General features: G+C 42.5%; 1 protein-coding gene across 5 annotated transcripts; it reads right to left on the bottom strand.

The window, feature by feature from the left end:
- Nucleotides 1-126,311: 126,311 nt before the first annotated feature.
- cadm1a (cell adhesion molecule 1a) lies at nucleotides 126,312-551,744 on the bottom strand. Of its 5 annotated transcripts, XM_055875687.1 has the most exons (12): nucleotides 551,616-551,743; nucleotides 222,144-222,161; nucleotides 206,562-206,708; nucleotides 196,003-196,155; nucleotides 194,270-194,407; nucleotides 185,877-186,035; nucleotides 179,337-179,433; nucleotides 176,565-176,737; nucleotides 167,075-167,161; nucleotides 153,272-153,304; nucleotides 131,444-131,572; nucleotides 126,312-130,573 (listed from the first exon to the last, which is right to left on the bottom strand). In XM_055875687.1, the coding sequence occupies exons 1-12, from the start codon at nucleotides 551,686-551,688 to the stop codon at nucleotides 130,455-130,457; spliced, it is 1,326 nt and encodes a 441-aa protein (XP_055731662.1). In that variant the 5' UTR covers nucleotides 551,689-551,743; the 3' UTR covers nucleotides 126,312-130,454. The 5 variants fall into 5 exon arrangements, with proteins under 5 accessions (XP_055731662.1, XP_055731667.1, XP_055731673.1 ...); XM_055875692.1 differs by lacking the exon at nucleotides 222,144-222,161 and having other exon boundaries at nucleotides 551,616-551,744; XM_055875698.1 differs by lacking the exon at nucleotides 153,272-153,304.
- Between the last annotated feature and the right edge of the window lie 24,972 nt (nucleotides 551,745-576,716).

Here is a 576,716-nt window from a genome sequence, read left to right as displayed (position 1 = left end):
CATTGTTAAGTGGAATAATTATTTTGGCAGTTTAATCTATTATACTTACAATATGTATAGTTGCCTTAAACTAATATAGTCACACATCCACTCTGAGAAATGTGGGTGACATTGTCCATTGGCCCTGAGACCATTGTGCTTGCTAGGCCCCTGAGCTGGCCTATGGTACCACTAAGAGCCATGTCATGCTTTCACCAGTGTCTTCCTCCCATCATTGCCCCTTTTGCTCGATGGCCAAGATGGTTTCGGTAAATGTGTTGCCTGGAATCCTCTTCTCCCTGCAGATGATGAGGTTTGCCAAGAGTTGGCAGGCCATCACAAACGCGCACACACACACACACACACACACACACACACACACACACACACACACACACACACACACACACACACACACACACACACACACACACACACACACACACTGGATTCAGAGTATGTTGGCCACAATTCCTCTGATGCCTCATTTGATATTTTTCTATCTGGCTCCTTCAAGCATATCCATCCTCCCTGGAACCTATCAGCCAGACTTCTCCCTCTCTTCCATGCAACAGATTTCATGCCTGCTCTCCATCCCTCCTACACAGGCTAGTTTTGGTTTAGATGCCCTGTTGCACCAGGCTCCAAACCATCACCTGCTGCCTATAAAACCTTTGACTCACTGTTGTAACACAACATTTGGACTAGTGTGTTATATTCACTCTAATGATAACCAGAATTGCTTGTTTTGGTATTGCATTAAGTTATGATCAAGAGTAGAAGCCTGCCTTTGTTAGCACAAGTGTACCCAGGCTTGCTCTGTAGTGCTGCTGTCACCTATGGGAGCTTGTCAGTGATATACAGTGAGGGAGTGGAAGGGAGAGAGAGAGAGAAAGAGAGGCACAATAGGACACATACAGTATCTCACTGAGCATGTTGTGCATACTAAGATTCACCTAGAATCTACTGCACTAGAGACTGCTCTCTTTCTACACCACCCCCCTCTCTCCCACACTGTTTCTTTCCTTTTGTGATTTTTGTTTCCCTCTCGACTCCACTTTGTCTGCACCTCTCTCACCATTCCCTTGTTTCTTTCTCTGTTGTTTGTGTGAGTGAACGCTGCAGAACATGGCTTGTTTATCGCCCTTCAGCCTTGCTATGAGCCGTGCACTAATGAAGCCCAGAGTTTATAGGGGGGTCTTATTGAACACGTTTATATGCGCACAACATTCAGGATAATAGCTCATATTCCGGTTAAGGTCTTACGCAAGATAAACTGTTTACATGCACCTTTGATATCCCACTCACGAGTATCCCTGTATCCATGAATAAACAGAATAATCCTAGCTTACCCAGGGACGGCGGAATTTTATTTTGTCAGGGACTGGGAAAATAACTATTTTTCTGCTTATAATTTCTGACATTAGGTAGGCTATTTGTTAGGCATCTTGTCTATAATTAGATACATGCAGCTTCTCTTCTGTCATTACTTAATGCTTTAGACTACAAAGTTAAGCCTTACTCACCAGAATGTAATAAATCGATAGAATTAATGCATAATCAACAATAGTTGACATCTGTAAAGTTCTCTATCATTTCTGCTTCCCATCTGAACTTCAAATGTGATATTATGTGGCTGACGTTTTACGTGTTCCAATCCAATTGTGTTTTTTTGTTTGTTTCTTTGCATTCTTTGTAACTTTTAAAAAAAAACGTATTTTGTACATTGTTGCTGCTACCGTCTCTTATGAACAAAAACAAAAATAACGTCTGGACATCAGACCTGCGATGACTCACCACGTTCTGGCAGAATCCCTTTTTTCCTTTTAACGAGTCTGACGTGAATGACATACTGCTTTCCCGGGAACAGGCCCAGATCCCCGTCATTTTGTGAAGAGACGGCAGAGAAAAAGGGGCCGGAGAGCGGGCTGCCTTCTGAGAATTCGTAGGTGATCGAATAAACCCCCACTGCCTTCCATTCTGCTAGCAAACGTGCAATCTTTGGAAAATAAAAATTGATGAATAATGCGGAAGATTAAAATACCAAAAGGACATTCAAAACTGTAATATCTTATGCTTCACGGAATCGTGGCTGAACGACGCCATTATCAACATACAGCTGGCTGGTTATACACTGTAACGGCAGGCTAAAACAGCGGCGTCTGGTAAGACAAGGGGTGGTGGACTATACATTTTTGTAAATAACAGCTGGTGCACGATATCTAAGGAAGTCTTGAGGTTTTGCTCAACTGAAGTAGAGTATCTCATGATAAGCTGTAGACCACACTATCTACCTAGAGAGTTTTCAGCTGTATTTTTCGTAGCTGTCTACATACCACCACAGACTGAGGCTAGCACCAAGACCGCACTCAATGAGCTGTATTTTGCCATAAGCAAACAGGAAAACGCTCAACCAGAGGCAGCGATCCTAGTGGCCGGGAACTTTAATGCAGTGAAACTTAAATCGGTCTCACAAATTTTTTGTCAGCATGTTAAATGTGCAACCAGTGGGGAAAACATTCTAGACCACCTTTTACTCCACACACAGAGACGCATACAAAGCTCTCCCTTGCCCTCCATTTGGCAAATCTGACCATAATTCTATGCTCCTGATTCCTGCTTACAAGCAAAAATTAAAGCAGGAAGCACCAGTGACTCGATCAATATAAAAGTGTGTCAGATGCAGATGAGAATCAGATGCTAAGCTACAGGACTGTTTTGCCAGCACAGACTGGAATATATTCCCGGGATTCGTCCGATGGCATTGAGGAGTACACCACATCAGTCTTTGGCTTCCTCAATAAGTGCATTGATGACGTCGCCCCCACAGTGACCGTATGTACATACCCCAATCAGTAGCCATGGATTACAGGTAACATCCACACTGAGCTAAAAGGCGAGAGCCTGTGCAGACCGCGAAAAACAATAGTAAACGGGATCAGGTTGGTTTATCTTTGTGTGCAGACTGTACGGTGGAGGATTTATTGATTACAACATGACTATGGCATGCGAACTTAGAAGGTAGGTCTACAAGGCAGGATGTTCCCGATGATATGCAAGCACCACTCGCCGCACAACTGAATACATCAAGCTATTGAAATCCCATTCTTGTAGTCATTCCACACTGTCAGGAAAAGTATAGGAGTCACAATTTACTCTGTACAATAATTACTTATATAGTTGTCTACTGACCGGGGTACTGCAGTACAGTGATAGTGATCACCTGAAAATGATGGAAGATGATGACTCATAGAGCATGGATGACCAAATGACTGGATGTGCCAGGTAGTACAGTAGATAGATCTAGAGGTTATTCATGGTGAAGTTTTTGATGCCACATGGATATGCAGAACAGTACGATCATTACGTCGGAGACACATTAACAAGACAAATGCTTTCCACATTTCCACTTCAAACCAACTGCATGGGATGTCATCTCGCTCAGTCTCAATAATACAATAATAATACATTTAGATTATAATGCGTGTTCTTTCTCACCTAGAGATCACTCTCCTTAATCTGTAGTGTATCTGTTGAAAACAATCTGTACAGTGTGCAGCAGTTTTGTGAGCAACACAGTTTTGATGGTACTAGTATTTAACGCCGCAACATTGGTAGGGTTGCCTCTCGCAAAGGTTGCCAGGTTCGAAGAGTTTGGGTGCGTGAAAGATTGCAGATGCTCCGCATACATACTCATTGGGAGATCATCCTCGCAGAATTTAATATGCAAGAGAAGACTATCATCTCAAATTAACAGCTACTGACAAGGCAAGAGAAGGTGATTCAGGCAAGAGAATTTCATCCTGCACATCTGAAAGCTCAGCGACCCGTGCGCAGTAATGATTCAGCAGCAGCAGTGCAGATGCCAGGCCTAGCCCTGGGACAGTGCACAGCAACACGTATTCAAAGGCAAGGTACCGACTGCGGATCGCTTCCCTTAAATAGAAATCCTTTTTTTCATAGACAACATGAAAAAGGAAGGAGTCTGCTTTGGAGAGCATAGCCTCTCTAGCAGACTTGGTAATAATGTGGAGAGTGATTTGAGAGTGTTGCTATTTGTTGCCTTGTGACATTTTAGAATAGATGCTACTCAACCAGCACACTACTATAGGTGAATGTCCTAGGCTGTTTCAGAATAAGCTTTGTGTGTTCAACACAGCATGAGAAGGTGAGGAGGGATATTTAGTACATTTAAAGTAAAATGATTCAAGTTCCAGGTGCTTTGAGGGATGAGACACATAATTGACGGCCGGGAAATTGCAGCTGCTTAAACCAAACCATGACAGGGAACTCCGAATTCCAAAGAGCCTTCTCACTGATTCAACTTTTCTTTTGTTCCCCTCGTACTCCTGGGAATCCTTGCTTCAATTGCCCTTCCGTGCTTCTCTGACGGGGAAGATATGCCTTGTTGTCAATTTGGATTAGGAACAAGGAGATGTCAGGAAATGGCCCTATGTATATTATTGTCAAAAAGTGCAGTAGCTATGGGGGACATGCAAGAGCTGTCTTAGGGGAAAAAAACATTATGTCAAGTGTTTTGATTTTGTAGAGAGTTAAAGTCGTCTGCTTCTCTGACAGTGACATTGGTTTGATGATGCAATACCAGAACCAACTCCTGTCACACTTGGTTCTCTTGGGCCTTAGTGTTGTTACCTATCTAACGAGTTTGCTATTTTGAGGATAAATAATACAATTTCTATATTAACAAGACATCCTATTATTAACAGCTTCCAAACACTTGTCTAACTTGTTATTTCGGAGATGTAAATTACACACTATTTTGGTTGCGGCTTATAAACAAACCGAAGACTTCAAACATTCAAATCCCATAATGGGTATCCAGGTAGAGCTAAATGAACAAGGACTCAAATAATCCAAATTGGTGCAAGCTCTTCCTTTGTGTCAGAATGAATAGACAAAGATGATCTCAGTTGCTATTTATACTTGATAAAACCAGGAAACCAGGCAACCACTTTTCCCCAGAACAACAGTGAAAACTCCAATGGCAGACAGACAGGCAGGCAGGCAGGCATCCGCCTAGATTTGCATTTATCCTGCTGAAAAGCTTTCGAGACGCCACCACTCTGTCAGTCCTCGAGGAGGAAAGAAGGCAGTCACTCAGTCTCTTCAAACGAGCCACGCTGCAGACAGCCAGATTACCAGACATGAAATACAGAGAGCCAGGAGGGGTCGGAGGACTGGCCGAAGTGGTGAAAGAGTGTGTTACACAGGGTGGCTCAACGGCAGTGAACTGAGGCTACACTAGACTGGGAGTCTCGACTTCTCTTAGAGCCAATTAAGGAGTTGCAGGGTATTCTAAGACGGCCGTGTCTTTTCACCCAACCACAGGTGGTGCGTTGAGATAGCGCTCCGAGATCAAAACTGTCCCACATGGCATAGTCGCACATTGCGAAAGTGAAATGGGACGTATTATTGAGGATCTTTAATTTCAATTTTGCATTTAATTTCTGAATTGATTATTTCAGAAGTCCTCAATTTCAAATTAACCTTGATATGTGATTCCATTGTCATGTTTGAGTATTGCCCCTCCAGTATCCTAAAATGTATACTATTGAAAGCAGGGCTATTTACGTCCTAGAATCACTGTTTGATTTCTCCACAAAATATGAAAAAAATAGAGAACAGGATAAAGTATCTCACACTCGTGCTTGCAAAATGTTGTCCTGTATAGCAGGTGAAAAACCTGCCTCAGTGCAGCTCATATGTTAGGTGTGACCTGGCTCTGATGTTGGACTGGCATTTCTAAACCATTGTGTTGTGCTTTCTCTATGTTGCACCATCATAGTCTCAGTAGAATCCTCTGAACAGACAGGGACACCTCTTCCTTGTGTTACGAAATCAATAACTAGCCTACTAATTCTGTTGCACTCGTGATGTCTAGAGGTCTTAAGTGTTGAATGTGCATATGCCCAGGGAGACAGCGACCTTACCTTGGTCCAGGGCCAACTCTGTGTCTATTTACCTTTTGGTCAGCCAGTCTAAGCGGATTATTATTTGTTCAGATGGTGACGAAACATACATGTGTACCAAAGGCATGCCCAAACTAAAGACTCAAAAAAACAAACGAAAGACCTCATGGCCACCAAACAACACAATCAGCCACAGGGATTGCAAGCTGGGAAACTGACTGGCGATCACTTAATTGGCAGCACCTGTCTTCTTATCAACCAGGCTCAGCATATCTGAACGTGGTTGCTGCTGCCCCTAGGGGGAATGGAGTGTGGAAGTGGTAGTGAACTGTAGTGTGCGGTCTAAACTACTTGACCTATTTCATATGTGTCACGTTCCTGACCTATTTCTGTTAGTTTGTTGTATGTGTTAGTTGGTCAGGACGTGAGTTTGGGTGGGCATTCTATGTTTTCTGTTTCTATGTTGGTTTAAGGGTTGCCTGGTATGGCTCTTAATTAGAGGCAGGTGTTTGGCGTTTTCCTCTAATTGAGAGTCATATTTAGGTAGGTTGTTTCACAGTGTTCGTTGTGGGTGGTTGTCTCCTGTGTCAGTGTTTGTCGCACCATACGGGACTGTTCGGTTTATTTGTACATCGTTCTTTTGTGTAGTCTATTTTCCCTGTTCGTGCGTTCTTCGTGTTTTATGTAAGTTCGTATAATTCAGGTCTGTCTACACATTCGTTTTGTTATTTTGTTAGTTTATTCAAGTATAGTTCGTTTTCTGTCTTGGTTGTTTTGTCGTGTCTTTATTAAATATGTCATTTCACAATGCTGCGCCTTGGTTCCATCACTACTCCTCCTTTTCGGTTGAAGAGGAGGAGGACTACCGTTACAATATGACTAGTTGACCCTGATATATTGCTCTCCAATACAGGAAGTTAATGAGAAAAGTGGTGCACACCTCAACTCTAGCTAACAAGCTAAAAAACAATCTTACTTTCATCTATCAAAAGGCTTAGTGTGGCTGACTTTCCCCGAGCTAGCCAAGCGGTGAAGACCTGAAGTTTGCTTTCATGGAAACGGAGGTAAGCTCTCTGAAATATCAAATGAATGTTGCCATGTCCAGAAGACAGCTGTCCTCTTAGCTGGCCACATCGAACCTCTCCTTGGTGATGCTCAGCGGTACTGCACACCTTGCTTTCGTCATTAAAAGATTAGATGATTCATGAAAACCACCAATTAACTGATTTGACTTCCAAGAGACATTGATGAAAAATTATTTTTATGTAGATCTTTCTCCCCCTTTTCCTCACTAAGTTGGTGAAACACTGAATGAGTTGATGAGTGTGGCAGCAACTTTCTGAACACAGTAAAAAAAAAAGATTTTTGCTAGATAATGAATTTAGGATGATAAAGTACAAAGATTGGATGATTAGGGACACAGTATTACTTGAAAACAAACTACATGACCAAAATGCCCCTAGTGTCTAAAAACGATAGTGTAGACAGTAGTGTAGTGTAATGCTAGCGTAGATGTTCAGTAGAGGGTATTGTTTCAGTATCGCACAACTTCATTGATTCAATTCAATAGAGAAAATCCTTCTATTTTCATTTCCAGAACATAATGATGGTGTTTACCCTGTCTGGCTCTGGCGTTCCGCTAGCGGAACCATTCCCACATTCCACTGAAAAGGCAGAGCGCGAAATTCAAAAGATATTTTTTTGAAATATTTAACTTTCACACATTAACAAGTCCAATACAGCAAATGAAAGATACACATCTTGTGAATCCAGTCAACATGTCCGATTTTTAAAATGTTTTACAGCGAAAACACCACATACATTTATGTTAGCTTACCACCAAATACAAAAAAGGACAGACATTTTTCACAGCACAGGTAGCATGCACAAAGCCAACCTAACTAACCAAGATCCAACCAAACTAAACAAGAAACAACTTCATCAGATGACAGTCTTATAACATGTTATACAATAAATCTATGTTTTGTTCGAAAAATGTGCATATTTGAGGTATAAATCAGTTTTACATTGCAGCTACCATCACAGCTACCGTCACAAATAGGACCGAAGCAGCCAGAGTAATTACAGACACCAACGTCAAATACCTAAATACTCATCATAAAACATTTCTGAAAAATACATGGTGTACAGCAAATTAAAGACAAACATCTTGTGAATCCAGCCAATATATCCAGCCAATATTTTTTTAAGTGTTTTACAGCGAAAACACAATATAGCATTATATTAGCTTACTACAATAGCCTACCACACTACCGCATTCATTCATCAAGGCACGTTAGCGATAGCAATAGGCACGTTAGCGATAGCGAATAAACCAGCAAAAGATATATAATTTTTGACTAACCTTGATTAGCTTCATCAGATGACAGTCCTATAACATCAGGTTATACATGCACTTATGTTTTGTTCGAAAATGTGCATATTTAGAGCTGAAATCAGTGGTTATACATTGTGCTAACGTAGCATCTTTTTCCCACAACGTCCGGATATTTTTCTGACACTTTTTCTGACACACATATTCTGACCAAATAACTATTCATAAACATAACTAAAAAATACATGTTGTATAGGAAATGATAGATACACTAGTTCTTAATGCAATCGCCGTGTTAGAATTCTAAAAATAACTTCATTACGATATGCAGTTTACGTTATGGCGAGAGCGTGCCCAAAACCTCGCCGCAAACTACTAGTTCACATGTACAACAGATATATTAAATAACATCATAAAATGGGTCCTACTTTTGCTGAACTTCCATCAGAATGTTGTACAAGGGGTCCTTTGTCCAGAAAAATCGTTGTTTGGTTTTAGAACGGCCTTTTCCCTCTCGATTTAGCAAGCACACTTGCCAAGTGGCGCGAATCTCTCCACCGTCAACAAACTCAGAGAACGGAACACGGCAAAACTCCCGAAAAAATTTCAATAATCTGATTAAACTATATTGAAAAAACATACTTTACGATGATATTGTCACATGTATCAAATAAAATCAAAGCCGGAGATATTAGTCGTCCATAACGACAGCTTATCAGAAGGCAAATCCAGGTCCCTTTTCGCGCTCTCCAGAAAACAGGAAACTGGTGACACGTCATGCCAAGAGCTATTATTCGACTCCAGATCAAGTTACACACTCAATTTCTTCTCTCACTGCTTGTCGACATCTAGTGGAAGACGTATGAAGTGCATCTAAACTAATAAATATCAAGGACTTTAATAGGCAGGCCCTAGAACAGTGCATCGATTTCAGATTTTCCACTTCCTGTCAGGAAGTTTGTTGCAAAAGGAGTTCTGTTTTACTCACAGATATAATTCAAACGGTTTTAGAAACTAGAGAGTGTTTTCTATCCAATAGTAATACTAATATGCATATTGTACGAGCAAGAATTGAGTACGAGGCCGTTTAAATTGGGCACGATTTTCCCCCAAAGTGAAAACAGCGCCCTCTGTCCTCAACAGGTTTTAAACCTGCAGTGTTTGCTATCAACACACACTAACTGATAAAAGCAAAATGTTCTCTTTCTGAAACAAAAACAACAACAAGCATCAGTCTATTCTAGTCCCAAGTAATGTCATTCTCCCAAATCCTCCAAGTTGTTTTCCTTATCCCACGACAATTGGAGTCTGTCATGTGTAAGTGGTCCATCCGAGGAGTGCTTGGTGTCTTGACAGCGCCCCCCCCCCCTTTATTTAGCCCCCATTCCGGTTTCCGCCTCATTCCACTGACAGTAGGAAAACGGCATATATATTTAGCCTGTTATTGAGGCACCTGCTGACGTTATTTGAAATCAAGCATGACAACGTGGTAATAGCAGGAATTCAATCATCCATGTACCTGGCTCTCCTTCACTTGACATTAAACAAGTAGTGGTCTAGCTTACATCTTCTCTGAGGAAATCTCCAGTGATGTTAATAGCTCCTTTATGAACGTTGTTTCTTTCTCTCTTTCTCCGAATGTGTTTATCCGAATGATCACAGTCCCTCCTCCTCCAAATGCTCAGTTGAGACAAAAGTGGGGCCCCACTGTAATTTGGTACCCAAAAAGAGGTGTCCTTTGATGTGGCGGAAATGTTGCCTGTGTTGTCAATATGTTCAGAATGCATTTCATAAATGGATGCACATAAAAAGCCAGCCTACCCCAGCAACAGAATATTCTGCGTTTTCATGTTCAGGTTTTTGAAGATCAATATTCAGCTTCTGGAAAGAGGCCAGAGCTTTCATTCTTTAGTGATTATTTACTCTTATGGTAACAGTAAGTATCCTCATTTCAAAACGTGAACATATGACAAGCATCTTATGTCATCTGAAAATGGAGAGCAGTGGGGACTGGTGATTCTTTACTCAGCCTACTTGTTATTATAATAGTAAGTGTATATGCCCATTTCAAAACTTTGAACTCAGTGGAGGTTGTTGTGAAAAGCATCTTATCATCACAAAAAAAGGTTACATTTTACTTAGCAGATGGCGTAGACAGTTGTAGCACACCTGCTAAGTCTCTCGACGGAGTCGTATGTATCTATTCCTCCAATCATTGCAATCTATTAATCTCTTAATTATTTTATATTGCCATTCTTTGAAACATGAATCACACTACTGTGACAACAATAAATGCTTCTATAATAAAACACAAATTAATCAATTAAAAACATATACATTATTATACATGAGTCCCAACTATCTTTTGTGACTGTTCTCAGTTCAATTATCATGTGCTGGAACCAGGAAGTTGCCTCTGTTTTCAAGCGTCTCCAAAATGAATACACTTTGATCTCTTTTGAAGTTGTCAGTTCAAAATAATTCTGTTCAGCCATCTACAAAAAAGCCAGATATTTTTTCTCTCTCCAATTGCTTTGTCATACTGACTGGCAGCTAGGATGAATAGCAATTAGGTGACTGTGAATAAGATGATTCTTTTCAACTGCGTCTACTATCTTCAAACACATATTTACCATACACATTGCCGTCTTGTACGCACAGACACTCAGACACATTTAACAGTTCAATGTAAATGTGGCAAAACACTTTTACGGTGAACAAATATGAATCATATCATTGATTTTATACCTTCAAAAGAGAGCCTTTAGATTGCATTGTCACATTCTAACCTAGTTGCTTTTATTTCTGCTTGCATTAAAGATACAAAGGACTTTGATTCTTGTGTTGGCAACATTTACATTTCAAAACAGGCACTTCATCTAAAAACTTTTGATTGATCTACTGCCTTAGTGAGTAGCTCAATATTTGCAGCCATCCCACTATATACATTGCTATGTTTAGACAGATTCTGTGGCTAAAATGGAAATAATCTGCCTTTATTATGACTATTGCTATTGTCATGAGCTTGGTGCTATCGGTGAAGTGTATAGGATGGGAGGTTTGTGGTATGAATCCAAGCTGAACTCTTCAGTATGTCTGAGCTGTGACAGTATGGTTAAATGCATTTACCTCATACAAAGCACTCTGAGGCTCACTCAGTTCAATAAACATTTTGAAATCAGATCATGAAGATTGACAGTAGTTAATAACGTTTGTCATTGGGTTGTCTGATGCAAAATGCATGCTGGTATTACTTCATTTGGCCACTTACAGCCATTATGTGTGTGATTAACAAAAACATGACTTGGTGTTTTCATTTTGGCCTTATAAATGTGGGACCTGGCAGTGCTTAAGCAAAAGGTAGCCCCTAGCTTTGCTGCTGGGGACCGAGCGAAGTCAGTGATCTTGTCCCGCTCACTGCCCCATTCTATCTAGCCCTGCCTGCATGCTATCAGAGCCAGCCACACTAATGTGATGGACAGTGGCAGGCATTTGCCACTTCTTTCTCCAACAACAGCGCTTCCAGATTTGTTAGCTTCACAAACATGGGCACCACGCAAAGCTTCTCTCAAGCCACCACCAGTCAATGCCAACCAGTGAGATAATAAGATGGCTGCCAGACACTGTCAATATTTCTCTCTTTGCACAGATAGCCGCCTGGCTAGCTGCTCCCTGATAAAAGTAATGTTGACTGAATGGGTTTGAGCAGGCCACTGGTGAGGCACGCTAGACAGCAGGAGAGTGAGGAGGAGCAGGTGGAGGAGAAACTCCAGTAAAGCAGTTAATTAAAAACAGACGCTGAGGGAATGTGGAGGCGGGAGAGTGCTGCCAAGCCAGTGCTGTGGTCTGTTCAGGACAGCACCCCATGCATGATAAAGGTGGCAGTGGCACTGCACTCTGTACCACTATAATTCTGGTCTGTAGGGGAGAGTGGGGTACGTTGAGCCAAGGGGTAAGTTGAGCCAGCCTTGTTTCTAGGAAACCAGTAAACAAAATGTATAATTTGACCAACTATTTAGGAAGAGGTCATCACTTCATGGAGTCTGTGAATGAAGAAACTAAATGGAAAAAATGGTTAGCAAGTTAGGTACAAAAAACAGATTTTCATCAAATTAATTTATTGTGTTAGAGGTTTCATGATGCTTGTATCTAAACCAAAGTAGATAATTGTAAGATTGTTCTATACATCAGTTGGGGTCTCTATAAGTTTCAATATGCGATCCTAAATCCAGCATGAAAGTACATCCTTGTAGCTGTGTGGGCTAATAGAGTCAAAATGTTTGCCTTGGGGTAAGTTGAGCCAAAATGAAGTGTTTTCTTCCCAGGCATAATGCAAGGCATTATCGCTGGGATATGAGGTAACAACAGGACACTTTATGTTAAAAGTGGTTTAAAAAGTACCAAGTGTTTGTTAGGTGTTAAGCGTGTGTTAAAATATGCTCAAAAAAATGATTGTGATTGTGTTTGGTTTTAAAAAGGTAGTGGTAATATTTCATTCAGTACAGAAATGTGTAGGCAGCTTTATTTACCCTGTCCTGTGGCTCAACTTACCCCATGAACAGTGGCAGTGGAAACCATCTGTTTTCTCAACTGTAATGTTTACATGAATTCTGAGTATTTCCAGGGATACACAACATCCTGAAATATACATCGATATATTTGTTAGAGTGAATACTATACTTCCTTTTGATGGAGTGATGATGAATGTAAAAAGTGCAACTTCCCCTACTCTCCCCTACTGGCCTAAGACCTGTGGAGATGTTCGGGAGTTTTTCTTTTGATCATTCAGCTGTGCCCATAATTGATTTGCGCGGGTCTGTCGGTCTAGTGTGAACGAAGCGTTATTGATGTCATGTTGTTAATATAGAATGATCCAAGAACAAATGCATATTGACAAGGGTGCAGCAGCGAATAAATATTGACAAGAGAGCGAACATGCTTCAAATGTAGGTTTTATTATCCAAACATTCTGCCCATACAGCGTTTTTGTACTTTATGCCTTGTGAAAGTCTACACACAGCTTACACAGCTGTCCCATTTTGCTGCCTTAAATGTAAAAAGGGGTTAAATTAGATTTGTTTCCCTACAGATCTACACAACCTGCTCCACATGTTTTAAGTGAAAAAGTATCAATAAATGCGGTTACACCTTACTTGACACCCAGCGTCATAACACGTTATGACATGGCCATAACTTGTCATAACCTGTCATAATATGGTTATAACATTGTCATGACCCATATATTTACACCTGCTGTGACATATTTTGCATTATTTTATGGCTGGTTATGACACCTACATAAGAGTGTCAAAACCCACATTTATTCAAATGTGTTTTTTTTCACTGGCAAGAAGTTTGCTTTCGATTGAACATTTGTTTCTTAAGTCCTTTGTTGTTGTAATGAATGTTATACAGTGTTTAAAAAATGTGGCACTGTCATAAAGCACTATGACCATCCTGTGTTACTTTACTTGGACTAAGAAAATGCACTTTATGACACTGTCAAGAAGCATTATGACCATCATAATCAAATAAGCCAGATATGCCTATCAGGTACATGCGCTTATGTCAGTCATCATTCACAAAGAGGATGTCTTTTCCTGCTCCTGAAATCTGCTCCTGCATTCATCCCAGTCATCAGAAACAGAGCATTGGGGTAGGTGCATGTCTGACATCAATGTGTGCACAATTACAATGATAATTTAATATGGTCAATTTCAGAAAATGTTAAAATAGTAGGCTATAGTGTAATGGAATGTGTTGCCTTGTTTGGTAGCTTTTGAGGGTTTTGACACTATTATGTAGGTGTCATAATTAGCCATAAAATAACGCAATATATGTCATGAGAGTGTTATGACCATATTATGACAAGTTATGTCAAGTTATGTCAGCTGTTATGACATACTATGACATGGTTATGACCGTCTCGTAACGTGTTATGCCGCTGGGTGTCAAGTAAAGTGTTACCATACTTGATGGAAGCACCTTTGACAGCAATTACAGCTGTAAATCATTTTGAATATGATTCTGCCAACTCTGAACATCTCTTAGGGCAACATACACTGAGTATACAAAACATTAGGAAAACTTGCTCTTTCCATGACATAGACTGACCAGGTGAATCCAGGTGAAAGCTGTTGAATCCACTTCAATCAGTGTAGATGAAGGGGAGGAGACAGGTTAAAGAAGGATTTTAAGCCTTGAGACAATTGAGACATACAACACATCACAGAGTGAAACTCTCTTATTTTCACGTAACGTGGTGGCAGCATAATGTTAAGGCTATGCTTGACACCAGCAGTGACTTGGGAGGTTTTCAGGATCAAAATAAATATGAAAGGAGCAACGCCCAGGTAAAACCTGCCTCATTTTTCTGATTACCTAACCCCAGGACTAGGGTTGCTGTCACGCCCTGACCTTAGAGATCCTTTTTATGTCTCTTTTTGGTTTGGTCAGGGTGTGATTTGGGGTGGGCATTCTATGTTTTGTCTTTCTATGTTTTGGCCGGGTATGGTTCTCAATCAGGGACAGCTGTCTATCGTGGTCCCCAATCAGAGACAATACTTAGGTAGCCCTTTTTCCACCTGTCATTGTGGGAAGTTGACTTTGTTTAGGGCACATAGCCTTTGAGCTTCACGGTTTGGTTTTGTAGTGTTTATTGTTTTTGTTCGGCGTCTTGTTTAAAACCTCTACCGAGTACCTAACCCGGATCCGGGAGCACCCCCCACCCCCCCCCCCACACTGATTAGCATCGTTAGCATAGCGTCACAATTAAATAGTAGCATCTAAATATCATTAAATCACAAGTCCAAGACACCCAATGAAAGACACAGATCTTGTGAATAAAGCCACCATTTCAGATTTTTTAAATGTTTTACAGGGAAGACACAATATGTAAATCTATTAGCTAAACACGTTAGCAAAAGACACCATTTTTTTACTCCAACAGTTTTTTCCTGCGTCAGTAGCTATCACTAATTCGACTAAATGAAAATATATATAGCCACTAACCAACAAACAAATTCATAAGATGACAGTCTGATAACATATTTATGGTATAGCATAGTTTTTTTTTTTTAAATGTGCATTTTTCAGGTATAAATCACAGTTCTACATTGCAGCTGCAATCTGATATAGTGCTGATGCAGCCAGAACAATTACAGAGACCAACGTCATATAACTAATTACTTGTCTTAAAACATTTCAGAAAAAATACACAGCGTACAGATATTGAAAGCCCAACATCTGGTGAATCCAAACAATATTTCAGATTTATTAAATGTTTTATAGCGAAAACAAAATGTAGCGCTAAATTAGCATAGCCACGCCAGCCAGAACCAGCTGGGCGCGCCCGACCAGTTCACATGCACGACAGATATATGAAATAACATCGTAAATTGGGTCTTACTATTGCTGATCTTTCATCAGAATGTTGATAAAGGTGTCCTTAGTCCTGATGAGTCGTTCAATCCATTCACAATGGCAACTTTCCCTCTTCATTTAGCATAGGTACTGGTCGACTAGCACGGTTCTGTCCAAAGTTAAAAAACTCACAGAACGGAACACGGCAAAACTCCCGAAAAAATTCAAATAATCTGATTAAACTATATTGAAAAAACATACATTAAGATGATATGGTCACATGTATCAAACAAACTTCGAGACGGAGATAGTTTTCATCCGTAACGGCAGCATAACAAAAGACAATTGCACCTCTAAAACGCGCGTTTCAGAGAACCGGAAGTTGTCGGTCACGCTAAAGAAATAGGTCTTATTTCACGTCAGTACAAGATAAACAAAAAATTTCTCCTCTGACGTCTTCCTGACACCCAGAGGAAGACGAATGAAGTGTGTTTCGGGTCATAGGTGGCGTGACCATATATAGGCAGAGCGTTGAAGCGAGCATACACATCTTGCAATCTTCTTCTTGCTCAGGGAAAGTGCTGTCAAATGACTTATGTTTCACTCAGAGACAAAATTGAAACGGTTTTAGAAACCATAGCTTGTTTTCTATCCAATGGTATTAATTATATGCATATAGTAACAGCAATAATTGAATAAGAGGCAGTTTAATCTGTAGAGGAAATTATGCTAATGCGAAAACAGCACCCCCTGTATTCTCAAGAAGTTAATAAAGGAACATGTACGCTCACCACGCTGCATCTTGGTCCTCATTTTTTTCCAATGGCCGTTACAGTTGCAAAGGAAGATATTTTACTGGAAACTTTTGAATTTTACAAGTAAACTACCAGAGTTGGTATCATTCAATGATTGTATGTAATCTATCACAAGACATTTGGCGGTCCTTTTGGGTACTTCAGATTATCAAAGGCCCCTGAAATTATCTCTGGCCCTCTGTGTGGCCTTATCACATGCAAAATATATGACATAATTAAATAAGATGATAAAAAAAAAAAAAGCTGAATGGCAAAGCTGTAAAACATTATCCTAAGTATAAACCATCAATTTAGTTCATTTGTGGTAAGTAGTCTTGCACGAGCCTTGGCTTGTGAAGCTGGAACAGTATACATCTGGCCCTTCTTTGGACACTGTGTTAACAAACCTTCAAACGTGCTTCAACACCATACAACACTCCTTACCCTGGCCTCCAACTGCTTTTAAATGCTAGTAAAACTAAGTGCATGCTCTTCAACCAATTGCTGCCCGCACTTTGCCGCCCGTCTAGCATCCCTATTCTGGACGGTTCTGACCTAGAATATGTTGACAGCTACAAATACCTAGGTGTCTGGTTAGACTGTAAACTCTCCTTCCAGACTCACATTAAACATCTCCAATCCAAAATCAAATCTAGAAACGGCTTCCTATTTCACAACAAAGCCTCCTTCACTCATGCCGCCAAGCATACCCTCGTAAAACTGACTATCCTACCGATCCTTGACTTTGGCGATGTCATTTTCAAAACAGCCCCCAACACTCTACTCAGCAAACTGGATGTAGTCTATCACAGTGCCATCCCTTTTATCACCAAAGACCCAAATACTACCCACCACTGTGACCTGTATGTTCTCGTTGGCTGACCCTCACTATATATCATCAAATCAAATCAAATGTATTTATATAGCCCTTCTTACATCAGCAGATATCTCAAAGTGCTGAACAGAAACCCAGCCTAAAACCGCAAACAGCAAGCAATGCAGGTGTAGAAGCACGGTGGCTAGGAAAAACTCCCTAGAAAGGCCAAAACCTAGGAAGAAACCTAGAGAGGAACCAGGTGATGAGGGGTGGCCAGTCCTCTTCTGGCTGTGCCGGGTGGAGATTATAACAGAACATGGCATTTATGAACATCAAATGTTCATAAATGACCAGCATGGTCAAATAATAATAATCACAGTAGGGTGCAACAAGTAAGCACCTCAGGAGTAAATGTCAGTTGGCTTTTCATAGCCGATCATTAAGAGTATCTCTACCGCTCCTGCTGTCTCTAGAGAGTTGAAAACAGCAGGACCGGGACAGATAGCACGTCCGGTGAACAGGTCAGGGTTCCATAGCCGCATGCAGAACAGTTGAAACTGGAGCAGCAGCACGGCCAGGTGGACTGGGGACAGCAAGGAGTCATCATGCCAGGTAGTCCTGAGGCATGGTCCTAGGGCTCAGGTCCTCCGAGAGAGAGAAAGAAAGAGAGAATTAGAGAGCATACTTAATGCTAAATTGTAATTATTTTCACCTCTAGGGACTATTTATTGCCTACCTCCCTGCTCTTCTACATTTGCACACACTGTACATTGATTTTAAAATTTTTATTTTATGTTTTTACTGTACATTTGTTTATGTGCAACTCTGTGTTGTTGTTTTTGTCGCACTGCTTTGCTTTATCTTGGCCAGGTCGCAGTTGTAAATGAGAACTTGTTCTCAACTGGCCTACCTGGTTAAATAAAGGTGAAATAAAAAAAATTAAATAGGGCAGGAGCCTATGTCCTGTAATGTGAAGCAGCTTGATGTACAAGTACATCCCCTGGAAAGGATGCTAGTCTTTCGCAGGGCCTTACCCCCAATCTCCTTAATGCTGAGTGCCAAGCAGAGACTCATCAGATCCCATTTTCACTGTCTTTGGTATGACTCGGCCAGCTGTTGAATTCACAACCTTCCAATCTCAGGGCGGACACTCCACTGAGTTGGTTAATATGTGGGGTTGAGCATAATATCCTTTTTTTACGCACTTTTATTTATTGCACTATGTCAATATGTGTTGCCAATATTTTGCCGTCAAACTGGTGGCATTTGTCAAGAAAAGTCCATAGTTGGAAGAGTTGCAGAGTTAATTGAAAATAATGCCTTTGTTGACTAGATGCTTTTTTCATTAATTAGGCAATTTTTTCTTGAACTAGAAACTCATGGACAATATTATACTATATATGAATACGTTTTTTTAAGTTATTCATGTCACATCTGCTCCTGCTACGCCCTCTGGTGTTCATTCCGTGTCTTCTTGACCTGCACTTACTTCCCCTGTACATTCTCTCTCTCTCCCTGTCCGTGTGATTGTGTGGTTGGAGACAGGTGTGCTGGAGTCAGAGCAGATCCCTACCAGCTGTAACTCGTTCCATAATCAAGACCTCTACAAAAACTCAGTCCTGTCACTTCCACTCTGCCAGATTGTAATCTCTGTTCAGTCAGTTCATGATTCTAGCCATTTATGATTATTCAACATCCTGTTACGCTGCCTGACACCGTTTATCCTCTCATTGCAGTTACCGCTCTGTCTCTGGCTCCTGTTCCACATCTCACCACCCAACTACCTTGCTCTGGTTTTACTAACCACCACTACCTTGGATTCCCCTCAGGACCCTGTTCTACTCAGCTAACTAACCTCAGTCTCCACATCTGTTTTTTCTGCAACTCATCCGAGCTTCCCCGGATCTGCACTCCATATCTCTGTGTAACAATAAATATTTTGGTTCATTCATCCCTGTTTCCTCATCTGGGTCTGCTCTTGGGTTCCCCTGTGTCGCTCCGCTTAACAATTCAAGTAAAAATTACCAAAGTTACGATAGATTGCCAAAGATTCTGTTAATTACTAAAATTACTGAAGATTACGGTAACTTTGAAATTACCTGTAGTTTTGCATCCCAACCTGGGAGTTTTATATTTCAGTGGGACATTTAAAAAAAAAGACACACCAGAATGGCTTTCCTAAAGCTGTTGTGTTAAATGTTCCTGAGGGGTCTAGTCTCAATCCACAGTCTAAATTCCAGCACAATACCAGTGTCCACATACAAGATGTGAAAAAATGGCACATTTATAAAAAGTTCTCCATGATTACATCATCAAATGTTAAAATATTTTAAAAAGTGATTTTTAAACACTGAGATTTGAGGTGACTTGGGGAGCAAGAAAATACCCTCCCTCTGGCTAGAAACTTGTTGCAGGTTTTGAAAATCACCAATTGTTTTTATTTTAATCCTACCCTGTGATGGATGCATTTTTTAGGACACTTATCTTTTTAAACACAGATCATAAAAATGTGCTGTTTTCACATATGTAGACACTGGTTTGGTGCTGAGCTAATGAATGAGATTGAACAGTGGAGGAATTGTCCTTATAATCATAAATGATTCCTAACCAAATTTACAATTTACATTTTTTTTCCAAACACAATTGATACAGTGGATATCATGCTGTAAGTGTTAACCCCCGTTAGAAGTTGTCATATATACGGTGTTACAAAGTGGAATTAAAATGGATTTGTCATTTTCACTATAAAAAATGAATAAAACGGGCCTCCCGGGTGGCGCAGTGGTCTAGGGCACTGCATCGCAGTGCTAGCTGCGCCACCAGAGTCTCTGGGTTCGCGCCCAGGCTCTGTCGCTGCCGGCTGCGACCGGGAGGTCCGTGGGGCGACGCACAATTGGCCTAGCGTCGTCCGGGTTAGGGAGGGTTTGGCCGGTAGGGATATTCTTGTCTCATCGCGCTCCAGCGACTCCTGTGGCGGGCCGGGCGCAGTGCGCGCTAACCAAGGGGGTCAGGTGCACGGTGTTTCCTCCGACACATTGGTGCGGCTGGCTTCTGGGTTGGAGGCGCGCTGTGTTAAGAAGCAGTGCGGCTTGGTTGGGTTGTGCTTCGGAGGACGCGTGGCTTTCGACCTTCGTCTCTCCCGAGCCCGTACGGGAGTTGTAGCGATGAGACAAGTTAGTAATTACTAGCAATTGGATACCATGAAAAATTGGGGAGAAAAGGGGATAAAATGTATTAAAAATATTTTTAAAAACAATATACACTGCTCAAAAAAATAAAGGGAACACTTAAACAACACAATGTAACTCCAAGTCAATCACACTTCTGTGAAATCAAACTGTCCACTTAGGAAGCAACACTGATTGACAATAAATTTCACATGCTGTTGTGCAAATGGAATAGACAAAAGGTGGAAATTATAGGCAATTTGCAAGACACCCCCCAAAACAGGAGTGATTCTGCAGGTGGTGACCACAGACCACTTCTCAGTTCCTATGCTTCCTGGCTGATGTTTTGGTCACTTTTGAATGCTGGCGGTGCTCTCACTCTAGTGGTAGCATGAGACGGAGTCTACAACCCACACAAGTGGCTCAGGTAGTGCAGTTCATCCAGGATGGCACATCAATGCGAACTGTGGCAAAAAGGTTTGCTGTGTCTGTCAGCGTAGTGTCCAGAGCATGCAGGCGCTACCAGGAGACAGGCCAGTACATCAGGAGACGTGGAGGAGGCCGTAGGAAGGCAAGAACCCAGCAGCAGGACCGCTACCTCCGCCTTTGTGCAAGGAGGTGCACTGCCAGAGCCCTGCAAAATTACCTCCAGCAGGCCACAAATGTGCATGTGTCAGCATATGGTCTCACAAGGGGTCTGAGGATCTCATCTCGGTACCTAATGGCAGTCAGGCTACCTCTGGCGAGCACATGGAGGGCTGTGCGGCCCCACAAAGAAATGCCACCCCACACCATGACTGACCCATCGCCAAACCGGTCATGCTGGAGGATGTTGCAGGCAGCAGAACGTTCTCCACGGCGTCTCCAGACTCTGTCACGTCTGTCACATGTGCTCATGTGCTTAGTGTGAACCTGCTTTCATCTGTGAAGAGCACAGGGCGCCAGTGGCGAATTTGTCAATCTTGGTGTTCTCTGGCAAATGCGAAACGTCCTGCACGGTGTTGGGCTGTAAGCACAACCCCCACCCGTGGACGTCGGGCCCTCATACCACCCTCATGGAGTCTGTTTCTGACCGTTTGAGCAGACACATGCACATTTGTGGCCTGCTGGAGGTCATTTTGCAGGGCTCTGGCAGTGTAGATTGAACTCTGGGGTGTGAAGACGTACACCATCAGACTTTTATTTTCGTCCTAGTGTTATTGCATGATTTGTAGTATTGTGCCATTTTTTTGTATTGGGTGCCAGGTACAACAAACCTAGAAAATAATTGCTTCTTAGGACATTTTGGTAATATTTGTAACTTAGGTTAGTTGGGTACATTAATCCAAGATAGATTGAGGAGCTAGGGACTGCCCAAAGGCAAAATCTAGAACCATAAACTCACTAACAGGAATTTAAAAGCTACTGTATGCTCACCTACTTTCTCCTTGCCAACAGAGTGCAGTGAAATGAAATGCGAATCGAAGTCCTCTAGTTAATTATACGCTATGGCTTTTATTTGATGGATTCCTAATGTTTTAATTTATGTCTGTTTAATTAATCTTGTCACATTTAATAGCCAACCCTATTAATTTAACAAGGGAAAATGGAGCAGCAATCTTAGCGATGAAGGTAACAATGTTCTTTCAGAGGCCTACTGAATGTTTTTACAAAGCCTAAACTTATTGGCCTCTGGTTGTAATAGTGATTTGTGTGTTATTGAATGATCGTAGACGTTCTGCATTGTGATATAGTTAATGCAATTAAATCTCATCTATCAAAAACAAAGGTTAAGGAAAGATTGGTTTGATTAATCAGTTATTGTTTCAACCTGATTATTGTGTTGCCATACAGCCAGATTTCATAGGCATATTCATTTTTCTAATCTACATTTATAGCCAACCTATGATAACACAAGGGCAAGCTGCTGAGCATGTAAAGCGATGTAGGTCCAGTTAATAGTTCAGAAGGGTAATAGACTTAAGACTGCCTCTTCCCAATGCAGTATCCACAACAGATACTTCCATTCAAGTATGGGAACGATTTATTTTGGGTGAGGGACATACAGTAGGTTACTGATACAGTGCCTTCAGAAAGTGTTCACACCCCTTGACTTATTCCACAGTTTGTTGTGTTACAGCCTGAATACAAAATGGATTAAATAGTTTTATTCTTCTCACCCAGCTACACACAATACCCCATAATGACAAAGTGAAAACATGTTATTTTTAAAACTAATTTATTGAAAACGAAATACAGATATCTAATTTACATACTGTATGTATTCAGACCCCTGAGTCAATACATGTTATAATCACATTTGGCAGCGATTACAGCTGTGAGTCTTTTTCGGTAAGTCTCTAAGAGCTTTGCACACATGGATTGTACAATATTTTCCCATTGTTATTTTCAAAATTCTTCAAGCTGTTACATTGGTTGTTGATCATTGCTAGACAACCATTTAAGTCTTGCCATCGATTTTCAAGCCAATTTAAGTCAAAACTGTAACTCGGCCACTCAGGAACAGTCACTGTCTTCTTGGTAAGTAACTCCAGTCTTGTGTTTTAGGTTATTGTCCTGATGAAAAGTGTCTGGTGGAACGCAGACTGAACCAGGTTTTCCTATAGGATTTTGCATGTGCTTAGTTCTTTTTGTTTATTTTTTATCCTGAAAAACTCCCCAGTCCTTAATGATTACAAGCATACCCATAACATGATGCAGCCACCACTATGCTTGAAAATATGGAGAGGGGTACTTAGTAATGTGTTGTATTGGATTTCCCCAAAACATAACACTTTGTATTCAGTACAAAAAGTTAATTGATTTGCCACATTTTTTTGCAGTATTACTTTAGTGCCTTGTTGCAAACAGGACGCATGTTTTGGAATATTTTTATTCTGTACAGGCTTCCTTCTTTTCACTATGTCAATTAAGTGTGTAGTTACTCCACAATACTATGTTGTTGATCCATGCTCAGTTTTCTCCTATCACAGCCAATAAACTCTTTAACTGTTTTAAAGTCACCATTGGCCAAATGGTGAAATCCCTGAGCGGTGAATAAGCATTATAATATTTTGTATATTGTACTTGGTCAATGTCAGGAATATAATATCAGATGTTATTTGATCTCATCACCAAAAGCCTAGGAAATACTCTAATGCTGTCCAGTGAGTAAACTATTGTTAAAGGACAACTGCCTGAAAGTGGCCATTGCTCCCGATGTCTTCTGCACTTGTATGCATAGTGTATGCACAGTGCACAGGTTATTAGCACAAGATTAGACTTTCTCTAGCTTTGAATCATTAAATAAAAGGCGAGTTTTTGAAGCTCCTCAATGTAATGATCCCCGGCAACTTGGAGAGTTCAAAGTAAATTGGCTAGGGCAGAAAAAGGACAATCATCTCAGAGTTTTCTCCAGTGATCAAAATAGAGAAATCAGCCAGCTATATTAAATAGAATTTCCATCGCTGCTCAACCAGTCACACAAATAGGTTATCTAGGATAATGGCTGTGAGGCTTCATTACCTCCTTATCAAATTAGATTTATCTTTCTCATCGAGGCAGATTGGAGAATGATTACTGATTTAACCAAAAGAAGTCTCTTCAAAACTATAAAAAAATGTAGAAATGACTCTAATGAAATGGAAATTAGTATTTTTCATCCTCAGACTATTGTTGGAAGATTGCTAAATCACTCCACATAAAAAGAGGAGTATAGGGAGATGAATTAAAGAGCTGTTTGTGTGTCTGTCTGCCACTATCTTTTTGGAGTTCTGAAGCATATATAACTTCACAGATAAGTTGAAACTCCATATAGTTAAAGTATAGTTGAAGTAATTAAACTTATTCTGGGATGCAGTTTACAATGAGCACAGATATACAGAACCACAAACGCTTTCTCACAAGGCAATCTATGTTACATGCTGTGCCAATGTCATGCCTGACATAATATAGTGTTACAATTATGCATTGAAAGTGGATGGTGTCAAAATCATTAAAATGTGAACACAACTGGAGGTACAGTCACGTCCCAAATTATTGGCACCCTTGATAAAGATGAACAAAAAAGACGCTATAAAATAACTAATACAAATACTGAGCTATATGAGATTGGAGAACGCTTTGGGAGGGATCTTAGACCATTCCTCCATACTCAATCTTTCCAGATCCTTGATATCCTTCTTATGGACTGCCCTCTTCAATTTAAACCACAGGTTTTCAATGGGGTTCAAGTCCGGAGACTGATTTGGTCATTGCGAAACGTTAATGTTGTGGTGAATTAACCATTTCTATGTGGATTTGGATTTGTTCTTAGGGTTATTGTCTTGCTTGAAGATCCACGTTTCAGCCTCCTGTAAAAGGCAACCAGGTCTTTGGCTAAAATGTCCTGGTACTTGGTAAAGTTCATGATGCCGTTAACCTTAACAGCCCCAGGACCAGTGGAAGCAAAATAGCCCCAGAACATCAAATGTCCAGCACCATAGTTTACAGAGGTATGGGGTTCTTTGCATCCTTCTTTCGACGCCAAACCCACCACTGGTGTGCTTGGCCAAAGAGCTCTATTTTCATGTCATTCAACAAATGTAAACGCCAGAAGTTTGCTAAACGGTATTGGCACTTAGATTCCAACCGTTGCTATAGTCAGATGACATGGAAATGATACCTACTGTAAAATATGGTGGTTGATCTTTGATGTTATGGGGCTATTTTGCATACACTGGTCCTGGAGCCCTTGTTAAGGTCGATTAGTGGTTAGTGTGTTGGATCAATAACCGAAAGATAGCTGGTTTGAATACCTGAGCCGAAAAGGTGAAAAATCTCCCGATGTGGAGTCTTCAGCAATGTTTACACTTTGATAGCATTGAGAAATCCAAACAGGTATGTAAAATCATAGAACATCTAGTATGAAAAATACATCATTAGCCAGTGCAAGTGAGGATAAGATACACTTGATATGTCTGCTGGGTGACAGGAGTAGTAGTTTCTTTGGACATCACCTTAAGGGCTCATCAGTAATTCATGCTGGTATTACCATAGTCTTTGCCATGGCAATTTAAGTACCTGGTCTGCATGGGGCTTTAGTGGACTATCCAGTTCAACACATGGTCACAAACTCACTCAACAACTTAGAGGTAGCGCGCTCTTCCCAGCATTGGTGCCTGCCTCCCTGAATGATGAAATAGGAGGCAAAGTAATAGATGCGACTGGAAGAAGGGCCCAAGAGAGGTTAAACGAGTGTACCAGTCAGAAGCTGTATACTCTTGCCAAGCCCCCTCATGGACTCCTTAGAATGCATGACCTTAAATTACTCTGCCAGAGTATCTCCCTTCCCCGCTCTACATTTCAGCTAATTAGTCAAAAGTAACAAGGAAGACTAGACTTTATTGGCTTTGGAATGCAATCAATCACCGCCGTGCACATAATTGATACAAAAAAAGGCCAGAGCTAATTGTCCACCGAAATGTACTGCCAGCCAATCAGTTCCATTATCTCTGCACAGGCCAGATGCTAAATTAGATGTAATGAAGTTATACATGTAGTAATTTGCTCGTTTTGGGAGGTAAAGCAAGATGTTTGTTATCTCTTTGATTCTACATATCCTTGAGCCTCAGGTTGATTCGTTTCTACTTTGATTGATGGTTTAATTGCATGATCCCGACAGGTTCTTTTATTTATCATGTAAAAAGCTAATACCAATATATCTGATCGTCAGAACTCTAAATTAGAAGATGTGACAGGGAGAAAGTTGTAGCTGTCACGGCACCTTGTTTAACGAGGTGAGGTCCTCGGATAAATAACTAAATACAACTAAACATTAACAAAACAGGTTCTGAATATCAGGGTTGAGCATGGAATAGATACATAAGATTGCAATATAAATATTTAATTTTTTATTTAATACAGGGTAATGTGAACACCATATTTAATAATCAATAAATAATTGAAGCGCTCTGTAAAGCTCATTAAACATCATCTTCAGCACTGTCGCTCACACAACATGCTATCAAACCGTAAGATCGATCAGCTTCAAATAACAATAGACAAAGTGCATACAGTTGAGAAAGGCGCACTGCAGGGAGGAGAGCGGATCTGGAGTGAGATGGGCACTCGCTGCCAGCACCCTTAAAAGCTTGTTCATGGAATTTGGTTTAGGCTACACAGTCCCCACTCTCGTCCTCCCAGAGCGAACCAACCTGTACACCAGGAATGGGAAACTCCAGTCCTCGGGGGCCTGATTTAGGCCAGGGGCAAGGCCCCAATTATTTATTTTTTAGATACCCCTACCCGATGTAGAACAGAGCACAACTATGATTTTTCACATCCCCAATGTCTCCTATTTATAAAATGGATGGGGGTGTACAAATATTTTACTGCAAAAGTGGTTAAGTTTATAGATATTGTGACGCACCCCTAAACAGGTTAGAATAATACCTGGCTGGAGGGAGTTGGGCCACATAGGCTCATGTAACCCAATATTGCAAGCTATGATATTGCAAAAAATTTGGAATACAAGTAGTTTTCTGTCCTACATACACGAACAAACAGCATTAGGATATCGTAATGCATTTTGGAAATACAACCTGTAAACACAGAGATACAATAAGAGGAAATGTAAACTATTAATGTTAATGATGAATGCAAGTGGGCTCAGCCATCGGAATTAGATTTTTTGGGATCCATGGTTCCTTGAATGATTTTGTTACTTTAGCTCCTACTCTTGTAATTAAATCAGGGGCCACCACAGATTATCTTTGGGGCCACCATGGATTTTGCCTCAAATCCAATATGGCATCCAAAATCCAATATGTCTGTCATAGTACCATTTGATGGAGGATAAATCAATGAAAATATGAATTTTGGAGATGATAGGCATTTTTTTGCAGAATTTTATAAAAAACTCATGCCCATAAAGACTGTTTTGGTGTAATTGTATTCTTAATCCAAAATGGCCAACATGATTACATTCAAACACCTTCACCTGCATATACATTGTCCTTGTTTATTTTGTATTGTGTTATTCTGACTTTAAAAGGGTTTCATAAGGCTCTTTGGTATATCTAGGAGTGGCACTGCCTTGCCTCTGTTGTGTCGAACAGGGTGAGGAGACAAAGTAGCCAGTGGTGGTTGCAGTTCTGGGGCCCGACCAGCTTGCATAGTCCATCTGTAGAGGCTTTACAGATGGTCATACTGTCAACAAATTATCTGTTGATAAGCAACTGCTTGCTAAGGTTACAGTCAGGGTAAGGTTTGGACTAAGGATTAAGGTTAAGGTTAGCGTTAGGGTAAGGGTTAGAGTTAGAGTTAGGGTTAGAGTAAGGGTTAAGTTTGGGATAAAGATTAAGGTTAGGGTTAGTGGATAGTTAGTTGAAATGTTACTGATAGTCTGTAGAGCATACAGTATACTGTACAGATGGACTATCCAAAAAAGTGTTACCAGCCAGTGTCTGTCCTGTATGACAGCCTGGTTATTGGGGCTGTGTTGGGTTTTCCAACTCTACAACAGTTTGGTGCAGGCACTCAGCAGATGCAGCTTGCATGACAAGGAGACCCATTGACTAACTGGAATGTTATCTCAGCCTGAATGATGCAGGGGATACTCAAGTAGTGGAATGGTTGGTTGTCTGGTTGTGAAGGAGAGTCTATGAAAAGGCTGTGACAAACATACCTGCCCTTAGATCTTTCAAACACCTAATTGACAAGTGGGTAGAGTCTTTTATGTTGAATGTGGCAGAAAAAAATGGTTTAGGTCACGGCCTACATATTCCTTCATATTCCTTTGGAATTCGGGTAGGAGGATAATTTGGACGATATTAACTGTGGGTGGTTGGCTGTGATTACAGTCTGGGGCAGGCCCAGCAAGAGATAATGTGAGTGACAGAACCGGTGAGGGCGACCACAGGTTAATTAGAGGATATTCAGAGCAGAGTTTCCCAAACTCGGTCCTGGGACCCCCCTTTGGGGCCCGTTTTGTTTTTTGCCCTAACACTACACATCTGATTCAAATAACCAAATCATCATCAAGCTTGGATTATTTGAATCAGCTGGGTAGTGCTAGGGCAAAAACCAAAACGTGCACTGGTGGGCCTGGATCAAGTTTGGGAAACCCTGACTTAGTGTAGGCCATGGACTATGACTAAGAAGCGTTATGAGGGACCTAGCACAGCTCCACACAAATATACACTGAACAAAAACACAGCATAAACGCAACATGCAACAATGTCAAAGAGTTACAGTAGTTTATATAAGGAAATCAGTCAATTGATATACATTCATTTGGCCCTAATCTATGGATTTCACATGACTGGGAATACAGATATGCATCTGTTGGTCATAGATACCTTAAAATAAAGTTAGGGGTGTGGATCAGAAAACCAGTCAGTATCTAGTGTGACCACCATTTGCCTCATGTAGCGCGACACATCTCCTTCGCATAGAGTTGATCAGGCTGTTGATTGTGGCCTGTGAAATGTTGTCTCACTTCTCTTCAATGACTGCAAAGTTGGCGGGAACTGAAACACGCTGTCATGCACGTCAATCCAGAGCATCCCAAACAGGCTCAATGGGTAACATGTCTGGTGAGTATGCAGGCCATGGAAGAACTGGGACATTTTCAGCTTCCAGGAATCATGTACAGATCGTTGCAACATGGGGCTATGCATTATCATGCTGAAACATGAGGTGATGGCGGCAGATGGATGGCACAACAATGGGCCTCAACATCTCTAAAACAAGGAGGCGGCTTGTGGATGAGAATTGAACATTCAATTCTCTGGCAACAGCTCTGGCGGACATTCCTGCAGTCAACATGCCAATTGCTCGCTCCTTCAAAACTTGAGAAATTTGTAGCATTGTGTTGTGTGACAAAACTGCACATTTAAGTGTGGCCTTTTATTGTCCCCAGCACAAAGTGCACCTGTGTAATGATCATGCTGTTTAATCAGCTTCTTGATATGACACACATGTAAGGTGAAAGGATTATCATGGCAAAGGATACATGCTCACTAACAGGGATGTGAACAAATTAGTGCACAAAATGTGTGACAAAAAATACTATTTTTGTGCATATGGAACATTTCTGGGATCTTTTTTTTCAGCTCATGAAACATGGGACCAACACATTACATGTTGCGTTTATATTTTTGTTCAGTATACATTTGAAGATGATGGCTGGGCTTTGATGGACAGTAAAGGGTTTGCAGAGGAGGTGAAGCTGGTCAAGCAAATTGCACAAAGGCCAATATCTCACAGTCAATCCCCAGCCACCATACACAATGACATACAGCGTCTTTGTTTAAATTTGGCAATCCTAACGGGCCTTTAATTTGCTATAGATGGCATATGTCCTTAAAGTGATGTTGGGATTACTGCACAGTTTTCCAGGCCACTGCATGAGTCACCCTGTCATGAGAGCTCATTATACACATGCAAGCCCAGTTCAGGTATCACATGGGCTGGTCAGCCATGGTTAATAGCAAAATAGGTACAAATGAGAGCAATGCACACAAGCACTTTCCAGATGGCATTTTGGCTGTTAAATGGCTTGACCTGCGGCAGTCTAGATTCATGGTGTCTCTGTCTGTAGTAACTGCCAGAGGGAGGGCTGATGGTGGAGTGGGCCTATCGAGCACAGTGCTGGGAGATTCAGGATGGCATTGACATTGGAGAGGTACAATTCCTATCATATGTGAAGGCCCAGTAAGTTAATGGAATTTCTTGTCAATGAGTGTCAGGTTGTGTTGGTTCAATGTGGTGAACACCTGCCTTATTAACAGCTTGTGGTTGCATCCTCCCCATCAGTATTATGTCACCAAGTCAACATATATGGCAACTCCAGACAGACACACAAACAGGATGGTGGACATAGTTTTCTGGAAAGAAAATGTGCCAGCTCAACCTGAACAGCATAAGAGTGCACCGGAACATCCCAATGTGCATCGTGAATGCAGTGAGCCAACGGAGGGTCATGCTGGATTACTTGGTGTTGCCATGCCAAGTAGCCTGCTGCCTTTTCAATGTCCAGACAAAGGTGTTCAAGTTTAATTATGGCAGGCATATTGGATTCCCAACAAAGCTGAATTGCAAAAAAAAAAATTAAGTCATAAGAACAGTACACAAATATGAATGATGTCGCTCATTTAAAACGTGTCTATATGTAGGTGATTTAATGGTACAGTATTGTGGCAGCCATATTGGATTTGGAGTTAAATGTAGGGACCTGTCATGCCAAATAATGTCCCCCGGCCAAATGGTGTCCCCCTCTGCATCACAATGGGATTTGAAAAACTATTAGCGTCCATTGCTATATCAACAGTGTGATGACCTAATGATTCGATTTTTGGAGATCAGTACAGCCTAAATTACGTTATTTTCATCATCGCTATGCTAACATTACAACATGAAATCCATGTCTTAAACATTGCTACATTTCAGAAATGGCAAAGAAAACATGTAATCTGCTTGACACTTTAAAGTTGCTTCCCTTACACATCACGAAGTCAGATAATTTCCACTCCCTTCATATGCAAATCTGTTTGATTCATACATTGGTTTGACTGGCTGTCATGTTTTTTATTTTAACCTGCCTGTAGAAAGTTGGTGGAATCGTCCTTTAATTCATGGCTACTTGCTCAGCTGGGCCAGGAGCGCTTTAATTAGGTCAGGTGGAAATGTCTGACAGATCTCATATCATGAAAAGGAGAAAATCGCCGCTTTCTCTTCCTCAACGCCGTCTAATCCAGATATTCTGTGCGTCCATGAATCAACGTAATCCACCGAATCGGTTACCTTTCATCTGAACTATCTGTTGCGATCGGGAGAGCGGGCCATCAGTTATTGTTTATAGTTATTACCTCGGAGCGCATTCTTCAAACCTATTGTGTTATGTAAATGGCCAATGATCATGGCCCTACAGATCCTCACAGGCCAATTATGCCATTGATATATGGTTACAATTGAATGAAATGACATGTACATATGAAGACTAACCTAGGATGAAATATGAAATGTAATGATTTGCTGAACTGATCAATTCTGATATCAAATTGGAGATTATAGATTTAATAACTGATCTATTGATTTGCATGATCATTCTCATGATTATAATGAATGGTTATGATCCTAAATGACTCCATTCTGATTCATATTGAATTCCTGTGGAACCTTATTGCTGAATTACCTCATTCTGTTAATGAGAATGATTTCTGATTTGACTTTCTGATTTGAATTAGATTGGATACATGTTATTATGTTTCCTTTGTTATGCAGTACAGACAAACTACCCAGTAAATATACCACTTTGTGGTTAAAGCAATTCCTGCCTCAATCTCATCCATTCCTCTGTCACCTGACCCGTGACCACCTGTTCACCTTCACTGTTGTCAGTCATCATACCTGTCCAGCTACCCACACAGATTCCAATAATCTTTCACTGCCCTTCCCTACAGTGAAATAATAATTTTGGTATTCCTCCATGATACATTTTTTCTCTCCCATATCTCATAATACACCCGTGTGGTTGAATATATATGTGTCTATTGTAGGTCCTAGGATACAACAATTAATAATGTGGAACAAATAAATACCTTCAAAGGATACCTTACAACTTACAATAATGAACACCTTGTGAAACAGCTGTGAAAACCAACCTGGCAATATTTAAGATTTTAATACAAAAGATCGTTTTTGCCACAGTTGTGTCATTAATTTATTTTCACAGATTATTTTGTGCACTCATATGGCAATTGTTATGACGTTTGTCACGTTCCTGACCTGTTTTCTGCTATTTTTGTATGTGTTTAGTTGGTCAGGGCGTGAGTTGGGGTGGGCATTCTATGTTTTGTGTTTCTATGTTTAGGTGGTTTGTAATTAGCCTTATATGGTTCTCAATCAGAGACAGGTGTTTGACTTTTCCTCTGATTGAGAACCATATAAAGGTAGGCTGTTCACACTGTTTATTTGTGGGTGGTTGTCTTCTGTGTCTGTGTATGTTGCACCACACGGGACTGTTTCGGTTTGTTCGTTCGTTTGATGTCGTCTGTTCCTGTTCGTGAGGTCTTCGTGTATTTATGTAAGTTCCATGTTCAGGTCTGTCTACGTCGTTTGGTTATTTTGTAGTTTGTTGAAGTGTTTTCGGTTTTCGTCTTTACTTTAATAAACTTAATTATGTCTACATTTACATTTATGTCTACTGCGCTTTGGTCCAATCCCTACTCCTCCTCTTCGTCCGAAGAGGAGGAGGACACCCGTTACAACGTTGGCCTGGGGGTAGGTTCATGACAGTCATAAATACCTCTTCCCCCCTTTTTCCCTCTCTTTACCCTACTGATGTGAAATTTGAAAACCCCTATGTTAACATAGAGATTCTGGGAACATCAAATGTGGGGGAAAATGAACTATATTCTGGTAATCCGACCAATTGAACATATGCGGTGGTACTTAATGTATAGTATGTCAGTTCGGTTGTCATCTGGCACATTCGCATCAATGATAGAATGACGTAAACTCTACAGTGGAAAGTCTACACATCAGAGTTATTGGATTCACATGGAATTGTTGTTCAATTGAAATGTTTGAATATGAAATTATTCGTGATGGGATGAAATGTGATTTTAGCTTCTAAAATGTGAGAAATGGGTTTTCATGAGTGAATTAGGCCCGACTCAGTGGCCCGCCCACGCGAAGAGACATAGGTTGTAAATTATGAAACACACCCCTTTTCTCCCTCCACTATATAAGCCCTTGACGAAAATGTAACCTTTCTGTTCCAATGATGTGAGGACGACGGTCCCTACGTTAAAAAGGACTAACATGTCAACTACAGAACTAAGCCAACCTTAGCATGAGCTTTGGTTGCGAATGGTATGAACTTTGAACTCTTATTCACTACAGAAGTGATACGTCCTAGCCGTTGGTTTAGCAACAGCAGCTGCAAACGTAAATTAGGATAGGACAGATAGAGTATCCCGTCTACCACACAACAACGTTACTACAACGTATCCAATTTATCAGCATAGACATTCTTCAAAGGACAAAGGACTCGGTTGGGAAACACGGCCTTCCATCTACCACCTACCTACCGAAGCGAGGCTCAGAGTAAATATTTATTGCATTTTTCTTTTCCAAATGGGCGGTAATTTAGAATGCATAAGATACTGTATTTACGATAGCACAGCTTCACCCTTTTGTTCCTCAGTCTTCCCGCTCTTTCACTCAAACCCAGCCCCCTTTTCTTTTGTGTAACCAGCTGTCATATTTGTTCCGCCCGCTAGGGACGTTTTCCTTTATGACGTAATTTGTAATCAAGGTATGATTCATTCTGTGTATATGTCATTCTGTGTGGTTAGTTAGGTATTTAGTAAATAAATAATTAAACCCAATTTTGTATTGCTGATTCAACTTGTTAGCCAGGGTTCGTGAAGATAACCAAGAATTTACAACTTTCAGATGAGACTGAAATAAGGTGACGATTAATATTGACTGCTATTGATGTAAAATATTACTAGGTCTTTAAGAGTTTATTCGGAAGATAACAGCTCTGTAAATATTATTTTGTGGTGCCCCGACTCTCCAGTTAATTACATTTACATGATTAGCTCAATCAGGTAATATTAATTACGGAGAAAGGATTTTATAGAATAGCATGTCATATCACTTAATCCGGCATAGCCAAAGACACGACAGCAATCATAGACTAAAATACTGAATTCTGGTGTGTGGAATATAGAAAACGTGGCTGCTGTGTGGGTGGGAGGTTCTGCCTGTCACTTGTTCTCAACAGGTAGCCAGTCTCGGAAGGGGGGCTTGAAGAGGGAGACTGCAAAGTCCAGGTACTACTGCTCTCTTTGTTCTGAGTGTTTGCATTGCTAGTGTTTTTAGTTAATCTGCGTATCTCACATTATGTGCCCAGTATGACAGAGCAAGAACTTTGTTAGCAGATAATGACAACATGACAACAACAGTTGCTGTAGATGATGTAATGAAAAGTTGGAGGGTGGTTGGTAATGGAGGTCATCAGGTGGATCCAGCTCCTGGAGAACGGGAACAGGGTAGGAGACGGAGACGTATAAACAAGCAAACACACAGGTTACACTTTACTGTGAGAAAATGAGATGCATTCGTGCAGTGTTATAAATGGGAGATAAGTACAGCCTACCTCTATCTGGTCCCCCTCCACCTCAGCCCAGAGAATCAGACTGATCCGAACTCACTGGTTCTGGGTGGATGGGATACCTCCTGGGGGGCTCAGACAGTCTATGGTCCTAAAGTCATTTAGAGAGGTAAATTGAAGAGGCAAATTTAAATTTTTACAAGCTTAGCTTAACTACCATTTCTTGCTTTCTCAAATGTCAACCAAAGCTTAACATACTTTGTCTATGGGGCTTCACTGAAGTGTAAGTCATCAGTGCTTCCAGTGGTCAACCATCCAACTGCTCCAACTATAGAATATTGTTGGCTTCCATGAGGTAACCCTAGAAAGACAAGAGTGTTACGCTCGTCGATGGAAGGATCGGACCAAGGTGCAGCATTGTAGGCGTACATTTGAAATTATTAAATGAACACCGAAAAAACAATACGAAACATCTAGTAGGGCTAAACAGCACAGTACCGAAACAAGATCCCACAAACTACAGGTGGAAAAAAGGCTGCCTAAGTATGATCTCCAATCAGAGACAACGATAGACAGCTGCCTCTGATTGGGAACCATACCCGGCCAACAAAGAAATAGAAAACATAGATTGCCCACCCTAGTCATACCCTGGCCTAACCAAATAGAGAATTAAAAGGATCTCTAAGGTCAGGGCGTGACAAAGAGAAACATATCAGTGTTAGGAAAAACAAAAACTAGCTTCAGGGTATTTTGTGTGCAATGAAAATAGTTATTATCTGAGTTTGTTTGCATTCACTTTAACAGATGGTGACGCCAGCTAGGAGCAAAAGAGCAGCGAGGTTTCCCAGGTCTCGCCTTCTTTTTGTCCTTCTTCCAAACCAAGTAATTTGCCCGGATGTCGTAGCACTTGGTCCCCTTCCTTCTGTTTCTCCTGAGGCTTGTCCATGTTCAGTCTGACCTTGATTGATGACAGGATTACATGCAATTGTATTTCATATTACAAATACATTTCTTACATATCTCTTGGAGGGCCAGAAAATAACAGCGGACAATAATTTTTACCTGATCAAAAACCTGTACATCCTTCTCCGTCAGTCCCTGAAGGTAGTCCGTTGGAGTTGTAACGATGTACGCTGAGAGTCGGGAAGCAAGTTCAGGGAGTGAGTGTTTCAATAAAATAAAAGTAACATAATACAAAACAAGAAACACTAACAGCACACAGACATGAAACTGAAACAGAAACAATGACGCCTGGGGAAGGAACCAAAGGGAGTGACATACATAGGGAAGGTAATGAGGGAAGTGATGGAGTCCAGGTGAGTCTGTCGACAAGCAGGTCCGCGTAACAATAGTGAGCAGCCTGGGGACCTAGAGGCCGGAGAGGGAGCACACGTGACAGGCGTTCTGATCTGGTTCGACAACTTCCACCACATCAGGTGGGGTTTCAGTGATCTGAAAGTACGTTATACAAAAATAGCAATAGACAAACAACAACACTAAGTCAATCACAAATTTGAAAGACTACAGTACCAATCAAAAGTTTGGGCACACCTACTCATTCAAGGGTTTTTCTGTCTTTTTTTTGTATTTTCTACATTGTACAATAATAGTGAAGCATCAAAACTATGCAATAACACATATGGAATCATTAAGTAAACAAAAAGTGTTAAACAAATCAAAATATGTTTTATTTTAGATTCTTCAAATTAGCCACCCTTTGCTTTGATGACAGCTTTTCATTCTCTTAACCAGCTTCACAAGGAATGCTTTTCCAACAGTCTTGAAGGAATTCCCATATATGCTGAGCACTTGTTGGCTGATTTTCCTTCACTCTGTGGTCCAAAACATCCCAATTGGGTTGAGTTCGAGTGATTGTGGAGACCAGGTCATCTGATGCAGCACTCCATCACTCTCCTTGGTCAAATAGCCCTTACACAGCCTGGAGGTGTATTTTGTGTCATTGTCCTGTTGAAAAACAAATTATAGTCCCACTAAGCGCAAACCAGATGGGATGGCGTATCGCTGTGGAATGCTGTGGTCGCCATACTAGGTAAGTGTGCCTTGAATTCGAAATAAATCACAGACACCATCACACCTCCTCCTCCATGCTTCACGGTGGGAAACACACATGCGGAGATCATCCGTTCACCTACTCTGCGTCTCACAAAGACAAGATGGTTGGAACCAGAAATCTCAAATTTGGACTCATCAGACCAAAGGACAGATTTCCACCGGTCTAATGTCCATTGCTCCTATTTCTTGGCCCAAGCAAGTCTCTTCTTCTTATTGGTATCCTTTAGCAGTGGTTTTATTGTAGCAATTCGACCATGAAGGCCTGATTCACGTAGTCTCCTCTGAACAGTTGGTGTGTGAAGCATTTATTTGGGGTGCAATCTGAGGTGCGATTAACTCTAATAAACGTATCCTATGCAGCAGACGTAACTCTGCGTCTTCCTTTACTGTGGCGGTCCTCATGAGAGCCAGTTTCATCATAGCGCTTGATGGTTTTTGCGACTGCACTTGAAGAAACTTTCAAAGTTCTTGAAATGTTCTGGATTGACTGATGTCTTAAAGTAATGATGGACTGTCGTTTCTATTTGCTTATTTGAGCTGTTCTTGCCATATAAAGCAACCATTACAGACATACTTATCAGGGCAAAATTTGAATTGGGACACTTACCGATCATATGCCATGGTGAAACAACTTTGATGGGCTTCAACTCCGGCGCCACAGTCTTCGCCCTCTCAAACTAGTGACAAATTGAAACAGTGTGTGCTCTCTGATATGACATTCATTAAAATCATAATAATTACAGATATTATAGAATGTGATTGATAAACAAAAATGTTATTTCACTTTCCCAGGTGTCCACCTCCTTGACAATTCCCCATCAGAAGAAGCGTAAGGTTGATTTTGGCAATCATGCACTTCACTCCGAAATGGCCAACATGCATCTCGGTCAGCACGGCCTCCTTTTCCTCCTTAGTAAAAATCTCCCTCCTGTGTGGCTGGCCATCCTTCACCTGTAGGTAGAAATGATTGTAAAACAAGTTGGAAGAGAAGAGTTGTTGAAATACTCAAGTCTAAGTACATTTGCACTGCTGTCTTTGTCTTTCTCTCTCCATCTCGCTCTCTGTCTATCTTCCACCTCTCTCACTTTCATCCTTTCTTTCTCACCCCCCCCCCCCTCACCCCTCTGGGTCTGTCTAGTGAAGACACCTTGTTAAGGGTATTTGGAATTACCATAATTGCTTACACATATCTATTTGATTGATCAGGTTTAACTTAGGGCTAGACACCTGAATATGACAGACATATAACTATATAAATGGAGGCTGCTGAGGGGAGAATGGCTTTGGAAACCACATGTTTGATACCATTCCATTAACTCCATTCCAGACATCATTATGAGCCATCCTCCCTTCAGCAGCCTCCACTGAACTATATGTATAGCTAGCAACTAGCTAACGTTAGACGGAAAATGGTTGATGAAAAATGGTTGTACACAGCTAAATCCGTCCAGTTATCTAATAGAAGTTAACTGCTTAACATTATACTGAATTGTGAATTTCTCTGAATGTTGCGCCCATTGTCGAGATCAGTGGTGTCATCATAGTACTTCGCCTGGATAGCTGACTAGGCAGGCTAAGGTATATAAGTACAGTAGCTAGCAACGTCAATCTAAAAACAGCTTAAATTATTTATTTCTATATAACAATATTTACTTATATAAAGACAAATACATGGTGAAGAATGAGTTATATTTTCAGTCCTCTGAAGCAGCAGGTAATCGGCAGGTTGTCACCATAAAAAACACCATTGTAACGCTCGTCCTCCTCCTCGTCTGAGGATGAGCAAGGATCGGACCAATGTGCAGCGTGGTTTGAATACAAATTTGTTTTATTAAAGAAAGACGAACACGAAAAAACACTTGATAAACTACAAAACAATAAACGACGTTAACAGACATGAACTTGTGAACATATAACATGAACGCACGAACAGGAACAAACGAACGAAACAGTACCGTGTGGCGAACAAACACAGACACAGCAACAATCACCCACAAACAAACAGTGAGAACAGCCTACCTTAATATGGTTCTCAATCAGAGGAAACGTAAAACACCTGCCCCTGATTGAGAACCATATCAGGCTAGTTGACAACCCAACATAGAAACACATAACATAGAATGCCCACCCAGCTCACGTCCTGACCAACTAAACAAGACTAAATAAAGGAAATAAGGTCAGGAACGTGACAACCGTCCTTAGAGAGCAATTCTGAGGTAATAATTTTGAGCGGACTGAGCGAGCGTTTATGCGTTGAAATAGAACTAGAACTGCCCGTATCCTCCTTCCTTCACGACCACTATGAGGTAAAATGGAGGCAAGCAACCAGCATAGCAACGGACGCTTTGGTTCATTACGTGATCCTGTCAGCCCTAGCAACAGAAGCTGAACTCATTAAATCCCATTGTGACGCAAAGGGGACACTATTTGGCCGGGGGATACTATTTGGCATGACATGCCCCCTAATGTAATTACAAGAGTAGGGGCTGAACAAATAAAATCCAAAGAGGAAACGTTACAGTTTTCAGTGTCTGAGCCCACTTGTTTTTCTTAGAGCCGATTTAGATTAGCAACAACAATAGCAACATCAAAAAACGAGTAGCTGTATGTATTTTACGCCAGGCAGGAAAATACAGAACAAAATAGAACAAAATAACAGCTAGTTGTCTATTAATCAGTTGCCAAAAAGTAAAGCTTACATTCATCATAAATATTAGTTTCCGCCTATTGTATCTCTGTGTATACAGGTCTATATATGTGTGTAATGCAGACAACATAGTACTTGTATTCCACATTTTTTCAATTTCAGAGCTTGCAATATTGGGTCACATTAATTTATGCAGCCCATCCCCCCTTCAGCTATGTATTATTCTGTACTTTTTTTTTACTTTAGGGTGTCTCATAATATCTATAAATTTAACCACGTTTAAAAAAGAAAAAAATCCACAACCATCCATTTCATTAATCTGAGACATAAGAGATGTTTAGAAAACAGTACTTTGAAATAAAGATACATTATATAAAGGATGATGGTAAAAAGCTTGGGAGTACCTTAAATGAAATTTTTAGCAACAAGGCGAACTCGGCCCATCTTTCATTGAATTAAATGGTTCATTCATCACAAAACACTCTGATATTGCCAATTACTTTAATTACTTTTTCTTTGGCAAGATTAATAAATTGAGTCTTCCTACTCATGCATAACTGACCAAATAATGAAAGACAAACATTGTCATTTTTAGTTCTGTAAAGTGAGTGTGGAAGAGGTACATTTTTTGTTGTTGTCTGTCAATAATGACAAACCCTCTGGTATTGACAACTTGGATGAAAAATTACTGAGGTGGTAGCGGACTATATTGCCACTCCTATTTGCCATATCTTCAATCTGTCTAGAGGAAAGTTTGTGCCCTCAGACCTGGAGGGAAGAAAAAGTAATTCCGTCACCCGAGAATAGCAAAGCACCCTTTACCGGTTCAAACAGCCAACCAATCAGCCTACTACCGGCCCTTAGTAAACTTTTGGGGGAAAAAATGTGTTTGACCAGATACAATGTTGTTTCACTGTAAAGAGGTTAACTTCTTATGGCTGAAGGGTCAGTATTGAGTAGCTTGGATGAAAGGTGCCCATTGTAAACGGCCAGCTCTTCAGTCTCAGTTGCTAATATATGCATATTATTATTAGTATTGGATAGAAAACACTGTAAAGTTTCTAAAACTGTTTGAATTAAGTCTGTGAGATTAACAGAACTCATATAGCAGGCAAAAACCTGAGAAGTTCCACTTCCTGTTTGGATTTTTTCTGAGGGTGTCATATTTTCAACCAAGCTCTTATTGAAAATACAGAGAGATATTGATGGGTTTTCACTTCCTACGGCTTCCACTAGATGTCAACAGTCAATAGAACTAAGTCTGATGACTCAAATGTGAAGGGGGGTCGAACGAGACAGAATTTAGTATGAGGTGCCATGAGGTGACCATGCATTCAACACGCACGTTCATGTGAGAGGCAGCTCCGTTCCGTCTCTCATTGAAGTCGATTTAATTCTCCGGTTGGAACGTTATTCAAGATGTATGTTAACAACATTCTAAAGATTGATTCAGTACATCGTTTGACATGTTTCTACTGACTGTAACGGAACGTTTGGACGTTTCGTCACGTTATAGTGGTCGCGCTTTGAGACTTGGTTAGGGTATTTGGTAAACAATTCGAAAGTAGCTAATTTGACATAAATAACGGACATGAACGAACAAATCAAGCATTTATTTTGGACCTGGGATTCCTAGGACTGCATTCTGATGAATTCATCAAAGGTAAGGAAACATTTATCATGTATTTTCTGGTTTCTGTTGAGTCCAACATGGTGGCTAATTTGGCTAATCATCTGAGCTCCGTCTCAGATTATTGCATGGTTTATATTTCCGTAAAGTGTTTTTGAAATCTGACACAGCGGTTGCATTAAGGAGAGGTATATCTATAATTATATGTGTATTACTTGTATTATCATTTATATTTATGTTGTGTATTTCTGTTGAAACGATGTGGCTATGTCAATTCACTTGATGTTTTTGCAACTAGTGAATCTAACGCCTCAATGTAAACTCAGATTTTTTTATATAAATATGAATTTAATCAAACAAAACATGCTTGTATCGTGTAACATGAAGTCCTATGAGTGTCATCTGATGAAAATAATCGAAGGTTAGTGATTAATTTTATCTCTATTCTGGTTTTTGTGAAGCTATCTTTAGCTGGAAAAAATGGCTGTGGTTATTGTGGTTTTGTGGTGACCTAACATAATCGTTTGTAGTGCTTTCGATGAAAAGCCTATCTGAAATCGGACACTTTGGTGGGATTAACAACAAGATTACCTTTATATAAGACACATGAATGTCTGAGGAATTTTAATTATGAGATTTCTGTTTTTTGAATTTGGCGCCCTGCACTTCGACTGGCTGTTGTCATATCGATCCTGTTAACGGGACTGCAGCCATAAGAAGATAAATTCGGTTGATTTAAGACTAAAATTAACCAGGGCCTAGGATGAGTTTTGTCTGATGTCTGCCCAAGACGGTGACTTTTGTTTAATAGTTTTGGGGGCAACGCTTTTTATTATAAAAGTGTCTGTATCTCCGGCAGTTCGTCTGGGTCACTCACAGGCTTTGATGAAAGGAAATGCCCTTTACCCTTTCCATATAATTATCATGAAAACCTTTAGCATACCTGTGGGCAGTAGAATCTGCAGTCAAGAAAACCTTTTTCTAGGCCCTTTACCCCGCTACATGGTTATAGGTTTGGTTGATCACGCCTCAGCAGCTTACATAAAAACCCATTTAATTTTCAACACTTCAATGCAGAATAGGTAGCTCTCTGTCAGGACGGACGTCAGGTTCCTGCTAAGGCTTTCCAACCGCAATTTAATAACATATCTGTGCAAAAATGTAACAATCTATTCCTGGCTACCGGGAGGCATCGAAAAGATCTCTCTCACGACTTCTTCCAAAGTCGGCTCCTCTCCTTGTTCGGGTGGCGTTAGGCAATCGACATCACCGGCTGTCTAGCCATCGCCGCCCCATTTTTCATATATCCATTTGTCTTGTCTTGTTTCCATACACACCTGGTTTTCATTTCCTCAATTAAGCTACTTGTATTTAACCCTCTGTTTCCCATCATGTTTTGTGTGTAATTATTTTCATGTTATGTGGTGTTAGTTTACGCACTCTACTTTTATGTTCCGTTTTTTGAGCACGTTTATTTTATGTAGTGCTCTCGTTTTTTGGAACTATAATAAAAGTGTGCCTGTTCATTATAGTCTGCTCTCCTGCACTTGACTTCACTTCCAATACACCATCCTGACAATCTCTTTACCTATTGACAGAAATTATTTTGCAGAGGGTTACACATTGTATGCTTTCAATTTATCACCTGATGATGACACCTCAGGAAATCTGTTGGTGGTGTCCCAAGGTAACCTCAGGCTGGAAGTGCGTTTCCGTACCGCTTTAGCCTGTACAGTTAGCATGATTGTTTATGCATGCTCTGATTCAATCTTGGAAGTGAATGCCCGAAGACAGGTCTTAGTGGATTATTATTAAGGATCGTTGAGCAAAGACATGAATATCCAAGAGTTGGAAGGGCTCATGACCAGCTTGATTGGAAAACAATTTTGTGGAGTGTGGGCTTGTGATGAATTACCTATTGAGAAATGGCCAAAACGGCCATGTTTATTGTCAATACCCATCCTAAACACATGCCAGGTGAACATTGGCTAGCTGTGACATTAGAAGACGAAGGAGGAAGAAAAATCTCAACTTCTTTTGATTCCTACGGCTTTCCCCCCGGTTTTTCACATTTCCCCAAATCTATTAAAGAATTTTTTACCAAAAACGGATCAAAGATATACTACAGCATCAAACAAGTGCAAGATAACCTTTCCACTACATGTGGTCAACACTGTGCATTCTACCGATGCCAAAGAGCCCGGGGAGTTTCTTTTGAAGATGTTATGTCTCTTTATAATGATGATTTAAGAAGTAATGATAACGCTGTAGCTTGTTTTGTTAGAAAATATCAAAAGTGTTCAAAAATGTGTCCTTTAAGACCGTGTAATCAAGGTGTATGCTCACGTCAAATGTTTCAAGAATGCCACAAATGTTAAATTGCTTAATTTGTCAAATAAAATGTGTTGAATTTAATCATAGTCATTCAAAAGTCATTCAAAAGTCTAACCACCCTGAGAGATCGGGATTAGGAAAAGGTCCGGAGACGTCCAGGGGGGTAAATGAGTTATCATCATCCCTTTCATAAGGGGGAGGGGTTGTTGGGACATCTTTAAGGGTGCTGTAGCTCGTTGAAGGTTTTTGTTTTAAAGCTTGAATCTGTTGACGAAGCTCATAGTTGGGTACCCCCGAGAGGGGAATGTTGAGGATTGCCAGGGCCTTAAGAAACTGACGCCACCCGGGAGGTCTTCTGTCATCAGCAACCTTGTGGGCTGCCGTGGTACTTTTAAACAAGTCAAGCATATGTGAACCCTTGACAACAGCGCCCTTAAGGATAAACTCTCCTTTGTCATTCCAAGTAGCGGTCCCCTTTGAGTCTTTTATCTTGTTCATAATGTATCTAACATTTTTTCCTGTTACGTGCCGGAACATGTGTCAACATGTCATGCATAACTTTATCTTCAACAGGCATTTGATCTTCAGCCGGTAAGATCGCAGGTACAGGCATTACCAGGGGCTTGGCTCTCGCTAGGCGCATCATCTTTTAAAGGGTCCGGTAGGGAAAGCGTTGAATGGTTGGTCTCTCTCTCACCTTGTTTTACCAAGGCCAAATACCTTTGCAAGAGGTTTGTGTATTTTTGGACCTTATCATAGGGGTTCAATTATTTTAGGTTCAAAATATCCTTCATGGCCGTATCCAAATCATTTTCCGCTGTTTGTCGGATATTTTCAGGACCCTGCATTTGTTTTTTAAGTCTATCCAACTCTTGTTGAAGCACAAAGTACATTTTATTTGCCATCGCTCTCAGTGTTCAACTCCCACGTCTGGCAGCAATAAGGCTGGTAATGAAGGGCACAGCTATAGTTAGCAAAGGCAGAAGAAAACCCCCAGACTGTTGTATGCTATGTCTTTTCTTTTGAAGACGGGCCCTTTTTATTGGCAAAGAGTTTGATCGCGGTCTTTTGTCTCCTAATTTTTTTTTAATTGGGTCAGGGTGAGTGGAATGCGTCCTTTGAGAAGATTCAACGCAATCTCACATTGGGATAATATGAGATCTGAAGAACAGTGCCCCAAGATGGCCTTCCATTCTTTAGCGGTAGCCCCCTCAAGAGGGGCAGGTTCCTTTTTAAACGCAGAGACATAGCGGTTACTTTTTAGGAATGTAAGCAGCCGGCCACTCCCACAGGAACAGGCCAGTTCGGAGCCTCAGGTGTTCTGGAGTATTTGCTTTTAAATCCACGATTAAATAAGAAAATGGCGCTTTGGTAGCGTCCTCATAGCGCTCCATAAAGTAGGATTTCCTTCCCGGGTACATCTGCTGAGCTAGAGTGTTAATTTGTAGTTTGTCTCTAGGGTTTTTGAACAAAACCATGTAATTGGCGTTCAAACTAATGGTACAGCTATTTTTACCTTGGTGAAACACATTCTGCAGCAAGTAAAGCACGGACACGTTTCTATGATGAGCATATTTACTAAAAGCTTGTGCAATTTCAGGATGTTCGCTACCTCCAAATAGCATATCGTCCAAAACCAGCAGATTGTTTTATGGGGAGGTAAAAGTTCATCATCAGACAGGGATTCAGGTATTCTTTCAACAAACTTGATTTTTTTTTTCTTCAACAGTTCATCATACAAAGTTTGATACCACGAATAACACCACACACTATTGTCAGGCTTCTGAGATAACACATGTTCAGAATTCTCTAAAATACTTTTTACAAAACAAGTTTTACCACTTGGAGGGGCCTGCGATTAAGGCCGAAAATGGTATTTGCAACCGGGGGTCCAAACCTTCTACAGTAGCCATTATATCTTAAGCTTTAAGACACACTGGGGCTTGTAACATAAGTCAGTAGCCAAAGGGCAATGTGGTCCCGTCAGGTAAAAGTAGTCTCTTGTCATAGACTACCTTGAATCTTTTAGTAAGTTGGGCATTCCTTAGATCAGGGGTCGGGAACCTTTTTGACTAAGAGAGCCATGAAAGCAAAAAATTTGGAAATTTATTTCAGTGAGAGCCATATAATATATTTTAAAAGTGAATTCAACTAAATGTCAGTATAATAAGCCTCTGAATTTATTCTTAAATAATGTTCCTCACCATTAATGCGACTTCTGGTGCTGCATGGATTTGCTGATGTCTTTGTAGTCTGGTTGGTGCTTGGTGAGGTTAAGCTTCATGCAAGCGTTGAGGCTTTCATCCGTTAAACGTGATCGTAGGTTGGACTTGATGTTTTTAAGATGTGAGAATGACTGCTCACATGCATACGTAGATCCAAACATGGTCAATACAGCAATACTCACACGCTGCAGTGTGTGGTATGTGACAGGAAGCGCGTTCCAAGTTTTGAGAATCAGCTGGTCTTCGGGTTGAAGTTTTTTCATTTCTGTCCACATGTGCTTGCTCGACAACTCCGCTTTCTGTCGTGTGATTCTTTCCAAATCTTCATTCAGTGACTTGAACTTATTCACCCACATGTCTGAAGCCTTCAGGTCAGCCACTTCTGCTTCAAAATCTCTGACGGAGACACCAGGAATGTAACTCAGGTCGGCTGTGTTCAGTGAACACTCGTTTGGAAGGGTGATGAACTTAAAAAGACGAGTGTGCTCACGAAATTCTCCAAAGCGTGCTTTGAAGGACTGTAGGAGACTGGATGTGCAGCGAGCTAGCTGGTGGAGATCAAAGTTTTGAATAGGCTCACTTGCTGTGCATGCATCTTTAAATTGGCTCAGTTTTTCAAAATGTAGTAAACGACCTGTTTCAAGATCCATGATGAAAAGTTCTAGCTTGTTTTCAAAAGAAAACACAGCTTGTTGAAGGGATAACACTGTATTTCCAATGCCTTGCATTTTCACGTTGAGCTGGTTCAGATGTTCAGTCATATCTACGAGATAGTAAAACTTGAGGAGCCACTCAGTTTCGGCTAGCTCAGGATGCGCGATGCCTTTCATTTCAAGGAAAGTCCGGATTTCTTTCAGGCAAGCCGCAAAACGGCTAAGCACCTTCCCTCTTGACAACCAATGCACATTGCTGTGCAAAAGCAGACCAGGATAGTTATTTCCAACTTCATTCAGCAGTGTTTTAAACTGGCGATCATTTAAGGCTCGAGCAACAATAAAGTTGATCACACGAATGACCAGCAACATCACTTCCCCAAACTGCCTGTCACACATCTGAGCACAAAGTGCCTCCTGGTGTAGAATGCAATGGAAACTTAGGATGGGTCTATTTTCATGTTCACGGAGAAGCGCCACAAATCCTTTTTTATTCCCCACCATACACAGAGCACCATCAGTACACACTGAGAGAAGTTTATCCATAGGTAGAATTTTTTTCTTGAGCAAACTCCATGAAAGACTTAAATAAATCCTCACCTCTTGTGGACCCTTTTAATGGCAGAACTGCAAGACTTTCTTCGCGCAGTGTGTCACCAACAGCATATCTTGCAATCACGCTGAACTGCGACAAATGGCTCACGTCTGTTGACTCATCCAAAGCCAGGGAAAAGAACGGCGCTGCATTTATGTCCTTCACTTGCGTTTCCTCCACTTTGTTTGCCATCACGATGGTACGATCATGAACAGTTCTTGCCGACAGAGGCATGTCTTGTATCCGTTTAATTATCTTGTCTTTGTTCGGAAGATCATCAAAAAGTTTATTGGCTACATCCAGCATGAAGGTTTTAGCATACTCGCCATCTGTGAATGGTTTTCCGTTCCTCACTATTGCTAAAGATCCAGCAAAGCTAGCGGAATTATAGTCACCTTGCCGGGTCCATACGCGGAGTTGCTGCTGGCTAGCTTGCACCCTGCTCAGTAGCTCTTGGCACGCTTTCTTTCTGCTGTCTCCCGCAGGGTATTTTGATGCAAAGGTAGCATGGCGCGTGTCGAAGTGCCGCTTTACATTCGACCGTTTCATCGATGTAATTTTGTCATTGCAAATTAGACACACCGCAGAACCTGCTCTCTCCACAAAGGCGAATTCTTCGGTCCATTCGTCCTGAAATATACAATACTCGTCATCTTTTTTTCTTTTCGCCATCTTCTTCGTTGAAGGGTTAGTTTTGAGCTAATGACCGAGCAGACTGATTCAAAAGGAGGCGTTTACCTGTTTTACCTAGCAACGGCCAACGTAGGCCAGTATCATTTAATTAAAATAATGGACAATTGCTCCTGCAGCCCTGAACAGGACATGAGCAGTGAAAAATCGATGGATGGATTAAAACAAGTAAGAATATTTTGTTTTATCTGCGAGCCAGATGCAATCATCAAAAGAGCCACACCTGGCTCGGGAGCCATAGGTTCCCGACCCCTGCCATAGATGGACACCCTTTTAATCACTAACAATTTTTTGTAGGAGCTCAAAATCTCCAAGTCACTATTCCGGTCGTTTATGAACCCCTCGACCAAGCGTTTACACGCGGGGCATGTTCATAGTTTTGAGTCACGCCTTTGGCTTTCAACACCACGTCATTGTCTTTAGTCCTAAAAGCATAGCTTTTGGGACCACAGGAGGACCATTCTGTGATATAGTCACCATCTTCAAGTTCACTCGTTAAACCACCCAGATAGTTGCTAAGTGGGGGGTTCCAATCACCCTGTTTGCTTACATAGACCACAGAGTCTGTGTCGTGTTAAAGAACCCGCCTCTGAAGCTGCTCCATGAGGGCGTACAGTTCCAGTCGGCCATAGACCGTGGTAAATACTGCAAGAAACACATTTACATTACCCGGGGGTAGAACCCACTTCTTGTTACGTCTTCATTGCACCAGGGCAATGTCTTGACTCAAGAATGAAAAATGTGAAATTCCTTATTGGTCCAAAAAAACTAATTCCAAAAATTCTTTGGGGTCTTTAATGATCGACGTTGTTAACATGTTGGTTCTCTGGGAAAGCTTCCCCCAAAGAGAGTGGTGGATGACGACCTCTCTAGGGTACGTGGGACGATAGCGTCCCACCTCTTCAACAGCCAGTGAAACTGCAGGGCGCCAAATTCAAAACAACAGAAATCCCATAATTAAAATTCCTCAAACATGTATTTTACATCATTTTAAAGATACACTTGTTGTAAATCCAGCCACAGTGTCCGATTTCAAAAAGGCTTTATGACGAAAGCAAACAAAACGATTATGTTAGGCGAGTGCCTATTCACAGAATAACACAGTCATTTTTCCAGCCAAAGAGAGGATTCACAAAAAGCAGAAATATAGATAAAATGAATCATTAATCTTTGATGATCTTCATCAGATGACACTCATAGAACTTCATGTTACACAATACATGTATGTTTTGTTCGGTAAAGTTCATATTTATATCCTAAAATCTGAGTTTATATTGGCGCGTTACGTTCAGAAGTTCCAAAACATCTGGTGATTTTGCAGAGCCACCCACATCAATTTACAGAAATGCTCATTATAAATGTTGATGAAAATAGAAGTGTTATGCATGGAATTTTAGACGCTCTTCTCCTTATTGCAAGCTCTGTGTCAGATTTTAAAAATGCTTTACGGAAAAAGCAAACCATGCAATAATCTGAGTTCGGGCGCTCAGAGCCCAATCAATACAAAAATAAATCCGCCATATTGTGCAGTCAACAGAAGTCAGAAATAACATTATAAACATTCACTTATCTTTGATGATCTTCATCAGAATGCACTCCCAGGAATCCCAGTTCCACAATAAATGTTTGTTTTGTTCGATAATGTCCATCATTTATGTCCAAATTCCTCCTTGTTGTTCTAGCGTTCAGTACACTTTCCAAACTCACGACGCGCGGGCAAGTCCAGTGGAAAGTACGGATGAAAAGTTTAAAAAGTCCTATTACATTCCGTAAAAACATGACAAACGAAGTATTGAATCAATCTTTAGGATGTTTTTAGCATAATTCTTCAATAATGTTCCAACCGGAGAATTCATTTGTCTTCAGAAGTGCGATGGAACAGAGCTCAATCTCACATTAACGCGCATGGTCAGCGCATGTTCAGGTCATGGTAGACCTTACTCAATCCCCTCTCATTCGGCCCCACTTCACAGTAGAAGCATCAGACAAGGTTCTAAAGACTGTTGACATCTAGTGGAAGCCTTAGGAAGTGCAATATTACCAATATTCCACTGTATCTTCAATAGGAGCTGAGTTGAAAATCGACCAACCTCAGATTTCCCACTTCCTGGTTGGATTTTTTTCTCAGGTTTTTGCCTGCCATATGAGTTCTGTTATACTCAGACATCATTCAAACAGTTTTAGAAACTTCAGAGTGTTTTCTATCCAAATCTACTAATACTATGCATATTCTAGCTTTTATGGCTTTGTAGCAGGCCGTTTACTCTGGGCATGCTTTTCATCTGGACTTCAAAATACTGCCCTCTACCCCAAAGAAGTTAAGTACAATTGACACATTTCTTTTGGTCTTGTTGACCTCTATTCTGTCTGGGTCAAGAAGTATGCCTTCTCTGTCGTGATAGTCTTGAATGTACTTGTCTTTGCTCTCTTGATCTGTAACCGATGCAGGATAGCCTGAAGCCATTTGCTTGCATCTCAAGAAGGTCTTGATGTATTCTTTAAAAAGAGTGTCTGATTTCCTGGAAAAGTTCCACACTTCAAAGATTTTGGCCACACGATACCCCATCTCTAGAGCCTTAGAGAATTCAACTGTGACCCATACACCGGTCAGGGCTCTTTCTTGATCTGAGTGATCACAAGGCTTTTCCTGGTTGTTGTTTTCACTGCAGGTGCGACAAAGAGAAAATACGTTTTCCTTGAGGTCCCTTGTAAGGCAACACTGGTATAAACAAACCCCTAGGAGGGTAGACAGTTGCTTTGATCAGCCCAAAATAGTTTTGGGGTAAGTCAAAGTCGCGGTGAATAATTTCAGGACGCCCCATAGGATAGCATGAGGAACTCATTACATGAGGATAAAGGGATGTAAGATCTACATATCCTATTGTCTCGTCATGTTGCGCTACATACCGCAATGTCAAAGCATTGGTACGGCCTCCATACAAGACATGTTGTGGTTCCAAGGGTTCTGGTGTGTCAAAGCTGGAAAGGAAGGCTCAAACATGTGGATCAGACTTTTTGAGTGCGGTCCACTCATGCTCCCACATCACATTCACTTTCAACCCGTAAGTAGCCTGTAAAGATTCCAATTTGTCTCTGAACTCTTGGTACATTTCCCCAAAAGTATTTTGGGTTAGGACACACATGGCCTGGGGCACAAAGCAAGATTTACAGCCGTGGAAGAAACAACCATTGTACTCAAACACGGTCTCAACACCGTCAATCTGTGTGTATCCATCTACATGATAAGGCCCACACGCCTTCTCACCCCTATTCAAAGCATGTTGAATAAAAATGTCTTTATCCTGAGCCAAGTACTCCAACCATTGAATGGACCCACTAAAGTATGACTTGAATTGGCGTCGGTAGTTGTCAAGCGAGGGGATAGCTATAGATGCTGTAGGTAGAAAGTGTGTGCGATAGGTTTTCATGCATGCCGATACAATAGTTGTACAACTCCAGGGGTCAATGCCATCTTTGATTACCTCTTCTCGGAATCTGAGGCATCCGTCACGAAGTATAACCACGTCATTGTCACAGTATGATTCCATCTCTTTATGGAAATCAAAGGTGCTATGTCTTACTGTCTCATACCACGTCATGAATCTCTCTCGCTCTTTGGGAGACATTTGATCACACCCGTACATTTCGGGGCTGAGATAAGATCCGATATAATGTAGATTCTCCTCAGATGTGAAGAAATGGGGGAACCAACCTTTCACAGAGTTTTCAAAACCCAAGGCCTCAGGCATTTGAGCCAATCTCATGGGTAAGAAACTTAAACTGTCAATGTATCTCTGGTTGAAGGCGGGGTCTATAAAACACAATATTTTACTAACTTGAGCTATAACACTGGGTGTAACGCCTTGCTGTATCAAGGGGTTTAAAAGAAGGTAGGATTCATAGGCTCTAGAATTGTGAGCTATAAACGTGAAGTTTCTGTACTGGGGTTTTCTAAAGTGTTTTAGAAAGAGCAGTGCACAATTGGGTCCCTCTGCCGACCACTTTTCACCCTTGAAAGTCAGGGTAGATACAAAAATAGGCAAATGAACCCCTGATTGCTAATTAGTCTCAAAATCATTAAAGAAACGTATTTCTCTGAATGTTCATCTTCAGCCAAGGGCTGAATATAACACTTGTGTGGCACTTCTTGAACCACTTCTGCGTCTCTGCTTTTCAAAGGCCCTTTACAGATGGGCCAATGTATGATTCCACACACATGAGGTTTAGGGTTGTCTATTTTAAGGTTGTAATTGCACTGGCATTTTGGACATTTCTTGTTAATGTCACAACTGCTTACAGATTGACATGTCTTGGGGTGCCATGTTTCAATTTTGTGTTTTTCGTAGCAGTAGGATGAACGGCATGTGTGTTGACAATCCGCACCGGGTGTTAGGTTTAAGGGCTGCATCGGACATGTTTCATCCAGACATACTGAACAGTTATAACGACAAGAGTGCCCCCCCTTTCGGGTGTAGCCTGTATGACAGGCTGGACACACATACGGTGTGCCAAAAAAATGCTGGTTATAGCATAATAAAGGTCATTTTGCACATAAAAGTACAGAATCTGAGGATGAGGTTGTGGGTTGTTTTGGAATTTCAAGAGAGCTGCATTAGCTCTACTGTGGTACAAAACCACAATCTTGATGTTCAGAAAGTTTTCAAATTTGACTATGTCAGAGAAAGCCACCGCATCCTGTATACCTAGACCCACGGCCATTTGGAGCTCTCTAGCCTTTTGTAACGCCGCACCATCCGTACATCCAGGGTTGAGTAAATGTGCTAGTGTCACGATCATCGTAGTGAGAAGCCAAAGCGCAGCGGGATGTGAATACATCTTATTTAATGACAACAAAAGAACACCGAAACAAACTATTACAAACTCTACAAAATAACAAACGAACGTGACGCTAATAATAACGAGTGCAGACATGCAACATCAACATAGACAATCACCCACAAACTAAACTGGAAAATGGCAACCTAAATAGGATCCCCAATCAGAGACAACGATAAACAGCTGCCTCTGATTGGGAACCAATCCAGGCCACCACACCTACGTATGCCTAGACTACACACACAACCTAGACATACAAAACCCTAGACAAGACTAAAACACACATACCACCCTCGTCACACCCTGACCTAACCAAAATAATAAAGAAAACAAAGATAACTAAGGTCAGGGCGTGACAGTACCCCACCCCCCCCAAAGGTGCGGACTCCGGCCGCAAAACCTGACTCTAAAGGGGAGGTTCCGGGTGGGCCTTCTTTACGGCGGCGGCTCGGGTGCGGGACCCTCACAGCGGGCCCCGGACTGAAGACCCTCGTAGAGGGCGCCACTGGACTGAGGGGATGCGATTATGGCAGCTCCGGAATGAAGGGCGACTCTGGAGTGAAGGGCGGCTCTGGCGGCTCCGGAGTGACGGGCGGCTCTGGCGCCTCCGGAGTGACGGGCGGCTCTGGCGCCTCCGGAGTGACGGGCAGCTCTGGCGCCCCCGGACTGACGGGCGGCTCTGGCAGCTCCGGCAGCTCCGGACTGACGGGCGGCTCTGGCAGCTCCGGACTGACGGGCGGCTCGGATTAGAAATAACAATGTTTTTAACCCCAGGGGTCGGTCTAGACATGTTATATTCCAGCTGTGGGTTTTGCGCCCACACATCCTCTGGGGGAAATACATTTGGATTTGAGACGATTCTGTGCAAAGGACACGTTAGTGCCATTATTGTTTCAAACGCAATTGAAGAGACGCACACACAATCCTAAACAGCCTCACCCCCCTTTGTTTTTGAAACACACACACATACACACCCGTATACACCCACGCGCACGTCTTTTCCGAAAGCCTTTTTCTCCGGGACAGGCATGTTGATAGATTGCAAAGACAGAGCCCCTTCGTTAAAGGTGAGATACCGTTTTAAAACCATTTATTTAATTCATAATATTTAGTACATACCTTTATTTAAAATTTTTACTGCACAATATTGAAACATGCAATAATGTTTTTATGTATAAACATTGTTGTACAACAGGTCAGCCACCAGATCATTACCAGACACAGACCTACACTTTTAATAACCTTTAAATAATTCTAACATGCTGTTGTAGGAAAGACTGTATTCGTATAAAATAAGACATTGTTTTTTAAGACATTGCATTTCTTCGCGCCAGACCGGGGTGAGAGAGAAAACGAGAGATTCCCGTTCGTTAAAGGGTGAGATATAGCATTAGTACCCTTTATTTCATTCTAAATCTTTAGTACAGACCTTTTAAAACATGCTATAATTATGTGAACATTTTTACTATTCCTTTCTTACAGATAAAGGGCCCGGCTATAGGGTTAGCCCTGACATCCATCCGTCTCCAATTCACCGGCGTCAAAACCGGCTCTCTTGCACGTTCCATCAAGGCTCCGTAAGTTTTCACTCCATGGATAGATCAAACGTCTTGCATGTAGACCAAGTGTATGTCTTAAGGATAGAAGCGGCCAGCGACATAATTGTTCACGATTTTGGAAAAGACTGTCCAGCTTATTCATCAGGGTTATGAATATAGGGTAATCACGGCATTTAAAGCTAAACACTGACATAAAAAAGTTTACATCCTTGCAGGCTTTGGAAAATACATATGAACTGACAGATTTGGTCGCATTTGTACTTTCACATTGTTCACATGCTAAAATTGTCACTTTGGAGTCAGGGCTATACACCATTGAAGAGATTCTTATGGCTTTCAAATCACCGCGCCCGCACACAAGCTCTTCCAAAGCATAGCCTGGCAGGGTTGTACCATTCAGGGCCTGTTCAATTTGACAGAGCGCTAGACGTATCTTAAGCCATTCTCTCATACGCAGCGCAGGAGAAAAACTGCCGGGTTTTGCATGATAAAGGGGGTTGGGTTGTCTGTGAAAATCTTCACAGTTGAATCCTCAGGTTGGAATATGTAACTCATATGTCCATCACTCGTATCCAAAACTCCTTTAAAACATTCAGTGGCCTCATACAAAATGTCCTCGATGCTTTTATCATTGGGTTCGTGACAAGAGGCACATAGCACCCGAGAATTGGCCTAGAAGACATCATTTTCTGTTTTAATGTTCTGGGTTTATTTTTAAAGTCTTGTTTAGTGTTCTGGGCCGCTTGTGTTGTCCTGGGTCTTATTTATAATGCGTCTTCCCCCAACCCAATACCCCCAGGACATTCCTGCTTCATAGACAACAGCCCCAAGGGCAATAAAATAGGGGGTGTGGGGCCATCCTCTTTGAAATGTCCAAACACATCCCCCCAGTTCAACGAGGTCCCTACACATCAATCATCATGACAACTTCAAATGAATAGATGCAATATATGCATAAATTAACACCCACTCTAACACGTGACAACAGGAACAGGATGCAGTTATATGGTCAAAACCACGTGATAACTTCCCGCCAGGATGTCCTGACCGGATGCCCATATTTGGGCATGCACACGACATAGGGTCATAAATCAAACGTTTGACGCGTGCCGTCTACTGTATTCTCTCTGCCATATAGTATGGCAGGCTTTGTGTGTAATCATAAAAACATTGTCAAAGTGATTTTTATAGGCTCTAAGTTTGACAAAACAAAACTTCTGCAAAATGTTATGCAACATCATGCTCCCGGGAATTTAGTTAGCTAAGTCATTCTCACAATAGACGGTAGGCTATAAGACCCAAAACTGAGAACAGATTACCCACTGGGCAAAAATTGATGGAATCAACTTTGTTTCAATGTCACTTCAACAACAAAAACGTCAATTTGATGATGTTGAATCAATGTGGAAAACTGATTGGATTTGCAAAAAGTCATCAACGAAAAGGGAATCTTTTTTTCAATCAACTATTAATCTAAATCCAATGACATGGTGATATTTTTTGTTGATTTCACATTGTATTTACGTTAGTTGACAACTCAACCAAATGTAAATCGAAACAAAAAAAATTGCCCCCTTGGTGTGGGCCAAACAAATCTTGCCTCCAAAAGGCTAGAGGATTGCAGTTAAAGATTAATTTCACTAAGTTTGAGTTTAAATCTATTGTCGAGGAGATTTTCTCAGTCGCAATGTGATGGCTACCAGGCTACGAACGGATGAGTTTGCAGGAGGCATGAGCAGGAGGCATAAAGCCCTTCCACGATTCAGTATGCTGTGAAATTATATGTTGTTAGCCTCCAGTGTGGGTAGCCTACCTGCTGAGTTTGAGGTGGGGAGTAAAGTGTTATGGGGACATAGTTAAGGTAAGGAACAGAGAAGTACTTTATGGAGTGAGATCTAACAACTACATCTCTAATTCCCACTAGAAGCTAGAGCCCTATGCTATTCCCACTGTCTGGCCAACTGTAATGTTTCTCACATCCTGACAATATTACAATCTTGATTTTATAGCAGCTGTAGTCTATCTATTCAACATACCCTCCACCCTGCTCTCCATCGCTCTGCTGTCTGTCTGTGGACTGTGGATACTGAGAGAATGATTTCACCCGGTGATGCCTCAGTGCCTCCATCACCATACAATATGTTGCATTGTCCATTAGGCTTAGAGAGAGTGAGAGACAGAGAGAGAGACACAGGGACTGGAGTCATTGTGTGGGCTAAAACTGTCCCCCGAAGACTCAGCGCAATTACTCTTCCCTCCACGTGCTGTGTTATCTGTTCCCTCGTACATCAAAGCAATAACGTCTTCAAAAGGGCAAAGGCAGACAGGGTTCTCTTCAGGGATGCAGAGCGGGCCAGCTTCAGGGAGGGTCTGTCAAGACACATTATCGCCAAGAATTAACAAGGAAAGAAAGTCTGCAGAAGACAATTTCTCCACAAGACAACCAACTAAAGGGTTTACTGCAGTAACAACCTGCAGCAGAATCTGTGGGAGCGAACGACCTTACATGCAATCTCGAATCTCGATAGCACCGATACGGGCGCGTGACTTACGTGATAATGGTAAATGTTACGACAACAAAATGGCCAAACACTAATTAATGTCACGGGCATCGGACACATAAAATTGGAGATAGAGACACTTCCTTGACACAGAAAGAATAGCGGTGCCCACATGGAAGGGAGATAAATTACTTTTTCCCTCCCTGTCCTTTCCGTCAATGTCCTCTGACTGGCTGCCCGTCCGCGGTATCTAGACGTTTTTCTGTGATTTGTGATGGGGTACACTGACAGATCCTAATTTTGTCAAAGCACTCCTGTCACAGCTGATGGTGGTAATGTCTGGTAAAAAAGTATTCCCCCTGTTCCACTTCTACGAAGGTTTCCAATAAACACAGGTTTATGCAGGATGGTTTGCCTTTTCCGATAGCGGACCTGGCCCTGTAATCACAGGGAATTTGTGGTTTGAGATTGAAAGAAAACATTCGACTGAGACTGTCGACTGAAAAAAGGAACTTGGAGCACTGTCAGTTGTGAATTGTGTCTGCCGGGGTTGTAGGCTGTGTAGTTTGAATTGCAGTTGAAAGAGGTTAGTGATTCCCAACTGAGCTGAGTGAATGCCAATTGCTTTGACCCAGTGTGGCGGGATATGTTGCTATGAAACAGCAAAGAGATAGAAAACCAACATTTGAAAGAGTCTGTAGAATCTATTTGTTCAGGGTAGCCAACCTTTCTATTTCCAGAATAGGACTGATTTAGTAGTGCTTTGATGTGTCAGTGTAATATAAAGATGTTCAGTGTATGTTTGCAAGTGATGCCGCCCATATTTTGGCATATGAATACCCAACCCCGTCCTACAGGTGGGTATACAGTAATTCTTTAGCATTATTGATTTGTTACTGTCTTACCAGCTTGAGTAATGACAGTGATTATGGGGCCTATTTTCTTGATGATACAGACATTAAGGACAACGGTGGGAAGGAGGCTCAGTAGGCAACAGATGTGGGTTTGTGTGTGTGTGTGTACATTTGTTGTGTGTGTATGTATGTTTACATAGCACCTCTCTCTTCCACCTTTCTCTTCTCTCTCTCTCCCTCTCTCTCTCTCTCCTTCCCTCTCTCACTCTGCTTAGCACGCATGAGGTTTCTACACTGTCAAAGCTTTAATCTGGCAAGTTCCCGGACCACAGTTTAGGAGAGCTTAAATTGAAGGAAATCCAACAATACCTCTCCAGTCTCCCCGCATCCTCTCTCCTCCCTATGTGAAACCACCCTGAGACCCTTGGAGCTATGCCCAGAATAAAAAATGTCAACCCCTACTAGATAAATACACAAAATGCTTCCCTCTAATTAGCCTAAGTACATTTCCAAAGTAAATGTCCATTGTGTTCTTATTGAAACATCTCCAGCATGGTCACTTTGGACGCATTACAGGCATAACGTTGAGGGATCCTCCCACTCACGCTTTTGAGAACATTTAATAGCAGCTTAGGGAATAAATTGGGTAAAGAGATTTTCCCTCCAAATCTCTTATCACTCACAGAGAAAAGAGAGAATGACTCAATCGACGAGTATATTCATTTCTCAGATGATTGAAAACTGCTGACAAGTGCACAAGAGTCTTCATTGGGAAGTGTTAGGGGATAAATACGGCCTAATTATTTTTGTTTTGAGGGGAAGTCTAGTCTTTTTCAACTACTTAAAAGGTTTACGCTAATTAGCATTGAGGTCTTGGAAAGAGATCTGATGCAAGGTTGAAAGTCAAGGAATTTTAATCAAGTACTGCCCTGTGATGTTTGTTGATGACCAAATATCCAACACGACTGAGTATATTACGAGTGGTATACCTCTGATTTTACCATCGCCTTTCCTTAGGGGCATTGGTATTTGAGGGTCAGGGCAACCTTAGCCTTGCGAAGTCTGAGCACTATTGACTTGATAAACAAAGGGGTTTTGCTGAACAACGAAGCTTGAATCAATTGCTACTTATCTCCTTTTAACTCACACTTGTTAGACCAAGTAGACAGTAGAAGCCCAAGTCTTTCAAATAAAAATAAACTGGCAATTGTTTTGTTAAAGCATTGTGAATGTGAAAGCCAAGCACTCGTTTCACTTAGATGTGAATGTAGCTACTCACTGAGGGAAAAACAATTTAGCTCTTGTTGAATAGGTTTCCTACAATCTGTATAACTGCTACTTACTGACTTATTTTCTTGGTTGCATTTGAAACTAAGAACAGTTATATTGATACTATTGGTTTGATCCACGGACAAGAAATATATTATTATTTTGCATAATTTCATTCCATTCCAATCTGTTTACACTTTTATCCTCTGTCATGTCCGTGTAGTTGTTCCTGAGGGTTGCTAGCATTAGTGGATCATATTAGGCTAACGTTGTGCAATAATTTGGGACATGTAGCCTATTTTTTGAATCATTATGGAACTCAGACTACTCATAGCAGGAGCCTGGCGCATGGTTCACGATGACTGGACCATTGTAGATGTATAGGACTATTGTTCAACCCATATTGTACACTTTTTTTCCCCACCTTTCAATATTTAATGCATTGAACTTGAATATGGCAACTTTCAGGACGAATCAAATCACTGTATTTTCGATTGATCAATATATTTTGTGTGTAAAAGGGTCTCCAACCCTGTTTATGATTCATACTTTCCTTACCCTACAATTTGCCTAAATAATCTACAAGATCAGAGTATTTTTTTATTTACCAGTTGGTGCTGAAATGGAGATGAATATATTTAGATGGCTTTCTTTCACTGATATATTCTCAACCAGTTCTCCCTGTGTATTCTAGAGAATCTGTTGACACATTTTTTATAAAGGTACACCGTATTTAAAGGGATGGCTTAAGATAAATGTACTGAAACCCCTATTGAATGCAAACTCCACAAGAAAACCTGTTGTTCAGCAAGTGGGAGGGTTTTCAGAGGTTGAATGAAATATATTCAGCGCGCGCAAGGGAACCATGCCTGCAAAGCCTGTTAGGCACCTGCATAAGGTAAGTCTAAATACCAACTACTGAGACGTAAGCAGGAAAGACGTGCGTAGGAAAGGCGTGCATTTCCTAAATCTGAATCAGGCGCCATGCATATGAATGTAAATAGAATAAAAATAGAATCCTCTTTTTCCCCATACATAAACACAACCGCCCACCCCACCCAAGTGTCACTTCCAGCCAACTGTCATTGTCACTCCCAACATGATGGCTGACACATATAAAAATATCTGAGTGATGCAAGATCGAATCGTACTACACCGGCTCCAATGCGTCTCGGATGTGGCAAGGCCTGCAAACTATTACAGACTGCAAAGTGAAGCACAGCTGAGAACTACCCAGTGACACGAGCCTACCAGATGAACTAAAAAACGTCTATGCTCGCTTCGAGGCAAGTAACACTGAAACATGCATGAGAGCATCAGCTGTTCCAGATGACTGTGTGATCACGCTCTCCGCAGTCGATGTGAGTCAGACCTTCAAACAGGTCAACATTCACAAGGCCGCAGAACCAGATGGATTCCCAGGACGTGTACTCTGAGCATTCGCTGACCAACTGGCAAGTGTCTTCACTGAAATTTTCAACCTCTCCCTGTCTGAGTCTGTAATACCAACATGTTTCAAGCAGACCACCATAGTCCCTGTGTCCAAGAGCACTAAGGTAACCTGCCTAAATGACTACAGACCAGTAGCACTCATGTCTGTAGCCATGAAATGCTTTGAAAGGCTGGTCATGGCTCACATCAACACCATTATCCCAGAATCCCTAGACCCACTCTAATTTGCATACCGCACCAACAAATCCACAGATGATGCAATCTGTATTGCACTCCACACTGCCCTTTCACACCTGGACAAAAGGAACACCTATGTGAGAATGCTATTCATTGACTACAGCTCACCGTTTTACACCATAGTGCCCTCAAAGTACATCACTAAGCTGGGACTAAACACCTCCCTCTGCAACTGGATCCTGGACATCCAGGTGGTAAGGGTAGGTACCAACACATCCGCCACGCTGATCCTCAACATGGGAGCCCCTCAGGGGTGCGTGCTCAGTCCCCTCATGTACTCCCTGTTCACTCATGACTGCACGGCCAGGCACGACTCCAACACCATCATTCAATTTGCTGATGACACAACAGTGGTAGGCCTGATCACCAACAACGATGAGACAGCTTATAGGGAGGAGGTCAGAGACCTGACCATGTGGTGCAAGGACAACACCCTCTCCCTCAACATGATCAAGACAAAGGAGATGATTGTGGACTACAGGAAAAGGAGGACCGAGCACGCCCCCATTCTCATTGACGGGCCTGTAGTGGAGCAGGTTGAGAGCTTCAAGATCCTTGACGTCCACATCACCATCAAACTAACATGGTCCAAGCACACCAAGACAGTCATAAAGAGAACACGCCAAAATCTATTCCCCCTCAGGAGACTGAAAAGATTTGGCATGGGTCCTCAGATCCTCAAAAAGTTTGACAGCTGCACCATCGAGAGCATCCTGACGGGTTGCGTCACTGCCTGGTATGGCAACTGCTCGGCCTCCGACCGCAAGGCACTACAGAGGGTAGTGCGTACGGCCCAGTATATCACCGGGGCCAAGCTTCCTGCCATCCAGGACCTCTATACCAGGTGGTGTCCGAGGAAGGCCCTACAAATTGTCAAAAACTCTAGCCACCCTAGTCATCGACTGTTCTCTCTGCTACCGCACGGCAAGTGGTACCGGAGCGCCAAGTCTAGGTCCAAGAGGCTACTAAATCGCTTCCACCCCCAAGCCATAAGACTGCTGAACAGCTAAACAAATGACTACCCAGACTATTTGCATTGCTGCTGCTACTCTACCTACATGTGCATATTACCTCAATTACCTCGACACCAGTGCCCCCGCACATTGACTCTGTACCGGTACCCCTTGTGTATAGCCCCGTTATTGTTATTTACTAATGCTCTTTAATCATTTGTTATTCTTAACTCTTACTTTTTTGGAGTTACAGCAGTACTTAGTAGATGGAGCATAAAGCTCTCATAGGGTCGGATCCTAACTCCCAGCGTTTGACCTAAGATCCTCTGAAGATAGAGATGCTGTCGAGATATCAAAATACTTTGCTTTGAAGTCCAATAATGAGGATGACTTCTTCCGAACATAGTTGGCTCTGTAAATATGCTAAGGCAACATTATACAGTGCCTCTCACTGAACATGAATCAGAAAACAAAACAGACAGCGTGATTGACATAATACAGAATCCATTGATTTTCACCAGTTTGTTGAAAGATATTGATGTACATGACTGACTGTGAATGTGCTGTCAGTGAGTGTGTGCGTGCATGTGCGTGCATGTGTATGTGTGTGTGTGTGTGTGTGTCACTCCCTGACTTTTGTTCCTTTTTATGTCTCTATTTTGGTTTGGTCAGGGCGTGAGTTGGGGTGGGCATTCTATGTTTTTTTTCTATGTTTTCTATTTCTATGTGTTTGGCCTGGTATGGTTCCCAATCAGAGGCAGCTGTCTATCGTTGTCTCTGATTGAGAACCATACTTAGGTACCCTTTTCCCACCTGTGGTTTGTGGGTAGTTTTGTGTTGTTTCACCTTTCAGGACTGTTTCTATTTTCGTTGTTTTCACTTTGTTATTTTGTATTTCGTGTTCAGTTATAATAAATTAACATGGACACTTACCACGCTGCGTTTTGGTCCGATCTTTCTTGTTCCTCAGATGAAGAAGATCGTTACAGTGTGTTTATTCGCAAGCACGCATCTTCTGTTTTGAGGTTTTCTGAACACAAATTTCTTTTGGAATACAAATTCAATTGGCGGATCAAATTGAAAATGAGCACAGGAGTCAAAATTCTTGGGTTTCTGATTACAAATGTTCTAACGACAAGTGTGTCTCACTTATTTCCCAATTTCCATTTGATGGCATCAAATCTCATGCTTTGCCAATAAAAACTATATGTGGAAATCATTCTACACTCGCTTCTCCTAATTCTCCCCTGAAATCAAATGTCTGGATGTTATGGTTCTTATGTATTAGGGTTGTACCATTTGCACCTCCATACTTACCGTAGTTGTGCCGCAGAGCATCATGGGTAATATGTGTCTTGAGATGAGCACCAGGAAGCCTTGAATTTGAGTGAAGTCAGGGACCTGGACGCCTGTTAAGACTCCCCTCCATTTCATCTCGGTGCCAGCCACTTAACCAGATGTCTAGCCAATATGTCTGACGCCTTTGTGGTGCCTGCCAAAGACTGTGGGAATAATTGAAAAATAGTGCACATCGCGCTCGGTAGACCAGGGCCTGTTTGTCTCCCTCTACATGTGCACAGGCACGGACACACACAGTCACACACACACACACACACACACACACACACACACACACACACACAGCGTGCAGCTGAGCACCTCTAAGATGTGAAGCAGTAGGGGTGGGTGGCCCTGAGAGGCTCTTGCTGGGGGCGTCATCCCCAAACTGCTGCAGGGTGGGAGACACTCAGCCTCAGGGGAGGGGAGTGGAGAGGGGAAGAGGGGGAGGGGAGGAAGGAGGAGGGAGAAGTAGAGAATAGATGAGGAAGAGACATGGTGTGTGTGGCACACACAGGCACACAAATCCACACACTGCAAAAATGTGCCTAGCAAATAGAGACAGATTTTCTTTCTTTAAATTTATATAATTATTGATTCCATTTATTGAGGACTATTGGCATCAAATTATGTATTTCATGAGAATTACATCCTTCAGGAAAAATCTGAAAGGATTTCACAGCTTGTCTGCTACAGCTAGACATTACAAATAAAGCCCCTTTGAATGTTTCCAACCAATAAGAGCTCAATTGGGATGAATGGGCCTTGTTATTTCTCTTTTTCTCTTGAATCCCTCTTAATTTACTGTTGTGTTGGAAGATATGGGTCTCCTCATTAATCAAGAAGACAAATGAACCTTATCAGCCTCATAAGCGAGAGACAGGGACAGAGAGAGAGAGAGACAAATGGAGAGAGAGGGAGAGAAGATAAGGAGAAAAGAGAGGAAAGGAGGGGTAGAAACAGTCAACTCTGATTAGCCTAATTTACCTTGTTCTTTGGTGACATGGCTAATTGTAAGATCCATTAAGTTGATATTCAAGACTCCCATGTTTTGTTCTAAATGTCAATAAAATGGCTTCCTGTTTGAAAAGAACAGGATGCCTTCTTGTGACCTTTACGCTCAATCAGAGATACCAATGAGTAATCAATTACATCTCAACTCAAACCGATACAGCACTAATAAGTTATATTAACTTGTTTTTTCAATGCCATTCATATTAACCTGAATTCATTTTACGCAACAGGTTAGGTAGGAGGGCCATAGGGATTTTTTATTTTTGTGATTTAAGCAGGATCTGATTATTTATTTTTTTTACATTTGGATTTTCAGTAATAACCTTGTTACATAAATGTTTACTCCCCAATGTGTTATTTGCAATAGAACGCTAAATGTAGGTGGACATTGTGGAGAAGGCTGCCAAATGTGGAGGCATAGAGTGAAGAGGATGTTGCTGTCTGTAGCCAGGTTGGCCACTAGAAGGAGCTCTGGTGCCTGATATCTCTCCATGTAATGTTCAGAGGGATAGAAGTAGATGGAGGTATGAGTATGTTTATGAAAAAACACCCTCTAAACCTCCACCTCCAGTGTTTGCGGTGCATTATCTCCCACATGTCTCTGATATAGGTCTCTATTCAATCTGTATTGCACAATAGAAATGTAAGGGTATTATCCAACTGAGCAGACATACTGTATGCAGCGTTTACCATGAATGCAGTCTCCGCTAACGCAGGAACATTTCCTTTAAATTTCAATCACTCTGTAACGCTGATTGTCTGCGATACCGATTGAATAGAGCCCATAGACAGCTATAATGCATACATACATCATTGCCTGGACTGGTCGATCTCTGATCATTTGAAACCAGTGATAATCTCTAGTTATTGAATATAGGCAATTGAGTACCAAGGCAAGAACCCTACCTCCACACACATGTACACACCTTGTATGTGTACATGCATGTATGCACACTGTATTGTATGTGTTAGAAATTGATGATTACATCTGATGCAATAAGGCTAACATGATAAAATGGTCTTGTTTACACTCTAGATCCCAATGTGATATACATCAACATCAGTGCTAAGAATATCTACATTAGATGTAATTACCAACAGCATGTGATATCTGTATCTGAATCAGGTGTGGTAGTTTGTCCTTGTCAGACAGGATGGATGTAGTGTTAGACCCTCACTGTCGAATAATGCTTCTATGATCGGAGAAGAACTCCCATCCTTTCTTGGTTGAATGTACAGCAAATAACATGGTGGGCAAAAATGGCTGATAATGCCTATAGGGGGCAATTCCGACCCGAGTTAAGCGCGCGCGTAAATGGAACATAATTCCTGTTGCATGCACTTTTCTCTCTGTGTATTCTGATCTTGAATTTCAGCAAGAGAATAGCATGCCATTCATCCGCTATTCATTTGGGGTGGAGAGCAAAGAAATGAAGGTGTGTCTACAGATACGCCCGTATTCTGACCTTGACTTCATTCCCCACAATTCTACCACCTTTACTCTCGATGAATACATTTGAGCAACCTGTCTGTTCCAAGTGAAACATCTACTTTATTTTTTCCAATAGAAATAACCCCTTTCTCCATGCACTGTAATTTACAAATTGATAAGAGCTAGGTAAATGAGTAAGACGTTTGGATAAGGGGATAGCAAATATGAATGACAATTGTTTCATCTAATTTACCTTATGATTGCGAAGACAAATGTGAAACCAGTCATATGGCAGCAAACTGAAGCATATCAACATACCGCCTTTTCCCCAGTGAAGTTGATGAAATGCTGGCCTTAACTTACAAGGATGAAAATTGGATACCCAAGGTATAGGCTTCTGCAGCCATGCACAAATGACAGTACAGCGCCAAACCTACCGAGTTGATTTACGATTTCAAGAATGTTTTAATTATACAGACTTTTCACAGTATTTTTTTAAAAATGTGTATTGTTTTAAATATTAGCCATTACTGGTAGCCACCGTCAGTTATACCCATATATATTATCACTTTAGTCTTAGTTCCCTTATATTCCATTACATATTTAAATTGACCTTTCTTTCCTCTGTCACATTCGTGTGGTCGTTCCTGAGGATTGCTAACAATAGTGGATCATATTAGGATGATGTATTACAAGTTGTGAATCGTTATGGAGCGCAGACCACACGTAGGAGTTGAAACCTGGAGCCTGGTTCCCAACGACTGGACCGCTGTCCTCACAGTTCCATGGTCATTGAGGATTATTAGGGTAGATTTATAGGAATACTGTTCAAACCCAACTGTACACTTTTCTCACCTTCCAATGTCATATATTGAACAATTGAACATAGCAACTTTCAGGATGAATCAAATCACTATTTTTAATTCACCAATACATTTAGTGCATAAAGTCTCTATTAAATTATTATTCATAAATACTTTCCTAACCCTAAATAATTTTCAAGATAAGAGTATTTTTTTAACTACTGTACCAATTGGTGCTGAAAGTAGGTGAATTTGCATGCGTGGCTTTCTTTCATTGATCCCTAAGTGAGTCTGTTGGGAAAATCCAAATGAATGATACACCAAATTTAAAGGGATGGCTTTAGATGCAGTAAATGTACTGAAAATTGTACTGAAAAACCCTATTGAATGAAAACTCGATGAGAAAATCTGTTGGCCAGCAAGTGGAAGGGTTTTCAGCAGTTGAATTACATTAATTCGGCGAGCACAAGGGAACCACGCCTGCAAAGTCCATTACGCAGCTGCATAAGGTAAGTCTGAATACCAACTATTGAGAAGTGTGTAGGAAAGGCCTGTGTAAGAAAGACGTACATTTCCTAAGTATGTATCAGAAAAATAACAATTAAGGTATCATTTCTGTGTTCCTGTTTGAGGGCAAATACTTCTGATCCAGGTAGTACAGAACTGTCGGTGATGAGTGTACAGGTAGTTTCCACACGGTAAGCAAGCACACAGGACTCACTCTGCCTAAGCCCTAGTGTGTGAATATTACTCCCCGACATGCGTTCATGTCAGCTCATTGCCTTTGTGTGAAGAGCGATCAACAACAAAAGAATAAGGTCCTCTCAGCTCCTGTGGGTTCGGAGCAGTGCACCTTCGCATGGGTTCCTTCCGGGCACTGTGAAGGGTAACACCTCGGCTTCCTGAGTCGGTCTTCCTCATTGGTGCCACTCGTGAGGAGCTGTTGATTTATCACTCTGAGTAAAGAGGGCGAGACAGATGGTGTTTTTTTCTTCCTGGGTTGACCTTTGATTGGCCACACCTCCGTTAGCATATAAGCGTTAGCATATTAGGTGAAAGGTCAAGGCGTTGAAGGGCGAAAGGTGTAGTTTAACATTTGAACCTCATTCTTTGGCTAATGCTGCTCTGACTAATAGTTATTGTAGAACTAGATCAAATTCAAAAACAAAACAAACTGATGTAGTTTAAACTCAACTCGATCTGGAATTGTTATCGCCCCATTTCTTTTTGATGTAAGCATATCAACTATATGAAATATTAGTATGCTCCGTGCTAGTATCGTCCAACTGTGAATCAACAATGATTTCACAACACAAGTCTGGCAGTAACTAAAACCCAGCAAACTTAGCAATATGGTTGTTTGTTTACCTACTACTATAGGTACTAGACAGTAAACAAACAAAATGATAACCCACCCATCCATATTCCACTACAACAGACCTGCTACAACCCACCACATAGTAATTACTTAAATTGCGTAGACTTGTAAAACAAGTTTTACATTTTAAGTCTTGAATTTCTTCCAGTAAACCATTTTCCATTTTATTTTAAATGTGTTTGAATGTAAATGTGGAACCTCACTAGTGGCCCCATAAATTAATCATTAAATACTTAGCAGTTTAACCTGAGGTGGTGTTAAATTGAAAGTTGAATCATTTTGACTAATTTCATTGGATGCCCTCATTATACATGCACTGACAAACTTTAATCAGAATTAAAGCCGGATTTACCTAGCTTTAGCTCGGTTATTGTTTTTATGGATATATTTCTTACAATGGGGTTCATGTTAAACAAAGAGTGGAAAAGTTAAGCTGAGTCAATCCTAATTCACCTGCCGTGAGAGAAAGGTACCCTTATTGTTCTCCGGTAAGTTTGGTTTCCATGGAGAAAATGACAAATTGTCCCTCCGGACAGACACCTACAGCACACTTCAATTATTAAAATGAGAGAAATCATACAAATAAGCTCTAATGCTAATCGACATGCAAAAACAGAACACTTAATGTATTGATATTCTGAAAATAATGTTTTAATTGAACAGTTTTGTAACATTAGAGACACACTGAAGACAAACAGCTAAAAGCAGCAGATTTCTGGGGTCTGCTGGTTGGCGACAAATGATGGCAATTCAACATGTAGAATCATCCGGAAATGATAGACAATATTCTGGTCAGAGGTGATATTGTTGTGGCAACCCGCTGCTTTTATCCGTTCATCTTCGTGGTGTGTCAGGATGGTAGGAATTGTGAGATTTAGCCCCTACAGCCAAAATGCATTCTTGTCCGCCACAGGTTGAAGTTTATATTATCTACAGCCTCAATATCTAACCACTGAAGACCATGCTCCATAAGTGGCCACAGATCCAATCAGAAGGTGCATGCCAACACCAGGTGTAAACTGGGTCTTAGTTGGTTCTACAGCTTACTAAAAGACACTAACTACAGAATCCTTAGATAAATGCTTTTGCTGTATATTTAGACCGTATCACACAGGATTTTTATTGGAATTTCATTGGCCTTAATATTTTTGCTCCTCAGGCCAGTTCTACCTCAGAAAAGAGTTACAATTTGTTTTCACAAGGAGAAAAATAAAGACTGTAGATACAATGAACTGTCACGTTGTATAAATGTTTGGAAACAGGAATTCGTAATAGGGGGGTTTAATACTCCACCCAAAATATACAACATGCCATGAAAGGCACGGGGACGAAGCCCAAAACAAACAGATATACAAAAACACAGGGATGTAACCCAAACAAAAGAGCAAGGTTAAACCTCTAATAAATACACGGGACGAGACCCGTAATAACAAGTGCACAACAATAACGAGTACACAATACACGCAGCACAAAAGCCGACAACAAAGCACAGGTACTCACAAGACCAACGAACATGGGAACAATAACTGACAAAACAATTTGTGAACAGAGGGCACATATATACAATTACTAATCAGGGGAAATGGGAACCAGGTGTGCGTAATGAAACAGTTCAGTGACGCCTAGAGGCCGGTGACGTAGACCTCCAGAGCTGGTGCACGGAACGAGAAGCAGTCCCGGGGAATCTGTGACGTTATCGTCCTAAATGCTTTCAATTCAGATTAAGATACCTTTTCGGCAGACGGTTAAAGAGATTCCTTGATTTACCACCATCTCTCCTGCTCGAACCCTCTCTCTATGTGACATTTATATTAGTAACAAAATAATAATGCAAAAGCGTCATTATGAGTACAGGAGCATGCTGCCTTTTTCCTGAAATTGATATTAGCACCGGGTTGACAGAGGAACACAGAACACACACACTGCAATTAAATTGCTCCCAGAGCAGCTATGAGTTGTCCATTGGAATGGGAGCTTCGTTTGGAGAAAGTTGGGGGCTGTAAATGGTGGAGCAGAGTGACTCAGTCAATTACAAAGCCGCAATGGCCGCTGTGGCGCTCGTTATCAACTAAAGAAGTGATGCAGGCTCCCAATGGGGAAGGAAATGGGCTTTGTTACAGTGGTTGAGGAAAATTACTAGATAGGCAACTCTGTTTACTTGCCTTCCAAAGTCTTCATAGAGAGTAGCCCGTTGTAATGGCAGAGTAGGTAAACAACAACTTTTCTGTCCCCTTCTAGCTTTGAAAAGGACAGATACATTTTTGGTGACAGGTTATGATTGGAAAGTGAGTCAGGCAGGCAGTCAGCTTTGGATACTCCGGCTCCGATGGCACCAACAAAACATTGTGTCCCTAAATTTCATTCTGTAAATATCCTTTCAAAGCAAGCTTGTCTAATGTTTGCACTTACCACCATTGCCCATTATTTCCAATGTGCAATTATTAGCACGGTGGTGATTGCGCTGAGGTAATTGCAAATTAAGTGGGATGCTTTATCTCAGCAATTTGTGTCCAACTACAAACCCGCGGAAGTAAAATTTCAGATCTGACTGTTTTGTCCCCTCTCCATTTTTCTTACACCTACATGTAAATGTCAGAATTAATGGCTAGTCTATTGACATCCCAAATTCGGTGCATCCATTGATGTTTCAATATTGTTAAGGGTTTCTAGCACAAATATCCCATTGTAATGTTGCAAATACATGTTATTTTGTGTGGAATCCTCACACCCATCTGTCAAGCAGATACAAAGCCTTCAGTGTAAACGTTTTACCATAGGTTATATGGCTTCTTCATGCCTAGATTATTCTCTATCTGTCACAGTTAAAGTCCTCTCTCAAGAGTACACAGTATGTAATGTATATAAAGCATCATTCCCATTGTCATTATCATAATTCTGATTTCATGATCATCCCCACCATCAGCAGTACTATTACCACTAGTTCAGTCTAATGGCCTACACTCATGCGTCAAACACAAAGGCTATAGCAAAATAAATAAATAATAGCCTTCACATATCTACCGTGCCCATTTTCCCTCTCATTTCACATGCCAGGTTATATTGTCTTCAATGTGAACGTAACTACTTCCCCATTCACAAAATGATGGGCCTGTCCTCATATTAATGGGGATATACAGTATATAAAGTCATTACTAAATAATGGTGTCAGACAGGAGACTGTATTATAGGGGGAAGGATGGTAACAGTTGTGAATGAAAAGCACATCTTGTTGTTCACACAAGGTTGCAGGCTTGGTTTAAACAACCTAACACATTGGAAGAAATATTCATTATAATATTTCACATCTTTTATTTGGCCAAGTGAACACATTTGTATACAGACATATAGGAGTAGAATATGAAACACGGATGTGTTCTGAGAAAGACTTTGTATCTAGACAGTACTCTCCTGCGCTAATCCAAAATGTGCAATGTCCCACATCTCTAGCAATTTTCTGCTTGTGAGCAGCCATGAGATGTATATTTACTTGTCAAAGAGAACTTTTAAGGAATCGTTTTAAAACCTCTCAACCGTTTGATGTCTCGGGGTAAACAAACAAACACACCAATCAATGACATGCCTAGTTACAAATAACAGGTCCATGGTGTGGATTCCATTAAAACCGTTAGAGTGATATTATGACAGAAATCGTAAACCAACTGAGGCAAAGTCAAGCATTGCCACCTAATGTCTGTTGTTGCCATATATGGTCAAATTGATGCATTAAGGCACTGAATGGCGGCATTGGAAAAGCTTGAAAGCTTTGCATTCAAACAAACCAATTTAAGACACAAAAGCCCGAGATCATTAGTGGGATCCCTGGGTCTGTCATGGATCACAGATATGTAAAGAACATGCTATGTTGATCAGATCTCCCAGACAGAGCAAGCTGTAAAGACTTTCACTCAAACCCAAATGCTGAGTTTCTCGCCTTGCTCATCTTTAAGCACAACTCATCTTTAAGCACAACTCATCTTTAAGCACAACTCATCTTTAAGCACAAAAACCAAACTGTAAAAACAATGAGCCAAACTACAGAAAGATATTCTGGTGGAGGCATACAAATAAATGATTGCTGTATTAACTTCTAGGTAAGTGGATCTGGCTACATTTCACAAAATAACAATGACTCAAAGCAACTAGGAGGCATAAATTACAGCATGCAACTTATGTCCAGTGAAAAAAAGCTTTTTACAAACATTGCTCCAGTTACTGAGTTTCAATTACACATTGTATTGAATTGTTACAAAGCAGCATCAACAGAATAGGTTTAGCTAAATTATAACAACGTGAAATAGGACCCTGCTGTATTATTTAAGTAATGGTGGGACAGGACAAAATATTTCAAAATAGACTATGATCATTTGAGGGAAACAAATTAAATCAAAACGTGAAATGGCCAGCATATACCTGTTTTCCTTCCAGTGATTGATAGAGTGTCTGTTGAGCCGCAGAAATACTCTTGTTGAGTTCAATAGACAATTCCACCTACCCATTTTCCTCTCAAACTGAAGCAATTTTGATAATCAGCATCCTTTCTACCTCTTGACCCTGGCCATAGTGAGGAATGTGTTGACGCTATTAAGTCAGTTGAAATTCTTCCCCCCTCACACAGCATCAGTGGTTCGATTTAGATACTGGAGAGGGAAATTCTTTCTCCATGTACTGTATGGCCATAATGCAACTGATATAGTTGTGTATACTAACTGTCACAATGTTCAGCATTTTACCAATTTTGATTATGTTTTGTATATATGCATGCCGGCACTAAGTACAAAGCAGACAAAGAATATCAAAGTGCTTACTATTTCCAAGTGTTAACAATAGGGTCAAATCACAGTCAGAAATCTGAGTGAAAAAGGACACGTTGGGAAAAAATGCTCATGCAGTACTTCTGTCCTTCCAGGCAAGATAAGATTCCAGGGGAACTGGTGCACACGCCTTGACATGAAATCTCATAGCAACACATGTGTGGAACATTCTGGAATCCTCCTGACAGGGGTCTTCATGTTTGGCATGCCCCGCTTCTCCTCCACAACCACAAGTGTCTCCATGTCTCAGGACAGCAGATGATGCCACATGACATCTGTGCTGGGCTCTGGCAGCCAACTAGCAGATAGGCTTCTATCAGGGGCACAAGGTGACTTTGAGCCCTGGCAGAATGACAAGCCGGTGCAGCATCCTTGCTCAGGCAATCAAAAGCCAGGGCGTCATACAGACAACAACCCAAAGTCAACATCTGCAGTAGGCTGTTGCGAGAGATTGCCACTGAGAGTTGGAGTGAAACCTCACCATAAGACATCTTGAGTGTGGGTCAGCAGTGGTGAGAACTGCTGTGTGCTTTGGAGAGATATAGACCTTGAATCCATCAGTGTCAATGTCACAATTTCTTGGAAAAGGGAGAATAACTCAACATGTACCGCACTGACACAAATGACTGATGATTGGTTGTAAGAAATTGATAAGAAGAAGATTGTGAGAGCTGTACTGTCAGATTTCAGTGCAGCCTTTGTATTATTGACCATAACCTGTTGTTGAGAAAACGTATGTTTTATGGCTTTTTAACCTCTACCATATCGTGGATTCAGAGCTATCTATCTATAGAACTCAGAGGGTTTTCTTTAATGGATGCCTCTCTAATATCAAACATTTAGGGTGTGGTGTACTGCAAGTCAGCTCTCTAGGCCCTCTACTCTTTTCTAGTTTTACCAATGACCTGCCACTGGAATTAAACAAAGCCTGTGTGTCCATGTATGCTGATGACTCAACCATGTACAGTACCATGGGAAACTATTTGTCCCGTTCTGATTTTCTATATTTTTGCATATTTTTGATACTGAATGTTATCAAATCTTCAACCAAAACCTAATATTAGATAAAGAGAACCTGAGTTTAGAAATAACAAAAGAATTGATACTTATTTATTTCATTAACAAAGTTATGCAACATCAAATTCCCCTGTGTGAAAAAGTATTTGCCGCCTTAAACTCAATAACTGGTTGTGCCACCTTTAGCTGCAATGACTGCAACCAAATACTTCCTGTAGTTGTTGATCGGTCTCTCACATCGCTGTGAGGAATTTTGGCCCACTCTTGCATGCAGAACTGCTTTAACACAGTGACATTTGTGGGTATTCAAGCATGAGTTGCTCATTTCAAATCCTGCCAAAACATCTCAATTGGGATTAGGTCTGGACTTTGACTAGGCCATTCCAAAACTTAAAATCTGTTGCTTTTTAGCAATTTTCATGTAGACTTGATTGTGTGTTTTCCATCATTGTCTTGCTGCATGACTCGGCTGTGCTTCAGCTTCAGCTCACAGACGGATGGCCTGACATTCTCCTGTAGAATTCTCTGATACAGAGCAGCATTCATGGTTCCTTCTATTAAGGCAACTTCTTGACGCACGGATCCCTTTAGCGGGATCATTTTCGTAAACAACCGCTGAATTGCAGAGCACAAATTCAACAAAAAAATACAAAAAATATTTATAATCATGAAATCACAAGTGAAATATACCAAAACACAGCTTAGCTTGTTGTTAATCCACCTATCGTGTCAGATTTTGAAAATATGCTTTACAGCGAAAGCAATCCAAGTGTTTGTGAGTTTATCAATCACTAGAGAAAACAGTAAGAACAGCTAGCCTCAAATTAGCTTGGTCACGAAAGTCAGAAAAGCAATAAAAATATTTGCTTACCTTTGATGATCTTCGGATGGTTGCACTCACGAGACACCCAGTTACACAATAAATGTTATTTTTGTTCGATAAAGATTATTTTTACAACCAAAAACCTCCATTTGGTTTGTGCGTTATGTTCAGAAAACCACAGGCTCGTGCCGGTCCTGAATGGCAGACGAAAATTCCAAAAAGTATCCGTAATGTTTGTAGAAACATGTCAAACGTTTTTTATAATCAATCCTCAGGTTGTTTTTAACATACAATCGATAATATTTCAACCGGACGGTAAACTATTCAATACTACAGAGAAAGAAAATGTCGAGCTACAACTCTCGGGCGCATGAACTAATCAAAGGACACCTGATGCGTTTTGATAAATCTCGCTAATCTTTCAAAATAAAAGCTTGAAACTATGTCTAAAGCCTGGTCACAGCCTGAGGAAGCCATTGGAAAAGGAACCTGGTTGATACCCCTTTAAATGGAGGATGGGCAAGCAATGGAACAGGGATTTTTCCAAATAAAAGGCACTTCCGGGTTGGATTTCCTCAGGTTTTTGCCTGCAAAATCAGTTCTGTTATACTCACAGACAATATTTTGACAGTTTTGGAAACTTTCGAGTGTTTTCTATCCTATTCTGTCAATTATATGCATATTCTAGCATCTGGGCCTGAGAAATAGTCCGTTTACCTTGGGAATGTTATTTTTCCAAACATAAAAATAGTGCCCTCTAGCTGAAAGAGGTTTTAAGGTAAGTCGTCCAGGTCCTGGGGCAGCAAAGCATTTCCAAACCATCCCACTAACACCACCGTGCTTGACCGTTGGTATAAGGTTCTTACTGTGGAATGCAGTGTTTTGTTTTTGCCAGACACAAATGGGACCCATATAATCCAAAAAGATGACTGAAGTTTTCCAAGAAGCAGCTGGATGGTCTTCAAGACTCTTGGAAGAATGTTCTATTGACAGATGATTCAAAAGTATTTTTGGATGACATGAGTCCCAAACTTTATTTAAAGTGCATTTAAAGTTTGATATAATTAGATTGAGTCCTATTCTTTAACTTAGATTTTTGGTTGAGACAGAGACAATTATTAATTTGTAGACATACTGGAATTAAAGCCTGACTAAGTCAGTGGCACAGATGGAACTATTCAAGGAGAATATACATCTCCTTAAAATGTTGATATTTGGTTGCGTTGACAAACAAACAATTAAATATCCAGTTTGTATACAAATTAATAATTGAAATGTTGGATTCATGTCTCCATCTCAACCAAAAATCTAAGTCAAAGAATAGGACTAAATCTAATCTAATCAACCTTTAAATGCACTTTAAACCAAGTTTGATTTGATTTAGTCATATTCTTTAACTTACCTTTTTGGTTGTGATGGAGATGTGAATCAGTCACCTGTACTCCATCACGTCCCTAATTACCTTCTCTATACACTACCGTTCAAAAGTTTGGGGTCACTTAGAAATGTCCTTGTTTTTGAAAGAAAAGCACATTTTTTGTCCATTATAATAACATAAATTTGATCGGAAATACTGTGTAGACATTGTTAATGTTTTAAATGACTATTTAAGCTGGAAACGGCAGATTTTTTTGGAATATCTACATAGGCGTACAGAGGCCCATTGTCAGCAACCATCACTCTTGTGTTCCAATGGCACGTTGTGTTAGCTAGATCTCGTACAACGCTGTGTACTACTCCCTTCACAGAACAGTGCAAACTGGCTCTAGCCAGAATAGAAAGAGGAGTGGGAGTCCCCAAGTGCACAACTGAGCAAGAGGACAAGTACATTAGAGTGTCTAGTTTGAGAAACAGACGCCTCACAAGTCCTCAACTGGCAGCTTCATTAAATAGTACCCACAAAACACCAGTCTCAATGTCAACAGTGAAGAGGCGACTCCGGGATGCTGGCCTTCTAGGCAGAGTTCCTCTGTCCAGTGTCTGTGTTCTTTTGCCCATGTTAATATTTTATTTTATTGGCCAGTCTGAGATGTGGCTTTTTCTTTGCAACTCTGCCTAGAAGGCCAGCCTCTTCACTGTTGACGTTGAGTAAAAGCTGTTGACGTTGAGTAAAAGCTGTTGACGTTGCGTAAAAGCTGTTGACGTTGAATAAAAGCTGGGCTGGGCTTGGTTAAAACCCTGGATGGGAGACCAAGAAGCTGATTAAACAGCATAATCATTACACAAGTGCACCTTGTGCTGGGGACAATAAAAGGCCACTCTAAAATGTGCAGTTTTGTCACACAACTCAATGCCACATTTGTTTCAAGTTTTGAGGGAGCGTGCAATTGGCTGCAGGACTGTCCACCAGAGCTGTTGCCAGATAATATAATGTTAATTTCTCTACCATAAGTGTCTCCAACGCCATTTTAGAGAATTTGGCAGTACGTCCAACCGGCCTGACAACCGCAGACCACGTGTATGGCATCATATGGTCGAGCGGTTTGCTGATGTCAACATTGTGAACAGAGGGCCCATGGTGGAGATGGGGTTATGGTATGGGTAGGCATAAGCTAAGGACAACGAACATAATTGCATTTTATCGATGGCAATTTGAATGCACAGAGATACCATGACGAGATCCTGAGGCCTGTTGTCGTGCCATTCATCCGCTGCCATCATCTCATGTTTCAGCATGATAATGCACGGCCCCATGTCGCAAGAATCTGTACACAATTCCTCGAAGCTGAACATGTCCCAGTTCTTCCATGGCCTGCATACTCACCAGACATGTCACCCATTGAGCATGTTTGGGATGCTCTTGATTGAAATGTACGATAGAGTGCTCCAGTTCCCAACAATATCTAGCAACTTCGCACAGCCATTGAGGAGGAGTGGGACACCATTCCACAGGCCACAATCAACTTTTGCGAAGTGTTACATTGAAAACTAGGCAGGCCAAAACTCAATCCCACCAAAACAGCCTGAAATTTCAGTAAATCTTTTCAAACAGCTCTTACACTAAAAGGGCATTATCGTCATTTTCACAACTTCACAGAATTATTCCAACCTCATAGCGTGGAAATACACTGCTCAAAAAAATAAAGGGAACACTTAAACAACACAATGTAACTCCATGTCAATCACACTTCTGTGAAATCAAACTGTCCACTTAGGAAGCAACACTGATTGACAATAAATTTCACATGCTGTTGTGCAAATGGAATAGACAAAAGGTGGAAATTATAGGCATTTAGCAAGACACCCCCAAAAAAGGAGTGATTCTGCAGGTGGTGACCACAGACCACTTCTCAGTTCCTATGCTTCCTGGCTGATGTTTTGGTCACTTTTGAATGCTGGCGGTGCTCTCACTCTAGTGGTAGCATGAGACGGAGTCTACAACCCACACAAGTAGCTCAGGGAGTGCAGTTCATCCAGGATGGCACATCAATGCGAGCTGTGGCAAAAAGGTTTGCTGTGTCTGTCAGCGTAGTGTCCAGAGCATGGAGGCGCTACCAGGAGACAGGCCAGTACATCAGGAGACGTGGAGGAGGCCGTAGGAGGGCAACAACCCAGCAGCAGGACCGCTACCTCCGCCTTTGTGCAAAGAGGTGCACTGCGAGAGCCCTGCAAAATGACCTCCAGCAGGCCACAAATGTGAATGTGTCAGCATATGGTCTCACAAGGGGTCTGAGGATCTCATCTCGGTACCTAATGGCAGTCAGGCTACCTCTGGCGAGCACATGGAGGGCTGTGGGGCCCCACAAAGAAATGCCACCCCACACCATGACTGACCCATCGCCAAACCGGTCATGCTGGAGGATGTTGCAGGCAGCAGAACGTTCTCAATGGCATCTCCAGACTCTGTCACGTCTGTCACATGTGCTCATGTGCTCAGTGTGAACCTGCTTTCATCTGTGAAGAGCACAGGGCGCCAGTGGCGAATTTGCCAATCTAGGTGTTCTCTGGCAAATGCCAAATGTCCTGCACGGTGCTGGGCTGTATATATAACATTCAGGTAAATCATGTTTTTGACTGCACTGGGTCTTTAAATGTACTAAATTCAGTATTTACAATGTGTCACATTGCACGCAAATGGTGGTCACACCAGATACTGACTGGTTTTCTTGAAATTGTTGCATGTTGTGTTTATATTTTTGTTTAGTATACTCTATATTCATAATGAATTCCGGAAGATATCCTCTCAAAATGTTTTACTGATGAAGAATATGTGACTAGGCAATATGCAAACGTAAATACTGAATTTAATACATTTAAAGACCCAGTGCAGTCAAAAACGTGATTTACCTGGATGTTATATACTGTATATTTCCACACTATGAGGCTGGAATAATTCTGTGAAATTATGAAAATTACAATAATGCCCTTTTAGTGTAAGAGCTGTTTGAAAAGATTTCCTGAAATTCCAGGCTGTTTTGGTGGGATTGACTTTTGGCCTGCCTAGTTTTCAGTTTTCCCCTCCCCACTGAGACCATTTCCAGACAGTCCTAGCAAAATACATGCTTGAGAAAGTAAGGTACTTAATTGTTACCTAGAAATGATTTGATATTGAGATAAAAATGGCTGCGTTGGACCTTTAAACCCAAAAAATGATATTAAAAAGCATGATAAATATAATTAAATCCAGTTTTTCTGACCTTTGCAGAAGTTGTCACATTGTTTAAGCCTCTTAGTACTCAATTATTATTTTTATTATTTACTAAATTTGTTCCAATTTCCGTGCTGCCACTCATTTGGTAAACTTTCAATTATACCTTTCAACCTGCCTCTGTGTTGTAGTGCTTCAACACATTTAGTTAACTTGAGTGTGAAGAACTGCAGTTTGTTAGAATTTGATTCATGATCACAAGATGTTTTATTTAAAAATATATATATTTCACCTTTATTTAACCAGGTAGGCTAGTTGAGAACAAGTTCTCATTTGCAACTGCGGCCTGGCCAAGATAAAGCATAGCAATTCGACACATACAACAACACAGAGTTACACATGGAATAAACAAAACATACAGTCAATAATACAGCAGAAAAATAAGTCTATATACAATGTGAGCAAATGAGGTGAGATAAGGGAGGTAAAGGCAAAAAAAAGCCATGGTGGTGAAGTAAATACAATATAGCAAGTTAAACACTGGAATGGTAGATTTGCAGTGGAAGAATGTGCAAAGTAGAAATAGAAATAAAGGAGCAAAGGAGGAAAATAAAATAAATACAGTAGTGGAAGAGGCACTGGAGATAGACAAAAATGTCTGTAATAAAACATTAATAAAAGTTATTTTAATAATTCCATTTTAATAAAAAATGCAGGATCGCACTGCTCAGTGTAAAATTACACTCTTGCTCTATTTTTTTAAGAATTTGAAGTGCGGCTCACATCCGAGAACACTTGATTAATTCAAGATGCACTCCAGGATCATAAACAAAACTAATTCGTAACATACAGTACTAATTACATATGTAACATATCCTATGAATTGCAAAAAATATATAATAATAATTGCAGGACATAACATATCATACGCAATTGAGATGTGTGTATTAGGTAGTTGTTGTGGAATTGTTAGATTACATGTTAGATATTGCTGCATTGTTGGAACTAGAAGCACAAGCATTTCGTTACACTCGCAATAACATCTGCTAACCATGTGTATTTGACCAATAAAATGTGATTTGATTTGGGATAGTGTAGTACACAATTTGATGATGTAGTATACAAAAAATGGGGTCCCTTTTGGTTCGTGAGAACCACTTTCAAAACGACTGGCCAAGAGTGCATCTTTAAGTGTCTCACACTCTTCTCATGCTGCAGCTGTAAAAAGTTATGCTCCCAGTGTAGCAGCTAAAAACCTACTGTTTTCACATTGCCCCAATGGAGCTTCCCTTTAACCCAACAGGGGAAAAGCACTTTCACTGTTTGCAGCACCAGAGATATAAGCTGCCCGAGGTACTAGCAAATTGTATTAAACGTTTCAGCCATGTTGTTCAAATGGCTCGTGGGGCATTTAAGCTCTGAACAGTGCCTGACAGGCAGCTAACAGCCCCCAAGACCAGAGCCAATCGCATGCAAGAAACAGAAACAACGAGCCATTGAGCCACATTCAAACAGAGCCAGAAAGCTGAAGCCTAGAGGGAAAAAGGTAATATAGCTAGCATATTTCAAAATTAAGGCAACTTTATACTGATATATCACTGATATTAGATTTGTTGTAGATTAACAATACTTTTGTGTTTGCTAGCTAGCTTGCTAGTTAGCTAGGTTGTCTTTTTAGCTATGTTGGTTGTTAGCTTGCATAACTGATATGTGTATAGTTATAAGGGATACTTCATGTTTCGTGGATAATATAACAATTTACAGAGCTCCATTACCTGACAGGCTGATCAGATTAGCTTTCAGTCTCAGAGCATGATCAGATTCAACAGCAGGCTCAGAGGCTGCCTTGTAGCCTGTTTCATGAGCAAAGCTCCTTGCAGGCATTTTAGCAGTTAAAGTACCTTATAGACTGATGCATACGATCCAGTGGGGTGAGCTCTATTCCTGCCAGACTGATCAGATTCAATAGCAGCCTCAGAGGCTGCCTTGTAGCCTGTTTCATGAGCAAAGCTCCTTGCAGGCATATTAGCAGTTAAAGTACATTATAGACTGATGCATACGATCCAGTGGGGTGAGCTCTATTCCTGCCAGACTGATCAGATTCAATAGCAGCCTCAGAGGCTCATAAGTCAGGATGCTGCCTTATATGCTGTTTCATGAGCCAATGTTTTGTCTATCCATATAATTGAGGTCAAGACTGCTACAACGATTGGATGTATTACTTTGTTTCACTAATGCTTTTGTCTTTGTCTTATAGATATGTGGTGGTTGACCATGACATGAAATAAATAAAGGCAATCAAATCAGTCTTCCCACAGTCTGCAGTGTTACTTTTCTGGTTCCATGTACTACAAGTAAGTATCATGAAACAACATATCTGACAGCCTCCTTTCAAAATTCAGCTTCACAATGATAAATTTAAATATTTACATGCTTGCCAGGCTAATTGCCAGGCTAATTGGTTTACATAGGACTACAGTGATTGCAATTTTGAAGCAATTAAAAAGGTAATTTAGCCCAAAAAAGTTAAATGTATAACTCCTAACTGAAATTAATGTTTCACTCTCAGGATGTACACCGTTGGCTAATAAGACGTTCCTTACTGATGTGATAAAAGGAATGGTGTCTCTGAAACATTGCAGTATAGTAAGTTACGCATCAGATATTATGTAGCATCATATTGTTTCAACTTAATGGTGCACTCCTTAGTCCTAATGCAAACATAATGGTAGCCCTGCTACATAATGCTGAAGACTGAGGTTGGAGAAATGTTTACCTCTCTCAAGTTCATTGTTTCAAACTGTGAGCAGAACAGTGGAAGCTCAAGAGATTTCAGGATTGGCTCAAATGGCCATCAGTGACAGCCCATTAGGAGTTTTGATTGTGCTCTGAAGCCATAAAAGATTAATCCATTTCTGCATAGTACATCTTTTTTTTGCTATTCCAACACAATGGTTCTTGTGTACATTTTGGTGTTATTTCTTGTGTTCTGATATAAGCACTGTGGAGGAGATGTTGAATTAGATCTGTGACAATAAATGCACTGTTGAAGATGATAGCTTGTCTTGTCTTACAGTGTTCCCTATTACGGGGACACTGGGTACAGACGTCAGTTCAATGTCTAGTTTTGATTTACATTTGGTTGAGTTTTTTACCCTTTGCTTGTTTATAACAATTGCAAAGACATCGGCACTTTTGTATTGTAGTCAACTTCGTTCTGAAGTTATCGGCGGTCACAGATTAACATCTTGATTATATGTTTATCAGAGAACTTCTGTGTATAAAGTGGGGCAAATAGCATCTAATGACCCAGTTAGCTGTTCTACTAGTGGTCAGAGGCAGTTGGTAAATAACAAGTGTTTTCAAGTGCAACTTTAGTGATGATGGTTTTGGGAAACAGCTTGGAGATTTAACAATGCATCTACAAAGGTTCTAATGATGAACTTAGCCTTAAGATGCTTTGGGAAACTGGGCTCTGGACAATAAATTATTTGAGACAAAACACATCATTTTTTTTAACGTCATTTGAAGCGCAAATTACAATTTCGAAAGACACCTTTTGCATGTGGAAATGTTGTATAATTATGTATAATAACCTTCCGGTGTAACAACCCATGGAAATTAAAAACAAAAAACAATGTTTTAACTGAGAAGTAGGGATTGGTCTGAAGCTGAAAAATAAAGGAAATTCACATTAGCAACACAATACCTACTCCAGCATTGGCTTCTCTACTCCAATATCGGCTCTATGAAGGTTTTCCAGCACACAGCTTTGACCTACCACAGTAGCTATGTTGGTCTATTGTACTTCGATATGTATGCATATTGGACTACAAGGTGTCGAAAGCATTCCATAGGGATGCTAGCCCATGTTGACTCCAATGCTTCCCAGAGTTGTGTCAAGTTGGCTTATGTCCTTTGGGTTGTGGACAATTACTGATAAACACGGGAAACTGTTGAGCGTGAAAAACCTAGCAGTGTTGCAGTTCTTGACACACCCAAGCCGGTGCGCCTAGCACCTACTGTATTACTGGACTGGTTCAAGTAAAATAAACCCACTCCATCTTAATTTGCAGGAGCTGTAGGTAGACTGGACTCATGAATCTCCACTGGGATTCTCTCCCTCTAACCCTATTACAGGGGCTGAGTCACTGGCTTACTGGTGCTCTTCCATGCCGTCCGTAGGAGGGGTGCGTCACTTGAGTGGGTTGAGTCACTGACATGATCTTCCTGTCTGGGTTGGCCCAGACAGGAGTTATTATTTCTGGAGTATTTGTCCTGTGTGAATTTAAGTAGGCTCTCTCTAATTCTTTATTTCTTTCTCTCTCTCGGAGGACCTGAGCCTTAGGACCATGCCTCAGGACTACCTGGCCTGATGACTCCTTGCTGTCCCCAGACCACCTGGCCGTGCTGCTGCTCCAGTTTCAACTGTTCTGCCTGCGGCTATGGAACCCTGACCTGTTCACCGGACGTGCTACCTGTCCCAGACCTGCTGTTTTCAACTCTCTAGAGACAGCAGGAGAGGTAGAGATACTCTGAATGATCTGCTATGAAAAGCCAACTGACATTTAATCCTGAAGCGCTGACCTGTTGCACTCTCGATAACCACTGTGATTATTATTATTTGACACTGCTGGTCATCTATGAACATTTGAACATCTTGGCCATGTTCTGTTATAATCTCAAACCGGCACAGCCAGAAGAGGACTGGCCACCCCTCATAGCCTGGTTCCTCTCTAGGTTTCTTCCTAGGTTCTGGCCTTTCTAGGGAGTTTTTCCTAGCCACCGTGCTTCTACATCTGCATTGCTTGCTGTTTGGGGTTTTAGGCTGGGTTTCTGTATAGCACTTTGTGACGTCGGCTGATGTAAAAAGGGCATTATAAATACATTTCATTAATTGATTATGAACATGGTGAAAATAATTATTGTAAACCTCTGTGTGTCTGGTGTAGTAGCAAAAAACTGGTCTTGATGAAATTGCCATTCAGACTATCCCCACCTCAGCCACAAACGTTTAGGTCCGTACTGAGGTAGGCTACTCCCCCCCCCCCCCCCCCCCACACACACACACACCTCTGCAAAGAGATATTTACACCTCTCTTGCCAGGAGAAACTCCCTTGCTGACCAGATTTTGGTCAGAAGAAAGTTATCCCTAGCAAAATAGGTGTGAATTTCCCTTTGCTGAGGTGGGGGGTAGCCTACCTCAGTATGGACCTAAACGTATGTGTCTGTGAGGGCTTGAGTGACCAGAGATATAAAAATGTCCTGTGTCCCAGATGCAGTATGTAGCAGAACTGGTCATTAAAAAAAAACTGGTCATTAGAAAAAATACATTACGGTCAATGTTGTACAGTTCAGGGAATACTTGTAGGCTGACAGCTGTGTGACTTTGCAGCAGCTGCTGCATTGTCTGTTAGTGTATCTGAGGTGTTAGCTGCAAACATCCGTTGATCATCAGTGGGAACGGAGTTGTCTTGACCAAACTGCCATTCCAATCAAATCAAAGTTTATTGTTCACATGTAAACATTGCAGCGAAAGCTTACCCATAAGCACTCAACAGTGCAGTAAACATATAAAAAAAGATTCAAGGAAGCAACAGGAATGGAAACAAGAAAATACATAACTGGAATATACAGATCATACTATGAATACTAAATAACATACTGGGATGTGCACTAAAGTAAATTGTACCAACTAAAAATGACCATGTCATGTTTGTGTGTATGTGCGCGTGGTGTTTGGGGCTGTAGGTGAGAGCTGTGTGAGAGTGTGGTGTGTGTGTGGAAATAGTCTTTAAAGGTGCTGGTGTGTAAAGAGTCACTCAAGGTGCAGGTGAGCCCAAGAAAGCAAAGGTAACCTGACTAAATGATTACCGCCCCATAGCACTCACGTCAGTAGCCATGAAGTGATTTGAAATGCTGGTCATGGCTCACATCAACACAATCACCCTGGAAACCCTCCAGGATGACTCCAATGACTCCAATTCGCATACCGCTCCAACAGATCCACAGATGACGCAATCTGAATCGCACTCCACACTGCCCTTTTCCACCTGGACAAAGGGAACACCTATGTCAGAATGCTGTTCAACACCATAGCGCCCACAAAGCTCATCACTAAGCTAAGGACCCTGGGATTAAACACCTCCCTCTGCAACTGGATCCTGGACTTTCTGACGGGCCGCCCCCAGATGGTAAGGGTAGGCAACAACACATCTGCCACGCTGATTCTCAACACTGGGGCCCCTCAGGAGTGTGTGCTTAGTCCACTCCTGTACTCCCTGTTGACCCACGACTGCGTTTGCTGACAGTGGTAGGCCTGATCACCGACAACGACGAGACAGCCTATAGGGAGAAGGTCAGAGACACACTGCCAGGACAACAACCTCTCCCTCAATGTGAGCAAGACAAAGGAGCTGATCGTGGACTACAGGAAAAGGCGGGCCAAACAGGCCCCCGTTAACATCGACAGGGCTGTAGTGGAGCGGGTCAAGAGTTTCAAGTTCCTTAGTGTCCACATCACCAACCTACTATCATGATCCAAACACACCAAGACAATAGTGAAGAGGGCACGACAACACATTTCCCCCTCAGGAGACTGAAAAGATTTGGCATGGGTCCCCAGATCCTCAAAAAGTTCTACAACTGTACCATCGAGGGCATCCTGACCGGTTGCATCACCGCCTGGTATGGCAACTGCTTGGCATCTGACCGTAAGGCGCTACAGAGGTTAGTGGTTATGGCCTAATACATCACTAGGGCCAAGCTTCCTGCCATCCAGGACCTATATACCAGGCAGTGTCAGAGGAAGGCCCAAAAAACGGTCAAAGACTCCAGTCACCCAAGTCATAGACTATTCTCTCTGCTACCGCATGGCAAGTGGTAGCAGAGCGCCAAGTCTAGGACCAAAAGGCTCCTTAACAGCTTGTACCCCCAAGCCATAAGACTGCTGAACAATTAATCAAATGGCCACCTAGACTATTTACATTGACACCACCCCCTCTTTGTTTTTACACTGCTACAACTCGCTGTTTATTATCTACACATAGTCAATTTGCCCCTACCTACATGTCCAAATTACCTACTAACCTGTACCCTGCACATTGACTTGCCAGCTAACAAGTTTAGTTACAAACGCGATGCATGACATTAGCAAGTAGCAGCCGGGCTGACCATGTAAGCTAGTTAGCCATCTCCAGTCAAGTGCTTAGCTAATGTTAGCGACGTTTGTTGGTAAACCTGGCTAGGTATCTTATCCTGTTGGGGATGGGGGCGCTGTTTAGACTATTTATGCTAATTTGGCTAATTTTTTAAACGGCTTCCCACAAAATCCTTGATCGTACAATATGCATATTATTATTATTATTGGATAGAAAACAGTCTATAGTTTCTATAGGAGTTGAAATTTTGTCTCTAAGTGGAACAGAGCCCATTCTACAGCAATTTCCCTGACATGGAGTCAGATTTGAGAAATGTTGGCCACTTTTCTGAAGTCAGTTAAAAGGGCACTGTCGTTGCTATGACTATACGGACACTTCTTACGTCTTCCCCTGGATGCCTTTACGTGATGACGATTCCAATGGGGTCGATTGCGCGTTCACAGGCACTACAAATGAAAAAAACTTTTAGCTAGCAAGTCTTTTCTTGCTGCGTAACGCGCGTGGAAGACACCGACCCTCTCCTGTTCCAAGCGTTAGTTTAGCCTGTTATATTTCTCCGGTCATCTTTTCACTCGTTATAGGAGTTACAAACATCATAAAGTAGTTAATTTAAAGCGTTTTATAGCAATTTATATCCGTTTAGTGCGATTTTGGGACATTTATTTTTGCAACGATGTGAAAAGTTAGGCACGCTTTTCAGTTCATCCCGAACGCAGTTGACATTTCCACATGGCAAGAGGACAGCTTTCCACCAAAAGACGATTTCTCCCAAGAAAGGATCCTTTGCCCAAGATACTGATGGAAGAACAGCTCAAGGTAGGACATTTTTATTATGATAAATCGTGTTTCTGTCGAAACATTTTAGTGGCTTAGGACGCCATGTTTTTTGACGTAGCTTCGCTTGGCGCAAACTGTATTGAAAAGTAAGGATAAATTAAAAAATGTAATAACGCAATTGTATTAAGAATTAAATTGTCTATCAATCCCTGTCCACCCTGTATTTTTTAGTCACGTTTATGAGTATTTATGTATAAGAGTAGATCACTGTCTAAGTGGCGCAAGGACATTTTCTTTACCAGCTTGTCTACATTTCACATTGTCTAACCATGATTTTGGTGGCTAAATATAAACATTTTCGATCAAACTGTATATGCATGTTGTAATGTGATGTTACAGGAGTGTCATCGGAAGAATTCTGAGAAGGTTAGTGAAAAAATTAATATCTTTTGGCGATGTTGACTTTTATCGCTCACTTTGGCTAGAATCAATGCTGGGCTGCTAATTGCTATGTGCTAAGCTAATATAACGATTTATTGTGTTTTCGCTGTAAGACACTTAGAAAATCTGAAATATTGTCTGTATTCACAGGATCTGTGTCTTTCGATTCGTGTATGCTGTGTATTTTTACGAAATGTTTGATGATTAGTAGTTAGGTAAACACGTTGCTCATTGTAATTATTCTAGTCCATTTGTGATGGTGGGTGCAATTGTAAACTATGAAGTCTACCTGAAATATGCACTTTTTTCTAACAAAACCTATCCCATACCATAAATATGTTATCAGACTGTCATCTAATGAGTTTTTTTGTTGGTTAGGGGCTATAAATATCTTAGTTTAGCCGAATTGGTGATGGCTACTGGTGTTGGTGGACAAATAAAAGATGGTGGATTATGCTAATGTGTTTTTAGGTAATAGATGTACATCTTTACATATTGTGTCTTCCCTGTAAAACATTTTAAAAATCGGAAATGTTGACTGGATTCACAAGATCTGTGTCTTTCATTAGCTGTATTGGACTTTAATGTGTGAAAGTTAAATATTTTAAAAAAATATTTTTTTTGAATTTCGCGGCACTGGTTTTTCAGTGGGGGGGGGGGGTGTGCCGCTAGCGCCACGCTGATCCTAGACAGGTTAAAGTAGTTTGCGGTTTAGTAGCCTTATATATCTAACATAGCTAGCTAGCTATGTTTAAATAGATAAGTTGTTTTACAATCGTGATACACATCTCATATTATAAAATGTCTAGTAAACGAAAAAATTAAAGTGGGCCTTTGGGGGGCTTAAGATTTACGATGCTTTGGGTGACAAACCTAACAAGACCACATTCCATAGTATGAGTTGATGTTTCTGTTCTATAAGGTACCAGCAGGAGATGACTCCAGGGTCAGACCCTGGTCTCTACACAATGAGAACAGTTTTTACAGCAGACACTTGTAATTCACAGCAGACAGTATCTTTCATACAAATCTTAACCGTGTGACCCATTCCATACATCTGTTGTTTGTCATGTAGACTGAAGGGGGTGTATTTTGGCTATAAAATACCTGTGTACCTTTGTCTCGGAGCTCTCAACGAATCACCTAAGAGTGAATTGTCGACCAGCCATCATTATCGTAGAGCACTGAATCGATTCACTTTGTGTGTTGACCTGCTCCCTTATAAGTGAATAAATATTTAGTTTAAGTATGACTCTGACTTGTGTGATAAGTTTAGCTCTCCTCATTTGATAGTAAATAAAAGAGGATGGGATGTGAATCTTCACTTGGTGACTGCCGCTCCTGACGACCTAGGTAAATCGTGCACGAGGGATCCCTCAAACTTGGGATCTCAGGGAGACCACACTTTGGGAATAGAGCAGATGGACCCACTTTTGATCTGAAAGGCAGCGAGCTGAGTGGATACCGCATCCCGAACATAGTTTTACAAAAGAAAGAGGTGAGCGAAACACGTAATGTTGAGTTTTTAAGAAAAGCCTCTGTTACGTAGTGAGTGTGTTTTCCTGTGTGAGGGGGCACCTTGGAGGCGTAAACAGGGCCGAGTGGAGGATGATCTGAGAGTTAGTCGACTCAAAGATACCTATCATTGGTCAGTTGCAGGCAACTTAGAGCCATCCTGACACTGAATTGATCACAGTGGGGATTGGTGCGGTCTGGAGGGGCGAGGGGCCAGGGTGACTGTGGTTTGTATGTGAAACACGGTACTTGGTGAAGTCCTATTGGGAGAAAAAATAACTTGTTCTGAAAAGTGTCTGTGATCCTCAGAAGTGGTGAAATCCAATTATTTTAAATGTGCTAGCCAGGTATGCCCTGTGTTACTCTGTGTGAGTGTTTTGGGACCACTAATATGGTAATAATTTGATAATGTTATGGGTTTCCCTGTTTATGGAGATTATATGGGTAATCCTTGTCGAAGCATTCTGTGTGTGTAACCTTTCAATGATGTTCTGTGTGGACATCTGATCAATCCTGTGTGGATGTGTAACCATGTGCGCTGAGAGTCGGGAAGCAAGTTCAGGGAGTGAGTGTTTTAATTAATGAACACATCATAACACAAACAACGCAGACATGACACAGGAAGAGAAACAATAATGCCTGGGGAAGAAAGCAAAGGGAGTGACATATATAGGGAAGGAAATCAGGGAAATAATGGAGTCCCGGTGAGTCTGATGACGCGCATGTGCGTGTAATGATGATGACAGGTGTGCGGCATAACGAGCAGCCTGGTGACCTAGAGGCCGGAGAGGGAGCACAGGTGACATGATGGTTATTTAGTAATGTTCTGTGTGAGCATTTGATCAATCCTGTGTGGATGATCATTAAAGGCTCTGTGTGAGCCTGAGATAAATAAAAATTAGTAGATAAATACTATGCAATGTTTTAAAATAGTTCAAGTTGAAGTGGGAAGTTTACATACACCTTAGCCAAAAACATTTAAACTCAGTTTTCACAATTCCTGACATTTAATCCTCGTAAAAATTTCCTGTATTAGAGGTCAGTTAGGATCACCACTTTATTTTAAGAATGTGAAATGTCAGAATAATAGTAAAGAGAATGATTTATTTCAGCTTTTATTTCTTTCATCACATTCCCAGTGGGTCAGAAGTTTACATACACTCAATTAGTATCTTGTAGCATCATTTTAAATTGGTTAACTTGGGTCAAACGTTTCGGGTAGCCTTCCACAAGCTTCCAACAATAAGTTGGGTGACTTTTGTCCCATTCCTCCTGACAGAGCTGGTGTAACTGAGTCAAGTTTGTAGGTCTCCTTGCTCGCACACACTTTTTCAGTTCTGCCCACACATTTTCTATGGGTTTGAGGTCAGGGCTTTGTGATGGCCACTCCAATAACTTGACTTTGTTGTCCTTAAGCCATTTTGCCATAACTTTTAAAGTATGCTTGGGGTCATTGTCCATTTGGAAGACCCATTTGCGACCAAGCTTTAACTTCCTGACTGATGTCTTGAGATGTTGCTTTAATATATCCACATAATTTTCCTCCCTCATGATGCCATCTATTTTGTGAAGTGCACCAGTACCTCCTGCAGCAAAGCACCCCCACAACATGATGCTACCCCCCCCCGTGCTTCACGGTTGGGATGGTGTTCTTCGGCTTGCAAGCATCCCCCTTTTTCCTCAAAGCATAACAATGGTCATTATGGCCAAACAGTTCTATTTTTGTTTCATAAGACCAGAGGATATTTCTCCACAAAATACGATCTTTGTCCCCATGTGCAGCTGCAAACCGTAGTCTGGCTTTTTTATGGCGGTTTTGGAGCAGTGGCTTCTTCCTTGCTGAGTGGCCTTTCAGGTTATGTCTATATAGGACTTGTTTTATTGTGGATATAGATAATTTTGTACCTGTTTCCTCCAGCATCTTCACAGGGTCCTTTGCTGTTGTTCTGGGATTGATTTGCACTTTTCGCATCAAAGTACGTTCTTCCCTAGTAGACAGAACGCGTCTCCTTCCTGAGTGGTGTGAGGGCTGCGTGGTCCCATGGTGTTTATACTTGTGTACTATTGTTTGTAGGTGGTACCTTCAGGCATTTGGAAATTGCTCCCAAGGATGAACCAGACTTGTGGAGGTCTACAATTTATTTTATGATGTCTTGGCTGATTTCTTTGGATTTTCCCATGATGTCAAGCAAAGAGGCACTGAGTTTGAAGGTAGGCCTTGAAATACATCCACAGGTACACCTCTAATTGACTCAAATGATGTCAATTAGCCTATCAGAAGCTTCTAAAGCCATAATGTAATTTTTGGGAATTTTCCAAGCTGTTTAACTTCTCTGGGATATGTGGGACGGTAGCGTCCCACTTGGCCAAAAGCCAGAAAAAAATGTAGCGCGTCAAATTAAAATATATTACTATAAAATCAATCTTTCATGAAATCACACATGAAAGACACCAAATTAAAGCTACACATGTTGTGAATCCTGCCAACATGTCTGATTTCAAAAAGGAGTTACGGCGAAAGCACACCAAACGATTATGTTAGCTCAGTACATAGCCACAGAAAAACACAGCCATTTTCCCAGCAAAAGATAGTAGTCACAAAAAGCAGAAATAGAGATCAAATTAATCACTAACCTTTGAAGATCTTCATCATACATTTATGTTTTGTTCGATAATGTGCATATTTATATCCACAAATCTCGGTTTACATTGGCGCCATGTTCAAAAATGCCTCCAAAATATCCGGAGAAATTGCAGAGAGCCACGTCAAATAACAGAAATACTCATCATAAACTTTGATGAAAGATACATGTTTTACATATAACTAAAGATACACTTGTTCTTAATGCAACCGCTGTGTCAGATTTCAAAAAAACTTTACGTAAAAAGCACACCATGCAATAATCTGAGACGGCGCTCAAAAATAACAAAATGTCTCCGCCATGTTGGAGTCAACAGAAACCAGAAATTACATCATAAATATTCCCTTACCTTTGATCATCTTCATCAGAATGCACTCCCAGGAATCCTAGTTCCACAATAAATCGTTGTTTTGTTCGATAGTGTCCATTACTTATGTCTAAGTAGCTACTTTTGCTAGCATGTTTAGTGCACATGTCCAAACGCTCGCGCAGATGCAGGCGAACTCGGACAAAAACTTCAAAAAGTTATATAACAGGTCGAATAAACTGGTCAAACTAAGTAGAGAATCAATCTTCAGGATGTTGTTATCATATATAGATTTTTATAGTAATTTATTTGAATTTGGCGCTCTGCATTTTCTCTGGCTTTTGGCCAAGTGCGACAGTAGTGTCCTGCCTAAACTCAGATTTTTGGATATAAATATGAACTTTACCGAACAAAACATACATGTATTGTGTAACATGAAGTCCTATGAGTGTCATCTGATGAAGATCATCAATGGTTAGTGATTAATTTTATCTCTATTTCTGCTTTTTGTTAATCCTCTTTTGGCCAAGTGGGACGTTAGCGTCCCACATATCCCAGAGAAGTATTAACAAGAAATTTGTGGAGTGGTTGAAAAACGAGTTTTAATGACTCCAACCTAAGTGTATGTAAACTTCCGACTTCAACTGTACATAAAGTGCATTCGTTTCGAAACGGTAAAACAGGCCTATGTATGAAAATACCCTCATCTTCACTATGTAAACATCCGACTTCAACTGTATAATGAATTCTAATAATAGTGGATAGGTAATTGCGATGGAGCTGTAAACATGATCATAATTGATATCTAAACATGGGTATTACTTATTGCAGGATACAACTGCAATGAACTGAAGTTGTGGGCACTAAACGGCTCTGTTATTCCAAAATGTGTTTTTCCTTATGGATTGACTGATGTATTTTATACATTTGGTGCATTACATGTTACTTTTAAAGTCTAGGACATTTCATTTGTAGGAAGCTGAAATAGAAGAGATAGTTGTCAAGTTTGTTTTTAACCTTACAATAGAGGTAAGCGCAGAATGTTGTTGGGAATAGGTTATACAGTGGGGAGAACAAGTATTTGATACACTGCCAATTTTGCAGGTTTTCGTACTTACAAAGCATGTAGAGGTCGGTAATTAACAGACCAAAAATCCAGAAAATCACATTGTATGATTTTTAAGTAATTAATTAGCATTTTATTGCATGACATAAGTATTTGATACATCAGAAAAGCAGAACTTAATATTTGGTACAGAAACCTTTGTTTGCAATTTCAGAGATCATACGTTTCCTGTAGTTCTTGACCAGGTTTGCACACACTGCAGCAGGGATTTTGGCCCACTCCTCCATACAGACCTTCTCCAGATCCTTCAGGTTTCGGGGCTGTCGCTGGGCAATACGGACTTTCAGCTCCCTCCAAAGATGTTCTATTGGGTTCAGGTCTGGAGACTGGTTAGGCCACTCCAGGACCTGGAGATGCTATGATACCTATGATAAAAATTACAGACCTCTACATGCTTTGTAAGTAGGAAAACCTGCAAAATCAGCCGTGTATCAAATACTTGTTCTCCCCATTGTATATATTTTTCCTACTGGTAAGAATAGAAGAGTTTCCATGTTTTAGTCTGTTGGTGAAAGCGAGTCGTGCTCGCTGGGCTATATCGGGCTGTAAGGGATGTAGTGGAACATTTGCAGTAGAGGTGTCACGCGGGACTAGGTTGGCGAAAGAACCAGACGCAGAGAGAGAGAGCCGCTTGGAAAAATATTCCTTATATTTATACTTCACAAAACTGAAATAAGCCCGAACATCCAGGGCGCAGAAAGAACACTTGCCAAACACCCAAAAATCACACACGTAACAAAAAACAATCCCGCACAAAACAAGGGCGGGTTAAACTCCTAATATTATAATATAATATAATAATAATAATAATATTAGGGAAGCTAATTACGAAACAAAAAACAGGTGCAACTAATAAGACACAACAAACAGACAAACGAAAAAGGGATCGGTGGCGGCTAGTAGGACGGTGACGACGCAGCGCGCCGCCACCGGCCTCGAGGACGACCCGGAGGGCGAGGTGCCGGGCGATCCGGGTGGAGGCGGTGGAAGTCTCTCAGTAGAGTAGGATCTAAAATGTCCCCCACCGGAACCCAGCATCTCTCCTCCGGACCGTACCCCTCCCAGTCCACGAGGTACTGTAGGCCCCTCACCCGGCGTCTCGAGTCCAGAATGGCACGTACTGTGTACGCCGGGGACCCCTCGATCTCCAGAGGGGGTGGAGGGACCTCAGGCACCTCACTTTCTTGCAGGGGACCAGCCACCACCGGCCTGAGGAGAGACACATGAAACGAGGGGTTAATACGGTAATACCTAGGGAGTTGTAACCTATAACACACCTCGTTTATTCTCCTCAGGACTTTGAACGGCCCCACACACTGCGGCCCCAGCTTCCGACAGGGCAGGCGGAGAGGCAGGTTTCGGGTCGAGACCCAGACCCTGTCCCCCGGTGTGAACACGGGGGCTTCACTGCGGTGCTGGTCAGCGCTCCTCTTCTGCCGTTGTCCTGCTAACTTTAGCGATTCCTGGACGGCTTTCCAGGTGTCCTTGGAGCGCTGTACCCATTCCTCTACCGCAGGAGCCTCGGTCTGACTCTGGTGCCATGGGGCCAGGACCGGCTGGTAACCTAACACACACTCAAACGGGGACAAGTTCGTTGAGGAGTGGCGGAGGGAGTTCTGAGCGAGCTCAGCCCAAGAAACATACCTCGCCCACTCACCAGGCCGGTCCCGGCAATATGACCGCAGAAACCTGCCCACATCCTGGTTTACGCGCTCCACCTGCCCATTACTCTCGGGGTGAAAACCCGAGAGTAATGGGCAGACCCCAGTCTTTCCATAAACGCCCTCCAAACTCTGGACGTGAATTGGGGGCCCCGATCAGAAACGATGTCCTCAGGCACCCCATAGTGCCGGAAGACATGGGTAAACAAGGCTTCCGCAGTCTGCAGGGCCGTAGGGAGACCGGGCAACGGGATGAGACGGCAGGACTTAGAAAACCGATCCACAACGACCAAAATCGTAGTGCTTCCCTGGGACGGGGGGAAGATCGGTAAGAAAGTCCACCGATAAGTGTGTCCACGGCCGTTGTGGAACGGGGAGGGGCTGTAACTTCCCTCTAGGCAAGTGCCGAGGAGCCTTGCTCTGAGCGCACACCGAGCAGGAGGAGACATAAAATCTCACGTCCTTAGCTAACGTGGGCCACCAGTATCTCCCTCTTAAACTCCGCACTGTCCTCTCGATGCCAGGATGACCCGAGGAGGGGAGAGTATGAGCCCAACGGATTAGCTTATCCCGGACCCCTCCTGGCACGTACTGAACCCCAGCTGGACAGTTAGGAGGGGTCTGCTCTAACCGTGAGGCTCTCTCTATCTCCGCGTCCACCTCCCATACCACCGGTGCCACGAGACATGAAGGTGGAATGATGGGAGTTGGCTCAACGGACCGCTCCTCGGTATCATAGAGACGGGACAGCGCGTCGGCCTTGGTGTTTTGGGAGCCTGGTCGGTACGAGATGGTGAACTGGAACCGGGTGAAAAACATGGCCCATCTAGCCTGACGCGGATTTAGTCTCCTCGCTTCCCGGATGTACTCGAGATTACGATGATCAGTCCAGATGAGAAAAGGGTGTTTCGCCCCCTCAAGCCAATGTCTCCACACCTTCAGAGCCTTGACTACAGCTAACAACTCCCGGTCCCCCACATCATAGTTTCGCTCCGCCGGACCGAGCTTCCTCGAAAAGAAGGCACAAGGGCGGAGCTTGGGTGGTTCGCCCGAGCGCTGGGACAGCACGGCCCCGACCCCCGCCTCGGACGCGTCCACCTCCACTATGAACGCTAAAGAGGGGTCCGGATGCGCCAACACGGGCACATTGGTAAACAGCTCCTTCAGACGACTGAAAGCTCTGTCCGCCTCTGCTGACCAACGCAAGCGCACCGGTCCTCCCTTCAGCAGTGAGGTAATGGGAGCAGCCACCTGACCAAAACCCCGGATAAACCTCCGGTAGTAATTGGCAAACCCTAAAAACCGCTGCACCTCTTTCACCGTGGTCGGAGTCGGCCAATTACGCACGGCTGTAACGCGGTCATCCTCCATCACCACCCCGTGGGTGGAAATACGATAACCCAGGAAGGAAACAGCCTGTTTGAAGAACTCACATTTCTCCACCTTGCAATACAGGTCATGCTCCAGCAGTCGCCCAAGTACCTTACGCACCAGAGACACATGCGCCGCGCGGGTGGCAGAGTAGATCAAGATGTCATCAATGTACACTACCACTCCCTGCCCGAGCAGGTCTCGGAGAATCTCCTTTACGAAGGATTGAAAAACAGCTGGAGCATTTTTCAACCCATATGGCATGACGCGGTACTCATAATGACCAGATGTAGTACTAAATGCGGTTTTCCACTCATCTCCTCCCCGGATACGCACCAGATTATACGCACTCCTCAGGTCCAATTTTGTGAAGAAGCGTGCCCCGTGAAATGATTCCACCGCCGTAGCGATGAGAGGTAGTGGGTAACTAAACCCCACTGTGATGGAATTTAGACCTCTATAATCAATGCACGGGCATAAACCGCCATCCTTCTTCTTCACAAAAAAGAAGCTCGAGGAGACAGGTGATGCGGAGGGCCGAATGTATCCCTGTCCCAGTGATTCAGTAACATATGTCTCCATAGCCGCTGTCTCCTCCTGGGACAAAGGATACACGTGACTCCTAGGAAGTGCAGCGTTCTCCAGGAGGTTTATCGCGCAGTCCCCTCGTCGATGGGGTGGTAATTGGGTCGCCTTCTTTTTACTGAAGGCGATAGCCAAATCGGCATATTCAGAGGGAATGCGCACGGTGGAAACCTGGTCTGGACTCTCCACCGTAGTCGCACCAACGGCAACTCCTAGACACCTGCCTGAACACTCCTCTGACCACCCCTTAAGAGCCCCCTGTTGCCAGGAAATCACCGGGTTGTGCTGAGCTAGCCAGGGAATTCCCAATACCACTGGAAACGCAGGTGAGTCGATAAGGAACAGACTAATCTGCTCCTTATGACTACCCTGCTTTACCATGTCCAGTGGTACCGTGGCCTCCCTGACCATTCCTGACCCTAATGGTCGGCTATCTAAGGAGTGCACGGGGAAAGGTAGATCTAATGACACAAGGGGAATCCCTAGCCTTAATGCGAGCCCCCGATCAATAAAATTCCCAGCTGCGCCTGAATCGACTAGCGCCTTATGCTGTAGAGAGGGAGAAAACCCGGGGAAATAGGTTAACACATACATATGACTAACAGGAAGCTCTGGGTAAGTCTGGTGCTGACTCACCTGGGGTGATCGAGTAGTGTTCCGCCTGCCGTCCCGACTCCCAGAAGAGTTCCTCCAGCACCGGTTGGCAGTGTGCCCTCGCCGACCACAACTGGTGCAGGAGGACACTCCTCCTCCGGTCCCCCTTGACGCTGCCCCCCCTAACTCCATAGGGATAGGAGCAGGAGAGCTGGGAGGTGGAAACGACAGGACCTGTTCCGAACGTCCGCGGGCAGCCAGCAGGTTGTCGAGACGGATGGCCATGTCAATAAGTTCCTCCAGCGTGAGTGTGGTGTCCCGACACGCTAGCTCCCTACGGACGTCCTCCCTAAGGCTACATCGGAAATGGTCTATTAAGGCCCTGTCGTTCCACCCTGCTCCTGCAGCCAAGGTCCTGAACTCCAGGGCAAAGTCCTGTATGCTCCTCGTCTCCTGACGCAGGTGGAACAGCCGTTCACCCGCCGCACGACCCTCTGGTGGGTGGTCAAACACAGCTCGGAATCGGCGGGTGAACTCAGGGTAATGATCCCTCGCCGAGTCTGGGCCATTCCACACTGCGTTGGCCCATTCAAGAGCTCGTCCAGTCAAACAGGAGACGAGGGCGCTCACGCTCTCCTCTCCGGAGGGAGTAGGACGAACGGTCGCCAGGTAAAGCTCCAGCTGGAGAAGAAACCCCTGACACCCGGCCGCCGCTCCATCATACTCCCGTGGGAGCGCCAGCCGAAGAGCCCCGGAGCCGGATGGTGTAACAGAAACAGGAGGTGTTGGAGGAGGGGGTGCTGGAGATGAGGTGGGAAGGCCACTCCTCTCCCATCGATCCATCCTCTCCATCATTTGGTCCATCGCCGACCCAATTCTGTGGAGAACACTGGTGTGATGGAGGACCCTTTCCTCCATCGATGGGAGAGGAGATGCGGCTGCTCCTGCTGGTTCCATTTTTTTGGGGGGTGCGGGATTCTGTCACGTGGGACTAGGTTGGCGAAAGAACCAGACGCAGAGAGAGAGAGCCGCTTGGAAAAATATTCCTTATATTTATACTTCACAAAACTGAAATAAGCCCGAACATCCAGGGGGCAGAAAGAACACTTGCCAAACACCCAAAAATCACACACGTAACAAAAAACAATCCCGCACAAAACAAGGGCGGGTTAAACTCCTAATATTAGGGAAGCTAATTACGAAACAAAAAACAGGTGCAACTAATAAGACACAACAAACAGACAAACGAAAAAGGGATCGGTGGCGGCTAGTAGGACGGTGACGACGACCGCCGAGCACCGCCCGAACAGGCAGGGGAGTCAACTTCGGCGGAAGTCGTGACAAGAGGTCTGAAAAGTTAAATCGGAAACGTTCTTTGATCATTTCTGATTACTGTTTTATAGTTTAGGTAACACCAGTGAATTTGACCAGGAAGTTAAGGTATTCTAACGTTATAATTTGTTTCCATTACGTGGAACAGTGTCCGGTCACTAAAGTGGATTGCAGTTTGAGTTTATTTTTACAGGGACAATGCACATTAATCAACGTTTCAGTAAAGTGCCAGTTTTTTATTAAAAACAATTACAATAACAATACAGACAATCACAGAGCAGTAGCACAAAAAGCAACAAAACAAAATACATAAAAGCAACAGTCCTTCAACATCTCACAAGCTACAAACATGGAAAGCGACAATACACAGCTAGGGATTATGTTCACAAGTCTGATTGACCTTTAGCCATGTCTTCATGGTTTTTGTGAAGATGTGATAGGTGGTACAGTTGTGTCTGATGGCAGGGTATTCCAGACATGGGAAGCTCTCACAGAGAAAGTAGATTGACCGAAGTTGCTTTTCCTTAAGGGAACTATACAGTCCCCTCTCAAGGCATACCTTGTGGATCTTCTGCCATAGGTTTGGGTTTTCTGTTTAACAAAAGTACTGAGTGGAGGGGGAGCCAGGCCATTTAGGACCTTGATTACAAGACATGCGTCGGTGTATTGCACAATATTTTTTCAACTCAGGAGCTCATACTTTCTGAGGGTGTAACAGTGATGATGGCTATTGGGCTTCCTATCATGCACTTTGAGAGCCTGTTTGTAGATTGACTGAATGGGTTTTAATATTGTAAAGCAAGCTCGGGCCCAACTAGTCAAGCAGTATGTTAAGTGGGGGAGTATCATAGATTTGAAGTACAGTTTTTCTACCTATGTAGTCAAACAATTTCGTATAAATCGGAAAATAGCGAGGTTGAATTTGGTTATTTGAGTTACATTTTTCACCTGTTTTTTAAATGAGAGTTTGGAATCAAGTATGATGCCAAGGTACTCAAAATCGGATACCACCTGGAGCTTCTCCCCTGACACATAGACATCTGGCTCAGTGGCATCTGTTGCCCTCTTTGTAAAGAACATGCAGACAGTTTTTTTCACATTGAGATTCAAACACGAGTCACCAAGCCACTTTGTAACCTGGACCATTACAGTAGTGAGTTCTTGTGCAGCTTGTTGTTTGCTCTTTGCATGCACATATATCACTGTATCATCTGCATACATTTGAACTTCAGACCCAGTACAGACAGAAGGCAGATCATTAATGTACAGGCTGAACAGTATTGACCCTTGGGGCATGCCCACATCATAGCTAAGAGTGGGCAACAGTTAGTTTGACTATTACGTTGATGAGACAGCACCACCTTTTTGAAGGTTCTAGGTTTGTTAAATAACAGGTTTATATTTTTACTAACTTAATGCAACAGGTTGAAATTATTAGATCACTGGAAAGAGGTTACGGGTTTGTTTATTGTAGGTGTCGAAACACTGTATTATCTGATGTGTTTTGAGTAGGATTCTTCCTTCCATGACTGATGAAAGTCCCCTACAGTATGTATGTTAAAGATGTTAAAGATGTAGGAGACCACATCTCAAACAACTTTTTAATAGATGCCTGGGATCAAATATCACTGATTCCTTACGCTGAGAAATTGACTACATTTGCAACAGAAAATAAAAGTATTACATTTAGTAACAATACCAGGATAATGTTATATGGTTATGAAGAAGCGAGACCAGTCATACCATATAAAAGGGGAGTGACTCAGTGGCGAGATAAATTTAGCTGAGTCTAAGGGTAGCACATGCTAAATTAAGAGCACATAAACGTTGGGGTACATTAAAACAGATTATTAATGATTTGAGGGAGTACAATGGACTTATTATCATAAACCTTTGGGTTACTGATTATGATATTAGTATAGTGAATGCTAATGAATTATTTTTTTTAATCAAGGAAAATTGGGCTAGTCATATTCTGCCTTTTAAATGTTTGCCGAGGCTATGGTCTTGGGGAGAGCAGTGAGTGAGATTGAGGCCGTGAACTACCAAATTGAATAAGGCCTGGCCATTTTTGTTTGTTTTTACCTTAAGGTATGCAAATACCCACAACACACTTGTTATGACTATTTGTTGGTGTTTTTAAAATAATGTTTGATTTATTGTGAGTGTTCTATTTCATTTGTGTTTAGTTAGAGTTTTCCATTTGTCTTCATGCCAAGGTATCTTAAAGGGGCACACACACACTGTCACGGTTGTCGTAAGAACGGGACCAAGGCGCAGCGGATTTGAGTTCCACATATTTATTTCAAAAGTGAAACTTAAAGCAAAAACAATAAATCAATAAACGAACAACAAAACGTGACTACGTGGTGCACAAAACACAATCAATATCCCACAAAACACCAGTGGGGAAATAACTACCTAAATATGATCCCTAATCAGAGGCAACGATAAACAGCTGCCTCTAATTGGGAACCACATTAGCACCAACATAGAAATAGATATACTAGATCACCCCCTGACCTACTACACCATAGAGAACCAAGGGCTCTCTATGGTCAGGGCGTGACAGTACACCCCCCCCCCTACCCCCCCTAGGTGCGAACTCCGGCCGCAAAACCTGAAACCAAATGGGGAGGGTAGGGGGGGTGATTAGTGTCGGTGGCGGCTCCGGTGCAGGTCGTAGCCCCTGTCCAGACCCCGGATCCGGCCATGGCGCCGGGCTAACCGCCGTGCCGGAACTGGGTATCGGCGCAAATGAGGGCTCCGGCCATGGAGCTGGGTTGGACACCGTGCCTGGACATTGGTGCACAGGAAGACTCCCGCCATGGAGCGGGACTGGACGCCGTGCCTGGACTGGGCACCGGCGCAGAAGAAGGCTCCGGCCATAGAGCGGGACTGGACACCGTGCCTGGACTGGGCAACGGCATAGAGGGAGGCTTTGGCCTTGGAGTGGGACTGGACACCGTGCCTGGACCGGGCCCCGGCGCAGAGGGAGGCTCCTGCCAGGGAGCGGGACTGGACACCGTGCCTGGACCGGGCCCCGGCGCAGAGGAAGGCTCCTGCCCTGGAGCGGGACTGGACGCCGTGCCTGGACTCTCCAGACCGTGCCTGGACTCTCCGACCTTCCCCAATGCCTCCCTGACTGTCTCTGGCACTTCAGGGCAAGTGCAGGAAGCAGGCACAGGACGTACCGGGCTGGGGACACGCACTTCAGAGAGAGTGCGAGGAGGAGACACAGGACGTACCGGACTGCGGAGGCGCACTGGAGGCCAGATGCGTGGAGCCGGTCCAGGTTTCACCGGACTAATGACACGCTCCTCCAAACACCTGCGTTGCCGCACACTCCTAGCCAACTCCATTCTCCGGTATCCCTCCTCACACTGTTCCATCAACTCCCAGGCGGGCTCTGGTACTCACCTTGGGTCGACCGACCACCTTTATCTCCTCCCAGATGTTCTCTGGCTCTTCCCTCTGCTCAGCCGCCAGCTCCATATGCCTCCCCCTAAAAAATTATTGGGGTTTCTGTGGCCGCGGTCCCTGGCGTCGTCGCAGTCCTTCTTGCGTCCTCTGCGACTCCTGCCAAGGCAGGGTCTCCTGTTCTTCCATGATTTCTTCCCAGGTCCAAATTATTTTTCCAATCATTGCACGCTGCTTGGTCCTTGGTTGGTGGGATATTCTGTCACGGTTGTCGTAAGAACAGGAGCAAGGCGTAGCGGATGTTGAGTTCCACATATTTAGTTCAAACGTGAAACTTAAAGCAAAAACAATAAATGAACAACGAAACGTGCCTACGTGGTGCACAAACACAAAACACAATCAATATCCCACAAAACACCGGTGGGGAAATAGCTACCTAAATATGATCCCTAATCAGAGGCAACGATAAACAGCTGCCTCTAATTGGGAACCACATTAGCACCAACATAGAAATAGATATAATAGATCGCCACCTAGTCACGCCCTGACCTACTACACCATAGAGAACCAAGGGCTCTCTATGGTCAGGGCGTGACACACACTTGGAATTATCTGATTTTTTTTTTCTTCTATGTTTTAATTGAACACATTAATTATTTTGATAAGACATGTACTGGAAACATATATATATATATATATATATATATATATATATATCTATAAGAAACACTTATTTGAAGGGTTTGTATGAGCTCTGACCTCTGTTCTGACTCTCCAGTGTGGTTTGATAACCCTCACTGGAAATCCATTTGGATAATGAATTTAAGGTAATTTGTAATACTGATTTGAAGGTCATTTGTAATATTGATAATTATGATGAGTTTATAGTTCTTAACCATATTTGGACCAATGGGAAGAAGGAGAGGGCATTGCCTTTGACTAAGGGTAGGCTGTCTTACGTTTATTTTACTATGACCGTATGGGTACAAATCTTTTTCTTCATGGAGTTATTAAGTGTAGTGATTCTAATTAGGTTTTGTTGTTTTTTGACCAGTAGTTGTGATTTTTATTTATTTATTTATTTAGATTTTTTTTACACATTTCTCACATTGGGAGTCATGTGTAAAAATGGGGGAGGTAACAGTCTTTGGATGTCTTGGATTGAAGTTTACACACCTTGAGTGATAAGTAGGAGTGTATTGAGTGATATTTGAAGGAGTGTGTTGTTTGTTCTGTTCTGTTTAGATACAAATCTCACCAGATTAGGTCTGCTGGATTGTTGGGATTTCTCCCAATGGGTTATAGGGCTAACTTCCTGATCCTGTGGCTCTGCAGTGAAGTTGACAGTGTGATGGGGAGTATGAGCCCATTTCAATAGAATGTGATGTTATTCTTTTTGACATTTGTTGTTGTCCGAAGTAATAATTTATCATATAGTCAATGCTTGTGTGGATTTCCAGAATCAAAAATGAACTGAATTTAACTGTTGTTCTGATATGTCCTCTCTTGAGGTTATCATGAAAAGTGACGTCAGTCGGTGTCTTAATGCATGGAAGAGATAATTGGGCCGAACAGTGTGGGTACCTCAAAACCCCCTCTAACTGGCTGAAGAAAAGCAACAAAGGCGTTCAATACAGCCCTGTCCGCACCACTTCTACTTCTTCCACTTCTTCTACATCTTCTGACATTTTTCTCCACACGTAGTGTTGTGTGTTCCTACCAAACAGCTCAACTGTAGTTTCATCTGTTCACAGAATATTTTGCCAGTAGCGCTGTGGAACATCCAGGTGCATTTTTGAAAACTTCAGACTTGCAGCAATGTTTTTTTTGGACAGCAGTGGCTTCTGCCGTGGTGTCCTCCAATGAACACCATTCTTGTTTAGTGTTTTACGTATTGTAGACTTGTCAACAGAGATGTTAGCATGTTCCAGAGATTTCTGTAAGTCTTTAGCTGACATTCTAGGATTCTTCTTAACCTCATTGAGCATTCTGCGCTGTGCTCTTGCAGTCGTCTTTGCAGGACGGCCACTCCTAGGGAGAGTAGCAACAGTGCTGAATTTGTCTTGCCGTGGACTGATGAACATAAAGGCTTTTAGACATACTTTTGTAACCCTTTCCAGCTTTATGCAAGTCAACAATTATTTTGCTCAAGGCATGGTTCACATCAGGCAATGCTTCTTGTGAATAGCAAACTCACATTTTGTGAGTGTTTTTTATAGGGCAAGGCAGCTCTAACCAACATCTCCAATCTTGTCTCAGTGATTGGATTCCAGGTTAGCTGACTCCTGAATCTAATTAACTTTTGGAGATGTCATTAGCCTAGGGGTTCACATACTTTTTCCAATCTACACTGTGAATGTTTAAATGATGTATTCAATATAGTCAAGAAAAATTCTATAATTTGTGTGTTATTAGTTTAAGCACGCTATGTTTGTCTATTGTTGTGACTTAGATGAAGATCAGATCAAATTTGATGACCAATTTATGCAAAAATCCAGGTAATGCCAAAGGGTTCACATAATTTTTCTTGCCACTGTACATCCTGCCAATGTCGATGTGTGTTAAATTAACGTTTTTTTGCCTTTGAGTGATAGGACCAATGTGAATCACTGAACAATATCATGCTAAATTTGGGTTGGATAATTAATTTGGGTTTGATTATGATTTAGAAACGGAATGATTTTTAAAACTGAAGGATTGATTTGAGTTTAGTATGTTAATAACTATATGAGTGAAGCAATTAATGTATTATGGATTGATTGTTTTGATTGTTATTATGAACTAAAGATGTTGACACTATTCTTAGCATGCCATGGTGAATGGAACGTGTGAACTCTGATCCTGAGAATGAAACTGATCCTAATCTATTTGATCTATAGGCATTGCCTTAAACATAGTGGAATCATGATGCTTGTCCTGGGTCATGTTCATTAGGTACCAAAACAATACATTTTACTTAAACCAGTCACTACCTGGATTTGTCCAACAAGGTATGGTAATATTAGTTTCTGGGATGGAAATAGTTATTTCCACCATGCTGATCCATTGGAGTGGATCAGCATGACTAAATATTATTTTATAAATGAATAAATAAATAAATTTTATACATTTATAAATGACTAAATGTTATTTTATTAAACTCCATTGTTGCATGCACAGCATTAAGCATGAAATATTTGCTTTTCACTGTCTATGAAGATATAGCCTTGAATTATGTAAACTGTATGCATCTTTTGTTTTTCTTCATGGTGAATGTGTATCATGACCTCCCCAGACACATGGGTAGAATGCTTAGAATATGTGTTAGAGGTTGAAATGGGAGACAGTGCTACATTTCTTGGGAGGAGGCTGAGACCGTGCTATAGCAGCCGGTCACATGCAGGAAACCATGCAATGAATTATTGCTTTTATGCTTCTTGTTTTATGAAGAATGTATGCATTTCCTACATGTGAATTAATGATAATAAATATTGTAATTTTATTTCAAGTTGAGTGGACTCTCAAAATGGGGGAATGTTTTAGAAATTACAATATTATGTTATAATACTGTTATTGCATCAAATGGTTGTTTTATGCAACAGAATAGAGGGTTCTTATAACTCTACTGTGTTTGTCTGAACTGAAAGTGGGCCTCGGGGGGCAACTTCTTGCCACTAGGGGGGTGCCATTTCGACATAGCACAAATGTGTACCCAATGTAAACGGCCTCGTACTCAATTCTTGCTCGTACAATATGCATATTATTCTTACTATTGGATAGAAAACACTCTCTGGTTTCTAAAACCGTTGGAATTATGTCTGTAAGTGAAACAGAACTCGACTTAGAGCACTTTTCCTATGTCTGTGTGAGAATGGCAAATTTTATCATCTGCTTTGAGACGTGTCTTTAACTTTGCCTGTCTTCTATTGGTTGAGATGCACTGCATACGCCTTCCCCTGGCTGTTAGCGAATAGGGAGAGTTGAAATGCAGTTTCTACACGGTTCAGGAAGTCTATAAATTGGTTTGAACCGAGGTGTCCGGCCTTTTGGGACCTCGCGCTGACGCAGAAAGGTTCTTGGCATGTCTTTTTAGAACCTCTGGTTTTAGCTCCTAGATGTATCCGGCTCTGTTTTTATTCGCTATTGGCTTTAAAGACATCATAATCTTGTTATTTTGAACCGAATTATACCAGTTTCTATCAGTATATTGCGATTTTCAGGTATTTATTTCCATGGCGCTGTAGAAACTTGGGTGTCTCTCTCTCGAATGCCATTCTGTACTGCTAATTGCAACGTCAAAGGAAACATTCTCCAACCCAGCAACGATTCTTTTGTCCAACGGACACCTTTCCCAAGATTCTGATGGGAGTTCAGCTAATAGTAAGTACTATTTATGCTGATAAAACGTTGTTCTGTTGAAAAAGTAAAACGTATTAGACGCCATTATTTTCCGTGTAGCGTTGCGCTATCGCACCCTGTATTGTACCCAGTATTGCGCAGTAAGGTTAATTTTAAAAATGTAATTCAGCGATTGCATTAAGAACTAATTTGTCTTTCAATTGCTGTCCAACCTGTATTTTTTTAGTCAAGTTTATGAATAGTTTTCGATAAGATTAGGTGCCTTTCCAAAATGCCGCCGGACAGATTGCTTGATTTTTTGCCCACTAAACACGTTGTGTAACCACGAATTGTGCGGCTAAATATGCACATTTTCGAACAAACTATATGCATTGTGTATGCACTGAAGAATTCTGAGAAGGTTAGTGAAAAAATTAATAGCGTTTGGTGGTTTATAACGTTATTGCTATTTTTGGCTTGAATCAATGCTACTGTGTGACTGACTATTGTAGTAAGCTAAGATAACGCTATACAGTAATCCCTCGTTTATCGCGGGGGTTACATTCCGAAAATGACCCGCGATAAGTGAAATCCGCGAAATAGAAAACTTTTTTTTTTTTTACAATTAGCAACTATTACATGTATACAAATACAGTGACTCACGTGTAGGCCGTTTCACTGCTCTTCAGACTGGGCCGCTGCATCCTGACTGCGCTCTGCAGTGTTCTCTTCTTCTGAAGCCCGCGGTGCAGGTGTGTTTGTTCGGGAGAAGAACATAGTGATAGGCAGCTGTTGTCGCTCTTTTTTCTTCTTTGCAAAAAGATCCTTGTACACCGACATGCCACCATCGATTACGTTGGAGAACTGTAATGAACGGCTCATCAAAGGGTCCCATTCCTCAGCTACTCGCTTAAGTTCAGTGGCCATTCGCACCATGGTTGCTAAGCGACCAAGCGTTAGTCCTTCCTCCTCATCTCTCGTGTCCTCTTCTCCCTCTTCTCTTTCATCGTCGCTTTGTGGCTTTGTCATTTCTGCCAGCTCTGCATCGGTCAGCGGCTGTGCGTCTCCATCAATCAGGGCGTTTATGTCATCCGGACTCATGTCATTAAAGCCGTCTCCTCCAATCTGTTTAGCCAGATTCACAGCTGTTTCTACGGCAGAGTGGTGGACCTCGTCAAGCGAGCCTCCGGTTGCGTTTTGCACTGCCTCTGGCCATAGTTTTTTCCAGCAGGCCTTCAGAGTTTCTGTTTTCATTTCCTGAATGGCCCTCTGAATGTTTTGGAGACACGATGGTGTATCCACGCCAGTAGTCCTTCAGTGAGAAATCTTGATCCGAGTCCATAGCGTCAACAAGATGTTGCAGGGTGTTGCGCGTATAGAGAGCCTTGAAAGCACGGATGACTCCTTGGTCCATGGGCTGAATCAGGGATGTAGTGTTTGGCGTCAGAAATTCGATTTGCACACCATCATATGCCAAATCATTACCGTGACCTCCGGCGTTGTCAAGGAGCAGAAGCACTTTAAAGTTCAGTCCCTTTCCTCTCAAATAACACTTGACCTCCGGGATGAAACAGTTTTTGAACCAATCCAGATTGAGCGCTTTTGTCATCCAAGCCTTTGCATTGTACATCCAGTAAACAGGCAAATCATCCTTATTTTTGTTTTTCAGCGCCCTGGGATTTTTAGACCTGTAAATCAGCCCCGGTTTAATCATGAAACCTGCGGCATTTCCGCACATAGCCAGGGTCAAACGGTCTTTGTGAACTTTAAATCCTGGGGCTTTGGCTTCTTCCTGCATGATGAAGGTGCGGGAGGGCATTCGTTTCCAAAATAAGGCAGTCTCATCCATGTTAAAAACTTGTTCGGGCTTATATCCCCCCTCCTCAATGATCGCCTTGAATTTATTGTTCACGAAGGCTTCTGCCTCAGCGGTATCCGCAGACGCCATCTCACCGTGCAGACAAACATTTTTAAGTCCAAAGCGTTTCTTAAACTTTTCAAACCAGCCCTTGCTTGCATTAAATGCGCTTGGCACTTTGTCAGCAGCACTTGCTGGGGGCCTGGCGTCCTCTCCCTCTTCCCCGTCACTGACAGCAAAGTTTTCATACAGCATTCTCGCTTTTGTGCAGATAACGTTTGTATCCAGGGTTATGTTTTTTTTCCTGCAGTCATTAATCCACAGAGCTAATGCCGTCTCCATCCGTACCATGGTCTTGTTGCGGACAGTTACAACCCTTTTTGCATTCGTATTAAAATTGACTGCTGCTGTCGTCCTTATGTTTTTTTCCTCCTTCTTTATGTAACGAACGGAAGATTCATTGATTCCGTAATGGCGAGCAACGGCTGCATAGCTTTTACCTTCCCTTAGCATGTCCAAAAGTTTAACTTTATCTGAGATAGGTAGCATCTTCCGCCGTTTGGGCCCATCCGCAGGTGCTTTTGTCGGTCCAGGCCGTTTCGTCGACATTATGGGTTTAGGAGATGTTCGAAATTACAAGATAATTTGGCCAACTTAATGTAAATTTGCCAAGCTGTTTTATGTACGTACACATAACTGCACGAGACGACAAAATGATAGCACAATTCGTAGCATGTTTTGATACAAGAAGCGGGAGTGAGTTTTTAGCGAATCAGAATGCAGAGCACAATGCACCAAAAAAAAAAAAAAATGCATTATGAAAATCCGCGAAATAGCGAATCCGCGATAAGTGAACCGCGAAGTGGCGAGGGATCACTGTATTGTGTTTTCGCTGTAAAACACTTAGAAAATCTGAAATATTGTCTTGATTCACAAGATCTGTGTCTTTCAATTGCTGTACGCTGTGTATTTTTAAGAAATGTTTTATGATGAGTAATTAGCTAATACACGATGGTCTCTGTAGTTATTCTAGTCATTTTAGTCATAGTTGTGATGAGGGCTGCAATTGTAAACTATGATTTATACCTGAAATATGCACATTTTTCTAACAAAACCTATGCTATACAATAAATATGTTATCAGACTGTCATCTGATGAGGTTTGTTTCTTGGTTAGTGGCTATTTATATCTTTATTTGGTCGAATTTGTGATAGCTACTGTTGCAGTAAGAAAATGGTGGAGTAAGAAAATTGTTGTCTTTTGCTAACGTGGTTAGCTAATAGATTTACATATTGTGTCTTCCCTGTAAAACATTTAAAAAATCAGAGATGATGGCTTGAATCACAAGATCTGTATCTTTCATTTGGTGTGTTGGACTTGTGATTTCATGAACATTTTATTTTATGATATCCCTGTAACTTTAGGCTAGGCTATGCTAGTCAGCTTTTGTGATGGGGGTGCTCCCGGATCCGGGTTTGTGAGGCGTTAGAGGTTAAGATGTATGATGCTTTGGGGGATAAACCTAACAAGACCGCATTCCATAGCATGAGTTTGTGTTTCTGTTCTATAGGGTACCAGGGGGAGATGACTCCAGGGTCTCTACACAATTACAAGAGTTTTTACAGCAGATTTATTTATTTATTTATTTCACCTTTATTTAACCAGGTAGGCAAATTGAGAACACGTTCTCATTTACAATTGCGACCTGGCCAAGATAAAGCAAAGCAGTTCGACACATACAACAACACATAGTTACACATGGAGTAAAACAAACATACAGTCAATAATACAGTGAAAAAAAGTCTATATACAATATGAGCAAGTGAGGTGAGATAAGGGAGGTGAAGGCAAACAAAATATATATATAAATAAATAAATAAATATATAAAAAGGCCATGGTGGCGAAGTAAATACAATATAGCAAGTAAAAAAAATAATACTGGAATGGTTGGTTTGCAGTGGAAGAAGGTGCAAAGCAGAGATAGAAATAATGGGGTGCAAAGGAGCAAAATAAACAAATACAGTAGGTAAAGAGGTAGTTGTTTGGGCTAAATTATAGATGGGCTATGTACAGGTGCAGTAATCTATGAGCTGCTCTGACAGCTGGTGCTTAAAGCTAGTGAGGGAGATAAGTGTTTCCAGTTTCAGAGATTTTTGTAGTTCGTTCCAGTCATTGGCAGCAGAGAACTGGAAGGAGAGGCGGCCAAAGGAAGAATTGGTTTTGGGGGTGACCAGAGAGATATACCTGCTGGAGCGCGTGCTACGGGTGGGCGTTGCTATGGTGACCAGCGAGCTGAGATAAGGGGGGACTTTACCTAGCAGGGTCTTGTAGATGACCTGGAGCCAGTGGGTTTGGCGACGAGTGTGAAGCGAGGGCCAGCCAACGAGAGCGTACAGGTCGCAGTGGTGGGTAGTATATGGGGCTTTGGTGACACTGGTGATACTGTCTGCTGTGAATTATAAGTATCTTTCATACAAATCTTAACCGTGTGACCCATTCCATACATCTGTTGTTTGTCATGTAGACTGAAGGGGGTGTATCTTGGCTATGAAATACCTGTGTACCTTTGTCTCGGAGCTCTCAACGAATCACCTAAGAGTGAATTGTCGACCAGCCATCATTATCGTAGAGCACTCAATCGATTCACTTTATATGTGTGTGTTGTATTGACCTGCTCCCTTATTAACCTGTCTAGGATGAGGGTGCCGCTAGCGGCACTCCCCCCCCACCCCCACTGAAAAGGCAGAGCCGCGAAATTCAAAAAAATTATATTTTTAAAATATTTAACTTTCACACATTAAAGTCCAATACAGCTAATGAAAGACACAGATCTTGTGAATCCAGCCAACATGTCCGATTTTTTAAATGTTTTACAGGGAAGACACAATATGTAAAGATGTACATCTATTACCTAAAAACACATTAGCATAATCCACCATCTTTTATTTGTCCACCAACACCAGTAGCTATCACCAATTCGGCTAAACTAAGATATTTATAGCCCCTAACCAAGAAAAAAACTCATCAGATGACAGTCTGATAACATATTTATGGTATGGGATAGGTTTTGTTAGAAAAATGTGCATATTTCAGGTAGATGGCATAGGTTACAATTGCACCCACCGTCACAAATGGACTAGAATAACTACATAGAGCAACGTGTTTACCTACTTACTAATCATCAAACATTTCGTAAAAATACACAGCATACACTAATCGAAAGACACAGATCCTGTGAATACAGACAATATTTCAGATTTTCTAAGTGTCTTACAGCGAAAACACAATAAATCGTTATATTAGCATAGCACATGTGCAAACATTACCCCAGCATTAATTCTAGCCAAAGTGAGCGATAACGTAAACATCGCCAAAATATATTATTTTTTTCACTAACCTTCTCAGAATTCTTCAGATGACACCCCTGTAACATCACATTACAACATGCATATACAGTTTGTTCGAAAATGTGCATATTTAGCCACCAAAATCATGGTTAGACATTGGGGAAAGTAGCCCAGCTGGTGTGAAAATGTCTGTGCGCCACATTAGACAGTGATCTACTCGTATACATAAATACTCATAAACGTGACTAAAAAATATAGGGTGGACAGCGATTGATAGACAATTTAATTCTTAATACAATCGCGGAATTACATTTTTTTAATTATCCTTACTTTTCAATACAGTTTGCGCCAAGCGAAGCTACGTCAAAAAACATGGCGTCCTAAGCCACTAACATTTTTCGACAGAAACACGATTTATCATAATAAAAATTTCCTACTTTGAGCTGTTCTTCCATCAGTATCTTGGGCAAAGGATCCTTTCTTGGGTCTAATCGTCTTTTGGTGGAAAGCTGTCCTCTTGCCATGTGGAAATGCCAACTGCGTTCAGCATGAACTGGAAGCTGCCCAGCGATTCACAGCGTTTCAGAAATAAATGTCCCAAAATCGCACTAAACGGATATAAATTGCTATAAAACGCTTTAAATTAACTACCTTATGATGTTTTTAACTCCTATAACGAGTCTTAACATGACCGGAGAAAGATTACTCCCAACACTAATGCTTGGAACAGGTGCGGGTCGGTGTCCTCCACGCGCATGACGCAGCTCCAAAAGACTTACTAGCTACAGGGTTTTTTAATTTATAGTGCCTGTGAACGCGCAATCGACCCCATTCAAATCGTCATCACGTAAAGGCATCCAGGGGAAGACGTAAGCAGTGTCCGTATACTCATAGCAATAACAGTGGCCTTTTAACTGACTCCAGATCAGGGGCCAACATTTCTGAAATCTGACTCCATGTCAGGGAAATTGCTGTAGAATGGGTTCTGTTCCACTTAGAGACAAAATTTCAACTCCTATAGAAACTATAGACTGTTTTCTATCCAATAATAATAATAATATGCATATTGTACGATCAAGAATTTTGTAGGAAGCCGTTTCAAAAATTACACGATTAGCATAAATAGTGACAACAGCGCCCCCAGCCTCAACAGGTTAATAAGTGAATAAAGATTTAGTTTAAGTATGACTCTGACTTGTGTGATAAGTTTGTCTCTCCTCATTTGATAGTAAAGAAATTAACCACCACGCTCTATCGCACAAAAACAACCATATCTACACGCACAAAAATGTATAGTGCGATCAGTATAACATAGAGCCTTCGTAAGATGCCACAAGTCAAGACTACATGTATTTTCAGATCTCGCCCCCCATCAATATACCGGAAGCCGTCATAGGGTGTATCATTCAGCGGGCGAAGCACAGACCTGCCTTCCTCCTCGGCAATTATGTGTGAAACACATCTCACTGACCTAGAAATGCCTAGGACATGATGAAAACAAGCCCAGATTCTCCCAGGGTGAAATTCCTCTTTAATAAAGGACGTGGGCAGAGAAGAGAACAGGTTGAGTGGAGACAAATCTTGCACACAAACACAACAGCATAGAACAAAGAAGTGAGACACAATGAAAGGAAAGAGAGAAGGGAAATAGATACCATAGTCTGGTAAAGCCCATAGATTGTAATGAACATAAAGTTTTCCATCCTCTGGACACAGTGCGTCTGTTAGATACATTTTAAAGAGAAAAAAAAATGGGTGAAAGAAAAAGGAAAGGGATATGTGATTCCTCTTGTAGAACAGTGATTCATGTCAGAATAACAAACAGCCAGTGACAGGTTGCCGGTGACTGAAAGCAAGGAGACACGGCGTGAGCAGTAGTCGAGAGAAGCTGTAGCCAGTTATACTCCTGAATCATCCACTCCAATAGAACATGCAAGCAACAATAGGGAGGGTAAAGAGCTGGAGACTGTTCAAGTGTTTGAGCTTGATTGTTGAAGTGAGCTTGGAAGTGTTGGAAGCCTAGCAGTAGCACACATAGATATAGGTGTTTGCTTATGTGATTGCAAAAACTCAGGTAGACCCCTTGGTTTGTGGGGGACCCACAGAGTAGGAGAGCGCGAGGTTGAGCCCAGAGAAAGGGGTTGAAGAGAGGCTATAGGTGGTCTTGCCTTTCTGAGAGGCCTACAGCAAGTTTAGGTTGGACAGGTGGCCTGTGCTGACTGTGATGCCAGCGTTGACTGTGTTGTTGGCAATGTCTCTATGGCTCACAGCACACTGGCTTTCTGTCACTGGCCACCACATGCATGCTGCCTAGAGACCTGGCTAGTCTGGAGTGGCACAGGGAGCTGGCAGAGAGGAGGGAAGGCGTTAATTGAGTCAACATGGAACCATGAATGGCAGCATCCTGACTTATGAGCATCTGAGGCAACTATTGAATATGATCAGCCTGGTAGGAATAGAGCACACCAAATGAATCATATGCATCAGCCTATAAGGTACTTTGACTGCTAATATGCCTGCAAGTGCCATTGCTCATGAAACAGCCTACTGTAACGTTCGTTTTACTCCTCTTCTGAGGAGGAGCAAGGATCGGACCAAAATGCAGCGTATTGTGAAGACATAATCACGTTTATTTAAATGAAGACGAAAAAACACTTGAACAAACTACAAAATAACAAATGACGTGAACAGACCTGAACTTGAGAACCAAAACACATGAACGCACGAACAGGACGGAACACACGAACGAACGAAACGAAACAGTCCCATGTGGTACAAACACTGACACAGGAACAATCACCCACAAACAAACAGTGTGAACAGCCTACCTTAATATGGTTCTCAATCAGAGGAAACGTAAAACACCTGCCCCTGATAAAGAACCATAACAGGCTAATTGAAAAGAACCCAACATAGAAACACATAACATAGAATGCCCACCCAGCTCACGTCCTGACCATACTAAACAAATACAAAAACAAGGGAAAACAGGTCAGGACTGTGACACCTACAAGGGAGTGTCCTGACTTATCAGCCTCTGAGGCTGCTATTGAATCTGATCAAGCTCTGAGGCTGAAAGCTAATCTGATCAGCCTGTCAGGAATGGAGCTCTAAATGTAAATATTACCCACAAAACATGAAGTGTCCCTTATAATTCTACACATATCTGTTATGGAAGCTAACAACCAACACAGATAACTAGCTACCTAACAAGACTAGCTAGCCAAATTAACTTGCTGCCAACCCGGATAGCAAGCTAGCTAACAAACATAAAAATATTGCTCATCTACAACAACCAGTCTGATATAATATCAGTGATGTCAGTATAAAGTTGCCTTAATTATGGAAGATGCTAACTTTATTACCTTTTTTCCTCTAGGCTTCAGCTTTCTGGCTCTGTTTGAATGTGTCTCAATGGCTCGATGTTCCTTGCATATGATTGGCTCTGGTCTTGGGGGTGTCACGTAGCCTGGGAGACAGTGCTGCCTCTCAGGGTTGCCTGTCAGATGCTGTTCAGGGCTTAAATGCCCCACGAGTGAGCAGCTCAAAGCAAGGTTCCGTCAGGAAACTCTAGTCAGTCTTTATCTCAGCTGATCAGTGTGCAGCATACTACCAAATATTGACAAACTCTCCTACCTAATGTACGTTGACCAGTCCAGCAAACATAATTGCAGTGCAATATTGCTAGTGTTTTTGCCCACCACCTGCTTTTGGTTCTGCTTTTCTGTCTGTCAGGAGAGATTGGCAGATATTCGGCTCCCTGCCCTTAGCTTGACTTTAATACACATACTGAACAAAAATATAAACCGAACATGCAACAATTACAACGATTTTCCTGAGTTGCAGCTCATATAAGGAAATCAGTCAATTGAAATAAATAGATTAGGCCCTAATCTATGCATTTCACATGACTGGGCAGGGGCGCAGCCTTGGGTGGGCCTGGGGAGACATAGGCCCACCCACTTGGGAGTGATAATCCATCCACTGAGGAGACAGGCCCAGCCAATAAGAAATCAGTTTTCCCCACAAAAAGGCTTTATTACAGACAGAAATACTCCTCCGCGCCTTGAGACATCTGTGGCATTGTGTTGTGTGACAAAACTGCACATTTTAGGGTGACATTTTATTGTCCTCAGCACAAGGTCCACCTGTGTAATGATCATGCTGTTTAATCAGCTTCTTGATATACCACACCTGTCAGGTGGATGGATTATCTTGACAAAGGATAAACTGCTCACTAACAGGGATGTAAACAAATTTGTGCCCAAAACGGGAGAGAAATAAGCTTTTTGTGCATATGGAACATTTCTGTGATCTTTAATTTCAGCTCATGAAACATGGGACCAGCACTTTACATGTTGTGTTTGTAACATATCATACGAAATGGGTGATGGACATCCACAAATTAATACATACCACATGAAACGTAACGTATCATACTAAATGGAGTGTCTCGGATTTACATACATAATAATATGAAATGCTCTGAGACCAGGTTGGATGGCATTCTAATAAATGTAGAAAATCGGCAATCAAAATAAACGTACCACAGCGACCATGTTATTTTTGGGAAGCATAGTTCAGACATATAAAGTTTGTAAGTGAAAACCACTTCTAAGATGCAAATATTCCGTTTTTCCAAACTCCTTACGAAAAAAGTCAGAGTGCAGTATAAATGCAGTATGCTGCAAATACTGCGTCTAAATCTTTTTTTTACTGCAGTAATTTTGCTGTGTAACTGCAACCAACCATGCAATTTTTTTTTTCTTTTTTTCGTGTTGTTCGTAACTTGTTTTGAAATGTTGCTGCTACAGTCTCTTATGACCGAAAAGAGCTTCTGGACATCAGAACTGTGATTACACACTTCAGATTAGACAAAGATTTTTTCTTCAATAAGTCAGATGGGAGGGATATAATACAGACACCCGACCATGCCCAGATTCCCGTCATTCACTGGAGAAGGAAACTGAGATTCCGTGGAAAAAGATCAGGATGCCTTGTGAGGATCAGGTGATGAGTGGCTAATCTGCCTTTGCCTTCCATCCTGCTAGTTAACGTTCAATCGCTGTAAAATAAATGGGACGAACTGAAAGCGTGTATATCAATTAAAAACTGTAATACATTATGTTTCACCGAGTCGTGGCTGAATGACGACATTAAGAACATACAGCTGGCGGGTTATACACTCTATCGGCAGGATAGAACAGCAGCCTCTGGTAAGACACGGGCGGGGGCCTTGCATATATGAAAACAACAGCTGGTGCACAATATCTAAGGAAGTCTCAAGGTTTTGCTCGCCTGAGGTAGAGTATCTCATGATAAGCTGTAGACAACACTATCTACCTAGAGAGTTTTCATCTGTATTTTCTTGTAGCTGTCTTACATACCACCACAGACTGATGCTGGCACTAAAACTGCACTCAATGAGCTGTATGCCTCCATAATCAAACAGGAAAATGCTCATCCAGAGGCGGCTCTCCAAGTGGCCCGGGGACATTAATGCAGGGAAACTTAAATCAGTTTTACCTCATTTCTATCAGCATGTTATTAAATGTGCAACCAGAGGGAAAACAATTCTAGACCACCTTTACTCCACACACAGAGATGCATACAAAGCTCTCCATCGCCCACCATGTGGCAAATCTGACCGTAATTCTATCCTCCTGATTCCTGCATACAAGCAAAACCTAAAGCAGGAAGCACCAGTGACTCGTCTATATAAAAAGTGGTCAGATGAAGCAGATGCTAAACTACAGGACTGTTTTGATAGCACAGACTGGAATATGTTCTGGGATTCTACCGATGGCATTGAGGAGTACACTGGCTTTACACTGGCAGTCACTGGCTTTATCAATAAGTGCATTGAGGATGTCGTCCCCACAGTGACTGTACGTACATACCCCAACCAGAAGCCATGGATTACAGGCAACATTCGCACTGAGCTAAAGGGTAGAGCTGCCGCTTTCAAGGAGCGGGACTCTAACCCGGAAGCTTATAAGAAATCCCGCTATGCCCGCCGACGAACCATCAAACAGGCAAAGCATCAATACAGGACTAAGATCGAATCGTACTACACCGGCTCCGACGCAAGTCGGATGTGGCAGGGCTTGCAAACTATTACAGACTACAAAGGGAAGCACAGCCGAGAGCTGCCCAGTGACACGAGCCTACCAGACAAGCTAAAGAACTTCTATGCTTACTTTGAGGCAAGGAACACTGAGGCATGCATGAGAGCATCAGCTGTTCTGGACGACTGTGCGTTCACACTCTCCGCTGCCGATGTGAGTTAGACCTTTAAATAGGTCTTACTCACATCATTGAGAGCTTCAAGTTCTTTGGCGTCCACATCACCAACAAACTAACATGGCCAAGCACACCAAGACCGTCGTGAAGAGGGCATGACAAAACCTATTCCCCTTCAGGAGATTGAAAAGATTTGGCATGGGTCCTCAGATCCTCAAAAGGTTTGACAGCTGCACTATCGAGAGCATCCTGACTGGTTGCATCACTGCCTGGTATGGCAACTGCTTGGCTTCCGACCACAAGGCACTACAGAGGGTAGTGCGTACAGCCCAGTACATCACAGGGGCTGAGCTTCCTGCCATCCAGGACCTACATACCAGGCGGTGTCAGAGGAAGGCCCTACAAATTGTCAAAGACACCAGCCACCCTAGTCATAGACTGTTCTATCTGCTACCGCAGAGTCTTGTTCCAAGAGGCTTCTAAACAGCTTCTACCCCAAGCCATAAGACTCCTGAACAGCTAATCAAATGGCTACCCAGACTATTTGCATTGACCCCCCTTCTACGCTGCTGCTACTATCTGTTATTTTCTATGCATAGTCACTTTAATAACTCTACCTACAGGTACATATTACCTCAATTACCTTGACACCAGTGCCCCCGCACATTGACTCTGTACCGGTACCCTCCTGTATATAGCCCCGCTTTTGTTATATACTGCTGCTTTTTATTATCTCATACTTTTAATTTTAATTTTTTATTTTCTGCATTGTTGGTTAAAACCTTTCTGGACTACCCATCCCGGATCCGGGATATTTGTCATCAGAAACACTGACTAGCATAGCGTAGCCTAGCGCGAACGGTATATAATAAAATATAATTTCATGAAATCACAAGTGCAATATTGCAAAACACAGCTTAGCCTTTTGTTAATCCATCTGTCGTCTCAGATTTTGAAATTATGCTTTACAGCGCAAGCAATACTTGCATTTGTGTAAATTTATTGATCGCTCGACAAAACAATAAGAACACCTAGCGTCAGGTAACTTGGTCACGAAAATCAGAAAAGCAATCAAATTAATCGTTTACCTTTGATGATCCTCGGATGGTTTCACTCATGTGACTCCCAGTTAGACAGCAAATGTTCCTCTTGTTCCATAAAGATATTTTTTATATCCAAATACCTCTGTTTGTTTGCTGCGTTATGCCCAGGAATCCACCGGAAAGAGCGTTCGCGACAACGCCGGAAAAAAAATCCAAATTATATCCATAATGTCCACAGAAACATGTCAAACGTTGTTTATAATCCAGCTTCAGGGTGTTTTTCAAATATATATTCGATAATATATCAACCGGGACAGTTGGCTTTTCACTAGGACCGAGAGAAATAATGGCTGCCTTTCACTTTTGCGCAAAAATGACTCGGAGAGCCCCCACCTAACCACTTACGCAATGTGGTCGTTCACGCTCATCCTTCAACATAAAAGCCTGAAACTATGTCTAAAGGCTGTTGACACCTTAGGGAAGACATAGAAAAAGAAGTCTGGCAATAGGTATGCAGGGGAATAGAGAGGTCTCAAAAACAGGGCCACTTCCTGGTTGGATTTTCCTCAGGTTTTAGCCTGCAATACCAGTTCTGTTTAACTCACAGACAATATATTTACAGTTTTGGAAACTTCAGAGTGTTTTCTATCCTAATCTGACTATTATATGCATATTCTAGTTTCGGGGGCTGAGAAATAGGCAGTTTCAAATGGGTACGCCTTTTTAGCCAAAAAGCGAAAACTGCGCCCCCTAGTCTTAAAATTAAGGGCTTGTAAGTAAGCATTTCACTGTAAGGTCTACACCTGTTGTATTCGGAGCATGTGACAAATTTGATTTGATTTGACATGTCCTAAAAATGTTAAAGATTGCTCAGAAAACCAGGTGTTTTAATCAGCGTACTCAGCTTACTTTGATTTTGACCTTACGCCGATTAAAATAAGCAGAGTAGGGTGTTAACATGACTATTCCAAAATCTGCCTACTGCCATAATCAGTTAAATATCGTATGATTACTGGGGATATAAACATTCTCACGACCACCCCTCATCACTGTCAGACTGTGAAAAGCTCCCTAAAACACTTCTCCGAGCAGGCCTTTCTAATCGACCTGGCCGGGGTATCCTGGAATGACATTGACCTCATCCCGTCAGTAGAGGATGTCTGGTTATTCTTTAAAAGTGCCTTCCTCACCATTTTAAATAAGCATGCCCCATTCAAAAATTTTAGAACTAGGAATAGATAGAGTCCCTGGTTCACTCCAGACCTGACTGCCCTTGGCCAGCACAAAAACATCTTGTGGTGTTCTGCATTAGCATCGAATAGCCCCCGTGATATGCAACTTTTCAGGGAAGTTAGGAACAAATATACACAGGCAGTTAGGAAAGTTAAGGCCAGCTTTTTCAAGCAGAAATTTGCATCATGTAGTACAAACTCAAAAAAGTTCTGGGACACTGTAAAGTCCATGGAGAACAAGAGCACCTCCTCCCAGCTGCCTACTGCTCTGAGGCTAGGAAACACTGTTACCACCGATAAATCCACTATAATTGAGAATTTCAATAAGCATTTCTCTACGGCTGGCCATGCTTTCTACCTGGCTACCCCTACCCCGGTCAACTGCCCAGCACCCTCCACAGCAGCCCGCAAAAGCCCCCACAATGTTTCCTTCACCCAAATCCTGATAGCTGATGTTCTGAAAGAGCTACAAAATCTGGACCCCTACAAATCAGCCGGGCTAGAAAATCTGGACCCTCTCTTTTTAAAATTATCTGCCGGAATTGTTGCAACCCCTATTACTAGCCTGTTCAACCTCTCTTTCTTATCGTCTGAGATTCCCAAAGATTGGAAAGCTGCCGCGGTCATCCCCCTCTTCAAAGGGTGTGACACTCTAGACCCAAACTGCTACAGACCTATATCTATCCTACCCTGTCTTTCTAAGGTCTTCGAAAGCCAAGTTAACAAACAGATTACCGACCATTTAGAATCCCACCGTACCTTCTCCGCTATGCAATCTGGTTTCAGAGCTGGTCATGGGTGCACCTCAGCCACGCTCAAGGTCCTAAACGACATCATAACCGCCATCGATAAGAGACATTACTGTGCAGCCGTATTCATCGACCTGGCCAAGGCTTTTGACTCTGTCAATCACCACATTCTTATTGGTAGACTCGACAGCCTTAGTTTCTCAAATGATTGCCTCACCTAGTTACAAATTACTTCTCTGATAGAGTTCAGTGTGTCAAATCGGATGGCCTGTTGTCCGGACCTCTGGCAGTCTCTATGGGGGTGCCACAGGGTTCAATTCTCGAGCCGACACATGGGAAACGTGTTAACATTGCCAAAGCCTGTATACATCAATGATGTCGCTCTTGCTGCTGGTTATTCTCTCATCCACCTCTACGCAGACGACACCATTCTGTATACTTCTGGCCCCTCTTTGGACACTGTGTTAACTAACCTCCAGACGAGCTTCAATGCCATACAACTCTCCTTCCATGGCCTCCAACTGCTCTTAAATGCAAGTAAAACTAAATACATCCTATTCAATCGATCACTGCCCGCACCTGCCCGCCCGTCCAGCATCACTACTCTGGACGGCTCTGACTTAGAATACGTGGACAACTACAAATACCTAGGTGTCTGGTTAGACTGTAAACTCTCCTTCCAGACTCACATTAAGCATCTCCAATCCAAAATTAAATCTAGAATCAGCTTCCTATATTGCAACAAAGCATCTTTCACTCATGCTACAAAACATACCCTCGTAAAACTGACCATCCTACCGATCCTCGACTTCGGCGATGTCATCTATAAAATAGCCTCCAACACTCTACTCAACAAATTGGATGCAGTCTATCACAGTGCCATCCGTTTTGTCACCAAAGCCCCATACACTCCAACCACTGCGTCCTGTACGCTCTCGTTGGTTGGCCCTCGCTTCATATTTGTCGCCAAACCCACTGGCTCCAGGTCATCTACAAGTCTCTGCTAGGTAAAGCCCCGCCTTATCTCAGCTCACTCGTCACCATAGCAGCACCCACCCGTAGCACGCGCTCCAGCAGGTATATCTCGCTGGTCATCCCCAAAGGCAATTCCTCCTTTGGTCGCCTTTCCTTCCAGTTCTCTGCTGCCAATGACTGGAATGAACTGCAAAAATCACTGATGCTGGAGACTCATATCTCCCTCACTAGCTTTAAGCACCAGCTTAAAGCTAAATCACTGTATTTAAATCACTGTATTTTTTTATTCATCAATATATTTCGGATCTCCTTATTTAAAGCGGTGGCTTAATATAAATGTACTGAAATCCCTATTGAAGGAAAACTCCACGAGAAAATATGTTGGCCATCAAGTGGGAGGGTTACATTTATTCAGTGTGTGCAAGGTAGCCACACCCGTAGAGTGTGTAAAGCCTGTCGCATGCTTCTCAGTCAACAGTTTGTGCATATATTATTACAACATTTTTCTTGTGTTTTCTTGAGGCAAGTTGAAGTACTGTAGCCAAATTCTATGCCCATTCGTCTGTGGTCAACAGTACTGCATTTAAAATTTTTAGATTTCAGTAATTTAGCAGACACTCTTATCCAGAGCGACTTACAGTAGTGAGTGCATACATTGTCATACTTTTTTCATACTTGTCCACCATGGGCATCGAGCCCACAACCCTGGCATTACAAATTGTTCAAGATTTTTTTTTTTTATATTTAGTATCTCACCGAAGAAACTTCGCCCCTCTGTCACTGTATATGTAGGCAATCTATCGGCCGCTGTCTGGTAAAAAAGAGTATGATATTGTTGCCGCCCGTAGCATTGAATATAAGGGAAGAGAGCGAGCGCTGAGCTAAACTGAGTGAGCTGAACTGTGAATGGTCCTGGCAAACCCCCCAAAAAGTGTCAAGGGAAGCCCGTTTGGATTTGGCATCACTCCAATCACATCAAGAGCCAAATGTCATTGACAGAAACAACTTGAATTGTTGCATTTCATTGTGTTGTCCTCCGGTGGCTAGCTAGCAAGCTAAACTGGTACCTTTCTTAAATTAGCCTGTTTTCTTTGCGACTTGCGGTAACTCCGGTGTTCTAAATCAATAGATGTTAAGTAGTCTGAAAATGTCGGAAACATTGACTTGCTTGACCATGCTGTAGGTCAAGTAACTGTTTGTTACATGCAATATGCTTTGTGGATTTCAGACAGATGTTGCTCTCTGGTTTTGTGATGAAACAAAGGTGTGGTTGAATTTATTCTGCAATTGTGTCTTATAGTCTCGGCCTTAGGCCTATTCAGTGGCAGAAAAAGTATGTGAACCCTTTAGAAATACCTGGATTTCTGCATAAATTGCTCATAAAATTTGATCTACACCTAGGTCACAACAATAGACAAACACAGACGGCTTAAACTAATAATACACGTCTTTATTGAACACACCATGTAAACATTCACAGTGCAGGGTGGAAAAAGTATGTGTACCCTTGGATTTAATAACTGGTTGACCCTCCTTTGGCAGCAATAACTTCAACCAAACATTTTCTGTAGTTGTGGATCAGACCTGCACAACGGTCAGGAGGAATTTTGGACCATTCCTCTTTACAAAACTGTTTCAGTTCAGCAATATTCTTGGGATGTGTGGTGTAAACTGCTCTCTTGAGGTCATGCCACTGCATCTCAATCGGGATGAGGTCAGGACTTTCCAGAAGTCGTATTTTCTTCTGTTGAAGCCATTCTGTTGTTGATTTACTTCTGCGTTTTGGTTCGTTGTCCTATTGCATCACCTAACTTCTGGTGACCTTCAATTGGCGGACAGATAGCCTAACATAAATTTTTCTGTCGATGATAGCAAGCGGTCCAGGCCCAGAGGCAGCAAAGCAACCCCAAATCATGATGCTCCCTCCACCATACTTTACAGTTGGGATGAGGTTTTGATGTTGGTGTGCTGTGCTTCCATTTTTCTCCACACATAGTGTTGTGTGTATCTTCCAAACGACTCAACTGTAGTTTTATATGTCCACAGAATATTTTGCCAGTAGCGCTGTGGAACATCCAGGTGCACTTTTGTAAATGTCAGACATGCAGCAATGTTTTTTTTGGACAGCAGTGGCTTCTTCAGTGGTGTCCTCCCATGAACACCATTATTGTTTAGTGTTTTATGTATCGTAGACTCGTCGACAGAGATGTTAGCATGTTCCAGAGATTTCTGTAAGTCTTTAGCTGACACTCTAGGATTCTTCTTAAGCTCTTTGAGCATTCTGCTCTTGCAGTCATCTTTGCAGGACGGCCACTCCTAGGGAGAGTAGCAACAGTGCTGAACCTTCTCCATTTATAGACAATCTGTCTTACTGTGGACTGATGAACAGCAAGGCTTTTAGAGATATTTTGTAACCATTTCCAGCTTTATGCAAGTCAACAGTTCTTAATCTGAGATATCTTTTGTTCGAGGCATGGTTCACATCAGGCAATGCTTCTTGTGAAGAGCAAACTGTTTTTTATAGGGCAAGGCAGCTCTAACCAACATCTCCAATCTCACCTCCTTGATTGGACTCCAGGTTAGCTGACTCCTGACTCCAATTAGCTTTTGGAGAAGTCATTAGCCTAGGGGTTCACATACTTTTTCCAACCTACACTGTGAATGTTTAAATTATGTATTCAATATAGACAAGAAAAATTCAATCATTTGTGTGTTATTATTAATAGTTTAAGCACACTATGTTAGTCTATTGTTGTGACTTAGACGAAGATCAGATCAAATTAGATGACCAATTTATGCAGAGATCCTGGTAATTCCAAAGGGATCGCATACTTTTCCTTGCCACTGTATGTCACAGTTAACCCACTGTTCCTAGGCCGTCATTGAAAATAAGAATTTGTTCTTAACTGACTTGCCTAGTTAAATAAAGGTAAAATTCAAAATAAATAAATAAAATAAATATGAACAAATAGGATATAGAGCAAACAACACAATTATCACAATACAAGCCAGTCCATAGTTCCCACTCCTGGTCAGTAGCGGTGCGTGAGTAAAATCACTGGCATAAAATCACTGGCATGTAATATGGCTTTTTCCCCCCAGTGATTTTACTCACGCACCGCTACTGACTAGGAGTGGGAACTATGGACTGGCTTCTTCAAATTAAGTGTTTGTCATTCAACGAGAGACGAGTAGTTTTCATGCATTTTCACTTGAGAAATACTGCATCAAACAGCTTAGTTAGATGTAAAATTGCGTGACTAAGACCTCAGCAAAAATGTCAAAATGAATAACTGATTTCTTGATTTATCTTAGATTAATTCTGACTAATTTGAGGAAGTGTTACTGGCTGTTGTTGCTACGGGGTCTCAATCGGGACAAAGAGTAACATTGACACTTTTTTCTACTTTTTCAAGCGATGGTCTGTTAAGGGAGTATGCGAGGCACCGATGTTCACTTCACCTAGCCGAGTTCTACTAGGAGCAAACCAAACCTGGTACGCTGGTGCCTTTACAGTTGAAGTCGGAAGTTTACATACACCTTAGCCAAATACATTTGAACTCAGTTGTTCACAATTCCTGACATTTAATCAGAGTAAAAATTCCCTGTTGTTGGTCAGTTAGGATCACCACTTTATTTTAAGAATGTGAAATGTCAGAATAATTGTAGAGAGAATGATTTATTTCAGCATTTATTTATTTCATCACATCCCCAGTGGGTCAGAAGTGTACATACACTCAATTAGTATTTGGTAGCATTGCCTTTAAATTGTTTAACTTGGGTCAAACGTTTCGGGTAGCCTTCCACAAGCTTCCCACAATGAGTTGGGTGAATTTTGGCACATTCCTCCTAAGCTGGTGTAACTGAGTCAGGTTTATAGGCCTCTTTGCTCGCACACACTTTTTCAGTTCTGCCCACAATTTCTATGAATTGAGGTCAGGGCTTTGTGATGGCCACTCCAATACCTTGACTTTGTTGTCCTTAAGCCATTTTGCAACTTTGGAAGTATGCTTGGAGTCAATGTCCATTTGGAAGACCCATTTTCTACCAAGCTTTAACTTCCTGACTGATGTCTTGAGATGTTGCTTCCATATATCCACATAATTTTCCTTCCTCATGATGCCATCTAATTTGTGAAGTGCACCAGTCCCACCAGCAGCAAAGCACCCCCACAACATGATTCTGCCACCCTCGTGCTTCACGGTTGGGATGGTGTTCTTCGGCTTGCAAGCCCCCCCCTTTTTCCTCCAAACATAACTATGGTCATTATGGCCAAACAGTTCTATTTTTGTTTCATCAGACCAGAGGACATTTCTCCAAAAAGTACCATCTTTGTCCCCATGTGCAGTTGCAAACCGTAGTCTGGCTTTTTTTATGGCGGTTTTGGAAAGGTGGCTTCTTCCTTGCTGAGTGGCCTTCCAGGTTATGTCGTTATAGGACTTGTTTTACTGTGGATAAATATACTTTTGTACCTGTTTCCTCCAGCATCTTCACAAAGTTCTTTGCTGTTGTTCTGGGATTGATTTGCACTTTTCGCACCAAAGTACGTTCATCTCTAGGAGACAGAACGCGTCTCCTTCCTGAGCGGTATGACGGCTGCGTGGTCCCATGGTGTTTATACTTGTGTACTATTGTTTGTACAGATGAATGTGGTACCTTCAGGCGTTTGGAAATTGCTCCCAAGGATGAACCAGACTCGTTGAGGTCTACAATTTTTTTTCGGAGGTCTTGGCTGATTTCTTTTGATGTTCTCATGATGTCAAGCAAAGAGGCACTGAGTTTGAAGGTAGGCCTTGAAATACATCCACAGGTACACCTCCAATTGACTCAAATGTTGTTAATTAGCCTATCAGAAGCTTCCAAAGCCACGACTTCATTTTTGGGAATTTTCCAAGCTGTTTAAAGGCACAGTCAACTTAGCGTATGTAAACTTCTGACCGACTGGAATTGTGATACAGTGAATTATAAGTGAAATAATCTGTCTGTAAACAATTGTTGGAAAAATGACTTGTGTCATGCACAAAGTAGATGTCCTAACCGACTTGCCAAAACTATAGTTGGTTTTTGTTAACAAGATATTTGTGGAGTTGTTGAAAAACGAGTTTTAATGACTCCAACCTAAGTGTATGTAAACTTACGACTTCAACTGTATGTGCCTGCATAAGTTAATTCTGAATACCAACTACTAAGAAGTGCATAGGAAAGGCATACATTTCCTAAATCTGAATCGGCCCCGTAGTTTGGAGAAAGAGCTTGCTCTTGATATGCTCCTCAAACCACAAAATGTGCTTAATGGACTGTGTAATGGCTCGAAAAACCTGAGGCCATGCATTCAATGTTAAGCATCAATTTTATGTCTCTTTATACATGTCTCTTCATGCATGAAAAATTAAAATTAAATAAGGAAGAATGAAAAACAACACATACACCAGTTACTTTGAACATTAATATATTTTCTTTTTTATTAAGACAAGAACTCATTTTTTTTTGTAAAAATGTCTATTAATGAACCAATACAAAATGTGTATGGGAATGTGGATATCTTTTTTCTTCATTAATACACATTAACATTGCCCAAGTAGACCTACAGCAGAAAGACAAAAATAATCAATGAAGACAATGAATTGATAAACAACCAAACGTCCTGGGAGGAAAACCAAACATGAGAGACGTGTTTAAATGGATAGTTGTACAGCCACAGCTGAGTGTGTTCTGTTCCTGTGTCATTTTAACAAACTGAGTACTCATACATTATGAACTATGTCTATACAAAGTCATACTTAAACACATATTATACAGTTCACTGAATATTTAAGAAAATACATAAAACATGTACAGCTTAAATGCAAAAAAACAAAAAAAAACACCAGTTGTCTCTTGATCTAAAATTATTAGCGTTTTTTCCATCAATTTGTGGTGGGGCCTAGACTTTGCATTCTACCTGAGATGCAATCACACCATTCAATGCACATGAACCTGAGACCAGTGGTGTAAAGTACTTTAGTAAAAATACTTTAAAGTACTACCAAGTCGTTTTTTGGGTATCTATAATTTACTTTGTTATTTATATTTTACTTCCCTACATTCCTAAAGAAAATAATGTACTTTTTACTCCATACATTTGTCCTGACACCCAAAAGTACTTGTTACATTTTGAATGCTTAGCAGGACAGGAAGATGGTCCAATTCATGCACTTATCAAGAGAACATCCCTGGCATCTCTACTGCCTCTGATCTGACGGACTTACTAAACACAAATGCTTAGTTTGTAAATTATGTGTTGGAGTATGCCCCTGGCTATCAGCAAATAAAGAAAACAAGAAAATGGTTCCGCCTGGTTTACTTAATTTAAAGAATTTGAAATGATTAATACTTTTACTTTTGATACTTAAGTATATTTTAACAATTCCATTTACTTTTGATACTTAAGTATATTTAAAACCAAATACTTTTAGACTTTCACTCAATTAGTATTTCACTGGATGACTTTCACTTGAGTCATTTTCTAATAAGGTATCTTTGATTTTACTAAAGTATGACAATTGGGTACTTTTCCCACCACCGCCTGAGACAGGAATTAACATAAGAATGTAAAAAGTAATTTGATAAAATAACACGGTCAGACTACCAAGTTAACAGTACCTTGAGTCACAAAGGGGCATTTCATGAGAAAAATAAAACAGATAACAACACCTAGGAAAAAGAAATGACAAAAAACATTCTATACCTTTCTGGACTTTTCACATCCATCCAAATAGTTGTCCATCATCGAATTACATTTGATTTCAGTCTTCATATCACCGGTGGTAAGTAGGTGCTCATACAAATGAACATTTGTTTTATGTCAACTATGCTCGAGGTGCATACTTTCCACAATACACTCCTGTTTCCTATTGGTTCTGAAAGTGGTCCCCATTCCAAACCACAACACACATAAGTAAAAGGTTAAAAAGCTTAAACAAACATATATATCGACCCAGTCCACACAGCGGTGAGTACATTTAATAAAATCTCCACCTACAGAGAGTGAATAGATGTGTTCACTTGGTAAGAACATACTTTTTTAGGTCCAGTTTTGAATGGAAGCCACCACACTTTTTACCGAAGCGAAATAATGCTCAATGTTAAATACAAGTCACACAACCTCAATCTAAACGATGGTAACATTCTCTCTGTTGTTTGTTCCGTTTAAACAACAGAGGGAATCCAAAATGTTTCATATGATGTCACAGTCTAAAATGAAGCATTTAAACGAGTCAGGAAGCCACCGCTGTCCTGATAAACAAACAGCATTGTCGTCGTGGTACAGTGTTAAATCAGTGATAGCTCCTTTTCCAACATATCATATTTGGAATATATGTCAAATCAAACATGAAAGCAACTTCACCTCTTCAACCTCATTGTCATATCAACCACCTCAGCAGGACAGTAACTAAATTGAACAGCAATGCTGACTGTGGTGATGTAGAAATGAAATGAAAAGTAATAGATAACAAAAAATGACTTTTGGCATTCCCCAATTCTCCCCCACTGGCCCTTTCAACATGGTCTCATCTTAAAGCTTAGGCAGGTCATTCACAAAGAAAGAAAATAGAAATGGTGCACACTCACATACATGCAATGTGGTGTTGACTGACTGTTTTGGCAAGTGAAAATTGTTGCATCATGACAAGACCATGTACAGTTCAGAGGCTGAGGTGTGATGGTAGTGGCATAAGGCCGTCTCCAGTGGTAATTCCTAGTGACACACACGCTTCTCAACTGTCATCACCCATTCAGGAGTGTTGTACAGTATGGAGTGACAAAACTCACAACAAACAGCTTGTGATAATCATAAAAACCACAAAATTATTCTGTCATGAAATTCCACTAGGATGTAAAAAATATTTCCTGGCACGTGTTGATGTATAATACATTGGTGTAAATTTATTGGCTGGACATAGTTTGTATATTGTTGAAACTACTGAACTGTTTTGTCTTGAAATCATATCCTTTGTAAAAATGTCTTAGATACAATGATTGTATGTTCTTTGCTCAGAAGCTATGTATCCCCTATTTATCACCATCTCCTTCAAAATCCTATAACCCTTTTACAGCTCTAGTTCTAATTTTACACACAAAGCTGGAAAAATACAACTAAATGTGTGATTTACCTGTTCAGTATATACCAAGATGAAGGTAGTATCACTTTATTAATGTTGATTGCAGTAAGTACCTCACAACCTAGATTGATATCTCGCTTATAATGAGAATATTCATCTTTGATAATCAACATTATAGTTTGGAGATGTCTTCCGGTCATTTCGCATTGAAATGAATCCTATCAGTATTACATAGTTTGTTTTTCCCCCTAACTATATTACAGCTTGGCTAAACTGAGGCATCTTGATTTAGAGACAAAGGGTGAGTACAACACCAAAGAAACCATTAAAAACAAATTATTTTTTGTCAGATTCAAAAATCTGAATGAGAGAGGATGTAAAACCCAAAAATGTCATCACAAAAAAAGAAATGCCTGCCGGGGGATTGCGGTTCCATTCAGTGGAACAGAACAAAAACATCATTGTACAGAGAATAAAAGGTGAAAATAATGAATTGAAAATACCTCTAAGTTCAGCATAGCGAGGGTGAAATAATGTGCCTTCTACTTTCCTTATTCCAAATTGTGGCAATCTTTTAAATGCGCTGGCATATCTAATTTGAAAAACAAATTGAAGAGACAGAGGAAGGAATACAAGTGATCCACGGTGATGAGGAATTGGCCCCGATACAAAGAAAACAAGGACAGTTTTCGAGACCAATTGTCCTCTACTGTCTTCCTTTAGATTATATTTCTGTGTGTTTGTGTTTTGAAGAGGGGGAGGGAGCACAATGTTATTTATGGGTAATAATATTTTCCTTATATTCATTTTTCGAATATGATACGTAAAGCGTTGGATGTGTTTTGGAGCTTTCAAAAGGTTTGGAAAAAAAGAAAGGTGGTGGTTGAGACCTGGCCTGCTCACAGTATAGTGGAAATAGGGTTCTTATGAGCTTTTGGTATGCAGGAGAGGACGTGTGTGCGAACACAGTGGGAGAGATGAACAGAGCCGCTGTGTAATTTTACCCTCATAGGAAAGCCAACAGCACAATGATAATGAAGAGAGTGGAAGAGGGAGGGTGGGGAGCAACAGGGCATGTTGATGGGGGGGGGGGGGGGGGGAAAAAAAGAATGAATAGAAAATAAATTCAGAACAAGGCACAGAATTTTCTGCAAATGGTTGAACTAAACAAAATTCGTACCAGCAGTTTTGGGAGGTGTCGCATGGTGACGCTCTCTTCTACAGTGATTTCTGGCAACCCCCAAACCCTTACCAAAAACTTCCCCTCCCCATCTTCCCACCTTATACACACAAAACCGTTCCTCCTCAGCTGCAGAGACTGGACAATACATTGTTCAATCCCGGGCAATCACCCCTAAAACCAACCTACCCAACCTAATCCAACCAATTCTCAAACCCCAAGCAACCCCCCCTCCCCCCAACCCAAAGACAGCGTGGTGTTCCACAGAAAACAGTATTGGGGCCCTGTGATTTCTATATGTAGTACTCCTTCTTCTCGTCCGAGTTGTTGTGGCCCCCCTCTGCGTTGATAATGGCCGTGTCTGCATCTGCTGCATCGTCGGCTCCTTTAGCTTCATGCGTGAAGTAGGTACCTGAAGGGGGGATGATAAAAATGGACACTTCATTGCTAAGCTCCTGAATTCCTACTCAATTTTCCTTGACATTAACAAGCAAATCATTGAGCCAAAACAAACTATGAGGTTTATTGTAGAATATTTGATCTCATAAAAAACATTATTAAAATATAATCATATTAAACTCATAATTATGTCCGTTGGCACACCAACACAAACTCTAATGGAAACTGTAACTTAAAAGTTATATATCAGCTGCTAAGTTTTTAATTCTTGTAGGTCAATTATTTATTTGCCACTCTAAACCATTACAAACAAATCATTTTTTTGTCATTTTTTGTTAATCCTTGCCTAGTTAAATAAAGGTTAAAAACCTCTCTGTTTGCATTCTTTGATTCACATTCAAGATTCGCACATGGATATACAGATTCTGCTTCAGCTCGACTCACAACTTCGAATTAACCTTGCCAAGTTCACCGAACGAGTGGGAATGAGCAATCCACTTCAAACTTCATTTCTGACAGGGATTATTCACATCCCAACAGTGTTGGGCCTGATAATGAAGGCGATAGCTCAGATCAAATGGAGAAGGGCAGGGAGTAATTTAGAATCAAAACCAAAACCATGTTCTGTACTCCAAAGACCACCCCTTCAAAAGTACAGTAGCCATAAAAGAGAAAAAAATCTGATTGGGCTCAGGCGGTATGGTAGAATTCCTAAAACAGTGTTCAGGGGGAGAGGGAAGTGGATTTTTGATAGCCCAGGACAATATTAGTATGATACTGAGTAAACAAAAACATGACATTATAGTGTGTCTGTGTACTTTCTAACCTTGTGATTCCACAGAGGTGCTTCTATAGATAGAAAACAAAAGGGTTTGTCACACACCTTTGTGTCTTGCAAAGTACCGTCCCAAAATGATGAGTAGACAGAGCATGGCAAAGACAACCACAGCCACCACTCCTCCAATGACTGCATGGTCGACGGCTCTCGGTGCTCCCTCTCCAGCTCTGGAATCTGTAAGTACAATAACAGAAACAGCTTTTTAGAGAATCCACAAACAGTGCATGCTAATGGAGGACATCACACCCACTTTGGTGGATTAAAGATCTACAAAGAAATAATGATAACATTAATCCTTCATAGTACATCATCAGCTACTCCAGCCTAAAATACACAAATGCTGTTTGCAGTTGGAAAAAAGGGCAAAATGAGAATTGTGAAACATTTCGGGAATCACAGCAATAAAGGCCATGAAGATTCTTTCTAAAACACACAATATTATTCAAGTAAAATGTATATTTTATATTCCAGCTTCCACCATAATGAAACTAAATATATAATGAACTGAATTATATAAAACGTCCAGAATGTGGTAAGAGTTTGGTTTGTTATGCAAAATTACTGTTTTTGGAGAATTGCTATACAAAATGAATTTACATATCACATAGCATGTTATCCAATTTACAGTAAGAGCATGCATAACTCTACTGTGGTTGGCAATTTAACGGAATGGCAGAAGAAGATAGTGGAACATTTAAACATGATTTATGAAGTGATACGGGTGGTTCTCAACTTCAATCTACCAGAGCAAGCACCGCTGTTCAAATAAATCTGGACCCTGCCCTGTCTCCAGTCAGAGCTATTGAAATACATTTAGCTTGCAACGACTAAAAGTGCAGTTTCCAGGCAATTTTTTTGAAAGATTTATACCAGTTTGGCCTGAAGAACAAGGCAGGCCTCAGAGGCTCCAAACCGTAATGATATGTGAAGGTTATTGATCATGTGTAGGGATCCATGACAACCAAAAGTTAATGGCGGTTTGTGGACTTGATTGGTTCTTCACGGCGCAAAGGAGGAAAATCTTTCATCAATAGTCCACACTCTGCTAGGAAATGATTTTGGGTGAGAGAATAGATAGGAGACCGGGGGCTTTCGACAAGACCTTACGTCATTGAGAGAGGGAAAAGTTTCAGATTCAATGAGGGATTATACATTTGTAAAAGTGAGGCTTTGGTAATAGCCTATGCCATATCACAGCTACATTCCTGTATACTGTATATCAAAGACTAACCGATTCGATTTTGTCATTCCGGGCGTTTAATTCCAGACCTATGTATGTTTACAGGTGCATCATCTTCAAAGAGCTATCCGGAAAAGATAGGAAGGCTAGAGGGAATGGAGAAGGAAGGAAAACTGAACAACCGTCCTCTTTCCAATCGACTCACATCCACCGCACTCATCGCTAGCCTGAATCCCAGCTTAAGGAATTACTGGTTGGTCTTGCCACAATTTATTAAAGGATAACGAAGAGAGAGAGAGAAGTCCATGCTGTTGGGCAACATGGCTACCCTCTTCCTTACCCAACTCACCTCATAAACAACTCACTGGTAATACTGGGGGGAGAGAAAGGGAAGGGGGGAGAGAACGCCACAGTCACAGTGCTACCTGCCAAACTCAGCCAAACTCAACCAAACATTACTTGATAACCCTAATAGGTTATTTTGACTTCAGATTTCCTTTTTCCGCGCTGGGCAGATTCAATTAAAGTCTGCAGAAATCCTTCTGACACTTAATTCGCTCTTGTCAGGGAGGGCGGTAAAGACGTGCGCTAACACACTTTCCTATTAAGATGTTAATGTGGACTTGGGCTACGCCAGTCTGTGAGGCTGGGGGATAAACAGAGGCCTATGGAAATGTCAGGGAATTTTGCTCTCTCCCCTCCCCCTGAATAAAATGACTTCCTTTTTCTGTACTGGATAAGGGAGGAGAGGAGGTACTGGGTCCATGGTGGGTTTGACATCCCACTCAGTACTTGACACTAATTAACATAAACTGACAAATGGACTGGACTAGGGGAACCGACTGTCGCCTCCCATCCTACATCGGGAGTGATCTGACCCCCAGTTGACCCCCACCCCTCCTTCGCCATCTCTGTCGGCCCACCCTCCCTTGCCAGCCTCAGTGCAGCGACTGTAGACAAATGACAGGGGGCTAGGGAACACAGGCAACAAAAATCTGACTGTAGATTGGAGTTTATGATGGAGCGAGGGGCGTCACTCAGGTCATAACGCAATCAGAAGAGGGGGAAATTGTAATTTGATAAAAAAGTCCACTGTGAACCAACATTGTTGCATTGTGTAATTTTAGAGAGGGCCAGATGGTTTGGAAATGAGTTGCTTCACTCTCATAACACAAACCAATGAACGCCTAATCTCATCCAGCCCATTCCGCCCCAGGAATATTCAATAATTCACAGAGAATTGGCATGGTAATGTAAACCCCTGAAATGTCCCTCCATCCAAATTGACTGCAATGAGTCACTTAATTATACCTATTGCATGGTGCTTATAGATGAGTCATTACCACCAACAACAATCCTTGTTAAACACTTAGGATTTAATGGTATAAAACTGGAGCAACGGAGCATCCGTACCTTTCTATACTTCAAACAGATATTGGCGTTAACAAAAATATAACAAGGTGTATATTTCCAGTTGATTGACCCCAACATCTTTAGGCAGATTAACCCTCCATCATGTGGGTTAAGACCAAGACTTTATTCAATCAAAAACGGGTATAAGATAGTTTTCAGGGTGAGGCAACACAACAATTCTTCATGTGTTGCATGCTGGAAATTATATCCGGTTGACTTTTTTGTCTCACACAGTGCACCTGGTTTAAAATGAATCCAACTGTGCATTCTCGCAGCACAACAAAGTGTTGTTATGTCTAACCTAGAAACACCTGGTTCATGTTTTGTCTGAACAGGGCCCGAGTGTAAACGTCAGTAAAACCAAATGCTTTTGAAGCCGAAGTGCCAGCACCCAGTGAGCACAGCTAGGTACTCAGATCTCTTTATCCTCCATCACCCATCTTCTCCACAGGTGGCCCCCCCCGTTGAGAGGGGAGATTGTTACAGACATGGCGAGATGGCACATTGGTGCTACCTGACAGCAGGTAATCAGGGGCGGACGTATTTCTCCATCCCCGGGCCTGGGGTGTTCCCCAGATTACTACCCAGATGCTGGAGCCCCCCAAGGCAACACACCAGGCTTTTTCACTCTGCATTGTTCTTATCCTCAGGCTATCTTAACCCTGGGCTAAGCTTTAGACCTGGGCTAAGGATTCATACTTGTATTCCAAAGCACTGGGCTTACGGACCAACACACATTCTATCTCTGCCACGTGACCAATGTTAAGCAAATTATTTACACATTATTTCCTCTTGCTTCTAGCCTTTTATTTTCAACAGTGATGGTTTGAATAAACCTTGCTGTCTGCCTGTCTGACCACGGAAACAATGTTTCACTTTTGACATATGATATCGCCCCTGTACAGCGAATGCTGTGCATGGACGAGACAAACTTCTCTGGGACAGCCGAAATCATGCAACAATAATATTATCATGGATTCCTATGTCCAATTAAATGTCAATAGAAAAGCTATGAAAACAGATGAACATGAAGCATTTGCTGCCCTTCTAGCTGGAGAGTTTGTGTCTTCAGTTGGCTAGCTAAGTGAGATGTTAGCCAGCCTGCAGAGCTATCATTTTTGTTAGCCATAGCAACCAATGTTTTTGCATGGATAAAAGCATTTGGTTTCCTTGTCAATTATTTGTCATCAGATGGGAGTACTATAAATGTACTTATTAAAATACCATGCAGAACGCATCACAGGCATATGCAAATTAGGTGAAAGTACAGCTTTTGTGATTGGACAGTGAAAATTCTATGCCTTGTTCTTGACCCCATTTCACACGGGCTATTTTGGCACCATGTTTCTGGGGCTGCAGTACACTGCAGTATAACTGCAGTATGTGGCAAATACTGCATCCAAAATAACACCATTTTTTTACTGTGGTAATTTTGCTGTGTAACTGCAGTTAGAGTGCAGTATAAATCAAATGTTATTTGTGTGTAGACTTTACTGTGAAATGCTTACTTACAAGCCCTTAACCAACAATGCAGTTCAAGAAGAGTTAAGAAAATATTTACCAAGTAGACTAAAATAAAAAGTAATAATAAAAAGTAGCACAATAAGAATAAATAGGCTATATACAGGGGGCACCGATACAGCGTGCGGGGATACAGGTTAGTTGATGTAATTTGTACATGTAGGTGGGGGTGAAGTGACTATGCATAGATAATAAACAGCGAAGAGCAGCCCGGTGGTGATTTGATTAATTGCTCAGGAGTCTTATGGCTTGGGGGTAGAAACTGTTTAGGAGCCTTTTGGTCCTAGACTTGGCGCTCCGGTACCGCTTGCCGTGCGGTAGCAGAGAAAACAGTCTATAACTTGGGTGACTGGAGTCTCTGACAATTTTACGGGCTTTCCTCTGAAACGCCTATTATATAGGTCCTGGATGGCAGGAAGCTTGACCCCAGTAATGTACTGGGCCGTTCGCACTACCCTCTATATCACCTTACGGTCAGATGCCGAGCAGTTGCCATGCCAGGCGGTGATGCAACCGGTCAGGATGCTCTCGATGGAGCAGCTGGAGAAACTTTTGAGGATCTGGGGACCCATGCCAAATCTTTTCAGTCTTCTGAGGGGGAAAAGGTTTTGTCGTGTCCTCTTCACAACTGTCTTGGTATGTTTGGACCATGATAGTTCTTTGGTGACGTGGACACCAAGGAACTTGAAACTCTCGACCCGCTCCACTACAGCCCTGTCGATGTTAATGGGGGCTTGTTCGGCCTGCCTTTTCCTGTAGTCCACGATCAGCTCCTTCGTCTTGCTCACATTGCGGGAGAGGTTGTTGTCCTGGTACCACACTGCCAGTTCTCTCACCTCCTCACTATAGTCCGTCTCATCGTTGTCGCTGATCAGGCCTACCACTGTTGTGTCGTCAGCACACGTAATGATGGTGTTGGAATCGTGTTTGGCACGCAGTTGTGGGTGAACAGGGAATACAGGAGGGGACTAAGTACACACCCCTGAGGGACCCCAGTGTTAAGGATCAGCATGGCAGACATGTTGTTGCCTAGTCTTACCACTTGGGAGCTGCCCGTCAGGATGTCCAGGATCCAGTTGCAGAGGGAGGTGTTTATTCCCAGAGTCCTTAGCTTAGGGATGAGCTTCGTGGGCACTATGGTGTTGAACGCTGAGCTGTAGTCAATGAACAGCATAGGTGTTCCTTTTGTCCAGGTGAGAAAGGGGAGTGTGGAGTTATTCTGCAATTACTGCGTCCAAAATACCAGTCGACTGCAGTCACTCCACGTTTACTGCAGTTTCAAAACTGTAATCTTTTTTTGTAAGGGTGGGCTAAGGTGCAGTGTAAACGTGCCTAGTATGGGCCAACCTGGTGGGCCAGCCTGGTTACGCCACTTCGATACAGCTACGACCGGAAGTGACTTTTCGGAGCAGGTTAGGAGAGCATTTTGGCTAACCATAAGACTTTTCCTAACCCCTAATCTGATTATTTTAACCTGCTACATTATTTATCCTAATCTACTGCCTAAGTTCTCCTAAGCTGCTACCAAAGTCACGTCCAGTTGTAGCTGTATCGAAGTGTGTGAGTGAGTGTTGTGAGTGTTTTTAGGGAATCTTGGAAGGCCTGTCTCAAGCTCAACTAATCTCATGCATGTGTAACCGGTGTGAAATGGCTAGCTAGGTTGCGGGGTGCGCGCTAATAGAGTTTCAATTGGTGACGTCACTCGCGCTGAGACCTTGAAGTAGTTGTTCCCCTTGCTCTGCAACACATGACGGCTTTTGTGGAGTGATGGGTAACGATGCGGTAATGATGGGTAACGAGGCAGTTGTAGATGTGTGCAGAGGGTCCCTGGTTCGAGCCCAGGTAGGGGCGAGGAGAGGGACGGAAGCTATACTGTTACACATGACGAGGGAAAGTGTCTGAGGTGGAAAGTTAGAATTGCATGCACATATACAGGCAAGGCTAAAAACAGGCCTCAAAAGCAGAATGATTTCAATGAATACTGTTTACCATTATGTCCAGAAAGGTGATATCTTACTGTGAACTGTACAAAGAAAGTGTTGAATAGATGGGAGCAAAACGAGTGAAAGTAAAGAATGAAAATTTGCAACCACCAACTTTTGCTTTTAGAAACATCTATGTAAATCTAAAGACAAGGATTATTTTCAGCTTCCAGAATACAACACTCAACCCAAGGAATGGTGATGTACTGAATTCAGAGAGCCGTTCTCTCCTTTGTATGGAGAAAGTGGTAGACAGACCGCCAATAGGGTAGTCTCTAGATCTCCATCAGACAACAACTGAAACTCTAAACTTGAGTACAAACATCCAAGTGACATTTAATTCTGGGTTGTCAAAGTCCAAGACAAAGACTTAAAGAGAAAGAAGAATAGGTCTCAACAAAGCACTGTGCGGATACAGGACCTTGGGGTTGAAGTGAAATACCAGTGTGAACACAGTCTTGATGAGGGGAAGGAAAGGATGACTCTCAGGGGGTGTCCATCTACAGACCACAGTGGGAGTGCTGTCATGCGGGGTTACTCTCAAACACGCTTTCCTGATAGAGTTGGTGACCGGCCCCTATAGGAAGTCACCCGCGAACAATGGAGTCACGTTTACACTCGCTGAGGGCTGGTTAGCTTGAGAGGGTCGAGGCACTCTGCCGTCCACACCTTTTGTAACCCGAGACACATCTTCCAACACTCAGAGAGGAAAACACAGACGTGATGGAGTCTATAGCATTTTGCTGCTGTGATGTGGCGACGTGTCGTGTGTGAGTAGCAGCACCTTCCTGAGGTGTTCAACAACTTGGGATTATTTTGGACCAAAAACACCGCCAAAGAAGGAGCGTTCTTTTGAGATTGGTCCCCTCACGCTTTTTCCAGCGGGACACCGTGGGGTAATTTCCCTCCCTCTCTCTCTCTTGATCTATCCATCTATCTTGTCAGTGGGAAAGAAGAGAAAACAGAAGAATCTATGTCTATACTGTTTGCTGAGAATGTATTGTACCCAGTCACCCACACCTCCCTGTGGTTTCTTTACAGTCTAGGTTCTGATCTAGCCCAACACGCTCCAATTTACCACCAAACAACTTGAATGACAAACGCCCAAGCTATATACTAGAGTCCCACAGGGATCTGACTCTGTCCTCCCTGCTCTCCTTTCCCCCCGCATTCTCTCCTTCTCTCCATGACTGTTTTGCTAAGCGTCGCCAGAGGATAGAGAGGGTGAGTGTTTCCAGCCCTCTCCCAGTTGTTTGCTGTTTATGTGGAGAGATAGTGTTGGTTTTCTCTCCACCACCCCCATCCATCCCCGCTCTTGTGAGTGGAGCCTGTAGCCACACTTGATCTTGCTCTCAGAGTCAATTACTTCGCTTCCTTGGGATAAGGCTGCTGTTGTTTTTCAGCATCCGGGATCGGGGCGCTCATTGTCAAGTTCTAATAACTTTCTCAAATGAAGCACACGATAGCAATAGGCCTCGATGCTATCCTCTGGTGGACAATTAAAATGGTATTCAGTCTGGCCTATTGCCATCTCTCCTTGTTTTGTTGCCTTTTGACATTTAGGACACACAAACAAACACACTCATATGAACTCTTTCAGTAAATCTCCACCAGGTATTTCAAACACATTAGCCGAGCCAATTTAATGAGCATCGCTCACTGAAATCAAGGATACTTTAAGTGTTTCTTTGAAAATATCCACTCTGTTTCAATATGCAACATTTGTGAATTACCGAGCCAATTTCTAGAAAGGCCACTCCAATAGTTTTTAAGCCTGCTTTTTTTTCAATGCTTATGGTAAACTGTTGCAAAATAAATAAATCCCAATCTGAGGTCACTAACTCTCTTGGTCCATAGACTACTCTAAAGTCTATAGTGATCCATACAATGAGGTAGCCTATATTTGCCATTTGTATGAACTATTCTAGAAAGGCTAGAGGCTAGCTTAAAGAGACGTAGCGTTATAGCGTGATTGACAATTAAAGGTAATTTCCCGATTGAGGAGCTGACATATGCAGCGTTTGCCGTGCGTGAGTGTGTGAGAGTGAATTTCTGTGAATTTGACTCTCTTATGAATGGTAAGTGTATGTGAATGTACACAAGTGAGTGTGCATGTGTGTTTCTAAGTCTCTGACTGAGTCTGTAAATATATGATTACATTTGTTGCTTTCTGTGGTATGGAAACTGCGTGCCCGATCATGGTGGTGTGTCGCTCTGGACTGTCATCCGCTGAGGTCTGTATGTGTGAATAATGAGAAGAAATAAGGAGGACATTTTCAGCTTTAATATCTCATGATTAGGGCCTAATTAGATGGCTCCACAAGGAGGCGAAGCACGGCAACAGGCCATCTTGGGCTCTGCTGGAGTGTGTGGCTCTGGTAGTGTCCACAGGGCAAAACACGTGTACAAGTGAGTGTATGTGGGACTACTAGATCATAACTCTGAAGTATGTTGTGTCAATTTTGTATATCACACAGGCGCAATGGTAATACTACATAGCAGCATGTTGATATATGTGTGCTATCCTTCTCAACGTCATACTTAAGCAGGTCTTATACGTTGAAGGTATAAGGTATGTAGGTCAGTGTTTTTACCAAACACAAATGTGCCGATAGAGGTTGAGGATTTGTGAGAAAACTAACTCACCGTGAAAATGTTCTGTTTCAAGTTTAACTTTACTTCCACTCGCATGGTGGTTGTCTTGGCATTAAAAAGAGTGCATCACAAGTCCAGTGTAATTGTATTATGTGTTGTGTGTGTTTTCTCTCAGGTGCCACTTTTAAGATGGATGTGAATTTCCATCATTCCCATACATATTAAATTAAAAATGTGATTACTTTTATCCTTAAACACAGAACATTTGTGCATTGTAATTTCAGAAAATGTCCATAACGCCTTCAGAAAGTATTCATACTCCTCGACTTATTCCACATTTTGTTGTGTTACAGCATGAATTCAAAATGGATTAAAAATATATATATATTATTGCCCATCTACACACAATACCCCATAATGACAAAGTGAAAACATGTTTTTAGAAATGTTTGCAAATTAAACTCTTCAAGCAAATTGGTTGTCTTGTCATAGACTTTCAAGCTGATTTAAGGCAAAACCGTACCTAGGTCACTCAGGAACATTCAAGGTCGTCTTGGTGAGCAACTCTAGTGTATATTTGACCTTGTGCTTATTGTTATTGTCCTGCTGAAAGGTGAATTTGTCTCCCAGTGTCTGTTGGAAACCAGACTGAACCAGGTTTTCCTCTAGGATTTTAGTATTGTGGAGTAACTACAATGTTATTGATCCATCCCCAGTTTTCTCCTATGATAGCTATTAAACTTGGTAACTGTTTTAAAGTCACCATTGGCCTCATGGTGAAATCCCTTAACGGTTTTTTTCCACTCTGGCAACTGAGTTAATTCTACTTTGACATTGTGGGGTATTGTGTGTAGGCTAGTAACTCAATCTCAATTTTATCATTTTCAGTCTGTAACAAAATGTGGAAAAAGTCAGGGGATGTGAACACTTTCTGAAGGCACTGTATGTCTGCAGTAATTGTAGAATAATAGTGTTTCACAATATTTTTCCAACCCAAATTATTTTTGCCCCGACACAAAATTGCATCTGATGGTGCAGTCTTCCTATTTGTCAATAAAAGTATTTTCTTGTCGAATAGGAAGGCTGCACCCTCCCTGTCTTCTATCGGCGTAATTTAGAGGCATGGCCATCTCTTCACGAGCACAACCAATAATGGTTTTATTGTGAAGGTGTAGGCTACATTACATGGATTTATTACACTTTTTAAAGTGTATATGTTCCAAAGGTTTGCATCAGTGGCTTGTATAGATGCCAGGAGATGCAAATGTGTTTATGTTAATTGACAATCAATTACTGTGAGACCGGCAGTTATTTGCTTGACAGTCATCGGCTGTCGAAATTTCGTGACCGCCATAGCCCTAGTTGAGACCTCACGCTGTTAAGATTTGAAAATTCAACAGTTGTATTGGAAGGGGTTGGCGCTGGGGGGCTGTGTGTGGTGTTGTCCTAGTTTCCTGGGGGGGCTTCATTTTATATGTAGCTCCTTTAAGTACCACCATTTGAGTAAGTGTACGGCAAAGTCAGAGGCAGTTCAACAAAGAACAGTGAATTAAATGACACAGAGGAAACGACTTAAAAAAACAAATTAACAAGAGGATTTGTCTCCGTGCGCAACTTGCCAGCGACACATTTACCCAAACCACCAGCCGGGAAGATGTGTCTCTTTCCGCATTCTCTGAAATATAAATCAGAACCTCCGAGAGCATGCGGAAACAAGGTGTCCACGTGCCAAACAAAGCACGTCGTCGTTTCACGAGTGTGATCAATTTGTAGGGGAGGAATGCCAACCCCTGGGGGACACACGAAAGTATCTCATTCAGATCAGGCAGCGGGCTGATCTGAATGACAGGAGATCTGCTAATTGGATCTTCTAATCTGGTAATTAAGCATTAGTGATTGCAGTGGTGCAGCTGTGCTGCCTGCGGATAGGAAGAAAATCAAAAGACAGCAGCATCAAGCAGGTGGGTGCCATACAAAGCTACATACATATAGTACATGTGTTACTGCATAGCCTCATTAGATATAACTGCATCACAACTGCACTGTCTCTGCTGTTAAAAAGCCCATTGAGACAATTTAATGATGTCAGTTTAATATTTTTGCCTCCTAGATAATGCACTTGTAAATAAAGTAGCCCAGCTTAATACAAGTCCAGAAGCCTTTTGAGACAGAATGTGTGTGACTAGACATTGGTTACTGCTTGTTTAACTTGTAAGAAAGAACTTGTATACAAGTTGACAGACAGTCAGATGGGTGTGTGCCAAAAACTTAATTAGTTGGATGGTTTGATTCTTTGGAGTGAATTTATTTGAATTCTCACTACCCAACTAAATGTAACTAAATTCTGTTTCTACCTCCTTTACAGAAGAGAAAGCATCAATAACAGTGTATTCTCCTTTTTTATAAATATAGTGTTCATTTTCAATAACAATTAGCTATTTGAGATGTGAGTTCCAGATAGAGGAATCCCACCGGGCAAAAAGTGGTCGAATCAATGTTGTTTCCATGTCATTTCAACCCCAAAAATCTAAATGATGATGCATCAATGTGGAAAACTGATTGGACTTGCAAAGAAATCTACATAAGGGCATTTTGTAATTTTGTCACCTAACATTTAACCTAAATCCAATGACATGGTGACATTTTTTGTTCAATTCACGTTAATCGACAAATCAACAAAATGTCATTCAAAACTAGATGTTGAACTGACTTCAGTGGGGTGTCTCATTTTATAAAATGGCAAACGGTGATTGTAATTAGCGATTACACTGCAGGACGGCCTATTGAAGACAACAACATGGATCTATTCACTAAATATCCTTGGCAGACCTCTGGGGTTGCTTTGGAAGGGTTTACAGTTAAACATATTAATAATCTAATTACTTCAAAAACACAAAACTCAGGTGAGGCTGAATAGAGAAAAAAAACTAAACCAAAGTTATCATTTAATTTCCAAAATCATGATCTGGGATAGCTTTGCCATTTTGATCTAAATTGTTTCGTTAATACATTTAATCTGGGTGCCATGGTAACAGTAGACGGATAGGTGGAAGGCATGACGTCTCTCCAAAAGCTGTTTCAATCCATGGAAGAGTATTATTAGTGCGTGACTAAGGCGTCTCTATTATGAAATATGGGGATAGTGGGGAAAGGTGCAAATAATGTCAATTAATACCAAGTCTTTTATGGTTTTCCCTACACTTGTACAGCCATTATGTACATAATGAATGAGAAATTGCTTTTCTATGAAGTCCCCTCTCCATTCACGGAGTTTGGGGTCGGGATTTTACTGAAAGAAAAAAGTATTTCACTCATTGTGAAAATGAACCAAGTTCTCTGAGTTGCATGCATCTTCTGTCTCTTAGGAAAGACATACATTAATTTGGATGTTTTCAATAGAGCTCTCGGTATCTTGGCAACCATTTGAAATCCTCATCGAGACTTTGATTTAATCATGGACGAAGAAAAATATAAACCCAACAAACATAACTGGCAAATAAAATCTATGATTTTTCTTTCTTTCTTTTATTTCACCTTTATTTAACCAGGTAGGCTAGTTGAGAACAAGTGCTCATTTGCATGATCTCTAAACTAAGAAAGTGTGAATAAGAACTAGTTCATGGTTCTCTCCAAAACCACGTCCTAATGTATTCCAGCGGCCTACTATGTTTGCCAAGATGTTCAGAGGACTCGACAGGCCCAGAGACTCTGCAGCTCATCTCATAGATACACCGCCAGCCCTGTTAATGGGAGGCAGAGAAAAAAAACCCTGAACAGCGGAGCAATAACTGCTTTTGCTTCACCGTTTGCCCTTTCTTCTCCTCTACCGTCTGTTTATCATCCCCTCTCCAATTCCCCACCCCTCTCTGTCACCAAGCTGCCCGGAGCCTTGTCATTACCGTATTGGCCGACAAACTCCCCAAGATTTATATTTACAGTAGCGAGGGTCGGACAGGAGTGGGCCGCCGGTGTGGCGTGGAGGCAGGGGAAGGAGAGGAGGGCAACCTTTACAAGCCGGTTAAACCAAATGGATTTTTAGCTTGACAGAGAGTGCCTGAGGAGTCTTTGTATCAGACAAACAAACCACCCCATTAAATTCCAGCTGCTTTAATGTAGTTGTGGGCAAAGAAAAAAAGAAAAGCAGAATATCCTGTGGCAAGTAAAGAATTAGGGACAGATGTTGTGGCAAGGCTCGGTTAAAATTGGACTCTGATGTTGCTTATTTTCTTAGTGAGTCAACATCTAGATCCCCCCAATGTGTGTGTTGGGGTGCCACGTGTATATAACATGACAAAAAAAGAATTATGTAAATATGTGTAAACAACACAAGACACCGCTGGGGACCATTTGTCCATTGTGCGAGAGCCAGGGGAAGTGAGTTTTGTCAGGGCTAATCCAGGATAAGATGTCCCTTCCAGGGAACGGTGCAAAGCCTGGGGCGAGCAGGTCCCGTTTCTCAAAAGCGTCCCTCATTTCCTGAGAAAAGACGGATAAAGGCTAATTCTTGTCCTTGGCTGCCATGGAAGCAGTCGACCCACACCGGCGAGCATACGCAGAGGTTCGCATTGACAGCCATCACCTTTGCCTCACTGCGGTGGTGGCCATGTAGAAGTACCCTCTGGGGAAAGGGTTCTACCTGGGACCAAAAGGGGTTGGTTCTTCAAAGGGTTATTCTACGGGGACAACCCTTTTAGGTTCTAGAAAGCATCTGTTTTTCTAAGAGTTTACAGCTGGTTGATGGCTTTGAGTTGGACAATGAAAACACCACAAAAAGCAGGCAAAAAAGTGGAGGGAATAAAATGTGGCAATGTATGAATGTCAGCCAAGCAGGGTGTTTTGATTTCCTATCTGTAGGCCACTGTGAGCTGTCATTATCAGGTTTTTAGGTGATTTTCGGTCCCTTTCTGAGGACATACAGCACAATCCTGTAGTGCTTTCTTGGCGAGGCCATTGTTCACAAAGCACACAGTCATAATGGAGTCCAGAGTGTCGAGAAGAGGTGATGTGTAATCCAAAACCTCACCTCAGAGGGGTCTCTGCTCTCATGTATATGAATTATGGGAACATTTTGACATTAAAGAGCGTCTATTATGCCTCTATTCGACAGATCGGCTCATTTTTCAGCCAGTCAATGTACCGGTGCTTTAAAAGGCTTGTGACGTTCAGAATGTCCATGATTTATTTGTGGTGTAGAGCTTAAGAATAAACCAAACCAACAAATGAAGGCAGATTTGGAAACACATTTCCTTCAAGAGGCCAAAACAAATCTTTACACCATGTAGAGAACTGAAACCCCCAAAACTACTGGCTAAGAAGCCTTGCCAGAGAATTACAAACTGTACCTCTGTTTACCCAACATTTCAAACAGGGCCATAGAAGGGAAAATGGGAGAATAATTGAAGAAAATGGCTTAAATGAAGGGCCAGAGCCTTGGAAGATAGCATTTGGCGTGGGCTGCGAGCGATGGAGAGGAACTGCAGGTGACTGAGGAACTGTTGATTCAGTAGACGAAGCTAATTTCCACACTCATCTGCCCCGCTGCTAGAAATCACCCCCACTGATTCTCGCTTCCCGCCAACCACCAGGGCGTCTAGGCCCCAGACGACCCCTCGGTGGTCCATTTAATTTCAGCCGAGGATGAGTTAGAGAGGGAGAAGAAGGAGGGGAAGAGGGTCCCTTTTTGGTTGTCTGCCTTAATAGTTTGCGATTCTCCTGGCTAATTACGGCAGCATATGCGCCTCACCTGAGAGAGCCCCACAAGTGGCAGACTCACAGACACAACACGTGCTACAAACACACACAGAGCGTGCTCAAAATGACAAACGCATCTCACATGAAACCCACACATACATGTACCATCAACATGCTACACTTATGCCATACGTATTCAGCTCACGTACACACGGACACAAACATAGATACAGCTCTCACGTCATACTTGCCATTTAAATGCATGGTGTGTCCACACAGTCTCTCCCACCTAATTTCCCACCCGTTAGCATGACTTCCAAAGCCAGTGGACTAAAGCTGTAATCAAGGAGTCAATGAAAACCCTGACAGTCCCGAGAAATAAAGCCACCGGGGGAAACAATAGGATGCGGCAAGTCTTGTGACGAATCCTCTAGGTGACTCAAAGTCGTGTTCCCGTAATTTACTGACCAGGTCTGAATATTAATGGCATACAAAGCCTAGTTTATAACTGATTGTGCCCACATTTTCAGATATGCATCTGTGTCTCTTATCTGTCCACTGTGTCTGCATTGCGACCAGATTTTCTGGTCCCTCCTTTATCTTTATTTATTTAAGACACATATTGATGCCATAAGTCAATGGTGCCACCTGTCAATGATTTTGGAAGGCGGGATAATGATGATTTAAATCAGGGGTGGGCAACTCCAGTCCTTGGGGGCCGGAGTGGTGTCACACTTTCCCCCCATCCCTATCAAACACAGCTGATTAAACTAATTGCATTCCAAACTGAAGATCATGATTAGTTGAGTATTGCAGTCAGGTGTGTTAACTGGGGCTGGTGCAAATGCGTGACACCAATCAGGCCCCCGCGGACTGAAGTTGCACATCCCTGATTTAAATGGTTTCACTGTCCAGATCCGTCTACACTTGTAAGATATCCAGACGCAATGCATACTTCAATACCTCCTGAGGTGGTCAGGAAGATCTGATCACAATCAGATCACAATGCATCTTTTAATCATCTACACCTGTCTGAAAATGTGGGCACAATCGGTATGTGGAAAAGATCAGGAACAAGGATGCATGTTAGAACCAGGTATAAACGGGGCTCAAATCTGGCAAACTCTGTTCCCTATTAAATGGAAGAGATAAGTCTTCCGCTTCACCTGGTGCAGTTCCAGCTGGGAGCAAAGTGGCCCTTATTCCGCCGTCTTCCCGCTCCACCATCGCTTTCCCAGTGGCTTCCTGGGCCTAGCTCAATTATCCCCTCCTTCTCTCGCACACCGCCCTGACAGGCACGTTGGCAGGAGTGTCTTTTCCAGCGTGCTCACCTCTCCAGATAGAAGATTAGCAGGCAGAGCTCGTTATCAACTAATGGAACAGACTTTAGACCTGTTCCATCCTCTGACCATGCCCTTTTCAAAAAGAAAGTGTGGATAAGAGCAGAAGATTCTGTTGAAGATATAGAGATGTAGTCCCCATGCCAACCCAAACAGGGGCTCTCAAGTGTAGCATTATGCAGAGCAAAATGTCTGTTTCTTGAAACAAGAAGTTCAATAATGCTGGCTTCTCTCTGCCACAACAAGCAGGGGCATCACCATGGTGACAGCTTCCAGGGGAAAGGTAGTTAGCTAGTGCTGGCACTCTTCGGCATGTAAAACAGGCGCGCATCAGCAGAGGCTCAGCTCATGTCAAACAGAGGCTTAAGTTACTTTGCGCTGAGACAGAGAGAGAGAGATACATAAATAAGCTGTTGCTTAATGTTCCCAAGCAGCAAATGTCACTTTTCCTGAGGATTGCAGGGAGTTTACTTCAGGTGTTTTGTACTATTGGGGGTGACTTTGTGATTGCTTCAGGAATATGAATGAAATATTCTGAGTAACATTCAGAAAAGCAGAGGGCCCTCAGCTACACATTGGGCAATGGTGAGATGGTATTTCCTGGCCTTGAGGTAATTCAAGCATGAAGAACAAGGTAGGACAACAACAAAAATCATGTACTCTAAAATGTCATGCATGAAATGGACACACACAACCCCCCCACCCCCCCCAAAAAACAAGCGCACCAGTCCTTGAAATTCAATTGCATTACTTCGACCATGAGGTGAAATAGTATTACCTTGCCACCACCACACCTTCTGCCTTAATCTGTGTGGGGATCTGAAATAATACCGACGCTGGCTTTACGGCGGGCTTCTTGCAGATAGATTTTTTGCAATAAAGTTACTTAAGGCACATCATCAAACAACTGGCCTGGACATGTTAGTCTCATGTTTGTAAAGGCCAGCGTGAAACGTGTTGGCTTTGGAAATTAACAGAGAGAACGAGGGACCAACCCTGAATGCATTCACACAGCGCGAGAGAGAGTACACACTCTGAAGAATGCATTCACACAGCGCGCGAGAGAGGACACACTCTGAAGAATGCATTCACACAGCGCGAGAGAGAGTACACACTCTGAAGAATGCATTCACACAGCGCGAGAGAGAGTACACACTCTGTAGAATGCATTCACACAGCGCGAGAGAGAGGACACACTCTGAAGAATGCATTCACACAGCGCGAGAGAGAGTACACACTCTGAAGAATGCATTCACACAGCGCGAGAGAGAGTACACACTCTGAAGAATGCATTCACACAGCACGAGAGGACACACTCTGAAGAATGCATTCACACAGCGCGAGAGGACACACTCTGAAGAATGCATTCACACAGCGCGAGAGGACACACTCTGAAGAATGCATTCACACAGCGCGAGAGAGAGTACACACTCTGAAGAATGCATTCACACAGCGTGAGAGGACACACTCTGAAGAATGCATTCACACAGCGCGAGAGGACACACACTGAAAAATGCATTCACACAGCGCGAGAGAGAGTACACATTCTGAAGAATGCATTCACACAGCGCGCGAGAGAGTACACATTCTGAAGAATGCATTCACACAGTGCGAGAGAGAGTACACACTCTGAAGAATGCATTCACACAGCGCGAGGGGACACACTCTGAAGAATGCATTCTTTGAGAAAAAACACCAACATCATTTATCGTAAAATAAAACACACAAGATGACACATTATTGATTAATCAGATTGAAAAAGTCAGCACCCCAGGCAGTTTGAGACTAAATACACAGTGGGTCAGGTAAAGGAAACACTATGAATACCACTGGTGCCAGTGTGTGGCGATAGAAGTGCTGTCTGACAGCGAGGCTGACGTGCTGATAAGGGTTTGATCTATCTGACCAGGACAGCAATGCGTCTCCCGCCCCGGCCCTGCACTGTAATTCATATTCCTGAGGCAACCCCACTTAAGCTCTACGCCGCAAAGGAGTAACAACAACTTGGCCTTGTAGTATCCATCTCCAAAGCAACTGAATAGTGCTTCAGCTAGAGTGAAGCACTTCTGTCAAAAGGGACGATGCAAAAATGTAGCATAAATACACAAATGTGACTGCTTTACTTTGGTGGTAGTGTACTGGTTACTCTTCACTGTAGTATCTTTCTACCCCCTTCAGTCCAACCCCACTCCCCTCTTATTTATGTAACATCGTGTTTCTAGGCTATACCGAGGGTAAAATAGATTTATCAGAGAGCAGAAACATCTCCCAAACAGTGAAAGGGCACCAAAACAACAAGAACACATTTTGTAACGATAGAATGCAAATGTTTAATACTTCTGCGACAGCTTAATATTTCACAGGGACCTGTGTGAAACTTGTTATGTTGGCATCATTGTATTCCATGCACCTTGAATGAATCAAATATTTTTTAAGGCCACTGAAAAGCTTTCTGAACAGAATGCAAAGGTACAGTTTAATCAATATGTCTATCTTGCCGACAAAGAAAAGCTATAATGCTATACTCAGAAGCTAGCTTAACCTTAAGAGAGAGTTGCATGCGTCTTACTGATCACAAACATCGATTTATCAGTTGGTGTGAGATAAAGCTGCTTGAAATTTTGCATAAAACATATTTCACACCAGAGTTGGCATTGTGTTAAAGGTTACTTCAGGATTTTGACAATGAAGCTATTTTTCTACTACCCCAGAGTCAGGTGAACTCATGGATACCATTTTTATGTCTCCGCATCCAGTATGAAGGAAGTTAGAGGTAAACTCAGCAAAAAAGAAACATCCTCTCACTGTCAACTGCGTTTATTTTCAGCAAACTTAACGTGTGTAAATATTTGTATGAACATAACAAGATTCAACAACCGAGGCATAAACTAAACAAGTTCCACAGACATGTTACTAACAGAAATTGAATAATGTGAACGAAGGGGCTCAAAATCAAAAGTAACAGTCAGTATCTGGTGTGGCCACCAGCTCCTGCAAGTCCTGCAGTGCATCTCCTCCTCATGGACTGCACCAGATTTGCCAGTTCTTGCTGTGAGATGTTACCCCACTCTTCCACCAAGGCACCTGCGAGTTCCCGGACATTTCTGGGAGGAATGGCCCTAGCCCTCACCCTCCGATCCAACAGGTCCCAGACGTGGCCAATGGGATTGAGATCCGGGCTCTTCGCTGGCCATGGCAGAACACTGCCTTGCAGGAAATCACACACAGAACAAGCAGTATGGCTGGTGGCATTGTCATGCTGGAGGGTCATGTCAGGATGAACCTGCAGGAAGGGTACCACACGAGGGAGGAGGATGTCTTCTCTGTAACGCACAGCGCCTACAATGACAACAGGCTCAGTCCGATGATGCTGTGACACACCACCCCAGACCATGACGGACCCTCCACCTCCAAATCGATCCCGCTCCAGAGTACAAGCCTCGGTGTAACGCTCATTCCTGCGATGATAAACGCGAATCCGACCATCACCCCTGGTGAGACAAACCGTGACTCGTCAGTGAAGAGCACTTTTTTCCAGTCCTGTCTGGTCCAGCGACGTGCCCATAAGCGACGTTGTTGCCGGTGATGTCTGGTGAGGACCTGCCTTACAACAGGCCTACAAGCCCTCAGTCCAGCCTCTCTCAGCCTATTGCGGACAGTCTGAGCACTAATGGAGGGATTGTGCGTTCCTGGTGTAACTCGGGCAGTTGTTGCCATCCTGTACCTGTCCCGCTTCTATCCCTGACAGGTTAGTGTGAGGACGTAGGGCGGGGGCCCTCTAGTAGGACCCCTCCGGTCCCTTCTTGTATGACACCTGGCTGGGGTGGGTCAATCTGTCTTTGGCAGGCTAGTGCGAGGAGGTAAGGGAGGAGCCCTCTAATAGGACCTCTTCAGCCCCTCCTGGTAGGACGCTGCATGTGTGATGTTCGGATGTACCGATCCTGTGCAGGTGTTGTTACACGTGGTCTGCCACTGCGAGGACGATCAGCAGTCCGCCCTGTCTTCCTGTAGCGCTGTCTTAGGCGTCTCACAGTATGGACATTGCAATTTATTGCCCTGGCCACATCTGCAGTCCTCATGCCTCCTTGCAGCATGCCTAAGGCATGTTGACGCAGATGAACCCTGGGCATCTTTCTTTTGGTGTTTTTCAGAGTCAGTAGAAAGGCCACTTTAGTGTCCTAAGTTTTCATAACTGTGACCTTAATTGCCTACCGTCTGTAAGCTGTTAATGTCTTAACAACCGTTTCACAGGTGCATGTTCATTAATTGTTTATGGTTCATTGAACAAGCATGGGAAACAGTGTTTTTAAAGCCTTTACAATGAAGATCTGTGAAGTTATTTGGATTTTTACGATTTATCTTTGAAAGACAGGGTCCTGAAAAAGGGACGTTTCTTTTCTTGCTGAGTTCAGTTTCGCGAACCAATACTAACTAGCGTTAGCACAATGACTGGGAGTCTATGGTATCTTCTAGCACTTACCACAGACTTTCAGTCATTGCGCTAACACATGTTAGCAATTAAGATAACGCTAGTTAGCAACTTCCTTCATACTGCACACAGAGACATACAAATGGTATCCATGAGTTTATCTGACTCTGGGGAAGTAGATAAAGGGCTTCATTGCCAAAATCCTGATGTATCCCTTTCAGGGTGAGAAGGAGTTAGATAAATTGTGTGTATACAGTACCATACCTCCCTCCCCATCTCCTTGCCCCAAATACCTTTACATGTCTGCATATGTAAAATCATATGCAGAAATCTGTTCATCGGGTTTCACCAATGTCCTGTTTGAATAGTGGAAATTGCAATAACTTATTCTGGGGCTTATAGCAATTATACGTGATACATCATAGGCAAGGCAGACATTACTCCACAAGGTTAACATTACCCTTGTGACATGGTATTTAGAATGGCAGTTAACTGCGAGAAAGCAAAGTTATAACCTGGCTACATGCACCACGTAGCAAACTACAGTATGTAGTCAAGCCTCAGTGCCTTTCCCCCTCAGAAAACACCACTTACACACTGCACACCCAGGCTGGTGCTGCTACTCAAAGAACAAGTAATAGGGCACTTCCTATGCCTGAAAAGCCAAGTAGAAGGGCAGTCCATGTCTCAAAACACTAGCTGCATACAAAAATGTCTTGTCCTCTGAGCTCTATGAATAGTCTGCTGTTTGTGGCCCATGTGGACAGAAACCAAGCGGTAATTATCTGGCAAACTGAACTACGCTGTCTGAGTACCAGGTGATCTATCACCTTACAAAACCAGCCATTTAGACATCATTTAAAATCATCAAAAAATTATTTGAGGCAGGCCAATATTTATTACTTTTGGGCGCAAAATGAGAACACTGGAGGCAAATGTCAACAAGTACTTATGCACACTCACGCGTTGTTATGGAGATATTATCTGGTGTTCAATTAAGAGTGGCCATTTTGATTACCTCAAAAGGGGTGTTTTTTATTTATTAAAATGTACTGGCGAGGATTTCTAACACAAATACACACTAACAGACAGAAAGACAGGCGGACGGACAGACATAGACACATGAAGGATGGATAGTCATACAATAGACTGGACCCATTCTATATGTGCTGTAGCCAACTCTTCTCGTGTTGTTATAGTATACATGTAGGGCATGAAAAGGAACAAACACAGAGAGGAGTTAGCTAAAAGGACCAGCAGGTCAGTCATACAAATGCCCAATTCCAAATTGACCCCTAATTCCTTTCTTATAGGGGAATTGGACCTACACAGTAATGTGTAAGCAATGCTGGCAAAATTCCACCTAGCCTATCAGAAGGCAAAGTGGAGCTATTACCATATTGGCTATATCCTTCTGATTCTTTCAGATCTACACAAGTGTGTAGAGGCTAGGGGATGTTTTGCAATATCTGTACAAACAGACAGAAATATGCACATGCAGACACAAACAAGCAGAGACAGACAGACACAGTAACAAATGAAACCATAGCAAATCATTGTTTCATGTACAGGAGGCATTCATCCACAGTGTGGCAGAGAGTACAGTAGGGTAATCAAAGGAGAGCGAGAACTTTAAAACATTGCCGGTTATCAGATGTCATGCTGCGGTGGGGCATGCTGTGGCGGGCAGACAAAAAAGAAGAGGAGGGAAGAGATACCGACCGTGTGCTGCGGGTTCAGTGCTGGGCGTAGTGTCTGAGCACACAAGGACGGAGGGACAGTAGTGGTGGAGGGAGGGAGCAGGAGGAATGTGGCATGCAAAAAAAGGAGAAATGGGGACGGGAGGGAGAAAACAAATGGAACCCATAAGCAAGCATTCAGAGACCATTACATGACAAAGACTAAGACACAAGGCTTAAGGGAAATCAAAGGGAACCAATGTAGTGCAAAGATAAAACACAACACACACATTGGACATCAAACTGTGAGGGGAGCGCCATTGCCGCTTATGGGAGGACGGCAGCAATCGTGGCGGCGTAGACAGCGTTCACATGGTACACAGACAGCTCATCAATAAAATACAACTGCACACACTCCTGCATTATGTTGAAGGCCAATGTGTGACTGTGGGGAGCTGGGGGAAACATTTTACATTTCATTTACAAAGGGCAGAATTCGGTATGGCTGTGCATATTTTGATCAATATGACATGACTTTGGGAATCTCAATAAAAACCACTGAAATAACCTTTGTCAAATGCAATCATACTAACCTTGATGTGACAAACCGCAATGGTACAGGGCACGCATATTACCCATAGGACCTTTGAGTTGTGAAATATATATATATTTTTGGTGACTTGGTTCCTCAGCTGAGAAAATATCTGTTGTTGCGCAGTATAAAAGCATATGAAAACCTTTATTTGTTGTTTATTTTTCAGTATTTGTTTTTATGATAAAATGACATCAAGAGTATTTCAATAAAATAAATGTGGATTGCAGAGGACATTGGAGGATAAAACAGGCACTTTGAATTAGCTGATTATTTAACTTATTCTCTCTCCCTTAACTATAAGTATCCATGATGGATCAATAGAAAAAAAAGCCCATTTGTTTTTCTGTTGTAAATCCAAAATGTACTATCGCAAATTGGTCCAATTAACAAAGCATCATTGTCCCCATGCAGCGCCATTGTGGGGACACAAGCAAAGGTTGTTTTCCCTTTACCACACTTCAGCTTTATCAGACCTCGAGATCCAGGAAACTGTAAGGCTTGTTATGTGGTAACCCCATTTGCAATGTCAATTTCTGCAAGAGTGGGGCGTAACTCCACATCCTGCTCCCTCTCCAGGGAGATTAAATCGAAATCTTGATATAATCCGATTGTGGTCTTTTGATGATTTTGGGCACAGTTTACCAGTTTCCTTTGCGTTTATCCGAAATCTTAGGAAACGAAGGAGATATGTGTTGACTGTGCTCCACCGTGTCGGAGTAGAGGGAGATGGGAGCAAGGGGACCAATCTGAGTCCCAAATGGCATTATATACTGCAGTAGTGCACTATATAGTGAATAGGGTGCCATTTGGGACGTAGCCTGTGTCTTCCTGAGATGAAACACCTGCCTCGGAGGACTCGGCTGATTTTAGAAACGCAGGGAGATGTCTGCTTGCCAATCAAAGCAGCCTGTCAGGTAACATGGTTTCTCACTGTTTTATCAAAGTCGGCCTGTGCCCAACCAAAGCTAGATTGTTGTTGAGAAACCTGTCAACGAACACAGATACTAGCTAGCGCATCGGAAATCACGTGAACACCTTGCATAATGCAATGTTTCAATTCCAGACAACATAGGTATCAAACATATTTTATTCTGAAAGTGGTTAGACACCTCCATCTCAGTCACAGTTAAGTTGGGGCTAGATGCATTTCCAGAGCTGTATGTAAACAGACTTCCCATGTTTCCCCTTATCTACTGTAGACATGAGAGGATGAGTGGAGGGAGGTGTTCCCTCGCTTTCTACACCTCTCTTCTCACTACCTCTCATGTAGACCTTCTATAAGTCCATTAATTCCCCTTATTAATGTAAAATAAATATGCCAGGGCTCTCCAACCCTATTCCTGGAGTGCTAACATCCTGTAGGTTTTCACTCCAATCCCAGTTGTAACTAACCTGATTCAGGTTATCAAAAGCTAATTATTAGAATCAGGTGCGCTAGATTGGGGTTGGAGCAAAAACCTACAGGAAGGTAGCTCCCCAGGAACAGGGTTGGAGAGCCCTGCTATAGGCTATGCAGAGTCGTAGTCGGGTCCATTCGTGTCCACTCGGGTCTATCAGCTGTAATTACGTAGGTCCGAGACCCAACGACAAACAAACAGAACCCGACCCGGACCCAAGGGAAAAGTTTGGGTTCGGGAAGATCCGTGGAGACCTCTACCGGGGTGTGCAGGCATCTCAACACTTCTACACATAAAACCACCAGGGACATGAGAGTTAACGCTTCACCTCCCTCATATTGCCTAAGGACCAGGGAACAGGGAGAGATCTCAAACAGCGAGCCTAGATCATGTCCCTCTCAGCGGGGAGAGCCAGGCCTCGGAGGGCCTGCTTTTCCTATGGTCCTCCAGAAGAAAAGCACTGTAGTCCTGTTAAGTAATGCCACAGGGCTCCAGCTAGGATGACAGTTCTTTAGCATAATCGCTTGAGCACCTCGGCTTGCTCTTTAAAATAGATTCCAACCTTGTAAAAGGGAAGAGGGGCCATTTCACTGCTCGCTTTTTAACTACCGCCTCTTTGCGCTTCCTCTATCGGGCTGCTTGTAGGCCAGATCACCACTGGTACAACTGAAAGCAGGAGTTATCAAAGAGGAGTACACTGCGTGTCCTCAGGAAGGAGGGAAGGGAAAAACGCAGTGGTTCAAGAACAGTCCTGAAACGAGTAGATATGAAGAGCAGAGGGGGAATCAAACATCTGCACAGTCAAGTAAGGGTTTTTACCTTCTTTCTCAATCTACATTTTAAGACATAATACAACATCACAGCCTCTATTTGAGGCCTAGTAAAATGTCTTCGGGAGGGATGGGCTCTAAGCAGTCCTCCTAAGACAGCTGGAGGGGCTGCTCAAGGGGCTCCGCTAGGGATGTGCCGCTATACAGCAGTAATATACCGCTGCTCATTCAAATCAAGCAGTACAATAAAGCACCCGTCTCTGCAACCCTCAATCATCGGTGGCCCCTGGATGTCTGCTAACCCCATTACTTGGCTGTGGCAGCTGCGCCGGCTGGTCAATATGTTTACTGATGAGCTATCGCCAGCCCCCTGGTGCGGCCCTCCTTCCTTTTCTCTTTCTCTCTCGCCTCGTGTCGCAGGTCACCTGAGACACTCGCGTCCTTATTGACATCAGCAGACGTGACAATGGGCACGGAGCTTCACAGCTAATTGCTATGGTTCCCCACAAGCCCCTAGTGGCAAAATGTGACATACTGTAGCTTCAGTAGTCATCTTGTCATGAGGACACCTGTTAAAGTTGTACTGATAATGCCACTGCACCATCTCTGCAAAGTCTGTTCTGGTTGACAGTACAGAGAAGATAATCCCCACTGGAACCACAGTGGTTGTACTGTAGAAGTACAATGTCACAGTTAGATCATGCAACAGCGCGCTTGAAATGTAAAGGTAATTTCCTATTGAGCCGACATATGCAGCGTTTACCATGAATGCAGTCCCTGTGAACGTGGGAAAATTGCCTTTAAATTTAAATTGCGCTTTAGCGCTAAACTTTGGCGATACAGATTGAAGCGAGCCCTAGATCTGCATGGGAAACCGGCCCCAAGAGTCAGAATCAGTGGTGTAGTTGAGGGTAAATGCTGTTTATGCACCTATTTTATTTTGCTCCAGTGTTTACCTACCCTTTGCGGAAATCTGTTTATAAAAGTATAGGGAGTGTTATTTTACTCACTGTGAACAGCACTCAGCGTTTACCCACCTAGCTATTTTTTTACATAATCTAAATGAGGATACTATGATATATTCTGTTAGTGGGTGGCGGGTACAGTAATCACTACAGAATTACATTGCTTAAGCCACAGACTATATTTATCATCAACGTACCAATAGTTTGTATATAAATAAACTTGACTTGCAGTGCTCTGTTATGACCAATAATCTCCTTTCAAAATCAAGGTGTAAACACAACAGAAATATACCAATGCTTCTGCACACACACGCGCACACGCGCACACACACACACACACACACACACACACACACACACACACTTACAGCCACACACACACACGCGCACACGCACACGCACGCACGCACGCACGCACGCACGCACGCACGCACGCACGCACGCACGCACGCACGCACGCACACACACACACACACACACACACACACACACACACACACACACACACACACACACACACACACACACACACACACACACAAGATTCGCTGTCGTAGGTGATTCAGGGCTAGCTAGCTGATTACCTTTCCCAGCCTACTTTATGAGTCCCATCTTCTTGGAGCCATCATGGAGCGCAATCATGGACTCCAATAACAATATACCTCTACATAAAGAAGACGTATTTGCCGCATTTCTGTGTTTGCATGATGCTAAGCCTAATAAATTCCGCGGGATGCTCTCTCTGAGCGGTGTATCACACGACTGCAGTTGTTGTTTTCCCCCGTGGGAATACAATTGACCTTTAGTGAATTAGCCTATCCTCTGCCGGTGAGCCATCCCTCTCTGTCCCTGCTTTATGCCGCTGGAAGGAATCAAGACAGGCAGAGAAATTGACTACTCTATCTCGCAAGAGCTTGTGCAGGCGAGGGCCTCATTTGTTCAATTCCAAAATCAGTTTACCAGATGGTGTTTTGCAATTTAAGCCTTGACGAAAAAAAGTAGATTTGGGGGTAGGGGTAAAATGAATTGGTTGCCATCTCTGTTTATGTATTTTCATCAATTAACAGGCGTTGGCGGCTAGTGCTCCTGATACACAATTGTTTTTATTAGCGCGGGTACATTTTATTAATGGCTTTTTCTGTTGTACGTCTCCCAAACGCTGCTTTACGAGCGCCTATTTCCGTTTCTGGGTTGGGGTATAATTCTGTGACGTCTCATTCTGGTACATCATTAGTCATATACTGTATTCAATCTGAGAGAGAGAAAGGGAGGGAGGGTGAGAGGTAGAGAAATGGAGGGAAGGAGAGAGAGGGAGGGAGAAAAAGAGAGTAAGACAGAGGGATCCAGAGAGAGAGAGAGGTACATGGAGATAGAGAGGGGAAGATAGACGTAGTGAGTGTGCTAGAGATGACTCTGTGTCTTGGTATCTGTGGACTTCACCAAACAGATAGATTCAACCTTCTTCCGCTCTGCAGGAGTGGGTCCGCATTAGAGATGACAATAACTACTGTTGCCCCTGACAACCAAAAGGACAACGGCCTGCCCTGAGGACAGGGCCAGCACAAACACTGCATGTCAAGAGGAAAATCTATTTCTTTGCCTCTCTGACAGAGAGATAGAGAAAAAGATGGAGGGAAAGAATAAGGGATCTGGAGAAATGGAGGGAAACAGTACAAAGAGGGAGGGAAAGAATAAGGGATCTGGAGAAATGGAGGGAAACAGTACAAAGAGGGAGGGAAAGAATAAGGGATCTGGAGAAATGGAGGGAAACAGTACAAAGAGGGAGGGAAAGAATAAGGGATCTGGAGAAATGGAGGGAAACAGTACAAAGAGGGAGGGAAAGAATAAGGGATCTGGGGAAATGGAGGGAAACAGTACAAAGAGGGAAAGAATAAGGGAAGCAGAAATACATATTTGGTAGGAAGAATGAGAGGGAGGGATGCCGGTATAAATGGAGACATACAGAGAAAATGGGAGCAAGATTTGGCCTTTGATAAAATTTGCACAAAAACAAAGCAAAAAAAAAAGATAGCAAAATATCGATAAACATACATTTCGGAGCTGTTTTTATAGAGCAAAATAAGAGGCACAACAAATAGAAATTAATGACATCTGTCCCCAGTACGGATGGTACACTCTTAGAAAAAGGGTTCCAAAAGGGTTCTTCGGCTGTCCCCATAGGATAACAGCCAAATAACCATTTTAGGATCTAGATAGCACATTTTTTCCCCTAAGAGTGTAATGAGCACTCAAAAGATATTTATTTTGCAGTGTAAATGGCAATTTAGTAATCTATAAATGCCACCTCCTGAAGCCACCGAGTACTGTATTCTGGCATTGGGGCTTTAATAGATTTCAATTAAGTTGCAGTATACCACCATTCCAGTCCCCCTATAGACAGAAATAAAATATATTTTTGATAAACTAAGTGGCCTCTACCCCGCGTACCCTCTGCTAGATTGTTTGCCGCTACTGTCTATGATATATAGCTAAAGTCGGAAGTTTACATACACCTTAGCAAAACTCAGTTTTCACAATTCCTGACATTTAATCCTAGTAAAAATTCCCTGTCTTAGGTCAGTTAGGATCACCATTTTCTTTAAGAATGTGAAATGTCAGAATAATAGTAGCGAGAATGATTTATTTCAGATTTTATTTCTTTCATCACATTCCCAGTGGGTCAGAAGTTTGCATACACTCAATTAGTATTTGGTAGCATTGCCTTTAAATTGTTTAACTTGGGTCAAACGTTTTGGGTAGCCTCCCATAATAAGCTGGGTGAATTTTGGCCCATTCCTCCTGACAGAGCAGGTGTAACTGAGTCAGGTTTGTTGGCCTCCTTGCTTGCACACGCTTTTTCAGTTCTGCCCACAAATGTTCTATAGGATTGAGGTCAAGGCTTTGTGATGGCCACTCCAATAACTTGACTTTGTTGTCCTTAAGCCATTTTGCCATAACTTTGGAAGTATGCTTGGGGTCATTGTCCAATTGGAAGATCCATTTGCGAACAAGCTTTAACTTCCTGACTGATGTCTTGAGATGTTGCTTCAATATACCCACATAATTTTCCTGCCTCATGATGCCATCTATTTTGTGATGTGCACCAGTCCCTCCTGCAGCAAAGCACCCCCAATACATGATGCTGCCACCCCCGTGCTTCACGGTTGGGATGGTGTCCTTTGGCTTGCAAGCCTCCCCCTTTTTCCTCCAAACATAACGATGGTCCTTATGGCCAAACAGTTCTATTTTTTCCCCCATCAGACCAGAGGATATTTCTCCAAAAGGTACGATCTTTGTCCCCATGTGCAGTTGCAAACAGTAGTCTGGATATTTTATGGCGGTTTTGGAGTTAGTGGCTTCATCTTTGCTGAGTGGCCTATCAGGTTATGTCCATATAGGACTCGTTTTACTGAGGATATAGATACTTTTGTACCTGTTTCCTCCAGCATCTTCACAAAGTCCTTTGCTGTTGTTCTGGGATTGATTTGCACTTTTCGCACCAAAGTACGTTCATCTCTAGGAGACAGAACGCGTCTCCTTCCTGAGCGGTATGACGGCTGCGTGGGCCCATGGTGTTTATACTTGTGTACTATTGTTTGTACAGATGAACGTGGTACCTTCAGGCAATTGGAAATTGCTCCCAAGGATGAACCAGACTTATGGAGGTCTACAATTATTTTTCTGAGGTCTTGGCTGATTTCTTTTGATTTTCCCATGCACTGAGTTTGAAGGTAGGCCTTGAAATACATCCACATGTACACCTCCAATTGACTCAAATTATGTAAATTAGCCTATCAGAAGCTTCTAAAGCCATGATGTTATTTTCTGGAATTTTCCAAGCTGTTTAAAGGCACAGTTAACTTAGTGTATGTAAACTTCTGACCCACTGGAATTGTGATACAGTAAATTACAAGTGAAATAATCTGTCTGTGAACAATTGCTGGAAAAATGACTTGTGTCATGCACACAGTAGATGTCCTAACCAACTTGCCAAAACTATAGTTTGTTAACAATACATTTGTGGAGTGGTTGAAAAACGAGTTTTAATGACTCCAACCTAAGTGTATGTAAACTTCCGACTTCAACTGTATGTGCACCTGCGCCAGTGGAGAAATGAAATCAGCCGGCACAGCGGATTATGACCATAACAGACTGTTCCCTCACATCTAAATACACGGTAATAATGGAACGCCCCAGAGAGTTAAAGGAAAAATCCTCTCAAAACTATATTTTGCTATTTTTATTAGTCCACTGTTGATACAATCCCAAAATGTTTTGCATGTCAGCAATCAAGTGTTCAAGATATTGAACATTCAAGAAGCGAAGTATCACACTTTGCTTCTTGAAATGTGTGTGATGCCACTGTACTCCTGCGTAAATAAACTTGATTCTCAATAAGTGTTTAGTGCATTAAGGTCTATAATTGCTCCAGGGGCGCTGCACTGCACCTGACCCAATGCGTCAAGCCCTTCGGTGTGTGTCCGTGTCTTGGGGGGTTGGGTTGTGAGCAGAAATACACATTTCTCTTCTATGCAAGTTAATGGACAATATAGTACATCTTATCTTATCTAATTGCGATACTAGATTACATGAGTCTGCCAAAGCAGGTAACAGCCTACTAAGACACACTCACTTGTTTGATGTGAGTAGAAGGTGTATCCAATCAGCAATGTCATTAGGTCTTTGGTTTTTCATTTAATCCAATCAGATAGCATAATCGAGCACAATGCCTAAGATTTCCTGGCTTCAGTAGATTTGTTCCAATTGTGCTGAGAATGGTCTGTCAGAAACTTTCATAGCATTTCTAGCTCAGGGCTGCTCAGCTCAAACGCCATCCTTAAGTGTTGTTTTGTTTATGCACATTTCAAAGATTTGGAATTGCAATGCTGAAAATGGCCTTCAGCAAAGAGTTTCTGACAATGAGAGTTGTTATGAACAAAGAGAGAATTGCAATTGCAAGTTAATTTACTAGCCGTCACAAATGGCTTTATGTGGCACTAAGTTGAAAACCTAATACAATCGAATGGTTATAGTTAGGGCTCTATTCAATCTGTATTGCTGAAGTGTTACAGATTGAGTGATAGAAATGTAAATGTCATTTCCTATTGAGCCGTCATCTGCAGCGTTTACCGTGAATGCAGTCTCCACTAACGCCGAAACATTGCTGTAACACTGAATTTCCACAATACGGATTGAATAGAGCACTTAGTCCACAATAGTATGGCAACCAAGATGTCGTATTGACCTGATAATTGACTTTAAATGTAGTTGAATAATGATGATTTGTGGCATCATCGTGTTGTGTTGTCATGCTCATGCGACTGTCACGTTCTGAGCTTAGTTACTTTGTTATGTCTTTATTTTAGTTTGGTCAAGGCGTGAGTTGGGGTGGGCATTCTATGTTGTTTTTTCTATGTTTTGTTCTATTTCTATGTGTTTGGCCTAGTATGGTTCTCAATCAGAGGCAGGTGTCAGTCGTTATATTTAGGTAGCCTGCTTGTCATTGTGTGTTGTGGGTGATTATTTTCTGTATACTGGATATCACCTTACAGGACTGTTGCGTTTCATTCTCCTTTGTTATTTTGTTTAGTGTTCTATGTTTAATAGATATAATGATGAACACTTACCACGCTGTGCTTTGGTCCTCACCTTTTTCCAACCACGACGAGTGTTACAGTGACCCTTTTCAGGAAGCTAGGCGTATGTCGCACATCACTACTTCAGAGAGGCATTTGAACTTCTTAAAAGTTCGATCAAAATGTGTTTTTTTCTCTGGCAGAAATGCTGCCCCCTGGAACATGTGAACTTACATGTACCTTAATAACAAACGTGTATTCCATCTGTAAATACGAATACAATTATGAGCCTAGTTGGTTTAGCTATGGATAAAGGGGGGAACTTTCCCGATGGCCAGGATTGGCTGAGATAATGGATGGGCTGGACATGCTGGGAGATGAGTTTGGATTGGTCTGCCAATGCAGCATGCTTCTGTCTATAAAGTGACCTGATCAGTATGTGTTGATAATCCTTTCTACCGTGGCTTTTTTGAAAGGTTTAACGTTAGCCATCAAGAACTAGAAAAGTTGTGCTACTTTTCTCAACAACATTGATACCCTGAATATAGCAGGTGCCATCGACAGATCATTTTGAGAAAAAAATCTGCACACGCCACGGTCAGTGTGAACCGGAATGACTTGACACAATGCTGGCCAAACAAAAGTTAAATGGTTCCAGTCTGCCGTCGTTTTCATTGCAAGTTAAAGCATACTGTTCGCTAGCTAGCGAACGTTAGTTTGCTGGCTTGCTATCTAACGTTACGTGTATGATCTGTGTAGTAATATTATTCGAATCAGAAAACCATTTGCATTGCTAGTTATAGCCTAATGTTAGCTAGCTAGTTAACATTGAACCTAGTTGGTTAGCTTTAGCAGTTATGACAATCAGTTTGTATTGGTAGTAGTACGAGTTGAGATTATGCTGGTTCATTGTTCAGCTAGCTAGCTAGCTACATGTCCAAACAAAAGACTCTACTTTGCCAGATGATTACACAACCTACCAAGTCAGCCAGGTTTGTCTGGGGGTGATTACGGCCATTTAGTGTATTTCATGTGTACATGTGTACATGTCTAAACAATATTGACCCATCCACTTAGCTAGATGGTGGTTATAGCATTTATTTCACATGAACCATCCATTAGACAAGTGTGTCAGGGTAAGCGTCATCTAATAATTATCTGGACACTTCCTGTTTTTGATATTGCTACTATGCACATATGCACTGTACCGCTTACACCTTCTGTATCCTGTGCATCTGACAAATAAACTTAGATTGTATTTGATATAGTGTGTGTTTACCAGAGACAGTAATGTGAAGAACAACATGACCTGCACCAAAGTCAGATTAGGATATAGCCCAAGGACTAGATAAAGTGTATTTTTAGTTTTTCCATATTGTAGGCTACTACTTGAAATCGTTGGTTGTTTACTACACCACTCACTCTGTTTAGCACATGGCCTCACATGTATCCTCGAAGAGATGGGTGGGGCTAAGACTTAAGAGGGTGTGAACGATGCTGAACAAAGAAGAGCTCTCCAGTTGGTGTATCAAAATATTCAAGGGCCATTTTCTCAAAAGTGGGGTTAATCAAAAGTGGGGTTTGTCAACTTTCAAAGCAGAATTTCATTCCCATTGTTCCTTAACTGCAGTGTATGATATACAATTTAGCTCTGAGTCTCTACTTTTATCCAATGTAAAAAACACAATTTAAAATTTTGCTACGTAGGACCGAATACAGATGGTGGGTCACATATACGCTTTTGGACAGAGAAAGGAAACACAGTTGATCATAGTGACAGGCCACAACCATGTCCAAAACTAATTTAACGGATTGTTTCAACATCAATTATAGATCAACTGGTTGACTCACAGCCTACAAATACCAGGGCCTATTGTCCATGTAGTCGTATTCATTCATTCTGATCTAAAAGGCAAAACTGATCTTAGAATAGCACCCTTACTCTGAGATGCTCGGTACATACGGCCTCAGATCTAGAGGACTCATTGGTACCTTGTCAGTGTTTCTCCTAGACAGAAACCAATTCAAGTTTGGGGGGCATTAAAGTAAGCCAAAGCAATAGTAAGGACAGACATTGAATCTGCAGTAACTGGTTTTGAGGAGAGGTGAGCCAAGATTACAGGAGTTGTAACAGAAAAAGGAAATATATTGCCTGTTCATTGCAACAGGTACACGATAATACAAGAAAGGCAGGGGAGAGATCAGAGCTAAATGTATCACTGTACCTGCATTCTGTATAACAGGAAATAGGATCAAACGAGGGATTACATGAACGATGTGCCGACATTCACATCATGAATGTATTCTGATGACGACGCCAGGGACGGTTAACTTTTCGCATATATCGCTTTTGCGACTAAGTTGATTGCGAATGTATTTTGAGGAGTGGCAAGGGACATGAACTTTTCCAGTCACTAAGGCTGCGATTACACAGGCAGCCCAATTCAGATTTTTTTCCCTCACTAATTGGTCTTTTGAGCAAATAGATTAGCTCTGAAAAAGTGCTGATGTGAAAAGATCTGATGTGATTGATGAAAACATCAATTCATGGAAAAAAGATAAGAATTGGGCTGCCTGTGTGAATGCTGCCTAAGAGTGATATGCACCTCATTTGGGGAAAGACGAGTCTATTTGTCTAAAGGACATGAATGTGAATAGCTGGATGGGAAGAGAAGGGAGTCGTCTGCCTGTCCCCATCTCCGCTCTTTTGTTTGAGCGTATGAAAATATGCCGGCATTGTCAACCCGCAGGAAACACAAAGGAGATATGTAATCCCTGGCTCAGACAGGGCAGGATACAGCCCAGATCGTGATAAGCTTGTGGGAGCAACAGGAGAGGGAGAGAGAGAGAAAGAGAGGGGTGATTCAAGGCCAGGACAGGCCAAAAATATTTTTTGTATCTCAGATTGTTCTGTCAATGTTCACATATAAACTTCACTGGGAGGAATGATATTTGTCATGCTTTTTACATTTGTATCACATTTTTTTTAACATAATGATGAGCTTGGCCATGTTAGGTACTTTTAGACCTATACATGCCTCCTGTAAGATCTTACGATCCGTGAAGTGGACATGATACAGACAACATCTTGGTGTCATTATACTCCTAATAGTGTGCTTTAACATATGGAGTATGTCTAGATTCCGAAATACAATTTTTCACATTCATTTATAAAAACTATTATCTCAAAAACACCCTTTTCATTTTAAGACACATTGTTTGGAACAATATACTGTACAAGTACATACCATTTCCAGAGTGGGCTCTCTGCTAATTTTAAATTATAATCTATTTTATGAGCAACACCAACACAGTAAATGGGAAAACGGATTCAAACGGAACTCCCTCTGCTGCTGATTTTCTGAAAGTGCAATCCTAAAGGAGGGTTGGGATTGGTTAATGACCTATTATGTCAATTCCTATGTATAAAATTGGTCATATCATTAAAAGTACCAGAGTCCACTCTGGAAATTTGACATGTTTGAAGAGTATATTGTTCCAAACAAGTAGCCTAGTGGTTAGAGCATTGGGCCAGTAACTAGTAAAGGTTGCTGGATTGAATCCCGGAGTTGACAATGTAAAAATCAGTCGTTCCGGTAGGCTGTCATTGTAAATAAGAATTGGTTCTTAACTGACTTGCCTAGTTAAATAAAGGTTGCATTTGAAAAAAAATAAGAAAAAGGCTACTGTTTAGATATTCATATTTTTATGTTGAATAAATTAATGTGAACATTTGTTTTTCTGAATCTAGATATACTCCATATTTGAGCGCACACATAAGATGTTGTCTGTATCATGTACGGTTCACAGATCACAGGGTCTTACAGGAGGCATATATAGGTCTAAATAGGGCCTAAAATGTCCGCTTTCATCTTTAAAAATTTAAAAGAATTGTGATACAAATGTAAAAAGCATGTCAAACATCCTTCCCTCTAATTAACTTTCTATGTGAAAATTGCCAGAACAATCTGAGACCTAGAATATTTTTTGGGGGTGTGGAATCGCCCAGGAATAGATGGAGGGAGAGGGGGAGAATACAGAGGGAGGGCGAGAAAGGGGGGAGAGAGGGGGAGAAGAAGAAAAGGATAGAGAGAGAGCGGCTGAACATTTTAGTGAGAGAAATGTGATGGGCGCGAGCGGGCGGATGATGAGTGCCATTGACAGCCCCGCGCTGCAGTGGGAGGAGGGAGCCTAGGCCTGGCCCCTCCAGTGCCACTCTGTTATTATTATCGTTCCTCAGAATCTTATCAGGACTGGCTGACGGAAAATATTTATCTCTTTTCCTCACACTCTCTTTCTTGTTTGCTCACAAACACACACACGGGCATGCACTAGGGGGTGTCAGGTCACACGTTACAGTGGGTAATGGTAACTGTAGAATGAGAACACATACATACGCATGCACTCACACAGTGTGGATGGTGGAAGTGGTGGTGTTTGTGGTGAGGGTCGGGTTTGGTGGGTATGAGGGTATCGCATATGCACACAAAACGCACGCACAACCACAAAACACACAGGGAGGTGGTGGGGGGTGATACTGTACCTGCAGTGGCTTCAGGGAGGGAGATGGTTGTGGTGGTGGGAGTGGTGGTAGTAGCTGTAGTGGGTATAGGGGTAGTGGTTGGGGCATCTGGATGAAGAAAACAAATACATGACAGACAAGGAAACTAATGAGTAAACCATGAAAACAAAAGACACAATGAAACAGAACTGGGTCCAAATACTATTTGAAACCTTTCAAATACTTGTAGTGTTTGCTTTACCCCATCTAGATGTCCAGATGGGCAGGGTTTGCATTTCTGAGACTATTGTATTGGTCCATGAAGCCAGCCAGCTTAATCGAGCACAGATAAAATATTTGAAATGATTTCAAATAGTATTTGAGCCCAGGTCTGCAATAATATGAAACAATTGTGATGGGGAAATTATTCATTCATACCAGTGGCAGTGCATTTGTTTGCCTTTAAGCCTGTCATAAACCAAGCTATATCATTATTTTTAAGCTAAATTAAGGGATTATTTCCGGGTGGTTCAGGTTAGGGTGTCCAAATGTGTCAATTAATCTCTCCCACGGATGCTGTTGGCATGATAATAATAACAAGCCCATCACAAGTTAAAACAGAAAAAAACTGCAGTACTTTCGTAAAGTATTCAGACTCCTTCCCTTTTTCACATTTTGTTATGTTACAGCCTCATTCTAAAATTGATTAAATACTTTTTTTTGTCAATCTACACACAATACCCCAAAATGACAAAGCGGAAACAGGTTTTTATCAATTCTATCAAATTTATAAAAACAAACAGAAATACCTACATAAGTATTCAGACCCTTTGCTCTGATACTCGAAATTGAGCTCAGGTGTATCCTGTTTCCGATTGGAGTCCACCTGTGGTACATGATTTGGAAAGTCACACACCTGCCTATATAAGGTCCCACAGTTGACAGTGCGTGTCAGAGCAAAAACCAAGCTATGAGGTCGAAGGAATTGTCTGTAGAACTCTGAGACAGGATTGTGTCGAGGCACAGATCTGGGGAAGGGTACCAAAACGTTTCTGCAGCATTGAAGTTCCCCAAGAACACAGCGGCCTCCATCATTCTTAAATGGAAGAAGTTTGGAACCACCAAGTCTCTTCCTAGAGCTGGCCGCCCGGCCAAACTGAGCAATTGGGAGAAAAGGGCCTTTGTCAGGGAAGTGACCATGAACCCGATGGTTACCCTGACAGAGCTCCAGAGTTCCTCTATGGAGATGGGAGAACCTTCCAGAAGGACAACCATCTCCGCAGCACTCAACCAATCGGGCCTTTATGGTAGAGTGGCCAGACAGAAGCCACTCCTCAATAAAAGGCACTTGACAGCCTTCTTGGAGTTTGCCAAAAGGCACCTAAAGGACTCTCAGACCATGAGAAACAAGATTCTCTGGTCTGATGAAACCAAGATTTAACTTAATTCCTACGGTGCAGCATGGTGGCGGCAACCTCATCCTGTGGGGATATTTTTCAGCGGCAGGGACCTGGAGACTAGTCAGGATCGATGGAAAGATGAACGGAGCAAAGTACAGAGAGATCCTTGATGAAAACCTGCTCCAGAGCGCTCAGGACTGGGGTGAAGGTTCAACTTCCAACAGGACAACGACCGTAAGCACACAGCCAAGACAACACAGAAGTGGTTTCAGGACAAGTCTCTGAATGTCCTTGAGTAGCCCAGCCAAAACCCGGACCGATCGAACCTCTCTGGAGAGACCTGAAAATAGCTGTGCAGTGACCATCCCCATCCAACGTGACAAAGCTTGAGAGGATCTGCAGAGAAGAATGGGAGAAACTCCCCAAATACAGGTGTGCTAAGCTTGTAGTGTCATACTCAAGAAGACTCGAGGCTGTAATCACTGCCAGAGGTGCTTCAACAAAGTACTGAGTAAAGGGTCTGAATACTTATGTAAATATGATATTTCATATTATTAAAAACACATATTTTTTTTTACACAAACTTCTCCAAAATTGTTTTTGCTTTGTCATTGTGGGGTATTGTTTATAGATTGATGAGGGGAAAAAACGATTTAATCAATTTTAGAATAAGGCTGTAACGTAACAAAATGTGGAATAAGTGAAGCGGTGTGAATACTTGCCAAATGCACTGTATAAAACCAAAACTCAATAATTAAAAAAAACATGATGGACATGATAAGTGATGAAAATACACTGTCCAAGTCTCAAAACATCAACAAACATACAAAGTGGCGCAATGTGAGGTCCGATGGAGGGAGGGACGTTCAGCACACAGACTTTCAACTCAAGGACTACCCCCCAGTTGCATTTTCCATTTACTTCATTAGTCGACTCGACCCCCCACCAATAACTGTAGGGGGAAATCAAAAGTGACATTCTCTCAGTCGGACTGGTGGTGCTGCATTGATAAGAACTTGGGGCTGAGGCTTGCGGTGAGGAGAGAGCCTTGTCACTTGTCATGCTGCTCAGTTGCCTGAGAGTGTAGCGAAAAACAGGGGGAAGTGTTAAAGGAGTGCAGAGAGCGAGTGATTGCAGCATTTTTTTCCCAAGGATGAGAGACACAATCAAACAGGTTAATGAAACGAGGGGAAATAAAGAGTGAGAGAGAGAGAGGGGGATGGAGAGAAGGAGAGAGATGGAGTGAAATAGAGTTAGAGAGTATTTTCTGTTGTGCTAACAGGCGTGAATGGTGACGTGCGCGCACGGCCGCACAACTGTTTGCCTGTCTGTCCTCGTCCAGCCAGACAGATACCACTGTGTTAACATCTGTGGAGGTGGGTGGAAATTGGCCGACAGCTTCCCTTCCTCATTCCCTCTCTGCTTTCCTTGTTGTCTGAGTTCTATCAGAACATCACGGCAGGAGGGCCCAGAGACACTTTCCAACAGACGTGGAGGACTTGGAGGACTGGGAGGCTGGCAGGGACACATCAGAGAGACGGTGACGGCAAAAACGTAGTCTTCAAACATGCCGTGTTTACCAAGCCTTTCAAATATCACTGACAGGATACACAAAAATATTTGAAATTCCTCATTCCAAATGCATGTCAATTAAATTCAATGAATACTACCCATCCCTGCAGGAAAATGCAGCTTGAAAGTAAAGAAATTGAGAAATAGTGTTTGTATTTGCTGAAATGGAGGGGTCACTTTCTCCTCCGTTTTTATTGCTTTTGGTTGTTCTGACTGACAGTTTGTAATACTAGCTGCAACTTGTGTGTCTGAAATTAGCATATGCTGGTGGACTGTTTTCATAGGTTTTGAATGATTTCGGATAGCTTTGGCAATGACTTCACGTCAACTTTCAGAATTTTCCCATAGGGCTCTGGTCAAAACTAGTGCACTATATGGAAATATGGTGCCTTTTGATGCAACCAAGGCTATTGAACTACAGATGTAGGATCTTAATTGTACCACTCTGTTGCAGGAGAAATTCCCTGTAATGCAGGAAATGTAAAACGTCTAGGGTATTTGAGGTCTGTAATTTCCAGACTTGATTTCCCCCAAACGAAAGATATATCAATCACTACAAAAATTTCCATTCATTAAAATCCACATGATAATTCACATTTCCTGTTGCTGAAAATTGTCTCAAATTAAGATCCTGTATCTTGCAACACTTTCATTTACTCTCGTGCAAACACATAACTCTAATCCTGACACTAACCTAACCATAACCAATAGATTTGCTGGTGCCATTTCCATTCTAGTTTTCCTGATTGAAACACCCATTCTTTCATTTTACTAAGATCCATCAAATCACAGTGGGCATCAATCGATCTTTCCAAATATTCCTTCACGTCAACAACACTCAAAGGTGGCGGCCATCTTGTGATCCAAGGTTCACCTTCCCTCTACTACAGTACACTTAGGCTACCGTTGGTATATCTGTTGCACATTCCCTCTTACCTACTTGTTGTGTAACAACAAGGCACTGTATCTCAGTGCAAGAGGTGTCACTACAGACCCTGGTTCGATTCCAGGCTGTATCGCAACGTGATTGGGAGTCCCATAGGGCGGCGCACAATTGGCCCAGCGTCGTCCGGGTTAGGGTTTGGCCGGGGTAGGCCGTCATTGTAAATAAGAGTTTGTTCATAACTGACTTGCCTAGTTAAATAAAGGTTAAATCATGACATGTATGCGTATGTGATAGATGCAAACACACACACACTAGATGTTAATGTTTTTAAATGTATGTAAATTGTAAAGTATTTTGTCTGTAATGTCTTTTTCATTATGTGTCGGACCCCAGTAAGACTAGCTGTAGCCATTGGCGTCGGTTAATGTGGATACTAATAAAAATTGAATAAAAGGGGGAGGGGTGGACGAGTTTGGTGGCATATTTCTCCAAGGGAGAGGTACTTGAAGAGATTTGTATGTTTGACATGTCAATAAAGTACTTTTATGGATCATGGGTTGTCAGAGCTAAGTTGTTACCTGTCCCAAACTCCCTGTGATTAACAAGGCATGCCTTGACAGGGCAGTTGCTTTCACGCTGTTTCTCGGAACAGTGCACCCATGTTGATTACCTTTGCCAAAGGTGAGACAGAAGGTGGCTTGGGGAGTAGTGGAGTGATAAGTTTCTACATTAACGGAGGAATTGAGCTTGGCATTAAGAAATGGGAAATAGATTGGTGAAGTGCTTGATTGTAGTTGATCACCTTGTCAGTGTAAAGGAGTATATTTAAACTGCAGTATATTTAGGTACATTCGACAAAGAGGAACAGTTGTAATATATTTTATTGTAATATATTATGTTTGGCTCCCAGAGTCCTTCATGGTTGTTCAGCCTATATTTTGTTAATGACCAGTTAATCGTTTGGATATTCCCTCCACAAAGTACATTCATCTTCACCCAACACATTATAAAATAGATACATGTGTAAAGAAGTGAGTAATTCAATGTGAGAGAAAGCTAGAGAGATGTGCAAAGTCTCGAGAATCCAGCCAGGAGCGGTTTCAGAAGCAAACCAAGCCGGCCTTGAGGTGATCTGAATTTGTATTCAAACACACTCTCTAATATTCATTTTTAATTACTAACAAAGAACATATTCCATTCCTGTAAACAGAGGGTTGAAAAAACAATGGCTGAACGAACAAATAGGGAAGCCTATCTTGCGGCGGGAGCCGGCTAACTGGGCTTGCGCCACTGATGAGTTTCACACGTGTCAGGATCTGACAAACTTGAGCTCAGAAGTGACGCTACTTAATTGGTTTTATCCCGTAATAAACTGTGAGGCCCAGCAGATGTTTGGGATCATCGGTGTCAATAGCTCATTAAAAACTTGGCAGCGATAATAAGATCTATACTTTCCCTGCTTCCCACCCTCAAAACAAGCTCGACTGGAGTGAATGTTCACCAAGGTGTCCCTTATAAAATGAAGCACTCCATGCTACCCGCTTTTCCAATGATGTTGTATCAAATGTAGTGGAAGCGTACAGAGTTTTAAATATGGGGAGCTGCGAGTGAGTTTTCCTGTTAAGTCACTGTGGATTGTTTACCAGAGCAGATTATGAATCAGCATCCCGGGCCCAGAGAGCTTGGAGCGGAGGCTGCATTAAAATAGTGGGACTGCCTGACAGAGACAGAGAATATCATTCCACAGTCAAGCTAAATGCTAAGAAACTCAAGAAATGGAGAGTTTCTCACTTCCAGTGTCTCTTGGTTTTATCCCCTTAGACAGCTGAGTACAAACAGACCTCTGGAAATTAGCTGAGGTGATACAGCCGAGACACACAGATGTAGGGAGGAGAGAGGCAAGCAGGCAAAGTCTCAATTAATCCTTTTTTTAAATGTATCCTTTATTTAACTAGGCAAGTCAGTTAAGAACAAATTCCTATTTACAATGACGGCCTAGGAACAGTGGGTTAACTGCCTTGGCCAGGGGCAGAAGAACAGATTTTTACCTTGTCAGCTCGGGGATTAAATCTAGCAACCTTTCGGTTACCGGCCCAACGCTCTAACTACAAGGCTACCTGCCACCCCTTTAACCAAGGGATTGGTGTGGGAGTGGCAAACTGGCACATGTGGGGTTAGTATAAGAATCTCACTCAATAAGGGTCAGAGTAAAAGTCAATGAAGAAAACACAGAACAATCTGGCTAATAGAGCACTTAAAGTATAGTGTACTTTGGGCTGTTGATTTCCCTACTAGCCACCTGCTGGAGTCACACAGCTTTACATATTGGAGAGAAGCAGGAAGAGTGGAAAGAAATCCGGTCAAATCTCCTAAATGTCTACCAAACATTCTCTTCCTGAGCTCATTAATTGTGTATCGCCTTGGGTTTCCAATGTCCAAAGGCGAAAACAGATTGAAGTGGTAAACGAAAGAGCCACACGGTATGTCAAGGACGAAACCCAGGTACAGCTTTCGTTCAGACAGAAATCACTCCTTTTCTTACTCAATCATTCCAGAGTTATGAAGAAGTGTGGAGATGCCCAGAGAGCTTGGAGCGGAGGCTGCATTAAAATACTGGGACTGCCTGACAGAGACAGAGAATATCATTCCAGAGAGTTATGAAGTGTGGAGATGGGTGAAATACATTACACTACAGCACAATAACACTAACTAAAACACTAACTAACTAATAACACTCTCCCACTCCCAAAAGAGCGCCAAGGGGGTAGTTGACTCCAATTTAAAAGCTTATGAACAGCACGGGGGAGTGACCGCCCCCCCTATTCACCCTGGCAGATAGCAGGCGACTCTTACCGAGGCCCTTCTGTCGCCTGCACAGCAATGGGACGGTGCCCGGCATTCGCCGCGCAAAGAACCTCTCCCAAATCTGCCAGCTGCACGATATGACAAACAAGATTGATGGGGCCTCTCTTCTCCTAACTAGGAGGAGTGGAGGAAAAAAGAAGAGGGGAGGAAAATAACTAGTCTCTGGCAACGGCACCACGCTAACAACGGTCATTGGAAGCCAACGGCACACCTGCAGCGAATGCTTGTCTCACGCAATCAACGGGTGGACAATTACGCGTTAATAAAGAAGGTGTGGAGGTTACAAGGGGGAAAGTCCCTCGTCGAGACAACTCATCTGTTTTGAATGGCATCCTTTTGTATGTTTACTTAATTGTGTTCATTTTCGTGCAGGGGGAGACTGACAATGGGATCCCTCTGCAAATTAGCCACCTTTGCAGGACTAAATCAATGTCATCTTGCATTGTGGGAAGCAGTACACTGCACTAATTATGCAATTGGTTGTTATTCAACCAGAAAGATGAAGAGGAGCTCTCTCTTCCATATGGAAGGCTGATATTTCTATACATTTGCATGTCTGCAGATGGGCGTGTCACAGTAGCCAATAGCCATCTCTGACATGATCTAATAGTCTACCATTGATCTCAGGATATCTTCCTTGTAAATTGAAGCGCCAGCCGACCCCTAACCAGGAGGAAATATTGGCCCCCAGAATCTAATGAAAGAGCACAAGACCCTGGTTAAGAATGGGGGTTGGAGGAGGGTGTCAAGATGAGATAATTTATAGCTTCATTATAATGGCTGGCTGATGATATTGGTTCTGGCTGTGGCAGGACTGCACATGTTGTTTCCCTACAGCTGCTGTCCTGTAGATTGTCTCCAGTTAGGCTTCCTGATCGTGAATTACACCTGATGCGTGGCGACCGGGATGCTGCCTTACATTGCTTGGCTGCCTCTAGAGAGTAAACAACTGTAAAACACGTGTTGTTGCCTGGCCGGGAAAAAAAATATGTTTCCTTATACTAGGTTAGGGTGTGCGGCAAAAGGTTGCTGTTTTGAATCCCCGTGCCGGCAAGGTGGAAAAATCTGCCGTTCTGCACTTGAGCAGGGCAGTTAACCCCCAACAACTGCCCCCTATGAGCCGTGGACATCGATTAAGGCAGCCCCTCGCAACTCTCTGATTAAATGCGGAAGACACATTTCAGTTGAATGCATTCAGTTGTGCAACTGACTAGGTATCCCCCTTTCCCTTAATAGGAAACGGTGTCTCTTTATTTGCGACAATATTTTTCATTATGTTCTTCATTTTCCAAGCCAGCGTGTAGATAGGTTGAAGACAAAAAAGGTTCCTGTAAAGGGTCCGATACATTTGTTCAGCTCTGGCTGTGTGTCTCCTTACAGGGGGAATGAATACTGTACCGGCCACACAACAATATGACTTACAGCTTGACTCAGGTCGGGTGTTGGTGGTTGGGATAAACACAGAAAAGCACATACTCCAGACCAGTTTAGGGGAGTGTATCGTCAACAGTAGCAATCAATCTTCAGCGCCGATGTTGACGCCAGGGGCAGGAGGAGGAAACCCCCGGAAGCATCGCAGGAGGACGGGGAGGAAGTGTAGAGAGCTGAGAGAACTAGAGCGACATGCCGCCGGGCACGGCGCAATAAAAGCCAGAGATAGTAAAGGAAGGAGGTCCTCTTTATTGGGTTAGAGACGCCTCTGTAAACTGGTTGCTAAATCTCATCCGACTGCAGGGCCCCACCAATTTTCCTTTACCGACGGGCCGCTTGAAGAAATGGGTACCGGGGAATGCATTCTTTCTCCCGGTAACCAGGTTAGTGTCAACTGCCCTGCCGTTGCTCTCCATCACTTAGCTTCACAATAGTCAGGGAAACAAACGTATTAGAGGGATGGGGGCCGGGGTTATATCAGTTCTGCCTGTCAACTAAGGGGAGACAGGGTGGGATGGGGCGGGGCGGGATGCTGAGGCTTCTTGACTTACTGTACGTGAGCTTTGATGGGTTCAGGAGTGAAATTCCGTGGGAGGTTTCAATGGGAAATGATGGAAGGGGGGAAAAGTGTATTACACATTTCCAGACCACTCCAACCTAGAGGATATTGAGGCCCCCACTGAGCATACTGGGACGGTAATAACTTAAATGGATTTCCTATTGTAATTTCCCCTGACAGGAAAGTGCATTATAGTGAAAATGTGTAGTACCAGTGTGGTTAATACTTGAAATAAAAACTGTTTACTACAAAAAGCCCTGAATATGTCACACATGCATTTTTCAATGTTGGCTACTGTTGAGATTAAATGCAGGTATTGTCGTATACCAAATTTTTCAAAATACAATACATGTTTAACAAGTGCGATAAAAAGGTGGAGACATAATCTTCACAAGCCCTGTTGTTTTACCGTGTTCGTCATTAACACCACCTCCTGCTCTTCCATTGTAAATAACATCCATTCAGCGATTTGTTCCTGTGTCAGTCAACAAGTCCTTTTTTTCAGTCCATTAATGCCCTCAAAATAGCAGCCAAATAATTTATCCTGCAAGCTTAGTACGATTTGGTAAGCGATATCTGCCAAGTCAATTTGCCGGATGGAAAATGACCAGATTAGATGGGAATGTCCTGCAAGGGAGGAATGTCATTGGAATCAATGGTATTGAACCGTGTTCAGATAACGCTGTCAGGAGAGGGGGATAGAGAGAGAGGGTGCTGGGAGGTAGGTACCATACACACGTAGAGTATGTATGTAGTCATAAGAGAGGGAGAGAGATAAAGACAGAGAGAGCACTGAATCGAGAGGTACGAGGTATGTACCATAGACATAGAGGATGTAGTCGTCATACGACTCGCCCACTGAGTTGGCAGCGAAGCAGCGGTAGGTGCCGTTGTAGGTCTTGTTGAGGTTCTCGATGTACAGGTCCGGGCCGGTGATGAGGGCGTGTGAGGGCAGATCGTCGTCCACCTTCACCCAGTTGATCTGCTGGGGACTAGAGAGAGAGAGAGGGAGAGAGACAGACAGAGAGACAGACAGAGAGAGAGAGAGACAGAGAAAGGACAGCAATGTCACTCAGTGATTAAATAATATGTGTTTGGACTTAATACGCGTTTGGACTTTTGGGACTAGTCTATTGGCTGGCTACACGGGAAAAAGAGGAGACATTAATGTCACTGGTCACGCGCATTGTTTCCCCTAGACCTGGATGTTGAATATTTTTAAATCATGGGATTAATTAATTGGTTCCTTTGTACTTCCTTTTTTATGGCACATCTGATAGGGTGCATCCTTTAGGATAAACATCAACACACCCAATGAGATTCTTTCACCTTGCCAAACTATACTGAACAAAAATATAAACGCAACATGTCAAGTATTTGTCCCATGTTAGATTGGGTTGAAAAAAAAAATCCCAGAAATGTTCCATATGCACAAAAAGCTTATTTCTCTCAAATTATGTGCACAAATGTGTTTACATCCCTGTTAGTGAGCGTTTATCCTTTGCCAAGAGAATCCATCCACCTGACAAGTGTGGCATATCAAGAAGCTGGTTAAATAGCATGATCATTACACAGGTGCACCTTGTGTTGGGGACAATAAACTGCCACAAAAACGTGCAGTTCTGTCACACAACACAATGCCACCGATGGCTCAAGTTTTAAGGGAGTGTGCAATTGACATGCTGACTGCAGGAATGTCCACCAGAGCTGTTGCCAGAGAATTTATTGTTAATGTCTCTCTCATAAGCTGCCTCCAATGTCGTTTTAGATAATATGGCAGTACGTCCAACCGGCCTCACAACCGCAGACCACGTGTAACCACTCCAGCCCAGGACATCCATATCTGACTTCTTCACCTGAGGGATCGTCTGAGACCAGCCAACTGGACAGCTGATGAAACGGATGAGTATTTCTGTCTGTAATAAAGCCCTTTTGTGGGAAAAACGAATTCTGATTGGCTGGGCCTAGCTCCCAAGTGGGTGGGCCTATGCCCTCCCAGGTCCATCCATTGCTGTGCCCCTGTCCAGTCATGTGAAATCCATAGATCAGGGCTTAATGACTTTATTTGAAATTAACTGATTTCCTTATACGAACTTGAAATTGTTGCATTTATATTTTTGTTCAGTATATTTGTGTGTGTGTGTGTGTTCATAGCTGTGTGTGTGTGTTGAACTGTGTGAGCTATTAGTTGGGTAGACTTTAATCTTCCTGGCCTCTCGACGTGGTTAACTACATTACCCAGCCATATTTGTTCCCCAGCTACCTTGGCAGGAAGCTTACATGAAGTGCTGGATCTGGATCCCATTTCTTTGACGATGAGTTATGTGAGAAGAACCAGACGGCACAAGGGAAAAAAAACAACAAAGCACCTCTTAGCTCTGTTCTGCTCTCACAACCTTCAATGGCGGGTTTGCTAGCTAGCTAGCGCACCGTTATTTCCCCTGAGTGGGCGCCGAGGCCTCTCCCTTGTTGTTCTGTTTTTGTGTTGCCGTTTAAACTTGTTCCCTCCTTTTGAAAAAACTTTTTGGGGGGAGAATGAGGGAGGGAGGGAGGGAGAGAGAGAAAAGGGAGGAAGAGAGAGTAAGGGAGAGAAATATGAAAAAAAGCACTAAGCCACGAAAACAAAAGAGCAGTTTGAGCTCAATAACAGTTGATCTCCCGCCTTTGTGGCTGGGTGAAAAAACAACATTTGATGGCGAAGGCGGCGGGCGGCTCGAGAAAGCAAATCAGAACCCCTCGTCAGGGCGAGAATCTTAGGTAGCCGGAATCAGAGGTTAAATATACACACACAGCGTCGGCCGCTTCTGCCGCGCTCCCGATACGGAGTAAGGAGAAATGACCTAGAAAAAATGGTTTACTGAGGAAGAGGGGATGACACAAGAGAGATACAGACTGTGGGGGAATGGAGAGAGGGAGAATGGGCGGCTAGAATACAAATGGACACACACGGCCAGAGCCCGCCACTATCTGGCCGCAGTAATGAGTGCAGAGAACTCTCACGGGCTCTAATGAAAATGACTTCCAATTCTCTGGCCCACTGTATTGATTGTATTTTCATCTTTATTAAATGAATACGGGTGAAAGCCGCCTTGTCTCTCCCTGCTGAGTGCAAAACTTGAAGGGGGAAAGGGAGGGAGGTGTGCGTGTGGTGTGTGTGTAGTCTGTGTCTGTCAAAATGTGGAAATGTTAGAGGTCTCCCTTCACAATTATTGTGCCTCGGGACTAGAGGATGGGTAATGATGTAATGTCTTCGCAGGGATCATAAGTCTGACAGCATCACGTTTCCACTACGACCGGCCACCGATTGCTCCCTGAGCTACGGGCGGGCGTTTCCGTCTCTGCATGCGTCCGTCTTCAACGCATTTACAAGCCCACAACCACACTGTGCTACACCTGGAGCATGTGTAGTATGCTAATAACAGAGGCTGTGAGCTAACAGGAAGAGGGGAGGGGGAGCAGTTTCCCCTTTGGAAAAATATGAAAAATACATTCAACCTACTCCGTACTAGCCATAAATATTCATACACGTACATCAGTAAACCCGTGGAGGTGTGTGAAGGTGTCGATATGTAAAACGTGTGCGCGTCTTACTGGGGTTTGCCTTTGGCCTGGCATGACAGCTCCATGTTCTGTCCTTCCCTTGGCAGCCCATCAGGAAACTCCACTACAATCTTCACCTCTGGTTTATCTGTGGAAGGAGAGGAAGGGGAAAAGAGAGAGAGAGAGGTAGGAAGAGAGTGCGTCAATGTAATATGCAAGTCATTAGTGCCATTACAAGTTTATCAAGTAGGTAGGCTCTAGTCTACTTAATGTTTCTTCATTCCAAGTTGATGCAGGCCACACAATGTGAAATGTAAGGACGTGTGGTTGGGAGGTTCACGAAACAAATGTAAAAAAAATTGGAGCAAAATGTATGAATATTGTATAAAAAAAAGACAGTTCTAAAGCTTCAGGTACAAACTCAGCGTTTGTATTGTAGTTTGGTAAATCTTTGTTTGAAACTATATTTTTATCTATCAACACGTTGCTATTATTTGGGCTCCCGAGTGGCGCAGTGGTTTAAGGCGCTGTATCTCAGTGCTAGAGGTGTCACTACAGACATCCTGTTTCGAATCCAGGCTGTATCGCAACCGGCCGTGATTGGGAGTCCCATAGGGCGGCGCACAATTGGCCCAGTGACGTCCTGGTTTGGCCGGTGTAGGCCGTCATTGTAAATAAGAATTTGTTCCTAACTGACTTGCCATGTTAAATGAAGGTTAAATAAAAAGTATCTATGCAATGCTAAGGCCTTTCAGAGTTTGGGCCTCAATAAGTACCAGTGGAGGCTGGTGGATGGGAAAATCTGCTCCTTACTATCCATTACAATGACACCATCCAATGGTTTCTCCCTCCAGCAGCCTACACTGGTAAGTAGCCTACACAGAACACCCTCAAACTGGCCACGTTCTCCTACTGTATCCTCCTATCTTCACAGCAGCACACTGTCCACTTCCAACGGATGCTCCAAGCCTCTCCTCTCTCCTCTCCGGTGGTGCAGTTTGTCAACAGTCCATGGGACCGACAGCAGGCTACAGCTACACCATTGACCTTTCTGGTCTATCAGTAACAACCTTTAGCTCGTCCATTAACATGACTGGCCGTCATACGCAGACTGCAGAATGGACAGGTTTGGCCAGGTTCTACTCCCCACCACCCGGTGATAGACAACAGGTAAAGGGATGGATTTGACGCAGATGTGTCGTCCATAGCTGTTTTTACAACATTTGCTGTGAAAAGAAACAGGCTTGTGGCATGTTGCCTACGGGGGAGTTGGAGGGATTGTGAAGGGACTGTTTGAGGCGAGGTTGTCATTATTGTACGCAACCTCGACGATTTGACAGATTCTGGCCTTCAGGTTGCGGTAGTGTGTGAAGGAGTGTCCCACAGCGAACCTATACTGTTTATTTTTAAGTGTTGGTTAGTCGTCCAGTCGATACCGATTCGTTTATTTAGAGATGTTCTTTTGCAGGGTGAAATTAGTTGAATTTCAATATGTCCCTTCGGGACTTTAGCCACAGTTGCCGTAATGTTTATGAACTTCCAACACTATCTGCCGTCCTTGCAGTATCCGGGGAAGGCAACGAGATGAAAGAGAAAATAAAGCTTCCTCGCTAACAAGACGTCTGGACCTCAAAGACGCTTTGGACGCTTTATGTAAGAAAGCCATAAATGTCCTCTCAACAACATTTAAGACAGAAACAGGATGATAAAAGTGGGTAAATCAGTCGGGGCTGCCTTTTAATGTTGCCTTACAGTAAGTTAACACTAATAAGGCCCCCCTTTGCTCCCTTTGGCAGAACTCCAACTCGCCTGCCGTGTTCAGAAGAAAGAGCAGCCTCTGTATTATGTACAGAGCTAATGAGAGCAAGGGGAGGAAAAACAGAGAGATAGAGGGAGAGAAGAGGAAGGGAGAGAAGGAAAAGAAAGATAGACAGACAGGGAGAGAGCGAGTGAGAGAAAGACAGAGAGCGACACAGAGGGGGAAGAAAGAGAGAGAGGGAAGTGAAAGAGAGAAAGGGAAGAAAGAGAGAGAGAGGGAATAGAAAGAGGCAAGCGAGAGCGGTGGGTGGCAGGGCGATAAAGAAAAAGTGAAAAGAGCTGCAATTTGAATTTGAGGCAGAGTGAATGGAAAAGATGTGAGAGAAGGAAGAGAGAAAGAAAGAGAAGAAAGAGAGAGAAAGTCAAAGAAAGCACACCATTACCTCCCTTTCATTAACAGTGCCCAGGCAGCAACGGCTGGCGTGGACCACGAGAATAAAACACACACAGTATGGCTAATGCACTCCTGCTGGGTGTTGTGTTAATATGACCATCATTATCATCACATTCATCATCATCATCAGGTTGTAATGCAACAAAATAGGAAAAATGCCAAGGGGGATGAATACTTTTGCAAGGCACTGTACCCATAAGAGAGGCAGTTTGGGCATGTTATTAGGGCTAAACTAACCATAGTTTGGAAATGTATCCAAAACACCAGTCTCAACGTCAACAATGAAGAGGCGACTCCGGGATGCTGGCCTTCTAGGCAGAGTTCCTCTGTCCAGTGTTCTTTTGCCTATTTTAATTTTTTCTTTTTATTGGCCAGTCTGAGATATGGCCTTTTCTTTGCAACTGCCTAGAAGGCCAGCATCCCGGAGTCGCCTCTTCACTGTTGACGTTGAGACTGGTGTTTTGCGGGTACTATTTAATGAAGCTGCCAGTTGAGGACTTGTGAGGCGTCTGTTTCTCAAACTAGACACTCTAATGTACCTCGACTAACCGGTGCCCCCGCACATTGACTCTGTACCGGAACCCCCTGTATATAGCCTCTCTACTGTTATTTTATTGTTGCTCCTAAATTATTTGTTATATTTCTCTTTTTTTTCTTCTTAAAACTGCATTGTTGGTTAAGGGCTTGTAAGTCAGCATTTCACATGTGACAAATAAAGTATGATTTGTGTCCAAACTTTTGACTGGTATTGTAGATTAGATATTTCTGTATTTCATTATCAATACATTTGCTGAATTTTTATTTGATTTGCACAAAGCGAGGTCTATACAGAAATGGTTTGTCAAGGTCAAGAACTTGACTGGCCTGCACAGAGCCTGACCTCAACCACCTTCGGGATGAATTGGAACGCCGACTGCGAGCCAGGCCTAACTGCCCAACATCAGTGCCTGACCTTACTAATGCTCATGGCTGAATGAAAGCAATGTTCCAACATCTAGTGGAACGCCTTCCCAGAAGAGTGGAGGCTGTTAAAGCAGCAAAGGGGGGACCAACTCCATATTAACACCCATTATTTTTGGAATGAGATATTCGACAAGCAGGTGTCAACATACTTTTGGTCATGTAGTGTATATTTGCCTATTCTGCTCAGTGTTTGACCTGTTGATGGGTTCATTTCCCGAGGAGTATTTGGGTACTTTCACTAAGACTGATGTTGTTGTCCCCAGGGCTTCTGTAGTTGAAGTTGCTGTACTTGCAGATCACTAAATATGTTAACAGCGGAGCTCCACTATCCGGTCAACACACAGCAATCTGCAGGCCATCCATCTGTCCAAATTACAGCCCTGGCAGAGGCTGTGCCACTCTGTCTGGCACCATTTACATTTTACTCATTTAGCAGACGCTCTTATTCAGAGCGACTTACAGGCTCAATTAGGATTAAGTACCTTGTTCAAGGGCACATCAACAGATTTTTCATCTAGTCGGCTCGGGGATTTGAACCAGCAACCCTTTCGGTTACTGGCCCAACATTCTTAACCACTAGGATACCTGCCGGCTACCTGCCACTATGTTGGTTGGACAGGCATGTACTGTTTTTAATAGAAAGAACTTTGTTTCAGGCTTGTTCGCTTCTACACTGCACTCTCCCAAAGGTTCTTGAAACCACTTCGCTCTCTTGTGGTGTGTGGATTAAAATGAATACAATGCAATGCAGAGGGTTGGTACTGACAAAAGACACTACAGTACATCCCTGAATTGTCCTCTCACTGCAGTGTAATATCTCCTGTCCTTGTCATCTTCAAAATGTCCTCATGAAACTAGAGGTTTAGTGTTTTGATGGCTACAGTACCAGTGTCTGTCTCGGAGTTGTCCCATCTTAAACTCGCTAGACACACACACGCTCCGGTGACTTCCTGGTATTACCACTTGGAGAAAATGAGAGCGTCTCTATTGTCCAGGGAGACGACCATTATCATTATGCTAACAGAATTATTTGCTTTATTATCTGCGTCCCCCAGCATCACTCAAGCCTCGGCCATCCATCTGCCATGGGCAGCTGAACTAGTGACCCCTTGGAGGAAGGGGGGGGGGGGGGGGGGGGAGCAACAGAGCGGTAGGGCAACCCTGCTTACCTTGCCCAGCAAGCCATCAATATTATTACTGGACTTATTTAATATCCCTGGCCATGTTTTTTCTATTTTTTATGTGCACTCAATAATTTTTTGCCCCGACAGCCAGGCAAGGCGAAGTGTCTGGTGAGAGCGCACAAGTCGGACCGTGGAATGAGAACTTGTAGAATTTGGGCTGCTGGCTGGCTCACCTTGGAGGAGAATTTCAAGAATTTGGAATGATAGTTCATTATCACATTATTTTGTAGTAGTCACTAAAATGTAGAATCCAATTGCCGCCATATTGTTGGGACCATGTGAAATTGTGTAACATCTAACCGTATCCGCTCTTCCCTTTCCATATTTATCCAGCGCAATATGAATAAGTACTTGTGCGAGCGTGACAGTAGGGGCATCCCAACCAGGCTCTGCAGAAGCAGTTGGAGGGGCAGCCTAGAGAACCAGGCTGTCCCAGGGCTCACGTAGTGGAATTTGCTGTACTTGCAGATCACTAAATATTTCAACAGCGGAGCTCAACCCGGCCGCTCCACTGTCCAAACTTTTCGGTCAACACACAGCAATCTGCAGGCCGTCCAGGAGTCCAAATTACAGCCCTGGCAGAGGCTGTGCCACTGACTGGGTGATGGGCGTGGCGCAACATTGGTCAGACGGGCATGTACCCTTTTTACGAGAGAGAACTTTGTTTCAGGCTTGGGATGTGTTAGTTTCTACACTGCACTCTCACAAAAGTTATTGAAACCACTTTGCTCGAAACTTGTGGTGTGTGGATTAAAATTAAACCATTACATGCAATGCAGAGGGTTGGTACTGACAAAAGACACTACAGTACATCCCTCAATTGTCCTCTCACTGCAGTGTAATATCTCCTGTCCTTGTCATCTTCAAAATGTCCTCATGAAACTAGAGGTTTAGTGTTTTGATGGCTACAGTACCAGTGTCTGTCTCGGAGTTGTCCCATCTTAAACTCGCTAGACACACACACGCCCCGGTGACTTCCTGGTATTACCACTTGGGGAAAATGAGAGCGTCTCTATTGTCCAGGGAGACGACCATTATCATTATGCTAACAGAATTATTTTCTTTATTATCTGCTTCCCCCAGCAGCACTCAAGCCTCGGCCATCCATCTGCCATGGGCAGCTGAACTAGTGACCCCATGGAGGAAGGGGGGGGGGGGGGGCAACAGAGCAGTAGGGGAACCCTGCTTACCTTGCCCAGCAAGCCATCAATATTATTACTGGACTTATTTAATATCCATGGCCATGTTTTTTCTATTTTCTATGGCAGAAAGAAGTCTATTAGGCCAGCCTGTGCACTCAATGACTTCAACATTGATTGCTTTTGCCTGCCCCAACAGCATGGCAAGGCGATGTTTCTGATGAGAGCGCGCAAGGCGGACTGTGGAATGAGAACGGGTAGAATTTGGGCTGCTGGCTGGCTCACCTTGGAGGACAATTTTAAGAATTTGGAATGATAGTTCATTATCGCACAATTTTTTTTGTATTCGCTAAAATTTCAAATCCAATTGCCACCATATTGGTAGTTCAATGTGAAACATTGAACCGTATCCTCTCTTCCCCTTCCATATCTATCCAGCGCAATGTGAAAAAAGTACTTGTGCGAACGTGACAGCAGGGGCAGCCCAACCAAGCTCTGCAGAAGCAGTTGAGAGGGGCAGCCTAGAGAACCAGTCTGCTACTGTAATGGGAGCGTGGCCAAATGTCACGACGAGGCACATGAGCCCGTCTCTTCCAAGGAAGAGTCAGATGGAGCATCCTTGTTTATTTTGTATGTCAAGTTTTGGAAGGAAAGGCAAGAGAAAATACCGTTACCCTTTTGTGTAGATAATGGTATCTGAAGCCTAGGTCTTCAGCCCAAAGGCCAAGTCAAGCACTTCAAGCACTTCAGGACCTTACCCATTGTATCATAATGCCACTACTGCATATTAAACATAGGCCAAACATTCAGTTGGTTGATTTTAGTTCCTGAAATGCAGTCTGAAGGCCTTTGTCTGTCGTCTCAGGTTGGACAAAGGCCTCTGAGAACATTTTTCAAAGAAAAAGGGCAAACTTGTGTTGGGTGCAAAAAAGTATGGATAGACGAAGTTCAGTTAACATATGTGGAACAACAAAATCTAAAATGATTTCCCTCAATCAGTAGAAAACCCATGCTCTCCATACGTTTTCGTATAATATGTGCAAAGAATATTTCTGTAAAAATAGACAGGGTTTGAGTGTCGGCCCATACTCACAATGTACCACAAGGTACGTCTGGGCCTGGACATCTTTGACGGCTGGGTGGTCCACGATGCACACCACGGGCACACCGTCGTCCTCCTTGGTGACGGTGAACGTCAGCTGGCTGGTCACGGTGAACATGGTGTCGTACGTCTCCTCTACCTTCGACTTACCTGGGAGGGAAAATGAAGACAGACACATTTAAAGGTCCACTGTGTGTTATTTACAGCCATTTTCTATTATAATTTAGTTGTTTTTGGAATTGAGTGGGTCTTTTAATACAGACCACCGTATTTTATGGCACCTGATGAAGACCTGTGTTCGAAACGTTGTCACCAATAAACCACATGCGAGCATAGATTGCCGTGTCCAGAGTTTCTTTATATCGTTTTATCGTATGACAATATACGGCACCTGCTCAAAGACATTGCAAATACAGTCGAAGTCAGAAGTCTACATACACTTATGATGGAGTTATTAAAACTCGTTTTTCAACCACTCCACAAAATTCTTGCTAACAAACTATAGTTTTGGCAAGTCGGTTAGGACATCTACTTTGTGCATGACACAAGTCATTTTTCCAACAATTGTTTACAGACAGATTATTTCACTTATAATTCACTGTATCACAATTCCAGTGGGTCAGAAGTGTACATACACTAAGTTGACTGTGCCTTTAAACAGCATGGAAAATTCCAGAAAATGATGTCATGGCTTTAGAAGCTTCTGATAGGCTAATTGACATCATTTGAGTCAATTGGAGGTGTACCTGTGGATGTATTACAAGGCTGACCTTCAAGCTCAGTGCCTCTTTGCTTGACATCATGGGAAAATCAAAAGAAATCAGCCAAGACCTCAGATTGTTTTTTTACACCTTTACAAGTCTGGCTCATCCTTGGGAGCAATTTCCAAACGCCTGAAGGTACCACGTTAATCTGTACAAACAATAGTACACAAGTATAAACACCATGGGACCACGCAGATGTCATACCGCTCAGGAAGGAGACGCGTTCTGTCTCCTAGAGATTAACGTACTTTGGTGTGAAAAGTGCAAATCAATCCCAGAACAACAACAAAGGATCCTTGTGAAGATGCTGGAGGAAACAGGTACAAAAGTATCTATATCCACAGTAAAACGAGTCCTATATGGACATAACCTGAAATGCCGCTCAGCAAGGAAGAAGCCACTGCTCCAAAACCGCCATAGAAAAGCCAGACTATGGTTTGCAACTGCACATGGGGACAAAGATTGTACTTTTTGGAGAAATGTTCTCTGGTCTGATAAAAAAATAATAATGACCATCGTTATGTTTGGAGGAAAAAGGCGGGAGGCTTGCAAGCCGAAGAACACCATCCCAACCGTGAAGCACGGGGGTGGCAGCATCATGTTGTGGGGTTGATTTGTTGCAGGAGGGACTGGTGTACTTCACAAAATAGATGGCATCATGAGGCAGGAAAATTATGTGGATATATTGAAGCAACATCTCAAGACATCAGTCAGGAAGTTAAAGCTTGGTCACAAATGGGTCTTCCAAATGGACAATGACCCCAAGCATACTTCCAAAGTTGTATTTGGCTAAGGTGTATGTAAACTTCCGACTTCAACTGTACCTGTGACATATTTTCCCATAGGGAAGAAAAATGCCATACAAGACTGTAAGGACTTACTATAACGCAATCTTCTTAATCTTTAGACCACGAGACATTAATGTAACACGCCTAGCTATACGTTTTCTCTTCATAAGGACACCACATAATCACATAAAAATGGTATTTGGTACTTTTTGTGGAAGTACACATCTCTAAACGTACCTGAAAACAAAACATATTTTCCCCCACATGAAAAGCTTGTATTATGTAACCAACCACATTGTATTGGGAGTGGAATATGTTTAATTTGTAACGAAATGGTAATAAAGGGATACTGTTGTACTCAAGGCTACGTGGGAAGACTAGTAATAACTTAGCGTAAGGGAGAGTCGTCCATTGTGGGTCTCTGAATGGAGCGGCTCTGTGAAAGTGACCTTGTACAGTAAAAGTAGTGGAGAGAGGGAGACGTCCTTGAGAATGGTCAATGGAAGGAGAATCAGCTGGAAATGTCTTGCTGTCGAGGGCTTTTGTGAGTCAGTCAATGGCTGCTGTGTTGGATGGGACAGTTTATTTGTGTTGTATTTAGGAATGTTGATCCAAAGTAACCCCTGCCAACAGTACACAGCGAGGTGTGAAGCAGGCCTACACACATACCTTGTTCTGATGACTAACTGTGGTGCTACACAATACAGACAACACACTCTCCACACACTGAATAGGCAAAACTGAAGTGCGCCCCACAACTGCACAAAGAGCGGAGAGGGAGGGAGAGAGCGGGCAGGGATGGGTTCCTTTCCCCATTGTCCCATTTTGTAACAATATTTGGAAGCATGAGTGTATTTTGGTCTTGTCAATAAATTAAATATATTTAAATTGGATTGAGAGATGGGGAGGTTGATGAGGGAGGGATAGAGAAGGAGTGTGAATGTACAAGGGACAAGAGAGGAAGGGGGGTTGAGAGAGAGATGGGCCCATGAGGGGTGTGTGCTTAGTCTTGTCCTGTACTCTCTGTTCACCCATGGCCACCCACGACTCTAACACCATCATCACCGGTGACGATGAGACAGCCTACAAGGAGGAGGTCAGAAACTGGCAGTGTGGTACCAGGACAACAACTTCTCCCTCAACGTCAGTAAGACCAAGGAGCTGATTGTGGACTGCATGAAAGGGGGTGGTGAGTACGCCCCCACCCACATCGACTGGGCTGTAGTGGAGCGGGTAGAGAGCTTTAAGTTTCTCAGTGGCCAAATCACGAAGGACTTCAAATGGTCCATACACAAGCACACAGTTGTGAAGAAGAATCTTGAAAAGATTTGGAATGGGCCTTCAAATCCACAAAAAGTTATACAGATGCACTATTGAGAGCATCTTGACAGGCTGCATCACTGCTTGGTATGGCAACACCACCGCCTACAGAGGGTGGTGAGCAACAGTCACGAATAGTGAATAGTGAACACCAAGCACAAGAAACACAGGAACAGGAACAATCACCCACAACCCACAATACAAAACAGGTTACCTAAATATGGCTCCCAATCAGAGACAACGACAAACACCTGCCTCTGATTGAGAACCATATCAGGCCAAACACATAGAAATAGACAAACTAGACATACAACATAGAATGCCCACTCAGATCACACCCTGACAAAACAAAACATAGAAACATACAAAGCAAACTATGGTCAGTCAGGGCGTGACACCTGGGTAATTTTTTTTAGACCAGAGGAAAGAGTGCCTCCTACTGGGCCTCCAACACCACTTCCAGCAGCATCTGGTCTCCCATCTATGGACCGACCAGGACCAACCCTGCTTAGCTTCAGAAGCAAGCCAGCAGTGAAATGCAGGGTGGTATGCTGCTGGCATCGATAAAGATAGCCTAACAAGCCGAGCAATGTAAAAACAAATTCTGCGCTAATAAATCAACGTGGAGATGGAGCACCGAGGTGTGTCTTATATCAAACACAGTCAGTTATTTTTCTGAACTGAGAAACCAGCTAAGGTAACTGCCTGACCAATGAGATCAAGTGAACAATTTACTATTAGGGGAAAGACAGTCAGCAGACACTGGCTCTATCACATCGAGAATGTGCAAGGTATATCTTGACCTAAGGAGTTCCCCTACATTTTATGTTATTATTACACAGTAGATAATTGCTGGTATGTTGCATTTCACTGCACTGCGCAGTCAACATTATGCTATAGCAAACCTGTGCTGGGCACTTCCTCAAAAGATGGAGATGCAAATACCTTTTGAATTGGATGATGCAAACAATCGTATTTACTTATGAAGATATCATCTTCCCACAGTGATAGCATCTCTGTTTGATAGCCACAATCTTAGATGTGGCGCTTGAGATTACGCCAACACTATTTTTGAGTGCTAGCGTACATATTAACGTTAATGAAAAGCTAATTGCTTTGGTAGTCGAAGAGTGAAGCTCGGGGTTCAACATCAATGCAGACAGAGTCAAGCTACTTTTAATTGCTTAGCTATTCCTTCAGATGCAGCGCCATTAACAGTCCCTGCTACTTTACATTCGAAAATCGATCATTGTAATTTCAGCACCATTTAGGAGCACGGGGGGTGGCGTACGCTGGTGGCCTGCATTTGGGGAGAATGAACTCAGATCCGTCGAGAAACGCCTCAGACATTTCTTGACTACTTGCCCACTGCAAGTTCAATTATGCTTTTATCAATTTGCTAGTCATTCTGGCACAGTGTGGCAGGATAATTGAAATCACCCTGGTGGTTCTCTTTGAAGACTTAAGGCTAATGGCCATGTTCGCCCTTGTCCGTCACTTCTCTGTCCACCCCCCCCCCCCCCCCCCCCCCAACCCCACCCACCCACCCACCCACCCCCCGCCTCTCTCTCTCATCTAGTCTTGTCCAGACAAAAACCTGTGCTGCTGGAACTCCCATTGTTCCTTGACTTTCATTTCACTCGTACGCTTAAGTGCTGGAGATACCCGTGGAAGTCAGGATATAAAAGAGGGGGAAATATTAACCACAGAACAAAACAAGCAGGATAAGAAAGAGGACAATAAAGAGGGAGAGGGTGAAATGAGAAGGGAGACAGAGAGAGGTCAAAGGTGAGGGGAGAAAGAGAGCGGTAGAGACAGAGAGAGCGCAAGAGAAGAGCTATAATGGTAGTAGGATAACTGAGGCTTTGCTTCAGAGGCCGACATCTTGGTTTACATTCAGGACAGGTATGTAACCTTTAAATGATATTTAAAACACGCCCGATTATCCCTTAAGGTAATTAGGTTAAATCATGAGGATGTTTAATTAGAAATAAATCTGCAATGTGCCGAAAGCAATTTGGAGCAGGCGGCGAGTGGCATGGACCGTGGTGACACGTTCTTCCCTCTTGTGTCCTACATCCTGGCTCTATCTCAATTAGTCATTCCATGATTCCTCAATTCCTATCTCCTTGCCTCCTTCTCAACCATATTAGAGGTCTAAGGTCCCTCCCCTCAGACCATCTCCAAATGATTTTGCAAGGAACCCAGGAAAGATGACTTTATAAAGAGCCCTGGTCTCTTCTGAACTGAAGCATCCTCCTTCTCAACCTCCACATTCTGTCCGTTAAGTTATTAAAACTCCCACATATCTACCTCAATTACCTCGTACTCCTGCACATTGACTCGGTACTTGTACCCCTTGTATATAGTGGAGTTATCGTTACTCATTGTGTATCTACAGCGCCTTCAGAAAGTATTCACACCCCTTGACTTTTTACACATTTTGTTGAGTTACAGCCTGAATTGTGATTCAATTGAGATTTTGTGTCACTGGCATACACACAATATCCCATAATGTCAAAGTGGAATTATGTCTTGAGTCAATAAGTATTCAACCCCTTTGTTATGGCAAGCCTTAATACGTTCAGGAGTAAAAATATGCTTAACAAATCACATAATACGTTGCATGGACACACTCTGTGTGCAATAGTGTTTAACATGATTTTTGAATGAGTGCTTCATGTCTGTACCCCACACATACAATTATCTGTAAGGTCCCTCAGCCGAGACGTGAATTTCAAACACAGATTCAACCCACAAAGACCTGGGAGGTTTTCCAATGCCTCGCAAAGAAGGGCACCTATTGGTAGATGTGTAAAAGATTAATAAACAGACATTGAATATCCCTTTGAGCAATGTGAAGTTATATTACACTTTGTATGGTGTATCAATACACTGAGTTACTACAAAGATACAGGCATCCTTCTTATTTTTACTATTTTCTTAGCAAAGTTAAAGAAAAACCCTGGAATGAGTAGGTGCATCACTGCCTGGTATGGCAACTGCTCGGCATCTGACCATAAGGCTACAGAGGGTAGTGCGTACGGCCCAGTACATCACTGGGGCCAAGCTTCCTGCCATCCAGGACCTATATACTAGGTGGTGTCAGAGGAAGGCCCAAAAAATTGTCTAAGACTCCAGTCACCCAAGTCATAGACTGTTCTCTGTGCTACCGTATTGCAAGCGGTACCGGAGCGCCAAGTCTAGGACCAAAAGGCTCCTTAACAGCTTCTACCCCCAAGCCATAAGACTGCTGAACAACTCATCAAATAGCCACCCGGACTATTACATTGACCCCCCCCCCTTTGTTTTTACACTGCTGCAACTCACTGTTTATTATCTACACAGTCACTTTACCCCTACCTACATTAACAAATTACCTCAACTAACCTGTACGCCCGCACATTGACATGGTACCGGTACCCCCGTATATAGCCTCGTTATTGTTATTTTATTGTGTTACTTTTTATATATTTTTTTACTTTAGTTTATTTGGCAAATATTTTCTTAACTCTTTCTTGAACTGCATTGTTGGTTAAGGGCTTGTAACTAAGCATTTCACTGTAAGGTTGTATTCGGTGACAAATAAAGTTTGATTTGATTTGTGTCCAAACCTTTGACTGGTACTGTATGTAAATGATATATTTCTGGTTTTAATTATCAATACATTTGCAAAAATGTCTAAAAACATGTTGTCATTATGGGGTATTGTGTGTAGATGGGTGAGACAAAAAAATATATTTAATCCATTTTGAATTTGGGCTGAATAAGTAAATGGGTATGAATACATTCTGAAGGGAAAGTATTATTACTTATTATTTCTCTATTTTCTTTCTTTCTGCTTTGAAGAGGCCCGTAAGTAAGCATTTCACTGTTAGTCCACACCTGTTGTTTACGAAGCATGTGATGAATAAAATGTGATTTGAAATGTGATTTGAACAATGCGGCATGCCCTATTCATCATGTTGATGAGGCAATTAAAAGCAAAAACATGGCCTCCACTCCACATTGTTCAAGACGAAGCAAGTCTACGTTCAGAGGTGGTTGGCAATAGAAAGCCCTGAAACTGTTGTCTAGCAACATCACAAATAAGTTTACACGGCTAGCAGTAAAGTTCAGATGTTGGAACTCTCCGTCATCCTCTGTTTGTTGTCAGGTAACTTCTCTTGTCAACAGAGAGTGAAGAAAGATATCATCCACACAGCTAGGCCTTCCTAGCGCTATTCAACAAGACTGTAGTAGTTACGCTAATGGTTAATGCATGGAATGGGCACCAACTGTTCTGGAGTGCCACAGTGGGTGCAGACTTAGTCAGTAGAACACCGGATTCCTCTAAACCTGGTCTATATTGAAGACCATGATTAGTTGATTAACTGAATCAGGTGTGTTAGCGCGTGGCAGAAAGTTCAAGGAAAAATACATTCAAATATTATCTTTAAAAAAAATGGAATATTAGTCCATGCATCATCATCATGATGTGGCAAGTGACACTTTGCGTCTTGAAAGTCAAATATATTGAAAACTTGACTGCTGACATGCAAAACATTTTGGGTCTGTATTAACAGTGGACTAACAGTGGACCAAAATATCGTTTTTGAGCGGATTTCTCCTTTAAGCCTGCATGCACTGCACACAATCCAGCAGGACCAGAGTCAGCCTACCGTCTCCTGAGTTAAAGTGGTCATTGAGTATATGAAACCAAGTTGAAAGGCTTTGACTCCTCATTAGGGCTTTGCACCATTAGTATGAGGTTGTGGTTATGACGTGGGTGAAGAGCTTTGGACTATATGCTGAGTAGGAGCTGAAACAGCAGGGGGTCATTCCATTGGCCCAATCCTGGGCCCCCCTAATCCCAGCTCCCTTTGAAGAGAGGCTTGAAAGCTGTCACTGTGCCAAGAGGCTCGTCGACCACTGAGCCAGCCCATCACTCTAATGGAAGTCATTCAGAGCCACGGGAGTGACCCAATTAGGCGGAAGTGTCATTGACGTGGGGCTAATTATAAAGGAATGAGGGAAGGAAGGAAGGAAGTAGAAAATAAATCAAGAGAGAGGAAAGTTATAAAGAGACCGTAGAGGTGCCAAGAGATGCGTTAAAGGAAACGTCTATGGAGATGATGAGGGGAGGGGTTTTGGTGTTGACTTGGTGATGAGCCATCACCCACTGAGTCTCTGTCTGGTTTTATTGACAAACTATGTGAAGGCCTTTGAATAAAGATATGGTCATGAATGTATCACTATATCACTGAATCACTTCATTTGAACCTAATCAATGTAGGGAATGGAAAATGATGCATTTACAACAATAGATAACTTTACAATACATACTGAGTAATTCACTACAAGGACTTTAACCGTCGCCTTCTTATCCGTCTCCATAAGAAACATCCTGTTAAAGACTCTGGTCTTTCAGTCGTAGACTCCGCTGAGTTGTAGAAGACCACTAAAGTATTTTGTGAGTGACAGGGTTGACAAAGTGTTTTGGGCGTGACAGTGTTAACGGGCAGTAACCTACCTTGGAGCTCTTTGTCTCCCTTCATCCATCTGATGGTGGCGGCGGGCTTGCTGCCCATGGCGGTGCAGGTCATCTCTGTCTCATTGCCCTCGATTACCTGCCCCTCCCGGGACTCGATGATTGGGTTGCCTGGAGGGACTGGCAGGGGGGACAAATATACACAGTGTTTAAGGAACTTGGGGCATAAATCACCCTAAAAACCAGGGGGTTTAAACCACCATCTTAGATGTCTTAACCATTTTCGGAAATGGTTAAGACTGGTTAAGACATTTTCGGAAATGGTTAAGACTGGTTAAGACATTTTCGGAAAGTTATATTTAAGTGTGCGTATCCAAGTCAGAATCAGCACCTATCAGCTTTTGGCGAAAGGCTCTGCACAAAAAAATAACATAATCAGCCACTTTATAATAAAGCCCCTACGCTGACAATACGCAGTACACTTCAGATGTTATAGGATGTTTTCCCCTTCTCTAAACTAGACTGTTCCCATAAACATGTGAGTTGAGACCACTCACCGATTTTGGGTTACTTAATTCCAGCTCTTGCTGGCTACCTACCGCCACTTGAAACAGCTTGATACCATTTGCACTGTTCTACCCCTGCCTTGGCCCAGACACACAGATCCAAGCCAGAGCCAGTCTCCCCATTTCCTCCTTGTGAACACTTTCAGATCACAATCATTCCCCGCATCCCGCTGTCAAACTTCATTGCCAAAACGCCATCATTATGTCTAAGTGCGTGCTCTTGTTTCAAGCACATTTTGTATGTCGCATTGTGTAATACGCACACAATGTAATTTCTCCTCAGAACCCCTGTGAGGATGCACAGTGGAGACCTGGATGGGTGCTGGGTTTTGATTGGCGTGGCTCTTGAAGTGTTTCTGCTTTGACGCCAAATAGGGCTGTGAGCTGAAGACAATGTTCGTCAACTAGCTTGACAAGGTTTACATTTAGATTGAAGCCATTCTGTTGGCTTTGGATGGTTTTGTATGTATGCTTACGAAACATGACATCATGAAAGTGACATATACAACATATTTTGCTTTCAATGAAATGGCCTCATCCCTAAAAGCGAGAGTTTTAGTCCTGTTAATTGGACATTGGCTCGACACTGGCTCGACACCTTGATGACTGTTTTTATTTGTCCTTTATTATCATTATTGAAACCCTGCACTTATCCTCTGTCACAAAAACAGAGTGAAGAGAAAGGGTTAAAGTTTGTCTCTGAGTGCAAAAGTGAGTGAGAGAAGGCTACTTTAAGATACAGCTGAGGGATCAACCACTCCATTGGTCTTTGACGTGCCAGTGATAGCTGTGTGTGTGTGTGTGTGTGTGTGTGTGTGTGTGTGTGTGTGTGTGTGTGTGTGTGTGTGTGTGTGTACATGTTTTACAATACTTGTGAGTATCCCAGTATCTCTACTTGCACATCATCATCTGCACATCTATCACTCCAGTGTTAATGCTAAATTGTAATTATTTTGCCTCTATGGCCTATTTAATGCCATACCTCCCTAATCTTACTACATTTGCACACATTGTACATATATTTTTCTATTGTGTTATTGACTGTACGTTTGTTTATGTGTAACTCTGTGTTGTTGTTTTTGTCGCACTGCTTAGCTTAATCTTGGCCAGATCGCAGTTGTAAATGAGAACTTGTTCTCAACTGGCCTACCTGGTTAAATAAAGGTGAAATATAAAAATAAATACAAATAAAAGTGTGTGTAGTCATACTCAGCACAGTGATGTCAGCATAGGCCTCCTGTGGAGGGTCTGTGTACAGCTGGCACACGTATCTCCCCTCGTCAGACAGGGTCACGTTGGACAGAGACACCCGCAGCTCATTGTCCGAGAAGTTCACCAGCTGGAAGCGGGCATCTTTCAGGGCTGAACGGTCAAAGAAAGAGAGATAGGGAGAGAAAGAGGGAGAGAGAGAGAGAAAAGGAGCGATAGAAAGGGGGGGGGTAGGTCAAAAGAGTGTAATTGTTATGCACGGACTATGAAGATGACTGTCGACCTACTAGGTGAGAGTATACAGTAAGTGTGTATCTTTGAGTGGAGTTCCAGGTGGAGTTTCAAGAGTATGAGGTAAAGTCTACAGACACGTGGTTGCCATACGCTCACTCCCACACTTCCGACTCTAGTCCATCACATCCAGCAAACCTTGTTTGCACCCTATGGAGAGAGCTCACATAGAGGGATGCTAACCAAACAACAAACGCCAGACCTAACTTTGAGGTCTTCGTATCCAGCTCAGGGTCCCTCACCTAATTAGAACAGCAGTGTGTGTTGAAAGACACACACACACACACACACACACACACACACACACACACACACACACACACACACACACACACACACACACACACACACACACACACACACACACACACACACACACACACACACACACACACACAAGCTCGCAGACTAATGAGCAGTCCATCAGTGGTTTGTTTTGCCTTGGATCACGCGATGGAGAATGCCAACGTCTGGTTAAGATGAAACCTTCCCCCCACCAACCCCAACAGATTGACAGCGGCCATTTATTGCTCTCTGTGTCTTCTTCCCCTCCCCAAGCCACGTTTATTCTCACCCACAGCAGCCCAGTTCAAAAGAGCAAAACCAACAACATAAAAAGAGGTAGCGTGAATAAATACATAAATAAATGGAAACAAATAGCAAAATGATCTGGCATCATTACAGTTTGCAGCGGCGGGCACATGAAAGCCAGGGTTGTGATGGCGATGGGGGATGGGGAAGGGGGTGAAGCTGATTGTTCTTGGTTCCAACTGGTTAGCCGTGCTCTTTTGCTTTTATTCCAAAAGCATGGGAAACAGAGGAGGAGGAGAGCAGGAGAGGCTGTCCGTCAAACGCGAGGACTTATAAAAAAATATATTAACGCAACATGCAAGATTTTCAAAGATTTTACTGAGTTACAGTTCATATAAGGACATCAGTCAAATAAATTCATTAGGTCATAATTGATGGCTTTCACATGACTGGGGATACAGATATGCTTCTGTTGGTCACAGATACCTTCGAAAGAAGGTAGGGGTGTAGGTCATAAAACCAGTCAGTGTCTGACGTGACCATTTGCCTCATGCAGCGCAACACATCTCTTTTGCATAGAGTTGATCAGGCTGTTGATTGTGGCCTGTGGAATGTTGGCCCACTCCTCTTCAATGGCTGTGCGAAGTTGGTGAATATTGGCGGGAACTGGAACACACTGTCGTACACGTCGATCCAGAGCATTCCAAACTGCTCAATGGGTGACATGTCTGGTGGGTATGCAGGCCATGGAAGAACTGGGACATTATCAGCTTCCAGGAATTGTGTACAGATTCTTGTGACATGGGGCCTTGCAATATCATCCTGAAACATGAGGTGGTGGTGGCGGATGAATGGCACGACAATGGGCCTCAGGATCCTGTCACGGTATCTCTGTGCATTCAAATTGCCAACGATAAAATGCAATTGTGTTCGTTGTCCGTAGCTTATGCCTGCCCATAACATAACCCCCCCTGCCACCATGGGGCACTCTGTTCACAACGTCAACATCAGCAAACCGCTAGCCCACACAACGCCATACACACTGTCTGCCATCTGCCCGGTATAGATAAACCGGGATTCATCCGTGAAGAGCACACTTCTACTGCAAGCAAGTGGCCATCGAAGGTGAGCATTTGCCCACTGCAGTCGGTTACGACACCTAACTGCAGTCAGGTTAAGACACTGGTGAGGACGACGAGCACGCATATGAGATTCCCTGAGACGGTTTCTGACAGTTTGTGCAGAAATCCTTCGGTTGTGCAAACCCATAGTTTCATCAGCTGTAGGTGGAAAATCCGGATGTGGAGGTCCTGGGCTGTGGTCTGCAGTTGTATCAAGTTGGACGTACTGCCAAATTCTCCAAAACGACTTTGGAGAAGGAATATGGTAGAGAACATTTAGCTCTCTGGCAACAGCTCTGGTGGATAGCAAGCATGCCAATTGCATGCTAAATTGTAGTCTCAACATCAACAGTGAAGAGGTGACTCCGGGAGGCTGGCCTTCTAGGCAGAGTTGCAAAGAAAAAGCCATCTCTCAGACTGGCCAATAAAAAGAAAAGATTAAGATGGGCAAAAGAACACAGACACTGGACAGAGGAACTCTGCCAAGAGGGCCAGCATCCCGGAGTCACCTCTTCACTGTTGATGTTGAGACTGGTGTTTTGGGGGTACTATTTAATTAAGCTGCCAGTTGAGGACTTGTGAGGCGTTTGTTTCTCAAACTAGACACTCTAATGTACTTGTCCTCTTGCTCAGTTGTGCACCGGGGCCTCCCACTCCTCTTTCTTTTCTGGTTAGAGACAGTTTGCGCTGTTCTGTGAAGGGAGTAGTACACAGCGTTGTACCAGATCTTCAGTTTCTTGGCAATGTCTTGCATGGAATAGCCATCATTTCTCAGAACAAGAATAGACTGACGAGTTTCAGAAGAAAGTTATTTGTTTCTTGATATTTTGAGCCTGTAATCGAACCCACAAATGCTGATGCTTCAGATGCTCAACTAGTCTAAAGAAGGCCAGTTTTACTGCTTCTTTAATCAGAACAACAGTTTTCAGCTGTGCTAACATAATTGCAAAAGGGTTTTTTAATGATCAATTAGCCTTTTAAAATGATAGACTTGGATTAGCTAACACAACGTGCCACTGGAACACAGGAGTGATGGTTGCTGATAATGGGCCGCTGTACGCCTATGTAGATTTTCCAATCAAAATCATCCGTTTCCAGCTACAATAGTCATTTACAACATTAACCATTTGATGTTATTTTAATGGACAAAAAATGTGCTTTTCTTTCAAAAACAAGGACATTTCTAAGTGACCCCAAACTTTTGAAAGATAGTGTATATCAACAACACAGATGTGGCTTTGGCCAAAAAAAAATGAGAGAATTGGAGGTGGTGAGAAACTGAACACTGATACATTTTTGGACGGTACAACAGTGTTAGGACTTGACAACACAAAAGCTCTGTGTTCAACAGGGAACATAGCCTTTCACTAGCGCAGTGGTGTTGTTCCTGGACACAAGCGTCGCCATGTTGTGAGGGTTCAGTGGCCCGCCATGTCCCCATTACGGCACAACAACGGCGCCCAGCTCACCACGGGGGAGCCCGGGAATGGACACGCAACGTGTCCCCACTAGCTCCTGCCGCAGCAGTGCTGTCCAATGGGGTGAGTTCAAGGAAAACAAAGGCACTAGAAGTGGAAAGCAATTCCACTAAAGAAAACTAACTGAAAAAGAAAGTACTTCGATGTTGATTCGTTCTTTCATTTCCTTTAGTTTGGCAGAGGGTTTCTCAGATAATGTACTTCTTGGAAAGTACAAACACAGGGGCAGACAGAAGTGGGCAAGAAAAGGCAATGACAACACAGTAAAAACAAGTGTGGAGAGACACTGGTGAGGCAACAAACACTTGATCAAAACAATATGTGGGAATATGAATCATAGTGGCAAGGAACAGGGAGAAAACAGACACAAAGAAGAACAAGGACTAGGAAACAATGGGAAATAGCCCAGTCACACAGCAGGGTTGGAAACCGCAGTACATTTCAGATGGAATAATAGATATGGGCGGTAAAGAAAAGGCAAGCAGGACGCTTCGCAAACAAATGAATTCCAGTAATGTCAAAGCATGCCTGGCGAGGTATTTCTGAGGTATTTCTCCCGATCCCCTTCTTCTTTGGGTTCAGAGGTGCTACAACATGGAGGATGACCCCTCTCCCTTTCTTCTCTTTTTCCACCCCTTTCTCCCTCATCATGAGTTCGGGCTGAGGAGAGACGGAGCAATTCTGACAATCGTAATTAGCATTGAAGCATGCCTGCAGCGAGGATTTTGGTAACAATAATGAAAACAAAGTCTTTGGATTAAGTGTGGGGGGGGGGGGGGGGTTGTCGCTGTGGAAGTCTCAAAACACAGCAGTAGACTATTCCTGCTGATTCAAACTTGAATCCAGTAGCTATAGGAGTTTCAAAACTAGCACATTTATTTTATGTAACACCCACACAAGGCAGAGACTTGGAGGAACGTTTGTACTGTATACATTTTATTTTAGGGAATGTATATGTATAATATCTATGGTGGTCTTGAATTAGATTGTGAAAACCAAAGTCAATGTTCTTCATGCAGCCTCCCTACAACCAAACAAACAGCCTCTCTATGAAAATGAATAAACAGCTTTCTCAAAAATAAAACTGATTCACAGTTCACATTGCAAGAGTATTCAAAAAACATAATTGGTTTTGGAGGGTATTGCATCACTCAATTCGGCTCTTTTGTTATTTACCTCGTATCAGAAGGCCCCAAGCCATCTCATGAATAAAGTGATCCTACTTAGGTATGAAATAATAAAACAGAGGACTTTCTGTCCAAGATTTCAAATTCATTTGCCTGGGTCAGATCAACGCGGACAATGCCATTTAAAAAAAAAAGACACTCATTTCCATTCGCGAGGGGTGGACGGTCGCCTAAAGTGGTGTTGAATATACATTGCTTATTTTCGTGTTATCACAAATAGCCAAAGGTCCGTTCGGCACCGTCGAGGAAACGGATGATGGAGCTCAAAAGGCTGCACAAACACACCAAATCCATTGAGTCCTGGCAATCTCTGCATTGAAATGAAGCTGACTGTAAACACAAAAGGGGGGAAAATAAACTCCAATTCATAGCAGAGCAAAAAATATATATAAAGATGAGATAAACTCAACTTTGATGGCTGCAATGGGTTATTCCTTTCTTCTATCTTTCTCTCTTTTCTCCCTCTCTCTCTCATTGTATATGATTTGCGTCGTTTCGCTCTGCTTTCATCGAGGAGGGCTGGCTCCAGCTTTGAGGAGGGCTGACTCCAGCTTCTTGGAGACAAGCTTCTGGGTTCTTCCTAAGTGGCGGCAATCAATTCTGATTAGTGGACCCGGCTACTTTTTGAGAGGAGCCCATTAAAGTTTTATTAAGGAGCGAGAGAGGGTGAAGGTAGGTGGGGGAGGGTAATTTGGCTCCTCTGACAGACCCCCACCACACACATATGCAGACACGATACACTCGCACACACACACTTCAAGCGTTGTAGAAATAGGAATCTTGGTGCCCAACCTTCCTCTTCTCCCATGGCCCTTTAGCTGATTCCATGCGGTTTTCTCACCTTTCAACGGCGCCTGAGAGAGACACCTTTAAATGATAAAGCGAGGGGCGGAAAGATCAGAGAGGGTGAACTTTTGGCTTGGCTGCTGCCGTCCCCTTAATGGCCGGGTCAGTGCCTTGAAAAACCAGAGGAGATGGAGGTGAGGTCTTCATTAAGAGATTGGGAGCTGTAGTGGTCAAGGTAAGGTAAAGGTGTCCTTTGGTAATGCAGAGGCTGCTTTCAGACAGGTACCATCCGGGGCCCAGGGGACTCTGGCCTTCAAAAGTATGGCTGACCACCCACTGTACAGGTATCAAGTGTCTGCCTCTTCACTGTGAATGCCAGTCCAAAAGCGTGTGTGTGTCTCTTAACTCGCTACAGTACTCGCTACAGTATATCATTGTGTGTGTGTGTGTGTTTGTGTGTGCTCAGTTTGTGTGCAGAGGGCTAAGCCTGGGAGGAGGTGAGGCCCCCTCACCACACAGGGCTATGACCGCTCCCTTGAAGTGGGGTCACAGGATGTCAATGTCAAAGCTCTCTCCTCTCTTTCTCTCTCTCCTTTTTTCCCCCAATATGGATTTTAGTTGGAGGGGCCCAATATGATATTCCAGGGGAGGCTGGTAGCAGAGCCAAGCTATAATTAAACAGTGCAGCTGCAGTGAAATGCCAGAGTGTTCTTGGGAAAAGATCACAAGAGATCAAGGCGCCCCGTCAAAAGATGAGATGCCCTTGACAGCCAGCTGTGGGCTTGGTATTTGGTGCCCCAGCGAAACAGAAAAACACGAGGCGCGATTTATGCATGCGATGGGGGTCTTGAGGACATGGCTGAGTGGCTGTGTAGGTGTGTGAGGAAGAGCTTGTGTTGGTGCAAAGGGAGGGAGGGACCCAACATTGGATGCGTCAGAGATAGATGGGAGACCTTCCGAGGACGTGGCTGCTTCTCTGTGCGTGTGTGTGTATGTGTGTGTGAGTGTGTGTACACTCATGCCTGAAGTCTCTGAAGTAGACAGGACTTGGGAACATGTTGCAAAAGTGCGCGTACATTAGGGCTATACAGTATGTTTGTGTGTGTGGGTGTATATCCAACCTCTTTAAATGAATGTATGTGTGATTGGAGAGTACTACACTGAACAAAAAATAAAACGCAACATGCAAACATTTCAAACATTTGACTGAGTTACAGTTAATATAAGGAAATGAGTCAATTGAAATCAATTCATTAGGCCCTTATCTATGGATTTCAAATGACTGGGAAAACAGATATCCATCTGTTGGTCACAGATACCTTAAAAAAAGGTCCCACATGTGAAGAAGCCAGATGTGGAGATCCTGGGCTGGCGTGGTTACACATGGTCTGCGGTTGTGAGGCTGGTTGGACGTATTGACAAATTCTCTAAAACAACGTTGGAGGCGGCTTATGGTAGAGAAATTAACATTCAATTATGTGGCAACAGCTCTGGTGGTGCTGTTGCCAGATAATGTGCACAAAATGTAATTGAACAATGCTTTTTGTGCATATGGAACATTTCCGGGATCTTTTATTTCAGCTCATGAAACATGGGACCAACACTTTACATGTTCCGTGTATATTTTTGTTCAGTATAATAACATCTGTAGCAAATTTTAGGAAAACTCTACTGAAGTACTAGTACACACGCATCAAAAACTCTCGACCACTGGTACACTCCATTCTGGGTTGGCTACATGGTCTTTTCCCCGCCCTCCGTTCGTCAAATCTGATCACAACTCTAATCTACTCCTCCTTTCCTATAGGCAGAAACTCAAACAGGAAGTACCCGTGCTAAGGTCAATTCAACACTGGTCTGACCATTCGGAATCCATGCTTCAAGATGCTTTTGATCACCCGGACCGAGATATGTTCCGGGTTGCCTCTGAGAATAACATTGACGTATACACTGACAAGGTGACTGAGTTCATCAGGAAGTGTATAGGGGATGTTGTTCCCACTGACAATTAAAACCTACCCAAACAAAAAAACGTGGCTAGATCGCAGCATTCGCGCAAAACTGAAAGCCCGAACCACCGCATTTAACCATGACAAAGTGACTGGGAATATGGTCCAATATGGAGGGCATAACTGCACCTTTTGTAAGGCAATCGAACAGCAAAACATCAGTACAGAGACAAAGTGGAGTCGCAATTCAACGGCTCAGACACGGACAGTTGAAGTCGGAGATTTACATACACTTAGGTTAGAGTCATTAAAACTAGTTTTTCAACCACTCCACACATTTCTTGTTAACAAACTATAGTTTGGGTTAGGACATCTACTTTGTGCATGACAAGTAATTTTTCCAACAATTGTTTACAGACAGATTATTTCACTTATAATTCACTGTATCACAATTCCAGTGGGTCAGAAGTGTACATACACTAAGTTGACTGTGCCTTTAAACAGCAACCCGAAACGTTTGACCCACGTTAAACAATTTAAAGGCAATGCTACTAAATACTAATTGAGTATATGTAAACTTCTGACGCACTGGGAATGTGATTAAAGAAATAAAAGCTGAAATAAATCATTCTCTCTACTATTATTCTGAAGTTTCACATTCTTAAAATAAAGTGGTGATACTAACTGACCTAAGACAGGGAATTTTTACTAGGATTGAATGTCAGGAATTGTGAAAAACTGAGTTTAAATGTATTTGGCAAGGTGTATGTAAACTTCCGACTTCAACTGTGTGTGGCAGGAACTCCTGACAATCAAAGGGAAAACCAGCCACGTCGCGGACACTGATGTCTTGCTCACGGACAAGCAAAACACCTTCTTCATCTGCTTTGAGGATAACATAGTGCCACCGACGCGGCCCGCTCCCAAGGACTGTGGGCTTTCATTCTCCCTATCCCTGTCTGCTGTCCCCACTTGATTCAAGATGTCCACCATTGTTCCTGTACCCAAGCAAAGGTAGCTGAACTAAGTGACTATCGCCCTGTAGCACTCACTTCTGTCATCATGAAGTGCTTTGAGAGGCTGGTTCAGGATCATATCACCTGCACCTTACCTGACACCCTAGACCAACTCTAATTTGCATAACACCCCAATACATCCACAGACAATGCAATCGCCTTTGCCCTATCCGATTGCAATTGCCCTATCCCATCTGGACAAGACGAATACCTATGTAAGAATGCTGTTCATTGGCTACAGCTCAGCCTTCAACACCATAGTACCCTCCAAGCTCATTAAGTTCGGGGCCCTGGGTCTGAACCCCGCCCTGTGCAACTGGATCCTGGACTTCCTGACGGGCCGCCCCCAGGTGGACCTCCACTATACTGATCCTCCTCCTGTTCACCCATGACAGCGTGGCCACGCACGCCTCCAACTCAATCATCAAGTTTGTAGACGACACAGCAGTAGTGGGCCTGATTACCAAGAATGACGAGACAGCCTACAGGGAGGAGGTGAGGGCCCTGGCGGAGTGGTGCCAGGAAAATAACATCTCCCTCAACGTCAACAAAACAAAGGACCTAATCGTGGACTTCAGGAAACAGAAGAGGGAGCACACCCCCATCCACATCGACGGGACCACAGTGGAGAAGGTCAAAAGCTTCAAGTTCCTTGGCGTACACATCACTGACAATTTTAAATGGTCCACCCACACAGACAGTGTGGTGAAGATGGCACAACAGCGCCTTTTCAACCTCTCAAGGCTGAAGAAATTTGGCGTGGCCCCTAAGACCGTCCCAAACTTTTACACATGCACAACTGAGAGCATCTTGTCTGGCTGTATCACCGCCTGGTACAGAAACTTCACAGCCTGCAACTGCATGGCTCTCTAGAGAGTGGTGCGGTCTGCCCAACGCATCACCGGGGGCACACTGCCTGCCCTCCAGGACAGCTACAGCACCCGATGTCACAGGAAGGCCAAAAAGATCATCAAGGATATCCACCCAAGCCACGGCCTGTTCACCCTGCTATCATCCAGAAGGCGAGGTTAGTACAGGTGCATCAAAGCAGGGACCGAGAGACTGAAAAACAGCTCCTATCTCAAGGCCATCAGACTGCCATCACTAGCTGGCTACCACACAGTTACTCAACCGTGCAACTTAGAGGCTGCTGCCCTATGTACTGTACATAGACATGGAATCACTAGTCACTTTAATAATGGAACACTGGTCATCTTAATAATGTTTACATTCAGTTTTTTTCATTTCATATGTATATACTGTATTCTACTGTATTCTAGTCAATGTCACACCGACAATGCTCGTCCTAATATCTATATTTCTTAATTCCATTATTTTACTTAGAGGTCTGTGTGTATTGTTGTGAATTGTTAGATACTACTGCACTGTTGGAGCAAGGAACACAAGCATTTCGCTACACTCGCAATAACATCTGCTAAATATGTGACCAATACATTTTTTTATCTGATTTGATTTGATTTTGAAGTGGACCGAAAGATTATTGTAGACTTGATGACAGTATGTGTATGTGTGTCAATGTAGAACTACACTGAGTATACCAAACATTAGGAACACCTTCCTAATTTTGATTTGCACCGCACACTTTTGCCATCAGAACAGACTCAATTCATTTGGGCATGGACGGGCCAGGTGTCCATGCCCAGACGGGTCAGCATTCCACAGAGAGATGCTGGCCCATGTTGACTCCAATGCTTCCCTCAGTTGTGTTAAGTTGGATGGATGTCTTTTGTGTGGTGGACCATTCTTGATACACACAGGAAACTGTTGAGCGGAAAAACCCAGCAGCGTTGCAGATCTTGACACAAACCGGTGCGCCTGGCACCTACTACCATACCCCATTCAAAGGCAACTAAATATTTTGTCTTGCTAATTCACCCTCTGAATGGCACACATATGCAATCCATGTCTCAATTGTCTCAAAGCTTGTAAAAATCCCTATTTAACCTGTCTCCTCCACTTCATCTACACTGATTTAAGTTTTTTTAACAAGGGACATCAAAAAGGGATCATAGCTTTCACCTGGTCAGTCATGCCATGGAAAGAGCAGGTGTTCTTAATGTTTTGTACACTCAGTGTAACAGGCCTATCTATTTCCAAGGTGTGTGTGTGTATGCTTGTCTCTGTGTGTGTGTGTGTGTGGGTGAATGTATGCCTGTCTGTGTGTATGTGTGGTACTCACGTCGGACGTCTCTGAAATAGATTGTCTGTCTGTTGGGGTTGAGGAGCTGGATGACCGAGTCGTCGTTGTTCTTCACCCGGCAGCTGATGACGGCCACGTCTCCCTCCACCACCGCCACATTGTCCGTCACCAGGTTCTGACTCTGGACTGCAGGGCACAGACAGAGACAAACACTCATCATTACAACTGGCAGGCTGTGTGCAGTATAGTTTTTGAAAACAACGAGCCAAGCCAAGCCAAACCAAGCCAAGAAAAACCAAGCTGTACTTAACCTGGTTAGACATCCACCATAGTTGCTGGAACTGTGCTAAAAAGGTGTGAAAATATCATATCTGAGTGAGCACAATTTGGTTTGTATGGAATGAATTCAAGTATTACTACCTTTTGATATTATTCCCCTACTTGTTGGAGATCAACACCAACATGTTATGTATACCCACTTAAATCAAAATAAGCCCTAAAGTGCTTTCTAAAACGCCAAAGCAACCGCAAAGAAGAGTGGGGAGAAACCCCAGCAGAGTTAGGTGACAAATGATGTACTTACTTCTTCAAGTCAGCGTGTATTAGGGATTAACACGGGTAAACACTGGCCGCGACCGTGTGTGTGTGTGTGTGGGGGGGTGGGGGCAGGACAGGACCGAGTTTGGGAAACCCTGACCTATATGATAATTTCAGGCACCATTTTGATTTGGACAGCATCATCACGATGCTTTGAGACAAGCGTGGGGAATCCCCATTTGTATATTTGGTAACAATTTGGCTGGGGAAATGTTAGATAAGTTGAGGTGAGTGCTAATGATTATCTTTATTCTAGTTTGCTCATGTACAGTGCCTCAAAATGATTCAGACCATTTGACTTTTTCAACATTTTGTTAAGTTACAGCCTTATTCTAAAATGGATAAAACATATATTTTTTTAAATGTTCAGCAATCTACACACAATACCCCATAATGACAAAACGAAAACACGTTTTTGCAACATTGTGCAAATTTATACAAAATAAAAACAAAAATACCTTATTAAAAATACCATATTCAAACCCTTTGCTATGAGACTCGAAATTGAGCTCAGGTGCATCCTGTTTCAATTGATCATCCTTGAGATGTTTCTACAACTTGATTGGAGTCCACCTGTGGTAAATTCAATTGATTGGAAGTTATTTGGAAATGCACACACCTGTCTATATAATGTTCCACAGTTGACAGTGCATGTCAGAGCAAAAACCAAGTCATGAGGTCAAACCAAATTGTCCGCAGAGCACCGAGACAGGATTGTGTTGAGGTACAGATCTGTGGAAGGGCACCAACAAATGTCTGCAGCATTGAAAGTCCCCAACAAATGTCTGCAGCATTGAAGGTCCCCAACAAATGTCTGCAGCATTGAAGGTCCCCAACAAATGTCTGCAGCATTGAAGGTCCCCAAGAACACTGTGGCTTCCAGCTTTCATAAATGGAAGAAGTTTGGAACAATCAAGACTCTTCCTAATGCTGGCCACCGGGCAAAACTGAGCAATCGGGGGAGAAGGGCATTGGTCAGGGAGGTGACCAAGAACCCGATGGTCAGTCTGACAGAGCTCTAGAGTTCCTCTTTGGAGATGGGAGAACCTTCTAGAAGGACAACCATCTCTACAGTACCCCACCAATCAGGCCTTTATGGTAGAGTGGCCACTCCTCAGTAAAAGGCACAACACAGCCTGCTTGGAATTTGCCAAACTGCACCAAAAGACTTTCAGAAAAGAGATTCTCTGGTCTGATAAAACCTAGATTGAACTCTTTGGCCTGAATGCCAAGCGTCACTTCTAGAGGAAACCTGGCACCTCTATGGTGAAGCATGGTGGTGGCAGCATCATGCTGAGGGGATGTTTTTCAGTGGCAGGGGCTTGGAGACTAGTCAGGATCGAGGGAAAGATGAACGAGTCAGGATCGAGGGAAAGATGAACGGAGAAAAGTACTGAGATCCTTGATGAAACCTGCTCCAGAGCTCTCAGGACCTCAGACTGGGCGACGGGTTCACCTTCCAACAGGACAACCACCCTAAGCACACAGCCAAGACAATGAAGGAGTGGCTTTGGGACAAGTCTCTGAATTCGCTTGAGTTGCCAAGCCAGAGCCCGGACTTGAACCCGATCAAACATCTCTGGAGAGACCTGAAAATAGCAGTGCAGCAACTCTCCCCATCCAACCTGACAGAGCTTGAGAGGATCTGCAGAGAAGAATGGGAGAAACTCCCCAAATGCAGGTGTGCCAAGCTTGTAGCATCATACCCAAGAAGACTTGAGGCTGTAATCGCTGCCAAAGGTGCTTTAACAAAGTACTGAGTAAAGGGTCTGAATACTTAAGTAAATGTGATATTTCATTTTTTTTATTTGAATAAATTAGCAAACATTTCTAAAATCCTGTCTTTGCTTTGTCATTATGGGGTATTGTGCCTAGATTAATGAGGGAAAAAACTATTTAATACATTTCAGAATAAGGCTGTAACGTAACAAAATGTGGAAAACGTCAAGGGGTCTGAATACTTTTCCGAGGGCACTGTGTTAGCTGATAAAAAACATTCTGGTCAGAAACATTTATTATACACTTGATTTAGGCTACAATTTTGCATTATTGATCTACTGACTCACATAGCAGCCTTTAATAAGCTATTCTCCGATCGTCAGTCCCACTGAAACCCAACATCCTGACTCACATGAAAATTCCTAATTTTATTCTGTAATCCATAGGTAGCATTATCAAAGCACGTCTCGCGTATGCATGTCAAAATACCGCTATAACATTTCCCCCACTTTTCTGCATTGTTTCATATTGCTGCCCATTGAGAGCTTCGGTATTGAATTTGTGATCAAAAAAAACAGTATGAGGGTAGATATGGATATTTATTTATTTTTTTATTTTTTTACAGAGTTGGTCCCCGTTAAGACACCTTGCTATTTAAACAATTTCCTCTCTTTATTGCCGTTATTCATGAGCTGATCTGCTATCTGCATAATCATCAACTACATTTTGCCAAATAGGAGATATTCATTGGAAGTTATCTAGCAAACTTAGCAACTTTGGTCATTTTACTTTTGTTTGACTGCCGTTACAAAGTTTTTATGATTCGACAACGCTATGGCCTACACTCTGTGCGTCCTGAGCACGCTCTGTATCGAGATGGCCTACTGCTGAAATGCACTGAATTAATTGAGGAACATGATAACGCTCTGAATTTATCAACGGCCTGTTTCACAATTCACAACAATGTAATTGGCGATGAAAGTTACGCTATCACTACCAAATATCCTTTTCACTTGCTGTGAAATCTTTACATACCGGTGCAGCCAAGACGGCAATGTGGCAATCTTATTTTGGGAGAACCCTGAGTGACCATATCTTGGTTTTAAATGGGCACTTCCAATTTTTGCAGTATTTCCTGGATATCTGGGGATAAATCTGAATCATTCCTGTATTGAAACTTGGTAGTTTCAGGACTCCCTAGTGTGTGTGATGGCTCCTGATGGCTGACCTTGTGTGTGTGTGTGTGTGTGTGTGTGTGTGTGTGTGTGTGTGTGTGATCCCAGACCGTATCACAAGCCAATAGGAGACTTCATAAATCAACCGTGGACATGCACCTGAAAATCTCCCCGTAAATCTACTTTGAAACCAAAAACACGCACATGTACACACTTTAAATGGATTTGAGCTACTTCATTAAAGTCAAGAGAGCGAGAGAGAGTGTCTTTGATTTTCATCATCTCCAAGATTCATCTCTTGCCTCCTGCGTATCTCAAAAAAAATAAAAAATAAAAAAAGACATTCAATATTTATTGTTCCCTCCCCTGGGAGCTAATAAGGGGAACCTGAATGGACCTGCAACACATCAAATGCTAATTTACATGTCTTGTTGTCAGGGGAAGAAAGCAATCGCCAGGATAGACAAACAGGATTTAAATCAGGCTGTCAAATAACACCCCAAACAGCCCTGAAAATGAACCTCGCCAGAAAAAGGCACACTCCCCACTTGTAAGAAGCGAATTCAGCCTACTTTTCAATAAGGACCGCCATTATTGGAAATATGCTAATATGCTATGGTAACATGCTAGGGTAATATGATATGCTAATATGCTATGGTAACATGCTAGGGTAATATGATATGCTAATATCCTACTAACACTGTTTCTTCAGGAAAAAGGTTACCCTGCAGAAGGTTAAGCATGGAAGGTAACTAGTGCAGCGGATGTCGCCGTGGCAATGCTGCTAAATTTAGTATCCTACTACAGTGGGCTAGGAGTTCAAACCATGGGAGGTGCTCATTCGGTTATTTGTTCTTCCTCTGGTGAACAAACACTTGAACACGAGTCGTGAGGGGGAATAATTACGAGGGAACATGCTCATTAATGACAACATCAAACGTACACAGACGTCACCCAGAAAATGTCAACGTTATCGAGTCACTACCAACAGCTACAGTAGCATAATCTGGATTGCAAATTTACTTTTAAATCATAACTGTAAGTCTAATATATCACTGTGTTTATTTCATGAAAATAACTCAAAATATACACAAGTATGTGGAAACCACTTCAAATTCGTGGATTCAGCTATTTCAGCCACATCCTTATTTTTTTTAAATTTTATTTAACTAGGCAAGTCAGTTAAAAATAAATTCTTATTTACAAAGACGGCCTACCCTGGCCAAATTGTGAACGATGCTGGGCCAATTGTGCGCAGCCCTATGGGACTACCAACCACAGCCGCATGTGATACAGCCTGGAATTGAAACAGGGACTGCAGTGATGACTCTTGCACTGAGATGCAGATCTTTAGCCCGTTGCTGACAGGTGCATCAATTAGAGCACACAGCCATGTGACAAACATTAGCAGTAGAATGGCCTTACTGAAGAGCACAGTTACTTTCAACGTGGCACCGTCAAAGGAACCCAGCTTTCCAACAAGTGACATTTCTGCCCTGCTAGAGATTTCCCGGTCAACTGTAAGTGCTGCTATTGTGCCGCCGAGTGCTGAAGTGGGTAGCTTGTAAACATTTTATTTCCTTGGTTGCAACACTCACTAACGAGTTCCAAACTGCCTCTGGAAGCAACGTCAGCACAAGAACTGTTCGTCGGGTGCTCCATGAAATGGGTTTCATTGGCCGAGCAGCCGCACACAAGCCTAAGATCACCATACGCAATGCCAAGCGTCGGCTGGAGTGGTGTAAAGATGCCGCCATTGGACTTGGGAGCAGTGGAAACGCGTTCTCCGGAGTGATGAATCACGCTTCACCATCTGGCAGTCCAATGGACGAATCTGAGTTTGGCAGATGCCAGGAGAACGCTACCTGCCCCAATGCATAGTGCCAACTGTAAAGTATGGTGGAGGAGGAAATATTGCTGTTTTTTGTGGTTTGGGTTAGGCCCCTTAGTTCCAGTGAAGGGAAATATTAACGCTATAGCATACAATGATATTCTAGACGATTCTGTGCTACCACTTTGTGGCGGCAGTTTGGAGAAGGCCCTTTCCTGATTCAGCATGACAATGCTCCTGTGCACGAAGCGAAGTCCATACAGAAATGGTTTATTGAGATCGGTGTGGAAGAACTTGACTGGCCTGCACAGAGCCCTGACCTCAACCCCATCAAACACCTTTGTGATGAATTGGAATGCCGACTGCGAGCCAGGCCTAATGGCCCATCATCAGTGCCCGACCTCACTAATGGTCTTGTGGCTGAATGAAAGCAAGTCCCCGCAGCAATGTTCCCACATCTAGTGGAAAGCCTTCCTGTTATAGCAACAAAGGAGGACCAACTCCATTTAAAATTCCAAGATTTTGGAATGAGATGTTCGAGTAGCAGGTGTCCACATACTTTTGGTCATGTAATGTATGTTTACTAATTTATTTCCCTGAACCTCCTTTTGCCATTGAAAGGCTCAGTCTGATCGGGTGGGCGTGTTGATATACATTTTTATATACACAGCACTGATTGGTGGATAGGATCGTCTACATTCTAGAGTCCTCAAACTCAACTCTGGACCTCGAAGCCAGTTTCACTGCATTTTTTTATGGTTCCCCTCTAATCAGGGATCGTTTTAGACCTGTGACACCAGGTGTGTGCAATTACGAATTAGTTAGAACAGAAAACCAGCAGGCTATGGACCTCGTAGGGCACAGGTGTCAAACTCATTCCACGGGGGGCCGAGTGTCTGCGGGTTTTCGCTCCTCCCTTATACTTGATTGATGAATTAACATCACTAATTAGTTAGGAACTCCCCACACCTGGTTGTCTAGGGCTTTATTGAAAGGAAAGACCAAAAACCTGCAGACACAAGGCCCTCCGTGGAATGAGTTTGACACCCCTGTCGTAGGGTAAGAGTTGAGTACCCCTGCTCTAAAGCCAAACCCATAGAATAAGTAATGTAATAGGATCTCTATGAGCCTACCCTGCTTACCCCCTTCAAATTTGGAGGATACATATGCAAATAAAAGATGACTGGTTATTAGTCAGAATAATAAGATCAGCTTGTGATGTCATGATCTGGGCCAAAAACTCCCACCTGAACAGGCTAAAATTCCAGGCATTTTCTCTTTTTTTAACAGCTCTTACACAAAAAGTGCATTATCATAATTTGGTAATTAGACCAAATGAAATGAGTAGGTAAAATGACGAGAATATGTTTTAGCAGGTGTTTACCAAAAGAAGAGATGGCACTGCATGTGCAACACAAATAGTTCTGATAATACTGAATGTGTCACGTCAGAAACCGCATCCAAAAACGACAACTCAGAAAACCATGTCAGAGTGGGACCATATCACATGGCTTCAGTGCCCAGACTATCAGATCAATCATTCTCAATACTAGTCTCGATCTGTACCTTGGCAAATCCTCTAACTATCCTGGTGTGCATCTACTGCCATACATGTTTGGAATAACAACAAAGGAATGCAGCAGAGAGAGATGGATAAATCACGGTAGCCTCGCCTACAGATGGGACCGAGCTACAGCTCAACATACATACATGTATAGATGTGCATGTGTTTGAGCAAGAAGGAGGAGACACCTTGGCAAATTCAATGGGAGAGACGTGTGTACATATTGGATGAGTCTTCAGCAAAAATCTATCTCTACCCACCAAGAGTTGGGGCAAAAGTCTCTCAACTCACCCTGCATGCACCTGGCCAGAAAGCAGAGGATAAACAAAAGCAAATATATGGTCTAACAGCACCAGAATGGGCACAGGAACATGTGTATATTAGTTAGAGGATGGCTATTGTATCTATGCTTCAATGAATTGATTGAACAATCAAATAAATCAATTCTTTACTGACATGAATCAAATTAATTATTCGCAAATGGAATCTTGTAAACGATGAACCAAACTAGCATGTGCAATATAACATTAGTTTCCCCCTTTAAAGGCTCTCTAAGCTTTGCTGTGCATTTGCTTTCTGTGCATGTGTCAACAATCAACAAGGCTTGCCGTCATGCAAGAAAGGATTCATATCGGTTCCATTTGCATAACTTGTTCAAACAGATCTGTGACATTATCTTTGTATGTAATTAGTGATGTTCAAAAGCGCTAGCACAGAGCATTGATCATTCTGGCCTAGATTAAACTTGTCAGATGAGGATGCTCTGTACGTTCAGCAGCACTAGCCTACACTGTGTGTGTGTGTGTGTGTGTGTGTGTGTGTGTGTGTGTGTGTGTGTGTGTGCTCGACTGAACTTGTGTGAGTGTATTTGTGCACACATTTGAGTGTGTGTGTGTGTGTGTGTGTGTGTGTGTGTGTGTGTGTGTGTGAGAGAGAAAGAAGAGACCCGAGTGTGTCTTTGCTAGTGTGTGATACATTTCCACGCTCGCCCTGACATGAGAGAGAGCACCAGCGGTTGGGAGAAGCCCACATGCGGTGCAAGTCACAGACAGCTGGCTGAAGGCTGCAGCACACCGCTGGATTGGAAAGGTCATTGGGCCCTCGTCATTGGTACTGTTCTCTCTGTAGAGGGGAGCGTAGAGGGTCCGGCAACCAGGGCTGGTACTAGCCCCCCCCAGTACACACTCTGCAAGTTCGATCAGAGAAATAGCACCGCTGTCAAATTAGCATTGACCATGGGAGTTGCGTACAGAAGTGGCTCTTGAGCTGGCTAGCTAGCATACAGCAGGCTATTGAACAGACGCAGTGAGGAGCTCTTACTGTGCCACGCCCTTTGTTGAACTGTACTCTGCTAATGCTAACTGCCAATAAGTAAGTAATGTTGCTAGAACGTTATTGGAATGTTAATGGGGTGCTTGTAGAGCTTTTTACCCTGTTAATATGCACAAGGCTGGTGTCCTACCTTGAGATGAACACTGAACTAACAGAATTGATTGGGTGAAAAGCAAGGTTGCCACTGTATTGGTTACATCTAACCAGTTCTGTCAGATTAGTGTTGAAGGGTCTATTTTCTCAGCATTTAACTAGGCCTGTAGCTTGTGCTTACGCTTAGCTTATGTGTCATACCACATCTAAGGGGACATTTTAGAACAAACAAACAATGCTGTATTTTGACATGGTGAATTTGAGAGGTCAACTAGTCATTTCTCACTGAGAGTGTGCTTGACAGTCAATGTGTATCTAAGCACCCTAGATAATTTGATTCCCATCCGATGGCATTCTGTGTATGTGTCTGTGTCTGTGTCTCTCTCTCTCTGTCTGTCTGTCTGTCTGTCTGTCTGTCTGTGTGTGTGTGTGTGTGTGTGTGTGTGTGTGTGTGTGTGTGTGTGTGTGTGCATGCGTGCCTGCATGTGTTTGTGTGTCTGTGCGAGTTTTGTTGGTGTTCCCGCAAAAACAAGAGGCTCTTTTTTTCCTCTCCCTGCGATTTTTCACAATCCAATTCTGCTGTGAACCAGATGAGTGGCAGTGGCCATTGACCCCTCCATCTGTGAGTGGGAGACCCTGTTCAACAGAAATGCACGGTGATGCAGCCCTGCCAAAATCCCTAACCAACCAGTCACCGTCTCATATTAACACATACTGCTTTGATGCAAAGAACCCTAGCCTGGTCCCAATCTGTTTGTGCCGTCTTGCAAACTCCTATGTTCAATGTCATGCTAAATCATAGTTGACTGTACAGCACACACATATCTGGGACCAGGCTAAAATAACCCTGCTTCTACTCAATAAAAGAAAATGTTTTAAGCCTGATTTACACCGTTTAGAAATGTTCTGCTTTTAAGATGAAACATATCTCATTAAATGGAGTAAAGAGGACGTTATAGAAATATTTTATTGCACAGTAGTAAAATAAAAAGGTTTGCTAGTGATGATTCTGAATCATTCAACGACGTCAAGTGGCTTAATTTTCCTCAGAAACGTTAATGGTTTCTTAAATACCGAGGATGTTTTAGTATTTGAGATAGCTCGCTCATTCAAAGGGAATGACTAAGAATGATTCCACATCATCTTTGACTTTTACTAAGTAATTTCACTAAGTGGCAATTGTTTGAATAAAAATAATTGTATCAAGAACAAACACTTATGGAACGCACTTGCAAACAACTCTGTACTACTTATCATGTTAACGGTGAACTGATGTCACCCAGAATCATGAAGCATATTCCAAAAGGGCCTAGCGCTTAAGTTGTGATTACTCGCCCCGAAGAAGAGTTTGAAGAAGCTTTTGTAGTGGCTAATTAGCAACGACGGCATGCCGTTTGTACATGCAGATTATGAGACCGTGTTTATAAACTGACCTCCCACGCCTCCATGCTTTGGAGGAGAAAACACCCGGGAAAATCCCTCAAAGGCTATTCTGTAATGGTCTTCCCTCTCTCCCTCCGTTCCTCAGCACCATCCTCCTCTCCACTCAGAGAGGAGATAGTGGGGAGACATTTGCAGTGCATTCCAATAAAAAGAGGGAGAAGAGAAGTAAACAAGGAGGGGGAAGCCTGGCCTGTGTGGTGCTAATGACCAGGAAAATAGAGCTCACGTGGGAGCTGTCCGTGGATGGATGGAGAGAAGTGGTGCAGAAAAGCATCTGAATCACGGCAGGGATGGGAGGATTTGTGTGTGTCTGTGTGTGTGTGGGGGAAGGGATGGGAGGATATGTGTGTGTCTGTGGGTGTGTGTGGGGGAAGGGATTGGACGATTTGTGTGTGTCTGTGTGTGTGTGGGGGGGAAGGGATTGGAGGATTTGTGTGTGTCTGTGGGTGTGTGGGGGGGAAGGGATTGGACGATTTGTGTGTGTCTGTGTGTGTGTGGGGGAAGGGATGGGAGGATTTGTGTGTGTCTGTGTGTGTGTGGGGGAAGGGATGGGAGGATATGTGTGTGTCTGTGGGTGTGTGTGGGGGAAGGGATTGGACGATTTGTGTGTGTCTGTGTGTGTGTGGGGGGGAAGGGATTGGAGGATTTGTGTGTGTCTGTGGGTGTGTGGGGGGGAAGGGATTGGACGATTTGTGTGTGTCTGTGTGTGTGTGGGGGAAGGGATGGGAGGATTTGTGTGTGTCTGTGTGTGTGTGGGGGAAGGGATGGGAGGATTTGTGTGTGTCTGTGGGTGTGTGTGGGGGAGGGGATGGGAGGATGTGTGTGTGTCTGTGGGTGTGTGTGGGGGATGGGAGGATTTGTGTGTGTCTGTGGGTGTGTGTGGGGGAAGGGATGGGAGGATGTGTGTGTGTCTGTGGGTGTGGATGGGAGAGGCATGGGAGGATGTGTGTGTGGGGGAGGGATGGGAGTGTGTGTGTGTCTGTGGGTGTGCATGAGGGAGGGAGAGGGGTGTGTGTGTCTGTGGGTGTGTGTGGGGGAGGGATGGGAGGATGTGTATGAGAGGAGGGTGTCAGAGAGGCTTTGGTGGCCTGGGCGCGCTACCAGAGGGCACGCCATTATGCTCTCTCATTTGGAAATCTCTTTCAGGAAGGAGAGAGGGAGGGAGGGAGGCAGGGAGAGAGAAGGATGGATGGAGGGGTCTCCTCTCCTCCACCCCCAGCCAGATAAACAAAAGCAAGCTGAGACCCTGCAGAAGGGCTGAAGGAGGAGAGAGAGAGAGATGTGGTGAGAGAGAACAAGAGGGAGATACAGAGGGAGAAAGAGAGAGGTGGGGAGGTAGAGGGCACTGCAGCAGAACACAGGCTATCAGCATCCCTCTTCCCCCCTCCTCCCCCCCTCCCCTCCACACTCACTGTTTCTCCTCTTGGTTAGTGGTGTGTGTGAGTTAGTGTGTGTGAGAAGGGGTGCCTGTGTATGTGTATTTGCTACGTGGCTCTAGCACCTGGCTGTCTCTCCACAGTCATCTTGTACACAAACACAAAACAAAGCATTCACAAACCTGCTGCTCACTACTATCTAGTCTGGTATGTCTGTCCTCAAACTGTGTCTCCATGTCCTCGTGAGGCTTACTTACAATACACTTTTATTTGAATTGCTTCATGAAGATCATCATCATCATCAAACAGTGTGGTCTGCAACACCTGCAAACCAATCAATTCAGAGGAAAATATAGTGGTTGCATTGGTGTTTTCAACAGGCTTTGGAGGAGATCTAGATTAAAGGAATGCAAAGGGCACACAAGTAAACATTGACTAGAACCATTCAACGACAAAGCACGTGTGCAATGTTGCAGGCATAGCTCTGTGTCGTAGTGTGTGCGTTTCTAGTTGTATTAGTGGTATGTACAGGATACGCATGGTATACGCCGTCTAACGAAAGTGCTTACTCTCTGGTTCCTTCTCGACAATGCAACAACAATAACACACAATAAAAATGAGAATGGGAACATAAAGTAAATAGCTCAGTGGAATATCATCTTTTTTTTTGCATCAGTATTATTCAAGAAGGCACAATTTATAGTCCAATATTTACACATCAGAGAAAGGTGGAATTTGAGGGCAAGTGTTTAAATGGTTCAGTATTAGCAGGCTTTTGTGTGTGTGCACGTGCAGAACGAGAGCGAGAGCGACAGAGACACAGAGACAGCGAGAGAGAGAGTGTGTGTGTGTGTGTGATTTGTGAGAGAGAAGAGCGTGTATGTGATCTCAAGGACCCATCTGAACACAGATATGAATCCCTGTACTGTGGCCTGCAGATGAACTGCCATGCGGAAGCCCCTGTCCTCTGCTCCTCTCACATCTCCCTCTATTGATTGCCCCGAAAGAACCCCCTCTCTCACACACACACATAAACACACTTGCATGCACACACACATACTAATGTCATCAGTGCGTTGGGAGAGGGGGGGGGGGGGGGGGCAAGGAGTCCTTGTGGCACAGGTTTGTCCTTGAGGTCAGAGCGAGGAGGCAGACACTGTTCAACAAGACATATTTAGGAGGTCCTGTTGTTTTAAAATCTCAGCGCAGCCAATTTCATGTATTTCATGTATTCCAGGACTTGGACACCTGATTCAACTGAGAGGTTGAATGAGACGTTTAGTAAACATGGTAATAGTGCATTAAATCATTTGTTGGTCTTTTCTGTTAGATTGGGTCATTTTCATAGGACTTTATTGACCTAACATAAATGAAATTCCAGTCAGTTATACTAAAACGGGATCAGTCTAGACAATTGATCTAGACTGAAACACAAAGGTCTCAGGCTGAAACATTCATGTATAATAGAGGTGGTGGATTTACCGGGTGCAGTGTTGCATTACTAAGTATTTCTTCTAATCAAGTGTCTGGAGAATGTATCTACTCCTCTGCGCCTGCGAAACATCATTAGGACAGCCTCTGTTTATCGTCCGTTCAGGAAAGGAAATAGAATTCAAATCACAAATTGGGAAAATGCCCATAATTTCAGCGGAATATTATTTCAATTCCCGACTTCAAAGGGACTGGAATTGATCCTGATCCTACGCTATGCTAGGTCTAAACTCCAGCACGAGTGCTGTCCTTCCTGTTGGCTCAGTTGGTAGAGCGCAACGTGGAACCAGTATGAAAAAATATGAAAATGTATGCACTAAGTCGCTCTGGATAAAAGCATCTGCTAAATTACTAAAATGTCAACAGCTCTCCCCTCAACAGCTCTCCCTCAACAGCTCTACCCTCAACAGCACACCCCTCAACAGCTCTCCCATCAACAGCACACCCCTCAACAGCTCTCCCCTCAACAGCACACCCCTCAACAGCTCTCCCATCAACAGCTCTCCCCTCAACAGCACACCCCTCAACAGCTCTCCCCTCAACAGCACACACCTCAACAGCTCTCCCATCAACAGCTCTCCCATCAACAGCTCTCCCCTCAACAGCACACCCCTCAACAGCTCTCCCATCAACAGCACACCCCTCAACAGCTCTCCCCTCAACAGCACACACCTCAACAGCTCTCCCATCAACAGCTCTCCCCTCAACAGCACACACCTCAACAGCTCTCCCATCAACAGCTCTCCCCTCAACAGCATACCCCTCAACAGCTCTCCCCTCAACAGCACACACCTCAACAGCTCTCCCCTCAACAGCACACCCCTCAACAGCTCTCCCCTCAATAGCACACCCCTCAACAGCTCTCCCCTCAACAGCTCTCCCCTCAACAGCTCTCCCCTCAACAGCACACCCCTCAACAGCTCTCCCATCAACAGCTCTCCCCTCAACAGCACACCCATCAACAGCTCTCCTCTCAACAGCATACCCCTCAACAGCTCTCCCATCAACAGCTCTCCCCTCAATAGCACACCCCTCAACAGCTCTCCCCTCAATAGCACACCCCTCAACAGCTCTCCCCTCAACAGCTCTCCCATCAACAGCACACCCCTCAACAGCTCTCCCATCAACAGCACACCCCTCAACAGCACACCCCTCAACAGCTCTCCACATCAAGTCCTTTAGGGATTTACTGGAAGTTTACAGCCAGCAACTTTTACCAGTCCTCCAGCCATAAAGCGCTTTGTAGTTTTTGTATTTTACTTAATATATAGATGGTGACTGTACAGTATAGTATGTCTTTGGCAGAGGGGAAGGAGAGCAGAGCAGTGATGCTCAGTTGGCAATCTGTTGTAGAAGACCACAGCATAACAGTGGGTGGGGTAGGATAGGACAGGATATCACTGAGCATAGAGCCGTGAAGGACTGTCCTCCTCTTAGCAAGGGCTGGGCTCTATCCAATCCCCCTCGGGAAGAATCTTTCGCAGCTCAATTCTAATTTATATACGTATAAATAACGGAGGGTGACATTAATAATTGGATCGAAGGCAGGGGCTAAACACACAGACACTAGGCCCTCTGCCAAGCGAGGCAGTGTTTTTGCGAACGCTAGTTCAATACTGGCTCAGCATCTTTGGCGTGATTGAATGTGGATGGGGGGGGGGGTGGGTGGGAGCATTAATCGCCCGTGCCGCAGTGAGGGGCGTTGTCGGGCCGTCTAGTTTCAACGTCTGACTGTCCTCAACCTCTGTCTACAGTAGTCTACAGCTAACGTGCTAAAAGCCAACGGTCTGGTACGGATATGAGGCCGTGAAGGTGTTGGACAATTCTGGTCCCAGAGACCCACAGAGTGTGCAGGCTTTGGTTCCACCCCTGCACCAACACACCTGATTCAGTGACTTAACTGATAGTGGTCTTCAATTTAGACCATGATTAGATGAGCTGGGATGGAATAAAGACATCCACTCACTGTAGCTCTCCAGGACTGGAGATGTACTAGAGTTGTTGACAGAGTAGTGACTGTATGCTAACTGCTAACGTGCTATTTCATTGTGGCTGACTGTTTGAAAGCCAGTCAAGTTGAAGACAAAAAAATAGACCTTACTTTGTAGCTTGTGTCATTTCTTTTAGTTCCAACCACAAATTCCGACCAGTTTGCCATGGTGCCATGGTGTAACACGAACAGACTAAAACAGGCCTTGCTAGCAGGCAAATGAGGAACGGTGTTGTTTTGAAGCAGATATGTCCTGGTTTGCCATCCATTTAAAAGTAACTAAGTATGAAGGAAGTGGCATCCTTAAAATAACCTCTGAAGTTTTGCTAAGGAGTATCAAAATGATTCCATTATGAATAACTTGTGATATATTCTAGTGAGGCATGTGAGATGATAAGCTTTTAAACTGGTTCATCGAAGTCCTTCCAATATCATAATTCATTCACAAAAATACTTTGTTTTATGGACAATGCAAACAATTTCACATACCACAGACCATCAACATTTAAAAACCTAACACAAAACAACACTGACAAGAAAAAGAGAATGTGACAAACTGTAGCTCTAGAGTCTAGTGACCTTCTGCTCATACAAACTGGTTTGAAGATCAGCTCTCCCTGCCCCCATGTCTAACATCATCCATTATGCAGTACTCAACAAAACTGACCCTAGACCAGCTATAGAGAGCAAAAGGTTGCAAGAACAAGAGAAGAAAAGACGTGAAGAAGAAACAAAAGCAGGTGCAGAAGCAAGAGATAGTCTATCAGCAGCTATGGAGCGGCGGCAGCGGCGGAAGATGTACGAAAACAGAGGAGAAGGAAAGGCAGTGAGAGAAAAAGTGTGATAAAAGAAAATTGATATGGAAGGACCACTGCGATAGTTAGTATGCAGCACACAAACACTAGACGCTGAGAGGCGACCATTCTGTAAAAACTAAGAGAAGAGAAGGGCACGAGTGAGAGAGAGAGAAATCAATGAAAAGAGAGAAGAAGGAGGTAGGGGGGGTTTACCTGGGTACTGAGCAGCTCCTGTGTCAGGGGAAAGGAAAAGAGAGAGAGAGTAGCGTTAGCATTAGCGATAAGCCCCTTTCACCACAGATTAACAGCCTCCAACATCACCAGTGCAGAGGAGAGGTAGCTCATTGGCATAGCGTGAGGCCACATATGAAGGCAGAGAGAGAGGATTTCTAGGGTACATGATTTCTTCTCAGGGAAAGGGTGAATAGTTTCATTCATTCAATAGCACACATGGCATTTCAATTCAGTCAATTCACCAGTAGAAGATTTGACTTTTCAGGTATAAGTCATATTCAATACAGCTTGACATAATCATAGTATAATAAACATAGTTTAATATTGAACACCTCAGAATTGGTCTGAATAGCAAGCACACGCTTATTGGTGGTTCAATTCATATGACAGTGAAAGCAAATTACACCATTTCAGAGATGTTAGGTACCAGATTTGTCCATCTGTGGTTTCTGCCATCGCTATCCTCCTGAAAATGAACATCTTCACCCATAATGCAATTCATTTGTCACCCGTTACATCTTTAAAAAGCGCTCTACGCCAACCGAGCATCAGGATTCTGCTCTGAGGCTGGTTCTGATTAGACAACCCATATCCTTTCAACATTTGCCAAATTTCAATCACGGTGACGTACTAATTATCAATTCTCCAAGAGACAAGTGGGAGTCTGTCGATTCCTCCTAGTAGCCGAGAAATCAGTTGAAATTTTCAGAGTGGAGACTGAAAAGAAAATATATCCTATTTGGTTTCCGTTTATATCCTGAGAGACATTTCAACTCGTATTTGTGGCACAGATGCATCTAATGGATGTCTGAAATGGTCAAAAATGTATCATCGGCTGACATCGTCTAGATTTGATTCCATTGAACTTTGCTGAGCAATCAGACTGAATTTTTCTCTCTGCATTGTTGGGAAGGGCCCGTAAGTAAGCATTTCACTGTTTGTCTAAACCTGTTGCTTACGCAGCATGTGATAAATAAAATGTGATTTGATTTTTATTTGAATCACTCGTATATGTTTCTTACTCACTCTGCTGTTAGTAGGCTAAAAGCCATGAACACACACACACACACACACACACACACACACACACACACACACACACACACACACACACACACACACACACACACACACACACACAGTGGCGGCCCCTGAAGTGACTCATATCAACACTGTATGAAAATAATTTTGTGTTTTCAGTGTTGCTCTCACCATCACCCATTCTGTCACACCTCTGGAAAGCAGAGATGCTGTTGTGATAACATCCTGTAGGTCTGATATCTGGTTGGAAGTTCACTTTTACAGTATTCTATTGGTCAACAAATTTTAGCCTTTGATATTAAATTCTCAGACCTTTTTTGATAGTATATTCCTGTAACTCCACAATAGTCCTGCTTGCACATTGCTATTTATCTTATGGAGTCAAGTGATATATGCATTTGATTGACTTTTTGAATATAAATGGCATAGTCTCATTATGGGTTGCAGGTGAGTTATACAGTATATCAAATGATTACCCACTACACACCCACAGAGCGAGTACAAAACAAACACACACGCACACCCCAAACCCAGCACCACCGCAAGCCAGTCTCCCCTGCTTAAGGATTCCAGTCATGACCCAGGCCACGGCAACTAAGTGGTTCAGAGAGCCACGGGGGGACCCGGGCCACCCTGGAGATCAGGTTCCTGGAACACAGGCCAGGGGGAAGGGGCTTGCAATGTTAAGTAAATGCCAGACAGTTGTGAATAACTCTGCATGGCCATTTCAACCCCACCGGTCCTGAGGGGGGCTGCCTGGCTAACCCGCCAACCCCTCTTGCCCGGCATGGCCATGTCGCCGGTATGCAACCATCCAACCCTCCAACAACCGTGGAGGCGAGGTTAAATGCTGGAACCAGAGAGATGCATTAAACATGAGTCATTTCAAATGAAAGGTAGCTACTCCCTACTCTAAAAATGATAGGAACATTAACCAGGGGTCAGACAGGCTGGGCTGCATTAATGAAGGCTTGATGCCTCTCTTTAAAATCACCTCTACAGCCCGCAAGAACACTTCACTTCATAAAATGGTTACAGAACAGCTCAAAGACAGGCCGGCCTTCTCTCTCGCACACACATCCCCACCCCTATGCATGGACACACACAAACATTTCTGGGTGTGAGAGACCTGCAAGAATCTCTATAGCAGCAGAAAAAAATGACCACCAAGTTCATATTCAAAGCCTCAATAGAAATACGGGCCTAATTGCATATGTAATGTGGTTTGTATTGCAGACCTACAGTAGGTTAATAATCCAGACATAGCAATCTGCTACTGTCAGCAAAATCCTATCAAGTCAAGGAGCTTCTGACAGCGTTAACCCTCTGCCGAACTCTCTACATTAACATTAGTTCAACCCTTTCCTCCTCTAAGGCCTTACTGGAGGAACCATACCTCTAACCTTGTCATCCTTGTCAACCTTTTATGTGGTAGTCCCAAAAGTGCAAAGCTCGCCCACCCTGTGCGCCAGCCCCAAATGAAGTGTACCGAAGGTATTTGAAAGACAATTGTAGGCAATCTATGTTTGACCCAGGTCTGAATGGCACAGATCCAGACATGGGGAAGTTGGCGGTAGTTGGGTCCTCCTCTTCCACCCCCACCCCATTCAAAAGGTGGAGTGTAACCGCATTATGTCGTGATTCAATCGGAAATCTGCAGCTGGAGGGCCATGAAATTGGACATGATGAGTGTGCCACATTAAAAAGTAATTATCGATACCGCTCTCCCATTGTCTCGCTTACAAGCCGCCGAAGTGAATCAAAGTCTGAATGAAAATGGATTCAACCTTATTCCAGTCAACACTAACCATTTGTTTTGTTTTCAAAGCCCCAGTGACCCAATTGTGACTACATTACCGGGAGAGCATTCTTCTTGTGATTGAGATCATACTGTATTGTGTGTGCGCCACTGTGACTCTGTGTGTGTGTGTGTGTAAGTGACACAGACTGCAAGAAAGACATCTACAAGTCTGAAATATCACTTACTGACACGCAAACACACACACACACACACACACACACACACACACACACACACACACACACACACACACACACACACACACACACACACACACACACACACACACACACACACACACACACACACACACACACACACACACACACACACACACACACACACACACACACCAGGGGATGAGACGAAGGCCGCTGGTGAACAGGGACACAGTGGAGCTCTATGAAACCTATGAACCAGCCACTTGTTTTCTTCCACTCTCACTCGTTCTCTCCCCCCGACACTGGAAGCATCGGCTCGGCTCGCTCATCCACGCTCGGCGTCTGAGTCAGTATGGAGAGGGACTTAACAGCTGTCTGCGGCACCGCGATTAAACGCCTGCGCTGTCACACTGATAAGCTGGCGGTGATGGGAAAATTCCCCCGCCATGTCCCAGCGTGACCTGGGCGAGGTCACCACCACAATCATGGGTGGCGCCGAGAGATTGGGAAAATATCAAACCCGGAGATCTTGGATTAATGTAGGTTTCTTAGTGTTTCAAGAGGGGGGAAAACTATGTGCACTGCAGAGCAGACACAGTGTAGGACTCATTTGGAATATTAAGTTATTTTTGTGTGAGTTTTCGTGTTGCACCGCTGAGACAGAAGAAGCCACGGATGAGGTCTGTTGTTACTAAGCGCTGTGATGCACTGCGCTGATTGTACACGACGTCTGTAAGGTTAAGATGCACTGAAGTACCATAAGTGGCGGAGAGTCATCATAAAAAAACATGGCTCTCGTCATGGCTCTAATGTAAGTCAGGGGTAAACCGCAAACACAAAGTGACTCACTCATCTCTGAGTGGACCTCTCTCCACTGAGCCAACTCATTCAGCACTATCTAGGCTAAATAGGCTATACAAAACACACATACTGGCTATATAAATGATGTAAGGACCAAACACAATGTACAGATGTCGGATCTTAATCAGAGCCAGTTCGCAACAGCGGAAAAATAATCCTGCAGCAACAGGAAATGTGAATTATTATGTGGATTATAATTAATGGACATTTTTGTAGGGGTTGTAAAAATGTTCGTAAAGGAAAATCAAGTCTGACATTTCAAAGTGGAAATTAAACTTCAGAAGCCTTTTTAAACATTAAATGCACTTTTTAAAATTCCTACATTGCAGGAAAGTTCTCCTTCAACAGGATGATCAAGATCCTACACCTGTATGTTAACTTTGCACTTTGCATGTGAATGTTCAGTATGTAACCAATGCTGCGTAAGTGCCACTCAAAATAAACCTTCCAGGGCCAAGGCAGTTCCAGTGCATTAGGAAAGTATTCAGACCCCTTCCCTTTTCAACATTTTGTTACATTACAGCCTTATTCTAAAATGGATTACATTTTCCCATCATCAGTCTACACACAATACCACACAATGACAAAGTGAAAACAGGTCTTTAACAAATGTATGAAAATTTAAAAAAATTACAATAAAGAAATACCTTATTTACATAAGTATTCTGACCCTTTGATATGAGACTCAAAATTGAGCTCAAGGGCATCCTGTTTCCATTGATCATCCTTGAGATGTTTCTAAAAACTTAATTGGGTTCCACCTGTCTATATAAGGTCCCACAGTTGACAGTGCATGTCAGAGCAAAAACCAAGCCATGAGGTCGAAAGGATTGTCCGTAGAGCTCCGAGACAGGATTGTGTGAAGGCACAGGTCTGGGGAAGGGTAACAAAACATTTCTACAGCATTTAAGGTCCTCAAGAACACAGTGGCCTCCATCATTCTTAAATGGAAGAAGTTTGGAACCACCAAGACTCTTCCTAGCTCCCTGACCAAACTGAGCAAACTGAGGAAAACCATCTCTGCGGCACTCCACCAATCAGGCCTTTATGGTTGAGGCACATGACAGGCTGCTTGGAGTTTGTCAAAAGGCACCTAAAGAGTCTCAGACCAAGAGAAACAAGATTCTCTGGTCTGATGGAACCAAGATTGAACTCTTTGGCCTGGATGCCAAGCGTCACGTCTGGAGAAAACCTGTTATGGTGGAGACAGCATCACGCTGTGGGGATGTTTTTCAGCGGCAGGGACTGAGAGACTAGTCAGGATCGAGGGAAAGATGAAGGGAGCAAAGTACAGAGAGATCCTTGATAAAAACCTGCTCTGGAGCGCTCAGGACCTCAGACTGGGACAAAAGTTCACCTTCCAACAGGACAACGACCCTAAGCACACAGCCAAGACAACGCAGGAGTGGCTTCGGGAGAATTCACTGAATGTCCTTGAGTGGCCCAGCCAGAGCCCGGAATTGTACCCGATCTAACATCTCTGAAGAGACTTGAAAATAGCTGTGCAGTGACGCTCCCCATTCAACCTGACAGAGCTTGAAAGGATCTGCAGAGAAGAATGGGAGAAACTCCGCAAACAGAGGTGTGCCAAGATTATAGCGTCATACCCAAGAAGACTCAAGGTTGTAATCACTGCCAAAGGTTCAACAAAGTACTGAGTAAAGGGTCTGAATACTTATGTAAATGTTATATATAAAAAAATATATGCAAATTTGCCTGAAAAAACAGTTTTTGGTTTGTCATTATGGGGTATTGTGTGTATACTGATGAGAAAAAACAAACAATTTAATCAATTTTAGAATAAGGCTGTAACGTCACAAAATGTGGAAAAAGTCAAGGGGTCTGAATACTTTCTGAATGCACTGTACATATGGTTGACTACTACTTAGTACTGCAGCAAATAATGTTGTCTATGTAGACAAAAACATGTGTGCAAAAGTGGTAGCCACCACTGTACATAGCTACAAAGTAACTAATCTGTTTTGAGGTGGTATAATTATTCCACTAGTAGTTGCTGTGGTATATAAGACCATTGGCAATGGTAAGTGTGACCTATGGCCCTGATAGTATCACTTGTACAGTACATACAGCCCTACAACAATATTGCGTCTTTTAATGTAGCACTGACAGTCAATGTCCCTATCTGTACCTCCCTCCACCACATGTTGCGTTGTGCTTTGGCCAGGAACTTTATCTTATTACTGGTCCCAGTGTTTCCATTTTGGGGAACATTAGGCTATTGCGTGCAGGGCTCCGTATTGCTAGCGAGATGGCTGGGGTACAGGGAAAGCACAGATGGACACCACTGACTGGACTGGGGGGAGGGGAGGGAGACCAGGGGGCTGGAGCGTGACCCGCCACGCTGTCGTGTAATTAAGAGGTTAGGAGGGCCGACCGTGTTCTCATATCAGAGGGGGATTGGTTGGATAGGCCATGGCGTGCGGAATGGACACCACGGCAACAAGATTGGCTCGCTCAGTTATTATCTTACAAAACAGCCAGGCACCAAAACCTGTTTTCAGATGGCGTGACAAAATAATGGTTCAGATGTGTGCCTGTATTTCTCTCAGTAGGACTAAAGCTGTTTTCTGAATGGCAGTTTACAGAATGATAGAGGTATGATTTAGGACAATTCCACAGAACAGAATGATGGTGAGACTCAAAAAAAAAAAAGTACAGTACCAGTCAAACGTTTGGACACACCTACTCATTCAAGGGTTTCTCCTTATTTTAAAAAAACTATTTTCTACATTGTAGAATAATAGTGAAGACATCAAAACAATGAAATATTATGTAATAACCAAAAAAGAACTTCTGTTGTAAAAAAAATTCCAGGTGAAGCTGGTTGAGAGAATGCCAGGAGTGTGCAAAGCTGTCATCAAGCAAACGGGTGGCTACTTTCAAGAATCTCAAAAATAAAATCTATGTTGATTTGTTTAACACTTTATTGGTTACTACATGATTCCATATGTATTATTTCATAGTTTTGATGTCTTCACTATTGTTCTACAATGTAGAAAATAGTAAAAATAAAGAAAAACCCTGGAATGAGAAGGTGTGTCCAAACTTTTGACTGGTACTGTATGTCAAACAAAAACCAATGATTGCAAAGTTAAACAAACCATACAACTCTATGCAAAAGGACTACAACTTCCACAAAACAAGTTAACTTGAAGAACCGTGCAGATGCAAAGTTTTGTAACAGAATGACAGTTTGTGCCGTCATTCTGCATAGAGTTGTATGGTTTGTTTAACTTCGCAATCATTGTTTTTGTTTGGAATACATTTTAAAGTAAACATATTTTGGGATATCATTTTTATTTGTCGGGAAAGATGTGTCAGTGTTTCTATGTTATAGAAGCATTCCAAAACACGATGGCTATAGCCAATAATACCATTATGTTGTCATCTAGGCTTTAGAAGAGAAAATCTCAATTCTGGACTTTGAGGTTTATCAACTGAAAACCTGGATGAAACCATAAGTCAGTGAATATGGGAGCCGGGTTGAACGAAACCAAAAGGAACGTCTAGTGTCTTCTCGGACGAGACTTAGCCCAGCTTGAGTCTGGGGTCGTGGCAGGGCCTCAGTCATTATTGTTAAATGAGCAGAATGGATTTGTGGTAATGGAAACCCAATGGCTCCAGACAGACATGGAACCGGGGTTACGAGCACAGCGAATGACACTGATAACCGGACCGCTCAACTGTACCTAGAGTGATGGGCCATTCAACGAGCTCCATTCAGGTTGATTCATAGTGCCTGCCGCCACCACACCACTTCCGGGGACAATAAACAAACAGATCCATTTGATGAGTTCGGATTTGAGTTTTCAGGACCATTTTTTATAAACCACTTTATACTTTATGGATGCATTATTGCACTTACACTTTTATGAGGTGATTAGGATCAATTATAGCCTACTTGTGCGTAGGCATACTGATGAATGTATTTAGGCTACAGTCGTTTGTAAGGCTCATACAAGGGGCTATGACTCAAAGCATAATCAAATCAAATCGTCTTGGTCACATAGACATATTTTAGCAGATGTTATTGCGGGTGTAGTGAAATTCTTGAGGGTGTGTTCGACAACACAATGCCCAATGTTGGGGCAGAAACGTTTTTCTGAATCTGAAATGCATTCCTAGGACATTAGCCTCTACATTGGTAGATCATAGATAGTGTTATTCAAGGCTTTTCTGCCATTGAAATCCCTGGGTGGGCCACCTAAGTGTTTTATCAGGTCACTTTAGTCCAAAAAGTGTAAATTGGGATGGAAAAATACTTTATAAAGAACAATATAAAGTATCTGGAAGAGATACTGTTTTTTTATTGTAGAATCTTTGAGAACGAACAATACCCAAAATAAAAGATACAGTCAGCGAGAATAAAACACTTTTTGTGTGATTTTTTTGCAGTATATTTAGTTATTATGTTTAGGCTAAAGAATATAGTATTAGCCATGGCAAAATGCATAAAATTTTGGGAAATTTGTTTTAAAACTGCAACAAAAAAAAGGACAAAAAATTACTGCACATCACTGGACTGAAAAGATACAGAAACCCTGCATTACCATATACAACGTAAGGAAGGTAATGAAAGGAATTTAATTACTACTCAATAACAAATATTACATCATGCCAAGAGCAAGACATAGGAAAATAAAACATAATGTAGCCTATTTCAGACCAGAATCTGGTCTGGTTTCTTTTTCACACACTGGCAATATATTGCTAATCAAATTGCAATGCTAGGCTATGTGGAGAGATATCAATATCAGAGAGCAATCTATTGAAGAGCGTACTATCACTTTTGTATTCATAATTTACCAATAGTATTGGGGCTCACAAGATGTATGTTGACGTGCAGAAACACATTTGGCTATCTACTTTCCATCTGAGATAAACACATGTATTTTTTCATAAACCTTCACAATTTAGCCTACATGCCACATATTCAACACATATCCCATCCTGCAGTGAAAATGTGTTTTAGAGGTAGGCTAAAAAGTGCTCCAACACAAAGATTTGCTCCAAACCCTTTAGAAACCATGAGTGGGAATGCTGCTGAGACTACAATGCCCTGCCTCTCCATTTCCTCTCTCTCTTAGCCCTGTTTTTGTCTCTTTACTAAATTGAATCATCTTGGTCGGATCTACATATCATATATTCCTTAGCGGAAATACTAAAACATATCCCGTTCTACAAGCTAATACCAGGAGAGGCAGAAATACGGATGCTTTAATCCGCCTGATCAGAGCACACAAAAGAGAGCGTTGCCCGCAGTCAACCATTAGCCCCATATTCATTCCTAAGCCCTGTGTTCAAACCTGGAGGCTGCCCTGACGCTGTCTGACAGAAATGACAACAAGCCCCCACCACCCTCTCGCTCATTCTCCTTCACTCTCATCTGTGGTGCCGTGGTGACCGCGGCACAACTCTTCACATACACTAGGCTACATTTTTAGATGGTTGTACTATTTTCGGTCATGGAGGTTCACTCCAATTGTGTTAGTAATTGTCAGCACATCGGTTAAATGACCACCGACCAGGGTAATATGTGTCTATTTGTTATTGAACCTCCAGGTCATTCCCCAACAGGTCCCTATCAAAAGACTGAGAAGGTCAACATTTGTGAGCATCTGTTTACTTATACCTAGCAAATGCACCTCATATCGTCTAGTTGTCTGACTTGGGTCGGTGTCTGTGCAATGGAGCTGTGACAATGGACCACTGACGTGCTGGTGATAAGCATTGTGATGCACATGACCTCTAGATCTCTGCTGTCTGTCTGGTCACTGATGTAACAGGAGAGCAGGGGGCCTCTCATGATATATGACAACATCATGCTACCGTGACAGTGAGTGCATGTTGGTGGCAGTGGTGGTATACAAGGGCATCTCCCCCAGTCGTTTTTTTTGCTGTGTCAAGCGAAGGCTAGACCCCCACTGAGCCCGGGGCCCATTATTTCTGCACAGCTCAGGCCTCTTGGACTAATCCTCTCATTTAGGAGGTCACTGCTGATCATTATACAGTAGGGTACCATTACATCATCGACTCCAGCATCACAGATTTTCCCCCAGCATAAATACATGCCTCCAGGGAATGCTCTGCATTAGCCTCCCTCTTTCCCTCCCTACATTTCTCTCTCTTTCCCTTTCCCTCTCTCCCTCTAGCATGCTTCTCTCTCCCTTACTCTATTTCTCTCCCCCCTTTTATCCATACCTCCCTCTCTCTCTCATCCTCTCATATTTCTCAGTGTGTCCAGAGCAGCGTATAATTGAATCTACAGAGATTGTATGAGCAGGAACAAGTGATGCAGCCAGCTAGCATTCCTGTAGAGGATAAACAGTCAAATAATGTAGGAGGGGGATCACTATGCACTGTCTCTGACAAGGCAAAAGAGAAACACAGGGGATGCAGAATACACAGCCGTCGCTTTTCCCACTGCACTTTGACAAAGACAGGGTCCACTCTTTTCCCACTGCACTGATTGTTGTTTCTCCCCCTAAAGCTCCCATTCTGCCTACATTGAGTTGTGGTAAAAATAAATCTTTGAATGTCTGGTGTCAAGCCCATGTTGATGACCCCATCACGTATTTTCCATTGCCTTGGGAAGTACCCATTCCCTTTTTAATCGCACTTATCTGGCGATGGAGGAAAAGCTTGGTTCACAGGCGAACCGCGGGATCCTCACTTGATTGATCTGTAAACAAGTGTGACTATATTTTCACAGACTGTGGTTTAATTTCCAGATAAAAACTGCTCATTAGCAGGGAGTGGCAAGGGGCATCACTTCCATTCCTCAAATCACTGTCGCAGATGGGACGGCAGACAGCAGACTAATTCTATCGCATCAAAATAACCGCCTCTTGTTGCTTCTAATGCTTATAGTACAACAATTCATCACTCTGCTGAATTCATGAATGTGTAAACCAGAGGCAACTAAAAAAGGCAATATTATTATATCTTACTCCTTTGAGTTGACATAGGCAAATACTGGCCATAATACTTAATAAACACCAATTACCTCCAGAAATGGAAAGGGGAAAGAGCAGATGTTTCAACCAATTACAGAGCTCCTTACTCAAAGGGTGGCGGGGGAATGATACTTCCTTTTTATGCCACTCTCTAAAAGAGAAGTCATTGTGATGTCACAGGCCCAACAACGTCCCTTCTATCTTCATGTCAGGGATGAAAGCCCCGCCGTCCTTTGAGTAAATCCCAGAAGACATAACATGTATCAGTAACATGTCTATCCTTGAGGACGTCTGCGGGGACTACACAAAATACTCCCGTAGGCTTTGAGTCTCTCTCTCTGTGTCTCTTTTCCCTTCTCAAAGGTCCTTCCTTGCCAGTTAGATAACACAGAGAGAGAGAAAGAGGTAAAAAGAGAGCGAATGATATAGAGAGAGGGAAGACTGCAAGAGAAAGAGGAAAGTGAGGGAGAGGGTCGCCGCAGTGCGCGTCATTGTCGACGGGCTGAAAATGGGGCAGCTGCTGTTGAATGAGTTGTCATTCATCACACGCCCAGGCTGTCTTCACCTCCCCCCTCCGCGCGGCACACAGGGCTAAACACATTTACCTCAGAGGATTGGCTGCACTTGGAGGTGGCAGTAATTCTCCCGACCCAGGGAATGAGGGAGGGGTAAAAACAACAACCATCCAGGTTCTGCAGAATAAATCCGCAAACTCTTCCCTTTTACTTGGTGCAAACCTCAGGGCAAAAACTTCTACTGTAGTAGTTTGGGGTTGCAGCAGTCATAGAACTAGAATTAGATAGATTCTAGTTCTATGGCGGCAGCTACTACGCTGTCATAACACATACTTTGAGAGGAACAAAGAGCGGAGAACAGCGAACAAATTAATTGTCAGCTGTTATTCTACGTGCCCCTCCGTTTAAATTAAGCTACTGACATTCAGTTACAAATCGGCGGTTACGGGGAAAAGGTTACCCGGCGTATTGCAGATATTCCATCACAGAGGCCATCAAATGACATTCTAAATCTCTTCTCACCCAATGAGCAGTGAATCGGTGGTACCATGCGGATATAGCCTAGCCTATCATCATATTAGAAGTGTGGGACACTAAAATAAGTGGCACATTGCACACTCTCCTGACTCTTAGAAGTTCTAGGAATTTTGCAGAGGTGTTAACAAACAGTCCTTAGCACTTCACGCTACACTGTGATGAAGCGTTTGTGTGTATGTGCGTGTGCCATTACTGGCAAAAAGGCTTATTTTCTGCATACTGCTAAGTGCTTCCCCGCATGCCATTACACAGTGCAGATTTCCCCCCCAAAAAAACACAACAATCCCCAGGACATTTTGGCCTGAAATGAAACTCTAAGGGAGCACACCCTTTTCAAATGGGCATGGGGAAGTAGAACGGCATGACTTCAAAATGGTCAACCGGCAACTGGGAGAGGACTCAGAGGAGAGGCAACAAGTGCAATTCTTTGGACCTCTCTAGAGCCAAAATAAGACATGAGACAGTAGTGGCTCCTTGACGATGGGCCTTTTTCCCCGCTTTGGCTTAATTATTCATCCTTAATGTTGAGATTTTGTTGCCCAAAACCCCAAAGCGAGTAAAAATAGCAGTTTATTTTGAACCACTGAACTTGATGTATAATGTAACTAGATCAGAAAACATCAATCAGAGAGAGTATGAAGGAAGTACCTAGGAAATATCCATGCTGAATATGACCAATGGCATACCTACAAATTACTTGGTCATGCATTATTACCACAATACAGAGTCCACAAAACTAGCCGAACCAACAGAATAAGGTTAGCTTTGGAGCTTGAGGAGAACAACTAGTGTCATGGACAACATTATAATTATATTTTGAAGTGGAGCTGCCAACTATAGGCTAGTGGAAACAGGAGAAGATGTGTTCATCACGACAGCTCTGGAACACGATGCGGAACCCTCGATGCCGAGCAATATTGTGAGGCAAACTACCATGAGAGGATTCGTCTCCTGCCACACATTTCGTGGCCAAATGTGGTTCTTGTTCCCCAACACAATGACACGGACTGTCGCTACTCCATTTAGACGTCATCCAAAAGACAAGACTAGCTTTCACAGCTGCCACCAATCAAGGCTGTCCACACTGCCACCACTGTACACCTGCCATTCTGGCATATTATGCTCTGGCATAATTCAATTTACCACTCAATCCCATTTTCAGCATCTGTCAGACTTCCACCAGTGGAAGGCAGTGACTTCAAAAAGATTAGGGAATTGTGGGAGATGCGAGGTAGGGAGGGGTGGGAGTAAATAAAAGAACGAAGGAAAGACCGAATTCGGGAGAAAAAAGGAAGAAAATACATAACATTATGATGTGATGTCTCAATTGAAAGGAGTCATCAGTATCATTTGAAAATGGATTAGAGGGTAAAGTCAGTATCAAACAAATAGCTTTAGATTCAATGCCCTACTTACAAAGGTATTAAGATTTGAGGGAGTGATAAAACTGCATGGGGATGGGGGAGGCTCTTAGAAATGGGTTCTAGCGCTGGAGTTGAGCGCCAAAATCAGAAGAGGGACTTTTGGAGGATTTCGGTGGCCATTGCAATGAGCCGTATGGATTTTTCTTTCTTTCCCTCTCTCCTCCAGTTAAGAAGCAAAGAGAGTTATTTGGATTTCTGAAGGAAGCTTTGAGAGTAGTACAATGTAACCCATTGAAGGACGAGAGCGAGGAGTGTTTGGTGTTTGACATGGCTAGCCTAAGTCTAGATTGTTTAGCCTAAGATCATATGAACCACTCTGGAGAGTGGCTTCCTCTGTTCTTTGTCTAGTCTGTATGCTTCCAATATGGAGTGAAACTCCACCACGCACCTGCTTTTTCCTAGTATCATAGTTACGCAGGTCAATTAAACTCCTGGACACTTGTCCTGGAAAGGTAATCTCAATATGATGGACATATATGTTCTGCTCAGACACAGAGCCATATGACTGTACATGATGGTAGGTAAAATTAAATCTACAGGGAATTCCATCATTCTCCAAGCTTCAGTCACACTACAAATCAGGAATACACATTGCCGTGAGGCAGTTGACACATTACAACTAAATACACTACACTACAAAAGTATGTGGACACCTGTTCATCAAACATCTCATTCCAAAATCATAGGCATTAATATGGAGTTGGTCCCCCCTTTGCTGCTATAACAGCCTCCACACTTCTGGGTAGGCTTTCCACTAGATCTTGTAATACTGCTGCAGGGACTTGCTTCCATTCAGCCACAAGAGCTTTAATGAGGTTGGGCACTGATGTTGGGCGATTTGGCCTGGCTCACAGTTGGCGTTCCAATTCAGCCCAAAGGTGTTTGATGGGTTTGAAGTCAGGGCTTTGTGCAGGCCAGTCAAGTTTTTCCACACCATTTCTGCATGGACCTTGCTTTGTGCACAGGGGCATTGTCATGCTGAAACAGGAAAGGCCCTTCCCCAAACTGCTGCCACAAAGTTGGAAGCACAGAATCATCTACAATGTCATTGTATGCTGTAGTGTTGAGATTTCTCTTCACTGGAACTAAGGGGCCTAGCCCCAACCATAAAAAACTGCCCCAGACCATTATTCCTCCTCCACCAAAATTTACACTATGCATTGGCACTATGCATTGGGCCAGGTAGCGTTCAACTGGCATCTGCCAAACCCAGATTCGTCCGATGGACTACCAGATGGTGAAGCGTGATTCATCACTCCAGAGAACGCGTTTCCACTGCACCAGAGTCCAATGGCGGCGAGCTTTTCACCACTCCAGCCGACACTTGGCATTGCGTACAGTGATCTTAGCCTTTACGCATTTCACGCTTCAGCACCTGATGGTCCCGTTCTGTGAGCTTGTGTGGCCTACCACTTCGCGGCTGAGCAGTTGTTGCTCATAGACGTTTCCACTTCACAATAACAGCCCTTACAGTTGACAGGGGCAGCTCTAGCAGAGCAGACATTTGATGAACTGACTTGTTGGCAAGGTGGCATCATATGTCACTGAGCTCTTCAGTACGGCCATTCTCCTGCCAATGTGTGTCTATGGAGATTGCATGGCTGTGTGCTCGATTTTATACCCCTGTCAACAACAGGTGTGGCTGAAATAGCTGAATCTACTAATATGAAGGGGTGTCCACATAAGTAGAGATCTTTATTACACAAGATAACAATTCTGCCTAGGTCTAATTCAAATAGTGTAACTGGGAGAGATTCCTGAGTTAGCTAATGTTCCTTTAACCAAAACTACCCACCTGGCAAAACTGGTTGAAATGATGGTTAGACTACCTTAGATCAAATCTAACTCAGTTTAAAGTGCTTCCTTGCATTGGGAAGGAAAGACAATTATCAATATCTTGTATTTTTACTCTAAAATCAAAGCATATAAGCTACTTTTTAATCGAGTAATCAACACTGTGGTGAAGTGTGTGTATGTGTGTATGTGCGTATATGCCATTACTCACAAAACGGCAGATTTACTGCATGCTGCTAGGTCGGCCTACGTGTTTCCCCGCATGCCATTACACAGTGCAGATTCCTCCCGAAAAACTACAAGCCCCGGGACATTTTGGCCTGAAATTAAACTCTAAGGGAGCACTCCATTTTTTAACGGGCATGGAGAAGCAGAACGGCAGTGATGTGCTAATCCACACTGATACAGTGGGATTAGGATAGGTTTAGCAGTGGAAATCAGTGCTCAGACAAGCCAATCAATGACTTTGATTACTATCAAACTGGTGGCACTAGGGCACTTGGTCATTGACAGCAAATCGACTCCTAAATTATTTAATCGTTCATTGTGATTTATCACAAAGATGTAGTATGGAGTCCTTCACAAAACAGGTCATCACTCAATGTGAATGGGTCAAGAAATAATTCCACAAACCAATAGAAAACTAATTGTGTCAACATCAGACACACTTACTGCCCTTTGAGTATTCCCCTTATCGCGTAGCGATTTCTCCACCTATGAAATTGGCATTATCAAAGCACCATTCTGGTATTGAGACAGGCTGTGACCCCGGTCTGTCATTCACAATGAGCTCTGAGGGGTTTATTTTTCTGGTTCTTTCCGTGTACTTCCAACTTCTGATCCTCTGCTGACACCTTTGTTTCCCCAGCCAGCCAATCGGATGACAGCCTCCCTGGGTAGTACCATCCATCAGGCTTGACAACAATCACAGAAAAGCACAGCAAACACTGCTTCCTCCAATTTGGATATTATTTCAATGTATTTTTGTGAGGCTCAATCAGACCTGTCACAAACACCTGCTTCCTACTGTCCCAAGCGTGTAAAAAGGAACAGAGGTTTATAAACGGTGCTCAAATTTCTAATCTTCACCCACTATTTTTATCTTTATCCTCCACGCCCTTCCACCTCTTCTTGAAATAGACATGATGCACGCACGAGCACACACACAACCCTCTAACCCCCCCACCCCCTACATACACACAGCAATCCCTTTCCACGGATATCACAGCTATCAATCAGCCATGGCTTGAGGCTAGAGAAAGAGAGGCTCTAGTGAAGGATACATCTGCTCCATCCCCAGCTCAATTTGTTTGGCATCCCAGGAAATATATGTGGTGCATGGAGCACAAACACCATGTTACCAATCACTCTGTTAAACTGGTGAAGGATGAGAGATCACGGTCCAGGGGAGCAGGAGCCTTCTATTTCACACACATGACAAGTCCGTAAGGGCTGGCAGCATGCTGGATCCAAACAAAGTCTTATTAGGTTTCAATATGAATGAACCTATATGCCCTGATGCCCACACAGTTATCCATTACTAACATTACAGTGTTGCTAGTGTATACAGCTCATTCGGAAATAATTCAGACCCCTTAACTTTTCCCACATTTTGTTACGTTACATCCTTTTTCTAAAATTGATTAAATTGTGTTTTTTCCTCATCAATCTACACAAAGCAAAAACAGGCTTAAAAACTGTAATATCACATTTACATAAGTATTCAGACCCTTTCCTCAGTACTTTGTTAAAGCACCTTTGGCAGCGATTACAGCCTCAAGTCTAATTGGGTAAAATGCTCCAAGCTTAGCACACCTGTATTTGGGGAGTTTATCCCATTCTTCTCTGCAGATCCTCTTAAGCTTTGTCAGGTTGGATGGGGAGTGTTGCTGCACAGCTATTTTCAGGTCTCTCCAGAGATGTTTGATCGGGTTCAAGTCTGGGTTCTGGCTGGGCTGCTCAAGGACATTCAGAGACTTGTCCCGAAGCCACTCCTGCATTGTCTTGTCTGTGTGCTTAGGGTCGTTGTCCTGTTGGAAGGTGAACCTTCACCCTAGTCTGAGGTCCTTAATGCTCTGGAGCAGACTTTAATCAAGGATCTCTCTGTAATTTGCTCCGTTCATCTTTCCCTTGATCCTGACTAGTCACCCAGTCCCTGGCGCTGAAAAACATCAACACAGCATGATGCTGCCACCACCATAGAGATGACATTGGCCAGGTGATGAGAGGTGCCTGGTTTCATCCAGTCGTGACGCTTGGCATTCAGGCCAAAGAGTTCAATCTTGGTTTCATCAGACCAGAGAATCTTGTTTCTCATGGTCTGAGCGTCTTTAGGTGCTTTTTGGCAAACTCCAAGCAGCCTGTCATTTGCCTTTTACTGAGGAGTGGCTTCCGTCTGGCCTCTCTACCATAAAGGCCTGATTGGTGGAGTGCTGCAGAGATGGTTGGCCCTTTGGAAGTTTCTCCCATCTCCACAGATGAACTCACCTCCCTGACCAAGGCTCTAGGAAGAGTATTGGTGGTTCCAAACGTCCTCCATTTAAAAATGATGGAGATCACAGTGTTTTCTTTTGTTGCAGAAATGTACTGGTACCCTTTCCCAGATCTGTGCCTTGACAAAATCCTGTCTCGGAGCTCTACAGACAATCCCTTCGACCTCATGGCTTGGTTTTTGCTCTGACATGCTGTGTCATTTTATTTTTTATTTAACTAGGCAAGTCAGTTAAGAACAAATTCATATTTACAATGACAGGATACCAAAAGGCAAAAGGCCTCCTGCGGTGATGGGGGCTGGGATAAAAACTATATATATATATATATATATATATATATATATATATATATATATATATATATATATATATATATACATACAGGACAAACACACATCACGACAAGAGAGACAACAGAACACTATATAAAGAGAGATCTAAGACAACAACATAGCAAGGCAGTTACACATGACAACACAGCATGGTAGCAACACAACATGACAATAACAACTGTGGGACTTTATATAGACAGGTGTGTGCCTTTCCAAATCATGACCAATCAATTGAATTTACCACTGGTGGACTCCAATCAAGTTATTGAAACATCTCAAGGATGATCAATGGCAACAGGATGCACCTGAGCTCAATTTCGAGTCTCATAGCAAAGGGTCTGAATACTTATGTAAATAAGGCATTTCAGTTTTTTTTATTTAGACTACATTTGCAAACATTTGTAAGAACCTGTTTTCGTTTTGCTATTATGGGGTATTGTGTGTAGATTGATGAGGAAAAAATACAATTGAATCAATTTTAGAATAAGGCTGTAACGTAACAAAATGTGGAAAAAGTGAAGGGGTCTGAATACTTTCTGAATGCACTGTACAATGACCTCAAAAAAGGATTGATCTGTCCTCATCCACTGACATGATAAAATGAACGAATCACTGTCAAAAAGCTGCAGGATTCCATAAAACATCCTAACATAGCCTAGTCTAAAGAATCAAGGGAATAGCCTAATTGACTCCATGTTTAGATCTCATGGCGTTAACACTCAACTCTGATGTTGATAAAACACCTCGCTCCAGATAATATGTCAGCCTACATCCCTCACGACAGCTGACTTGGAATCCACCACCCGAGGCTACTAGAACAAAATAATGATGACAAAATACCTTTCTAGGAATCTTGTGCAACAGGCTACCTTTCTCTGTTCAATCCCTATTTCTTAACGGCAACCCTTGGTCTGGACAGCTAATAAACCCACAAGGCCAGGGAGGGTGATGACATTTCAGAAGTGGTGTTGTCAAATATGATAATTGGCACTCCCTTCCCTCTCTATGAAGGTGCCTATTTGGCTGAGTCTCACATGCCTTTCCACAGAAAGCTGCAAGAAGCCTGACACTGTACTGTAGTGCTCCCCCCTGCTAGCTACCCTCTATCGCCCGGGCTCTGTCCGTGAAAATGAGTCAAAACAAAAGCAGAACACCACACACACACACACCGCTCCTATCCCTTGGTCTGAGAATGCTGTCTGTGACAAGACGGGAGAACGGTGGCTACATGGTGGAAACAGACAGACACGGAGAAGGTTTTACTGAAACCCCGTGTGTATTACACCAAGAGGTGTCTGAGAGCCGGGCCTGCGAATAGGGGAAAATAACAAGTCTTCCCTCTAATAATATCAGACACTCAGTCTGACAGGCCCTGGCGGGGCCCGTGTTGTTGGCTCTCTGTCGGGCAAGGCGGTGTAGTGAAGACTTTAAGCTTCCTGAGCCTGGAGAAAGGAAGAATTGATCAGCGAGGATGTTGTGCCTATGGGGCGAGCCAGGTAAACTTCATTTTTTGTTTATACTTCGTTGGTCGAGGGGGTCTTTGCTGAGACATGGTGAGATAGTGAGAGAACACAATAGACAACAGCACAATGTAGCGGCAGCAACCCTACGGGCAGCGTCAATACTAAACTCTGCAAACACAAATGGACTCGGATCTGTTACATCCTATGATGCCTATTGATCACATTCAACCAAAGGAAACTGGCTAGCATAAACAACCCGCTCTAATAAAACCGTAATGCTGCACTTTTAATCCCTTTGTGAGATAAATGTAACGTGCTTTAGTGGACCCAAGAGAAAATCAACTGTAGCTAAGGATAAACAACTAATTGTGGTTTAGGGCAAGGCTTTAACACTAGGAGAGCCGAGAGCGCCATGTGGACTCCTCCCTCCCTTATCAAATTCTCCTACTGAGTCACAAGCAAGTAAGACGTTTTGATGTCTTTATAGTATCGCTTCACGATAATAATAATGAATGGTCTTTGTGATGGTTTTTATTTATTGGATTTTAACACTTGTTTTAGTGCTTTTTCATTTGTACATGTAGCCTACAGTTACATAAACTAATGAAAAAACTACTGTATTTTTTGAAATAAATTCATATTATATTCATATTTCATATTCTAACCCTCTACTGCACATCGTTGCCCTCAGGCAACAGAAAACCTTTTTGCCCCTCACACCTCCCAAATTATTTTTTAATTCCTACACATGACAATATCATAACAGCATCATAATAGAAATCATAACAGTATTTTGAACTGCTCTTGACAACCAGCTCTCATTTGAATTCCAGTTGTACCTATGGTGAATGTCTCAAGAGAGAAATGAAGGACCTGTGCATGTCCAAGCATGAAACCAAGCCCACAGGTGACAAAAACCAAGGAACTCCTAAATCCTCGGATCCTTTGCCATTCCATCCAATGACACAAAACAAAAGGGAAAAGTGACAACACATGCAAGAGAAAGGGACCTCCTCCGATATCCACAAAGTACCTTTACTAAAGAAGGAAAAGGGGAAAATTCCATTGCTTTCTCTCCAACTGCACCTTCACCGAACCATAGGTGCAGCAGTGCCGTCGTGAGATGCTCCCACGCCCATCAGGTTCTAGCCAGCCTAATTAGGGGAATAAACCCTGCAGTGTCCTCTTCCACTTCCACTGTGCATGACCACTAAGGGGAGGAGCAGCTGCAGCAGCCGCAAACAAACGTATTAAACCAAACAGACCCATGATGCTTCTGCTGGAGAGGTAAAAAGAGAGAGGGAAGAAGCATTTTGATGCAGACAGGGGGATGGGGTGGAGGAGAAAGATAGATGTGTGCACATTCTCCATCAGCAAAACACTGTGGATTGGTGTAATTGGCTTATTAGTGTTTCAAATGGTGAGGCCTATATCTCCATTCAGATACATCCCCAGATGGAGGGGGGATGTTTGCACTCTGGGGGTAGACTTACCTGAAGAGGAGGTATTTATCCAAGTTGAAGTGAGTTGGCGCCGAGCCAATATAGCAATTTGTGACTAAAGAGAGCATGTGCCATCCATCTAGCTTCCGTTTCTTTTCATCTCAGCTTTTCCAAAATAATCACATTCTCAATATGAAGAAAATTGGTAAGCTGCCATGTACGTGTCTGTAAGTATGTTTGGAAAAGGTTTATGCCCCCCCCCCCGACAATACCTTTTTAACTGTATTCCTAATGTCTCCAGGACAAGTATCCAGATAAATCATTTAAATGACACCATCATGACAAGCTGAAGAAAACAACATGGCAACACATCAATGGTAAACATCTACCCTATATTTTACGCAGGCAGCCGCTAAGATATATTGTCAAAGCCTTATACAAAAAAGGTGGGGTGTTTACATGGTGACGGAGACTTATCAATCAAAGAGAGGACAGAAAAATGGCAGCGTCACACTATGTGTCACTATTTGTAGAGGGAAAGATGGAGCGCTTCGCCTGCCACGACGATTTGACAGTCAGGTCTCGGCGGTGACGGAGAAGCCTCACGTCGAGTGCCAACTCACTCTCAACTTCCGAGCATCTCCAGTGCTCCTCCCTTTCTTCTGCATTCTTCCTGGGAACTGGGATCACAGGCTCACTCCTTCTCCGTGATCCCTACCCGCGTGGGATTATTAGATGCGCCATTATTGTACATGACATATTGCACGGCGGAATGAAAATAATGAAACTTCATTTATATCACAAGCGCTTCCCCCACATACCTGCCACCACCACCTCCTGTCCCTGTTTACAGCTCGGGAATCCTGCGCCTCTTATCTTCAAAGCATTACTTTGAAGACAAATGCAAAGGGTGCTTAAATATCACAGGGTTGAGAGGATGTGAATGTCAGTGAGCCGCCAATAATAAATAGCAGAGAGGAGAGCACCTAGTCTTGGTGAATATGAGCTGCTAGGTCCCAGAGGTAGAGACCCTGGGCCCACGCATTCTCATTTTAAACCCAAGCTGAGCATCGCTCACCGGGTGTCATACTACTCAGCTAATAGTGCCTTCACTTATTACTCAATACTGTGACTGATTAGGCACTACCGCTGGGTGAGAAGGAAAACTACTATGGATAGTAAGAGATGGGGGAAAATGAGAAGTAATGAATGTAAGTCTATATAAACAAGTAATACAATTTGCGTCTATTATTTTGTTGCAGGCTAAACATTGCCTTCTTTCAAAATTAGTAATCTTAGTGTAGCTAAGAAATATTAAACTCCTTTCAACAAGCCAGAAGATGCTCAGTGATTTGGTAGTTAATGCCCGTGACTGTGATCTGAAAGTTTCAATTGTTGCCAGTAATGCCAAGTAGTGTCTGAAATTTGGCCTAATTCTGTTCGAGAGGCGATGGGAAGAACATTAAGCACTGCTCCTAAGGGTCACATTGAAGGCCGATTATAAACCCTGTGGTTGTGTGCCACATCATCGACTTCACTGCCGGCCATCACATTGCTATATATTGCAGTTAGCTGATATGTCAAACGTCTATACAGGCGTTGTGAGATGTGGCAGGTGACTGCAGTGTAGTCACCCTGGAACCCGGCCAGTACATTGATCATTGGGTCGACGAAACAATGTCAAAACATGAATAGTTATTAAGTAACGGTAATACAATGCTTTTTCCCTCGATAAGTAAGTGCAATTCTATTGCACCATATACAGGTAACTGCCAAAATAAAGGAAACACTTGAGTAAATGAGGGATTCATAGTATATTGAAGGCAGGTGCTTCCACACAGGTGTGGTTCCTGAGTTAATTAAGCAATTCATATCCCATCATGCTTAGGGTCATCTATAAAAATGCTCAATTGCCTATTGTTTAGCCATGGATACCATGGCTAGAAGAGATCTCAGTGACTTCCATAGAGGGTTCTCAAAGAAGCATAGGGGGTTTAAATTGTGTGCGTCAGTCATCAGACCTCAACCCAATCAAACACTTCAATTCTGGAGCGGTGCTGAGACAGCATTTTCCACCACCATCAATAAAACACCAAATGATGGAATTTCTTGTTGAAGAATGGTGTTGCATCCCTCCAATAGAGTTCCAGACACTTGTAGAATCTATGTCAAGGCACATTGCAGCTGTTCTAAATGGCCCAACACCCTATTTAGACACTATGTTGGTGTTTGCTTTGTTTTGTCAGTTTCGTAGCTACCCTTTGAGAGACACATTCATCTCCATACATTTCTACAGATACAAGCATCAAGACAAACCACATTGCTCATTTTCTGGGGTTACTTTTCGGTCAAAAACACGAAGAATCTAATTTGGTGAAGAACTAGGCCATGTTCTCCCATTTCTTCCTCTCGTTGTTTGACTGGGAAATGTAAAATTAAACAGAGTCATGAATATAAATAAACCTCTGGGATAAAAAAAAAACTCCATCATTATGCGCGGGAAACATCCTAAAGTAAACACAGCAATTACATTGCGAACAATGACGGTAGTTGTTTTTTCTGCTGTGGCAGTAATGTAATATACGTCCATCCCAGGGGAAGAGTCAAATTAACGAGGAACAGATGGGCAGTACTTTAGGGTTACCGGTTTTGCTTCAAAACGCAGCATTTCCCATGGAATCATTAAGCGGCATTGCAAAGCTGTGTTATGTAACACACAGACAACACATGACTAGGAGAACCAGGCTTAAGAGCCTAGTACGATAAAGCCTTGCTACATAATCAGAACATAATCAAGACATTTTTTGTTTGTTGCTGAAGTGGTATTTTTATTGGACGTTGCAGAGACACAGTAAAGTACCTCCATATACAACCCCATGTCCCAAAGAGTCAGTGGATGGTTGGCCAGTTACAGGCATTATTGGATAGTTGAGCGGGGGTGAAACAACGACAATGCAGAGTGGTAAAAGAGGGAGAAGCTTCCATAGTGGAATGGCTGGATGAACAGTTTGAACGTCTCCCTACGGTGTTAATGACTATGTGAAAAGAAGAGGGGACGCTGTGTAGTGGGGAGCCCTCCAGGATGATCTGCTCTGGGCAATGTGGCACTACCGTGTCCAGTGGCCAGAGAGAGAGAAAAAGAAAGGAGAATGATAGAGGGAGTGAGCGAGGGAGGGGAATAAAGAAGGGGAAAGGGGGGTGGGGAACAGTGGCAAATCTGAGGTCAGTTCAGGAGAAGAGGAGATAAAGACAGAAGCGAACAGGGAAAACCGGGGAGGAAGGAGAGGTGAAGGAAATGGAGGAAATCAGGATGAAAAGGAGGGATATGGGAAAGCAGGCGGCAGAGAGAGCTAGCCAAGATATCTCGGTGTGAAGAAAGTGTCTGACCATCTAACCGCTACACTGACACAGTGCTCACCACAGTTCTCAGACCAGGCTGTGGTCGGTGCGGTGTGTCCGCCATGCGGATGCCTCTCTCAGGCCAGGGTTAGTGGAGCGAGCAGAACAACCACACCCACGGGGACGGAGACAGGCGGGGACACAGGAAGGATTTCAGCTGGCTGTGCTGGTTTAGATGTGGGGGTGTGTGCCTGTATATGTGTGTGTGTCTGACTATTTGCACAGAATGCATGTGTGCACAGAAGTAAATGTACAGTACTAGTCAAAAATTTGGACACCTACTCATTCAAGGGTTTTTGTGAGGGTTTTAGGTGACAAGCCTCTGCTGTTTCCTAAAGTCCACAATCATCTCCTTTGTTTTGTTGACGTTGAGAGAGAGTGCCCTCACCTCCTCCCTATAGGCTGTCTCGTCATTGTTAGTAATCAAGCCTACTACGGTTGTCGTCTGCGAACTTGTTGATTGAGTTGGAGGCGTGCATGGCCACGCAGTCACAGGTGAACAGGGAGTATAGGAGGGAGCTGAGCACGCACCCATGTGAGGTCCCAGTGTTGAGGATCAGCGAAGTGGAGATGTTGTTTGTACTTGTGAAAAGGTTAAACAAATCCAAATATAATTTATATTCTTCTACGTAGCCACCTTTTGCCTTGATGACAGCTTTACACACTCTTGGCATTCTCTCAACAAGATTCACCTGGAATGGTTTTCCAACAGTCCAACAGTTTCCACATATGCTGAGCACTTGCTGGCTGCTTCGCCACTCTGCGGTCCAACTCATCCAAAACCATTTCAATTGGATTGAGGTCGGGTGATTGTCGTAACGTCTGCTTCCAACTCACACCCTCAAACACTTAGATCCTCTGAACGCAGTTCACTTTCCAGCCCACTTTCCAGCTCACACTCTCAAACACCTAGATCCCCTGAACGCAGCTCACCCTCCAGATCCCAATCACCTGAATTCTAATCACCTGTTCACACACTATTTACTGTGAGGTATTGTTTGTTTTGTGACACACGTCTTTCGGAGCTCTGTTTTTCCCGTGATTTTACTCCTCCCGTCTTATGATAGTTTTTGCCTGCCTCACTAACGATGCCTTTTGCCTATTACCTGCCTGTACTTCCTGTTATCTACTTATTGCCTGATCTCCCGGACTACGTTACTAGCCTTTTCCCTGCCAGTACTGTTGCCCTTTTTAACCCCCTGTGTATGACTTTCTGCTTACCCCTGGACCCAGCTACCTGCCTCCTCCTGTGGTCCTTTGTAATAAACACCTGCTGCGCCCTGCGCTTGAAACCAGCTCTCTATCTCCCCTCGTGTTCATTACAATTGTGGAGGCCAGGTAATCTGATGCAGCATTCCAGCCTTCCTTTCCTGTGGCTGTCCTCATGAGAGACAGTTTCATCATAGCGTTTGATGGTTTTTGCGAATGCACTTGAAGAAACTTTCAAAGTTCTTGAAATTTTCCGGATTGACTGATCATCATGTCTTAAAAGTAATGATGGACTGTCGTTTCTCTTTGCTTATTTGAGCTGTTCTTGCCACAATATGGACTTGTTTTTTTACCAAATAGGGCTATTTTCTGTATACCACCCCTACCCTGTCACAACACAACGCAGTAAGAAGGAAAGATATTCCACAATTTAACTTTTAACAAGGCACACGTTTATTGAAATGCATTCAAGGTGATTACCTCATGCGGCTGGTTGAGAGAATGCCAAGAGTGTGCAAAGCTGTCATCAAGGCAAAGGGTTGCTACTTTGAAGAATCTCAAATATAAAATATATTTTGATTTGTTTAACACTTTGTTGATTACTACATGATTCCATGTGTTATTTCATAGTTCTGATGTCTTCACTATTATTCTACAATGTAGAAAATAGTACAAATAAATAAAAACACTGGAATGAGTAGGTGTGTCCAAACTTTTGACTGGTCCTGTATATATGACAGGATTATTCCATTACTCTTCATGGATGCGAGTGCAGTCTACTCTAGTAAAATGGCACTTGTCAAAACATAAAAGTAAGATAAGGTTGAGATGATTATAGTCAAGGTGGCACTCACGACCACATGTTCCTAGAGGGGGGAGGTTGTTAGCCTTGGTCTCTTCTTTATTCATCCACTATATTCTTGCAAAACAAGTTGATTAAAATACACATCTATTACAACTGTCTATATTTACTGACATCTATATTTGCAACGCCGGAGAAATATACAACCGCCCCTCTCATTTATTGACTAGCTGGAGTAGGCTATTTCTAACAGAATGGAAATTAATATTTAATATTAGCGTGGTAGGACTCCTAGGGTTCGGGGATAATGAATGATTTTGTGTATGCTTTAGCCGAGACAGGCCAGATCTGCTTTAATAGTTTTGATGAATAGCTGAATAGTTTTATATTAAAAGGGCAGTGATTCTTGGGCCCTGCCGCAACACAGACTAATGGATAAGAGCTCTGTTGACTGCCAAGATGGATTATATCAAAGCCCATTGTAGCTTTCCCTCCATTGCGTCTACTGTATTTGACCAGGAGATAGGACTTGGCCATGTTCTGTTATAATCTCCACCCGGAACAGCCAGAAGAGGACTGGTCACCCCTCATAGCCTGGTTCCTCTCTAGGTTTCTTCCTTGGTTTTGGCCTTTCTAGGGAGTTTTTCCTAACCACCGTGCTTCTACACCTGCATTGCTTGCTGTTCGAGGTTTTAGGCTGGGTTTCTGTACAGCACTTTGATATATCAGCTGATGTAAGAAGGGCTATATAAATACATTTGATTTGACTCCAGTTGCTATTAAAGACAATGATGTTCCCTCAATATGTTTGTCACAGAAAATTTCAGTTCTTGTGATAGGAAACTTGTAACATTTTTAAATGACAGTATTAGACTGTAGCCAATAGGCTATTGTGGCTATTTGAGCATAATGTAGGCCTATCAGAGTGGCCTACCAACAAAACCAATGGCGCAAATCCTTTAACATTTTCACATGGAAATAGCTTTGGATTTCTGTGATAGGCTATTGTAGCCTATGTGTTGTTCAATACAAGCCTATATTCCATCATGAGACTTTATTTTTTATTTTTTTTAGATTATGTAGGGATTATTTTTACTTGGTCTATAACACCATGGGCCAAATAAGTGACTGTAAATTGCATTGTATTGTGTTGTATGATGCAAGAAACCACTTTACAAAATACAATGAATTATTACCATACAGAACTAGATAATGTAGAATACCCTCTGTCTATTGGTTTATTTGGATATTTAAATGTGTCATAAAATACAACAATGCCCCTGTCACGTTCTGACCATAGTTCTTGTGTGTTTTACTTGTTTTAGTGTTGGTCAGGACGTGAGCTAGGTGGGCATTCTATGTTGTGTGTCTAGTTTGTCCATTTCTATGTATGCCTGGTGTGGTTCTCAATCAGAGGCAGGTGTTTGTCGTTGTCTCTGATTGGGAACCATGTTTGGGTGGTGTAACGGCTATCGTCATATTTCTCCTCCTCGGACGAGGAGAGGCGAGAAGGATCGGACCAATACGCGGAGTGGTTAGTGTTCATGATGAATGATTTATTATAACGGAAAAACTGAACACTGAAAATAAAAAACAAATAAACGAAGTGCAAAAAACAGATACAGTACCGTGTGGTGAAAAACACAAACACGGAAACAAACACCCACAAAACACACGTGAAACCCAGTCTGCCTAAGTATGATTCTCAATCAGGGACAACGATTGACAGCTGCCTGATTGAGAATCATACCAGGCCGAACACAAAAATCCCAACATAGAAAATCAACCATAGACAAACCCACCCAACTCACGCCCTGACCAACTAAAATAAATACAAGGCAAAGGAAAACAGGTCAGGAACGTGACAGGTGGCTTGTTTTGTGTTGGGGTTTGTGGGTGGTTGTTTTCTGTCTTTGTGTTCTGCACCAGATAGGACTGTTTTCGGTTTTCACATTTATTGTTTTGTTGCTTGTAGTGTTCACATTATTATTCTTTATTAAATCATGTTGAACACTAGCCGCGCTGCGTTTTGGTCCTCTCCTTCATCCCAGGAAGAAAGTCGTTACAGCCCCTTAAACATAAACAAGCTTTAAACTCGCTTTTTGAAGACAGCTTGAAATGTACATGCTTACTAATACTTACCTTTTACTGGGCAAATATCTCGCTAACTAGCAAAGAATGTCATCAAATGTGCACACCGTGGCTCTGATCTAAAAAGTGCATCCACAGGCAGGTGATTGAAAGACTGCCCAAGGGCTACAGACGCAATATGGCAAAGTTTAGATTTGTTTTGCTTTGTTGCATTGAAAAGGGGCTGGTATTATTTTGATTTGATCACGTTAAGAGAAAAAATGTTGATTATTGTGCAAACTAATGGAGCGAACTGTGAAATTCAATCTTGTGTGTCTCTGCGGGGGCTGGCATTTCTTCTGCGCGGCAGTCCTGGAGGAGGTACGCGGCCGCACATGCTTAGAGGGAACATTGATTACAGGTACATATAGATAGAGCATTATCATCACTTGCTGCATGATCCACAGACTTGATCTCTGAGAGAAAATAATGGATAGCATATGAACACTGTAATTGCATGAGCCAAGCATCCAGGCCAATGTTACATCTTTAAGAGCAAAGGTGGATAGATAGAGTAGATGCAGGCCAGATTTGACTATAGCAACATAGGCCTACCTATCCTCAGTGTGTCATTTCAAATCAAATTGTATTTGTCACATGCTTCGTAAATAACAGGTGTAGACTAACAGTGTACTAACTAACAGTGTACGGAGACTAGATGGCCTCACACACCTACATACACACGATCATGGTGAAGTTGCAAAGAATTCTGCCAGTCCACCTACACACCCCTACCTACACACATCTCTAGCTCTACATTAATCTATCTGCAAGGCCAACTCTCTTTTGTCTACTTACTTTCAGGATTTGTGGTTGGATGTCCTTAGCCAAGAAATGGCCTTGTTAAACTTTTTGTGAAGTCATTCTGATGATGACAGTCAGTCCGACACAGTCCTTGTAATACACAGTGTATTTTTAATAGACATGTACAGCAATGGTAGAACGCCAAAGCCCAACTGTGATGAAAGCGAGTTTCAAGGCACCCCTGCGTTCCTTTCAACGGAGGATAATGAAGGACGGTTGGTCTCTAGGCTACGACTGAATGCTTTGTGAACGCTTCGTGCTGTTTCTGCTGTGGTCAACACAGAGGGAGCGGTCCAGCCATGATAATTACGCCACTTGACTAGGGCCGAGGGCGATGTGTTGCAAGACGCAGAACACAGTGGGCGCTGACAATAGGATGCGCTAACTAATGGAACTCCATTCAACTGCAAAAGGCACTGTTGTTGTCAGGCTCAGGTAAAACAGTGGGGGTTGATTCGTTTTTTTTATTAGGGATTTGGCGCTTAAAGAGCCACTGAACACCGGTTGGCACGTGTGTTCGTCTGAGCTCATTAGAAAATGACATTCCACTTTGGTTAAAGATTTTTGACCCTCATGAGACACTGTAGGCGGGGAAGCCTACCTCACTTCCTAAAAATCCCCAGAATGAATCTAAGATAACTCAAGAAATATGTAATAAATGTTGACGTTTTTGCCAAAAATGTTTTAGTTGCGAATATTTACATCTAACTAAGGTGTTTGGTGCAGAATTTCTCAAGTAAAAAAATGCCTATTGGAAAGAGAGCAATCACTGTAGCTGTTTACCCATGTTAGTGGGCAAATGTACATCATAAAATCAAAACCCAACCTTCATTTACCAGTTGTGGCACACAGACGTTCCAAACAACCGTAAGGCTCTCCAGAGGGTAGTGAGGTCTGCACAACGCATCACCGGGGGCAAACTACCTGCCCTCCAGGACACCTACACCACCCGATGTCACAGGAAGGCCATAAAGATCATCAAGGACAACAACCACCCGAGCCACTGCCTGTTCACCCCGCTATCATCCAGAAGGTGAGGCCAGTACAGGTGCATCAAAGCAGGGACCGAGAGACTGAAAAACAGCTTCTATCTCAAGGCCATCAGACTGTTAAACAGCCACCACTAACATTGAGTGGCTGCTGCCAACATACTGACTCAACTCCAGCTCACTTTAATAATGGAAATTGATGGAAATTGATCAAAAATGTATCACTAGCCACTTTAAACAATGCCACTTCATATAATGTATATGTATATACTATATACTATATCATCTACTGCATCTTGCCATCTTTATGTAATACATGTATCACTAGCCACTTTATACTATGCACTTTTATGTTTACATACCCTACATTACTCATCTCATATGTATATACTGTACTCAATACCATCTACTGCATCTTGCCTATGCCGTTCTGTACCATCACTCATTCATATATCTTTATGTACATATTCTTTATCCCTTTACACTTGTGTGTATAAGGTAGTAGTTGTGGAATTGTTAGGTTAGATTACTCGTTGGTTATTACTGCATTGTCGGAACTAGAAGCACAAGCATTTCGCTACACTCGCATTAACATCTGCTAACCATGTGTATGTGACAAATAAAATTTGATTTGAACTCTGTTTTATACGAGAATGACTTTATGACAAAAAGTATCCTACTTACTACACTTTGTAGGAAATTTTGACACTAGAATAATGGTTTCTCACTCATATACAGTGCATTCGGAAATTATTCAGACCCTTTGACTTTTTCCACATTTTGTTACGATACAGCCTTATTCTAAAATGTATTCAATAAATGTTTGTCCTCATCAATCTACACACAATACCCCATAATGACAAAGTGAAAACAGGTTTTTACTCATTTCTGCATATTTATTACATATAAAAAACAGAAACGCCTTATTTACATAAGTATTCAGACCCTTTGCTATGTGACTCGAAATTGAGCTCAGGTACATCCTGTTCCCATTGATCCCCCTTGAGATGTTTCTACAACTTGATTGGAGTTCACCTGTGGTAAATTCAATTGATTGAACATGATTTGGTAAGGCACACACCTGTCTATATGAAGTCCCACAGTTGACACTGCATGTCAGAACAAAAACCAAGCCAAGAGGTCGAAGGAATTGTCCATAGAGCTCCGAAACAGGATGGTATCAAGGAACAGATCTGGGGAAGGCTACCAAAATGTCTGCAGCATTGAAGGTTCCCAAGAACACAGTCGCCTCCATCATTCTTAAATGGAAGAAGTTTGGAACCACCAACACTCTTCCTAGAGCTGGCCATCTGGCCAAACTGAGCAATCAGGGGAGAAGGCCCTTGGTCAGGGAAGTGACCAAGAACCCGATGGTCACTCTGACAGAGCTCCAGAGTTCCTCTGTGGAGATGGGAGAACCTTCCAGAAGGACAACCATCTCTGCAGCACTCCACCAATCAGGCCTTTATGGTAGAGTGGCCAGACGGAAGCCACTCTTCAGTAAAATGAGCATGACAGTTTGCCAAATGGCACCTAAAGGACTCTCAGACCACGAGAAACAAGATTCTCTGGTCTGATGAAAGCAATATTAAACTCTTTGGCCTGAATGCCAAGCGTCACGTCTGAGGAAACCTGGCACCATCCCTACGGTGAAGCATGGTGGTGGCAGCATCATGCTGTGTGGATGTTTTCAGTGGCAGGGACTGGGAGACAGGATCGAGGGAAAAATGAACGGAGCAAACCACAGAGAGATCTTTGATGAAAACCTGCTCCAGAGCGCTAAGGAACTCAAACTGGGGCAAAGGTTCATCTTCCAACAGGACAACGACACTAAGCAGACAGACAAGACAACGCAGGAGTGGCTTCGGGACAAGTCTCTGAATGTCCTTGAGTGGCCCAGCCAGAGCCCGGACTTGAACCCGATCGAACATCTCTGGAGAGACCTGGAAATTGCTGTGCAGCGACGCTCCCCATCCAACCTGACAGAGCTTGAGAGGATCCCCAAATACAGGTGTGCCAAACCTGTAGCATCATACCCAAGAAGACTCGAGGCTGTAATCGCTGCCAAAGGTGCTTCAACAAAGTAAAGGAATACTTATGTAAGTGTGATTGTTTTTGTTTTTATTTGTAATACATTTGCAATTTTTTTTGATCCATTTTAGAATAAGGCTGTAACGTACATTTTTGGGGTAAAAAGTCAAGGGGTCTGAATACTTTCCGAATGCACTGTATATACCACAAAGGCCATTTTTAAAGGGTTTTGTTGATTTTTAAAGGCAGTCGCTCTTTAAGGTCACAAACTCTATGACTACAGCAAGTAGGTGATGCACTTTCATCCGTGGCAAGTTTTTTTTAAATGTGGATGATGAAACGGACATTTCAAAGGGAAAGTCACTGTAGGCCAGAGCGATAGTCACTGATTCTGCTGCTACAAAGGAATGTCAGATCAGTGGTTGGCTCCTGATCCTTTGTTGTTTGTGGAATCGGATTGTGCAGCTGAACAGGGGCTCAAAATGGCTTTGTATTTACCGTACATGGCTTTCTCAGCAGAAGTGTTTGTGTGTGTGTGTGTTGACGACAACACGTAGGAAAAAATCCATGGGAGCCAGAACGTCGAAGGAAGTGACCACTCGTTGATCACATTTCATTTCAAATGGAAAACAACGCTACTTGTCTGGTCTACCTCCCGAGCCTGAAAGAGGCCTAGTGTTTTACTATGGTCTGAATTGCCTGTGACACCTTGGAATGTTGCAACAAATTGAAATAATTTTTCTATTTGTTTTGTTTATTGGGCTCGCCGAGGAGCTGTTATGGAGGATTTTCAATTTTCTCTCCCTCCAAAAACTCAGAGGAAATAGTCAATGAGACTGAATGAATCTACACAATAAGGTTCTCTATTTGTCGGTAGAAAATGTTTCTTTCATTGACTAAATGTATAGCAATTACTCTCAGGGTGCATGCAATCTGTTACAAATAAAATCCGATGCAATGATATTTTCAAACTACTGTACCGCTAAACTTTGTATACATCCAACAAAAAGGCCTCTCCACGCACACTCACTTATTTTCTATTATTTTCCCGAATCAGTTCAACTACACCCTTTTACAAGATAGACAACACACACAGTCATATGCGTGTACACACGCAATCAAAATGTCTGCCTTTCCTCCTTTTCTCCCCTCATGTTTGAGCCACCTCAGCTGTGAGACTCGGGCTGGATTCTCTATACAATAGGTGTGGGTGCTTTTTAAAGTAAATGGGTCGTTCCACGAAATGAGTGCCTTTTGTGTCCTTTTAATATTTTTAGTGGAAATTGTGCACGAATATTGAATAAAAAAATGTTTAAGTCAATATTGCATTTTTTCATGAAGTGATCTTTAATATAGACCACATTGAGAATTCAATAAATCAGTTTTTTGTATATGTATAAAGGATTGCTGAAGTGCCAAAATTCAGTATTTTGATATGTCTCTCCGTCAACCCTGTGTGGTTTTAGATTTTAGATTTTAACCAACCTGATCCCAACATTTCTCCAAGTTTCACCATCATTGTAAAGCCCTAGTTATTTTGTTGCTTTGACAAAGTAATTTCTGAAGATTATTAGTTATTTCATGTGATTAGTGATTCATTTATGTCTGTCCCTCATTTTAAGGTCAACCCTGTTACATAAACTTAATTATTGTTTTAATATGGTGAAACTATTCCTTTTAAAATATTTTTCCAAAAGAAACATTGAACATCTAATAGTCAAATCATTGAGTAAAGGCAGGTGAACTGGTTCTACTGTTTTTGGCCATAGACAGGGTAGAAATATTTTAACAATTTAATTTGTTTTGTGAAGTTAGATTTCAATTGCCTCTCCCTGTTGCTCACAACAAGCTTCCATTCCCCCTGCCACAAGGGGATTAATGCCTGATTTACCATGTTACGGTCAACCCTGTTACTTTATTTGGCACTTCATAGGCACTTACTATAGCGATTTTTTATTAGATGGGAAAACTTGATTTCAGCACTTTCTCTCTTCCTCTCTCTTGCTCAAATGCCACAGCTTATCTTCTACTTCATCACAATCCCGGATCCGGGAGCACCCCCATCAGTAAAAAAGCTGACTAGCATAGCCTAGCATAGCGTCACAAGTAAATACTAGCATCTAAATATCATTAAATCACAAGTCCAAGACACCAGATGAAAGATACACATCTTGTGAATCCAGCCATCATCATTCTGATTTTTAAAATGTTTTACAGGGAAGACACAATATGTATTTCTATTAGCTAACCACAATAGCAAAAGACACAACTTTTTTTCCCCACCATTTTTTTCCTGCATAGGTAGCTATCACAATTTCGACCAAATAAAGATATAGTCACTAACCAAGAAACAACTTCATCAGATGACAGTCTGATAACATATTTATTCTATAGCATATGTTTTGTTAGAAAGATGTGCATATTTCAGGTATAAATCATAGTTTTACATTGCAGCCACCATCACAACTCTCACCAAAGCAACTAGAATAACTACAGAGACCAACGTGAATTACCTAAATACTCATCATAAAACATTTATGAAAAATACACAGCGTACAGCAAATGAAAGACAAAGATCTTGTGAATCCAGCCAATATTTCAGATTTTTTAAGTGTTTTACAGCGAAAACACAATATAGCATTATATTAGCTTACTACAATAGCCAACCACACAACAGCATTGATTCAAGCCAACAATAGCGATAACGAATAAACCAGCAAAAGATATTAATTTTAACCTTCTCAAACTTCTTCAGATGACAGTCCTATAACATCATATTACACAATACATATAGAGTTTGTTCGAAAATGTGCATATTTAGCGGCACAAATCGTGGTTATACAATGAGAATAGTAGCCAAGCTGCCAACAAAATGTCGGGAGAAATCTTGGGAGAGGCACCTAATCTAATCATTAACTAATCATAAACTTGACTAAAAAATACAGGTTGGACAGCAAATGAAAGATACATTAGTTCTTAATGCAACCGCTGTGTTAGATTTTTAAAATTAACGTTACTACGACATACAGCGTGCGTTAAAGCGAGACCGCACCAAAATTAATGGCGGAATAGGAGTTTTACATTTTTCAACAGAACAACGAATTAACATCATAAATAGTTCTTACTTTTTGATGAGCTTTCATCAGAATCTTGGGCAAGTTGTCCTTTGTCCAAAAGAATCGTTGCTCGGTTGTAGATTGTCGCCTTCAACTTTGGAATTAGCAGTAAACATTAGCCATGTGGGCCAGACGTGCCCAACTCACTATAACGCAGCACAAATAAATATCCGAAAATCGCAATATACTGATATAAACTGATATAACTCGGTTTAAAATAACTACATTATGATGTTTTTAACACCTATATCGAATAAAATCAGAGCCGGATATATCTAAGGCCTATAACGGGAGCTTTCCAGAACGCCATCCTGAGGTCTGTCTTGCGTCATGGCGAATGTTGAAAAGAGTGCACCCCATGTTCCCAGACCCTTTATATGGCCTCAGATCTGCCTAGCAACTCTATTCCAATTCTCACTGCTTGCTGACATCTAGGGGAAGGCGTATGCAGTGCATCTCGATCAATAGAAGACATGCAAATTAATAAACTGACCCCAGAACAACCTGCCTGATTTCAGATTTCTCACTTCCTCACAGGAAGTTTGTTACAACTTGAGTTCTGTTTTACTCATAAATATATTTCAAACGGTATTAGAAACTAGAGTGTGTTTTCTATCCAATAGTAATAATAATATGCATATTGTATGAGCAAGAATTGAGTACGAGGCAGTTTAATTTGGAAACGAAATTTTTACAAAGTGAAAACCGCATCCCCTATTGAGAAAAGGTTATGTAATTCTGTGTCTCAAACTTCCCCTTTTCCCTTTCACACTTATTGTGTTTCTGCTTTCGTTCCTCGTTGCTATTGTGAGACAAAGCGGCAATGAAAGAAAATCAGTCCCTGGGTCAAGTGAAGGTTATTCACACACGCTGCACTGGGGCAGAGAGTTGACACTCCCCACAGCCGGTTTGCATTGTTTGATATATATATTTATATATATTTTTGTTTTAAGCTGCACAAGCGACTGGTCTTTCAGCTCTCAGACTAATTGGTAGAGAACTTCAGTTGAGTATTTTCTTAAATGCAGCCTGTGGGGAAAAAAAGGGTAACGAACACAGACCTGCCATGTCCTCACTGATGGACACACATACACAAGTGTGTGTATGCACACAGTCTCACACAACATGAGCAAAGAGAGACACACCAAATAAAATCAACAAATGAACCTAGTGAACCCACCACCTTCCATCTATCCAACTACCATACAAAACCTCTGTCAATGTGTACTGTAACTAAGCCAGAGAGAGAGAGAGATAAAGAAAGAACAGGAAAAGTGTCCTGACAAGTGGATCAGCTTAACCCTTGCACCGGAACCATCCATCAGGCTGTGGAATCAGCTCTCCGGGATCGCTCATCCCAAACTGGAGGTGAAATTCCCAACTCCGACAGCTGTGACCAGAAAGATAGCTCACTGGACACCCAGCGCCTCAGCAAGCAATCTTTAAACAACATTCCAGATGGGGATTTTGATACATGACAAATAGGAGAGGAGAGTGATGGGATGGAGGGAGAGAGGGAGAGAGGAGAGTGGTGGGATGGAGGGAGAGAGAGAGAGAGGAGAAGAGAGTGGTGGGATGGAGGGAAAGAGGAGAGGAGAGTGGTTGGATGGAGGGAAAGAGGAGAGGAGAGTGATGGGATGGAGGGAGAGAGGGAGAGAGGACAGGAGAGTGATGGGATGGAGGGAAAGAGGGAGATAGGAGAGTGGTGGGATGGAGGGAAAGAGGAGAGGAGAGTGGTGGGATGGAGGGAGAGAGGAGAGGAGAGTGGTGGGATGGAGGGAAAGAGGGAGAGAGGAGAGGAGTGATGGGATGGAGGGAAAGAGGAGAGGAGAGTGATGGGATGGAGGGAAAGAGGAGAGGAGAGTGGTGGGATGGAGGGAAAGAGGGAGAGAGGAGAGGAGAGTGATGGGATGGAGGGAAAGAGGGAGAGAGGAGAGGAGAGTGATGGGATGGAGGGAAAGAGGGAGAGAGGAGAGTGATGGGATGGAGGGAAAGAGGGAGAGAGGAGAGGAGAGTGATGGGATGGAGGGAAAGAGGGAGAGAGGAGAGGAGAGTGGTGGGATGGAGGGAAAGAGGGAGAGAGGAGAGGAGAGTGATGGGATGGAGGGGAAGAGGGAGAGAGGAGAGGAGAGTAATGGGATGGAGGGAAAGAGGGAGAGAGGAGAGGAGATTGATGGGATGGAGGGGAAGAGGGAGAGAGGAGAGGAGAGTGATGGGATGGAGGGGAAGAGGGAGAGAGGAGAGGAGATTGATGGGATGGAGGGGAAGAGGGAGAGAGGAGAGGAGAGTGATGGGATGGAGGGGAAGAGGGAGAGAGGAGAGGAGAGTGATGGGATGGAGGGAAAGAGGGAGAGGAAGAGGAGAGTAATGGGATGGAGGGAAAGAGGGAGAGAGGAGAGGAGAGTTGTGGGATGGAGGGAAAGAGGGAGAGAGGAGAGGAGATTGATGGGATGGAGGGGAAGAGGGAGAGAGGAGAGGAGAGTGATGGGATGGAGGGAAAGAGGGAGAGGAAGAGGAGAGTAATGGGATGGAGGGAAAGAGGGAGAGAGGAGAGGAGAGTTGTGGGATGGAGGGAAAGAGGGAGAGAGGAGTGATGGGATGGAGGGAAAGAGGGAGAGAGGAGAGGAGAGTGGTGGGATGGAGGGAAAGAGGGAGAGAGGAGAGTAATGGGATGGAGTGAAAGAGGAGATGAGAGTGATGGGATGGAGGGAAAGAGGGAGAGAGGAGAGGAGAGTGATGGGATGGAGGGAAAGAGGGACAGAGGAGAGGAGAGTGATGGGATGGTGGGAAAGAGGGAGAGAGGAGAGTGATGGGATGGAGAGAAAGAGGGAGAGAGGAGAGGAGAGTCATGGGATGGAGGGAAAGAGGGAGAGATGAGAGGAGAGTGGTGGGATGGAGGGAAAGAGGGAGAGAGGAGAGGAGAGTGATGGGATGGAGGGAAAGAGGGAGAGAGGAGAGTGATGGGATGGAGAGAAAGAGGGAGAGAGGAGAGGAGAGTCATGGGATGGAGGGAAAGAGAGAGAGAGGAGAGTGATGGGATGGAGGGAAAGAGAGAGAGAGGAGAGTGATGGGATGGAGGGAAAGAGAGAGAGAGGAGAGGAGAGTGGTGGGATGGAGGGAAAGAGGAAGAGGAGAGTGGTGGGATGGAGGGAAAGAGGGAGAGAGGAGAGTGATGGGATGGAGGGAAAGAGGGAGAGTGATGGGATGGAGGGAAAGAGGGAGAGAGGAGAGGAGTGTGATGGGATGGAGGGAAAGAGGGAGAGAGGAGGAGAGTGATGGGATGGAGGGAAAGAGGGAGAGAGGAGAGGAGAGTGATGGGATGGAGGAAAAGAGGGAGAGAGGAGAGGAGAGTGATGGGATGGAGGGAAAGAGAGAGAGAGGAGAGTGATGGGATGGAGGGAAAGAGGGAGAGAGGAGAGTGGTGGGATGGAGGGAAAGAGGGAGAGAGGAGAGGAGAGTGGTGGGATGGAGGGAAAGAGGGAGAGAGGAGAGTAGAGTGGTGGGATGGAGGGAAAGAGGGAGAGAGGAGAGGAGAGTGGTGGGATGGAGGGAAAGAGGGAGAGGAGTGGTGGGATGGAGGGAAAGAGGGAGAGAGGAGAGGAGAGTGGTGGGATGGAGGGAAAGAGGGAGAGAGGAGAGGAGAGTGGTGGGATGGAGGGAAAGAGGGAGAGAGGAGAGGAGAGTGGTGGGATGGAGGGAAAGAGGGAGAGAGGAGAGGAGAGTGGTGGGATGGAGGGAAAGAGGGAGAGAGGAGAGGAGAGTGGTGGGATGGAGGGAAAGAGGGAGAGAGGAGAGGAGAGTGGTGGGATGGTGGGAAAGAGGGAGAGGGGGGGGAGAGAGAGGAGTAGTTGAGATGGAAACAAAGTGAGCTACATGTATAGGGAGAATTGTTTGATTTGGAAACAGGGTGTCTGTGTTGAGGTGGGAGAGAGGGATGGATGGATCGAAGGATGGAGGAAAGGGGGGAGGAGAAGAGGTGGTTGAGTAGGAAACAGGGTGTCTTGAGTAGAAGGGGGCATTATACTTCATACTGGCATCGATCTATGTGAGGAGGACTGAGCAAAGACAGGATGACATTCATGGTGTGGTCGGTGGTCGGACTGCATGGGTCGTTAGTTCTAAAAAAGACACTTCCAAACAGGGACATGCTCTACTGTGCTGAGAAATAATGCTCGTATTCCAAATACACTGTGGTATCAAGTTGTTCGACATCCAATTGAATCCCATGCTGAATTCTGAATGATGGGTCTTGTTAGCTGCACTGCACCCACTGTATTACATTCACTATTCAACATGTGCTCCAGTGAACGCACCATTCTCTGGCTAGCTACCTGCGAAAACACACACGTGTGGTGCTATGTCATTACCCATCATGGAATGAAGGTGAAGAGAGAGCAGGGTGCTACATGTGTAGATGTCAGGCACTCTGAAGCATGCTCGCCTGTCAAGGGCAATAACACACACACACAATGTATGCAATCCTATACCACTCATAACCTACACAGTTGTGGAGCCTTACAGCAGAGTGCCAATCCTGTTGAAGAGGCCAGGAATAACAAAGCCTAGGGCAGTGTTCTTCCATCCTGGTCCTGGGGACCCACAGGGTATGCAGGCTTTTGCTATAGACTAGCACTAACACACATCATTCAGTGGTTAGTTAAGTCAGGTGTGTTCGTGCAGGGCTAAAACAAGCATGCACAACCTGGGGTGCTGCCAGCAATGGATTGCGGAAAAGAAACTTGGAACAGAGGTAGCCTACTAGTGCGCCCTTGTTAATGATTTAGCCAAGTTGTTCATTTGCAGTACTGACAGAATGTGCATTAACGTTTCCTGAGACTTTAGGATAACACCACAGGTCATCAAATTATAGGTACAGCTTTCCTAAAATGAGGACAGGAAAAACATAATTCTTCTACAGCTCCTCATTTCTGATAAAATATCAAATCCACTGACGTGGTCCATTGGATGTTTAATTAGACACCACTGCTGGCTGTCACCCAGAAACAGAAGAAATACACGACTAGTGTTGCTGGAGTGGCTGTCTGCAGTGTTGGGGAGTAGCAAACATGTAATTCAACTAGTAATGTAACTACATTTTGCCTTAGCTTGGTGGTAGTTGAACTAAATTCAAATCTTGGTAGTGTTTTCACTAGTTAATTACTGTTTTTCCATTTAGTGGTGTAGCCAACTACTGGAACTACACAATACTTTTTGGGGAAATGTATAATATAATATGGGTGAGGTAGGCAGGAATTTCCTTTAATTTTCGACATCAGACGTACGAATTCTCATTTGAAACAAAGTTTTTGTGTTTAATAGGCTAAATTACACATTCTGTTAACATCTGACTCCAGGGTGGTGTGTTCTTGCAATGTGTTCTTGTAGTCTATGACATTTCAGATTTCTATATGATCATCTATCACAAAGAAGTTTGGATATATATATAGATAACTAAAGTTACTTTGAAAAAGTAGTTTAAGTAAACTATGTTTTCTTAAGGGTAGCTTAACTTCTTCCAGTGTGAAGTAATTGGTAGCTTGGTAAACTATATTTTCAGAGTAGCTTCCCCAACACTGGCTGTTTGTTTTTTAACCATCTTTGTGTGTGTGTGTGTGTGTATGTGTGTGTGTGTGTGTGTGTGTGTGTGTGTGTGTGTGTCTTTGAAGGCAAATATAGACACGTTTCAGAATGCTGACTGGTGGGTCTTAACACTTCTGGAACTGTAATAATACTCAGTACATCCAGGTTTTGGATATATATAGAAATAGAAGCAAAAATGGTATAGAGCAGTTGATATCACAGTAAAAAGAAACAGAAAATATTGAGTTCCCCTCTCAGAATCCACAAAGCAATGACCTGGTTTGGAAACGCCTTTAAAACTTCTTCTAAACTAGCATATCAGAGGCTAAGTAGGACACTAACAGGTCAACGTGTCTCGCCCAGGGCCTAACCCCAGCTTGAGCTGCCTGCATGCCCACCTTGACACATGAGCGGTGTCGCACACTAAACCTTCCCTCTATACCACAGGATGCAGACCGTGGAGAATTCATCATGTCTCCAATCCACAGGAGGTGCCAAATGAACAGACCTGCGCCACACTTCATGTGTTGACCCCGGAGGGTACGTATAAAAAACAAGACACCGCATGCATTTGAAAACAAATCCCAAATTTAACTTGACACACTTCGCGAACGAATTATCACATGGTAATTATGTGAGGAATTATGGCACCAGCGCCTGAACTGAATCTATCTTATAAGTTGAATATATGAAACTTTGATCAACTTGAAATGATAGTTTGTAAACTTGATACACAGACAATGAATGCAATATCTATCATATTGAAACTGAATAGATACAGAGTACAAAACATTATTCTCTTTCCATGACATAAACTGACCAGGTGAATCCAGGTGAAAGCTATGATCCCTTATTGATGTCACATGTTTAATCCACATCAATCAATGTAGATGAAGGGGAGGAGACAGGTTAAAGAAGGATTTTTAACCCGAGACAATTGAGAAATTCAGAGAGTGAATGGGCAAGACAAAATATTTAAGTCCCTTTGAATGGGGTATGGTACAGTAATAGGTGCCAGGCGCACCAGTTTGTGTCAAGAACAGCAACACTGCTGGGTTTTACACACTCAATAGTTTCCTGTGTGTATCAATAATGGTCAAACACCCAAAGGACATCCAGCCAACTTGACACAACTGTGGGAAGCATTGGAGTCAACATTGGCTAGCATCCTGGGGGGTGCAACTCAATATTAGGAAGGTGTTGTTAATCTTTTGTACACTGTGTAAATATTGAACTTGAATATTCAATGAAATTTATTTTGAAAACTGAGTGCAATTTCATTCAATTCAGTTTCAAATCATGAAATCCAAGTAACATTCTTTAATTCAATTGGTACATTTCAAATTCAATATCCTACTACAAATTCAAAAAGATTCTGAAATCGCTCCATAGCCAGCCTTCCTACCTAAAAAGTCCACCTCCTGAAGTTTTCAAAGTGTTCTGAAGGAAATATCTGAACTTCATTGGACACTGAAGGGCACATGAAGGCGGATTTTAACCAGAATGTAGGTCAAATTCACTGGAATCCTGGTCCACTGAAATGTAATGACATTATAAAGTCCCCCCAAAAACTTCAGATAGAATTCAATGTCAAATTCCATTCAATGCTTTACCTGAATTTGGATACATTCGACCTAAATTCAAGTTGAGGAAAGAAATGAATGTAGCAAGGTAAACAGGAATCAGAAAACACCTATCATACTGTACATTGACTTGACATTTTGCCTCCTGCTTTTAGAAGCAAATACACTTGAATGATAGATCCACTTCTAACTTGACCTTTGTCTTACCACAACTTCCTGATCATGTCTGTGAAGAAGACAGAAGTGGTGAGCATACATTTCCCTCTGTCTTCCTCCCTCCCTTCTGTCCCTGAACTAGCTGAACTCTTCTCCTGGACAAATATTTGATTAACTCTGGAATTTATGGTGTGCTGCTACTACACAGGGCTCTCACAATTATCCCAGGGAGAAAGGGCCATGCTAGGGCTGTTTATTCTGGAGAGCTGGGAGGTCGGGGCAGTGTGTCTGTCTATGTGTGTGCGTGTCTGTGTGTATGTCTGTTTGTATGTGTCTGTTTGTTTATGCATTAGTGCTCCTGTGTGTGTCTACGCACAGATGTGTGTACTTGTGAGTGAAGGTTTGTGTGTGTGTCCCAGCTCTCTTCAAAGGGAGCCTCTTGGATAGGTCGCAGCTTTGGCAGACATCCAACCTATCAATAGCCTGGCAGGTAGTGGAGCCGTCAAGGATTAATCTATGGAGATTAAACAAAAAATGGTTTCTTCGCAATGGCTATGATGGGGGAGATGGTTGGTTTAGAGAAACGGACCTGAGTGGGGGATGGAGGGGGGGGCTTCTGCTGAGGGGGGGGGGGGGGGGGGGGGGGGAACTGGACGCATCCCCACTGGGCGGGCAGGAGGGAGAAGGAAAATGGGATGAGAAGGGAAAGAGTTGGAGAGAGGGAGATAAAGGGAGAGAGGATTTAGAGAGAGAAAAGAGGGCAGGGAGGCAGAGTGTGAGATGACAGAAGTGGGAAGGATAGTAAGGAATAGAGAGGGAAAGAGGGAAAGGAAAGAGAGAGATAGTCTATAGGGGAGCAAGGGAGGGAGTGAAACAAGGAAAGAGGAAGAAAAGCGAGGGGAAATAGGGGAGAGGAGTAGCACTGATAGAAATAGAGTGTAATGAGATGAAACGAGACCGCTATCGCCTGACTTAGCGATGAACACTCAGCGGATCCAACGTGTGTGTGTTCCCGTTCATGTGTGTGTGTGTGTGTGTGTGTTCCCGTTCATGTGTGTGTGTGTGGGAAGAAGGGCGATCAGACACGAACCAAATTGGAGCTGCGATGATGATAGATAAGAGGCAGGACACTACCGGGGGGAAAAACAGGAGTGGCGGTGGTGGTGGGGGTACCTTTGATCATCAGCCTGTTTGCCAGTCTCTCTCTGGGCCTCTCTGACATTACACCCTCTTAACCCCCCCCCCCCCCCCCTCCACTCTGACAGGTGGGAGAGACCCAAGAGGGGTGGGGAGGGAACCACCAGCCATGAGCCCTAGGTTGTTTCCCAAATGGCACTCTATGGGCCCTGGTCAAAGGTAGTGCTCTACATCGGGAATAGTGTGCCATTTGAGACACAGACCTAGTTGTGATCTAAATCCAAAGGGGGAAGAGGGGGAATAGAGTCGTAACCATGGGCTGCTGGGTGGGGGTGATGGGGGGGGGGTGAGGTCTAGACTGCCACCATTTAGTTGCATTTTGCCACCCTTTGACTTGGCTGTACGAGATACATTATTAATTGTACACATTGGTGCGAGCTGCACATTCTACCCAGTCACTTCAATCAAAACGTCCTATTTTTTGGGAGGATAAAACAATGAATTTGTAGTAAAGTGCATTACACTTGAATTATCCTTTGTTTCACTGGGGTTGGCTACTTTAATTACCCCTTGTGTGTGTATACATTTCAAAATGCAATTGCGGGGAAAACTACTTTGGAAACAACTAGTTCACCTATAAAAATACCAAAACTCTGGATACCTATTTTGACAGTGAAATATAACAAAAATAGCCAAATTGTTAACCCAAAATTCATGATAATCACTGGATTAGGTTGCAAATAAAAATATTTTGAATCATGCATTCCTGCTTGGACATGTTTGAGGTAACAACGTATTTATTGAATACCATCTCAGTAGCCTCTTACACTTCTTAATAAAGCATTGTGAATTACTTTATAGTGACTTAATAAGACTGAAATGTATTCTATTGTGTGACACTGCAAATTTGTTTTGGGGGGGCCGGTGCCACCAACTGAAAAAGTTAGTGGCACCTGTGCCACCAGGGGAACATGCTAGTCTGGAGCCATGTGAGGTCAATAAAGGAACTTGGGGAAGTAGGGAAGCTCCTCTGACAGTAGGGGGAAGGGAGGGTTAATGCCAGTTGATTAGCACTGAAAGGGTGCTTCATTCTACAGCTAGAGGACTCCTGATATCTCCAGGAGTGATAAGTATAATCTTTTGTCTTTATCTGTTGTGGTCTAGTACTGTCTTTTTGCTAGCTATTGCCATTTACTTTAAGTGCTGCCTGTCTTTCCAGGAGCCTACTTGAACTGCTGACTGCGTGACTGCTACTTGAACTGCTGACTGCTCACAACTTGTTGACACATCAACCAGCATCAAGGGGCAGGGCAATTTGTGACTTGTTTTGGTAATCAATGGCTGTATTGGAGGGGGAGGGGTTTCTCTTGTCCTAGGCAATCAGCAATTAGAACGTCTGCTAAGAAATGAGCAATTAGTGTTAGTACTTCAGTCTCCTCTGGCTTCTTCGCGGCGGTTGTGTCAGTCTCGTCGGCAAAAGCGAAGACCGTCGCCGAAACAAAGACTGTTCTACCGCTCAGTCGAGTATCTTACCATGTCATTTTCTGATGATCTAATTTTGCTCTTTTGTAGCTTTGGACACTGCGTTTCCTATACCTATTCACTCCTATGCCTGTAGGCTTTGCAGATGCTCCCCACCCCTCCGCTGCAACCCTTCTAATTTAGTGTACCCTGCATGCACAACCCATGTGGATTTCCGGGTCTCTGGCAGTTCCAAACACTGCCAATCTGCAGTAATGCCCTTTTGGCCCTGACGGAGACATGGATCACCCCAGAGAACATTTCTACTCCAGCTGCATGCTCTTTATCTGACTATGTTTCTTTCATAGTCCGAGAGCGTCTGGTCATCGCGGTGGTGGCACAGGGCTACTCATTTGTCCTAACTGGAGATTCTCTTTTCTCCTTCTCACCTGTCCATCTGCTCATTTGAATTCTATGCTGTCACTGTCACTTGTCTACTCAAGCTTAACATTGTTGTCATCTATCGCACACCAGGTGCCCTTGGAGAGTTCCTCAAATGAGCTTGACACCTTGATAAGCTAATTTCCTGACGATGGCTCTTCGTACTTGACTTCAACCTCCCGACGTCTGCCTTCAATTAATTTCTTTCCCCTCCTTACCTCTTTTGACCTCCCCCTTTCTCAATCCCCTCCAACTCACAAGGCAGGAAATACACTTGACTTCATCTTTGCTAAAGGCAGTATGCCTACCTATCTCACTTCTGTCTCCCTTTCCTCCAACCATAGCCACCCCTACCCAGATGATAGGGCTGAGCGGTCTACCGTATTTTACTATATACTGGTATTGATGCACGGACCGGTTTAATTTTTACATTACCTTCTATAACGGTATTTCAATGTTTGATTTATTAAATGTTATGCGCTACTCCGGCGTGTATAATGTCCGTTTTTCTAATTTACTCCGTTTGCTACTTGAGTCATCTCTCTCCCTCCTGCTGCTGCATGCCACTAACCACACCAAGAGGAATAGGCGAAGCATGAATATGTTGGCTGGCTAGCTAGATAGGTACATGAAGTATGAAAAGATCGAATTACGGTCAACTGGAAACACTAACACAAACTTTGGTTCCTACCCTGTCAATAATTCCTCACTGGCTTATACATTTCTGTGATGTCAAACAACAATGTATTAAAGGTGCTGCCCCTTATATTTCAACTATAGAATTAGAATAATAATTTTATTTCCATGACTCCAACAGTTAATTTAACTAGGCCTGTTTTTTTTTGCCCATATCATGCTGCGTGTGGAGATGATCAGAAATTGTATGGAAATGCTGAAAATAATTAGTTTTGAGTTGGATTAAACAGTATAAATGGAGAAAGACCCATTTGAAATCACTTATAATTGATGTTGCCACCCAAAGCATATTTAAAACTTGTATTATTAAAAAACAAAATACCGTGATATGATCATTTCTCCATTTCACCCAGCCCTACCAGATGGTCATGCGCCGTCGCAATCTTTGCTCTCTCTCTTCTATCATATTATCTCTGTCTTCTGCTAAATCCTTCTCCCTCCTGTCTCCTGATTCTGCCTCTTTGACCCTACTCCTCCCTTTCCGCATCCTATGACTCGCACTGTCCCCTGTCCTCCCGGCCGTCTCGACCCTCCCCTCCTGCTCCGTGTTTGTTTGACTCATTGTGACCCTACAGAACATGGCTGCGGGCAGCTGAGTGAAAATGTAGGAAAACTGAACCTCCGGAGGATCTATCATCCATTCACTCCCTCCTCTCTACCTTCTCTTCCTCTGTTTCCTCTGCTAAAGCCACTTTCTACCACTCTAAATCTCAAGCTTCTGCCTCTAACCATAGGAAACTATTTTCCATGTTCTCCCTCTGTAATCCTCCACCCCTCCCTCCTCCCTCTCTGCAGACGGCTTTGTCAACCACTTTGAAAAGAAGGTTAACGACATCCTCTCCTCATTCACTCAGCCTATTGAGTCCACTGGTCCCACTCACACAGAACTACCCTACGCCTTGACCTCTTTCTCCCCTCTTCAGATGAAATCCTGCGACTAGTGAGGTCTGGCCGCCCGACAACCTGCTCGCTCGACCTTCTCCCAATCCTCACTTACCTCATCAATTCATTCCTTACCACTGGCTGCGTCCCCTCTGACTTCAAAATGGGCCGAGTCACTCCCCTCTTCAAGAAACCAACAGTCGACTCATCTGATGTCAAACTTTAGACCTGTATCTGTTTCTTTTCTTTCCAAAACACTTGAGCACGCTGTCTCTGATCAACTCTCTTATCTCTCTCAGAATGATCTTCTTGACCCTAACCAGTCAGGCTTCAAGACGGGTCACTCAACCGAGACTGCGCTTCCCTGTCACGAAGGCTGTACACACTGCCAAAGCATGACTCTCTCTCCTCCGTTCTCATCCTCCTAGATCTATCTGCTGCCTTCGACACTTAACCACTTCCTCTCCACCCTCTCAGGGCTGAGCATCTCAGGCTCTACACACCCATGGATTGCATCCTACCTGGCAGGCTGCTCCTACCAGGTGAAGTGGAGTGGATCTGCACCACATACTCTCACTACTGGTGTCCCCCAAGGCTCGGTTCTAGGCCCTCTTCTCTATACACCAAGTCACTCGGCTCTGTCATATTATCACATTGTCTCTCCTATCATAGCTGTGTGGATGCCACTCAACTACTTTTCTCTTCCCCCCTGTCTGACACCAAGGTGGTGACACGCATCTCTGCGTGTTTGGCAGATATCTCACCTTGGATGTCGGCTAACCACCTCAACCTCAACCTCTACAAGACGGAGCTGCTCTTTCTGCCGGGGAAGGACTGCCCGCTCAAAGACCTCTCCATCACGTTTGACAACTCCACAGTCTTGTCCTCCCAGAGTGCAAAGAACCTCGGCTTGACCCTAGACAACACCTCGTCGTTCTCTGCAAAACATCAAAGCAGTGACTCGCTCCTGCAGGTTCATGCTCTACAACAGCCGTAGAGTACGATTCTACCTCATACAAGAAGCGGTGCAGGTCTTAATCCAGGCACTTGTCATCTCCCATCTGGACTACTGCAACTCACTGTTGGCTGGGCTCCCCGCTTGTGTCATCAAACTCCTGCAACTTTTCCAGAGCACTGGAGCCCGCCTGGTTTAAAACCTTCCCATGTCACCCCGCTCCTCAACACACTCCACTGGCTTCCAGTCGAAGCTTTCATCCACTACAAGACCATGTTGCTTACCTACGGAACAGCAAGAGGAACTGCCCCTCCCTGCCTTCAGGCTATGTTCAAACCCTACAACCCAACCGGAGCGCTCTGTTCTGCCACCTCTGGTATCTTGGCAGCTCCAGGTTCGCCATCCAAGCTCTTCTGTCCTTGCACCCAAATGGTGCAACCAGCTTCCCCCTGAAGCTAGGACAGCACAGTCCCTGCCTATCTTCCTAAAGCACCTGAAACCCTGCCCCTTCAAAGAGTATCTTAAAAAATCCCCCTCCCCTTTTCTAACTGACTGCTGTTTACTACTTTATTAGGGAAAATTGTAATTACTATGCCTGTGATATGTGGTTGTCCCACCTAGCTATCTTAAGATGAACGCACTAACTGTAAGTAGCTCTGGATAAGAGCATCTACTAAAATGTTTAAAAGGGGTACTTCAATATGTTAAAAGGTGTTAACACTGGTATGGTGCTGGAGATAATGAAAATGATAGAACGTCCAGTAGCAGATTTTAACAATGAAAGAAATTACAACGTGATTAAGACTAAAAGTAAGGTCTGTCAGACTAGAACAGACGTATTTTATTTTGATGCTTAAACTCCATCCAAAAACTATATTTTGGTATTTGTTTCATTAGTCCTCGTTGATATAGTCCCAAAATGTTTTGTATGTCAGCAATGAAGTTTGAGATATAAGTTTAAAAATACAGAAATACAGCCGTTATTATGCACTTTGCATGATATGATGCAAAATGCATCACACCGGCTGTATTTTGAAAGTTATATATTTAGAAAACTTGATTGCTGTCATGCAAACATTTTGGGCCGATATCAACAATGGACTAATGAAACAAATACCAAAATATAGTTACTGGGTGCAATTTTCCTTTAATGCAATAGCACAACAATTATCCTGCTTGCATCATCAGAACAAGGGCAGTTGAAAAACGAGTTCCTTGTGAATGGAAGACTTGTCTTTGATTTTCTATACTGCAGGGTTAGGGCTGTTATGTATTGTTGCACCGAGTACTTTCTGTGGGCGTCCAGCGATTTCTTGCTATATTCCAGCATAGGCTAGGATATACAGCATCCCTGCCTTACCAATAGGGATGAGGAACCACACTGATGTAAAGCTTGGAGTGCTTGACCTGATGTCAAGTATAAAGCTTGTATCGGCCGGCCCACACAGACACCACCTCAGTAAATACTGCTGCTGTCCCGATGGAACACGGAGCAGAGCTACTGAGGTAAAACACTACATGCTTAGTCATAGTAGGTGTGTGTGGGGTGGGGGTGGGGTGGGGGGTGGGGGGTGCGTGTACATGTTAACACCTGGGTACAGAAGACATTTAGAGGTGAAAACTGTGCTGTTTCAAGAGATAATAATGTCAGAAAAACAACTGTTCACACATCTTATAATAGCAGCCTAGGTGCCAATGGAAAACCTCACACTGGTCATCTTGTCCACATTTACAAGACACTACAACCCCAAATGATAAAGCTGAGGTTCACTACTCCGAAGACTATTTTGGCTAAGAAAAACCTGGCTATTCAATGCTAAACGCATTTGTCAAAGAGGCAGTGCTTGACTTTGTCCGGAGCACCATACAAGGACCTCCAATTTTTGGGGAACTGCGTACCGACTCCTTTAAAAAACAGATTCACACACAGCATCTAAAAAAGATTGATCAAAAACGGAAGGAAGGTGGAATCTGCATCAAAAAGCAATGGAGAGTGGGAATTCATATCCTGATTCCACTTTGTTCAAGTTTCTTTGCCTCTAGTTTGTGAATCTGGTGTATGCGTGCCAGTAGACTGTTCAAGTGCAGATTGAGAATGTGCCAGTCTGAATGCAGAGGATGCACTGTTTCAAGTTGTCATATGAGGGTTCGTACGGTCATGAAAATCCTCAAAAGTCATGGAATTGTTATATTGTGTTTTCCTTTTTAAATATATTATCAATCACTTAATCTGCATGTCAGCAATGATCAGAATTAGGCCTACCCTTCAACGTGTTTCTCTGTGTGTGCATCATGCATGTGTGCCAGTGCAAGTGAACTGTTGCTCGAGCAGAGAGAGAGACATTTCAACAGCAGGTAGCCTATAAAATAATGATAGACTAAGTATAGACAATTCCAAACATAACTAGACATACTACACGCTATCTTGCTAGTTAACTATTTAGATATAATCATTAATGTTGTTGACTCGTCGTCTTTCCACCGGTACTGTTGAGAAATAAATCTGACACCGTTGTTGGAAAGCTGTGGTTCCCCTCTATTACACGGTAGGCTAGACATACAGCATAATTACAACAAAGTTTAAAATATTCTAAGAATAGCCTAATTGACAAATAACTTCCATGATGTGTGTAGATCTCCCTTGAAACGTGAATATTTTAGCCTTAAGGTTTTCGATAGATGTTAGAAATCTTGCATTGAAGTAGCCTACCTTATTCAATGGATCAGGAATAAAATGGATAAGGGGGACCAGTACGAACAAATATGAAAATGTATACACTACTGTAAGTCACTCTAGATAAGAGCGTCTGCTAAATGACAAATCGAAATGTATAAATACATAAAAGTATTTGGTTGTAATGTTGCATTTTTATTTATATCAAACGTGGCCAACCATCCTCCAGGAGAGCTACTGGGTGTGCAGGCTTTTGTTCCTGCCCTGCTATAACACACTACATTGTAGCCTAAACATCAGCTGCTCAACAGGACCTTGATAATGCAGACTCGGGTGTGTTTCAGGGCTGGATCAAAAGCCTGCACACCCAGTAGCTCTCCAGATTTTAGGTTGACCACATGTGTTTTATACAGTAGCCTAACAGTGCAGTTATTCTACTTTATGGGGGGTTAAGCGCTTTGATCAAGGGCACAACGGCAGGAGATAGTAGACCTACATGGGATCAGAGACCAGCAGCCTTCTAGTGTCAATACCACATTTATGCAGAATTAATCATGTGGGCTACATAAACACCACCAATTATTGGTCATGGAAATTTGGTTAAAAGTCATGAAATTCCATCTGTCAAAAATGTGTATGACCCTTAACAGTGAATAGGTCTCTATAGCATAATGTAATTTGGGAATTTCTGTGAACATAGTCTAATGAACTGACTTTAAAAAAGACAGCTCCTGCACCTCTAGAATCCCAAGCACTGCAAAGAGGAGAAAATACCAAGGCAGAAAACACCAGACGGCACAGAAAATAAACAAACCAAATGGAGAAAATGTGAATTATCACATTTGTTTTTTGTAAGTGACTTGCCACAGTAGGTGACGTGAAGTCATACTACCACAAATAGGCTGACATGATTTGAGGAATATAGAACTTTGCACATAAACCTAAGATAAACCAACCCCAAAAAACAAACAATAGGATGGTCTAAATGACTGAATCACATTGAGTTAATAGCATTGACTTTAGAATTGTTCTGCGTCCCACTTCAACTTGGATTCAGTCTGAATCGAGACGTGATCTCTGCTTGCTTGTCTTCTTCCTCAGAGACATGTTGATCTTGATGACGCCACATTCTGCATGCGTTTGTTATGACTCATGCTTTCTGGTAGTGACACTGCGTAGGCGTGCAGTGTCTGTGTGTGTTAGTGTGCTACACGCCTATGTATCTTTTGCTAAAATGAGGAATATAGGCAAACCATATGGTTATGTGCTGTGATACTAAAAGAAGATGCACGTCATACACACACTGTAAGGCATAATATAGGCTTAGTACACACACAGTGTCTTCGGCCTCGTTCATCTCACTGATACTTTTACCTCACTGAGTGAGAAAAATAACAATATATTTTATCTGTCTTTTGACATCTGCTTCTCCTTCTGCCCTTGCTCCCTCTCTTTCGGTCTCCTCATGATTACAAACCATTCATTACAGCCACCTAATTGCAGACTGTGAGCAGTGGCTCACTGGCCCAAAAATATTATTGTTGTCGGGCAGGATCAAATTAGAATCATAAACGTTCTTTCCCTCAGACACCCCAAACTGTATGGCTGAAAACGGTAAATAGTAGCAAATGCAAAAAAGGAGTCGTTATGGGGTTAGTGGGCCTGCAGCTAAGTTGCACGCTAATGTAGCTAAATGACAGGAAGCTAGCTAGGTGGTACTGGGGGATTTGAATGGTGAAAGTGAAACTGTGGGAACTATTACTTAGGTAAAAAGCATTAGCCTATCCCCGGTCCTCTCATTTGCATACCCGGTGCAATTATGGCCCTTGTGGGGTGCCGTCCAGAAAGCAGCCGAGGAGTGGAGATATTGCCGTCGCGACAACAGCGCCCACCTTAGTGACAGGAAAGAGGCATCATCTGCGCTCTTTTTTTCTCTCTTTCTCACATTTTTTCTCTCTCTGGTCACATTTTCTCTCTCTTTCTCCATTTCTCATGTTGTCTCCCTCACTGCTCCCCCCTTGACTCCCCCTCTCTCCGGTATCTCTGTCTTGGCCACCAGATTGCAGGGAATTAACAGAGTCTGGGGGAGAGGAGCTGGAGGAGGTTGAGTCTAGCTAAGCCCCGCAGGCTGAGGCCGTCCACGCAGCCCCGGAAATTGATATACTTTCATGGGCAAACTGCCTGAGACCGCTCCCCCCTCCTCCTCCCCTGACTACAACAACTCACCCAGCCAGGCAACAGGTGAAAGGGAGTTAGTCTGTGCATGTTGATCAAGTGCCTGGATCTCAAGTAGGGTTATTGGATGCTGGCTATTTACAACCACAGTTAGGAAGGATGTTGTGCAGTATGGGAGGTAGTATGGCTGAGGTATTACTCCATTTGTAATACTGTGGGTAGGGCTTATGATGTGACACAGGATGGGACTGTAAAGGTGCAGTATCTGGCAGATACGTGCTTGATGGTGAGTTTATGATGTGGAGGCGTGTGTGGTGATGTTGGAGCCATTATACATTACAGGGGTTAGAGAGAGAGAGAGAGTGAGAGTGTGAGATTCAAACCTGTGTGTGTAAGTAGGAAGAGTTTGGACAGGACTGATGCACCCACCCACTCACATGCTGGACTGTGAGGTCCTTTGGGCATAACTGGAGGCTTAAGGATATGTCACATTAACCACTGAGCACAGCTGGGGAATTGTTGAATGCACACATGTGCGTGGCCTTTTTTACCCTGTGTGTTTTGAAGAAATTGGAATGGAGGAGGGTCAGGCAAGGTTCAAGCGACATGCTGACTAGACCGGGCACCAGACGCGATCAGGACACGCAGGTTGAAATATCAAAACAACTCTGAATCAACTATATTCATTTTGGGACAGGTTGAAACATGAAACATTCATGGAAATGTTGCTAGATAGCTTGCTGTTGCTAGCAAATGCACAAGGTCCATTTTCTTTTGGATCTTTGTAGAATTTTTACCTATTTTGAGTCACACAAAATTGTGTGTTCTCTACTCCAACAATTAATCCACAGATAAAAGGGGAAACCTAGTTAGTTTCTAGTCATCTCTCCTTCTTCAGTATTCTTCTTATGTGGACTTTATATGGCGGTTGGTAAACAACTTTGACTGGAATGTGGACCTCAATTCATCTTTCAATCACCCAAGTGGGTATATGCTCCTAATAACCAATGACGAGATGGGAGAGGTGGGACTTGCAGGGTGTCAAGTCTCAAAAATAAGTTATATTTTAGCGCCTGGCTACGCAGACGCGCACAAGCAGTTTGGAGGAAATGATTGAACAACATGTATGTGCAAATTTATTTTGCAACGCTCGCGCAAGGTGGTGTGGTCAGCATGTGAGGCTACAGCAATCTACATAAAACAACTGCAAACACATAAGCTCATTAAGGTTATCTTATATACACACACATCACAATAATATAGCCCTCAACAGCCATTAAGCGAGGTGAAAATTAAGTCACACGTAAGCATAATATAATAAGGCCCATACAACATATCATGTGTATACATTGTGTCATCTTCGGGAAACTCTCGGTTGCCAAGAAGAAAAACAAAAGGTTTCTAAAGCCTTTCATTTAATTCCACCTGTCGTGTCACAGCTAGTCCACAGCACAGCTGCTAAGTGGCAGTAGAAAGCCTGTGTATTGTACATAGGGATCTATGTAAACAATGTCGGCCGCATTCTGTACCAGATAAAATATGGCGTCGTTATCACCCCACCAATGCCCCCCCCATCTTTAATTCCTGCTAAAACAAGAGCTGTCTGTAGGATGTGATGTATGCGCGCAATCTAAGCTGTTTCTCTGTGGTGTATAGTGTGTGTGTGTTGTGTGTGTGTGTGTGCGCGTGCAGGTGTGCACTTAGTATGCATTTAGGGTGTCTATGACATGATATGCATTTGTGCTTTTGTGTTCATGTGTTAGAATGAGACGTGTGTGTGTGTCTGTATCTGTGTGTTCGCACAAATGTATGTGCACATGCGTGTGTGCGCACCTTCCTCTCCCACTAGATACTGAATTAACCATGACACAAAAGCCTAATCACCTTCACAGCTCTAGCCCCGGCCTCATCTCATCACTGGCTTGTGACCCCAGGAGTTGCTATGGCAACAAACAAAGTCTAATTTATCTCCTCACATTTGCATAATTTTTTCAGAGGCTGTGAATATTCCCTGCATTTTCGTAGCCTCGCCTTTGATAATACAGTATGAGGCACATTTGATGATGCAAACCAACTCAACATATTTGGAGATAGTGACGAAAGGCTTTACAACAGTAGTTTTATCATCTTGGATTTGCAGTGGTGGAAGAGAGGGGTTCAATGTGGTGTTTGTAGTTCATTATCAGTAAGTACGTCACAATGCAGAGCGTTCGTTTTGGCTGCTGGGGGGAAAGGATACCCCAAGTTGAACTAAACCATTGACAACTAAGTGCCATTTTCAAGGGATTGTTAAATAAATGTTATAATTATTTGATTTTAATATCATCACCTCTTGAGGAGCATAGTCAGAACTACACATTTCTGTTTATTCCACATTTAGAGTTATACAGCAAGTAACTGCATGCTTTTCATGACCAGTAAACATCAATTGAAGATGTCATTTCAGATATGTGAGGGTAGCCTATCCATTTGGCATGTAGCTAGCTAGCTAGCTAAGCAAACAACATGTGTCATTTAGCTTGCTTCATCAGATAGTAGGCTTTTGGAAATAGCTTGACATCGGCAAGTCCTCTTCCTGGTTAATGTTTCAGACAAGACTACTGTCATCACCACTATAGATGGCAAGCATATCAAACAATATTTGGACATTGCCATCTTGGATATCCCCTGAAAGTTAGCTTGTTAACTAGCCATATTGACATGATTTCCTGTTAGATAGCTAACCTATTACACGTGGTCTATCACGTCTGTCAGCAGCAATGGTGATTAAACATTTAGCATCCCCTTTAACTTCGCTAGGCCTACATTGGTTAGAGAGAAAAGTACATTAGGTCTACTTACCACTATATGTTTAGCCAACTGTACAAAGTTTCTACCAGTAGCTTTCAAAGTAAACATTATCAGCTAACAGTACAGTGGCTTCTTGACAGGCAGAGCCCACAAAGGATGGGAAATGAATCTAAACCACTCATACATGTCAGGTGTAGTTCATTTTAGTTTTATATCACTCAAATATCCAATTAATGGTGGCCATAATTGAGAGAGATCGTGATGCTACGTATCTGAAATTACATTATCAATTGATGTTTACTGATCATGAAAAGTATGCAGTTACCTGCTGCATAACTATGATAGAGATAAATGTGCACAATTGTTTTGCATGAAATAAATCAGAACGTTTTTGCAGTTCTGACTATACTCTACAAGAGGTGATGATATTACAACCAAATAGTTATCATTTATTTAACAATCCCTTGAAAACGACAATGGTTTAGCGGAGATGGGGCCTCCTTGCCCCCTAGCAGACAAATTGAAAAAAGTATGAACTCAGAACTAAGTCGCTTTGGATAAGAATGTGTGCTAAATGACTCAAATGGAAATGGAAAATGGAAATTGAACGCTCTGCACCTTATTGTGACGTTTTATTGATAACGACCTACTCAAACTAAAATAGCCACCCTAAAGCTCATTATTGAGTTCCATTTCAATTCAATTATTTTTTATACTAGATCCAATCTAATCCGGGCTAATCCCAACCAAAGCCATGTGAGCAAAATGTATAATGTAGCTGATGTAGCTAATGTGGGTACCTGTGTGTGTGTGTGTGTGTGTGTGTGTGTGTGTGTGTGTGTGTGTGTGTGTGTGTGTGTGTGTGTGTGTGTGTGTGTGTGTGTGTGTGTGTGTGTGTGTGTCAGAGTGTGTCAGAGTGTGAAGGAGAGCCAGCGCAGTCACACTAGAGTGTGTGTGTTTGAGTTAGGGATGAGCGATATCTTACTTTTTTTAAATATTTTTTTTTTTTAAATATGGGCGATTCACAATATATCTCCTAAAACATTTTTTCTCTAAATTAGCGTAATTGTACAGTTAAATGTCAAATACACTGCATTTCAAATATTCAGCAATAATTGAATGCATTCAGGGCATGTGAAGTTATACCTAGGCTAAATATAAACCTTCCACAACCATACATTTCTATATTTATCAAACTAGTTTAACCTGCCTTTTTTTCTTCAATAATCACTGATCTGGCTTTCAAGTTTGTCTATGAAAATGCCCTTTTTTGTTGCAAATTTAAGTAGAACCATGCATAATGCACATTCACTAATAGAAACAAACTCCTTGTTGCAGGTATTAGGCTACAGAAAATGAACACAGGTCTCATCAACAATCTCTCAAACCCACGTGCTAGTGATGAGCCAGCTAATCTTTATATTTTATGTTCAGCTAACATGGATCTATTTGCTAGCTAACAATGTGAACAGTTGAATGGTTATGAACACACCCTTCTGCCCATCTCCAACTATTTGAACAGCATGTTAGCCTGTCCACTTTGTTCAGATGTTGAAATCAAGTGGGCTAACTTATTTCTCAGAATGAGAACGTGTTGCCAATTCCTTAAATAATTGTGTTTTATGCTTATTGCACATTTATAAAACAGACTAGACAGCCAGTATAACAGTCTTTGTCTACAATGCTGCTAGCGGTATGTGGTACCCCAATGTCGCACGCGACAAACTGAGCATTCATTTTACAGAATCAATGTTCATTGATACTCTCATTTTAGTAGTGTATGCTCTGCGCGCAAATTGAGTAGTTGAGACAGAAAAAGAGTATGGTTAGAAAGGTTAACCTCTCCTCTATTACAGTAATGTGTTTTGGTGTCCATATGACCGATTCTGTTGGACCAAACCTCAAATGCAAATAGTGAGTTTAAACCGCTTGTCAGAGATGTGATCTCTCAACTTTGTTGGCGTGAATGGCAGGGGGAGGTGCTTGGTGTGTGTGTAAACCATAGAGGAAGAGGTGAAGCACCTCTCACTAAAATCTGTCCAAAATAAGCCCAAAGCGTTTCTATGGGCTTATTTTTTACCTAAGCTTGTCACCTGCCTTCCCACCTTTGGGACAACGACTCCCATTGTTAGGGCGGAGACGTGCATTGTGTCATTATATACAGATCTCTGGTGTAAATGGGGAGGTGCACAGCACAGAAGGAGCAAAAGAGACGAGACCAAAAATACAACACGAGAACAAGCAAACATAAACTCTCATAAAAAACAACAAAAACATACTTTTGAATTAATCAATTAATTTGATATATCGCCCAGCCCTAGTTTGAATATGTGCCTGTGCACGTGTGTGGGGATGGATCTCCATGCGGGCGGCTTGTGCACACCTCCAAAACACTGCAATAAATCTCGGTGCTGCGGCCACCGTGTTTCCTGGCCCTGACAGCTTCAGATGGATGGATTGAAAGACTGGGCTTATTAATATACCATGAGCCCAGGTCACGGGACAGGTAATTGCTGCACGCTAATGTTGCTACAGAATGACTTTCACCTAGCCCAGCAGCGCTAGCACTGGGCTAGGTGAAAGGAAATATAATTCAATTTTTATTTTACCTTTATTTAACTAGGCAATTCAGTTAAGAACAAATTCTTAATTTCAATGACGGCCTAGGAACAGTGGGTTAACTGCCTTGTTCAGGGGCAGAACAACAGATTTTTACCTTGTCAGCTTGTGGATTTGATCTTGTAACCTTTCAGTCCAACACTCTAACCACTAGGCTACCTTGATTTAGTGAGGGTAACTAATGGCCTGAATGGCTGAGGCATGTGTGTGAGAAGTGCATGTCTTGTAGATGGGACACTTGTGGCACATAGGCTAAGCAGAGTAAGTTGTCCCTGTGACAAATGGAGTCGGTTTTTGATTGTTTGGAATTAGCCATTTCCTCAGTTTCGTGTAACTAAATGGTAACCTGAGGCTATCCCTTTAAATTACATCCAGTGTAGATAAATGTATCGAAATTAAAATGGGCTGTCAGTAGAACCCACCGATAAATCGGTTTGACCGATATTATCGGCTGATATTAGCCTTTCACAGAAATATTCTTATCTGCTACAAATATGTCCGCTCCTTTACGGTCATTTTTTTAAATGTTCAATGGTTCCCTGAAGAGGGAGCTCTACGAGCTGTTCTTTGAACATCATTCAGCCCTAGGTCACAATGTGAGAGAGTAGGCGAGTAGCTTGCCAGAGTCAGCGTATTTGAATAAGCAAATCATCCAAAGTACACACAAGAATGTAGCCCTGTACTCATCACATTCTCACTTAGTTAATGTTAGCTGGCTAGTTTGCCAGCAAGGTAGTCAGATTAGCTATCTAGCCAGCAAGGTAGTTAGCTTAGCTAGCTAGCCATCTGTGTTACTTATGTGCTAAGACTGAACTGATGCCAAAGTGAACACTCGTCCTTGATACAAAAATAACACTGTTGCTGTCTGGGCCTATTATGTTAGCTAGTTGGTTTATTTAGTTAGTTTTCCAAAATATACAATCTGAAAAAAGCAAGGCAATTGGCGCAGGTCTATCATTCAGGCCATGTGCTTGCATTCACGATGAGATGAGCAGTTAACGTTAGCTAGCTAGCTAAATTAGAGTGTGTGACTAAAACCAGTGCAGCAAGCATTTGCCTACATACACTTTCAGTCATCAGTGCCTGCTATCTGCAGTTGAAATTTATAGCCAATACAATTTGTATTGAAAAACATTGTAATGTAAATGTATATATGGTTTCTGTAAAAAAAACATTTTTGTAATGAACAGCTAGTTTGTGCTTGTCCTAAGGGAGACTGACACAGCTGATGCTAGTCAACCTAAAACTGACCCTTACCTTAGGCCTAACTTTAACCAAACCCTTAACCCTACCCTAATTTTAACCCTAACCTTAACTTAATTCTTCATCAATTGTGAAAAGTGAAATATTGTTTTTGCCGTCAGGAGTGTCCTTATAGCATTTTCCTTGTCATATCGTACTCTCATTGTGAGGTTGCCATAAAGTGTTTGTTTACAATGCTGTTGTAAACACTGTAGTAAATCTGATGCTGACACCTAGTGGTGACACTACGAACAGCATGTTACTGCATTTAAATACTGAACTTGTTAACAGTGTCATTTCAAATGTAGAGATTTGAGACAAAATGTAATTAATTAAGCCAGCCACCCCTTGTGGTAGTTTAGCACAAACACTTGCATACTTCTTATCCACTGCCATAGATAGGGCCAACTTAAAAATGTGTCTAAGAAGGTCAACTAAACAAGTTTTGTATTTACTGTCATATTTATAGAGGATATAGTTGCTTTTTAGTGGATATATTGTAAACCACAAATATAATGATCTTAAATTGTTACATTTTGTTAAGAAATAATAATTTTGAGTATATGTTAATACTTTGGAACACAATTTGTGTAAAAAAAAAGAAGCTGTTTTTCATTCCACCTCTAAAATTACAATATATCGGTAGATAGAGCATTTGGAAAGTATTCAGACCTCTTGATTTTTCCCACATTTTGTTAAGTTAGTCTTATTCTAAAATGTATGAAATTGTTTTTTTCTCTTTAAATCTACACACAATACCCCATAATGACAAAGCAAAAACAGGATTTTAGAAATGTTTGCAAAAAAATGAAAATTGGGTATGACACTACAATCTTGGCACACCTGTATTTGAAGAGCTTCTCCCAATCTTCTCTGCAGGTCTTCTCAAGCTCTGTCAGGTTGGATGGGGAGCGTCGCTATACAGCTATTTTCATGTCTCTCCAGAGATGTTCGATCAGGTTCAAGTCCGGGCTCTGGCATGCTTCACCGTAGGGATGGTGCCAGGTTTCCTCCAGACGTGACGCTTGGCATTCAGAACAAACAGTTCAATCTTAGTTTCATCAGACAAGAGAATCTTGTTTCTCATGGTCTGACAGTTCTTTAGGTGCCTTTTGGCAAACTCCAAGCGGGCTGTCATGTGCCTTTTACTGAAGAGTAGCTGTACAATGGTTGTCCTTCTGGAAGGTTCTCCCAACCCCACAGAGGAACTCTGGAGCTCTGTCAGAGTGACCATCACATTCTTGGTCACCTCCCTGACCATGGCCCTTCTCCCCCGATTGCTCAGCTTGGCGGTTCCAAACTTCTTCCATTGAAGAATGATGGAGGTCACAGTGTTCTTGGGGACCTTCAATGCTGCAGACATTCCCAGATCTGTGCCTCGACACACTCCTGTATCGGAGATCTACGAACAATTCCTTTTGCCTCCCTAGAATTGGTATCGGGCCGAAAATCCCATATCAGTTGGGCTCTAGCTGTCAGAATGTAATCAATGAACAGCTCTGGTAGAGTATACAATTTTTCATTTTGGCTTTTCCTACATTGCTATGCATTGTATGGAGTGGCAATACATAGTTAAAGCACATGATATTTCTCAAAAACAAAACTCGATTTTTGGCCAAGAGATTTGAGATCCATAAATTGAACATGTGTGCCTGTTCACTGTTGCCTCCCTGGGAGCCTTTACATGAATGAAGGAGTGCGACATTCATCTTCGGGTAGCATGTTAATGCAGACCCAGAGTAAACAATCCACTCGAGCCAATGGTGGTGAACAACCACACTGACAAATTACCAGAAATATGGATTCAGTCATGATTGCATTTAGATGGAGATTTAACTCCAGTCAATACGCCAATGGTGGTATATATGTAGTTGCAGGCAAAAACCACCAACGACACTCGGCTCATGGACTCAACTCTTCGACACACCAAAAAGGCCCATGAAAGCCTTCTTCTCAATCAGAGTTAAATGCCAAAATATGGAAATCTTTGGAAAGTTCCATTATCAGGATGGATTCCCTGGGGTATTTACCCTGATAGTGTTACAACATATGTAGCTGGGTGGCTCCACAAATAGAGTGCCTTTAATGTCCTGCAGACATGTGTGTAAACTAAACATTTTCTCAACCCTGACCTTGAGATAGGCAAACATGTCTGTTAAACATGTGGGCCTCCTGAGTTGCGCAGCGGTCTAAAGCGTCACTACAGACCCAGGTTCGATTCCAGGGTGTGATGCAGCCGGCTGCGACCGGGAGACCCATGAGGCATCGTTGGGGTTAGGGGGGGTTTGGCCGGCCGGGATGTCCTTGTCCCATCGCGCTCTAGCGATTTCTTGTGACGGGCCGGGCGCCTGCACGTTGACTTCGGTCGACTGAATTACAGCGTTTCCTCCGACACATTGGTGCGGCTGGCTTCCGGGTTAAGTGAGCATTGCGTCAAGAAGCAGTGCGGCTTGGTGGGGTCGTGTTTCGGAGGACGCATGGCTCTCGGCCTTCGCCTCTCCCGAGTTTGTAACTACCAATTGGGGAGAAAAGTGGTAAAAAGTATCCCAAAAATTTTGGGGAAAAAAAACATGTGCTCATTATGACAGATTGGTGAAATAAATAGTTATTTTGACAAAATCACACTACCCAAAAGGCACTATCTGTGCAATGAAATAATCTGTTCACCTTCTCTTAGTAAAATTAAAAGTGATATCCCTGCTTACTTCCAATGAAGTAACACAGGTATGCCTATGCTTTACTACAAACAAATCAGTACATCAGTGACTTAAGAGAAAGAAAAATGCAATTGTTTGCCAGAGTTGCCAGATGACAGGTCCTTAGAAGGGGGGTTTGTGCTGTTGTTTTCGACTTTCCTCCCAAAGGTTATTTTTCCCTCTTCATCTTAGCCATTGTCATTCCCTGTCACTTTGAGTGGAGTAATTGTAAGAGCTGAGCACCTTTCAGCATAGCGCGGCAAAGTTGTGGTGTCTTGTCAGTAAGCAGAGCTATACTTTGAATACCTAATGTGCCGCGCCAAAAGGCCATGAGCTCTGATAGCAGACGGCACCTGCGACTAAAACAAAGGCAGGTAAAAGGAACGAGAAAAAGGGTTAGTTTGTAATCCATCGGCGGTGAACGTTGTCGAGAAATACAATTATATGCAATGCCCTTGAGATGGAAATAGCAGCTTGGACCACTTCAGGGAGAAAAGCACAAATTAGGCTTAAGAATTATACTTTTGAAACTACCTTCTGTGAAAGTAATTCATCTATACAGGCAGAACCTAATTGAACCTGACTGATGTTCTTCTCAGTTTGAGCCTGTTAACATTTTCAGTATGAAAGTCGATTTCACTTCCATAGTATAGTTAAGTACAGCAGTACACATGTTCAAAGCTATAATCAAATTCTGTTATTGATAGTCAGCCAGGTGTCACAATTGTGTGATTTACGTTTGTAATACCACAATACAGCGACAGATGCATAATACTGTCTGCTGTTGGTTTTGAAGAGGTACAGTAGGCCTATAAGCAACTACAGCATGAACATGGACCATACAGCATGTAGTGCAGAAAGGCTGCATAGCACCATGCACACCTTGCAGCTCATTGGCTGGCACACTGCAACACTGCAGAACTGAGCGCTCAACAGCATGTCCAGACTCCAGTTCATTCTCAACACAGGCCATGCAGACGAGAGACGACGAGGCGATTCTCTTTGGAACGAGGGCCATTCATTCTGCATGAGGTCTTGCTTCCCCATACGTTTATTAGGTATACCACCCCATTAACGAAAATGGTTAGCTCCTACAGACAGTGAGTCACTTAGCCATGGCTTGCTATATAAAGCAGGCAGACAGGCATCGAGGCATTCAGTTACTGTTCGGTTGAATATTAGAATGGGCAAAACGAGTTCTAGTATCTTAGTAACGGCCGGCCTCCTGGGCTTTTCACACACGACAGTGTCTAGGATTCACCGAAAATAGAGCGACAAACAAAACATCCAGTCAGCGGCAGACCTGTGGGCGAAAACAGATCGTTGATGAGAATGACAAGAATTGTGCAAGCTAACAGGCGAGCCACAAACAGGCAAATAATGGAACAGTACAACTGTGGTGTGCAGAACGGCTACTCGGAATGCACAACTTGTCGGTCCTTGTCACGGATGGGCTACTGCAGCAGACGACCACACCGGGCTCTTATTAGATAAAAACAAGAAAAAGCGTCTCCAGTGGGCACGCGAGGTAGTTTCAAAATATCCCCAACACTGGACAATTGAGGAGTGGAAAAACATTGGCTGGTCCCACGAATCCCGGTTCCTGTTGCGTCGTGCTGATGGCAGTCAGGATTTGGCATAAGCAGCATGAGTCCATGGCCCCATTCTGCCCGGTGTCAATAGTACAGGCTGGCGGCGGTGGTGTAATGGTTTGGGGATGTTTTCCTGGCACACGTTTGGTCCCTTGATACCAATTGAGCAACGTCTGAACGCCAGGCTGTTCTGGAGGCAAAGGGGGCTCCAACCCGGTACTAGATGGGTGTACCTAAAGTGTATGCTGCATTTGTGAACGTATAAATGAAAGTGACAAACACTATCAACAGGCAAAAAAACGGGTCTGCATAAATTATGGGCAGAATTCAGTAAGGAACAAAGGATTTAAAAAATAAATAGCTGACAGATACAGTATAAATAAAAGATAGAGGACAATCTACACATTCCAGCTTTAGCTCCGGTGGTGTATCTCATGTTTTCATGTATACACTGATCAGGAATTCCACAGCTTAAAGTCTCCCGTCCACACATCCAGGCTGACAATTAATGGGTGGAGGTATCAAACATGGCATGTGTTGCCCAAGTATGGGCGAGAAAAGATGATAAAGCATTTGACCTTTTGACTACAGGCTCCCAAGCAAGTAACTGAGTAGCGGTGGGAGGAATACTGCAGAGTCACTGCCAATTTATCGCCACACCAATAGGAGCTTGGCAACCGACTACACAAGGAAGTCAGGAGGGAGGAAAACGCTAGGGGAAGCTTGTGAGGTCAACAGCAATCCATAAATTACCCCTGAGACAAAGTCTCTGCCGCGGTGCATTATTCAGAGGGATCGATACGACTCTTGCGATTCAAACACTACAACCTATTCTTCTTGCTTATCAGCAAACTTCGGCTGAGGTACAGTACTTTCCTATGATCAATTATTAAAATCAACTTGGCTTTGGCTGGCTTCGTAGACATCTACTCAGTGGCTCTGTTCATTTATGCTTGCATAGTGGCCCTCCACAAGGTAATTTTTCACTTAAATTACTTTTAAAGTTTTGACTTTAAAGTTATTTTGATTTATTCAAACTCACTAGTAATAGATAATTCATCAAAATCAATAAAACAAACCTTAATTGCATTATCAAATGGGCCTCTGGCAAAAGGAATGGGGAAATACAAACAGTCATAGAAGACCAGTTTCATTTCTCTCTAATGGTTATTCAGAGTTTACAGATGACACATTATAGCATCAGTGTACCCAACTCAAGTGTAGACTCTTTAGCTGATAAATGGAAATTGTCTTAATTTTTACAAACAATTCACCAATATGAAATGGACTTTGATCTACTTATCAAAGGCCCGGATTCTATAATTAAAGAGGAAAACAAATGAAGAGCAGCAAAGACAAGTGGCTATGATACCAAACGTAGTGAAATAGATCCAAAATGGAAATCTGCCACTAATAATAATAGTATTCTTTGCTATGCCTCTAGGCTACTTGGTTATCCAAAGCAACTAGACATTTCTTCTTCTTCTTCACTTTCCCTCCTACTTTCCAAACACTTGACTGTGACACGATATACCCTTCTAGATTACTATTTCTCTATCCCTCCCTCTCTCCAACACCCCCCCTCTCTCCCCATTTGCCTTCCAACCACTGCTTACTGAAAAAGGAGAGGAGGACTATCCCCTTACCCACTAGGGGGAATTAATCAAGTTGGAGAGAGGGGGAGAGAGCGAGGGAGAGACAGAGAGGAGGAGTGGAGAGAGGTGGAAAGATGTTTGAGCCTGCCTACCAAGGAGTTCTTATCCATTAGGGCTAAACCAACTCACCCCACTGTTTAGGGTTTTGGTTTCTCTATCCATTTTTCAGTTGGTTAGCACGTTATCATGTTAGCAGAGGCGCACTGATTGGAGTCACCTCGTCAGTGAGGATGTGTTTCACCTGTGCTGGCCCAGCTGGTATTTAGGACCTGCTGACCCAGTGCATCAGTGGGAGAGGAGACGTTGGGAGAGCTACACCTCACATTAGCCCTACGACTTTAGTTAGCCAAAAAGAAGCCTGAGATTTGTGTTTTCCCCTGTTTGCTCCATATTCATTTGACTAAATTGCCGTGGATTGTTTTCCTTTAGTTTATCCTCTGAGGAAAATGTTGTGGGTGTCTTTTAGAAACCCCTTATTAGTTGCTTGCCAACTTTCAGTGGATGCCCTATGGGTGTCTTTCAGAACCCCTTTTGAATCCCTTTCTGTTGTCGAAGTGACTTTTTGTTAGTTCCCTTTTCTGTGAGAAACGACATTTTGAATTTGTCCTTTGGGAACGTAACAGCACCACTCCTAGCCCCTGGCCTGACTCACACGTCCAAACCTCTCGGGAGACTTCTCTACCCTCACTTGCGTCGCCTCCGATGACAGCCCCGCCATTTTCACCTTCTCTCCCAGATATCTGTCACGGCATGTAGCTATTGCTTTAAAAGTTATCTGTGATAGCTGACCTTTGGTGTGTTCGCAGTAGCTAAGGTCTGCTATGATATCTCTGCTCTCTGGTGGTCTCTTTTCTTTATCCTAACTTCACAAGACCTTTTCTAACCTTCAGCTTTCAAAGGAAGTGGAAGCTGTATGGCGTGTATAAAGGAGTGTGTGTGTATAGGCTGGGGAGGGAGAGAAGAGGTGGGAAAAGACAGGGAGAAAACAGTTAGATCAAGGCCCAGACGGGTCAATGAATCATGTTAATATCCCTAATAAAGCCAGTCAATAGTACCACGGTAATATCACAGTACCAAAATGTCATGATATTTAAGATACCAACATTTTAGAATACTGTAGTAATGTTTCACATGATACTACTGACTTTATCATCCATAGAAATCTAAAGAACCTGCTGGCGCCTGTTATAAAATGTTTATAAAGTCAGTTGAATTTAGACAGCAGCCACTAGCAGGTCCAATAACATCCACTTCACGTGTGGCAGCTGTAAACAGCTCCCCTACCAGCCCTCACTCATTTAGCCATGATGGAGAGTGGGGATGCAGACCCTGATGAGTCTTCTGTTGTTAGATGTGTACATTTGTTACATTGGAGCAGCGCTCAAAGTGAGCAATGTTAAAACATTGTATCACTTCATCGCCTGTTATAACCAAGAGCACAGAGCAGTCTGAGTATACTTTGCAAGCTCACTGTCATGCAGCCTTTGAATGTCCGAGAGGGAAAATGGAGCACTGCTTCGCGATAGGCATGCTTGCAGCTTTAGAGCAAAGAAAACAGCTTGTCTTCAGTCTGAACAGTTAATAAAATAGGACCCATATTACCTTTCTATCAGGATTCACACGCATTTGATATGATTTCACAAACCATGTCGCAGGCAGTTTTTAACTAATCCTGGGTCGCTAATTATTGGTTTGATAACCTGGTAACTTGACAGTAGGATTAGGCTAATTAGATTGGCACAGGAAGAAAGGAAAATGGTCTGCTACTCATGAGATGTGCTTCAAAAGGTAGGATTGAAATATTACTGATGTAAGCCTAAACTACAGCAAAAATCTATTTATTTGGTGCTCCTTAAATTCTGTTTGGTGCCTAACATTTTAAACGTTGGGAGCAGTGTGCGTGTTTGTGGGAGAGAGTGTTTGAGGAAGGTTTCATGCAGTGTTTTCCCCTTACTGACACAATGACATGCAAGTAAATATGCATGTATATCACAGGAGGTTGGTGGCACCTTAATTGGGGAGGGAGGGCTCCTGGTAATGGCTGGATCGAAATTGGTGGAATGGTATCAAACAAATGGTTTTAATGTGTTTGATGCCATTCCATTTGTGCCGTTCCAGACATTATTATGAGCTTGCCTCCCTTCGGCAGCCTCCACTGATGTGTACACCTTCCTCCCATCTCTCCAGCCAAATCACAGGTAGGCTTTTGCAAATACGAGCAAATCAGTCATTCTATGCAGTAACATATTATACAGTGAACAGTGTGGAGTTAAATTCAATCTGTTGTGTTGTTTAGAAGTGTGCATTTCAGTGACAGGTTATTGGAGAACGTTTAGATAACTTCAACAAATGTCCCAGGGGACGAGGCGAACAGGATGCTAGGCCACTGATCTTTTCCCACAATGGTATCGCGATACTACTTGATATTGTGATACTTGGCCTGGTACTGTATCATTTGTAAAATGTTGGTATTGTTACAAGCCTAGTCAATAGTACTCACTTTTTATCTCCTCTGTGTCGCAGCACGTCTGCCTGGCTTGTGCACACACGCTTAAAGGAACACACAGACACACACACGTGTTTGCACAATCAATAGCTCTGTCTAGCCCATTCACACCTGCCTCTAAAAGTGCAAAAAAGAGTGCAATAAGGAGTGCACCAATTCCCTGTGTGTAGTCAGTCTCCATTAACCCATTCAATGCAATTGCTCAGTTCTACAAATAGACAAGGTAGACATACTCCAACTACAAATACAGCCACTACCAACAGCTCCCTCCCTGAACCAGCCACCTCTAGCCACAGAGCTTCAATCAGCTGTCTGACACTTTTAAAAAGTATTACATTTAGACACCACTCCCTTACACACACATACACACGCACACGCAAGCAGGCCTGCACACTCACACAGTGTCAAGGTCCTCAGTAGCGCCCCGAAACAAAACCATTCACAAGCACCTCATTTGCCTCACCCTATTCCTTTACATCCCCCATTGTCTCTCTCTTTACCAGCTGCCCCCTCCTCTCTCATGTTTCCATGCAGTAAATGAGGCCCACTCCTCCAGACATAGACAGTAGAGGAGAGCAGAGACGACTGAACATTGGAGGTAATTAGTGATCTTGATAATGGGGTGAGGGCAAGGAAGGTTGCCACTGATCCGGCCTAATTGCTCTGATCCGTGCCAAAGCGCCCGGGTAGGACAATGAGGTGGATAATGGCCTTGGCGCCCATTGCCACAGATATGCCCGTGATGCGGCTTTTAACGACGTACAGGGGTGGGGGGATGGGTGGCGGAACAGTGGGGACTGACGTTGATGCCACATCCCATCCATTGTCCCCATGCATCCTTCAAGGCGGACAATCTGAAAACACAGCTCAAAAAAAGGGATTGAGAGAGAAAAGGAAAGAAAAAAACTAAGCTTTTGAGAAGATACCATTATGTAAGCAATTAGGCCTACTGTATGCATTCATCAGTTCAGCTACCCGGGCTATCTGCATTCATCAGTTCAGCTACCCGGGCTATCTGCATTCATCAGTTCAGCTACCCGGGCTATCTGCATTCATCAGTTCAACACACGGCCAAATCTCTGAGATACATTATCAGACATTTGAGTATTAGTCGACGATGTGAACATGCAAAAAGGATCAAAACGTGGCAATTACAGATTTTCCTAAAATAGAGCTGCACTCAAGATTCACGTAGGGTATGGAACAAAACCCTGAAATGAGTCAATCCCATGAGATGCATTCGAGATAATACAAGGCAGAGAACTTTAAGAAAGGTTTTGATAGCATGTTAGTGCTACTACTCAGTATTAAGACAAGTACAAGGCATACTATTGTCATGAGGGATGCATTAATGCTCTAGTATCCTATATATACACACCATACTCAGTAGAGGTCCACTCAATGTTTAGATCTGAACACTCCATTCAAGAATGGAACATCTTTACAAATGTCTCCACCAACAGACCATTGCAGTCACCAAAGTGTGCTTCACCAAAAAAGAAGACGTATACAAATCGGACAGTCTCTTCAAACCTAGAGGTAGAGTTGGACACTTGACCAAAGTGCAGAGAAGCTAGGACCCTGCAGGAGTTGGGAGGCAGTCGGAAAAATCCACACACTGTCACAATGGAACTTACCTAGAGAGAAAGAGGGAGAGAAACATGTTAAACAGTTGCAAAACAACATCTTTAAAAAATATATATATATTTTACTTTTATTTAACTAGGCAAGTCAGTTAAGAACAAATTCTTATTTTCAATGACGGCCTAGGAACAGTGGGTTAACTGCCTTGTTCAGGGGCAGAATGACAGATTTGTACCTTGTCAGTCTCATTGAGAGAAAAGGCAAGATAAACGATTCAAGGTTTATTCACACAAAGGTGAAGCATAAGAAGGAGAGGATCTAATGGACTGGAGGAGGACAGTGTCTCAACCCTATTAAATTGCTTCCATCTTTTCCTCATCTCTTTTCCTTCATTACCCTTGATGGTTGAAAGAAAGCCCTGGATAAATCTGAGCAATATCGACATTGGTGGTGGAGGAAAGGAGACAAGAAGAGTAAAACTACTGAGACCCAGCCCCGTTCCCTGAATCTCTACACTCCTCTGTTTTAGAGGGAATTAGTCACAAGTGCGCTTTACACAGCTAATAATCTTGACTGCAAGGCGCAATTAAGTAGGAAATTCTGAACCACGTGCATAATTTAATTGTAATAAGACACCAAACATTTTATTTTCTTCATAACATTAGACTGTGCCTGATTAATAATTTATCACAAAAATTACAGGTGAAAATGAAAGGCTTTCTTGAAGCAGCCTCGCGGGGCAGCGACGGCAGGTTTTGAGGGATGGGGGGGAAGACAAGAGGTCGACACTTAATAATTCGGGCACCCTGAGATGGCAATTAGGAGTTCCCATAATAATCTGGCAATCGCCTTTTAATAGGTGGATATAATGGTATTGACTGGGCACCACGCTTTACGTGGGTGACGCATTAACCCTGTGACTGTTTTAGCCCAATGACGGTGCACAAAGGAAACTTTCGTCGCCATCAAAAACGAAGGGGGAGGTTTGGTAGCCGGGAAGAGTTGGGGGGAGAGATTTTTAATCAAGGTGGCAATCATTTATGTTCATCGAAATCCTAAAACAGGTCGGTTCTTTTACATCCCTGTGTCTGCTAGCACTTTCCTCCAGTTTTCCCTGCATAATGTGTTACATTGAAAGTGCTCTTGACAGGCAGTAGTACACAGAGGCAGAGAGGAAGGAACCTCAAAGAAGTCAGAAACTGGAGAACTTCGTAAAGAAGAAAGATTTTCCGACAGACATTTAAATTCCCCTCACCAGGAACTCAGGCTGATTGATCGCCCCCATGTGTCAGTCTTTAAAAAAGGTGCCACTCCAAAAAATTATATAGATATGATGTGAGGTTTATTTGTGTGTGTGGGACGAACCCAGTGCTACTTTGTAGTAGAGTGACATTTCAGCCATAAGACTTTATTTTTCAAAACGCAGCCAGGCAGTCTATCTGACATCTGGGTTTGTCGATTGAAAAAAAGGGCAGCTCATTCAAGTCAAAGGTTCTCCCGCCGAGTGTGAAATCTTTGGAATAATGGCTTTGAAATGCAGCATGTGACAGCCGACCAAACACTTGAATATGGTAAAACTGAGGAATTGGTGTCAAATAATAAAAGAGCTCACGTAGTTCCGCATTTGACACATTATAAACATATCACATTACTAAACATGATTCACATAAGAGTATCCCTGGGTTCTGAATGTATCCAAGACCAATCCAACACGGTCTCAAATGCCAGTGAGTAATTCCTCCTACATTGTCGTGCCCCTGAAATAGATTTGATCGGTGCCATACAGCTGTCGCACAGATCCCATCACACACTATCAAAGACAACAGCCCATAGACGATCCAGCCGAGAGAAACGCACACTGGGGACTTCAAGCAGTGTGCAACACAAAACCTCTCCAACCTGTTACTCTCCACTTCAATAGCCATCCTTTCCAGTTCCCTTCAGTCAATCAGGGTGGGGAATCTCAGAGACACTGCCTATGTTGTTTGCTGACAGCTCAAGGCTCTTTGGAAACCCTCTCATGAATACACCACCAGCACTTTGCCAGGCCACTGGTTAGCCATCTCTGGGCCTTTCCCAATCTAGCAGTGTCTTAGGGAGGAAGAGGGGCTAGGAGCTTCTCTCCATGGTGTGACGGCAAGGTGGGATCCCTAGTGAACACACTTACGCTGATAAACTGATGGCACTTATTTTGTATGCAGGGTATAGATTGAAGCGCCACCCAACTAATTCTCTTTTGCTGCTAAATAACATACTTAATCACCATGCCGAGCTATGATACATGGACTAATCACTGACTAATGCCGTGCAGCTCTGAGTTCCAATTCCAAACCCTCCGGAAGCGTGACAGAACTTCAAAAGCCCCAAATGGAATGTGTCATAGATTTTCCATTCGTATGTGCAAAGTCAGTTTGCATACTAATGAAGATATTAATGAGCCATCATGAGATTAAACCTTTAAATATTAATTTGCTGTCAATTAGCAACATACTCGGGCCACATGTCGCATTCGTGTGGTATAAGAGAAAAAGGCGAGGAGGGGGTCATTGTCTTTCAGTGTGGCTTATGAAATACGAGCTAAATATGCTGAAGCTCAGGCGAAGATGTGCTGATGAATTTCAAGTCTAATTAACCTCTAAAAGTGTAAGCTAATATATGGAATTGTTTTAAGATGGTCCTACAATGGATCATTTAGCAATTTGATTTTGAATTTAAAAACCCCTACTATAGCCCATAGAAACGCATTGTATAACACATTCATACATTTGCAAAACAGACAGTAAAAATGATCCTCATCACGCTGCAACATCGAGAGCATCCTGACTGGTTGCATCACTGCCTGGTACGGCAAGTGCTCGGCCTCCGACCGCAAGGCACTACAGAGGGTAGTGCGTACGGCCCAGTACATTACTGGGGCCAGGCTTCCTGCCATCCAGGACCTCTACACCAGGCGGTGTCAGAGGAAGGCCCTAAAAATTGTCAAAGACCCCAGCCACCCCAGTCATAGACTGTTCTCTCTATTACCGCATGGCAAGCGGTACCGGATTGCCAAGTCTTGGACCAAAAGGCTTTTCAACAGTTTTTACCCCCAAGCCATAAGACTCCTGAACAGGTAATCAAATGGCTACCTGGATTATTTGCATTGTGTGCAAATAGTCCAGGTAGTGTGCCCCCCACAACCCTTATTTTATGCTGCTGCTACTCTCTGTTTATCATATATGCATAGTCACTTTAACTATACATTCATGTACATGCTACCTCAATTAGCACGAACCAACCGGTTCCCTGCACATTGGCTACCCGGGCTATCTGCATTGTGGAATGCAGGGATCAGGAAACATTTCTCCATATATACACTATATATACAAAAGTATGTGGACACCCCTTCAAATTAGTGGATTCGGGGCTGTTTTCATGGTTTGGGCTAAATCCGTAGTTCCAGTGAAGTGAACTCTTAATACTACAGCATACAGTGACATTCTAGATGATTCTGTGCTTCCAACTTTGTGGCAACAGTTTGAGGAATTCCCTTTCCTGTTTCAGCCATGCACAAAGCGAGGTCCATACAGAAATGGTTTGTCGAGATCGTTGTGGAAGAACTTGACTAGCCTAAACAGAGTCCTAACCTCAACCCCATCGAACACCTTTGGGATGAATTGGACCTCACTAATGTTCTTGTGGCTGAATGCAAGCAAATCCCCACAGCAATGTTCAAACATCTAGTGGAAAGCATTCCCAGAAGATTGGAGGCTGTTAGAGCAGCAAAGGGGGGACCAACTATGATGTTCGACGAGGTGTCCACATACCTTTGGTCATGTAATGTACTTCCATACAATTTTATGATCTGGTACGGGGGACCTTCAGACCAGTCTGAGGCTGTGCTAGAGCAGAACAACCAACATGTACATGTACGTGAGATTCTCACTACAAACAGAAGTTGGCAGATCGGCTGTATCGACTTCATACAAGTCCCAAGACCCTTGTGGGGGTCGTAAAGCCAAACGGAGAACAACATTGTGTTCGTGAGTCATCTTTCCATGAAGAACTAATAGTTTGTAGGCCAAACCGTTCGGACGCTACAGACGATTTTGTAAGAAGACCCGATTTTCACAATGTCTCATGGTCTGATAATCACCATTCTAGCTCTGTCACCTTTCACAGCAGATGTGTAAGTGCAACATTGGCAGACACTGTGGAATGAGACTCATCAAATGCAAAAAACAGATATATTTATCTTAAACTGACAGATTTTTATGGGGATGTTTTTATTATGCTAATTATATTTCCACAGGGGCGTGGACATCGACTCTAGGGGGTTAAATGTTTGAACTGTTTTAAAGTTACTGTCGGCCTCATGGTAAAATCCCTGATCGGTTAGGAAAGTCACCTGTATCTTTGTAGTGACTGGGTGTAATTAATAACTTCATAACCATGCTCAAAGGGATACTCAATGTCTTTTTTCTTTTTTTTTTGCCCATCTACCAATAGGTGCCATTCTTTGCGAGGCATTGGAAAACCTCCCTGGTCTTTATGGTTGAATCTGTGTTTGAAATTCACTGCTCGACTGAGGGACCACACAGATAATTGTATGTGTGGGGTACAGTTTGAGGTATTCATTTAAAAATCATTGTAGCCCATGCAAAACCTATCTCTAGTTTAAACTGACTGATTTTGATGGGGATTATTTTGCATTAAGTTAATTAGATTGACGCACGGGTGCATCAATAGACTCTAATGGATTAAAGGACATGGGACCATATTTTATCAACACCAGTAACCCAAGAGTTACTTGTGTAAGAAAAAATACAGGTGCTGTCTGACTCGGAAACCAGACACTCCTGGATAGTAGTTTTGCTTGAATAGGGCCATTAGGGCTGACAAAGGTTTGCAAATATCTAAAACACACAGTAGGTACGGAAGACTGCATGGCGACTTGACTTTCCTTCAGTCAAACCTCTGGCTGCACAGTGTCAAAGACTAAAGTCACACATTGTGACCCAGATTTCACACTCCTCCAACGTTGTCAGGGGCAAGCGATGGATTATACATGGCATCAATAATGAAATGTGTCTGGTGACTAACAAAAGGGGAGGCAGTTAAAGAATTTAAATGAGGGTAGGCACTTACATGCACTCAAAGTGTAATACTTGTTCAAGGTTCCTTGTACAGTTATGTCACTGTCATCGCCTACTGCTGTGTGTTGTAGCGTCTTAGACTGACAGTTGTTTTCCCCTTCTCTCTTTGAACAAAGTGGGGCGATGATGGCATTGTTGTATGTACTGTAACAACTCTGCTTGTTCTCCTCACAAGTCCTTTCATGATCTCTTTCCCTCACAATGAACTTTAGCCTTCCTCCATGCTCGAAGCTGATTTCAAATGTACGTTATGATGAAAATAACCGCTTCAGGGAGGGGCGTGCACAGGTATGTATGATGCCAAAGACTCTGTCTCTTTAGCTCTTAGACCTTTGACTTCCATAGAAGCCCCCCACCCCTCCCTCCCTCCACCATGTTATCCCTCCATCCAGACTTAGGCAGTATATCTTTGACTAACCTGTAGGTGGATTGCTGCTAGTTGACATCAACTATCGGGAGGCATGGATCCCCAAACACAGGCTAGTATCAGTTAAGAGATAGAGGCCAGGCTTGGGAGGATAGAGAATGGAAAAGGGAGGAATAATAGTGTGGGGGCCAGAGAGGTCGGGATGGTGGAGGGATGGAGAGACCCCTTCAACCAGCTAGAGCCCCTGCATTGTGCCCACGGCCACGCGTTGCCTGCAAGGGGCTGCTAGCATGGACGCTAGTAAAAGTAGGTGTAGTCACCGTAGAGCTTCTCATCCCTTCCCCATGGTAGTCTCACTGACAGTTCATGACACAGTTGCCCCTGCTTGAGCTTTTGGAGAACCCCAGGTTCTGCTCCCTGCTACGCTAACTCACGTCCATTCACAGCGATAGTTTACAAATGTGTCAGCCTTATAGCAGGACGAGTCCTTGACTTGGCTGACACGTTTGTCTGGAGGGTCAAGTATGACATAACACAGGGCTGTCAACGACGATCACCAAGAGCGTTCTCTGACACCGGCTGTGAGGGTAATTGTGTCACAACCGGTTGGGCATAGAATTCAAATAAGACGGATGACTCTTATTCAAATGTTAATTACTGCTTAGCGCAATTTAGCCCGTGATACACTAGGCTACTCTAACAGGGGGAATAGAAGACACAAGGGCAGGCAAGGTCGGGCTATGATAATGTTTAACTGCTGCCATGATATCTCTGAGGAGAGACGTACGCAGACACAATGGGCTGGATCTTCATTACGTGGCATATTTATCTCTGGGTGCCAAGTTAATGCAAGATGACGTTGGGCAACTCAGTGGCGTGTCCTGAGCCTGGCACTCCACTGTCTGACATAGACATTGATGGCGATGGATGTAGGACGGCCTCAGATTGACAGTGGTGGCTGTACTTCACCGCTGAGTAAATTTATCTCAGCCAGCCAGGTTCGACTGCCTGAGTGGAGGTGGCAGTGGATAGAGAGCTGAGGCGACAAGAAGCCGTCTCTGAGTCCAGATTCTGCCCGCGTCCATTTCCCCTTCTGCCGAAAATGACGTTTCACTCGGGAGACTACTTGTCAGTAGCAAGAGCTGTCAGCGAAGATGGCCAGAGGGCACGGTTCAATCAAACTTTGATTTATCAAGCTGCAGGATTTAGACTCCACACTTTCATATTTCCACAATTTACAAAATAAAATTTCACTTACGATTCCCACGCCCGAAACGTTCTCATTGTGTGGCCCACCCTCCATTGGAAGATGATTGTTGAAATGAAAATGGGAGAGGGAAAAATTGTGCCATCAGAGATCTATTCATCTAGAGTCAATTAATTTGAGCAACACAGACACGGTTGGGAAAAAAATGAGGGCCTTCACAATAAAACTCATGCTGAAATCCAATGCCTCATATTGAGTGGCTAATCCACACCGGTCAATGACGCCACGCAGAATTGCCAACCTTGATTGATGCACGGGCTCCTCGCTTTTCTCACTCGTGGTGACAAATTCACTATTTCACTGCATTAGAAAGCCCCTCATCTCCCCACAATATAAAACACCCCGGACTGCAGTGATATTCTCTGATTTATTTATTAATATCATTTAAGCTGGTGGCAGAGATAAAAGGAAAATAGGAGCCTGTAAATATTGTTGAATTAAGGCCTGTCTGAGAAAAGACTCCCTCTTACATATACTTTCACAATGTGGTAAGGGTTCTCTCTCTTTTTTGTTGATAATCATATCTGCAGGGTGTTGCATGATACACACTCAGGGGTTGTACTCTCAGCTGAATTCACGATCAATCTCTTTGTATTCAACTACACCCCCCCCCCTTCCCACAAACCCTCCATCGCTCTCTCCCCTCAGACAGCCAATCCCCCTATCAGTCTGGGTGGAGGGGATAGAGGAGAGGAAAGGGGGAGGGAGGAGATTTAATCGTCAGAGACAGCGCTACTTGTGCTGAACAACAACTCCGATCAGCTTCAAGATTTACAGAGTGATCAACGTGGGGCTGCCCTCTGTGGCTATCGATTAAACTTCCCAGGCTGCCTAGCTCTGCTGCCCATTGTTGACTCAAAGGATACCCTCCACAAAGTTAGATTTAGATTTTTGGGTGGAACAATAAAGATGTGAGTAAGGGATAAGCTAAGGTGAAGGGAAGGCCTCTATATTTCCTTGTGTCAATGATTTGGGAAATGCTTAGACACAAACCCCAGGTAAAGTTATCTTCATCCTGACTAAGAAGAAGGGATGCACAATATATCGGTGAACATATTGGAATCGGCCGATACTAGCTAAAAATGGCAACATCGGTATCGGCTCGATGTCTAGTTTAATGCCGATGTTAAAAAAACGATGTCAAAGCTACCGTGCATACCTGTATAACGAAGGTACATGACGTATTGATGCCACGTAAAATTGTGCAATACATGTGCAACACAGCATTCCTAACCTAGCCCACAATGTCTGCTGTGTGGATCGAGCAGTCGACAAGTCGAGCAGTCATTTGAAAGAGTAAGAAAATTTCAGCGACACAACTCAAAGGTGAAATCCATTAAAGCCAAGATAATGGATTTCATTGCCTTTGACAATCAACCGTTCTCTGTCGTGGGTGATGTTGGCTTTCGCCGACTGGTTGAGGCACCAGTACACACTACCAAGTGCACTATTTTTTAGATGTTGCACAGTAATAGCGTCACTGCTATTAGATTCACATCATACACACTATAGAATGCCGTTTGGGTCTTTGTGTGTCAAAAAAGATACAGTAGCACTGTCAAAGCTGTACGAACAAGTCTAAAACAAGCAAACACCAGCCACGAATGATGTGTTACAATTCTGCGTTGGTAATAAAGCATAATTTGTTTGGTGGCAACTTCTGGGGATAGCTAGCTTTAGCTTGGTACCTAGCTAGCACCAATACAACCAACCAGAAAACAATGACCAGTAGAAACTGCAGTCATTTTCATTATTCTTAGCAATGATTTAGGAATCCTTGTGAGTAAGTATTAGCTAGGTTGCCACTTGTTGTTCGCCTATTGAAATTGAACTTCAGTTCATGAAAATAAATAGCTAGTCAGCTAGCTAACTATAGCTACTGAAACAGATTATGTTGTTTTGCTATGTTTTTGGGGAGGAGCATTGTTTGCATCCATGAGCTAGCTAGTGTTTTTTATGGCCAGCACTGTAGGTGCACGAGACAACCTTACCAGCATCATAGCATACATATCGATGAATCGTTGTGAAATATGAAATACGAGTGATAGTGAAATCATTGTGCAATAACTACGTAAAAAATGAATGAACACGTTAAAATATTATGTGACGTGCAGTCATATTCAGGTCCTGATTATTCAACAAGCTTATTTGACATGTCAAATAGTGTTATTTGACACATCAAAGACCCAAACGCGTTCCATAGAAATCCTGGTTGAGAATGAAACGACTGAACAAATGAACAACGAAACAGCACAGCAAGTAAGTGAAAGAAATAGGTTTTACTGGTAATGAGGACATGTGTAAATTCCAACAAAATAACTTTTTGGTCAGTGTGTGTGTGTGTGTGTGTGTGTGTGTGTGTGTGTGTGTGTGTGTGTGTGTGTGTGTGTGTGTGTGTGTGTGTGTGTCCTTTATTTAATTAGGCAAGTCAGTTAAGAACAAATTCTTATTGACAATGACAGCCCGGCTGATGCTGGGCCAATTGTGCTTTGCCCTATGGGACTCCCAATCATGGCCGGATGTGATACAGCCTGGATTCGAACCAGGGATTGTAATGATGCCTTTTGTACTGAGATGCAGTGCCTTAGACCGCTGCATCCATGTGTGTGTTAACTATTTAACTGTACTAGAATGTTTAAAAGGCAGCTAAAATGTTTAATATCAGTTATCGGTATCGTTTTTTTGGGGGTACAAGGAAAATATTGGATATCGGTATCGACCAAAAATGTAATATTGGTGCATCACTACTAAGAAGTTCAATATCCAAACTAACAAAGCTAAGGCACTTCTAAGTTTTGCCGGAGGGAGGCAGGTAGATGAGCTGAAGGGACTGAGCTGAACTGTCTTCCCAACCCCATTGTCACTGCATAAGATTGACATTCGATCAAACAAACCAGGTTGTCAAACCAGGTTGTCATACTCCCTACACCGCACTGTCTGGAAATAGTCAATGTGAGTCACATAAGCAATAACCACAGAGATGACACGACACTAATCGAGCACTACACTCCAAACGATCCACATGCCATTGTGTGTGAAAGCGCAACAGTCGAGACAGAGAGATGGAAGTGGAAAGGGATTGGCTTCCATATTAATTGTCTCTTCAAAGCGTATGGCAAAGTTTGAGTGTCGTGTCAAACAGTTTTTGGACCTAATCAGGCCTTGATGTCTACGCTCTGTCAGATCAAATGACAACACCACTTTGTGCCAAGAACACAGCTGCAACTCCCCTCCCACTTGTTATGAAATATGAGTAAAAAACATACTACTTTCATCTCGTTAAAAAACTTGTTGAAGCGAGCATGACAGTTAGTGGAAAATCTACTCTACGTCATACAAAGAGTTACCCCTTCCCCACTAGAGTTGAATGGCGGGAACCCGGTTACCGGAAAAAAATACTATCTTTTCCCGGGATATATAACTGCGAGAAACCAGTAAATGACAATAAATGATTTATATGAACAACGTGGCGTGAAATAGAACTGTTAAATGATCTGTGATGTATAAAACGGGCTTATCTATGGCCTCTGCATGATGAAACATCAACACTCATGGTGGGAACAGACAGCCCATCTCAGTATGTAAACCTATCATCTCATTATCGTAACTGTTTTTCTTGTGACAGTTAGGCCTGCATTTGCTGCAGCATAGTCTATGCTACAGTAATATACTGTAACGACTGAATGCGTGTTTCATTTACCCATCTGTCTTTCAGTGGTCACCATACTTTTTTATTGTAAAGATGTAGATTTTTTTTAAATTTCAGCTACAGAGTTTTAAAACAGCTTATCACTTGAATATCCTTGCCTTAAATCAGTGAAAACGCAAGCCCTATCTTACAGTCTTTCCCTCTCTCTATAATATCCATTCATATCCACTCTCTCTATCATATCCATTCGTTCTAGATTGCATTCGGAAAGTATTCAGAACCCTTGACTTTTTCCACATTTTGTTACGTTACAGCCTTATTCAAAAATTTATAACCCCCCCCCCCCCCCCCCCCCTCATCAATCTATACACAATAACCCACAATGAAAAAGCAAAAACAGTATTTTAGAAACTGAAATATCACAATTACATAAGCACTCAGACCATTTACTCAGAACTTTGTTGAAGCACCTTTGGCAGCGATTACAGCATAGATGATTCTTGGTTATGACGCTACAAGCTTGGCACACCTGTATTTGGGGAGTTTCTCCCATTCTTCTCTGCGGATCCGGTTGGATGGGGAGCGTTACTGCACAGCTATTTTCAGGTCTCTCTAGAGATGTTCGATCGGTTTCAAATCCGGGCTCTGGCTGGGACACTCAAGGACATTTAGAGACTTGTCCCAAAGCCACTACTGTGTTGTCTTGGCTGTGTGCTTATGGTAGTTGTACTGTTGGATGGTAAACCTTTGCCCCAGTCTGAGGTCCTGAGCGCTCTGGAGCAGGTTTTCATCAAGGATCTCTCTGTACTTTGCTTAGTTTTTGCTTTATCATTATGGGGTAGTGTTTGTAGATTGATGAGGCAAAAAAACTAATTTAATCAATTTTAGAAGAAGGCTGTAACGTAACAAAATTTGGAAAAAGTCAAGGAGCCTGAATACTTTCCGAATGCATTGTAGCCAGGACATCCCACATACTTCAACTAGTCTAGAGGAATCTCTTCAGGCTAAAGAACATTTCGATTCAGAGCAATAAAGAAATGTAATAATTTATGTGTGCAAACTAGCAACTTTTCAATATATAAATTCAAACAATACTTTAAAACCATTTGAATATAATACATTGGAAGGATGTGCAGGACTATGGTAGAAGAAGGAATCAATCTATCATTTCAGACTGTTAGAGTATTTATGTGGTCAATATGTCAGTGTATTATGTCTGTTTGTAATAGTACGTTATCTGGAAATGTGATCGTATTATAAATTGTATTTAATGTTTCAGGACTCTTGGAAGATTAGTCCAAATGAAGACTAAAATAGATCCTAATAAAATAAAATAGAATCAAAGCTCATGCTTTCCTGTATGGCACCAGGAAAATGATTAGGTGGCCATTCAAGTGAGAATATAGTATGGGGGAGGGCATATTCTATTGGCTTTGAACTTGGCACAACTGAAATGACACCCAGAGTTGTTTGTGTTTTGCCATTGTGACATAACCTGCTTGATGAGACTAGTGGAAAACATACGCTGTTGTCCGCCACAAAACAAACGCCCTGCCCAAGTTCAAGTTACACAGCCAACAGCAAAATATAGCCTGATTTTACATTTGTTTCACACTGAATATATTTCCCCCAGCTTAAGGCACTATTATAACAACATTTCAAATTGCTTGAGAAGGCCAACGCATTAAATGTCATTAAGCCCCTGTGTGCATACACTGACGTGTGCATGTATTAATTCATGTACTGCTAAACTACCTTTTCATTGCGTGCAACCCGTCCCCACTTCCCACAACAACGACAACAAGAAATGTAATACCATCTGTATCCCTAGCAGCCCACGTCGCTCAATAAACACCATCGGTGATGTCAGCTCTTTTTAACCAAAGCAGAATGGTAACACTGAGTAAGTAAGTAAATAAATAAAATCCTTCAAATTACTGAGACCGGGCAACGCCAAAGTCGGCTACCAGTTCCTTGATTGGGAGAGCAATTCATTCTGACACAGCTTTTTTGCCTGCTTGGTGTCGAGAAGTGGCATACACTAATATTGGGCCAATATATGATTAAATAGAATATCGTGATATTTGACATTGATATCTTGAATTGCAAGATGATATATTGTGATGTGCAAGACTATACTCTATTTGAACTTTACAAATCTAAACTGTGCAGTTGTATGTTGTATTAATATGTTGAAAATGAAGCGCAAATGAATGAACTAAGCCTTATTCCTTAGCCATACAAAGATTATTTAATGAGAATGCACCTATAATATCGTAAATAAGTATCAAAGTCCTTAACGCTGCAAAACAATTATATCGGATACCGCAATATTTGGAGTAGAATATCATAGAAGAGGTATCCCCAAATATCACCCAACCCTAGAGCTTACACACACACACACACACACACACACACACACACACACACACACACACACACACACACACACACACACACACACACACACACACACACACACACACACACACACACACACACACACACACACACACACACACGTGGTGGGAGATGGGATGTACCCAAAGCCATGGGCGAGAGACTCCTATATGAACAACTTGAGTAAACTGTGGAAATCACTTAGGGAAGGGAAAAGTTGGTTTGCAAACGGACTTTTCTGTCAATTACATTCAATAATGCATTTAGTCCGGTTAGCGTGTGCTAATTAAAACATTAAAACATTTAAGCGTGCCCTCAGGGAAGAGACGGCATCAGAGAGAGACAGAAATAGTTGTGGAGTGACTAAGTGTGAGAGGGAGAGAGGGGAGAGAGAGCGACCGAGTCAACTAATGTGAAACAGCTGGTACCGTCTTCTCTTTGAAACAGAGCTCGCATTGGGCTGCTATTCTGAGCTGGAGCCAACACATAGCAATATGCTGGTTGTCACCGTGCAGCTACAGTAGCTCCAAAAAGCGGATGGGAACCGCTGCTGCCGCCGCCGCCTCTCAGCTGAAAGACATTACTCTAGGTGCTTTGTCTTTATTCACTCAGAGAAAAAAGGAAAAGAACACGCACAGTTAACGTCGCGGTAAAAAAAGAAAAAGTTTCCTGGCCCGGAGCGGTTGCCAGCACTGCTAAATTAGAACAGCTGCGCTCTTCGTGGCGTCCTGACAAGCGCACGAGGGGGGGTTTGCTGAAGTTAAGCTCAGGTAAAGCCGGCATTTCCTATCCCAGGATATTCATCGGTGAAGGAGTTGATCTGCAGTCTCACTTGAACACAGGACAATACATCTCTATCGTGGTGCACTAGCTTATGCTCCCTTGATCGCTCATTAGCATTTGGGGCCGATGTTTGTTATTGCATAGCATCAAAGCTTTCCGCCGCCTCACACCTGACGGGGTTTTTCTCAAGATGCACTCCTACTGTGTGGTTCATGGGAGTACACACAGGCACTCACGCACGTGCACACACATACACGAACTCGCTCGCAGGCTCCACCGATGAGGCAAATTAATTGTGACATGAGGTTTACAGACTCACGAAACCTTCCTCGATTCCTTGCAGAGCTTGTGCAACTCGGCGACATGGTTGGTTGGTGTGCGTATTTGGGGCACTTTGGGAGTGGAGACGTTGTGCCTTCCCCCATGTCGGATGAGGTGGGACAGGGATTCTCAGATAGGTAGTGGAGCACAGGAGGATGCTGAAGGGAGGATGACTAATAATAATGGCTTGAAAGGTATCAAACACATGGAAACCACTTGTTTGATGTGTTCGATACCATTCCATTATTTCTGTTCCAGACATTACTATGAGCCCGTTCTCCCCAATTAAGGTGCCACCAGCCACCAGTGTAGTAGCGGGTATATGGGGATGGAGATGGAGGGTGATGGGAGGGTAGTCTGTTGGACCAGCTGGAAATTGGAAAAATATGGGGAAGGGAAGTCAGGCGCGAATGGAGGGAGCTCCAGCCTGTCTCAGGCTTTAATGCACTTGACTACACTTAGCAGATCCGCCCAGGCGTGGAGAGATGTGCATGGGGGATACGGCCCACTGCCTCTCAGCCTCCTCTCTCTCCTCTTTCTCTCTCTCTTCTACAGACATGTCTCTCTTCTGAAACACTCTCAAAGCGTGTGTGTGGTAGTGTTGCAATTATCTCATAGGAACATCCATCAGATGGTACCTATCTGAAAGGGGAAAAACACCCATTAGGGGGGGGGGGGGGGGGGGGGGGGGGGTGTATGAGTGTGTGCGAGAGAGAGAAAGGAAAAAGATTTGTCTAGAAATATTGGCAAAAACAGAGAATACAATATAATGGTGCAGCACCTCCAGGAAAACCTCCGCTGTGGGTTGGTGTGTGTTTGTGTGTAGGTGGAACTCTGAGGAAGTTATCATTAAATCAGGAAAATAAATAACAAAGAGAAAACAACAAAGACTCTTATTCTTCTATATATTCTTCTGAGGTTAAGGTGGGTGGCACAGAGAGCAGCGCCTCTCTTCAAGAAAAATGCCCTGCGGTCATTCTAACTGCACTGTTAAAAAAAGCTGCATATTGAAGCAGGCACCACAAAGGCCAACCTCTCCCTGGAAAGGACCCCTTTGTATATCCAGAATGGGCAGTCCAGTGCCCCCAGCGGCACAACTAACCAACCAACCATCTATCCTCATATCCCACACTTTGGCTCTAACCTCTACGCCTGATCTCTGTTTCTTCACTTTTACTAAATTCCCACCTTAAAAAAAAATACAGTTGATGAATGCTTGATTAAAGTAATTCATTACAGCAATCACAGCGTGGATCCTTTGGGTTCCTAATTCATATGTCAGTTTCGCTATCTCTCATTTGTTTCAATTGGGGAAAAGTGACTCTTGCAGTGGCCGGAGAACAGAGGCTATTTGTTGTGCCAAGAGAGGAGGGGGGAGTTGGGGAGGAGGGTTGCTTTGGCAGAGGGGATGGAGTCAGCAAGTGCAGAATAAGCATACGTTCATCCATCACACACACACACACACACACACACACACACACACACACACACACACACACACACACACACACACACACACACACACACACACACACACACACACACACACGCATGTGCAGCACACACATTTCTACACACAAGTACATACATGTGTACACACACACAGGCTTTGTCTAGGTCTTTTAAAGGGGATTGGTGGTGTGTATTATCTCTGTACTAGGCCTGTACTGTAAATGTATGTAAAAGAGGCTTGAATTAACCCAGGAACTGTTCAAATACTCTTCAGACAAACCTGGCAGCTATTTGTTGTTGAAACTCTCAGAAAATGTCCTACCGGTGGCCCATCAGCAACCAAAAAATACAAATAATTTGAGCCTTTGGAGGCAGTGTGCTCTTGTTAGTTGGGAGGAAAAATGTCAGGTGCCGCAAGAGTTCAGCTTTAAGTTTCTTTCAGTGACAAAAATCAAAATCAAGATTCTGGTGGAGCAGTAGGCTGGCACAAACACTCCCTCCCCCCACAGCTGACCTGGCGGGGCCTGGGCATTCCGCAGCAACTCGGCTGTGGAGCGGAACCTTCCTGGTCTTTGTGGTTGAATCTGTGCTTGAAATTCACTGCTCGACTTAGGGACCTCACATATAAATTGTATGTGTGGGGTAAAGAGATTGGGTAGTCTTATTTAGGCTTGCCATAATAAAACGATTGAATACTTATTGACTCATTTCAGCTTTACATTTTTTTTAATTAATTTGTAAAAATGTCTAAAAACATAATTCCACTTTGACATTGAGGGTTATTGTGTCACGCCCTGGCCTTAGTATTATTGGTTTTCTTTATTATTTTAGTTAGGTCAGGGTGTGACATGGGTTATGTTTATGTTTTTGTTGGTTTTGGGTGTTTATTTGGTAAAGGGGTTATGGGGTGGAGTATATGGTTTTGTGTTGAGTGTATATGTCTAGCGTTGTCTATGTAGAACGTTTGTAGCCTGTATGTATGTGCACAACGTTTGTAGCTTCACGGTCGTTTTGTTGTTTTGTTAGTTTGTATAGAGTTTTGTGTCGTGTTCATCTTCGTGGTGTTAATAAAAGAAGATGGCTTATTTTCCAACTGCTGCGTTTTGGTCCGTCTCTCAACCACACGATCGTGACAGAATTACCCACCATAGGACCAAGCGGCATGGAAGGCGGCAACAGGACCTACCTACACAGGATCTCTGGAGTTGGGAGGACGAATTGGAAAGAGATGGACCTTGGGCGCAAACTGGAGAATATCGCTGCTCTCGTGTGAAAGGTGAGGCAGCCACAGCCCAGGAGAGGTGGTTTAAGGAGGCAGCTAGGAGACGTGGATGGAAGCCGGAGAATCAAGCTCGAAACCGGAATTATGAGGGGACACGTCTTGCACGGAAGCCCGAAAAGCCCGTGAGTAACTCCCAAAAATTTCTTGGGGGGGGGCTAAGGGGTTGTGGGCCAAGGGCAGGTAGGAGACCTGCGCCCACTTCCCAGGCTAACCGTGGAGAGCGGGAGTACGGGCAGACACCGTGTTACGCAGTAGAGCGCACGGTGTCTCCTGTACGTGTGCATAGTCCGGTGCGGGTTATTCCACCTCCCCGCACTGGTAGGGCTAGATTGGGCATTGAGCCAGGTGTCATGAGGCCGGCTCAACGCGTCTGGTCTCCAGTGCGTCTCCTCGGGCCGGCATACATGGCACCTGCCTTACGCATGGTTTCCCCGGTTCGCCTACATAGCCCGGTGCGGGTTATTCCACCTCCCCGCACTGGTTGGGCGACCGGGAGCATTCAACCAGGTAAGGTTGGGCAGGCTCAATGCTCAAGAGAGCCAGTACGCCTGCACGGTCCGGTATTTCCGGCGCCACCTCCCCGCCCCAACCCAGTACCACCAGTGCCTCCTCCACGCACTAGCCTTATGGTGCGTGTCTCCAGCCCGGTATCACCAATTCCGGCACCACGCACTAAGCATTTTGTGCGTCTCCAGAGTCCTGTGCATCCTGTTGCTGCTCCCCGCATTAGCCCTGAGATGCGTGTCCCCAGTTCGGTACCACCAGTTCCGGCCCCACGCACTAGGCCTAATGTGCGTCCCCAGGGTCCAGTATGCCCTGTTCCTGCTCCCCGCACTAGCCCTGAGATGCGTGTCCCCAGCCCGGTGCCACCAGTCCCGGCACCACGCACCAGGCCTACAGTGCGCCTCAGCCGGCAGGAGTCTGCCGTCTGCACAGCGATGACTGAACTGCTCGTCTCCCCAGCGCCATCTGAGCCATCCGTCTCCCCAGCGCCATCTGAGCCATCCGTCTCCCCAGCGCCATCTGAGCCATCCGTCTGCAATGAGCCTGCAAAGCCGCCCGTCTGCCATGAGCCTGCAAAGCCGCCCGTCTGCCATGAGCCCACTGAGCCGTCCGCCAGACAGGAGCCGCTAGAGCCGCCAGCCAGACAGGAGCCGCTAGAGCCGTCCGTCAGACAGGATCTGCCAGAGCCGCCAACCAGACAGGATCTGCCAGAGCCGCCAACCAGACAGGATCTGCCAGAGCCGCCAACCAGACAGGAGCAGCCAGATCAGTCAGCCAGCCATGAGCAGCCAGATCCGTCAGCTAGCCATGAGCAGCCAGATCCGTCAGCTAGCCATGAGCAGCCAGATCCGTCAGCTAGCCATGAGCAGCTAGAGCCGTCAGCTAGCCATGAGCAGCCAGATCCGTCAGCTAGCCATGAGCAGCCAGATCCGTCAGCTAGCCATGAGCAGCCAGATCCGTCAGCTAGCCATGAGCAGCCAGATCCGTCAGCTAGCCATGAGCAGCCAGATCCGTCAGCTAGCCATGAGCAGCCAGATCCGTCAGCTAGCCATGAGCAGCCAGATCCGTCAGCCAGCCATGGGCCATCCCTCAGTCCGGAGCTGCAGTCCCTCAGTCCGGAGCTGCAGTCCCTCAGTCCGGAGCTGCCATTCCTCAGTCCGGAGCTGCCCCTTACCCTGGTGCTGCCCCTTACCCTGGTGCTGCCCCTTACCCTGGTACTGCCCCTGACCCTGGTACTGTCCCTGACCCTAGTACTGCCCCTGACCCTGGTACTGCCTCTTACCCTGGTACTGCCCCTTAGTCCGGAACTGCCCCTGAATGCAATGGGGTTAAGGTGGAGGGGGGTCGTTTGGAGGAAGCCTAGGAGGTGTTTAGGTACTGTGGTGACGTGGGGACCGCGACCAGAGCCGGAGCCGCCACCGTGGATGGAAGCCCACCCAGACCCTCCCCTAGACTGTGTATGGTGCGCCCGGAGTTCGCGCCTCAAGGGGGGGGTTATGTCACGCCCTGGCCTTAGTATTATTGGTTTTCTTTATTATTTTAGTTAGGTCAGGGTGTGACATGGGTTATGTTTATGTTTTTGTTGGTTTTGGGTGTTTATTTGGTAAAGGGGTTATGGGGTGGAGTATATGGTTTTGTGTTGAGTGTATATGTCTAGCGTTGTCTATGTAGAACGTTTGTAGCCTGTATGTATGTGCACAACGTTTGTAGCTTCACGGTCGTTTTGTTGTTTTGTTAGTTTGTATAGAGTTTTGTGTCGTGTTCATCTTCGTGGTGTTAATAAAAGAAGATGGCTTATTTTCCAACTGCTGCGTTTTGGTCCGTCTCTCAACCACACGATCGTGACATATTGTGTGTAGATCAGTGACACAACCTCTCCATTTAATCCCTTTTAAATTCAGGCTGTAACACAACAAAATGTGTAAAGGAGGTGTGAATATTATCTGAAGGCACTGTAGCTTCCCACTCATGCTGCAAGGTCATTAACAAACTTTAATAATGTTGAAACTGTTAATTACTGTTCGTAAAACAATGTCCATACAGGCTAGAACACTTTTACAATGCAAGACAATACCGGTAGCTTCCAGCTTTAATTATAGGCTAACCACTTGCTGAAGCAACAGAAATTCACTACCCTAGTACCTTGTGTGTGAACCATAAAATATTCTAATTTCAAAGCTGATTGTCACCAAAAACGTTGAATTCACTTTGCCTCCCTGACCACCAAAGCCTCCTTCACTTATTCGTCTCCTTCGCCTCCCATCTGGATTCCACTAGATTCCATAGCCACAAAGTCAGATTCCACAGCCATTTTCTGCTTTGCAAATCATGTCAAGCTACATTGAATTGTTTTAAGGTCATATCAAGGATCCTTTTGCTATTCAATTTTGAATTTTAAGACCCTTGAAGTATCCCAAAAATATTTGATGAATTGTTTTGGGGGGGCCTTACCGCTATTAGCCTATACAAACGCATCGGAAAAAAGATTCACAACATGGAACATCAGTTAGTCCTAAAAATAAAATTAAAAGGAAGTTTGTTCTGAAGTGTCTGATCAAGAAACATATATATATATACATATACAGTACCAGACAAAAGTTTGGACACACCTACTCATTCAAGGGTTTTTCTTTATTTTACTATTTTCTACATTGTAGAATAATAGTGAATACATCAACAACTATGAAATAACACATATGGAGTAATGTAGTGACCAAAGAAGTGTTAAACAAATCAGAATAAATGTTATATTTGAGATTCTTCAAAGTAGCCACTCTTTTCCTTGACGACAGCTTTGCACACTCTTGGCATTCTCTCAACCAGCTTCACCTGCAATGCTTTTCCAACAGTCTTGAAGAAATTCCTACATATGCTGAACACTTGTTGGCTGTGTTTCCTTCACTCTGCAGTCCAACTCATCCCAAACCAAATCAGTATGTGGGAATCAGTTGGGTTGAGGTCGGGTGATTGTGGAGGCCAGGTCATCTGACGCAGCACTCCATCACTCTCCTTCTTGGTCAAATAGCCCTTAAACAGCCTGGAGGTGTGTTTGGTCATTTTCCTGTTGAAAAATAAATGATAGTCCCCTAAGCGCAAACCAGATGGGATGGCGTATCGCTGCAGAATGCTGTGGTAGCCATGCTGGTTAAGTGTGCCTTGAATTCTAAATAAATCACAAGCGGTGTCACCAGCAAAGCACCCCCACACTATTCCACTTCCTCCTCCATGATTCACGGTGGGAACCCCACATGCAGAGATCATATTTGCACCTACTCTGCGTCTCAGAAAGACACAGTGGTTGGAACCAAAAATCTCAAATCTTGACTCATCACACTAAAATACAGATTTCCTCCGGTCTAATATCCATTGCTTGTGTTTCTTGGCCCAAGCAAGTCTCTTCTTATTATTGGTGTCCTTTAGTAGTGGTTTCTTTGCAGCAATTCGACCATGAAGGCCTGATTCATGCAGTCTCCTCTGAACAGTTGATGTTGAGATGTGTCTGTTACTTGAACTCTGTGAAGCATTTATTTGGGCTGCAATTTCAGAGGCTGGTAACTCTAATGAACTTATCCTCTGCAGCAGAGGTAACTCTGGGTCTTCCTTTCCTGTGGCGGTCCTCATGAGAGACAGTTTCATCAAAGTGCTTGATGTTTTTTTTGACTGCACTTGAAGAAAGTTCTTTCAAAGTTCTTGACATTTTTCGGATTGACTGACCTTCACGTTTTAAGTAATGATGGACTGTCATTTCTCTTTGCTTATTTGAGCTGTTCTTGCCATAATATGGGCTTAGTCTATTACCAAAGTGCCATCTTCTGTATACCAACCCTACCTTGTCACAACACAACTGATTAGCTCACTCATTTTCCACAAATTAACTTTTAACAAGGCACACCTGTTAATTGAAATACATTCCAGGTGACTACCTCATGACAGAATGCCAAGAGTGCACAAAACTGTCACCAAGGCAAAGGGTGGCTACTTTGAATAATCCAATATAAAGTATATTTAGAGTATATAAAGTATTTTTCTTTGAAACACTATTTTGGTTACATGATTCCATATGTGTTATTTCATAGTTTTGATGCCTTCACTATTATTCTACAGTGTAGAAAATAGTAAAAAATAAATAAAACCATTGAATGAGTAGGTGTGTCCAAACTTTTGACTGTTACTGTACTTCCGTTAATCTTTTCAACTGGTACCGGGGAACCTTCAGACGAGTCTTGTGAGGCCTGTGGGCATCCTAGATCAAAACAACGGACATGTACGTGTTGGTGAGAGTCTCACCTTTACACAGAGTGGTCATATTAGCCCAAACTGTTCGGATGCTACAGACAGAAGTTGGCAGATCGGCTGTACCGAGTCCTAAGACGCTTGTGGGTGTTGTAGAGCAAAACGTTTGGACGCTACAGACGATTTTGTGAGAAGGCCGATATTTGGGATGCGACATGGTCTAACAAACACCGCTCTAGCTCTGTCACCTTTCACCGCAGATGCGGAAGTGCGACATAGGCAGATGTGGTGGATTGAGAAGCATCCAATGCAAAATATCTCTACCTTAAACTGAGATTTGATGGGGATTTTTTTACCCATGCTAATTAGATTTCCGTGGGGGCGCGAACATCGACCTTATGTTCAAATGTAATGACATTGAACTCAAAAGATGCCAAACGATTGAACAGAGCAGTAGTTGAGTTGATCTGTCTTGATCAATTACCCGTTCAACATTTATTGATCATTTAACAGTAGCATAAAAGGTGACAGACTATTGGCTGTGCATTTTGAAAATAACTTGATAATCGAGTGGGCGCTTTGAAGAGCGTCTTGGTATTCACATGCTTTGCTGCACTCTCCAAACTGTAAAATGGGACAATCAATAGTAGCTTGGTACTTTGAATACAGCAGTGGTAAAATGCCCACACAAAATTAATTATTTAAAACAGTAGCCTACTACATCATAAAAATGCTGTTCAGCACCAATTGCATTTGACCTACAATGAAGATTAACCATAATGCCCATCACTTGAAACCAAATATCTTGATGCATTTTCCACTTTACAGAATAACTTTCATTTTCTCCAGACAATCACTTTTTCAATTCCAATCCCCACATACTTGGAAGGGCTAACAAAATGATAATGCAGTTGATGTCTTCTTCATCTACTCACTTTTTAATCTACTCACGCTTCATGCTTATTTGATTATTATTCATAAGAAGGTAAGCAGAGTGGCCCGCTCATCCTTCACTCCAGAAGAGTATCATTTCAATTGCAAACTTTTATCTTGTTTACAAATAGAGCTCCAATTCAAACTTATTAGCCTGAATAAAATATTTAGTTTTGTCTGCGTTCCTGACAATATTCTAAGACAAGGCCAGGCAGTTCTGTGACATTGTATTCCAAGAGAATACCTAAATACAACAAACACTTGGCATTCTCTGAAATAACATCTGTACCAGGATCAGCTTTAATCAGAGTAGGAAATGTAGGTTTACTAGCTAGGCTACCCCAGACCAACTCTAACCACAAACCTAGTCTCACCGACATGCATCATCTAAGATCTGCTAAGCAGCCTGGTCCCTGCAGTGCTCTTCATCCTCCAATTGCCATAGAGCTTCTGGTCTTGCTCCCTCTCGCTCCTTGTTTACTTAACCTTTAGGAAGTCCTCATTAGCCTACTCACTCCGGAGTGCCTATTGGATTGTCGAGAGAGCTAAATTAACAGTGGGAGCATTGATGTGACTAATGCCTTGAGCTGGGATCATGTTGGTCAGTATGCTCAATGTAATTACTTCATCACCAAGAAGGGACTTTTCTTAAGTGATTAATCAGGCAAGTTGGGGCTTTCCTCCCCCACCCCCAGTTCACCCATCCCCGCCCAACCCCCACAGCATGCTGCCAAAGTGCGCTGAAAGTTTGCAATCAGCCCGTTAGCGGCTAAAGCAGCGAGAGCATACACTGCGGCGCGGCTGAAGGTGCAGCAGCTCTCTGATGACTAGGCTCCGTCTCAGACGTACAATTTATTCGTGAGTGTAATCCTCAGGGTGCCTTTCCTATTAGGGAGACAGAAAAGCTGGAGGAAATCAAAACTTAATATCCCTGTCCTGTGCTCTAATAATGTTTTGGACATGGTCTGAAACTGTGTGGGTGTAATTTGGATGGTATTTAATGAACTCTTCCTGCAGTCTACACTGAATGTTTCATTTTCCCATGATGTGTAGATGGTTGCTTCCTTTGATTTACTGGATCATTTCCTTTCCATCCAGTTTGGAGACTATAATGACAGGGAAAAGGGAGTGGCCAGAGGATGGAACCTTGTGGGGCACCCTGAACTGTTGGTGTATAATACGAGGACTCAGTAGTAATGCAGCACACACAGGGGATTGTACTGTGTGGATGGAGTGCCAGAGTGTATGGACAGCAGAGAGAGAGAGGGAGAGGAGAGAGAAATAGAGAACGAGAGGGAGCGAAAAGAGAGGGGGAAAGAGGGACACCCATTGATGTTACCAGTGTGATCTCTCAGTTTTGGGCCAGTAATGAAATCTCATAGCAAAGCGAAAGACGCCCAGGCGGACGTAATGAAGCCCAGCGCAGTGTGAGTTAGCCGCTCCACGCTGAGACAGGGGAGGGGAGGAGAGCAAGGGAGAGTGGGAAGGGAGGATAGAGAGGGGAGGGGGAGAGTGGGCGGGAGGACAGGAGAGGTGCAGGTATAATGACAGAGGGAGGAAGGGATGTAGAGCAGGAGAGAGGCACCAGATCCATAAGTAGGAGGAGACTTGTCAGAACCCCATACAAGGAAAAGAAGGAGGGGGAGTCAGAAAGAGGGAGGCAGCAAGAGAGCAAGGGAGTATGGGGTGTAGGAGAAAGAGACCAGACTCTGTGGTGGCGGAGGATAGCATGTCAAATCCCCATGAGATGCCGAAAGCTGAAAAAAGGAGGACAGAAATAGAGAGTGACCAGGGTTAGAGGTTGCAGGATGTTGGAGGAGACAGAACATCCCCGACCATTACAAGAGGGAATGGAATGTTTGCCCCACACTCTTGTCCATGTCGGCTTTTACAGTACCACTAATTGACAGGCGACTCTTCCAGGTTGCAGTCCTCCTCTGATGCCAACATGTACAGTTTTTTTCTTCCCCTTCTCGCCGGTCGATTGGCGTGTGATAATTGGGTGGCCACAGCAGGCATACTACTGTCCCCAGACCCGGGACCTGTTGTTCCCTCCCTCCACACACAGCTGGTTCTCCTCTGTGGTGGGTTGTGTGTGACAGCTGCCTTGGAGAGCATGAGCCACAGCCCCCTAGGGGAATATAACGCACTGGCCGAGCTCTCAGTCAAGAGAACTAAAAATACCCCTGACCTGCCAAAGCATGGGCTTCACAGCTGAGCCCGCGACCATTCCTTCATCACCTCGATACGGCCGAGGGAAAAGGGCACCACCATCAGGACAGCATTAGTTTGAGCTAATACTTCACTTGTAATGAGAATGAACACAAGGGTGATGTAGTCTTTAGGGACAAAATGTTTCCTGTTTCGTTTGCCATGATGTTGTATGGGGGTGGGTCTACATGGGTGGGTCAATAAGAAGTTTCCGGTCCAGCGTGTGTTGACCAGTCGTCTGGTCTATCATACAATCCGATAGCCATAATATTCTAAGCAAGTAATAAGACAACCAAGAAGAATTTAAGCTGCTAGGCTTAAGATTTAAAAGACATTAGAGAGTTGGGATGCTGTTCCCATCCCTCAACACAAAGTCGGTTATAAACCATGAGGGACCAAGAGCATAGATTCTGAAAATAACAACATTATTCTCTGTTGTTCCCAGTTGATAAATTGAAATCCATGAAGAATGATTGTCATTAGGCCAATATTCCGATTTTTTTCTGTATACTGCCAAGTTAGTTCCACATCTTTCTGCCAAATCATGCACCTGTACCAGGTGAGTGTGTGAGTGTGTGTGTGTGTGTGTGTCTGCGATTGCATGCTAACTCAAACCTATCAGTGGGGAGATGTGATTTTCACCTGAAAACACAACCAAAGCAAGCCCGATTGCGAGAGTAATGTGCATTTTGACCACCGTAAATGTTCCACTATTGCCGGCGGGGGGTTGCTTCCTTTGATTTACTGGATCATTTCATTTCCTGTCCAGCCATTTTAATCATTGCCCTATTTACTTCATTATGCAGACGGACCGACCAGACGGACAGACCACTCCATGTTGTTTTCGCCAGGCCTTCCAAACTATACGTTGCCACTTTTCTCTTTTTTTAACGAGTCTTGACTCTGTAATTTGTGCTCTAAATGTAAATTATGGAACAGCGGATGAATATTGCAGCTCACTTCTTAAGTGTATCGCCCACACTCTGTGCCGGCGTGCTCTTAATGCCGCCGAGCAGACAGACGCACAAACATCCTCTCACACCCTCTGAGCACATATTTGTCGAGTTGCTAAAACCCCCTGAGTGATTCTGCATTTTGCACCCTCTCTCGCTCTTTCGCTCATTCACTCTCCCTCTCTCTTTCTTCCTCCTCTCTCTCTTTCTCTGTGCTCATCTTTGCCTAGGTTTAGCTAATGGATTTAGGAGGATTCTCTCTCTTTCTCTCCCTCTCAGTGTTGTTAGATGGCTCAGAGCCAAATGACAGTGAATAGGCTTGGCTTCCTGTCTTCCTCTCTCCTGGTATTTAATTCACAGAGAGAAACCATTTCCCGATTGTCTCTCCGTCCTGCACTGTCTCCTGAGGGAATACAGTGTGGGTACCGGAGTAGTCACAATAAGCATCAAACAACATCACAATAGAAAGTCTGTGAAATTTCTATCAAAACAATTGTTTACTTTTGGGTCGTTCCACCAATTCGGTGTAAGTTTAACTTGATAACAATTTATTTTTTTGACAGAATGTTAAAACTAGGTGAAATCAAAGAGCACATATTCAACTTAATGAAAAAAGAAGTTAAAGTAAAAAAAGGGGTTAATAAAAGTTGATAAAAAAATAAAAAATAAAAAAAGAAGTTAAATAATAAAAATGTCTATATTGCCTATTAAGTGCCAAATAAAGTAACAGGGTTGACCGTAACAGAGTTCATGATTTCTTCTTAAATCAGCCATAAATCCCCTTGTGAGAGGGGGAATGGAAGTTTGTGTGCAACAGGGAGTGGCAATATAACCTTTGCTAAGCCCCTGCCCCCTTGGTTACTGTTGCAACCTCGGACAACATTTTTCCGGGAAGCCCAATTCCCAATTCAACCACTGGCGAAATCCCCTCGCAATGATATCACACTACGTTTCTAATACACAATGAAATGAAACAGACTACCCCTTGCTAATCAGGAAACTCTTGGGTATGTTGTGGTGGACTGTCATTAGAATTGCTTCATGGGTACCTGACAAAATTATGTTTGTAGTGTAGCTAGACACTGAATGCAATGGCTCTGAATTCACGGTCAGCATGTAGTCAAAGTTATAACCACTTTTGGAGCTAACTAATGCTCTCAAATTTTATCCTGATGTCAAAAGGCAGACAGGAGTTGTATTCATAACATTGCAAACTTAGCTAGCTAACATACATTTTAAGAAAACAAGTTATATTAAGTGGCTTGCTAGCTAGCGTTAGCAATGAGACTGAGAGCTTGCTAACCCGCTGAGCTAACATCGAAAAATAATCCAATAGGCTCTGCATTTCAGGAATCACAGTAGCAAGTACTCCTGCTGCACTGTTCAATTATTTAGCCATTAAAACATATTTTTTGAAGAAAACAGTTTTTGCCATAGCCCTCACTGGCTTTCATGCGATTTAAACGTGAGCTTGTCTGAGGTGTCAGACTAGACAACCGTTACTATCCATTGGAGTGCTGCAATTGGTTGCACAAAATTCTGGGGCGGGGCTTAGCAAAGGGGCAATTGAAAAAATATATATTGTAAAATATTTCTAGCTTGTTTATCTATGGGAAACAGGGTTGACATGTTATGCTCGCCTTGTATCAATATCAATGGCCTGCCTCACTCCGTGTCACCTGAATCTATTAACGTGCATGCGTGTGTACACACACACACACACACACACACACACACACACACACACACACACACACACACACACACACACACACACACACACACACACACACACACACACACACACACACACACACACACACACACACACACACACCACTCCTCCACTTGGTGCTTTGATCACCCTGGAGAATGTCACAGTGGCTTTGAAAAGGGAAATCAGCGTGCACGTCCTCTCTCCGAGACTTCATGTACTATTTCAATCTGCCTTGTTTCTTTACCACTACTATCACAAATCTACTTGGCTTTGCCTGCCTTTATGCAATGCACAGATTCCTCTACTTGCTGCTTTGGTCACCTTGGAGAATGTCACAGTAGCTGAGACTAAATGTACTATTTCGGTTTGTCTGCCTCTATGCAATAAACAGATACTTGGAAGTCTATTGCAGTGTAATCTCTCTATCGGCTCCAATGAAGCCATAGTAATCTATTTGCGGGCCATTGATATGAGATGGGTGTCTAGGATTGCACTGAGGGGGGGCAGAGGAGCATATCAACATCTATGGTGGGGTAAGAAATATTGCCTTGTCTTTTTAACCAACCAACACCAGGCGGCCAGGAGTCAAGGCCCTCTAGCTCGCTAAGAAAGCACACCCCCGCCATAATCAATGAGATTCATGTTCTTAAGTGCACTTGTGTTATTATCTTAAGATAAATAGTCTTCAGTCCATACTGGGAAATTGTTCTTCATTGGCATTCCTTCCGTCCGTTCGTTGTTTCAGGATGCTAGCTGTCTAGAGCATATTGGACTGTTAGCTGTTGTAAAGGCAGTCAATGTTGTTCTCCCCCTTAGACGAGAAGGAGCATGGATAGGACCAAGATGCGGATTGAGGGAAATAAGCCATCTTTTAATGAAAAAACAGCAAACAAGACACTACAAACTACAAAACAACAAACGTGACTAACCTTCAACTGTCCTGTGAGGACACAGGAACAAACACCCACAAAACACCAGTGAAACCCTGGCTGCCTTTGTATGACTCTCAATTAGAGACAAACAATACACACCTGTCTCTAATTGAGAATCATACCAGGCTGAACACAAAACCCCACATAGAAATACAAACATAGACAAACCCACCCAACTCACGCCCTGACCAACTAAAATGAATACAAAACAAAGGAAAACAGGTCAGGAACGTGACAGAACCCCCCCCTTAAGGTGCGAACTCCGGGCGCACCAGCACAAAGTCTAGGGGAGGGTCTGGGTGGGCGTCTGTCCACGGTGGCGGCTCTGGCGGTGGACGAGGTCCCCACCCCACCATAATCAATCCCCGCTTCTTTATCCCCCTCCCAATGACCACCCTCCCACTAACCCCACCTAAATGAAGGGGCAGCACCGGGATAAGGGGCAGCACCGGGACAAGGGGCAGCACCGGGACAAGGGGCAGCACCGGGACAAGGGGCAGCACCGGGACAAGGGGCAGCACCGGGACAAGGGGCAGCACCGGGACAAGGGGCAGCACCGGGACAAGGGGCAGCACCGGGATAAGGGGCGACAGGTCCTGGCTGAGGGACTCCGGCAGGTCCTGGCTGAGGGACTCCGGCAGGTCCGGGCTGAGTGGCAGCTCCGGACTGTAGGGCAGCTCCGGACTGTAGGGCAGCTCCGGACTGTAGGGCAGCTCCGGACTGTAGGGCAGCTCCGGACTGTAGGGCAGCTCCTGACTGGCGGGCAGCTCCTGACTGGCGGGCGTCTCTGGCAGCTCCTGACTGGCGGGCGTCTCTGGCAGCTCCTGACTGGCGGGCGTCTCTGGCAGCTCCTGACTGGCGGGCGTCTCTGGCAGCTCCTGACTGGCGGGCGTCTCTGGCAGCTCCTGACTGGCGGGCGTCTCTGGCAGCTCCTGACTGGCGGGCGTCTCTGGCAGCTCCTGACTGACGGACGGCTCTAGCGGCTCCTGACTGACGGACGGCTCTACTGGCCAGATACGTTGGGCCGGCTTCATGGCATCCGGCTCGATGCCCAACCTAGCCCTCCCAGTGCGGCAAGGTGGAATAGCCCGCACTGGGCTAAGCACGCGTACTGGGGACACCGTGCGCTTCACCGCATAACACGGTGTCTGACCAGTACGACGCCCTCTTACTCCACGGCAAGCCCGGGGAGTTGGCTCAGGTATCCAACCCGGCTTCGCCACACTCCCCTTTAGCCCCCCCCCCCAAGAAATTTTTGGGTGAGCCTCTCGGGTTTCCAGCCACTCTGCCTTGCAAGCGCCTCATAATGCCGCCTCTCCGCTTTCGCTGCCTCCAGCTCCGCTTTGGGGCGGCGACACTCCACTGGCTGTGCCCAGGGTCCTTCTCCGTCCAGAATCTCCTCCCAAGTCCATTCCTCTTTTCCCCATTGCTGTAGTTCCTTTTCTCTCTCCTCAATCCGCTTGGTCCTGTTGTGGTGGGTGTTTCTGTAAAGGCAGTCAATGTTGTTCTCCCCCTTAGACGAGAAGGAGCATGGATAGGACCAAGATGCGGATTGAGGGAAATAAGCCATCTTTTAATGAAAAAACAGCAAACAAGACACTACAAACTACAAAACAACAAACGTGACTAACCTTCAACTGTCCTGTGAGGACACAGGAACAAACACCCACAAAACACCAGTGAAACCCTGGCTGCCTTTGTATGACTCTCAATTAGAGACAAACAATACACACCTGTCTCTAATTGAGAATCATACCAGGCTGAACACAAAACCCCACATAGAAATACAAACATAGACAAACCCACCCAACTCACGCCCTGACCAACTAAAATGAATACAAAACAAAGGAAAACAGGTCAGGAACGTGACAGCTGTATAGATCCATCGGCCAATTTCTTGGGCCACTATACCTATTTTGCCAATTGGACCTGGACCCCTGTGCTACTCGGAACCCTACTAATCCATCACGACTGGTCTATCGACGTCACCGCACGCGGAGGCCAAAAAACGGACTTTCCTCTGTCGAGACGTCCCTCTAAGGCCCTCTGCTAGCTTGCTAGCCCCGGCCTGCTAGCTGTCTGAATCGCCGTGTCTCCAGCCAGCCCAACCAGTCACTGGACCCCTATTGATCACCCGGCTACGCATGCCTCTCCCTAATATCAATATGCCTTGTCCATTACTGTCCTGGTTAGTGATTATTGTCTTATTTCACTGTAGAGCCTCTAGCCCTGCTCAAAATGCCTTAACCAACCATTTAGTTTCACCTCCCACATATGCGGTGATATCACCTGGTTTAAACGTCTCTAGAGACAATATCTCTCTTATCATTACTCAATGCCTAGGTTTATCTCCAATGTACTCACATCCTACCATACATTTGCCTGTACATTGAATCTATTCTATCGCGCCCAGAAACCTGCTCCTTTTAGTCTCTGTTCTGAACGTAATAGATGACCAGTTCTGATAGCATTTAGCCGTACCCTTATCCTACTCCTCCTCTGTTCCTCTGGTGATGTAGAGGTTAATCCAGGCCTTGCAGTGCCTAGCTCCACTCCTACTCCCCAGGTGCTCTCATTTGTTGACATCTGTAACTGTAAAAGTCTTGGTTTCATGCATGTTAACATTTAAAAGCCTCCTCCCTAAGTTTGTTTAATTCACTGCTTTAGCACATTCTGCGAACCCGGATGTCCTAGCCGTTTCTGAATCCTGGCTTAGGAAGACCACCAAAAACCCCGAAATTTCCATCCCTAACTATAACATTTTCCGACAAGATAGAACTGCCAAAGGGGGCGGGGTTGCAATCTACTGCAGAAATAGCCTGCAGAATTCTGTATTACTATCCAAGTCTGTACCCAAACAATTCAAGCTTCTACTTTTAAAAATCCACCTTTCCAGAAACAAGTCTCTCACCGTTGCCACTTGCTATAGACCACCCTCTGCCCCCAGAAGTGCCCTGGACACCATATGTGAATTGATTGCCCCCCATCTATCTTCAGAGCTCGTGCTGCTAGGTGACCTAAACTGTGACATGCTTAACACCCCGGCCATCCTACAATCTAAGCTTGATGCCCTCAATCTCACACAAATTATTAATGAACCCACCAGGTACAATACCAAATCCTTAAACACGGGCACCCTCATATATATCACCCTAAACAACTTGCCCTCCAAATACATCTCTGCTGTTTTCAAGCAAGATCTCAGCAATCACTGCCTTATTGCCTGCATCCGTAATGGGTCTGCGGTCAAACGACCACCCCTCATCACGGTCAAACGCTCCCTAAAACACTTCTGTGAGCAGGCCTTTCTAATCGACCTGGCCCGGGTATCCTGGAAGGATATTGACCTCATCCCGTCAGTAGAGGATGCCTGGTTATTATTTAAAAGTGCCTTCCTCACCATCTTAAATAAGCATGCCCCATTCAAAAAATGTAGAACCAGGAGAAGATATAACCCTTGGTTCTCTCCAGACCTGACTGCCCTTGGCCAGCACAAAAACATCCTGTGGCGTTCTGCATTAGCATCGAATAGCCCCCGTGATATGCAATTTTTCAGGGAAGTTAGGAACAAATATACACAGGCAGTTAGGAAAGCTAAGGCCAGCTTTTTCAAGCAGAAATTTGCATTCTGTAGCACAAACTCAAAAAAGTTCTGGGACACTGTAAAGTCCATGGAGAATAAGAACACCTCCTCCCAGCTGCCCACTGCACTGAGGCTAGGAAACACTGTCACCACCGATAAATCCACTATAATTGAGAATTTCAATTTTCTATGGCTGGCCATGCTTTCCACCTGGCTACCCCTACCCCGATCAACAGCCCTCCAGCCCCCACAGCAACTCGCCCAAGCCTCCCCCATTTCTCCTTCACCCAAATCCAGATAGCTGATGTTCTGAAAGAGCTGCAAAATCGGGACCCTTAAAAATCAGCCGGGCTAGACAATATGGACACTCTGTTCCTAAAATGATCTGCCGAAATTGTTGCAACCCCTATTACTAGCCTGTTCAACCTCACTTTCGTATCGTCTGAGATTCCCATAGATTGGAAAGCTGACGTGGTCATCCTTCTCTTCAAAGGGGGAGACACTCTAGACACAAACTGCTACAGACCTATATCTATCATACCCTGCCTTTCTAATGTCTTCGAAAGCCAAGTTAACAAACAGATTACCGACCATTTCGAATCCCACAATACCTTCTCCGCTATGCAATCTGGTTTCAGAACTGGTCATGGGTGTACCTCAGCCACGCTCAAGGTCATAAACGATATCATAACCGCAATCGATAAGAGACATTACTGTGCAGCCATATTCATCGACCTGGCTAAGGCTTTCAACTCTGTCAATCACAACATTCTTATTGGCAGACTCAACAGCCTTGATTTCAAAAAATGATTGCTTCGCATGGTTCACCAACTACTTCTCTGATAGAGTTCAGTGTGTCAAATTGGATGGCCTGTTGTCCGGACCTCTGGCAGTCTCTATTGGGGTGCCACAGGGTTCAATTCTCGGGCCGACCCTCTTCTCTGAATACATCAATGATGTTGCTCTTGCTGCTGGTGATTCTCTGATCCAGATCTACGCAGACGACACCATTCTATATACTTCTGGCCCTTCTTTGGACACTGTGTTATCTTCTTTGGGACAGGGGGGCAGTATTGAGTAGCTTGGATAAAAAGGTGCCCAGACAAACTGCCTGCTACTCTTGCCTAAAAGCTAGAATATGCATATCATTAGTAGATTTGGAAAGAAAACACTCTGAAGTTTCTAAAACTGTTTGAATGATGTCTGTGAGTATAACATAACTCATATGGCAGGCAAAAACCTGAGACAAAATCCAACCAGGAAGTGGGGAATCTGAGGTTTGTAGTGTTTCAACTCTTTGCCTATCCAAGATACAGTGGAAATGGGGTCATATTGCACATCCTAATGCTTCCACTAGATGTCAACAGTCTTTAGAACCTTGTTTGATGCTTGTACTATAAAGGATGGAGGAATGAGAAGGGATTGAGTCAGAGGTCTGGCAATGAGCCACGAGCTGACCATAAGTATTCACATGAGAGGTAGCTTGCGTTCCATTGCATTTCTGAAGACAAAAGAAATTATCCAGTTGGAACACTATAGAAGATTTATGATAAAAACATCCTAAAGATTGATTCTATACTTAGTTTGACATGTTTCTACGAACTGTAATATGACTTTTCGTCTGAACTTTTGCCTGGACCTGCCAGCACGTTGTCAGTTTGGATTGTGTACTAAGCGCGCGAACAAAAGGAGGTGTTTGGACATAAATGATGGACTTTATCGAACAAATTAAACATTTATTGTGGAACTGGGATTCCTGGGAGTGCATTCTCATGAAGATCATCAAAGGTAAGTGAATATTTATAATGCTATTTCTGACTTTGTTGACTCCACAACATGGCGGATATCTCTTTGGCTTGTTTGGGCTCGGAGGATGTACGCTAACGTCCCACATATCCCAGAGAGGTTAACTAACCTCCAGACGAGAGCCATACAACTCTCCTTCCGTGGCCTCCAACTGATCTTAAATGCAAGTAAAACTTAATGCATGCTCTTCAACCGATCGCTGCCTGCACCCGGCCGCCCGTCTAGCATCACTACTCTGGACGGTTCTGACCTAGAATATGTGGACAACTACAAATACCTAGGTGTCTGGTTAGTCTGTAAACTCTCCTTCCAGACATTAAACATCTCCAATCCAAAATTAAATCTAGAATTGGCTTCCTATTTCGCAACAAAGCATCCTTCACTCATGCTGCCAAACATACCTTCGTAAAACTGACCATCCTACCGATCCTCAACGATGTCATTTACAAAATAGCCTCCAACACTCTACTCAGCAAATTGGATGCAGTCTATCACAGTGCCATCCGTTTTGTCACCAAAGCCCCATATACTACCCACCACTGCGACCTGTAAGCTCTCGTTGGCTGGCCCTTGCTTCATACTCGTCGCCAAACCCACTGGCTCTAGGTCATCTGCAAGTCTCTGTTAGGTAAAGCCCCGCCTTATCTCAGCTCACTGGTCACCATAGCAGCACCCACCCATAGCACGTGCTCCAGCAGATATATCTCACTGGTCACCCCAAAAGCCAATTCTTCCTTTGGCCGCCTCTCCTTCCAGTTCTCTGCTACTGGAACGAACTGCAAAAATCACTAAAGCTGGAGACTCATATCTCCTTCACAAGCTTTAAGCACCAGCTGTCAGAGCAGCTCACAGATCACTGCACCTGTACATAGCCCACCTGTAAATAGCCCATCCAACTACCTCAACCACATATTGTATTTATTTATTTATCTTGCTCCTTTGCACCCCAGTATCTCTACTTGTACATTCATCTTCTGCACATTCTACCATTCCAGTGTTTAATTGCTATATTGTAATTACTTCACCACTATGGCCTATTTATTGCCTTAACTCCCTTATCCTACCTCATTTGCACATGCTGTATATAGACTTTTTCTACTGTATTATTGATTGTATGTTTGTTTATTCCATGTGTAACTCTGTGTTGTTGTATGTGTCGAACTGCTTTGCTTTATCTTGACCAAGTCGCAGTTGCAAATGAGAACTTGTTCAACTAGCCTACCTGGGTAAATAAAAGTTACAAAATAAATCAAATAAAAAATGCTAACTAATAGGAGCCAAACAAAGCCTGTGTGTGGAGGAATATTTGTTTAATGTTACGTGGGATGTATAATATTTGATGTAGGCCTAGACTTAATCAGATAAAGCGTTAGCCAGCGATAGCCGACACCCGTATAGCTGTTGTTTAGGCGGTGTAGGAGGTGGAACTGTGTTAGAGCTGTCAAATCAGTGAGCAATAGAAAAATAATGATGCTCAATTGAAAATCATTAAACCAAATAATGAGGATTTCTATCAGCCTAATCAAGGTGTTGATTACATCTCACATTCCAGTGTTCCAACTTGTAAAGAAGGCCACATGGGATTTCTGTTAATGCAACTCCGTGCAGCCAATGGCAATGTCTACTTTTGGTATAATGCCAGGAGCCGTTGTGGAATCGACAGCTCTAACACAGTTCCACCTCTGACACCACTATGCGGATGTCGGCTATAGCGGATCTGATTGAATAGAGCCCCTAGTTTAGTGTTCCTTGCATGTGATGAATAACCAATCGATACAAGTCAAACAACAGTAACAGACCAATAACCCTCTGGGGCAGGGTTCCCCAACTGTCGGCCCGCAGGTGGTTTCATTTATCCCTCCAAGGTGATTTTAATTTAAGAAATTTGTTCCCATGTATTCCCATGCATAATAGAGAGACACATGATTGTATTCAAATGTAAACAAGCTTTGAAATGATTATGTTTTAGTCAAACATTATCTGGTCAATTTGCAGTCTACAAATTATTTGTAATTATGTTCCGGCCCCCCGACCATACTCTGAAGATATTTTCCCGCGGCTGAATCTGGCTCATGATCCCTGCTCTAGAGGTCTAATGAATGGATTAGAGCAATCAACACAATCAAGGTCCATGACCCATGCATGTAAGCTCCTATGAAAAGTAATAGAAAAACCAAAGGCAAAGACCAGTGTGCCATCAAGGGGGGGAAAAAGTAAAAAACTAAGAATACAGAATAGGGGGGGGGGCAGCTGTGGTACACCGACACAGCTTTGAATAAAATACTGGGCAAATCAGATCAGGGGTATTTCGACTCGGCGATCGAAGATTGCTTTCTAGAAGGATTGGATCCACTTTTAGATCTGTAAGTACATTATTTTCATGACTTCATATAGCTAATTTACTATATTTAGTTTACATAGGCCTATGTAACAAGTAACTTCAATGTTATATAATTCCAAAGTAGTTATTGTCTGTTTCATATTAGTTCACTGTTTGCTGTTTTATGTTTCATCATTGTAACTTTGGAGAGGCCACTAAACTCCCATGGACATTGTTTATTTGTGGTTCTCACCTCTGCCTTTGTCTCCAAAGTGTTACTGTTTGCATTGTGTGTGTGTATGCTTCACACCTTCTATGTGAGTCACTGTACAGATACAGTTTAAGATTGGTGCTTTTACTTTACAGTAATGTTGTTTTGTAAATTTAGTCAACTGTAATTCTGTGTGTATACAATATATCCCTTTATTTTATTCACCACAGAGTGGAGGATGCAGAGGATTTGGATGATGACATTTGGGAGCCACCCTTCTCCAGTAAGCGCCCCCCGCCAGTCAAGGTCTTCACCCCCTACTGCTATGTCATCACCCCGTCTGATGGATCTACATCCACTTTTCATAGACCTCTTGAAAAATAAAATAGGACGAATGGTGCCACAAGCCCCTAACACAAATCGGTTTCCCCGAGACAAAAGGTAAACAAAATGACAAAGACAGCGGAGAGGGGGACCCTATGTTGGATCAGAACTAACAAGCTGCTTTTTGTGAAATGGAAGTACACTAGCGAAGTAACCATGCTCAACACACATGCCAAAAGACAAAAGGAAGAACTGCAAGCATCGCACAAAACACAGGGGGGGGGGGGGGTGAAATGCCAGATCTTCTGTCCGAAATGCCAGTTCGCTTTTTGTTTCCTGGCAGAGAGGGACTGCTTCAAAGAATAGCATGACATGCACAAGCTATGGTGAAAGTGAAATCTAATCATCTACACCTGGGATGTAAAATGAATGCCACTTGTAAATAGTTCTATTTTGGAAGAACATGTGTGTAACCAAGTTTGTGTTTGATAAGGCATTTTATATATATTTTGTATGTGCATCTGTTGCTTTTATATTGTTTTTGTAAACAGTTCATTTGTATGTGGGACCCATACATTGGATATGCCTAGTCCAAATGTTCAGGCACTTTGGAGAGGTTGAAAAAAAACTTGGATGTCCTCCGACACCACCACAATGTTTGAGATAGGATGGTGTTGTAGAAATGTAGTTTTTATAGTGAACAATAACTTTTAGGCACATCCAGTGTGCAAAAAGAGTGAAATGACCACATTCGGACACTATGGAGAGGCTGAAAGGACACTTGAATGTACCCTGGATACCCCATAACACCACCACAATGTTTGAGTGAGGTTGATATGGTAGAAATTGTGTTTTTACATTGAACAAATAGTATTTAGAGATAGCAAATATGTTATAGCATTGGAATTATCTAATTTACAGACATATGTCACTTTGGAGAGGTTTAGGGACACTTGGAAACATCCCGTGACCACACCTGACACCACTGACTAAAACATCTGCCCATTTCTAGTTGTTAGGTCTATCAATCCTATTTTTTTTCTGATATTGTTCACATGTTGTGGAAGTCATCTGATGTGTTTCCAGCTCTAGGAATCACTAATTCACTTATAGCTTGTTAATGAAAGATGACTTTCAAAATATTTTATTTTTATTTTGTGTGTGCTTGACCTTGTGTATTCTGAACTATGTAACTCCTATCTTCTGATAATTCCCTCATTAACTCCCAGATGTCTTCTTTCCAAATATACCAAGTTTTGGCATGTCAGAATCATGTAATTACACATGAATAGCAGTTACTTTTGGGTATGTCTATTTAGGCGGAAATAAACATTTTGCCATTACATTTAAGAGGTTAAACATTAAAATCCAAAAAAATTGTTTGGCATAGGCCTACATTTAAAAGCAAAACATCTGAGTCTCAGCTAAATTACGTTTCCCATTTATTCTCAAACTCCTGACAATATTGTACTTTACCTGAAGCCTATTCTATTTCTCCCTATCTCGTTTTTTCTTTTATAATTTAGTACACTACATTACTGATATTAAGGGGCATGAGAAAACTATTTAATTTGGAGTGAGGATGAGACTGTTGATGCACAACAATGGGGAGAGAAGACTGTTGGAGGGAAATTTCATTTTTAGATTAAAGTCACGCTGTGCAGAGACTTTCTATAAAAAAAAGCTGTCTCGGCAGATGCCTTGATTAGATTAGACTTTAAATGGGTTTGGGAAAAACTCCCCCACCCACCCCAAGATACAATTACATTTTTTTAATGGTGAACTAGTGACCCACTCTGCAGATTGATATCCATTGGCATATCTCCCCCGCTTGTTGCTGTTTAATGGTTAAATGCTACTGTAATTATACGGTAAATTGAAACCATAATTGGAAACGAGTGCCCCGTATGAGGGATCTGAATCAATCTTGGGATTACAAGGACCGTTGAGAAAGGTGGGGACCTGAGCCTGACACTGGACATGAAACTCCCATAGGGAGCGCTAACGGGGCCCAGTTCCCAGAAGAATAGCCACTGACAGCACTCCAGTCGACACTCAAGAGTTAGCCACGAGCCACCTGCCCTGATTCAGAAGACGCTAAAGAGAAATTTTAACATAGACCAGTCAACTATTCAAGAGACTTCCGTGCACAAAATTAGCTTGAAGAATGACTAGCATATGAATTCCAATGCAGTACGTATTGCAGCAACATAGACTGCCTTCAAAAATGTCAACAAAATTCGCCATAAGAGGTGCTGGAGACAGAGGACATTCTCACTATAACCTTAGCTTTTCACATAAAGGAATGTTCTTCCAAAGCAGTTATTCCAACTTTACTTAGATTGCCTGTACTAGGATGATCTTGTACACTACAGACTGTAGTAGCATACTTCTTCTAAATAAGGTCTGCATGCAATTCGTTTTTCCTTGGGAGCCAATTTCTCATTATCCTTCTCGTCCCATGATGTTATTATTTTCTTGAAAAATATGTAAGAGAGGTATTGATTTCCCCGCAAAAATAAGACAAGAGAAGGAGGTTATGTGGATAAATTAAGCAAAAAATGTGGGCGGAAAATGCATTGCATAGGATCGGCTTGGCTGACCACCCAAATATCAAGATGAAATGTTGATATGATAAATATTTTTTCTTAAGGGGGATTTCATTGTGATGGATTATACGGTTGTGAGATTACACAGGAATCTATAAATAGACAGACAAGAGGATTAAATTAAAGTTGATGTTCCTTAACAATGTTATTCAAATTACATTAGTCTTGGGCAAAATTGAATCAATAGTTTTCAGCTTGTTTAACCAGCTCACCATGACAAATGGCTGTCCTGGCTGTTGAAAAAGGCAATGCAAAGGGAATGGATCATTGCCGCTACCTCGCTTTCCAACCAAGGTGCATGAAATGAGGAGCGAATTGGGGTAGAGGAAAATTGGCAACACTTGGAGGAGAATGATATTAAATAAGAGTTGCTTTAATGCAAAAAATAGAAATAGGCAAGACATTGAAGACACCTCTAAAAAGATTTGTTTTCAGGTGGGAAAACTCGCTAATGTAATTATCAACAGGCGTGTGAACGCAAACTAACACTGGCATGCTCAATAGCTTTCCATAGTCTTGACTACGGTTGAACGGCGGAAACCCGGTTACTGAGATTTACCGCCCAAAACCGCTCCCTTCTCCCGGGATAAATAACTGCGAGAAACCAGTAAATTATAATAAATTATTTATATAAACAACATGGCGTTAAATTATATGCAATGTATAAATCTGCCTTCTCTACGGTCTCTGCAAGATGAATCATCAACGCTCAAAGTAGGGACAGACAGCCCATCTAAGATTGGAGCGCAGTTCACAATTCATGTAGATCTATCATATCATCATGGTAACTTTTTTCCTTGTGATAGGAAGGCCTACATTTGCTGCAGCCTAGCCTATGTTAAAGCACCTCTAACGAGCCTCTACCCCGGAACCGGGAGCACCCCCCACCCCCCCCCCCCCACACTGATTAGCATCGCTAGCATAGCGTCACAATTAAATAGTAGCATCTAAATATCATTAAATCACAAGTCCAAGACACCAAATGAAAGATACAGATCTTGTGAATAAAGCCACCATTTCAGATTTTTAAAATGTTTTACAGGGAAGACACAATATGTAAATCTATTAGCTAACCACGTTAGCAAAAGACACCATTTTTTTACTCCAACAGTTTTTTCCTGCGTCAGTAGCTATCACTAATTCGACTAAATAAAAATATATATAGCCACTAACCAAGAAACAACTTCATAAGATGACAGTCTGATAACATATTTATGGTATAGCATAGTTTTTTTTTGAAAAATGTGCATTTTTCAGGTATAAATCACAGTTCTACATTGCAGCTGCAATCTGAAATAGTGCCGACGCAGCCAGAACAATTACAGAGACCAACGTCATATAACTAATTACTCATCTTAAAACATTTCAGAAAAATACACAGCGTACAGATATTGAAAGCCCAACATCTGCTGAATCCAAACAATATTTCAGATTCATTAAATGTTTTATAGCGAAAACAAAATGTAGCGCTAAATTAGCATAGCTACGCCAGGCAGAACCAGCTGGGCGCCCACGACCAGTTCACATGCACGACAGATATATGAAATAACATCGTAAATTGGGTCTTACTATTGCTGATCTTTCATCAGAATGTTGATCAAGGTGTCCTTTGTCCAGATGAGTCCTTGTTTCGATTCAGAATGGCAACTTTCCCACTTCATTTAGCATTGGTACTGGTCGAGTGGCACGGATCTCTCAAACGAAAATAAAATCAGAGAACGGAACACCGCAAAACTCCCGAAAAAATTCAAATAATCTGATTAAACTATATTGAAAAAACATACATTACGATGATATGGTCACATGTATCAAACAAAATTCGAGACGGAGATAGTTTTCATCCGTAACGACAGCAAAACAGTAGACAATCGCACCTCCAAGTCGCGCGATTCAGAGAACCGGAAGTTGTCGGTCACGCAAAAGAAATAGGTCTTATTTCACGTCAGAACAAGATAAACAAAAAAATTCTCCTCTGACGTCCTCTTGACACCCAGAGGAAGGCGAATGAAGTGTGTTTCAGGTCATAGGTGGCGTGACCATATATAGGCAGAGCGTTGAATCGAGCATAGACATCTTGCATTCTACTTCTTGGTCAGGGAAAGTGCTGTCAAATGACTTGTGTTTCTCTCAGAGACAAAATTGAAACAGTTTTTGAAACTAGAGATTGTTTTCTATCCAATGGTATTAATTATATGCATATAGTAAGAGCAATAATTGAATAAGAGGCAGTTTAACCTGTTGAGGCTGGGGGCGCTGTTGTCACTATTTATGCTAATCGTGTAATTTTTGAAACGGCTTCCCACAAAATTCTTGATCGTACAATATGCATATTATTATTATTATTGGATAGAAAACAGTCTATAGTTTCTATAGGAGTTGAAATTTTGTCTCTAAGTGGAACAGAACCCATTCTACAGCAATTTCCCTGACATGGAGTCAGATTTCAGAAATGTTGGCCCCTGATCTGGAGTCAGTTAAAAGGCCACAGTTATTGCTATGAGTATACGGACACTGCTTACGTCTTCCCCTGGATGCCTTTACGTGATGACGGTTTGAATGGGGTCGATTGCGCGTTCACAGGCACTATAAATTAAAAAACCCTGTAGCTAGCAACTCTTTTCTTGGTGCGTCATGCGCGTGGAGGACACCGACCCGCACCTGTTCCAAGCATTAGTGTTGGGAGTAATCTTTCTCCGGTCATGTTAAGACTCGTTATAGGAGTTAAAAACATCATAAGGTAGTTAATTTAAAGCGTTTTATAGCAATTTATATCCGTTTAGTGCGATTTTGGGACATTTATTTCTGAAACGCTGTGAATCGCTGGGCACGCTTCCAGTTCATCCCGAACGCAGTTGGCATTTCCACATGGCAAGAGGACAGCTTTCCACCAAAAGACGATTAGACCCAAGAAAGGATCCTTTGCCCAAGATACTGATGGAAGAACAGCTCAAAGTAGGACATTTTTATTATGATAAATCGTGTTTCTGTCGAAAAATGTTAGTGGCTTAGGACGCCATGTTTTTTGACGTAGCTTCGCTTGGCGCAAACTGTATTGAAAAGTAAGGATAATTTAAAAAATGTAATTCCGCGATTGTATTAAGAATTAAATTGTCTATCAATCGATGTCCACCTTATATTTTTTAGTCACGTTTATGAGTATTTATGTATAAGAGTAGATCACTGTCTAATATGGCGCACGGACATTTTCTCACCAGCTGGGCTACATTTCACATTGTCTAACCATGATTTTGGTGGCTAAATATGCACATTTTCGAACAAACTGTATATGCATGTTGTAATGTGATGTTACAGGGGTGTCATCTGAAGAATTCTGAGAAGGTTAGTGAAAAAAATAATATATTTTGGCGATGTTTACGTTATCGCTCACTTTGGCTAGAATTAATGCTGGGGTAATGTTTGCACATGTGCTATGCTAATATAACGATTTATTGTGTTTTCGCTGTAAGACACTTAGAAAATCTGAAATATTGTCTGTATTCACAGGATCTGTGTCTTTCGATTAGTGTATGCTGTGTATTTTTACGAAATGTTTGATGATTAGTAAGTAGGTAAACACGTTGCTCTATGTAGTTATTCTAGTCCATTTGTGACGGTGGGTGCAATTGTAACCTATGCCATCTACCTGAAATATGCACATTTTTCTAACAAAACCTATCCCATACCATAAATATGTTATCAGACTGTCATCTGATGAGTTTTTTTCTTGGTTAGGGGCTATAAATATCTTAGTTTAGCCGAATTGGTGATAGCTACTGGTGTTGGTGGACAAATAAAAGATGGCGGATTATGCTAATGTGTTTTTAGGTAATAGATTTACATCTTTACATATTGTGTCTTCCCTGTAAAACATTTTAAAAATCGGACATGTTGGCTGGATTCACAAGATCTGTGTCTTTCATTAGCTGTATTGGACTTTAATGTGTGAAAGTTAAATATTTAAAAAAAATATATTTTTTGAATTTCACGGCTCTGCCTTTTCAGTGGGGGTGGGGGGGGAGTGCCGCTAGCGGCACCCTCAGCCTAGACAGGTTAATCTGTAGAGCAAATTATGCTAATGCAAAAACAGCACCCCCTGTATTCTCAAGAAGTTAAAGCAAGATAAAGACTGAATGTGCGTCTAATTTACTCATCTCCATCTGACTTTCGGGGGTCACCTTTTTAATTGTAAATATTTTTTTTTTTAAATACGTTTTAAAACAGCCTATCACTCAAAAATCATTGCTTTAAATCAGTGCATGTGTGAGCACTCTCTCGCAGTCTCTCTCTCTCCATCAATTCCATTCAAATTGCATCCAAAAAGGTAATCCTGTTCTAGATTGATATATAGCCCTATATATAGCTGTCCTAGCCAACCACTTTCAGGTAAAAAATTCAATGCAGTATTAAACTTAAATTTAGCAACTTAACGATTGATTATGCATAATAAGCTTTTAACTTGTAGCCTCTGTCTCTTGCGCAATATGCACACACCTATGCTACGCTGGCCTCTCTCCTTAAAAAACACTCCTTAGCTCTTGGAGTCCCACGCAGGAAAAGCTAGACGAGAATAGCTTGCTGGGCCTCCAGAGTGGTGCAGCAGTCTAAGGCACGATCCCAGGCTGTGTCACACCCGGCCGGGACAGGGAGACGCATGAGGCAGAGCACAATTGGCCCAGCGTTGTCCAGGTTAGGGGAGGGTTTGGCCGGCAGGGATTTCCTTGCCCCATCGCACTCAAGAGACTTCTTGTGGTGGGCCAGGCAGCTGCAAGCTATACGGTGTTTCCTCCAACACTTTGGAGTGGCTGGCTTATGGGTTAAGCGAGCACTGTGTTAAGAAGCAGGGTCATGTTTCGGAGGATGCATTGCTCTCTTCTTTACCTCTCCCGAGTCCATACACGAGTTGCAGCGATGGGACAAGACTAACTACAAATTGGATATCATGAAATTGGGGCTAAAAAGGGGTAAAAAAAAGAATTGCTTGCTGGACATTTTATTTGTTCCCATTTCTTATACCAATAACCTAGTTTGAAAGAAGAGTGAACACGCGATAGCAGTTATTTATTCAGACCCATAATCATTCAATCTTCGTGAAGAGAAGTGAAAGCCTTCTGCATCGAATTCTAGTCCTATAATATTCAAGGATGGTATTAGAGTGTGATAAAGGACAACAACTTATTTAATTTAACTGTTAAAAAGGAAGAAATTAAGCAACATTAAAGAGCATACTAGGCTAATAACATTAGTGGTAATATTATCAAAGGTGTATATATGTCAGCCTACTAATTATACAAATAGGCCATATTATATTTCAAAATTGTAATCAAATTCACTAGCCTATACTTTTAACTTTGTAGGCCACCAGAATCCCATGCTCTCTCCCTGCTTTATCATGGTTTGAATGATGTGTGTAATTCCAGTCCATATAATACAGCATAACTCCAACATTTTCACAAGGTCCTTTACTGTTGTTCTGGGATTGATTTGCGCTTCTCGCACCAAAGAATGTTCATCTCTAGGAGACACAATGCGTCTCCTTCCTGAGCGGTATGACGGCTGCGTGGTCCCATGGTGTTTATACTTGCGTACTATTGTTTGTACAGATGAACGTGGTACCTTCAGGCGTTTGGAAATTGCTCCCAAGGATGAACCAGACTTGTGGAGGTCTACAATTATTATTCTAAGATCTTGGCTTATTTCTTTTGATTTTCCCATGTCAAGCAAAGGGGCACTGTGTTTCAAGGTAGGCCTTGAAATACATCCACAGGTACATCTCCAATTGGCTCAAATGATGTTAATTAGCTTATCAGAAGCTTCTAAAACCATGACATAATTTTCTGGAATTTTCCAAGCTATTTAAAGGCACAGTCAACTTAGTGTATGTAAACTATATTGAAGCAACATCTCAAGACATCAGTCAGGAAGTTAAAGCTTGGTTGCAAATGGGTCTTCCAAATGGACAACGACCCCAAGCATACTTGCAATCAAAGTTGTGGCAAAATGGCTTAAGGACAACAAAGTCAAGGTATTGGAGTGGCCATCACAAAGCCCTGACCTCAAACCTATAGACAATGTGTGGGCAGAACTGAAAAGGCGTGTGCGAGCAAGGAGGCCTAAAAACCTGACCCAGTTAAACTACCTCGTACTCAATTCTTGCTCGTACAATATGCATATTATTATTACTATTGGATAGAAAACACTCTCAAGTTTCTAAAACCGTTTGAATTATATCTGTTTGCAGCAAACTTCCTAGTCAGGAAGTGAAAAATCTGAAATCGAGGCTCTGTTCCAGGGCCTTCCTATTCATTTGCTTGAAATCTATGGATATACATGCACTTCATACGCCTTCCACTAGATGTCAACAGGCAGTGAGAGGTGAAATGGGGTGTATAGCTTGATCTGAGGTCAAACGGGAGCTCTTGGAATGACCCCAATTTCCTTTGTTCAGCAAGGCGCGGGAATGACATCAGCATTGGCTTCTGAAAAGCTTTCGTTATAGACGGCTAATATCTCCGGCTTTGATTTTATTTGATAAATGTGATAATATCATCGTAAAGTATGTTTTTTCAATATAGTTTTATCAGATTATTGAAAGTTTTACGGGAGTTTTGGCTTTTTCCGTTCTCTGCGTTTGGTGACGATGGACAGCTTCGCGCCACTTGGCTAGCTTTGGTTGCTAATTCGACAGGATAAGAGGACATGCTAAAACCAAACAACGATTGTTCTGGACAAAAGACCCCTTGTACAAGATTCTGATGGAAGCTCAGCAAAAGTAGGAACCATTTATGATGTTATTTCGTATTTCTGTGGAAAATGTTTAGTATTATTTTCCGCCCTCATTGCAGGCACTGTCTCGCTATAACGTAAGCTGTATGTCGTACTAAAGTTATTTTTAGAATTCTAACACGGCGATTGCATTAAGAACTAGTGTATCTTTCATTTGCTATCCAACATGTATTTTTTAGTAAAGTTTATGATGGGTTATTTGGTCAGATTAGGTGAGTGTTAGAAATATATCTGGAGATTCTGGGAAAAATTTGCTACGTTTTCACAATGTATAACCACGGATTTCAGCTCTAAATATGCACATTTTCGAACAAACCATATATGTATTGTGTAATATGATGTTATAGGATTGTCATCTGATGAAGATTGTGAAGGTTAGTGAATAAATGTATATCTTTTGCTGTTTTTTTCGCTATCACTACCTTTGCGTTGAATGAATGCGGTTGTGTGGTTGGCTACTGTAGTAAGCTAATATAATGCTATATTGTGTTTTCGCTGTAAAACACTTAAAAATTCTGAAATATTGTCTGGATTCACAAGATGTTTGTCTTTCATTTGCTGTACACCATGTATTTTTCATAAATGTTTTATGATGAGTATTTAGGTATTTCACGTTGGTCTCTGTAACTGTTCTAGCTGCTTCGGTGCTATTTGTGATTGTAGCTGCAATGTAAAACTATGATTTATACCTGAAATATGCACATTTTTCAAACAAAACATAGATTTATTGTATAACATGTTATAAGACTGTCATCTGATGAAGTTGTTTCTTGGTTAGTGATTAATTCTATCTTTATTTGGTCGGGTTTTGTGCAAGATACCTGTGCTGTGAAAGAAATGTCTGTGCTTTTTTGTATTTGGTGGTGAGCTAACATAAATATATGTGGTGTTTTTGCTGTAAAACATTTTTAAAAAATGGGACATGTTGGCTGGATTCACAAGATGTTTATCTTTCATTTGCTGTATTGGACTTGTTAATGTGTGAAAGTTAAATATTTCGGATTTCTTTATTTTTTTATTTCGCGCGCTGCCTTTTCAGTGGAATGTGGGGGGTGGGGTGCGGAACCCAGGGGCTAGACAGGTTAAACAATTTAAAGGCAATGCTAACAAATACTAATTGTGTGTGTGTAAACTTCTGACCCACTGGAAATGTGATGAAAGAAATAAAAGCTGAAAGAAATAATTCTCTCTACTATTATTCTGACATTTCACATTCTTAAAAAAAAGTGGTGATCCTAACTGACCTAAGACAGGGCATGTTTACTAGAATTAAATGTCAGGAATTGTGAAAAACGGAGTTTAAATGTATTTGGCTAAGGTGTATGTAAACTTCCGACTTCAACTGTATGTATTGGATAATGGCACTTGGGCTGTTTTGGGCTTGGGCTCATTAAATGTTTTTAAAGTATGGCTCATCAGGCTTGAATTTTTTTACTTTTGATTTACTTCCCAGAAGATTATGACAGTTGTGCTAAGTTGATTAATGTACACTGTCCCTGTAAAAATAAACTCAAACTCAAACTCAAAAGTAAGATTGAACCATTTCATCTAGTATTACCTTAACCTTATTACCTACCTAGTGAGAATTGTCAAATTGGTGCTACTTCGAGAACATAACTTTTTTGTTGAACCAGAGGGCCCTCATACAACGCCTCGCTGGAGAAGATGTTTCCAGAAACAGAGTGAGTGATTAGGTGCTTCTCTTCTGTCGTGTCAGCTCTCCCTGCGGTACCTTTACTTCCATTACCCTCTTCCCTCCATCTCACGTTAGCAAACCACACACGCAAATGCATTGTGCGGCAGGCGAATCTCCCTATTAGTGCTCTGCTGAGTGATTTGTTTGTGTCAACTCAAAGGTTATTGCTCGGAACAAGTTGTTCATTAAACCGGGCCCCCAGTTAAGACCACCTTAATCTGCCAAGTCCTCTGGGAATTTAAATGAGTCAGTGGAGGAATACTATCATTGCCTAGCCGGGGGTCCGTGACTGGCCGTGGCTCAGAGAGCCCTAGTCATTATCCAGGGTGGGAGACACGGTGGCAACTCTAGGACAGAGGTGAGGGCCTGGCTAATGAGATCCTCCACCAGTCAAAATAGTGAAGGGAAGACATAGCTGAGTAGATGTAGCCTACGATATGTCTCTCTTAATTAGAAGAAGCACTAGCCATTTATCAACATGTGAAACACTCTGCCTTATTATAAAGATCTACAAAGTTGGGAGATAATATTTTGGTCTGGTTCCTTAATCACAGACAATATTTCTAGTTATTATGTAATTCCTAAAATCTTGGAGGTAACATTGACTTCAGAAGTACCACTGTAGAATAGGATGACCCTATAGATCCTAGCGTGAGCTCGCTTGATTAGAGTTCCTATATTCATAGAGATGTAGCTCTGTTGGTGTGTGTTTATGAAGCAAAGGTCTTGTGGTGGCTGCTAATTATGGTGGGATTTTATTATCAACCCTGGGTTTTAAATAGACACAGTGTCTTGTCTTGTTCCTGTCTTGCACACATTATCAGTTGTATGTGTCTGTGGAAAATTGTGTGTCAATGTGATTAGGAGAATAACCAACTGTGGTGACAACCACGGAACCAATATCCCACACACAGTGGGTAGACATAGGTGGTTTCTCTCCAGACCAAATGGCACCGCTTGACAAGAGGGCAAAGAATGGCCCTGCAGTCCAATGACTATGCAGTTCATATGTGACGTGAGTAAGCATGTAACATTGCTGTTTTTGTTCTTTGAGATGCATAGGGCTTTGGTGAATTGTCACCATGCAATAAACATGACACCTCTTTTCCTTTGACTTGCTCCAAAGAAATCAGAGCACATTCAGAGTGACTGTTCTGAAGTCTGTCTACTTTTCCCCCCAGGTCTACGGATGAGAGAATTCCAAAGTCTGTACGTAGCTCCGGCCTGGGAGCGTCCCTGTGGAGGGCTGCGAGCAGAAACTCCAGTAGTTTCACTGGTAATAAGGCTGTTGAGCATTGAGGTTTTATATTCCCATTTGCACTTTGTACGGTGGAGGTGCAGAATTTGGCTTGACAGTGGAGAGCCACTTGGGGCCTTGCTGCATGGAGCGATTCTGACAGATCAGCAGTCAGACCTGTAGAAGTGAGGTGTCCCGTGTGTGCAAGAGCAAGGCTCTCCATGTCAAAAGAACCTGAGACTTGGACTGGCTTATTAGTGAGGTCTGCCAATTTCCACCCTCAAAGAAGAGCCTTTTTTTCATAGGGAAACTGTACTTCTTTCTGTGGGTGCTGATATATTATTTTTATCAAATATTTTCAATTAATATAAGGGTGTGTTTACAACAACTAGCCTATCTAGACAGGCCTGGCAAACTTTGCATACCAAAGACGTCATGTAACAGAATCAAAGACTACATATCTTTGACTGACAATACATCAATACATAATAAAGCAAATTATTTCAGAGCTGCTTCTTGTCTCTCTCTTAGGGGGCTGTCTCCCTTATTGTCTTTTGTTCTCCAGCCAAGGTGGCAGAGATGAGTGGCAAGACCGTCCACTTCACAAAGACGCCCACAATGCCACTGGCCCCTTATTAGGGTATAGCTGACACTGCCTCCACCTGCCCCAGCCGTCTTAGCCAATCATTCTTTCCCGTTGGGGATTTAAATCGGAAAACCCCCCCTTACTTCAAAAGGGAAGAATGCGACAGCAGGAGAAAGGGATCTGTGTGTGTATGTCTGTGTGTGTGCTACATGAACCTGATAAATAAATCAGAGCTGCCCTACTCCTCAACCCCTCAACGGTGAGAATGCAACAAAAAACAGGGATGAGGGTGTCCCAGTGCAGTGTGTAGCACATCCAAGTCTTTGCTAATAAAATACTGTTTAGCACAGGAGGCTGGTGAGGGGAGGATGGCTTATAATAAATTATAGAATGGAGTGAATAGAATGGTATCAAACATGTGGAAACCATGTGTTTGATACCATTCCATTTATTCTGTTCCAGCCATTAATATGAGCCCGTCCTCCCCAATTAAGATGCCAAAGCTGCTTATGGTGTTGAAGCAGAAAGAAGTTAAATGGAGCAAAAAGATGACAAGACTGTACCACGAGAGATTGTCAGCAAAGTCAGTGTTTCCAAAACTGTCATAGGTAGGTTGATGTGGCCCTATAATAGATGGACTAAAAGCCCGGAAAGTTAATTTATGATCTGTTGAGTAGGCCTACAGTGTACTTTTGGCAACTGTGTCAACCGACACATTTTTGTCCTGGGGATTACCGAGGGAGCTGGTATATACACTGAACAAAAATATAAACCAACATGCAACATTTTCAAAGATTTGACTGAGTTACAGTTCATATAAGGAAATTAGTCAATTTCAATAAATTCATTACGGCCTAATCTATGGATTTCATACGACTGGGAATACAGATACGCATCTATTGGTCACAGATACACTACATGACCAAAAGTACTTGGACACATGCTCGTCGAACATCTCATTCCAAAATCATCATATGACGGTGCCACACTGAAAGTCACTGAGCTCTTCAGTAAGGCCTTTCTAATAACAATGTTTGTCTATGGAGATCGCATGGCTGTGTGCTCGATTTTATACGTACACCTGTTGGCAACAGGTGTGGCTGAAATAGCCGAATCCACTAATTTGAAGGGGTATCCACATACTTTTGTATATAGAGCATTACTTTTTTAAGTAGGGGCGTGGATCAGAAAACCAGTCAGTATCTGGTGTGACCACAATTAGCCTCATGCAGCGCGACACATCTCCTTTGCATCTAGTGGATCAGGATGTTGATTGTGGCCTGCGGAATGTTGTCAAACCAGAGCATCCCAAACATGCTCAATGGGTGTCATGTCTGGTGAGTATGCAGACCATGGAAGAACTGGGACATATTTTGCTTCCAGGAATTGTGTATAGATCCTTGCAACATGGGGCCATGCATTATCATGCTTAAACACAAGGTGATAGCAGTGGATAAATGGCACGACAATGGGCCTCTGAATCTCTTCACGCTATCTCTGTGCATTTAAATTTCCATCAATAAAATGCAATTGTGTTTGTTGTCCATAGCTTTGCCTGCCCATACCATAACCCCACCGCCCCCATGGAGCACTCTGTTCACAACGTTGACATCAACAAACCACTCGCCAACACGATGCCATACAGTTGAAACCGGGACTCATCCATGAAGAGCACACTTCACCAGCGTGCGAGTGGCCATCAAATGTGAGCAATTGCCCACTGAAGTCGGTTACGACGCCGAACTGCAGTCAGGTCAAGACCCTGGTGAGAATGATGAGCAGGCAGATGAGCTTCTCTGAGAAGGTTTCTGACAGTTTGCGCAGAAATTCTACAGTTGTGCAAACCCACAGTTTCATCAGCTGTCAGGGTGACTGGGCTCAGACGATCCCGCAGGTAAAGAACCCGAATGTGGAGGTCCTGGGCTGGCGTGGTTAAACCTGGTCTGCAGTTGTGAGGCCTGTTGGACGTACTGCTAAACATTATCTAAAACTACATTGGAGGAGGCATTAACATGACATTCTCTGGCAACAGCTCTGGTGGACATTCCTGCATTCAGCATGCCAAATGCAAGCTCCCTCAAAACTTGAGACATCTGTGGCATTGTGTTGAATGACAAAACTGCACAATTTAGAGCAGTCTTTTTATTGTCACAAGCGCAAGGAGCACCTGTGTAATGATTATTGCTGACTCAAATTAGTCAAATGGTCGATTGTTTGGCTGATAGGCTGTTGGTCGACAAAGATATTTTAGATTCAAGAGTGTGCAAAGCTGTTATCAAGGCCAAGGGTGGCTACTTGAAGAATCTAAAATATAACATATATGTTGACTTGATAAACACTTTTTTGGTTACATGATTTCATACGTGTTATTTCATAGTTTTGATGTATTCACTATTATTCATCAATGTAAAAAATAGTAAAACATTTTGAATGAGTAGGTGTGTCCAAACTTTTTACAGGTACTGTGTGTGTGTGTGTGTGTGTGTGTGTGTGTGTGTGTGTGTGTGTGTGTGTGTGTGTGTGTGTGTGTGTGTGTGTGTGTGTGTGTGTGTGTGTGTGTGTGTGTGTGTGTGTGTGTGTGTGTGTGTCAAAATTTTACATACACTTAGGTTGGAGTTATTAAAATTTGTTTTTCAACCACTCCACAAATGTCTTGTTAACAAACTATAGTTTTGGCAAGTCGGTTAGGACATCTACTTTGTGCATGACAAGTAATTTTTCCAACAATTGTTTACAGACAGATTATTTCACTTAGAACTCACTGTATCACAATTCCATTAGGTCAGAAGTTTACATACACTGTGCCTTTAAACAGCTTGGAAAGTTCCAGAAAATTATGTCATGGCTTTAGAAGCTTCTGACAGGCGAATTAACATAATTTGAGTCAACTGGAAGGATACCTGTGGATGTATTTCAAGGCCTACCTTCAAACTCAGTGACTCTTTGCTTGACATCATGGGAAAATCAAAAGAAATCAGCCAAGACCTCAGAAAACAAATTGTAGACCTCCACAAGTCTGGTTCATCCTTGGGAGCAATTTCCAAACGCCTGAAGGTACCACGTTCAACTGTACAAACAATAGTACGCAAGTATAAACACCATGGGACCACGCAGCCGTCATACTGCTCAGGGAGGAGACGCGTTTAGTCTCCTAGATATGAACGTACATTGATGCGAAAAGTGCAAATCCATCCCAGAACAACAGCAAAGGACCTTGTGAAGATGCTGGAGGAAACAGGTACAAAAGTATCTATATCCACAGTAAAATGAGTCCTATATCGACGTAACATGAAAGGCCGCTCAGCAAGGAGGAAGCCACTGCTCCAAAACTGCCATAAAAAAGCCAGACTACGGTTTGAAACTGCACATGGGTACAAAGATCGTACTTTCTGGAGAAATGTCTTCTGGTCTGATGAAACAAAAATAGAACTGTTTGGCAATAATGACCATGTTATGTTTGGAGGAAAAAGGGGGAGGCTTGCAAGCCAAAGAAAACCACCCCAACCGTGAAGCACGGGGGTGGCAGCATCATGTTGTGGGCGTGCTTTGCTGCAGGAGGGACTGGTGCACTTCACAAAATAGACATCTCAAGACATCAGTCAGGAAGTTAAAGCTTGGTCGCAAATGGGTCTTCCAAATGGACAATGACCCCAAGCATACTTCCAAAGTAGTGGCAAAATGGCTTAAGGACAACAAATTGGATTGGCCATCACAAAGCCCTGACCTCAATCCTACAGAACTGAAAAAGTGTGCGCAAGCATGGAGGCCTACAAACCTGATTCAGTTACACCAGCTCTGTCAAGAGGAATGGGCCAAAATTCACCCAACTTATTGTGGGAAGAATGTGGAAGGCTACCTGAAACGTTTGACCCAAGTTAAACAATTTAAAGGCAACGCTACCAAATACTAATTGAGTGTATGTAAACTTCTGACCCACTGGGAAAGTGATGAAATAAATAAAAGCTGAAATAAATCATTCACTCTACTATTATTCTGACATTTCACATTCTTAAAATAAAGTGGTGATCCTAACTGACCTCTAATATAGGGAATTTTTACTCAGATAAAATGTCAGGAATTGTGAAAACTGAGTTTAAATGTATTTGGCTAAGGTGTATGTAAACTTCTGACTTCAACTGTATATATATATATATATACTGTATATATATATATATATGATTATTAAAATAAATGTTGGGGGGGTTAATCGATTGGTCAAAAGAACAGATTACTTTCGGTTAGCAAATATTTATTTTAGTCGGGGACAGCCCTAGTAATGATCATGCTGTTTAATTAGCTTATTGATATGTCACACGAGTCAGGTGGATGGATTATTTTGGCAAGGGAGAAATGCTCACGAACAAGGATGTAAACAAATTTGTGCACAACATTTGAGACAAATAAGCTTTTTGTGCATACGGAACATTTCTGGAATCTTATTTTTCAGCTCATAAAACATTAAACCAACGCTATACATGTTGCATTTATATTTTAGTTCAGTATATTTAGACACTATTAGGTATGTGACATTGTGGTTTGGTAACCATTGACTTGGTGATTTCCTGGTGAAAGGGAAGAATATCCTAAACAATTAGCAGCAAGTAGAAAATAACCACTCACATTCAAAACATCTCTTTAGTATTTACTTGTTTGATAATGCAACGTGTCACCCAAAGCACGTGACTTGAGTGACATTCTCACCTCGAGCATGTGTTAACCTATTGCACCCATAAATGATGCAAGCCACAACAAAGTGCCGCTTGGATGGAGGATGAGATACAAGTCAACTAAATCTAGGTCAGGGATTTCACTCAAGTCCGTTTTTCTCTTTTGAAAGGAGTTTCAAGTCTTCTGGAATGCATATCCGCAAAGCAGTGGGATAAAGGTGTGTTGGAGGGATTTAATGACGGAATTTTGCCATCAGGAGATATCCAATGAGAGATCGAGGTGGTTTATCCTACTGCTGTTAAGGTGACTGTATTACCGTCACACCGGGCAATCATAAGTCATGACCGCAGTCAAATTCCACGTGACCGTTTAGTCACGGTAACTAGGCTTCTCCAAGCTCTGATGCTGCTGGTGGGCATTAGTAGCCTACCAAATGCGATAACCGAAAATGAAGATGTAATTGAATATCAAATCATACACTTCATGAGAGCCCATGAGCTCATGTTGCGCAACATTTCTATAGGCTATGCAATTATGTGAGAAAACAGAGTTTTGATGGCCTCTATTAAAAATAAGACTTTCTCCACCTTCCTAATGTCAAGCACATTGCTCCGCTTTACAACAGGAGTATAGCTTACCTGGCTGGCATGAAAATTTACCACGGGAAAAGCTTTTTTTTTTTGCTATTTAAGTGCATAGATAACATGTCTTTTTTCCCGCTGACCCTGTTTTGAGACGATAATTGTCCATTCTAAATCTAAAGTAATTTCACACATATATTATTGAGTATATGTAAAGACAAAATTAAATCAAGAATAGTTTGATGGGTGACAATATTAGCCTATCACTTGTGAATGATATATAATCAATTGTTTTTATATTTTATTTTATTTAACCAGGAAGGGCTCATTGAGACTTTAAATCTCTTTTTCAAGAGCGTCCTGGCCAAGATAGACAGCACCTAGTCATTACACAATTACAGACAGACAACATGAAAAACTACAAGTAATCTAGTAAAAACCATAGAAATCACAGGAGTATAACAAAATCATAAAACAGCAAATTAAAAACATTGAGCGGTCAAGGAATCAGACTGAGAATCCTTCATCAATGATTTAAAAACACCAATCGGTCCAAGTTCTTCCAGTTTAAATGTATTTTGTAAGGCGTTCCAAGCCGATGGCACAGAGTAAATAAAAGCCCTTTTACCAAATTCAATTCGGACATTTGGAACAGTTGGCAGGATAAAGTCCAGGGAACGAAGAGAGTGAATGATGTAAATGATACCCAGCTTGGGTGCAGTAAGGCAAGAAACAGCGTGTGCATTTTTGTTGCGACTTTTTCAAATCATAGTCCCTCACCTAGCCTATCCCATAGGCCTATATGTTTAGATAAGGTTTGTATCACAACTAAAGTGGCCAAATGCACATTAATCCGCTTTACAACCGGTGTAGAGCTTAACTTGCATACATAAGCGGCAAGTGAGTTTCAAGTTTGGGGAAGATAATTTTCACCATAAAAATGCACCTTTTATAATAAAGAATTACATGCATATTCGCATTTGTGGTCACCTTTGAGAATGGTGTTTTCCTGCTAATGGAACATTCACGCTTATAGTCTATTACCATGTGCGCATTGCTGCTCTTATAATGTGAAGAAATAGTCTAATAGTTTATCAACATTTTGAGCTAAACGTTCTCATCTGTTGCATCAGCCTCATTGCTTTACATGTTTTTTTGATGTGAATGGTTGTATTAATTTGCGATCTATTGCATCCCACAACTCTCCCAGAGTGTTTGGAATATTTACTTCTCGCACAGAAGAACAAGTTAACCAATAGAATAGGTCAATTTAGGTACTATGGGGAAGAGTAGATTGACATAGGCTATTGCTTTTGCCGTTCGTTAGACCTAGTCCTCTTGTTGGCTGACGAAAAGTAAATGTGGACCGTTCTTGGAATTCGATAAGAAGGACGGGCGCAGTGGCGTCCCCGATGTGTCGATTTTCACTTGAAGCCTACTTTGAAGCTGAGATAGATGCCTGTGAGAAAGACCCGATCACGTGACGGCCATTGGCTTATAAAAACTGAGATATCTGAGAGAACCATATCAGTGAGCGGTGCTTCAGAACATTCAGCCGGGAGAAGGGAATTATTATTATATTCAGCCCAAGAGTACAATGGCCACTGGCCGCAAAAGGCATGGATGTTTTAGGGAGCATTATGGCCACACTAGGGGGATGCTGACGGAAAATTTGAGGCATTATCAAGTGCTTGTCAAATATTGAATGAGAGACTGATGAAGTGTGTGCAGCCTGTGCAAGAAACAAAGCAGAGCTCATGCCTTTCATGCAACTTTTTATGCAATATCATTAGAGTCATATCATGCAGCCTTAGAATGTATCAAAAATCAAAACATGTAGCCCAACATTTTTGTAACAACTAAAGTTGCATAAATAACTTTAAATTAAGCATATAGGAGGACCTGTTTCTTTGTTAACCGCTCAACACAGAATAGCTGCATGTGTACACTCACTCAGAAATTGTTTGGATAAAACATCCTTTCTATTTTATTCAGCTATGTTCAATTGTATTCTTCATACTATATATAATATAAAATAATGCCATGGAATTCTAAGCAAATATTGTCTGCTAAATTAACTAGTGTAGCCAACATCAATATGGGATAGCCAGATCAGGGCCCAACGTAAGGAAAACTTTTAGCTATTCTGTTCTTCTGAAATAGACTGTTTCTTCATATCATGTTTCTTTAGACCTGTCTAAAATAAATAATGGATTTATTGTGATGGTGTATGCTATATTAAACGGATTTATTAGACATTTTAAAATGTTAAGATGTTCCAAAGGTCTGCATCGTGGGTTGTAGGCTATGCATGGATGCCAGAGGATGCTAAATGTGTTTGTTAATTAACGGTCAATTACTGTGAGACCGGCAGTTATTTGCTTGACAATCACCGGCTGACAAACTTTCATGACCATCACAGCCCTAGTTTATCACCAAATTGATTTTGCTATACACCCTTTGATGGAAATGTGTTGGATGCTTTTGTTTCTAAATGTCCACCTACAAGGCTGCTGGGTTCTTGCGTAATAAACTGCTACAAAGGAGAGCTTGTAATAAATAGAAAAGCTCAGAAATCATGTTTTCACCCTGTTTGTTATATAAGCTTGACGTAACATGGATGAACTGTATCAGAGAGGAGAAATATCCTTAGGAGGAATGTTAACCACTCAGAAATTGTGGAGAATTGTCGGTTTGTGTAATATTGTCAAACTTTGTCCTGTTGTTGTGGAGAATGTAAAATAATTATTGAATCCATTGTGACTTGCTGAAAGGAAGGCAAAGCCTACTGTGCAAAAACTGGTTGAATCAATGTTTCCATTTCATCCCCCAAAATCAATGTGAGACGTTGAATCAAAATGGAAAACTAATTGCATTTGCAGAAAGTCATAAAAATACGGGCATTTAGTATTTTTTTCACCCAACTTTTAAACTAAATCCAATGACATGTTGGGGAAAAAAATCCACCTTGAATTCACGTTACTGGACAACTCAACCAAATGTAAATCAAAACTAGACGTTGAACTGACATCTGTGCCCAGTGGGAGGGGATAATGTGTGGGAGTCTATTCTGTGGTGGAAAAACAAGTTGTGGCAGCGGTAGCATGGTTTTACAGAGATATTACCTCTGCATGGCAAAGTTTTTTCAGCTGATGGTTGAATTGTCAGATTTAACATAAGGCCAGGATAGGGTTGCAATTACAAAATATACTCTGTTTGACAATGCTAAAAGTCAGCCAGGGGTTGCCACAGTATCCAACAGGTGAACACTAATGGCCTGCTCTTTCTGCTCTCTGTAATGGGGACCGTGAACCTCTATTAAGGGGACCTTAAGATTCATATGTTTTGCTGCAGGCCTTATAATAAGATTATGTTGCTATGTGTCTAAAAACTCTGCCACTATACATTGCACAAGCCATCTATATTAGTCTTTGTGGTTAAGCCCTGGCTGTTGTGAGAGTGTGCTTGCAGGCTAGGTCTGAGTCAGACCAAAACTAGATAAAGAGAAGTAACATCTGTCTGGTTTTGACATTTTGATCTTGTGTGGCAGTGGACAATTCTAAGAAATTCAGAGAAGCTACTGTACTAGGTTGCCTTATAAGGTAACCTCAGCTTAGTGATACACACATACATTGACGTAGGTGATCATACCACTAGGGAGTGATCACATGTATAAAATCAGCTGTGTGCTTAGGTGGGGTGCAGAACTTACTTGGAAACATGCGTGCCTATCCTGGACCTGTGACCAAAAACAAGCTACATATGGACAGTACCAAAACAAATGCAAATACAGTGGCAAGAAAAAGTATGTGAACCCTTTGGAATTACCTGGATTTCAAATGACAAATGATTGTATTTTCTTGTCTATATTGAATACATCATTTAAACATTCACAGTGTAGGTTGGGGAAAAGTATGTGAACCCCTAGGCTAATGACTTCTCCAAAAGATAATTGGAGTCAGGAGTCAACTAACCTGGAGTCGAATCAATGAGACGAGATTGGACATTTTGGTTAGAGCTGCCCTGCTCCATAAATACTCACAAAATTTAGTTTGCTATTCACAAGAAGCATTGCCTGATGTGAAGCATGCCTCGAACAAAAGAGATCTCAGAAGACCTAAGATCAAGATTTGTTGCCTTGCATAAAGCTGGAAAGGGTTACAAAAGTATCTCTAAAAGTCACTCCACGGTAAGACAAATTGTCTAAAAATTGAGAAATTTCAGCACTGTTGCTACTCTACCTAGGAGTGGCTGTCCTGCAAAGATGACTGCAAGAGCACAGAGCAAAAAATTCTCAATGAAGTTAAGAAGAATCCTAGAGCGTCAGCTAAAGACTTACAGAAATCTCTGGAACATGCTAACATCTATGTTGATGAGTCTACAAAACGTAAAACACTAAACAATAATGGTGTTCATGGGAGGACACCACGGAAGAAGCTACTACTGTCTAAAAAAAACATTGCTGCACATCTGAAGTTCGCAAAACAGCACCTGGATGTTCCACAGTGCTACTGACTAAATATTCTGTGGACAGATTAAACTAAAGTTGTGTTGTTTGGAAGGAACACACAACTCTACGTGTGGAGTAAAAATGGCACAGCACACCAACATCCAAACCTCATCCCAACTGTAAAGTATGGTGGAGGGAGCATCATGGTTTGGGGCTGCCTCAGGGCCTGGACAGCTTGCTATCACCAACGGAAAAATGAATTTCCAAGTTAATCAAGACATTTTGCAGGAGAATGTAAGGCTATCTGTCCGCCAACTGAAGCTCAACAGAAGTTGGGTGATGCAACAGGACAACAACCCAAAAGACAGAAGTAAATCAACAACAGAAGAAAATACGCCTTCTGGAGTGGCCCATCCAGTCTTGATCTCAACCAATTGAGATGCTGTGGCATGACCTCAAGAGAGACACCCCAAGAATAATGTAGAACTGAAACAGTTTTGTAAAGAGGAATGATACAAAATTCATCCTGACAGTTAGTTGTGCAGGTCTGATCCGCAACTACAGAAAACATTTGGTTGAGGTTATTGCTGCCAAAGGAGGATCAAACTGTTATTAAATCCAAGTGTTTACATACTTTTTCCAACCAGCACTGTGAATGCTTACACAGTGTGCTCAATACAGACATGAAAAATTATAATTGTTTGTGTTTTATTAGTTTAAGCAGACTGTGTTTGTCTATTGTTGTGACTTAGATGAAGATCAGATAACATTTTATGACCAATGTATTCAGAAATCCAGGTAATTCTAAAGGGTTAACATACTTTTCTTCCCACTTTAATGATTCTGCCTCTTCACAGCAAAATCTGTAGAACTGGGAAGGTTGTATCCCCCAAATAAATAATATTCTATAATAATATTCTATTGGTTGCAAGAATTTTGTATATTTTGTACAGCGTAGTTTTGCGTATCAGTTCATAAACCATGTGCCATGGAATCGGTACGTCAAAAATCTCTTCCTATCTCTTCCTACTATTTTGCAATATATATTGCATGGCTGTACATGTTTGGAACCTTAAATTAAACTGGTATACTTTTTCATTTATCACAATTTTCTTTAACCAATGATGGTCTTTAATGCAGGGCCGACAGACAAGTTCCTTCCTTTTCCCCCTTCCACTTTACTCTTCCATTTTTGCGGTAATGCTGCAATTAGTTGGTTGTAATTTTGGGTAGAGCAGACATTTCCATATGTTTTTGTTAGCTGCATATATGATATAACTCCACCAGTCATATTTATGATATCATTTACAATGATTAAACCTTTTTTCTTATTTTATCTGATGTTAGTATATTTGAGTTTAATCACATTATTTGTTGTATTATTTGTTCTGTCTTTTCTGTTGGATTGAAATTGCAACCAACTTTCTATGGCTTGTCTTAAAAATAGCAATATTTGGGAGATGATTTCCTTTTCAAATAACTGAAAGTGACAGGTTGTAATACGAATAAAGGGGAAAAGGCCTTTCTTGAACATAGGGTGAGACATTCTTAATAATTTGCTAGAGAACCAGTTTGTATTTAAGTGTAACTTTTGTATGACTGAAGCTTTTAGTGAGAGGTCTAATGCTTTATTATTTAATCATTTCTGCTCTCCGAATTCATATTCATTATATAAATAGACCCGTTAAATTTTGTCTGGCTTGCCATTCCAAATAAAATTGAATCTTTTTTTCTCATAACTTAAAAAACTGTACCCTAGATGTAGGCAAGACCATAAGCAAATAGGTAAACTGGGAAATGACTAAATAGTTAATCAGGGTGATTTTTCCAGAAATAGACAGGTATTTACCTTACCATGGTAGCAAGATCTTATTTTTTTCTAATGTTCTATAAAAATGTGTTGGAGTGAGATCATTTATTTCTTTCAGGATATGTATACCGAGTATATCAACATCACCATCAGACCATTTTATTGGTAAACTACACGGTAATGTAAAAGTTGTATTTTTGTGTGATCCAATTCGTAATACAGTGATCCCTCGCCACTTCGCGGTTCACTTATCGCGGATTCGCTATTTCGCGGATTTTCATAATGCATTTTTTTTTTTTTTTTTGGTGCATTGTGCTCTGCATTCTGATTCGCTAAAAACTCACTCCCGCTTCTTGTATCAAAACATGCTACGAATTGTGCTATCATTTTGTCGTCTCGTGCAGTTAGCTGAGGAATGGGACCCTTTGATGAGCCGTTCATTACAGTTCTCCAACGTAATCGATGGTGGCATGTCGGTGTACAAGGATCTTTTTGCAAAGAAGAAAAAAGAGCGACAACAGCTGCCTATCACTATGTTCTTCTCCCGAACAAACACACCTGCACCGCGGGCTTCAGAAGAAGAGAACACTGCAGAGCGCAGTCAGGATGCAGCGGCCCAGTCTGAAGAGCAGTGAAACGGCCTACACGTGAGTCACTGTATTTGTATACATGTAATAGTTGCTAATTGTAAAAAAAAAAAAAAATTATATTTCGCGGATTTCACTTATCGCGGGTCATTTTCGGAACGTAACCCCCGCGATAAACGAGGGATTACTGTATACTGTAGTACACTTATCACAATTTGGTTGCTCCAGAGAGGTTAGATTTTTTTTTTTTGATCCTCAGGCTGTGGAGGGATCCAAGTTGTGGATTTAACAGCAAACATGAATCATCAGCATACAATGACACCTTTGTTTTTAAGCCCTTAATTCTATGCGCTATACATTTTGAGATAATTTTTGCATCACAACACTACCAAAGGTACTGTTGTATATTATTCATTCTAATCAGACAGGTTTTTTACATGGACGATACATTGGAGATAATATAAGGATAATATAATATAATATAAGGATAATATAAGGAAAGTACTGGAAGTGTAATAGTAGTGTAAGGGGCCTCCAATGTTTTAAATGGACTGGATCTTTATATTTCCTATTTCCTATTTCCCACTCTGTTTCAGTAATAATGAAATCAGACCCTGTTGAGTGTCTGACATTCTACCATTTACATAGGAGTGGTTAAAACATGCTAATAAAAAGGTTTGGTATACCTCAACTGGTATGCTATCCAGCTCTGGAGTTTTCCCAGACTTTAATTGCATCAAGAAGTTCCTCTTCTGTGTATTCCATCTTCACATGAGTCTTTCTGAATGGCTGTTGATTTTACATGATTAATTGTGAAAAAATCCATACAATTAGCTTCAGTTAGAGGAGATGGAGGAGACTGAAAGGAAAACATATACTTAATGTACTTTGCTTCCTCTTTCAAAATAGAATTTGTTGCATAGGTGACTCCGTCATTTGTAACAAGTTTCAGTAAATTCGTTTTGCTAGCATTTCTATGTTGAAGATTAAAACATAATCTGGTGAATTTTTCCCCATATTCCATCCAGTTTGCTTTATTATTATAATATATTGCACTTGATTCTTGTTGAATAAGTTCCTCCATTTCTTTTTGTTTTTCCTCTAACTTACTCTGAGCCTCTATGGTATAGTTTTTATTGCTACCTACCTGTTCTGTTAGACCTTCTATTTCTTTTGTTAGTATGGACTCCTTTGACATAAATTGCTTTTGTTTTAGAGACGAGTACTGAATTGCATGGCCTCTAAAGGCACATTTAAAAGTGTCCCATACAATAAGCGGATTTGCAGTACCGATGTTACGTCGGAAAAATTAAGTTACAAATTCCTCTGTCCTAGTTGAAAACAAGCTTTCATCCAATAGGCTTTAATAAATTGTCCAACATTCTCGCCCACGTGGAAATTCAGTGAGAGTAATGTATATTCAAATTATTTGATGGTCCGACCGCCTTCTACCCCCTATCAATACTATTTAAACTTTTGGTGCCAACGAGAATGACATTAGAAAAAAGTCAAGACGACTAGCTTGATAGAGCCTCCGCCATGTATATCTCATTAGGTCAGGATATTTAAGCCTCCATATGTGACCCGATTCAGGAAACTAGGCGTATTTTGCAAGTCACAACTTCACAGGAGAGCTGTTTGAACACATTTTTTTTTTTTTATCAAAATGCGTTTTTTTTTGTCAGAAATGCTTTCTCAAACATGTGAACTTTCATGTGCCTTAATAACAAACATGTATGCCATCTGTAAATACGAATAAAATTGTTCAATTACGAACCTTTTTTGGATAAGCCACATAAAAAGTCAGCAACCTTCCCACTAGCCATGATTGGCTGAGATAATGAGCGGGCTGGACATGCCGAGAGATGAGTTCAGATTGGCCATCTATTTGAGCTTGTCAGTCTGTGTTGGTAATCCTGTTGAATGGTGAATTTTTTTAAATGTATTGTGTAGTGGAGCTGCATAAGTGTTGCTCTCCACTTTCTGGAGGATTAAGTTTTGAAATCAGTGGAATTAGAGTATGATAGCTAAAGAGACAGAGAAAACACCTGTATTCAAACTAAGGGCAACTGTGGCATGGCATTCCTGACAGGGAGACGCATCCATCATGCATGATGATGTATACAGGTAAGATAGTCTAGCATTAGCTAGCTACATTTTCAGATATTACACGTTTCTAATTTTGACAGAAAGTGGTTTAATTAGCTAGCTAACGTTAGCTGGCTGGCTCCCTAGCTGACATTTATTATTCGTATCCTAGAGCCGTATTCATGCAGGGTAGTAACGACATGATTTGGCACTGTGTTCATTGTTGGCTAGCTGGCTGGCTCGTTAGCTAACGTTACGCGACACCTTACACTTTGCTTACCTAGCTAGGTTCATTGTTTACCTAGCTAGCTAGCTAGCTATATGTCTTAAGCTAAAGTGTACTGTTAGTTAGCTAGCTAACGTTAGCTGGCTGGCTCCCTAGCTGACGTTATTATTCGAGCCGTTTGCTTTTCTAGTTAGAGCCTAATGTTAGCTAGCTAACATTGAACCTGTTTGGTTAGTTCCCAACACTGTTGCATTGTTGGCACTGTGTTCATTATTGTTTAACTAGCTAACAGGTAAGCTGTATCAACTTGGAACACTATTCTCCTGCTTTAGTCTGTTTTAATCATTGCAGGGAGTCCTGAAGAGCAGGAGTGTGTGAAGGGTTTTGTCCCACCCCAGCTTTAACACCTTACTTATAAAATCAACATATCGAATCACAGCAATAGGCTATGATTTGTAATCCGGTATAGGCTGGGGTGGAACAAAAGCTTACACACACTCCTGCCATACAGATCTGGAGCTGTCCACCCATTTCATTCATTATTCAGTATTATGGGGTACAATTGGGGGGGGGGGGGGTATTCATACAATGCATGCTCCACTCTCAAATTGAAGTTGAACTTGTTGACTGATGCCATGGCGGTGGCTGCTAAGAAGGGAGCAGCTGTAAACCACAAGACTGCAGCCAAGGCATCACTGATCCACACCTGCCTTGTTTGTCAGGTGAGTAGTATTGGTTGAAACTGTTTGTGCCTTCAGGTTCCTCTCCATATGTAGGCTATTGTACTGTCCTCTGTGGTGCAGTCTTTCATATGTGTAGTAGTTTGTTGCATAGTATTGCTTAGTTTCACGTTTGTGTCAACTTTTAATTCAATCTAAGCCACAGATTGTTAACTTCCTCCATGTTGTACTTGACCTTTATAGATGCAGACCTGAAAACAATCAAGTAACACTTTGAGAGCAAGCATTCCAAGTATCCTATGGTCCCAGTACTGGTTGATGTGCAGGCCTAAGGGACCAAATTGCATTGTCTATGGCTCAATTTGTGAAAATACTGTGATCACCCATCGTCTTCAACGCTGTGATTCACAGACACGATGACCACGATTTGAATGCTGCAACTGAGACGTAATGACTTCGAGGGACACATGCTGAGGCCCAGAGTATGACTGGACATGAACCGGATATTTGTGACATGGACCTAAAAGGGGTGCAGAAGAACATCATCATCCCATCTCTCTAGCTACCCCTTATTCCACGCTATGCCTTTTATGCCCCATGGTTCCTGAACTTCGGACACTTTGGAATTCTACATCTTTTCTCTATAAACCCACCCTTCCTTCACCTATTTTCCCTATGCTGCTTCCTAGACTCAGTAGCCCGTTTAAAAGTGTTGTGCTGTACTGTTTTTGCTACCTTTTTTCACCTTTGTAATGCTGTTGTCCTCCACATTCTCGGGTTCAGACTGAAAGCAGTGGTAAATGTGCCGCTCGCTTTTGAAAGCTGCAGCATAGATCTGTTAAATTGACAAGAAGGGTGTTGATGTGGCTGCGTTTTAGGCATGGCATACTTGTTTTGTGTCTGTTAAGAATGTTTCTCATTATGCTGGAGGTGAACTAGTAGCCACTCACAAAAATCGCAATATGCTGTTTTACATGTTGTGTTATTTGTGTTGGTCTATTAGAAAAAATAGAAATAGAAAAACAGAAGAATCTGTGCGCCCTCTGAGAATAATAATAGTTCACATGGTGCTCTTCGATGTCCCAGGTTTGTGGCATTGATGAATGAATCATTTAATGTTTACTTAAATTCAGATGTGTATATGGTATGTATGAAAGGCATATGTATGTAGGGCTAGGAGATATATCAAATTAACTTGATTCATATATCGATATTCCAAGTGCATGTATCGCACAAATCAAGGCTTTTGGTATTTTCTGTTTTTATCAGCGTGTGTCCACTTGTTCTCATGTCTTTTTAGTCTCGTCTCATTCGCTCTTTCTGTGCTGTGCCGCTGCCTATTTACACCAGAGATCTGTATATAATGACGAGATGCACTTCTCCACCCTAACAATGGAGGTGGTTGTCCCAAAGGTGAGAAGGTAGGCGACAAGCTTAGTTCCAAAATAAGCCCATAGAAATGCATTAGGCTTATTTTGGACAGATTTTACAGAGTGAGAAACATCTCGTGTTGCCTCTTCTATGGTTTACACACATACCAAGCCCCTTCCCCTGCCACTCACAACAAAAAGATGAGATCACTTCTTCCTCTCTGACAAGCAGTTTCAACTTGCTATTTGTATTTGAGGTTTGGTCCAACAGAATGGGTCATATGGACACCAAAACACATTGAAACATTATTTGACTGTAATAGAGGAGAGGTTAACCTTTCTAACCATACCATTGTTATGTTTAAATTAGTCAAATTGCATACAGAGCAGACACTTTTAAAACAGGAGTATCAATGAACATTGATTCTGGAAAACGAATGCTCAGTTTGTGGTACTACATTGCGGTAACACGTATGGCTAGCAGCATTTTAGCCAAAGACTGTTATACTAGCTGTTTAGTCTGTGCTTTAAAAATGTGCAATAAGCATAAAACACAATTATATAAGGAAATGGGAAACTCTTTCTCATTCTGAGAAAAAAGGTGGCCACTTGATTTCAACATCTGAACAAAGTGGACAGGCTAACACGCTGTTCAAATAGTTGGAGATGGACAGAAGGGTGTGTTCATAACAATTAAACTGTTCTGCCTTGTTAGCTAGCAAATGGATCCAAGTTGCCTAAACTTCAAATGTAAAGATGCTTATAAAGATTTTCTGGTGGGCCCACGTGCTAGAGAGATTGTTAATGAGACATGTGTTAATGTTCTATTATGCCTGCTACAAGAAGTGAAAGTGCATGGTTCTGGTAAAATTTCTAGATAATCACTGAACCGGCTATCAAGACTTAAAAAAACAAAATTAGGTTCAACTATTTTGATAAAATGATTAAATGATGAGTGGATCTAACACTGAGGAAGGCTTGTTCTCGGAAGTTTACATACACCTTAGCCAAGTATATTTAAACTCAGTTTTTCACAATTCCTGACATTTAATCCGAGTAAAAATTCCCTGTCTTAGTATCACCACTTTCTTTTAAGAATGTGAAATGTCAGAATAATAGTAGAGATTTATTTCAGCTCGTATTTCTTTCACCACATTCCCAATGGGTCAGACGTTTACATACACTCAATTAGTATTTGGTAGCATTGGCCTTTAAATTGTTTAACTTGGGACAAACATTTCGGGTAGCCTTCCACAAGATTCCCACAATAAGTTGGGTGAAGTTTGGCCCTTTTCAGTTCTGCCCACAATATTTCTATAGGATTGAGGTTAGGGCTTTGTAATGGCCACTCCAATACCTTGACTTTGTTGTCCTTAAGCCATTTTGCCACAACTTTGGAAGTATGCTTGGGGTCATTGTCCATTTGGAAGACCCATTTGCGACCAAGCTTTAACTTCCTGACTGATGTCTTGGGATGTTGCTTCAATATATCCACATAATTTTCCATCCTCATGATGCCATCTATTTTCTGAAGTGCACCAGTCCCTCCTGCAGCAAAGGACCCCCACAACATGATGCTGCCAACCCCGTGCTTCACGGTTGGGATGGTGTTCTTCGGCTTGCAAGCATCCCCCTTTTTCCTCCAAACATAACGATGGCCGTTATGGCCAAACAGTTATATTTTTGTTTCATCAGACCAGAGGACATTTCTCTAAAAAAGTACGATCTTTGTCCCCATGTGCAGTTGCAAACCGTAGTCTGGCTGTTTATGGCGGTTTTGGAGCAGTGGCTTCTTCCTTGCTGAGCGGCCTTTCAGGTTATGTCGATATAGGATTAGTTTTACTCTGGATATAAATACTTTTGTACCCGTTTCCTCCAGCATCTTCACAAAGTCCTTTGCTGTTGTTCTGGGATTGATTTGCACTTTTCGCACCAAAGTACCTTCATTTCTAGGAGACAGAATGCGTCTCCTTCCTGAGCGGTATGATGGCTGCGTGGTCCCATGGTGTTTATACTTGCATACTATTGTTTGTACAGATGAACGTGGTACCTTCAGGCCTTTGGAAATTGCTCCCATGGATGAACCAGACTTGTGGAAGTCTACATTTTTGGTCTTGGCGGATTTCTTTTGATTTTCCCATGATGTCAAGCAAAGAGGCACTGAGTTTGAAGGTCAGCCTTGAAATACATCCACAGGTAAACCTCCAATTGACTCAAATGATGTCAATTAGCCTATCAGAAGCGTCTTAAGCCTAATGACATGATTTTCGGGGATTTCCAAGCTGTTAAAAGGCACAGTCAACTTAGTGTATGTAAACTTCTGACCCACTGGAATTGTGAAAGAGTGAATTATCAGTGAAATAATCAGTCTGTAAACAATTGTTGGAAAAATTACTTGTGTCATGCACAAAGTAGATGTCATAACCGACTAGCCAAAACTATAGATTGTTAACAAATTTGTTGAGTGCTTGAAAAATGAGTTTTAATGACTCCAACCTAAGTGTATGTAAACTTCCGACTTCAACTGTAGGTACAGTTTCACAAACACTGAATTCCTTCGATTATTGCTGACTGTTTGAAATGCAGTGTATTGGACCTTTAATTGTACAACAAAGCTTATTTGGATAACTTTTTTTAATCGAGATATATTGTGAATCACCAAGGTAGTTCTGAATTGCTTTAATACCGCAGTGCATTCTGACACCATTAATTGAAATACACTGAACAAAAATATAAATGCAACAATTTCAACAATTTTACTAAGTTACCGTTCATAAAAGAATATCAATCAATTGAAATAAATCCATTAGGCCCTAATCTATGGATTTCACATGATTGGGAATACAGATATTGGTCACCTATACCTTAAACAAAAGGTAGGGGAGTGGATCAGAAATCCAATCAGTGTTTGGTGGGACCACCATTTGCCTCATGCAGCGCCACACATCTCCTTCGCATAGAGTTGATCAGGCTGTTGATTGTGGCCTGTGGAATGTTGTCCCACTCCTCTTCAACAGCTGTGTCAAGTTGCTGGATATTGGCGGGAACTGGAACATTCTGTCATACACGTCGATCCAGAGCATCCCAAACATACTCAATGGGATGACTTGTATGGTGAGTATGCAGACCTCTAAAATGACATTGGAGGTGGCTTATGATAGAGAAATTAACATTCAATTCTCTGGCAACAGTTCTGTTGGACATGCCTGCAGTTGGCATGCCAATTGCACACTCCCTCAAAACTTGAGACATCTGTGACATTGTGTTGTGTGACAAAACTGCACATTTTAGAGTAGCCTTGTATTGTCCCCAGCACAAGGTGCACTGGTGTAATGATCATGCTGTTTATTCAGCTTCTTGATATGCCACACCTGTAAGGTGGATGAATTATCTTGGCAAAGGAGAAATGCTCACTAACACAGATGTAAACAACTTTGTGCATATAATGTGAGCGAAATACACTTTTTGTGCATATGGATAATTTCTTATTTTATTTCAGGTCATGAAACATGGGACCAACACTTTGCATGTTGCGTTAATATTTTTGTTCAGTACAGATTTATCCTTATTCATATAATTGTCATAAATTTATAATGGTTTAAATAAAGACCTCCACAGGTTGAAGGAGAAGAGGATCTGGTAAAAATAAGGGTATGTTGCTAAGATGATCTAGGTAGGTAGCTAGGAAGCTATATAGCTTCCTTGCAACAAAAAAACTAGCCTAGTATTCATGGTACATTATACATATCTGCCAGCTACTGGGATAATATTCTGTTCAAGACCAAATGCATAAATAAGATAAATATGAGTTAAATAAAATATAGAACAGTTCAATATATATTTTGTTTTGGATCAAGGTAGCTAGCTAGCTGACAAAACAGGTGTCAGATAAAGATTACGTGCAAGAGCTTGCAGGGATTTGTAGTCTTGCATGATGTCTACTTTGATGCTAATTAGCATTTTCAAATCTGAGAGTACATAGAGATGAATATATTGATAACTCACCTCATCCTAGAGACTTACACGGTTATCAAAATGTCACGCCAGGGTAAGCCTACACGAAACACAGCCCTTATTTGACATTTTTCTAAAATCCACAATGGATCAAATTAATGGCTCAACTGGCCCCTTGTACATATGGCAGAAAATGAACCACGGCTTTCAATATCAAGGCTACACTAAGACATGAGTGCCTTATAAATACAGTCTGTATGCAATTTATATGTTGACCGAGAACTGCTTAGGATGGTATGTCTAAATGGTTCGTATTAAGTGGGCGACATTGGCAATGAATTTAGCCAAATTGACAATAAATTGATGACAACAAAGCATTCCTGGTATGAGAATAGGCATTCCGTTTTTATAAAGCTGTTTTGTCAGTTGCTGTGTAAAATAAAACCGCTATTTAGCCAGCTAAAACCTGAAATACCTAGGGAGTTTGTGAATGAATGAATGAAGAGTTAAAACTAATTTAGCCAAATGCTAATTATAATTCTGAGATAGAGATAGGATGCTACAACAAGAAAGAAAGTCAAGCCAACCAATGCAGCTACTGTCAAAGAGTTAGCAAAATACTGAAATATTGACAAATTGACAGAATTAATACTAAAGGTCCTTGCAGCAATATACTTCATTAGCCTAATTCACATCATTTTGTAGTAAATGATTGAATTTAAGGTGAAATCGGGTGTTAATTTGGCCCTTGGAAGACAATATGTCTAAAGTAGCGTGCCCTACAGTACATTCCAGAGCAGGCAGCCCCCACTAGATTGACATACGAGGGCATAACACAGCCAAGATCCAACCCACTGGGTGAATCAAGGTTGGATCTATGTAATTTCATTGAAATGAGTTGTAAACAACGCAGATTCAACAAGTGTGTTCCCAGTGGGTTGAAACTTGGCAGCGTTATGCCCTTGTATGTCAATCCAGTCAGGGTGCCTGCTCTGGAATGTAGGGCACGCTTCTTTAGACATACTGTATGTCTTCAGAAGATGAATAGACGTTGAATTGACGTCTGTGCCCAGTGGGAACTGTGTATCTCCCCAGTTTACATCCACACATTACTACCAGGTCAAAGGCAAATGATGAGTGATTGCATTGATATATGTTTGGCTAGCAGGTCACAAAGAGAGACAGCCCATTCATGTTGAATAATGCAACACTGGGGTGAAAAGTCGACTCCATCCCCTATAACCAAATCAAAGCTGGGAATAGAAATCAAGCCACGGGAGACTGGGGCGCTTAAATAAAAGAGAAAGTGCTGTGCTAAACAGGTAGCCTAACGTCAGAGATATGGGGTCTTCTGGGACAGACCTTCAACCCTCACCTCCACTCCCTCACCTCCACTTCTTACTTCACACACACCAAGCGTTTATAGTGTGTCAAGTCTCAGTGAGTTTAATTATCTGGAGCATGATCTGTTTATTTATGTTTGTGCGCCACGTCCCCTGATCCATCAATGGCATCCCAGTGAGCCAGGATGTGGGATGCGATAGGAAATCCTGATCAGCATGATGGCAATGTGATGCCTTTACACACACTGAACACACACACGCAAATGTGGGCGGCTCAGATTGAGACATCAACGGCGCTGGAGCACAAAAGTGTTTAACATCAGCAGATTCAGCTTTCATTGTGCCGATGCAAATCAGAAGATGATTTATTCAACATGTCTTATATTGAAAATTGTATTCGTGAACTGATAAATATATTCATTATATTCTGTCAGAGTATTCAATGCTGTTATAATCTGGATAACATATATCTTTGAAAAACAGAGCTAAATCATAGAAGTGCTACCAATTAGAAGTGACGACTACAGACACCAATACTTTGACCATTGATATCACTGAGCTAAAATTCGGAGATACCTGAGACAAACATCACACCCTCCTCACCTCCACCATTAATCCCTCATTCTCCCACAATCCCTGTGGGTTGATAAGGATCTGGGCCTTTCCCCCCAATCATCAGCCCTCAGACAATGGCGACTCGCCTTCTTCACGCCAACACCACTCCTCTCATCACCTGATTGTCTCTGGGCGTCCCCTGAGCGAAGAGGTAAGAGGAAGGAGAAGTGAGGAAAACCATTTTTGTAATATCGTTGATAGAAGGGGGAGGTCAGGGTTAGGCCATTCTTCTCTATGGGCTACTCAAGCTCTGCTTCTGGATTTGGAACCCCTTGGGGGTAAATGGAATACCCCCATAGAGACTTAACTTCTGAGTTTCGAGATCCTCTGTAGCCCTCCAAACAATCACCACTAGAGTGCTGTGCTCCTCACTGCCCCAGCTAATGCATTATAAATCAAATATCTTCTGCTACGGATTGAACTTTTCTAATCTTAGTGTTTTTTTTGTATCATCCAGTTAAATATAATCTACAGGGAACCCAGCCCAATCACACCGGATCTCACGGATTTCAGATATCTCACCCAGCATTGCAGAGGTCAGGCTATCAGGTGGCGTAGGTGAGGTCACGAATGTACCGGTCTTGGACGGTTTTGATCCAGAACACAAAGTGGAAAGTGGAAAAAAGGTATTGCTGAAATCGTTGTATCGAAGGAACTGGCACATGTAGCTTAGTTTACGAAGAAGGTGAAACCAAACCAAGCTTTTGTCCATTACTAGGGCTCCCGAGTGGAGCAGCGGTCTAAGGCACTGCATCTCAGTGCTAGAGGCGTCACTACAGACACCCTGGTTCGATTCCAGGCTGTATCACAACCAGCTGTGATTAGTAGTCCCATAGGGTGGTGCACAATTGGCCCCGCGTCGTCCAGGTTTAGCCGGTGTAGGCCGTCATTGTAAATAAGAATTTGTTCTTAACAGGCTTGCCTAGTTAAATAAAGGTTAGATTTATTTTTTTATTTACTACTGTACGTCTCTGCTGGGAGTTTGAACTAAAATAAAAGGCATGCTGAGTTTGACACCTTGCCTACTGAGGTGCAAAAGAAAGGGATGTATTACATTTAATCCTGGAAGTGCTAAGTGTTAAGGGAGCTTTTGTTCTAAACACAATCATTTGCATAGGCAACCATCGGGGAGCCATTAAGGATGCCTCTGAGCGCTTCTCCGTTTGTCTTTCAATGGCTCTCCTGACAATATCCTTCTCTCTCTTCGTTTATTCCTTCCCCTCTCTTTTCTCTTACACACACAGAGACACACACACACACACACACACACACACACACACACACACACAAACGTAAACTAAGCAAAAAAAGAAACGTCCATTTTTCAGGACCATGTCTTTAAAATATAATTCGTAAAAATCAAAATAACTTCACAGATCTTCATTGCAAAGGGTTTGAACACTGTTCAAACAGTGTTCAAAAGGGTTCAAAGGGTTTGAACACCCCCCCCCCCCCCCCCCCCCCCAGAAATGTGTGGGAACTTGCAGGTGCCTTGGTGGAAGAGTGGGGTAACATCTCACAGCAAGTTTTGGCAAATCTGGTGCAGTCCATGAGGAGATGAACTGCAGTACTTAATGCAGGTGGTGGCCACACCAGATACTGACTGTTACTTTTGATTTTGACCTCCCCTTTGTTCAGGGACACATTATTACATTTCTGTATGTCTGTGGAACTTGTTCAATTCATGTCTCAGTTGCTGAATCTTGTTATGTTCATACAAATATTTACACATGTTAAGTTTGCTAAAAATAAACGCAGTTGACAGTGAGAGGGCGTTTATCTTTTTGCTGAGTTTAGTTTGGTGGTATGATAAGAAAATCAAAGTGACAAAGACAGTTTTAGGAAAGAACTCACGTCTAGGGATCGGGTAAATCCAGTCTACTATGGCACAAAGCACGTAATAAACCCTATCGGCTCTCTTTCCTTCATCTCCCAACTCTCTCAAATAAAACAGATGTACAGAAAATAATGAATACCAAACCACCTTCTCTTACTATACTTTTACTTCAATTCCAACTAGGCCTAAATCTAAAAAAGTGTTCAAGTTTATTTTCCATTTCAGTAACTAGGCCTACACCACAACCCAAAGCATTTCAGTAACTAGGCCTACACCACAACCCAAAGCATTTCAGTAACTAGGCCTACACCACAACCCAAAGCATTTCAGTAACTAGGCCTACACCACAACCCAAAGCATTTCAGTAACTAGGCCTACACCACAACCCAAAGCATTTCAGTAACTAGGCCTACACCACAACCCAAAGCATTTCAGTAACTAGGCCTACACCACAACCCAAAGCATTTCAGTAACTAGGCCTACACCACAACCCAAAGCATTTCAGTAACTAGGCCTACACCACAACCCAAAGCATTTCAGTAACTAGGCCTACACCACAACCCAAAGCATTTCAGTAACTAGGCCTACACCACAACCCAAAGCATTTCAGTAAAAAATAAAACAATGGTCTTCATTTTGTTCTCCTTTCATTCTTATTTCATCATCAGGGATAGCAGTAAATTGACCCCCCTCGAGTGATACTCATCTTCAATTCATGGCCCAAATCTCCCAGCAGATTACAGAGTGGAGCCTTGGGGTAAAACAAACCCAGATTACCTTTTGATCAGGTCTAATCTGCACGGCCTGATAAGGGAGGTAAAACCCTGGTTGTCTTCACCTATCTGCTCTGCTAAGGGTGCCAATGAATGCTCTCTGATGGAATTGACCGAGGTTGATTTTAAATGAGAGCGAACAAACTGCTCTCTTCAGGTGGAGATGAAAGTATTGACTGACCGCTGTCCGTATGAGGTAAAGAAGTCTACCTACACTATCACTGGATGAGATACCGTATGTGCTCCAGCATGTGAATGTTTACTCCTAGAAAAGATTGTGATTGTTCAGACGTATTGGAAAAACACTCCCACATCTCAGAGATTCGTCTGAAAATCCTTGGGGTCTTTTAATAATCATAGACGTTAGAGCCAGCTAAATTAGTACTATGAGATTCCACACTCAAATGACTACAGACAATACCCTTCAATTCCATACTTTCTCTATCCTGCAAGCCATCTATTGACTTGCCGTGAGACTCTTGAGACCCGTTTAATAAAAAAATCTGTCGATACCGAAATCACCTGTATTACACTAGCGTCATTTGAATGCCGTTATTATCTGCCTCTCGAAGCCTTCACTCTGGTTAAACATACCCAATCAGCAGCCGCACAACTAACACAAGCCCCTATCTAAATGGAGGGCCTCTTATTGATGGACTTTTTTGATTGATAGACCATTTGCCCATGGAGAGAAAATAAATAAACTATCTGGGAGGAGTGGAGAGGAGAGCAGATACGGGGCAAGACAAGACAGGCGATTCTTTTTTAATTTACTATTGATGAGCGAGGTCACCGGCGATTATTAAAGTGTAGTGGCGCCATCATGGCCGTGTTCCTCTGTTTGCGCCTTGATGAGATGAAGAGACACGTGAGGGAGTGTCACGCCGCACCTTAATCCCTGATTTATTGCCTACCTCCGCAGGGCTTTGATTGAAAAGAACAGAGTATCACTGCTGATCGGGTTGACAGAGGGATAAAATTGTGTGTGTGTGTGTGTTTGAGAGAGAGAGAGTTCGGGATGCAAAGAGCGCCACAGAATGGACTCCACTGAGTGTGAAGTTGCATGCAGATCTAAGACGTCATTGAAGTAGGGAGAGCAGAGACCCGTACAGATAGAGATAGATACGGGTCTGCAATGAGCACTCAGAGACACACACACACACAGGTACATTTGCTGACAGACAATGCTTACAGCCATGCACGTTCACTCATGCCCTCATACATTCCCATTTACTCCACAGACAGACACACAGACTCATGAAAAACTCACACACCGACAAAAAAACACACGTGCACGGTCCGCACACTCTCACACACCACACACAGCCAATGAATCAGACGAGGACAGAGGGGCATGCACTACAGCGCATATTCACGGACCACACACATTAAATTAAGACTCCAAACATTTCTCTCTGGCATTCTGCTTCCCCAACCGAACCCAGCAAAACCATGTCTTTAAGAACCCCTCCAGCTGAAATGGGCTTTTCAACTCTGCAGGGTAGCTCTGACAACACAGACACATCCGCCGTCTTCCACAGAGCCACCATAGCCCACTCTCTGCTTTATGACCATTTCCGCGAAAGATGTATATTTCTGTGTGTGTAAGTGTGTGTTCCCCTACAAACAAAGCTGCAAAGGCCCCATAAGGGGACTTTATAATTGCTTGTTCAGACTTTTAAATGAATGTTCTGCGGTGGTCTTGTTTTTCCACAGCAAAGAGAACCTGAGCTCGGGAAAGGGCCCGTAGGCTGTGGAACTGCATTTCTAATTGCTGTACCCCCCCGGTTCAGATGTTATTAGAAAACGAGGAGGGGTCCGTCACATTCCTCAGTGATTTCCTTTCCTCTATCTCTTTCTTTCCCTCCCCCTTTCCTGAGAGAAAGTAAGATAGAAAGCAGCCAATTGTTTTAACTCTATAATTTGCTCGGAGGCAGCGTCCTTGAGGACTCATAAATTAAAATGTATCCAGAGCTCAGACATACACTTTGCTCCTATGGCAACCTTGGCTTAGTCTGTCAAAGCTACCCTGGACGGCGGGATAACAGGACACTGTGTACAATTGAAAGGCTGCTTGTTTGGCGCCGAAGGGGAGGGCTGCTGTTTTACAGGCTCCTAACCAACTGTGCTATTTTGTTTGTTTTTTCGCATTGTTTGTAACTCATTTTGTACATAATGTTGCTGCTACTGTCTCTTAACCCTGAAAAGAGCTTCTGAACATCTGAACAGCGATTACTTACCTCGAAATGGACAAAGATTTTTCTTTAACGAGTCCAACGCTAAGGATATACTGCTTTGTCGAGAAAAGGCGTGAAGAAGAGACAGAAAAAAGTAGGTAAACCCCTACTACCCTCTGTATTATTGACCAACGTGCAATCATTGGAAACAACCTGGACGATCTACGATCAAGAATAACCGACCAACGGGAAATTAATAACTAATATCTTATGTTTCACAGAGACTTGGCTGAACGATGACACAGAGAATAAATCGTTGGCTAGCTTCTCTGTGTTCCGGCAGGACAGAGCAGCTACGTCTGGTAAGACGAGGGGCGGGGGTGTGTGCGCGATGTCTAATGTTAAAGAAGTCTCAAGGCATTGCTCGCCTTAGGTAGAATACCTCATGATAAGCTGTAGACCACACTATCTACCAAGAGAGTTCTCATCTATATTTTTCATAGACGTCTATTTACCACCAGATACCGATGCTGGCACTAAGACCGCACTCAACGAGCTGTATAAGGCCATAAGCAAACAAGAAAATGCTCATCCAGGCGCTCCTAGTGGCCGGGGACTTCAAGGCAGGCAAACATAAATTTGTCTTGCCTAATTTCTATCAGCATGTCACATGTGCAAACAGAGGGAAAAAAAACTCTAGACCACCTTCACTTCACACACAAAGATGCATACAAAGCTCTCCCTCGGCCTCCATTTGGTAAATCTGACCATAATTCTATCCTCCTGATACCTGCTTACAAGTAAAAACTAAAGCAGGAAGTACAAGTAACTCACTCAATACGGAAGTGGTCAGATGACGCGGATGCATCAAACAATACACTCACTGGTACAAATTCTTGTCCGCAATATTATCACTTAAGTTAAACTTCTTATGGCTGCAATCCCGTTAACGGGATCAATATGACAACAGCCAGTGAAAGTGCAGGGCGCCAAATTCAAAAAACAGAAATCTCATAATTAAAATTCCTCAAACATACATGTATTTTATACCATTTTAAAGGTAATCTTGTTGTTAATCCCACCAAAGTGTCCGATTTCAAATAGGCTTTTCAGCGAAAGCACACCAAACGATTATGTTAGGTCACCGCAAAATCACAGACAAACACAGTCATTTTCCCAACCAAAGACAGGAGTCACAAAAAGCAGAAATAGAGATAAAATTAATCACTAACCTTTGATGATCTTCATCAGATGACACTCATTGGACTTCATGTTACACAATACATATATGTTTTGTTCGATAAAGTGAATATTTATATCCAAAAACCTCAGTTTACATTGGCGCCATGTTCAGAAATGCCTCCAAAATATCCTGAGAAATTGCAGAGAGCCATGTCAAATAACATAAATACTCATCATAAACTTTGATGAAAGATACATGTTTTACATAGAATTAAAGATACACTTGTTCTTAATGCAACCGCTGTGTCAGATTTCAAAAAGCTTTACGCCAAAAGCACAATATTCAATAATCTGAGAACAGCGTTCAGCCACAAAAGCAAGCCATACAGTTATCCACCAAATTGTGCAGTCAACAAAACTCATAAAAAGCATTTTAAATCTTACCTTTGCTGATCTTCTTCGGAATGCACTCCCAGGACTCCCACAAGAAATGTTTGTTTTGTTCGGTAATGTCCATCATTTATGTCCAAATAGCTATTTTTGTTAGCGTGTTTGGTAAACAAATCCAACGTCGGGAAGAGCGTTCACGTTCACTAAAAGCTGACGAAATGTCCAAAAGTTCCGTAACAGTCAGTAGAAACATGTCAAACGATGTATTGAATCAATCTTTAGAATGTTTTTAACATAAATCTTGAATAACGTTCCAACCGGAGAATTACATTGACTTCAGATGAGCGATGGAACAGAGCTCCCTCTCATGTGAACGCACATGGTCAGAGCATGGTCAGGTCATGGCAAACCCTTCACAGTAGAGGCATCAGACTGTTGACATCTAGTGGAAGCTGTAGGAAGTGCAAACTCATCCATATCTCGCTGTAAATTCAATAGGATCTTGGTTGAAAATCGACCAGTCTCAGAATTCCCAATTCCTGCCTGCCATATGAGTTCTGTTATACTCACAGACATCATTCAAACAGTTTAGAAACTTCAGAGTGTTTTCTATCCAATACGAATAATAATATGCATATATTAGCAACTGGGACTGAGGAGCAGGCAGTTTATTATGGGCACCTCTGTGCACCTTTCATCCAAGCTACTCAATACTGCCCCTGCAGCCATAAGAAGTTAAAGGAAAACACTTGTCGGTCTCATACATTTTGTTTCTGATTCATACAGGACTGTTTTGCTAGCACAAACTGGAATATGTTCCGGGATTCATCCAACGGCATTGAGGATTATACCACCTCAGTCACCGGCTTCATCAATAAGTGCATCGACGACGTCATCCCCACAGTGACCGTTCGTACATTTCCCAACCAGAAGGCATGGATTACAGGCAACATCCGCACCGAGCTAAAGGCTAGAGCTGCCGCTTTCAAGGAGCGGGACACTAATCCGGAAGCTTATAAGAAATCCCGCTATGCCCTCAGACGAACCATCAAACAGGCAAAGCATCAATACAGGACTAAGATTGAATCCTACTACACCGGCTCTGACTCTTGTCGGATGTGGCAGGGCTTGAAAACTATTACGGAATACAAAGGGAAACTCAGTCGTGAGCTCCCCAGTGACGCGAGCCTACCAGATGAGCATGTATGCCTTTTATGCTCGCGTCGAGGCAAGTGACACTGAAGCATGCATGAGAGCACCAGCTGTTCCAGACGACTGTGTGATCACGCTCTCCATAACCGATGAGAGCAAGACCTTTAAACAGAGGTCAATATTCACAAAGCCGCAGGGCCAGACGGATTACCAAGTGTCTTCACTGACATTCTCAACCTCTCCTTGGCCGAGTCTGCAATACCTAAATGTTTCAAACAGACCACCATAGTCCCTGTGCCTAAGAAAGCGAAGGTAACCTGCCTAAATTATTACAGCCCCGTAGCACTCACGTCGGTAGCCATGAAGTGCTTTGAAAGGCTGGTCATGGCTCACATCAACACCATCATGCCAGAAACCCTAGATCCACTCCAATTTGCTAACCTCCCCAACAGATCCACAGATGACGCAATCTCAATCGCACTCCACACTGCCCTTTCCCACCTGGACAAAAGGAACACCTATTTGAGAATGCTGTTCATTGACTACAGCTCAGCTCACCATAGTACCCACAAAGCTCATCACTAAACTAAGGACCATGGGACAAAACACCTCCATCTGCAACTGGATCCTGGACTTCCGACGGGCCGCCCCCAGGTGGTAAAGGTAGGCAACAACACATTTACTACACTGATTCTCAACACTGGGGCACCTCAGGGGTACGTGCTTAGGCCCCTAATGCATTACAACACCATCATTAAGTTTGCTGACGACACAACAGTGGAAGGCCTGATCAACCAAAAAATAATGATGAGACAGCCTATAGGGAGGAGGTCAGAGACCTGGCAGTGTTGTGCCAGGACAACAACTCTCCCTCAATGTGAGCTAGACAAAGGAGCTGATCGTGGACTGCAGGAAAAGGAGGGCCGAACAGGCCCCCTTTAACATCGACGGGACTGAAGTGGAGTTTCAAGTTCCTTGGTGTCCACATCACCAACAAACTATCACGGTCCAAACACACCAAGACAGTTGTGAAGAGGGCACGACAACACCTTTTCCCCTTCAGGAGACTGAAAAGATTTGGCATGGGTCCCCAGATCCTCAAAAAGTTCTACAGCTGCACCATTGACAGCATCCTGACCGGTTGCATCACCGCCTGGTATGGCAACTGCTCGGCAACTGACCGTAAGGCGCTACAGAGGGTAGTGCGTACAGCCCAGTACATCACTGGGGCCAAGCTTCTTGACATCCAGGACCTATATACTAGACGGTGTCAGAGGAAGGCACAAAAAAATTGTCTAAGACTCCAGTCACCCAAGTCATAGACTGTTCTCTCTGCTACCGCACGGCAAGCAGTACTGGAGCACCAAGTCTAGGTCCAAAAGGCTCCTTAACAGCTTCTACCCTCAAGCCATAAGACTGCTGAACAACTAATCAAATGGCCACCCGGACTGTTTACATTGACCCCCCTACCTTTGTTTTTACACTGCTGCTACTCACTGTTTATTATCTATGCATAGTCACATTACAAATTACCTTGACTAACCTGTACCCCTGCACATCGACTCGGTACCGGTACCCCGTGTATATTGCCTCGTTATTGTTATGTACATTTCTTGTGTTACCTTTTGATTGATTCGATTTTTTCAACTTTAGTTTAATTAGTAAATATTTTTATTAACTCTATTTCTTGAACTGCATTGTTGGTTAAGGGATTGCAAGTAAGCATTTCACGGTATTCGGCGCATGTGACAAATAACATTTGATTTTGTCCATTGCCTTATCGGCTTCCATAGTCTAAGAACAACACCTTGTTATGGATGCACTCAAGACTTTAAAAATCACATGAAACATACCATATACACTCTTAGAAAAAATGGTTCCAAAAGGGTTCTTCGGCTGTCCCCATAGGAACACCCTTTTTAGTTCCAGGTAGAACCTTTTTTGGTTCCATGTAAAACCCTCTGTGAAAAGGGTTCTACTTGGAACCCAAAAGGGTTCTACCTGGAACCAAAAAGGGTCCTTCAAAGGGTTCTCCTATTAGCAAGGCTCAAGGGATGCCCACCTGAGAATACAGCTCTCTAAGCCATCATTTGGTTGTGTTTAACCTGTTGGGGATGGGGGCGCTGTTTAGACTATTTATGCTAATGTGGCTAATTTTTTAAACGGCTTCCCACAAAATCCTTGATCGTACAATATGCATATTATTATTATTATTGGATAGAAAACAGTCTATAGTTTCTATAGGAGTTGAAATTTTGTCTCTAAGTGGAACAGAGCCCATTCTACAGCAATTTCCCTGACATGGAGTCAGATTTGAGAAACGTTGGCCACTTTTCTGAAGTCATTTAAACGGGCACTGTCGTTGCTATGACTATACGGACACTTCTTACGTCTTCCCCTGGATGCCTTTACGTGATGACGATTCCAACGGGCTCGATTGCTCGTTCACAGGCCCTACAAATGAAAAAAACCTTTAGCTAGCAAGTCTTTTCTTGCTGCGTAACGCGCGTGGAAGACACCGACCCTCTCCTGTTCCAAGCGTTAGTTTAGCCTGTTATATTTCTCCGGTCATCTTTTCACTCGTTATAGGAGTTACAAACATCACAAAGTAGTTAATTTAAAGCGTTTTATAGCAATTTATATCCGTTTAGTGCGATTTTGGGACATTTATTTTTGCAACGATGTGAAAAGTTGGGAACGCTTTTCAGTTCATCCCGAACGTAGTTGACATTTCCACATGGCAAGAGGACAGCTTTCCACCAAAATACGATTTCTCCCAAGAAAGGATCCTTTGCCCAAGATACTGATGGAAGAACAGCTCAAGGTAGGACATTTTTATTATGATAAATCGTGTTTCTGTCGAAACATTTTAGTGGCTTAGGACGCCATGTTTTTTGACGTAGCTTCGCTTGGCGCAAACTGTATTGAAAAGTAAGGATAAATTAAAAAATGTAATAACGCAATTGTATTAAGAATTAAATTGTCTATCAATCCCTGTCCACCCTATATTTTTTAGTCACGTTTATGAGTATTTATGTATAAGAGTAGATCACTGTCTAAGTGGCGCAAGGACGTTTTCTTTACCAGCTTGTCTACATTTCACATTGTCTAACCATGATTTTGGTGGCTAAATATAAACATTTTCGATCAAACTGTATATGCATGTTGTAATGTGATGTTACAGGAGTGTCATCGGAAGAATTCTGAGAAGGTTAGTGAAAAAATTAATATCTTTTGGCGATGTTGACTTTTATCGCTCACTTTGGCTAGAATCAATGCTGGGCTGCTAATTGCTATGTGCTAAGCTAATATAACGATTTATTGTGTTTTCGCTGTAAGACACTTAGAAAATCTGAAATATTGTCTGTATTCACAGGATCTGTGTCTTTCGATTCGTGTATGCTGTGTATTTTTACGAAATGTTTGATGATTAGTAGTTAGGTAAACACGTTGCTCATTGTAATTATTCTAGTCCATTTGTGATGGTGGGTGCAATTGTAAACTATGCCATATACCTGAAATATGCACTTTTTTCTAACAAAACCTATCCCATACCATAAATATGTTATCAGACTGTCATCTAATGAGTTTTTTTGTTGGTTAGGGGCTATAAATATCTTAGTTTAGCCGAATTGGTGATGGCTACTGGTGTTGGTGGACAAATAAAAGATGGTGGATTATGCTAATGTGTTTTTAGGTAATAGATGTACATCTTTACATATTGTGTCTTCCCTGTAAAACATTTTAAAAATCGGAAATGTTGACTGGATTCATAAGATCTGTGTCTTTCATTAGCTGTATTGGACTTTAATGTGTGAAAGTTAAATATTTTAAAAAAATATTTTTTTTGAATTTCGCGGCACTGGTTTTTCAGTGGGGGGGGGGGGGGTGTGCCGCTAGCGCCACGCTGATCCTAGACAGGTTAAGAAGTGGATAATCTCTTTGTCAAATAAATTGCCATTTCACCGATTGCTTTCGAAATAGAAACTGACAATACTCATACTATTACCTGGACTTTACTATCAGGGAAAAGTGTGAAACAAGGTCTCAAAAGGATGGGGGTATGATCAGAAATCGTAGAAATGGAACCAAAAGTTTCAGAAATCCAAGGCTTAAAAACAAAGGTGTCCATATGTATGCCGATGACTCAAGTTTTATAATAAGTCCGCAAGTTAGATCCATACAATGTCTCATTGAAGATAACTTTTCTGGACTCTCTGGACAAAAAACTAATTATATTCAATATTACATTTTGGATCTTTAAAAAATACAACTTTTACATTACCCTGCAGTTTACCTTTAAAATGGGCAGACGGTGAAGTAGACATACTTGGTATTCATATCACAAAATATATAAATTAGCTCTCCACTATGAATTTCAATAGAAATAGTTTAAAAATAGACAAGATCCTGCAACCATGGAGTGGTAAATACCTGTCTATTTATGAAAAAAATGCATTGATTAACTCCTTAGTCATATCTCAGTTTACTCACTTACTTATGGTGCTGCCTACTCCTGACGACTCGTTTTTTTAAATCATATGAGCAAAATATATTTAGCTTTATCTGGGATGCTAAACCCGACAAGATAAAGCGTGCCTATCTGTATCATGAATATGAGCTGGGTGTGTTTATTTTATTAAATATAAAAGCACTAAACCTTTCTCTAAACGCCTTACTTATGCAAAAGTTTTAATTGCACCCTAAATGGTTCTCAAGTAGATTACTAGAAAAAGCTCATCCATTGTTTAAAAATGGCCTTTGTGTGTTTGTGCAGATTGCCATATCTCATTCTCAATTTTTCAAAAAAGCATTGCAGATGTGGTTATAATTACAATTTCACTCCCCTGAAAAGATAGATCAAATATTAACAGTTTCTAAAACTGTTTGAATGATGTCTGTGAGTATAACAGAACTCACATGGCAGGCAAAAACCTGAGAAAAAAATCCAACCAGGAAGTGGGAAATCTGAGGTTTGTAGTTTTTCAACTCTTTGTCTATCGAATATACAGTGTCTATGGGGTCATATTGCACTTCCTAAGGCTTCCACTAGATATCAACAGTCTTTAGAAACTTGTTTGAGGCTTCTACTGTGAAGTAGAGGCAAATGAGAGGGGATTGAGTAAGGTCTCTCCCGGAGTGCCATGAGCTGACCACGCGCGTTCACGTGAGAGTTAGCTTGCGTTCCATTGCAATTCTAAATATAAAGGAATTCTCCGGTTGGAACATTATTGAACATTTATGTTAAAAACATCCTAAAGATTGATTCTATACATCGTTTGACATATTTCTACGGACTGTAACAGAACCTTTTAAATTTTAGTCTGCACCTAGTGATCGCGCCTCATGAATTTTGATTACTGGGCTAAACGCGGGGGAAAAAAGGAGGTATTTGGACATAAATGATGGACTTTATCGAACAAATCAAACATTTATTGTGGAACTCGGATTCCTGGGAGTGCATTATGATGAAGATCATTAAAGGTAAGTGAATATTTATAATGCTATTTCTGACTTCTTTTGACTACACAACATGGCGGATATCTGTTTGGGTTGTTTTGGTCTCTGAGCGCTGTAGTCAGATTATTGCATGGTGTGCTTTTTCCGTAAAGTTTTTGGGAAATCTGACACAGCGGTTGCATTAAGGAGAAGTGGATCTAAAACTCCATGCATAACAGTTGTATATTTTAGCAATGTTTATTATGAGTATTTCTGTAAATTGATGTGGCTCTCTGCTAAATCACCAGATGTTGTGGAACTACTGAACATAACGCGCCAATGTAAACTGAGATTTTTGGATAAAAATATGAACTTTACCGAACAAAACATACATGTATTGTGTAACATGAAGTACTATGAGTGTCATCTGATGAAGATCATCAAAGGTTAGTGATTCATTTTATCTCTATTTCTGCTTTTTGTGACTCCACTCTTTTGCTGGAAAAATGGCTGTGTTTTTCTGTGACTTGGCTCTGACCTAACATAATCGTTTGGTGTGCTTTCGTCGTAAAGCCTTTTTGAAATCGCACACTGTGGCTGGATTTACAACAAGTGTATCTTTAAAATGGTGTGAAATACTTGTATGTTTGAGGAATTTTAATTATGGGATTTCTGTTGTTTTGAATTTGGCGCCCTGCAGTTTCACTGGCTGCTGACGCTAGTGTCCCACATACCCTAGAGAGGTTAACAGCTGTGCCTTGTTAAACGTCAATTTGTGGAATGTCTTTCCTTCTTAATGCGTTTGAGCCAATCAGTTGTGTTGCGACAAGGTAGGGATGGTATACAAAATATAGCCCTATTTGGTAAAAGCCAAAACTTCTGGAAAGAACAGCTCTAATAAGCAAAGACTAGCGACAGCCCATCATTACTTGAAATGGGCTCTCATGAGGACCACCACAGGAAAGGAAGAGCCAGAGTTAACTCTGCTGCAGAGGATAAGTTCATTAGTTACCAGCCACAGAAATTGCAGCCCAAATAAATGCAAAGTTGTCATCAAGGCAAAGGGTGGCAACTTTGAAGAATCTCAAATACAGTTCAAGTCGGAAGTTTATATACACCTTAGCCAAATACATTTAAACTCAGTCTTTCACAATTCCTGACATTTAATTCTAGTCAAAATTCTTAGGTCAGTTAGGATCACCACTTTATTTTAAGAATGTGAAATGTCAGGTCTTGGCTGATTTCTTTTGATTTTCCCATGATGTCAAGCAGAGAGGCACTGAGGTAGGCCTTGAAATACATCCACAGGTACACCTCCAATTGACTCAAATTATGTCAATTAATTTATCAGAAGCTTCTAAAGCCATGATGTCATTTTCTGGAATTTTCCAAGCTGTTTAAAGGCACAGTCAACACTTGTGATACAGTGAATTAGAATAAAATAATCTGTCTGTCTGTAAACAATTGTTGGGAAAATTACTTGTATCATGCACAAAGTAGATGTCCTAACCGACTTGCTAAAACTATAGTTTGTTAACAAGAAATTTGTGGAGTGTTTGAAAAACGAGTTTTAATGACTCCAACCTAAGTGTATGTAAACTTCCAAATTCAACTGTATAAAATATATTTTGATTTGTTGAATACTTTTTTGGTTACTACATGATTCATATGTGTTATTTCATAGTTTTGATGTCTTCACTGTTATTCTACAATGTTGAAAATAGTAAAAATAAAGAAAAACCCTTGAACGAGTAGGTGTGTCCAAACTCTTTTGACAGGTACTGTATATATATATATATATATATATATATATAAAATTGTATTACTGTTGGACATAAAAGACTGTAAAAACACCAGGAAATCATCTCCATTTTAATTTTGGAAATATATATTCCAATGCATAATAGAGAGGCACATGATCGCATACAAATGCAAGCAAGGTTTGACATGATTCTGTTTCAGTCAAATATGATACGTTTGTTCTTCTTTGCAGTCTGTTCCGGACCCTCTACCATAAGCCCAAGAGAAAATAGGCCCGCAACCTAATCTAGTTAATGATCCCTGCTATAGAGCATCTACAGATGGACTATCTGTCACGACTTCAACCGAGGCAGGCTCTCCTTCCCGTTCGGGTGGCGCTCGGCGGTCGTCGTCACTGGCCTACTAGCTGCTACTGACTCTTTTTCCTCCCCCTCCTTATGTGTTTATTTGTATCACCTGGTTTGAGGGAATTGGCAATTAGTGTGCCTTTATTAGTCAGCCAGCCTGTCTGCTTCTTTGTGCGGGATTGTTCGTCTGTTACTTTGGATTTCGGGAGTGGTTCGTGTATTATGTACTGGTTTTGTCTCCGTGTTTGAAGACAGGTGTTTATGACACCCAGTAAGTCCGTGTTGGACATTTTGGTTTGCCGGTTGGGAATTAAACTCACCATATTGAAGCTCTGCTGTTCTTGCGTCTGATTTCACAAACACCCCGACACCTAGAGCGTTACAGAATCCCGCACCATACAAATGGAGTCAGCAGGAGCAGCAGCTAACCCTCTCCCATCGATGGAGGAACGGGTTCTCCACCACACCACCGTCCTCCATCGGATCGGATCCGCCATGGACCAATTGATGAAGAGAATGGTGCTCCTCTCTCCACCTTCGGCTCCCCCCCCCCCAGGACTCTCCATCCCCCGGCTCCAGCGCGCTCCGTCTTACGCTCCCGAGGGATTATGATGGAACAGCGGCGGGTTGTCAGGGGTTTTTACTCCAACTGGAGCTATACCTGGCCACTGTTCGCCCCACTCCCTCGGGAGCGGAGAGGGTGAGTGTCCTCGTCTCCTGCCTAACGGGTCGTGCTCTGGAGTGGGCCAACGCAGTCTGGAATGGCCCGGACTCCGCGAAGGAGCACTACCCGGAGTTTACCCGTCGTTTTCGTGCCGTGTTTGACCACCCCACAGACGGCCGAGCGGCGGGTGAGAGACTATTTCATCTCAGGCAGGAGAAGAGGAGCGCACAGGATTTCGCGCTGGAGTTCCGGACCTTGGCCGCGGGATCAGGGTGGAACGACAGGGCCCTTATTGACCACTACCGATGTAGTCTCCGGAAGGACGTCCGCAGGGAGCTAGCGTGTCGGGACATCGCGCTTTCTCTTGATGAGCTTATTGACATGTCCATCCGACTGGATAATCTGCTGGCTGCCCGCGGGCGTTCGGAGAGGGTCCTGTGCGTTCCACCACCCAGCGTCCCGGCTCCCATCCCGATGGAGTTGGGAGGGGCCGCGCCTAGGGGTACCGGAGGAGGAGGCCCCCCCTGTACCAGCTGTGGTCGGAGAGGACACGCGGTCGATCGGTGCTGGGGGGGTCTGTCTGGGAGTCGAGATGTCAGGCGGAACGCTTCTCGATCACCCCAGGTGAGTCAGCACCAAACTCACTCAGAACCCCCTGTTGGTCACATGTTTGTCTCAATTTTTTCCCTTTATTTTTTCCCCTCTTCCCAGCATAGGGCACTAGTCGATTCAGGTGCAGCTGGGAACTTTATGGATCGCTGACTCGCCCTTAAGTTGGGCGTTCCGCTTGTGCCGATAGATTCTCCCTTTCCGTTCACTCCCTAGATAGCCGGCCATTAGGGTCAGGGGTGGTCAGGGAGGCCACAGTTCCCCTGGACATGGTGACGCAGGGGAATCATAGGGAACGTATCAGTCTATACATTATCGATTCGCCTGCGTTTCCAGTGGTGCTGGGTATTCCCTGGTAGGCCCGGCACAATCCCAATATTTCGTGGAGACAGGGGGTTCTCCAGGGGTGGTCAGAGGAGTGTTCTGGAAGGTGTCTGGGAGTTTCCATTGGTGCCACGTCAGTGGAGAGTCCAGACCAGGGTTCCACGGTGCGCATTCCCCCCGAGTATGCCGATTTGGCAATCGCTTTCTGTAAAAAGAAAGCGACGAAATTACCACCACATCGACCGGGTAGGGATTGTGCGATAGATCTCCAGGTTAACGCTGCGCTTCCTAAGAGTCACATGTACCCTTTGTCCCAAGAGGAGACGTTGGCTATGGAGACATATGTCACGGAATCTCTGGGACAGGGGTACATTCGGCCCTCCATCTCACCCGTCTCCTCGAGTTTCTTTTTTGTGAAGAAAAAGGAGGGAGGTTTGCGTCCGTGTATTGATTATAGAGGTCTAAATGCCATCACGGTGGGGTTTAGTTACCCACTACCTCTCATCGCTTCGGCGGTGGAATCATTTCACGGAGCGCAGTTCTTTACAAAACTGGACCTCAGGAGCGCGTACAGTCTGGTGCGTATTCAGAAAGGAGACGAGTGGAAAACCGCATTTAATACCACATCGGGCCACTATGAGTACTGCGTCATGCCGTATGGGTTAAAGAATGCTCCAGCCGTGTTCCAATCCTTTGTAGACGACATTCTCAGGGACCTGCACGGGCAGGGGGTAGTTGTGTATATCGATGACATTCTGATCTACTCAACTACTCACGCCGCGCATGTATCTCTGGTGCGCAAAGTGCTTGGCAGACTGCTGGAGCATGACTTATACGTCAAGGCTGAGAAGTGTGTCTTTTCCAAACAAGCCGTCTCCTTCCTGGGTTATCGCATTTCCACCTCGGGGGTGGTGGTGGAGAGTGACCGCATAAAGGCCGTGCGTAATTGGCCGACTCCGACCACGGTAAAAGAGGTGCAGCGGTTTTTGGGTTTTGCAAACTACTACCGGAGATTTATCCGGGGTTTTGGCCAGGTAGCGGCTCCCATTACCTCACTGCTGAGGGGGGGTCCGGTGAGGTTGCGGTGGTCAGCGCCGGCGGACGGAGCTTTCAACAGGTTGAAGGCTCTGTTCACGGATGCTCCCGTGTTGGCGCATCCGGATCCCTCTTTAGCATTCATAGTGGAGGTGGACGCGTCCGAGGCTGGGGTGGGTGCCGTGTTATCACAGCGCTCGGGTACGCCACCAAAACTCCGCCCCTGCGCTTTCTTCTCTAGTAAGATCAGTGCAGCGGAGCGTAACTATGATGTGGGGGATCGGGAGTTGTTAGCGGTGGTCAGGGCTCTGAAGGTGTGGAGACACTGGCTTGAGGGGGCTAAGCACCCTTTTCTCATCTGGACCGACCACCAGAATCTGGAGTATATTCGGGCAGCTCGGAGACTGAACCCACGTCAGGCAAGGTGGGCCATGTTTTTTACCCGGTTTCGGTTCACGTTGTCCTATAGACCCGGTTCCAAAAACGTAAAGGCAGACGCACTGTCCCGCCTTTACGACACGGAGGATAGGACCACTGAACCCACTCCCATCATCCCCGCCTCGAGGCTGATCGCGCCAGTGGTATGGGAGGTGGACTCGGACATCGAGCGGGCGCTACGGACGGAACCCGCGCATCCTCAGTGTCCGGCGGGCCGTAAGTACGTACCGCTTGGTGTTCGGGACCGCCTGATTCGGTGGGCTCATGTCCTACCCTCCTCGGGTCACCCTGGGGTGACGAGGACAGTGGGGAGCCTTCGGGGGAGGTATTGGTGGCCTACCTTAGCTCGAGACGTTAGGGTTTATGTCTCCTCCTGTTCGGTATGCGCTCAGAGTAAGGCTGCTAGGCACCTTCCTCGAGGGAAGTTGCAACCCCTCCCCGTTCCACAACGGCCATGGTCTCATCTGTCTGTAGACTTCCTGACCGATCTTCCTTCCTCTCAGGGAAACACTACGGTTCTGGTAATTGTGGATCGGTTTTCTAAGTCCTGCCGTCTCCTCCTGTTGCCCGGTATCCCTACAGACTGCGGAGGCCTTATTCACTCACGTCTTCCGGCACTACGGGGTGCGGAGGAAATTGTTTCTGATCGGGGCCCCCAGTTCACGTCCCGAGTGTGGAGGGCGTTCATGGAGCGTCTGGGGGTCACGGTCAGCCTGACTTCCGGGTATCACCCCGAGAGTAATGGGCAGGTGGAGAGAGTGAACCAGGAGGTGGGTAGGTTTCTGCGGTCGTATTGTCAGGACCGGCCAGGGGAGTGGGCGAGATACATTCCCTGGGCTGAGATGGCCCAGAACTCACTACGCCACTCCTCTACTAATGTGTCCCCCTTTCAGTGTGTGTTGGGGTACCAGCCGGTCCTGGCACCATGGCATCCGAGCCAGACCGAGGCTCCTGCGGTGGAGGAGTGGGTACAGTGCTCCAAGGAGACCTGGAGGGCCGTCCGGGAGTCCCTTCAACAAGCTACTGGAAGGCAGAAGAGGAGCGCTGACCGCCACCGCAGTGAGGCCCCCGTGTTTGTACCGGGGGAAAGGGTCTGGCTCTCGACCCGAAACCTACCCCTCCGCTTGCCCTGCCGGAAGCTGAGGCCGCAGTGTGTAGGGCCCTTCAAAGTCCTGAGGAGAATAAACGAGGTGTGTTATCGATTAAAACTCCCTTCCTATTATCGTATTAACCCCTCGTTTCATGTGTCTCTCCTCAGGCCGGTGGTAGCTGGTCCCCTGCAGGACGGTGAGGTACCGGAGGTCCCTCCTCCCCCTCTGGACATCGAGGGGTCCCCGGCGTACACGATACGGGCCATTCTGGACTCGAGACGCCGGGTGAGGGGCCTGCAGTACTTCGTGGACTGGGAGGGGTACGGTCCGGAGGAGAGGTGCTGGGTACCGGTGGAGGACATGTTGGATCCATCTATGGTAAAGGATTTCCATCGCCTCCATCCGAAGCGCCCTCCGGGTCGACCTCGAGGCCGGTGTCGGCGCGCTGCGGGAGCCGCGCGTCAGAGGGGGGGTACTTCAACCGAGGCAGGCTCTCCTTCCCGTTCGGGTGGCGCTCGGCGGTCGTCGTCACCGGCCTACTAGCTGCTACTGACTCTTTTTCCTCCCCCTCCTTATGTGTTTATTTGTATCACCTGGTTTGAGGGAATTGGCAATTAGTGTGCCTTTATTAGTCAGCCAGCCTGTCTGCTTCTTTGTGCGGGATTGTTCGTCTGTTACTTTGGATTTCGGGAGTGGTTCGTGTATTATGTACTGGTTTTGTCTCCGTGTTTGAAGACAGGTGTTTATGACACCCAGTAAGTCCGTGTTGGACATTTTGGTTTGCCGGTTGGGAATTAAACTCACCGTATTGAAGCTCTGCTGTTCCTGCGTCTGATTTCACAAACACCCCGACACCTAGAGCGTTACACTATCCAAATAAAGTTTTATCTGACATTCAGTTGATACCTGAAGTCCCACCCAAATGTCTGGATTCCATTGATTTTCTGTCTCTTATTATCCAATTGTTTGTGCTATAATACAGTCTATATTTGATGGATTTATTGTTTATTCTAAAATAGTTGATTATCTTACTTGATTATGCTGCTGTTACATTTATCCACACTGTATTTTGGACCACTTATACATGTGTACGGCCGTTGCTACTCCTATGAGAACCCTTTCAGGTTCTAGATAGCACCTTTTTTCTTAAAGTGCAGAATTGTCATATAAGCTTTTTTTGTATTAGTAAATGCAGTCGTCCCCTGTATTGTTCTGATCATCTTGTGGTATATAGAACTGCAGATACAGGCATATTTGTTTTTTGTACACACAATCCATTTGGAAACTACTTTTCTTTGACGGCTCAAGGATTTGTAGTGGCAAACAACTTAAATAATACATGCAGATTTGTTTTCTTAGCAGCCATATCCTCAGAGACAATGCAAGTACAGTACTCCAAATGTATTATATTTCAAAACTAAAAATAAACCTTGAAATTGTGTTCTCTCTCTTAACAAAACACGGTATGTCCTCTGCATTGATATTCTTTTTATTTTTTATTCAGGAAAACCACATCCCAAATGGATGGCAGCATGTAAATAATACACCCATAAAAAGTTGCTCTAATCCCGTAATGCAGCCATGCTTTCCAACAACACATTTTAGGTTTAAGAATCTCATTAAATGTAGAAACTGTTCTCTCTAGACCCCTAATGAAGCACCATACAGAGATATACACTTTGTAACAATACACAACATAATATAAAGATATGCTATTGTACAGACAACAATAATAAGTAGAAAATTGACGAGGACAAAATAAATGGTGGTCTTTTGGAGTATATTGGGAGAATTTGTTTGTGATAAAACTAAAGGTTGTGCCTTGCAGAGTGGTTAAGCTTCAGGCATTAGCACGAGGAGCCACAAATCCAATTAGCTGTTCAACCGAGATATAAATGAATAGGGCTTCAATTTAAACAAGCTAAATATAACAGGATTTTAATTTTATCAAGGACATAGGCACATTCAGTCATTGCTGAATTCATTATCTTAAGAAGAAATGTCAGCATAGGTAAGGTATTTACTACCTCAGGCTTGTGTGTTATTGTCACACCTATTTGAAACAGGTTTTCTTGTGAAAATCTTACTGTGTGAAGTCTAAGCACTGCTGAGACACCTCTTCGTATCCCTAATCCTATTATTCCTGTAGATTGTACCGGAAACAAACTATGGATGTACATTAGACCTGTAATTTAACTCCACTTTCCTCAACTGTAGAAGAGCTACCGAGGTGCACTCTAGTCACATCCTAAAATAAGACTGTCTGCCTGAATTGAGTTTGTCGAACAATAACTAGGGCCTCTTTTTAAACATTGGCCTTCACTGGACCCAGAGAGTCCTCTAGATGAACCTGCAACTGTCTTGCTTTTATTTTGAACATCCCGTTGGGACGTGAACTGTGAGAGCAGAGTGAGTGGGTGAGTGATTGTGAGAAGAGAAAGAGAAACAGACTCTTGCATAGGCCCTATTTCCCTATTGACCTGAAGCCTTGGACAAGAGCTGATTGGTCCTCACTTGAATCAGGGGTTCAAACTTGGCTAGGCCCTCTGCTTTGACATGATCTCCATCTCTACTGTTTTCCACATCTTTCCTCCCATCAAAAATGGAATAGGATAGAGAGAGAAAACGGCCACAGATGGAAACACGATTGGGAGGCCCGTGCTATTTACACTTTAGCCAATCCCCATTCCGCCTTTGCATCCAAATGGGGCTATTTCTGATCGGTGCTTGTCAATATCTGTGCACATGGCCATGTAGGAGAGAACAGAAAGATATACTCTACTTAAGTGATAATGCCCTCGAAGCTGGTGTTTGGAGGATATATTGGCACGGGTGTTGTTAGGCCTAAGCACCGGCTAATGATTGACATGTTTGAATAAAAGCATGTATTTTGATGAATGTATTCATACCATTTCATCCTTCCACAAGATATTGTCCCGACACAAATCTAAGAGGTTGCCACCCAAGCCGGCTGGTCGTTCATTCTATCAGTTCGGTTGCACCAGAGACGCGACCCAGATGTTAAGTATTTTTGTTCTAAATATTCCATTGTCATTCTGGCTGGCAATGTTCTTATTCCTTGCTTCCTAGCTTGCCAACTATCCCTAACTTACAGTCACGTCAAACAGTGGAGCCAGAATAACAGCAAAGTAGCTGCATTTGCATTTATTTAAGCTGTTTTCTAGTTACATTTATTTGGATACATCCATAACAATGAGCTAATGATGCGAGATTTCAACTAGCATGGAAAATGTGCTCTCAACAGTGTTGTTCAGAGAAGCTAGCCAACAACACAGCTAACACAATGACTTCAAACTAAAGCTGGAAAGACCGCAAACTAGCAGCATTTTGTTTTTTTACCTGTTTTCTATTGATCATTTTTATGGATATATACAAAGAACTATGCCAGCTGATTCATGATTTCGACTGGCTGAGAAAAGCTGCCTGTCTGTCTCATCCCGACTACCGACACGTTCATTACTATGCAACAGCTGGAGATCAACTTTTAATATTGAAACAATGTGCAAATGTTGGAGAGACAGACAGCACGGTTTATACAGATCTCCGCTGTTAAAAACGAAATGTTAGTCTAAAAGAAATGTGAGATAATGTCTAGATGCTTTTTATTGTGGAGATAAAGTTTATAAATTGCCTGGCTGGGCTGATGAGACAGTGGATTGAGCAGTCAGATGGAACAGAGTAAATAGGCATTTTAACGTTATAGATTTAGCTGGTGGTAATTTGTGGAATAGACGCCGCCTGGAATGCGGTTTTAACCAATCAACATTCAGAATTAGACCCACCCGTTGTATAAGTAACAATACACAACATAATATAAAGATGGGCTATTGTATAGATAACAATAATATGAAATAAAAGCCATTTTGCCGCTCAAAGCGGATTGAATGTACAGATGGAGATTCTGTCAGCATTCCACTCAAAATGTTTTGGTTGTATGTATGGTGAGTGGGCAGTGAGTAACAGACAGATGTCGATGGGAGACCTAGGTAGGAGATCATTTGTACCTCCCTCGTCCACTACCACCTGTTTTACAGGACCAAAATATACTGAACAAAAATATTAACGCAACATGTAAAGTGTTGGTCCCATGTTTCATGAGCTGAGATAAAATATTGCAGAAATGTTCCATACACACAAAAGGTTTATTTCTCTCAAATTATGTGTACAAATTTGTTTACATCCCTGATAGTGAGCATTTCTCCTTTGTGAAGATAATCCATCCATATGACAGGAATGGCATATCAAGAAGCTGATTAAACAGCATGATCATTCCTCCAGTGCACCTTGTGCTGAGGACAATAAAAAGCCACTCTAAAATGTATAGTTTTGTCACACAACACAATGCCACAGATGCCTCAAGTTTTGAGGGTGCGTGCAACTGGCATGCTGACTGCAGGAATGTTCACCAGAGCTCTTGCCTGAGAATTGAATGTTAATTTCTCTACTATAAGCCACCTCAATTCTCTTGCCAGAGATTTGAATGTTAATTTCTCTATCATAAGCCACTTCCAACGTTGTTTATGGGAATTTGGCAGTATGTCCAATTGGCATTGCAACCGCAGACCACGTGTAACCACTCCAGCCCAGGACCTCCACATCCGGCTTCTTCACCTGCGGGATCGTCTGAGACCAGCCACACGGACAGCTGATGAAACTGAGGAGTATTTCTGTCTGTAATAAAGCCCTTTTGTGTGGAAAATAAATCATTCTGATTGGCTGTGCCTGGCTCCCAAGTGGGTGGGCCTATGCCCTCCCAGGTCCACCCATTGCTGTGCCCCTAATCCATAGATTAGGGCCTAATTTATTTATTTCAATTGACTGATTTCCTTATATGAACTGTAACTCAATAAAATCATTGAAATTGTTTCATGTTGTGTTTATATTTTTGTTCAGTATAGATCATGTTCTTTCCGATCTAAAGAGCCAGTGGGTATAGGCCTGGCACGGTCAATTTGGGCCAAGAATAGAGCGCTTGATGACAGGTCAGCTAGGGTTGGAGTTCAAATTCTGGCAACATTAACTTCTCTATGATAGGTGGCAGCATTTTCACGTTTGGATGAAAATCATACCCAAATTCAACTGCCAGCTACTCATCCCCAGAAGATAAGATATGCATAGTATTAGTAGATTTGGATGGAAAACACTCTGAAGTTTCTAAAACTGTTTGAATCATGTCTTTGAGTATAACAGAACTTATTTAGCAGGCGAAACCCAGAGGACAAACTTTTTTTTTGAGGTCACTCTCTTTTCAATGGGATTTCTTTGGGAATACAGATTTCTAATTGACCTTCTTGCAGTTCCTACAGCTTCCACTGGATGTCAACAGTCTTTAGAAATTGTTTGAGGTTTTTTCCTTTGTGTAATGAAGAAGTACGGCCATCTTGAATGAGGGTCACTTGAGGTGTACTGTTAGTTAGAGGCGCGTTACCAGAAAGCTAGCGAGAAAGTGAGACAGTAGCGTCCCGCCTAAACTCAGATTTTTGGATATAAATATGAACTTTACCGAACAAAACATACATGTATTGTGTAACATTTTGTTACTACTCCTTTTGGCTGGAAAAATGGCTGTGTTCTTCTGTGACTTGGCTCTGACCTAACATAATCGTTTGTTGTGCTTTCATCGTAAAGCCTATTTGAATTCTGACATGTTGGCTGGATTCACAACAAGTGGAGCTTTAATTTGGTATCTTTCATGTGTGATTTCATGAAAGTTAGATTTTTATAGTAAATTAATTGAATTTGGCGCTCTGCATTTTCACTGGCTTTTGGCCAAGTGGGACGTTAGCGTCCCACATATCCCAGAGAAGTTAATGAACAAATCCCACATGGTGGCCCTAAAATTAAGGAGGGACAGATCAAATGCTAGTTCATTCCTTTCTTCAACCTCTCCTCTGTCTAGTGATGGGGTCTGAGATTCAATGGTCAGAGATGGGATGGGGACATGACATCAGTCCAGTGTGTGCTAATCCTGCCTGGTCGGCAAGAGCCAGGGCCACAGACATCTCTCTGAGCCCTGAACTCAATGGTGCGGTTTGTCACCTTAATCGGTCCCCCTCTGGTACACCTCCTTACAGGGCTGGAACCATCAGGAGCTGCTGGCAACATGAGGTGCTCTCACTCAAACCATCCCCCATCATCATCATCATTACCACCAGGGGCCAAAGAAAGTGCTTACCTAGACGGAAAGAGAGAGAGAGAAGAGGGAAATAGGATTATTCAAGCTGCCATGTTACGATACACTCAGCAGGTCTATGAGCTCGCTTTTCGAGATGATCCGATCACTCTCCTAAATTCACCAGAGGGCCGGAGCTGATGTCTTACATGGCAATGACTTGGCATGCAGGAGAAACCTTAACATTGGGCTTAGGTGCACCTCCAGTCCCATTGCTACCCTACCACCCATACCCATCTCCACGAGGATGCTGCTGATGATCCCTGGGAGAAGTGAATGAGAGGGTTTCCCATTAGGACTGTGAATGATCAACATACATTTCCTGGTTTTCCCCCACAGGCGCGATAATTACAGCACTATTAGGACAGCCATTATCAGTGAAGCAAAGAAAAACAAAACCCCCACACAGACAGAACACCCGCTCCTGCCACAGCTGGTGGGTGGGTGAGTGATTTGGTGGGTTTTGCATTAGGAGTCTGATTGTGAGCCTGTGGTTAGTTATGATCAACACTTCCTCCACAACCGTTATGTATCCTAGTCTTGCAGACCGCCTTTATTAGACTACACAGGTTAACTCTCCACTGAAGATGGGTTAAGATGGAAAAAGAAAGATGGCACTGGAAAGCACTGAAATCTATTTTAATGCAAGTGGCCTTGGCTGAACATTTTTTCCTGGGGATTTTTCCTTTTCGTATCGTTTTTTGCCAAGACGCTAACTAGCCTAAGATTAAAATTCCACATCAAAAACATTGCACATCGAAAACGTTTCCAAGCAGGCCAGCTAAAATTGCCCAAGAGGAAGAGGTACTAATGCACAGAGCAGAGGGGCAGGATGTTGGAGGCGGTGGATGGATGGAGAGATTGCATTATTTGGCTTAATTTGTTCCAGAGGCTCTAGCCTCGGCCGGAATCAAGACTGATGGTGGCTTCGCTGAGCCAAGCCTACAGAGCAGCCAAGACAGAGAGAGACAAAATCACAGACGTCGAACACAGGGAAAAAAACAGCAGTGGCAACAGTAAAACGCAACGACCTTGTTTGTCTGGAAACAAAGTGCGCCTCTTGTACTCAATGGTCCTTGCCATTTGCAGCTAGCAGATTTTATGTATCGCATCTAACAAACCCTTGACTTGTGGGAAAAAAATGCAGCTCTTTCTTTCTCCTTTAATTCCAAATCTTCAAGTAAGAGGAGAAAAAAGATGCAGTGCACTCTGAATGAATTAGCCTAGAAGTAACAGAGCAGGGCTTGGTTTGTCAAGGAAATGTATTAAGGGCAGTAAGGGCAACACTGACAGTGTGTTTTTGGGTTTGAATTTCCACACTATTTGGCTTTGTTACTTGGCCTGCTTAGTGATTTTAACTTTCTTCTAGAAATTCACTCCATTGTTTCTCAATGGACTTTAGATTGCCATTATTAATTCTAAACTCAATGCCTTTTTACAGTGTGATGGACAACTGGAGTGTCAATCGAAAACTATTGAGGGCCAGTTAGAGCCTATGGAGAGGATATAAGGAGAGAGGGAGAGAGGAGAGGAAGATTAGAGGGGAGGGATGGGAAGGGGGAGGAAAAATAAGAGAGGGGAAGAGGATAGACAGGAGAATTGAAGACAGACGATGTAAAGGTTAAGGGAGGGGGTGAGGGAAGTGAAGAGGGAGTGGTGAGGGGAGGGAGAGGGAGGAAGAGAGAATACCTTTATTTAACTAGGCAAGTCACTTAAGAACAATTGTGCGCCGGGACTCCCAATCACGGCCGGATGTAATACAGCCTGGATAGCACACAGATAAGGTAGCGTAGATTCTGCACTGAACTGAAATTAATTAAAAACCTATTGACTGTCGAGGAAAATCAGACCGATGTCAACTCAAGTGCATTCAATCAGTAGCAAGGGCATCTTTCAGCTTTGTTGTTTTCCAGCCAATCATAGACAGGTTTTGATGACCATCCACTGGTCCAAGCTGAACCCAACTGGGTTCTATCCAATCAATGATCACCCCCATCTGCCATGTCCACACCTTACAGCATGTTCCCTGAAAACTGACCAATCAGGAAAAGGAACAGTGTGAAACAAACGCTGAAAAGGCACCCCTTGCTCCTTCTATTTCCATATTATAAACCATAAAATAGAGCTAAAACCCCTGACAAAGGCTGACACCTTTCCAAATGCTAATTTGCTGAACAGGCTGCAGATGATGCGGAACAAGGCTTTCACCTACTCCTGCCATACATAATTCATACTATTGACTGGTGAAGCAATGCCACTTTCATGCACTGGGCTCACAAAGTGGTGCCACTTTCACACATCGAGGCGAGCCAATGAATCCAAACTAACTGTGCAGTTACACCAAGCATACAATGGGGCTTGGCGTGAAATGTCCACACAGACACACTGGAACACTCAATCTCAAAGAACACACACACACACTCACTTTCAAGCATGCAGGCCTACAAGCACACACACGGGCCTTAACACTAGAACCGCTGGGCCTCGATGGACCCTCCCTTCAAGCTAAAGAGCAGTCATTCTGACTGCAACATTCTAACAGTGTAATTAATATATTTCATATATGCTATCGCAAAAATGTTTATGAAGGCCTTGGGTAACATTAGAATACGATTTGTGTTTTATTTCAAATAACACATTAGTATTTTCATTAGGTTATGTTACTGTAGGATATATTTTTTTAATAATATTTTTAATAATATAATAATAATATATATATATTTTTTATAATAAAAATAAACAAAAATTAAAGCGTTCAATCAATTTTATTCATGGAGTGCCTTTGTTACAACTTATTTTTATAAGCTGTTACCATTTTTATACCTCAACCATCAAGACACACGGTCAAAAGAAGTGGTCAAATAATGAAAACATCAGTAGCCTAAACATCTGCTGCTGACCGGGCGTTTCCCGGGACCTCAAACATCGCTTCACCACAGCTCCCATCCTGGTTCATCCGGACCCATCTCGTCAGTTCGTGGTGGAGGCTGATGCTTTGGTCATCGGAGTAGGGGCTGTCCTATCTTAGCGTTCTGCCCTTGACCTCAAGCTACATCCCTGTGCCTTCTTCTCCCATCGCCTCAACGCCAAGGAAAGGAACTACGATGTGGGGAATTGGGAGTTTCTCGCTGTGAAGATAGCATTAGAGGAATGGAGGCACTGGCTGGAGGAGGCGGCACATCCGTTCATCATGTGGACTGGCCACAAGTACCAGGAATATCTCCGCACCGCCAAGCCCCTTAAAACCTGTTGGGGATGGGGGCGCTGTTTAGACTATTTATGCTAATTTGGCTAATTTTTTAAACGGCTTCCCACAAAATCCTTGATCGTACAATATGCATATTATTATTATTATTGGATAGAAAACAGTCTATAGTTTCTATAGGAGTTGAAATTTTGTCTCTAAGTGGAACAGAGCCCATTCTACAGCAATTTCCCTGACATGGAGTCAGATTTGAGAAATGTTGGCCACTCTTCTGAAGTCAGTTAAAAGGGCACTGTCGTTGCTATGACTATACGGACACTTCTTACGTCTTCCCCTGGATGCCTTTACGTGATGACGATTCCAACGGGGTCGATTGCGCGTTCACAGGCCCTACAAATGAAAAAACCCTGAAGCTAGTCATTCTTTGGGAGCTGCGTCATGAGCCTAGAGGACACCGGCGCGCACCTGTTCCAAGCGTTAGTTTAGCCTGTTATATTTCTCCGGTCATCTTTTCACTCGTTATAGGAGTTAAAAACATCATAAGGTAGTTAATTTAAAGCGTTTTATAGCAATTTATATCCGTTTAGTGCGATTTTGGGACATTTATTTTTGCAACGATGTGAAAAGTTGGGCACGCTTTTCAGTTCATCCCGAACGCAGTTGACATTTCCACATGGCAAGAGGACAGCTTTCCACCAAAAGACGATTTCTCCCAAGAAAGGATCCTTTGCCCAAGATACTGATGGAAGAACAGCTCAAGGTAGGACATTTTTATTATGATAAATCGTGTTTCTGTCGAAACATTTTAGTGGCTTAGGACGCCATGTTTTTTGACGTAGCTTCGCTTGGCGCAAACTGTATTGAAAAGTAAGGATAAATTAAAAAATGTAATAACGCAATTGTATTAAGAATTAAATTGTCTATCAATCCCTGTCCACCCTATATTTTTTAGTCACGTTTATGAGTATTTATGTATAAGAGTAGATCACTGTCTAAGTGGCGCAAGGACTTTTTCTTTACCAGCTTGTCTACATTTCACATTGTCTAACCATGATTTTGGTGGCTAAATATAAACATTTTCGATCAAACTGTATATGCATGTTGTAATGTGATGTTACAGGAGTGTCATCGGAAGAATTCTGAGAAGGTTAGTGAAAAAATTAATATCTTTTGGCGATGTTGACTTTTATCGCTCACTTTGGCTAGAATCAATGCTGGGCTGCTAATTGCTATGTGCTAAGCTAATATAACGATTTATTGTGTTTTCGCTGTAAGACACTTAGAAAATCTGAAATATTGTCTGTATTCACAGGATCTGTGTCTTTCGATTCGTGTATGCTGTGTATTTTTACGAAATGTTTGATGATTAGTAGTTAGGTAAACACGTTGCTCATTGTAATTATTCTAGTCCATTTGTGATGGTGGGTGCAATTGTAAACTATGCCATCTACCTGAAATATGCACTTTTTTCTAACAAAACCTATCCCATACCATAAATATGTTATCAGACTGTCATCTAATGAGTTTTTTTGTTGGTTAGGGGCTATAAATATCTTAGTTTAGCCGAATTGGTGATGGCTACTGGTGTTGGTGGACAAATAAAAGATGGTGGATTATGCTAATGTGTTTTTAGGTAATAGATGTACATCTTTACATATTGTGTCTTCCCTGTAAAACATTTTAAAAATCGGAAATGTTGACTGGATTCACAAGATCTGTGTCTTTCATTAGCTGTATTGGACTTTAATGTGTGAAAGTTAAATATTTTAAAAAAATATTTTTTTTGAATTTCGCGGCACTGGTTTTTCAGTGGGGGGGGGGGGGGGTGTGCCGCTAGCGCCACGCTGATCCTAGACAGGTTAACTCCATGCAAGCCAGACGGGCCCTGCTGTTCACACGGTTCAACTTCTCCCTCTCGTACCTCTCGTGCACTGTCCTGTCGCTATAGCCCCATGACTACTACCCCGGAACCCGAGACTATCCTTCCCACCTCATGCCTGGCGATGGCACTCAGCTGGGGAACAGGGAAGTAGGTCCGTGAGGCGCAGCGTTCCCAGCCAAACCCCGGGGGGGGTGCCTTGATAACCGGATGTTTGTTCCCGACACTGTCCGCTCCACGTTCCTGGAGTGGACCCACTCCTCCAGGCTGGCCTGCACCCGGGTGCCTGTCGAACCCTGGCCTTTGTGCAACAGCGCTTTTGCGCTTCCTACCATGGTCCCACCAGCGCTTCCTACCATGGTCCAGGACGTGTCGCCGCTTGCACAGTTTGTGCACAGAACAAGACTCCTTGGCAAGCACCAGCTGGTCTCCTCCAACCACTGCCTGTCCCCCACCGTCCCTGGTCTCACATGTCATGGGTCTTCAACCGTCTGATGGAAACACCGCCATCCTGACCGTGGTGAATCGGTTCTCCAAAGCCGCCCACTTCATTCCTCTCCCCAAACTACCCTCGGCCAAAGAGACGGCCCAGCTCATGGTGCAGCATGTCTTCCGGACTGCCCGTGGACATGGTCTCCGACCGGGTCCTCGGTTCTCCTCCCAGTTCTGGAAGGCGTTCTGCACCCTCATTGGGACGTCCACCAGCCTGACCTCCAGGTTCCACCCCCAGTCCAACGGCTAGTCAGAGCGAGCCAACCAGGACCTTGAGAACACCCTGCGCTGCCTGGTCTCTGCCAACCCCACCACCTGGAGCCAGCAGCTTGTGTGGGTCAAATATGCCCGCAACACCCTTCCCTGCTCTGCCATGGGCCTATCTCCCCTCGAGTGTTCCCTGGGATATCAGCCCCCGCTCGGAGGGCCCGATCGGCCTTCAAGACCACCTCCAGGTTTCGATGACAAGTGGATCGCCATCAGACCCCGGCTCCCCGGTATCGTCTCGGGCAGAAGGTATGGCTCTCCACTCAGGATCTGCCCCTCTGGGTGGAGTCTCGCAAACTGTTCCCCGATTTAGCCCCTCTGCTGTTCGTCTTCTGTTGCCACGTACCCTTCGTATACACTCCACCTTTCATGTGTCCCGTATCAAGCCCGTGTCTCACAGTCGCTTGTCTTCCATTTCCAGGGCCCACCCCTCCTCCCCTCCCGATGGCCATCCAGCGTACACGGTGAGACTCCTCCTGAGGGTTCGACCAGGATTATGCACAGGAAAGCAAATGCATGACAGCCATTGTCTCTGAAGAATTATTTATAGCCCAATAGTGTTGTCACGATACCAGAACACAATTCTGGATACCTTCACGATACTCAATACCAAAATGATACCATGGTAAATAAAGAAGGCATGTTAACCAAAGTCAAAGAATGGCGCTTGATCCAGACAGATAAACTCAGCTACTGCTCTGTTTAATAGTTGGACATCTTTAGAGTTTAACTTTTTTTTTTACATCAACATTTTTCAGAGACACCCGTGTATGCATTAATTCAGCAATTATACAATCATACGATCAATTTGACTTTGTTTTTACTAATCTAACTACATAACAACATAAAGGTAATTTAATGAAATGGTAAATCTCTTGATTACATGGGTAAAAGAAGATGTAGCCTAGGCCTATTCACAATACAGGGGTATGCATATTCAACAGGAGTGTGTGCATGCAATGAATTATTGAGCTTGTTTTGGCAGATTTCATGGCGCTACAGATGACAAACAATCTGTTTCCCTTCCATTGGGACTTATTTTATTGTACTGATCAACAACCTTTGCATAAAAGTATCATACTGTATAAAAGTGTGCACTGTCTATTTAATCAGCAATGAGGTCATTCAAGAGGCAAGAGAGGGGCGGCCATTCAGATCTTTGGGAGAAACCCTGAGAGAAAGTGATTAAGTGAATTAATAAAGTTCTGGTGGCAATCAGCTTTGAAATCAGGATATTTTGCATTATGCTTTGAATTCATCACAGAGTACTAGAGCCCGACCGTTATATATGGCAATATTATTGGTCGATATTGGCCTTTTAACGCTATATCGGTTTCGGCCGATAATTCCATCAATAAACGATATTCAATAAATAGAATGAAAAGGGGGAATATCATGCTTATCTAAACACATTCTCATGTGTCATTATTGTCACAATATATTACATCACATTTTTAGCTATTGGATCATTTTTCTTTTGGATAGCAATGTATGACAATTCAGTGTGGGGCAAAAAAAACTTTTTAATTTCCCCACTGTAAAAAAATATATATATTGGCAGATACTTTTGGTAATGTAGTGTATGTGGACGCCATTTCATTCAAAAATTATGGGCATTAATATTGAGTTGGTCCACCCAGATGTTGAACATTGCTGCGGGGACTTGCTTTCACTCAGCAACAAGAGCATTAGTGAGGTCAGGTACTGATGTTGGGCAATTAGGCCTGGCTCGCAGTCGGCGTTCCAATTCACCCCAAAGGTGATCAATGGGGTTGAGGTCAGGGCTCTGTGCAGGCCAGTCAAGTTCTTCCACACCGACATCGACAAACCATTTCTGTATGGACCTTGCTTTGTGCACGGGGGATTGTCATGCTGAAACAGGAAAGAGCCTTCCCCAAACTGCTGCCACAAAGACGGAAGCACAGAATCATCTAGAATATCAATGTATGCTGTAGATTTCCCTTCATATGAACTAAGGGACCTAGACCGAACCATGAAAAACAGCCCCAGACCATAATTCCTCCTCCACCAAACTTTACAGTTTGCACTACACATTCCGGCAGGTAGCGTTCTCCTGGCATCCGCCGAACCCAGATTTGTCTGTCGGACTGCCAGATGGTGAAGTGTGATTCATCACTCCAGAGAACACGTTTTCACTGCTCCAGAGTCCAATGTTGGCGAGCTTTACATCACTCCAGCCAACGCTTGGCATTGTGCATGGTGATCTTAGACTTGTGTGCGGCTGCTCGGCCATGGAAACCCATTTCATGAAGCTCCCGACAAACAGTTTTTGTGCTGACGTTGCTTCCAGAGGCAGTTTGGAACTTGGTAGTGAGTGTTGCAACCGAGGACAGATTATTTTTATACGCTACGCACTTCAGCACTCAGTGGTCCCGTTTTGTGAGCTTGTGAGGCCTACCACTTCGCTGCTGAGTCGTTGTTGCTCCTAGACGTTTCCTCTTCACAATAACAGCTCTCAGTTGACCGGAGCAAGTCTAGCAGTGCAGAAATTTGACAAACTGACTACGATGGTGCCACGTTGAAAGTCATTGAGCTCTTCATTAAGGCCACTCTTCTGCCAATGTTTCTCTATGGAGATTGTATGGCTGTGTGCTCGATTGTATACAGGTGTGGCTGAAATAGCCAAATCCACTAATTTAAATGGGTGTCCATATACTTTTGTATATATAGTGTATATCAGTATAAGTAAGTTTTGCCCCCCCCCCCCCCCCCAAAAAAAAAAAAACATCTGAATCGGTATAAACCTATCGGTCGGGCACTACAAAGTACTAGGATAGAGAATTGATGTTAGCTTTAGCTGTAAGCTAGCAAGTTAGCCTAAAAAGCTGGAAGCTACTGGTATCTTCCTGCATTGTAAATATTAGCCAGCAAGGCTCTTGATCCAAGAGGGGATTGTCTGCTGTTACCAAGTGGATGCTTCATTTTGGAAGAAGCTAACCACTTAGTTAGATAGCTAACTAGCTACTAAATTAGCAAACCAAATGCACAACTGCAGAGCATTTAGCAGTTAACATAATAGTTATTAGATAGCTGGCAAACATGTATTTGTTTATTCCATACTGTAAACAGATAACCTGGCACATGCTGCACAACAGTGAGCGACTCACAAGGCTCAGCTCTCAGCGTGGTTGAGTCCTTCTAAACAAACACCATGTTACACATGACTGGGGACTACCGTAAGCTTCATAATAATGTGACAGCTAAAATAAAGAATGCAATGTTCTAACGTATTGCACAAGTTGACTGCAGGTATTTACTTAAAAAGTAGTTACAGCCTCCCGGGTGGCGCAGTGGTCTAGGGCACTGCATCGCAGTGCTAACTGCGCCACCAGAGTCTCTGGGTTCGCCCCCAGGCTCTGTCGCAGCCGGCCGCGACCGGGAGGTCCGTGGGGCGACGCACAATTGGGCTAGCGTCGTCCGGGTTAGGGAGGGTTTGGCCAGTAGGGATTTCCTTGTCTCATCGCGCTCCAGCGACTCCTGTGGCGGGCTGGGCGCAGTGCGCGCTAACCAAGGGGGCCAGGTGCACGGTGTTTCCTCCGACACATTGGTGCGGCTGGCTTCCGGGTTGGAGGCGCGCTGTGTTAAAGAAGCAGTGCGGCTTGGTTGGGTTGTGCCTCGGAGGACGCATGGCTTTCGACCGTCGTCTCTCCCGAGCCCGTACGGGAGTTGTAGCGATGAGACAAGATAGTAATTACTAGCGATTGGATACCACGAAAATTGTGGAGAAAAGGGGATAAAATTTAAATTAAATAAAAATAAAAAATAAAAACAAGTAGTTACAAATATTTAAATGTATTAAAAAAAAAATCGAAGAAATAGTTTCAGCGGTATGGCTTTTTCCAAATACCCTGGTATACGGTATATACGGGTACATCGCCCATAGAGAACGTAGAGAAATATGCTTATGTAATGAACCAACGGAAAGTGATGTTTGTGGTGCGTACGACTTTACATATGTAGAAAAGTAGGGGCAGTGTTGACACTCGAACGGGAGTGTGCTGTTAGACATATTCTGATCTGCTCTGAGCAGATGGCTGTCATCATAGGACTGAATTTGGCTTGGGGGTGTGAGGAGTGTTAAGATTTGTAACCAATGGGCATTGTAAACATTTGTAGTTCACTGTTGGAAAGCCAAAGCGCTAATAAAATATGAATATATCACGTTAGCGGTGTGATAACGACACATTAACATTTGTTTGCATGCGGGGCCTTATGTCAAGTGAAAACTGGTTCTTTATGATTTCATGCAGATTGCTGAAATTGCCTCATGGTTATTGGTTTTTATAGTTGCGTCAACATGAAATTTGCCGAATTTTTCACAACTCACAAGGTTTCAGAAAAAGAAAGAAGATAGCCTGGTTGATGAGTTTTGACTGAGCATTTCTCATGTTGGTTGATCATAAAGACCCTCGACCTGACTTTAAAATGTAACAAAGTCTTCCCAATTCTTTGCAAAACTTGACAGTCACAACACAGGTTACCAGGCATACCACAATGCTCAACGCTGTCCTATCAATTTTCCAAACAAAGCACATAAATAGTGTCTCCTTGCGTTTGCCTCAGACTGATTACCAATTCATGAGAAGACAAAAGTGGCCATGATGACAGATGTCAATAACAGGAGGGGTGCTGTAATATCTGATTGCCATGATCGCTTCATCAAATGGAAGTTGGTATAAGTTTTAATTTGCATAGCACTTAAAAAGGTCATCACACTCCTTTTGATATGAAGAGCGTACACTTGAAAAGGGACACTTGGTATTGAATTCCATGACTTGATTAATGGTCGAGGCCTCTGAACTTTGCGGGGCGTTTGCCCACCGCCGCGTTCTAAACAACCATAAAGCAGTGTGCCACAATCATCATCCTGTTGACTCTGGAAGTGGTCTTTAAGGGACAAGGTTAAGGGCGATTTATCCGGCTCATTCATGATGTAGCCCCCTCAAAATGATGACACAGGGCAGTCATGGAGAGAGCATGACCATGCCGCAACACCATAAACCATCTTCTCAAGGGACAACTCTGTAATAGAACAGCTCATTAAAGCCAAAACTACTTTAATTATTAAATTGGCCATGTCAGAGTTGTCCTTTTCAAGTCAAATTTAATTTCCCTCTCGGAGCAGCCGTGGCATTTTAAGATTGGCCTTATCCGCTGCTTCTGCTCCTCTGATTCCGCCCTCAGGAGAAGTTTAAGATCACACACCTGACACGTTGCTGGGTGCTCTCACTGTCGGAGGCTCTCTCTCTGCTTTTCAATTCTCACTCAGAGAGCAAATCTTAAGACAGCTGGTTTGATGTTTAAAGCGAAAGGGCTTGAAAGCTTTCCACAAACCACCAAGAATCAAGAAGGCTCCCTTCAAAGGCAAACATCAATTGGCTTAAGAAAATGACTGTACACAAACATGGGCTTGACTCTCCCCAGACATACAAACCCCCCCTTATTGAAACACAACCTGTTTGGCCAGGCCTTGTGTTTGTAAAAGGGTGGTGTACAGTAGAGCCTCAAGTTATGGAAATGAAGGTACCTTCCTCTGCGAGAAGATGAATGAATAATCATCCTTGTATAACTACATTTTTATCCTGTGACAGCTCAGTGTAAAAAATATAATAAAAATGTCAGGTCTTTCCCTTTGAAACTATGCAAAACACCAGCTGAAGAATAATTTAATGTTAATGAGAAAAAATGCAATCAGAGTATGCAAAGAAAAAGAGGCATTTCTCGGTCAGTGCTCAGGTCATAATATTGAGTCCTACAATGTGTAAACTCTAATATTACCTCATGTGAACGAGTCTTGAAGTTGTCTTTGCTATGTTTCATATGTATTGTTTTCCCTCTGGTCATTTTCCATTTGTCACAATCCAGCACACAAAGACGCCCTTAACACAGCAGCCATTTACTATGTGGCAAACTGTGCTTAAAAATTGTGTTGAGGTAGGCCTCCATAAAAGTAGTGGAGACAAAAGAAATTGCCAGCGCAAAAAAACAACAAATCATTTATCCCCAGAAATGGGAGAACGAAAAATGTCATGCTAAGTCAGGGAAGCAAATACATACCGCTCAAACAAACTCTGTATGGCATGTATAAACAACAGTGTCGGATAGAGAAGTACAGCCATGTCCCAGGCAGACTGGACGGAGATGGCTTGGGGTCAGAATTAAGACCAGTCTGGTCTGCTGGAAGCAGCTGCAATGAACATATTCTTACATACCAGCATTTCTATGATGTGTTGGGTGACAAAATGTCACTATTGATGTCTGTGTTAAACTGATATATCAACAGGTGGAAGAGACTGTATATTTTCAGGCCTCAATCTTCAGTATGACCAACAAACTTGAAAATACAATCATAAAATGGCCTGAAAAAGGGATCCATAGGGATATATTAGCAAGCCTACGTGACCATAAATGACAGTGGGTCACTGTAGAGTCATGAGAGTTTTGTTAAAAGGTTAGAAATTCAATTCCAGTCTATCCTGTCTGGTTCATTTTAGGACACCGCAGGAGTCTCCTCTGAGAAACCCTATAGGCCTCAGTCTGGTGTCCTAAGCTTTTCAGCAAAACGCCATGAGAAGGCCTCAGATTCAAAGTCCCTTTGAGAGGATTTCACAAAACCCTTTATTGCTTTTCCGACTATTTTTGGAATTTCGATATACCTACTCAGTTTATAATGAATATGGGTGTACATAAACCCGACGAGCCTATTGCCTTCAAAACGTATTGTCTGTCTTCTATTGGGAGCCAAACAATGGTATTAAATGGTACCGGCAATGGATAGAAGAAAAGCCACAAGTGCGAAAGCCGACATAGAGGAGACAGAATCTACGGTAAATAACTACAGAATTTCTGGCCTTGTCAGGATTCACAGCCTGGACATGGTCCATTTGACTGACATTTACATTAGAATTAGCTCCACGGAGACACCAGCGGAGAATATCCGAAAAACCTCAGTTCACCGCCTTCAGAAAGTGATCAATTCCCCTCCTGAGTCAATACGCTTCTCTCCAAGCCAGTCATATACCGGCGGGCGGGCAGTAAACCGATAACATCAACATGCATGCGGTCTTATCTGATCCGTGCTCCGGCGGTGGCATATGCAATTTCCATTATTCTGAATCTCAAGTGCAGCAAACATGCCATTTCTGTCAAGGTGGTCTCAAAAACGTCTCGACGAGAGTGGATGCAGCAACCACCCTATCAGACCCTGGTCATTGCCGAGCTCAATTATTCATTTGCTCATTCAGATAGCTTTTTTCTGGGGGCACACAGGTATGTTTATACCTCATTTTGTGTATGTATGTGCGCATCAGGGGCATACCATTTGCCGTATGAAATCAAATCAAATTGTATTTGTCACATGCGCCGAATACAACAGGTGAAATGCAACCTTACAGTGAAATGCTTACTTAACTGCATTGTTTGGTGTCGAGGTAATTGAGGTAATATGTACATGTAGGTGGAGTTATTAAAGTGACTATGCATAGATAATAACAGAGTATCAGCAGCGTAGAAGAGGGGGAGGGAGGGGCTGTTCAAGAGTCTTATGGCTTGGGGGTAGAAGCTGTTTAGAAGCCTCTTGGTCCTAGACTTGGCGCTCCGGTACCGCTTGCCGTGCAGTAGCAGCGAGAACAGTCTATGACTAGGGTGGATGCCGTCTTCGACAATTTTTAGGGCCTTCCTCTGACACCGCCTGGTATAGAGGTCCTGGATGGCAGGAAGCTTGACCCCGGTGATGTACTGGGCAGTACGCACTACCCTCTGTAATGCCATGCGGTCAGAGGCCGAGCAGTTGCCATACCAGGCAGTGATGCAACCCGTCAGGATGCTCTCGATGGTGCAGCTGAAAAACCTTTTTAGTATCTGAGGACCCATCCTCAATCTTTTCATCTCCTGAGGGAGAATAGGTTTTGTTGTGCCCTCTTCACGACTGTTTTGGTGTGCTTGGACCATGTTAGTTGGTTGGTGATGTGGACGCCAAGGAACTTGAAGCTCTCAACTTGCTCCACTACAGCCCCGTCGATGAGAATGGTGGTATGCTCGGTCCTGCTTTTACTGTAGTCCATGATTATCTCCTTTGTCTTACACAGCTGCCATTTCGTCGTCTCCTCAGATTGTTCCTCATCAAGCCTCACTGACTGGCTGCTTCATCTCCTCAGTCCTCCACATAGGCTACATATTCCTCCATCTCCCAGGAAGTGCTAAATCCTCAGCACAGGTGAGATTTTTCCCTCGGTTCTCTCTCTCTAGGTGGGGCATCTACGTGTGGAGCAGCCTGATGGCAGGAGGTCGAGGAAGAAAGGAAGCAGTAAGAGAGGGTGGGCGTGCTAATCTTCCCCCTGTTCTGTGGCTGGGCTGCATTAGTTCACTGCCATACTTGAGATGGAAGTAGAGCGGGAATGAGAGAGAGAGGGAGAAAGAAAAGTTACATCAGCACTAGGCATGAGCTTTTAGACTGGCACAGGAAGGAAGGATAGCGCCAATAGGGTGGAGGGTGGAGAGAGGTGGGCGCCATCAAGAAGGAAAGGGATTATTTCACCTAATCCAAATGACAACTACTACTTCACGAGGGAATCTTCATCTTTTTTTCTTCTCCCTCTGTTTCATCACTTGAACGAGTCTTGAAGCAATTCAAATCTAAATTGCTTCTCTTAGCCCTGAACACACCTGTACGCTTTTAGGGGGGTGAGTGTACAGAAGGAGGTCAATCAGAACGAATCTGGCGGTGTGTGCGTTGTGGAATAATCCAGGTTTACTGCCAGGAGGGGGCTCACAGACCCCCATACCACCCATCCTGTTCCCCATCCCACCTCCTTCTGCATTGAATTTTCCAAAGCGGCTTCGGGTAATTTCATTGAAATCAACTGTGGCAGCCAAGAGAGGCAGGCGAGGCCCGGTGCCGTGGCCACAGTAGAGTGCCTCTACCTGGGATGCGTCGTCACCCTGGGCCAGGGGTGCTCTAGTGGTCCACTTAGCTCTCTTAGCTTAGGCACAAGGCCTTTAGCTCATAGTGGTTTAATTACCATCCCATTAAAAGACATCTTTATCTTTGAAATGGGCTTTAAAGTCGATGGAAGGGCCTGCTCAAGGGCCTGGGTCGCTTGTAACCAACATGTTTCTGTTTATTGGATCTATTAGAAGTCCCCTGGCTGGCTTTCTCCTCTGGTTTGGGTGTTTTATAGAAGGAAAGAGAGGGAGACCTTCATGTTGCCAACTGTGACCGCCCCTCTGAAGTCTCCAGATATTCAGTGTCTGACCCCGGAGCGGGAAAACAATGATATCTAATGATTGGGCCTCTTTCCCTACAAAGGAGGCTTGACAGCCAAAGTGGTAGCCTTGTTTTTCACACATGAAATGTTGTGTGACATTCTTTGCAATTCAACTACCCATTGAAATATGTGAACCAATTTTGAATCACAATCTGTACAGGCCTCTGCAAATAAGCAACATTATTTAAAAGGATGCCAACCTATAAAACAACAATTTGATTTGTATTTATTTAACCCTTATTTTACGAGGTAAGTTGACTGAGAACACTTTCTCATTTACAGCAACGACCTGGGGAAGAGGAAGGGGGATGAATGAGCTAATTGGAAGCTGGGGATGATTAGGTGGCCATGTTGGTATGAGGACCAGATTGGGAATTTAGCCTGGACACTGGGGCCAACAACCCTACTCAGGGGGCTCCTGAGTGGCGCAGCAGTCTAAGGCACTGCATCTCAGTGCCTCACTACAGACACCCTGGTTCGAATCCAGGGCGGCACACAATTGGCTCAGCGTTGTCCGGGTTTGGCCGGTGTAGGCCGTCATTGTAAATAAGAATGTGTTCTTAACTGACTTGCCTAGTTAAATAAAGGTTAAAAAATATATATATATACTCTTCCGATAAGTGCCATGGGATCTTTAGTGACCACAGAGAGTCATGACACCCGTTTAACATCCCATCCGAAAGATGGCACCCTACACAGGGTAATGTCTCCAATCCACTGCCCTGGGGCATTGGGATATATTATTTTTTTAGACCAGAGGAAAGAGTGCCTCCTACTGGTCCTCCAACATCAACAAAGGAGAAAGAGGGAGGAGATGTTGGGAAAGGGGCGAGTTGAAAGAGAGTATAGGAGAGATGGAAAGTGAGAGAAAAAGAGGGGCAGAGGAGAGGAAAACAAGAGTAGGGTGTGTGAGAGAGAAAGAAAAGAGAGGAAAAGGAGGAGATGAGGGAGTATTACAGAAAGAGAAATGAGAGAGAATTACAGAAAGAAAAAGAGAGCGAGAGCGAGCGAACTGTCAGGAGAAACATGCAGTGTATTAATGTCAACCTCTTATTCTGATAACGATGTTATGCAACTCAGGTTTTTTTTCTGCATAAATGTCATGAACATTCATTTTCAATTCAACCCAGATATTATAATGCCACTCCTCCCTAGGGTGTCCACCCACTCTGCCTAGAATGGGCAAAAACACGCTTTGGTGATGAATTTTCACTTCCTTATGTTATAAAATACATTTTATCGAGACAAATATGATTACTCATATTCTAAATCATTCAGTGGGGTCTATCCCTAACATATCATTAACATTATATCCAAATATTCAGATTTTGTAACCTAATGCATCCGATAATAAGCACCGAGCTCTGTTGACATAGCGGTGCAGGTTTCTTGTAACAACTTTTGAGGATTTTACATTTTGTGGTTGTCTTCAAAGTTGATTCCGCGGGTCACAAAAAGCTAAATTAGCATGAAACGAGCTGAATTAAATGCAAAAGACTTTGAAAATAAAAAGCTTGGTATATGCTCAGTGCTTCGTTGACATTTCAGAGAAACACTTTTATTTGTTGAGAAATCTTCAAAAAAGAAGAGGAATTTCAAATTAATCTTACCTCTATACTGTTTTATGTCTTGCGGATTCGAGAAAAAAGATGACAAGTTCAAGGGGAAAGTGAGCCTTTCAGGTAGCCAGTAGCCTTAATTCTTGCACAGAATCCAGCCTAGCTGATGCAATTTTCCAGATTTTGTACAACTCTTTATCTGTCCTCCATTGATTTGGTCACCCTAATTCTGGCCACTCTACAAGTGTAAAAACTCCAATAACTTTTGAACAGATTGTGATAGAGACATAAGGTTTGGACCATTGTTTTTCTTAGAGGAGTATCTACCCATTGGTCAAAATATGATTTATTTTTATTGGACAACGTACAACCCTTTAAAAATACTATGGACAAACATCCCAGGCAAGGAACAGACTAGGGTCTCCTGTTCACCATTGGGGTAAATATACAACTATAGACCTACCCTATCATGTTTACAACAATACAACAAGAAAAACATCTCTCCACCATTACGATGGCAACAAAATGCCAAGCTACAGTCGGTCTTGTTCGTCAAAGAATTGTGCAGGTGATAACAGAAACCAAAAAGCAGTCTTGTCATTAACTATGAGCCATGGAGTTTTGGGATACTGTGCTGCAGGTATTTCGAGTGCAGTCTAGTAAAATATGGGCTCCTACAGGCGTTTATTCATCCAGAACTGAACAATGTCCCATCAAAAGTGATATTCAACAGGCGCTGGGGGTGTCAATGCAATCCCCCATGGTATGAGAGCTCCAAGGCTATAACCATCACTCAGCCTCATATATTAAACCTCTCATCATTTCCCAGAATGAAAATGAAAAGCACACAATAAAACCCATCATTACAACCAAAACATTCCCCTTCGAAAGACAGAGGAGCAGGTGGCAGACTACGAATCTCTAAAGCAAAGCAAAAACAAAGAAAGCAGATGACGAACCCCGGCTTCGCGAAGCATTAATCAAGGCCCGAGCCGGGGCAGGAAATTAAATAAGGAGACAAAGACATGGGGAGGCCCTATTGACCCCAGGATATTGAGAGACGGTGCACTTGGGCTGCGGCATTTCATCAATTCACCATTGGCATAAAGGTAATAGAGCTTCGGAGGGGCTGGCTAACACTAACGATAGCCGACAGACAGCCCTCCCCCCGAACGAGATGAAAAGGTAGAGCCTTTTTTAAGGGTGAGATTATAAAAGGTGTTGCTAATGAGTAATTAGGCTGTTCTGTTGGAGGGACAGGCTCAGGGCCAAAAGGCCAGCAGTCATTTGAGGAGCTCGAAACGGAGATGACACTAATTGCAGCCGTCAGAACAGCCATTGATTCTCATTTTGAAATAAAACCCTGCTCAGTGGCGCCGGGCATCTCTTGACGGGCGTGTGTTGACAGGTACTGTCGGCTGCGGCGAGAAGGAATATAGCCAGTCCTCAGCTTTTTGCCCGAGAACCTTCCAAATTGGCTGTGTGGTCATGCTCGGAGCGTTCGTCCAGTGGGTTGGTATTTGAGCCAAGTTCCCGGCGAGCTATATTCCCTCCAGCGAAAAAACTTGCCCTTTATGATTCCTGTCCAGCTGATCGGTTTGTTTGGAGCAAGTAATGACCTAATGATGAAGTGATAGAACAACATTAAAAAACCTCTGTTGATATAAGCTTACATGATCTGAATTGATGAAGTTTCCTACCAACTACTCAATAGATGACCTGGAATGTGACACGATGTGACAGAGATATGACAGTATGCCCTGAGTCATTGGCAGGACTAGGCTTTTGAAAACGTCACAGTACTCTAGGCTATTTAATCTAAGATTTTTCTGAGGCTGAGCTCACTCAATGCTCTAAGTATGAAGTGTTGAAATGCACGAGTTAAGAGCGACGTGGTCAACATTTGTAATTTGGGCCACATACGGTTAACATGGGAGATGACATACACACTGCTAGAGTCCCCTGAGGCTTCACAAATCGTCAGGTTTGCCTCATTGGAACCTCCTGCGAAAGCATGCAGGAAAAAGGAATTAAAAGCAGCTATTGACCAAATTGATTTGGCTGGCTGAAGGAAGGCTCGCTGAAGGAAGGTTTGCTGAATGTGTTGTGTACTTAACGAGGGGGAACTTTTGCCAATTTCTGCACTTTAGAACGCTCAAGCTAGTTCCAGAGACACAGCGAGGGTCCTCCAGAAGCATCATTTATTCTCAGCAGGGAACTGAGGCAGAAATGAGTTCCGCCGGGGTCATAAATAGACTGTCAATAGGAGCCGACAACAAGTGCTTCACCAAGGGGTCAGAATCAAAGCCCTTTTTTCCTCTCAGGCAATATTTCCATGTCTTTATAGTAGAGAGAGAAGGGTAGAGAACAAATTGGAAATGGAGAAATAACTTTTCTTGTTGTTATCTTATACACAACAAATGTAAGTGCCCTGTGGTGGCTTTATTGGCAGAATTAATGAAGTGGACATAGTCCTAGCCGTCTGATCCAAGCTCAAGTTTCCATACAACCGTATCACCAATGAAGTGATTAGATTGATGCAGCTATCTGGACAACTTCAGCCTTTGATTCTCTGTCTATAACATTGACCTATTATTACATGATCAGACCATGGTTTTCCTTAGAAACATTGTCATGACCCGAAGTGCCCAAAGATTATTAATGATCTTTGAGTAACTTTATGAATATATGTGATCCCCCATAGAAAACCACCAGGATAAATGTATCCAACTGGGCAGGGGGATGTAGGCCTAAACAGCATAGCCTAACTCGGGTGGCACCAATGTGTCATTGCAAATCAAATCTGGTGGAAAAGGCTGCTACTAACCTCATTCATGACTGGAGAAAATAAGGAGGAAAAGCTTTTGGAAAGGGACATGGATGCCAATGCAAATGGACTTGAAGCCCTGAGACCTGAACTGTAATCTAGGACAGAATACAGTCACATTCCCCCTCTACTACCCATGGTATTCTCCTCAAACCCCACCACCATCACTATCACACACTCTCTCTCTCTCTCTCCTTGTTCTCTATTTCCCCTGGCAGACCCTGAACTGAAGAGGTTAGGGTGGGCTAATGTTTACAATTTGTAATAATAACGCCAGGAACTGCCACTATAATCACCCTTGAACTGGGTTTAGCCCAGGCCTTATTGCAGTTATTACAAAGGTAATTCAAGCCACTGCTGAGATTCTTTAGATTTCATTTAGGCTAAGCCTTTTGGGATGATGCTGGGCGCTGACAATGGCCATCCATCTTTCTAAACAGTCCTAATCTGAACGGAGGATCCAAGCCTTCGATTGTGCCGTTGATGGATAGCTCTCTGTTTTTCTCTTCTCTCTCCCACCCTCCTTTTTTCTCGCTTCGCATCCTGTCTGAAGACTTTCCATTATCGCATAGTGAGAATCCTTTATAGCAAAGTTGAGGCTATGGCGGGTATAGTGGCTGTCCAGAAAACAAAAACTGTCAGGGGTCTATGAGAAGGCACGCAAGAGACTAGACAAGACACCCACAAGGGTGTGCTCCCCAATCTAAAGTGGCTTCCTCCCTTTTGTCTCCTTTCCATCATTTGCACTGACATGAAAACACATGGTAGGTGAAAACAACTCAGAGTACTACTGAGTAACCTGGTTTCATCTGTCCAATTCTTTTAAGATCAGTGTGAGAAGAATACGACAGGAAGCGTGGGTATACTGTATGAGACGGCAGCCACTCAGAGATGACACCTGGACATTATGTGGGAGTTCCTCTTATGTTGTCAATGAGGCAGCCTTCATTGCAATATCTGAGAAAAACTACCAAACATCTTTCTTTTTAATGCTACATTAAAAAAGGACAAGGTTTCATTGCCTAACCGCTTTGTGGAATCATGGATCTCTTTCAGGTCATAACTCATCTGAAGATATCTGCATTCTCAGCCAAGCAAGGGTTAAGAGAAGACCAAAACGAATGGGAGAGGAAGAGAACAGAGATAAATATAAAGATAGAGATAGCAGAGACAGGGAGAGAGAAGTCTGTCAGAACCTAGAGCTGCTAGCCAGCCAACCAGAAGGCAGACTCTCAGCTTATGACTCAAACTCCACTCAACCTAGTGTCTCCTTGGCTCCTCACCCTCCCTTCAACACAACGACAAGTATGGGGCTGAACAAGAAAAACGGGAAACAAGCTTAACTGCTAAGAAATTCAAGGTAATTTGAGCAAAAGACACCGTTTTTCTGCTCCCGGTCGCAGAACCCGAGAATGCTAAATTAGCCCCAAATAAATGAACACCATGAAAGGTAAACAAGACTCGCTCTAGACAAATTTGGCCCTTGTTGAAAATGACATGGTTCACCAGGCAACGTTCATAGCACATTCCTTCAATGACGGAGCCTGTCAAAGCCTGGTATTATCCGCTCAAAGCCTGATAGAAGATACCTGGAAGGAAGATTTATTTAATCTAATAGACTGAGAGACTTGAGATAATCACGATGTAAAGCTAGAGTGAATGAGCTGGTGATGAAACATCTCGCCTACCGCACAAAATCCCCAGTCAACGATAAGACCAGATAAGACCCTCTCTTTTTGACCAAGACACAAATAACAAACTCATTGTTACAGTTTATCAAGGGCTAACTATAAACCTTCAGCCTCCAATGAACATAAGTCAAAGATGGCTTCGTAGCTCCCTTTTTTGTTGCTCAAAGAGATTGAGGGCATTGGGCAATTAAGTGTCTCATTAGCCATAGCCATAGCATGCTCTTTGCTCCTGTGTCATGGCCTTCAAACAGCTTCTACCGTCATTAGCAGTCAATGCTAATCAGCAGGAAGAGGAGAGGAGCAATGGGCGGTGTGAAGTCCAGGTACCAACCACCATTTTTTACCCAAATCCTCAAAAGCTTAAAAACGGAAGGGGGGTTGTTTACTGACACGGAACAGTCATTAAAGAATTACGGCAAGCATCAATGATTTAGGAATTAATAAATAAACACTTTGGGCACAAAAATAAATAGCCATGCTAATCCATCAGGCATCATCTGAGACCTCCTGTCATCTCGGGTAGGGTTGTAATTAACTAATTTTGGTATGACATGACGGAAAACAAAAAAGTACATGATGTTGCTATGGAGACGTGAAGTGTATCAGTGTTCCAATTTGAAGTGTGCCCAGCTTAATCATTATTTACCAGAGTTAACTAGCAAATCGGAGTTCTAGCTGTCAATGGTGCATAATGAATCATGCTATCAGATGCTTTATGGGTGATTAAATGTATGATAAACTATATTAAATCAAATTTCAAATACACAGAGCCAAAAGTATGTGGACACCTGCTCGTCGAACATCTCATTCCAAAATCATGGGTATTAATATGGGGTCGGTCCCCCCCTTTGCTGCTATAACAGCCTCCACTCTTCTGGGAAGGCTTTCCACTAGATGTTGGAACATTGCTGCAGAGACTTGCTTTCATTCAGCCACAAGTGCATTAGTGAGGTCGGGCATTGATGTTAGCCGGTTAGGCCTGGGTCGCAGTCAGTGTTCCAATTCATCCCAAAGGTGTTCGGTGGGGTTGAGGTCAGGGTTCTGTGCAGGCCAGTCAACTCCTTCCACACCGATCTTGACAAACCATTTCTGTATGGACCTCGCTTTGTGCCCGGGGCACTGTCATGCTGAAACAGGAAAGGGCTTTCCCTAAACTGTTGCCATAAAAATGGAAGAACAGAAGTCAAGAATGTCATCGTATGCTGTAACGTTAAGATTTCCCTTCACTGGAACTAAGAGGTATAGCCTGAAAAACAGCCCCAGACCATTATTCCTCCTCCACCAAACTTTACAGTTTGCACTACGCATTCGGGCAGGTAACATTCTCCTGGCATCTGCCAAATCAAGATTTGTTAGTTGGACTGCCAGATGGTGAAGCATGATTCATCACTCCAGAGAAAGCGTATCCACTGCTCCAGAGTCCAATGGTGGCAAGCTTTACACCACTCCATCCATTGCGCATGGTGATAGGCTTGTGTGCAGCTGATCGGCCCTGGAAACCCATTTCTTGAAGCTCCCGACGAACAGTTCTTGTGCTGACGTTACTTCCAGAGGAAGTTTGGAAATCGGTAGTGAGTGTTGCAACCGAGAAGAGACAATTTAGAAGCGATTCAGCTCTTAGCGGTCCCTTTCTGTGAGTTTGTGTGGCCTACCACTTCGCGGTTTGCCGTTGTTGCTCCTAGACGTTTCCACTTCACAATAACAGCCCTTACAGTTGACTGGGGCAGCTCTATTTTGGCAGAAATTTTACAAACTGACTTGTTGGAAAGGTGACATCCTATAACTTTATCTTGGCCAGGTCGCAATTGTAAATGAGAACGTGTTCTCAATTTGCCTACCTGGTTAAATAAAGGTTAAATAAAATAAATAAAAATAAATAACGGTGTCACGTTGAAATTCACAGAGCTCTTCAGTACGGGCCAATCTACTGTCAATGTTTGTCTATGGAGATTGCATGGCCGTGTGCAAAAAAAAAATCCAACAAGTGACCAAGTATCATAGTGAGATTCACTGATACCAAAGTTAAGCATACTAAAAAGTTAATTGACTGGCCTCCCCAACCCCTTATTGACACCTTATCTAGATCAACTCTGTTGGAGACAGGCAGCCTAAACATATCACCAATATTACCTGATATCTGACAAAATGTAGGCTTGGGCCTATGCATCTCATCCTTGCTAAGAGGTGCCCAAATGTGCAATTAAGACCAAAGCACATACTGTCTGATAAGCCTGCCTCTCCGACGTGCAGATGTGCTACAGTCAGTAATGAGTCTGGTGCAATCCTCCCATTATCTCTGCTCATCTGTTTTCTCCTCTCCCTCTTTATCCCAGCATCATGGCATGCCTAAGTGCCTCTCCCATCAATCATCTTTATGCTCCACTGGGAAGATTCATTATACCTAGAAGACAGTTGGAGATGAGATTCGCCATCTCCAAATGAACGATCGGGGGGAAAAACACTAGGGTCAGATTACGATTTTTGGGGGGACCAAACTTACCGATACCGATATATCTGCTGAGAATGAGAAGCTGAACACTGTATGCCTCAAACACTTGATTTGTTATTTTAACTAGAACATAACCAAGCTTTGTTAAACAAATACCAAACTTGTTTTTGCATGGATTCCGCCACGTGGTTAGCTTTTAACAGCTAGGACTGCTATTTCTTGTCCCGGAATCCGACTTAACTGACAGGTTAAAGTCTGCTTGAAAGAGCGGCTAACCTAGCTAAGCTGCTAAAGTTAGCCATCAAGCTAAAGAAGTTAGTCCAAGATGAGTTTTCCAATGGAGCCCTCTTTGTTGGGAGAAGTAAATTAACTTGTTTGGGATAGGAGGCAGCATTTTCACTTTTGGATGAATAGCGTGCCCAGAGTGAACTGCTTCCTACTCAGTCCCAGATGCTGATATATGCATGGTATTATTATTATTGGATAGAAAACACTCCAAAGTTTCTAAAACTGTTTTAATGATGTCTGTGGGTATAACATAACTCATATGGCATGCAAAAACCTGAGAAAAAATCCAAACAGGAAGTGGAAAATCTGAGGTTTGTAGTTTTTGAACTCACCCCTATCGAATACACAGTGGGATATGGGTTAATTTTCCACTAGATGTCAACCATCTTTAGAATGTTGTTTCAGGCTTCTCATGTGAAGGGGGGCCTGATGGGAGCTGTTTGACTAAGGGGTCTGCCTACAGCCTCGTTTTCAGTCATGCGCTTTCACTTGAGAGTTAGCTCTCGTTCCATTGCTTTTCTACAGACAATGGAATTCTCCGGTTGGAACATTATGAAACTTTTATGATAAAAACATCCTAAAGATTGATTCTGTAATTAGTTTGACAAGTTTCTTCGACCTGTAATTTAACTTTTTGAACGTTTCGTCCGAATGGACCAGATCGCGCTTTGGATTTGTTTACCAAACGCCCTAACAAAAGAAGCTATTGGACATAAATGGACATAAATTATGGACATTATCGAACAAAACAAGCATTTATTGTGGAACTGCGATTCCTGGGAGTGCATTCTGATGAAGATCATCAAAGGTAATTGAATATTTATAATGCTATTTATGAATAATATTGACTACCCAACATGGCGGATATTTCTCTGGCTGGTTTGGGCTCTGAGCGCCGTTCTCAGATTATGCTTTCCCGTAAAGTTTCTTTGAAATCTGACACAGCGGTTGCATTAAGAAGTGTATCTAAAGTTCCATGCAGAACACTTGAATTTTCATGAACATTTATAATGAGTATTTCTGTGAATTCATGTGGCTCTCTGCAAAATCATAGCATGTTTTTGAACTACTGAACATAACACACCAATGTAAAATTCGATTTTTGGATATAAATATGCACTTTATCGAACAAAACATACATGTATTGTGTAACATGAAGTCATATGAGTGTCATCTGATGAAGATCATCAAAGGTTAGTGATTCATTTTATCTCTATTTGTGCTTTTTGTGACTCCTCTCTTTGGCGGGAAAAATGGCAGGGTTTTTCTGTGACTTGATGGTGACCTAACATAATCGTTTGTGGATCTTTTGCTGTAAAGCATTTTTGAAATCAGACACTGTGGCTGGATTAACGAGAATTGTATCTTTAAAATGGTGCCTAATACTTGTATGTTGAGAAATAGGATTTATGAGATTTCTGTTGATTTGTATTTGGCGCCCTGCTATTTCATTGGCTGTTGGCGAGGGGTTCCGCTAGCGGCACCCCTGTCCTAGACAGGTTAACGGTTCCAGCGCTGTAGGAGCTGTATCTACTACGCTTTGTTTCGGGACAAACTGGTTCACTCAGAGTTCCAATGCGGCAACTGTTTGCTTGCCGAGGATATTAGGCTTGAGGTGGGTTCCTTGATCACACACGTCGCCAGCCTACGTAAGAAACTGGGGGAAACGCAGAGTGGAATGTTTACCTTTTTTGTTCCGGTGGATGGACGGCTTTCGCGCATGTTGGTTGCATCTCTGTATAGTCGTTTGTCTTTAAATGACTGGCCGGTGTTGCCTGGAGTTCATTCCCCAGGGGAGCCCTCTCCTGCCTCTCCTCCCCATCGGATAGCGGAATCGAAGGAGCACAGCAAGAGGAGCATGGCAATCAATGATGGTCGCATGTCACGAGCCGTGGAAGCCGAAGACAGCGGCCTCCCGCAAAGTACTCTACACTACCAACGAGAGGCCCGGAGCAGATACAACCAACAAATAGTTTTGCCGCCCTGGAGCCTGATCTTCCTGCACCATCGTCGCTGGGGGTACCTGTGTCTGCGGCCGCTGTGCCTACTCTTACTCCTTCCCATACGATTTCGAAGTCGACAACCTTCCGCCGCTGCTCTGGATCGAGTGGGGTTTCTCCATTGACCAAGGCCTGCACCATCCTATGAAGTGTTGGAGTGGGCGGATTTACTCGTCCTTCTCACCAGCCGTGATTTGGGCAGCTCCATGGTAAGAAATGTGACCGTTCCTTGTGCAAAAACAATGTTCTATCCCGGAGCTCGAGTAAATTACATTACCAAGCTGCTCCCGAATGTACTACGGCAGGACATGGATATCGATTCTTTCGTAGTCCATGTGGGTTTTAATGACATTATGAAGGGCAGCTCTGAACAATTGAACTGGATTTCAAAGAGCTGATTGACTCTCCGCTAGACACTAATAAAATAGCCATCATATCTGGCCCTGTGCCCTCTCTGAATCGTCGCATGGAATCCTGCTAAAGCGTTCATTCTCTTCACAACTGGCTACCTGAATATTGCAGCTCAATGAGTGTAACTTTTGTTGACAATTTCACAAACTTTTGGAAACAAAATCCTCCCAAATCATTTGGGTTCCTGGATCCTTTCACAGCCTCATAAGGCTGCATTGAGACAATGACTTATCAATGACACGAGTCAAGCTCAGTGAATCCCTACCATCGTGTTGGTGAGTCATCTTAATGCTTTAGCAATTGTACATTATACCCGGGGCATTGGTAGACACAACATAAGTAACCTACTTTATGTCCCTCTAACTGTCCTGAATGCCTCTGCTGATCCTACAGCTATTGCATGCAGCAAGCATGTGCCTATGAACAGATTTATGCTGTCAGCACTAAGGCAGTGTGCCCTAGTAGGAAGTACCCTGTGTGCGGCTCACCTTGCACCAAAAAAATAACATGAGAAAATCTACTTATGCTAAGCTTCCCAGTAAAGCAATGAAAACAAGTAAGCATCACAGAAAAGTGCTCAAAATAGCCCACGTTAACATAAGTAGCTTAAGAAACAAGGTTCATGAAATCAATAACTTGCTAGTAACAGATGACATTCATATTCTATCTCTGAAATTCACTTACACAATACCTTTTGTTACGTGTGCTCCCTCTCCGGCCTCTAGGTCACAAGGCTGCTCATTGGGGCGCACACATGTCACCAGCGTTAGGTGCATAATGACACTCACCTGGACTCCATCACCTCCTTGACTACCTGCCCTATATACGTCACTCCCTTTGGTTTCTTCCCCAGTCGTCATTGCTCCTGTTGCATGTAGGTGCGCTGTTCGTGTTTCTTGTTTAGTTCATTTATTTATTAAATGTATTCACTCCCGTGCTTCTACACCTGCATTGCTTGCTGTTTGGGGTTTTAGGCTGGGTTTCTGTACAGCACTTCGAGATAATAGCTGATGTACGAAGGGCTATATAAAATAAACTTGATTGATTGATTGTCACGTATGCTCTCTCTCCGGCGCTCTAGGTCCTCAAGCTCCCGCGCCTCAACCGGATCGACAGGTTCCTGCACCTTAGCAGAGGTGACAGGTCCTGATCCTGATCACATGTGCTCCCTCTCCGGCCTCTAGGTCACCAGGCTCCTCGTTAGGGCGCACACCTGTCACCAGTGTTAGGTGCATAATGACACTCACCTGGACTCCATCACCTCTTTGATTACCTGCCCTATATACACGTCACTCCCTTTGATTTCTTCCCCAGTCGTCATTGTTCCTGTTTCATGTTGGTGCGCTGTTCGTGTTTCTTGTTTTGTTAATTTATTAATTACATGTATTCACTCCCTGAACTTGCTTCCCGACGCTCAGCGCACATCGTTACACCTGTTGCTGTTTATATTCAGAATCACATCACATGTTAAATACTGTTGAAGTAATATTCTACAGGCTCATCTGCCTCACCTAAAGCCAATTATTGTGGGAAGACCACCAAGTGCTAACAGTCAGTATCCGGATAACGTGTGATACGCTTGAAAAGGTATGTGATATCAACAGAGGTATATTTGTGGGTGATTTAAATATTGATTGGCTTTCATCAAGCTGCCCACTCAAGAAAAAGCTTCAAACTATAACCAGTGCCTGCAACCTGGTTCAGGTTATCAGTCAACATACCATGGTAGTTGCACAGGAATGAACTCATCAACATGTATTGATCACATCTTTACTAATGCTGCAGAAATGTGCTTGAAAGCAGTATCCATATCCATTGGATGTAGAGATCACAATAGAGTAGCCATATCTAGGAAAACCAAAGTTACAAAGGCTGGGCATAATATAGTGTAGAAGAGGTCATACAAGAAGTTTTGTAGTGATGTTGTTGATGTAAAGAATATGTGTTGGTTCGTGGTGTGTAATGAAAAGCAAACAGACGTTGCACTTAAAACATTTATGAAATTGCTTATCCCAGTTACTAATAAGCATGCACCCATTAAGAAAATGACTGTAAACACTGTTACATCCCCGTGGATTGATGAGGGATTTAAAAAAATGGTATGGTTGAGAGGGATGAGTCAAAAGGAATGCCAAATAAGTCTGGCTGCACAACTGATTGGCAAACGTACTGCAAACTGTGAAATCAGGTGACTAAACTGAATAAAAGAAGAAAAAACTATACTATGAAACAAAGTTAAATAACATAAAGAATGACAGTACATAGATTAGGAGCACCTTCAATGACATTTTTGGAAAAAAGCCAAACGCAGCTCCATCATTCACTGAATCAGATGGCTCATTCATCACAAAACCCACTGATAACTACTTTCATGATTTTCATTGGCAAGATTAGTAAACTTAGGCATGACATTCCAGCAACAAATGCTGACACTACACATCCAAGTATATCTGACCAAATTATGAAAGACAAGAATTGTAATTTTGAATTCCGTAAAGTGAGTGTGGAAGAGGTGAAAAAATTATTGTTGTCTATCAACAATGACAAGCCACCGGGATCTGACAACTTGGATGGACAATTACTGAGGATAATAGATAATTGATAATAATCAATTTAAGCCTACTGGAGAGTGTGTGCCCTCAGGCCTAGAGGGAAGCAAAAGTCATTCCGCTACCTAAGAATAGTAAAGCCCCCTTTACTGGCTCAAAAGGCCGACCAATTGTTACCAACCCGTAGTAAAGTTTTTGAAAAAATTGTGTTTGGCCATGTACAATGCTATTTTACAGTAAACAAATTGACAACGTAAATTCAGCACACATATAGCGAATGACATTCAACAAGCACAGCACTTACACAAATGACTGATGATTGGCTGAGAGAAATTGATGATAAAAGATTGTAGGGGCCGTTTTTTTCAGTGCGCCATTTGACATTATCGACCATAGTCTACTGCTGTAAAAACTCATGTGTTATGGATTTACACCCCCTGCTATATTGTGGATAAAGAGTTACTTGTCTAACAGAACACAGAGGTGGTCTTATATGGAAGCCTTCAACATAATCCAGGTAGAATAAGGAATTCCCCAGGGCAGCTGTCTAGGCCCCTTACTTTTTTCAATCTTTAATAACGACATGCAAAATTTAGCAAGTTGAGATGACTAAACTGCTTAGAGTAACCCTGGATTGTAAACTATCATGGTCAAAACATATTGATACAACAGTAGCTAAGATGGGGAGAAGACTGTGTCCATAATAAAACGCTGTTCTACCTTCTTAACAGCACCATCAACAAGGAAGGTCCTACAGGCTCTAGTTTTGTCGCACCTGGGCGACTGTTCAGTTGTGTGGTCAGGTGCCACAAAGAGGGACTTATGAAATTGCAATTGGCTCAGAACAAGGCAGCACGGATGGCCCTTAAATGTACACAGAGAGCAAACATTAATAATATGCATGTCAATCTCTCCTGGCTCAAAGTGGAGGAAAGATTGACTTCATCACTACTTGTATTTGTGAGAGGTATTGACATGTTGAAATCACAAAGCTATCTGTTTAAATGACTAGCACACAGCTGACACCTATGCATACCTCACAAGACATGCCATCAGAGGTCTCTTCACAGTCCCCAAGTCCAGAACAGACTATGGGTGGCGCACAGTACTACATAGAGCCATGACTACATGGAACTCTATTCCACATCAGGTAACTGATGCAAGCAGTAGAATCAGATTTTTAAAAACAGATAAAAATACACCTTATGGAACAGCGGGGCCTGTGAAGCAACACAGACATAGTCACAGACACATGCATACACACACATGATAACATACACACAATACACACACGTACACATGGATTTTGTGTGATTTTGTGTGAAAACATGCGGTAGTGGAGTTGGGGCCTGAGGACACACACTTAGTGTGTTGTGAAATCTGTTAAGAATGCATTATTTTCTTTAAATTGTATAACTGCCTTAATTTTGCCGGACCCAGGAAGAGCTAATGGGGATCCATAATAAATACAAATATAACATATACTGTTTTACCGCTGGGAAATTAAAAGTGTAATTTTTTCCACACTGAATTCTCAAATTGCCATCCATTTCTAAATCTTGTTGCGATGTCTCACTCCCGTAATGTACAGTGTAGTTCCAGCAGCATCATCCCTGAGGCTCTGACACTGAGCACAGTATGCGCTAATGACGGTCCAGTGACGTCTAGTTGGTAAAACCTCAAAAGTATTTGGCCCAACATGCCGCCTCGCAAAATTCTTGCAAAGAGATAGCTTTGAACAGTGCCCAAGAGGTAGCCATACCTCTGGTGGAATGAGCCCTCAGGCACTCCCTCCGGGGGCTGTAAACCCTTGCTATTATATGCCAATATAATAACCTCCCCTATTCAATAGGATAGCCATTAACAAGAGAGGGACCCACCCATGCAGTGTGGCGCCCAAGGCATGAAGAGTTGTTACTTTTACGCCATGCGCTTCTTCTTTCCAAGTAGATGTGCAAAGCAAGTACTGACCATAAATGGTGGGGACGCTCTTCTTCCTTAGAAGTGAAGGGCGGTGGGTGAAAAGCCATAAGCTCTAAGGCGAGGCAATTGTAATTGCCGCTGACCTTAGGCATAAAGGTGGGGTTAGGTAACCACGTTACCTTGGATAACCACCTGGGCAAACTGAAGGCACAAATGGTTGGCTGACATTGTGTACAGCTCACTCACTCACTTTGCGGATGTAAGGGAAATCAGAAAAGCTGTCTCGAAGGAGAGATATTTCAACTCCACGCTTTCCAGCGGCTCAAAAGGATATTGAGAAATTGTCTCAAGCACAATAGCCAGGTCCCAGGACAGGGCTAAAGGCTTGGAGACTGGGCGTAAGCAACACACTCCCTTCCTGAAAGGACACACCAGAAGGCATCTCCCTACTGTGTTATTGTCGAAGCCTATATGACAGGCCGATATAGTGGCTGAAAATACCTTAACAATTAACTGTTTCTGGTCACACCACTTCTTACAAACGCACCGCATGTTTCCATACAGTGAGCACGTAGAAGAAGGTCTTGCACTCTGGATAGTCTCAATGACCCTGAGAGGCAAGCCTATTGCATTCAGATTTACTATCTCATGGGCCAGGCCCAGAGGGCCATCGATTCCGAGTGAAGGTGGAAAAGCTTAATTTGAAATGGTTGCTGTCAAAAATATTTTTTAACATTTCACTGTAAACAGCAGAAATATGCTATTGAGCATGCACAAAATATCTTTGAGGCTTGGAGAAGGTGGTGGCAGGGAAGTTGCCTGTTGAGCGGACACATTGATACAGAGCTAAACGTGGAAACTCAACCATCTGACGGACTCACTGAAAATATTTAAAACAAGTTGTTGACATCAACCTTCAGAAGCAGTAACTTAACTTCTTATGGCTAGGGGGCAGCATTTTCATGTTTGGATGAAAAGCGTGCCCAGAGTAAACTGCCTGCTACTCAATCCCAGTTGCTAATATATGCATATTATTAGTAGATTTGGATAGAAAACACTTTGAAGTTTCTAAAACTGTTTGAATGATGTAGCAGGCGTTATACTCATGATGTGAGTATAACAAAACTCATATGGCAGGCGAAAACCTGAGACAAAATCCAACCAGGAAGTGGGAAATTTGAGGTTTGTAGTTTTTCAACTCTTGGTCTATCGAATACACAGTGTCTATGGGGTCATATTGGCTTCCACTAGATGTCAACAGTCTTTAGAACCTTGTTCGATGCTTCTACTGTGAAGTGGGGGCAAATGAGAGGGGATTGAGTAAGGTCTCTCCCAGAGAGCCACGAGCTGACCATGCGTGCTCATGTGAGAGCCAACTGCTTTCCATTGCATTTCTGAAGACAAAGGAATTCTCCGGTTGGAACATTATTGAAGATTTATGTTAAAAACATCCTAAAGATTGATTCTATACTTCGTTTGACATGTTTCTACGAACTGTAATATGACTTTCCGTCGGGACTTTTGCCTGGACCTGCCCGAGCGTCGTGAGTTTACATTGTGTACTGAACGCACGAACCAAAAGGCATTATTTGGACATAAATGATGGACTTTATGGAACAAAACAAACATTTATTGTTGAACTGGGATTCCTGGGAGTGCATTTTGATGAAGATCAAAGGTAAGTAAATATTTATAATGCTATTTCTGACTTCTGTTGACTCCAACATGGCGGATATCTGTTTGGGTTGTGTTGGTCTCTGAGCGCCGTACTCAGATTATTGCATGGTTTGCTTTTTCTGTAACGTTTTTTTGAAATCTGACACAGCGGTTGCATTAAGGAGAAGTATATCTTTAAATCTGTGAATAACACTTGTATCTTTTATCAATGTTTATTATGAGTATTTCTGTAAATTGATGTGGCTCTGTGCAAATTCACAGGATGTTTTGGAGGCAAAGCCAAATGTAAACTGAGGTTTTTGGATATATATATGAACTTGATCGAACAAAACATACATGTATTGTGTAACATGTTGTCCCGGGAGTGTCATATGATGAAGAATATCAAAGGTTAGTGATTCATTTTATCTCTATTTCTGCTTTTGTGACTCCTCTCTTTGGTTGGAAAATCTCTGTATGCTTTCTGTGACTAGTTGCTGACCTAACATAATGATATGTTCTGCTTTCGCCGAAAAGCGTTTTTGAAATCGGACACTGTGGTTGGATTAACGAGAATTTTATCTTTAAAATGGTGTCTAATACTTTTGAGAAATTTGAATTATGAGATTTCTGTTGATTGAATTTGGCGCCCTACAATTTCATTGGCTGTTGGCGAGTCCTAGACAGGTTAACAACTAAACTCTAGCCAAGCTTGTGTGCAAATGATAAGAACATAATATTGTTATAAAATGTCTTAATTAGCTGGTCCCGACAAAAACAACAACACCCACACGCTGTTTGATATGTCAGAGCATGTTCTCTTTGTTGACACATTTATATTACTGAAAAATCTCATACACTAAAAGCAAAGTAACTAAACCACAGGTTCACAGCTATGCGCTTTTTTTTATTTTGATCCTGTTACCGCGTCGTAATATGACAACTGCAACCGTCAGCCGAAAGTCAGCCATGCTAATTAATAAAGGCAGACATTAACTGGCCTTAGCTGCAGCTAGGAGTCGATTGTGTTTCCAAGTCAATCAGTCTGCCCGCTGTGCAGTGTACAGCTGTCTCCAGAGGCAAGGCGCTAGCGCTAATGGGCACAGCCCCTAGTTATTGACTCATAATCCTATCAATAATAAAACAGGCCAGGCGTCTGAGGGAACACACCCCTCCCTCTCTCACTCTTCCCTTTTGGTTGAGAGCTTTTCGCTGTCGTTGTCGGTGCAACTCTGGCCTCCTCCTCTTCTGAATTCACTCTCTCAGAACTCTTCAAAAAGGTTTCTTCTGATACGAAATTCACTAGCATGCTAATATTGTTGCACTCACTAAATCTAGGGGTTTTAGGCCTAGCTAACTGGTCTATTACCTGATTTGATGTGTGCATTTATGTAAGAAATCAGTGTTTGAGGACCATGTTGGATGCACATGTGCCCATGGAGACAGCAACCTTACATTAGGTCCAGGGCCAGTTCTGTCTTGACCCCTTTTGGTCGGCGAGCCCAAGCAGATTATTATGTTCAGATGACCATCCTACCCATATTAGATTACGGAGACATCACTTAACCATTTGGTCATCAGATTTGCCACCAATGCTCCTTATAGAACACATCACTGCACTCTATTCTCCTCTGTAAACTGGTCATCTCTGTATACCCGTCGCTGGTTGATGCTTATTTATGAAACCCTCTTAGGCCTCACTCCCCCCTATCTGAGATATCTACTGCAGCCCTCATTCTCCAAATACAACACCCGTTCTGCCAGTCACATTCTGTTAAAGGTCCCGAAAGTACACACATCCCTGGGTCGCTCGTCTTTTCAGTTCGCTGCAGCTAGCGACTGGAACAAGCTGCAACAAACACTCAAACGGGGCAGTTTTATATCAATCTCTTAATTCAAAGACTCAATCATGGACACTCTCACTGACAGTTGTGGCTGCCTTGCGCGATGTATTGTTGTCTCTACCTTAATGCCCTTCGTGCTGTTGTCTGTGCCCAATAATGTTTGTACCCTGTTTTGTGCTGCCACCATGTTGTGTTGCTACAATTTGTGTTGTCATGTGTTGCTGCCTTGCTATGTTGTTTTATTAGGTCTCTCTTTATGTAGTGTTGTGTTGTCTCTCGTCGTGATGTGTGTTTTGTCCTATATTTATACTTATTTTTTGAATCCCGGCCACCGTCCCCGCAGGAGGCCAAATAAGAATTTGTTCTTAACTGACTTGCCTAGTTAAATAAAAGTTAAACAAAAAATGTAATTAAATACATTTTCAGATGGTGACTGAAAACCAATATACAAAAAGGCATGCTTAAACTAAAGATTTGAAATCAAGCAAAAGGTTTTTATGGCCACCAAACCAACCAGCAGCCTCACGGCTTGCAAGTTGGGACACTGACGATCACCTTAATTGGCAGCACCTGAACGTGGTTGCTGCTGCCCCCTGGGGGAATGGAGTGTGGAAGTGGTAGTGAGCTGTAGTGTGCTGTCTAAACTACCTAACCTATCCCATACCACTTCGAAAGTCTTATTTTCCCAAATGTCATTGTTGTTCTGTTCCCATCGTTTTCTGATGCTAATGGAAAGGTATGACAGAAAGCACCAGTAAAGTAATATACTGTTGTTTGTGTTTTCTGCTAGTGCTGTAAATGAAGGTAAAGGGAGAACACGGCACTGAAAGTGCCTTGAAACATTGAAGCTTCTAATAGTCCTTTTGACAGGTACATTACATTTAACAACAGAATAATATATCTGGGAAAAATTGGTCAAAAAGGGTGTCAGGGAGCTTAGCGGTTAGGAGCATTAGGCCAGTAACCAAAAGGTTGCTGGTTCGCATCCCCGAGCCGACTAGGTGAACAATCTGCCGATGTTCCCTTGAGCAAGGCACTTAACCCTAATTGCTCATATAAATCACTCTGGATTAAAGTGTCTGCTGAAATACTTAGATGTAAAAACTACCGTATGTTCTTCAATTTGAAACCACATCAGACCAAACTGTACTCGATATGGCACAGGCTCTCTTTTCAAATAGACTCTGTGAGCGAATAGTAGCGCGCACTGCCACCAAAAGAAGCTCAGTCAAAGGCACAAACACTTTCATTGCAGCTCTGATAGGCCAATCAGACAATGGAAGTCAAATGCCTTTCGTGCACAATTGAAAAAAAAATCTTTGGTGACTGAGTTCCCTCTCCCATCTCCGTTTTCAATGCTAATGGCTCTTCCAACAGAAGGGCCGGCACCTTGTCGACGCAAGGCAAGCTGTCATCCAGGGGCTGAAATTTACAGCCCCGGTATCCATTTGTAATGGCCCTCGTGTTTGACAGCACTCTATTAAGTGCTCGACAGAGTGAGGCCTTAGTTTCTACCACAGGCTCGCTTTTACCTCTGCCATATTCCACCTGGCGCAGACAGGCTAATGCTAGAAGGCACTGCCAATACGACCAGACGTTTGGTTGCCAACAGCGACAAGAAAAGCCACAGGTCTGCCCTCATCTTAAGTCCAGCAGGTCCCCCTGCCTCTGACCAGGAGTCTATGCTACCAGTTTGCCCTCAAGAAACAAGATGAACGTATTGTGGAAGTCTTGTTTTTTTCAAATGCACTGTCAGGACCACTGAATCAGACATGATTGACACCTCTTGTTATGTTTCAGAAGGGATGTAAAACGATTCCGAGGGAGTCTAATGTCAAGAAAGAAAAAACAACTGAAAAAATTATGGCAATCAAAGTTGTCAGTGACTACAGTGAGAGAGGAAAAATGAATTGGAAGATGTGTCAGTGGGAGTAGGAGACTGTCATTAAAAAGTCAAATACCACAGCACCGAGCCTGAAATGACAGAGTGAAGATAAATCGTTACACTAACCAGCTTCAACTTTAAAGTATCCTTTTTTATAGCACAAACCGTGATGTAGTCAGTGTTTATTTCAAAACTGTGGTGGCACTGTTTTTTCTCACGCTATCTCATTCAGCACCTGATACCCTCTCCTCTTTCACTTGGGTAAACTATGAGAGTGTGGCGGTGAGAGATCCTCTGGGGGACAGTTCAATGCCTTTATTTCAGTAATTTAGCAGACGTACAGGAGCAATTAGGGTTAAGTGCCTTGCTCAATGGCACATTGCAAGTTTTTTTTTCATCTAATCGGCTCGAGGATTCAAACCAGCCGCCCATTATGAAAACTGTAGTTAGTCCCGCCAGAGAGGGGCTCAGGCCGCCAACAAAGAAGCTTGGCAAGAGATCTCCTATCAAATGTATTAGTCAATAGAATGACTAATAACAAACATTGGCCAATGTAGAAACCCGGGGTTTTAAAGAACCGAGCGAATGAAATGCTGTGCCCTGTCTTAGCTGTCCCACAGGAGAAGCTAAGGGGAGCCCTGGGCTTTTGGAGATTTCTGTGGACATTTTTTTATAGAATTCAACAACATAGAAGACAAACAAGTGAAAGGAGGAAAACATTCCATTTGCTAACACCATAAATGCCACCAAAGGTGATACATTATGTTTCCATTCATGACCTTAAGTCTGTACATAGCCTGTCAGTAGGAACTTAACTGTAGATTGAAATCCTATTCATGGTCAAAACCAATACGCAATAAGAAAATAAATAATGACTTCGGAGTTTGCCTAAGTTTGCCTCAGCAACACAATATGGAATTAAAAATAAGACTGTGGGGAATTGTCGTTTGTCAGTGAATAAGGAACAAAAAGATAAACTGTTAGGCCCTATATGAGTTGAGAATGAGAATGAGATTGAGTCTGTTTTGACAGTTAGGTCTACTGTGACATTTATCCTAGACCCCTCATTTCAGACCCGGTCAATATTGCCACCAAGGGTGTACGAAATGTATTGAGTAGTTTACCACCTTTGCCAACTGTGTCCTATAAATGTGAATGCTGTGAGACAAATGCCTCTTCTGGGGATGGTAAAGTGTCCGGCCTATCTATTAGAGGAGGGGAGTAACTCCCACACTGGGTGACAAAGACAGAAGAGGGTTTCTAGGAAATAAATGGAGACCAGGAGAAGAAAACAGTTCAGAAACTGTGAGGTCAGAGATTTCCATGACACCGCGCCAAAGGCTGAAGGGCGTTATTGAGAAAGGAACCATTCTGTGCATTATGGGATTAGTTACACATGACACTGTGGTGGAGAAATAAGAAAGATAGCTTATTTATACAACCATTTAAGAATGAGCCGGAGGTTAGAGGACGTGAGTGGAAGTGGCTGAGCATAGCATGATGGATGATGTAATCACACATTTCATCTCATTAGGTAAGTAGTCTCCAGTTGCAGCCTTGTTCTGTGACTGCAGCTAATTAGTCTAAAGTATGTCTGCCACAACCGCAACAGTGGAGACTACTAACCAGGACAAAATGTTGCAGACTCCTAAAACCTCCACTGCACAACACTGGAGGAATTGACAAGGACTGTCAGTTAACAGTATGAACAGTGTGTTGTACATTGCAGCCTAATTAGAAAATCATGGCATTCTCTATGTAAGCACTATGAGACCTCCTTTTAAGCGGTCCATTTTGATGAGGCTCATAAAGCAGATATTGTTTATGAACAAACCAGATCATTACAGAACATTGAAACATGTCTAGATGTGACCAAAATGACAGACATGACATTTAAGTATTCTTCCAGAGACGTGGCATATGTTAATGATGAGAGCCCCTTAAGTGCACCAGGCAAGTTGCTATAAAATCACTCATGACACCCATATGGTTGCGCTGTCTACCCTGTCTCTGATAGCCACATGAAGTACACTAGGTGACGGCCTATTTGAGGTTCCAATGTAGTCCTACATGAGGCAATGTCGAAAATGTTTAACAAAGGTAAGCTTTGACATGCTGCCACTTTAACGTCCGTAAATATTTTACAGAGGTCACCTTATGACGTAACAAAGTAAAACACAGCACTTGGGATTTTGGAAGCCAAGAGGTCCCAGGAACGGTCACCTCACACACCTGCACATTTTCTAGCGTAAGAGAAGAAACTGATTCTAGCCTCAAGCTGGGAGAATACGAAATGAAGAATGGCGTAGTGAATCATTTTTGATATCCTGTCAAAAAATTGTGCAATAATTGCCGTAGTCCCTTCTGCAATAGGTAGCCACATATCTATAAATTATTAGGGCCAGCTTTTGATGTTTTTAAAGGCACCGCAGGGCCGTAAGTAGAAAAGTAGAACCAGATTGCCAGGACGTTTAGTTCTTTCCTAGATGCATTCTAACTATTTTAACCACAGCACAGACCAAAGTAGTGAACATGGGGGAGAGTATAAACCATAATGAAAGACAAACCCTCCATCGGATCTGAGGTCGACTAGCAAAGGAACCACAGGCAACCTTCAAAGGTAGCCTTTGATATCCTACACCTGAGCCGCGTCCTGGGGTCTGCGTTTTCAGGTTTGACGTCTTATGCCAAACCTCCTCCAATTGCCTCATAGCCTTGGATCCTTTAAGCTGTGAAAATAAGTGTAATTTATCTTTGCAGAGAGCCGCTGAGGGAAAGATGCCACGGCACACCTTGACTGAGGAGCCGGGGGATAATGTCACAGGTGGCTTGAGCAGCGGGGCTGCCCCAAATCTCCATTACCGGCCCTCAAGACCTGAGGAGAAAGGCAGCAGAGGGAGGAGGCAGGGGCGAGTGCAATATGGCGAGTTTATTTTCACCTGGCCTCACAGTTTGACCTCTGTGCCATGTGTCGACCCCTCTAGAAGAGCTTGAAAATAATTAAGGGGCAAAAAAAATCATTTTTGAGAAAGACAGAGAGAAAAAGTGTGTGTTCATAAGAGGATATGTTATGCATGTTAAGATGTAAAACAATGCAGCTCTCCAGAGGCCTGCTCGCTGTTGAAATGTGTGTTAATGACGGGATGTCTTCACACCACACAAAGCTCCAGTCAATGCAGAAAAGAGTGTGTGTGTGTGTGTGTGTGTGTGTGTGTGTGTGTGTGTGTGTGTGTGTGTGTGTGTGTGTGTGTGTGTGTGTGTGTGTGTGTGTGTGTGTGTGTGTGTGTGTGTGTGTGTGTGTGTGTGTGTGTGTGTGTGTGTGTGTGTGTGTGTGTGTGTAGACCAATATTGGCTGGCTGGCGCTCCCCTGGCCTGGTCTGAAGCGCATTATTCTCTTTCTCAGATGTTCACCCAGTTGAACCGTGGTTAATGCCCACTGCCAGGAGCACTGGGCTCCGCTTTGGCATGGCTATACCCAGGTCTCTGAGGATGCGAGGGGGGAGAGAGAAAGACCGATATGAAAAGTGAGTACAATAAAGAGAGTAAGACGAGGGAAGAGGGAGAGAGATATAGAGACAAAAGGAGTAGGACAGTGTGTGAGAGAGAGAGTTGAGCCAAGAGGGCGGGGGAGAACACAGGACAAAGAGATGGAGGAGAGACTCTTTTCCTGCTGACCCGCTTCCTCTGCACACGCCCTCCGTGCCCCCTCCCCCCCGAGCGGCCAGGTGGCTGAGCCTTCCACGGGGAGGAGTGCAGACGGCCCTCCCGCCCCTCGCCATTCTGTCCCCACTGTCACACAAGGCTCAGGGCCGTGAGGCCAGGCAGGCAGGAAGACACAAAGGGACGGTACACCGTGTTCACAGGCCTGACACATCTACAAAGACTAAAACCTCTGAAATGCTACAGTACCTGTCAAGAGGAGCCTGAGAAATAGATGCTATTTTCAAAGCAATTATTCCCATAAAATTACCTTGACGTTGCCACCCATCTGCGGGACAAAATAAACGTTTACTCCGAGTAATGATAATGAATGTCCTGGGTAATGCCGTATTTAAATACTTTATAAATAGCTCAACAGGTTTCTCGTCGAGCAGTGAAAGGCAAAAAAGTTCCTCGGTCAGTGGATGCCAAAGTGAAGTTCACCAACTCTTTATACATTGTACTGTATAGCCTATATGGCAAACCTACAGTTCCTACAACTACTATTACTTTCCACTTTTCCAATTTGCACAGCAATTTATGTGGCTCATGACCTCGCCAATTGACGCCTGAGTCAATTATTTATGAAAGGAACAATGTTTTATCACTAACCAACGAGGCTTTAGCGCACAAATTGGGCATGCAGGGTGATGCAGACCATGGCATGATGATATTGGAGTCGGAGTGAGCAATTTCTCTAAGAAAAACTAGCTTGATAAAAGGACAAAAAGTAGTGGTGGGGATTTTTGCATTCTTTGATCACTATATTGTGATAATTTTTCAATGCTCTTTCAAGAGTTTATCGAGACAAGATAGGTTATATTTGTGGTAACACCATATTGTCTTTAGAACATAAAGAAAGCAGAAAATAATCTGAAGAGGTATCCCTCAAACTGTATTGTTGTATTGTCTGAAGCCACTTTAGAGTATGTGCAGCAGCCATTGTCTTTGAGGGCTCCAGAGTGCGACCATTTGTTCGCATTTTGCAACCCTTTGACTTGGCTGTGGGATTTCATTTTAATTGGTGATTGCGTCGATGCGAGCTGAAAATTCTAGCTGTCTGCTTTTTGGGTGTTTTGGGGGCAGCTAAAACAGTAAAGTACATTAGACCTATCCTGATTCCTGCAATCAAAGTGTCTGTGGCTGTTTCGATGCTGGGAAGGATATGGGTAGAGTATCTGTGATGAGCAAGCCACACTCCCTCGGCCCCCCTGTGCGCTCCCGAGTAGAGAGAAAAAATGCATTCTGATTACGCAATATTTCAAAATGAAATTGCAGGAAAAAATAAGAAAGAAAACAGTGTTGAAAGCAACTCCATTTGTGATAGTTGAAGAAAGGAGGGCCTCGGCTTTCTGTAGGTATTAATATTAAGTGTTTTAGCACCATTTGACAACCAGGGTCAGTTGCGACCCGACCGGTTTAGCTTAAAAATAAAGTATAATCTTTTTTGGGTGTAATAAGATGTTAGTAGCCCATGAACCTCACCCTAATAATTTGGTATATTTACCCCTCATAACTTAGCCTACTGTTCTGACTTGGTGGTGCACATGTATCCTATAGTCTGTTTTAGAGAAATGTCATCATCTAATATTTTAAGAGCTTGCATTGTCTGCTTATATGCCCCCTATATTTATCCTATGGTACTGACTTGGTTTACAGAGAGAATACTGTAAGAACAGCCAAAGTTCAGCTGATGCTAAAATCGCCACTGACCAAAGTAGACAAACTGGTGGCTTTGAGATACAGAGTGAGTGAAGCGAGCATTTCCCATTTGCAGTGATTGCATAGGCCTATATAGACATCATTGGGGTAGGCCTAGTATGCGGAAAAGTTTTTTTTAGGACATTACATTTACTGTTAGATTAATCCATTACACGGCTAACTAGCAGCATATTATATTTAGTATCATATTTAGCAATCTAGCTAATTAGTTTTGAGTTTCCACTTCCTCAAAATCTGTTTCAACCCCAAATGTAATATTTGTACAAAACATGTTTGGCAAAAAAGGAATAGGTAGATCATTTGGCGTGTCGCCTGGCTGTGAGCTTCACTGTTGTGCGCCGCCCGACTCTGGCAGTGCCAGTCATGTTCAAATAGGTTAAACTATCATCTGTAAAAAAAAATATATATATATATATATATCAAAACTGTTGTCTGTCACATCACGATGTAGTTTCCATCAACGATGTCTCGTTGATTTACGATTATATAGTAATATCGCTCAACCCTATGTAACGGATGTGAAATGGCTAGCAAGTTAGCGGTGGTGCGCGCTAATACCGTTTCAATTGGTTACGTCACTCACTTTGAGACCTTGAAGTAGTGGTTCCCCTTGCTCTGCAAGAGCCATGGCTTTTGTGGAGCGATGGGTAACGATGCTTCGTGGGTGACTGTTGTTGATGTGTGCAGAGGGTCCCTGGTTCGCGCCCGGGTCGGGGCGAGGGGACGGACTAAAGTTAAACTGTTACATTGATGCATTAATGCTGTTGACCCGGATCACTGGTTGCTGCGGAAAAGGAGGAGGTCGAAAGGGGGGTGAGTGTAACGGATGTGAAATGGCTAGCTAGTTAGCGGTGGTTCGCGCTAATAGCGTTTCAATCGGTTACGTCACTTGCTTTGAGACCTTGAAGTAGTGGTTCCCCTTGCTCTGCAAGAGCCGCGGCATTTGTGGAGCGATGGGTAACGATGCTTCGTGGGCGAGGGGACGGACTAAAGTTAAAACTGTTACACCTAGCAACAACAGCCTAATTGTCAACACAAAATCCTTACAATCACTGGTTTAGGTTTCACATCTAAATACAGTGATCCCTCGCCACTTCGCGGTTCACTTATCGCGGATTCGCTATTTCGCGGATTTTCATAATGCATTTTTTTTTTTTTTTTGGTGCATTGTGCTCTGAGTCCGGATGACATAAACGCCCTGATTGATGGAGACGCACAGCCGCTGACCGATGCAGAGCTGGCAGAAATGACAAAGCCACAAAGCGACGATGAAAGAGAAGAGGGAGAAGAGGACACGAGAGATGAGGAGGAAGGACTAACGCTTGGTCGCTTAGCAACCATGGTGCGAATGGCCACTGAACTTAAGCGAGTAGCTGAGGAATGGGACCCTTTGATGAGCCGTTCATTACAGTTCTCCAACGTAATCGATGGTGGCATGTCGGTGTACAAGGATCTTTTTGCAAAGAAGAAAAAAGAGCGACAACAGCTGACTATCACTATGTTCTTCTCCCGAACAAACACACCTGCACCGCGGGCTTCAGAAGAAGAGAACACTGCAGAGCGCAGTCAGGATGCAGCGGCCCAGTCTGAAGAGCAGTGAAACGGCCTACACGTGAGTCACTGTATTTGTATACATGTAATAGTTGCTAATTGTAAAAAAAAAAAAAAGTTTTCTATTTCGCGGATTTCACTTATCGCGGGTCATTTTCGGAACGTAACCCCCGCGATAAACGAGGGATTACTGTACACTATATGACCAAAAGTATGTGGACACCTGCTCATTGAAGATCTCATTCCAAAATCATGTGCATTAATATGAAGTTGGTCCCCCTTTGCTGCTATAACAGCCTCCACTCTTCTGGGAAGGCTTTCCATTAGATGTTGGAACATTGCTGTGGGGACTTGCTTTCATTCAGCCACAAGAGGATTAGTGAGGTCGGGCACTGATGTTGGGCGGTTAGGCCTGGCTCGCATTCGGTGTTCCAATTCATCCCAAAGGTGTTCAATGGGGTTAAGGTCAGAGCTCTGTGCAGGCCAGTCAAGTTCTTCCACACTGATCTCGGCAAACCATTTCTGGATGGGCCTCGCTTTGTGCATGGGGGCATTGGTGCGACAGGTAGCCTAGTGGTTAGAGCATTAGACTTGTAACTGAAAGGTTGCAAGATCGAATCCCAGAGCTGACAAGGTACAAATCTGTTGTTCTGCCCCTGAACAAAGCAGTTAACCCACTGTTCCTAGGCCGTCATTGAAAATAAGATTTTGCTCTTAACTGACTTGCCGAGTTAAATAAAGGTTAAATCAATTTTTAAATGGTCATGCTGAAACAGGAAAGGACCTTTCCCAAACTCTTACCACAAAGTTGGAAGAACAGAATCGTCTAGAATGTCATTGTATGCTATAGTGTTAAGATTTCCCGTCACTGGAACTAAGGGGCCTAGTACGAACCATGAAAAACTGCCCCAAGACCATAATTCCTCTCCCAACAAACTTTACAGTTGGCACTAGGTACTCAGCCAGGTAGCGTTCTCCTGGAATCCGTCAAACCCAGATTCGTCAGACGAACTGCCAGATGGTGAAGTGCGATTTACCACTCCAAAGAACGCATTTCCACTGCTCCAGAGTCCGATGGCTTTACACCACTCTAGCCAACGCTTGGCATTGTGCATAGTGATCTTAGGCTTGTGTGTGGCTGCTCGGCCATGGAAACCCATTTCACGAAGCTCCCGTCGAAGAGTTATTGTGCTGACGTTGCTTCGAGAGGCTGTTTGGAACTCAGTAGTGAGTGTTGTAACCGAGGACAGACGTTGTTGCTCCTAGACGTTTCCACTTCACAATAACAGCACTTACAGTTGACTGGGGCAGCTCTAACAGGGCAGAACTATGACAAATTTGACTTGTTGGAAATGTGGCATCCTATGATGGTGCCCGGTTGAATGTCACTGAGCTCTTCAGTAAGGCCATTCTATTGATTTTATACACCTGTCAGCAAAAGGTGTGGCTGAAATAGCCAAACCCATTAATTTGAAGTGGTGTCCACATACTTTTGTACATATAGTGTATCTTGAATTAGGCATTACAGCTCCTTGGACATGTAAGATGAAAACTTATTTCTTTCATCATACTATCTCAGTAGCACTATGAATTAGTTTATAAGATTAATATTTTTCATGGGCTGGTGCCACCAACAAAACATTTTAGTGGCACCAATGCTACCAGGGGAAAAAGTTAGTCTGGAGCCCTGTCTTTGCAAACCTATTCCACAGTAGAACCAGTGGAAGGTCACCAGTCCCTTAAGGACTTGTTAGTTCCATTCCTCTTACGAAATATACAGAGCTTCCACAGTCATTCCATTGTAATTGTGTATTTTGTCAATCACTCGCTTATCTGAACGATTTCCAGGCCTCGGATTCATATGCTATCCGACTGAGCAATGTTGGTTATATCTTTAATATCTAACTAATAAGCAGAGACTTATCCATCAATACTACAGCGTGTAGGCTTATAACTCAAATTTAAAATGAAATTCAACACCCTCGATAGGAAATACACACCCAAGACTACCATCTGTACTTCCATGGCAGATGTCAGAGCCACTCCATCATGTGTGAATGCTTGGGGCCCGTAGGGGCTGCAGTGGCTCCCTATTAGAGGGAACACAACACCCCATTGAGCCACTACACTGTTTCACCCAACAAATGAGAAGATGTGAGTAAGAGAGGTCATCTGTACAGCAGCACACTACTCACAAAGCACCATTCACTTTCCCGCCCAGTAACACACAAAAACTGTACAGAATGATGTACTTTCTATGGCTGGTGCCCCTTAAAGACATTCTCCCAAAATGCTATACAGATGTAGGATCTTAATTTGACCAGTTTCTCACAGCAGGAAAATAATCCTGCAGCAACAGGAAATGTGAATTATACTTAACAAACCTTTTTGTAGGGGTTGATACATTTTTTGTAAAATGGAAATGAAAATCTTTAGATGCCATTTTAAACCTCAAATGCAGTACAAGTTAGGCATTTGCTGCAACAACACTGTGATCAAACTAAGATCCTTACAATAAAATCCCATGCTTCGGCGACAGCCCAAGAAGTGGGCGGTTGTTGTAGACAAGAGGGGAGGCCGTGGGAATGGGATGGGCGCTGGTGAGGTGGCTGCAGTACAATCGATCTGCACTTCCCGGTTCATTCATATGTCCTTCCATCACAAAGAGCCGGAGCCCCCTGGCATCGTTTACCATCACAGACCTCGGCTAATTTGCCGTCCCTCGCCCCTCCCGAAGGCCGCCACTAGAAAACCCGTCCTGCTTCCACCCCCATTTGAGAGAAACGGCTGACAACAGATGCGGGGAACACAGACAAATCGTGCTGGCTTTACAACCGTTCAGAGAAACAAAGTTCAGGAGCGAGAAAACAATTGGCATTGCACCCCCGTTGCATCAGATGGGAGTCAGGGCTGGAAGAGCGTTACTCAGGAATTTATCATCCACAAAACCAACAAGCACTTCAAAAGTCAAGGCAAAAACTATGTTCTGCCAAGTGATTGATCTTGGTGACATAAACATGTTTCTCCCTCTTTTGAAAAGAAGAGTGACTTTGTAATGTAGGAGCCCCCAAAAATAGAACCCCCCCCCCCCCCCCCCCCGATTTAGTAACACCGACTTAGCTAAAAAACTGTTCAATGGATTAATCTGTTCCTCCTGGAGGTGTGTGATAAAAGTACTTTATGGCTGCATCAGCGGGAAGGACGTGAGGCGATGCTCCTCGCGTGGTGGAGCCAAACTGTGCATCAGACACATTCTGATGATAATTAATTGTTTTTCGCCCTCTTTCAAGGTCAGGATTCTTCATGCTCGCTGTAAACTTGGTACCTTTAAGCCAATTGTTACACAGGCCTACCAAATAGCCATGTGTTGATATTCTAGACGTGATGCAGTTTGTAAATGTTTTTGTATTTTCTCAGATATCTAAGGTGTCGAAGGCTCATCCATGACCTCTAAGGCCAAATCAGTGAACATCAGGCATGAATAAGGCAGTGAGCTATGCACATGAACAGCTGCAGCCTTGTGTCGCCACACTCCCACTCAAAACAGATATCCCTCATCCTTCTCCAGCTCCACGTCCTAAAAGGGGTACATTGTTCTCTTTTATTACCTTCATTACCCTCCATCCCCCCTCAATCTCCTAAACCTATCCGTCACTCACAGGCCGTTCTTCGGTTTTAGACTCCCCAATAAATTTTTCATGTGTTTCTGGAGTTAAAGGTAACATTACAATGATTCATACGAGCTCATTGCCCCTCTAGGCTTCCTGTTTGGGTGCGAGGCAAGCAGGGTTCATTTCCTCTGGCGGCGGCTTGGTGAGGTGAGAGAATGAGTATTTTTAACCACTCCGCTCCCTTCTCGCCAATGAATCACCTAGGCACCCTTATCTCCAGCGTATGTTCTCCAAGTGGGTGGGGTAGAGGTGCACATTTATGGTGAAGGAGATGAAAAGCCAAACATCACTTACCTAGAGGAAACGGAGAGAAAAAAAAGAGAGAGAAAACGTAAATCATAGGGATGTAATAATTCATCTATAAGCAATGGTTCCCGGTTCAAATGTTTAAGATACAAATGAATCGGTCAGCAGGAGCCCAAACGCTCCAAATTAAGTATGCATCGGTAAGAAGACCAATTCAAACATTACGAATCGCGGTTCACTAATAACTCTTAACTGTTGTGACTGAATCAAACTTTTATGCATGTAACTTGTATGATTGTCAGATAACAACTGTGCGCACAGTGCGGGAGACTCAGCTGCTCGCGCCAACGAGAGGTAGGCCTATCCCTGTTCTAATAGGCTATTCGTACATCTGGCACCTTGAGCATTCAGATGCTTGTAAAATGGCTTTGTAACAGTCCTGACCTGTTTTATGTTGTTTTTATGTGTTTATGGTCAGGGCATGTGTTTTGGGTGGGCAGTCTATGTTATTCGTTTCTATGTTGGTTTTGGTTTGCCTGGTATGGCTCTTGATTAGAGGCAGGTGGTTTGCATTTTCCTCTAATCAAGAGTCATATTTAGGTAGGGCGTTATCACTGTGTGTTGGTGGGTGATTGTCTCCTGTGATGTCTATCGTGTTGTCGATGTTTTTTCACATTTGGAGCTGTTTTGCTGTTCGTTCGTTTTGATGTTCGTTCCTGTTCGTAAGTTTACGTTTGTCCATGTAAGTTTATGTTCAGGTTCCGTTGTACGTCGTTTTCTTATTTTGTAAGTTTTTTGAAAGTATTTTGTTTTGTTTCGTGTTGCCATCAGTTCATCGTGTAATAAAAATGGCATATTTCCCTGACTCCGCATTTTGGTCCGAAGATCCTTCTCTCCTCACCTCTTCTGAGGATGAGGAGAGCGACAGCTCTAACAGAATCACCCACCTAAATACAGAGACCAAGCGGTATGGGAATGCTAAACGGAGTAAGGGACAGAAGAAGGAGCAATGGACATGGGACGATGTATTGAATGGAAAAGGTGTCTACACATGGGAGGAGATCCTAGCAGGTAGAGATCGCCTTCCATGGGAACAGCTGGAGGCACTTAGGAGAGCGGAGGCTACCGGAGAGAGGAACCGGAATTATGAGGGAACGCGTCTGGCACGGAAGCCGAAAAAGCCCGTGAGTAACTCCCAAAAATTTCTTGGGGGGGGGCTAAAGGGTAGTGGGCCAAGGGCAGGTAGGAGACCTGCGCCCACTTCCCAGGCTAACCGTGGAGAGCGGGAGTACGGGCAGACACCGTGTTACGCAGTAGAGCGCACGGTGTCTCCTGTACGTGTGCATAGGCCGGTGCGGGTTATTCCACCTCCCCGCACTGGTAGGGCGAGATTGGGCATTGAGCCAGGTGTCATGAGGCCGGCTCAACGCGTCTGGTCTCCAGTGCGTCTCCTCGGGCCGGCATACATGGCACCTGCCTTACGCATGGTTTCCCCGGTTCGCCTGCATAGCCCAGTGCGGGCTATTCCACCTCGCCGCACTGGCAGGGCGACCGGGAGCATTCAACCAGGTAAGGTTGGGCAGGCTCAATGCTCAAGAGAGCCAGTACGCCTGCACGGTCCGGTATTTCCGGCGCCACCTCCCCGCCCCAGCCTAGTACCTACAGTGCCTACATTACGCACTAGGCTACCAGTGCATTTCCAGAGCCCTGTTCCTCCTCCACGCACTCTCCCTATAGTGCGTGTATCCAGTTCAGTGCCTCCAGTTCCGGCCCCACGCACTAAGCCACCTGTGCGTCTCCTAAGTCCTGTACACACTGTCACTTCTCCCCGTACTAGTCCTGAGGTGCGTGCCCTCAGCCAGGTGCCACCAGTGCCGGTACCACGCACCAGGTATAGAGTACGCTTTGAGAGTTCAGTGTGCCCTGTCCCTGCTCCACGCACTAGTAGGAAGGTGCTTATCATTAGCCCGGTGCCTCCAGTTCCGGCACCACGCACCAGGTCTACAGTGCGCCGTATCCGGCCAGAGCCATCCGTCTCCACAGCGCCATCTGAGCCATCCGTCTCCCCAGCGCCATCTGAGCCATCCGTCTCCCCAGCGCCATCTGAGCCATCCGTCTCCCCAGCGCCATCTGAGCCATCCGTCTGCCATGAGCCTGCAAAGCCGCCCGTCTGCCATGAGCCTGCAAAGCCGCCCGTCTGCCATGAGCCTACAGAGCCATCCGCCAGACAGGAGCCGCTAGAGCCGTCAGCCAGACAGGAGCCGCTAGAGCCGCCCGCCAGACAGGATCTGCCAGAGCCGCCAACCAGACAGGATCTGCCAGAGCCGCCAACCAGACAGGATCTGCCAGAGCCGCCAACCAGACAGGATCTGCCAGAGCCGCCAACCAGACAGGATCTGCCAGAGCCGTCAGAGAGCCATGAGCAGCCAGAGCCGTCAGAGAGCCATGAGCAGCCAGAGCCGTCAGAGAGCCATGAGCAGCCAGAGCCGTCAGAGAGCCATGAGCGTCGAGAGCCGTCAGCCTGCCATGAGCGTCGAGAGCCGTCAGCCTGCCATGAGCGTCGAGAGCCGTCAGCCTGCCATGAGCGTCGAGAGCCGTCAGTCTGCCATGAGCGTCGAGAGCCGTCAGCCTGCCATGAGCGTAGAGAGCCGTCAGTCTGCCATGAGCGTCGAGAGCCGTCAGCCTGCATGGACCTGCCAGAGCCGTCCAAACAGGACCTGCCAGAGTCCTTCAGCCGGGATCTGCCCCTTGTCCCGGTGTTGCCCCTTGTCCCGGTGCTGCCCCTTGTCCCGGTGCTGCCCCTTGTCCCGGTGCTGCCCCTTATCCCGGTGCTGCCCCTTGTCCCGGTGCTGCCCCTTGTCCCGGTGCTGCCCCTTGTCCCGGTGCTGCCCCTTGTCCCGGTGCTGCCCCTTATTCCGGTGCTGGTCCTTATCCTGGTGCTGCCCCTTGTCCCGGTGCTGCCCCTTGTCCCGGTGCTGCCCCTTGTCCCGGTGCTGCCCCTTGTTCCGGTGTTGGTCGTTTATTTAGGGGAAAGTGGTTTTAGGGTGGTCATTAGAAGGGGTAGACAGAAGAGGGGAGTGACTAAGGTGGTAAGGGGACAGCGTCCGGAACCGGAACCACCACCGTGGTCAACTGCCCACCCGGACCCTCCCCTGGACTTTGTGCTTGTGCGCCCGGCGTGCGCATCTTGAGGGGGGGGTACTGTAACAGTCCTGACCTGTTTTATGTTGTTTTTATGTGTTTATGGTCAGGGCATGTGTTTTGGGTGGGCAGTCTATGTTATTCGTTTCTATGTTGGTTTTGGTTTGCCTGGTATGGCTCTTGATTAGAGGCAGGTGGTTTGCATTTTCCTCTAATCAAGAGTCATATTTAGGTAGGGCGTTATCACTGTGTGTTGGTGGGTGATTGTCTCCTGTGATGTCTTTCGTCGTTGTGTTCGATATATTCACTTTCGGAGCTGTTTTGCTGTTCGTCTGTTTCGATGTACGTTCCTGTTCGTGAGTTTACGTTTGTCTATGTAAGTTTATGTTCAGGTTGCGTCAACATCGTTTTGTTATTTTGTAAGTTTTGAAAGTGTTTTGTTTTGTTTCGTGTCACCATCTTCATCATTGTTTATAAATAAAGATGGCATATTTCCCTGACTCCGCATGTTGGTCTGAAGATCCTTCTCTCCTCACCTCATCTGAGGATGAGGAGAGCGACAGCTATGACAGGCTTTCACAATGTCAAATCATAGGTTTTATTAGTTAAGTGACAAGCAATGAAATTTCCTTATAACTCAACTAATTGTAACACAACTAATTTTTACCAAATGCGCAGTAGAAAATGTTTTTTTACTGGAGTTGTGTAGCCTATCGGAGTAGACTCAACTCACATCTAACTGCTGATTGGGGTTTTCAATCATTTAGATTTTATTTAAATTGTTCAGGTTCACCATAAGAAATAGCTTTGGTAGTTTTACTTAAACAGTCAGTGTATTTGGTAATTTTTACATAAACAGGGTAATTTCATAAAGGACAGCAATTCATTTTTGAAGCTGTGAATGGTCACATTCATTGGTCGGAGCGGGAGAAACTCTAAAATTCCCTGCTTTTGAGACTGGGTAAAATCCAAAGCTGCATTATATTAATTGGCTAAATTCCATGCAAATGTGTAAAGATAAATATTATTATAGTACTATCTCACAAAATGTTTAATCTGCAAAAATGACAAGTTTATCAGGGTGATGGTGATTTCAGATAAAAGTGGAGGGACTTGGTACGGCAACTGCAAGGCACCCGACCGCAAGGCGCTACAGAGGGTGGTGAGTATGGCCCAGTACAAGACCTTTACATCAGGCGGTGTCAGAGTACGGCCCAAACACAAAAAATTGTCCAAGACTCAAGCAACCCATGCAAGGCTGTTCTCTCTGCTACCGCACAGCAAGCAGTACCAGTCTGAAACCAACAGGAATCTGAACAGCTTCTACCCCCCCAAGCTATAAGGCTACTAAACAAGACTGGAAAATAGCTAATTAAATGGCTATCCGTACTACATGCATTGACCCTTTTTGCACTAACTCTGTGGCACGGACTCTATGCACACACACTGGACTCTACCTACACACTCACACACACTGACATCCCAACACACACACACAGTTGAAGTCGGAAGTTTACATATACTTAGGCTGGAGTCATTAAAAATTGTTTGTCAACCACACTACTAATTTCTTGTTAACAAACTATAGTTTTGGCAAGTCAGTTAGGACATCTACTTTGTGCATAACACAATAAATTTTTCCAACAATTGTTTACAGACAGATTATTTCACTTATAATTCACTGTATCACAATTCCAGTGGGTCAGAAGTTTACATACACTAAGTTGACTGTGACTTTAAACAGCTTGGAAAATTCCAGAAAATTATGTTGTGGCTTTAGAAGCTTCTGATAGGCTAATGGACATCATTTGAGTCAATTGGAGGTGTACCTGTGGATGTATTTCAAGGCCGACCTTCAAACTCAGTGCCTCTTTGCTTGACATCATAGGAAAATCAAAAAACGTCCGACTTCAACTGTACATACACACACACACTAAATATGCCCACACACACACACACACACACACAGGTCAGTATGCATATGCATACTGACCTAACACATATACACACACACACACACACCACATACACTGCTGCTACTGTCTATTATCTATCTTGTTGCCTAGTCACTTTACCACTACATATATGTACACAGCTACTTCAATTACCTCATACCCCTGGACATCGACTCGGTACTGGTACTCCCTGTATATAGCCATGTTACTTTTACTCGTTATTGTTATTCGTTATTTACTGTGTATTTATTCCTCGTGTCACTTTATTTTTGTATTGTTTAGTTCTGCATTGTTGGAAAAGGACCCGTAAGTAAGCATTTCACTATTAGTCTACACCTGTTGTTTACGATTCATGTAACACATAAAATTATAAATTGCCCCCACCCCTAATCTGATAGTGTGGAAGTTGATGCAACGTCTGCCCTGTGGCTCAGTTCACACACACACTAACAGAGGGCCACTCATTTTAGAGATGTCATCTCAGACAGATCCAGCTCAGAGGCCCAGCTCCTGAGATCCCATCAGCAGCAGATATTCATTTAAAAAGGAAAAGGATTGTGTTCATGCAACAACAACAAAAATGTGTGCATCGAATCGTATCGAATCACATCAATTTGTTCCGAATCATTTCTGGCTAAAACATATCATTCCTGTATCGTGTCGAAGCAAGCCCATGTACCTAGATACACATCGAATAGTTCATGAAAGGAGAGATGCACATCCCTAGTAAACCAGGATGCTCGCCAATGTGTTTCGCATGGCCGTAAACCACTATTGGATTACCCTTTGCTACCTGAAAAACCTGCCGTTTGTATGCCTTCCAGCGAGCTACATATGGCCACCATATGCTCCCTGGTACACAGGGACAGCTTGGTTACACATCTCAGGTAATTCCAGATTCGTTCACGCTTAAGAGGCGAACACATATTTGAGAGTCTCTTAAATTAAAAATAAATCCTTTTGTCCCTCGCCAAAGTGGTCAGGGGCCGTTAGCAACCTGGAGCGACATCTGGGCTGGAGTGGCCGGGTAAACAGACATACGGCATTGTCACATCCCAGAGTGAGACGGAATGTTTGTTGGCATTGTTGCCAGACTAAGCAAACAATCAGAACTGTGTCATCAGTCTGTCTCTGTGTGTGTGTGTGTGTGTGTGTGTGTGTGTGTGTGTGTGTGTGTGTGTGTGTGTGTGTGTGTGTGTGTGTGTGTGTGTGTGTGTGTGTGTGTGTGTGTGTGTGTGTGTGTGTGTGTGTGTGTGTGTGTGTGTGTGTGTGTGTGTGTGTGTGTGTCTGTGTGTCTGTGTGTGTGTGTATGTAGCCAGGGTAATTGGCCAGAAATTGGCCGGTGGGACTGCACAGAATACGATCCCCTTATAACAGAAATGCCAATGTCTGCTTAAACCCAAAGCCAAGTTAAGATCTGAATATCGGCTTTCCCGATTTTAATTGTCTACCACAGAAGCTTTGAGGTGTGAGCAAAGAGTGAGAGTGAGAGGGAGCATGGGAGAGATACAGTTGAGTGCAAAGAACAAAATCTGTGTATCTCGAGATTTCTTCAGCAAGGTGCTGTAATGTCTCATTATCTACCATTAAAATATAGGCTACTGGACTTTATTTTCCGAGAAATCAGACACATTCCTATTAGGCTAACCTTACTATTCTCCGCAAAACCTTGTAAAGTAGTACTGTTAAAAAACGTCACTTTTTTGCTCATAGTGCTGGGAGGAGCTGGAGCTATTGGCTGATAACAGATTTCCCAGAGAATAGTGTAGTGTTCATCGCTTGAACAGAGATACACTACATGGGCAAAAATGTGTGGATTCAGCTTTTTCAGCCACACACGTTGCTGACAGGTGTATAAAATCAAGCACACAGCCATGCAATCTCCATAGACAAACATTGGCAATAGAATGGCCTTACTGAAGAGCTCAGTGACTTTCAACCGGGCACCATCATAGGATGCCACCGTTCCAACAAGTCAGTTCGTCATATATCTGCCCTGCTAGAGCTGCCCCAGTCAACTGTAAGTGCTGTTACTGTGAAGTGAAAGATCTAGAAGAAACAACGGATCAGCTCTGAAGTGGTAGGCCACACAAGCTCATAGAACGGGATCGCTGAGTGCTGACGTGCAAAGCGTGTAAAAATCATCTGTCCTTGGTTGCAACACTCACTACCGAGTAGAGTTTAATCTTTTCCCAGTATTGTATAAATGTTCCATCCGGAGAATATATCACTTGTCTCCCGGGTAACCCAGTATTTCCTGCCAAAACCAGAAGTGTCATTCAAAACCATTCTAAAGCATATACATACAGTTAAAGTCGGAAGTTTACATACACTTATGTTGGAGTCATTAAAACTCGTTTTTCAACCACTCCACAAATTTCTTGTTAACAAACTATAGTTTTGGCAAGTCGGTTAGGACATCTACTTTGTGCATGACCCAAGTAATTTTTCCAGCAATTGTTTACAGTCAGATTATTTCACTTATAATTCACTGTATCACAATTCAAGTGGGTCAGAAGTTTACATACACTAAGTTGACTGACTTTAAACAGCTTGGAAAATTCCAGAAAATTATGTCATGACTTTAGAAGCTTCTGATAGGCTAATTGACATCATTTGAGTCAATTGGAGGTGTAATTGTGGATGTATTTCAAGGCCTACCTTCAAACTCAGTGCCTCTTTGCTTGACATCATAGGAAAATCAAAAGAAATGCAGTTGAAAAAAGATTGTAGAGATCCACAAGTCTGGTTCATCCTTGGGAGCAATTCCCAAACGCCTGAAGATACCACGTTCATCTGTACAAACAATAGTACGTAAGTATAAACACCATGGGACCACGCAGCCGTCATACCGCTCAGGAAGGAGACGCATTCTGTCTCCTAGAGATGAACGTACTTTGGTGCAAAAAAGTGCAAATCAATCCCAGAATAACAGCAAAGGACCTTGTGAAGATGCTGGAGGAAACAGGTACAAAAGTATCTATATCCACAGTAAAACAAGTCCTATATCGACATAACCTGAAGGCCGCTAAGCAAGGAAGAAGCCACTGCTACAAAACCGCCATAAAGAAGCCAGACTATGGTTTGCAACTGCACATGGGGACAAAGATCGTACTTTTTGGAGAAATGTCCTCTGGTCTGATGAAACAAAATAAGAACTATTTGGTCATAATGACCATCATTATGTTTGGAGGGAAAAGGGGGAGGCTTGCAAGCCGAAGAACACCATCCCAACCGTGAAGCACGGAGGTGGCAGCATCATTTTGTGGGGGTGCTTTTCTGCTGGAGCAGCAAACGTACTTTGGTGCAAAAAAGTGCAAATCAATCCCAGAACAACAGCAAAGGACCTTGTGAAGATGCTGGAGGAAACAGATACAAAAGGATCTATATCCACAGTAAAAAGAGTCCTATATCGACATAATCTGAAAGGCCGCTCAGCAAGGAAGAAGCCATAATGACCATCGTTATGTTTTGAGGAAAAAGGGGGAGGCTTGCAAGCCAAAGAAAACCATCCCAACCCCAAGATTGCTGAGACCCCCAAGCACGGGGATGGGAGCATCATGTTGTGGGGGTGCTTTGCTGCAGGAGTGACTGGTGTACTTCACAAAATAGATGGGATCATGAGGGTGGGAAATTATGTGGATATATTGAAGCAACATCTCAAGACATCAGTCAGGAAAGTTAAAGCTTGGTCGCAAATGGGTCTTCCAAATGGACAATGACCTCAACCATACTTCCAAAGTTGTGGCAAAATGGCTTAAGGACAACAAAGTCAAGGTATTGGAGTGGCCATCACAAAGCTCTGACCTCAACCCTATAGAAAATTTGTAGGCAGAACTGAAAAGGTGTGTGCGAGCAAGGAGGCCTACAAACCAGCTCTGTCAGGAGGAATGGGCTAAAATTCACCCAACTTATTGTGGGAAGCTTGTGGAAGCCTATCTGAAACGTTTGACCCAAGTTAAACAATGTAAAGGCAACGCTACCAAATACTAATTGAGTGTATGTAAACTTCTGACCCACTGGGAATGTGATGAAAGAAATAAAAGCTGAAATAAATCATTCTCTCTACTATTATTCTGACATTTCACATTCTTCAAATAAAGTGCTGATCCTAACTGACCTAAGACAGGGAATTTTTACTAGGATTAAATGTCAAGAATTGTGAAAAACTGAGTTTAAATGTATTTGGCTAAGATGTATGTAAACTTCCGACTTCAACTGTATGTCTGGATTTGATTAGAGCTTTGATCAGCATGATAATTCAAACCTGATGCTACCTGAGCCTGATGAGCCATATATTAAATTGGTTTAATGAGCCCTACATTAATTACATTTAAATGAGCCCAAGTTCAAAAAATCCCAAATTATTGTGCCATTAGCCAATACATATACGGGCTACTGCACATTATGCACAATAGAAAAACATTAAAGCCCATAGATAGCTATATGTGACTCACCACCTGGATTCAGTCTTATGTAGCAAAATTTGAAATTGTGACTCAGAGCTACAAAATGGTATATTATACACTGCATTTGAGGGACAATGGGAAAGTAATTCTGCATTGAAGGTTGATCAACTTGTAAACACACTTTCGTAAATGGCCTTTGAATAGTTTGGTATCTAGTGAAGAGTTCCTCTTTGTCTACACCCATTCAGCATCGTTCACACCCTCACACTAAGCTTTAGCCCCACCCACCTCATTTCTCTCTCGAAGCGCACACTTGACGCTCTGGCCTATGATTTGTTAACCTCTGGATGAAACATGAAAACAGTCTAACCAGCTCTGCTGGCAACAATTCCATTATGCTTATTTGTAGATGTTTACTAACATCGGCCATATTCAATGGGTGTTGTACACACGTCACGTAACGTTAACTAACGAGCCAGCCAGCCAGCCAACGTTACCTAGTTAAACAATAAACAGTGCCAACAATGCCACAGTGCTGGGAGCTAAGCAACCATGTTTAATGTTAGCTAGCTAACATTAGGCTCTAACTAGAACAGCACACTGTTCTTGGAAACAAATAATAATGTCAGCTATGGAGCCAGACAGCTAACGTTAGCTTGAAATGAAATCACTTTGTGTCAAAATTTGAAAATGTGTAATATCTGAAAATGTAACGTAACGCTAGACTATCTTACCTCTATACATCATCGTACATGGACGAGTCTCCCTGTCAGTAACCAACAAGGCTCGTAATTTAACAATTGTATTTGTATTTACAGATGACATACAAGTTTGTTAATAAGGCACCTGAAAGTTCACATGTTCAAGAAGGCATTTCTGCCCAAAAACGCATTTTGCCCCAAAATATTTTTTTTACGTTCAAATGGCTCTCCTGTGAAGTTGTGAATTGCGACATACGCCTAGTTTCCTGAATAGGGTCACATATGCTCTCTTGGCTAAATAAATGACACCAGCTCCAGTAGGCTAATCTTTTTGAGTGTGAACTGTATTACTGTACTGTATTATATAGACTGGAATTACGCACATCGTTAAAACCATGATAAAGCAGAATAGAACATGCAATTCTGGTGCAGCACATGTGGCCTACAAAGTTACAAGTACAGGCTAGCGAATTTGATTTTAATTTGAAATATAATATAGTTGTCGAATTATGCATATATACCTTTCATAGTATTTCCCTGTTATTAGCCTACCTACTCTTTCTCTCTCTATTGTTGCTTCATTCCTTCCTCACTTTCAACAGTTAAATGAAATACGTTTCGCTGTCCTTATCTTCATAATTTTAATGACATCCTTGAATAACATAGGACTAGAATTAGATGCAGAAGGCTTTCATTACTCTTTACGAAGATTGAATGGTTATAGTTCTGAACAAAGAACTGCTATAGCCCACCGCCATCATGCGTTCACTCATCTTTCAAACTACCCGTGAGTTCTAATGGCTGCTGTATTTAGGATTCAACAAAAAAGAGCTTGCGTCCCTCTTCGAATAGTCTATTGGTATAAGAAATGCTAACAAAAAGAATGTCCAGCAAGCTACTCTTGTCTAGCTTTTCCTCCATGGGACTCCAACTGCTAAGGAGAGTTTTAAAGAAGAAAGGCCAGCGGAGCACAGGTGCTTGCGTATGTTTAACTTCTTTGGGGTAGGGTGCAGCATTTTCACTTTTGGATAAATAGTGTGCCCAATTTCAACTTCCTTCAAATCATCCCCATAATATAAGATATGCATATTATTAGTAGATGTGGATAGAAAACACTCTGACGTTTCTAAAACTGTTTGAATCATGTCTGTGAGCATAACAGAACTTATGTAGCAGGCAAAACCCAGAGGACAAACCATTCAGAACCACAAACCATTCAGAGGTCACTGTCTTTTCAATGAGTTTTCATTGGGACACCAGATTTCTAAGGGACTTGTTTGCAGTTCCTACCGCTTCCACTGGATGTCACCAGTCTTTGGAAATTGGTTAAGGTTATTCCTTTGTGTAATGAAGAAGTACGGCCATCGTAAAGGAGGGTCACTTGAAGTAAATTGTTTGAGAGGCACATTACCAAAAAAGTTGCGTCAGTTTGTTTTCTTTTTCTATTGAACACAGATCATCCCGTCTTCAAATTGATCGATTATTAACAATTAAAAATACCTAACGTTGTATTACAAAAGTAGTTTGAAATGTTTTGGTAAATTTTACATGTAACTTTTGAGATATTTTGTAGTGACGTTCCGCAAGTTGGAAGCTGTGTTTTTCTGGATGAAACGCGCCAAATACATTTACATTTTGGATATATATCGACGGAATTAATCGAACAAAAGGACCATTTGTGATGTTTATGGGACATATTGGAGTGCCAACAAAAGAATTTCGTCAAAGGTAAGGCATGAATTATATTTTATTTCTGCGTTTTGTGTTCTGCCTGCAGTGTTGAAATATGCTACTCTTTGTTTACTGTTGTGCTATCATCAGATAATAGCATCTTATGCTTTCGCCGAAAAGCCTTTTTGAAATCTGACATGTTGGCTGGATTCACAACGAGTGTAGCTTAAATTTGGTATCTTACATGTGTGATTTAATGAAAGTTAGATTTTTATATCATTTTATTTGAATATGGAGCTCTGTATTTTCCCTGGCTATTGGCCAGGTGGGACGATTGCGTCCCACCTACCCCAGAGAGGTTAACCCTCCAGTAATTAGCTAAATATAAGGCAAATACTGCATTGAATTTATTACCTGAAAGTGGTAGAGAGAGAGACTGCGAGAGAGTGCTCATGCGTGCACTAATTTAAAGTAACGCTATTTGAGTGATACGCTGCTTTAAAACTTTGCAACTGCAATTAAAAAATGTGAATCTTTACAATTAAAATGCAAGGTGTCCCCTGAAAGCCAGATGGAGATGGGTAAATTAGATGCGCATTTGGTCTTTATATTACCGTAGCATAGGCTAGACTGCAGAAAATGTTAGCCTACCTGTCACAAGAAAAATAGTTACCATGATGTGATGATACGATGGTCTACATGTACTGTAATCTGCGCTCCATACTGAGATGGGCTGGTTGTCCCCACCCTGAGCATTGATTCATCATGCAGAGGCCGTAGAGAAGCCATATAAATAATTTATTCTAATTTACCGGTATCGCACAGTTATTTATCCTGGGAAAAGGGAGTGGTTTTGGGTGGTAAATCCAGCAAAATCTCGGTAACCGGGTTCCTGCCATTCAACCCTACTAACGAGTTCCAAACTGCAATGTCAACAACATAACTGTTTGTCGGGAGCTCCATAAAATGGGTTTCCATGGCCGAACAGCCACACACAAGCCTAAGATCATAATACGCAATGCCAAGCATCGGCTGGAGTGGTGTAAAGCTCACCGCCATTGGACTCTGGAGCAGTGGAAACGCGTTCTCTGGAGTGATTAAACACTCTTCACCATCTGGCAGTCCGACAAAAAAATCTGGGTTTGGCGGATGCCAGGAGAACGTTACCTGCCGGAATGCATAGTGCCAACTTTAAAGTTGACAGAACTTTAAAGTTGACAGAACTTATTTAGCAGGCGAAACCCCAAGGACAAACCATTCAGATTTTTTTTTTTTTTGAGGTCACTCTCTTTTCAAAGTTTTCATTGGGAAACCAGATTTCTAATCGACCTGCTTGCAGTTCCTACCGCTTCCACTAGATGTCACCAGTCTTGAGAAATTGGTTGAGTTTATTCCTTTGTGTAATGAAGAAGTACGGCCATCTTGAATGAGAGTCACATTAAGTGTCCTGTTGGATAGAAGCACATGAGCAGAACGCTGGCTATAGTTGGTTTTAATCCTGTATTGAACACAGATCATCCCGTCTTCAATTTTATCGATTATTAACGTAAAAAAATACCTAAAGTTGTATTACAAAAGTAGTTTCAAATTTTTCGGCAAAGTTTACAGGTAACCTTTGAGATATTTTGTAGTCACGTTTGAGCAATTTGGAAGCGGTGTTTTTCTGGATCAAACGCGCTAAATAAATGGACATTTTGGATATATATCGACGGATTAAATCGAACAAAAGGACCATTTGTGATGTTTATGGGACATTTTAGAGTGACAACAACAGAAGCTTGTCAAAGGTAAGGCATGATTTATATTTTTATTTCTGCGTTTTGTGTTACGCCTGCAGGGTTGAAATATGCTTTTCTCTCTTTGTTTACTATTGTGCTATCCTCAGATAATAGCATTGTTTGCTTTCGCCGAAAAGCCTATTTGAATTCTGACATGTTGGCTGGATTCACAACCGTTGTAGCTTTAATTTGGTAACTTTCATGTGTGAATTAATGAAAGTTTGATTTTTATAGAAATTTTCATAGTAATTCATTTGAATTTGGCACTGCATTTTCTCTGGCTTTTTGCCAAGTGAGACAGTAGCATCCCGCCTAAACTCCGATTTTTGGATATAAATATGAACTTTACCGAACAAAACATACATGTATTGTGTAACATGAAGTCCTATGAGTGTCATCTGATGAAGATCATCAAAGGTTAGTGATTAATTTAATCTCTATTTCTGCTTTTTGTTACTCCTCTCTTTGGCTGGAAAAATGGCTTTGTTTTCTGTGGCTATCTACTGACCTAACATAATCGTTTGGTGTGCTTTTGCAATAAATCCTTTTTGAAATCAGACATGTTGGCTGGATTCACAACAAGTGTAGCTTTAATTTGGTGTCTTTCATGTGTGATTTCATGAAAGTTAGATTTTTATAGTAATGTATTTTAATTTAGCGCTCTGCATTTTTACTGGCTTTTGGCCAAGTGGGACGGTAGCATCCCACATATCCTAGAGAGGTTAATATCTAGCTCTGATCAACTCACACTTCTATGCAATACCTATAATCTCACTCAGATTGTCAACAGTGTAACTAGGTTGAATATAAAATATCCTCTGAAATCCTCTTTGATTGATTTGATCTTAACCAAAACTCCTCATCGGTTTAATGCTTCTGGTATTTTTGCAAATTACATAAGTGATCACTGTGCTATTGCCTGTGTGAGAGATGGTAGAATTCCTAAGAAATCTCCACGTGTCATTACGAAAAGAAACTGGAAGCGGTTTGATATTCAAGGTTTTTACATGATGTATTGAATGGAAGAGAATGGAATTAATCTCTGATGTTGAACTAGCCTTTTCTTCCTTCCACAACGCATTCCAGGAAGTATGCAATAGGCATGCCCCTTTTGAAAAATGCAGGATAAGGGCAGAGAGAACCCTTGGTTTACTAAGGAACTTACAAAAACCATAAGGGAACAAAATGCTATTTGGGCTAAACAAGAGGGACTGGTTTGACAGATGATTGGTTGGCTTTTAAACGTCTTCGAAATATGGGTGTGGCTATGATCCGTAAATTGAAAGCAGACCACTACCTGAAATCTACTTCACATAATTAAAATAATCCATCCACATTTTGGCAAGTAGTGAAAGGTTTGGAGTGCAAAAAGGATACACAGCTTCCCAAGCAATTGTTGGGAGACACACAGATTGTAACTGAGAGAACCTCCATTCTGAAAGCCTTGAATGAGCATTTTTTAGATGCAGGCAGTTTATTTGAAAAGGTCAAAGGTATAATTGAGCCCCCTATGAATTGACCTGACACCCCTGTGCACTCCTTCAACAGGTTCTCCTTTTCATCCTTCTGTTTCAGAAGTGTGTAAAGCCCTGAAAGAAATTGATGGGGGAAAAATCCCCTGGCCCTGATGAACTAGACCCCCGCTTCCTACACCTAGCTGCAGACATCATTGCTCCCCCCTTAACATGTATTTTTAACCTCACGCTTGATGACAAGGAAATCCCCAAGTTATGGAAATCTGCTTTTGTACTGCCTCTCCTGAACGGTGGAGATCCTTTGCTACTTGACAACTATCGACCCATATCAAAATTGGCTGTACTGTCAAAGGTACTGAAGTACTTAGTTAGTAGGCAGCTAAAAGTCTACTTCAAAGAAAACAACATCTTAAATGGAATGCAATCAGGGTTTAGGTCTGGCCACAGCATTGTTTAAGCAACATTGAAGGTTTTAAATGACATCCACTGTGCTCTTGATAGAAGTTACATTGTGTGTCTGTCTTTATTGATTTTTCGAAGGCTTTTGACACCGTGGACCATGCAGCGTTAGTGCAAAGGTTAAAATGTTGTGTAATTACTGGTCATGCTCTAGATTAGTTTATAAATTACCTATCAAATCGTACACAATGTGTAATGGTGGATGGTTGTAAATCTGAGTCCATAGAGGTTTGCTCAGATGTTCCGCAAGGTTCTATTTTGGGCCCGCTGTTGTTCATTTTGTATATCAACAACATTGGGATCTTAAAGAAACAGTGGATGTTCATTTTTATGCAGATGATACTGTTCTTTATTCAAGTGGTAGTAGTTTATCTTTAGATTTTGAAAATGCCCAAAGAGAATTTAACATCATACAACAGAATCTGTATGATTTAAAGCTGGTTCTAAATTTGGGTAAAACAAAATGCATGATATTTTCAAATGCCAAGCATGTTACTAATCATTTCATTGCTACATTGGCTGGACATACTATAGAGCAAGTCAAAGTGTACAAATATTTGGGTGTGTGGGTTGATGATAAGCTGAGCTTCACTGTGCATGTAGAGAACTTGATAAGGAAGCTCAGGGTGAGAATAGTTTTTTATTACCAGCACAAGGCTTGTTTTTCTTTGGAGGCCAGGAAGGAGCTGGTAGGATGTACATTACCGGCAGTTTTAGATTTTAGTGATGTTATATATATGCAGGTCTCAACCACTACCCTGTGTATCAGGCAGCCCTCAGGTTCATTACAAATCACAAATATCTATCACATCATTGTGATCTCTACAGTGCTGTTGGCTGGTCGTCATTGACCTTGCATAGGCTTAAACACTCATATAGACTGATTTATTAGGCCATATTGGGTAAATATGTTCTCTGTTCTTTTATAGTCAGGTCGGTAAATAAATATCAATTACGGTCCCATTCTCATTTGCTTCTAACAGTACCAAAAATTAGAACAGGTCATGGTAGAAATAGTTTTAGTTACTTAGGTCCGTGGTCCTGGAATTCTCTCTTGAACATTTTAAAATTTGATGATCTAGTTTCGTTGGTGGAGTTTAAACACTTGATCGATGTATATATCATAGAAGAGTGTAATTGTCTTTAGGACAGCTATTTTTAGAAAAGACTTTCGTGTATTTAACATCAAATATTTTTGTTGTACTGTATTAGTGTTTATAGTTTTGTTTAATGTTGTGTTAGTGTATGTAAGATGTTTTGTCTGAAACAATGGTCCCCCTGCTGCTATTGGACCAGGTCTCTCTTGGAAAAGAGATGTTATCTCAATGAGAAAAACATGTATAAATAAAGGTCAAATAAAAAAACATTTTTAAAAAGTAAGCATTTCACTGTAAGGTTTCACCTGTTGTATTCGGCGCATGTGACTATCACAATTTGATATGGAAGAACTTGACTGGCCTGCACAAAGCCCTGACCTCAACCCCATTGAACACCTTTGGGATGAACTGGAATGCCGACTGCGAGACAGGCCTAATCACCCAACATTAGTGCCCGACCTCACTGATGCTCTTGTGGCTGAATGGAAGCAAGTCCCCACAGCAATGTTCCAACATCTAGTGGAAAGTCTACCCAGAAGTGTGGAGGCTGTTATAGCAGCAAAGAGGGGACCAACTCCATATTAAGGCCCATGATTTTGGATTGAAATGTTCGACGAGCAAGGGTGTCCACATACTTTTGGCAATGGGGTGTGTGTTAAAGGGAGGAGTGAGCTAAATTCCACAGTCTGAATAGAGTAAAGGAACCTACTAGAGCAGTGTTTCCCAACCTTGGGCCTCTAGTACCCCCAACAGTACACCATTTTTAATTTTAGCCCTGGACAAACACACCTCATTCAACTGATTGAGGGCTTAATGATTAGTTGACAAGTTGAATGAGTTGTGCTTGTCCTGTGTTACAATAAAATGTGTACTGTTGTGGGTACTCAAGGACCAGGGTTGGGAAAAACTGGACTACAGTACCAGCATACTCTCTTAACATCCCAAATGTTACCATGCTCTAAGAAAAACATTAAACCTGTCAGAACTTTTAGCTCCTCGAGAAAATGGCACATTCTGTTTATATTTTATTTATAGTAATTGTATTCCCTGATATAGACTACCAAAGGCAACAGTGGCTTGCATGTAGACTAATATGGCTTGCACATTGTAAGAATGTGGTTTAGCTTTGAAAGCTTAATGCCCTACAAAACCATTTCAAGGCTCATGTCTGAGTCTAAAGAAATTGACAGTTTTTACACCTCACTGATAGTGTAACATGATAATATACAGTACATGTTGTCTCTGGAAAAAAGTCCCCAAAAAACAGCTGCTTCTCTCTTTTGCAGCTGGAGGTCAAAATTCTTGCCCATAAATCACTGTGACCAAGGCAACACAGCAATCTTTGAAGATTCCATTCTGGCTCTAAAGGGCATTTAAATTACATACTCTGAAGCCAATGTTGAATTTTCATGTCCAAACCCAAATGCATTTCGGAGAGGAAGTATGATACTCAAAATAATATGCCAGCCTGTTTTCATAGGGCCCAACCCAATTAATTTGCTCAATTATTTTCAGATCCTCCCAACTTGCTTAAAGCAACATAAAAATTAACTGCTAACACTGATTTTTGAATAGTAATAACAAAATCATATTCCATGGCATGTGGACAAATGAAGAGGGGTGACAACAGACAGAGTGCTTGAAGCTACTTACCAGTATCCCCTGAAAGTTCAGGGGAGTTATGGGAGTGTACAGTTTTCTAAACAGCTAATTCAGTCAAATTCTGTATTGGGCTGTGAATGTCTTGCGCTAGGCCTAAATTTTTCTTGCATACAGCCCTTGTGGCATACACACCCCTTGGGCCATGTCCCAAATACTATTCAGCGTTCAGCTGACTCTCACCTGCAAACTGATGATCCTCTCCAGAGCCCAACTCAGGAAATGGGCAAGTCGACAAGGCAGCAGTGGGCCAATGAAAACTTTTAGTATACACTGTTACAAGATATACTCAAGTCGCTGCAAGCGCAAGAATGTTGCACGCTCGCTTGCTCGTTAGCACACAATGCTGCGTACAGAAGTCTGGACTCCCACTGAATATTTGCTATTTAAATACACGCGCCTGCTCTTCGGCTTGGTTTCCGCAACATATTCTGTTACAGAAGGGGAGGGTCTTTCAAAAAAAGACAGAAGATAGTTAAAACTTTTGGGAAAGGGGAGTGCCCCATTACTTTTTGCTGGCTTGTGTCTTGTAACAACCTGCTGCAACCTCCACTTGTGTGGTCTTCAGTCCCCCCCAATCAGTGCTGCCTCGTCAGCCATTATGCTGCGAACAAAGTGTTTCATTTTGGAGCCCGGGTGAGATCTCCCACTTATTGTGTTCAATCTGTACACATTAGGCCATACCGTGAGCTGTCAAAGGAGAGACGCTCTGCGTATGCAAATGTGCCATAAATAAGTGACGTTGGGCAGAGGGATAGCATAAATAATCCATCTGATGGAGGGCTGGGAGGGGGAGTGGATGCTTTCTCAGAGAGGAGCTAGGGATAGAACTGCAGGCAGGGAGCAACCACGCCCCTCTCTACCCACCCGACGCCACCGCCCTGCTGCCCGGTCAGTTGGACTGTTCCATCACTGGACAGTGGCTGTGTTACTGAACAGATGGAAAGTGGGCCCTTGTAAAGGTGGCTGTGTACGTTTGGAGTGTTGCCCCCTTGACCTCTTCCGGTTCCCTGAGGTAAAGCCCGTCTGGCGACCCCTGGTGTGGCTCTCGCAGGGTCACAAAGGGTTAGTCTCTAATGGACACAGGACAAATCACTGGCTCGGTTAGAAATGCTGTGACAGATTGGCACTGGCCACTTTCTGCTGCCAGCCTCTGTAGTAATAAGGGTTCTATGGAGGTAACCTCCTCGCCTTTAAGCTCTGTATCTCTTTTCCCCTAGGCTGCTGTCACAGTCACAAGCCTGTCGACAATTGTACAATATGGTGACAGAACAACAAGGCAGCAGCCTGGGGAGGATTCACTTCAGGTAATATTTCAGCTCTCCAGATGTCGACCTCTCCTCATGACAAATAGGAGGTCTGAGCAGCTCAAGTTGGGTGAAACAATGGCATCTCTCATTATTAGCTGCTGCAAGGTGTGTAAGACAAATTTGAATTTTATACGCTGGCTACAGGCAAGCTGTAACTGTTGCCGAAGTATCGCGGTTTAACAGTGGAGCACAACAAATGATACAGACGGTGCTGTAACCGTTGTTTAAATCGGATGTATCATAGGCCTGTGAATTCACTCGTGGGTGTTGAAGCTGTCAAATCTGCTCCAGATCCACTCTTTGCTGCAGTGTTACAGCAATGACAGGAAGCAAAACTTACTTGGGGCTGCCTACAGTCCTATTACATTGTATCCCATAAACCCCTTGGCCTGGGATAAAACTGCTGATTAATAGAGAGTGCATATTAAAATCCAGAGCAGAATCAAGAGCACCAGCTGCGTATCTAACCCCTGCTCACTCTAATACAGTAGCCCGAAACTAGGATAAACAGAGGGCAGGGAGGTAGGGTCAAACACACAACATCTGGGGAACAATTCCATGGTAAATAGAGGCAATAACAAATAGACTAAGTCATAAACACCTCCTCTTGCTAGTTAACATCTGAAATGGGACAAACCTAACCGAACGGGGGAGGATATGAGGAGAGGCTTCTGCCTTGCCATCGTAATTCCAACTGGTAGGGGTTTTACGGTTGGAAATTATTTAGGCATTAATGGTAATATCCTCATAAAATTTCATGGAGTCAATTATCTCAAAGGATCATTCCTTGTACTTACACAGCTTTAACCTGTGTAGATATACATTAAATGTCATTATCCTGGAATGTGTAAGTGTGTAGTTAGCGAGGCTGTCATTGCTCTATCAGCACCGGAGACTGCAGTGATTTTCGGTAAGTAAGGAACTCGTCAAATTGAAAGTGTACATGATTAATTTAGTCAAATGCAAGCAAATCATGCTAATAATTATGTGCTCAATAAAATATTATTCCCAGTTTTAGATTAAGTTTTTTCAGGAATCGCTTATTTTCCATAAAGGGTGAATGTGCATATTATGTTTTGTATGAGTTTTGCCTCAAATAATGATTTTGTACCAGAAATGAAATAAATCCCTCTGATGACTTCTACATCCCTCCAAGGGATGAATTATGAAGTCTCTGAAATGATTTGGTTTGGTTTAGGGCTAAACTTCACAGTGAATGAATCCTTCAATTATTTCACCTTTTTATATACCACGTCTTCGACAAAAACAGATGTAAGCAAAGCCAAGAAGTGAGCACTCCCACTAGCTCTATGGGATACAGTCCCCAAGCCAGTGAAAACAAACTCTTTTTAGCGTCTATTAGTTGGCACGTGCCTTGACTGAAGCCATTTATTATTAAAATGCATCAAACCTCACATTGGCAGGTGATGATGGGGGACGGGGGGCTTCGAGCTGTGAACAGGAGTGCCCTGAGGCATGAAGAAGGGTGTGAATTTCTCTGCAAACAAAGGCCAAAGTCAACTCAAGAGGATACTCCCCTAGGATTTGTGCTGCAAGGTCACAAATAGGTCGCCAGACTTTGCGGAAAGTGCCAGGGAAGACATAGTGTTGCGACAAAAGAGGGAAGAAGGAAGCTCCTGCTCTGTTAGCTCTGTGTGCTGTGTCGATTGGTAGTAAATGAAAACAAGGTTAATGCATTCAGCTCTCATTACACCCTGTTGAAAGAGAGGGTACCACCCATATCGAGAGGCATGGCACAAGAAATCAAAACAGCGAGTTACGAATGGAGCTCAAAGCCAACACGTTACCGGCGGACGAGATCTATTCGCCTCACTCTTTTGGAGTGAGCCATCCAGCACGCCGGAACTGATTCAATGTCACTCGATGTGTGCCCAAGCATCCTTGCTGTGCTGGTAAGTTCTTAAAAGAATCTGCCAGCTGAATTAACGTCTAGCTATTCAGTGTCTGGCAACTAAATACTATAGGGGGATGCTCTCCAGAACTGTGTGTACCTTTACGGGAAAAAACCCTGTGATCGCATGATCTTATGTGAAGTTAATGTGGTAACATGAAACTACACGTGAAAACATTTGAGCACATGTGAAACCTGATCTCGTGAAATAAATGTGGCAACAAGGGGAAAAAAATTCAACATTTGATACCATGAAACTACACGTGACAACATTTTAATGTTTTTCACATGTAAAACAGCAAATTTCAGGTGAAAACATGTTATTCTCCTCACATGTGAAAAGGTGGTGTTAACATGTGAACTCTAAATTGAATACATGTAAACATACACTGAGTATACAAAAAAATAAAAACACCTGAACAGCTTTCCATGACAGACTGACCAGGTGAAAACTATGATCCCTTATTGATGCCACTTGTTAAATCCAAAAGGAGGGGAGGAGACGGGTTAAAGAAGGACTTTTAAGCCTTGAGACAACAGAGACATGGATTGTGTGTGTGCCATGGGCAAGACAAAATATTTAAGTGCCTTTGAATGGGGGTTTGGTAGTAGGTACCAGGCGCATCAGTTCCTGTCAAGGACTGCAACGCTGCTGGGTTTTTCACCCTCAACAGTTTCCCGTGTGTATCAAGAATGGTCCACCACCCAAAGGACATCCAGCCAACTTGACAACTGTACACCACAATATTTACCAAAATAGTTTTATCTACACTGAACAAAAATATAAACGCAACATGTAAAGTGTTGGTCATCCAGCCAACTTGACAACTGTGGGAAGCATTGGAGTCAACATGGGCCAGCATCCCTGTGTAACGCTTTCGACACCTTGTAGTGTCCATGCCCCAACAAATTGAGGCTGTTCTGAAGGCAAGAGGAAGGGGTGGGGGGGACTGACTTTTGTGCTGACTTTTTCAATAAAAATCCATGTGATGACCTAGTGCACACAAAATGTACTTTTTCGCTGAAGCTTCATGTACTGAATAAAAATCTGAAGTTCAATGTGTTTCCATTGCATTTTCAACTCTACTGTTTTCTCACAAAAACTGTTGGGTTAAATAGCAAATGTGACTACTCTGGTCTTGGCACGTGTACTCTAGCAAACAGCTCTCAGATACAAGTAGATTTATGGATAAGAGCGAGACATTTTTTATTTGTCAAACGGGAGTCAAGCATCGATATTTATGTCACCAGAATCAGACCATCGATATTTATTGGAAAGGAGCATCAAAATCACTGTGCTGTGAAGTTCATCATAAGTTATTTCTTCTGTAGCCTAATAAAACTGCATGGTTTCCATAGTCGTAGTGGGAGGACCACACAACATATCATCGTGTGACTCCAAGTTTACTTCGATATGATGGTTATGTCGTTATCGCCATTACCTGCATAATTAACTTTAACGACATCAAAATAACCCACCATGTCAAACAAAGGTATTATCTGGCTGCATTTATAATATTCTTGATTCCATCACAGCTGCTGTGACTTTTTTTTTTACAGAGTATTACTCTACTCTTATAAAAACATGGTTACTAATTTAATTTACTTATTTCAGTAATTTTAGGGTTTTCTGTATAGTTGTATAATGTTGGTGGGGCGTATAGTTCTGTTTTAAATGTTACTCCTGAATCACTATGATAAACATCATAGTTTTTCTTTAGTGTATTATACAAAGCTGAGATTTACTTTGAAGTCCAAAGTGTAGGAATACAGGTGAAATCCGTCATTAACACAGACATGGTGGAGTAGCAGGAAGATTGGAATGCCGTGAACCAAGAGGTTGTGAGTTTGAATCCCAGGTGAGGACATGTTGAATAATAATTACTGTATAAATAAATGTGCATAATGTAATCGTCTGAAAATATGTACGTTTAAAACACAGACTATTTCTTAATGTTCTGGGGACATCCTAATGACACATTTTTGTTTGAAGGGCATCACCTGTGAAATCTCATGTGAAAAATATTCAAGTGAACATTTTTATCCACATGTGAAACATCATCACGTGAAGTTTTTCAAGACCACGTGGTTTCACGCGAAAAATTGGCCCAGCAGCGTCCAGGTTAGGGGAGGGTTTGGCCGGGGGGGCTTTACTTGGCTCAGCGCACTCTAGCGACTCCTTGTGGTGTGCCGGTTGCCTGCAGGCTGGCTTCGGTCGTCAGTTAAACAGTGTATCCTCCGACACATTGGTGCAGCTGGCTTCCTGGTTAAACGAGCGGGTGTTAAGAAGCGCGGCTTAGCGGGTCATGTACCGGAGGACGCATGACTCAACCTCTCCCGAGTTTCAGCGATGAAACAAGATCGTAATCACGACAAAGGGGGTAAAAATTGCACACAAGAAAGAAACAGATGAATTGGCACAGTGACCAAAATCAAACTCCTGTTGCAAATATTAGTTTAATTCACTAATAATAAGGCTTGTGTCGATGTGCCCGGACATGCATACAATAAGCAAGCTAGCTAGCTAAGCAGATAGCTATGTGACCTGTTCGCAAAGATTACGATTGCTAACCCTTTCATCTGTGGTTTAAGCTAGCTAACTATATTAGCTACTATGCTAGCTAGCTGGCTAGATAAGCATGGTGCTAACATATCAGATAGGAGCTAATTGTCAACATAGTTAGCTAACAATAGCTGGTTATCATTTTGAACATGCACCATTTTCGGCAACGAGCCATCTGACTTGCGGTGTAACGTTAGTTATTTACTGGTGTGCTGATCTGACCAGCCGCAATCATATCCATAAATTGACAGTTGTTAGTCGGATGAGATGATTGTTGTAATAGGGAAAGAAGAAAGTGTTTTAAAATGGCTAAAAAGTTTGGCAATAGGTTTAGGTACTATCCAATCGTTGCAGTAGGATCAACTTACAACCCACCTATTTCTTGACAGATAGCTGCGCTCGCCAATTGACTTGTTTCGAATTTCGTTCTGGCAGCTGAGTTGTTTAGAGATGCTTCCTGACAGCTGAAAAAATAGTTTTTCCCCCAATCACGGAAAATGAACAAAGTTTCAAAGTTTAATTTGTAATCCGTGATTACAAATCATGACGTTACATTGGACCCATTTGCATTGATGTTATTTTATATTCTCAAACTAATAGCAGTGCCTAAATGATTTACTTCCATACAGGCGTGACATGCTAGAGTGATACTTCTATGCAAATGGTGTTGATCAGTAGGCAAAAAAAATACAAAAAAATCCCAAATGGAAGGCAAACAGATTGTTTGTCATCTGTAGCACCATAGACTCCACTGATCAGCCAAAACAAGCTCAATAACTCAATGCATGCGCACACTCCTATTGAATATGCATTCACCTGTATTGTGAGTAGACCTATGCCATCTTAACATATCCAGTTTAATTAAGAGATTTACCATTCAAATACAATTATCATCATTATGTAGTTATGTAGCTAGATTGGTAAAAATAAAGTAAAATGTATTCTTTGATTAAAAAAAATGTGTGCATTAACACATGCAATGATGTCTTGGAAATGTTGTCAACAAAATGTTCAAATTGAATGATATCGAATATAGGTCTAAAACATCAGCCATCGTCCTCCTTAACCACCAGAAATTGTTATCGGCCCTAAAAAAATCCATATCGGTCGTTCTCTAATACAAAGGTCATTCCCATTTCGTCCCCTTGATGGTGTTGCCCTATTAAATAGCTGTGTATGTGTTTGGCTGTAATACCCTCTCTAACAAAACTTTAACTAGGAGAGATAGGGGGAGAGAAAGAGAGAGAGGGAGTGGGCTCTAGTGTCTACAGCAGTGTGAGTCTAGGCTGTCTCTGACTCCCAGCGCATACGGCCCTAGAAGCGCCACTATGACCAATTGCCTTGGTGTTAGTGGCTCTTGCGCACTGACCCACCCGCACCGGGCTAGGAGAGAAGAGACAGACACTCGGGCATAACAATCCGAGCAGAGTGGGACGCAGCTAGCAGCTCCGGCAAGTGAGCAACCCTGCTTCAGCATGACACGTAATCGCTGAACAAGGGACTGTCTGGTGCCCAAAACATTCCATCAATCACGCTAATGGGGCCTATGAACCTAAATCCATACTGCCACTGTAACCTCTGTGACTGTAGCACAACACAGGGCTGGATGACAACTGTTAGCATTAGCTAGCGCAAACCAAAATGGAATGGGACAAAGAGCTACAGGGCCAATGCTACAGTAAAGTGAGCCTGGCTGAGCAGTCAAGGAAGCTTACGTCCAAAGGAAACAGAGAGAGGGGATCTATTTGCCTTCACCGGGAATTACCACAAGTCCATTTAGCACAATATGCGCCAATCAGCGAAAGTGCAAACACCACCTAGCACCCCCTCGATGATCATCCCAATCCAGCTGCACCTATGTGCTCAGAAATAATGTCCATTACTGTGCCTCCGAATGGGGCCTTTCTGACAGGTGAATGTGTCTCCAAAGAAATGTTCCATGATGAAAACAGTCAGCCCTGGATGAGTATTATTCATTCATCATTCTTACAAGTTGTGGTGGCTTGCTCATTTCTCCCTAACGGCTTATCGCCAGCCTCTCTCCATCTCTCCCTCTCCCTTTGAGCAATGCCTCAGCAAATCCCCATTGCTAAATGCTTTTTTCCCTGAAATCTAATGGAAGTGATTTGACTGCAGATTAATAGGCTGGCAAAGGCAAAATGCAGGGGTGAGCAGCACTGTGGATATTATGCTATATACATGGCTGCATGGAAAATGATACTGGGGTGTGCTTTGAGATATGTGGTAACACCAGCTGGTAAGGTGAATGGATGCATAAACACATTTTGAACAAAAGGATATTTATTTTAAATGCCAAGTGGCTAGTGCGATTTAAGAGATGTGTTTACCGAGGCAAGTCCTGCCTCCAAGTTATCCCCCTCTGTCTGTTTGGGTAATAATGCCTTTGTGTTGAATGAATCTACACCCAGGGGTGAGGATAATATAACACTTTTATCTGAGGTTCATAATGGCCCTTTCTGATTTATAGACAAACTGTCAAGATGTGCCCTGATTATAAGCCAAACCCTCCGTTATTCTCTACTCACAATATAAATATTATATTGTGCTTTCACAGAACCAAGACATGGCAGCCTGGGGGACATTCTATAAATACTATATGACAGGCAACATAGGTTTTAGAGTTATCAGTGCATTCACTCGCCTTGCTCACACTAAAATCCTGCATCTCTGTACTCCGAGGGACTCTGAGGGATGGCCAAGTGTTTTCTGGCTTCACTGTGATTTGATCTCATTCAATAAGGGCTTTTCCCCTTTCAAAGGGCCCAGGTTTGTGCATGGCCAAGGGATATGGGAGGTTGGGGAGTTTAGGTGGAGAAGGAGATTGGATTGATGGGTTGACTGCATTAGAGTATGCATCCTGACAACTACAGTGAGCTCCAAAAGTATAGGGACAGTGGATTTTTTGTTGTTGTTTTAGCTCTGTACTCCAGCACTTTGAATTTGAAATGATACAATTATTATGAGGTTAAAGTGCAGACTGTCAGCTTTCATTTGAGAGTATTTTATTCCATTACAGCACTTTTTGTACATAGGGGACCAAAAGTATTCTGACAAATTCACTTAAATGTGTATGAAAGTAGTAAAAAGTTAAGTATTGGGTCCCATATTCATAGCACGCAATGACTACATCAAGCTCGTCACTACAAATATATGTTGGATACATTTGCTATTTGTATCTGATTATTTTGTGCCCAATAGAAATGCATGGTAAATAATGTGGTGTGCCATTTTGGAGTCACTTTTATTGTAAATAAGAATAGAAAATGTTTCTAACCACGTCTACATTAATGTGGATGCTACCATAATTACAGATAATCCTGAAAGACTCGTGAATAATGATGAGTGAGAAAGTTAGACGCGCAAATACTGTATCATTCCCCACCAAAATGCTAACCTCCGCTGTTATTGTAATGGTGAGAGGTTAGCATGTCTTTGGGGAATATTTTACTACTTTAATACACAACTGAATTTGTCCCAATACTTTTGTTCCCGTAAAATGGGGGACTATGTACAAAAAGTGTTGTAATTTCTAAACTGTTCAACCAACATGGATGAAAAAACCCTCAACGGAAAACTGACAGTGCGTACTTTCACCTCAGTCATTGTATCGTTGATTCATACTCTGGTCGTATGATGGTTATTGTTTTTGTGTTCATAAAGCCTACAGCCTATTCAAGAGACGCTAGAGAGATTCCCCAATGGGGGCACACTGTTGAATCAACCTTGTTTCCACATCATTTTAATAAAATGACCTTGAACCAACATGGAGTTGACGTCTGTGCCTGAGCCGGTCCGAACTGTACCAAAATAAGACAAAAGAAGGATGGCCGGTCAGGGCAGCACCAAAATAAAGACGTCCAAAAGATATTGCCGTCGGTAAATGCTTAGTGGGATCTCACTGCTTGCTTGTGCTACCTGCGAGCAGTCTAGGGCTGTCCCTGATAAAACAAATTATTGGTCGACCGTGAGTCGTGCCTTTTCTTTTTTATACTTTAAATGTTTAAACACATTTTTCCATACATAGACAGACACACCCTGTGTGTTTGAATAAAATCAACTACATGTGACTTGTTTCAGGAAACTAGGCGTATGTCACACGTCACTACTTCACAGGAGAGCCATTTGAACAAACTTTTTTTTCATGAAAATGCGTTTTGGGGCAGAAATGCCTTCTGGAACATGTGAACTTTAATGTGCCTTAATAACAAACTTGTATGCCATCTTTACGTACAAATAAAATTGTTAAATTACGAGCCTAGTTGGTTTAGCCATGGAAAAGTTAGGAACCTTCCCGCTAGCCATGATTGGCTGAGATAATGGATGTGCTGGAAATGCTGAGAGTATGGATTGGTCTGACATGTAGCACACTTCTGTCTATAACATGAGCTGGTCAGTATTTGCTGGTAATCCTTTCTAATGCAGCGTTTTTTTAATGATATCAAAGTGTTGCTCTCCACTTTCTGGAGGACCGAGTTTTGAAATAAGTGGAAGGCCCAGTGGAATTAGAGTATGATAGCTAAGAAAAATCCTGGCCTTTGATTGCAAATATGCAGAGGGAGTAAAAATGAGAACACACAGAAGGCTGCATAAAACACCTGTCTCCGGATTACATCTTCAAACTAAGGGCAACCATGGCATCTGTGACAGAGAGGGAGAAGAGTCCATCCATGTATACGGGTAAGATTTTCAGATATTACACAATTCTAATTTTGTAAGAAAGTAGTTTTCATTTCAAGTTAAAGCGTACTGTTAGGTAGCTAGCTAACGTTAGCTGGCTGGCTGGCTTGCTAGCTAACGTTACGTGTATGATCTGTGTAGTAATATTATTCGTATCTCAGAGCCATTTGCATTGCTATTTATAGCCTAATGTTAGCTAGCTAACATTGAACCTGGTTGGTTAGCTACCTGCAGATTCATGCAGGGTAGTAATGTTATGAGTTGGGATTATGGTTTATTGTTTAGCTAACTAGCTACATGTCTAAACAAAAGACTCCACTATGCAAGTAACCATTTCAATAGAATGTTCATGATGTCACTGACAACTGTCGATAGACTTAGATTTCAGAACACTCTCGTCTGAGTGTGATAGAGCGCAGAATAACTGACAAATTTACAGATGCTCAATACCCGTTAAATGGCCGGTGTCAGTAAACATCGGCAAAAAAGCGTAATTAAATTATTGCCAGCAGCACAGTTAGTCACCAACACTCTGGATAACATAAAAACAGCCTAACTAGCTCTGCTAGAGCGAGTAAAATGGTCAGAGTGAGCTGTTGTGAGCTCTCATGTGTCTGGAAGTAGCTAGCAAGCTAGTTAGCTTGACTACTGCTGTTAGGTCAGAATGCTCGGATCAACCCTACTCTTCGGCAAGAGTGTCAAGTGTATGCTCCGAATGCTCTAATAGCGAAACGCTCTGAATTTACGAACAGACAACATGACAACGCTCTGAGTTTACGAATGCCTAGGGTGCACTCTGGCACTCCAGATTGAATTTACGAATACCTCCGTAGTATAAACTAGCCTTTAGACTTGAAATCTTTGGTTGTTTAGTACATGCCCTCACATGTGAATCCTTAAAGAGATGGGCGGGGCTAAGGCTTAAGAGGCTGTGAACGATGCGGAATGGGTGTAGACAAAGAAGAGCTCTCCAGTAGGTTTACCAAAACATTCAAAGGCCATTTTCTCAAAAGTTTATCAACTTTCAAAGCAGAATTACTTTCCCATTGTTCCTCAACTGTAGTGTATGATATGCCATTTTCTAGCTCTGAGTCTCTACTTTTATCCAATGTAAAAAACACAATATCAAATTTTGCTACATAAGACTGAATCGAACCGGTCGGTCACATATACACTGAGCTTGTCTGATGCCTTAACCACACTGTTTGATTAAATAATTAAGACACACAAATGACTCAAGAAAGAGCCCGATGGTCACACTGTGTTAAAAAAATGACAGCAAGTGCCTGTGTGACTGTCGCACGTTGTCTCGCTCTCCTCCCTACTGCAGCAAAAAAGGCACCACAGCTGTCCGTGCTGAAGCTGTAACATCATGTCAGCGATTTAGTTTCTTATACTTGTTTATGACTGAAAAGTTCTGTTACCAAAATCCCTAATTTGTTTAGGAAAAACATTCCCTATTCCCTCAACTCTTGCTCTCTTCACGTGAAACATGCATGCATGTGACCAATAGGGCGTGACCTATAGCCTACAGACCTCTACATGCTTTGTAAGTAGGAAAACCTGCAAAATCGGCAGTGTGTCAAATACTTGTTCTCCCCACTGTATATATAAAGCCTTTATTACAGCAGACTAAAAACAGTTGCATGCATTCGTGCATTGCGGTTTATTTATTGTTTAGGCTAATTATTCAAAGCTTATTTCATTGAAAAACTAAAATGCTTGATTGCATTTCAAAGCTTGGTTAGCTATAAATGAGGCTGTTTTCAACACATCCACTGTTTTAGAATGACTCGTGCAAGAGAAATAAACATTCAATCAATAAGTGAATGAACAACAAAAACATTGTGTCATCATCAGCTTGTCGGTTTAAATAGTGTCAAGTTGATGGTTAACAACAGGGTTAGTAGCGTTACTGCCCGTATATCGGAAGATTGTGGGTTCGTGTCCCGGAGGAGACATGTTGACCATTCTCTTTCGTGTATAGTTTTGACACCCCCCTCGCAGTCCCGACACACACACACACACAAACATACCGGTACGCACACGCAGGGTGCATTTTCATTTATTAGCCTTTGGGTTTGTTGGGTATTGTTGAGTGGCAAGGGAAAGAAAGTGTGATGTGTACTAGTACTGCACGTGTCTTGCTACTATGGAGGCGAGAACGGTGAAGAGAACTGCCCTCAAACTTTCAAGGAAGAAGTCGTTACCCTCATCTGTCAGATGCCATCTCTACGGTACATCCCAGGGACACACTGCTTAAAGGTAGGGTTATGCAGGCTTTTTTGTTCAAGCCCACTTCTACCACACCTGCAAATAGAGATGGCCTAGCACTCAGTCATTCAGCTGGGGTGTAGCATGCCAATTGCACGCTCCCTCAAAACTTGAGACATCTGTGGCATTGTGTTGTGTGACAACTGCACATTTTAGAGTGGCCTTTTATTGTCCCCAGCACAAGCTGCACCTGTGTAATGATCGTGCTGTTTAATCAGCTTCTTGATATGCCACACCTGTCAGGTGGAAGGATTACCTTGGCAAAGGAGAAATGCTCACTAACAGGGATGTAAACAATTGTGTAGACAAAATGTGAGAGAAATAAGCTTTTTGTGTGTATGAAACATTTCTGGGATCTTTTATTTCAGCTCATGAAACATGGGACCAACACTTTGCATGTTGCGTTCATATTTGTGTTCAGTCTAGAACGCTATGGACTCACCAGCCCCCGCGTTCTCCCTTTGTGCTATTTACAAACAAACACGTGGCTAGGCTCAACTGTTCTGGGGAACTACGGTAAGCTTCATAATGTAAAATAATGTGACAGGTGAAATGAAGAACGCAATCTGCTTTATCTCCTGACGTATTACACAAGTTGACTGAAAAAAAGTAGCTACAAATATTCAAATGTATTGAAAAATGTATTGACGTTATTGAAAAACCATCCTGTGGCTTTTTCCAAATACCCCAGTAACTGAATACTACCCAAGCATAATCATATCATCATGTAAGTACCGTGATAATATCGTATCGTGAGGTCCCTGGCAATTCCCAGCCCTAATTATTATCGTAGCGTCACCATTTATTTCAAAAATAAATATATACAAATCCAAACAAGCTACACATTTGACAGAGGTAATGAACTGTCCATTGATCAGCAGAGCAATTGATAAGACAGGACCATGTTTGCAAAACAAATGGTTTCGAGCTTATGTCAACAACACACAGATAAGCTAACAGTTACAGAAATCAGGAATGCAGACAGGCTCTATCTGAGTAACTGTGTCCAACACACTACCACCTGTTATGTTGGCCACCTACTGGACAAAAAAAGGACGTTATTATGAAATAAATAAAACATCTATTCTACTACAAGACAAAACAGCTCACTCAATCAAGCCTGATGGTCTTGTAATAAAAACAATCTTGAAAAGGTAGTGGAATGGGAATGTCAGTGTGGTGTGTGAAGAATGCAATAGTTTACTTTGTATGCTGTATAAATCACATTATTGTGGGAGCACCTACTTTAAGAGTTATGAATTAGGCTGTTTGAGAAGGTTTGAATCCTAAGCAACCTGCCTATACATTGTTTGAAGAACAATAGACTAACATAGTTACTGTAGTTGGTCAAAGCTGTGTGCTGGAAAACCTTGGTAGAGCATGGGTGGAGTAGGCATTAAGGTGCTTGTGAATTTACTTTATTTTTCAGCTTCAAACCCATGCCCATCTCCCACTTGAAATTTAGTTTTTCATTTTTTATATATTTTAAGAGCATGGCAGTGCACTGTCACAAGTGTAGAAATCTTAACCAACCCTCATCCCTCCCCTACTCCAGTCCACTTTTGCTAAACAACCAGTCAAAAACCAAACTAATCAAACTCCTCCAAAAGTTCAACTATCCAAGCCAAATTCTAAATGCCATGCTTCTGTGAAGCCGTTTTTTCGAGCACAGACTCTCCTCTTTCAATTCGAGTGGGCGGAATTCTGATTGTCTACCCCATATGCCAGCAGAATAGAGGGAAAATTCTTGCGTCCTCTGTACGCCCAATATTAGCATCATTCGAAACAAAACAGCATCTGGCACACCATCACAGCTCGCTGCTTACCCTCTCAAATGATTTAATTACAAGGCTCCAGATGAGTATGTATTTTAAGCCGTCATTATCTGCCGGAGCGTGCACGTGCTTGGAGAATTGCAAATGTGGCAGGTTTGCATCATATCAAACGCCTAATGGTGCCAGCCAGTAGAACGTGGCAAAACCAGCCACAGGCTTTCTTTTATTGACTGATGATAATTTGGGGGGGGGGGGGGGGGAGAATCGTACAAAAACATGGATTAAAATCGAATCAAGGGCTAATCAGCTCGCATAAATGGTAAAAAATGTGTTTACCATTTATGCTGTTTACAGCAAAGTCCAATGATCGCCACAGGTGGTTGAGCCAACGAGTCTCTAAAGACTGAGTTAGTGGATTTTACATTTAAATAGCCTACTCCTCCCACTACAGCTCCAAAGCAAAAAAACACCCTTAAAATACCTTTAGTTGTCATTTTCTCTCAGCTTCCATACACTCAAACAGTACTAATAGAGCCAACAAGGCAGTGAAAAAACTCATCTTCAATGTATCCTTCTGAACTCGATGACATTGTTCAGTACATTCACACTACAGGTTTAACTCAGCATGAGGCAGTAGTCTGCATTGAGTCACTGAAGGGTTAAATAGGAGTTGAGAATAACAGCAAAAATCCTGTTTGATATATGCTGATGTGATTTTTCTGACCGTCAGATAAATCACTAGGAATCGGTCTGGCAGTGCCTGTTCTCCCCCTTCCTCTACACTCTTAGAAAAAAGTATTCCAAAAGGGTTCTTCAGCTGTCCCCATAGGAGAACCATTTTTGTTTCCAGGTAGAACCCCTTTTTTTGTTCCAGATAGAACTCTTTTGGGTTCCATGTACAATCCTCTGGGGAAAGGATTCTTTCTACATGAAACCCAATAGGGTTCTAGCTGGAACCAAAAGGGTTCCTCAACGGGTTTTCATAAGGGGACAGCCGAATAACCCTTTTAAGTTCTAGATACACTCTTATAAAAAAAGGTGCTAACACATAGCCTACAGTATCCTTGAAACATCCGAAAATAGTGTGAGGAAGTGTGTATCTTTGGGGAGTTATTGTACCATAAATCAAATATTTCCCTGTGTCGCCAAAGAGCAGCAGTGAATCGCTGACCCAAATACTCTCTCAGGGCTAGCCAGTATGGAAAAAGGTGGCTCGGTGTACCTGTCGATAAATTTATAAAATCCTGCAATCTAAAATGTAACACTTGTTTTCATGTTGTATGTAAGTGCTAAGCCTACACAAAATGTTCATAGTTTGGCAGACAAACATTTTTATTTTTATTTTGCTACAGTCATTGAGTGTGGTGTCTCCTTTCATGGTAAGCACATCTTGTGTGAAAGAATTTCCTGTTCACATTTTAGCTACATTTTATGAATTATTATTTGACATACAAGATGTCTTTATAGACGTTCCTGATTCACTCCTGTTGACTTTCCATTGTATATAATTCACTTGTGGCTTTGGGTTCACTGAATATTTTCCAGACACCTAGGAACACTCATGCTGAGAGTGGAGGCGAATTCCTGGCCCAAAAACGCAGGACACCTGACGGGCCAGTGGAATTTCTTAATTAATCACTAAGACCGTGTTCCATAACATGAGGATAACTGTCAAGACCGCTCTCATAACCGTCTGGCCCAGTTCTGTAATCTGTAGTAGGCCAAATGCATGATAACTGACCTCAACTGAGTTTAGGCCTTGAGAATGCACTTAGGCTTAAGGCGGATGTAGAAATGTTGGTCAAATGTTAAACAGATGGACTGCATACTGGATGTGCCTAACTCAATTTCAAGTGGAGATTTGTGATGCGGAGGCGTTTTGCATAACAACGTGTTATCCCGACCCGGGTAACCCCCCTAAGCATGGAAAAGCGTTTGCATTTGGTTGTTCTCAGCTGGATGACTGCTTCCAACCGACATCCAACACTCCAAACGGGGAAAAAAGATAAATGAAATACTGGAACAACTTCCCCAAAATGTGCACCATCACAGATTCTCTCTCCACTTAGTCCTGAACAACATCTGCTTGAGTATGTTGCTTTGCGAGTGTATTGGAGTGTGTGCCTAATGTTGAAATGTGGTGGACATGCCTCTTATCGCACACATACTTACCCACTGTAAAACTGATTTCCATCCTTCAGAATGCGTAGTATGGGTCTGCAGTAAATAATAAGCAAGGTTCCACATTTAGCATATTTGTGACTCACCACCTGGATTTGATCTTATGTGGCAAAATTTGAAATTTAGTTTTTTTTTTTACATTGGTAAAAAGCAGAGACTCAGAGCTACAAAATGGTATATCATACACTGCATTTTTCAGGAACAATGGGAAAGTAATTCTGCTTTGAAAGTTGAAACACTCACTTTTGAGAAAAGGGCATTTTAGTGTTTCGGTGAGAGAGCTCCCCTTTGTCTACACCCATTCAGCATCATTCACACCCTCTTAAGCTTTAGCCCCACCCATCTCCTTGCGTTAGCTAGATAACAGTACACTTTAGCTTAAGACATGTAGCTAGCTAGCTAGGTAAACAATTAACATAGCTAGGTAAACAGCATGTAATATCACTCGTTAGCTAACGAGCCAGCAACCTAACATTAGCTAAGGAGCCAGCCAGCTAATGCTAGCTAACAGTACAATTTAGCTTGAAATGAAACAACTTTGTCAAAATTAGAAACATGTAATATCTGAAAATGTAGCTAGCTAGACTATCTTACGTATACATCATCATGCATGGTGGACGTGCCTTCTTGTCAGGGATCCATGCCACAAATGCCCTTAGTTTGAAGATGTAATCCAGAAACAGGTGTTTTCCCATCTCTTCAGCTATCATACTCTAATTCCACTGATTTCAAAACTCGATCATCCAGAAAGTGGAGAGCAAAACTTATATACATAAAAAAAAAAATCTGCATCAGACAGGATTACCAACACAGACTGACCAGCTCAAATAAACAATCTCTCATCTCTCAGCATGTCTAGCCCACTCATTATCTCAGCCAATCATGGCTAGTGAGAAGTTTGCTGTCTTTTTATGTGGCTAAACCAACAAGGCTCGTAATTTAACCATTTTATTCGTATTTACAGATGCATACAAGTTTGTTATTAAGGCACATGAAAGTTCACATGTTCAAGAAGGTATTTCTGCCAGAAAATGCATTTTGATAAAAAATATATATTTTGTACGCTCAAACTGCTCTCCTGTGAAGTCGCGACTTGCGACATACGCCTTGTTTCCTGAATCGGGTCTCATTTAGCACTTTAAGTCCTACAATTGTGGTCTATAATTTCTATAACTCAATGATACTTTCTGAGTCAGACTTTCTCTTTTCCCTTCAAATGCCCTTGGGGACCCAATTAAAAAATTATATTAATAGTTCCTCATTTCAGTTCTCGGTTTGCCAAAAGAACGACATCCTTTGCTTGTCCCCAATGCACACATTCCCTCCTCATAGGCCATCAGGTTTTATGGATTAATTTAAGAATGTGGAGAAATAAGAGGCTTAATCAGCTTTCCTTATTCAAACAGGAGGTTTCTCTCAGACAGCCTCTGCCCCTGACTGTAGAAACTGTAAGGGATGTCATGTCTAAACGAGCCAGGATGTAAAATGCTTCCCACCAGCATGACAACCCACTAATTACAGTGAAAATCAGCCAGCTATGCTGATGATATGGCCGCCATAAAAAAAAGCAGGTGGCCATGTTCAATGGAATAGAAAGACTAAATGAAATAAAAGAGCCTGGTTTCCACAAGAGCCCCTTGTCATTTTTTTCATTCTTCTTCCTCCACCCCAATTCTTTGAAATGAAATACAATTAATCCATTAGCAATTGTGAAATTTAATTTGGAAATCTAGCAAATGAAATAAATCAAAAGGAAGTGTCTTACAGCTGCGAGGGTGAGGGAGTCAGGATGATGGATTGGGGTCCCATTATTCACGATTTGTTATTCAATAAATCATTGATGTGTTCTATGAATAACTGTGGTGAGGGACAGAGAGTGAGGGACCGGGTGGGCAGTGTTGCTGACGCGGCAAATTGTGTGCTGGTATATTCGTGATACTCAACGCACATTCAACGTGGTGCGCACGGCCTTGCATACAATAGCCCCAAGTATGATTTATTGGCCTGCGTTGTGGCTCACTCTAAGGTGACCGGCTTTTGGCTCTCGTACAGTATGCCACAACTCCACCCCTTTCTAACTTAAGAAACTTCTACAAACCAATACAGCTGGGAACTTTACCAATATAAGCTCCACCGGGAGATCTTTTTCTTTGTACAAAATATCAAGCCCGGAGATACATTCTGAAGGAGACCTTGTGGTTAACAAAATTGCTAAACCCAATAGTGTTGGCAACTTTGATTGACAGGCCAGACAGTATTCAATAGGAAGACGAGGTACCAAATCCATGGTCTGTTGTTGGAAATCACGTTGAAATATATTTTTAAGCCCTGGCATACAAGAGAAAACTACTAGTTTATATCTCAACACATAAACAACTCTGTATATCTGACATCTTGCCAGATCAAATGGTACTGGTCTGAGAAATTGCAATATGTAGGCCTGAGATAAGCCTAGGCATCATTTGTCTCCATATATCCAAGCACCCATTAAAAACTCAAAGTGTAGCTATTAACAATAACAGGAGAGTTCAAGAGGCTTGAATGAAACAGGCTAGGAAGCAGCTGGTGTGTGTGCTGCAGAGCCGCTGCAAAAAGCATTTACTAGCAGTTGATCAAGGCATCTCTCCTCTTTCCCTCTCTCTCTTTCTGTCTCCTCCTCCCCCTCCTCCACCTCTACATGACTCTCTGCCTTTAGGCTGAGTGATCCATCACTGTGCGAGGCTGGGCGTCGCTCTAGCAATGTCACTGACACAACCAGAGACAACAACTCGTGTCAGGATGGATTCTGATCACTTTACCCCTCGCACCAGCACCTCACCACCTAAATTTTGCCAGGGGTTGGACACAGGGCCTCCACTATTATCCATCCGTTTATGGCCTTTGTGGCCCTCATAACCCCCTATGGCTGGGTCAGGCCCCTGTTTACAACCTAGGCCCCCTGAAATAAATAAATGACAAAGAGGAAAAAAGGGAAGAGAGATGGAGGCAGAGCGAAGAGATTTGAGGGAGAGAGGAAAGTTGGAGGGAAATGGAACAGAGAGAGAGGAAGAGAGAGACAGAAAGAGACAAGGAGAGGCAGGAGTATGAGAGAGACCTTAGAAAAGGAAGGGTCGGTTGAACACGTCTGATCACCTGGAAAAGTGATCAGTCAAGAGGGGCCTGGAGAAAGGGAGCAGGGAGCCTGCACATTTCCCTGATTAAATTAGGTTAGGGATGGGAAACTTTGATGGAGGTGGGGGCCACAAGAAATCTGAACTCCTCATGGGTCTGTGTTAGAGGTCGACCGATTAATCGGAATGGCCGATTTCAAGTTTTCATAATCGGTAATCGGCATTTTTGGACACCGATCAAGGCCGATTACATTGCACTCCACGAGGAGACTGCGTGGCAGGCTGACTACCTGTTATGCGAGTGCAGCAAGGAGCCAAGGTAAGGTGCTAGCTAGCACTAAACGTATCTTATAAAAACAATCAATCTTAACATAATCACTAGTTAACTACACATGGTTGCATATAATCGTTCCGGTGCCTGTTAATTTATCATTGAATCATAGCCTACTTCACCAAACGGTTATTTAACAAGCGCATTCGCGAAAAAAGCACTGTCATTGCACCAATGTGTACCTAAAAAACATCAACTCCTTTCTTAAAATCAATACACAAGTATATATTTTTAAACCTGCATATTTAGTTAATATTGCCTGCTAACATGAATTTCTTTTAACTAGGGAAATTGTGTCACTTCTCTTGCGTTCTGTGCAAAAGAGTCAGGCTATATACAGCAGTTTGGGCCGCCTGGCTCGGTGCGAACTGTGTGAAGACCAACTTCGCCAAACGGGGAATGACTTAACAAAAGCGCATTTGCAAAAAAAAAATAATAATCGTTGCACGAATGTACCTAACCGTAAACATCAATGCCTTTCTTAAAATAAATACACAGAGGTATATTTTTTTAAACCTGCATATTTAGTTAAAAGAAATCCAGGTTAGCAGGCAATATTAAACTAGGGAAATTGTGTCACTTCTCTTGCGTTAATTGCACGCAGAGTCAGGGTATATGCAACATTTTGGGCCGCCTGGCTCAACTAATTTGCCAGAATTTTACGTAATTATGACATAACATTAAAGATTGTGCAATGTAACAGGAATATTTTGACTTATGGATGCCACCCGTTAGATAAAATATGGAACGGTTCGGTATTTCACTGAAAGAATAAACGTTTTGTTTTCAAAATGATAGTTTACAGATTTGACCATATTAATGACATAAGCCTCGTATTTCTGTGTGTTATTATGTTATAATTAAGTCTATGATTTGATATTTGATAGACCAGTCTGACTGAGCGGTGGTAGGCAGCAGCAGGCTCGTAAGCATTCATTCAAACAGCACTTTCGTGCGTTTGCCAGCAGCTATTTCCTGTGCTTCAAGCTGTTTATGACTTAAGCCTATCAACTCCCGAGATTAGGCTGGTGTAACCGGTGTGAAATGGCTAGCTAGTTAGCGGGGTGCACGCTAATAGCGTTTCAATCGGTGATGTAACTTGCTCTGAGACCTTGAAGTAGTTGTTCCCCTTGTTCTGCAAGGGCCGTGGAGCGATGGGTAACGATGCTTCGAGGGTGGCTGTTGTCGATGTGTTCCTGGTTCGAGCACAGGTAGGGGCGAGGACAGGGACGGAAGCTATACTGTTACACTGGCAATACTGAAGTGCCTATAAGAACATCCAATAGTCAAAGGTATATGAAATACAAATGGTATAGAGAGAAATAGTCCTATAATAACTACAACCTAAAACGTCTTACCTGGGAATATTGAAGACCTTTAAAAGAAAGAAACCACCAGCTTTCATATGTTCTCATGTTATGAGCAAGGAACTTAAACATTAGCTTCTTTACATGGCACATATTGCACTTTTACTTTCTTCTCCAACACTTTGTTTTTGCATTATTTAAACCAAATTGAACATGTTTCATTATTTGAGGCTAAATTGATTTTATTGATGTATTATATTAAGTTTAAATAAAAGTGTTCATTCAGTATTGTTGTAATTGTCATTATTACAAATAAATAAATAAAATAATAATAAAAATTGGCTTTTTTTGGTCCTCCAATAAATCTGTATCGGCGTTGAAAAATCATAATCGGTCGACCTCTAGTCTGTGTACCTACATCTATACCCACACATGCAGTCAGAGCCGGCCTTAGCCTTTTGGGGGCCCTACGTGAAATTTTGTTGGGGGACCGCCCCACCTTGAGAGCAAAACATTTTAGCGGCCCCCCTATTGACAGCAAATATATATTTTTGATGCAATTCTATTAGGGCTGTCCCCGAATAAAACAAATCTTGGTCGACCAAAAGTCGTTTGTTCTTTTGACCAATTGATTGGTCGAAATGTTCAAACGTGTATTTTTCCATATCCATTCACGCTGAGTGACCATTGGGGTGCAATGACAGAGAAGAGCTTGGACTAGGGTGAGCGGGAGCTGCGGCCAAGAGGGCCAAGAGACCTGAGGTGGCAGAATGGAGTGCTCGGGTTGGGGTGTAGGGTTTGAGCATAATCTGCCTGAAGGTAGGGAGGAGGGGTTCCTCTTGCTGTTCCGTAGGTAAGCACCATGGTCTTGTAGTGGACGCGAGCTTCGACTGGAAGCCAGTGGAGTGTGCAGAGTGGGGTGACATGAGAGAACTTGGGAAGGTTGAAAACCTCATCGTCTGTTAACAAAGCCCCGTAATGATAAGCTGTAAATATGTATTATTGCGCTACGCAAGAACCCTTCCATTTCGTTTGAAGCATGGCCCAGACAGCTGATAGTAGGTGGAGATAGGGACACAATTTCCACCCTCATTAATATAAACTGAAAATGGTAAATTATTTGATGATACTACTCCCTACCACCCCACCTCTGTGCCTCTGCACTGTTAACTATCTGAGTCTACCCCATATTCATACACACAGATTCTATCTGCATCATCATTCGTAAAAGAGATCACTTTCTCTAGAGATAGGGGTTCAGGAGAGGTGCTTGCATGGGTTAAAAAGCCTCTCTCATGCGTCGGATTGCCAAAGGGATCCTTCATTCTGGCTGCAATCAGATTGTGCCCTCAGACGCACTCGTTCACCTTAGCCTTTTTATGGAAATGCCTCTCATTTCCTTCTTTGCAACAACAGCTTTTCCTTCCCTCTTCTTCCTCTCCCCCCCAACCCCCTGCTCTTCCAGACATTTAAATGTGAGTGAGTTGGGACTGAATGAGGTTTTACAAATGATCCAACTTCCACGCCGGCAAACCAATTACCATGACTAAGATAACCTTCTTCTCTTTCCAGGCAGGAAGAAGCAACCATTGTTGTGGCGCTGCCTTTCTCCAAGGCCTCTGGGAAGTCAAAAGTCAGCCTTAGTCACTTTCTGACTCGAAAATGCCCTGTTCAATCACTCCCCCTCCCCATAAGAGATAAATGCCTTCTCTCTATGCACCCAGACATTGCACACACATTCCAAAGACACATACCACAGACCATGTTTTAAAAAAGTAAGTGACATTTGAAATCCAGCACTAAATTTGCATTTTTCTCTATATATCTTAAACTGATAAATGTCATTGCTGTGCCTCGGGGCTATAAGTCACACTGCTGTGACAAAGACTACTGATGTAGGATCTTAATTTGATCACTATTTTGTTGTTGTGAACAGTTTTCCACAGCAGGAAAAGCAAACGTGTGCATTCAAGGTTGAAAAAGGCTTCGAACGTTTGTAATTTCCACTTTAAAATGTCAGACTTGATTTACCCTAACGAAAAATTGATCAACCCCTACAAAAAATGTCAGTTAATTATAATCCACAGTTGCTGTTGCTGCAGGATTATTTTCCTGCTGTAGCAAACTGCCTCAAATGAATATCCTACATCTGTTGGTCTTGTTGCCAAATTTAGTGCTGTGAGCGAACAGCTTTGATTTATTCCTCCTGCCTCACTTCCACTAACTTTGTGATTTATGCATTATTTGGGGGATATTTTCGTTCTCTACCAGAACATGGCTGGAGGCAATAACCACATAACGGTGAGGATACATTTAATGACATTCACTCAGGATTAGTACATCACACTGAAGAGAGAGTCAAATCCAGCTAGAATGTTGACAATTTTATCTTAATCGAGATGTGATTTGCTAAGACATTTCCCTCATCCTGGCGAGAAAGCTTTCGTCAAACTTTTACTTCTCCTTGGTGGAAAACTGGAAGTTCACTAGAGTAATTTCAAATGATTTTAACTTGAATAGTCTTCACATCCTTCACAAATGTTTCTATTTCAATAAACTCACTGTCACAGATAGCTAACCAACCAAATAAGTGAGCACATAAAGCATGGGTTACCAACCTTTCTAGCATGAGAACTACTTCAAAAATATTGTACCATGTCGTGAGCTACAATTTTTTTTCTATCTTTCAAATAGGTACATTCTTCTCTTCTCCTCTCCCCTGCAACTCTTCCCCAGGTCCTTAGTGTACAAGATAAATAATGATTAATAAACAACTCTATGGGGAGCTATAAGATTTGTGATTCCCTCCCAAATTCTGTTTCATATTTTCTGAAATGATGTTCAGTTAAAAAAAAATACTGGTTTTCGATTTTCACTCTCAAAATTACAATTGTTAATAGAGAAACAATGACATTTGATGTTCGAGTCCATGTCCAAGCTTAAATCACATCAGAAGACTTTTTTTAGGTTTGTGTAATTCCCCTTTAATTGTGTATCTGGCACTTTAACTGCGCATCTAGTGAGTGAGGAATGTGCTGTCTAATGTGCCGGTCTAGTCATGATTCCGTACTGCTGCTGCTCGTTTCATGGCAACGTGAGCAAATAACAAATAATAGATACAAATTATATACATGGTCATTATAAACAGTACCAGTCAAAAGTGTGGATACACCTACGCATTCAAGAGTTTCTTTATTTTTACTATTTTCTACATTGTAGAATAATAGTGAAGACATCAACGCTATGAAATAACACATATGGAATCATGTAGTAACCAAAAAAGTATTAAACATATATATATTTGAGATCCTTCAAAGTAGCCACCACTTGCCTTGATGACAGCTTTGAATACTCTTGGCATTCTCTCAACCAGCTTCAAGAGGTACTCACCTGGAATGAATTTCAATTAACAGGTGTACCTTGTGAAAAGTACATTTGTGGAATTTATTTCCTTCTTAATGCATTTGAGCCAATTAGTTGTGTTGTGATAAAGTAGGGGGTGTTATACAGAAGATAGCCCTATTTGGTAAAAGACCAAGTTCATATTATGGCAAGTACAGCTAAAATAAGCAAAGAAAAATGACAGTCCAGCATTACTTTAAGACATGAAGTCCAGTCAATATGGAACAGTCACAAAAACCATCAAGCGCTATGAAGAAACTCTCATGAGGACCGCCACAGGAAAGGAAGACCCAGAGTTACCTCTGCTGCAGAGGATCAGTTAATAAGAGTTACCAGCCTCAGAAATTGCAGCCCAAATAAATGCTTCACAGAGTTCAAGTAAAAGACACATCAACATCAACTGTTCAGAGGAGACTGCGTGAATCAGGCCTTCATGGTCAAATTGCTGCAAAGAAACCACTACTAAAGGACACCAATAAGAAGAGACTTGCTTGCGCCAAGAAACACGAACAATGGATATTAGACCAGTGGAAATCTGTCCTTTGGTCTGATGAGTCCAAAAATTAGATTTTTGGTTCCAACCGCTGTGTCTTGTGAGACACAGAGAAGGTGAACGAATGATCTCCGCATTTGTGGTTCCCACCGTGAAGCATGGAGGAGGAGGTGTGAGGGTGCTTTGCTGGTAACACTGTCAGTAATTTAACACGCTTAACCAGCATGGCTACCACAGCATTCTGCAGCGATACGGCATCCAATCTGGTTTGCGCTTAGTGGGACTATAATTTGTTTTTCAACAGGACAATGACACAACACATCTCCAGGATGTGTAAGGGTTATTTGACCAAGAAGGAGAGTGATGGAGTGCTTTATCAGATGACCTGGCCTCCACAATCACCCAACCTCCACCCAATTGAAATGGTTTGGGATGAGTTGTCCAGCAGAGTGAAGGAAAAGCAGCCAACAAGTGCTCAGCATATGTGGAAACTCCTTCAAGACTGTTTGAAAAGCATTCCAGGTGATGCTGGTTGAGAGAATGCCAAGAGTGTGCAAAGCTGTCATCAAGGCAATGGGTGGCTACTTTGAAGAATCTAAAATATATATGTTTAATACTTTTTTGGTTACTACATGATTCCATATGTGTTATTTCATTGTTTTGATGTCTTCACTATTATTCTACAATGTAGAAAATAGTATAAACAAATGATTAGGTTTGTCCAAACATTTGACTGGTACTGTATATATCTACAAAAGTGAAAAATAACAAAAATGTTTACAAATTAAATATAAAATAAAAAATATTTCTCATGCTCTCTCTTGTCTCTCTGCAGCAGACATACAGTGAGCAATATGTTTGGAACATTGAATCGCAATACATATCGTATCGGCACCTATCGTGAGGCCCCTGGCAATTGACAGCCCCTTGTGGGCTCTTAGCCAAACAGATTTAGATAAATATACCAAGCCAGAAATGTAAACTCATCCATCTTGTTCCACCGCTGTCTGTTTGTCTAGCACTGTTGTGCTGTACTGCCGTAATTGGATGGCATCCAAAGAGCCACGGTGAAATTAATAAGCATGGAAAAGAAGCTGCTGCTTAGTGTGTTTGTGTGTGTGCTTTCTTCCTCATTCTAGATAACCACGTAAACTGCTTGGCTCACTGATCAAGATGGCGACATACTGTATGGCTGCTGTCTTGCGTGCCCAACTTAGTTATTTTGTGATTCATTTGGCGTTTATCATAACTATTTTGCACTAAATGTATGCACTATCATTTTCTAAGATCCACAAAAACTTTAGAACCTCAAATCGGCAGTTACAAACTTCAATTCCAGCTTCAACGTCACTCATCTGCCATGGGCTCTTTCATTTCTTCAAGAGGAAAAACAGGCGAAAGAGAGCGGGCATCCTGGTGAGACTAAGGTGAAGGGAAAACCGGCCACCACTCCCCTCTATTCTATTGGCCACTTGATAATAAGATGGATGACCGCTGACTGCAATATTCTCTATATCTCTGAATCAAGGCATTCGTAAAACTCGATGTATCCTCAATTCACCGAGCGGACAGGACGTTGGATTTGGGGAAATCCAGATGTCATGTGGTAAGGTTGGACCCAGGTGCAGAGAAGAGACCAAACGAGGAATCAGTGGTTGAGGATAAATGGTAGCCAGTCACTTTTGGTCGACCAGTCATGAAAACTCACTCAGGAAACAAACACACACGGTAAACAATTCAAGCTTCTGCAAAGGACAACAGAAAACACACCTCTTTTAACAGGGAAATCGTAATGAGTAAATTGGACACACCTGAGTGTTGTTAATGTCTCTAGGGCGGTCTTTGCCACTCTCTGGTGACAGGTGGAACCATGACACCAGAGGGTTGAGGTATGTCTCTTCATCAACAACAAATGGTGTGCAGACTCTAGCGCAGTGGAAGTCTCAACCCATTGTTTACCTGTCTTAGTTAGAACACCTGACGATCAAATGCAGACCTTTCTACCTCCCGATCGATTTCATCTCTTATCGTGACTGCTGTATATATTACACCTAAGGACAACAACAAGCTGGCACTTGACAAATTGTAGGAGGGTATAAACAAACAGGAAATCATGCACCCGAAGGCTGCTTTTCTTGATACCTGTGATTTTAACTCTGCGTCACTAAGACACATGATGCCCAACTTCTATCAACATGTCTCCTCAAATCAAATCAAATGTTGTTTGTCACATACACATGGTTAGCAGATGTTAATGCGAGTGTAGCGAAATGCTTGTGCTTCTAGTTCCGACCTTGCAGTAATATCTAACAAGTAATCTAACCTAACAATTTCACAACAACTACCTTAAACACACAAGTATAAAGGAATGAATCAGAATATGTACATAAAAATATATAAATGAGTGATGGCCGAACGGCATAGGCAAGATGCAGTAGATGGTATAGAGTACAGTATATACATATGAGATGAGTAATTTCGGGGTGATATTAGAGCTGATAAAGTCTCAACCCACAAGCAAGCATACAAGGCCCTCCCTTGTCCTCCCTTTCGGCAAATCAAATCATGACTCTATACTCCTGCTTCCTGTATATAAGCAAAAGCTAAAACAGGAAGTACCCATGACGAGCTCTGGAGAAAAATGGTCAACCAAAGCAGAGGCTATGCTGCAGGACTGCTTTGCTAGTGCTGACTGCAATATGTTCCGGAACTCGGCCGATAGCGTTGACGAGTTAACCACCTACATCACCGGCTTCATTAATAAATGTATCACCGACGTCGTCCCCACAGTGAAGGTTCGCTACAGTACATTACGGACTACAAAAGGAAGCCCTAGCTGTAATGTGCCAAAAGATGCCTCGACAAAAACAACACAGTGCCCTACATGAGGGCTCCCGCGGACACGGAAGACTGGGTGATATCTTTCTGTGGGGCTAACATGACTAAGGTTTTTAAACGAGTCAACACTCATAAGGCTGCAGGGCCAGATGGTATTCCAGGGCGTGTCTTAAGGGCATGTGCAGACCAGCTGGCAGGTGTCTTCACTGACATTTTCAACCTCTTCTTGTCCCAGTCTGTATTCCCCACATTTCAAGCTGACTACCATTTTTCCTGTTCGCTGGGCTGGAATATAGTTATAAATAATTTGTACACTCCAAATTGATCGCAAGAATCCCAAACACATTTAGTATTTGACGAAAACAGAATAATTTCAAACCTTCGTTACATTGTGATACAATCACATATGCCTGCCTCTCTATTTATGCGTGGGGGGGGGGGAATGTGTAAAGCAAAATCACTTGGAGCAACAACAAAAAAAGAAACAAAAAAATTGATTTTACGGTCTTCTATGTCCAACAACGAAAAGCATATATAAAATATTTGCTTTTTGCTCAGAAAACGTGGGGGGCCAAAAACATAATCACCCACGGGTCGAATTTTGCCTTTGTACCACCTGTTGGGGAACCCTGTTCTAAGGCAACCTGCCACAATGACTACCGCCCTGTAGCACTCACATCTGTAATAATTAAGTGTTTTTAAAGGCTGGTCACAGCACACATCAACTCCATCATCACAGACACCCTAGGCCCACTCCAATTTGCATATCGACCCCACAGATCCACAGACGACGCAATCTCAATTGCACCCTACACTGCCCTCTCCCACCTAGAAAAGAGGAATACCCATGAGAGGATGCTTCATAGACTACAGCTCAGCGTTCAACACCATAGTGCTCTCAAAGCTCATCACCCTGGGACTGACACCTTCCTCTGCAACTGGATCCTGGACTTCCTGAAGGGGTGACCCCAGGTGGTAAGACTAGTCAACAACATAGGGCTGCACGATTAATCAAATTCAGATGGAAATTGCGATATTGACATGTGCAATATCCATATCGCAAGAGGCAGCGATTTTGTTCTTTCTTTGACACACCGTTAATACAACAAAAACTAGACTACGGTACCGCCTCCAATGAGATGCGCTAGACTACGTTCATTCCCTCTCTACATGCAGAGAAGATGCTATCACAAGCAAGCTTTTTACTATGCATGGCATGCAGAGTACATGCTGGCCAATCCCAAGCGTTAGATGCTGGTGAGGAGAAAAATGGCTTTACCTCAGTAAACCTCTGAAACATGAGTGATGCCAGTTACTAACGAGATCAATTTGGTGCCAAAGAAAGGCGGATCTTCAGTGGTATGGCAGTATTTCGGCTACAGACAAACTGATGTCAACCAAAAGCAAGTGTTGTGCAGAAAGTGTCTCGGAGTTGTGGTGACAACAAATTGATTCAATCATTTGAAGAAGAACCATCCCCTACTTTACGTGGTGAAAAGGGACTTTGCTGCTGTTGGGTGCTTGTTTCACCACGTGGGTCCCTTTTCACCACATAAAGTAGGGGATGGTTCTCATTGATTGCCAATGCTTTTTCAAAACGCACTCCGAAAAAACATGCACATTGGCTATGTGATAGGGAATAGCCTAAGACATGGTTCCTATTTACACAGTCAGCAAAGACAGCTTCAAGAAGATGATAAAAACGCTGTACAGGACAGGACAGGAGACACAATATTCCATCTCGCCATCCCAACACTGTATAAGAAAAATTAGGCACTACAGTACATTCGTTTGACAGTAGACTTTATTGATGAGGAGTTTCAACTGAAAGGTCGGTGCTTGGAAACATCATAGTCTTCTTCCCTGGATATCACACGGGAGAAAACATTGCTCTGGGGTTGTGAGAAGCTTTAGCTGCCTGGGGCCCGAAGGAGGAGCAGCAAGTGTGTATAATGAAAACGGCGCAAACGTTGTAAAGGCCATCGCATTGAATGACTGGACCAAACTCCAATATTTTGGACACATGCTGCACCTTGCAATAGGTAGGCTACGTATTACATGTTTTTAAGTCACTTAGACGCATAACTTTAATTATAATAATGATTGAGCCTACACATAATTACACATTCATAAGCTTCCTATTCCATCTGCAGCCTTTGGCTGCCTGAATAAATAATTAACTTAGGTTATTTAAGAACTCATAATGGTAAAATAGGAAATAGGAACTCATGTTATACATTAATGAATGAATAGATGCTGCGCTTATAGCACACTATATTTTGATGATGTCAAAAATGTATGTTTGTTACAAAACGTTCAGAACTCTTTCCATGACAGACTGACCAGGTGAATCCAGGTGAAAGCTATGACACCTTATTGATGTCACTTGTTAAATCCACTTCAATCGGTGTAGACAAACGAGGAGACAGTTTAAATATTTTTAATTCTTGAGACAATTGAGATATGCATTGTGTATGTGTGCCATGCAGAGGGTGAATGGGTAAGACAAAATATTTAAGTGCCTTTGAATGGGGTATGGTTGTAGGTGCCAGGCTCACCGATTTGTGTCAAGAACTAGAACTGAATAGTCAATCACCCAAAGAGCATCCCGCCAACTTGACACAACTGTACACCACACTACTTACCAAGAGAGTTTATCTACACTGAACAAAAATATGAACAAAACATGTAGTGTTGGTCCCATGTTTCATGAGCTGAAATAAAATATCACAGAAATGTTCCATATGCACAAAAAGTTTATTTTTCTCAAATTTGGTGCACAAATGTTAGTATTTCTCCTTTGCCAAGATAATCCATCCACCTGATAGGTGTGGCATATCAATAAGCTGATTAAACAGCATGGCCATTACACAGGTGCACCTTGTGGTGGGGTATAAAAGGTAACTCTAAAATGTGCAGTTCTGTCACACAACACAATCCCACATATGTCTCAAGTTTTGAGGGAACATGCAATTGGCATGCTAACTGCAGTCGTGTCCACCAGAGCTTTTGCCAGATAATTTAATGTTAATTTCTCTACCATAAACTGCCTCCGACGTCGTTTTAGAGAATTTGGCAGACTTCCAAACGACCTCACATCCGCATACCACATGTAGGGCGTTGTGTGGGTGAGCGGTTTGCTGATGTCAATGTTATGAACAGAGTGCCCCGTGGTGGCAGGGGGTTATGGTATGGGCAGACATAGAGTACGGACAACGTACAGAATTGTATTTTATCCAAGGCAATTGGAATGAACAGAGATACCGTGACGAGATCCTGAGACTCAATGTCGTGCCATTCATTCGCAGCCATCACCTTATGTTTCAGCATGATAATACACAGCTCCATTTCGCAAGGATCTATACACAATTCTTAGAAGCTGAAAATGTCCCAGTTCTTCCATGGCCTGCATACTCACCAGACATGTCACCCATTGAGCATGTTTGGGATGCTCTGGATCGACATGTACGACAGCATGTTCCAGTTCCCGCCAATATCCAGCAACTTCGCACAGACATTGAAGAGGAGTGGGCCAACATTCCACAGGCCACAATCAACAGCCTGATCAACTCTACGTGAAGGAGATGTGTCGCACTGCATGAGGCAAATGGTGGTCACACCAGATACTGACTGGTTTTCTGATCCACGCATTTTTGTTTTTAAAAGTACCTGTGACCAACAGAAGCATTTCTGCATTCCCAGTCATGTGAAATCCAGATTAGGGCAGAGTGAATTGTTATAATTGACTGATTTCCTTATATGAACTGAACTGTAAAAGTGTTGAAATGGTTGCATGTTGCGTTTATATTTTTGTTCAGTATATATTGTTTGTAGATGTCTATTTACCACCACAAACTGATGCTGGCATTATGACCGCACTTAACAAGCTGTTTAAGGCCATAAACCAACAAGAAATTGCTCACTCAGATGCGGCGCTCCTAGTGGCCGGGGATTTTATACAGGGAAACTGAAATCCGTTTTACCTCATTTCTACCAGCATGTCTCCTGTGCAAATAGACAAAAAAAACTCTGGATCACCTCTACTCTACACACAGAGCTGTCAAAGCTGTCTCTCGCCCTCCATTTGGCAAATCTGACCACCACTCCATCCTAATAATTCCTGCGTACAAGCAAAAACTCAAACAGGAAGTACCAGTGATGTGCTCAATACAGAAGTGGTCCGATGCAGCGGGCGCCAAGCTACAGACTGGAATATGTTCCCGGCATTCATCCAATGGTATTGAGGAGTTTAACACATCAGTCACCGACTTCATTAATAGGTACATTGATGACGTTAGTCGCCTCAGTGACCATAAGTACATATCCTAACCAGAAGCCATGGATTAAATGCTACATCCGCACTGAGCTAAAGGCAAGAGCTGCCGCTTAAAGGAGCGGGACACAAATTCAGACGCTTATAAAAAATCTAGCTACACCCTCCGACAAACCATCAAACAGGACTAAGATCGAATCCTACTACACCGGCTCAAACGCTCATCGGATGTGGCAGAGCTTGCAAACTATCACAGATTATAAGTGGGAAACCAAGCTATGAGTTGCCCAGTAACATGAGCCTACCAGATGAGATAAATGCCTTCTATGCTCGCTTCGAGGCAAGCAACACTGAACCATGCTGGTGCCAGATGGACTACCAGGACGCATACTCAGAACATGTGCTGACCAGCTAGCAAGTGTATTCACTGACATTTTCAACCTCTCCCTGACCCAGTCTGTAATACCCATATGTTTCAAGCAGACCACCATAGTCCCGTACCCAAGAACGTCAAGGTAACCGGTCTAAATGACTATTGCTACGTAGCACTCACATCTACAGCCATGAAACACTTTGAAAGGCTGGTCATGGCTCACATCAACAGCATCATTCCAGAGACCCAGGACCCACTCCAATTCACATACCACCCAAACAGATCCACGGATGACTTAATCTCTATTGCACTCCACACTGCCCTTTCCCACCTGGAGACAAGGAACACCTATGTGAGAATGCTGTTCATTGACTAAAGCTCAGCGTTTAACACCATAGTGCCATCCAAGCTCATCACTAAGCTAAGGACCCTGGGATTAAACACCTCCCTCTGCAATTGGATACTGGGCTTTCTGATGGGCTGCCCCCAGACCCTCAACACGGGGGCTCCTCAGGGGTGCATGCTTAGCCCCCCCTGTACTCCCTGTTCACCCACGACTGTAACAGAACTGCCGTTATCACTGGTTTGTGCGCTATGACATCACACAACAGATACATAGCCACAAGAAGAAAACAAGGTAGCTTATGATGCCCGATCTGCCGGGGAGGGGTGGAACGAACCATGACTAAGCCATTCTTGGGTTTCTATATAAGCCCCTTGCGTTTCTGTATTATTTGGGATCTCAACGATCACCTACGTGTAGTCGTTGATATTAAAGATTGATTGTTTGAAGAAATTGAAAGTCTCTTCTCCCTTACTTGATTAGAATTTCCATGACAGTGTACACATCACTAATGACCGTTCATGGTCCAAACACACCAACACAGCTGTGAAAAGGGCACGACAACACCTCTTCCCCCTCAGGAGGCTGAAAATATTTGGTATGGGGCCTCAGATCGTCAAAAGTGCCATTGAGAGCATCTTGACTGGCTGCATCACACCTTGGTATGACAACGGCTCAGCATCCGACCGTAAGGCGCTAGAGGGTAGTGCGTACGGCCTAGTACATCACTGGGGCCGAGCTCCCTGCCATTCAGGACCTCTATACCAGGCAGTATCAAAGGAAGGCACTAAAAAGTCTCCAGCCACCCAAGTCACAGTCTGTTTTCTCTGCTACTGCACAGCAAGCAGTACCGGAGTACAAAGTCTGGGACCAAACGGCTCCTGAACAGCTTCTACCCCAAAGCCATAAGACTGCTGTACAGTTCATTAAACAGCTACCCAGACTTTCTGCTTTTTACCCCATACCTACATGTACAGAGTACTTCAATCAATCACCTTGCCAAACCCACGTGTACATTTGACCTCAATCAATCACTTCAACTACCTCGTACCGGTTGGGTTAAATGCGGAAGACACATTTCAGTTGAATGCATTCAGTTGTACAACTGACTAGGTATCCCCCTTTCCCATCCCTTCCAAGTACACTGACTTGGTACTGGTACTCCTTGTTTATATACTGTATATAGCTTTGTTATTGTATATTTGTGTTTTTTTATTGAGATACTATTTTACTTTTATCTATTTGTTAATGTTTTTTACTTTTTAACTGCATTGTTGGGAAAGCGCTCGTGTTGAATTCGGAGCATATGAAAAATAACATTATATTTTAATATTAAATGAACTGTGGGAAGCATTGGAGTCAACACAGGCCAAAATCACTGGAACGCTTTCAACGCCTTGTACAGTCCATGCCACGACAAATTGAGGCAGTTCTGAGTCAAAGGGTGCAACTGAATATTAGGAAGATGTTCATAATGCTTGGAATACTCAGTGTATACAGTTGAAGTCGGAAGTTTACATACGCTTAGGTTGGAGTCATTAAAACTAATCTTTCGCCCACTCCAAAAATGTCTTGTTAACAAACTATAGTTTTGGCAAGTCGGTTAGGACATCTACTTTGTGCATGACACAAGTCATTTTTCCAACAATTGTTTACAGACAGATTATTTAATTTATAAACCACGGTTTCACAATTCCAGTGGGTCAGAAGTTTACATACACTAAATTGACTGTGCCTTTAAACACCTTGGGAAATTCCAGAAAATGATGTTATGGCTTTAGAAGCTTCTGATAGGCTAATTGACATCATTTGAGTCAATTGGAGGTGTACCTGTGGATGTATTTCAAGGCCTACCTTCAAACTCAGTGCCTCTTTGCTTGACATCATGGGAAAATCAAAAGAAATCAGCCAAGACCTCAGAAAGAAAATTGGAAGTCTGGTTCATCCTTGGGAGCAATTTCCAAACGCCTGAAGGTACCACGTCAATCTGTACAAACAATAGTACGCAAGTATAAACACCATGGGACCACGTAGCCGTCATAGTGCTCAGGAAGGAGAAGCGTTCTGTCTCCTAGAGATGAACGTACTTTGGTGCAAAAAGTGCAAATCAATCCCAGAACAACAGCAAAGGACCTTGTGAAGATGCTGGAGGAAACAGATACAAAAGTATCTATATCCACAGTAAAAAGAGTCCTATATCGACATAATCTGAACGGCCGCTCAGCAAGGAAGAAGCCATAATGACCATCGTTATGTTTGGAGGAAAAAGGGGGAGGCTTGCAAGCCAAAGAAAACCATCCCTACCCCAAGATTGCTGAGACCCCCAAGCACAGGGGTGGGAGCATCATGTTGTGGGGGTGCTTTGCTGCAGGAGTGACTGGTGCACTTCACAAAATAGATGGCATCATGAGGGTGGGAAATTATGTGGACATATTGAAGCAACATCCATACATCAGTCAGGAAGTTAAAGCTTGGTCGCAAATGGGTCTTCCAAATGGACATTGACCCCAAGCATCCTTACAAAGTTGTGGCAAAATGGCTTAAGGACATCAAAGTCAAGGTATTGGAGTGGCCATCACAAAGCCCGGACCTCAATCCCATAGAAAAACTGTGGGCAGAACTGAAAAAGCGTGTGCGAGCAAGGAGGCCTACAAACCTGACTCAGTTACACTATCTCTGTCAGGAGGAATCGGCCAAAATTCACCCAACTTATTATGGGAAGCTTGTGGACACCCGAAACTTGTGGACACCCGAAGGACACCCGAAACGTTTGACCCAAGATAAACAATTTAAAGGCAATGCTACCAAATACTAATTGAGTGTATTTACACCTCTGACCCACTGGGAATGGATGAAAGAAATAAAAGTTGAAAGAAATCATTCTCTCTACTATTATTCTGACATTTCACATTCTTCAAATAAAGTGGTGATTCTAACTGACCGAAGACAGGGAATTTTTACTCAGATTAAATGTCAGGAATTGTGAAAAACTGAGTATAAATGTATTTGGCTAAGGTGTATGTAAACTTCCGACATCAACTGTATGTGGTTCTTCAATTAAACGCCGCAACCATTTGTGATAGATGGTGGCAGATTGCAGTATATTGCGTCATTCTGTCATTGCACCACACTATAACAAGGGAGAGTTAGAATGCTGATCTAACGGTGGTCCAAACTGTGCACAAACTGACTATCTTTCGTGAAGTAATGGAGGTGTGAACCCGGAATTGAGAAAGAACTTGCGTAAATACAATGGCGCAATTACACTTGACATGTGGACTGACAAATAGGCACGGTGGGCTTTTGGTTTCTCTCCCACTAAAAACAGAAATAAAGAATTCTAAATAACAAACTGGCTTTATATACATATATATATCTATAGAGTGATAGCCACACGTTATACAGTGCATTCGGAAAGTATTCAGACCACTACTTTTTCCACATTTTGTTATGTTACAGCCGTATTCTAAAATGTATTAAATCGTTTTTTCCCTCATCAATCTACACTCAATACCCCATAATGACAAAGCAAACAGAGGTTTTTGCAAATGTATAAAAAAAACACAGAAATATCACATTTACATAAGTATTCAGACCCTTTACTCAGTACTCTGTTCAAGCAAGTTTGGCAGCAATTACAGCCTCAAGTCTTCTTAGGTATGACGCTACAAGCTTGGCACACCTGTAATTGGGGAGTTTCTCCCATTCTTCTCTGCAGATCCTCTCAAGCTCCGTCAGGTTGGATGGGGAGCGTCGCTGCGCAGCTATTTTCAGGTCTCTCCAGAGATGTTCTATCGGGTTCAAGTCCGGGCTCTGGCTGAGCCACTTAAGGACATTCAGAGAATTTTCCCTAAGCCACTCCTGAGTCGTCTTGGCTGTGTGTTTAGGGTCGTTGTCCTGTTGAAATGTGAACCTTTGACCCAGTCTGAGATCCTGAGCACTCCAGAGCAGGTTTTCATCAAAGATCACTGTACTTTGCGCCGTTCATCATTCCCTCGATCCTGACTAGTCTCCCAGTCCCTGGCACTGAAAAAAAATCCACACAGCATGATGCTGCCACCACCATGCTATGGTATTGGCCAGGTGATGAGCGGTGCCTGGTTTCATCCAGTAGTGATGCTTGGCATTCAGGCCAAAGAGTTTAATCTCGTTTCTCATGGTCTGACAGTCCTTTAGGTTCCTTTTGGCAAACTGCAAGTGGGCTGTCATGTGCCTTTTACTGAAGAGTGGTTTCCATCTGGCCACTCTACCATAAAGGCCTGATTCGTGGAGTGCTGCAGAGATGGTTGTCCTTCTGGAAGGTTCTCCCATCTCCACAGAGGAACTCTGAGCTCTATCAGATTGACCATTGTGTTCCTGGACACCTCCCTGACCAAGGCCCTTCTCCCCCGATTGCTCAGTTTGGCCGGGCGGCCAGCTCTAGGAAGAGTCTTGGTGGTTCCAAACTTCTTCCATTTAAGAATGATGGAGGCCACCGTGTTCTTGGGGACCTTCAATGCTGCCGAAGACTCTCCCCAGATTTGTGCTGTGACACAATCCTGTCTGAGCTCTACGGACAATTCGGTAACAAAATGTGGAAAAGGGGAAGGGGTCGGAATACTTTCCAAATGCACTGTATCTATTTATCCTGCTCCTGATTACTATTACTCTTGTTTACATGTATATCTTCCCGTCACGACAACATGCACACACACACTTTCACACTAATATCCACACACTTACACACACTCACCACCATACACACATCCACACACCACTTATGCTGCTGACAAACTATTAATATTATTATTTATCCTGCTACCAGTTACTTTCTTCTAAACCCTGCCTACACGTACATACCTACCTCAAATTCTCCAGTATCACTGCACATTGTAAATGTAGTACTGGCACTCCCCCTGTATATAGCTTCCTCTCTTATTGTGTTTTTTTTTGTTATACTATTTTGATATTGAATACTGCACTGTTGGGTAGGGCTTGCAAGTTAATCATTTCACTGTACTTGTGCGTGTTCATTTTTTTACTTAACTTGAAACTCATTCCTTTTGGGGCTTTGTTTGCATTAAGAGTACAATGTTTTACTTTATAGACAAAATAACCTTGCACCTTTAGAAGCAGATTCCACTGCTCATCGCTGAATTCAAATGAGTGGGTGCTTATGATGTCACTTTAAACAAAAACGCATAATGGGAATGAGTCTCTAAGGCAATGCAGGAGAATGCAAGTCTGCGTTTTCTGCTGTCGTCATCATATTGAGGCTGCATATGCCTTTACCAGCCATTCATTTTTAATTCTAAAGCCACCACAAAATGCCAGCCAGTGCAGACCACATAATTAAGTGGTATTAAACACAAATAAATTACACTGCCATCATTGGGAAAGGGGGATAACTAGTCAGTTGTACAACTGAATGCATTCAACTGAAATGTGTCTTCCGCATTTAACCCAACCCCTCTGAATCAGAGAGGTGCGAGGGGCTGCCATAATCGACATCCACGTCTTCGGCGCTCGGGGAACAGTGGCTTAACTGCCTTGTTCAAGGGCAGAACAACTGATTTTTTACCTTGTCAGCTCGGGGAATCGATCCAGCAACCTTTCGGTTACTGGCCCAACGCTCTAACCACTACTGGGGGCAAAAATTGGTTTGGTACGCTGCCATGATAATAGAACTGGTAGGCCACAATCAGGGGAAAGTAAGTGCTTTTTAAATTGGTGACTCAATGTATGTTGTCCAGCTGTTACTATAATTCACCATTGGGCTTTTGCTTTAAAGCTGCAATATGTAACTTTTTGGGCGACCTCACCAGTCACATAGAAATGAGAGTTATAGATCTGTCATTCTCATTGAAAGCAAGACTAAGAAGTGGTAGATCTGTTCTAAGTGCGCTATTTCTATGCTTCCCGTTCTTTAACTTTCCGTTTTGTACACCAGCCTCAAACAGCTGAAAATACAATATTTGAGTATTGGGGAAAACAGAAACCTGGAAAAACAAAACTAACTAAAACTAAAAAGATAATAATAATAATATGGGATTAAAAACTAGTCTGCTGCACTAAGCGTCAGCATGCAAGTGACAAGAGCTGTGTTATCCTTTAATTGAGAAGACTGAATATGCATAATGGTAAGAATAATGACGCGCATTGTCAAGCAGCGAGACATACTCATTTGGTGACACAGAGCGGCGACAATGGGAGAACAAGATATGAATTCAGACATCAGCACTGGCAAACAAAAGGGGCTGTTGAAAAAAGGTAAATGAACCAGGCAAATTACATCAAAGTGTGAGATAAAGTCGCTATGCAGTTGAAATGCAAAAAGGCCTGCTGGAGCTACAAGCCAGAGACAAAAATGCATCTGCCATTGAGTGAGCTAGAATTGAATGAGTATGTATTGCGATTCGATACTGTGATTTTATTCCAATTCGATGTTCCAAACATATTGCTCACCATATGTCTGTTTTGGTGCAGGTACAGAAAACTAGCACAAAAACAATATTTACATTTACATTTACATTTAAGTCATTTAGCAGACGCTCTTATCCAGAGCGACTTACAAGTACATACATTCATACTTTTTTTTGTACTTTGTACAATATTGCAATACTGTCAAAACGATATATTGTCAAAAATAATATCCCAATATGTAACTGTACTGATTTATTCCCCCATCACTACCTAAGTCTAAAGAATGTAGGCTATTCCAATGAGCACAACCACTGCCTTTGTACAGAAACCATTTCAACCTAGGCCTATTTCTTGGGGCTCATGTTGCAGCTGTTGGCCATGCATGTCTGCATTAATACATCATCGCAGGTCCAAGCATCATTGGCTATGTAAAGTGGAAAAGGCTAATTGAATGACCACATCAAATATAAAATATATTACCGTGCACTTGCTCTAGACAGGTGAATTGATGGCATACATTACACAAGCGAATGAGAGGTTTCTGCTGTGTAGCCTAGTTGTCCTCACAAAGCCTTTCGACTGTAGGCTTTAATTGCTACGCTAGTCTAAAGAGGATACAGATGGTGCAGACATTAGCCAGACGATTTGACCTGTGTACCTCTGTCGCCTCCTCTAATGTCAACACCACTGAAATCCTCCCTTAACATTATTTTGGAGATCATGAACAACTTTATTCCCTGAAAGAGTAACAGATGAATGATTACAGGGGGCAGGGTAATGAGGGCCAAGTATTTTACCTAAACAGTCTTAACAGTTCAGCTTTACCACAATAAATCATTTCTTGAGAAATTTCAGGGAATAAATCAGGAAAACATCTGTATTCCTATCCAAACCAAGGCCTCAAATATCTGAAATTCCAGAGTGTAAGAGCGTTGAACACTTTCCATACACTGCAAACTTAGCTCTGTGATCCTGTCAACTCTGCAAGTTGGTCATTAAATTACGTCTCTAGCATTAAGTGCTTTAGCTTAATTTGTAGTTTGTCTGGTTTTCTAACAAGGTATGTTGACAGAATGGAAGAAAAGGAGAGCTCTAAATTGGCTTGATAATTGATGATGACGTTTCCTGGCCCAGGAGAGCACTGCTATGCAAAACTAATGCAGTTAAAACTCTGAATGGAACCTTACCGTAAAAGGGATAACTTTTTCTTTCAGGGAAAACTGTTGCATTCGACGTCATACAGACAGGCTCTTGTTTAAGAACTTTGGTACAGAATGACAGGGAACACCCACTAGGTTCAAAGGTTTTTTACTGTTGATACCATCTTTTTCCAGATTGGTCAGCAGCTTATGCACTTTGCAGGGGGCTGCCAGGAGTAACAGAGAAGATGGACTCCCACATGATCAATTATACCGCTTTCCAGACACACCAGCATACTACTGTCTCTCCCAGGATGGCAACTGACCTTCTTCACAAATACTAACGTGATTGTGTTTTCTTCATTATGCCAGCCACTCTTCGGCAAGTGGTGGGGGGGGATGAATAGAGTTTCAGGGAGATGCTAGCAAGGTAATGGTATTCCACAACTCAACCATATTGAGTCTGAATGGAAAACCAAATGAAGTTGTGCGGTTTCAATGAGCAGTCTCATTTCATATTACTATATTCCATTGTTCTTCTCATAAAATCAACGGCCTGCATCTTAGACAATCATAGAAGGACATAGGCTAACTGAGTTTTAATGATGCCTGAAAACACAATCATGGCTTGAGCTTAGACTGGTGCTGAAAGTCATGACCTGTACATGTGTTTGGTAGTGCTGAACCATGGAAGGTGCAGAAATATATAATAATAATAATAATATTAATAAAAATGATGACCTTTTACTTGGTGAAATAATTTAAACCAATGTTATTATGTCCTCTTTTGTTGACATAAAAGCACATACACATTTCTCGCCTTAATTGTACAATTAGGATTGGCACATTCATTTCACACGCAATACAGTCCTTGATAAACACAAGTTGGCCTTCAGTGCCTTCAGAAAGTATTCAAACCCCTTGACTTGTTACACATTTTGTTGTGTTACAAAGTGGGATTCAAATTGATTTAATTCAAAAAAAATTGTCAACTATCTACACAAAATACTCTAATGTCAAAGAGAAAGAAAAACTCAAACATCGGTAAAAATATATATATATATGTATTATAATACTTTTTGGGGGGGGGGGGGGGGTAAGAAAATGGTTTTCAACTAGATATAAATTATGTAGAAAAGATAATGGACCTATATATTTTTTGAAATACAACCTCTTTGAGAACTAACAATCACCCAACCCAGACCAGCAGCATACCACACTGCATCCCACTGCTTACTTGCTTCTGAAGCTAAGCAGGGTTGGTCCTGGACAGTTCCTGGATGGGAGAACAGATGCTGCTGGAAGTGGTTTTGGAGGGCCAGTAGGAGACACCCTTTCCTCTGGTCTAAAAAAAAAAAAAAAAAAATCCCAGGGCCCCCCCAGGGCAATGATTGGGGACATTGCTCTGTGTAGGGTGCTGTCTTTTGGATGGGATGATAAATGGGTGGCCTGACTTTTTGTGGGGGTGTTAACCCTGGTGTCCTAGCTAAATTCCCAATCTGGCTCTCATACCATCATGATCACCTAATCATTCCCAGTTTACAATTTGCTCAAACCTCTCCCCTGTCACTATTCCCCAAGTTGTTGCTAGAAATTAGAATGTGTTCTTGGTCAACTTACCTGATAAAATAAGGAATAAATAAAAGCTATAGACATTCAGTGAGAATCTATAATTCCCAAAATGATGCGTTCAGAAGATATCTTGGTCATTGATTTTGATATAAAGTTTGAGTCACTCAGATAGCAATGGCACATTTTCCTCATGGCAAAATGTGTAGAATTGTAGGAAATTAGCACATTGAAATCACATTAGAAGGCCTCTAAAAATGTTGGTCGGTGACTGCACCATTAGCTATGCCCATGGCCATGTCCGTGCCACGCCCACCACCTAAACCCCATTTTAATCCAGAAAAAAACCATGGCAACATATTGAAACAAATTTCCATTTGGAACTCAAGGACACAGATTTTCCCATGTAATGTTAGGTAGAACAAATGGATTCACATTTAGGGCTACGAACATCACTGACACTCAACATCTGGCCCACAACCAAACTGGTATTAATCTGTCACAGTGGCATGTTAATAAGAGAGTGGGCCTCTATCTCAACTAGCGCTTCAATGTATGGAAGTTGCTCTATCGATAAAGAATAAGTGAACAGAACCAATCGTTCTCTTCAGCTTAGATTTAGCTAGTTTTTCATCTACACAGAAATACAAACCTTCAGTCCCACATGTCAGCTCGTAGTCCCATTGGCCATTTTCTTCCTGATGCTGATTTGTCCAATAAATTGCTGCTCTTGGTCAATTCAAGTCCCGACATGAGGTCAATAAAAAGGTCTGCAGCGGGAACATTTGCCTCTCATTAACATTAGCTGGGAAATATAAAAGAGCAGTGGATGAGAAAAGGATTAGGTGCCTTCGCTTAACGACGCAGCTTTACTGTCCCACCCCATTACATTCACTGAGATGTCCCTTACCATGGGCGCCGATCGATAAGATACTGGTTTAGGTGAAGTGGCATTATTGCCTAGGTTGCACTCTACAGACTCTGCTGAAGATGATACATTTGGGGGTGGGGGCCTTCAGTGGCAGGGTAATTAAGACGGTTAAAGTAAGCCAAAGTGATGACTCACATGTTAAACAGCCCAAGCAAACAACCTGGAATAACCTTGCTGTAGCTGCTTTGTCCTGTAGGCTTACACAGTGCTGTTGTGAAGGCAAGTCTAGTCTCTCCGTCATTGTAGTAATGCCTTGGTACAAGCCCCAGCACAAATGCTGTGTGTTGGTTGGCTTAAAGGCACAGGGAACATTTATCCTGGCAAAGAGTAGGTGATTGAAGCACGTACACACTAATCCCTCAATTGGATGAAAAGGCTCTCCCTTCATGTAAATATGCATGTGCAATACAGTGCTGCAAATTTCCACTAATCCCAAAATCAAATTCTGACTAATCATAGTATTTCGAGATACAATGCTACACAGCATTACATACACTCCCCTATGTATTTATTTGGACAGTGAAGCTAAAACTTCTTAATTTGTCTCTATACTCCAGCATATTGGATTTGAGATCAAATGTTTAATATGAGGCGACAGTACAGAATGTCACCTTTTATTTGAGGTTATTTTCATATCTGTGTTTACCGTTTAGAAATGAAGGCATCTAGTATCTAGTCCCCACCTTTTGAAGGTGTCATAAGTATTTGCTACGTGGAGTGCTAGGAAAAAGCCTTTAGCTGTGGTACAGTATATTGGCCATACAGTGCATTCGGAAAGTATTCAGACCACTTGACTTTTTCCAAATGTTGTTACGTTACAGCCTTATTCTAACATGGATTAAAAAAATAAACACGTGCATCAATCTACACTACCCCATAATGACAAAGCAAAAACAGCTTTTTTTTAAATGTTTGTAAATGTATAAACCAGAAAAATTGGATTTACATAAGTATTCAGATCCTTTACACAGTACTTTGTTGAAGCACCTTTGGCAGCGATTACAGCCTTGAGGTTTCTTGGGTATGACGCTACAAGCTTGGCACACCTGTATTTCGGGAGTTTCTCAGATTCTTCTCTGCAGATCCTCTCAAGCTCTGTCAGGTTGGATGGGGAGCGTCGCTGCACAGCTATTTTCTTGGGGACCTTCAATGCTGCAGACTATCCTGTCTCTGAGCTAAACAGACAATTCCTTTGACTTAGGACCCCTGGGTGTACTTTACCTATCCACAGGGGGTACTTGAGAAGACTCATGAGACCCTAGGTGACAGACTGGCTCGATTCGGTTTATGTAGCAAAATTTGGGTAGCAAAATGTTTACATTGGATAAAAGCAGAGACTCAGGGTCCTCCCGAGTGGCACAGTGGTCTAAGGCACTGTATCGCAGTGCTAGCTGTGCCACTAGAGATTCTGGTTTACGTCCAGGTTCTGTCCCTGCCGGCTGCAACCGGGAGACCCATTGGACGGTGCACAATTGGCCCAGCGTTGTCCGGGTAAAGTGAGGGTTTGGCCGGCAGGGATGTTCTTGTTCCATCGTGCACTAGTGACTCCTGTGGCGGGCCGGGTGCAATGCACGCTGACACGGTTGCCAGGTGCACAGTGTTTCCTCCGACACATTGGTGCGGCTGGTTTCCGAGTTAAGCGGGCATTGTGTCAAGAAGCAGTGCGGCTTGGCTGGGTTGTGTTTCGAGGACGCACGGCTCTCGACCTTTGCCTCTCCCGAGTCCGTACGGGAGTTGCAGCGATGGAACAAGACTAACGACCAATTGGATACCACGAAATTGGGGGGAAAAAGGGGGTAAAAAAAAAGTTGAGAGAGTTAGAAAATGGTATATCATACACTGCAGTTGAGGAACAATGGGAAAGTAATTCTACTTTGAAAGTTGAAAAACTTGCAACCCCACTTTTGCCAAAATTGACCTTGAATCTTTTGGTACAGCTATTGGAGAGCAGGTCTTTGTCTACACCCATTCAGCATCGTTCACACCCTCTTAAGCCTTAGCCCCACCCATCTCTTTAAGGATTCACATGTGAGGCATGTGCTAAACAGAGTGAGTACAGTAGTGTACTGAACAACCAAAGATTAAGACTAAAGGCTGGTTTATACTACGTCTCTCTACATGTCTGTAGACAGTTGTCGCAGTGACATCAATAAAAAATATATATTGTCGTCAGACATCAAACTTATCATTGTCTTTATGAAAAAGCATAAACACAAAAATGAGAGGCAGCATGACATCAGCAGCCTGGTTGTCTAAAATAGCATAACTGTTGTATTTCAACACCAATAAACCCATCAGTTTAAAAATGTATTTAGTATATGTCAATCTAGCAAACCAGGCAACTAAAAGCAACTTTCTAAACAATGTTTTGGTTTGTTTCTAGCTTGTTAGCTAGCTAACGTATTGTTTGCTGGCTAGCTAGTTCAAATAATGACCAGAGGCCCATATCACTGCTGACAATGTCTTAACTTTAGCTCATTTTAATTCATTATTACAGGAAAATAAACTCAGAACAAGAGCATTATTTACAAGTTAATGGAAAGCTAATGACAGAAAATAGCTTACGGTTGTGAGTGTGATGAAATAAAAGCAGGGCATTCTACCGGAGAATTTTAGAACTTGGACACTGTCTCTTTGGCCTAACGTTATGTCCTAATTTGACATTAGTGCAGGTCATGTTGTTCTTCACATTACCGTCTCTGGAAAACACACACTATATCAAATAAAATCTATGTTTATTTGTCACATGCACAGGATACATAAGGTGTAAACGGTACAGTGAAATGGTTACTTGCATAGTTGAGTCTTTTGTTTAGACATGTAGCTAGCTAGACAATGAACCATAATCCCAACTCATGTTACTACCATGCATGAATCTGATGGGAGCTAAGCAACTAGGTTCAATGTCAGCTAGTTAGTTAACATTAGGCTATAACTAGCAATGCAAATGCCTTTCTGTGATACAAATAATATTACTGCACAGATCATACACGTAACATAAGCTAGTGAGCCAGCCAACTAAAGTTAGCTACCTAGCTAACAGTACGCTTTAACTTGCAATGAAAATGCCTTTCTGACTAAATTATAAATGTATAATATCTGAAAATGTAGCTAGCTAGACTACCGTTCAAAAGTTTGGGGTCACCTAGAAATGTCCTTGTTTTTGAAAGAAAACAAATTGATCAGAAATACAGTGTAGACATTGTTAATGTTGTAAATGACTATTGTACCTGGAAACGGCATATGTTTTAATGGAATATCTACATAGGCGTACAGAGGCCCATTATCAGCAACCATCACTCCTGTGTTCCAATGGCACGTTGTGTTAGCTAATCTTTATAATTTATAATTTTAAAAGTCTAATTGATCATTAGAAAACCCTTTTGCAATTATGTTAGCAGAGCTGAAAACTGTTGTTCTGATTAACCTGTTGGGGATGGGGGCGCTGTTTAGACTATTTATGCTAATGTGGCTAATTTTTTAAACGGCTTCCCACAAAATCCTTGATCGTACAATATGCATATTATTATTATTATTGGATAGAAAACAGTCTATAGTTTCTATAGGAGTTGAAATTTTGTCTCTAAGTGGAACAGAGCCCATTCTACAGCAATTTCCCTGACATGGAGTCAGATTTGAGAAATGTTGGCCACTTTTCTGAAGTCAGTTAAAAGGGCACTGTCGTTGCTATGACTATACGGACACTTCTTACGTCTTCCCCTGGATGCCTTTACGTGATGACGATTCCAACGGGGTCGATTGCTCGTTCACAGGCCCTACAAATGAAAAAAACCTTTAGCTAGCAAGTCTTTTCTTGCTGCGTAACGCGCGTGGAAGACACCGACCCTCTCCTGTTCCAAGCGTTAGTTTAGCCTGTTATATTTCTCCGGTCATCTTTTCACTCGTTATAGGAGTTACAAACATCATAAAGTAGTTAATTTAAAGCGTTTTATAGCAATTTATATCCGTTTAGTGCGATTTTGGGACATTTATTTTTGCAACGATGTGAAAAGTTGGGCACGCTTTTCAGTTCATCCCGAACGTAGTTGACATTTCCACATGGCAAGAGGACAGCTTTCCACCAAAAGACGATTTCTCCCAAGAAAGGATCCTTTGCCCAAGATACTGATGGAAGAACAGCTCAAGGTAGGACATTTTTATTATGATAAATCGTGTTTCTGTCGAAACATTTTAGTGGCTTAGGACGCCATGTTTTTTGACGTAGCTTCGCTTGGCGCAAACTGTATTGAAAAGTAAGGATAAATTAAAAAATGTAATAACGCAATTGTATTAAGAATTAAATTGTCTATCAATCCCTGTCCACCCTATATTTTTTAGTCACGTTTATGAGTATTTATGTATAAGAGTAGATCACTGTCTAAGTGGCGCAAGGACAAATTCTGACCAGCTGAGTTACATTTCACATTGTCTAACCATGATTTTGGTGGCTAAATATAAACATTTTCGATCAAACTGTATATGCATGTTGTAATGTGATGTTACAGGAGTGTCATCGGAAGAATTCTGAGAAGGTTAGTGAAAAAATTAATATCTTTTGGCGATGTTGACTTTTATCGCTCACTTTGGCTAGAATCAATGCTGGGCTGCTAATTGCTATGTGCTAAGCTAATATAACGATTTATTGTGTTTTCGCTGTAAGACACTTAGAAAATCTGAAATATTGTCTGTATTCACAGGATCTGTGTCTTTCGATTCGTGTATGCTGTGTATTTTTACGAAATGTTTGATGATTAGTAGTTAGGTAAACACGTTGCTCATTGTAATTATTCTAGTCCATTTGTGATGGTGGGTGCAATTGTAAACTATGCCATCTACCTGAAATATGCACTTTTTTCTAACAAAACCTATCCCATACCATAAATATGTTATCAGACTGTCATCTAATGAGTTTTTTTGTTGGTTAGGGGCTATAAATATCTTAGTTTAGCCGAATTGGTGATGGCTACTGGTGTTGGTGGACAAATAAAAGATGGTGGATTATGCTAATGTGTTTTTAGGTAATAGATGTACATCTTTACATATTGTGTCTTCCCTGTAAAACATTTTAAAAATCGGAAATGTTGACTGGATTCACAAGATCTGTGTCTTTCATTAGCTGTATTGGACTTTAATGTGTGAAAGTTAAATATTTTAAAAATATATTTTTTTTGAATTTCGCGGCACTGGTTTTTCAGTGGGGGGGGGGGGGGGTGTGCCGCTAGCGCCACGCTGATCCTAGACAGGTTAAAGAAGCAATAAACCTATTTTCTCCATCTCCTTAGCTATCATAATCTGCTTCCACCAGGCATTCCACTGATTTCAAAACTCAATCCTCCAGAAAGTGGAGAGCATTTAGTATTTGGTAGCATTGCCTTTAAATTGTTTAACTTGGGTCAAACGTTTCAAGTTGCCTTCCACAAGCTTCCCACAATAAGTTAGGTGACTTTTGGCCCATTCCTCCTGACAGAGCTGGTGTAACTGAGTCAGGTTTGTAGGCCTCCTTGCTCGCACATGCTTTTTCAGTTCTGCCCACAAATTTTCTATAGGATTGAGGTCAGGGCTTTGTGCTGGCCACTCCAATACCTTGACTTTGTTGTCCTTAAGCAATTTTGCCACAACTTTGGAAGTATGCTTGGGATCATTGTCCATTTGGAAGACCCATTTGCGACCAAGCTTTAACTTCCTGACTGATGTCTTGAGATGTTGCTTCAATATGTTCACATAATTTTCCTCCCTCATGATGCCATCTATTTTGTGAAGTGCACCAGTCCCTCCTGCAGCAAAGCACCCCCACAACATGATGCTGCCACCCCCGTGCTTCACGGTTGGGATAGTGTTCTTCGGCTTGCAAGCCTCCCCCTTTTCCCTCCAAACATAAAGATGGTCATTATGGCCAAGCAGTTCTATTTTTGTTTCATCAGACCAGAGGACATTTCTCCAAAAAGTACAATCTCTGTCCCCATGTGCAGTTGCAAACTGTAGTCTGGCTTTTTTTATGGCGGTTTTGGAACAGTGGCTTCTTCCTTGCTGAGCGGCCCTTCAGGTTAGGTCGATATAGGACACGTTTTACTGTGGATATAGATACTTTTGTACCGGTTTCCTCCAGCATCTCCACAAGGTCCTTTGCTGTTGTTCTGGGATTGATTTGCACTTTTCGCACCAAAGTACATTCATCTCTAGGAGACAGAACGCGTCTCCTTCTTGAGCGGTATGATGGCTGCATGGTCCCATGGTGTTTTTACTTGCGTACTATTGTTTGTACAGATGAACGTGGTACCTTCAGGCGTTTGGAAATTGCTCCCAAGGATGAACCAGACTTGGAGGTCTACAATTTTTTTTCTAAGGTCTTGGCTGATTTCTTTAGATTTCCCATGATGTCAAGCAAAGAGGCACTGGGTTTGAATGTAAGCCTTGAAATATATCCACAGGTACACCTCCAATTGACTAAAATGATGTCAGTTAGCCTAAGCTTCTAAAGCCATGATGTCATTTTCTGGAATTTTCCAAGCTGTTTAAAGGCACAGTCAACTTAGTGTATGTAAACTTCTGACCGACTGGAATTGTGATACAGTGAATTATAAGTGAAATAATCTGTCTGTAAACAATTGTTGGAAAAATGACTTGTGTCATACACAAAGTAGATGTCCTAACTGACTTGCCAAAACTATAGTTTGTTAACAAGACATTTGTGGAGTGATTGAAAAATGAGTTTTAATGACTCCAACCTAAGTGTATGTAAACTTCCGACTTCAACTGTACTTAAAGTGCATTCATTTCGAAACGGTAAAACAGGCCTATGTATGAAAATACCCTCACCTTCACTGTCCAAATAAATACGTAGGGGAGTGTACATCGCTTTGTATGATGGAACTGACACCATCTCAGAACCAAGAGCCTACTTGTTGCATGACACAAGGCCTCTGTCGGTGACACTAGAATAACAAGGGAGCTGCACTTGCACTTAGAGGTAAATTGTCAGTATGGTGTTCCTAAGGCCACAGTGGGTCTGTGTGAGTATCCAGTAGATTTCTGACTCACACACAACAAGTGAGCTAAATAAAGCTTCCTATTTGTCTGGAACTTCCCACGTTCCCAAAAGTAGACTTAAGTTTTAAAAGGGTCAGATTAGGAGCTTTAAAATACGATCACAAGTTCTCCAGAGACCTGAATTTTCCCTTGTATTTATTTTAAGGATTTGCTATTCCCAATACGCCAGTGATGGCTCCACATAAAATATGAATTCTGTGGGTAAGAGCTCCGAGTGCATTGTCCCAAGACCTTAATTTAACATATCCTTGCAAGGCAGTTATTTTTTGCTATGCTTCTTAAAAAACATCTAAGGTAGAACACAAAATCCTGAGCAATATTTAATTGACTGACAAGGAGAGACTTCTGTTTTCTCAATAAAAGGAAAGTGGCGAGCTAGTGTAAAGTTGGTATCAAAGCAGTGAGGAATTTAAAAACATTTGGTTCCAAGCCATATGACGCAACTATACTGGAAGTATAATACCACAACTAGCATAACATTCCAATGCAGCTTAGCATGGTTGAAAGATTATGTAACTCCAATCTTCCATACCCTGATGAGTTGCTATTCTAACACAAGAGAAACTGGCCCTTTATTTCTTTACTTTCCTTAGATGCTATTATGTGCATTATAGTAGACCCAGTGCAACGCTTCATAGCAGACGAACTCATCTTGTAGAAGTTGTTGGCTGATGTGGGAGGACAGTAAGAGGAAAAAGACACACAGACACCTTCAGTAGACTTACAGATGGTGGCTCATAGGGGGGAGGTGCTACTCCCAGGATAAGCTTGCACATCAACATCTGTCAGTCGGCGCTGGCTTCACAGGATCCCCTATTAGCATCAACTCCTCTCTTCTGGTTAACTGACGTGCCTAAAAAGGTTGTGCTGGCTAGAGCATGATAAAACACCCACCACCAGACCTCAGTCTGTTCTAATGGCTTGTCAATCATTTAATCAACTACATCTAAGATTTTCCGGGTATAGAAACTAAGAGGCTGCGTTTACACAGACCAATTCTGATATTTCTGCACAATTTTTTTTTTTTTTACCAATCAGATCAGCTCTTTTGCCCATAATTGGGCAAAAGATCAGAATTAGGCTGCCTGTGTAAATGCAGCCAGAGAGACCCAAAATGTTTGGACAGTCTCTCTCGTAGCCACCCATCCACACACCCCACACAAAGTCATGCAGGAAAGGCAACCCTGGCTGCATGTTAATGCACAGATCCTGGCAAGCAAGTCTCCTAAAGACATCCATCTCGCTAGAACTGCAGAAATCACAGTAAGGACCAGGCGTGGAAATACAGCTGACTCGGAGCTTTGAACAATTAATGTAACCTGCAGGCACATGTGCCTTTTCTTTTGACTGAAGCAAGGTTCCCTGCAGATCTACCCTGGAGCTAAAGACTTAATGAAATCTAAGCATACCGGAATTATAATGATCCGACTAGGCTGTCTACTTACTGACAGGACGTCTAGTGGAAAACCAGACAGTACACAACATAGACCGCATATACAAATCCACTGTTCCATCACTAATGTAATTCCTTTTTCCCACTCCTCTCGCTACGTTTGTACAGAAATACATAATTACAAGTAAGGGTAGTTTTACTTGATATTAGACTACACAAGCCCATGGTCTGTAGCCCAGTAATATACCCCAAACTCATAAATGTCTGAATTATAACTGAACCAAATGTACCAGAAAATACTAAATTCCGAAAAAAAACCATTTTAAGTAAACCCTAAGCTCCAATGCAGCCATTTCTATTTCAATATCAAATCCTTTCTGGGTAACAATTGAGTACCCTACTGCGATTGTTTTCAATTAAAATTGTTTTAGCAAAGAGCAATTTCTCAAGCGAGAATTTTTCTAGGACTGTCTGGGAGTGGTCTGGGTGGGGAGGGGGAAACTGACAACTAGCTGTTATTGGCAGAGAGGTTAGGAACTCTTTCTTTTGGTCTATTAACTACTTTACTGCCAAACTCAAAACCAAAACTCCATCCCACCAAAACAGGCAGAAATTTCAGCTGGTCTTTTCAAACAGCTCTTAATATTAAACTAAAAGGGCATTATCATCATTTTCACAATTTCACAGTATTTTTCCAACCTCATAGATTGGAAATATATATAAAACACAAGTAAATCATATTTTTGACTGCACTGGGCCTTTAATGAAAATAGTGTGGGAAAGTATGTGAAAGCTCCAACAAAATGTGCTACAAACTGTTACTACAATATTACATTTTTGCAAATTAACAAGACCTTTGGTATATTATGTTATTTTACAAAATCATTAGTAGGGATGAAAGATGCTAACTAAGTCACTATAAACAGAAAAGTCATTGTGTTCATGAGCCCATTTTAGAGCCAAGACAATTTGTCAAGAAAACAGAACAGGGCGGAAAATAGAAGTAGTGGGTTGCTGTTCTGTGCTTCAGCAAATGCTTCAATAGCATTTGAATCTGTAGTAGGCTACGGCTTGAAGAGTGCGAGTTTGGGGAGTGAGGAGGGAGATGAGGGGGTCGACATGGCTGCTTCTCTCTACCCTGCTGTATCCCAGCATAGGACGCATGAAAGTGTCTCCAACATCCCGTCAGCAAACCACACAAAAAAACCTCTGACAGTTTTTTTAGGTGCAAAATGGGTCATAGCTCACAATGATCTGAAACCATGTCTTCATTATTACATTTTTTAAACCCCTCTTTTTGTAACCACAACCACCTGGCAAAGAATAATGAAGTGGGCCATATAGGAAGTATATATATAGTTGTTAAAAAGGTTTAGGGATAGATTGTGGTATCATGCTGCTTCTTAACTGCACATTGTCTTTTTTTCCATCTTGACTGGCATAGCATCTTCCTCTATTATTCAAAGTATACAGTAAGTGCAATTCAGCAAGGACACAACTTGGTGTTTAGCTTTCAAAACAAGTTTGAAATTTACAAATTGCCTGCTGCTTGGCAATCCACTTCTCTGCTCCCTTGGCAGGTTAATTCATCATCCGTAAAGGAAAGAGAAGCACCAAGAAGTGATGGAAATGAGCACAGAATCTCTTTGACAGCTACAAATCAGGTTAAAGACGTGGAAAGCGTGGTCTCCGCAGGAATGTAGGAAAGTTTTCATCGTAGTCGCAGAAAAAGACAACAAACATTGGCTTGGCTATATTGGCTATCAAAACATCTCGCAATGCCTGTTATGCAGATATCGCTAGATCTTTTCTACTGTATAAAATATGAAAATATGATAATGTTGTATGGTTGCTATTTGAAAAGGAGAGAGACCTTCAGCATTCATCCATTGAGTGGCAGTGATATTGTCAAGGCAAAGCCTAGCTTGCAGTTATTAGAAGACGTGTATGTCGATTAAGGCAGCCCCCCACACCTCTCTGATTCAGAGGGGTTGGGTTAAACGCGGAAGACACATTTCAGTTGAAGGCATTCAGTTGTTCAACTGACTAGGTATCCCCCTTTCCTTATAATGAGGCCAAAGGCACAAATTCGGGCTTGACGGGGTACAGTACACTTTTTTTCTGAATGGGGTACAATACTGGGTGCTTCTGGCTGAGAGAATATGCTAACCCTTGAGTTCCCACCCTCTGGCTGCCGCACCCAAAGCCTGAGGTCACCCTACCATGCTGGGGCTCAGACAATGAGGTGGTTGGCGGAAAAAAACTGGGGCATGGTGGGAAACAATGTCATAGTCATGACCCCGGCCCTTCCAGCTTTTCTTCCTCCTTCCTCATCCCGCTCTCTCTCCCTCCTTCCATCTTTCTCATTAGCACTGCCCTGGCATGAATGGGGAGCATTATTTGTGAGTGTGTGAGGGAGGCCGTCCCACCATCTCCCGTCTGTTAATAATTGCTCACTTACCGCAACATCCTGTGACAACTTTCTCCCAGGCCTTGTCTGTTTTCTTACAGAGAGTGCTCCCCTTCGTCATTTTTATTACTGTCATACAGTCAGACACTCTGGGGGCACGTCTTAGGACCCCATCGCTCTCCTTTGCTTTGAAGAAATGGGTCCTTAGAAAAGAGGTCCCTGTTGCCAATGGCGACGAGCCACCGGGTCCCTTCATGGGTGTATCTGCGACCATGACCCGCTCTACTGTTGTTTCGAACTGAACACCCAACTAAATTGTGTGCAGGCTATTAAAGTTGCACTTTTGCAAAAGAAAGAGTGGGCTTGAATGATGCCAAGGTTAAGTCTTTCATCACACAGTGAAAGAGCAAAGTCCCTACAGCAGGAGCTGTTGAAGGGGTGCAGAGGTCTCGGAACGAAAGTGCCTCCAACACAACAGGCTGCCTTCACCTTGTTTGCCAGCCAAAGCTGTGTATTGCAGCAGATTCCCCCCCTATTTAGTTCTTTGACCCTTGGTACATCACGGCCGTTCTTTCCTTCATTGTAATGGCGCAAGCTGGAGGATGTTGATTCATCTCAGCAAACAAAGCGGTAGGACAGAGGCGTCAAATCCAGCCCCCAACTCAAGGTCTGAACGACAAATCAGAAAGGTCTAAACGACAGAGGACTATAGGGAGGAGAGTGAACACCCACACACTGCCAGACCCCTGTAGACAGAGGCAAAGCAAAGAACACCAAAACATTTCATTTCCAGATAATAATTTATCAATACGTTGTGGATATGAACTCCAGACTAAAGCTTGAAATTATTCCATGTGCGGTTCTTATTTCTAATGTCTGGCCCTGCAAAATGTAAAGTGGGCAAAGACATCAACAAACCAAATCTCTCGAGGCACTCAAGCTGTTTCATGTAGGACAGAAAGCAGCCCAGACTTGTTCTGTCGTTGCCAATGTCGCTAATTAGCTTAGCCGCAGCATCTCTGTGGGCCCATTGTTCATTACCTACGCCATTAGTGTCTCCTGCTCAGTCAATGACCTTCAAGTGAAACTCTTAAAAAGAAGTAGCAGAGCTCTCTGTGGTCGGCGTGGTGCAGAAAGTGAGCGTAAGCCTCAACCCGTATACCTGGAGACGCCCTGTGCCCGGGCTTGTTTTTCTAAGCCTGACCGCATCCCGCTTGCAGTGGCAGCCAAGCAAGAAGAGGATGGATGGGGGAAAGAGGGAGCTTACGCTTGAATTAGCGAAGGTCTCAATTCACCCGAGAGCGCCAGAGCCACGGATGCGCTGCAGAGATAGGATTACGGCCAAGCAAGTTTAAGCTGGTCCTTTTAACGCACACAAACACACACACACAAACAGGCACCCACACACACTGAGACATGCGCACAGTACCATAGAGAGCCATACACATACACCCACTCACAGGCACACGCTGTTCTGTAGATAGACACAAACTAAAGCAGCAGGCCTAAACACAGGCCTAAACACACACACACACACACACACTTTCCCTTTACCCTGAGCTTTCCCCCCTCGGCTAAATGGAGAGAAAATGTTATGCAACTCCAGTTGATTCTCCCATTCAGTTAATACTGTGTCAGAGAGAGAGAAACTGCATCAGAGAGAAAGAGAGTGAAGCTTTTTACTCTGCATAGACAGACTCCCCTAATCTCCCCAAACATAACAGAGAACCCTTTCAACAAAAAGCCATGTCTCCTTCATGCATATTGTTGGATGGTATGGATTTCTGTTCTCTCTACTTGTAGACAGCAGTTTCTTAAAAGAGATTTCCTGTATGGGCAAAAGGCATAAGGGATTCACTGTGACAGCATAGATTAGTTAGGGAGTTCACAAATCATAGCCGCCACGTTCCTGGTGTTGTGTCTTTTCTGCCACTAAAAGAAAAGTCGGATAACAAAGAAAGGGTAGAGTGGCTTCTCATTTGCTTTTAAAACAGTGCCATGAATCTTCCAAATGAGTGGAGTCATTTTATTGACCTTCTAAAACAAAATAAAGTGGATGATCATCTAGAATCGATCAGAGTGGCCCGGCGGTCTCAAGTGGCATTTCCTCTGCCGATTGTTTCTTCTTTCATTGCCTTTCTTTGCTTTGTTTCCCAGTTTTTTTTCCTCAGGTCTACAGCTGAGTAAGAGCATGGAGGAGGCTAACATGGCCATGCTAATGCAACCCTTCATCTTCTAACCAGAGTCTAGTTTTTGTGTCAACAATACGCACCGCAAATTATGGATTTTCCTTGCAAATGGAAAAAGGGGAAAAGGCATAGAATGCAAACTGGAGCCCGTCGACAAAACCCAGTCCCTGGAAGCCAAGCGCTGGGTACTTTCCAGATTAGGAGATCAGTCATCCCCGGCGTTCCCCCTCTGGACTGAGCAAAAAGGAGCCATGGAGAGGACCTTTTATTCCTGCAGTGTTTTCCATCCCAGAGCTGCGGATTTCTCCCCCGTTCTCTGAAACGGCTCCCAAAAACAGGCTTTGCTGCTGTAATGCAAACTAAAACTCTAATTACATTTTTGGGCTCGATTAGCAGAAGTCATAATTATGGTATCTTTATTATGCAAATTAATGGACTGATTTCAAAGAATTAATTACCCTTGTCCCAAGTTTGATTAGTAAATTAGTGTTTTCGACATCTGACTATTTTGTTATGGGGGGGGGGATTCATGGAAGGAAAATTGACAGAAGTAGATGCGACGGATTTCATGGTTGGTTGTTTGACAGAATCAGGCTTTTTCCATTCCCTGTGTTCCATACATGATGCAACATTTTGAGATGAGGCTGTGATTCAGGATGTGTTGCAAAAAGGGACTTGAGACAGACAATAATTGCCTACTGTAAGTAAATGTATCATAACATAGGCTGCATTACAGCAATGATTGCTCTAGCAGTTTACAATTTTGATGGAGACATTTCACTCAAACCTACTTGACATTTTCAAATTCTGCCTGACTCAACTCAATGCCGTAGCTTCAACTCCCCCCTGTTCATATTGATGAGGAGTCAAGACAAAAGCCCACCAAATGAAATGCATGAGCAAAGAGAGCACAATGGGGCCATCTGAATGGCCTGAAATGAACTAGTTTGACAAAAGGGTGGGTATGAAAAAGAGCCCCCTCAAAGCCTTTGCGGCCTCAAAGTCGCTGGACGAGGTTCAATTTGCCAGGCTGAACGAGAACCCTCAAACCAATCAAACCTGACCCTTGACTTGCGCCCTTGTTCCACCTCAAAAAACAAAATGTTCTCCATTCTTCTCCATTCATTATCACGAGATCAGAAAAAGACTACAAATCACAAACTCAGAGGGCCCTGTTAGAGTTGAGTTTCATTTAATGAAATTAACTGACAACATAAAGGGTAGAGCCAATGGACAAGGTCAATATTCAAATTCAAAGACAGCTTTCAAAGCCAGGGCTAGCTGAAAAAAATCAGGCCATCTCAACCATACGCCCCAGATTACATCAAGCCTTTGGGTCAATTTCACAATATGCTTGCTACCGTTGTTATGTGTGTGTAATTAATAGGACAGCAGCTATACTATTGGACAAATTCCCAAATGACAGAACACTAATTTCCACTGCCGCAATTTTAAAAACTTCCTTCCTATGGAAGATAAAGGAAGAACGGGATGGCAATTAAATGTTGCTCAACCTTTGTAAGATTACCCTCCAGAAAAAGGAGTCCAATAAGAAGGCGGTTATTAGTAGAGAGCAGTGAGAGGAAAGACAATATGCTACAAATACTAAGGTAGCAAGAGCTGAAATGGTACAAAATATGGGACAGCTTTGATATTCTCTGGCAATAGGTTAGCATGTGTGGAACACACGGACTTAAACAATCACATATCGACATAAACAATCACATATTTTAGTCACTACTCCCTCTGCATCATGCCCTCTGCCTTACCTCAGTGTGTGCTGAGGTTGCCAGAGAAATAACTCCATATTAATACCTAAATTAGATCCTCAGGAACAGGCACATGTTATGAAACATATTATACATGTGACTGTAAAAGGAGCAAAAAGAGGTGAGGGAGGAAAGAAAAAAAATGTTTATTTCGTAGACTGAGGAGAGGTTGAAAATCTAAGCATGGTGAAGACAATCCCAGTGAGAGACATTGCTGTTCTAGGCTCCATTTAGACTGCCTACTTCTATTGAGGTAATATTAGACCAATGTGCAGTGGCCCATTCATTTTACAATTCAATTCAAAATGGCCACCAGTGGCACATTGATTGTAATAACCACAAACAGTGTTTGATCCAACCGGGCAGAACCCCATCATAGTTCAGTCCCATAGGGAAAGGAGGGGGTGAAATAGGCGGGGCAGGAGAACTAGGGTTGCATTTCACGTCTAAACAAGCTTAATCCTCTTGTCTCCTTTCCGTCTCTACACTGCATCTGAAAACACAGGCAAGGTGAAAACAATATGAATACTGATTGTAGCATTAGGATCTGCAAAAGTCTCTCTCTCTCACTCCAACTCAACAATTACGCCCACACAGCCTGAGATCTTGCTTTCAGTCGGTGCCGACTTCATAAATGTCACAACGGATGCCCACTGTGGTTTAGATATTAAGGTCCTTGGTACGGCTGTGGCGGTCATGAAATTTTGTCAGCCAGTGACTGTCAAGCAAATAACTGTCGGTCTCACGGTAATTGAAAGTTAATTAACATAAACACATTTAGCATCTCCTAGCTTCCACACATAGCCTACAAGCCACTGATGCAGACCTTTGGAACATCTACATTTTAAAAAGTCAAATAAATCCATGTAATATAGCATACACCATCACAATAAATACATGATTTATTTTAGACAGGTCTAAAGAAACATGATATGAAGAAAATGTAGTCTATTTCAGAAGAACAGAATAGAATACTGAGTTGTCCTTATGTTAGGCCCTGATCTGTCTATGCCATATGACTGTGGGCTACACTAGTTAATTTAGCAGACAAGATTTGCTTAGAATTCCATGGCATTATTTTACATTATTTTATAGTATGAAGAATACAATTGAACAAAGCTGAAAAAAATATAAAGGATATTTTCTCCAAATTATTTGAGGAAGCGCGCACATGCAGATATTCTGTGTTGTGGTTAACAAAGAAACAGGTAGCCCTATATGCTCAACTTAGAGTAATTTAACTTTAGTTTCAAATGTTGGGCTATATGATTTACATTTTTAATACAATCTAAGGCTGCATGATGCAACTTTAATGATGATTTGAAAAAGGTTGCATGAAAGACATGATCTCTGCTTAGTTTTTTTGCACAGGCTGTACACACTTTATCAGTCACATTCACAATTTGACAAGCACTTGATAATGCCTCGATATTTCCCAGCTGCATCCCCTTTGTCTGGCCGTAATGGCCCCTAAAGAAATCCATGACTTTTGCAGCCAGTGGCTGTTGTGCCCTTCGGCTGAATATAATAAATATAATTCCCTTCTCTCAGCTGCATGCAGAAGCACCTCTCACTCACATGGCTCTCAGTCACCGTGATCGAGTTTCTCACAGGCTACAAGTGAAGACAGACACATCAGGGTAGAAACTGCCTGCGTCCTTATCCAATTCCGAGGCGCATATTGAAGACATTGGAAGAACTGTCTACATGTACTTTTCATCAGCCAACAAGATGAGCAGGCCTAACGAACATCAAACGCAAAAGCCTATGTCCATCTACTATCCACCATTGTACAAAATGTTGACCTATTCTATTCTGTGCGAGAAATAATTATTCCAAACATAGATCCCAAATTTATAAAACCACTAGCATCAAAAAAACTGTTTTAAGCAATGAGCCGGACTCAACAGATGAGAACATTTAGCTAAAATGTTGATAAACTATTAGGCTATTTCTTCACATTATACGCGTATCAATGCACACACTTCAGTAGGCTATAAGCGCGAATGTTCCATTAGCAGGAAAACACCATTCTCAAAAGTGATCACAAATGCGATTATGCATTTCATTATTTTATTATTAAGGTGCAGTTTTATGGTGAAAACTATCTTAAACTTATTATCCCCAAACTTGAAACTCCCGCATTGCGTATGTATTCCAGTTAGGCTCTGCACCCATTGTAAAACGGATTCATGCGATTCATATTAAGAAGTAATTTGGACACTTTAGTTGTGAAAAAGTCGCAAAAAAAAGCATGTGCTGTTTGCCTTAAACTGGTCATCATTCACAAGTGATAATATATCAGTCACAAGTGATAGGCTAATATTGTGAACCATCACACTATTCTTGATTTAATCTTGTCTTTACATATACTAAATCATATATGTGTGAAATTTGTTTTGATTTAGAATGGACCATTATCATGCACCTATCTCGAAACAAGGGCACCGGAAAATATGTCATCTATGCACTTAAAAAGCGAATGGAGAATGCTTTACCTGTGGTTAATTTTCATGCCAGCCAGGTAGGCTATAGTCCTGTTTTAAAGAAAAGCAATGTACTTTATATTAGGAACGTTGAGAAATAAATATAGTAGGCCTAGTTTATAGAAAGCTGATGGAATCCTCCTCTTTTTAATAGAGGCCATCCCTCTGTTTTCCCATGCAATTGCATAGCCTATTAAAATCTTGGGAAACATGAGCTCATGGGTTCTCGTGAAGTGTTTGATTAGACTTTCCATTACAGTTGCATTGATGTCAGAGTGATTAGAGGAACAATAGAGTGCTGAGTACCAAGTAGTTAGTAAGTTTGGTAGGCTACTAATGACTAGCATCAGAGCTTGGAGAAGCCTAATTACCGTGACATAACAGTCATGTGGAATTTGACTGCAATCATGACTCATGACCGCCGGTGTGGCGGTAATACATTCACCGTAACAGCCCTAGTCTAGGGAGGATTGGTGTTATCCTCAAGTTTTATTGGTTCGTAAGATTGCTAGTTCCTATTTAGACTGGATCGATACATGGTGAATCCTTTCTCTGAGAGAATGCATCGATTTGGTTCTTCAGGCCATCCAACCTTTAATCTCTTGAAATGTTGTGGTGCCGCTCCTGTGCTTTGAAGGCACTCTACCCTGCCGGAACTGAGCCAGAGAGCAGAACCCAAAGATAAAACCGTGCAAGAAAATCTATTCACCACTGTTACACATTCATGGAACTTGTTTGATAGCAAAGCCATGGCCCGTAGCGCTACAGTGATCAGTGAGTGTCACTGAAGGTTGCTGGGGGGTGTACATGATGGCATGCGTATTTAGAGAGAGCAGTTCATTTTCAACCGCATTGTCATGTAGACCTTATGGGCAGAAGAAATCCTCAGTTCTAGGAAAGTTTAAGCTTTCTCCAAAAAAACGTATCTCAAAGGCCCTTTCTTGGTTTGACATGCGCAATGCCTATGCCTAAGTATTAAGTTCTCAAGGTGAAGAACCTTACAAAGCCAAGGAAAATCATTGGTAGGCCACATCTGGTTAACATGTCAAGTTATATTCTGCATTAATTATCATTCTGGTTGTGTGTATAAAATACAAAGTCTGTTTTGCCACAAAATACTGGCCATGTAGGAGGCAACACATGTGGGTTACATTTATTTGAACCTGCTCTTTGATTGCAAAGAGGGAGGCTATTATTATTTCCATGAAATACCAGGATGAAGATGATGTCTTCTAATATGCTTGTAAATGGCATTTTGAAGGCAGACACTAGCAGGGAGAGAACGAGCAAGACCATGCTAATGAATATGTACACTGCATTTCATTTGCGGTGAATAGAAAAATACATTTGTAACTACTTAACAGCTGAGCTTAGGCCATATTTCTGTCAGCCCAAATGATATTGCACATTTAGTTTGCCCGTGGTGTGAACAAAGACAATGTTTGGAAAAGAGCCTTGATCAAATATGAATTAAGTACACATGAACTTAGAATATAGTGTTTATTTCGCTGCTTGTGATATGAGGAAAGACCGTTTTGTATTTTGAAGGAAAAGTAATTTATTTTGGCAGAAGTGGTCAGTGTGTGAATGGGCAACATGCATATAATTTCTTGCGCATTTGTACTCCAGGCTAGCATTTAGCAATCCCCGAGCTGACAAGAAAAGAAATCTGTCAATGTGCCCTTGGACAAGGCACTTAACCCTAATTGCTCATGTTAGGTGCTCTGGATAAAAGCATCTGCTAAATTACAAAAATGTAAATGTAATTACATTCACTGACATACACAACATTATTTACATTCACCTCCTTCAGATAATAGTTGTCCAAGCATTAGCCAAATTTTCTCCCTCTCTTCACCCAATGCAACTAACTAGTAGCCTACTTTTTTTCTGGCCTGCAATCATTTGCTAAGATATGAGAGGCTGTGCATTAGCGTTGGGCGATATTACGATAGCATTGTCTATTGACCATGAATGACAACATCATGATGTGACAGACAATGGTTTAGACTATTTGAACGTGACTTTCGCCGAGCAGTAAAAAACGGAGTCTAGCAGCTCACAGCACTGCAGCACACAAGTGACATTCCAAGCAATTTGCCGAATCCTATTTGCTGTAGCCTATTTCAATAGATATGTTATATAGCCTACAAAACGCAAGAGAGGAATGTAGGCCAGACAGAGAAGAGGATCCCACCAAAGTGGAACAAAATGTCCAGTCAGAAAAATATATTTCTCTCTCTCTGTCATGCATGGTCATTAGGCTATAGCCTAAACATGTTTTATTTTAATTTTTATAATGGACACTCCTTAACTTGTGTCTAGCTGTTTAAAAAAACGTTGCCTAGATTCCCTTCTCTCTCCATTCGATAGGCTATGAATATGACTGAAGGAAACGTTTCATTGTTTTATGCATGGCTTTCTCTCGATTGGGGATGGCCAATAAGGACGATAGCATCATATATCAATGTTTTATGGGTACATAATCAAGATAGGACAAAGGTTGACATCGCCCAAAACTACTGTGCATTACTTAGTAATTACATGTGGGTGTGAATTTAATGATCTATAAATTCATTTTTACTAGGGAAGTATATCCCTGTTGCAATGATGTAGTGAACAAACCAAGAGGCTCTAAAATAGTTTATTAGTTGGCAACCTATTAGTTAGAGATGAATTAAAAACTAGAGAATGGAAAGGTCTGCCCATTAACCAATACTACAGAGACCTTTAAGTGTTATGTTATGCAACTTAAAGGCAGCTAAACATGTATATAGGCTATACATACACAAAATGTTTGCAATGTAGGCTAAGCACATACACTGGGTGTACAAAACATTAGGAACACCTTCCTAATATAGAGTTGCACCACCTTTTGCCCTCAGAACAGCCTCAATTCGTCGGGGCATGGACTCTCCCAGGTGTCGAAAGTTTTACACATGGATGCTGTCCCATGTTGACTCAAATGCTTCCCACAGTTGTGTCATGTTGGCTGGGTGTCCTTAGAGTGGTGAACAATTCTTGATACACATGGGAAACTGTTGAGCGTGAAAAACCCAGCAGCGTTGCAGTTCTTGACACACTCAAACCTGTGCGTCTGGCTCCTACTACCATACCCCATTCAAAGGCACATAATCTTTTGTCTTGCCCATTCACCCTCTGAATGCCACATACGCAATCCATGTTTAAATTGTCTCAAGGCTTAGAAATCATTATTTACCTGTCTCCTCCCCTTCATCTACACTGACTGAAGTGGATTTAACAAGTGGTATCAATAAGGGATCATAGCTTTCACCTGGATTTACCTGCTCAGTTTATGTCATGGAAAGAGCAGGTGTTCCTAATATTTTGTACACTTAGTTTTGTCATTCTGTTTGCATATAGGTTATACAGTATGGCATACATTAATTCATCTCACAGCAGTGATTTACTGTCTATGAGATCCCTGATAGAAATGCTTTACGGAAAAACATTTTCATCTATGATGGCTTGTCCTGACATTAACATTGTGATATCAGTGCATGCCAAGAAATTAATTTTAATTGTGGCTGTTAAGCTATTTGGTTCTGTAGAAATCATGCCATAAGGAATTATCATCATTTATTAGACACCCACCCCCCAACACAGTACAACAAAAATAAACTGTAAACAGCTTAAGAGAAAGATATGCAAGGCTGAGCCAAACCTAGTATGTCCTACATTAATTCCATATTTTATTACCTTCCATTTTCATCTATTTTTGGCGACGACACTCTAAATAGCTTGCCTTAGTTTTCTGCTTATATAATGCTGTCAAATTATAGAGCAAGTCAGAATTTGACAAATTAAATAAACTATAACTATAATAAAATCTCATTTGAGGCTATGATGCAGGCTCAAGCCACCTAAATATGGAATATGATACTTACCTTATTACCATATGAGTATGATAAACAATGATGGGCACTCAAATAACATGGCTGCTTTAGAAAAGGGCGGGAAATTGCCAATTTTCTCAAAGAATATTATTGCTTTGCGCAAGATGCTTCCCTTATCGTCACTGATGGCTGTGAGCTATGCAAAGAAATATAAACGGGTAAAGGCCCACTGAAAACAGTGGGTGTCTGTGAGCTGGGTGGACCAATACCGTACTTGTGATTGGTTGAGCTAGGAGACTATGCTGATTCCATATTGTTGTCTGTGCTTAGAGGGAAGATCACAGGCCTACCTCTCCACAGGCTCAACTGATTATTCTCAAAGAGTAGCCTGGGTGCACTGTAATCCCCTTGTTTCCAAAGGGTCCTGATTTTACCACCATCCAGGAACTTTGATAACAACAACTTCAAAGAAACTGGCGTAGTTAGGTGCCCAGGCTCTAGGGATTGTGGGTTAGGGGACATGAAGCATGCATTATCTATGGGTCTGCTTGAAATTAGATCACAGGTCCTCTTTTGACATCAAAAACAGACATGAGCCATGGAAACATTATCAAATAATGCTGCTGGAAAATGTATGTATATTGGGACTAGGATTCTGTGCCTGGCCCCAATGCTCAACATTTTGTCACTAACCAGGTTTCCATCCAACCTTTTTATGTGAGTAAAGTACATGTTGAATAAAAAAATGTCATGACAGGCCTGAGTCACACGATGACATGTTGTGTGGTCCTTCCAATACAACTCAAGGGGAAAGCAATACGTTTATTCGGCTACAGATGGAATAAGTTATGATGAACTGCACAGGGTTGTGAAAGCGCAAGGCGATGAGCTTGATGCTCCTTTCCCAAAAATATCAAGGGTCTTATTCTGGTGACATGATCATCGATGCTTGGCTGGCATTTGACAAAACAAAATAATCTCGCTCTTTTGTCCATAATAATCTCATCATGTAGGCTATACGTACACTCTAGCAGACAAGATCTGTGCTCTGCTGGCTAGAGCGCACATGCCATACCAGTGGGCACACTCGCTATATAACGCAACATCTTTGGTGAGAAAACCATGAGTAGAGTTGAAAATGAAATGGAAACCCATTTAACTATTTTTTATTCAGTTCATTTTTTCTTTAACTAGGCAAGTCAGTTAAGAACAAATTCTTATTTACAATGACGGCCAACTCCGGACGACGCTGGGCCAATTGTGCACCACCCTATGGGACTACCAATCACGGCCGGATGTGATTCAGCCTGGATTCAAACCAGGGACTGTAGTGATGCCTCTTGCACTGAGATGCAGTGCCTTAGACCGCTGCACCACTCGGGAGCCCATGGGAATGGGAATTTAACCGCAAAAGGTATTTTCATGTGCACTACGTCATCACACACAGCCTTTATATGCAACAAGTCAATTTGATGGAAACACATCTCTGGCAGGAAAATGTGCATATTTTTTTCATGGGGATTTTTTTTATATTTGCATGAAAATATGTAGCCAATAAAGTTTTTTTGAAATCTGACACAGCGGTTGCAATTAAGAACAAGTATATGTTTAATTATATGTAAAACCTGTATCTTTCATCAAAGTTTATGATGAGTATTTCTGTTATTTGACGTGGCTCTCTGCAATTTCTCCGGATATTTTGGAGGCATTTCTGAACATGGCGCCAATGTAAACCGAGAATTGTGGATATAAATATGCACATTATCGAACAAAACATAAAGGTATTGTGTAACATGATGTCCTATGAGTGTCATCTGATGAAGATCATCAAAGGTTAGTGATTACTTTTATCTCTATTTCTGCTTTTTGTGACTACTATCTTTTGCTGGGAAAATGGCTGTTCTTTTCTGTGGCTATGTACTGAGCTAACATAATTGTTTGGTGTGCTTGCACCGTAAATCCTTTTTGAAATCAGACATGTTGGCTGGATTCACAACATGTGTAGCTTAAATCTGGTGTCTTTCATGTGTGATTTCATGAAAGATTGATTTTTATAGTAATATATTTGAATTTGGCACGCTACATTTTTTCTGGCTTTTATCCAAGTGGGACCCTACTGTCCCACATATCCCAGAGAAGTTAAAGCAGCAAATGGGGGACAAACTCAATATTAATGCTCATGATTTTGGAATGAGATCCATTTAGATCCATTGTTCCATTGTGATCCATTGTGGATATAAATGTTAGATCCATTTATGTCCACATACATTTTGGTCATGTAGTATATATACACGTGACCAAAATGTGTCATGTGGGGGTGTATATATATATATAATTATTTTTCCTACAAGAAGGAAAATACAAAAAAAAACACCCTGCATTGGTAGTCAAAATCCCCATTCACAAAGGATTAGTTATACTGGGGAAGAAAGAGTTACGAAATTACGTGAACAAATCACCACATCTGTAATTTACGTCCGGTCCGAATATGGCACGTCGCTCATTTTTACATAGCAGGAGAGTAATAATTCCAGCTGGGGAAAAAGCTACTTTTTTTCTAACTAACTCCAAGGTCCTCTGATAATAGTCTCGTGAGAATCTACATTCCTGTGTTTTGAGAGAAATGTCTGAGTTTGACAGGTTTTGCTTGCGGTTTGAGCAAGCAAACAATAACTGATTCGATAAATAGATGCTTAAAACTACAGTTGAAGTCGGAAGTTTACATACACTCAGGTTTGAGTCATTAAAACTCGTTTTTCAACCACTCCATAAAATTCTCGAACTATAGTTTTGGCAAGTCGGTTAGGACACCTACTTTGTGCATGACACAAGTCATTTTTCCAACAATTGTTTACAGACTGATTATTTCACTTATAATTCACTGTATCATAATTTTAGTTGGTCAGAAGTTTACATACACTAAGTTGACAGTGCCTTTAAACCGATTGGAAAATTCCAGAAAATTATGTCATGGCTTTAGAAGCTTCTGATAGGCTAATTGACATAATTTGAGTCAATTGGAGGTGTACCTGTGGATGTATTTCAAGGCCTACCTTCAAACTCAGTGCCTCTTTGCTTGGCATCATGGGAAAATCCAAAGAAATCGGCCAAGACCTCAGAAAAAAAATTGTAACCTCCACAACTCTGGTTCATCCCTGAGAGCAATTTCCAAACGCCTGTAGGTACCACGTTCATCTGTACAAACAATACTACGCAAGTATAAACACCATGGGACCATGCAGCCATCATACCGCTCAAGAAGGAGCTGTTCTGTCTCCTAGAGATGAACGTACTTTGGTGAGAAAAGTGCAAATCAATCCCAGAACAACAGCAAAGGACCTTGTGAAGATGCTGGAGGAAACATGGACAAACGTATCTATATCCACAGTACAAACGAGTCCTATATCGACATAACCTGAAATGCCGCTCAGCAAGGAAGAAGCCACTGCTCCAAAACCGCCATAAAAAAGCCAGACTACAGTTTGCAACTGCACATGGGGACAAATATCGTACTTTTTGGATAAATGTCCTCTGGTCTGATGAAACAAAAATAGAACTGTTTGGCCATAATGACCATCGTTATGTTTGGAGGAAAAAGGGGGAGGCTTCCCAACCGAAGAAAACCATCCCAACCGTGAAGCACGGGGGTGGCAGCAGCATGTTGTGGGCGTGCTTTTCTGCAGGAAGGACTGGTGCACTTCACAAAACAGATGACATCATGAGGGTGGAAAATTATGTGGATATATTGAAGCAACATCTCAAGACATCAGTCAGGAAGTTAAAGCTTGGTCGCAAATGGGTCTTCCAAATGGACAATGACCCCAAGCATTCTTACAAAGTTGTGGCAAAATGGCTTAAGAACATCAAAGTCAAGGTATTGGAGTGGCCATCACAAAGCCCTGACCTCAATCCCATAGATAATTTGTGGGCAGAACTGAAAAAGCGTGTGCGAGCAAGGAGGCCTACAAACCCGACTCAGTTACACCAGCTCTGTCAGGAGGAATGGGCCAAATTTCACCCAACTTATTGTGGGAAGCTTGTGGAGGGCTACCTGAAACGTTTGACCTAAGTTAAACAATTTAAAGGCAATGCTATCAAATACTAATTGAGTGTATGTAAACTTCTGACCAACTGGGAATGTGATGAAATAAATAAAAGCTGAAATAAATCATTCTCTCTACTATTATTCTGGCATTTTACATTCTTAAAATAAAGTGGTGATACTGACTGACCTAAGACAGGAAATGTTTACTTGGATTAAATGTCAGGAATTGTGAAAAACTGAGTTTAAATGTATTTGGCTAAGGTATATTTAAACTTCCGAGTTCAACTGTATATATGAAGGGCCTACATGTATCAACTTTCATAGTCAAAGTTTTTGTTTATACGTTTTGTGACAATGAATTGAACATCGCCAAATGCATCTGGGAAAAAAATATTGCACCTATTTCATGCAACCCTTGCTGTTAATAGATCGCAAAGCAGCATTCAAACTGAGCTAAACTTTTGGAAATGACAAGTTCACTTCAATTATCAGTGTAGCCTCTTATCGCCTGGACATGTTGAAATGTCTTTATGTCTAGAATATAAACCTCCAGGATTCCATTATAATTCATTGAAAAATATATATAATTACAGGGGGCAGTTTGGAAAAAATGAATCCGTTCAGAATAGTAATAGTGGTATAGAATAGGGGTAATAGTTATATTACTAGAAAACGTTAGTTATGTTAGTCCTATGCGGATAGGACGTTTTTTGGCCAAAGGGACAATAGAGAGGCTCTACTGGACAAAAGGATGAGACAGCCAATGAAAGCTGACTCAAAGATCTCAAAGATGACCTAAGAGGAATGCCTTTAATCGCTCCGAGTGGGAGTTACAGAGCAGAGGGCCTAACTGAAAACTACTGCAGCCCCAACCAAGGTAAAGCCTTTGACATGAGGCATCAGAAATGACATTGGGGTGAAAAACCCAATATAAGGAGACAGGCAGAGGAAAGAGAGAAAGCACTTAGGGATGACACCAACAACGGAGGGGTGGAATTCGACTTGGCGTTACTTACACTCCAATACGAAACAACCACGCTGAGTGTATTCCTGAGTATGTAGTAGCAAGGAGTAGCAGCAAGGAACCATTGTTGTGTCTGGTCAGATAAGTATCTGAGGCGCAAAACATGAACACAACCGTCTGCTTGGCTGTGCTTCGTCAGACTTTTGAGCTTAGTGCTTCTGTGTGCTTTCCTTACCATTTAGCAGGCATTATTCCAAGAAACATTGATCCTCCCAAATGTCAGCGGTGCTGGACTGGAGCTTAAATATGTTAGCTCCAACTGGGCTGACCCAGTAGTGTGTCCCGTTTACCATCCTCTGTGTGATAGGTAGACTCATTGGATAAACTTGTCTTGTATACAAATAACTCAGTAAAATATGGAGCCTAGGACTACAAGTTTTGGGACAGAATGTACTGTTAGTGACCTTTCTCTTGACCTCAATTGATAAAGTTCTCTTTCATTTAGACACTTTATAGGTCTGTACCATTGTAAAATTCCCAGACCTCATTACGGGGCAGCAGACGTTTAATGTTTGGGAGTAGGGAATAGGACAGCCTTGGCAAGGCATCAGAACACATTGCATTCAACCTCCCCCAACTTCTATCTCTTTATATTCATTCTGCATGGCTCTCTCATACTATGTCCTGAACTGTAATTCTCCAAAGCTACAGCAATTTCCTATTCTCTTGACCCAGAAAGGGGGAGCCATCCTATCTGTGCCTTCTGTCTTGTTATCCGTGCAAGCGTAACTCCTTATGACCTGAAAAAAGCACATCCAGATGGCCCCTGCATCCGTGCACGTGTCTGAAGCCCAAACATGTCTGGACTGAGCACAGTAGGGGGTGAAGCGCAGGCAGAGACCCCCATGATAAAGGGATTAGGAAATCCAGATTGAGAATATTTGGTTCAGAATGCACAAATCTGGCCACAGCAGGAACTCCTTATTGAGAACTTCTGGTCCCGCTTAAGAATCTTAGAAGTTTCTAATGGTCTTAAAATTGGACGCACTTAGCAATTGCTCTTATCAAGGAACTTGGGGGGTTCTGTAAGATCTGCCACTGACAAACAGGGCAATAATTGCTAAAGCGGTCTCGGGAGACAAAAGGTTTTCCTGGGGTTGCCTGGTAGTCTCGTTAAGGTGGTCAGATTGGAGCACAACGGAGATCTCTTGGCAAACATTTATCAGTCCATTTTCAAGTAATAATAAATTGCGCAATATTTGCTAGCAATGTCGAACTGCTGCATCTCGTTTTGTTTCGGCAGTTGTTCTTCGTCTTCTACAGCTCACCATTCTTATTAATCTCAGCTCTGAACAACATCTGCAGCAAAGCATAAACATAGACCACTGAAGTCCTCTGGAAAACAGCAATCATAGCATATATTTATAGGCCATAAAGGGTTATGACCAATCCATAATATATTACCACATTCCATTATGGCTGGTGTTCATAATTGATTGGTTCGTTGCTCAAGTATCTGAGCATGGCTAGGAACTGAAAGGCTTGAAAAACCAGTGTTACTATAATATTTTCATCTACATTATGTATAAAGGGCTACTGCTGCTTTCTGGTCAGGATGTCCAGTGACATTTGTTGATTCCAATCATAATAGGGGACTGGAACGTTTGCCAGATGATAACATGCATTCAGCTGATGTCGCATGAAGATGTGGGTATTAGGTCTTTTAACTAAATCAAGAGCTCATGATAGTGTATTCGAATTGTCTAAATGCCTTACAATTCCCTAAGCATGTCTGTCTGATCCTGTACAATTCACTAATGATCAAACCACGCGTAACATATGCCTCAAGTAGGTTTACATCTTTCAGGTGACTATCTTGCCAAAGGACAAAATGTTATTTGGTATATGTCTATGAATATCTTACTGCGCCAGTGAAAAAAACAAACATTTCATAATTATTTATCTAAGTACTACCTACATGACTGGCTACAGGGCAATGTTCTTGTAGCTTAGTCTGATATGAAATCTAATATGACTCACTGTAGGTCACTGAGTAATGAGAGCAAGCAGGGGTCATTTCATGATTCATGGTTTGACAGAGCACATGGGAATGATGCTGGGTGACTTGTCTAGGCCTAGCCTCTGTGGGTTCTGTAAACACCAACTGATAGACTAGAGTGACGGGTTTGTTGCAATGACAATAAGTCCCTTACAGAGATACATCTGACATTACTCCAGTGTCAGCTGATGACAAAAATGTTTTAAAGCAGCTTACCCTCTTCAACTGCTGCTTTTCCAGCAATGTGCACTGAATGACCAGATTAAAAATGTTGGTTAAATGGAAAATAGTCATCAATGCTTGCCTTAACGTGGTCCATGGTTTCTATCTGTACCAAATCACAGCACTCCATAAAGATAGGCTAGTCAACTATAACCTAGAGCCTATAGGTTATGATGTCGTAGATGACAGTGTTTAGATCAACTCAAACCAAATCACAACATGAATACAACTACTGTAGGGCTAAGGCTCCTGAAATACTTTTTGTAAGTGACTGTGACCTAATTTTATATCAGGAAAACTAAATCATTTGTCAAGAACATAGTGAGCCTCCAACTATTATGCCCTTCAAGAGGCATAATAAATTAAACAAATCCTCTGAGGGCACCAAAACCTACAAGTGTCATTTTCTGGCACACAAAACCCACAAAGGAAATGCAACAGGGGAATGGATAACAAATTATAATGCACTCAATGATTTAATCCCAGAACGCGACTAAATGACAAGAGCCAAAATAGGCTCACAAAGCACTTGTGCATTCTTAAATTAATCTACGCAAACTACCGAAGGCAGCATGCACATTTATCTTTTTGTCTGCAAGGAAACTATTGTTTTGAACCACAAATGAAACTGTGAACAATCAAAGCCATGAAAAATGGAAGCCATCAAGAAAGGATTGTCATCTAAAGAGAGCCTACAACTTGCAAGTCATTGAACATCCTAAATGCCTCCAGCATGAGAAGTTCCCTCCAAAGCAGCCGAGGTCCAGTCGATACGAACTGCACTATGAATGAGGAGGAGCAAAAATCTGTATCCTACCACAGAGTAGGGCCTCTTGATCAAAGTCGCCAGAGTTTTATCCAGAAAATGATAACAAAACAAATTTATTTTGAAAATGCTTTCGTGCTGATTAAGCTAAAATTATGGCTTTGCTAATACACTACAAGGTGTGTGGTTACAGTGTTAGTCAACTTTACTACCCACTGCTGAAGTTTAAAATTCACCATAATCCTTGCAACCAACCAAGACAGACCCTGCACAGCGACTGTGGATGATCTTGTTGAACGACCACTCTTACAGATAATCGATGGGAAATAATTGCACAAAAAAGTCCTGGTGATAAGAGCATCCACCCACACACACACACACATTGAATAGATGAAGTGGTTATGGTTTCAGTGGATAGCACCTTTAGAGCAGAATTAGCCCAAGAGTGCATTTTTGTCTCAATAAAGAAAAGCTTTAGTCTGAAAAATGGCGTAATTGACCTCAAACATGAGACATGAGGATGTTGTATGGGTTTTAAAGTAGTGCTAATAGATCCTCGTAAGCTACACTTAATGGGAGATCATTCTTGTGTAGGAGGCAATATGATGTATGGGGTGTATGGGGTAGCACAGTTTAATCCGCTGCAATGGCTTTACACAAGTCAGGGGTTGGGGAGGGCTGAGGTGGGGAGGCGGGGTGATGAGATTGCAGTGGGGGACAAGTGGGGGGGGGGGGGGGGGGGGGGTCTGGATCTCAGAATTCAATTCCACCGCTCATTAACTACCTGCTGAATAGATTCAAACCATCCGTTAATAAGGTCAAATTTCCTGCCAGCGTCAAGGTACATTCTGGTAATGACTGATCATGTTTACTTGTAAACAGGTTATGTGTAAACGACTTTCATTTTCAGTGGCTAATTAGAATTGATGCTAAATGTTCAACATAGCCATATATGCAAAGCTATGGCACGATGGCAGATGTGATGCCATCCTTAATGATATTAAAGATTGATTGATATCATTAAGATTGATTGATATCAATGAGGTTTAATGTACCCCTGATGTTTATAACAAAAAAATCCCATGAAATTACTGTTTTGTGATATCAACCACTCCTGTGGATGTTTGGTAATAACATGGCCTATCAAATAAACTATTTCTCTTTCTTGATGTAATCTTTTTATTTAGGGGGCTTTCACACCAAATTGGTTTGGAGCACTTTTTCTAAACTCTGGCACATTTCCCCCTTAGTTCAGTTTGTTTAGACTGGATTGAACACTCTATACGTACTCGGGAGCGCACTAAACAACGCACTGTGGTTTGCTCAAAAAGGGTGGTCTCGGTCAGATCCCATTTGTTCCAGGGTGCAGTTCGCTACAGGTGAGAATGCAGTCCAGACCAAACACAGGAAAAGAACCAGAGGCGCACAGTATTATTGGTTGTTTGACAGCGAGAATTTGATGAAATGCACGCAGTAGGCCTACCATAACTTGATATCTTTGAAACATTGTGAGTACCAGGGATACACTGTAGGTTACTGAATATAGTATTTTCTTATCACAGTAAAAGCGGCTATTGCGCTGTTTCCTCCCACATGTTAACTTCTTGTGGATAGGGGGCAGCATTTTCACGTTTGGATGAAAAGCGTGCCCAAAGTAAACTGCCTCCTACTCAGTCCCAGATGCTAATATATGCATAAACACTCTGAAGTTTCTAAAACTGTTTGAATCATGTCTGTGACTATAACAGAACTTATTTGGCAGGCAAGACCCCGAGGACAAACCATTCAGAATAGTTTTTTTTTAGTTCACTCTCTTTTCATTGGGAATCCAGATTTCTAAGGAACCTTCCTGCAGTTCCTATCGCTTCCACTGGATGTCAACAGTCTTTAGAAATTGGTTGAGGTTTTTCCTTTGAGAAATGAAGAAGTAGCCCTGTTCAGAACGAGGGTTGAGTGAAGTGTACTGTTTGTTCGAGGCGCGTGACCAGAAAGCATGCTACACATTGTTTTCCTCCGGTATTGAACACAGATCATCCCGTCTTCAATTGTATTGATTATTTACATAAAAAAAATACCTAAAGTTGTATTACAAAAGTAGTTTGAAATGTTTGGACATAGCTTACAGGTAACTTTTGAGATATTTTGTAGTCACGTTGTGCAAGTTGGAACCGGTGTTTTTCTGGATCAAACTCGCCAAATAAATGGACATTTTGGATATATATCGACGGAATTAATCGAACAAAAGGACCATTTGTGATGTTTATGGGACATATTGGAGTGCCAACAGAAGAAGCTCGTCAAAGGTAATGCATGAATTATATCTTTATTTCTGCGTTTTGTGTCGCGCCGGGAGGGTTGAAATATGATGGTCTGTGATTGTGTGCTTGGATGCTATCCTCAGATGATAGCATTGTTTGCTTTCGCCGTAAAGAATTTTTGAAATCTGACACGTTGGCTGGATTCACAACAAGTGTAGCTTTAATTTGGTATATTGAATGTGTGATTTCATGAAAGTTACATTTTTATAGTAATTTATTTGAATTTGGCGCTCTGCATTTTCACTGGATGTTGGCCAGGTGGGACGCTAGCGTACCACATATCCCAGAGAGGTTAAATATGAAGTTTGGGACACACAAGTTATGTTTCTTGATAATCATAGATGCATTTAACGTGAGCATTTTTCTCCGATAAATAAATGACTTGTTTAGGCATTTTAGTGAAACCAACCGCACCCACAAAAATATTTTTAAAATGAAAACTAACTCAGAACTATGTGTGAAAACGCCCTTAGAAACAATGTGTTATAATATCACGAGAGCTTAATGAATGTTTGAAGGTTTTACAACAAGATTTTGGCAAACTTGACAGACAACTTTTCATAAATTCAGCACACAAAGCAGATCAGTTCAGCTTGAATCCCTGTGTTGAATTAAGAAGCTCTGATTTCCTCTAATTTGAATAAAGAGCAGTTTTGAATGAATTATGATAAACAATTCTGATGCTAGTCAGCATGAATTTTGTTATTAAGGCATTTTGATGCTAGGAATTTAAACGTAGAAGCCTGTTTTGAATCAAACTCAAGAAAAGGGAAACATTTTATTTTAACTTGGAAATAATGTAGGCCAACATGATAGGCTGAATAAGAGCTTTTGTCAAAATATGGCATTGAGCTTCAAGAATTTTTCAACCACTGGCAAGAATTTCACAGTTGAACGAGACACTATATTGTATAGCACATGGTGCCAATAAAAGAAGGAGTGTGGGTAGCACTGTCATAAATGAACCAGCTACGGACTATTTCATTAACGGTACATGATTGATGATTGGACAGTGTCATGTATTTTCACAAAGGCGGCATAAAAATGAAAAAGACAAAGATCTTACATAATAGATTGTGTAAGAATAAGCTAGGCCTACATAGAGCTTAACGGCAGTAGTCAAGTTGATATCTGAGAGCAATATGAGCGCAGCATTATGTGGCCATTTGAGAGCAACTCCATGTAGCCTTCTAGTTAGCGTCCGCCATATAGCTTGAACCCATCTTGTCCTTTCAGATGAGTGGGGAGTCGAGGTAATAGCACATAACAGGGAAAGAAGCTTCAGAGTAATGGGGCGTGGTTAGGTTTGGGCGGTATACCAGGGTATTTGAAAATAGCCACGGGATGGTTTTTCAATACCTTTCAAACTATTTATTTTAAGTTTTTCCAATACATTTTAATATTTGTAGCTATTTTTTAAGTTAATACCGGCAGTTAACGTGTGCAATGCGTGAGGAGATAAAGGAGATTGCGTTCGTACTTCAACTGTCACCGAATTTTACATTATGAAGCTTACGTCGCCAGCACAGTTGAGACAGATGTGTTTGTTTGTAAATATCACAACAGGAGAAAGTGGGAGCAGGTGAGACCAGCTGTGTGTTGACAGGGGTCACGTTTTATATTGAAAGTCAACAGTGTTTTTTTGCTTCAATAGCGTGATCAGGGACATGCAACTATAGTTGTTCTTTACAGAAAATATATTCGGCAGAAAATAGCTTCATTTTCATCAGATGACAACAGAAGTACAATGCTATTTGTCTCGCAGCCACACAAGTAGGCTAAATGAGCTTGCAATGAAAAAGCAAGTTATTATCAACAAAAACTATGCATGGTCATCATATTTCTGTTTACCATAGAAAGAATGTAGTAGCTAGCTAGATTCCCTACTGTTTTTCTTAAAGTTAATGACATTTTTAGAGTCCAGGCTCTGTCGCAGCTGGCAGCGACCGGGAGACCCATGGGGCAGCGCACAATTGGCCCAGCGTTGTCCGGGTTAGGGGAGGATTTGGCCGGCAGGGATGTCCTTGTCCCATCACACACTAGTGACTTCTGTTGCAGGCCAGGGGGAGTGCACGTTGACACAGTCGCCAGGTGCATGGTGTTTCCTCAGACACATTGGTGCGGCTGGCTTCCGGGTTAAGTGGGCATTGTGTCAAGAAGCAGTGCGGCTTGGTTGGGTTGTGATTCAGAGGACGCGCGTCTCTAGACCTTCGCCTTTCCTGAGTCCGTATGAGAGTTGCAGCGGTGAGACAACTGTGACTACCAATTGGAAACCACGAAATTGGAGAGAAAACAGGGTAAAAAAAATGTTGTGTGTCATTTTACTTGAGAAAAGTAGCTACACATCAGTCAGAGAGCTATCTGCTGATAGAATGCCCGTTTTTAAATTCTCATTTGAGTAGAGAAGTGCAACTGAAGTACAACATTTGTTTGATGCCGAGCAGAAATTACAATAACAAGCATTTTAGATTTGCAAACGCATAACGCAGCAAGACATTTCTTGAGTTTTTCCTTTTTTTTGTGTGTGAAAAATGAATAATTCTGCATTAAATAGCTAATTAAATTTAGGCGTTGTGTTATCTAAGTAAGTGGCTGAATTAATGTCACAGGGCATCATATTGTGTTAGGTTTCTGCTGTGTTTGAGATTCAGCTATTGGACAATTTATTTTTGTGGATGGTCAGGGGGCCAGAACATAATTACAAATAATTTGTAGACTGCAAATTGACCGGAAGAAGCCTATTACGTGTGGGCATACTTTGGAACAGATTTCCAAAATGAAAATCACTTTTAGCTGATTTGCTGGTGTTTTTTCAGGTCTTTTAATGTCCAACAATAGAAAATGTTAATATATGAAGTACCAGTCAAAGGTTTGGACTCACCTAGTCATTCAAGGTTTTTCTTTATTTTTACTATTTTGTACATTTTAGAATAATAGTGACGACATCAAAACTATAAAATAACACATTTGAAATCATGTAGTAACCAAAAGTGTTAAATCAAAATATATTTTATATTTGAGTCTTCAAAGTAGCCACCCGTTGCCTAGAGGACAGCTTTGCACACTCTTGGCATTCTCTCAACCAGCTTCACCTGCAATGCTTTTCCAACAGTCTTAGAAAGGTTCCCACATATGCTGAGCACGTGTCTGCTTTTCCTTCACCCTGCAGTTCAACTCATCCCAAACCATCTCAATTGGGAGACGAGGTCATCTGATGCAACACTCCATCACTCTGCTACTTGGTCAAATAGCCCTTACACAGCCTGGAGGTGTGTTGTGTCATTGTCCTGTTGAAAAACAAATGATAGTCCCACTAAGCGCAAACCAGATGTGATGGCGTATCACTGCAGAATGCTGCGGTAGTCATGCTGGTAAGGTGTGCCTTGAATTCTAAATAAATCACTGACAGTGTTACCAGCAAAGCACCCCCACACCACCTCCTCCATGCTTCACGGTGGGAACCACACATGAGGAGATCATCTGTTCACCTTCTCTGCATCTCACAAAGACACAACGGTTGGAACCAAAAATCTCAAATTTGGACTCATCAGACCAAAGGACAGATTTCCACCGGTCTAATGACCATTGATTGTGTTTCTTGGCCCAAGCAAGTCTCTTTTTCTTATTGGTGTCCTTTAGTCAGGGTTTCTTTGCAGCAATTTGATCATGAAGGCCTGATTCACGCAGTCTCCTCTCAAAAGTTGATGTTGAGATGTGTCTGTTACTTGAACTCTGTGAAGCATTTATGTGGGCTGCAATCTGAGGTGCAGTTAACTCTAACGAACATATCCTCTGCAGCAGAGGTAACTCTGGGTCTTCCTTTCCTGTGGCGGACCTCATGAGAGCCAGTTTCATCATAGCGCTTGATGGTTTTTGCAACTGCACTTGAAGAATCTTTCAAAATTCTTGACATTTTCCGCATTGACTGACCTTCATGTCTTAAAGTAATTGACCGTCATTTTTCTTTACTTATTTGAGCTGTTCTTGCCATAATATGGACTTCGTCTTTTACCAAATAGGGCTATCTTCTGTATACCACCCCTACCTTGTCACAACACAACTGATTGGTTCAAAAGCATTAAGGGAAGAAATTCCACAAAATAACTTTTAACAAGGCACACCTGTTAATTGAAATGCATTGCAGGTGACTACCTCATGAAGCTGGTTGAGAGAATGCCAAGAGTGTGCAAAGCTGTCATCAAGGCAAAGGGTGGCTACTTTGAAGAATCTCAAGTATAAAATATATTTTGATTTGTTTAACACTTTTTTGGTTACTACACAATTCCATATTTGTTATTTCAGAGTTTTGATGTCTTCACTATCATTCTACAATGTAGAAAATAGTAAAAAAATCAAGATAAACCATTGAATGAGTAGGTGTGTCCAAAGTTTTTACTGGTACCCTGCACTAGTCTATTGATAAATTAAACTTCTATCTGTATCCAGATCCTGAATCAACATCTGTATTAAATAGCTTATTACTTACGGCTTATGTTCTGTTAGTCATTATAAACCAAACCCTCATCATCCAAGGATTTCATTTTAAAGACCTGAGCAAAATTGCAAACAAAAATAAATTACTTCAGAACCTAGGCCTAAATGGTGAACTGAAGTTTCATACATCCTGCAATGCCTTAATGCAGTACAATTTAATTCTCAATTAATTATGTATGAATGCTATCAACACTGCTTTGCGAAAACAACTTCAAAAGTTACCAACAACTCCCTTCCGTGAGCATTTAGTTCAGTATGCCCAGAGCCAAAACTCTAACCACCTCACTGTTATAACACTTCTGTTGCTGTTGTGTCTGCTGCTGATATTGTTGCTATCATTATCATCAATATTGCAGGACAGAATAGGGCTGGGCAATATGGCCAAAATATCCTATCTCAGTATTTACACAAAAATTTACAGTATTTTATGTTTTTGAATAATAAAAGTTCAAAATTTGCTTTGAGTAGTGCGTGACCCTAGGATGGCAACACATACTCTCTAAGCGATTTCAATGGGTGTTTCTCCATTCGAATTATTTTATACTGTTCAATTCAACTGAGATCATTTCCACACTGCCACGTAGGGCTGCACGATATCGGCAAACAATCTAGGCCTTATTTTTAACCAAATGTTGAAATTGCGATTTGACTTGCGATTTAGTGCAAAACACTTGGGTGAACTGTTGGAATCATGGAAATAGAATGATTATTCTAATTCTAGAGTTCCAGTATAATAGTGGGCACTTGAATACAGTGTTGTTTGACATGACAACGAATGAAAATGCCATTGTGACAAGGTAGGAACCAAATTGTTGTTAAGTGTTTCCTAGAGGACCCTATAATCTTTGTCTACATTGAATGTTTTTCCTTAGCTACTTCATGTAGCTAACATATTCATGCTTCACTTATTCCTTTTTTATTTAGAAGATACTGTTGCACAAATAACATGCTGATTTAGTTCCACACCATCACTGAAATAATCAGGCTGTATAGCTAATTACTTTTGCTCTGACTCGGTACATTTATTAGCTAGCTAGCCAGCTAACTAGTGATTAGCGGCTAATAAGATTTAGGCCCAACTTGCTAAGAAAAGACAAACTAGCTGTTTGCAGATGTAAGAAACACAAACTAATAGTGTAATTATAGAAAGCTAGTGGATTTATATTAAGTGAAAACAGCGGCGTTGTCATCAACATCGTTGCATGTGCTGCATTGACCATGCAGACAGAACGCAAGTGTCTTGTGGTCGAGGTACAACAAATGCGCTCCTTGAGTGAAAGGGGGCAGGGCTGGGCTAGGTCTGTATGGAAAGTGGCATGGAGAGAGAGAGAGAGCGGAGTGAGACCTTACACACGGCGTATCATATTTAACAAACCAAACATTCAAATACCGTTATATAAGGCAAAGTAAAGACCCAAACCGTTCCATGCATCAATACCGGTATATCATAAAATACTAATACCACCCAGCCTTAGGCCAGAAAGCATCAAGAGTAAGGCAGGAAATCTGTCTGTATTCAAACTAAGTAAGAATTAAGAGGGATCTGGTCGTACTGTCATTTCTGTAGGGCCAAGCGACCAATCAATAGTACGGCAGCTTGCTAGACTCCAGCCATTATCCTCAAAAATATTCTTATGCAGATTAGTGTCTCCCTCACACATTTTCAGTCTGGAAGGTATTAGTCTGACAGCCAAGTGGAGCCCAACAAATACTGCACACTTCAAAGCAGCAGAAAACCGCAAACCTGGTTCAAACATTAAGTTTAATTAAGAAATAGGCTAGGCCTAGGCTGTGCCTACTGCAGTGACTGTTAATAGGTTGCTCATAAAAAGTAATCACTCTGACAATACACAGTGTTATGTTATTACATAATAATGGTATTTAGGGACACTGTTTCTGACCTGTACTTCAATAGCTTTACCACAAGGGAGGGTCTAGTGTGCATTTTCACACAAGACCCTCCTTGCATCACCCCAGCTCAGGCATAAAGAGCATTAGACAGCATAATCCTCTAGCATCTGGCATTTGTGCAGACAAAACAGCAGAGAACCTATCATCAGACAAGACACTGCAGCAATAGGTAGGAACAATAGGCAGGAACTGAATACAATGAGCACAAGGGATCCAATTCCGTGGGAGACAGTGAGGCTGCTTGAAGGGTCTTGTCAGGGGCACTGAAATGTAATACCGGCTCGAGTGTTATGCTAATGTCAGACATGAGAACACAGATCACTCAAGCCCATCAAGCCCAGTTGATAATTACCTGTATTGTATTCAAAAGAACACATTCATTTTCCTTACCCGCTTACAATGATGAACCAGCATTTTGTTATTCAGGGGTATGGAACCAAATAATATCCATAGATTGTTTATTCATTGTTTAACCCAGCATTATATGGATGAATACATGCAAAATATGCCCACTTATATCATACAACATCCCTTCCTGTCTGATTTAATGACATCCTGCTATAACAAGCTTATTGGGGCCTAACAACTCCCAGGGGAAAAGAGCTAGACCTAATCAAAATATTTGTTTTTTAACAAATATTTTCAGAGCAGTGTGCTAGACATAGTACCGTTGGTTATGACTGACATCTTCAAAGGCTATCAATGTGTTTTTTTTCTACATTTCAATTTTTACTGTAAAAAGTAGACCTATAAATTGGCACATTTTTTACAGTAGTTTCAAAATATGTGATTATAATCCAGCATCCCTCATCAGGGATCAGTTAGCACCTCAGTAACGACTTAGTATAATCAAAGAGAGAGAAGGCTAAGTGCATAGTGGCCAGATGTGACCAAACCCAGTCATCTGTTGGATGGCACAACCACTTCAACCCCCTCCCCTCAAGATAAAGCCATTGTTCTTCATTACTGCTCGGGGCAGAGAAACAGAGAGCAGCAGGAAATATACAGGTCCATTTCCACACCTGTTTTCAATCCCCGGGCTACTGACTTTACAGTGAGCCAAACTCAATACAGGATATGGGGGGGGTATTCAAATTATGTGGAGAAATTACAGATCTTATTACCTAATCTGACTCTTAATATTACAGTGAGGTTAACAGATTCAGTCTCACTAAAAAGGTCATCCAAAGGCCTACTCCAAACAAACTGTACTGGTTCTTCTGTTTAGCTGTGAAACAATGGCAATAGGCTAAATCAATAGAACAATTATCGTTAAAATGCCCAACTACATGGGAAATTACTGCACATTAGGCCAATTGTTCATGATGATTTTTGAAAATATGCTCTAGTTAGGCTATGTTGAACGCTTTGAAAGTAAATAGATGGCCACAAGCCATTAAATTAAATCTACATTAAGAACTTCACATGCCTCACCAGCTGAACCATTTCATTCGGAGCACTTGAGTGATTTGATGACTGCTCGTATGATGAACTTAAAATCATCGCATGCGCTGGTTAGTGGTGTAGTGGTGATCAACAAATGAATGCACCTGCAGCGCTCTCTTGTCCTGAATACACTGCAATATTTACCATAGTTTCAGTGACTCCATTTATCTTAAATCCTGCAATTCCTTAGCAAATTGTAAAGTGTGGTCGAGTTAAATTATTGATTTGCTCTGTCTGACTGTAGGCCTACCCCATGCTTTGTTTAAAAATCAACAAGGCAGCAAATGTGATAGTTTATCCAGCACCTACCACTGATCCAACAATGGATAAGGGTTTAATATTTTCCCAGCATTTTACAAAAGTTCCATCCCGAGAATAAAATCCCTTTTCTCCCAGGTAACCCGATATTTCCTGCCAAAACCGGTGTCATTCTAAAGCATATAAAGCATATAAATGTCTGGAATTGATTAGATCTTTGATCTGCATGAAAATTCAAGCCTGATGCTACCTGAGCCTAATGAGCTACACATTAAATACATTTTATGAACATACATTAAAAACATTTTATGAGCCCAAGTCTAAAAAAGCCCAAATGATTGTACCGTTATCCAATACATAGCCTTTGACATGTAGGCTATCGCATATTTCACACAAAAGGGAAAAAAAAGTCCATAGATGTAGCTATGCCCTCTTGGGTAAATAAACGAAACAAGCTAATATTTTAGTGTGGACTGTATTACTGTACTGCAGTGGTTCTCAATCCTGGTCTTGGGGACCCAAATGGGTGGACATTTTGGTTTTAGTTTTTGCCCTAGCAATACACAACTAATTCAAATCCTCAGCTGATCAACATCAGGATTGTGATGATTTGAAACAAGTGTCTAGTGGTAGGACAAAAACAAAAAATGTGCACCCATTTGGGTCCCCAGGACCAGGATTGTGAACCACTACTGTACTGTATTACAGTGCATCCCGAAAGAATTCAGACCCCTTGACTTTCTCCAGATTTGTTACGTTGCTGCTTTATTCTAAAATAGATTAAATAAAAATCTACACACAATACCCCATAATGGCAGGGGAAAAAAATAAAACTTATTTACAAAGAATTCAGACCCGTTGCTATGAGACTCGAAATTGAACTCAGGTGCATCAAGTTTCCATTGATCATCCTTGAGATGTTTCTACAACTTGATTAGAGTCCAACAGTGGTAAAATCAATTAAAAGGGCACGATTTGGAAAGGAGCATATCTGTCAATATAAGGTCCCACAGTTGACAGCGCATGCCAGAGCAAAAACCAAGCCATGAGGTCAAAGCAATCGTCCGCAGAGCTCTGAGACAGGATTATGTCGGGGCACAGACTCTTCCTAGAGCTGGCTGACCGGCCAACCTGAGAAGGGTCTTGGTCAGGGAGGTGGTCACTCTGACAGAACCCCAGAGTTCCTCTGTGGAGATGGGAGAACCTTGCAGAAGGAACACCATTTCTGCAGCACTCCACCAATCAGGCCTTTATGGTAGAGTTGGCAGACGGAAGCCACTTCTCAGGAAAAGGCACATGAAAGCCCACTTGGAGATTGCAAAAAGGCACCTAAAGGTCTCTCAGACCATGAAAAAACAGATTCTCTGGTCTGATGAAACTAAGATGTGATGCTTGGCATTCAGGCCAAAGAGTTCAGTCTGGAGGAAACCTGGCACCATCCCTACGGTGAAGCATGGTGGTGGCAGCATCATGCTATGGTGATGTTTTTCAGGGGCAGGGACTGGAAGATTACTCAGGATCGAGGGAAAGATGAATGGAGCAAAGTACAGAGAGATCCTTGATGAAAATCTGCACCAGAGCACTCAGGACCTCAGACTGGGGCAAATGTTCACCTTCCAACAGGACAACAACCCTAAGCACACAGCCAAGACAAAGCAGGAGTAGCTTTGGGACAAGTCTCTGAATGTCCTTGAGTGGCCCAGCCAGAGCCCGGACTTGAACCCGATCGAACAGCGCTGGAGATACCTGAAAATAGCTGTGCAGCAACGCTCCCCATCCAACCTGACAGAGCTTGAGAGGATCTGCAGAGAAGAATGGGAGAAACTCCCCAAATACAGGTGTGCCAAGCCTGTAGCGTAATACCCAAGAAGACTTGAAGCTGTAATCGCTGGCAAAGGTGCTTGAACAGAGTACTGAGTAAAGGGTCTGAATACGTATGAAAATGTGATATTTCCATTTTTCTAAAAACATGTTTTTGCTTTGTCATTATGGGGTATTGTGTGTGGATTGATGAAGGAAAAAAACAATTTAATCAATTTTAGAATAAGGCTGTAATGTAACAAAATGTGTGGAAAAAAAGGGGGTCCGAATACTTTCCATATATACTGTATATTAAACTGTATTATATGGACAGGATATACGCACCTCATTCAAACCATGAAGCTGGGAGAGAACATGCAATGCTGGTGAAAGACATGTGGCCTCCAAAAAGTTACACTTATGGGCTAGCGAATCTGATTTTGAAATATAATAGGGCCTATTTTACATTTTTATAATTAGTAGGCTGGACTGGAGCATATAGACACCTTTCATAATATGTCCCCTAATGTTGTGTGACATGAGTATTAGCCTACCTCTTAATTCTTCCCTAACTTTCAACAGTTAAATTAAATAAGTATTAAATAAGTACAGTTGTCCGTCCTTATTGTCATCATTGTAATGACATGCTTGAATAATATAGGAGTAGAATAAGATGCAGACGTCTTTCACTTCTCTTTGCGAAGATTGAATGGGTATGGGTCTGAACATATAACTGATATAGCCTACCGCCATCGCGTGTTTTCTTGGCTGCTGTACTTAACATTCAACAAACATGAGCTTGCGTCCCTCTTCGAAGTCTATTAGAATAAGAAATGCAAAAAAAATGTCCAGCACGCCAATCTAGTCTAGCTTGACCTGAGACTCCAACAGCTAAGGGAAGTTTAAGGAAAGAGGCCAGCGGAGTGCAGTTGCGTATCGCGCAAGATACAGAGGCTATAAGTTAGAACCTTGTGATTGAGAGGGGGGTCAAATACTTATTTCCCTCATTAAAATGCAAATATAATTTATAACATTTTTGACATGCGTTTTCTGAATTTTTTTGTTGTTATTCTGTCTCTCACTGTTCAAATAAACCTACCATTCAAATTATAGACTGATCATTTCTTTGTCAGTGGGCAAACGTATAAAATCAGCAGGGGATCAAATACTTTTTTCCCTCACTGTAGGACTCTTTTTACTGTGGATATAGATACTTTTGTACCTCTTTCCTCCAGCATCTTCACAAGGTGCTTTGCTGTTGTTCTGGGATTGATTTGCACTTTTCGCAGAAAATTCCAGAAAATGATGTCATGGCTTTAGAAGTTTCTATTTAGACACAGTAGGACCCAAAAACATAATCAGTGCTCTAACTCCCCCTTGCGCTGGTCTGGGGCAATGAAGTGGTGACGTAGGGTACCGTTCTAAACCACAAATTACCTCTTAAGTACCGCAGCATAATCGCAAAACTTTTAGTGGAGTAACCACTGCAGCTGACGGCGATGCTGTAAACATTTTCCTGATTTTAGACCACTTTTTTCTCTGGACTCCATTGATTTAGTCACCCTTAATTTGACCATCCTACAAGGGTAAAAACTCCAATAACATTTGAACGGATTATGATAGAGACTATCTACACAATGAACATATTATTTTACCCATTGGACATCCTACATGAGATGATACATGCATTGTGAACTGCGCTCCATACTGAGATGTGCTGTCTGTACTAGGGATGCACGATATACCGTTGAACACATCGTCTAATTTAACGCCCCGACATGCAAAACCGATGTCAAAGCTGACGTGCATACCTATATAATGTAGGTACATGACATAATGACACCACGTAAAATTTTGCGCTATACGTGCAACACAGCATTCCTAATCTAGCCCACAATGTCTGCTATGTGGATTGAGCAGTCATTTGAAAGAGTAACAACATTTCATAAAGACAACTAGAGGTCAACCGATTAATCGGCATGGCCGATTATTTAGGGCCGATTTCAAGTTTTCATAACAATCGGTAATTCGCCTTTTTGGACGCCGATTACATTGCAATCCACGAGGAAACTGCGAGGCAGGCTGACCACTTGTTACGCAAGTGCAGCATCAAAAGGACCGTGTGGCTGCAAGGACCCATGGTAAGTTGCTAGCTAGCATTAAACTTATCTTATAAAAAACAATCAATCTTACATAATCACTAATTAACTACACATGGTTGATGATATTACTGGGTTAACTAGCTTGTCCTGTGTTGCATATAATCAAAGCAGTGCCTGTTAATTTATCATCGAATCACAGCCTACTTCAACTTTGCCAAACGGGTGATGATTTAACAAAACCACATTCGTGAAAAAAACAACTGTTGCACAAATGTACCTAACCATGAACGTCAATGCATTCCTTAAAATCAATACACAGAAGTATATCTTTTTTTACCTGCATGTTTAGTTAACCTGTTGGGGATGGGGGCGCTGTTTAGACTATTTATGCTAATTTGGCTAATTTTTTAAACGGCTTCCCACAAAATCCTTGATCGTACAATATGCATATTATTATTATTATTGGATAGAAAACAGTCTATAGTTTCTATAGGAGTTGAAATTTTGTCTCTAAGTGGAACAGAGCCCATTCTACAGCAATTTCCCTGACATGGAGTCAGATTTGAGAAATGTTGGCCACTCTTCTGAAGTCAGTTAAAAGGGCACTGTCGTTGCTATGACTACACGGACACTTCTTACGTCTTCCCCTGGATGCCTTTACGTGATGACGATTCCAACGGGGTCGATTGCGCGTTCACAGGCCCTACAAATGAAAAAACCCTGAAGCTAGTCATTCTTTGGGAGCTGCGTCATGAGCCTAGAGGACACCGGCGCGCACCTGTTCCAAGCGTTAGTTTAGCCTGTTATATTTCTCCGGTCATCTTTTCACTCGTTATAGGAGTTAAAAACATCATAAGGTAGTTAATTTAAAGCGTTTTATAGCAATTTATATCCGTTTAGTGCGATTTTGGGACATTTATTTTTGCAACGATGTGAAAAGTTGGGCACGCTTTTCAGTTCATCCCGAACGCAGTTGACATTTCCACATGGCAAGAGGACAGCTTTCCACCAAAAGACGATTTCTCCCAAGAAAGGATCCTTTGCCCAAGATACTGATGGAAGAACAGCTCAAGGTAGGACATTTTTATTATGATAAATCGTGTTTCTGTCGAAACATTTTAGTGGCTTAGGACGCCATGTTTTTTGACGTAGCTTCGCTTGGCGCAAACTGTATTGAAAAGTAAGGATAAATTAAAAAATGTAATAACGCAATTGTATTAAGAATTAAATTGTCTATCAATCCCTGTCCACCCTATATTTTTTAGTCACGTTTATGAGTATTTATGTATAAGAGTAGATCACTGTCTAAGTGGCGCAAGGACTTTTTCTTTACCAGCTTGTCTACATTTCACATTGTCTAACCATGATTTTGGTGGCTAAATATAAACATTTTCGATCAAACTGTATATGCATGTTGTAATGTGATGTTACAGGAGTGTCATCGGAAGAATTCTGAGAAGGTTAGTGAAAAAATTAATATCTTTTGGCGATGTTGACTTTTATCGCTCACTTTGGCTAGAATCAATGCTGGGCTGCTAATTGCTATGTGCTAAGCTAATATAACGATTTATTGTGTTTTCGCTGTAAGACACTTAGAAAATCTGAAATATTGTCTGTATTCACAGGATCTGTGTCTTTCGATTCGTGTATGCTGTGTATTTTTACGAAATGTTTGATGATTAGTAGTTAGGTAAACACGTTGCTCATTGTAATTATTGTAGTCCATTTGTGATGGTGGGTGCAATTGTAAACTATGCCATCTACCTGAAATATGCACTTTTTTCTAACAAAACCTATCCCATACCATAAATATGTTATCAGACTGTCATCTAATGAGTTTTTTTGTTGGTTAGGGGCTATAAATATCTTAGTTTAGCCGAATTGGTGATGGCTACTGGTGTTGGTGGACAAATAAAAGATGGTGGATTATGCTAATGTGTTTTTAGGTAATAGATGTACATCTTTACATATTGTGTCTTCCCTGTAAAACATTTTAAAAATCAGAAATGTTGACTGGATTCACAAGATCTGTGTCTTTCATTAGCTGTATTGGACTTTAATGTGTGAAAGTTAAATATTTTAAAAAAATATTTTTTTTGAATTTCGCGGCACTGGTTTTTCAGTGGGGGGGGGGGGGGGGGTGCCGCTAGCGCCACGCTGATCCTAGACAGGTTAAAAGAAATGCATGTTAGCAGGCAATATTAACTAGGGAAATTGTGTCACTTCTCTTGCGTTCAGTGGAAGCGGAGTCAGAGTCAGGGCCGCACCATTTCTTCCTAACAAAGACCGTCATTAATTTGCCCAAATTTTACATAATTAAGACATAACATTGAAGGTTGTGCAATGTAACAGCAATATTTAGACTTAGGGTTACCACCCGTTCAATAAAATATGGAATGGTTCCGTATTTCATTGAAAGAACAAACGTTTTGTTTTCAAAAATGGTAGTTTCCGGATTTGACCATATTAATGACCAAAGGCTCATATTTCTGTGTGTTTATTATAATTAAGTCTATGATTTGATAGAGCAGTCTGACTGAGCGGTGTTAGGCAGCAGCAGGCTCATAAGCATTCATTCAAACAGCACTTTACTGCGTTTGCCAGCAGCGTTTGCCAGTTTGCCAGCAGCTCTTAGCAATGCTTGAGGCATAGCGCTGTTTATGACTTCAAGCCTATGAACTCCCGAGATTAGGCTGGCAATCCTAAAGTGCCTTTAAGAACATCCAATAGTCAAAGGTATATGAAATGCAAATGGTATAGAGAGAAAAAGTTGACGCGTCATAATTCCTATAATAACTAAAACTTCTTAACCTCTCTTGGGTACGTGAGACGTTAGCGTCCCACCTCTTCAACAGCCAGTGAAACTGCTGGGCGCCAAATTCAAATACAGAAATACTCATTATAAAAATTCAGAAAACAAAACATATTTTACATAGGTTTAAAGATTAACTTCTTGTGAATCCAACCACCGTGTCAGATTTTAAAAATGCTTTACGGCGAAAGCATACCTTACGATTATTTGAGAACATAGCCCAGCAGACAAATCATTACAAACAGTAACCAGCCAAGTAGAAGAGTTACACAAGTCAGAAATAGAGATAAAATTAATCCCTTACCTTTGATGATCTTCATATGGTTGCACTCAGCAGACATTAATTTACTCAATAAATGTTCCTTTTGTTCTCTTTATATCCAAAAACATCTGTTTTGTTCGCGCGTTTTCTTCAGTAATCCACAGGCTCAAACGCAGTCAAAACAGGCAGACAAAAAATCCAAATTGTATCCGTAAAGTTCATAGAAACATGTCAAACGATGTTTATATTCAATCCTCAGGTTGTTTTTAGCCTAAATAATCAATAATATTTCAACCAGACAATAACGTTGTCAATATAAAAGGTAAACAAGAAAGGCACTCTCTCGGTCGCGCACATGAAAAAGCTCTATGACACTTTAGGGTCCACTCATTCAGACTGCTCTTACTTCCTCATTTTTCAGAATACAAGCCTGAATCAATTTCTAAAGACTGTTGACATCTAGTGGAAGGCACAGGAACTGCAATTTGAGTCGTAAATCAATAAATACTGTAATGGCATTGAATAGAAAACTACAAAACCAACAACAACAAAAAACTACTTCCCAAATGGATTTTTCTCAGGTTTTCGGCTGCCAAATCAGTTCTGTTATACTCACAGACACTATTTTAACAGTTATTTTAACAATCTACCAGTTATATGCATATCATATCTTCTGGGCCAGAGAAGCAGGCAGTTTAATTTGGGCATGCTTTTCATTCAAAATTCTGAATGCTGCCCCCTACCCTAGAGAAGTTAACTTGTTTGGGATAGGGGGCAGCATTTTCACGTTTGGATGAAAAGCGTGCCCAGAGTAAACTGCCTGCTACTCAGTCCCAGTTGCTAATATATGCATATTATTAGTAGATTTGGATAGAAAACACTTTGAAGTTTCTAAAACTGTTTGAATTATGTCTGTGAGTATAACATAACTCATATGGCAGGTGAAAACCTGAGAAAAATCCAACCAGGAAGTGGGAAATCTGAGGTTTGTAGTTTTTCAACTCTTGGCCTATCGAATACACAGTGTCTATGGGGTCATATTGCACTTCCCAAGGCTTCCACTAGATGTCAACAGTCTTTAGAACCTTGTTTGATGCTTCTACTGTGAGGTGGGGGCGAATGAGAGGGGATTGAGTAAGGTCTCTCCCAGAGTGCCACGAGCTGACCATGCGCATTCATGTGAGAGTTAGCTTGAGTTCCATTGCATTTCTGAAGACAAAGGAATTCTCCGGTTGGAACATTATTGAAGATGTATGTTAAAAACATCCTAAAGATTGATTCTATACTTCGGTTGACATGTTTCTACGGACTGTAACGGAACTCTTTTTACTTTGCTCCTAGTGCACGCGCGTCATGAATTTTGATTTGTGAACTGAACGCGCTAACAAAAAGAGCTATTTGGACATAAATGATTCACTTTATCGAACAAAACAAACATTTATTGTGGAACTGGGGTTCCTGGGAGTACATTCTGATGAAGATCATCAAAGGTAAGTGAATATTTATAATGCTATTTCTAACTTCTGTTGACTCCAAAACATGGCGGATATCCTTTTGGCTTATTTGGGCTCTGAACTCAGATTATAGCATGGTGTGCTTTCTCCGTAAAGTTTTTTTTTAATCTGACACAGCGGTTGCATTAAGGAGAAGTATATCTTTAATAACAATTGTATCTTTTACCAATGTTTATTATGGGTATTTCTGTAAATTGATGTGGCTCTGTGCAAATTCACGGAATGTTTTGGAGGCAAAGCCAAATGTAAACTGAGGTTTTTGGATATAAATATGAACTTGATCGAACAAAACATACATGTATTGTGTAGCATGTTGTCCCGGGAGTGTCATCTGATGAAGAATATCAAAGCTTAGTGATTAATTTTATCTCTAATTCTGCTTTTTGTGACTCCTCTCTTTGGTTGGAAAATCACTATATGATTTCTGTGACTAGTTCCTGACCTAACATAATGATATATTCTGCTTTCGCCTAAAAGCCTTTTTGAAATCGGACACTGTGGTTGGATTAACGAGAAATGTATCTTTAAAATTGCGTCTAATACTTGTATGTTTGAGAAGTTTGAATTATGAGATTTCTGTTGATTGAATTTGGCGCCCTGCAATTTCATTGGCTGTTGGCGCAGAACCCCGGTCCTAGACAGGTTAAATGGGAATAATGAAGACTCACGTTAAAAGGAACCACCAGCTTTCATATGTTCTAATGTTCTGAGCAAGGAACTTAAACGTTAGCTTTTTTACCTGGCACATATTGCACTTTTACTTTCCTCTCCAAAACTGTGTTTTTGCATTATTTAAACCAAATTGAAACTGTTTCATTATTTATTTGAGACTAAATTGATTTTATTTATGTATTATATTAAGTTAATATAAAAGTGTTCATTCAGTATTGTTGTAATTGTCATTATTACAAATATATATACAAAAATCAGCTGATTAATCGGTATCGGCTTTTTTTGGTCCTCCAAGAATCGGTATCAGCGTTGAAAAATGATAATCAGTCGACCTCTAGAGACAACTCAAAGGCGAAATCCATAAAAACCAAGATAATGGAATTCATTGCCTTTGACAATCAACCGTTCTCTGTCGTGGGTGATGTTGGCTTTCGCCGGCTGGTTGAGGCATCAGTACACACTATCAAGTGTGCTATTTTTCAGATGTTGCCCTACCGGAGTTACACAGTAATACACTGCTATTAGCTTCACGACATTCATACTATGGAACGCCGTGTGGGTCTTTGCGTGTCAAAAAAGATACAGTAGCACTGTCAAAGCTGTACAAAAAAGTCTGCAAACAAGCAAACACCGGCCACAAACGATGTGTTTACAATACCGTGTTGGTAATAAAGCAATATTTGTTCGACTGCAACTTCTGGGGTAGCTAGCTTTAGCTTGGTACCTAGCTAGCACCAATACAACCAACCAGAAAACAATGACCAGTAGAAACTGCAGTCATTTTCATTATTCTTAGCAATGATTTAGGAATCCTTGTGAGTAAGTATTAGCTAGGTTGCCACTTGTTGTTCGCCTATTGAAATTGACCTTCAGTTCATGAAAATAAATAACTAGCCAGCTACTTAACCCTGTTGCCCAAAGCTAATGTTATAAGCAGCCAGCTAATTCATTTGGCTAGTGAGGCTCGACCGCACCGGGTTATGTGTTGTGAAGCTAACCACAATAAGGATTACTCACAATAGCGGAATTTGCGGTTAGCCTTCAAAATAAAAGTATGTAATTGACAGTAATGTAAATGAATACAAATAGTAGAATTATGCCATATCTCTATTTTGAAGGCTAACCGCAAAGTCCACTATTGTGGCTCATCCATATTGTGGCTAGCTTCACATAGATGGGTCCGACCACCATTAATAAAATAAGAACTGTCTTATAAATGAGGGTTATTTTAGATGATGACACCTAGCTATATAATTAGCTACCTTGAAACAGATTGTCGTTTTGCTATGTTTTTGGGGAAGAACATTGTTTGCATCCATGAGCTAGCTAGCTTTTTTTTATGACCAGCACTGTAGGTGCGCGAGACAACTTTACCAGCATCATAGCATACATATCGATATACATATCGATGAATCGTTGTGACATATGAAATACGAGTGATAGTGTAATAAATGTGTAATAACTACGTAAAAAATGAATGAACCTATTCAATTATTATGTGACATGCAGTCATATTCAGGTCCTGATTGGTCAAATAATGTTATTTGACACGTCAAATAGTGTTAAATAGTATATTTGACTAGCAAAGACCCAACAGCGCTCCATAGCAAAGACCCAAACAGCGCTCCATAGCAAAGACCCAAACGGCGTTCCATGGCAAAGACCCAAACGGGGTTCCATAGAAATCCTGGTTGAGAATGAAAAGACTGAACAAAGGAACAATGAAACAGCACAGCAAGTAAGTGAAATAAATAGGTTGTGATTATGTTTTACTGGTAATGGGGACATACGTAAACGCCAACAAAATAACCTTTTGGTCAGTGTGGTGTGTGTGTAACCTTTATTTAACTAGGCAAGCCAGTTAAGAACAAAGTCTTATTTACATTGACGACCTACCCAAGCCAAACCCGGACGACGCTGGGCCAATTATGTGATACAGCCTGGATTCGAACCATAGACTGTAGTGACGCCTCTTGCACCGAGATGCAGTGCCTTAGACCGCTGCGTCCATGTGTGTGTGTTAACTATTTAACTGTACTAGAATGCTTAAAAGGGCGCTAAAATTTTAAATATCGGTATCAGGTATTTTGGCAAGGAAAATATCCGATAACGGCCAAAAATGTAATACCGGTTCATCACTAGTCTGTACCCACCCTGAGTGTTGATGATTGATCATGCAGATAGCAGAGAAAAGGCTGTGGAGAAGCCAGATTTAGACGTTGCATATAATTTAACAGTTCCATTTCATGTTATTGTGTTCATAGAAATAATGTATTATAATTTACCTGTTTCTCAGTTAATTATCCCAGGAAAAGGTGGGTTTGGGGAGAAATCACAGTTAGTCTGTTCCCATTATTTTATCATCCCTGATGTGAATGTGGTGCATTGAAGTTTGTGCTTCATTCAAGTGAAAAGCAGCAATAGCCTCCTATTTAACCCAATGAGTCCCAATGTAACGCCAGCACATTTAGGTCTTCTAAATATTGTATGTTTTGGCTTCAGACTTATGGGTTGTACCATTGGATTCGTCAATTTCTTCTGCATCCGCAGATAACTGTTAGTCTGTGTGATTAACGGGGGCTGAGCTAGAGCGGTGTTTGTAAGACAAGGGCGGATCCCGAAGGGCCCCGGGACCGGGTATTTTTACAAAACGTCTGTAGAGTCTGAATGGTTTGAGCTACAAACTATATATATATATAAACTACAAACTATATAAACTACAAACTATATTATATATATAAACAAAACAGACTCTCACGAGCAGACACATGTAATGTTTTGCTCTATTACGCTCACAAGCTACACCAGAGTTGTTAGAAGGTAAGGGGTACTTTTGCATAGAAGATCATAGGAAACCCAAGAACAACGCTCTAGCCTAGTGGTTAGAACGTTGGGCCAGTAACCGTAAGGTTCCTGGATCGAATCCCAGAGCTGACAAGGTAAAAATCTGTCGTTCTGCCCCTGAGCACAGCAAATAACCAACCCACTGTTCCCCGGGCGCCAAAGATGCGGATGTTGATTAAGGCAGCTCCCTGCACCTCTCTGATTCAGAGGGGTTGGGTTAAATGCAGAAGACACATTTCAGTTGGACAACTGACTAGGTATCCCCTTTTCCTTTATAATACTGTAATAATCGCACATAGTTGCTGTCACAAACTCTAAACTCCACACAGTTGTCACTGACTAGATGGATATTAATTTCCCAGTGAGCAAACTATTTCATTTGTCAATTAAACTCATGAATGCAACTGTTTATGTCAAATAGTTTTGTGTTCTACTTGTAGCCATGGTTGTCCTTAAAATAAAACACTTAATTGTGAGGCAAAATGTATGAGCTGGACATGCAGATAAATGAAAGTCAGATAAATTAAAAGCAGAGTTTTGCTGGGGGCTTGGGACTGATAGGGTTAAATCACGTGTTGAACGCATAAACATGTTTTCTATGAATTCCACGTATTGACTGACTAGGATACATTAACTTGTATAAAAAAATGTAATAGTACAGGCTACCTAATATAAATACACGGCACCTAGTATAAAAACATTGGCAATGAAATGCTAAAGAGCATCCAGAAGAAGCACTCTGAAAGAAGATAACACACTGAAGAAATGCCAAATATTCAGCCTAACGTTATATGTGTGAGCGTTTTTGTAAAGATATATCCTTTGTTCTTAATTGACTTGCCTGGTTAAATAAATTAAAAAAATAGGTCCGTGCACATCGTGTGGACTGCAATATCATAGGTTATACAGCAAGTGTTGGTACTTGGTAGCTTTAATTAAGATTCGCCTGTTGATGTTCAGCCTACAGTAAACTAAACTTCCTATAATTTCGAAAATAGATGTGTACATACAAAAGAAGTGTGTTTGGCAATTGGCAGAGGTGCCTAATGCGCCCGCCGGGTTTTTAGGAGAATCGTTTATTCCTTTCCACAATACTAAATAGACTATGATAATTCAAGAAATAACCACCGGTAGCCTATGCTTCGAATTGAGTTAACTAACACGAAAGACATTTTTTTTTTTTTACTTCAGAGATTCGGTTTAGCTACATCTGAATTTAAATGTATGCTCAACGCGGGGACTGCATACCTTGCGCACGATATTTGCTATCATTGAATCGGTTTAATTCGTAATAGCCTATCGCGTAGTCTATAACAGCACACCCTCATGTCGTTTTATGTAAGCCACTGATTTTATTTTTAACAGGTGTTTAGGAAGCAAGCCAAATCAAAAAAGCACCACTAACAACTTTTGTCTACATCGGTGTAGCATCTGTACACCACTAATGCCGTTCCCTGGGCATTCAAATGTAGCGTATAGCTGCAGAGTATCCTTTCTACCTACACTGTAACACTACGCAACAACAGCCCGCCAAGTCACGCATGTGACACACACTGTGGCCAATCAATCACCCCAGTAAGGTTCATAGTTTGAGCAGACTAAGTACTATTTCTAAAGATCTAACTGCCAACATCATTCAACAACTAATTATATCTGTAATAAATCTGATCCTCTCCCCAGAAAAAAAATGATGCAATTGCAATGGTAGCCTGCCTAAATCAAGCATCGCACTGAATAGCTCGCGCTAGAATATTCAGCATTCATTGTAGGCTTCGGCGTTCTACAGGATCTGGATAATCACAACCCAAAAGTATTAAGAACAGCTGACTGGTTAACTTAAACAAACCACGTTCAACTTTTACATTGAAGTTAAACGTACACTTGAATACTTGAAAAACAACCATTTTCATATCTAATTTCGCTCATTTAAATTGCCAGCAAGCTATGTGCGTGTGGCAGTGGCACAGGGCTCGAGACGAGAAGGGAAAACTAGCCAAAGTGATTTTGTGAAGGGTTAGTTGACTATATGGAAGGCAAAAACATCTGTAAAGGCTGTATTTGAGATACATGGAAATATTTAAAGAATGTAACAACTATTTGAGTCTTGTTTTTCATTCTTTAGGCACATTAAATACCGTATTACAACTTGAAGAACAGTTACAATCAGCTTCTTCGTTTATTATTATCGATCCACAATCATGCGGGCACATCCAATAAAAGCGTGCGCTTAATGCAGACACATTTTTGCCCCCCATGTCCATAGAAATCTATTCAAATACGTAGGTTTGTTTCACTTTAGTTTATCGGCAAAAATCCTACCTTTATGAAGAGCTGCTGGAATCATGAACAAAAAGAGAAGAGTAGCGAGAGATCCGTTGCCTGTGATCGCCATGTTGGACACCTGCTTCTTTCTATCTGGCGGCGAGAGTAGTACTTCACCTAGCGACAACAGCGTTTTCTTTAATGATATGCATGGAAGGGAGGGGACAATTCAAATTGCTTGTTTAAAAAAGATGGTTAGGCAACTGAAAGCTAACAAAGGTGTTACTGTGGATACTTATGAATTTGAGCAAGGGAAATTCTTAAGCGTTTTATTTCAATTGTTCATCCATTCCAGAACATGGAATTATTTTTGTGTAAAGGGTTCAAATGGGTTCGAGGCAAACATGCAGTGAACTTTCCTAATTATTTGTTGTGTGACATACAGCTAGTACAGTGCTCAATGATAGATGACTCATGATGAACTGGATAGTATCATGTGGTTGGCAGCTTTGAAATGCATATATTCTTTATATGGTAACTATCAAAAATGCTGGACTTGAATGCAGTGAAATTGGACATTCTTTCCTGTATCAATTCAAATGCATGTTGTTGATAAAACGTTTACTGTTGACAGGAGAACAAGAGGAGACAATAGGACGAGGTGGATCATTTTATAATAAGGCCGTTTAATCACATGTAAAGATATCTTAGTAAAATCTTGCAGCAAGGCTCTTTCTTTCTGATTCTTATGGAACCGTCCGGAAAAGAGGCTAGTTTCAACAGTTGTACAGTTTTATATAGACAACAAGCAAAGTAGGTTGATCTGCGAGTCTGGCCTTCCGATTGGTCGATCTGGGTCTTGGGTAGTCCTGAACAGGCCTGGTGTCCACGTTCCATTGGTTCCTGAGATAGTTCTTTGTCTTGAGCTCCAACCTTGTGTTGTGTGTCTATGGTTATCATGGGGGAGGGGAATTATGTTTGTCTGTAGTTGGTGTCTTAATAAGTCCAGCATATGTCCAAGAGAAATGAGGAGTATGTGTATTTTGTATAAAATATGGCTTATGTTGAAATGTAGTTATTACTAGTTTCCAGTCTCTATTACAATTTCTTACAATGTACATTTGCATATAAAATTGCCTGCGCTCACATTCAAGTAAATAGGCTACATCCACTTTGGGCATCATGCAACTAAAATTAAAAAAGCAAGCATACAGTCAGTACTGTATGAATAGAACATATCGTTTTCACTGTTATATTTTATTTCTTTAACACAGTTAGGCAAAATATAGACTTCTGCTCTCTGTACACATTACATCCACCCAAACCCGAATACCCGAACGGATCCGGGTCCTAACTTTTCCCTCAGGTCCAGGTCGGGTCCTGTTTGATTGTCATCAGGTGACAGGTCTATGTAACTACCGCTGATAGACCAGTGTGGACCCGACCATAGCTCTACATAGACAATAGCAGATTTATTTTAGGCTAATAAGGTGAGTTTATTGACATAGAAGACCTAGACAGCATATAAAGAACTATTATTTTATTTTATGTAAAAAATGTTGTACTTTTTACCCCCTTTTCTCCCCAATTTCATGGTATCGCCCTAAGAATTGTCAAAGATCCTAGCCACCCCAGTCATAGACTGTTCTCTCTACTACCGTATGGCAAGCGGTACCGGAGTGCCAAGTCTAGGACAAATAGGCTTCTCAACAGTTTTTACCCCCAAGCCATAAGACTCCTGAACAGGTAATCAAATGGCTACCCAGACTATTTGCATTGTGTGCTGCCCCCCCCCAACCCCTCTTTTTACGCTGCTGCTACTCTCTGTTTATCATATATGCATAGTCACTTTAACTATACATTCATGTAGATACTACCTCAATTGGGCCAAACAACCAGTGCTCGCGCACATTGGCTAACCAGGCTTTCTGCATTGTGTCCCACCCACCACCCACCAACCCCTCTTTTACGCTACTGCTACTCTCTGTTCATCATATATGCATAGTCAATTTAACCATATCTACATGTACATACTACCTCAACCAGCCTGACTAACCGGTGTCTGTATGTAGCCTCGTTACTTTTATAGCCTCGCTACTGTATATAGCCTGTCTTTTTACTATTGTTTTATTTCTTTACCTACCTATTGTTTACCTAATACATTTTTTTCACTATTGGTTAGAGCCTGTAAGTAAGCATTTCACTGTAAGGTCTACACCTGTTGTATTCAGCACACGTGACAAATAAACTTTGATTTGATTTGATCAAATTGGTAGTTACAGTCTTGTCCCATTGCTGAAGGTCAAGAGCCATGCGTCCCCCGAAACACGACCCCGCCAAGCCGCACTGCTTCTTGACACACTGCTCACTTAACCCGGAAGACAGACTCACTAATGTATCAGAGGAAACACCATACATCTGGCCAAGCACTAGTGTGCGATGGGACAAGGACATCCCAGCTGGCCAAGCCCTCCCCTAACCCGGACGACGCTGGGCCAATTGTGCGCCTCATTATGGGTCTCCCGATCACAGCCAGGTGCGACACAGCCCCTGGATCAAACCTGGATCTATAGTGACGCCTCTAGCACTGCGATGCAGTGCCTTAGACTGCTGCACCACTTGAGAGGCCCATAAATAACTATTATTTTACCAGAAGAGCAACTTGGCTGAAAGAGATGATTTGTTTGTCACTCGGATCCAGTCAGGTCTGGTCTAGACGGGTCGGGTCCATTCGGGTTCGAGTCTGATTGTTCTCGGATTCGTTTGGGTCCGTGTCCCCCTTTAAAAAAAAATATTGTCCACTCGGGTCCGGGTCTGATTATCCTCAGGTCTGTTTGGAGTTGGACACGAGAAGACCTCTAATCAGAGGGTCATTGGAATGAATGCTCTGACAGAAGTAGCCTACAAAGTGGTGCCTCTAGTGGTGGTACCAAGTTATGTAAGAATGTTATGTAAGAATCTCTTTCAGGAAGAAAGGTGATGAGGATGTGCCTTTAGCATACATTGGGCTACATGTACTGATTAGAATAGTCATAGTGGGAAGGCCACAGTGAGACATTAACTGTCTTGAAAGGAGGATACAAATTCATAGTAAAACACAAGCAATCCCAAATGCAATCTGAAATCGAAGGGTTTCTTCTATGTCATATCAAAAAAAATATGCTTAACAGCTCTCTGTTCTCCTTCAATATTAGATTGTAATTTACCTGCTCAGTCATAAAATCCCTAGTGATTTACAAAAGTTCTGACCAAATAAGTTTTTGGACCAAGGACTGTAAATCGGTATTGGATTGTAAGGTTGAGTCGAACAGATCTCAGGACTCTGAGATCCAGAGGGAATCACGACCAGATGAAAGGTCTAATACCTTTCTGATTCGAGTTGTACCCTGCAGAGATTGACACACACACCAAGAGTGAAACTGCAGTATTGCTGCTGTGTTCGATGTGTTCACGTCTGTGTTTCGCAGGCCTGTTGTGGCCCAGTATCCTCCTGTGAAGTTATCTAATTAAAGTTATAATGACACAACCATGCAGAAGTTAAGCTGAGGGACTTGTGCTCATCCGCTTGAAGTTTGCATGTTTAAAGTGTAGTGTTACTGTATAACACTCAAACTGACTAAAAGTCCCTCCCTGCAAAAAAAATCATAATCAACAACAACATATTAATGATATTTCTGAACTTAAATGTTAAGCATGAAATGTTAGTTTAAATGCAAGTATTGGTGGGTGGAAATGGGAGGGTTAAATAATTAGTTATGCATATGCTGCTTAATCGATTAGTGCAGATGAAGTAGCCTAATTGAAAAAGTGCTGCGATAAATAACCAAATTGTTAATTAACTGGTATAACAGTAAATATGCAGATACATAGAACATTTAGTATCTGTTCTTATGTGTAAAAGTGAACACATTTTAGTCTCGCCATAAGTTAAGAGGAAATGACTGTTTCCAGAGGAAAGTAGTTGGGATATTCCAGATATTTTGAAAGATTGAAAGGGAATACTGATAAGCTTTGTTTACGGTTTTAATTAATGCATGCAATTAGTGCCTCATTGAGAAAGACCCTTCTTATGTAGGTTAATGAATGCCCAAAAGCTACATAACCTCCTATAATTTTGTGGTGGACATTTATTTTATTGCATAACCTCCCATTATGGCAGGCGCAAGAGCCTAGAAGGAATGGAACAAACGAGTCTGTCTGGCCATGACATGTGACAGATTGCTTTGAGAGGAATGTGAATGAGAACTTTTCAGTTTGATTTATATTTCTAATTATACTCATTCAGAAATCCAATCAGAGATTAGGCCAATCAACCATTGTTTTTTGGAAGTGTATGATTTAGTTATTATTTTTTTTACTTCTCTCCCACATTTGAAGGTTACAGAAAAAGTCCTCATCCTTGAAGACATGAGGATGTCTTACCATATTTCCAGTGTCATTGGGATAGGTTTGCAGCTGTTATTTCAAACTCATAGGGGAATAAAAGATCAGAAAGTAAGCTACAAACATGAAATAGTCCCTATTTACACTGTTCCTAAATGTATTAATCATGTTCTTGTCTTTGTTGTCCCTTCTGTTTGACATTTAGGTTATAGTCCCTCTGGAGAGTAACAAGTGCAGTTTTTGCACTGATGCAAAGTCAATCTCATAATGAGTTGCTTTCTGTAATTCTTCATCATTCTGTCATAAATAAAGTAGTTCAACTATACAAGGTTTGTGGCAGATAAGCTAATACTTTACTTATATACTGTAACTAGACAAGTATTGGCTATGTACAACTGAATTGAAATAAAGCAGAATCTCATTTTCTTTGAACAAATCTATAACATCTTGATTTAGTACTCTAGCCTTCTATACATTATCAATTCAAGTTTTTTGCTCTACTTGATCCTGACAAGCGTTAAAAATTCTGTTTGTGAACGGTCCATACCTTTGGTCTGTCGAGAGCCTGCCAATGTTGGAATATGACAACCCTGATCCATCTACTATTTTTATTTTTTTTAACAGAAATAGCAGGGGAAATGAATGGTTTGTTGTTGTGCAAAGAAACACAATTTATATTTTCACATTTTGCACTGGTAACAAAACTGCTTAAGCCAACCAAAGCCACGGTGTACTGCACAGATAGAACATTATTGCAGGTACAGTTGTTTTTGTAAGATTTTAACTTGACAAAAAAATATATAAATCTGACCCCTCGAGCTAAAAATAATTTGAACATAGAAACATTTTAGAGAACACCACATTTAGGGAGATTACATGCCCAGTCCAAACCTTACCTCACCCTCCAAGAATAAGAACCGGGGACCTCTCATTAACATAATTATGTTGACTTTATAATGTAAATTAATTTGGTGCTTCCTCAAATTCACTCGCATTTGGAGCCAGGTTTGTAAATTGATAAGGTAATACAGGTAGCTCCTACACGTGGTGGCTCATTATACAAATGTATCTCAAATCAAAGTTTATTTGTCACGTGCGCCAAATACAACAGCTGTAGATCTTACAGTGAAATTCTTACTTACTGGCCCTAACCAACAGTGCAATTTTTAAAGTAAAAATAGGTATTAGGTGAACGATAGATAACTAAAGAAATAAAAACAACAGTAAAAAGACAGTGAAAAATAACAGTAGCGAGGCTATATACAGTAGCGAGGCTATATACAGGCACCGGTTAGTCAGGCTAATTGAGGTAGTATGTATATGTAGGTATGGTTAAAGTGACTATGCATATATGATAAACAAAGAGTAGCTGTCGCGTAAAAGAGGGGTTTGGGGGGGATGACAAAAATACAAATAGTCCGTGTATCCATTTGATTACCTGTTCAGGAGTCTTATGGCTTGGGGGTAAAAGCTGTTGAGAAGCCTTTTGGTCCTAGACTTTGGGCTCTGGTACCGCTTGTCATGTGGTAGTAGAGAGAACAGTCTATGACTGGGGTGGATGGGGTCTTTGAAATTTTTAGGGCCTTCCTCTGACACCGCCTGGTGTAGAGGTCCTGGATGGCAGGCAGCTTAGCCCCAGTGATGGGTCGTACTGGGTCGTACTGGGTCGTACGCACTACCATCTGTAGTGCCTTGCAGTCAGAGGCCGAGCAGTTTCCGTACCAGGCAGTGATGCAACCAGTCAGGATGCTCTCGATGTTGCAGCTGTAGAAACTTTTGAGGATCTGAGGACCCATGCCAAGTCTTTTTAGTTTCCCGAGGGGGAATAGGTTTTGTCGTGCCCTCTTCATGACTGTCTTGGTGTGTTTGGACCATTCTAGTTTGTTGTTGATGTGGACACCAAGGAACTTGAAGCTCTCAACCTGCTCCACAACAGCCTGCAAAGGCTGCAAACTTAATGATGGTGTTGGAGTCGTGCCTGGCCATGCAGTCATGGGTGAACAGGGAGTACAGGAGGGGACTGAGCACACACCCCTGAGGGGCTCCAGTGTTGAGGATCAGCATGGCAGATGTGTTGTTACCTACTCTTACCACTTGGGGGCGGCCCGTCAGGAAGTCCAGGATCCAGTTTCAGAGGGAGGTGTTTAGTCCCAGGATCCTTAGCTTAGTGATGAGCTTTGAGGGTACTATGGTGTTGAATGCTGAGCTGTAGTCAATGAATAGCAATCCCACGTAGGTGTTCCTGTTGTCCAGGTGGGAAAGGGCAGTGTGGAGTGCAATAGAGATTACATCATCTGTGGATCTGTTTGGGTGGAATGCAAATTGGAGTGGGTCTAGGGTTTCTGAGATAATGGTGTTGATGTGAGCCATTACCAGCCTTTCAAAGCACTTCATGGCTACGGACATGAGTGCTACTGGTCTGTAGTCATTTAGGCAGGTTGCCTTTGTGTTCCTGGGCACAGGGACTATGGTGGTCTGCTTGAAAGATGTTGGTATTACAGACTCAGTCAAGGACATGTTGAAAATGTCAATGAAGACACCTGCCAGTTGGTCTGCACATGCCCAGAGCACACGGGCTGGTAATCCATCTGGCCCCGCTGCCTTGTGAATGTGATCACACAGTCGTCCGGAACAGCTGATGCTCTCATGCATGCCTCAGTGTTGCTTGCCTCGAAATGAGCATAGAAGTGATGTAGCCGTGTTGCTGGGCAGCTCCCGGTTGTGCTTCTCTTTGTAGTCTGCAAGCCCTGCCACATAAGATGAGCGTCGGAGCCGGTATAGTACGATTCAATCTTAGCCCTGTATTGGCGTTTTGCCTGTTTGATGGTTCGTCGGAGGGCATAGCAGGATTTCGTATAACATTTACACATTACATTTAAGTCATTTAGCAGACGCTCTTATCCAGAGCGACTTACAAATTGGTGCATTCACCTTAAGATATCCAGTGGAACAGCCACTTTACAATAGTGCTTCTAAATCTTTTAAAGGGGGGGGGTCAGAAGGATTACTTTATCCTATCCTAGGTATTCCTTAAAGAGAAGGGGTTTCAGGTGTCTCCGGAAGGTGGTGATTGACTCCGCTGTCCTGGCGTCGTGAGGGAGTTTGTTCCACCATTGGGGTGCCAGAGCAGCGAACAGTTTTGACTGGGCTGAGCGGGAACTGTACTTCCTCAGTGGTAGGGAGGCGAGCAGGCCAGAGGTGGATGAACGCAGTGCCCTTGTTTGGGTGTAGGGCCTGATCAGAGCCTGAAGGTACTGAGGTGCCGTTCCCCTCACAGCTCCGTAGGCAAGCACCATGGTCTTGTAGCGGATGCGAGCTTCAACTGGAAGCCAGTGGAGAGAGCGGAGGAGCGGGGTGACGTGAGAGAACTTGGGAAGGTTGAACACCAGACGGGCTGCGGCGTTCTGGATGAGTTGTAGGGGTTTAATGGCACAGGCAGGGAGCCCAGCCAACAGCGAGTTGCAGTAATCCAGACGGGAGATGACAAGTGCCTGGATTAGGACCTGCGCCGCTTCCTGTGTGAGGCAGGGTCGTACTCTGCGGATGTTGTAGAGCATGAACCTACAGGAACGGGCCACCGCCTTGATGTTAGTTGAGAACAACAGGGTGTTGTCCAGGATCACGCCAAGGTTCTTAGCGCTCTGGGAGGAGGACACAATGGAGTTGTCAACCGTGATGGCGAGATCATGGAACGGGCAGTCCTTCCCCGGGAGGAAGAGCAGCTCCGTCTTGCCGAGGTTCAGCTTGAGGTGGTGATCCGTCATCCACACTGATATGTCTGCCAGACATGCAGAGATGCGATTCGCCACCTGGTTATCAGAAGGGGGAAAGGAGAAGATTAATTGTGTGTCGTCTGCATAGCAATGATAGGAGAGACCATGTGAGGTTATGACAGAGCCAAGTGACTTGGTGTATAAGCTTCCGGGTTAGAGTCCCGCACCTTGAAAGCGGCAGCTCTACCCTTTAGCTCAGTGCAAATGTTACCAGTAATCCATGGCTTCTGGTTGGGGTATGTACGTACAGCCACTGTGGGGACAACGTCCTCGATGCACTTATTGATAAAGCCAGTGACTGATGTGGTGTACTCCTCAATGCCATCGGAAGAATCCTGGAACATGTTCCAGTCTGTGATAGCGAAACAGTCCTGTAGTTTAGCATCTGCTTCATCTGACCACTTTTTTATAGACCGAGTCACTGGTACTTCCTGCTTTAATTTTTGCTTGTAAGCAGGAATCAGGAGGATAGAATTGTGGTTAGATTTACCAAACGGAGGGCGAGGGAGAGCTTTGTACGCGTCTCTGTGTGTGGAGTACAGGTAATCTAGAATTTTTTACCTCTGGTTGCGCATTTAACATGTTGAAAGAAATTAGGTAAAACTGATATGTTTTCCTGCATTAAAGTCCCCAGCCACTAGGAACGCCACCTCTGGGTGATCGGTTTCCTGTTTGCTTATTTCCTTATACAGCTGACTGAGTGCGGTCTTAGTGCCAGCGTACGTCTGTGGTGATAAATAAACAGCTACGAAAAGCAAAGATGAATACTCTTGGCAAATAGTGTGCTCTACAGTTTATCATAAGATACTCTACTTCAGGCGAGAAAAATCTCAAGACTTCCTTAGATTTCGTGCACCAGCTGTTGTTTACAAATATGCACAGACCGCCCCCCCTCGTCTTACCGGAGTGTGCTGTTCTATCTAGCCTGTGCAGTGTATATCCCACTAGCTAAATATCCATGTCATCATTCAGCCACGATTCCGTGAAACCTAAAATGTTACAGTTTTTGATGTCCCTTTGGTAGGATATTCGTGATCGTACCTCGTGTAATTTATTTTTCAATGATTGTACGTTGGCAAGTAATATTGACGGTAACGGCAGCTTTCCCACTCGCCGTAATAGACTACCATCTGCAATGGTTCATAGTGTAAGTGCTTTGATTTTCTGGAGATGAAGAGTAATTCATGATGTTTATACACGCCTCACATTCCAATGATATAACTCCATGCCTATACAGGGTTGGAGATACAACTCTCAGCCAAATCCATTCGGCACTTATCGCCAATTTTGTTTCATTGTACTCTGTTTTGAGGGGGAAGCAACTACAGTATCTCCCATTGAGTGTGTTCTTTCTGAAATAGCTACAGATAAATTCTGTTTTCCCCCTCTCCAATAAAGTGGGTGCAGGCTGTGCTTTACCTACTTTGTGTGACTCTGGTAACTTTGTGACACGCTGATACTTTCTTTGGTTGACAAATCTGCTGTCATGGTGCACAACTAATGCACTTGGTCTGCATTTCTTTTGAATCTATTCTCGCCCTCTCTCATGTACAAACAGGATTTTATGCAAATCATTCTGTTCCCAATGTACAGTATAGGAATATTTCAGAGACTTACAGTAATTTATCAACAACATACAGTCAAATGCGTCCCCACATAAGACAAACTGACCCCTGTAACAAAAATATGATAAACAACTCTACCCAAGGCACGAAGAAGAGATGTAGTCGTGTGTATCTTTCAACTTTCCTGACCCAAAGCGTGATGAAAATAAATAGAAACGAAATGCAATCAGTTAAAAACAAACCCAAAGCTGCTCCCAGATTAAAGCAACTCCCAACAGGAGGCCACAGCAAGAATACAATGTAACCTTTGAGCATGATGGTAATGTTTTTAGATCCTGCTGTAATAGACTACAAGCTCCTGATAGCTTGTTGGATCAACGCTTTTTTTTCTGGAATGTCACCATAAGGGCTCTTCAGTTAATGAAATCTCCCTGTTATTTATTGATTTGCTTGAAGGTCTTTGTTCTTGTCTGCAAATAGGGGTTATTTGATTTGGAGTAAACACTACAGTGCACATTTTGTCCCAAGGTACAGACTGTGGTTGTCCTCCTCTGTAATGATTTGTTTAAAGTGCAGGTCTCCAACTGCCGGAGAATCTGATTAATAAGAACTCAAAAATGGAAATCGTACTGGTTCGCATCTGAAGTGATTTATCGATAAGCCCAGGCTTTTATCTGTAAAGTGGGCACAATGCAGGCTAATGTTCAGCACTAATGCACAGAATTGGATTGTGCCCGGTTCAGTGGACAAATGTGTGGTGCTATAAAATTGCTGGAATAAGATGGAGTCTTCCATTTATTGCATTATTTGTATTGATCATGTCACGTGAGCGGGACTGGCTCAAGACCTCTGTGTTTGCATGTTGGAGCTCACCCAAGCACACTATCTCTTGGCTGTCCATTATATCATCTGATTGATTGCAGATGGAATCTCCCCATTCAACACTACATGCTGTGTCTCTGACTGTTGAGTGTCATGTGTGCAAGTGATTGCTTAATCAACAGGATATGATAGAGGCTATGCCCTCCTGTCTTGAGATTGAGTACCAGAAAGACAACAGGGTTTAACCCATTGCAAAGATAAACCCTATATGCGTTGTTATGGTATTATGTTCTATAAACTGGCATCTCCTTTTTGTCACATCCTAAACACTGATACATTCTCAAAGAAACAAATGTGGCAATAACCAATAGCAAATGAAGAAATAACCAACCCACAAAGTTTACATTTTATTAAACGAAATAATACCTTTGGAGTCCTGAAGTATTCAAGTACTAAAGTGTGTGTGTGTGTGTGTGTGTGTGTGTATGCGCACGTGCCACAAATATTTTGAGCAGTCTATTTTCCATGAGTCTATCCACATCAATCGCTCCACAAGTTAAATCCCAGAGAATTGAAATTCAAACAGGAAACTCAAGTTTGATGTCATTATCCATGTGAGCACATTAATTTCCTTTCTTCCCCTCTCAACGCCATTGGAATAAATATAACATGGAGATGTATACAAGCTTGTAAACTGGCAGCTGTCTTTTATAACAGCCCTTTGCTTTTTGGTACTCGTTATCTGACTGAACGTTCCCCATTCACAGTTTGTCACCCATGTCACCCAAACTGCATGTATTCCAAACTGGCTGTGTGACGGAAATAGTAACGAGGTGGGTGTGGGAGGGAGCGAAGTTAGAAAGAGGTAAACAAATTAGTTTGAACTTCTCTCATGTTGAGCATGGACTGTCTTGAACTGTAGGACGTGATTTAAGGTTGTGTGTTTCCACTTTCCCATTGATTTCAGCTCTTACCACAGAAGAGTGTGATATGAAAAGCTCAATTTGCAGAGACAATGTCCAAAGAACACACACAGATAGCAGACCCTTCACACATACCACAACTTTCCAACTGGATAAGATAGCATTGTTTCTGTTAAAAATGATCTATCACTTATCAATGCAGAATGCAATGAAAGACGTTTGTTGGTAAAGAGAATGGTAATCATTAGTGTCAGTAGAGAATTAAAAGGTGTCATATTCTTTAGCTAGTCATTATTTAGTTAGTAGTGGTGAGTCTATGGCTCTCTGTCGACAAGGGTTTGACAGATCGCTAGTTAGCCCACAGAAGGTGCTTGCTCTAGTCTAGTCAGCCTTTCGGGAGTCAGTTGGACCCTTTGTTTTTAGTGATTGCCAAGTTTGTGCTTCTTTGCAGCTTTGTTTTGTGGTCTGTATGTGTCTTAGTATGGAAGCAAAGGATGCATGAATTGTATTACATTTAAGTGTGTGTATGTGAATAGTGTACTGCATGTGTTTGTGTGTGTGAATAGGATTTGTACATTGCTACACATGACCGCCTTGTTGACCTGATAGCCAGTGAGGTGAGACAAGTAGTCTCACCAACAGCACACATGCATAACATTATTGTGTAAGGGGAAGCTGGTTTGATGTTGATGATGATGTGTTTTCTGTGTGCCAAATACGCCAGATATTGTTGTTGTGGGGGGAGGTACTCATTTTGGAAGTGGGCTGCTCATTTGACTGCTACATGGAGCAGGCCTTTGCCGAGAAGCTGCTTAAGTACCAGCCCCATGTGGCACGCTTGGACAGCCTCGGGTGTAGGTGCAAGCTGGTGGCTCTGATATTCGGCAGTCTCAGCCACGTACACAGGCTTGCAATGCGTGGCCTCCAGATTGCCGGCCTGATAAAAACTAGGGCAAAGCAATTGGCTAGGTACTGCTCCGTTTCAGCTGTCGTGGGTTGCCTAGCTGTTTGGAGAAAGAGGTGCTTTCTGTCCTCTTGAGTGCCAGGCATACAGGGACCTTTGAAATATTTGGATCCTTTTTGTGTAAATTTGATTGGTGGATTTAAGTATTTAACATGTGTGAGTGGATAGTGTACTGCAGGTGTGTGTGTGGAGATGTTATAGGGTTGTTTGTCTTGCCTTTCAACCCCGCTATTCCCTCCTCCTCCAGCCCCTAGAGTTGCAGCAGGCACTCCCTCCCTCAGGGCTGGGCAGATTGTGTCTGGGGCTGGTCATCTGGGAGCCTTGTGGCTTTATCATAATTGCCCTCTCATAAGCTCACCACTCCTGTTATTTTGCACGCTCAACCTAATTAGCAAATGCATACGTTTCCATGCCGCCTTGTTTTAGTGCAGGCTTAGAATGCTAGCTTTAATTAGCTTAGTTTCTCTTTGGAATCACACCTCATTAGTTTATTTGTTTGCCCATGCATGCTTTTTTATGTATTAAATCGGTGGGGTCACATGATTCCAACATGTCTCATTTTGTTTGTTTTGTTTTTCTGATTAGTTTTGTTTTTCTGATTAGTTCAACAGGATGTTGCTCAACCCCCACAACCAGAGTGCGGCAAAGACACTGCACTCTGCCTCATCAAATTAGAAACGTGACTTCTTGGTTCAAGACCTGTGCTACTGCAGGGCCACCTCATATTGCTCAGAAGACCATGGAGAGACATCAACGGTCACATGATTAGAGCACCCCCAACTGGAAGGATCCCACAGTAACATCCACAATCAAGTCCCTGAGGAGGTTGCTTGAATGCAGAGAATAGGGGACCATAGCAGCATACATTTGACTAACAGGGTAAAAGTTGCCTGCTTATTCTAATCAGCACCTGTAAACAATGTGCAGAGTCACTGAGAGCCGTACAAGATCTCCTGGGAAGGTGTGTGCTCCTTTTGTGTGCTGTGCAGTCCTTTGTGGACACGTTGATGTACCAGGCCCATTGATCATAAGCACGAGGGAGAGCATTACTCCACATTGCTCCGGTTGCGTCATGGTTGCCACTCAGACCCTGCTCAGCTGTGTGAGCCTATCCCAGTCCGGCTTTGACACATCATATGCTGTCATTAGATGGACTGGAAGTTTAGCCCCAAATTTTTTTGGTCCCCCCTTAACAGCCTCCACTCTTCTGGGAAGGTGTTCCACTAGATGTTGGAACATTGCTGCGGGGACTTGCTTCAAACTGTTGACACAAAGTTGGAAGCACAGAATCGTCTAGAATGTCATTGTATGCTGTAGCGTTAAGATTTCCCTTCACTGGAAGCAAGGGGCATAGCCCGAACTATGAAAAACGGCCCCAGACCATATTCTTCCTCCACCAAACTTTACATTTGGAACTATGCATTTGAGCAGGCAGCGTTCAGCTGGCATCCGCCAAACCCAGATTCGTCCGCTAGACTGCTAGATGGCGAAGCTTGATTCATCACTCCAGAGAACGCATTTCTACTGCTCCAGAGTCCAATGGCGGCAAGCTTTACAATGCTCCAGCTGACGCTTGGGATTGCGCATGGTGATCTTAGGCTGCTCAGCCATGGAAACCCATTTCTTTCTTCTGAAAGAGTCGCAAGAAAAGCGAGCAGGTTGAGCACGAGCAGGCAGCAGTAAATGAAGTAGAGAGGGCAGAATAGCCAGAAAGTCAAAGTGTAGCAGCAGCAGAGTTAGCCACAGGTTTGTGCAGGGTTGGAGGTCGATTACTAGCTTGTCTCCCTCAGCATAAGGTTTGGCTAATGCTAATAAGCTAGCGTTAGCGCTCAGCATTCTTAAGCTATTGGGTGTAAGAGTTATTTAACAGTATATTTAGTGAATAGGCAAGCTAAGAATGTCATGATATTAGGAAAGGTGTTTCTTTCCAGCGAGTGTATTTGATGGTTTCGTTTCTGTAGCTAGCTTGGCTGGCTAGCCACTTCAGAAGCTACTAGCTGACTAGCTAGCTGAGACAAAAGAGACATTTTTCTGTCTGAAGCGCATATCTTTTGACAGTGACACAGTGCCACCCTGTGGACTGAAGCTGAACTTTACTACAACTAGATATTGAACCATGTTTAAAATGGGCAATGTTGAGGTGGTAGAACTGACAAAATAAAATTAATCATAGGTCTTATAACCTATTCCATTCTACAGGTAAATATGCTTGACTCATGTCTTATTTAAATATAGGCTATGTAACTATTTGTAAATAATTGATCATTATTACATTGGTGAAATTATTTCATTCAGCTATTATTTGTAGTACTCCTTTTATTCACTTAGCTACTTAGTTATGTGTCCTCAAATGTTAGTAATTTAAAGATCTCACATTAGCTGGTAGAACTGATTGAATTACTCATATAACTTATTCAATTTTACAGTTTGTTTTTGTGGCTCATGTTTCTTCATATTCATACAGCCTAGCAGATATGGAACTTCTTAACTGTCACATTTGGACCTGTGTTGCTCTGTTTTGCGAACACAAACATTTTTCTTTACAGTTGAGTTGTCCTGGTCTTGTTAGTATACATTAACTTTAAAACGAACTAATGACATGTTGCACCTCTACCTTGCAGATGAGCCAAGGAGGAAGACAGATGAGAACAGCAGGCCAGTGGAGCACTTAGAACAGCAGCAGCGAGGGGCAACTGGTAGAGAAAATGATGATTTAGGTGACCCGGACACAGGCCCAAAACAAGTTAAGCGACCCCAGTATCCCCTTGACCGTGTATAATTGCAAAACTAAAGAGACACACCACAAAAGACAGAAACAGAAGAATAGGTGATGGAGAGATACACACCAGACAAGACACAGAGACCGCAACAGAAGAATAGGATATGATGGAGAGAGACACCAAGAACAGCACAGGTTATGACAGAAGAGGACAGCCAGCAACAGACAAGACACAGAGAAAGTGACTGAAGAGGGCAGATGGAAAGTGAGATCAGATGTGGGTTGAGCACAGTAGACTATCACTTCAAGCTGCTCTATAGATTCTAATTAGTTGTATTTATTTGTACAGATAACAGGTGAAATACAGGCAGTTAAAAAGTGAAAAATGGTTTACAAAGAATTTGCAGCGGAGGTGAAAAAGTCTGAAATTAAAGCAATTGTTTACTTTTGGGTCGTTTCACCAGTTCAGTGCCTTTTGAGAAGTGTAACTTTGATTTCCCCTAATTGTAACATTCTGTCATACAGAGCACATGTTCAACTTCATAGAAAACAAGTTTTCCCATCTCAAGAGGAAAAGAAAAGACTATAGTTAGTGCCTATTGAAACTTGTTAAATTCTGAGTTGTTTTTTGTGCCCTGTACAGGGCCTGGTGAGTTTGGGGCAGCAGGTAGCCTAGCGATTAAGCGTAACCGAAAGGTTGCTGGTTTGAATCCCAGAGCAGACCAGGTGAAAACAATCTGTCAATATGCCCTTGAGCAAGGAACTTCACCCTAATTGCTCCTGTATGTTGTTCTGGATAAGAGCATCTGCAAAATCAGGGGTTTCCAAACTTTTTCACTCCAGCATTGGGGAACATCCCACACCCCAAACCAGACATAACTGTTTCCAAGTGACCAAGAGATGTCATGTTATCTGCTGCCATCTAGTGGACAAACTGGGAATCAGAGGGTGGATATATTTACATCAATGGATAGGTAGAGACTTCAGCTTTCTCCTCATATGTATAGTGTCTAGTAAAAGTATCCCGACCTTTTGGATTTCTCCAAATTTTATTGTGTTAAAAAGTGGGATTAAAATGTATTTAATTGTAGTTTCTTGTCAATAATCTCCACAAAATACTCTGTCAAAATGGATGAAAAATTCATTAAAAAAGAAAAAGATTAATAAATATGTAGTAACTCAAATATAGTCATTGCATAAGTATTCAGTTCCCTGGGTCAATACATTGTTAGAAACACCTTAACCCACAGCATCGATTACAGTCTTTTTGGGTAAGTCTCTAAGAGGTTTGCACATCTGGATTGTGCAATATTTGCCCATTATTCTTTTCAAAATTCTTCAAACTCTGTCAAGATGTTGGGGATCATGGCTAGACAGCAATTTTGTCCTTATGAAAGGTGCACTCCTTTCCCGGTCTCTGGTGTAAAACAGACTGAAGGTTTTCCTCTAGGATTTTACCTGTGCTTAGCTCATTCTCGTTTCTTTTTATCCTGAAAAACTCCCCAGTACTTGCCGATGTCAAGCATACCTATACGATCATGCAGCCACCACCATGCTTGAAAATAAAGAGGCAGTTAATCAGTGATGTGTTCGATTTGCCCCAAACAAATCCATTTAGGCCAAAAAGTGTATTCCTTTGCTGTTTTTTTGCAGTATTACTTTAGTGTTTTGTTTCATACAAGATTAATATTTTTGATTCTGTATATTTGTATTATTTTTTTCACTCTGTCATTTACAGTAGGTCGTTATTGTGAGTTGCAAAAATGTTGTTGATCCATCCTCAGTTTTCTCCCATCACATCCATTGAACCCGGTAGCTGTTTTAAACAATGGCCTCATGGTAACATCCCTGAGCAGCTTCATTCCGGTCCTGCAGCTCCTGTCCTGCAGCAGTTCAGAAGGACAACTGTATCTTTGATGTGTCTGGGTGGTTTTATCACATAATCCACAGCATAATTATTAACTTGATCATGCTTAAAGACTTAGGCAGCCCCTTTTCCCACCTTCAGTTGTGGGATCTTGTTTGTGTGTAGTTGCTTTCTGCACTGCATATAGCTTTACGTTCATTTTTGTATTTTGTTGTTTTTCGGTGTCATTTTTAATAAAGAGAAAATGTACGCCTACCACGCTGCACCTTGGTCTCCATCTATCAACGAGCGTAACAGAAGATCCCACCACCAAAGGAACAAGCAGTGTGGCCAGGAGGAGCAGGGATCCTGGGCCCGGGAGAAAAGTGAGTGGAGGACATCATGGACATGGGAGGAGGTTATGGCAGGGGACAAGACCCTGCCATGGAAGCAGGCGGAGGCAGCGAGAGATGAACAGCGACGAAACCAGGAATCAAGGAGACGACGGAAGCCAGAGAGGCAGCCTCAAAAAACATTTGGGGGGAGGAACACGGGGTGGCGAGCGGAGCAAAGGTGGGAACAAGAACCAACTCCCAGTAATTACGATGAGGAGTAGGTCACGGTTCAGATACCATGTTTTCCGGATCTGCGCACCGTGCCTCCAGTGCGCACCCTTAGCCCGGTGCGTTCTGTGCCTGCTTTCCGCACGTGTGGGGCTAAAGTGAGCATCCTGCCAGGATAGGTTGTGCCGGCTCAGGGCTCCTGGTCTCCAGTAAGCCTCCTCGGTCCAGGATATCCTGCGCTGGCTCTACGCACTGTGTCGCCAGTGCCCCTTCACAGCCCAGTGCGTCCTGTGCCAGCGCCCCGCACTTGCCGGGCTAAAGTGAGCATCCAGCCAGGACTGCTTGTGCCAGCTCTACGCTCCAGACATCCAGTGCACCTCCACGGCCCATTATATCCTGCGCTAGCTCTACGCAGGGTATCTTCAGTGCGCCTGCACAGCCCAGTGCGCCCTGTGTCAGCACCCCGCACTTGCCGGGCTAAAGTGAGCATCCAGCCAGGACGGGTTGTGCCAGCTCTACGCTCCAGACCTTCAGTGCGCCTCCACGGTCCAGTATATCCTGTGCCAGCTCCATGCACCCGGCCTCCAGTGTGTGTTTCTAGCCTAGTACGTTCTGTGCCTGCTACACCCACGAAGCCTCAAGTGGTGATCCATGGCCCGAAGCCTCCAGTGGTGATCCATGGCCCAAAGCCTCCAGTGATGATCCATGGCCCGGAGCCTGCAGTGATGATCCATGGCAGGACGGGTTGTGCCGGCTCAGCGCTCCTGGTCTCCAGTAAGCCTCCTCGGTCCAGGATATCCTGCGCTAGCTCTACGCAGGGTATCTCCAGTGCGTCCTGTGTCAGAACCATGCACTTGCCGGGCTAAAGTGAGCATCCAACCAGGATGGGTTGTGCCAGCTCTACGTTCCAGACCTCCAGTGCACCTCCACGGTCCAGTATATCCTGTGCCAGCTCCATGCACCCGGCCTCCAGTGTGTGTCTCTAGCCTAGTACGTTCTGTGCCTGCTCCACGCACGAAGCCTCCAGTGGTGATCCATGGCCCGAAGCCTCCAGTGATGATCCATTGCACGAAGCCTCCAGTGATGATCCATGGCCCGGGAACCTCCAGTGATGATCCATGGCCTGGAGCCTGCAGTGATGATCCATGGCACTGAGCCTACAGTGATGATCCAAGGCCCGGAGCCTCCAGTGATGATCCACGGCACGAAGCCTCCAGTGATGATCCATGGCCCGAAGCCTCCAGTGACGATCCACGGCACGAAGCCTGCAGTGACGATCCACGGCACGAAACCTGCAGTGACGATCCACGGCACGAAGCCTGCAGTGACGATCCACGGCCCGAAACTTCCTGACACGGTCCACGGCCCGGAACCTCCTGAGGCGGTCCGCATTCCAGAGTCTCCAGCGACGGTCCGCAGGCTAGAGTCTCCAGCGACGGTCTGCAGTCCAGAGTCTCCAGCGACGGACTGCAGTCCAGAGCCTCCAGCCGCGGTCTGCAGTCCAGAGCCTCCAGCGGCGGTAGGCAATCCAGAGCCTCCAGCGGCGGTAGGCAATCCAGAGCCTCCAGCGGCGGTCTGCAGTCCAGAGCCTCCAGCGGCGGTTCCCAGTCCAGAGCCTCCGGCAATGATCCATGGTCCGGAGTCTCCGGCGACGAACCGATCAGCGTGTGGCGCGGGGACTGCGTTCCGAACCAGAGCCGCCACCGAGGAAAGATGCCCACCCGGACCCTCCCGGGCCCACCCGGACCCTCCTTTGCGGCCTGAGTCCACACCTTTGGGAGCTTTTTTCTCTATTTGGTTAGGTCAGGGTGTGATTTGGGTGGGCATTCTAGTTTGTCTATTTCTTTGTTGGCCGGGTATGGTTCCCAATCAGAGGCAGCTGTCTATCGTTGTCTCTGATTGGGGATCATACTTAGGCAGCCCTTTTTCCCACCTTCAGTTGTGGGATCTTGTTTGTGTGTAGTTGCTTTCTGCACTGCATATAGCTTTATGTTCGTTTTTGTATTTTGTTGTTTTTCGGTGTCATTTTTAATAAAGGGAAAATGTACGCCTACCACGCTGCACCTTGGTCTCCTATCAACGAGCGTAACACCAATTGGTAGTTAAAGTCTTGTCTCATCGTTGCAACTCTCATACAGACTCAGGAGAGGCAAAGTTCGAGAGCCATGCCTCTTCCGAAACACAACCCAACCAAGCCACACTGCTTCTTGACACAATGCCCGCTTAACTCGGAAGCCAGCCACACCAATGTGTTGGAGGAAATACCGTACACCTGGCGACCTGCACCGCCACATGAGTCGCTAGAGTGTGATGGGACAAGGACATCCCTGCCGGCCAAACCCTCTCCTAACCCAGACGACACTGGGCCAATTGTGCGCCGCCCCATGGGTCTCCCAGTCTAGTGGCACAGCTAGCACTGCCTTAGACCACAGCGTCACTCGGGAGGCTTGTGTAGATTGTTGATCAAAAAAGTACAATTAAATCCATTTTAATGTGAATTTGCACATGTTTAGAGTGCCACCATTAGGTAAATTATTTTTATTATTTTTTTCAAACCTAGACTTTCATATCTCTTATTCCCCAACATGGAAACAATTAGGGAACGTGCTGTATCTCGGGCTCTGTAAGCGTCAGTGTTTCTGACACCAAGCATGTGTTTGTAGGACTTACAGTTTTGAAATTGGCAGGTAGCCTAGTGGTTAAGAGCATTGGGCCAGTAACTGGAAAGCTGCTGGATCAAATCTCTGAGCCGACTTGGTGAAAAATATGTTGATGTCTACTTGAGCAAAACCCTAATTGTTTCTGTGTTCTTCTAGATAAGAGCTTCTGCTAAATGAAAAACACTGAAATGCACTTTATTAGGGTAGCATACAATATTATACGTTGTTCAGAAAATGCCACCAGAGAGAGTAAGAGTTTAACAGATTTTAAGTGCCAAATAAAGTAACAGGGTTGACGATTTTATCTTAAATCAGCCATAAATCCCATTGTGACAGGGGGAATGGAAGCTTGTTGTGTGCAATAGGGACTGGCAATAAAATGCAAGCTTCACAAAAAAAAAAAAAAAAAGTCTAGCCTGTCTATCTATGGGTAACATTGTTGAAGTGTTAGGCTCCCTCCGTTTTCCAACACAAACCAGAAAATGGCAAAAAAAAAAAATAGAACCAGCTCACCTGCTTTTACGCGATGATTTGTTCATGTTTTATTTGAAATAAATATACAAAATGAATAGTTTCACCATATTAAAGCAATAATTCAGTTCACGTAACAGGGTTGACTTTAAAAAGAGCGACAGACAAGTGAATCCCTAATCAGATGAAATAAATAATCATCTTCAGAAATGACTTTGTCAAAGCAACGTAACTAGGCCTTTACAGTAATGGTGAAACTTGGAGAAATGTTGGGGTTAAAATCTTCCTAGAGGTGACAAAGTGTTGATGGAGGGACATGTCAAAATGTCACTTGAGCTATTTATTCTCCATGTGGTCTATATTAAAGGACACTTCAATTTCTACCAAAAATTTCAAAGGGTCACAAAAGGAACCCATTCTGTGGACATGACCCTTTTACACTTTACAATCAGTATAGGACGAGAGAGGAGGGTAGACAAAAGAGACAGTAACAAAGAAGACTAAGAGACAGCAACATACGACACAAAGAAAGTGGTGGAGAGAAGCAGAGTAGGGGTGAACACATGGTAGATGTATCACTTAAAGCTGCTCTACAGATTCCAATTACTGCACAGTGTGTGTGTGTGTGTGGGATTCTTTAAATCAGCTTGGCTCATTGGACAGGTCAGAGTCTACTGTATGTTCAATGTTTGATTGGTATGGAGGTTTTTGGCAATACACTTAAGATGTATGTGTTCCAGAGTAGAGTGTTCCAGAGTAGAGATCCACAGTAACTACTGTAATTGAGTACCGGCAGTGTCTGCTGTGGCAGGTGGGAAGGTGCAAGTTACCTGAAAAATATAAAATCTCTCAATGTTCATCTCAAAGTGCACCAAGTTCATACATTTAGCTGTTGAAATTTGTTTTGCCGTGGGAGGATGCACTCAGACCACGCTACTGGCTTTGGAGTAAGACCCGAATGTCTTCAAATCCTAGATACACCCCTGGCGGCAGCTGTAACTCAGGGGAAAATCGCTCTCCATATTCAGTCTGTTCCCAGACCAGCTGTCTGCCTCAGGGATGTAAGCACCCCAGGACACTTCCTAGGGGTTTTCCCCCTCAGGCAACCAACAAGATGGCAACCACTTGTTTCTTCCCCCTCACCAAGGGAGAGGTCAACTGTGCGTGGCATGCTCAGTGGGACTATTGCACTGCAGTGCTGCTGCATCTACAAACAACATTTTTTTGGCAAGGTAATTGCCACCAAACTGGATTAAAATGATTTGATTATACCTGGGCGTATTGGGTACAACAGTGCGATTCCACACATATCAGACATGTTCTATTTCTCAACTGAAGGATCTGACAATCCCTGAAGTTATTTAGGATGACAACGTCACCTTGAGGACTTTTCAATTTTGTCGATCTCAGTGCCATAGCAGACTCAATGAAGTTGTCGTGTTTGTGTCATAAATAGAATTTGTGTGAGGAATTGAGACATGTTGACAGATGGTGGCCCAGTGTGTGGGAGAGAGTGAGAATGTAAAGTGAGAATACAGAATAGGGTGAGAACTGTTCGAGCCTTGCTATATTCATCTGCTTTATGTATTGAAAGAACATCATTTTAGCTCTGCCACAATACTTAAGATTCCAAAAACTTAAAATCAAAGTAATCAAATAATCTATTTTAATTTCATTGATCTATAACCTACCGTACATACAGAATGAAAGCGATATGTTATTATTTTTTTCCCAGTCATCTTTGTCCCCATGCAGTAGGCTAACTTTGAGAACCTATAGGAGCGAGTAAATATTTTGACGCATGTGTTGTTGATTTAAATATCAGTCTCCTGTTTCTTTTTCTAGGTGAAAACCCATGAGGTTCCAAGTACCAGAGTGTCCACTAGCTGCTTAGAAATCTGCTCTTAATAACCTGATCAACAGTTGCTAAGAGCATTTGACAACTACTGGGGGATAAAGGAAATGAACTTACACTTGATCCTTGTAGATGGAATTAAGGGGTAATTCCATTTATTAAAGTGGCCAATGATTTCAAGTCTGTATGTAGGCAGCAGCTTCTCTGTGCTAGTGATGGCTGTTTAACAGTCTGATGGCCTTGAGATAGCTGTTTTTCAGCCTCTGGTGTCCCAGCTTTGATTCACCTTGCCTTCGGGATGATAGCGGGGTGAACAGGCAGTGGCTCGGGTGGTTGTTGTCCTTGATATTTCTGGCCTGCCTGTGACATCGGGTGCTGTAGGTGTCCTGGAGGGCAGGTAATTTGCCCCCGGTGATGCGTTGTGCAGACCGCACCACCCTCTGGAGAGCCTTGCGGTTGTGGGCGCTGCAGTTGCCGTACCAGGTCATGATACAGCCCAACAGGATGCTCTCAATTGTGCATCTGTAAAAGTTTGTGAGGGTTTTAGGTGACAAGTCAAATTTCTTCAGCCTCCTGAGGTTGAAGAGGCGCTGTTGCGCCTTCTTCCCCACACGGTCTGAGGTTGGACCATTTCAGTTTGTCAGTGATCTGTACACCGAGGAACTTAAAACCTTCCACCTTCTCCACTGCTGTCCCGTCGATGTGGATTAGGGGTTGCTCCCTCTGCTGTTTCCTGAAGTCCACGATCATCTCCTTTGTTTTGGTAAAAAATAATACATAACAAAAACACTGCAAAATTTCCTAAGAACAAGAAGCGAGGCAGCCCTCTGTCGGTGCCATCTTTACTTAGCAACGGTTGTGGCTGAAATAGCCAAATCCACTAATTTGAAGGGGTGTCCACATACACTACATTTACAAAAGTAAGTGCCACAGAGTTCAGTGCTTAGAACAAGGCTTGATGACCCTTGGACAATAGAAAGCAGAAGCCCAACACCTCCCATGTGATCCAGTGCCCAGAAGTCACTCTCTCTCCTTGTATCAGTTGTGTGAAGGCCCAGGGTCATTGTCATGATGACAGTATAGGTCCCTACAAGTCTGTTATGGTTGCTCGGAGTACAGGGTCTTGATTGCTAAGAGCATAGTGTGACAGAGGGGGGAGAAAAACCTTTGTGTAAGGATGTGGGGGCTAGGGCAAGCTTTTGGTGTTGCAGTCCCAAGGGAGAAGCTAAAAGCCATGACAAGTACCATCACTCAGTGTCCTCTTGTTTAAACCTTGTGAGGACTCCATCTTTATACCACCATAACAACATTTACCACCACATAACCTAACAAACGGTTTACATTTGGGCGAAAGGCCAATATACTCCCTTAGTTTACAAGTTAGACTTTTAGATTTTCATAAAGTGCACAATGTAGAGAATTTCCAGGCCTGGCATCTACAGTGATCGTGGAGGGAGTAAAAAAGGGATTGAACGGTGTGAGAAACTCAGTGTCAGAATTAATAGAAGGGGAGGCCATCGCTGTCGTGAAAAAATATTGAATGTCATAAATCTATTCAGTACAGTATCACCTGAAGCAATACTGAAGAGCCGGATCTAACAAGGATCCACAGCCTGTACTTTTCGAAAGACTTTACTAACAGAATCAGAGAAGTCTTTCTGTATTCTCTATAAAAAGGCAAGTCTGTGAATGCCAATGGACAGAGGGTATAAAATGTCACGTATACATCCCCATTTAGGTAATGCTCTACTGAACAAAATGTGCATCTCATTTTTACTTTGATCATACACCTGTAAGTGAGGTGTTTCAATGAAACACGCAGACCTGAAGACTTGTGTTAGACCGGGGTTAATGCTTTAGCTCTGCAGGCTAACACTTTATTGGAGTGAGCACGCAGACAACCCAGGTTGTTGCACATGATTTGTATAGTATGCCATAAATGTCTCATGTTCATTTAGCACTTAGAAGTTGCTGTTCTATGTAATTATAGGCAATAACCATAACATTGTCGGAAAAGTCTTCTACTCCCCATGAGCCAAACAAAATGAAAAGCTTGATAGAAATAGATCAGGCTAGCAGGATGGAGGAGAGCTCATATTTAACTTATTTCAACTTCTAGTATACATGTCATTTGAAGACTGAGACCCTACTGTAAACCACCACATGAGCATATTTCAGGGCTGTAAAGCGTCTCTGCAAATGTGGGGAGCAGTAAATGTTCACAGCCATATTAGTCATTGGTTTTTGTCTACTGTCTTTTCTATGAATTACTTTACCGTCATCATAAAACAGGGCTAGCCCTTGCGTATGCCATTTAGCAGACACTTTTATCCAAAGCGACTTAGTCATGCGTGCATACGTGTCTACATACATGCATACACTTGCTTAGTACAGTGATGCGTTATGGGATACAAATACTCCAATATGTCTGTGGTTAAAATATGCAGTTACTTTAACAAAACTTGCTTGTTGATGGCTATCTGAATTGGTAGTTGTATGTGATTGGATATGAGCTTGTCAAAGTCTGTCATCAATGGTGCTTCAAACCATTCCCCCCCATTAATGCCATACTTAGTGTCCAGAATAGACTGGGAATAGTCGCCGTAATACACAT

The sequence above is a fragment of the Salvelinus fontinalis genome, chromosome 2 (assembly GCF_029448725.1).
Source record: "Salvelinus fontinalis isolate EN_2023a chromosome 2, ASM2944872v1, whole genome shotgun sequence".
NCBI lineage: Eukaryota > Metazoa > Chordata > Actinopteri > Salmoniformes > Salmonidae > Salvelinus > Salvelinus fontinalis.
This window is presented reverse-complemented; position numbering and strand designations above follow the sequence as displayed.

Excerpts from the sequence above, each read along its gene's own strand:
- cadm1a (XM_055875687.1), bottom strand. The coding sequence starts at position 551,688 with ATGGCGATCACAGGCAACGGATCTCTCGCTACTCTTCTCTTTTTGTTC. Across the intron at positions 196,156-206,561 it reads CTATTTCAGAGACGTCCGAC|CCCTGAAAGATGCCCGCTTC; the intron begins GTGAGTACCACA and ends TTGACCGTTCAG. Across the intron at positions 130,574-131,443 it reads GTACTTTGCAAGACACAAAG|GTACCTACTTCACGCATGAA; the intron begins GTGTGTGACAAA and ends TCCCCCCTTCAG.